The 576716-nt window shown below is 40.5% G+C and overlaps 1 protein-coding gene across 3 annotated transcripts; it reads right to left on the bottom strand.

Annotated features, from left to right (window-relative positions):
- Nucleotides 1-294582: 294582 nt before the first annotated feature.
- On the bottom strand, nucleotides 294583-528662 carry ZNF804A (zinc finger protein 804A). Of its 3 annotated transcripts, none has more exons than XM_084642679.1 (4): nucleotides 528400-528662; nucleotides 360774-360917; nucleotides 303596-303726; nucleotides 294583-298059 (listed from the first exon to the last, which is right to left on the bottom strand). In XM_084642679.1, the coding sequence occupies exons 1-4, from the start codon at nucleotides 528508-528510 to the stop codon at nucleotides 294792-294794; spliced, it is 3654 nt and encodes a 1217-aa protein (XP_084498805.1). In that variant the 5' UTR covers nucleotides 528511-528662; the 3' UTR covers nucleotides 294583-294791. The 3 variants fall into 3 exon arrangements, with proteins under 3 accessions (XP_084498805.1, XP_084498806.1, XP_084498807.1); XM_084642680.1 differs by lacking the exon at nucleotides 528400-528662 and adding an exon at nucleotides 475567-475636; XM_084642681.1 differs by lacking the exon at nucleotides 528400-528662 and adding an exon at nucleotides 327899-327943 and having other exon boundaries at nucleotides 360774-360872.
- Between the last annotated feature and the right edge of the window lie 48054 nt (nucleotides 528663-576716).

The raw sequence follows: 576716 nt of genomic DNA, 5'->3' as shown, positions 1-576716 counted from the left end.
AATCACTGAACTCAACAGGAGTTTGGATGCACAAGGAATGCAAGATCAGACCCTAGTTATGATAACTGAAGCTTATGTGGAATCTCATTGAAAACTTTAATGTAAGGTGAGGGGCTGCATATAAGCACAGGAATCTGCCCACCCATATGAGTTTGCAGCATCAGGCATGTGGATGATTTAAATAGTAATTGTATTTAAATCTATAATATACAATATTAAAAGTCTTTTACATATAGGTAAAGACCAGCTTTATAACTGCATTAGTCTATCAGTATAAGCTGCCCTTGAAATGTTTCCCAGAAGTAGCTATACTTTGGTGCGATGATGATTATTCTTTTACAAAAATGCAATATACCTTGCAATGCAATATCATATAACTTGCAAACAACTTTGTTGTACATTCCACTAGGGCTACATTCTCTGGGTTCTACTCTACATACTCAGACTATCAAGATGGCAACTTTCGGTCTGGCTGTTAATATCTATTAAGGATTAAATATAAAAATATTGAGAAAACTGTTCTTTGTAGTCAGATGTAGTTATTGAAATACATCCTGGTACTTCACAGCTTTCCTTAAAGGAGGACTGCCTATAACTGAAAGACGAGATTTCATTAAAATAGGATGGCAGGAATGTCTCTTCATTGCCAACCAGCTAGTGGTTTCCTAATTATCTAAGGTTTCAGAGTAACAGCCATGTTAGTCTGTATTCACAAAATTATTTTAAATTAAAATTAAAAAAATTTGCTAATTATCTAAATGACTCTAGCCACAATTATCTGGCTGCATGTCAGTTGCACTCCCCTCCCAGAGTTTGATTCTGTTCCCACTGAAGTCAAGGCAAAGATACCACTGTGTTCAGCAAAGTATGGTTGACCCCCTTTTGTCCCTTCTGGATCCCCCCCCCCACACACACTTTCCCGTACAAATGAGGTTGATTAGCCCTATGTTTTTTCCCTAACAAATGTAAGACTGATTGAGGTTATGCCTTAGTAGGATGACAGGAAGAGACTGACTGCTGGGTATGCTGTTTTGAAGGCAGAGTATACACAAGGTATCTGATGACCAGAAATAAATTGCCATCGTAACCCACTGCGTTGAAGTTAATGGGACAGCATGTACATTAGCAGCCTGGTCATGTTTACCTTTCCTGCTTATCAAAGGTGGATTTGATTAAAATGTCCCTTTAACATAGAACAGCTGTTGTAATTCACTTTAAAATGTCAGGGTTGATGAGAACGTTGTGGTATTTAGGTACTTCATAATGTTATTTCACTGGTATGAAATGTAGGCTGTATCTAAGCATTGCTTTAAAATTTTAGCAAAAGGAAATTAAACAATTGCAGATCAAGGCTGTCTTTATAGGCTACCAAAATTCATAGTTAGTAGCCCAATTATCCTAGATAGGAGCACAAAAGTTCACAACAAATCAAAAAGTGTGACTTTGAAGCCTGACTAACCAATTAGGAGCTTTGTAAAACACATCTGTGGATGCTTTAGTTTCAATGTTTCATTGATTTTACATTATGTCAAGAACTGATCAAAATCTGTGATATCTCTGTAAGGTAATTTTGGTTTTGATCTTGAAATAAGATCAGTCTTGTTAAAATTCAATTACTCTATATTACATATTTGAGTAGAATGCTGGCTTTCATTTTAATTCAACGATGGTTGCCCCCCACCTCCAAAAGTGAGTTTAAAACTAATAAAAGTTGTTGGACTGAAAGTGCTAGAGAATGAAATCCTCTATGAAAACAGGTACAACTTAGGCAGTGATGCAAACTGCCCAAATATTATCATATTAAATCTTATTCCTTAGGGACAGTGTCAAGGAATGGAGGAAAATTCATTCCATACTTGGCTTCTCTGCTGAATCTGGACCTGATCCAGTGTTCGCTGATCAGTCGAAAAACTCCCAGTGTCTTTGGATAAGAGTATCTGTCTATGAAGATAGAATTTTATGCTAATTTTTGTGATATGGACATATCTGAACTGATACTATAAATTCACTTCATATAGTTCACCAACTACATGATAGTTGGTACAGACTTTTGATCACTTTCGATTTGGATCCAATCCTAACTACACTCAACCACTAGTGAGTTCAATATGTTGATGGCACTCAGTGAGTTGAAAGCATTCAGTACTCTTGCAGTTTGCAAGGGCTAAGAAACTGATGGACAGATCTCCACAGCATAGAGGAGTCCTCAGCCAGAGTACAGCCATCATATCTCACTCCCTCCTGGCCTTGCTGCTGGGGACAGACTGGTGTGGTAAGGAGTATGAATGGAGTGCTGTTGAACTCTGGCCATTTTCAGCTGACAGAGAGTTCTTCAGGGACCATTACCGGTGGGTGTAGTTGAGTGCAGATCTGAGGCTGTTCCAATGAATGGTGGGGCAGAGACCAAGATGTAGAGCTGGCCTGATTATCAGGGAGCCACAGCCAGCTCCTTTATATCTCTAAGCTGAGTGGAGATTGGACATAGCAGGGAATTTGGCCCTTAGTATCTGATTAAACCCTAGCCATTTGACATTGTAGTACTGTTACAAATTTGCTATTTTACTCCTATTGTGTAAAAATAAAGGTTTCCCAATAAATCTTGTTTGCTTCTGCTACTTATTCTTCATTTCAAATCAGAGCACCATGAGAAGGCATGACTAGCTTGAACTCAAAGGAAGTTGCACTTTCCTACACGAAGGCTGAATTTGGTCTATCTTATTATTTTCTATTTATGATGTCAGCCACGTGACTTCTTTGGAAACGCGAGAATGTCACAAGCGATGTCTGTTCATGGACTCCAGGATAAAGAGCTGGGCATTGAATCGAACAACAGAAAGTATCCTGTATTTATGCAAATATTTTTTAATGATACGGCTCAAAGGTGGAAAAATACACACACCTGATATACTAGTAGTATTTGTTCCTACATGGGATGCTTTCCCAGTTTTCCATGAGACATGACTAGCTCTTTCAGACAGTGAGCACTGTAAACAAAACAAACACTGAGGGCCAAATTCTCCATTGTGTTCTGGGCCTTTGTGCTGTTCCAGTAGTATAGAGGGGATGTAATACTATCAATTCCGGCCACTAGGGAATACTGCTGGAGAAGCAGAATTCCTGGGGTTCTTCACTATCTCTCAAGAATCCTCAATGTGCAGTGTGTCCTGAGGCTTGCACTGGGGAGAAATGGGAGTAGCCAGAGCTCGGTTACTCTCTCACTACTTTTGACTGACTTTGAGTCATTGGCAGGTCAGTGTAAGTTAGAGTAGATCTTGTCCTCAAAAGTGACTACCATTTACAAATGGCAGAATATGTTTCCTGCTCTCTTGTTAAATACCATTTAAATGCACAAGCATTATATGAAAACTAACAAAGCAATATGAAAGTAAATTTAGATGTAATAACATTTTACTGCTAATCTTTTAGATACTACACCTGGATTTACTGCACACTGTGTGGTGTATACTACCTCTGGCTGTGATCTTGTGACATTTCATAAGCCACCTAGGGTTCTGTCTGGTTAGTTGCTTGTACAAGGAAACTAGACCAATAAAGAAAGCAATGCTTGTGTTTCAGTAGGTTTAGTGGTAGTATTTCATATATAGAGAGAGCCATATGGTTCTTTTCTGAAGTAAAATAAGATGCACCCTTGGACTTTAAAAGGTTAAGGGTTTGTCTACACTGGCAAGTTTCTCTGAAGTAAAGCACCTTTTTGTGCTCAAACTGCAGAAGTGTACACACTGCCAAGCCACTTTCTGCGCAGAAACTCCTCAGTTGCAGCTCTGCAAAAAAAACCACGTCGACAAGAGTCGTAAGGCTATTTGCACAAAGACTCTGGCGCTCCGTTGCCGTGTGAACACTTGATTGCTTTCTGCGCTGTAATTGGCCTCGGGAGCTGTCCCATAGTGCCTCAAGTGACTGCTCTGCTCATTGTTTTGAACTTGGCTGGAGTCATGCGCCCCTCCCCTTTCAAAGCACCATTTCTGACAGCTGTTGTGTGCTGTGCTGATCTGCTCTGGGACACAATGCAAACCATTAATGTGGAATGCTTGTGTTGTTGAACACAGAGGTGTGTGTGTGTGTGTCTGTGTGTGTGTGAGAGAGAGAGAGAGAGATTGCTGTGCAGAGAGTGCAGGGAGGGAGGTGGGGGCTGATGTCGGGGTATCCCCCTCCCCGCCTCAGGACTGGTTGCTTCCTGCCACTGTCTGAACTTAAAAGACAGCATGCTGACACACTCTCTTTCCCCCAGAACACACTGTCTCCCCCCCCGCACACACACTTCCTGTCGCACACACTCTCTCCCCCCTCCTTCAGTTGAAAAGCAGTGGCAATGTAGTAGGATGCCCATGGAACAATGGGGTTTGTTGGACGCCGTGCCTGCCCCAGGAGGCATTGCAAACCCTTCCCAAAGCGCCCTGTGGCCAGCTGCGCAGTGGGAGAGCTACCAGTGTGCCCGGCTGTCTTTGGTGTTGCAAGAGCTGCTAATGTGGATGTGCTCCAGCGTCCCAAGGAGCACAGTGTGGACACGCAACAGCGGTTTAATTCCAGCGTTTTAATAAAAGTGGTAGAGCTTGTGGCGCAGAAACTTGCCAGTGTGGACGTACTCTAGCACAAAATTCAAGAGCACCTGTTAAAACATTATTTGGTCCCATCTGCTCTGGAAGACCAGACACCATTGGGGTAGGACTGTGTTTTACCCACAGTGCTCAACGCTGCAGAAAGAACCTAAAACTCAGAAAAGAATTGTTTGCAATAAGGTCACTAATACGTTTCTGGTTTTCAAATGTACTGGCAGCAAAAGCAGTCCAGCATTGGGAATCATACTAACTTTTTTTTCATGATCACTCAATCCAGGTTATACTGGCAATTCTTATATAGACAGAACACGTTTTGCCCCCCAGTGCTACAATGTAATATGAAATACTTGATGCACCTGTAGCAAACAACTTAAAATTCAGACCTTTTTAACATAAACTTTATTAAAATTTACGAAGCAGGAATTTAAAAATAGGGCTAACTGTGAAAACTTTTTTTAGTATGCATTCACAAATAATTATTGTTAAGCCATAAAGATGCTGGATTAGTTTATTTTACTCATTGTTCTCCTATAAATAAAATTGGCATTCCTTTCATTATCTGATATGAGTTGTGTCTGTACTTGTATAAATATAAGAACATAAGAATGGCCATACTGGGTCAGACCAATGGTCCATTGAGCCCAGTAACCTGTCTTCTGACAGTAGTTGATGCCAGATGCTTCAGAAGGAATGAACAGAACAGGGCAACTTATCGAGTGATCCATCCCCTGTCATCCAGTCCCAGCTTCTGGCAATTAGAGGTTATGGGGCACCCAAAGCATGGGGTTGCATCCCTGATCATCTTGGCTAATACCCATTTATGAACCTACCATCCATGGACTTATCTAATTCTTTCATGAACCCAGTTATACTTTTCGCCTTCACAACATCCCCTGGCAAGGAATTTCGCAGGTTGAGTGTGTGTTGTGTGAAGAAGTATTTCCTTTTGTTTGTTTTAAACCTGCTGCCTATTAATTTAATTGGGTGACCCCCGATTCTTGTGTTATGTGAACGGGTAAATAACACTCCCCTATTCACTTTTTCCACACCATTCATGACTTTATAGACCTCCTATCATATCCCCCTCTTACTCGTTACTTTTCTAAGCTGAGCAGTCCCAGTCTTTTTGATTCCCTATCAGATGGAAGCTGTCCCATACCCCTCATCATTTTTGTTGCCCTTCCCTGCACTTTTTCCAATTTTATCCTTCATTGTTTTAGATATATGGCTGTACATATATTCTAAATGAAATAAGCAGACAATTATAACAAATCAAATACTTGTCTAACAAGTTTTCAAAGTGCATAACAGAGGTCAGTGGTAAAATTCCCAATCACTTCAGTGGAGCTGGAATTTCACCAGGAAAGACATCCCTCTTCTATATGAACATAATAGTTCTCTTATTTAATTTAGTATGTGTGTGCATATGAATACCTATGTTTTTAAAGATTGACCAATATAAACCAGATGTTTCAACTTTACCTTCTTGTAGCTCTGTAATCTTTTTGGAAGGAAAACAGAAATTCTAAGTATCATTGCTTTGAAAGCTGCATCTTCTTAGTTTCATGACTCCAAGGACAATCTTCAAACAGCTTTTCACATACAGTACCCTCTGTGACTAAGAAAAAAACAGGAAAAGTCAGTCACTTGAACAGATCGTTCAATATGGTCATTTGTTCAAAGGATCCAGAGCCCATTGCTTCAGCTATATTAAAGTGTGCAGTATGTGTTAAATTGCAGTGAGCAGTGATGGTCACAGTAGGAATTAAAGTTAACAAAAATAAATGAATTAAATTCTAAATTTTATGGGTCACCAAAAATTGTCTTCATATCAGCAGAGGGTTACCTTGCAGGCATACATTTTAGATGTATTAAAAAGAGCTCAGAATAAGCATACAACAGAAACATAGCTGCCTTCTTTCTTGCGCCTGCTAAAAAAAAAGAAAAAAAGAACTTGCAAAAGGGCAAGGTTTAAGGTCTGCCCAGCAGAATAAAGTATTGTAAATAGCTATCGTTGGGTTCTGTAGTTCACTGTTCCTTTCTATAGCATCAGTCCATGCTGTGGCAGAATTGATACAGGACTGGATAGAAATCCTTATCAGAAGCCATACTGGGGGCAGTTATCCTGGAAAACAAGACTTCTACAACAACAGAAATAACTTTGGATTACTTGGCAAATACACTGTCTTAGCTGGTTTATACATTGTCTTCGATGGTTTATATAAGAACAAGAGGCATCTGAAAATTGTACAATGAAGGATCACTTTTCAACCAAAACAAACATTTTCTTTTCATTTGTTTGATTTCACCTTAAATGCTTTAGACAAAACTATATATTTTTGTTCCTTTCAATGTTTTTAATGAAAATGGAATTTTGGTTTTCAACCAATCCTAATAAGAACTAAGAGATGCCATTGCCTTTGAGAAGGAGTTACTATTCAATGTAATATGCACCATAAAACTAGACCTGAGGGAGTTGAGGGAAGCACTTGAATAAACAGACAAGATATTAACACACAAGTGGTCTCCCTGTCATGTTTATGAAGTGGCCATAAACACATGTTGGGAGGTGGACCTATAATATACCTCAGGAGACCCTATCCACTACAGAGAATTTGTGACCCACACGTGAATGGTTCCCTCTGCATGTGAATCTCCCTTCCTCATGCAGCAGGCTGCCTCTGTGCCTGCCACAGAGGATGCACAGTGGTTCTGGGAATCTGGGGCTGGCATGGGTAGTGGATTGGCTAGGGAAGGAGTGAACAGGCTGCATAGGCATCCCCATACCCAATGAAAAATCCATTGGTTAATATCCTGTTTTATATTATTCTTCCACTGCCTCTCCATGGCTCCCTGTGATGGGAATCCTCCTTCGTTAAGAGGCAGTCCTGGGGTGGCCACGTTATCAGGAAGCAAGGCTAGAACTGCAGTGCTGCTCCAGTTACTCCAGTCAGTTCTGCCAGGACAATTTATTTTCCCATGTAGTGTCCACATATTGCACATCACTTCTGAGTTCATTCTCCACCTTCACTTCCAATATCAATCACTAGTCCTCCCACCTGCAGTGAGGCAGCATTGAACGCTCTCCACCTGTGCTGCTATGATGCCAGGCTGCCATTAACATGATGTTCTTTTTAAGCAATCTGCCAATATGACGATCACAAACCACTCAAATGTATCTTGACTAGCCCTCTGTGCTGTCTGACTGTTATGATGTGGCTTTTCTTTTACTTCTGCCCAGAATAGTAAAAGCATAGAAAGAGAGAGAGAACCAGATCCTTATTCTATGAGCCAGTCTTTTCAACAAATGCTAAGAGAATAATAAAATAACAATTTATTATTTGTTGTTGGAAGAATCCATTTAAAACAAATGAACTAACACTTTCCAATTAACACTTTGCATTTTTAGGTTTACAGGCCACAGGAAAATAACTGAGAATTTCACAGATAATTAGTGGATTTGTTAAAGCAAGAATGGTATTTCTTTAAATACCTGGCAAGTTGGTGTTTCCCTAAGGAAAAGAGATTTTATTTCAGCACAAGAGACAGCTTAACTGCATGTACTCCAGCCTTATATTTAGTTGGTTATATGTTGCATCTAAATTGCATAGAGTAGTGGTCCCCAAACTTTTTATGTCACAGCCAACCTGTAATGTAATCTGTCCACTCCCACACGCAGACCCCAGAGCCGCTGTTGGGAGCAGCAGCTGGGGCTGGGTATCCCTTCCCTGACCACCTCTATTTTTAGTAAAAGTCAGGGACAGGTTTGGGCTTCCCTGAATTTTTGTTAATTAACTGTGACCTGTCCATGGATATTTTACTAAAACTACCCATGACAAAATCTTAATCTTGCTTATACTACACTTTTCCCAAAGCACCTTTGGCTGGCATGTTTTTCTCCTTTAGAACATTTTTTCTTCTCTTACACTTAGAAAACAATTATCTGACTGTTTCAGTAAGGAAAGTATAGGCTACTGATTATTGTCAAGCGTTCCATAATATGGGACATTTTTTTAGTTGCTCTTTGCTGTGGTGGTTGTTGCAACCTCTTAAACTGATCTGACACTTGAAATTATTTTACTTATTCTGATAATCTAGTTGATAAGGCAAATGTTGAAAAATCCCACTAATGTAGGCTTGGACATGTCCCAGTGTATCCTGCTCCTCTAGTGAGAAAATCCTACAGCATTTAGTAATCCTTCAGTAATCTTGTGAAAATATGTAACAATATTATGTTTGCTCAGAAAGATTTTAGTTAATCAGTTCAGAATGTTGAATTAGATCTAGAAGCTGTGTTTACTCTTGGCTGTTCCCAGTTAGCAAAGGATAAAGTTGGGGAAAGGAATTTAAGTTAAATTGACTTCTAATAGGAAACAGTCTCATTAAAACTCAGATATGAGGCTGTGTCTGATAAAGATCTTTTTTACTGTGGCATTCAAGTGACCAAATGACTAAATTCTTCATTAAGGTATAAATAGGGATCTGCGGTCTTCACACTTTCATTAGGACATCAGCCTGCTTTCTGTCTACATATATGGAGAATTATCCACTTCTACATGCTTCTAAAACGAAGCATCACTTCTTGGTACACTATTTCTGCACTGATTAACTGCTTTTCAAATGTAAAATGGAACTCATCCTTCCCCTCTAAGTATAGCTACTAACTACAGTAGGTTGCCATTCGTGATAGATGAATGGAAAAAAATTCAGAGGTTCTGTTTGGTTTGGATGCTCTGGAAAATTGGGTGTTTGTGGGGATATCCAGCAAGAACCAGCTCTCACACAGTTCCTTAACAGTTAATGTCAAGGCTGATTCCCCACTCTGGTACTTTGAGTGCAGAAGGTGGGGGCCCACAAGGATTCTAAAAATTAATACTGGCCGCTCCAGGCTTGTATTAAACTTCCAAGGTTACACCTTCTCTCTGACCTTGGATGGGTAGATGCTGCCACCACCCAAGTGCAAAACCCATTTGAGAACCCAGGAAGGGTTACTTGGGAATTCCTTCCTGTGGGGGACCTTGAAGCCCTTTCAACCCCCCTCTGGGGAAGAGCAGAGAAACAAAAACAAAGGAAATCAGCTGTTCCCACCAGCTAATTAAACACCATGTGCACAAACCTCTTAAAACACAAAAATCCAATTCTATTCCGAAAGGTAAATGTTATTAATTAAAAAAAAGAGAAAAAAAAACATCTGGGAACACAGGCTTTTAATTAAAAAAAATATAAGGATTAAGCATTAAGAAGAGCTTCCTTGAGGTCCAGCTTAAAGGTTACAAGCAAAACAAAAGCACCTGCGGTTAGCACAGAGGAGTCCACAAGCCATAAAGAAATACAAAGAGAGAAACCCAATCACATCATCCTAGACATTCCTGATCTTACATATCTGGGGTTTTAAATGAGTAGTTTCTAGGTATGATACTAATCATAGAATCATAGAATATCAGGGTTGGAAGGCACAACCCCATGCTCAAAGCAGGACCAATCCCCAACTAAATCATCCCAGCCAGGGCTTTGTCAAGCCTGACCTTAAAAACTTCTAAGGAAGGAGATTCCACTACCTCCCTAGGTAACCCATTCCAGTGTTTCACCACCCTCCTAGTGAAAAAGTTTTTCCTAATATCCAACCTAAACCTCCCCCACTGCAACTTGAGACCATTACTCCTTGTTCTGCCTTCTGCTACCACTGAGAACAGTCTAGATCCATCCTCTTTGAAACCCCCTTTCAGGTAGTTGAAAGCAGCTCTCAAATCCCCCTTCATTCTTCTCTTCCGCAGACTAAACAATCCAAGTTCTCTCAGCCTCTCCTCATAAGTCATGTGTTCCAGTCCCCTAATAATTTCTGTTGCCCTCTGCTGAACGTTTTCCAATTTTTCCACACCCTCCTTGTAGTGTGGGGCCCAAAACTGGACACAGTACTCCAGATGAGGCCTCACCAATGTGGAATAGAGGGGAATGATCATGTCCCTCGATCTGCTGGCAATGCCCCTACTTATACATCCCAAAATGCCATTGGCCTTCTTGGCAACAAGAGCACACTTTTGACTTATATCCAGCTTCTCATCCACTGTAAGCCCTAGGTCCTTTTCCGCAGAACTGCTGCGTAGCCATTCGGTCCCTAGTCTGTAGTGGTGCATGGGATTCTTCCATCCTAAGTGCAGGACTCTGCACTTGTCCTTGAACCTCATCAGATTTCTTTTGGACCAATCCTCTAATTTGTCTAGGTCCCTCTGTATCCTATCCCTACCCTCCAGCGTATCTACCTCTCCTCCCAGTTTAGTGTCATCTGCAAACTTGCTGAGGGTGCAATCCACACCATCCTCCAGATCATTTATGAAGATATTGAACAAAACCGGCCCGAAGACTGACCCTTGGGGCACTCCACTTGATACCGGCTGCCAACTAGACATGGAGCCAGTAATCACTACCCGTTGAGCCCGACAATCTAGCCGACTTTCTGTCCACCTTATAGTCTATTCATCCAGCCCATATTTCTTTAACTTACTGGCAAGAATACTGTGGGAGACCGTGTCAAAAGCTTTGCTAAAGTCAAGGAACAACAAGTCCACTGCTTTCCCCTCATCCACAGAGCCAGTTATCTTGTCATAGAAGGCAATTAGATTAGTCATGGCATGACTTTCCCTTGGTGAATCCATGCTGACTGTTCCTGGTCACTTTCCTCTCCTCTACGTGTTTCAGAATTGATTCCTTGAGGACCTGTTCCATGATTTTTCCAGGGACTGTGGTGATCCTCCTTCTTCCCTTTTTTAAAGATGGGCACTACATTAGCCTTTTTCCAGTCATCCGGGACTTCCCCCGATCACCATGAGTTTTCAAACATAATGGCCAATGGATCTGCAATCACGTCCGCCAACTCCTTTAGCACTCTCAGATGCAGCGCATCCGGCCCCATGGACTTGTGCTCGTCCAGCTTTTCTAAATAGTCCCGAACCACTTCTTTCTCCACAGAGGGCTGGTCACCTCCTCCCCGTGCTGTGTTGCCCAGTGCAATAGTCTGGGAGCTGACCTTGTTCGTGAAGACAGAGGCAAAAAAAGCATTGAGTACATTAGCTTTTTCCACATCTGCGGTCACTAGGTTGCCTCCATCATTCAGTAAGGGGCCCACATTTTCCTTGACTTTCTTCTTGTTGCTAACATACCTGAAGAAACCCTTCTTGTTACTCTTTACATCTCTTGCTAGCTGCAACTCCCGGTGTGATTTGGCCTTCCTGATTTCACTCCTGCATGCCCAAGCAATATTTTTATACTCTTCCCTGGTCATTTGTCCAATCTTCCACGTCTTGTAAGCTTCTTTTTTGTGTTTAAGATCAGCAAGGATTTCACTGTTAAGCCAAGCTGGTCACCTGCCATATTTACTATTCTTTCTACACATCGGGATGGTTTGTCCCTGTAACCTCAATAAGGATTCTTTATAATACAGCCAGCTCTCCTGGACTCCTTTCCCCCTCATGTTATTCTCCCATGGGATCCTGCCTATCAGTTCCCTGAGGGAGTCAAAGTCTGCTCTTCTGAAGTCCAGGGTCCGTATTCTGCTGCTTTCCTTTCTTCCCTGTGTCAGGATCCTTAACTTGACCATCTCATGGTCACTGCCTCCCAGGTTCCCATCCACTTTTGCTTCCCTTACTAATTCTTCCCAGTTTGTGAGCAGCAGGTCAAGAAGAGCTCTGCCCCTAGTTGGTTCCTCCAGCACTTGCACCAGGAAATTGTCCCCTACACTTTCCAAAAACTTCCTGGATTGTCTGTGCAATGATTTTTTGTATCTGGCCTAAGCTTCTCACAGCATAACTGCTCCCTGTCTGCCTCTCCCCAAGAACAACAGCAAACAGACAAAAGGGAGTCTTTGTTCAATTTTAAAAAGCTCTAGCCTTCCCATTTGCTCTTTTGGCCAGGTGCCCACTCACTTCTTTCTACCTATGCATCGCAGTGAGACTTTTTAACCCTTTACAGGTAGAGCAATTAGAGAACAGCTACTAAGAGGGATTCAATAGCTACTGGCTGGCTGGGTGTCCATAAAAGGGAGCTACCCCCTCTCTTCATTTACCACAGTTAAGTTCTGGGGAAGTTAATAGAGAATGATGATGACCTTTAAAACAAACTGTAGAATTCCATAGCAGGGATACTATTCTCTCAAAATTTATAGAATCGGTTGAAATTTCTATAGAAAGGATATATTTCTTTATCAAAAACTAGGGAGCTGGAAAGCAAGTAGAGATTCACATTGCATGAAGGAGTCCCTGGATGGTGTGCATGGTGTGTCAGCAATGTTGTATTTAGGAGATATCCTTGAACTTTGAGGGTTCGGCTCTGAGCCACCTTTCTTTTCGGGTATGCCAGTCAAGGGCCCACTGATGAGAGACTGAAATACCTCCATGCACCTATCGTCTCCCTAGGTCAGTGAATATTAATGTTCATAGTTACCTTTCTCAAGTAAAAAAAAGAGTGTTTTTTGTTTTGTTTCACCCTTATATTAGAGGTGAAAAGTCGGGCAGAGAGTTGATTTATGCAAAATGTTGGATATGTGAAAGGGTATGTCTTGTTTATTCTTTTGTCTTTATTTAAATGGTTCATGTTGCCTATTGAGCACCATGCTGTAACTCCTATGATAAGTAGTACATTTTGATGTCCTAACAAAACTGTCCTTTTCTCTTTCTTTGTAACAGGGAGAATGTATTTGGATTCTGTAGAGTTATTGCTGCTTTGTGACCTAAAGTGAGTAACAGCATGAATAGCAACTAGACAAACAGAAGTTCACTGGGATAGAACTAAGGTCAGTAAAAATCTGGTCTGCATAGTTTGGCATTGGATAATCAGCTTGGAACTATGTTATGGTCTATGAAGAAATGACAGATGCCTTATGTCCCTGTCTTGTCACCGTGAAATCCTTGAATTGTCTAACAAGCAATTAGAATGTTGGAGAAAATGGAACAAAGAAGGAAAAATATAAGTGAGGGGTCATTTCTGCAGGTTCCTCTATATTGTACGTTGTGCTCCATTGCAGTGCTTGCTCTTAAAGTACGCAATTCAGTTCCCATTAAAGTCAGTGAAAGAGTTCCATGTTTTGACTGAAAGCTGGATCAGGCCCAAACTATAGCATTTTAACATTACACTATTCAATTTCAGAATTACATAGAGTGGTTGCCATGATAACATTGACATTTACTGTGTGAGAGCCATTAGTATTATCACCTCAATACACACATTTCCTGTCCTAAATAATACCCAGATAATATTGGTTTGCTTTATTTATCTGTAGTTTATTACTTTCAAATGTCAATATCAGTATTTTCATGGCAAGTACAGTACATAATACTGAGGTTCCAGATGTATGCAGATGTAAAAGTAAAATAAAAAACACAGATGTTCCAATGATGAAGTTCATTATATAGCCTATGTGTACCTTTGAACAGCTCAGTAAACATACACTTGTATATATCAAAGTCAAACCTACAAATCAGAACAAGTTACAATCGTTCTGTAGGAAAATAAACAGAACATAATTAACTGACACATAGGCCTCTTGTGCTAATATGGTGGACATGGTGATTTTGTGAATCTGTCTGTACAACTTATGAATCCTGGTTGTTGTTACAAAGTTGTTACTATGAAAATTGCTGTGTCATGAATGATCAGAGACAAAAGTGGGTCATTAGAACTCACTGACCATCTATCCAAGGTAAAGTACCTCAGGTCAATGAGTTTGCATGAGCTGGGAGAATATATTTCCTCCTCCTGTCTGAAGGGAAGGGGGAAGTGGAAAGATACCAAATCAGGAAAAAGACACAGGTGACAAAAACAAAAGATTATAAAAGGACTTCCAGGAGAAGACTCATAGAGACACTCAGGAAGTTGAGGCAGGAGGAAAGAAGGGGACAAACTAGACAAAATCAGGGGAAGCAAGCTGACCCAAGGAGAGAGGTGTTTCAAAACTCAAGTAATGCAGCTGCAGGGGGATGGACCCTGGATCCCACAAAGGACCCTTACCTCAGCCCAGAGAATGCTTTGGAGTGGTGAGAAAACTGCAGGAAGTGCATGAAAGTGCATCTATTCTTTTTGTAGAGATTTGTGTTTCAAATGTGATTTAAGTAAAGAGCAATAACGTGCTAGACTTCTATGCAAAGTGTCTGTGTGTTGCTATTCTGCCACTATGAATGTTGATGAATAGTCATTGGACCAGAGAGAGAGAATATGGCCCTATAACCTACTGGTTAGGGCACTCACCTAGGATGTGGGAGACCCAAGGTCAAGTTCCTCAATGCATAATACATTATTAATATACCACACAGTGGCTTCAATCGAAGAGATTGAGAGACACCCACCCCAGAATACCCTACCACCCAATGCTCAAGGCACTCTCCTGCAATGTGCATGACCCAAGTTCAAATCCCTTTCTCCACATCAGACAGAGGAGGGAATTGATACTGAGAGCCCCGCATCCCAGGCGAGTGCCTGGACCACAGGTTTTAAGGTTATGAGGAAGGTTGTCTGCTTCCTCATCTATCCATTTTGTGAACGGCAGCTAAGTTTCAAATAATAATAATAATAATAATTGACCAAAACAAATTCTCAGATAGTTTTGGGTTCACAGAAATTGCAATTTTTTTTGCCAAACTATTTCCAAAAATTTCATTGTTGGTATATGCTATACCTACCACATGGCCTCTTGAAGAGGGAAATAAAGTCCACATCTTCAGGTGACGATCTGTGGGAAGGTGTTTTTAAGCTATTGGGGCATCTTGTCCTGGGGGCTTAAGGCAAGTGGGTTTCTGGGACCCCATTTCCATGAAGGGGTAACAGACTGAAAGGTGATGCCCAGGAAATGTGCCAGAGAGGCCAAAGCAGGAAACAGTGCTGTAGCCTACTGAAATGCAGGGAAACATAGCACACCGGAATTCAGCATCTGAATGCCTTCACAGCAATGTGGTAAACTGCCAGCAGGAGGAGCCCAACCAGATCTGTGACAGTAGGTTTTTTATTTTGTCAGCTAAGTGGTGGATAAGTTTTTATTCATTTTAAAGCATGAATAACAATCTCTCCAATATTTGGTTAATGGAGGTCTTATTCTGCTCACTAAAAAATTGCTACTTTATTTATTGGTGTCTTTAGTTGAATGGCATAATTTTATGAATTTATAAAAATAGTCATAAAAATACCATTAAAATATATTGCTACTAGGGCAAAAACATATTTTACAATGAACTGTAAAGTTAAATGGTGCTAACAATTTGATCAAAAAGTCTGGCTGAATGAATTTCTATATATTTGTTACCTGAGTGTTCTCTAAATCCCTTAGTGATTTATTGTGTATAGCACAACAAGAAAACCCCCTCAGCTGTCATCACTTATTGTCTTGTGATGCTCAGCAAATGGCCATATGGCTCACATGGGGGAGGGGAAAGGGTGAAAACAGACTCATTTTGTTACATAACAGGATTACAGTATGTGAAAACAGGAAGAAAATATTTCCAAACCTAGGCTGAAATTAACCTTTTAATTTCATTTTAATTATGAAATTAAAGCCCTCCACACCAGTGAAGTCCTGCACTGGGGCTGTGTAGAAAGAGCTGCTGCACACCCACTGTGAAGGGTCCCTGCACCAGGGTGGTGCTGGGGTTTGAGATGGGAGCAGGACATCAAGTTATGCTTAAGAGTAGCACTGTCTGTATTTCACAACTCTGCAGCGCTTAAACAATATTAGCAGGGCTGCAGTTAAGACTGAATTGACTTTCACTTTTGAATTTCAATAGCATAGGGGCTATGCTGTGTCCTTGTGGCCTCACTCTCCTAATGCAGGGTTCCAACAGCAGCTGTGGTCAGAGGAGTTCTTTGCGGTGGAGCTCCAATGGGACTGAATTGCCAAAGACCCTCGGCAGAGCTGCTGCAGGGAGACAGTGCTACCTCTACAATGCCACAGTGCCCCCTCCCCCACATCCCTTGGGATTTACTGGGTTTCACCCACATGCTTGACGGAAAGAACCTCATTGACTTTCTTTTGTTTTCTTTCCCTACTCCTGTGTGAGTACAGTATTACCATGTCAGAGTGGTGATCCGATCAACAGTTATTTAAAATTGCATAGTTACAATTCAAAGCTCTGTTTCCTCCACAGGCCCTGTCTCCTCTTTATCTGGTTGCAGATCTCCTCGGCATGGGGGAGAGGTGTCTGGGCCTGACTGACCCCCCTCCCGCTTGGATTTTAGGGGGTGACTGGATGGTTGCTCTCTGACTCAAGTGTTCTTAAGGTCCAGCTGTTAGACTAACTCACCCCCAATCCTACTTTGCGCAACCAAGCCAGTTCATCTTATCCTTCATTACTAGTGCGCCCCCAAAAGTTCCTCTTCTGCGTTCTGTTCTGTTCTGCTGTTATCTTAAGCAGTGACTCATAGTGCACTCAAGAAATACCAAAGAATGCATTTCTGATATGAATTTTTGGAAGAATAATCATTCATGCTAAAATCTGCAAAACTTTTAGTTTTTGCACACACTTTGCCATCAATTTTCTTTGTTGTAGAATGGGTTCTGCATGGATTTTTGCAGGATAAGTTGCTTGTGGGGAAATTGACAATGAAAACATCTCTCATCAAAAGGACTACCCTACAGCTCAGCCAGTCTCTTGATTGAATAATTCAATGGTTGAGCTGTCACAAGGACCCACTTTCAGTGTGTCTCTTCTGAACTTCCCTAATCTGCAGGAAGGGAATTGCTCTCCTGTTAACTTTGTAAGACTTTTGGGAGAACTCCTTTCCAATACATCATCTTAAGGTATATATGAGGTGATACTTTCCTGGACTTCCCATAGACCCCTTGTCCACTAACAGCCCCCGCAGACCAATGTCCCTCCCACTTTACTGTCCTTCCCCCACATTTCCATCACCTCTTCACTGTCCTGTCTAATTTTCTACTTTTAAACTATAAACACATACGTTTTGACATATGTGTACATTGTTTTATCCAAAGCTGGTTGAATTCACTGGAAAGTCTCCTATTTAATATTTTATGTATGTAGAATTAGAAAACATAAGCACATATTGTTTACAAGAAGAAAACTATTACTAGATAGTGGAAGGTGAGCAGTGGGCAAGGAATAAGAGATGGGATTAGAAGATACCTGCCTGTTCTTAATGTTTGTGCTGCTGGAAACAAAAATGTTTGAGAAAACTAAGTTTTTATTTTGTAGAGGATATTATATTTATCAGAAGTGAAACATGACCGAACAAAGACTTTTAAATGTGATAATTAACAAAACATGAGTAATTACTTTCTCATGTGTTGCATATTATTTCTGATAATTCTGTATTTAGTAAGAAGTTCATAAGGCTCTATTTGGAAAGTCTATTGGGACACCATGACGATGTCAAAGTGAAGTGAATCAAAATAGCAATGCAAATTACTGAAGAAGAAACACTACAATGTTAATATGAATTAGTCTTTAAAAAAACAAGGGAAATTATACATGCAAAAATGGGCTTTTAATCATGTTTTTCTTAGGAAAATGGCATATGACAATGACATTGTACATTACAGTCCCTTCTGCATGTCTGATTCAAACCAGTAGCACACTTCGCTTTAAATCATTAGGTCCCACAGCAGTGGACAATATTTTCCACATTGGACATATTTATTTATACTTGAAATATGAAGTAATAGGTATACAACAAATAGGGAGGGAGCAATATATAGTAGCAGTTCCTATAAGCTTCGTTTGCTGATTCAGCAGCTGTGCTGTACATAATTTACAATAGTGATGGCTGGATATCAGGTTCATGTTGGACAGAGGAATTTGGGCTAAATATTTTGGTTATCTTTCACAATTAGGAACAGTCTTGGTGTCCATCTTTTTTTTTTTTCTTTTAATATATGTTACATTGTAAAATAGACAGGAGAGAGCTGTTAGTGTTTAATTGAAATCACAGCAAGTTTCATTCTGTTGACTGAGTGATATTCACAAAACAAAGCAAGAAAATATTCAGTTTATATTTATCATGAGAAGGGTAAACTTTGAAGTGTTGAAAAGTGAATTTGGCCTACATTTTGGGCTAAAACCTGTCTTGGTTTTCCCTCCCTACTGCTTTGAAATGGACTTGTAGCATATAGTGACTATAAGGAAGATTTTACAATGTCCCAAACTTCCTAAAGGTTCATGGAACAGTAAAACTGTTGCTTTTTAAATGAAATTGAAGTATTTTGCAGCACCTCCAAGTTTTGAAGCCTCTTTAGATTGATTAAAAAATGCAAAGAGCAAAGACAGCTCTGCATGTGTGTCCATACCATTGCAAATTGTAGATTGAACAAAGAAACCCAGTAGAAAATTCTGTTCCACATATTGGGTGGGAAGGGGGGACCCTGTCTGTGCTCATAACTTAAACTATTAAAACAATTTCTCAGATCTCCATGAACTGCAAAACAAGCCATGTAAGAACAAAATCATTCAGCCATTGTTGAGTTGTAAATTCACAACATTTCTGACTGGAACAAATGGGACAAGTGTAAATTTTATTTTACCCATGAAGAATTCAAAAACATCTGAATGGATTTTGATGAAACTTAAAAAAAATAAGTCTTTGAGCAGAGACCAAGCACTTGTCTAATTGGCAAGTTCATGCAAAGAAGAGTTCATCTGTGTGGATTCTCTCTCCCTCTTCATCCCCATCTGATTGCTGTCTTCAACAAGGTGATCTGCCATCTCTGCAGCACCACCCCCCTCATTGTCCAGATCCAAACAGTGCTCCATTCACAATGGGAGCGAATGGAGACTGAGAATCCTGGTGGGAGAAGTGAATAGACCTAGAAGGATGGACATTATACATCTTCCAGTCCTTTAATGCTGTGATGGCAGGAACCAGGGAAGCAGCCAGAAGCCCAAGCTGGTGCATAAGTATGAGGTCACCACACAAAATGGTCTGAACTTCCAAAGGAGCCCTGGAAATCCACCAGGTTTAGGGTGAGGCCTGCACTAGGAAAAACCCTGCCTCCACTCTCCTTGAAGAAACAATAAGAGGGAAATTCATGAGCGGAAACTCTGAGATGTCTTCCTCCAGAGTACTCTTCTGTAGATTATATCCGGGAGATAATTTGGAACATGGAAAGATTCAGCCTGAAAAATATAAAATGGAGAAGGATGTGAGCCACTGAAAAAAAGAGGGGTGTTACCATGGAAGTTGCCTTTTAACTTTTACTAAAGCAGTGCCTACCGCAGCTTTTGTAAAATATTCACACAATTCTCTGTATACTTCTTTAAATCCTTTGCTAATTTATCCCTGCGCATACAGTCATTTTGTTATCTGAAGTATCATACACTTTTTCATATGCATTTATTTACAGTGGCTTCAGCAGAAGACTGGAAATGGAAAACTGTATTAAGTATTTCTTCTACAATTTGCATAATCTCCTCTAGAACTTTGAAGACAAATATAGAGGGGAAATGGAGACTGTGAGAGGAACTGTACGATGATGATGAAGTCTCAGTTTTGATTCACTGTGACCTTGATGCCAGTCTGTCATCCTATTCTACTGTGTTAATGGAGTGGAAGAATCTGCCTTGCAAGAGGGAGCGGAAAGAAACTGATGACTCTTCGTCACCATACAGAAACACCCTGCTAGTATCTGCTGGGAATGAAAAGGAGTCCTTTTGAAGATGGGCTACAGTCATATTGTAGCACATCAGATGAGAGGACAGGTTCCATGACAACTGGGACTCATTTTAAATGAACTGGATCATCGGGGGATGAGCACATTACAGTTGGAGGGAAGGTGGCACTAATGGATAGATGTAAGCTTCCCTGTTTTAAAAGTTCTCTACTATTCCCAGATGAGTGCTCCATTATTCAGTTAAAAGAGCAGCTGAATTGGCTGAAAAGAGACATTTTTATATATAGCAGTACCTTTAATTCCTTAGAGAAACAGATATTCTTTTTACCAGAACAACCTACATAGCGCTATCTTCTCAAGTCAGACATAGGGAACCAGTTATAGAAGAAAAAAATGATAAGCGTGAGAAGACAACTAACTGTTGAGTGAGTTGCGGTTTCTGTGTAGTAGAGTTACACAAACATGAACTTTACCAGCTCTGGGTGAAAAACAGGGCTATAGGTAATGGCCTTTGTGCGCACTCTCCCGCTCTCTCTCCACCTTCTCACAGGTGTTAGTGATAAACACATTTCAAGTGAACTTTCCTTGTTGCATTATGTTGGGCAGTATATTGTGTTTTACTCAAAATGCTTATTTTCCTGCAAGCCCTTCTGTGGATCTTTTGGTTTCAACATGTAATCCTGCTTCTTTGTCTTGCTATTCCCTCACACTCTCCCTAGATGTACCACTAATAATAGTAGAGGCGGTAACAACAGAGACCTTATGATTAATATATATAATCACTAGGTAATTTAAAAATAATAATCGTTGTGTTCTTTGTATACATTATTTTTAAAATAATAACCAATGTGGGGAAAGGAAAAAGCTTTTCCTGGCAGTTAATGACTGGCTGGAGCATATGAGGGCTCAAGGCTCTTCACCCAGCTGCTCATTAACTGCGAGTGAAATGCCTAATGTGGTATTTAGTCACCATGCACCTAAAAGAACTTCTGATTTTCCTTTTTCTTTCTCTGTGTAATTGACAGTCCCCTGTGCTAGGCTCTCCCCTGGTGCCACAGAGATCAATTATCCATAGGGAGAGCAGGCAGGATTGCTGTTAACCTCACTCCCTCTTGAGGTTTTCTGCTGGGGGGGGGGGAAAGCAAATTTAGATTAAGTTCTGAGCTGCAAAGGAATCCAAACAAAATGATTCCTTCAGGGATGTGGTGAGCCAGCTGATTTCTGGCTGTCATTGTCTCACCCCATTCCTGATGAGTGCCGCTATTTTGGGGGCAACATTAGTTCTCAGTGTCTCCAGCAAAAGATGACACAGTAAGCATATATTTGTGGTGTTTTCACCATGGTGGATGGTGACAGAAGCCACATAAACCCGAGGTAAATTTTGGCCCAAAATATGCAATACTTTATATACAGTTCTGAGTGCTGTTGCTTTGTTTGGCTTATAATTCGAATGTAAACCATATCTAATTTCTGTGAGCCAAATCCTATAAACCTCATTCAAGTAAACCTGCTCCTGGAATCAGTGGGAGTTTTGCCAGAGGAAAGATAGAATAAGGACAGGAGGGTTTGGCTCTAAGTGTTTTAGAAAGTGCCATCCCTCTCTTCAGAAACAAATGTAATAGACTCCTCTGTTACTAGGGGTACATGCACACTTATCGGTGTGAAGCACAAGTCCAACATACACTGCCATTGTTTATTGGGCATGTGGCTAATGCTACAGCAACAAGTGGCAAACTTCAAGAGCAGTGGAAGTTTAGGGCACCGCGGCACCAGTCCTGCAAGGGGCTCTGCAAAGAGAGACCCCCTGTGCTGGCATGGTGACCCACTGAAATCAACACATGTGAGACTAAAGGTCTCCTTGCAGGACCTGGGCCATACTCCGGGTAAAACATGTAGATGATCCATAATCCATTTTTCCTAATCTCTTTTATATGCACAACTGCGCTGGAAAAAATAACTGAAACAACTCTCTCATGAGATTCCCAGGACTTCCTACTTGTAGGGGGGGCAAAGCATCCATTTAATCACACTTGATAGAAATATCATCCCAAGGCTTGGCCAAAGATTCATTCTGTTTTTTCCATCACTAGGTAATGGTGTTCATCAGTAAAATACCAGTGACCAGAAATCAGTGAAAATTTTTAAGGTATTGCGGGTTTCTTTTGGCACAGGCAGGAATGCTGGTAATTTTAAAATACATTTTCTGAATGTTTTTAATAAAAGGAAAGCATTTTGAATATACCCTTTTCATGAAAATCTCCCAGGTGTTGGACATGATAAACAGGTGACTTTTCTAATTGCAAAATGTGTTCAGGCTATCCATGTAATTATCCCATAACTGTATCATAACAGTGAGACATGCTCTGGAGATCACAAAGCTTGCTTATTGTAATTCCCTCTTAGTGGGGCTTCCAGCAGTGCTGTTCCGATGGTTATAGTATGTTCAAGAACATAGCCAAATAACTATTCTCCAGATTGAACAATTGTGAGCATATTATGCACTCCCTGCATTCATGTAATCAGCTGCCTATAAAGTGGAGTAAGTTGGCACTACTGGTTTTAAAGCTTGTAGTGTGTCATGTCTATATTCCTTGTACTTCTGGGTATCTGTGCTTGCACATCTCCGATCTTCATATCTCAAAATCAGCAGGAGATCTCAGGTGAAATGCTGGCCTTTATTGAAGTCAGTGGAAGTTTTGCCCTTAACTTCAATGAAGCTAGGATTTCACCCTTCATCTTTGCTGTGATGTGCACTGGGGTTTGAAACTCATCTCCCCTCTGACATGTGTCTTGGTTCATCTTGCTCCACTTTTAAAAAGCATCTAAAACTAATATATATAAATAAAATTGTTGGCTCCAATATTGATTACCTTTCCCTTCCTTTTCTTCTCCACTTTTATTTATAAGATTGCCCCCCACCCTTTGTTTGCTTTATATGTGTGAGTATTAAAAGGGTGTTTTATACTATGTTCATATTGTTTAGTAGTTTGTTCATGTTATGTTGTACAGTTCCTCCAAATGCCTTGGCAAGGGTTCACTTTCAAAATAAAATGATTTTTTACTTTACCATCAGCTAACTTACATAGAAAACTTACAGCCAGATTCTGATCTCCTTACATTGACTAATACCTTACTCCACGCCTAGTCCCCATTGTCTTTGATTGATCTGCTTGTAGAGAAATATGCCGCTCATTGTGAGAGAGGTGATCAGAATCTGGTTCTTAATGATTCAGGGCCAAATTTTTCTACCTTACCCATGATAACTCAGTTTCTTGGCAAACAGTCCCAATGAAGTTGACAAAACAACTTGCAGTGTGAAGAGTTCTTCAACAAGAGTAAGGGTGGTGGAATATATCCACCAAAATGTTTACTCTTTCTCTAAAATCAGGCTGCAGGGTTTATTTCCCCCCTACTTTATATAAATCATAGTTATGTGCAAGTGCTTTATATGGTTATCACTGCCATGGTTATTTCTATCTTAAAACACTTGGGTATGGTTTAGGGCTGTCAATTAATCACAGTTAAGTCACACAATTAACTAAAAAAAAATTAATCATGGTTTAAAAAACTCTTAAACAACAGAAATACCAATTGAAATTTATTACATATTTTGGATATTTTTCTACATTTTCATATATATTGTATTCTGTGTTGTAATTGAAATAAAAGTGTATGTTATTTTTTATTACAAATATTTGCACTGTAAAAATGATAAACAAAAGAAAGTATTTTTCAACTCACCTCATAATAGTGCTGTAGTGCAATCTCTTTGTCACGAAAGTGCAACTTACAAATGTAGATATTTGTTTGTTACATAACTGCACTCAAAAACAAAATAATGTAAAACTTCAGAGCCTACAAGTCCACTCATTCCTACTTCTTGATCCCTTAGACAAACACATTTGTTTACATTTGCAGGAGATAATGCTGCCCTCTTCTTATTTACAATGTCACCAGAAAGTGAGAACAAGCATTTGCAAGGCACTTTTGTAGCCAGCATTGGAACGTATTTGTCAAGGTTCCTCCCCCACTCTGAACTCTAGGGTACAGATGTGGGGACCTGCATGAAAAACCTCCTAAGCTTATCTTTACCAGCTTAGGTCAAAACTTCCCCAAGGTACAAAATATTCCACCCTTTGTCCTTGGATTGGCCGCTACCACCACCAAACTAATACTGATTACTGGGGAAGAGCTATTTGGACGCGTCTTTCCCCCCAAAATACTTCCCAAAACCTTGCACCCCACTTCCTGGACAAGGTTTGGTAAAAAGCCTCACCAATTTGCCTAGGTGACTACAGACCCAGACCCTTGGATCTTAAGAACAATGAACAATCCTCCCAACACTTGCACCCCCCCTTTCCTGGGAAGTGTTGGATAAAAAGCCTCACCAATTTGCATAGGTGACCACAGACCCAAACCCTTGGATCTGAGAACAATGAAAAAGCATTCAGTTTTCTGACAAGAAGACTTTTAATAAAGATAGAAGTAAATAGAAATAAAGAAATCCCCCCTGTAAAATCAGGACGGTGGATACCTTATAGGGTAATTAGATTCAAAACATAGAGAACCCCTCTAGGCAAAACCTTAAGTTACAAAAAAGATACACAGACAGAAATAGTTATTCTATTCAGCACAGTTCTTTTCTCAGCCATTTAAAGAAATCATAATCTAACACATACCTAGCTAGATTACTTACTAAAAGTTCTAAGACTCCATTCCTGCTCTATCCCCGGCAAAGACAGAATATAGACAGACACACAGACCCTTTGTTTCTCTCCCTCCTCCCAGCTTTTGAAAGTATCTTGTCTCCTCATTGGTCATTTTGGTCAGGTGCCAGTGAGGTTACCTTTAGCTTCTTAACCCTTTACAGGTAAAAGGATTTTTTTCTCTGGCCAGGAGGGATTTTAAAGGGGTTTACCCTTCCCTTTATATTTATGACAGTATTTAAATGCCAGATATGCTAAACATTCGTGTGACCCTTCATGCTTCAGCCACCATTCCAGAGCTTCCATGCTGATGACGCTTGTTAAAAAAAATGTGTTAATGAAATTTGTAATGGAACTCCTTGGGGGAGAATTGTATGCCCCTGCTCTGTTTTACCCACAATCTGCCATATATATTCATCTTATAGCAGTCTCTGAGGATGACCCAGCACATGTTGTTCATTTTAAGAACACTTTCACAGCAGATTTGAGAAAACACAAAGAAGGTACCAATGTGAGATTTCTAAAGATAGCTACAGCATTCGACCCAAGGTTTAAGAATCTGAAGAGCTTTCCAAAATCTGAGCAGGATGAGGTGTGGAGCATGCTTTCAGAAGTCTTAAAAGAGCAATACTCCAATGCGGAAACTACAGAACCCGAACCACCAAAAAAGAAAATCAACCTTCTGCTGGTGGCATCTGACTCAGATAATGAAAATGAACATACGTTGGTCTGCACTGCTTTGGATTGTTATTAAGCAGAACCCGTCGTCAGCATGGATGCATGTCCCATGGAATGGTGGTTGAAGCATGAAGGGACACAGCAAACTTTGGCGCATCTGGCACATAAATATCTTGCAATGCCAGCTACAACAGTGCCATGAGAATGCCTGTTTTCACATTCAGGTAACACTGTAAACCAGAAGTGGGCAGCATTATCTACTGCAAATGTAAACAAAGTAGTTTGTCTGAGTGATTGTCTGAAAAAGAAGTAGGACTGAGTGGACTTGCAGGCGCTAAAATTTTACAGTGTTTAATTTTTGAATGCAGGGGTTTTTTAACATAATTCTACATTTGTAAGTTCAACTTTCATTATAAAGAGATTGCACTACAGCACTTCGTATTTTTCAATTTACTTAATACATTTCTTTTGTTTTTTACAGTCCAAATACTTGTAATAAAAATAAATACGAAGTGAGCACTGTACACTTTGTGTTCTGTGTTGTAATCGAAATCAATATATTTGAAAATGTAGAAAACATCCAAAAATATTTAAATAAATGGTATTCTATTATTGTTTTAGCAGCGTGATTAATCACAATTAATTTTTTTAATCACTGGATAGTCCTAGTATGGTTATTAGGACCATATAAACAGATAAATGGATTAAAACATCTGACTGTCTGATTGTGAGGAATGAAAACATCACCATACTTCAAAAACTCATAAGACATATTATCTTCAGCCTGTACGACTGTGACTGCACTACAAGCTAGAGATGTGATTATTCTCCTGCTCATGTACATTCACTCAAGCTAGCTCCCATTGAGCTAGCATGAGTATAGATAGCAGTGTAACTGTGGTAGCACACTTAACGGCAGCAGAGGCATGGCTGAGCTGGCTGAAGTACACAGCCATGGGTTTCAGGCAGGTTTGTACTCTGCATAGCTCAGCCATGCTTCTGTTGCTGCTACCAGGGCTACTGTGGCTACACTGCTCTTTATACCCAATAAGAGCTAGCGGGAGTATGTACACATGAGCAGGGACATCATACCCTTAGCTTGTAGCATAGACAAAGCCTTAGTTTAGCAATGGACAAACCAAAATATTGTAGGGGTGTCCATAAAAGTAAAATGCACTTTGAGATTTAGTATTGGAGGGCCATCCCCCTAAGTGACTCCTATCCATTGAACGGCAATTACCCACATATTAATCAACATAATAGTACTCATATTGGGCTGGGCAGGGCGTTTTTATAAGCAATACATGCAAACTGTCATGTGCGTTTATATATTTTTCCAAAGTAAGCACTTCTTTGGCCCCATTACTAGTCTATTAGGAAGATAGGCATTGATCACAGGTGTTTTAGCACCTGCTTTGAGATGAATTTGGGGATCACTGGTCTCCTCTGACTTGAAAAAAAACAGCTTTAGTCTTGATATTGTTCTAATAATGATGCTTGGCAGCCAACTTGAATTATAATACCACAGCCGTGACTGCTGATGGGTTCATTGAGCAGTCAGTGTACAGAGCAGTCTATCTGTCAGACTATCTCCAGTGCGGTCTCCAGGCAGACACACACCCAGGAGCTGGGAAATCTCAGGGCTGTTAACTAGTAGTTCATGTTGCATGCTATGAAAAGAAGCACTCTAGGGATTAGACCAACTCTGAATTTAATGCTAATTCATGGTTGTGTTCCGTGTTGTGGAAGCCTGATAGGATGGATATGAAAATCAAATAAAACAATGGTATTGAAATTTTCCCAAGATCACGATGCCATGCCTTACCGGGGACTGGTAGATATTGTTACTTAATATTATTACAGAGATTTAGCAAAACAGCTGGAAGGCAGAGTACAGAGTAAATTTTTCTTTGTGACTTACTGATAAAACATTCCTGCAAACATTTAGGCTGTGGATTGGCAAACTCATTTACAGGGGGATTTTCAAGAGGTTGAGGGAAGGCACTTGGTATGAAAAGTGAGCACTTAAAATCTGTGGAATTTTCAAAGCTAAGGATGCATGCAGATAGAGCTTAAAAAAAGAAATCTGTCTGTTCACCCAGATAGAAAGCTCCTGTTGCTTGAGGCTATGGTATTCTGCCACCATGGCAGTGGGTTGGGAATGCAATATGTGAAATGGGCAAGCACTGAGGACTCACCATCTGGGAGGGAAATTCAGCCAGCGGAGACTCCTTTGTGCAAGGTTCCTCATAATTAGGACTTGGGTGACTGCAGGGAAGAGTACTATCATTCCGGTTTTTGATTTGTAGGGCCACAGTCCAACGTTCAACAGCCCTCCTCATCAAACCTTGCCAAGGTACAAGATGCTTTTCACCTGTCACAGCACCTGCTATCTGTATGTAGTTTGGTGCAATGAAAACCCAGCCAGAAAAGCCCTGTTCATAGGTGAAGTTCCCTAAAGGCTTGGTGCTGGTGGTTTGAGTTAGTGTTTAAATCTATATTGATTCAATTGTGCCATCTGCTCAGTGGCAACAATTTAAACATTTCCTCCAGGCTCACTTTGTATCATGAGATTAAAAGACATTTGCAGGCCTGTAATGAAAAGCAGGTTTACCAAATGAATGGCATTCACCTGAGCTCCTAAACAGAGCCACGTTCAGCTCCTGTTACATTGAGAAGTGCTGTAGAAAGACAATGGATGTAACCACGTACAGTCTACATAAATGTGAGTGTGTGTGTGTGGACAGTTTTCTTCATCGCAATGACTGACAATTAACAAGATAAAAGGCAGCACTAAAAGAAGTTTGGTAGGATTTACAAGTGAAGAGGTTAAGTGATTGTTACAGTAGATACATTCTTAGAGTTGCATAAAATCACTTTCTTGTCAGGTTTATCCTTTCCTATTGCCAAACGTATTTTTCTCCATTTCTTTATATTTAGAAAATTAAGCGTGAAAAGAAATGACACTTATTGCTTTTCAGGTTTTCCGTGTTGTTTGTCATTCAGGATTATGGTTAACAGACGATTCTGATGTTTGTGGCTAGGCCTCTCCCCAAGTAAGAAGGCAGTGGGAGCTGTGTGCTTGATAGCACCTTAGGCTAGGATATCCCTCAGGATAAAAAATCATAGCAAGCAAAGGTCTTGCTAATGTTGCCTCCTATTCATCTGGCCTTTTTAGTGAACTGAGATCAAGCATTCCCTTCCTGTCCCCCAGAGTACAACTGCAAACCAAAAACCCTGGCCTTCAATACTCCACAGTTCAGTGCTTCATTCCTGCCATCAATTAGAACAGTGATTGGATGTGAAATAGCAGCAAAGGCTATTAAAAATAATAGTGTGGTTTATCTTCCACTCAGTGATCAGTGAGTAATAAAACTGGCAGTCACCCAAGCTGTATTTTCCCTTTCAGCTTCCCAGCTTCCCTCTCCCAGCCCACATTTGCCAGAGCAGAGTCTAAAACTTTGCAAGAAGCAAATACAGCTGTTGCACCCAGGCTCAGGTTATCTTAAGATAACTTGTCTAGGACAATCTTTATGGAAAATGTAAAAAAGATAAAACCAATAGTGCTATATAGAAATTATTCTAAGAACCTATGGAATGTAATAGAGTGGTGTCACAAGGTGTGTCTGCCCTGTAACCCTCTCATTCCCCCCGCCCCCCCCCCCCGACCTAGTGTGGTGCTGCAGGCACTCCTGACTCAGTGTGACTTCTCTCAGGCCCCCTTAAGACCCCCTTTCTTAGGGTTGGGGCGTCTCTGGGAGCTCCTCTGCCTTAGAAGAGCTTCTCTGTCTGAGTCCCTACCTACAATTGCACTTGAATGGCCTATTATCACTTCCAGGTGCTTGATATTCAATTAACTGCTTATCATGGTCACTGCTAGCCTGGATCCAGATTCCCCTTAAAGGGGCCAGCAACCCTGTGAGATACAGAATTTTTAAATCAGCTTGTATCTTTGCTGTACATTCAGTATGCTGGTTTAAAAATCCTTTAGAAAGGTTGTCATCCTCTCTTAAATTCTACAGAAATTTTCCATGATTTCATAGAATCATAGAATATCAGGGTTGGAAGGGACCTCAGGAAGTCATCTAGTCCAACCCCCTGCTCAAAGAAAGACCAATCCCCAACTAAATCATCCCAGCCAGGGCTTTGTCAAGCCTGACCTTAAAATCTTCTAAGGAAGGAGATTCCACCACCTCCCTAGGTAACCCATTCCAGTATTTCACCACCCTCCTAGTAAAAAAGTTTTTCCTAATATCCAACCTAAACCTCCCCCACTGCAACTTGAGACTATTACTCCTTGTTCTGTCATCTGATACCACTGAGAGCAGTCTAGATCCATCCTCTTTGGAACCCCCTTTCAGGTAGTTGAAAGCAGCTATCAAATTCCCCCTCATTCTTCTCTTCCGCAGACTAAACAATCGCAGTTCTCTCAGCCTCTCCTCATAAGTCATGTGTTCCAGTCCCCTAATCATTTTTGTTGCCCTCTGCTGGATGCTTTCCAATTTTTCCACGTCTTTCTTGTAGTGTGGGGCCCAAAACTTTCCAATTTTTCCACGTCTTTCTTGTAGTGTGGGGCCCAAAACTGGACGCAGTACTCCAGATGAGGTCTCACCAATGTTGAATAGAGGGGAATGATCATGCCCCTTGATCTGCTGGCAATGCCCCTACTTATACAGCCCAACATGCCGTTAGTCTTCTTGACAACAAGGACACACTGTTGACTTATATCCAGCTTCTCATCCACTGTAAGCCCTAGCTCTTTTCTGCAGAACTGCTGCCGAGCCATTCGGTCCCTAGTCTGTAGTGGTGCATGGGATTCTTCTGTCCTAAGTGCAGGACTCTGCACTTGTCCTTGTTGAACCTCATCAGATTTCTTTTGGACCAATCCTCTAATTTGTCTAGGTCCCTCTGTATCCTATCCCTACCCTCCACGGTATCTACCATGCCTCCCAGTTTAGTGTCATCTGCAAACTTGCTGAGGGTGCAATCCACGCCGTCCTCCAGATCATTAATGAAGATATTGAACAAAACCAGCCCCAGGACAGACCCTTGGGGCACTCTGCTTGATACCGGCTGCCAACTAGACATGGAGCCATTGATCGCTACCTGTTGAGCCCAACAATCTAGCCAGTTTTCTATCCACTTTATAGTCCATTCATCCAGCCCATACTTCTTTAACTTGCTGGCAAGAATACTGTGGGAGACCGTGTCAAAAGCTTTGCTAAAGCCGAGGAACAACATGTCCACTGCTTTCCCCTCATCCACAGAGCCAGTTATTTCGTCATAGAAGGCAATTAGATTAGTCAGGCATGACTTGCCCTTGGTGAATCCATGCTGATGATTCCTGATCACTTTCCTCTCCTCTACGTGTTTCAGAATTGATTCCTTGAGGACCTGTTCCATGATTTTTCCAGGGACTGAGGTGAGGCTGACTGCCTTGTAGATCCCTGGATCCTCCTCCTTTCCTTTTTTAAAGATGGGCACTACATTAGCCTTTTTCCAATCATCCGGGATCTCCCCCAATCGCCATGAGTTTTCAAAGATAATGGCCAATGGCTCTGCAATCACATCCGCCAACTCCTTTTGCACTCTCTGATGCAGCGCATCCGGCCCCATGGACTTGTGCTCGTCCAACTTTTCTAAATAGTCCCGAACTCCTTCTTTTTCCACAGAGGGCTGGTCACTTCCTCCCCATGCTGTGCTGCCCAGTGCAGTAGTCTGGGAGCTGACCTTGTTCTTGAAGACAGAGGCAAAAAAAGCATTGAGTACAGTAGCTTTTTCCACATCCGCTGTCACTAGGTTGCCTCCCTCATTCAGTAAGGGGCCCACACTTTTCTTGACTTTCTTCTTGGCGTTTACAAGGCAGCTGAGATGGAAGGCCAGTTTCCATCTTTAGCATTTGGATCAAATGTGGCTACATATCCCAGAAGAGCTAGATTGAGCTAACTCTTTTCAAAGAGGTCACTGTGGAGCAGCCATATGATATCTGGAGCAGTGCAACACTTGCCAGTTTCAGTTGCCAAAATAAATTGTTTTATTTTGCATGAGTTCACATCTTCTGTGGCTTGGAAAGCAAAAGTCAAGGAAAACTACTGGGCTAATTCTCAAATAGTCCCTGTTCTGGAATGGAGCCGTGCCCCCAGGGCTTCCTTCCAAGGGACTCTTCACTCTGTAGTGAGCCTCAACTGACCACAGCTCTCCAGATGAGTTGTTGTTTCAGTTCAGTTCATTCCCTCTCCAGGGTATTAAAATTCAGTGTATACTGACCTCTTTGAGTTCTTCAGCCCCTTCCCGGGCATATGTAAATTCCTTTTTCTGGGACTCAGCCACCTCACCTGCAGTTTATGGGGGTGGGAGACACGGGCCCTCCCACTACTCCAGGTCGTGACCCAGGAATCCTATAAATAGCAGCTACATGCTATGACCTTTTAATTATTTGCGGTGACTACTGTTCCCTGGGCCACTTCCCATGCAGCCCCTTCAGCTTCACCCTTACATCAGGGCTCTTCTGGCTTGCGCCCCAGCAGTCATCTACTGGTCCCATTTAGCATCTGCTTTGTCCCTGGTACTGCAGCTCCTTCAGCCAGCCGGGAGCACTTCCTTGCTCCTCTAGCTCCAGGCAGCAACAGTTTCTGCTCCACCCCGCAGCTCCTTTTAGCTGGGTCTGCTGTGTTCTGATTGACTGCTCCCTGCAGCCAATCTAGGCAGCCTGGAGGACTTACCTCTACTGCTCTTTCTGAGGCAGGGTGTGGTAGGACTGCGAGGCCTCCAGAAGGGGATCTCAGGGTCTGTACACCATCACAGTGCTTCATAGTCAACATTTCCTCACCTCAAATATCAGCCTTGATCAATATCTGCTATACCTAACTAATTATGTAAATGTTAGAGATGGAGGTGAAGTATAGGGAAAATTTTTCTTTAAAAATGCAGCTGACAATTTTATTACATTTTTGGAGACTTTTTTTAAATAAGGCTTTATGATGGGATCTCCAGTCCTGACCGAATAATTTAAAAAAGCCTAAGATGTTTCACATGCAGCATATCTGTAAACAATAAATGTATCAAATATAAATTGTGCACAGTATTTTTAATCATTTTAATCTACACATACATTGGCACCCCCAAGGAAATGACAATATAGTGGGTGGGTCTGTGAGGATAGGCTGCAGATTTTATGAGAGTAAACTTAACAAATTTATACAAAACTTTAACAATCTCTACTCTAAATACCCCACTTCTTTGCAGATCAGTTTAACAACAAGCAGCAAGGCTATGTTTTCACTTTTTACTTCTATAGCATCTTTCATCTGTTGATCACAAAACACTTTCTAACCAAACTTTAAGTCTCTCAACACCCTTGGGCAGTAGTTTTTTCTCACATTTTATACATTGGGAAAACTGGACACAGAATGGTTACAGTAAATGACTTACTCAAACTCCCTCAATGAGTTGTATTAATATATCACATTATGATTATGGCCAAATAATTGCCTAGATGGAAAGATTAAGATAATCCCCATAAAAAGCCAGAATTTGAAATGGATTCCTAGGATTCCTGACCCAGAATCCCCTGCTGTTCAACACTGTGTTCCAGGTGCAAAATTCTGCACTTGCAGATCCACCTGCCAAGGGACAGTTCTTCCTACCCTTCTAGGTATAGTGGCTGAACTTCTGTTGGAAAGGAGAGAAGATCAAGAGATCTGCTGTCATCCATGTCTGGTGTATTCAGAGACCAATATTCTCAAATAATTAGAGAAGCAGAGGGATCATATTGGATCAGATGTTTTACAATTTCTTGCTGTAATTTGGGGTATAAAGGTCAAAAGAGATGTTTTAAGTTTTTAAGTTTAAGAGCTACATTCTGCTCCTACCTGAGGCACCTGGAGCATATTGCCAGTACTGTCTGGCATAAGAAGCCTTTGGCTTTGCAGGACAAGATGGAGCAGTCCACATGTGGTTTTTATCTGACCAGTCTGCTGCTGATGGCACAATACAAGTTTTTGTAGCTGGCATGAGAAAAAGGTGAAAGAAGCTAAACATAAAAGTAAAAGTGCCCAGTGTTGTTTCAGAGTCCAAGCTTAGTGAGATGCAAAAAGAAAGCAAACACAACATAGGGAAGGAAAGCAAACACAACATCAGAGAGAGGCCCATCAGGAAACCTGTTCTAGCTCACTCATTTTCAGGGCATCCATCCCTCCATCCTGGAGGCTATTGTAAAGTGTGCCAGATGACTGTGTTCCCCGGGAGTCCATACATCAGCTGACAGATAGACCGAACAGAGGGCCCTCTGATCTTGCCCCTTCTTTGTCCTTACACCTGGGCTGAACAGAGGGCAGGAGGGAAGAGAAGCTGGGTATTCTACTGGTTAAGAACTCCTTTCAAATGGGAATCTCTGTGCTTGCTTTTTGGCCTCTTTGTGATGCCAGAAAGGCTCAAAGGGGCATAATCCACCAGAGACAATGAAGATATACATGATGGGATGGAGTACCCTTTTAATGGAATCCCTGTAAATGTTCAACTGATTTCTGATCCCTTTGTATTATGACAAAAGAAAATATGTATGACTGAGAGTGATGATACTCTCTGAAATACTCTTTTCTATTTCCTATCAGCCCTAGCCTAAGTGGCTCAAACTTAGCAAGCCATGCTTTTCGACTGAAACCCAGTGAGTTCAGTGATAAATCATTCTGGGAATTCATCTCAAGCTTGATGTGAGTCAAAAATGAGTTCTCAGTGGGATGGCCAAAAGAAATGATGCTTGGTAAAAATGACCATGAGAGGGGAAAAAAGCTAGCTGCTCATTCCCAGAATGGGGAAATCAATTAAATTACTTGTAAAGATTGAGAGTGAATCAAAGACAAGTAGCTTGACCCATGCTTTGTAGAGAAATTTTTCCTTTAAATACCACAAATGCTTAACTTTAATTGGAATTTTGTGCATGACGGGAGAGGGATATAAACCCCCTATATATTGAAAAGGGGGAAACCACAGGCCCTCCGCATGCTGGTGCTCCAGTATCATTGGTAGAGAATGCAGGTGTCACTTTGATGTGTGCTGACAGTCTGCATGTGTTAATATTTCATTTTTATTTCCTCTACACTGATTATGAATAAACTATACTTTTATCCTCATTTAGAAAATGTGACTTCTCTTATATTTAATTGCTTCCCCCTGCAGCTTGCATGGAAAAGGTACATCTATTAGTTGGGGGGCGTAAACAAGGACAGCTCTATAAAAAATTGCCTAGTAAAAATCTGCTACTAAACAAGAACAGCTTCTAGCTGCAGGTGATTTCTAAATGAAAATATCTCCTGTGTCAAAATGTAATAGGAAAACAGAATAAATAAACCAGGAGGCCAGAACCTCAGCTGATGTAAATGGTACAGCCCATTTACACCAACTGAGCTTCTGGCCCTATAACTTTTGCTCTCTGCCTTCCCACTCTTGTAGGCTAATTACCTCACTAAAAATTATCACCAATGCAACCACTAGCAAACTGATGGTGCACTAGGGTGACATTATCAAAAGTGTCTAAGAGGCTTAGAAGTCTAAGTGACTTTGGTTTCCCAGGGAGAAGCAGGTCATCCTCATAGGCTAGAAAGGAGGATAATTTTTGTTTTCCTTAAATGAAAGCCATCATATAATATTTTACTGATTATTCAGCCATTATGAGATCTAAATCCTTTGGGTCAAATCCTGCTTTCATTTACACAATCGTAAATCCTATATAACTATTCAGTGGAGTTACCAAGGATTTACAGTGGTGTATTTTGACCCTGATCTCAAAATACTAGGAATGTATTCATAAATAAGTACTATTCTGCTACTTGATGATTTTTGATTCCACTTAAGTTTTGCAGAGAAATTACACATTGCTTTTTAATTGATATAACACATATTAGAAAACACTGAAGTTGCAATACTTTTATGTGCTCAGACACAGCTAATAGGATGTGATTCCTGGAAGTGATAAACTCCAATAATAATTATTACAAGCCAATGATCAAGCTAAGCTATTGGTTTACACAATTCCTGGGGCTGATTCAGTTGGACTTCTGATTACACATAGCCTTCCAATACCATTAATCTGTCTGACAATATATGTAAAGACCAAAAAAAAAAAAAAAGCTTCTTTTGCTAATGTCTAAGGTTATTGTAATAATTTGATATCTCAAATTCTGTTAATTACGACATGAAAGTTCTCTCTTCATATAACTGTTTGGTTTGGTTTTATGTAGGTTGACAGCAAAGCTCCTCTGTTGATATTGTTTGTATTACTGTAGTGCCTAGGAGACCTAGGCATGGATCAGCACCCCATAGTGCGAGGCGCTGTACAAGCACAGATGGTCTCTGCCTTGGAGAGCTTACAGTCTAAGTATAAGACAAGAGACAATAGACAGATACAGACAGCCTGTCAGGGGGGTACAGGAAACAATGTGACAGTAATGGTCAACATGACAGGCAGTGGTCTCAGCACACCGGTGGCCTAATTATTGTCAAATTTTTGTAGGCATCACAACAAAGGGAAGGTTTTAAGAAAGGATTTTAAGGAGAATAATGAGGGAGCTTTGCAGATGTTTAGAGGGAGCTGCTCCCACGTGTGAGGGGCAACATGAGTGAAAGTATGAAGATGTTTGTCTGCAAATTTAACAAATAGGCGATGGAGGCTAGCATTAAGGGCTGATTACAGGTGGAGTTGACCTGTCAGTAGTGATAGGTAGATGATAGGTAGGGTGAGGATAGTTTTTGAAGGGCCGGGCCTTAAAAATAGAGACAAAGAGCTTATTTTTGGTACATTGGAGAAGAAGCATGAATGATGGGATGCACAAAGAGGGATGATTTGGTCCGAGTGATAAGCTACGAAAGTAATCTTTGCAGCAACATTCTGAATGGATATGAGCAGGGCAAGACTGCAGTTGTCAAGGCCAGAGAAAACGATGTTGCAGTAATCAAGACGCCAGATGATGAGACCCTGGATGAGAGTTTTAGCTATGCAGAGGGACAGGAAAGGCCATAAATTAGAGAGGTTAAGCAGAAAGAAGTAACAAGTTCTAGACGTAGCCTGCATATGAGGACCTAGAAAGATGTCCGAGCTGAAGATGACACCCAAGTTACAGACCTGGTGGTGGTGTCCACAGTAATCAAGAAATAAGTTGGGGGTAGAGCTTGTAGGTGGAGAAATTAGGAGCTCTGTTTTAGCCATGTTGATCTTGAACTGACGGCTGACATCTATGAGGAGATGCCAGAGGCAGGCCAATAAGGGTCTGGAGGTAGAGAAAGAGACTTGGGAGTCATCAGCATAGAGATGGTAGTTGAATTTGTGTTTGCAGATGAAATTACCCAATGATTAGGTATAGAGGGGGAAGAGAAGGAGTCCAAGAACAGAGCCACATGGAGCCCTTACAGAACGTTGGGGGGCAGATGAAGGGGACCCTCTTAAGGACATATTGAAGGAGTGATTAGAGAAGTAGGAGGAGAACCAGGAGAGGAACGAGTCTCAGAAGCCAGGGAAAGACAATATTTCAAAAAGAAGAGTCTGTTGGACAGTGTTGAAAGTAGCTACCAGGTCAAGGAGAATGAGGATTGAGTAGTGGTTCTGAGATTTGCTAGGAGGAGGTCATTGAAGAATTTGGCAAGAGTAGTTTTAATAGCCTGCAAGTGGGGAACCAGACTGGAGAAGATCTAGAATGGAATTTGAGGAGAGGAATTTCTGACATCAGTTGTAAACAGCATATTCAATAAACTTAAAGATGAAAGGAAGAAGAGGAATGTGTTAGCATTTGGGGAGGCAAGTGGGTCAAGAGTGGGGGTTTTTGAAGACAGGAAAAAACTAGAGCTATGCAATATCAAAAAATAGACTATATGTTGTGTCTTTGCATGTGACTTGTATGTCAGTTCCCTATTGGAGGAAATTGGTGAGACAGCCAGAACCAATATCTTGGATATATTGCTGCTGAACATGGAGATTTGAAACTGACTCTGGCTTACCTGAAGTTCAGACTGTTCTTCCCATTGTAGGGAAAGGTTTGAGCTGTGAACTCATATTCATGACAATATCAATGTCTGTGATATTCAGAAATCACCCAACAAGCAAGCATATGTTATGGAGTTTTGTGTCAAGGGCTGGGCAGGAAACTAGCAAAAACGGAGTGGGAAAGGCAGGAGAGTACGTCTTGAGTTGTATGATTCTGTTTCTGGATTGCATGCTAAGAAAGTACAGCTTGAGACAAGTAAAGGAAAGGAGATGAGGAGAAAGATATCCCGTGACTTAAACACAGAGCCCATATCATATTGTCTTTTCCCAGCCTTGCCTTGCCTTGCCTCACCAGCCTCTTTTCAAGGGATTCGGGAGCAGCTGATTGGTCTAAAGCTGCCCAGATTATCGTTGCCAATTACATATTTCCAGTTTAACAACGAGGAGTCTGGTGGCACCTTAAAGACCAACAGATTTATTTGGGCATAAGCTTTCGTAGGTGTCACGGTTCCTCCCCCACTCTGAACTCTAGGGTACAGATGTGGGGACCTGCATGAAAAACCTCCTAAGCTTATCTTTACCAGCTTAGGTCAAAACTTCCCCAAGGTACAAAATATTACACCTTGGACTGGCCGCTACCACCACCAAACTAATACTGGTTACTGGGGAAGAGCTGTTTGGACGCGTCCTTCCCCCCAAAATACTTCCCAAAACCTTGCACCCCACTTCCTGGACAAGGTTTGGTAAAAAGCCTCACCAATTTGCCTAGGTGACTACAGACCCAGACCCTTGGATCTTAAGAATAATGAACAATCCTCCCAATACTTGCACCCCCCCTTTCCTGGGAAATGTTGGATAAAAAGCCTCACCAATTTGCATAGGTGACCACAGACCCAAACCCTTGGATCTGAGAACAATGAAAAAGCATTCAGTGTTTTACAAGAAGACTTTTAATAAAAAATAGAAGTAAATAGAAATAAAGAAATCCCCCCTGTAAAATCAGGATGGTAGATATCTTACAGGGTAATTAGATTCAAAAACATAGAGAACCCCTCTAGGCAAAACCTTAAGTTACAAAAAAGATACACAGACAGAAATAGTTATTCTATTCAGCACAATTCTTTTCTCAGCCATTTAAAGAAATCATAATCTAACACATACCTAGCTAGATTACTTACTAAAAGTTCTAAGACTCCATTCCTGTTCTGTCCCTGGCCAAGACGACTACAGACAGACACAGACCCTTTGTTTCTCTCCCTCCTCCCAGCTTTTGAAAGTATCTTGTCTCCTCATTGGTCATTTTGGTCAGGTGCCAGCGAGGTTACCTTTAGCTTCTTAACCCTTTACAGGTGAGAGGAGCTTTCCCCTGGCCAGGAGGGATTTCAAAGAGGTTTACCCTTCCCTTTATATTTATGACACGCCCCCCAAATCTCAGCTAGGGTGAAACGCTGGCTGGGATTTCTTCCTGGAGCTCTAGGAAAACAGAGTTAATAAGACACATGCATCTCTAAATATACTACCAAGTACATAAAGACTAACAATATTTTCCACATCTCAAGGACGATTTTAACCAGTTGATTCTGGGAAACTTTCACGGGAGAGTGCATCAGCCACTTTGTTAGAAGCTCCTGAGATGTGTTGGATGTCGAAATCAAAATCTTGGAGAGCTAAACTCCACCGAAGAAGTTTTTTGTTAGTTTCTTTGACGGTGTGAAGCCACTTTAGTGCAGCATGGTCGGTTTGCAGGTGGAAACGCCATCCCCAAACATATGGGCGTAGCTTTTCCAGAGCGTAGACAATGGCATAACATTCTTTTTCAGTGACTGACCAGTTGCTTTCCCTCTCAGACAGTTTTTTGCTGAGAAACACTACATGGTGGAATTCTTGATCAGGTCCTTTCTGCATTAAAACTGCTCCCACACCACGCTCGGATGCATCTGTGGTTACTAGGAACGGTTTGTCAAAGTCTGGGGCCCTTAGTACAGGGTCAGACATGAGTGTCGCTTTAAGCTTGTTAAAGGCCTTCTGACACTTTCCGGTCCACTGAACAGCATTTGGCTGTTTCTTTTTGGTTAGGTCTGTCAGTGGGGCAGCGATTTGGCTGTAGTGCGGTACAAATCGTCTGTAATAACCGGCCAAGCCTAAGAAGGATTGAACCTGTTTCTTTGACTTTGGGACAGGCCACTTTTGGATAGCATCCACTTTGGCCTGTAGGGGGCTGATAGTTCCTTGACCCACCTGGTGTCCAAGGTAAGTCACTCTGTTTAGGCCTATTTGACACTTCTTAGCCTTAACAGTTAGTCCTGCCTCCCTTATGCGCTCAAGGACTTTTTGTAGATGTTCCAGGTGGTCTGCCCAGGAATCCGAAAATATGGCCACATCGTCAAGGTAGGCGACTGCATATTCTCCTAATCCCGCTAGGAGACCATCTACAAGTCTTTGGAAAGTGGCGGGTGCATTTCGCAGCCCGAAAGGGAGTACATTAAATTCATACAGCCCGAGATGTGTGATGAAGGCTGACCTTTCCTTGGCAGATTCATCTAGCGGTACCTGCCAGTACCCCTTGGTTAAGTCCAAGGTAGAGATGAACTGGGCCCGTCCCAGTTTCTCTAATAGTTCATCAGTGCGTGGCATTGGATAGTTGTCTGGGCGAGTTACAGCATTTAGCTTACGGTAGTCCACGCAAAAACGTATTTCCCCATCTGGTTTGGGAACTAGAACCACTGAAGATGCCCATGCACTTTCAGAGGGGCGGATTACACCCATCTGTAACATATCCTGGATCTCCCGTTCTATAGCAGTTTTAGCTTGAGGAGACACCCGGTAAGGGTGGACCCTAATTGGGTGAGCATTACCTGTGTCAATGGAGTGGTATGCCCGTTCAGTCAGTCCTGGGGTGGCTGAGAACGTTGGCGCGTAGCTAGTGCACAGCTCCTGGATCTGCTGTCGCTGCATACGCCCAAGGGTCATGGAGAGGTTCACCTCTTCCACACCACCAGCACATTTCCCTTCGTAATAGACACCTTCAGGCCACTCAGCGTCGTCTCCTCCCTGGGCTGTAAACTGACAAACCTTTAATTCTCTGGAATAAAAGGGCTTTAGAGAATTAATATGATACACCTTAGGCTTTCGGTTGGAGGTGGGGAATGCTATGAGATAATTAACAGCTCCCAGGCGCTCCTGGACCACGAATGGCCCTTCCCACGATGCTTCCATTTTATGGGCCTGGAGCACCTTTAAGACCATGACCTGGTCTCCTACTTTGAAGGAACGCTCTCTGGCATGTTTATCATACCAGGCTTTTTGCTCTTTTTGAGCATCCTGTAAGTTTTCTCTAGCAAGGGCTAAAGAGGTTCGGAGGGTGTTTTGTAGGTTGGTTACAAAGTCCAGAATGTTAGTTCCTGGAGAAGGTGTAAATCCCTCCCATTGCTGCTTCACCAACTGCAATGGCCCCTTAACCTCACGGCCATATGCAAGTTCAAATGGGGAAAACCCTAAACTGGGATGTGGTACAGCTCTGTAGGCAAAGAGCAACTGCTGTAATACTAGGTCCCAATCATTGGAGTGCTCATTTACGAATTTACGTATCATGGCCCCCAAAGTTCCATTAAACTTCTCCACCATTCCATTTGTTTGATGGTGGTAAGGAGTGGCAACCAAGTGATTTACCCCATGAGCTTCCCAAAGGTTTTTCATAGTTCCTGCCAGGAAATTAGTCCCTGCATCTGTGAGGATGTCAGAGGGCCAACCTACCCTGGCAAAAATGTCTGCTAGTGCCTGGCACACACTTTTAGCCCTGGTGTTGCTTAGAGCTACTGCTTCCGGCCATCGGGTGGCAAAATCCATGAAAGTCAGTATGTACTGCTTTCCTCTGGGTGTCTTTTTCGGAAAAGGACCCAGAATATCCACAGCTACTCGCTGAAATGGAACTTCAATGATGGGGAGTGGCTGGAGAGGAGCTTTGACCTGGTCTTGGGGTTTTCCCACTCTTTGGCACACCTCACAAGACTGGACATAGGTAGAAACATCCTTGCCCATTCCCTCCCAGTGGAATGATCCCCCCAAACGGTCTTTGGTCCTGTTCACCCCAGCATGGCCACTAGGGTGATCATGGGCTAAGCTCAAGAGCTTGGCCCGGTATTTAGTTGGAACTACCAACTGTCTCTGAGGATGCCAGTCTTCCTGGTGTCCACCAGAAAGAGTTTCCTTGTATAAAAGTCCTCTTTCTACAACAAACCTGGATCGATTAGAAGAGCTGAGAGGCGGTGGGTTGCTCCGTGCCGCCGTCCAAGCTCTCTGGAGGCTTTCATCTGCTTCCTGTTCGGTCTGGAACTGTTCCCTTGATGCTGGAGACATCAGTTCCTCATGGGATTGTGGACTTAGGCTTGGTCCCTCTGGAAGCGATATAGGGGATGGAGCTGTTTCTGTTGACTGTGAACCGCTCTCCGCTGGTGCACTATGTTGGGATTCAGGCTCCGGCTGAGCCTCTTGTGTAGGGTTATCGGCTGCTGCCAGTTCAGGTTCGGTGGGGCCCTCTGGTGTTGAGGTTGCAAGTACTGGATTCAGTGCTGGCACGGGGTCTGGTGTTGGTTGTTTGGCTGGTTCCGGTTCTGGGACTGGTTCCGTCTGGGTCTCTGGGACTGGATCCACTACTGCTGTTGCAGACATTGGCCTGGGGTCCGGGTCCATCACCTCTGACCGGGCCCTGATAGAAGTTTCCGGAACAGAGCTAGGCCCCACGGCTTGTTTAGCCTGGCTGCGGGTGACCGTTCCCACCCTCTTGGCCTGCTTCACGTGATTGGCCAAGTCTTCCCCCAACAGCATGGGGATGGGATAATCATCATAGACTGCAAAAGTCCACATTCCTGACCAGCCCTTGTACTGGACAGGCAACTTGGCTGTAGGCAAATTGAAAGAGTTGGACTTGAAGGGTTGAATCGTCACTTGGATCTCTGGGTTGATTAAATTGGGGTCCACTAAGGAAGCATGGATAGCTGACACTTGTGCTCCGGTGTCCCTCCACGCGGTGACCTTCTTCCCGCCCACACTCACAGTTTCCCTCCTCTCCAAGGGTATCTGGGAGGTATCTGGGCCTGTGGACCTCTGGTGTGATTCCGGTGCAATGAACTGTAATCTGTTGGGGTTCTTGGGGCAGTTGGCCTTTACATGCCCCAGCTCGTTACATTTAAAACATCGTCCAGCTGACGGGTCACCGGGGCGAGGTGGGTTTCTGGAGAACGGGGTGGTGGGACGATAAGGGGTCTGGAGGGTTCTTTGGGAGGTAGGTGGGGCTTTGGGCGGCCCCCGGTAATAGGGTGTGGTCTGGGGTGGTCCCTTCTGGTCTCCGCTCCAACTGCGACCAGTTTTCTTCTTCTCTGCCACCTCCACCCATCTGGCTCCAATCTCTCCTGCCTCGATTACAGTTTTGGGTTTCCCATCTAGGATGTATCTTTCTATTTCCTCAGGAACACCCTCTAAGAATTGTTCCATTTGCATTAGGAAGGGCAAATTTACTGGAGATTCAACACTTGCTCCTGATATCCAGGCATCCCAATGTTTCACAATGTGGTAGGCATGTCGGGTAAATGACATGTCTGGTTTCCACCTTAGGGCTCGGAACCTCCGACGAGACTGCTCGGGTGTTATCCCCATTCTGACTCTCGCCTTGGATTTAAACAGTTCATACTTGTTCATATGTTCTTTAGGCATTTCAGCTGCCACCTCAGCTAAGGGTCCACTGAGCTGCGGCCTCAGCTCTACCATGTATTGGTCAGTAGAGATGTTGTACCCAAGGCAGGCCCTTTCGAAGTTTTCTAAGAAAGCCTCAGTATCATCACCTGCCTTGTAGGTGGGGAACTTTCTGGGATGGGAAGTGGTACCTGGAGAAGGATTGCTAGGGTTTGTTGGTATATTCTGCTGGGCCTTTATCCTCTCCATCTCCTCCACATGCTTCCTTGCCTCCATTTCCCTCTTGTGGGCAGCCTCCTGTACCTCCTTCTCCAGCCGCATGAGTTCTATCTGTCTTTCATGTTCCCTTTGTTTTTCCTCAGCCTGAAATTTGGCTAATTCCAGCTGTAGTCGAGCCGAGGATTTGGCCATTCTAACCTCTCTGTTTTTAACTAACTTTACACCCGAGGTTTAGAAATAAACAAACAAAACTTGGCTGTAAAATTTTGCTGTGCTGGAATAGAATACCTATTCTCTGATAGTGATTGTCAGCCTACAGAAAAAGACAATTCCCTTGTCTCTGCTCTGGGCCCAAATTAAAGCAAAAAACCTCGAACTACTTGGGAACCTGCTTACCCAGCCCAAAGAAAAAAAAATTCTTTTCAAACCTGTGCTCCTTGTAAAACAAAAAAAAATCAAAATCCTAAAAAAAACCCCTGCCACTTTTGTCTCCCGGCAAATGGGTAGAGCACACACCCCCTATTTACTTTTAGGAAGAAAAGAAAAAAAAAACCTCTGGGTTGGAAGACTGTGAATTTCCCTGCAGGAGTTAAGTACCCTGCCTCCAGGCAAAGAAAACCTGCAATTCACAAGATAATCCCCTTTTGTCTCTGCTTGGCCACAAAGCAGAGAGAAACCAAGCTGCTTTCAGTTTCAAAGCTGCTTCCTGGACTTCCTAAAAATTCCTTTTTAAAATCTGTATTTCTAGTTCAAAAAATCTCAACTGGATCTCAAAATGATTTCAGGTTAATCCCACCACTGTGCCACCATGTCACGGTTCCTCCCCCACTCTGAACTCTAGGGTACAGATGTGGGGACCTGCATGAAAAACCTCCTAAGCTTATCTTTACCAGCTTAGGTCAAAACTTCCCCAAGGTACAAAATATTACACCTTGGACTGGCCGCTACCACCACCAAACTAATACTGGTTACTGGGGAAGAGCTGTTTGGACGCGTCCTTCCCCCCAAAATACTTCCCAAAACCTTGCACCCCACTTCCTGGACAAGGTTTGGTAAAAAGCCTCACCAATTTGCCTAGGTGACTACAGACCCAGACCCTTGGATCTTAAGAATAATGAACAATCCTCCCAACACTTGCACCCCCCCTTTCCTGGGAAATGTTGGATAAAAAGCCTCACCAATTTGCATAGGTGACCACAGACCCAAACCCTTGGATCTGAGAACAATGAAAAAGCATTCAGTGTTTTACAAGAAGACTTTTAATAAAAAATAGAAGTAAATAGAAATAAAGAAATCCCCCCTGTAAAATCAGGATGGTAGATATCTTACAGGGTAATTAGATTCAAAAACATAGAGAACCCCTCTAGGCAAAACCTTAAGTTACAAAAAAGATACACAGACAGAAATAGTTATTCTATTCAGCACAATTCTTTTCTCAGCCATTTAAAGAAATCATAATCTAACACATACCTAGCTAGATTACTTACTAAAAGTTCTAAGACTCCATTCCTGTTCTGTCCCTGGCCAAGACGACTACAGACAGACACAGACCCTTTGTTTCTCTCCCTCCTCCCAGCTTTTGAAAGTATCTTGTCTCCTCATTGGTCATTTTGGTCAGGTGCCAGCGAGGTTACCTTTAGCTTCTTAACCCTTTACAGGTGAGAGGAGCTTTCCCCTGGCCAGGAGGGATTTCAAAGAAGTTTACCCTTCCCTTTATATTTATGACAGTAGGTAAAAAACCCACTTCTTCAGATGCGTGGAGTGAAAATTACAGATACAGGAATAAATATATATTTGCACATGAAGAGAAGGGAGTTACCTGACAAGTGGAGAACCAATGTTGAAGGCCAATTCAATCAGGGTGGATGTAGTCCACTCCCAATAATTGATGAGGAGGTATCAATACCAACAGACGGAAAATTACTTTTATAGTGAGCCACCTACTCCCAGTCCCTATTCAAGCCCAGATTGATGGTATTAAGTCTGCAAATGAATTGTAGCTCAGCATTTTCTCTTTGAAGTCTGTTTTTGAAGTTTTTTTGTTGAAGTATGGCTACTTTTAACTCTGTTATTGCACCACAATCAGCTTCAACAGTGGGACCGTATAGGCAACTATATACAAGAAACCTATGGACCACCACGTTTACCTCCCTAAATACAGTAACCCCCCAAGAAATCTGGTATTTACAGCCAGACCCTCAGATACCACAGAATGTCCTTAAGACACTTAAAACTGCCTTCACCAAACAAGGACACTCCACCAGAGAAGTAGACTGCATCAGGGAAAGGGCCACGCACCAACTCAAAGCGACACTAAAACCTGCCATAACAACAGATGCAAAACCTGCAGACATATCTAAACTTCTATGATGATCAATACCCGCCACAACACACATTTCAAGATCCATGTGTTCTATACACGCCTACCATAACATGTAGTCTACCTCATCTAATGCACTAAATACACCAGTGACAGCTAAGTGGCAAAAATGAAACAATCAATATGGTTTTGAATGAACTCACACAGAAAAATGATAAAAAACAAAAACACAATATCACCCCTGGGTGAACACTTTCCATAAAATGATCACTCCATATCTGACCTCTCAGTCTGCATCCTCAAAGGAAACATGAACACCACCTTCAAAAGACAAGCCTTGTAACTTCATTAGACACTAAAAATTATGGTCTCAATAAAGATGCTGGATTTATGTTTTATTACAACAATCTGTAACCCTCTAGCCCCTCCACTCCCTTCTTTGTCCAACAACTGCATCGGTGTTAACCATCCACTTCACCTGGGTCTGTTAACTACTTCACCACTTTACCTGAGAATGGTCCCTTAGAACTTCTGTACCTGGAAAGGTAATGGAGCAAATAATTAAGCAATCAATTTGCAAACACCTAGAAGATAATAAGGTGATAAATCACAGTCAGCATGGAGTTGTCAAGTACAAATCATGTCAAACCAACTTGATAGCTTTATTTGACAGGGTAACAAGCCTTGTGGATAGAGGGGAAGTGGTAGACATAGTATATCTTGATTTTAGTAAAGCTTTTGATACTGTCTTGCATGACCTTCTCATAAACAAACTGGGAAATACAACCTTGATGGAGCTACTATAAGGTGGGTGCATAACTGGTTGGAAAACCATTCCCAGAGAGTAATCATCAGTGGTTCACAGTCATGCTGGAAGGGCATAATGAGTGGGGTCCCGCAGGGATCAGTTCTGGGTCCGGTTCTGTTCAATATCTTCATCAATGATTTAGATAATGGCATAGAGAGTACACTTATAAAGTTTGTGGATGATATCAAGCTGGGCAGGGTTGCAAGTGCTTTGGAGGATAGGATAAAAATTCAAAATGATCCTGACAAACTGGAGAAATGGCCTGAAGTAAATAGGATGAAATTCAATAAGGACAAATGCAAAGTACTCTACTTAGGAAGGAAAAATCAGTTGCACACATACAAAATGGGAAATGACTGCCTACTAAGGAGGACTACGGAAAGGGATCTGTTGGTCATAGTGGATCACAAGCTAAATATGAGTCAACAATATAACACTGTTGCAAGTAAAGCAAACATCATTCTGGGATGTATTAGCAGGAGTGTTGTAAGCAAGACATGAGAAATAATTCTTTTGCTCTAGTCTGCGCTGATTAGGCCTCAACTGGAGTAGTGTGTCCAGTTCTGGGCACCACATTTCAGGAAAGCTTGGACAAATGTGGACAAATTGGAGAAGGTCCAGAGAAAAGTCACAAAAAATGATTAAAGGTCTAGAAAACATGAGCTATGAGGGAAGATTGAAAAAATTGTGTTTGTTTAGTTTGGAGAAGAGAAGACAGAGAGGGGACATAATAACCGTTTTCAAGAACGTAAAAGGTTGTTACAAGGAGGAGGGAGAAAAATTGTTATTCTTAACCTCTGAGGATAGGACAAGAGGCAATGGGCTTAAATTGCAGCAAGAGTGGTTTAGGTTGGACAGTAGAAAAAACTTCCTAACTGTCAAAGTGGTTAAGCATTGGAATAAATTGTGGAATCTCCATCACTGGGGATTTTTAAGAGCAGATTGGACAAACACCTGTCAGGGATGGTCTAGAAAATATTTAGTCCTGCTTGAGTGCAAGGAACTGGACAAGATGACCTCTCAAGGTCCCTTTCAGTTCTATGATTCTATGAATATGTGTTAACTACTAATGCTAAGCAATCTCTTCCACCTTGTATTTAGGTGTGACACTTTGCATACTTTTGCAAGCAGAAGAGCTCTGTGTATCTCGAAAACTTGTATTGTTCAACCGCAGAAGTTGGTCAAATAAAATATTTTATCCCACCCCCTTGTCTCTTCAGTTTGAAGCACTAAGCTGAACTTTTGCAGTTTTTATCCAACTAACTGACAACCTAAAGCTCAGTTTGATGTGGAGTGAACCAGGTCAGGAGTGATTTAAATTAAATATTAAAAGAAAGAAGCATTTCTATCTGGTAGTGATTGGATACCTTGCTTCAGGCACTTGAAAAACATAACATAACATAACTGGAAAACCCTGGAGGCTTTATTCTCCTAGTTTACACCAGCTTTAAACTGCTGTTATTCCATTGCTTTAGTAGAGATATTCCAATAATTTACACCAATGCAAAGCATAAATGTGTAAATTTCACTCATGGTGCAAGTTGCTAATTTTCTCAATTGCTTGTGGAAATATCAGGTTTCACATGCAAAGACTTGCAAAAGATTCTAGAGATACACATGTTCAGAACTATCCAAAGGGTTTTCTGAACTGTTTTACTCTATTTCTTACAGTAACTACTATATATTATATCTACTTAATGCAAAACAAATATATATGTGTGGTCTGTAAAATAAAATAATGTTGTTCCTGGATTTTTCCCCTCAATGGTAGGAATCCAGCAGCATAGTTGAAATAAGCATATGGGAAGCATTCATTATTTTAAAAAATCCTCTAAAAACAGAAAATAAGTAATTTTTTATCCAGTCAAATTTCATTGAGCTCAACCTTTCAAAGCTTAAAATAGGTTCAGTTTAAGAAACAGATAGATTTTTTCCATTTTTTCTAATTAATTTGGAATATGAACTCATAAAGTCTCTGCATATATGACATGCATAACTTTACTGTATACTTTTAAGATCAATTAAAATAACTAACTTTGAAATAAAAAATAGAATAAATTATCTATAATGGAATATTAAAATAATGATTTATCAGAGACCCATTGCTAACCCATACAATTAAAGAGATATACACGTGGTATAAGGATGAATATTGTTCCAATTTTAATCTTATAAACAATACTGAATGTTGAGATTTTTACTGATGCTTTTTAATATGATCATGGTTGCTGCCCAAGTTAAAAGTAAGTTATTTCCCAGACACCAAGTGACTAGACCAGTGGTTCCAAAACTTGTTCCGCCGCTTGTGCAGGGAAAGCCCCTGGCGGGCCAGGCCGGTTTCTTTACCTGCCGCATCTGCAGGTTCGGCCGATTGCGGTTCACTGCTCCAGCCCAATGGGAGCTAATGGAAGCGGAATGGGCCAAGGGACATACCGGCCGCCGCTTCCAGCAGGTCCCATTGGCCGAACCTGCGGACGCGGCAGGTAAACAAACGGCCCGGCCCGCCAGGGGATAGAAAGCAGCCAGGAGATGAAGATCTGGATTTGAGCTTGGATTCTGAATGCTCTCAGTATTAAGAGGTGTCCCGCACCCTCCTCAGATTTTTGGTCAGACCCTGCTTTGCTACAGCATAGGCCTAGAGTCATAATGCTATAAATTAGTGAGAGAGGGCCAAATTCAGGCCCAGATATTGATTCTGCATAGTGCATAGCAATGGAGCATGAGATTGTTTTAGTGGAAAGTGTAAGGCCACCTGTGTGCACAAGTAATGCAAAAGTTTTATGTCCCTTATGCACCTGCTTCCTTATTCAGATGGCACCAGGATATCAGCAGATAATGGGCATGTTTAAGGAAACAACAGCATGGGGAAGAGGTGACCAGCCCTTTGTGGAGAAAGAAGTGGTTCGGGACTATTTAGAAAAGCTGGACGAGCACAAATCCATGGGGCCAGATGCGCTGCATCCAAGAGTGCAAAAGGAGTTGGCGGATGTGATTGCAGAGCCATTGGCCATTATCTTTGAAAACTCATGGCGATCGGGGGAAGTCCCGGTCGACTGGAAAAAGGCTAATGTAGTGCCCATCTTTAAAAATGGGAAGAAGGAGGATCCTGGGAACTACGGGCCAGTCAGCCTCACCTCAGTTCCTGGAAAAATCATGGAGCAGGTCCTCAAGGAATCAATTCTGAAACACGTAGAGGAGAGGAAAGTGATCAGGAACAGTCAGCATGGATTCACCAAGGGCAAGTCATGCCTGACTAATCTAATTGCCTTCTATGACAAGATAACTGGCTCTGTGGATGAGGGGAAAGCAGTGGACTTGTTGTTCCTTCACTTTAGCAAAGCTTTTGACACGGTCTCCCACAGTATTCTTGCCAGCAAGTTAAAGAAGTATGGGCTGGATGAATGGACTATAAGGTGGATAGAAAGCTGGCTAGATCATCGGGCTCAATTGGTAGTGATCAATGGCTCCATGTCTAGTTGGCAGCCGGAATCAAGTGGAGTGCCCCAAAGGTCAGTCCTGGGGCCGGTTTTGTTCAATATCTTCATAAATGATCTGGAGGATGGCGTGGATTGCATCCTCGGCAAGTTTGCAGATGACACTAAACTGGGAGGAGAGGTAGATATGCTGGAAGGTAGGGATAGGATACAGAGGGACCTAGACAAATTAGAGGAGAGGCTGAGGGAACTTGGATTGTTTAGTCTGCGGAAGAGAAGAATGAGGGGGGATTTGATAGCTGCTGTCAACTACGTGAAAGGGTTCAGAGTAACAGCCGTGTTAGTCTGTATTCGCAAAAAGAAAAGGAGTACTTGTGGCACCTTAGAGACTAACCATGAAGTGAGCTGTAGCTCATGAAAGCTTATGCTCAAATAAATTGGTTAGTCTCTAAGGTGCCACAAGTACTCCTTTTCTTTTTACCTGAAAGAGAGTTCCAAAGAGGATGGATCTAGACTGCTCTCAGTGGTAGCAGATGACAGAACAAGGAGTAATGGTCTCAAGTTGCAGTGGGGGAGGTTTAGGTTGGATATTAGGAAAAACTTTTTTACTAGGAGGGTGGTGAAATACTGGAATGTGTTACCTAGGGAGGTGGTGGAATCTCCTTCCTTAGAAGTTTTTAAGGTCAGGCTTGACAAAGCCCTGGCTGGGATGATTTAGTTGGGGATTGGTCTTTCTTTGAGCAGGGGGTTGGACTAGATGACCTCCTTAGGTCCCTTCCAACCCTGATATTCTATGGTTCTATGATTCTATGATCAGTTGAGGTGTGCTCCTTGGCATACATATGAAGTACTTAGATACTCACTTTGACTTTACTCCTGGTATTTGGCATGAGTAACTTGGTGGCTGTGCTGCAGCACTGTAACACAATATCAGGTTTAATTAATGAATTTCTTTTCCTGTGGGTAGAATATAAATTATTATGACTTTGTGATGTGCACTTCCAAGTGGGTTTGAAGTAACTTATTAATATGTATATAATATACTAGATCAGTGCTGCCAAATAAGTATAGAAATCAGAATATTAAAAATACTTATATGGTATCCATCCTGCTGAAGTGATTTATAAAATTAGTGTACACAGGTTCACTTGATTGCTCACTGAAATAAAGCCACTTTGAGGGCAAAAAATGTGTGTCCTATTTAGAAGTGCATAGCACAGCAGTATTGTCACAACCTGTCCCGCTTTCTGAGCAGACACTGGGCTGTTGTGCAAGGATCCAAATGCTGAAGCCAATGTGCCGCTAAGCCCCCTGCATCTTGGTTAGTGACTGATCACCCTTCCTAGCTTTGGGTCTCTCAATGGCACTTTCAGGTGCATGCCCCATGTCGGACACCCCTCTTAGCAGTGGGGCCTGCAGTCTAGCTGCCTACACCCTGGAACCACTTATCCCTCCAAAGCCTCCCAGTTGCTTATTTCCTTTTGGAGTCCATCTGGCTGTGGGAGCTGTGGTTTCCTAGTTACACTCTTCAGGGGCTAGGTGGCAGGAAAAGCAATGAAACACTGGCTTAGCAACAGATTTTCTTACTTTCCAGCCCTACCCCCTTTGCCCCAAATGGGTTTCTGTGAAGAGATAATCCATGCAAAGTACCTGCTAGCAGAAACCCTATTGTTCAAGAGAGCCATTCAATGCTGATGGCCCTTTGATTGCTTTGTCAGGGCTTTCCAGATATAACTTCCTCCTACATGTCAAGCTTCTATACAAAATGGATGATCTAATTCATAATGACTATTACAGTTACAAATAGTGTTCATAAAACCAAATGGAATCCATATTTGGATGCAGACCTATTCCCCAAACTGTCACAAGTACTATAAAACAATTCAGCACAGAAACAGAGGATCTTAGCCAATTAAAACGAAAAGGGAAATTTAGGTAGAGAGACTATAATTACCCTAACTGGGATTTGTCTCAAAGACCAGTCCTAATTCTTATGTTGGTAAGTGCTTTGTGATATGCAAGAACTAATGGTATCTGGGCCTCACTTAGTCACTTCTGCCTATTTTTAATTGAAAAAACCTGGTTTAATTTAGCTTTGGTAGCAAAAACTTTCTCTTCCTATCACTGCTTTGACTTCTTCAAACATGTTGTTGTTGTCTGACACAACCCCCTATCTCCTGTTTTAATTCTCCTTCCAAACACAGATAAACCCACCATCCTGCCAATTTTTATCACATAACTGCAGATTTTGATTTTGTACAATGTTCATTATCTTGACAGCATGTGCTCCCTCCCTCTTCAAGTTCTCCTTGAGTTTCAGCAATGTTGAACACATTAATATTGATACAGCCAGTGAGAGTATGTGACAAGATACAAAATGTGCCCTGTTGCACAAATTGCATTTGCTCTCATGGGGATGGGGATGAGGGGATTAAGCTAAACAGAGAAGATTTTTTTTCTTTTGGTTTTATATATGCTGTAATTGACTAAAAGTATTTCTCTCAAAACTCTAATGCTAGAATTTTTTTCCAACATAAATACTTTTGCCTGAAAAAATCTACAGTTTGGAATTACTAGAACTACTTTTGAAAGTGAAAGTGCAAGCATAGAAAAATGTACCTTCCTCATGCTGTAAACAATACTTAGGAAGTTTACATGAAATAAAAAAGAGAATTAAATGGAATTATTATGTGTAATACCTGATGGGTATTCTCAGCTTAAAAGCATATTGTTAGTTCTTCAGCATATACTTTCAACGTTCTTGAAAACAGCCACAGCACTCTGTTTTTGAGTGCTCTGTTATTAGAGTCCTTGTGAGAAATGCAATTTACAAAAGCTAAGAACATCAAATCTAGGCTTTACCAACATAATTTTTATATACTTTAAAAGAGCAAGAAAGAATGTTAAATAACTGCAGAAAAATGGCTTTACTTTTCTGACTTTGCAGCAGAATAATGTTACCATATTAAAGAATCTATCAACTTATACTTCAGTAAGGCTTGTTTTCCAGAATTGTTGGTCAGAAGTACAATGCTAATGTAATGTCATCGATTGGAATATCCATTCATATGCTATTGAATAAATAAAAAATAATATTGCTCATAGATCCAGGCTTTTTTGTCGTGTCCTCTCAAGTCTGTGTGACTTCCCACATGGGAGTGCTTTGTGGAGCACCAGTGGAAACACCATAGCACCATTTCAGGCTATCTTTTCAAAAGTGTTTGGTACCCAACATGAGATGCTCTTTTGAAAATTAGATCATCTATTTTTCTGATTAAATGGGAGCTGAACTCTTCTGAAAATCTAGCCCTTACTGAGTAGCTGCTGTAAGTATCAGTCAATTAATTATCAAAAATGTTTAGAAAGAGTGAGAGATGAAAATTGTTAGCTATAAATCACTTTTTAAGAGCAATAATGGCCTACAGTATAATCCCTCCATCCTTTTGAGGTTGTTTTGTGCATTGTGTATCACTATATTCCATTTTTAAAAATCTACTGAAAACCCTAACCATCAATGAGGTAATTTCTACTGATAGTGCTTTGTTATTAAACCTGTCAGGGCCTAGTGCCGTTTTTGATGCAGGGCTGTAGGGTCTTTTTATTGCCTCTCAGACCACTGTATGTTAATGTAATTCCAGTAATACTGTACATTATACAGAGTGAACCATTCGGCAATTGAATTTGCAACTTGTAAATCATCTCAGTGTGATTTTATATAGCCTACAGAACCTGACCCAATTGAAAATACAGTGTCACAGGTACTGAGACATAATTATTTATAGAATTTTGCTTACAAAATTGTGATAAAGAGTTACATAAAGTTTGTTCATCACTTCAGCATCTGGATGATTTCATTAAACTGTTTATTCCTAAAGTTTCACCTTATTTTATTGGAAAGTATTCTAAATTTTTAACAGTGATGGTGCAGGATCACACTGAAACAGGCTTTAATGTTAACTTCTCTCTATCTTGATAAGATATTAGTTAGGGCTTGTATTGGTCATTGATTAAACCAGATTGATACTTACATACTGTATCCTTGTAGGAATCCTTGTTCTTGAATGAACTGCCTTGCTTAGATACAAAAACGTAAAATGTAATCTGATTAGTGCCTCACCAAAATGGATTTTGACATTAGTACTTTAACAAAAATTAACTGAAAATATATTCACACTGGACTGCTATAGCAGCCTCAGAAGAGAAGAGTTAAAATAATGAATTCAAATTCAAAACTGATAAGAGGAAATATTGAGGCTTTTCAGTGGAATGACGCACCTATAATAAATTGGGGAATGAACAATTTTAGGTAAGTTATGAAGAATCAATAGGAAAATTGAAAGGTGGATAAGGAATTGGTTAAAGGGGAGACTACAACGGGTCCTACTGAAAGGTGAACTGTCAGGCTGGAGGGAAGTTACCAGTGGAGTTCCTCAAGGATCGGTTTTGGGACCAATCTTATTTAATCTTTTTATTACTGACCTTGGCACAAAAAGTAAAAGTGTGCTAATAAAGTTTGCAGATGATACAAAGCTAGGAGGTATTGCCAATTTAGAGAAGGGCCGTGATATCATACAGGAGGATCTGGATGACCTTGTAAACTGGAGTAATAGTAATAGGATGAAATTTAATAGTGAGAAGTGTAAGGTCATGCATTTAGGGATTAATAACAAGAATTTTAGTTATAAGCTGGGGACGCATCAATTAGAAGTAACAGAGGAGGAGAAGGACCTTGGAGTACTGGTTGATCATAGGATGACTATGAGCCACCAATGTGATATGGCCGTGAAAAAAGCTAATGCGGTCTTGGGATGCATCAGGAGAGGTATTTCCAGTAGAGATAAGGAGGTTTTAGTACCGTTATACAAGGCACTGGTGAGACCTCACCTGGAATACTGTGTGCAGTTCTGGTGTCCCGTGTTTAATAAGGATGAATTCAAACTGGAACAGGTACAGAGAAGGGCTACTAGGATGATCCGAGGAATGGAAAACTTGTCTTATGAAAGGAGACTCAAGGAGCTTGGCTTGTTTAGCCTAACTAAAAGAAGGTTAAGGGGAGATATGATTGCTTTTTATAAATATATCAGAGGGATATATACCGGAGAGGGAGAGGAATTATTTAAGCTCAGTACCAATGTGGACACAAGAACAAATGGATATAAACTGGCCACCAGGAAGTTTAGACTTGAAATTAGACTAAGGTTTCCAACCATCAGAGGACTGACGTTTTGGAATAGCTTCCAAGGGAAGCAGTGGGGGAAAAGATCTATCTGGCTTTAAGATTAAACTCGATAAGTTTATGGAGGAGATGGTATGATGGGATAACATTGTTTTAGTAATTAAATATTCATGGTAAATAGGCCCAATGGCCTGTGATGAGATATTAGATGGGGTGGGATCTGAGTTACCCAGGAAAGAATTTTCTGTAGTATCTGGCTGGTGAATCTTGCCCATATGCTGAGGGTTTAGCTGATTGCCATATTTGGGGTCGGGAAGGAATTTTCCTCCAGGGCAGACTGGAAGAGGCGCTGGAGGTTTTTCGCCTTCCTCAGTAGCATGGGACACGTGTCACTTGCTGGAGGATTCTCTGCTCCTTGAAGTCTTTAAACCACGATTTGAGGACTTCAATAGCTCAGACACAGGTGAGAGGTTTTTTGGAGGAGTGGTGGGTGAAATTCTGTGGCCTGCATTGTGCAGGAGGTCAGACTAGATGATCATAATGGCCCCTTCTGACCTAAATAAAATAAAAAATATCTATGAATAAGAACTAATCTGAAATATTGCCTAAACTTTGAACCAAAAGCAGAAAGTTCTGAAAATATTGTGACAAAGTTTGTGACTTTTCCTGACAGGGAATACATGTGAATTATTATCAGAACCTGATAACTTTTTTGAAAACTACTTTTTTATTTTGTTTTTTAAGGCCAAGTTAGAAAGAACACAGTGCGGTCCTATGGTGACATTAAGACACATTTTTTTTAAAAATAGCCAGTCGAATGCTCACATTAAATACAATACAGTAAAGGATGACTGGGCTTCACCCTGCCTTGTTCAAAGCTCCCATTCGTGGGTTTATGAACCCATGGAATGGGACCATTTTAGGTCTATTTTTGTCTTGTTTAACTTGAAAATTTAAACAGTTAATCTTTCTTTCTTTTTTTAATGTAGCTTTTTAAAATGTTCCACTGGGCCAGATCCAGCTCATTTACAACCTGATCCAACTCCCACTGATGTTGGACATTCACTCTAATGGGAGCTGGATCAGACCATTTCACTGGGGTTGCAATGGTGGTAGCTAAGAATGTTTGATGACAGCTCTGTATAAGACTACATTGTTTCTTAAAACTCATGGGGGTATATTTTTAAAGCCTATTTTAGCATTGTTACGTCAGTATAAGGCTGAATTATGATATCTGAATTCCATTTTAAATTAAAAAGTTGTGTTGGGTATGGACTTTAATAATACCCTGAGCTGTTTAAAACTTTTATTTTAAAAGTTGAATTTGCAGCTTTAAAAACTCCCAGTTAAGCTTTTGTAAGTACTTATTGTAAAGATTGAAATTTTGCCTGCTGTGGGTATCTCAAAGTGGGAAGGTAGTGGATTTTTTTAGAGATATCTTGTTTTAAACTTCCCTGTCCTTTCGTCCCATTTACTAAAATATTTCAAGCATCTTCCAAAAAAGCAAAACAAAGGATGAGAGAGGCAGGATCACTGATTCAGCAAGGAATTTTAATCATGTGCTTAATTACCTTGCTGAATCAGGGCCAGGGTGAGTAATGAAGAGAGAGGAGGAGAAAGTTAAGGAAAAGCATCAATATCTCTTGTGCACTTACATTGTAGTTATTAAATACATACTCACTCACCCCTCTTCCCCCAAAACCAGGCTAATTAGCTGGATCGATACACACAACCTCATGTTCCCATCACTGTCACTCTCCTCTTCCTCCTCCCCACATCCCTTGAGCAGGGTATTGTGATCACTACATGTTGAGCCATCTCTTTTTAAGCAAAATTGCCCATTGAAAGCAGGGGTCTGTTAGTGCTGGAGCCTCAGAATATTCCCTAAAACAGGAAGATTCAAAATGGGGCAGTACTTAGAGAATCATCTCTTAAATGCAGACACATTTCTGAGGAGGGTTTGTTTCTTTAAGAGAAGCTGGAATTTTGCCCTCCCTCTGCCAGGCATTGACAGTCAACCCTAACAATAGCCTCAGGAGGATATCCCTGCTGGCGTTCACAGGTTAAGGGGGACATGGCTGTAACTCTTAGCACAGCCACAGCCTCAATGAATGATACAGTCTAAAACTCAAGCTGTGTGAGAACGCTCTACTGCCACAGAGGCAGACAGCTTAGTGTGGATCTGAGTAATCTTCACAGTGAGAAACACTTATGTCATCAGATGCAAACAGACTGGATTCATTAGCTCATTAAATAGCTGTGACAGATCAGACTTCATCTGCCAAAACCTTAAATTTGATATAGGCTAGAAATTATAGTTCAAAGGGAATAATAGAAAATATGGATCCTGTCTCTTTAAAGAACATGTTTCAAGTCAACATCTTCTAGGGAGAGTCAACACTTGGAAAGAATGTTAATGTGCATCCCTGAGCATTGCAGATATTTGTCAACGATCCTGGTGGGTGAGGGGAGGGGTAGAAGGGATGTGATTTGTGCTGAGAAACAACCACTCTGTGGATATTAGAGGGACAAGGGGCAATATCAATATCGCTTATTGGACCAACTTCTGTCTGGTGTATTGCCTCATGTCCTTTGTCTCTCTAATATCCTGGGACTGACATGGCTAAAACCATACTGCATACAACTCTGTGGATACACCTTCGGAAGACCATTTTGAATGTAAAACATGTTGAGGGATGGGAAATAAAAACTCAGGTTACTCACATGAAGAAAGGTCACATTGCTCCTTGTGACACTGAATAAAGGGATTGACGGAAAAAGACATTCTACTTCCTCAAGCGTTATATCTGAACAAACATATCAAAATGCTAATGTGGCCTCCTGCACCACTGGTATGATAAAACTAAGGGTAGATGCTATTAAGGAATCCTGGTAGAGAATAGTTCTTTGTTAACTTTGGAAACAAAAGTCCTACACAGTTTATCTAGCATTTTGTGAGCAGTGGTCCTTTTCTTCTTTAGCTGACCTCAGTTTGAAGTGTTAATTATTATCCAACTAGCTAACAATCTACAGCTCAGTTTGAAATGGTTGAATGCAAAGTGAACCAGGTCAGGGGTGATTAATATTACTAATCTAAATATTACTAAATATTACTAATTACTAATATTAATAATTGATAAATTAAATATTAAACAGAATTAAAATTAAATTAAAATTTTGTCCCTCTCTAAGGCTAGGACTGAGGTGGTAGCTGATCACTCTGGTGTCTAACTTCAAAGATCAAATTTAATGTCAAGTCCACCATCAGAAAGGAGCTGCTCCCCCCTCCAGAATACCCCACTAGCAGCCCCACATCTAGTATTTTCAAGACAATCTGCCTGACAACCTCACAGGTTTTTGACTGACCCAGCTTCTCCACCACTATCACTGTAAGTAAAAGTTCTCAGATTGGGGAGCTATCATGAGGTGCTGGAAAACTTGAATCATGTTGGGTCAGGAGGTACTGGACCCCAGGACTGGTCAGGGGTGGGAAGGTGGTGGTAGTTTTGGATGGGGATAGAAGGCTTTTTAGAAGAGAGGGGTGGAAGTTTATAGAACTGATGGATTTGGGGGTGGGGAGAATGTCTTACCCAAGTAATGCCATGTGTATTGCTGCCATGCCAGGAAGACAATGAGAGAGACTCTGGTTAAAGATTCAGCAGCACAACTCTTGCTCTCAGGAGCATTTATATTGATGGCTATGCATAACAGCATTGTAATGTCATACAAAACCATTAATAGAATGGTGTATTGAAAAAAACAGTATTTTTCTTCACAGGAGCCTTCTTTGTCACAGCCTAAACAACAGCTACACAGTAACTTCTCCTTGCCACAACCATCTCTTATGTCAAAATAGTTTTTTAATTTCATTAAAAAAGACTGCATTCAAGTGTGAAGGGCTGATGCATATCCCTCTCTATATCATTTAGTCCAGCCTTAGCTTTCCGAAATGAATGGTGGGATGCAGGAAGAGTTGCTACACAGGATAGCCTCCACACCCCTGGAATGCTGTGGAGATAGTGTTTGGGCTGCTCCAAATAGGCCAGTGTAGCCGGTAAAATTGAGAGCAACCTATCCCTGTGCACATGCAGTGCCCCAAACATCTGCATAGGGACAAAGATAGGCAGTGACTCACTATTATAATCTGTAGGCTGGAATTCGAGTTGCGAAAGGAACTGAACAGGATCCTCATTTGTTGGCGGGTGAATTTATATTTTTCCCTTACTCCTAAACCCTCTTCTACACAATATGAAGCCCAGTACAGGGAAGGGTGAATTTCAACCTCAGTGACTGGAAAACTTTGCTCTTAAAAGTAGGATGTAAAGATGAGAAAATTAAATTAATTAGTGTTTTCCATTTTGCTCACTGCCACCCCATTTTTGTTTCCACTGAGGTCAATAGCAAATGCCGATAGATTTCAGTGGGAAAAGGACACAGCTTGTAAAGCATTAGAACAAATGTGTGGTATTTTTTAAGGAAGACAGGAAAAGAGAAGACACAAAAAATATAGCATTTGTACAGTATATAGTTACACAAAGTTTTCTAACAGGACGTAGACACACAACAGTGTTGTTATAAGGTGTAATCTGAATAATCTCTTTATTAATTAAAATGTTCTTTATTTGTAAGTTGATGGGAGCTTCATATGCCTAGAATCAATGAGTCAGCTCTAAGATGTGATACTAGCGGTAGATTTGGAAACCCTGTACTTTCTCAGCATAAGTAAACAGAATTAATCTTTAAATTGTAGCTAGCATGCATATGCATACCCTTAAACATCTGATGTGCCAAATTGATAGTGTGTGTGTGTGTGTGTATGTAAACTTATTTATCTGAATAGTAAATTCAACTACACAAGTTCATTAAAAAGATGAAGTAAACGATAGCAAGGCTATATGCTGAATCACATTGTATCTCCAGTGACACTTTGCATTATTGTTTCTCTTCAGCACCGGTTCTCTCCCCCCTGCACACACTCTTCACAACAGTAAGTAAATAGCTAATATAGGAGTCAGGAAAAAATGTAATGCCATGTTTGGAAATATCTATGGTGACCAGATGTCCCGATTTTATAGAGACAGTCCCTATATTTGGGACTTTGTCTTATATAGGCATCTTTCTTTCCCTACCCCCGTCCTGATTTTTCACACTTGCTATCTAGTCACCCTAGAAGTATCAAAGTACTAACCCGAGATACAGTCTGAAATTCTAGAAAAAGTGCTATTAGTCAAATGGGCCTTTGTCCTACAATGCTGAAGCAAATGGGATCTTTAATGGTGACTTCAATGCTATAGGATCAGGTCTATACTTGTCAAACTTACAATTGTAAATTGTAATTTAAAATGACTTGTCATTAAATAAAAAATCCCTTCTTTTCTGGGACTCAGCTATATATCAGGGCTACTGTACATAGCAGATACATTCTGTAGTGAATATGAGGCTAATATTTTGAACTGGCTACCGACTATCTAACAATCTACTGTTCTCACTGAAATAAATAGTAAAAAGTCATCTCTTACCACATCCCTCCCTTCCTCCCTCTAAAAGCCTAAAAAAAGGAGAAAACTGAAGCTGTACTAACTCCCATGGATACAATTGTATCTTAATGCTTGATGATGATGCATTTGTACTGTGACATTCACCCATCCTCTGGTATGCACTACAAATAATGCTGTGGTTGGGAAACTGGGAAGAATGGGACTGGGCTTTATTAACCCAGAGAGGTAAAATAAGACCCAAATATACTACTTGGCGGGGTGGGGTGGGGTGGGGTGGGGTGGGGTGGGGTGGAGGGATTTCTGAGGATTTCAGATTTTCAGGGGTATTTAGGTTTCTAAAGATGCAGATAGGCACCTAATGGAAATTTCAAAAGAACCTAAGCAGTTTAGGTGCTTAAATCCAATTGATTTTAATGGGGTATGGGAAACAACTACCTTCCATTGGGAGTTACATGCCAAACCTGCTTTGCATTTTTGAAATTTCCATTAAATGCCTATCTGCATCTGTAGGCACCAACATTCCCTTGAAAATCTGTCTCTCATTCTCTAGGGAGTTCATGTACCCCAGGCTCTGATCACCAGAAGGCACTTTATGCCTTGCTAGTGGCTCCACTTTGGAATGTGCTCAGAAATGTATTCTCCCAGCCCCTTTAAGATTAAGTGGTCCTTTTAGTCCAATCATATTTTCTATAAGTAAAGAGAAGCTAATGTTTTTCAAGCAACATGACAAAGAATGAAAATTATTAGTCAAAATATATTAAAGTTATTAAATTCTTCTTTGGCTTTGAACTTAAATAGGATGCGAACATAAAATGCAAAAATATATTAGCCTAGAAACAACATAGATTTAGCTTTTATGTTTCATATCAAGTTTTTTTCTCTTAAAATATTTACAGAGAATGAAATAAATATATTCAGAGAATTGTACTATGCCACTGTGTGTAAAAATGTATTTGCAGTATGTCAATGTTTTACACAAAATAATGGTATTACTATCAAATATTGTTTTCCAATAAAACACAAAAACTGAAATGCAGGTATTTGTACAATATGTAAAACTAAATTATGTCTTAAAGATACACATATTTACCTTTAATCTGAATCTCAAACACAAATTGTAATAACTATTGTGATGGAGCAAGGCCAGATGGCTATAGGAAAGTAGTGAGAAACAAGTATGTTAGCCCCAGGCTAAACAAATCCCTGTTACCATGATAACCAGATGGCAGTTGCTCCAGGTTAATCAAGACACTTGGGGCCTATTAAGATCCTTCCAGAAAGCAGTGGAGACAGCTAGGTTGATTGGGACACCTGAAGCCAATCAGGAGCTGGCTGAAACTAGTTTAAAACCTCCCAGTCAGTCAGGTGGGGGGTGCATGTCAGGAGCTGTAGGAGGAAGATGCGCTGTTGGAGAGACTGAGCCGTACACACCATATCAGACACAAGGAAGGAGGCCCTGAGGTAAGGGTGAAGTGAATCTTGAGGAAGTGGGGGCTGCTGTGGGGAAGTAGCCCAGAGAATTGTACGCATCCTGTTTCTAAAAAGTTGGCTACCATAGCTTCTCCTCACCTCCCTCACTGGCGTATGATGAAAATGGCTCAGTAGGCTGTGATCCTTGCCTCTAGAGAGAGAAGGGCTATGTGGAGGGTCACAGTGAGCCTCTGAGGCTAGCAAAAATCCACCAGGAAACACGGGACCCATGGAGACAAGGACAGAGCTTTGTCACTTCAAGATTGCACTAAGAGTGATATAGGTTTTTCCCAGTAATATATGTTTAATAAGGGCTAGATACTACAGGCACTGATAGTCTATAAATATCCTTGAGAGATATTCATAGATTCATAGATATTAAGGTCAGAAAGGACCATTATGATCATCTAGTCTGACCTCCTGCACAATACAGGCCACAGAATCTCACCCACCCACTCCTGCGATAAACCTCTCACCTATGTCTGAGCTATTGAAGTCCTTAAATCATGGTTTAAAGACTTCAAGGTACAGAGAATCCTCCAGCAAGTGACCCGTGCCCCATGCTACAGAGGAAGGTGAAAAACCCCCAGGGCTTCTTCCAATCTGCCCTGGAGGAAAATTCCTTCCTGACGCCAAATATGGCGATCTGGTTAGCTAGATTAATTTTAGATATACATAGTCTAGATAGATGTTTTCAGAAGTTAAAATTAATGTAGGAAACTTTCATTGGAATGTTTATATCGACCAAATAAGCCTTTCATTTGCAGAGCAATGGATCTAATGTGCTAAAGAATGAAAAGAACATATACACCCTGTGACCAACAGCATCCATACAGAGACTCCTCTATACTGATTAGCATGAATAATCTTCACAGAATGTGTACAGACAGGTCTATTGCCAGGATAATATAAATGTATATACACATGGACTGTGCGCTTTGATTCCTAGGCTTCATCTGGGGACTTTTTGTGGCTACTTGTTTGGAAGGACTTAAAAATTACCTCTGTAAATTTTAAGAGAACAAGGATTGGGGAAAGAAATCTTCTACAAGGTAGGTTTTCTAGTGGCTTCCTTCTCTTGCCTGAACTTGGTGCATAACTTGGAAGCCCAGTTCAGTACTTAAAACTCTGGCTCACTATGATATCTGTGTTTTTGTACTATGTTCATCATCATGGTGTTCCATATAACTTTATTTAAATTCATTCTTCCACACTTGTGTCTTGATAGCACTCTCATAATCTGATCATTACTTCTAGATTTGTCAAGTGTTTATAACCACTAGGATGAAATGACTAAGACGTGTATATATATATATATATATATATATACATATTGCTGAGGTGCCAAAATCCTAAATATTCTTTCATTTTGATCATGGATAGACATATTCAGACACAGACATGGATAGACATACCCATGAATGACACAGACACAAAGGGTCGAAAACAGTTTAAAACCACTGCTTCTGGGTTTGTAATCTCTCTCCTTTTGGATAACCTGACCTAAAACACACTGTTCATAAATTAGTCTTAAATTAGGCTAAATTAATCTTAAATCAGGCAATTAATCTTTTCAGCCATAGCTTTCATTGACATCAGTGAGAAAGGACTGAAGGATTTGGACCAAACTAAAGAGAATGAAACAAAAACTTAAAGGAGATGATATATAAATGCACTAAGGAAAGAAACAATGCCTTTCTACAAATGTGATTTGGACTTTCTCTCATTGTTTGATCCTCACCCAGCCAAATTAGCTGAAGCAAATAGCAGGTTGTGTATGAAACAAATGGATCCACAATGCCAAACATAAACATAGACACATGCTATTGGATATTATATTTCTTAGAAAAGCAACTTTAATGCTCGTGAATGATGTATGATTGGCAGTCCTGGGATATGTATGTGACTATCTGATGTGAAGAAAAGATGCAGCATGGGCAGTAGCAATGCAAGCTTTCCTCCTACACCTATACTGCCCTGCCAATGTGTTTGAGCCAGCCCTGTTCAGTAGAGACCAAAATTAAGGAGCAAGAATCATTTTAGACACCATGCCATTTCAAATCTCTGCCACTGAATCTCAATCCTCTGTACTACCAATATTGCTAGTCTCCATATAGTATCCATCTTCACAGCCATCCATGCCCTCCAGGCTTCTAAGAGAAGCACATTTTAAAAAGGGACAAGATCAGTTTTAAAATGATCTGGAAGTCTTTCAACCAAGCATATGGCTTGTTGGCCAGAGACCATGTAACAAAATAATAGGCTAATGCTGAGGCTTGTGTTAATAGTTCTGAATCCATAGTGCATTCATCCTCAGATGCACTCATCGCAAATAATTTATTTTGTATTTTGAAATATTTTAAAGGTTAATTGAAAAGAAAAACTATTTTGCCCTTTACTCTTTCACTTCTGAAAATTTGCTATTGCAATGCAAAAGGTGGACAAAATCACTGTAATCTGAGCTAAACTTTCCTCAATGAATGCAAGTACATGAGTTTGTGTCAAAGATAGATTAAACTTGTTTTAAGAAAACATATTTAAAAACTACCATATATATGTATGACCATGCCCTGCTGACATCTACAATATGCCAAATAATGCCAGACAGATTTATTGTTTAAACCAAAATTGTTTTGTATGGAGACCTATACAGAAAAGTGGAGATAATTTTACATATCCATATATGTAATATCTTACATTAAGCATTTCAATTTGTATTAATTAATTAATGTAGCATGTCTGTATGGGATTTTGACAATAATTAAATTACAGTGTTGCAGGCGTATAACAGGGAATATGCCTTTTGCTGAGAACAACTGCAACATGTGCTATCTACATTTAAAATGTTGTTAACCTCCCAAAACCAATTAACTATAAACAATAGATACATTTTTCCTTATATTTAAAGGAACCAAAAATACATTACTTTGAAAAATAATATATTGGTTCAACCCATTATTTGTGGCAGAGAGGCAGATTTACACACTGGAAAATATATACTGTTCTGCAAAGAAAATGATTTATGCAATAGTCCAGCATAATCTTTTTTGCATATTAGTAAAATTCCTCACCCTTTAACTTTAGCAAGTGTGTACAAATTCTCATATTAATTACAGTAGAAATCCCTCTAAAAGTGCTTTTATTTTGTGTTAAGGTATTTTTAAAATTGAAAATCAAAAGGCAGTTGTGTTAAACAATAGTAGATTGAATCTAAATATTTATAAATTCAGGACTTTCAGATGAGAAAATGCAGGAACCAAAGTTTTTCAAAGGCTTTTACTTCACCACATATACATCTGTAAAATACATCATAAAACAAGAAATAGTGAATTCCATTCTTTCTTATATGGCAATTCCAAGCTACAATTGAGCAAGTTAAATATGTCACTGTGTTACCTCATTTATTGCCCCCTGGTGACACATACCATCTAGTAGCACCAACAGCATAGTGCAGTGGGAGGACAAGATGAAAAGTGGACCGAGCACTGGAGGAAAATAGTCTCAGCTCTCCACTTGCCTAACCAATTATTGATTTTAAAAACTTGTTCATGGGAATTTAATGCTTGGGAAAGCTGCTGGACTGACAGCCCTGGAAAGTGAAACAACCTAGTTATCCAAAGAAGGGTACAGGCTCAGGAAAAGGAGCTCAAGCTTCTCTGCACTGTCATACCAGTGTGACCAAACCCAAGGGGACCAAATAAAGATTAGCTAGGGGCTCAGTATCCATACTTTGTCCTCTCCAGTGAGATTACAAGCTAATATTCGTTGTGATAGTGATCTTCAGGGGCCCAGGATCATCAGTGAGATTGGTAATATGATATAGAGCCTTTCCATGCAGTTTGCTGTTTATATCTCATAAGATCACCCACTGAATTTTGAGTAGCTGCTCACCAATGTGAGAAAGGGGTTTGCCGTCTGGTCCTATATTAGCATTTATTAAAAACTACTTACCAGCCCTTCACTTTGTTTCACCCCTTCTGAGATATGAAGTAATTTTGAGCACATGCAAACACAATGGTAACATGCATTGAATAGCATGTTTATTACAAGATCATCTGATGCCGCCAACATGGATAAACACAAATGATTGATTTTGCGGAAATATATGGTTTGAGATTAATGTAACCTGTTGTGAGATCCCCACAAAAACACTGCAGGATCTTTTAAGGCCAGATTAAGGTAGCCTTGTATTGAAGTCAGTTATATTCGTATGATAAGCTCATCAGAATCTGGCCCTTAATATAAAGAAAGGTTAAATGGGTCACTCATCAGTGCAAAACTGTTTGTATTTTTCATCCCCTTTACAGTCTCATTCATTAATTACACATATTTAATGCACAAATAGTTAAAGAACAATCTAAAACAATAGCTAAATTGGTTTGTGTTATATTATAATGTCCACCTGTCCACCAAGTACTAAACTCATTTCACATGTGTGATGAACAATCACCAGATGATTATAATATACTTTATATTGGAGGATCACAAAGAAATTTACAAGCTTCAGTGGATTTTGGCTCTATATCACCCCAGTGAAGAATGTAATATTATCCTGCTTTCTCAGTCTGGGAAAGTAGGGCACAGGGATATTAAGTGTCCTGTCTAAGATTGCACATGAAGTTTATGGCAGAGCTGAGTTTATAATTCATATTTCCTGTCTCCAAATTTTATTATTTAACCACAAGTCCATTTCTCATCCTCTGGCAACAGATTCAAGTTACTGTTAGAGCTGGTTGGAAATTCAGAGGGACTGCTTGGTGAGTACTTACCAGTGTGAGTGAGGGAATCCAAATCTGGTTCATAGGCTGCATTGGGACTACTCACGTGCAGAAAGTTACTGCATGCATAAGTGTTGACAAGTTTGTGCTTTGCAATACACCAAAACTATTACCATTAATACAATGTAAATATAGGAACTTTTGTTACAATATTTCAACTATAGTTGGTCAAGTTTTTTTTTTAATTGAAATGTTGACAACTTTTTTAATCGCTCTGTGCCTCAGTTTCCCCATCTGACCTCCTTTGTAAAGTCTTTTGAAATCTAGTGATGAAAAGCCCTATATAAGAGCTAGGTATTATCGTTTATGATTATATTATTTATTATTATTATATGCATTGTAACATTAAAACTATATGGATTCTATACTTATATTTTTAAATTGCATGACTAACTAAAGTAACAAACTGGCATTATGGATTGACAGCTTTCCAACCAAAAGAACGGGCTTGGTACCAGAGTCTTAGTTTTACCCAAATAATCAAAGTTATTAGTTCATCCCTGGAGGCCATTTGTGAGTTTAGAACACAATCAGTGGCATCATTCAGCTGCAGAAGGAAGACTTCAGTTCACACATGTTCTTTTCTTTAGAATGGAACATGCCCAACAGTTCAACGGAGCTCAAAATTATAGCTGAGGACTGATCAGTTAAACCCAGGAGGGAAATAGAGTGAAAAATTAGTTTCTTAATATTGACTTGATTCTACATCCATCATTATAAATTAGATTGACATATGATATTGGTTTAATTATATATATATCAATTACTTAAATCTCATAAAGATTACAATAGTTCTCCCTCACAAAACAATCTGTCAAGATCAAAACAGATCTATTTGAAACATTTTAATATTCACTGAACAATTAAGAACTTTCTGACAGCCTTTTCAAGGAACACACATGTATGTCCAGCTCCCTTTCTGCAGATAGCTCATTCACTCATCCATGCCCAGCTAAGTTAGGTTGAGTGCCCTCCATAAAAGCTTAAGAACACTTTCTGCATTTTTGCCAAGGATGTTCCACCAGCAGATGAAAAAATTGAAGTTGGAAATTTTTTCTTGAACTTCAAAGTTTTTTGATCTCTCAAAGCTATACACCTAGTTGAGGGAGTAGGAGGCTAATGGATCACATACGCTGATAATTTCATTGATTATAGTGATATTACTGATAAATGTACAACAGATAGGAAGAGTATAATGAATTGAAACTTCTCTGAAAACTGAAGAGGAGATACTTTCCGTTGTTTCCCAGTCTTTTAGCTAGAAGATCTGTTCAACGTATAATATTTCTTAAGAGTAAATATTTGATTGTTAGATCAAATACAAAAGCAGAAGTATTACAACTAACCACTGCTCCTTCCCTTTTTTCTAACAATCCAAGACCTCCCTTAGTTCCCCTCTTAAGCAGCAAAGTCATATATTGTGGGTGAATGTATTTGATTTCTTTCCTACCATATAATTTGTTAGTGCCCTCGTTCATTAGGGACTTGTATATTATAGTACCTGGGTTCTCTTGTTGCCATATGTTATAAAGTGGTGGCCTCAGGGAATGGAAAGGAATCAAAGTAAATATGAAGCTTTCTCTATAAGACCTGTGGTATTCACAAAAGTGTGCCTGATCACTTCTTTTAATAGATGTTTCCAATTTTAAGTGATTTATATTGGAGTGAAATCTATGTGACCTAAAAAGAGCTATGTGATAATATGATTAGAAACTGGAGGGGAGAATATCTGTGAAGTGCTGCATCTATTTTCCTGACAATACTGCATTGTCCGTTCCCCTGCCAATGCAGCACTCTTCATTACAGTATATTAATGACTGCTTTGTCCTGCCTGGTTCGTCGTTAGAAAGTATTTTCTCGCCTCTAGCCTAATTTCACCTTGCTCAGTTTCATCCCATAACTATAGCATCTCAAACACCTAAACAATTCCTCTTTTATGTTGTCAACACCCTTCCTTCATTGTCATTTATATAACATTTGTATAATTCAAGTATTGTTTTAATCTTCAGAAATCAGTTTGTCTCGTCCCTTAATCATTTGAGTTCTTCTCTGAATTCCTTCCAGTTTGTCTGTATATCTTTCTGGTGTGACATCCAGAACTTTGTGCAGTATTCTAAATTTGGTTCCTTCAGTTCTCCATGGGAGGATGTTTAATTAGCTCTGTGGTCCATAACATGATGCCTCTGTGAATGTAGTGTAAAATCACATTAGCATTCTTTGCTGCCTTATCAAATTAAAAGTTCATATCTAATTAGCTGTCCACTTGCAGCCTTAGGCCTTTTTCTGTACATTTTCAAATTATTTCCCTCCTGCTAAGTAACTTTCAGTTCATTTCCTTTCTTCTCACCTTCCAACTCCTTGATGTATTAACTAGCTTTTCCGCAGGTTGAATTTAATTTTCCACATTTCTCTTGGGGTCTGGATCCAAAGCCCATTAGAAGAGACTCCCAATGACTTCAGGGAACTTTAAATCAAACCTTAGGTCTCACCTTTTTCTGCCCTGACTGGTGGTGCTTGCAACAATCTTCATCTTGGCATCATCATATCTGCGGCATATGATAAATATGTTGTTTCTTCTAGAAATTCACAAGCTGGCACTTCCTTGGTTTCAGTGGGAAAACGTTTATCATGGCTTGCCCCCAAACTGTAGAACTGATCCACAGCGTGGATGTGCTGATTTTAGGGAACTCTGCAAAGCCCATCTACTTCCCAGATATCTGAGTGGCCAGACCAGGGAAGAATTGGATTAGGAGGTACTTGTCTGATGCTTTGCTATGATGGTATGGATTGGATTGCCTTTTTTTAATTGTCATTTCAGTTTTATAATTTCTGTATGATTAAGATCTTTGAACTCAATTTGCTAGGAACTATTTTTATAATTAATTATCAAAAGGGGTTTGTGTGCATATAAAATAAATATGTCTCAGGTTTCTCTTTCCCTTTGAATGTTTCTTTTATATTGATAATGAGCTGGGTGAAACCTTGTTATGGGGTGAATCAAAACCCTATTGAGGTTGATAGATGTGAACTCACCCCTCAATTAGCATAACCATAACTATAAGCCCCACCTAAGATAATGTGTGTCAAGCTGCCTAGGAGCTTTGGGGCTGAATATTGTTTTGGGTAGGTGTGTGTGGGAGGGTGAGAGGTACATAGGTCACAGACAAGAACAGAGAGAGAGAGATAAAGGAAAAAAGAAAGAAAAGCTAAGCAGGAGCCTGTAAGCACAGTGTGACCCTGGGAAAAAAGCTAGAGAGAGAGCTTTTGGGTCTGATGTTGGCTAAAGAGGCTTGTAAGGACTGGTAAGCTAAGAAACTGCTCCTTTTTGTTGGTGGTTCTATCTATGTTCAGAGACACAGGACTTTGTATGTTTCTTGTAAATAAGGCTTCACTAAAGAACTACCTGGCTACCACCAATTTCTCCCAGCTCCAACACCCACAGAGCCCCAAAATTTGACTAGCTGCTCGGGTTGAAAAGGGTCAATACTATCTAGATGCATTATTAGTCTGCCCTTTTCCAAGTGGAATCTTATTTTCTACCCATGTTTCTACTCTTTCTAAAACCCTCTGAAGGGTGCCCAGGTGCACAGTTTTTCAACCGGAAAGTCAAGTTGAAAAAGTGATCTGACAGTGTCCAGTTAGATCAATTGACCAGATACCGAAAGTCCGGTAACTGCGGACGGGGGAGGTAGGAAGGTGCCAGGTCATCACCCACATCAGCCCCTACTCAGCCAGAGCCACCTCCTACCTGCATCAGGTGACTGAAGCTCTTAGCCCTAGCTCCGAAGGGGAGTCCCTCCCAACTCGGGTGGATGGGTGGGGAAAAGCAATGAGTGACACAGAGAGAGGGGAAGAGCAGCGAACTGGGGGTGGGGCCTTGGGAAAGGGGCTGGGCCTAGGGGGTGGAGCAGAGGTGGTCCTCAGGGGGAAGAGGTCGGGAGGGAGAGGTTTTGGTACTCTTGCTGGAGTGTCCAGTTTTTAAATATTACAGAGTTGGCAACCCTACCTCTGTGATATTCTTCTTTCTTGACTGGTGTTTGCAAGTCCTTCCAATTTGTGAATTTCTTTAATGAGTTGTTTGCTTCCTCTTGGAGATCACTAATGTAGTCATTAATTAATTCAATGAAGTTAGGTGATATGCCCTACTAAGCATTACCTAAATGCATTTTATCTTACCAAAGTGCTAGAGTATATTTTGAAAGGTAGTTTTAAACTGCAAGCTACAGATCTGATAGAAGAAGGATAGAAGGCATTAAATCACACTTGTTTTGAGTGGAGATGCTCAGAAAATGTTTCTTTTCCCCTTGTAAAACCTTTAGAGGAAAAAATGTCAAATTTCTTCTCGGGGTTTTTGTTAAAAAAACGAAACCACCAAAAGCTTTCTGGGGACAGGAAAGAATTTATAGTATTCCATTATTTGCATATTGGACAACACCCTTCAAAATAAATTTTCCACAACTTGACTAAATCACCTCATTGAATGCAAGCTGACTTGGTTCATTTCTCAGCTGTACCTGTCATTACATCACCTTTAAAACCACCCTTCCTCCCTCCCTGCATTCCACACCAATCCTGGGCTGCTCTAAATTACACACTAAGGGACTGTTGGGGGTCGCTGGAGAGTGAAAGTCCTCCAGGCACACACACCTTCTCCCAGACAAATGCACACGACATGCTGTGATCATGTCACAGTATACTGGACCAATACCATCACCCCATTTGCAAGGGGAATTCCTAGTCAAATGGTTAAAAACAGTTTTATGGCTCTTTTAGATTGGTGGAGAGGTACAAAAGGGCTGTATTAGGGTTGGTAATCTGGCCTCCTGGTTTCTGGACTGTGGGATGCATGTCAGTACTGTTCTGTCTTATTTTGTTTGTTCAATGTACAAGACATTCCCTAGAAACACTATTTATTAAACTAGCTGAGTTTGGGATACCATGCAAAGAAGTATACTGGCCCTGATTCTGCTTTACACCACTTCTATATAGGGTAACTTTGCCGATACGGTGGAGTTCTGTAATTTACGCCACTGCAAATGAGATCAGAATCAAGCCTTCAGAATTTGACCTTGATACTTATTTTCACTGGAACCACTTTGCAGTGGTGAAGGCAGCTTAACTCAATAAAGTAGGCTCACCTTAGCATGGGAGGATCCTCTAGTGGTGTAGAACTGATGTTCTGGGTCTCTCAGCACCTCCCTGTCTGTGACCCGTGTAGGAGGTGTGACCAAAAGAAAGAAGGGGAGTCCAGGGATTAAGTGCACTCTTACTAACATATTGGTCTCTTGGGGTCATACAGCAAGGTTGCTCTAATTTACATTAGAGAATGGGGGATCACATTGTAATGGGGGATCACAAAGGTGGCTTAACCACCCTTTTACACACATTCTTCTATTCCCCAAATGTATACCGCAATTGGAGTCAGTGATCAGCACTTTCATTTCTAAATTGCCATTTGAATGTGTGTGTCTGGATTTAATAGCGGCTGCTTCCGCCTATGACCCCATCATTTTATTTTAGCAAATTAATCCTGGTAGCACAGTAAGTCACATCTTTAATAAATATTCATTGTCTATGGGCTTTGTTCTGTAGTCTCAGTGCTATTCATACATCCCAGCATCTCTTTCATCCAACTTAAATCTAAAAGTAATTTGTATATTCTATACATTTGTAAGGGTTCAAACAGAACATATGAGTTAATCAATGCTAGTTTGGCCGTGAGATGTAATATGTTATATACAGGAAGAGATTTCCACATATACTGTTGGGTGGCTACAAGATGAGATGACATTACAAGATGAAGTATCATATTAGAATACCTCTGGTCTTAAATATCTGTGGTAGAGGGATAGGTTTTGTTTTATTTTGTAAACTACTTCCAAGTTTTTCCACTTGAAATGTATGAATGTTCACTTTTTCCAGGTTATTACTATTATTTCCATTACATAGCACATAGAAATAAAGGCCCTATTGTGATACGCACTGTAAATACACATTATAAGAGATAGTACCTGCCCAGCAGAATTGATATTTCAGATAGACAAAGGGTCGGAGAAAAGGAAGTTTTATCTCCATTTTACACATGGAGAACCAAGGCACAGAAAGATTAAGTGACTTGCTCAGGGTCGCCCAGGAAGTCTGTGGCAGAGCTGGTAACTGCCCTCAGATCTTCTGAGTATCAATCTTTTGAGTTAGCCACAAGACCATCCTTTCTCACTTTCCTTTAGAAGTGAATTGTTTGTTAGAAAATAAGAACGGCCATTCTGGGTTGACCAATGGTACATCTAGCCCAGTATCCTATCTTCCTACAGTGGCCAATTCCAGGTTCTTCAGAGGGAATGAACAGAACAGGTAATCATCAAGTGATCCATCCCCTGTCGCCCATTCCCAACTTCTGGCAAACAGAGACTAGGGACACCATCCCTGCCCATTCTGGCCATTAACCTATTAACATCCAGTTCCTTTTAGAACCCTATTATAACCTTGGCCTTTACAACATCCTCTGGCAAAGAGTTCCACAGATTGACTATGTGTTGTGTGAAGAAATGCTTCCTTTTGACATACTTTGGGATCCTTAGATGAAAGACAATGTAAAAATGATTATTAATTGGAGGTATCACAAGACTTTAAAGAAAAGGAGTACTTGTGGCACCTTAGAGACTAACCAATTTATTAGAGCATAAGCTTTCGTGAGCTACAGCTCACTTCATCAGATGCATATCGTGGAAACTGCAGCAGACTTTATATATACACAGAGAATATGAAACAATACCTCCTCCCACCCCACTGTCCTGCTGGTAATAGCTTATCTAAAGTGATCATCAGGTGGGCCATTTCCAGCACAAATCCAGGTCTTCTCACCCTCCACCCCCCGACACAAATTCACTCTCCTGCTGGTGATAGCCCATCCAAATCACCAGCAGGAGAGTGAACTTGTGTGGGGGGGTGGAGGGCGAGAAACTTTGTGACTTTGTCCTTACCCATAACTACTTCACATTTGGGGACAATGTATACCCTCAGATCAGCGGCACTGCTATGGGTACCCGCATGGCCCCACAGTATGCCAACATTTTTATGGCTGATTTAGAACAACGCTTCCTCAGCTCTCGTCCCTTAAGCCCCTACTCTACTTGCGCTATATTGATGACATCTTCATCATCTGGACCCATGGAAAAGAAGCCCTTGAGGAATTCCACCATGATTTCAACAATTTCCATCCCACCACCAACCTCAGCCTGGTCCAGTCCACACAAGAGATCCACTTCCTGGACACTACAGTGCTAATAAACAATGGTCACATAAACACCACCCTATACCGGAAACCTACTGACCGCTATTCCTACCTGCATGCCTCCAGCTTTCACCCTGACCACACCACACGATCCATCGTCTACAGCCAAGCTCTGCGATACAACCGCATTTGCTCCAACCCCTCAGACAGAGACAAACACCTACAAGATCTCTGTCAAGCTTTCTTACAACTACAATACCCACCTGCAGAAGTAAAGAAACAGATTGATAGAGCCAGAAGAGTTCCCAGAAGTTACCGACTACAGGACAGGCCTAACAAAGAAAATAACAGAACGCCACTAGCCGTCACCTTCAGCCCCCAACTAAAACCCCTCCAATGCATTATTAAGGATCTACAACCTATCCTAAAGGATGACCCAACACTCTCACAAATCTTGGGAGACAGGCCAGTCCTTGCCTACAGACAGCCCCGCAACCTGAAGCAAATACTCACCAACAACCACATACCACACAACAGAACCACTAACCCAGGAACTTATCCTTGCAACAAAGCCCGTTGCCAATTGTGCCCACATATCTGTTCAGGGGACACCATCACAGGGCCTAATAACATCAGCCACACTATCAGAGGCTCGTTCACCTGCACATCCACCAATGTGATATATGCCATCATGTGCCAGCAATGCCCCTCTGCCATGTACATTGGTCAAACTGGACAGTCTCTACGTAAAAGAATAAATGGACACAAATCAGATGTCAAGAATTATAACATTCATAAACCAGTCGGAGAACACTTCAATCTCTCTGGTCACGCAATCACAGACATGAAGGTCGCTATCTTAAAACAAAAAAACTTCAAATCCAGACTCCAGCGAGAAACTGCTGAATTGGAATTCATTTGCAAATTGGATACTATTAATTTAGGCTTAAATAGAGACTTGGAGTGGCTAAGTCATTATGCAAGGTAGCCTGTTTCCTCCTGTTTTTTCCTACCCCCCCCCCCAGATGTTCTGGTTTAACTTGGATTTAAACTTGAAGAGTGGTCAGTTTGGATGAGCTATTACCAGCAGGAGAGTGAGTTTGTGTGTGTATGGGGGTGGGGGGGATGTGAGAAAACCTGGATTTGTGCAGGAAATAGCCCAACTTGATTGTCATGCACATTGTGTAAAGAGTTGTCACTTTGGATGGGCTATCACCAGCAGGAGAGTGAATTTGTGTCGGGGGGTGGAGGGTGAGAAGACCTGGATTTGTGCTGGAAATGGCCCACCTGATGATCACTTTAGATAAGCTATTACCAGCAGGACAGTGGGGTGGGAGGAGGTATTGTTTCATATTCTCTGTGTATATATAAAGTCTGCTGCAGTTTCCACGATATGCATCTGATGAAGTGAGCTGTAGCTCACGAAAGCTTATGCTCTAATAAATTGGTTAGTCTCTAAGGTGCCACAAGTACTCCTTTTCTTTTTGCGAATACAGACTAACACGGTTGTTACTCTGAAGACTTTAAAGGACTCTCTCTGGGAGTCTTTTAATGATATCTTGTAATGCACCAACTTCACCTGAAGAAGAGCTCCATGCAGCTTGAAAGCTTGTATCTTCCACCAACAGAAGTTGGTCTATTAAAAGATATTGTCTCACCCACCTTGTCTCTGTCATATCTTGGGACCAACACAGCTGCAGACATTTATTTCTATATATTTTTTGTGTCATTCATTTACCTCTCTTTTTTTAATCCTCCAGAGATTTATTTAACAGGTTGATTCCCTGCCGCATCCAGGAAAAAAAATCCTGATTTCAGCACAACCAGCTTTTTCCAGAATGACAGGCATTACAAATTAGTTATGAGATTCTTACCGGGAAGCAACCTGAATGTCAATCAGACTCTTTACTCTGAGTACTCCAAACACAATAAACATGAAGTCCAAAGAGATGACAAACACTCCCAGTGGAAAAAATTGCTCAGATGAGTTTCTCTTTCAGTTACCAAAGACAATTCCAATGTCAAGAAAAGAGGCACATTTAAGGTGTGTCTGCCAAGTGTCCATCATTTTCACTGTTCCACAAAAAAAAAAATGCTCCCAAGTGAAAGAAAGCTGTGTTCTAAAATACCTGATGTTAGCAGTCAATGCATCATCTTAAATGAGGGAAGGCAATGAATCCCAACCTCACTGTAAATAATTAATCCTCCAGTGATTTTCTATAATAACATTTTCCCCAGTCTGTCTAACCTTATGCAAAACCATTCTTTCTGCAAAATGAAAAAGGCATCAGGTTGTCATTTGACATTAAATACTTAGTGCATGCTACACTATTTAACAATGCTTTACTGAAATATTTAGCTAAGCCCTGCCACTACTTTAGTGATAACTTTTATTTTTTTTAATAAAGACAGACTTTCCCCCTCCCCATTTACTATGCAGTACTAATGAATGATTACAGCTGAGCTTGCTAGATTTACTGACATGTCCTGATCTGTAGGACTGTAGGGTCATGGCCAAATATATTTGTACAAACCAAACTGAATTTCTCCTATTACAATTGTTGTTATTTGCTGGTGGTAACACTGAAAATTTGTTGTGTGCTTTCCAGGGGGGATAAACAGTTCACTGGGATAGTCTTTTTCTTTGATGTTTGTACATCACCTTGCCCATAATTTGGGCTCCTATAGGTGCTATAAGAAAAGGAGGACTTGTGGCACCTTAGAGGCTAACAAATTTATTTGAGCATAAGCTTTCGTGAGCTACAGCTCACTTCATCGGCTGCATTAGTTCTACTACAAGGTACTATAGTTATACTACAAGGGGCCTGAATCAAAGCTCACTGAAGTAAATAAAAAGGTTGAGTAAAATCATATGAATACATGTTAATGATCCTTGATTTTCCGTCAGTCTCACTGCTGAATTGGCTGTATGTGCATGATTGTATGTAAGGATTAAGATATGACTGTATTTACCATGTAGGAATAGCACCATTCCTTGGATGAATCATAAAGGAGAATGCAAGATTTCATTTAGACCCTGTATAATTTTGTATAGAGAATACCCTTGACTGTTGCACTTCTATAATAACTCTTGGATTTTTCCATTATAGCTCCTGGGGCTCTTTCATTACAATGAGGAGGAGACCATCCTAATTTTATTAAGGAAGGGGAAAATGTTTATTTCTTATTTCAGCATTTTATAATGAATTTGTGTCGTGCCCCTTGAATTACTTCATTTATGCTTTGTCCCAGATACAACCATTCAACCTTTGCTTTCTTTACAGTTCTGTCAGCTGAACCAGAACAATTAATGAAAGAAATTAAGTTCTTGGTGAGCTACACAATTTTTTAGTCAAATCCTCACTGGATAATATAGAAAGCTAACCAGCCTGTTATGTTTAGGGCTACCATGATAACAAAAGGAAATTATTTTAACATAACATAGATAGACAGAATACAGAAAAGGGAAGCATGGTCTCATGGTTAATGCAATGGCTGGGGACCCTGGAGATCTGGGTTCAATTCCCAGTATTCCCACAGAATTCCTGTGTGGTTCGAACAAGTAACTTAATCTCTGTGACTCAGTTCCTTCTGCAAAATTGAGATACTACTACTTCCTTTAAGCTGCTTTGTCAATTTAGTTATAAATTGTTTGGGGTTGGGACTCCCTCTTAATAGGTGGATGTACCATATCTGGCAAAATGGATCCATGAGGCATCTAAGCACTACTTGTAATACAATAATAATATAATTTATATTGCTGCCATTAAAGTTAATGGCAAAGTTTCCATCAAATTCACTAGGATCAGGAATAAGTCCACAAATACTATATTGTACATATCAGTATATACACATGATATTCTTTATATATATATATATATATATAGTGACAGGGCAAAGCCAGAAGGCTATAGAAAAGTAGTGGGAGATAGATATATTAGCTCCAGGTTAAACAAATCCCTGGTACCAGGATAAGTGAAATGGCAGCTGCTCCAGGTCAATTAAGACACCTGGGGCCAATTAAGAACTTTCCAGAAAGCAGGGAGAATGCTAGATTGATTGGGACACCTGAAGCCAATCGGGCTGGCTGAAACTAGTTAAAAGCCTCCCAGTTAGTCAGGTGGATGTGCATGTCAGGAGCTGTGGGAGGAAGTTGTGCTGTTGGAGAGACTGAGTAGTACACACCATATCAGGCACAAGGAAATTGGCTCTGAGGTAAGGGTGAAGTGGAGCTTGAGGAAGTGAGGGCTGTTGTGGGGAAAGTAGCCCAGGGAATTGTACATGTCATGTTTCTAAAAGGTCAGCTACCATAGCTGATACTATTAGGGTTCCTGGGCTGGAGCTCGGAGTAGAGGGTGGGCCCGGGCTCTCCCCCGCCCCCCCCCCTTTGTCCCCTGATTAATCACTGAGACTGGGAGACAACAGAGACTGTGCAAGGAAGGATAACTTCTCACCTGCCTCGCTGGCTTATGATGAAAATGGTTCAGTAGACTGTGACCCTTGTCTCTAGAGAGTGAAGGGTTACATGGAGGGTCACAGTGAGCCTCTGAGGCTAGCGAAATCCACCAGGAAGCACGGGTCCCACGGAGCGCGGGTCCCATTATATATATATATATATATATAATGACAAAGAATATCATATGTGTGTGTGTATATATATATATATATATAAACAAAAACTACATTAAAAGAGTATTATTAAGGTTACAAAGTTAAGCACTCAAATGTTAGAAAATGCCAGAATTAAGGCTGCCTTTGCAAGCTTAATTTGTTCCACTTGTATGCATGCATTATGATATAGTCTTTAATTACATGATCACACATTATTTTTTCCACAGGCAATCTTAATTCTGGTATTTCCTAACATCTGACAGCTTGATTTTGCAATTTGAGTAACATTCTTTTAATATAGTATTTTTATTTTCAATGTCTTATGTTTTTTAAAAAAGCAAAGTGAAAAAGACTAGAAATTTCATCATGTAGCATGATATTGACTCCACCAGGGATATCAGTAGGGTTGGAACCTTTAGATCCACCACACAGAACTCTGCTACTAGAATTAATGGAGTATTGATAGCAATAGTAGGTTGTCCTCCTCTGTGAGGACCAGCACTAGAGGAGGATGGGATACTTTGTCAGTGGGTTTCACAGATATTTTCTGACAGCTGAGGAATTGTGAGACTCAGGAATATTGGGGAATGTGCTTTTAGTGGGTACAGACTCTTCTACCCATTTTCTCCCAAGCTTGACCCCTTCTGTCCCATCCCTTCCAATCCGTATCTGTCCCAGTCCTGTCTTTTCCCACCCCAGCTGCTGGCCTTGGTTTCCTTGATGAGCAAGTCCTAGTTCACTCCTCCTAGCTCTTCATCTGATCTACCTCTCTCCTCCCTCCCACCAACTCCTAGTTCTAGTCTCCCTCCTTGGGTTCTTCATCCAATCTCAGTCTCCCCTTTTTTCCCTCTCCCTGGTTTCTTATCCCAGTCTCTTTGCCCAGCCAGTCCCAGTTCTCCCCCAGAGTCCCAGCTCCTTGTCAGATCTGTCTCTCCTCCCTTCTTGTCCCTGCCTGCCCTCCCACACACATTCACTGGTTCCTAGCCCAGTGTCCCTCCCTCCGCCAGTCCCTCCTCTGATCTCATTGTTCCCCATGCCAGCCAAATGGCTCCCAGCTTCCCTTTCTCTCACCAGCTTTCATTTCCAGCCTCCCTCAGCTTCCAGTCTGCTTGCAAAGCTAGTACCAGCCCTCCATCCACTCCCAGTCCCAGTTATTCTCCCTGCCTCATCAGATTCCTTGTCCCAGTCTACCCTTTTCCTTCCCCCCGCCCCAATTCAGCTTTTGTATCTTGTGCATTTTAATCAGAAGGCTTCTTCCTCCACAGTGCCTGAGTCCTAGCAGGTGAGAGACATGCTTCCTGCTGTCACTCTTGGTGTCTGACCCCAGTCTGGCCTGGAGAAGCCATTGCAGGGCAAGTCCAGCTTTGCCCCTGTAGCCCTGGGATGGAACATGCTCAGTCACTCTGAGGGGATGACTGAAGTCTAGGTAAATTAGATCCACTGCATTTCCTTTCTCTAAAAAATCTGTTACTTTTTCAAAGAAGGATATCAGGTTGGTTTGGCACGAGCTACCTTTTGTAAAACCATGTTGTATTTTGTCCCATTTACCATTGACTTCAATGTCCTTAACTACTTTCTCCTTCAAAATTTTTTCCAAGACCTTGCATACTGCAGATGTCAAACTAACAGGCCTGTAGTTACCCGGATCACTTTTTTCCCCTTTCTTAAAAATAGGAACTGTGTTAGCAATTCTCCAATCATACAGTACAACCCCTGAGTTTACAGATTCATTAAAAATTCTTGCTAATGGACTTGCAATTTCAGGTGCCAATTCCTTTAATATTCTTGGATGAAGATTATCTTGGCCCCCCGATTTAGTCCCATTAAGCTGTTCGAGTTTCGCTTCTATCTCAGATATGGTAATATCTACCTCCATATCCTCATTCCCATTTGTCATGCTACCATTACTCCTAAGATCCTCTTTAGTCTTATTAAAGACTGAGGCAAAGTATTTGTTTAGATATTGGGCCATGCCTAGATTATCCTTGACCCCCACTCCATCCTCAGTATTTAGCGGTCCCACTTCTCCTTTCTTTGTTTTCTTCTTATTTATATGGCTATAGAACCTTTTACTATTGGTTTTAATTCCCTTTGCAAGGTCCAACTCTACTTGACTTTTAGCCTGTCTCACTTTATCCCTACATGTTCTGACCTCAATAAGGTAGCTTTCCTTGCTGATTCCTCCCATCTTCCACTCCCTGTATGCTTTCTGCTTTTTCTTAATCACCTCTCTGAGATGCTTGGTCTACAACTCCTGCCTATGAATTTTTTTCCCTTTCTTGGGATGCAGGCTTCCGATAGCTTCTGCAGCTTTGATTTAAAATAATCCAAGTCCTCCTCTACCTTTAGATCCATAAATTTTTCAGTCCAATCCACTTCCCTAACTAATTTCCTTAATTTTTGAAAGTCAGCCCTTTTGAAATCAAAAACCCTAGTTGCAGATTTATTTTTGTTAATCCTTCCGTTCAGTTTGAACTGAATTAGCTCATGATCACTTAAGCCAAGATTATCCCCTACAACCATTTCTTCTATGAGGTCCTCACTACTCACCAAAACCAAATCTAAAATGGCATCCCCTCTTGTCGGTTCAGCAACTACTTGATGAAGGAATCCATCAGCTATCGCATCTAGGAAAATCTGAGCCCTATTATTATTACTAGCACTCATCCTCCAGTCTATATCTGGGAAGTGAAAGTCTCCCATGATCACACAATTTCCATTAGTATTTACTTTATAAAAACGTTAAAAAGGGCTCTATCCATATCCAAATTAGATCCCAGCGGTCTATAGTACACCCCAAGCACTATCCCAGGGGAGGCTCTAATAGTTTTCTTCCCCAATGTAATTTTTGCCAAGACGGATTCTGTCTTATCTATTCCATCGCTTCTTATTTCTTTACATTCTACCTCATCATTGATATACAGTGCTACTCCACCACCTTTATCTTTATTTTGGTCTTTCCTAAACAGCACATACCCTTCAATATCTGTAGTCCAGTCGTGACTACTATTCTACCATGTTTCTGTTATCCCTATAATATCTGGTTTCACTTCCTGCACCAGGAGCTCTAATTCCTCCATTTTGTTACCTAGGCTCCTCACATTGGTGTACAAACATCTTAATTTTTGCTGTTTGGCCTCGCTCACATTCTGTACCCTATTAGGCATGGTCATTCTACAGCCAGTATAACCTATTAGACTGGTATCCACACTGCCCTTCCTCCTTATATACATTCTCCTACCCACGGCTGTATCCTTTCTTACTTCATTTTCTTCCCTCTCAATGCTAAAATCCGGCATGGAGATTACCTGGACATCTCCCATACATTTACACCCTCACAACTTGTGCTGTGCATGGGATCCGGACCGTGTGTGTGTTTACTTGCAGGAATGTTCAGAGAAACAGAAAGTTTTGAGTGAATACTAGGGAGTTTGGGCCTGATTCTTCTCTTATAATGGTGTCAATCAGGAGTCACTCCATTGAAATCAGTAGATCAAGTGAAAGGAGAAATAGGCCCAATTTGTGGATAGCAAATGTTTAATTTCTAAAGGGTGCGTATACACATCAGAATCCTTACTTTAACAGTTACTCTGATCCAGTTAGGGAAAAGAAACAATAGCATGTGTCCAAACAAAGCCAGAGGAGAACAATACCTGTCTGATATCAGATATTATACGGTGTGCTACCCACACAATACTTGTATAGAGTATGAATTGTGTGTGTAAAATGAGTGAATAATTTGTGATGCTTGTGGACAACTTATAAAAAAACCAACCACTACAAAATAAATTATTCAGGAGGAATTAATCACTCAGTTCTATCTCTTATGATTCCAAGCAGTAGGTTCTAGGTGTATTCATTTGCATGTAAGAGAACTATCTCCATTTTACTTCTCATGCTTCACACAGTAAAAAGATTGAAAGTACTGATTAAAGGACGATGTATAGTGCAAGTGATCATTCTGAATTTCTTCAAAATGATCTGAACTTAGGTTTCATATTTGATTTAGCATTTTTGATGGATAAACACTGGGAACTAAAATGAAATGGCACTGGGGTTTTCATTTAAGCAATGAGGGATGAGTTGTCATATGTTACACTTCATTTCTGGATATCTGAAGATAGTAATGGACAAGCTGCAGGCTTAGGCATTAATCTTCCTAGCTATATCCAGAAATGAAGTGTCATGCATAACAACTCCTTCTCTACTGGCATTTCAACGCAGGTTTCCTGATTAAAATTGATGTCTGTATATGTATAGAAATATGGGTAGAAAGCTGGCTAGATTGTCGGGCTCAACGGGTAGTGATCAATGGCTCCATGTCTAGTTGGCAGCCGGTATCAAGTGGAGTGCCCCAAGGGTCGGTCCTGGGGCCGGTTTTGTTCAATATCTTCATAAATGATCTGGAGGATGGTGTGGATTGCACTCTCAGCAAATTTGCGGATGATACTAAACTGGGAGGAGTGGTAGATATGCTGGAGGGGAGGGATAGGATACAGAAGGACCTAGACAAATTGGAGGATTGGGCCAAAAGAAATCTGATGAGGTTCAATAAGGATAAGTGCAGGGTCCTGCACTTAGGACGGAAGAACCCAATGCACAGCTACAGACTAGGGACCGAATGGCTAGGCAGCAGTTCTGCGGAAAAGGACCTAGGGGTGACAGTGGACGAGAAGCTGGATATGAGTCAGCAGTGTGCCCTTGTTGCCAAGAAGGCCAATGGCATTTTGGGATGTATAAGTAGGGGCATAGTGAGCAGATCGAGGGACGTGATCGTTCCCCTCTATTCGACATTGGTGAGGCCTCATCTGGAGTACTGTGTCCAGTTTTGGGCCCCACACTACAAGAAGGATGTGGATAAATTGGAGAGAGTCCAGCGAAGGGCAACAAAAATGATTAGGGGTCTGGAACACATGACTTATGAGGAGAGGCTGAGGGAGCTGGGATTGTTTAGCCTGCAGAAGAGAAGAATGAGGGGGGATTTGATAGCTGCTTTCAACTACCTGAAAGGGGGTTCCAAAGAGGATGGCTCTAGACTGTTCTCAATGGTAGCAGATGACAGAACGAGGAGTAATGGTCTCAAGTTGCAGTGGGGGAGGTTTAGATTGGATATTAGGAAAAACTTTTTCACTAAGAGGGTGGTGAAACACTGGAATGCGTTACCTAGGGAGGTGGTAGAATCTCCTTCCTTAGAGGTTTTTAAGGTCAGGCTTGACAAAGCCCTGGCTGGGATGATTTAACTGGGAATTGGTCCTGCTTCGAGCAGGGGGTTGGACTAGATGACCTTCAGGGGTCCCTTCCAACCCTGATATTCTATGATTCTATGATATGAAAATAGAGATATAAAGATGTAGATTCCACACAGGGTTAGAGAGGACACTTTAATACCTGGAGCATTCTTTTTGGAAGTGTGTAGTATTTTATCTCGGTGTAAGTAAAAAACACCAAAAAACAAACAATAGTTCTTCACATAAGAGTCAACCCCCCAATTTTTTCTCTTGAGATGTGTTTAGCAATATTTGACCTGTTTTCCTGTATTTCACCAGGAGCTAGTGAGACCATAAGGATATTGAATTTAAAACCATGAAGGGGATGTTAGTGTTCATGAGTAATGGTCTCAAGTTGCAGTGGGGGAGGTTTAGGTTGGATATTAGGAAAAACTTTTTCACTAGGAGGGTGGTGAAACACTGGAATGTGTTGCCTAGGGAGGTGGTGGAATCTCCTTCCTTAGAAGTTTTTAAGGTCAGGCTTGACAAAGCCCTGGTTGGGATGATTTAATTGGGGATGGTTCCTGCTTTTGAGCAGGGGGTTGGACTAGATGACCTCCTGAGGTCCCTTCCAACCCTGATATTCTATGATTCTATGACATTTCATTGCTAGAAAAATGGGACAATATAAAGCAGATTTCTGAGTGTGTGTGTGTGTGGGTGGGTGTGTGTGGTTGGATGCTGGTGTTGTGGAAAGAATCTTGTTTAAATCAAAGCCTCAGAACAACCTTCATCATTAAGTCTTTCATTGACCATCTTAAAGTTACAGTAAAGATATGGTGACCGGACGTTCGTCTGAATGAATATGTTGTGAGTAACAAATATTATTTTTGTGACACTGCACCTCTAGCAGTTTCCCATTTGGAGTCACTCAAAATACACTTCCTGAACAAAGTTTATCAAAGTTAATGGGTAACATTTTCAAAAGCACTTAAGCACTTTTGGAACATAAGTCCTATTGACTTCCAATGGGAATGATGTGCTTTTGATTCCTCAATTTGCATTGCAAACCTTGTTTAGCTGTGACATCAATATGATTTATGGTTTTTTTTTGTTTTAATTTGATGTACTTCAGAAATACAGATTACCAGAATGCTTCTGAACTGTCTGCCTGTGATTTGGGTATGTCCAGATACTGTCTGGAAGTGGGGAGTTGTCAGTGTACTTTCCCCTACCTGTGATGTTGAGGGAAGGACAGTAGACTGACAATAGAGGGACCTGTCTGCTCCTTTGAGTGAGGAGCAAACCCACAGCCAGATGATCCAGGTCAAATTATTGGTTTTGGACACCGAGAGGGAGATGAGTTAAAAACTATTGAAGGGATCATGGCACAAGTCGGGAGGGGGAGGAGATATGCAAAACTTGTCTGAATTTTCTAGACTTTTTGTATGCTTATCCAAACAGAATCTTCTGTGGTTCACCCATCACTTTTTATAACAGAAGGAGGAGGTGACTTATGAGTTTGTAGTCAACCACACCTAATTTTAAAAGTGGAAATTAGAATTCAGATAGTTACTAGTGAGGTAAAGTACTTTTTTGGGGGGAGGGATCTCTTTTCTCTTGTCTTTTCCCCCATGAAAAAGGGCCTCTTAAAGTTTATAAATGTAGTCACCCAAATAAGAACCATTTTGAATAAGTATCAGCTTGTTGGGATGTAGTAAAGAACTCTGTTTTATGGAAATACATATTTTCCTCTAAACTAAATTAATTTTAGGGGAAGAAATAACATTAAATATGGCTAGAATTCTCAAAATATTTAATTTGCTGTTGTTTTTAGAACATTATCACTTAGGACCTCATATAAAGCCCATATAAGTCAATAGAAAGACATCCTTTTGCTTCAGTGGACTTTGGATCCGGCTCTGAGTTTCTATTTTTGGAGTAACATACACCTCAGAACGAATACAGGTTAGAAAATCAGCCCCTTCCATAGCACTGTATCATGAACAATTGTGTTGAGATCTCTTTGTTCTTGGTATTAGAAAGATGGATGTATTATAGGCCCAGAGAGGCTAATGATCAAAAGCAGTAGCTCTCATTGATACCAGTGTAATATTAAAAGACTGAAAACCCACAGACATGTGCTAGAGAAGAGAACAGCTCTACTTGCTTGTCGAACCAGAGGTGGGCGTTATGGACCTGACTTTGCAATCCTCACTAACACTGGTGAGTGTTTCTGAGAGTATTCCCAATGAAACTAATGGAGCACTTGTGTGAGTAAAAGATGCAATGAGGTCCAAGGAGTTTTAGTTTTTCTCCAGCCCTGCTCAAAAGACATTCAGTGATGTTCTCCACAGAGAATAACCTTCTGAGTGTGAGTTATACCTTGAATCTCCACATTTCTCAATGACAGTTTAGCATTTAAAGTGGATTTGGGTTTGATATACCCTATGCTGCCCACTAACCAGGCAAAATGTGTTATATTTTCCTTTCCTTTTAACACTTTTGTTTAACTAGAGCAGCTGCTTTTACAAAATGTATCAGTAAACAGGGACAGTGAGGTAAAATTTTAATCATGTCAACAAGGTTTCCTTTGGAGTGTTTTATGGATAACAGCATGTGACATGACTGACGTGTCAGAGGATTTTGTCCTTTGCCTCATGTAACTTAATCTTTTCCCTTAGAAAGGGCAACATTTGTGACAAAACATAAACTCCTATCACTTCTGACCACATATCCAACCTATAATGTTATCTGACAGTAAATACATAGCCTAATCAAATCACTTATCTTCCCATGCTTCAGCAATAATATTGAGGGAATCTGAATAAATTACATCTCAAATGGTACAGCTGCTCTCAAACAGCAGAACTAATGAATTGCCATGACTGGAAGAGAGGGAACGATGACTTGCATTCATAATCTGAGACAGCTGACAGGCTGATGCCTGATCTGAAGCAGTCACCATAACTAATTACAACCTGAGAAATTAAAGCCATTTTTAAGTTAATGGTTAGTAAACACCTAGTAGCAATTTATAACAGGAAAAGGCTTACCCTACAGTTTACGAAGGGGACAGGAAGAACAAATTGTACTGATATGCTGACCCTGTAGCATTGATCGTCCAACCTAAATTAACCTTAACTAATGGGCCCAGACACACTCCTCTTTTAACCTCTCTTCATATTTATAGCTTTGAAGTTTTTATGGTATTCTGTTTTCAAACAGTGCCATTATTAAGGTCAGTCAATTATTATTTCAATACTAAGGACAGCTCAGTGTTCTGTTTTCTATACAGACATATTAATTCATCAAAAGCAGCAGTACTTGACCATATACAAGCATTCCAGTATTCTTAGCGTCAACAAAATGCATTCAGTTACCATCAAAAATAGGGCTATGCCAATAGCAAAATAGTTACTCTCCATTTTCACCTGCAGATAGTGGATCTGACATGCCAACCCTGTGTGCAGTAAAGGAATAATAAACTTAATACAATTGGACTGTCCAGGAGAGCGCTGAACACCCTCCAGTATAACCAAGAATGGTGAGAGCCAGGATGTGTCTTGCAGGCTGCAGTTATGCAAACATCTGGAAGTGACCTGCATGCAGGTGGCTGGTTGTGAACAGTCCAGGTTGGGAGCTACAACAGCAAGGCATTGCAAGGCACCCCACATTAGAGGGAAGAGGTGACACAACTCCCCACTGGTCTGGCTTGTACCCTGGTATGCCACAGGTTCTAACTATAATGTTGGGTTACTGGGAAATTTAATAGCAGATGCAGGGTTTTTTTCCTGTGTCCTTTGATAAGTCCCTAGAGATGCTTAACATTTCACACAATTTTATTAGTTCCTGTACTCATCTTTTTTAGAGATGTGAAGGGTGCAATGGTTCATTCCACTGAAGCAGATTTGCTCAAGCCATTTATTTTGACAGACTTTATCTCCTTTGTGTATACTAAATTAATTGAAAACATTATACCAATAGTCCTTCACCTGACTGTTCTGAGGAAGAGTACTCACAGGATGCAGATTTCTTCAGATGAGTGTTTGAATAATTGTAAGATGATCAGTTCTTTAGCCATAAGATCTCAGTATTGCCTGATCCATTATTTTACATAGTTAATGAACTGTAGAATACGCCTGAGAGGCTGAAAAGAGTGTTGTTGATGCAGTGATGAGTTGGGAGCTTATATCCACTTATGGGAATGTGAAGCAACTGAAAATGTCTGGAATGAATTTTTAAAGATTTTCTTCAATGTTTAACTTGAGAGAAATTATACCCAATAATATATAAGTGCTGCATTTGGGAACATTGTTTTATTAAACATTTACAAACATGGGAGTATAATGATATACATATTGTGGCGGGGCAAGGCCAGATTGCTATAGGAAAGTAGTGAGAAACAGGTATGTTAGCCCCAGGCTAAACAAAATCCCTGTTACCATGGTAACCAAATGGCAGTTGCTCAAGGTTAATCAAGACACCTGGGGCCAATTAAGATCCTTCCAGGAAGCAGTAGAGACAGTTAGGTTGATTGGGACACCTGAAGCCAATCAGGGGCTGGCTGAAACTAGTTAAAAACCTCCCAGTTAGTCAGGTGGGTGCACATGTCAGGAGCTGTGGGAGGAAGTTGCGCTGTTGGAGAAACTGAGTAGTACACACCATATCAGGCACAAGGAAATTGGCCCTGAGGTAAGGGTGAAGTGGAGCTTGAGGAAGTGGGGGCTGCTGTGGGGAAGTAGACCGGGGAATTGTACATGTCATGTTTCGTAAAGGTCAGCTACCATAGCTGATACTATTAGGGTCCCTGGGCTCCTCTCTTTGTCCCCCCTGAGACTGGGAGACAACAGAGATTGTGCAAGGGAGGATAGCTTCTCCTCACGTCCCTCGCTGGCTTATGATGAAAATGGCTCAGTAGGCTGTGACCCTTGCCTCTAGAGAGAGAAGGGCTACGTGGAGGGTCACAGTGAGCCTCTGAGGCTAGCGAAATCTGCCAGGAAACATGGAACCCATGGAGACAAGGACAGAGCTTTGTCACAATATCAATAAATCAGACTTTAAAGGGATTAAGAACTGGCTAACTGACAGTTCTGAAAAAGTAGTTTTCATTGAGGACTCATCATCAAATGAGGATGTTTCCAGTGGGGTTCCACAGAGATTGGTACTAGTCTTGATACTATTCAACATTTTTATCTATGATCTAGACATAAATATAAAATCACTGTTGCTAGAATTTGCAGATGACCCAAAGAGTGGCAGAGTGATAAATAATGATGAGGACAGAATAGTCATACAGAGAGATCTGAATCACTTGCTAAGCTGGGTGCTTTTAAACAAAATGTGTTTTAATATCAAATACAAAGTTATACATCTAAGAACGAGGAATTCAAGCCACATGTACAGAACTGGGAACTGTATCCTAGATGAAGTGAATCTGAAAATGATTTAGGGGTCTTTGTTCTGTTCATTTGCTCTGAAGCATCTGGCACTGGTCACTGTTGCAAGAGAGAATGGACTAAATGGACCATTGATGGACCCAGTGTTGCCATTCTTATGTTCTTATAGTGAACAAGCAACTCAACATGAGCTTGAGTCTAAATGTGATTCTGTGGGGAAAAATGGGCTTTCCTGATACTTAGATGTATAAACCAGGGATTAATGAGTAGTAGTAGGGAGGTAATTTAACTGCTCTATACAACATTGATGAGACTGATCCTGGAATACTGTGTCCAATTTTGGGGGCCACATTTTAAAAAGGAATCTGAAAAATTATGGTGTATAAAACAGCCCTAAAAATGATCCAAGTGCTGGAGAATATGCCTTACAGTGAGATATTAAAGAGCTCAATCTACTTATTAACTTCACAGACCAGCAAGAACATAGAGTCTCTGCCCCAGTACGTATACAATCTGAATGGACAAGAATATAAAAGTATTAGAAGGGATGGGGAAGGGATATAATGTGAAAGCAAAGGGAGTGACCAGCTCACTTAGTTTTCTAATACATCTTGCATTTAAATTATAATGTAAGTTACATGAATGAAATATGAGGTTAAGTTTTAAGAGTAGTAGTGGTTTTTAGTGAAAGGGTGGCTGAAAGAGGCACTTGAGGGAGGAAAGAGAGGTTGGTTGATGTACTGGAATGGAAGACTGTTATCTTCATAGATAGCGAGATGAAAAGTCATAGAGACAAGTGGTAACAATATGTCTTACTAAGAGGTGATGAAATCTTCTTCTTGGCATCCACTAAGAAACATTAAATAAGATTTTTAACATAAGGAGAGTGAAAATATTATTTTCTAATAGAGGAAATAGTCTCTTAGCAATCCATAATTAGTTCAACTCAGCCCGCCTATTCCACAGCCTGAGGTTCGGTTTACCCAGTGTCCCTCTCCCAAGCTAAGATCTCCTGTATCTTGCAGAAGCTTAGTAACAAGTCACACTCACAGTGGGATCTTCTTTGGGTCCTTCTGTAGGACTGACCAGCAGCCTGGTTGGCAAATAACCACTCTTGGTATTATATTGAAGATCAAGGTGACATGTTTATGTCATTCCTTAAAACTTTGATTTCACAAATCAATATCTTTTGAGAATTGTTAGGGCCTTTTTAGGATTTTGTAAAGTGATACTTTATATCTAAATAAATTGTATACATTTGAGTTGATAGAGACAGAGAAGGGATCCAGTCTCTCATATTAATCATTGCTATCATTACTTCTGTTCCACTTAAAGAAATTGCCATCCAAAGCAATGGAGACTGAAGTGATAGTGTCTTAGTAGGCAAACATTTATTTGTGGGGCTCTAATTATCCCTGTGTTCAAAACCTATTTAGCCAATTACTAGACCGTTATTCTGTGCAGTCATAACAAAAATTCTAGAGACACAATCACTCTGCGCTGTTGACTGTTGTGTGAAATTCTATGTCCTGACATCAATGGCCTGGGCCCAAATTATTTAAAAATTCCTCTCCATCTCCAACCTGCCATTTGAACAATATTTTTTTCTGAAACCCTGGAACTAACTATCCCAAGGGAGAAAAAAGTGCACAGCACTTGAGGAAAGGCACTCTTGGTGGTGGGCTGTATGGCTGTAATTTGCTACCTCAGGAAGTATATTTACCTCACAACATAAAGAAAGAGAAGAGCTAACTATGTTTTGCGTGCTACAACAAGATGCTTTCTTTGCCCAAGTTTTGGCTGATTGTACATTGGAATGCTGAGCTCTAAGCTGACCTGAATTCTAAGCTGACTGTCCACATCCCTCTCAGATCTCTTTCAGCTACAGGATGCAAGGGAGCATGACATTTCGCTACACTTAATTGGAAATGTTAATGATCCAGTTTAGTACATGTAAAGTGCCACACACACATTGTAGTGCACAATGACTTTTAAATGCATGTAATAATAATAATAATTTGCCATAATTGTATAAATGTGGTTAAAGTAATTCAGGCAAGCATGGCATCTCCAGACAATAAAATATCATCTTGAATGAAATGAGGAAGATGCCCTGAAAAATACTTTGGCCGTGTTAGTGTTTTCACTTATGCTGGGGAAAACTTAAATTTTTCCATTCTCAGTTTATTCCACCAGGCCCAAAGGGATGTCCCCTCAGTTCTTGTTCCTTGGGATAAAATCCTGCTCGCTGCATATCCGTGGAGCATGTATTTCACGGCAGTTACCCATGCTACACATTATAACGACATTGGTGCTGAGTTCATTTGTAATTATGTGCTTTTTCACAGATGACAGGCTGCTGCTGTTCTGAACATCTCTCAAATGTTCAGTGAAATGATCAAACACCTGTTTGTTTCTTCAGTCTGTATAATTTGTAACATTTTTGCAGATGGTGCAGTACACAGTTCTTTTAGAGGTGCATTTTAAGTAGTCATGAATGACGACTGAAACTGTTGTAAAAGCACGAGGAGAAAATGTTGGAAAAATATAGAGATTAGAAGCCTCCAACTGTTCCCACTCCCATTCAATTTGTGAAGAGCGGGAGAAAATTTCAAGATTGCAAATGTTTCTCTGCTGGTACTCTGCCATTTTTCAGCTATGAAAAAGCTACTCTGCAATACGTAAGTGAAGTGGTTTACCCAGTTGATAAGTGCGTGCCACTTTATCGTTTTTGGCAGGGATTGGTGGTTCATCATTTGGACACATCAGGCACTTACTTTGTCATTTTGTCACTATTTTAAACAATGTCATTTTAAATTATATGGTAGTCACAAAGTGCTGATCACAGGTGGATTTTTAGCAGTTGCAAAGATTCATCTAGGCAGTATTGACTTGAAAGTGAGTTGTGGGAGCAGTTTGGGCTTGGTTTATTTATTTATTTACTTTTTATATTTAATCTTTATTGAATCACTGCAAAGTGATGCCAGAGGTGTGAATTATAACTTGAAACATCTCAAATTCCCTATTTGTGATGGGGTCTGTGTGAACCACAACCTCTTTTTCCGACCATGGTTCGGTCACCTATTTATGCAGGAATTTTCATCACACTGGATGATAAAATTCATTAAAGTTCAGTGACGGGCTAGTTTTTTTTAACTCCAGAGTCAACCACATCTTCGCTCGGACTTGGTGTATTCATGTCACTGCTGTAAGTAGAAAATAATTAAAAACATAGGACCAGATCCTCAGTAAATTAGTATAGTTCCATTTTTTTGGACCTCATTCAATTTATAGCAGCTAAGGATCTGGCCCATGGTTAGAAGATGCAAAGCCTTTTTCCTCTTTACCCATCCCTACCTCAGGAAGTATATTTACCTAACAACATATAGAAAGAGAAGAGCTAACTACATTTTAAGTGCTACAACAAGATGCTTTTCTTTGCCCAAGTTTTGGCTGATAGTACTATGGAATGCTGAGCTCTAAGCTGACTGTCCACATACCTCTCAGATCTCTTACAGCTACAGGATGCAAGAGAGCATGACAGGGATCCTTACCCAGGAGTAAGGGTGAGGTTTTCAAAAAAACAAAACAACCACAAACAAACAACTCCCCCCCACACGCATTTTCCAGCCACAATCCAATTATTGGAAAATACTACTAACACACATAATTTCTTCTTCACGCAAACAATATAAATTATAATTTGTTTGTTTATACAATAATCAATTGTTTTCTGAATATTAAAATGTGATTCATGAGCCAGGAATACAGAATAGGAGGATGCATAAATATTGCCTGGCACAAAAATTGTGGTCGCTTTCAGAAATCTGCTTGCGAACTTGAACATTATGGACATTTGGGTGAAATATATTTATTACCTCAGGAGCACTAAAATGACTGGATGTGAATTGGGTTATGACAGACATAGTATTAGCTAGTCAGTATTGATAGTTAATAGTAGGAAAGGGCCCCAGGTCTGTGAATTTACTGCTACCTTTAGTCCGGTGCAGAGAGCCAGCACAAAGTCTATGCGCCACTGAAATCCCTCATAAGATCTGTTTTAAGGGCTTTATTGGGATGTCAGCAGTGCAGAGGTCTTGCACTGCTGGTGAATATCACCTTTGAGTTGAGGGGTGGGAGTTAAGAAGAAAGATTCTGTTGGCACAAAAAGATTACTTTTTAAAGTGCTTAAAATGATAAAATGTTGAAACAAAAGTAATACATATAATTATTCTATACATGCAAATGGAGTACTAGAAAATTGTTATCGGTCGGGTTTATAGCTGATCTCAAAGATGAAGTTCCTTTAGAACAACAAGTTTAAAAATAAAAGAGTTGAGATTAAGATTAAGAAATAGGCCTAGATCCTTGCTCTATTTGAAGTCTATTTTTGTTTCTGTTGTTCCCATTGGTTTCAGTGGGAGCAGAATTGGGCCAAGAGGGACTCAGAACCAATGGCTTTCTTGTGCCACAGCCCCAGCAAATATTCTTATAAAATAATTTTTATTTTCTTTGGGGTGGGCATTAGCACACTAAATCACACAGATTAGGAAACCTAGTGGGGCTGACTGATGGTGTTCAACCCAGCTGCTTTAGCTGGAATTCTGCAAGCAGAGCTACGCCTGTAATGTAAACTCTGTTTCTGCTTTTGCCATTAATCCAGCTTCATATTAATATCCAGAACTGCATGCATGTTGAAAATAGAATAGAAACACCTAGTCTGAGTCAGTTTCCAATTGTTTCTCTCTTCACTCCAGGAATCTCAACTCTCCTGGACTACTCTGATGTCAGGGAAATACAGTACAACCCTGTAACCACAACTCAACATTAAATGAAGTCTAGTAATGTCCCTCAGGATTATACTTAGCTCTTCATGGCACATCTGGTTCCCAAAATCTGCAGTGCAGTGAGGTGGATGCTAAATCATTATTAGTGGAAATAGAGTCAGAGGGCCCATGGTCCCTGGAGGGACTGTTGTTGAAGGGACACCAGAGAAACAGGGGGAGTTGGGACAGAAGCAGCTTGGCCTCAGGGACAGAGCAGTCCACAGTTCCACTTGTTCAGTTTACCCTGCATTAGCATCATTCTTTGCTAATGTAATGTGGTGGCAGTGGCTGAGCTGTGAGTTCTCTGCAGTGAACAACCTGGCAGGATGAGCCATGGAACTTGGTGTGAAGCCTCCCGGAGCCCTGGATTTTGCAGACACAAACCTAGCCCAGTGATGGACCTGGTGGAAGGAGGAGTTTGAGCTGTACACGAACCTGGCCATGTAGGAGGACAACAACAGCAAGAAAGTAAAACTGTTACTTTAACTTATTGAGGATGTTTTCAAAGATGACAGGTGCTTTAAAGGAAATCTGTGACTGGAACCTGTGTTAGCTTACTGTGAAGGAAAATTCCAGTGATGCTAGGTAATTTGATACTCAAGAAGTTCAAAAGTCAGCAGACCAGGAGTATCACATCACCTGCAGATGTCTGTACAGCCTGGGCAAGCACCATGGTTGTTGTAAAGAAGCAACCAGGCAAATTACACATCTGTATAGACTCAAAGCCACTGAACCAGGCATTGGAAAGATACCACTCACTATCCACTTGCCCACATTTGATGACATCATGCCAGAACTTTCCAAAGCCAGAATCTTCATGGTCCGTGATTGGGTTTGGGAACATAAGCCTGGATAAAGAGAATCCAGCGTGCAGACAAACTTTGCAACACATTTGGTTCCTGCAGATGGGTATGTATGCCAATGGGCATTACCCCAGCACAAGAGGAGTTTCAGAGAAGACTCATCCGAGTGTTGGATGCTGGAGGACTGCATGGGGTAAAAATAATTGAAGATAACATTTACATTGTATGAGAAAGAAGAAATGATACAGCAGAAGAATGAGACCATGACAGAAAATGACAAGATTTTCTACATGCAATGTAGTTGTAGCATGTCTGTCCCAGGATATTAGACACAAGGTGAGGTGATATCTTTTATTGGACCAGCTTCTGTTGGTGAGAGAGACAAGCCTTAGAGCCACACAGAGCTCCTCAGTCAAGATAGCAAGTGTCAGTAGGAACATAACCATATTTTCAAATTACAGATTAGCTGATGGCAAAGGAGGAATCATATTTTGAGGACAGAGAACTGTTATACCCACCTCATTCTCTAAGGATGCCATGCAAAAAATACATGCCTCACACCTAGGCATTAATAGCTGCCCTAGGCAAACTCAGGTGTGTGTTTACTGGGTGGGAATGAACATACAATTCTGCTCCTGGATCGAAGAGTGTGGCACATTCTGGTCATGTGATAATTATCAGCATAAAGAGATTCTGTTACCGCATGAGCTGCCCATCCGACCATGGGAATAGGTGGGAGCGGATTTATTTTTCTTCAAGGAAATGTAGAACTTAATTAAAATGGACTATTCCAATTTTTTGGAGGTCGATGCTCTGCCTGATGCAAGAAGAACATAAGTGACTGGCAGACTGAAGCCCATTTTGTGAGATATGGCATTCTGGACACTATTAATCAACAATAGATCCCAATTTACCTCAGAAGGATTCAAGGAATTTACATACAAATGCGTGTTTGACCACCACACCTCCTCCACTGTACACGTAAGGTGGAATCAGCTGTGGAAACATCCAAGAGTTTGTTAAAACAAGGGTGTTTCTTGTGGTTCAGACCCATTGTTAGCATTTTTGGCACACTGGTGCCAAACAGTCCATCGCAGAAGCTGATGGAATGAGGAACCAAAAGCCTATGAGGAGAGACCTGTTGAGGTCAGAAGGATGGAGATAACTCTGAAAGCAGATTGCGAACAATTAGAGAAAGCAGGGAGTAGAGTATGAAAGGTCAGTTAAGGACCTATCAGCCCTGGAGACAGGGAGTCCTGTGAGGATCCAGCCAGAAGGTGTGAACTAATGGAGTCATGAAGGATATAGTGACACCCAAATCACATAAAGTGACCGTGCAATAGGGACAAGTGATACAAAGGAATAGGAGACACTTAGGAGCTCGCAGACACAACACCCAGAGAGACCCTACAGAGAGACAAAGAACCACCTGGAGGACGAAACCAGAGGAAGGGAGAAGGCTCCAAAGAAAAACAGTTTGCTCATCTCAGAGATAGGTGACATGGAAACAGAGATATGTTACTCCCTGTGTGGTTGCCTATTGAGGAGACCCAACTATCTCAAAGAGTTTAGAGAAGATCAGTCTGTGGTAAAGACAAGACTACAACTTGGCATTGTGATAGCAACCTCTGGCCAAAGGGACATGAGGTGGGGATCTGGGCATCAATTATTTGTTTTTAATTTTTGTATTAAGTGTTCACTATACAGGGAAGATGTATCATCGTCAGTGGATCTGGAGCAGAAGGCCCAATTTTCCTTAAGGGACTGTTATTGAGGGGACACCATCAGAACAGGGAACACGGGGAGTTACCCTGGAAGCAACATAGCCAAATAGACAAAGCTATGCCATAGAAAGATCACAATTCTAACTTACATGGCTATGCCAGTAACATTTTGTGTAGACCTAGCCTAAGAACCAGCTAACAAAACCCTCTCTAAAGCTGGCCATTCTGAATAGCCAGCTAACCTTCCCTTGATTGTGCTTTGACACTGGGGATCCCAGAGTATAACCTCTGAGGCAGGCTGGTTTTGAGGAAGCCCACTAGCATCTTTTAAACCTACGGGAGTAGGCCAAGTAGAAAGGCTTTGGATTCAATACTCTGCCTTACAACCACCACCCAGACTTCCTAGCCTGCTAGACTTGATCACTTGACTTAAAAAAATCCCTGCAAAGACTCTACCTTGCTCTTGAGAATTTTGAACTATCTGTCATGTACTTTAATTTAATTTAACATTATATAAGCTCAACTGAAAGTTCTGACTTTGAACATCCTTGAATTTGGGAAGAGTTTGAAATCTAGATCCAAACCTTGGAAACACCGACTTATCTTTATAACAGACTGTATCAAAATCTCAGATTTAGGGGGTCTGAAATCTGGATCCAGATGTTGATCTGAATTTTTCAGCATGAGATAGCATGTTTTCTATGGATTAGACTTGAGTAGCAACTGAGAAATTTACAATTATGGAGGATGAAAAAAACACAAAACCTCTACTGAAGCATGGCTATTGGGCGAAGGAGCAATGATTGTGCTCCTGAGGTCAGACTGCTTACTGTGCCTCCCACTCTCTGACTGCTGTGCAAGACCTGTCCTCAACTTTGATGTTGCCAATGGACAATGGGTAAACCTGGATGCATGAGCTATGTCAACCATTAAGTAAATTACTAAGCTGCTATCCTCTTATTATTTTCATGGATTTGCTTTTATTTCTAAACATAAATGCAGATAACAAAAAAAAAATTGTCAGGCTGCCACAAGGTCCACTCACTGCTAGGGGTGCCTCCTCCTGGCCTCTCTGAGAATTAACTCCTTCAAGGTGCAGGCCCCCCTTCTGTTGCTTGCTGCACACCCTACTGCCACTCTCTCAGTCTCTGTGACCCTGGGCACTCCTTCTACATGACTTGGCTTTCCAGCCAGGTCGCTATATGTGTTTCCTCTTTCTGGGGTATCAAAGTCTCTTCTTACAAATGGGGCCATTCACTGCCCAGCTAGTGGCTGGTAGGGGAGCCTGGGCCTGCCCTATACTCTGGGTTCCAGCTCAGGGACCCTCTAGTCAGCCGCCAAAGACTATTCCTTCGTGAACCTTGCTGCCTTTCTCCTGAGCTTCTCCCATACCTTCGGAGACTCCCCACTTCTCTGTGTTTGCCAGCCTCACAACTGCCTCCTCCTGGACTTGTCTCTATAGTCCCCAAACATACCTCCCTTCTCCAAGGGAGTGACTGTGGACTCCTTTCCTGCATCCCCCCTCTGCCATCAGCTTCCTTCCTTTTATAAACTCTGCCCAGCTCGTTCCTCCTCGTCTGGGATCCCTCATTCAGTCAGGGGATTACTTAAACCTCCGGATTCCCTTCAGCTGTGGCCTGCCTGGTTAATTGGCTCCCGTATTAGCCTGTGGTTAACCCTGCCAGGGCATGTGTGCAATGAACACCCGATCACACAGCTCCATGAGTATAAATTCCAAGACCCCTCCAGCCTCTAGAAAACAAAGGGTTTTAAAAAATGTGGGGAGTCTCTACATGTTTCTTTGTTGAATCCCCATGCGGCATTTCAAAGAGGTTTTTCAACAGACAGGGTGGTGTGAACAATTAGTGGCGTGCTTTCAAGATTTACGGTTTGATTTCTCACTGATCCTTTCCAACGTACCGTTTTAATCTTTTGTAGAGAACAGCTGGCCTATCATTTGGAGACATTGCCATTGCCATTTATCTCTGTGGGTGCTGCCCCTGTCCGCTGCATTGTTTTGCTCAAAGCAGATATTGTTTTCATCAATAGCGCCTTTCTAAGCCAAAAACAAGCATGTACCACTTTCCTTTTCGATCTTATTGATTCATTTCAGTGTTGCATGCTGTGCTTTCTTTAATCTCTGGGCTTGTTGATCATAGTGCTGGAAATAATGCCACCAAAGCTGGGTAGGTTTCAGAGTAACAGCCGTGTTAGTCTGTATTCGCAAAAAGAAAAGGAGTACTTGTGGCACCTTAGAGACTAACCAATTTATTTGAGCATGAGCTTTCGTGAGCTACAGCTCACTTCATCGGATGCATACCGTAGTATTATTTATCCACTGTTTATTGGAAATGGGTGGGATCTGAATGAGCTAAAATTTCTATTCTGGGGCCTCAGTAGTATTGACTAAATACCTGAATTTAACGAAAAATAAAATAAAACCCACAACATTTTGCACTGATGGTCTAAGTCTGTGTAGTAACACTGTTATAACACCCAGTATTTTAAAATCTTATTCCATATCCAGATATACTTGGCTCTCTGCCGTCTCATTTTGCACACTCAGATTTCCTTCCATGTCTGATTGAAGTTGGATGGATTGATTCCATGTCTATGAAATTGGACATACACCAATTTTGTGCACACAATCACCTGTTTGTTCATGCCAACCATGAAGCTGGAGAACTTGCTTCACAAATTGTGTAGACAGATGTAGGTTTGGCACATAGCTGGAAGGTTGGTCTTGTACTTTAGGTATAAAACTGGGATTTGGGAAATCTGGTTTCATTTCCCACCTGTGTAAATGACTTCCTGTGTGATCTTGAACATGTCAGGTAATCTCAATGGACCTGATCCAAAGACTATTCATGTCAAAGGGAGAGTTTCTATGGACTTTAATGCTAGGGGCTTTGGTTGGAGCCAACTCTGCCTTAATTCTTTATAGGCTATATGACGTTAATATTTGTTTTTTCCCATCCTTTGTCTGTCTTGTACATTTACACTGTAAACCTCTTCTTCTGGGTATGTATGATGCCTAACTTGATGTGGTCTGTACTTGGTTGGCATCGCTGTAATACAAATAATAATGGAAGTAAGCACATTTTGAAGGCTCAGTCAATTGTATGTGCAAAACCAGAGATCACTTGTGGCTGGCTGAAAATTTGGCCCTATGCCTCCAAAAAGTGATCAGTTTTAGAGATTATATCATAAGAGACCAGACAAACTGATCTGGATGAACCTGTGTTGTAATTTCTGGAAAACACTTTCCTTGGAGGTATGTTTGGAAACCAGTAGCTGAAAGACCACTCTGTTGAACAAGTGTAGTTGTAAAATCATGTGTGTTTAACTAACACACACACACACACACAAAATGACTGAACTTAAAAAATGGATTGTAATAGACTGTGAATCCCAATGACGATAGAACCTGTGATATTCTAAACAAAAGAGCTCACAACTATGCTTATAGCTGTTTCCCTGACTTTACACTGACTCAACAGACATTCTAGGCTTCAGAGTGATGTTTGGGGGTTAATGTGTGTACTGGTTGTGTTTTGTGAGTGGTTGTGTTTATTTGAGTTGGGGTGGCTTGTGCTAAGAGATTTCTTTTGATTTGTGTAGGTGGCAGTTGGGTGCATGAATGTGGTTGTTGAGCCAAATTATACACTGGCTGTGAAGTCTCATACAACCAATGAAATTGTTGCATGTAAATTAGTAATGAGGGACTTTGTTGAGTTACTTCTGTTATCACAAAGGCCTAGGACTCTTGGCATGGCATAGATACATGGCTTACTGTAGCTGTACCAGCACCCAGGTGTAATTTGTAAAGTCAAAATGGCTAAGAACTTAAAAACTTGATGGTAACATACTGAGTGATGAGTCAATTTAGTGATATTCTGAATGAAAAGATCTCTCAGCCATGTTTGTAGCTGCTTCCATTGCTTCACACTTACTAGAGACATTTTAAGTTTCAGGGTGACACACAGTGACATTCGTGGTATCTTATTATGTAGATAATATAGATCAGGGATTCTCAAACTGGGGCTCATGACTGCTCAGGGGGTCACAAGGTTCTTACATAGGGGTTGTGAGCTTATAGCCTCCACCATTTATAATGATGTTAAATATATTTAAAGGTGTTTTAAATTGATATGAGCGGGTCACAGTCAGAGGCTTGCTATGTGAAAGCGGTCACCAGTACAAAAGTTTGAGAATCACTGATATAGATAGTGGCTGTTGCGACCATGTTGGAAATAGCTGAGTTGATGCGTAAAGCTTGATAGCCAATTTTAAACTTGTGTTGAGGCTAGTGCAGAACTGTATTCTCCCCCACAGAGAGCCTCTGGGAAGTAGAATGCAACCCAGTGCTCACAGAGGCTAAAGCTGTGTACTCAGCACTGTGAGAAATCAGGCCACCTTTTAGGCATTCAGTTCTGGACCTTCAGCACTCCATTCTGAAAATCTTGATCCTAGTGTTTTAGGATTGGCATGTGATAAATCAAAGGAAATAATAACCAAATCCATTTAATTTATGAATATTTCTCATGCCTGTTGAAATCCTTGATAGAAGGTGCAATAGAAGAAAAAAAGTTAATATATCAGAAATATCAAGAGCATTGTTTCGTTTCTTAACATTTGAAATATTTTTTGATGTTGCCATATTTTGTATAAGAATGCTTTCGAAAGCATGGATCATGTATAACATGCATAAAAAGTAATCTTTTGTTAAAGAATTCTCTGGGTCCACTTTTTTTATATTCTAGCTGAAAGTGTGTGCATGAAAAAGCAGTGAGTGGTGTGCCCTTTAGTCATGTCATGTAATAAATTTGATGGGTTATGTAAATTGCAACATGACACAATCCAATGGTGAAAACCCAGACATCCTGGGAAAAATATTACACACCTCATGTTATTAGCCAGTATTAATTGGTACACAGCAAAGAGATGCATGTGTGAAAAATGACAGAGAGCTGGCACAGGCAGCTCCCCCTGACATGGGAATCCGATGTGCATTTGAAACATCAGGAGGTTTGTATAGGAACAGTTTTAGTCTTTAACATTTGTACTAAGATGAGCTGTGTTGACCTTTGTGAACAACTAGAGTATATGAAAAAAACACTGTTCTGTTCTTCAGCTTTTAACTAAAACTCTTAAAATAACTCCTCGGCAGAATAGTGAACATAGCGTACAGCAGGTTCACAGTTTGGGGCTCTAGTGAGTGCAAGGGCTAACTTGGAGAAGATAGTAGAGAATGATAAAGTCATACAGTAAGAGAACTGTGAAGTTGAGCTGTATAAAACAATCTGTATCTTCTACTCCTGTCTTTTTTGTTGCTCCCCTTGCCCAAACCAACCACCTTTTCGCTGAGATTTGTTTGTTTTGATATTTTCTTACATCTTTCTTTTATTTTCCACATAAAAAAATTTGTTTGAAGTATTACTTTTAAAAATCTCCACTCATCGTGTCTCTGTCATTGCAACAACAAAAACAATGTGTCTTTATGGAGCTAGTAAGTGCTTCTGTGCAGCACACAACTGCAAGTGTATCTATGAATCCACAAACAACAGAAATGAATGGATGTTTTCCAAATAAATGTGTGACTTGTTCTCAGAACTAGATTGTGATATTAGGCACAGCCCTGACCAGGGATGGTGTGTAAACTGTATCGCTCCAGCGGTAGCCCCAGCAAGCACTGACCCAGAGGGTATGTCAACACTGCAAGAAAAACCCCTGGCACTGACTCGCAGAACCCAAGGCAATTGGCTCAGATTACAGGGCTAAAAAAGCAGGATAGAACCTTGGCTCCAGCCCGAGCCTGAACGTCTCAGACCCAGCCCCCTTTGCAGGGTTTCAGAGCCTGGGATCCAGACCAAGCCTGAACATCTACACCAGCGGCACACAAACCTTTTACCTTGTGCCTCCCCTTACTCCTGTGCATGTCCCCCACTCCATGCAGTTGTGGTTGGATGCCGGGATCAGGAGCGGGGCTGTGGTTGGGGCATAAGGCTGGGGCTGAAGCTATGGCTGGGCCAGGATCCTGGGGCCAAGGCCAGGGCCGCAGCTGGGGGCAGGTCTGGGGCTGTGACCAGGGCTGGTGTTGGGAGTGGAGCTGGGGCCGAGGCTGGGGGCATAGGGCATACCTTCATAGGGGGGTGCACCCTACAGCTCAGGAACCATAGATTTTCACTGCTATTTTTAACCCCTCAATCCAAGCCCCACAAGCCTGGGCCAGCCACAGCCATGCAATGGGTCTTTTATTGCACTTTAGAAGTACCAGAGACACATCTGAATTGCAATTCCTCCCCTTCTTCCTGGGTGCTAGTAATTTACTGAGGGTCTATGGCAGCAATAGATTACTAACCCCCATGGTGTCTCAGCTACTCCGGCCAGAAAGTTGCGAAGTCAAGCGAAGATTCTGCCTGTTTCTCACCTGCTTACTCTGGGAAGGGGTAAGCTGATGAAAAGTCCCACTCACTTCTACATGTGTGGACCCAAAGTCTGAGAAGCCAGTGTGTAGGTATCCTGGAAGCTCTTCCCTCTAACTCCCTAGTGAATAGTCAGTGTCACAATCTAGCACTTTCTAAATTTAAATTTAACACTTGCACAATTCACCTCCACTGCTAAGATCTTTCATTTGGGACAATAAGACTGCTGAAGGCAAAAGTAAGATTCAGATCAAAACTTTGTGAATATACCTTTCATCGGCATTCTGATTAGATCTTCTTTCGATTTTGCCAGTTGTAACTTGTGTAAAATTAATTAGGTGAAAAGTGTAATTGTGTGTGTGTGTGTATATAGTTATGTTTTGTTTTGTTTTTAAATCACCATGCTGCAAAATCAGTAAACAGATGAGTCTCCCTCGTTTGTCTTTACATTTTTCACACAACCTAATTGTCCCTCTCTTTTTCATCTGTACTCACCTTTGAATGTTCTTCTGAATTATAGCTCTCTGCTGTTCAAGAGAAACATACTGTAATTAGAGTTTAAAGAAAATGGAACTTAACTACTACTTTAGTGGATTTGATGGTCAATTGTTTTCCTGCTGCAGTTGATTCAGTTTTTTGTTTTGTTGTTGTTTGGAAAATGTGTTTGTTTATTTAGTTTTTTATTTTATTTATTTATTGCTAATTTTGAGACAGTGAGAGGTTCGGATCTTCATGAAGCAGGTAACCTGGTGGTTAGTTTTATGGTAATAGAATCATAGAAATGTAGTGTTTGACAGGACCTCAGAAGGTCATCTAGTCCACTCCTCCACACTAAAGTAGGACCAAGTAAACCTATACTATCCTTGCCAAGCATTTTTCCCACTTCTTCTTAAAAATCTCCAATAATAGGGAGTTCACAACCTACATTCCAGCACTTAACTATCATTATAGTTTTTCCTAATATTCAACCTAAATCTTCCTTGCCCTTCTTGTCCTACCTTCTGTGGACATGGAGAACAGTTGATCACCATTCTCTTTGTAACAGCCCTCAACATATTTGAAGACTGTTATCAGGTCCCTTTTCAGTCTTCTTTTCTCAAGGCTAAACATGCATGTTTATTTTTAACCTTAAACCTTTCATCATTGTTGTTGCTCTCATCTGGACACTCTCTAATTTGTCCACATGTTTCTCAAAATGTAGTGCCCCAAACTGGACACAATATTCTAACTGAGGCCTCATTAGTGTTCCATAGAGCAGGACAACTACTTCCCATGTCTTATATACAACACTCTTCTAAAATGAACCCAGAATAGTACTAGCCTTTTTTTGCAACTGAATCATGTTGTTGTTTCATATTCTATAACCCCCCTCCCAAGATCCTTTTCTCCAGTCCTACTGCCTAGCCCGTTATCCCCCATTTACTCTTGTTTTTATTAAATTTCATTTTGTTGAAATCAGACTAACTTTCCAATTTGTCAAGGTTGTTTTGAATTCTAATGCTATCCACCAAAGTGCTTGCAACCCCTCCTAACTTGGTATAACGTACAGATTGTATAAGCATGCTCTTTATTCCACTATCCAAGTCATTAATGAAAATATTGAATAGTACTGGAGCCAGTATGTCCTCCCACTTTGACAGCAAACCATTGATAACTACTCTTTGAGTAAAGTTTTTCAACTGGTTGTGGATCCACTTTATAGTAATTTCATCTAGACCACATTTCCCTAGTATTTTTGTGAGAATGTCATGTTAGACTGTGTCAAAAGCCTATATTATGCTGCACTGTATTGTACCTTAAACCCAATGAAATGTTAAAATCACCAATTAGTGGTTTTGTCCATGTTGAATGAAATAAGAATTAAAATCAACTTTCTCCTAAAACTTCAACTGAATCAAATATTTATTTCAGTTATTGTGGCACATGTTTGTATGTCATTCTTTTGTCTAGCATTGAAAGTACTGCAGATATGCTAAAATCCTTCAGAAAAAGGGTATGCTTATGGACGTGACCAAATCAACAGTTTATTGGAAATCTTGCAGAATATAAAGATTTTAGTACAATTTATAGAGCAAAGAAGTCTGGGTAAACTTCTGAAATTATAAATTTGTATCTGAACTTTTAGCTGTTTATCATCATTAGTTGCCATGCAGGTTTTCTTTATCTTACGATGTAATGTGCACGCATAGTGTAGGAAGACTTGCGATTGACTTGTGATTAAATTACAATTTATAATTTACTATTTGCATTGTGGAAATTCCTAGAGACTCCAGTCAGAGATCAGAGCCCTGTTGTAATAGACACTGTAAAAACACACACATAGTAAAATGACATTTCCCAGTCCAAAAAGCTTAAAGTCTATATAGAAGACAACTGGTGGATACAACGAACCAACAATGAGGGAACACAAAGTAACAGTGAGACAATTTATGAGAGGACTAACAAGCCGGGGTCACAGCATACCAGTTGCCTAACCACAGTCAAGTGTTCTGTAGGCATTACAGTATCACAGCATTTTAAGGAGAGATTTGAAAGAAGAGACTTCATTAAATATTAATCTGCCTTTCAGCATTTCTCTATCAAGTGCCAGGTTAATGATAACTTTGACTACCAGTTGAGGTCTGGAACATGCAATTACTTAACGTGAACAACTTTCCACTTGTGACTAGCTCCACTGTCTTCAGAGGGACTACTCACATGAGTAAAATTATTCACATTGTCAGGATCAGGCCCACAGTGATCAATTAGATTACTCATGTGAGTAAAGTATCTCAAGTGGATTTGTAGGATCAGTCATTTCATTTCTTCACACATTCATATGGAAAGGAAAACAGCAGCAGCAGCAAAGGTGCCCAGGTAGTAGTTTGACAATAAAGGTCTGGAGACAGCTTTCAGAACAGCCAGGAAAAAGAGGTAGAGCAGGGGGAGATGCTGAGTAGAAAATAGCAAGAGAATGTTTATCTGCTTAGCTGCTGACAGGGCCGGCTCTAGGATTTCTGCCACCCCAAGCAAAAAATTTGCCACCCCAAGCTCCGAGAGCGCAACTGCCCAAGCGCGGGGAAAAAAAAGGGTGGCCAGAATTGTGCAGCCCCAAGCACATGCTTGCTTTGCTGGTGCCTAGAGATGGTCCTAGCTGCTGAGTAAGGTATCTTAGCTTTACAGCAGTGGATTGGATTAGGAGAAGTCAAGCACCATCCTTAGCACACTTAGCAGTTCTTTGACTAGGGTCACCTTCTGGGTACTTCCATACCACATACAGGCAAAATCCTTAAACAGTGACTGCTAGTCATATCACACCATGTTCTGGCCCTGTGGAGTAAAGAAATGAAGATGGGGAGTGGAGTGTGGGGGATGGCAGAGGGGGAGAATGCATGTAACTAGGCTAAGATTTGAAAACAGATCTCCAGAGGTAGATTACTGCACTAGGCTAATATAACTGTCCTGCTGGGGGCCATAACGATTTACACCATACATATTTATGAAGTTGCTCTGAAAGTAACATGGGGTTTCAGGCTAGGACAATTTAAAAATAAACAAACAAAAAACCCAAACAAAACCCTCACCAAAAACAATATGGCCTATTTTCATTTGAATTTTTCCAGCTTTGGACACTTTATTTCACTTTCTAGCTGTTCATTAATACAGCTGGTTGGAAATCTTTAACAGACATTTTTTTCTGTTGGAGAATGCTTAGTCATCTCAATCAAAACATTCCATGGAGACAATTCAATGTGGATTAAGCTCTGCTAAACTGTAAGCAGGTATTCCTTCAGAAACCTGTCTGCTTTCCAGGCAACTCCCCAACCTGGCTCTTTGGCAGCCTGCCTGAAGGGCTGATGGGGGCCAAGAGCCTGGAATCCCCAACTCCTAAGCTCCCAGACTCCTTCACACCTTGCCTGAAGGCAGACAGGAAGCTGAGAGCCTGAAAACCCTGACAGCTCCTGCTCCCAAATTGTGAGGCTTCTGGTTTAGCCAGGGCTTCCAAGGGTCCAGTTCTCCTTCAGCACCTGGTGAGTGGGCAAGGAGCTCGGAGCATTGGCTCCCAACCTCCCAGGTTTGCAGATCCTTGGAAGCCTGGGCTTTCAGGGCCTGTGGCTGTGGGGCAACCCATCAGCAGTTTGCCTCAGAGTCATAGAGTCCAGGAGTTCTCTTTCATGAAAAATTATACATTTGGGGGTTTCATTCCAAATTGGAATGAAACCAAATTTAAAATCATTGAAATCGTCTGTGAAATGGAATTACCTTTCTGCACACAATACTATGTATAAATTCATTTGTATGTATTAATCTGCCCACAATATAGTGAGTTAACATGGGGTCACAGGACTTAACAGTAGGACAACCTATTTCATCATATTGGAATGGATCCTGCTAATACTTAACCATATGCACAAGCTTTTGAGAAGCTGCTCAAAAACTCAGAATTATAGTTTCATGGGAGACTTTGATGTTTTTACATTTGTTTTCATTCTGAAGTGGAAGAAGAACAAATATGTTTGAATTTCAAGGAAAATGGAATTTCCTAACAGTTTTTTTTAAATAAAATAAAAATACACTTCATGCTACAGATATGTCATTAAATAAATGAAATGCAAAAAATAACCAAAATAATAGAAAAATAAACCCATACAACAAATTAAAAATGAAATGAACTTTCAGGACTGCAGTACAGACAGCAACTACTTGAGCTATAGGTTTAACTACACTAGCTGACAGCAGGGGATGTCTGTTGCCCCAGAGTGGAGATGGAACACTGGGTCCTGGGGTTGGTTGTTGGGACAGGAGCTGCCCAGCCTGGAGCACACTTTCCCCTCTCTATTTGGGAGTTTCTGGAGCTCCTGCTCTATGTAGTACACCCAGAGCAAGGAATGGGCTTCTGGGACCATGTGTTGGGCTCAGAAGGAAGGAACCCAACCCATCTTGTCCCCCACTTTCCCAGCTACATCTGTTCTAGTACTTCCAAGTCATTCCCAGTAGAGTGATGGCCAGTAGAGGGAAGCCTGCTGCGTTGGCAGTCTGGTTTGAGAATGTTTGTGTATTTAATTATTGTTATTATGGTAAGCTGCCAGTTGTGTTCCTCAGGAAATAAGGGAGGGAAGGAACCTGGCAATTTCATGGGACAATGAAAAGGCACTTTCCTAGCCTAAAGGCATTCCACTTGTCAAATTTGAAAGGAAACAATGGAGGTGTGAGAGCTTCTCAAAGAAAAGTTTACAAGAATCCTTTAAAATGGAATGTGTTGGGCAACCTAAATATAGGATGTCCACTAGTTCCTTGTAATATATATATATATATATAATATAATATATATATATTGATTTTATATATAAAATCAATCAATCTCTCTCTCTCTCTCTCTCTCTCTCTCTCTCTCTCTCTCTATATATATATATATATAGTGAAAGGGTCAGGCCAGATGGCTACAAGAGAGTGCTAGAAGGCAGATATATTAGCCCCAGGTTAAGTTGGTCCCTTTTCCCCGGGTAAGGCAACAGGGAAGGTTCCAGAACAATCAGGAACTTTCTGGAAACAATTAAGGCAGACAGGCTGATTAGAACACCAGCGGCCAATCAAGAAGCTACCAGAATCAATTAAGACAGGCAGGCTAATCAGGGCACCTGGGTTTTTAAAAAAGGAGCTCACTTCAGTTTGTAGTGTGCGTGCAAGGAGCTGGGAGCAAGAGGCACAAGAAGCGGAGAGTGAGAAGGCGTACTACTGTAAGACTGAGAAGTACAAGCATTATCAGACATCAGGAGGAAGGTCCTGTGGTGAGAATAAAGAAGGTGTTGGGAGGAGGCCAGGTGGGGAAGTAACCCAGGGAGTTGTAGCTGTCACGCAGCTGTGACAGGAGCCGCTGTAGACAGCTGCAATCCACAGGGCCCCGGGTTGGAACCCGGAGTAGAGGGTGGGCCCGGGTTCCCTCCATCCCCCCAACTCCCTACTTGATACCAGAGGACTTGACCTGGCCTGTGGGTTCCACCAGAGGGGAAGGTCTCTGGCCTGTTCCCCAATCCACTAGGTGGATCAGCAGAGACTGCGGGGATTGTTCTTCTTCCTTTTCCCCATGCTGGCCAGTGATGAGGCTAACTGAGAGAACGGCAGATTTGAGCCATGAAAGTGGCCAAACTGAGGGCTGTTGTGAACCTCTGAGGTGAGCAAATCAACCAATAAGTGCAGGACCCACCAAGGCAGAGGAGGAACTTTGTCACTATATATATATATATATATATATATATATATATATATATATAACAGTCCCATGCATATGTAATTACAGTGATGACTCTGGAGTTAAGATACTTCTGATACTAGATAAAATTTATGATCATATGACGGATAACAAGTGTAAATGTCAAGCCTATAAGGTCTAAGAATGTTGGCTTGCCTAATCAGTTTACAATGCATCAGTTTGCCATTATCAGAGCTTGATGAATTAATATGTTGTTGTTGTTCTCAAAGCGGATTTAATTTATTTGAAATGACAGTTTTATAAGAGTAGTGTAAGACATAAAATCTTGTTTCAGTATTATTAACAAATATAATTACCTGGAACAAAGAATAATTATACAAAAAGAAAATTAAAATCCCACAGGTTTCAGAAGTATATTTTCTTGAGTGCCATTGATTGTTTAAAAGAAAGAAACCAGTACAGTGTGTACATTATAGTACGTGCCTAGAATGCTGACCACAAAGGCTACAAGCTGTATGCTCTAAGCTCTGTTCAGCAGAAATTAGGCTCTGCAGATGCCAAACCACAAAAGCTCCACAGGATGCAGTAGCTCAGTGCTAGTAGAGTCTTAATTCTGAATCAGTAGCATTTAGACTCAAACACACGCATACACCAACCAACAAATCCTTCAGAGCACTGAAAATTAGTATCCACTTCCCACGTGTCTGCCACCAGCAGAGAGCATCTCCCGTTGATGCAGCGCAGTGACGACACTGCAATGACCTAAGCTACGTCAACTCCAGCTACATTATTCACGTAGCTGGAGTAGCATAACTTAGGTCAGATTACCCTGATAGTGAAGAAACTAGTAGCCATAGACACACATAAGTAGTACAGCTCTAGTAGTATAGTGCTTCTGCACATAGAGAGTATATGTAATGAATAAATTGTCAGTAAATTGAACAAATCATGTCCAATCAATGCTAATGTCCACAAATATTCTTAAAAAATACAATAATGGCCTTACATATTTTTCAGATACTGCCAATGAAACCCAATTGGGAATGAGATAAGTAAATATATTGTATTTATGCAATCCCATTCCAATTGCACTGTCCATGTCTGAGAAATATATAAGGCTATACATATGTATAAGGACATAACCACACTTATTAATAACACAGCAATATACTCATAACATTTTGCTTTTTTTAATTTGTGAAACTAAGTTTCAATTGAGCTTGATGCGCAAGTTGACTTATTTGATGGAACTTCTTCTTACAGCATTAAATATTACAAAGGCATTGCATTTCTGGAATGGCAATATTAAGTTTTCCCATGTGAGCCAAAGAGAGTACAAAGAGAAGAGAAAAGTACAAACTGGAAAAACAGGCCAAAAATGGCAGAATAGTTGATCATAGTTTTCAGAACTCAATTAAATGTGGGAGAACTGGCAAACTGAGGGAGTCAGTAATTTAGTGGAAAACCACTGGGGCAGGTCCACTAAGCATATATACCAATGTGCTTCTTACCAAAAATGTTATTTTATGTGGGAGAATAAAAATTTGCATGCCTGAGACAAATGTTACCTCACTAGTAGAAAGGGCCATTCTTGATTATTTTTTAAAAATATACACTAACTGTTTCTGTGTGATGTTCTATGGTTGTGTGACTAGAAGAAAAACTTATTTGCAAGTATTCATTTGAACTCAAAACCGAAATTTTTGTTCCCTTGTATTCATGAACCTTTTGCATTTGCTTACCACCAAACATTTGAACACAACATTTGAGAGGGCACGCTCACAAAAAGGGAATTTAAACTCGGAAGAGTTAAAAATGGAAAGCACATTTTGAATTATGTATTACATTTGAAAATTCCCAGTTAACCATTTGCAATTCACAGTCTATTCGTTAGTTACATAAGCAACAAAACAAATAGCAAATGGTAGTTTATCAAAATTTACCATTAATTCGTATATTTTAAGTCTTGAAGGGACCATTGTGATAATCGAGTGTGACCTCCTGTATAACACAGGCCATAGAACTTCCCCAGAATAGTTCCTAAAGCACATCTTTTGGGAAATCCTCCAATCTTGATTTTAAAATTGTCCATGATGGAGAATTCTCCATGACCCTTTGTCAGGTGTTCCAAAGGTTAATTAACCTGTTAAAAATGTATGCCTTATTTTCAGTCTGAATTTGTCTAGCTTTGACTTCCAGCCATCTTTCTCTACTAGGCTGAAAAGTCTATTATTATATGTTTGTTCTCCATGTAGATAATTATGGGCTGTAATCAAGCTGCCCTTTAACCCTTTCTTTGTTAAGTTAAATGGAATGAGCTCTTTTAGTCTATCACTATATGGCATGTTTTCTAATCCTTTCATCATTCTTATAACTCTTTTCTGAACTCTCTCCATTTTTTCAATGTCCTTCATGAACTATGTACACGGAACTGGACACATTATTCCAGCAGTGGTCACACCAGAGCCAAATATAGAGGAAAAAATAACCTCTCTACTCCTACTAGAGAGTCCCCTGTTGTGCATCTCAGTATCACATTAGCTCATTTGGCTTCAATCTCACCTTGGGAGCTCATGTTCAGCTGATTATCCACCATGATTACCACATCTGTTTCAGAGTCACTGCTTCCAAGGATAGAGTCCTCCACTGTCTAAGTATGGCTTACATTCTTTGTTCCTGGATGTGTACGTTTACATTTAGCCATATGAAAATATGTATTGTTTTCTTATGCCCAATTTATTAAGCTGAATTAGTGACCTGTCCTCTTCATTATGTACCATTTCCCCAATTTTTGTGTCATCTGCAAAATTTATCAGCGATGATTTTATGTTTTATTCCAAGCCTTTGATAAAATTGTTGAATAGCATAGGGCCAAGAACTGATCCTGGTGGAACCCCACTGGAAATATGCCTGCTCAGTGATGATTCCCGGTTTACAATTACATTTTGAGACCTATCACTTAGTCAGTTTGTAATCAATTTCATGTGTGCTGTGTTAATTTTATATTCTAGTTTTTCTAGGGTTTTTTTTTTAATCCAAATGTCTTGTGGTACCAAGTAAAACGCCTTATAGAAATCTAAACAATAGTATCTTTATCAACCATACTTGTAATCTCATCCAAAAAAGGTTATCAAGTTAGTCTGACAGGATCTATTTTCCATAAACCCATGTTGATTTGCATTAATTTCTTTGCCCTACTTTAACTGTTTATTAATCAAGTCCCATATTAGCTGCTCCATCATCTTGCCTGGGATCAATGTCAGGCTGACAGGCCTATAATTACCTGAATTACCTATAATTACCCATTTACACTCTTAAAAAGTTGGCATAACATTAGCTTTTGTCCAGTCTTATAGAACTTCCCCAGTGCTCCAAAACTTATTGAAAATCAACATTAACCGTCCATTGAGCTCCTCAACCTGCTCTTATAAAACTCTTGGGTGCAAGTTATCTGGACCTGCTGATTTTAAAATGTTTAATTTTATTAGCTCTGTTTAACATCCTCTAGAGACACTAGTCGAGTGGAAAGAGTGTTATCACCATTTGATAAGGCAATATTATCTGTTTTTCCCCAAATACAGAACAGAAATATTTGCTGAACACTTTTGCCTTTGCTGTATTATTATTATAATTTTATAATTTCTATCCAGTTATGGACCTATACCATTGTCAGGATTCCATCAAATGCACAAGTTAAAATTTGCGCTGTTTGTTACTTTGATGAACCATGTGGTATTCTCACTGTTTCCTGACTGCATGACTTTTGCTTAACTAACCAAAACAGCATGAACTGTGACTTTTATTTGACCTTTGTACTGTATCACTGACAGAACCTAGCTCTTAAGCCACCTTAATAGGGTCAGAGAGGATCATGCTTTTATAAGGGGGTCCTCCTGTGGTATAAGGCAAAACATAGGTGCTCTTATGCTATTCACTGTGCTATAGAGGAAGTGCTCCAGGTAGTGTAGAGATACCACACCTGCTGTACACTCTAGATGTAGGCTTTGGTTGCTGGTGTCACACTTTCTGCTGGGGCAGAAACAAAGCAGCCCAGGAAAGGGCCATCTCAGGCTGCAGCCATAGAGGAGTAGAAAGTTGGTTACCTCATTTCTGTACATAGTTCCAGCTCCTAATAAAAGGAGTATCTTGACACTGGTCTCAGCTTGGCAGTCAAATATTTCCAGGAATGGAAGGCACAGCATGTGGGATTACCTAGTGAAAGGTAAGGTTGACATGGTTCCTACAGAGCCTGTGCAACTGCAAGTAAGCCTCCCACCAGCCCTGAGACTCATGGGAAATGCTGGATGTGACTGGAAAAGCTTCAAACAGCAATTTGAACTGTATATGGAAGCAATCGGGCAAATAAATTGGATGATGGGGAAAAGATTCCTCTGCTCTCTGTGGTAGGCACAGAAGCCCTGGAAATATATAACACATTCCATAAAGATGGTGGTAAGGAGAAGAGGAAAGCTCTGCAGAAATAATTAAAATGTTTGAGAATCATCATGTCCCTAGACAAAAATGTTACTTATGAGAGAGAGATTCAGGAAAAGAACACAGAATGAAGGGGAAACAATAGAGGAGTTTGTCACAGACTAAAACTAAAAAGTCAGTCATGTGATTAGGGAATATTAAAAGACACTCATTAAAGATTAGATTGTCCTGGGATGTTACAATAAAAAGTCTGTGAACAATCACTAAGGGACATAGAACTGACACTAGAAAGGGCAATATGTATATATCAAGCAACAAAACAAACAGAAACACAAATGAATACACCACACCTTAAGTCCTGGCTTGCTGGAGGAAGAGAGTAGTGCTTTATGGCAGGGATCATGGAGGAGGTCAGAAACTGCTGCAAAAAGGTGGGTGGTGGTCAGCTTTGCAGCGCTGACTAACCCCCTGGGAATGTGAGGGTGGAAAGCTTTAAGTATTTCACCATACAAGGTGTAACCCCAGGCATTGGAAGCCCTTTCTCCATACAGCAGTCAAAACAGCACCCACTGTCTCTCCCCTGGAGTTGCTAATATCCAGTTGGGTTAGGACCTGCTGTGGACTTTGTGCTAGTCGCTCCTTTATAGGGGGGATGGGAAGGAATTTTTCCCTCACCACCATATTGGCTTCAGTAAAATGGTGAGTTTTTTGCCTTCACCACAGATGGTGTCAGGGAGAACCTATTATGAGGAGAAAAGGGAGTAGGCTGAATGGTGCAATGTATTTTGTAAGTGTGGGGTGGATGTCTCGTGCAGGTACTCCAGAAGGAAGGCATCCAGTGACCAGATAAATGGCCTGGTAATGGACTTGAAAAGGAGATGCTGGTTAATGCAATGGGGTGGGGAGTTCGAGGCTCCTGTGATTGGTACGGCAGGGAGCCAAACCCCCTTTTCTGTAGCCCACCTTAACCCTCTTATGAGGGGGGAAGTGTATGGTAAGGTCCAAGCCATGGGGTGGCTGGGAGACCTGGATGGAAAATGAAGGGGGCTGATGGAAGCTCCGGGTAGTTATTGAATGAACATGGAGTTGCCTGCACTGTACGCTTTTATCCATCGAATAGTCCCAGATATCTAATAAAGTTGGGGCCTGATTAAAATCCATATCAAGTATCTCCTGTCCTCCTCCTGGTATAGCCAGACAATTAAGTGTGTAGAGAAAGGCACAGAGCATATGACTCTGAGTACCACAGCTAAACGTGCAAGGGATAAAGTTCACAGAAATTAAATTGGCCAGGGACAGAAACATGAAAAGTAGGAAACAATGCCAGCAACGTGGCAACCAGCATGCATGTAGGAAATCCCCAGCGTTCAGGCAAATATGTAGAAACTTTAATAAACTAGTATGGCAAAATATACAGAGAAAGCAGGAAAGTGCATGTATTAAATAGGTAAAGGGATTCCTCGAGTGAATAAGAAGATCTTGTTCTTAAGCACAATAATGGAGGAGTCTGAAAAGTCAACAGATGGTTAATTAAAATGTGCACAAATGACACTTATGTGACATACAGGATAGACATTGGAGCACAACTAAATGTAATAACAGAAACTGAAATAGAGAGATACAAGGAGCACATAGAGATGGAAGAATCAAAAGTGTCTGTAAAATACTATAATGGAGGAACAATTTCCGTGTTGGGGGAATGCATGCTGACACTTAAATACAACTGGGAAATGATAAAATAAGTTTGTGGTGATACACATAGCCAAGCAACCAGTTTCGGGCCTACAAATATGTGAGGTGCTTTGTTTCATTAAGAGGATGTTTGTCATAGAAAGACAGAAACACAACACAGAGCCAGTTATGAAAATATTAATAGCATATGAAGATGCTATTAATTCACAAGAAATGGGTGCCAGAAAGTAGCACAGAAAATACAATTAAGGGAAGATGCTGTGCTGCATGAAAAAAATCCATAAGCTTTAAGAAAGAGTCTAGAAGAAGAGCTGCAAAACCTGACGGTAAATGGTTTCATTTGGACGTTGGAAGAACCAACAGATAGGGTTAACTCCTTAGAAATTATAGAAAAAAATAAAAGGAGGAGAGCTATGGCTGTGTATGGACAATAAGATGCTGAACAAAAGCATATAAAGAAAACACTGCCATTTTGCCATTTTCAAGAAGGGAAATATTGTCTGAGGTGGCAGGAGCCAAATTCTTCAGCAAAGGAGATGTGTTGGCAGGATTTTTCTTGGACACTGAGAGCTCTAACATCTGCACGTTCAGCACAGCATTTGGCAGATACTGCTTCCTAAGACTGCCTTTTGGAATATGCTCCACTCCAGAAGTATTTCACCATACAGTGAGCTGAATGCTAGAGGGTCTAGCCGCTGTGAAAAGTATACATTGAGGACATAATGATTTGTGGCAGCACTGTCACTGATGATCAGAAAAGACTGTGGAGAGTGCTGGAAAGAGAGCTAATAACCTTAAACTGAATAAGGCTAAATGTCAATTTCAAACAACAGAAATAACATACTTGGAAGAGAGAGAGAGACTGACTTCTAAGAGAATCTTGCCTAATGAAACAAAGATTCAAGCAATAGTGAACATCCCCAGATCTAAAGATAAGAAAGGGAATTCAAAGACAGCTAGGCATGTTGAACTATATCAGCAAGTTCATACCTAACTATACAGCTTGCACAGCTAGTCTAAGACATCCACAAGGTCATTGAATGAGCATGGAAGCCAGAGCACAAAAGAGAATTCAGTGATTTAAAGCACATTCTTACATCAGCTTCAGTGCTTCAATTTTGTGACCCATTGGAAGACATCAAAATCTTCATAGATGCCTTGAAAGGAAGGCCTGGAGTTGTTTCAGTGTCATGGAACTGATTGGTTGCCAGTCTTGTATGCATCTAGGGCTATTACAGCTGCAATGAAGATCTATGCACAGGTCTGGCATTGGATGTTCAAGGTTTCATGACTTTCAATATGGTTTTAGTTTCAAAGCAGAAATGATCATAAACCACCGACTGCAAAACACAGAAAGAGACTTGGAAAAGTTCTACCTGCACAGTTGATCTAGATACAGTAACTACTTGTGAGAATACAGAAGTATGATATGACCCTGGAGATCCAACCTGGATGCCATTCAGTAATGGCAGACATGCTTTTAAGAGCATATGCTCCATCCTTCCTAAGTGGAAGGCTTTCCAGTTAGCATGAACTGCTGAAAGTTTCTGGGTGAGAGTCAAATCTTTTTGCTTTCAAATCTTATTTAGCCTGGGAAAGTTTAGGAGTTAGATTGTGGTTTTGTCTTTTATTTCTTTGGTAACCAATTCTGACTTTTATGTCTTAAACACTTATACTCACTTAAAATCTATCTTTCTATAGCAAATAAACTGTTTTATTCTTTTATTTAAGCCAGTGTGCTTTGGTTGAAGTGTTTGGGGAATCTCTACTAAGGTTAACAAAGGCTGAGTCATAATCTTTTTTTTAAAATAAAATGATGAACTGTTAATGAGCTTGCTCTGTTCAGTCGTGTGCTGGACAGAGCAAGATGCACATTTCTGGGGTGCAAGGCTGGGACTGAGGGGTGTGCCAGTACCTATTCAGAGTTGGCTGGGCATAGCATTCATGTACTCAGCTAGGAGTGATTTTACGGAGAGGTTTGTTGTTCACTGGCAAAGCAGTGTAGAAAAGTATCCCAGCCTGGAGAGTTAAGGGGAGGCAGGAGCTCAGCAGTTTAGGTTGCACCCTTAGGGATGGCATAACCACATAAACAGTTCATAGTTTCATGGGACAAAGTTCAGCCTAAGAAGAGATGATCACCTGGTTATAATAGTCTCCTTTGCCATTTCCCCAGAACTGGTCACACTTGAAGATACCACAGCAGCAACAATTGTCAGGCACATCCTATCTGTATTTGCACATAATGGAATTCCAAGAATACCAACAACTGACAGTGGACCACAGTTCAAGAATAGGGAATACCTGGGCTTTCCTACAATATATAACTTTCATCATGAGACATCTAGTCCCAGATATTCTCAAGTACAAGTAGTGATGAACTTGCTCAAAAAAGCAATGGATGCAAGAGAAGATCCACATTTATCACTACTCTGCTACAATGTGGAAAGTGAGCTGCTGAGCTCCTTTAGAACAAACTTATAAATACTTGCTTACCAGACATGGGACAAAAACAAAGGATGACTAAGGAGTCTGTGATAGTGAGGGAAAGACGAGGAAAGTACAGTCAGATAAAATAGTACTATAAAGGAGAAAGACCTCTTCCTCAGTTAAAAAAACAAAAACTTGGTGAGAATTTGGCAAGAAGAGCACTGGCCTGTCAAAGCTACAGTTATAAAAGTGGAGCCACCCCACTCATACTCAGTGATCAGAAAAAGGCAAACATATTAAGAAGGAATCATAAGCATCTTCTCAAGATACTGGACAACTTGGCTGAGAAACATAAATGAGAAGAGACATACATGTTGAAAACTATTCACAAACTGACCCTGTTATCAACCATGAGGCTGAACAGTCTGTTACAGACAAGGCTTTGCCTAAAAATGGTTTGCAATACAGGAAGATTGCTGAAATGCCCAAAGAGACTGACTGAGACATGCTATTGTTGTCTTAGAGCTACCTGAAGGGTTGCTAACATTAGTTATTGTACATGTAATAGTTTGATAGTTTAATATTGTTTTAATTCAGTAAAGAAATTTAGAAAGGGATCTTAAAAGGGGAAGATATACTATAGAGTAAGTCCTCTGTGAAATATAGAGATTTCACAACTCCAATACACTCAAAATCTTTGGTTTCCTGGGACAGATACACAGAAACAAAGAAGCCCAGGACAGGGCAGTCACAGCCTCAGCTACAGAGTAATAGAAAGTGGATTTCCTCATTTTTGTACATAGTTTCTGTTCATAATAAAGGGTTTATCTTGACATCACTCTCCTCATCAGTAGGAAACTACATTCACCATCCCTGGTGCCAGTGGAGGGGGGAAAGGCAGTGTGGCCTGAGGAAAACAGATGTCTGTGCACTACACTTATATTCGACTGCCTGTTCAACACCCTCTCTCCCAGCCTATGGGTATGTCTACACTATGGAATTAGGTCGAATTTATAGAAGTCGGTTTTTTAGAAATCGGTTTTATATATTCGAGTGTGTGTGTCCCCACAGAAAATGCTCTAAGTGCATTAAGTGCATTAACTCGGCGGAGTGCTTCCACAGTACCGAGGCTAGAGTCGACTTCCGGAGCGTTGCACTGAGGGTAGCTATCCCACAGTTCCCGCAGTCTCTGCTGCCCATTGGAATTCTGGGTTGAGATCCCAATGCTTGATGGGGCTAAAACGTTGTCGCGGGTGGTTCTGGGTACATATCGTCAGGCCCCCGTTCCCTCCCTCCCTCCGTGAAAGCAAGGGCAGACAATCATTTCGCGACTTTTTTCCTGAGTTACCTGTGCAGACGCCATACCACGGCAAGCATGGAGCCCGCTCAGGTAACCGTCACGGTATGTCTCCTGGGTGCTGGCAGACGTGGTACTGCATTGCTACACAGTAGCAGCAACCCATTGCCTTGTGGCAGCAGACGGTGCAATACGACTGGTAGCCGTCATCGTCATGTCCGAGGTGCTCCCGGCCACGTCGGCCAGGAGCGCCTGGGCAGACATGGGTGCAGGGACTAAATTTGGAGTGACTTGACCAGGTCATTCTCTTTAGTCCTGCAGGCAGTCCTATTGAACCGTCTTATGGTGAGCAGGCAGGCGATACGGATTGCTAGCAGTCGTACTGTACCAACTTCTGCCGGGCAGGCAAGAGATGAGGATGGCTAGCAGTCGTATTGTACCATCTTCTGCCGGGCAGCCATGAGATGTGGATGGAATGCAGTCCTTCTGCACCGTCTGCTGCCAGCCAAAGTTGTAAAAGATAGATGGAGTGGATCAAAACAAGAAATAGACCAGACTTGTTTTGTACTCATTTGCTTCCCCCCCTGTCTAGGGGACTCATTCCTCTAGGTCACACTAGTCAATCACAGAGAAGGTGCAGCGAGGTAAATCTAGCCATGTATCAATCAGAGGCCAGACTAACCTCCTTGTTCTAATAAGAACAATAACTTAGGTGCACCATTTCTTATTGGAACCCTCCGTGAAGTCCTGCCTGAAATACTCCTTGATGTAAAGCCACCCCCTTTGTTGATTTTAGCTCCCTGAAGCCAACCCTGTAAGCCGTGTCATCAGTCGCCCCTCCCTCCGTCAGAGCAACGGCAGACAATCATTCCACGCCTTTTTTCTGTGCAGACGCCATACCAAGGCAAGCATGGAGGCCGCTCAGCTCACTTTGGCAATTAGGAGCACATTAAAGACCACACGCATTATCCAGCAGTATATGCAGCACCAGAACCTGGCAGAGTGATACCGGGCGAGGAGGCGACGTCAGCGCAGTCACATGAGTGATCAGGACATGGACACAGATTTCTCTGAAAGCATGGGCCCTGCCAATGAATGCATCATTGTGCTAATGGGGTAGGTTCATGCTGTGGAACGCCGATTCTGGGCTCGGGAAACAAGCACAGACTGGTGGGACCGCGTAGTGTTGCAGGTCTGGGACGATTCCCAGTGGCTGCGAAACTTTTGCATGCGTAAGGGCACTTTCATGGAACTTTGTGACTTGCTTTCCCCTGCCCTGAGGCACATGAATACCAAGATGAGAGTAGCCCTCACAGTTGAGAAGTGAGTGGAGATAGCCCCGTGGAAGCTTGCAACGCCAGACAGCTACCGGTCAGTTGGGAATCAATTTGGAGTGGGCAAATCTACTGTGGGAGCTGCTGTGATGCAAGTAGCCCACGCAATCAAAGATCTGCTGATATCAAGGGTAGTGACCCTGGGAAATGTGCAGGTCATAGTGGATGGCTTTGCTGCAATGGGATTCCCTAACTGTGGTGGGGCCATAGACGGAACCCATATCCCTATCTTGGCACTGGAGCACCAAGCCGGCGAGTACATAAACTGCAAGGGGTACTTTTCAATAGTGCTGCAAGCTCTGGTGGATCACAAGGGATGTTTCACCAACATCAACATGGGATGGCCGGGAAAGGTACATGACACTCGCATCTTCAGGAACTCTGGTCTGTTTCAAAAGCTGCAGGAAGGGACTTTATTCCCAGACCAGAAAATAACTGTTGGGGATGTTGAAATGCCTATATGTATCCTTGGGGACCAAGCCTACCCCTTAATGCCATGGCTCATGAAGCCGTACACAGGCAGCCTGGACGGTAGTCAGGAGCTGTTCAACTACAGGCTGAGCAAGTGCAGAATGGTGGTAGAATGTGCATTTGGACGTTTAAAGGTGCGCTGGTGCAGTTTACTGACTTGCTTAGACCTCAGCGAAACCAATATTCCCACTGTTATTACTGCTTGCTGTGTGCTCCACAATATCTGTGAGAGTAAGGGGGAGACGTTTATGGCGGGGTGGGAGGTTGAGGCAAATCGCCTGGCTGTTGGTTACGCGCAGCCAGACACCAGGGTGGTTAGAAGAGCACAGGAGGGCGCGGTACTCATCAGAGAAGCTTTGAAAACCAGTTTCATAACTGGCCAGGCTACGGTGTGAAAGTTCTCTTTGTTTCTCCTTGATGAAACCCCCCGCCCCTTGGTTCACTCTACTTCCCTGTAAGCTAACCACCCTCCCCTCCTCCCTTCGATCACCTCTTGCAGAGGCAATAAAGTCATTGTTGCTTCACATTCATGCATTCTTTATTCATTCATCACACAAATAGGGGGATGACTACCAAGGTAGCCCAGGAGGGGTGGTGGAGGAGGGAAGGAAAATGCCACACAGCACTTTAGAAGTTTACAACTTTAAAATTTATTGAATGCCAGCCTTCTTTTTTTTGGGCAATCCTCTGTGGCGGAGTGGCTGGTTGGCCGGTGGCCCCCCCACCGCGTACTTGGGCGTCTGGGTGTGGAGGCTATGGAACTTGGGGAGGAGGGCGGTTGGTTACACAGGGGCTGTAGTGGCAGTCTGTGCTCCAGCTGCCTTTGCTGCAGCTCAACCATACACTGGAGCATACTGGTTTGGTCCTCCAGCAGCCTCAGCATTGAATCCTGCCTCCTCTCATCACGCTGCCGCCACATTTGAGCTTCAGCCCTGGCTTCAGCCCACCACTTACTCTTTTCAGCCCACCACCTCTCCTCCCAGTCATTTTGTGCTTTCCTGCACTCTGACGTTATTTGCCTCCACGCATTCGTCTGTGCTCTGTCAGTGTGGGAGGACAGCATGAGCTCAGAGAACATTTCATCACGAGTGTGTTTTTTTTTCTTTCTAATCTTCACTAGCCTCTGGGAAGGAGAAGATCCTGGAGAAGATTGAAACACATGCAGCTGGTGGGGAACATTCTGTTCAGCCACAGGTAAACAGCCCAGCAGGAACGGGCTCCTCTGAGTGTCCCCTGAAGAAAAGCACCCTATTTCAACCAGGTGACCATGAACGATATCTCACTCTCCTGAGGATAACACAGAGAGATAAAGAACGGATGTTGTTTGAACGCCAGCAAACATACACTGCAATGCTTTGTTGTACAATGTTTCCCGAGTACGTGTTACTGGCCTGGAGTGGTAAAGTGTCCTACCATGAAGGACGCAATAAGGCTGCCCTCCCCAGAAACCTTTTGCAAAGGCTGTGGAGTACATCCAGGAGAGCCGCGAATGCCAGGGCAAAGTAATCCTTTCACATGCTTGCTTTTAAACCATGTATAATATTTTAAAAGGTACACTCACCGGAGGTCCCTTCTCCGCCTGCTGGGTCCAGGAGGCAGCCTTGGGTGGCTTTGGGGGGTACTGGCTCCAGGTCCTGGGTGAGAAACAGTTCCTGGCTGTCGGGAAAACCGGTTTCTCCGCTTGCTTGCTGTGAGCTATCTACAACCTCATCATCATCATCATCATCTTCTTCTTCTTCATCCCCAAAACCTGCTTCCATGTTGCCTCCATCTCCATTGAAGGAGTCAAACAACATGGCTGGGGTAGTGGTGGCTGAACTCCCTAAAATGGCATGCAGCTCATCATAGAAGCGGCATGTTTGGGGCTCTGACCCGGAGCGGCCATTTGCCTCTCTGGTTTTCTGGTAGGTTTGCCTCAGGTCCTTAAGTTTCACGTGGCACTGGTTCGGGTCCCTTTTATGGCCTCTGTCCTTCATGCCCTGGAAGATTTTGACAAAGGTTTTGGCATTTCGAAAACTGGAACGGAGTTCTGATAGCACAGATTCCTCTCCCCATACAGCGATCAGATCCTGTACCTCCCGTTCGGTCCATGCTGGAGCTCTTTTGCGATTCTGGGACTCCATCATGGTCACCTGTGCTGATGAGCTCTGCATGGTCACCTGCAGCTTGCCACGCTGGCCAAACAGGAAATGAGATTCAAAAGTTGGCAGTTCTTTTCCTGTCTACCTGGCCAGTGCATCTGAGTTGAGAGTGCTGTCCAGAGCGGTCACAATGGAGCACTCTGGGATAGCTCCTGGAGGCCAATACCATTGAATTGTGTCCACAGTACCCCAAATTCGACCCGACAAGGCCGATTTAAGCGCTAATCCACTTGTTGGGGTGGAGTAAGGAAATCGATTTTAAGAGCCCTTTAAGTCGAAATAAAGGGCTTCATCATGTGGACGGGTGCAGGTTTACATCGATTTAACGCTGCTAAATTCGACCTAAAGTCCCAGTGTAGACCAGGGCTATGACTTTTGCAGTCCAGCATGCGTTAAAGCTGCCTGCAGGATGCTCTGACACAGCACAGGAAGACCAGCCTGCACAGAACTGCAGCAGGCTCAGGGGAGTGGAAGAGGGTGAGCTGCAAGCCATCTTTGTGGACTCACCTTAGACCTGCTTTCTATTCAATTTAGCTAAGTCCCGGGGGTTCAACATTTATAATGTTGTGTAGACTGTTGAGGCACTTAAGATTACATACAATTTCTGCTGCAATGAATCATTTATGAAAAAGCAGGATATGGGTAGCCCCTCAGCTGTTTGTTTATAAGAACATACTTTCAGTGATCCAAGACTGTCTGGGATTGGGCTCAGTATTGTCTCATCAGCATGCATCATTAATATGGTCCTAGCAGGAAGAAAATAAGAAAATACTGAAACACACACCCCTAAAAAGGAGATAAAAAAGTGAAGAAAGAAGAATACCAGTTTGTTCCCTCAGTCGGCCAAGGAAAAAAAATGTATGTTGGCTCTCTGATGTTATGTGAGAGACGATGAGCTATTCCCAACTGGTGTTTGCCTTCATTTTATATCACTACTTTTTTCCTTCGGCACTTTTGAGCTACTTACTCTCCAGTTGTGAAATTCCTGCACTGACAGAGGGTGAAACCCTAACCCCTTTGAAATCAATGGAAGTTTTGCCACTGACTTCAGTGGAGTCAGGATTTCACCCAGAATCTTTAGAGGGAGAATCACTTACCCATAATTCTGCTTCCATGAAAATAATATCTTGCAGGATATCCAGCCACCTCCTCTTTAGTGTGTGAAGAAGTTATATTTTCACTGGTGCTTTATCTTCACAGGAAGGCTATTGCTTTTGCCTTTGGTGCATGATTTTTCAGCCTTAATGGTTTTGGTGATGGGTGCCTATTATTTTTCACTCACTCAGGAACTGCCTGGAATATTCAAGATGTTCAGGAAGGTGCATGTCCACTGGGTAGGGTCGTTCCAGGGCCATTTCCACAAACTTGGGACCAACAATCCCCTAATGCTGACCTTGACTCTCAAGGCTGATCTGGGTCCCATCTAAAAGTTCGTGATGAGTAACATTTCACCATAATTATTTCTCTCTTTCTTGAATAAAGAGGATCAGGGTGTTGTTTTAACTGTTTATAGAGTAAAAAATGCTTAATGAAATAGGTTTGTTTAAATATTAATATTAATGTACAGAATAATCAATTTGAGAAAAGCTCAAGATGCAAATTCCAGATCAGGAATTCCATCCTGGTTTCTAACACCTCAAAATTTGGAGTAGTTTTGATCTGGATTTTTGGTTTGGCTCATTACAAGAATTCATAGATTTTAAGCATCTTCAGGATTTGGATTTGGGGATTATGGTTCCATCTTTATTTTGTTTTTGTGTCTTTCAAATAAAGGCTATCTCAAAAAGCTATAAAGAGTTAGTCCCTGATCCTGCAAACACTTAAGTACATGTTTGACACTTTGCATGTGAAAAGTACTATGGATGTCACTGAGGACTATTCATGTGCCTAAATGTTTGCAGCATTGGGGTGTTAAATGATATTGATGCACTGTTGAGAGCAGAGACACCGAGAAATGAAAGGCATAGTATAAATCTGAATAAAGGAGGTTTATTCAGTGCAATTATGTACACCATCTGGATGAATTTCAGATTAATTTTTATACACACATTTTCTTAATTCATTGTACTGTATCGTACAAGGTTTGATAATAAATGTTACTTCTGTTTAGTTTTTCTTCCTCTATAATCCTTTGTCTCTGCTTCCAACATTTATAAATGCATTTTTTCCCCTCGAAGAATCACTTACTGTCAATAGCAATTTTTAAGGGAACAAGCCATTTTACAAAGGTCAGAGAGTATTGTAAAGATCATAATTGCTGAAAGGCTTCATTAACCTTTACAAAATAGTGGTTGCTGGATTGTACAACGTAGGATTAAATGACTATTAACATCCAGCACAATTAATTAAAGTAACAACCATAAGGTAATACAAGTGACATATAAGCCACAAAGTACTGTCTCCTAGCAGTCAGAAATGTTTCTGAAATTTTCCAAAAAATAGTTTCGGTGTATAATTTAGAAGAAAATAATTTCAGTCAGTGCTTAATTTGTAATGAAAAAGGTACCAGGGCTCAAGCAATTAGGTGCCAGGGCTCAAGCAATTTTTTTCTTTCATAACTAATGCGGCGAGCCCAGAGGTGCCGGGGCTATGAACTGCCAAACCTATAGGTACTGGGGCTCAGTCCTGGCAAGCCCCTGGCACAAATTAAGCACTGATTTCAGTCCCCCAGATGTTCCTTAGTTTTTGGCAGAACTTTGCAGAGAGATGGCACAGAACATCTAGTAGCAGTAGCTTCCTCTTCTTTTCATTCTGTAAATTAATAGAGTCTCATAAATAATAACCCTTTTGAAGTTGCTAGATACCACCCCTTTTGTTTGAAGAAAGACCAGTTGAAAGATTTCTGTATTTTATTGAAAATCTCTTTAGACAGGCACTAAGCTGCTCGTTAGTCTAGTAAACAGGCACACAGCAACGATATTAAAGCCCTGTTAATCTACCTCTCCAAACAATCTATTCAACCTCAAAGAAATAAAGCTTACTTTGTATTGCTGACTTAAACAGGAAGGCTTATTCAGTATCAGTGCTGTTACTTTTGGTGATCTGGGATACCGCCACTGTAACATACCACTGGGAATCTGTACTCAGAAAATGAATTCCAAACTTCAAGTAGCAGCCAGAACTCTAACTAAATAATTCTGTGAACCAGAAAAACATTATTTCACAACATTATTTATTTGCTAATGAGGGTCCAGATTCATTATACTATCACAAACTATCAAAATAATTATGTGTGTGTGTACAAATATACATAAAACAAAAGACTATGATGAAAGAACATCATAAAGGTTGCAAAGGGATGGGGTGTGTATTGCACACTTTGTGTCACATTACATTCGTTGTAACATATTAAGAGACTGGCCAGTTCTACAAAGAATGTTTTAGCAAAGCTGCTTTTTTGTTTGGATCATGCATATATTTCCATTTGAGGCTATATTGAAAGACGGGTGGAGAAATCATTGCAACTCATATATAAAAAGTGACTGGAATTCTCACTTATTATGGATCATTTGAAAACATAATGTGAACTACTACTGGTACCAGAAGATGGTGTAGCAATCATTACTCATACACGTGATGAGAAGGCTAAAAATTTCTTACCTGATGGAAAATAATTCCAAAGAAAAGAAGAAAAGTTCAGGTTCACTGTATTATACAAAGTAATAAACAATGCAGAAGGATGCATAATCTTATTAATACTAATTTTGTCCACTCGTCCCTTAACAGCTTGCCCTCATTTTTGGTCTGTTTTAGATGTAAACATGACAAATGAAAAAAATTAGGTTGTGATCTTCCTATTAGAGCTAGGCAGGCAGAACTTATGCATGGGTATTGACTACAGCAAGACTACATGTGAAAGTAAGGGTCTGCTTGCATGGATCCATTTATGGAGGATGAAAGCTATTCAGGACAAGGGCCATGTCTCATTTTTTCCATGAAGCACCATGCCAATTTAAGAAGCTGTGTAAATAACATTCATTACTGTAGAGAGATTTCTAATGTTGAATATGTGTAAAACATAGGCTTTATATTACCATCCTGAATCTATGGTCCTTTCACCATGGTATCAAGGTCCATATTACCAATATATTCAATGATTAAAAAAATATTTTAACATCACTTATTAGATCTGTCTGGAGGACAACAATTTCCTTTTTTGGTGACTTTTGAGGTTTCCAAATTTGTTTTCATTCCAATGTACAATGAAAACAAATCCTTTGAAATGATTTTTGCAAAATGGAATTGTGTTAAATCATCTGATTTTGGATCAAAAGCCAGAGCTTTTCAATTTGGGTCTTTTCTCTCTTTCTCTGGTGTCAAGTGACCAGAAAGTCCTTGACCAAACAAATAGTACTGAGGAAAACTTCATCAAAACTGATACATCTCAGCAAAACATTTCAGCCTCAACAAAATAACACGTTATAAAATGAAATTTCATCAATAATGTTCCAGCCAGCTCTGTTACGTATACAGCACCATAAACTGCATAGTGCATTACAGGAAAATTAAGACATCCTCTGTCTGAGGCCCTGATCATCCAAACACTTTCACGCTTGAGTAACTATATATGCCTGTGAGGTCTCCTGTTGAGTTAAATGGATAATTTCCAGGCATAAACTTATTCACATCCCAATATGTATACAGGATCATAAATTTAAACAAAATCTTAATGAACAATTTTAAAATAGGCCAAAAACCAGACAAGTACTGTTAAAGAGAATCTAAGGCTAACAAAGGTTCTTCAGGTTTCAGAGTAACAGCCGTGTTAGTCTGTATTCGCAAAAAGAAAAGAAGTACTCGTGGTACCTTAGAGACTAACCAATTTATTTGAGCATAAGCTTTCGTGAGCTACAGCTCACTTCATCGGATGCATACTGTGGAAAGTGTAAAAGATCTTTTTATACACACAAGCATGAAAAAATACCTCCCCCCACCCCACTCTCCTGCTGGTAATAGCTTATCTAAAGTGATCACTCTCCTTACAATGTGTACGATAATCAAGGTGGGCCATTTCCAGCACAAATCCAGGGTTTAACAAGAACGTCTGGGGGGGGGGGGTAGGAAAAAACAAGGGGAAATAGGTTACCTTGCATAATGACTTAGCCACTCCCAGTCTCTATTCAAGAGACTAAGTTAATTGTATCCAATTTGCAAATGAATTCCAATTCAACAGTTTCTCTCTGGAGTCTGGATTTGAAGTTTTTGTGTTGTAATATTGCAACTTTCATGTCTGTAATCGCATGACCAGAGAGATTGAAGTGTTCTCCGACTGGTTAATGAATGCTATAATTCTTGACATCTGATTTGTGTCTATTTATTCTTTTACGTAGAGACTGTCCAGTTTGACCAATGTACATGGCAGAGGGGCATTGCTTGCACATGATGGCATATATCACATTGGTGGATGTGCAGGTGAACGAGCCTCTGATAGTGTGGCTGATGTTATTAGGCCCTGTTATGGTGTCCCCTGAATAGATATGTGGGCACAGTTGGCAACGGACTTTGTTGCAAGGATAGGTTCCTGGGTTAGCGATTCTGTTGTGTGGTATGTGGTTGCTGGTGAGTATTTGCTTCAGGTTGGGGGTCTGTCTGTAGGCAAGGACTGGCCTGTCTTCCAAGATTTGTGAGAGTGTTGGGTCATCCTTCAGGATAGGTTGTAGATCCTTAATAATGTGTTGGAGGGGTTTTAGTTGGGGGCTGAAGGTGACGGCTAGTGGCGTTCTGTTATTTTCTTTGTTAGGCCTGTCCTGTAGTAGGTGACTTCTGGGAACTCTTCTGGCTCTATCAATCTGTTCCTTCACTTCCGCAGGTGGGTATTGTAGTTGTAAGAATGCTTGATAAAGATCTTGTAGGTGTTTGTCTCTGTCTGAGGGGTTGGAGCAAATGCAGTTGTATAGCAGAGCTTGGCTGTAGACGATGGATCGTGTGGTGTAGTCAGGGTGAAAGCTGGAGGCATGTAGGTAGGAATAGCGGTCAGTAGGTTTCCGGTATAGGGTGGTGTTTATGTGACCATGGTTTATTAGTACTGTAGTGTCCAGGAAGTGGATCTCTTGTGTGGACTGGACCAGGCTGAGGTTGATGGTGGGATGGAAATTGTTGAAATCATGGTGGAATTCCTTAAGGGCTTCTTTTCCATGGGTCCAAATGATGAAGATGTCATCAATATAGCGCAAGTAGAGTAGGGGCGTTAGGGGATGAGAGCTTGTGTTTATTTAGTATGCTTCTTGATGGCTCTGGTATATTTTGTTTTATCAATTTTATTTGGTCTTTTGAAGAGAAAAATTCATTGTTAGTTACAATAATTATTTTCACCCATCTCCTCTCCTTCTCTTCCCTCACCTCTTTGTTTCTTTCATTCCTTTCCTTACAGAACCAAAGTGAAAGTGGCATAAGAGCTGGTATGTGAAGACGATACATGAGGTTGTCAAATGGAGGATCACAGGGCTGGAGTGATGGTGAGTAGCGAGAGAACTGACAAGAGGGAAGGGAGTCATAAGAGGAGGCAGGAGGACAGAAAAATTAATTTGGCAACAGGGTATTAGTGAACTGAATGAAATGGCAGTACAGATGGATTGTTTACTAGCAATGGCAGTGGAATACATTAATACAATATAAAAGAAAATGCAACATGTTATCTACATGCTCATAACACAAAAACTAAAATCACCAAATTCTAAAAAAGGAAGAGCATCACTAGAAGCCATGAACCAATAATTCCATAGCATAATGGATGACAAAATGTCAGTCATCCTTGTTCTGCAATACATTTTCCCAAGATCTGTGAAAGACTAGCATTTTCCTGTCACTTCTAGTCCTTGACACCAGAGCCAAAAAGACTCATCTAGAATATATTGTAAAGCCACAAAGAAGAAAAGTTGACTTGTGCTGTCTGACATGTCCAGTACCAGGTTTTTCTTTAAATTGCAATGACAAATATGGAGCAGACAGTATCTAGTGGCATATTTGGGAATATCTATCAGTGACTAGTAATAAAATACAAACATTGATAGTGCAGACCAAACAAAACATATGCCAATTTTTGGACTAAGTATATGAATTATGTGATAAAACTGGTAGTTATGTCCTGCATATAGAACTCGATGCTGGCAAGAACTTTACATCACATTTTCAGGATCTGAATAAATAGAAAATCTGCAGGAAAAAAAACCTACACACATTTATATTCTCTTCTTAGAGAACAATGATAATATGCTATTTTTGGAATTTGAGAGACACATTTCTGCTGAATTTTCCTCTCATTTCAACATTAAAAAAACCCTACTGAAATGCTAATTAATGTGGCACTGTGTCATTTCTGAGGAGTGAGGAACCAGAAAATAATATTTTACAATGTTTTAAACATCAGCTGAAACTGTTTCCTGACAATTTAGCAGGGATAGGACAGTCAGTACTTACAACGAATTTACAACTACAGGTATTTCCAGTGTACCCAAACATTCAGCTGTATGAGGCTCAGCTACCTAGTCCAGGTAAAAATTTAATAGATTTCATGTGGTGACAATAGATAGCACAGCTGGTCTAGGAATGAGGGTCTGGGGAAACTACCAATTAGTTCAGGTGGCAAAATAAAGATCACCTTTGTCTTCAATACAATACAGTTTTGACTCTCGTATATCCTACAAAATGCAATACATATATATGTAGAGAGAGAGCCTTTCAGATATTTTGTTCAAAGCTCCCAGTTCAGCAAAGCACCTAAGCATGTGCTGAAAGTCGCACACATTTAAGTGCTCTGCTGAATCAAAGGTAAAGCTCTTTTCTCTCTGTCTCCTTTGCTCTTTTTCTGGTAACCTTTTGTACTCTCCTATATTCCATCCCAGGTTGTTTTTCCAAGTAATGGCATTTTTATAAAAAATGGTTTTAAATGTTTCAAACAACTTCATTCCTTTTTTTCTCCAAAAGGTCTTAAAGTCAGTTTTTCAACTCAAAACTAGTAAACTCGAATAGCTATTTAAAGAGCAACAAAACAGCTTTATATTTCATTTTTTGTGGCAATTTGAAAGTTTGAGTAAAAACTTGGGAAGATAGTGGGTTAACTACACATCTTAAATAGCAAAATGGGAAGGTGAAATGGTTACCTAGCAACATCACCTCTAAGTAATTGAGCATTTTCAGGCATAATAGAACAAGGTTTTCCAACACTAGTTGGAGGAAATGCAGAATGAAATTTGAGTCTAGCTAAATGTTTTACAGAAGAATGATTCTATAACCTATTGGTGGAACCAGAGTTTCACATAGTCATCTGGACAGAACAGAGAGGAACGTAATTTGACTTAGTGCTAATTTGGAGTTCCAAAAAGTGGTCTACATACAACTGAAAAGCCATAAGGATTCCTCAGTTCCACAACTTGTTCTAGAACGGCCACATGGAGTTTTGCAGAACAATCAGCCAAATACTGCTGTTACACACACCAGAGTAATCTGATTGGCTTCAGTTAAATTACTCTTGATTGACCCCAGAGTAACTGAGAACCAAATCTGCCCCAATAAAGCCATGCTTGTTAATGTGTTTCTATCATGATTATAGTCACTGTAGTTATGAATGCATCTAAAACTTTCTCCATGGCATATGACAAAGAATAACACATTTAAATATTATTTTGTCTCAGAATACTGTACACACCAGGTTGGCAAATAATCATTTGTGTTAACCCAGGAATAGATTGCCTCTCTATGGGAGACATTTTGTTGAAAATGTCTGCAATTTCCCTCCCCCTCAATCTCTGTTTAGCTCTAACATGTACTAGTGTTGTAATAGTGGCACTGTTTGCCATTTGGACCTGGTCTGTTGTTGTGTAGGGAGGACTAATTGGGATGAACTTGCAAACATGATTGAAATGAGATGATCACTGAGTCTGTGGTTTGAGCATTGGCCTGCTAAACCCAGGGTTGTGAGTTCAATCCTTGAGGGGCCATTTAGGGATCTGGGGCAAAAATTGGGGATTGGTCCTGCTTTGAGTAGGGGGTTGGACTAGATGACCTCTTGAGGTCCCTTCCAACTCTGATATTCTATGATTCTATAATCCTTACACAATTTGTTCTTTAACTGAAGAAAAAGAAGAGAGTGAGACCTTGCTCAGCCTTCACTTCAAAGGGGTGAAACTCAGTTAAGATTAAAAATGTCTCTGGGAAGGAACATCTGCTGCTACTTAAAATAGCAGCAAATTATGAACCCATATTAGCCATATGTAAAAGGTGAGGAGCAATGCTGAGTGAGGCCAATCTTGTAGATTACACTGAGAGCTTCATGACCTGCCATTAGTCCTGTATTTCAGGTAAGTTTGAACATAAGAATGGCCATACTGGTTCAGACCAAAGGTCCATCCAGCCCAGTATCCTGTCTACCGACAGTGGCCAATGCCAGGTGCTCCAGAGGGAGTGAACCTAACAGGTAATGATCATGTGATCTCTCTCCTGCCATCCATCTCCACCCTCTGACAAACAGAGGCTAGGGACACCATTCCTTACCCATTCTGGCTAATAGCCATTAATGGACTTAAACTCCATGAATGTATCTAGTTCTCTTTTTAAACGCTGTTATAGTCCTAGCCTTAACAACCTCCTCAGGCAAGGAGTTCCACAGGTTGACTGTGCGCTGTGTGAAGAAGAACTTCCTTTTATTTGTTTTAAACCTGCTACTCATTAATTTCATTTGTTGGCCCCTAGTTTTTATATTCTGGGAACAAGTAAATGACTTTTCCTTATTCACTTTCTCCTCACCACTCATGATTTTATATACCTCTATCATATATCATCCCTTAGTCTCCTCTTTTCCAAGATGAAAAGTCCTAGCCTCTTTAATCTCTCTGTATATGGGACCCATTCCAAACCCCTAATCATTTTAGTTGCCCTTCTCTGAACCTTTTCTAATGCCAGTATATCTTTTTTGAGATGAGGAGACCACATCTTTACGCAGTATTCAAGATGAGGGCGTACCATAGATTTATTTAAGGGCAATAAGATATTCTCCATCCCTTTTTTAATGATTCCTAACATCCCTTTTGCCTTTTTGCTTGCCACTGCACACTGCGTGGACGTCGTCAGAAAACTATCCATGATGACTCCGAGATCTTTCTCCTGATTAGTTGTAGCTAAATTAGTCCCCATCATATTGTGTGTATAGTTGGGGTTATTTTTTCCAATGTGCATTGCTTTACATTTATCCACATTAAATTTCATTTGCCATTTTGTTGCCCAGTCATTTAGTTTTGTGAGATCTTTTTGAAGTTCTTCACAGTCTGCTTTGGTCTTAACTATCTTGAGCAGTTTAGTGTCATCTGCAAACTTTGCCACCTCACTGTTTACCCCTTTCTCCAGATCATTTATGAATAGGTCGAATAGGATTGGTCCTAGGACTGACCCTTGGGGGAACACCACTAGTTACCCCTCTTCTGAAAATTTACCATTTATTCCTACCCTTTTTTCCCTATCTTTTAACCAGTTCTCAATCCATGAAAGAATCTTCCCTCTTATCCCATGACAACTTAATTTATGTAAGAACCTTTGGTGAGGGACCTTGTCAAAGGCTTTCTGGAAATCTAAGTATGCTATGTCCACTGGATCCCCCTTGTCCACATGTTTGTTGACCCCTTCAAAGACAAAAAAACTTCAAAAACAGACTCCAACATGAAGCTGCAGAACTGGAATTAATTTGTAAACTAGATACCATCAGATTAGGCCCAAATAAAGACTGAGAGTGGTTGGGTCATTACAAAACCTAAACTTAATTTCCCCAATACTAATTTCACCCTACTGTTACTCACACCTTCTTGTCAACTGTCTGTAATGGGCCACTCTCTTACCACTTCAGAAGTTATTTCTCCTCCCTTGGTATCCTGCTGTTAATTGATTTGTCTCGTTAGACTGACCTAATACTTGGTAAAGCGACCCACATCCTTTCATGTATTTATACCTGCACCTGTATCTTTTACTTCATACATCTGATGAAGTGGGTTCTAGCCCATGAAAGCTTATGCCCAAATAAATGTGTTAGTCTCTAAGGTGCCACAAGGACTCCTCGTTTTTTTTTTCTAATAGATTAATAAGACATGATTTCCCTTTACAGAAACCATATTGTCTTTTGCCCAACAATTTATATTCTTCTATGTGTCTGACAATTTTATTCTTTACTATTGTTTCAACTAATTTGCCCGGTACTGACATTAGACTTGCCGGTCTGTAATTGCCGGGATTACCTCTAGAGCCCTCTTTAAATATTGGCGTTACATTAGCTATCTTCGAGTCATTGGGTACAGAAGCTGATTTAAAGGACAGGTTACAAACCATAGTTAATAGTTCCGCAATCTCACATTTGAGTTCTTTCAGAACTCTTGGGTGAATGCCATCTGGTCCCAGTGACTTGTTACTTTAAATGTATCCATTAATTCCAAAACCTCCTCTAGTCACACTTCAATCTGTGACAACTCCTCAGATTTTTCACCTACAAAAGATGGCTCAGGTTTGGGAATCTCCCTAACATCCTCAGCCGTGAAGACTGAACCAAAGAATTCATTTAGTTTCTCTGCAATGACTTTATCATCTTTAAGTGCTCCTTTTGTATCTCGATCGTCCAGGGGCCCCACTGGTTGCTTAGCAGGCTTCTGATGTACTTAAAAAAACATTTTGTTATTACCTTTTGAGTTTTTGGGGCTAGCTGTTCTTCAAACTCCTTTTTGGCTTTTCTTATTACATTTGTACACTTAATTTGACAGTGTTTATGCTCCTTTCTATTTACCTCACTAGGATTTGACTTCCACTTTTTAAAAGATGCCTTTTTTATCTCTCACTGCTTCTTTTACATGGTTGTTAAGCCACGGTGGCTCTTTTTTAGTTCTTTTACTGTGTTTTTTTAATTTGGGGTATACATTTAAGTTGGGCCTCTATTTGACTTAAAAACTGCTCTTATCTCAGGGAGGGGTACAAAAACCAAACAAGTTCTTTTAACAGTATTGAAGAGAAAAACGCTAATGCATTGCTACGTAATGAAACATTATGGAAAGAATGCTGAGGAAATATCTGAGTGAAAAGTGCAGGGCAAAGAATTGAGTACACTGTATGCTAGATATTGTTACCTTATATAGATTTATGGAGATTCATTATGGAATAGTAATCAGATGGTGTTGTTCATCTGAGACATTTTGTAGACATATAAATATAATTCTTCTCTTGTGTATGCCATTTTTAAGCAGTTGTGACTACATTGATTTTAGCAGGGTTAAATTGCTTAGATAGAAATGAGAAAAGAAACAGGATATAAGTATCTAATTTATGTTTAAAATATTTACTTGATACTATAGTATCTAGACAGCCTACGACCTGTTTCACTTAATGAGTCGCGCTTAAGTTAATACAGAAGCAGGCTCTATGTGGAAATAAAGTATTTGGAAACTGCTTGAAGTAATCACTTAAAGTCACTAGACAAATTACTGTAAGCCTGTGGTGTCCCATAATAATAGGCAAGTTACTTATCCAAGTCTGAGAAAGAATCCAGGGCCTCCTTGGTCCAGTGGATAAAGATAGAATTAATAATTGATGATCAGAAAATCATGATTTAGTTTATTGTGTGGGGAATATCCTAAAGTCTGCATGCAATAAAACTGATAGATAGCTCCAGGGATGCTCCATGGATAGCTTAGGAAGCTAAATATTTTTTTAAAAAGGTTTGGGATTGGTATCATACACCACTCACAATACCCTATAAATGGATAGTAGAAAAAGGCTGTATTGTTTTACACTGTATTTTCTGGATCATCATATTTTTAGAACACCTAGATCTGTGCTTCCCCTCTGCTCCCAACACACACATCTTTCAATCATCTTTGCTTCTGTGCTATTGATGATCTGTCTCCTTTTCTTGGCACAGCCTTCTCTTTCTATACATCTGCATTCCTACAATTGAGACACACATCATTGCATATTTCTCATGATGACTTGTTTGTATACCCTTCTTATCTTTGTTACTCTGCAAAAATTCTTAAATGCACTTAATGATAATCAGAAGTACCAAATTGGCATCAGTAGAAATTCAGGCAGCACAACCCTTGAGTCTGGAGAAGCAGTGATCAGGTGCAAGACTTGAAGGAAGGTATTGGTGGCTTTACAGCAAATGTATGTTCCCCCAATCTTAAGACCAACTTGTCTTTCCAACTCCATGACCTATTTGCACCAATATATTTCCCTAAAAGATGGGACAAGAGCAGGTGTGAGGGAAATGTGTGTACAAATAATATTAAGCTAAATTTGGATGCTGTATGTTCAATATGTTACAGTCCTCATTGTGAAGAATGTATTTATGAAGTAAGTAGATTGAGGTATAAAGGAGCTATGAAGGAAGCTAGGCCAGGATTTTACCTTAATCTTCTAGTTTTCATTAATGCTCCACCTTGCCTTCCCTTAATACTCAGAGAAATATTGCTCTAATGTTTAGATAGTGTGTCGTAAAGCCAAAATATTTAGTTATCTAAGTTACTGGCTCATTTAAACAGGCAAAGGCAACACCATTTTAGTCTGAAGACTTAATGAATACTTTTCAAGTATTTGTTATGATTGTTACCCGAATAAAACTGAGTACTACCTTCCCTAATTAATCTGCAGTTCTGCTATATCACTGGGGAGTAAAGGAATATTTATAAAGACTCAACATATGAAATAGTAACTTGAATTTTTACTAAAAGAATTTGCAGGAAAATAATGAAGGGTCTATATGTGGAGATACAAATTGAAATAAGCCACTAAATTCACTCAAATCTATCCTGTATCTTACGTTCTATGTACATATTACATTTTATAGAGTTCTGACTCCAACAGTAAAGATTTCTCAGGTCCAATCAAGTTATTTGACACATCTTTAAAGCTCCAACACTCAGGAACAATGCAGTGAATTAAACATAGTAGGGCAATTATCCCTTATTTTTCCTTATTTCCTGTGGTTCGGTCATATTAAGAGCTGCACATAAACAGCTGCACAAAAGAAGTCATTTGCAGTGCACAATGATACATTTTATTGATTCTACAAAACCCAAGAATTATGCTGCATGTTCTTGAGTTTCATCTGCTGGGACCATATCTATCAGCCAATTGTCTATGTGGATACAAACATCTCTCTTTTGTAGGGCTCTCTTGTAGCAAGTCAGATGGGAGAGGATTCAGAGCTGAATGGGTGGTACTGAGCTGTGAAGACACAAAGTAAGAAGAGGGTGGGGAGTTCGATGTGCGGGTGTTCCTGAGCAGGTGATGATTGGGTTGGAGTTGATGGACGTGTAGGGTGTTCCAATGCTGTACGCAAGAGGGATGGAGTAAATTGACAGTATGGATGAACTAGTGCTGTGCGGTAAAGAGGCAGAAGGTTCAGATGATAAGTAAAAGTTAGATCTGAAGGGGATAGATTGGCACTGGCAGGGAACAATGAAGGAGTGGCAGAAGGATAAATACTGTCTTCTCCCACACTGCCTTTTATTGTAACGCATCTCTGTGCTTTGTTCTGAAAGGGGTTCTTTATCTTCCCATTTTCCCACCAACCTCCTTTATCCCCCAACTCCCAGGCACACCCTTGTTTTTCATTTGGAAAATATGAATAACCCTCCCAGGGGGTGGGATGACTGCGCTACTTGCATCCACTTTAGTTATTTTGAGCATCAACTACCCTGTGCAAAGGAGTTCTATGGGCGGGGGAACTCCGATTCCATGCAGAACTCATTGTAGAATCAAGGTGCAAATGAAGAATTTCTTCAAAACCTTAAGCTTCTCTAAAGTGCACTTAGGTCTCCTCATCTTTCCCTGACAAAGCACCACTAGGCAATTAGGCACCACGAGGCTTGTTTTCGGTCCTGCGTAGGAACAGTTCCGTGATAGTGACATTGAGAAACTCACTCTTAGGGATGGATAAGCACATGCTCAGACAGCCTCATGTTCCTAGGCCTGGATAGTATCCCTGCCCAAGAGTAATCTAGCAGAAAATTCCAGTGATACTAGTGTTAAGAACGAGCATCATGGGGATCTATTATGAGTATAGCAATGTTGTGAAATGTGGTGATACCCTAGTTATAGGGGGATTTATATATATTTTAAATATCCTGAACGAAAAATTGCTTTCTTCCCTTCCCCCCATAACTGCTAGTTTTATGATCCTTCTGTTGCCACGATTGTTACATTGCTGATATTTGATCAGATGTAGTTACAATTTTTTTGCATACAGATACATTTACAACAATGCTTATTAGTATTACTGCTTCTTATAGTAGCTTCTAGCGTGATACCTCACTGATAATTAGGTAGTAACCTCACTAAATTTTCAGAAGGTAGTTGAAACGGACAGGTATCTAACTTACTGGTTAAGTGAAATAAGAAATAGGAAAGGAAAATAAATAGAATTTGAATATCCCGTTTCTAGTTTGTATTATTAAGCAAGAGGGTGTAGCAAAGAGGTGTGGTGGAGGCCACTGCGTGTTGGTTGGGACTACTGAACTTCAGGTGGCTCAAAACCTCCACATAGGAGGTGTGGAGAGACTGCTCATAGGCTGAGGTGTGGAATTCATGCTTTCTGCAGGGTAAGAGTCAGTGAATTTCATAAGAAAAGGTACAATCTCTAACTCTAAAACATTGGTGTGGGTATAAGATGTATAACAAACAAAATAACAATTCTGCCACTTATGGGTAGATTTTGTAACAAGGACACAGCCCACAGTAAGGGCCCCACGCTGAGGTACTGCCTCAGGAATATCCCAGTGAAGGAACTGTGCTCAGGGATGCATGATTCCCTTCTTGTTACCCTTTGCTCCTTTGTACATAGGAATTTATTGCTTGTCTATTACCGCCACCACCAATATCCCCACTGGCTTAGCTGTGCTGGCCTGCAAGTAGTGGGAATGGAGCCCAGGCATCATCCATTCACTAACCCTCCTTGCCCACCTGTTCTGGAGATGAAGCAGAGAAGTAGCTTTTCTTACTCCTGCACACCAAAACTCAAGGGCCAGGTGGCCTGGGAAAGCATTTGGGGGAGTTCTTACACCCCCTTAATTCCTTGCGCGGGAGCGTAGTTAAAGGCACAATTCAGCGTTTAGAAAGCTAAGCTTATCTTTTCTGATCTTATATAGTACATGTACCCCTGTTTAATGCCTAGCCAAATTCTGCCTTGTTACAGTTTTTCCATTAGATGTGTGTATGCAAATTTCAATGCATTAATATCAGAGAGCAGATCTTTACTATCCATGCAAACCTTTAATTTGGTTACAATTCCTGGGAGTTCCATTCTACTTTTTAAGTTTTTGATTTGAACAAGCACAAAAGCTCATAGCAAACTTATTATTAAAAAAGGGGTAGGGAGATGCTGAGTTTAACCAAGCTTCAATTAAAATCCTATGCAAAGCTGTAAATTTTCACATGGTTTTGATACTAAACCATAAATCAGACCGCTCACTCAGTGGGAATTTTATGCATATGTATCAGGGCAGAGTTTTACTTTCTGTACATTGTGCGTTTATTTATGCATATTTATACCTTAGGTGTGTCCCACAAATCATAAATCTTATTTTCCCTACTAGTTTATCATATTTATGACTTCACAGCTTAAGGCTTACATGAATTTATATCTTACATTGGGCAATCTGAAATAAAATGACAAATCACTATGGGCCAAGTTGTGCCCAGCTGCTCAGTGATTCTGTAATGATTTCAGTGGAGATAATAAAAAAGTCAGAGGTACTACTCAATGTGAATAAAGGTGGTAGAATCTGGCCCACAGTGATTTGAAACATGGAGTGAAAATCCTGGACTTATCGATGTTGATGTGAGTTTTGCCAATTACTTTAATAGGACTATGATTTCACACATAGTACTTTGGAATTGTCATCTACACACATGGGTTGTACAAAATGTTGTGGTACTATTTAGTGATGTATAATTTAGCGTGATTCTTTCAGCATTATTATGTATTTCCCCATTTGATTTCAAAGGAATTTTTGCCTGAGTAAATACTGCAGAATTTGGCCATATGTGTTAATTAAACTAAACTAAGATGAGAGTAGTAAAAATAAAGAAAAAAACCCTATTAAATTTTACTGAACATTTTTAGGAAAACTAGACAATATTTAAATAAATTATGAAAATGCTATAAAGTTTTAAAAAAATAACATATGGCTGAGATCTACTGCTTGACTCATGTTGAAGAGGGTCACAGAGGATAAAGGTCCAGAAAGTAAAGAGTCACAATACTGATATTTTAACAATCATTGTCAAAATGTCCTCTCTCTAGGAAAAATAAATGAAAGTGTAAGTGCAATTCTAAAATAATTGCCATGCAGAATAGGTAGACATGAGAAAAACATATTTTAAATGTCACTTAATGGAGAGAATACGAAAAAGCATAAAGGAGCAGGAGTTGAGCAGCAATATCGTATAATATAACACCAAAAAACCCATACACAACAAAACACCCACCAAAAATCAATGAGATAAATAAAGGTCATTAGTTGCATGAAAAAAATGATAAAGATGTTCAAGCACCTACTATTTACTTATAGAAAATCTGCTTTGAACATCTCTGAGAACCTTCTCTGAATTTTTCAGGATAAAAGTAGGGCTGGGCAAACACTGCAGAATGTCAGGATTCATATAAACCGCATCAGTGTTTCTGAGTGCTTTTATCAACTGTCAAAAAGGATTAAGTAAATTTAATATTTTGTTAGTGATAGAAGGCAAAATTCTCTTTTCACTTATGCCAGTGAAAGAATTTTCATCCAGCTATATATTAACTGGGATTGGCATGGAGAATTCTCTACACATACAGCTGTGCGAAACTGGCTTTTCAGGGATTTTAAAAAAACACATTTGTTTTGTATTGATTCACATGGGCTCACACCCTTGGATTTTTGGATCCAGGTACTCCAAGTGAAGCTCAGCCAAATGTGTTGGGTTTCACTTGGCTTCGTTTTTTAAATCTTGTGAATTTAGCATGGTTGTACCATGAAACAAAAATGCCTGGGTTTTATTTTAAACTATAATTCATAGCTTCTGAGGCCAGAAGGGGCCACTCTCATCATCCTATCTGACCTCCTCTACACCACGGGTGATAGAACTTTCTCAAAAGAATTCCTAGAGCACATATATTAAAAAAAATCCAATCTTGATTTGAAAATTGTCAGTGATGGAGAATCCACCACAGCCCTTGATAAATTGTTCCAAAGGTTAATTACCCTTACGATTAAAAATGTAGATGTTCTTTCCAGTCTTACATTGTTTAGCTTCAACTTCCAGACATTGGATCTTGTTATTGCTAGATTGAATATTAAATATTTGTTTCGTTTGTAGTTACTTACAGACCAAAGTCAAGTCACCCCTTAACCATCTCTTAAATAAACTAAATAGATGGAGATCTTTTAGTCTATCACTATAAGGCATGTTTTCTAATCCTTTCATCATTCTCGTGGCTCTTCTCTGAACCTTCTCCAACTTATCAACGCTTTTCTTGAATTGTTGGCACTAGAACTGGACACAATATTCCAGCGGTAGTTGCACCCGTGCAAAATATAAAGATAGAATAACGTCTCTACTCCTACTCTCAAGATTCCCATATTCATGCATCCCAGAATCACATTAGCTCTTTGGGCCACAGGTCTGTTCAAAACTGAATTCCAGTTTGCTCAACTGTGCCAAAGTGCACTTAAAAAGTTAGCTGTTCTACAGGTATTCTTTTTTCCAAAGCTTGTCCAAAATTTGAGTTTGCAGGAAAGCATGAAACCTGGTGTGTTTCATACCATTTCAAGTGTCCCCTTTCCCAGTGTCACAAATAGAAATAATAATGGATAATTGGCAAGTTTGTGCTATACTTTCCTTGGAAAATTCGCCCCTCAGATGTTGTATATTGTCATTATGCAGCAGACTGAAACAAAAAATGAAATAATATGAGGCCTTCCCCATCCCAGACTGTAGGTTTTGTATCCATAATGCCTCCTCTAATGCAGATACACTCAAAGGCTCTCTTCCAGTTTTCCATGGATCCTTTATGTTGAAACAGCAGCACCAAAGATGAAATGGCCTCTGGGTAGGTGGGAAAAAAACCCGGCAAAAGTGATCTGATAGAAATTTTTCACTGAAACACACAGAGGAAAATTTTATTTAAAAATTCCTGCCCCAACATCAAAGACAGGAGGAATTCATGTTACAATATTTAAATATTTTAGGTTGTTGGCAATTTTTGATGTATTATCTTATTTGTATGTAAACCAATACTATTGTGTAAGGGTATATACTGTAAACAGACAAGAATTTTTTTAAAAAAATCCTCGTAACAAGGATGGATTAAGGATCCGCAGATTAACAGATCTGGGTCCTGGATTAAGTGGAAACCTGTGTACCCACAACATTTGCATCCAAAGATCAATGGTGGAGCCCATGAACAATGAAGTCTTCCATGGAGGCTAAGGAGCTGGAAGTAGGGATGCAATGAGCAGTTTGATCAGATTGGATCCAAACTCATGTAAATTTATTCCACCACAGGCCACACCCCATTTGTCAGTTATAGGCTCACTTAGTCACAGTCTCTTTAAGAGCTTCAGTTGAAGTGGTGCAGTTCCATTCCTTTACTAATCCAGGGGTAGTTACTGATACACAATACAGATCTATGATAGCAACATGTTATTAGCAAGGAAAGTTATGATTCAAGATAGGCGAATGCTATAAAATGTATGTGAACACCCATTTGAAAAAAAAATCACAGATTTGTTTGGTGGTGTTTGCAGCCTCTTTTCTCCCTTTCTATGCATTCATATAGAGTTCTGTGCAGGAATTGGGAGAGCTGTGTTGTGATGCAGCAGATACATTTCCTGCTGCCACTCTTTCTCCTGGACCAGAAGTTCAACAGTTTCTTTTCCTTCACAGTTAAGCACATACTTTGACCTCCTTCTGCTCTCTTTACTCAGAGGATATTTAATGCATTTTACCCAAGCAGGAGAAATTTCCATCAACTAGATACTAATAATAATGGATAATTGACAAGTTGTGCTAAATCACACAACTGTCAGACACTTGTTAAACAGCAGCCATTATTTCTTTTGCACTTCTGTACAAAGTGCCTACGGCAGCATTAATTGATGACATTCTGCATGCAAGTTATAACTCTATAACCAGGGATTGGATCCTGCTTCTTTTTAAATCAATGGCAGAACTCCCACTTATATTAATGGAAACAGGGCTAGGCCCCAGATCTATCATCAGTGCTTCTGCCTATTTCTTTTAGAAGGAATCTCATTAGGAAAATGAAATTACCCTTAATTATATTTATATCTCTGGACTGCACACTATTAATTCTGTCACTGTACATATCTGAAATGTAAACCATTCATTCTTCTGCTGGGAATGTGCTTTTTAATTGACTAAAGTTCAGCTCAGCCTGAAACAATTTCTGACAAATTAAATGAAACAATATGATATCCCTCAGTTCAATGAAGTAGCGATTGAAGATTTTCGTCAATGGTCAATATTGGTAGAGATATCTTAGTTCCAGATACAGCAGGTTATCTGGACTCCTGTGTACTTGATGGATTGGTTTCTCTATATCATTGATGTTACAGTTTCATCACTGATGCACTGACGTAAATGCAGGTTTAATACAGAATACATAGAAGCACAAATGGGGAGAATATCTCAAAGCTTGCTTCCTCCCCCAACCCCCAAATTTACGTGATATTTAGTACACACAAATAACAATAATCACGGGTCAGTGCCTTGGCTTTATTTATAGACAATGATTGGGTGACTTAGGCTACAATATGTAGCTCCTAAATGCTCCATTTTGAAATAAATATATATATTGTTTTCTAAGTTGTCTAATATATATATTAGACAACTTAGAGGCTTTCTTTAGTGGTTCACTGATATAGTTGTAATAAGGGCTTTTTCATGATGCAAAGAGTCACGTATCAATTTGTTATATGACTAACTTCAGTCTTTCACAAAGTCTGTCCCTTGTCAGAGTTCATTCATGTCAAACCTATCAAAGCTGCACAATACATCATTTTGCTGACTGAATATGAAGAGAAGCCAGAAAGGGGAAGCTACATGTGGTTTTGTGTGTTTTTTTAGGTATTGTTACCAAAACAAATCAACCAGAGGATAAACTGTGATATCATTTAAATAAATCACCAAAAAAAAATCTGTATTGCAGAGGACACTTATACTATGTATTTTATAAGATGTCTGCACAAATATTCTGTTTCTGGTGCTAATGTCACCATTTCTGTCAATTGTGGCTGCTTCTGAAGATAGCTTGGTGTTTTCCCAAAAGCAATCTGAGTTGGTCTTAAAGACATGGGGTGATAACGGTTTAGCTGAGTGGAACAGACTGCAGAAATATTGAGTTTATTGATTTTTCTGATACCCCATCAGCTGTTTGGGCTGAGGCCAGGATAAATCTACCCAATGAAGTGGAACAGAGATGATTTACCCATCTATAAAATAGGCAGGACTAGGCAACATATTTCAGAAATAAAGTATCATAAAATGGCGAAGAAAAAGTGATGTAACTTGACTGATAGTAAGATCTTAATGCAGCAGAACTGCAAATACATCACATAATAGATGCTGTAGCTAGCATAGCTATGGATGGTTGTAGGTAGGCTGTGACAACTGAGTCGGCCACTACTAAGTTAAGGATGACATAAAAGGGTTGCAAGAGAGACCTGAACTGAAAAAAAAAAATGATGAACATAGTTGTGGATCCGTGGGCCTGGATTGTACTCATTAAGCAAATAGTCAGTTGAGGTCACTCTTCAGTTTGTAGGAGGAGTGAACCATTATTAGGTTTGGAGGTGCTAAAATACTCTGGTTTGAGAGTGGTATAAAAACATATGTGTATTGGATGGAGTGGGTTCACTCAACATTTTGGAGTTTATTCAACCAAACTTTGAGAAAATGTCATATCTAGATGAAGCAAAAAAATTAATTAACGTTGTGAAACATTTTTGCTGTGAATATGTATGCCAAGTACAAACAAGGGGCCAGATTTTACCATCCTTACTCTCCCTGAATAGTACACAACTTCATGAGCTGGTTTCAATGGCATTACTTATGATATAAGACACTATTCATCATGAGTAAAGGTATCAGAACTTTGTACAAGAAGTTTTCACAATTTTCCTCTAATTATAAAGCTCATAGCATTCCCATGGCCATGTTTCTTCTGACATTACTGGTCATTAGAAGATTTTTCTCCCTTCACTGATTTCATATCACAGGGTCCCTGTATGGCATTCTGGTCATTTACATTACAGCACTGGAGAAAAGGGTCCTCCAAATTGTAATGCCTCCTCTTAACGTTTTCACTTGTATTATTAGATGTGCTGCCCCAAAATAACTTTTTTTCTTGCTGGAGAGTAGCCAACTCAATTTAACACATTCTCATAGCATCCCCATTCCAGTTCTGTAAAAAGTCCACTTCTGGGTGCAAAATCCCTTTAAAAAAAACCTTGTATTTTGGTCTGAAACATTACTTTTGGGGAAAGTGTTTAACATAATTAGGCGAATTAACCATTTTATAAAATAAATTCTCTATAACTGGAAAAGATTTTGAGTTTCAGGACCTCAAGTATATTTGTAGCCAGACGGTTTGTATGTTTTCACAAATCTTCCACAGATATCGATTTTTGGTCTGTGATTGCATCACTCAAACTGGCAAAAACATCTGCAGCATATAGTATGAATTTTGAATAGGATGCTGGAAATATCAGTGAGGGAAGGCTTTTTAATATTGTGTCATTGATATAAAGTGAGAATAGTGGTTTTCAAAGTGTGGGGGTTCCTTCCTTCCCCCAAGGTCAAAAAAGACTTTCAGATCCTATTCTCAATAATGACAGATTTAAAAGAAGAAGATGATTTTTTTCTTTTTTTCTTCTTCATTTTTTATAATTATAATAAGGGATGCAAACAATTGGATACATTTCCCACTTTGTGACCTAAAGAAGATGCCAACAAGATGCTGACAATACTTTTTGGCAGAAAGCAAAGCAAAATTCTCCTCTATCCCTTGTCTCTATTTACCTCCTCCTGAGTTATAAACTATTAACTTATGCTAGTATCAAGCGTGATACTAAATATTCATAGAAATTAGTCATCTTGGCTCTGATACACACTCAATTAAATAATTAAAAATGTGAATTTAAGCTGTAGTGGACTTTATTAAATCAAACTGTGTAAGTGAAGTGATTAAATCAAGGGAGGTAAAACTTCACTCGCAGTGCTTGCTTTGTTGAGTCATAGGTAGACAGACAGATTTCTTTAAAAAACATCTTTATTTCAAAAACAATTATGGTTGCTAAGTAGAGTACCAGTTTTCTTATCTGATGCATACATTTCAAATCCTAGTTCCTTAAAATCAAGGAAATATGGTCCAAATTCACAGCTCTGCGGTGGCCCACTTTGTGCCACTAGTACTTCCAAGTGGCCACTCACCCATCAGATCTGCACAATGGAGGAAATCCCCTGCTGGAGGAAATCCCTCCAGCCGTCCCCCCACATCTTCCCCTATGTATGAGATCTGGAATGGAAATGGTTGAGCAGCCTTGGAGCCACTGTGTCTAGCTGATCTCAAGCTTCTAGAATGGCTCCTTGGGAAGAGAAGCAAATGTGGCTGAGTTCTGGAATTTCTCAGGGTTTTGTAACACTATTTTTTCCCATCAGTGTAGGTGAATAAAGACACCATTTTAAAATTTTTAAGAAATGGGATTATCAGATTAAATTAAAGGGTAAACAATACTGGCCACGCTTAAAATGGCTTGAAACCAACATCCATTCTCCTGTGATAACTTTGAAATTATTGGGAAAAGAATCTGTCTACAAGAAGAACAGGACAGCAGTATCTGTGTGGTGATTTTGTTTAAAGAATTTGAACACATTCTTCATTGTCTTTACATTTTTGAAATTAACTTCCACAAGAGAGAATTATATTTAGCTTTCAAATACAGGTAACTTTTAAAATCATTTTACCATTTTTGTCCCAGAAATTTCCTGTGGCATGAATCTGCATTATGTCTCACCAACCAACCAACAGGCCTCTACCAACTGAGCTAAAAGAAAACTAACGCTAAGTATCAGTTAAACAAGAGTAATTACATTCTTTGTAAGCTATAATTATCCAACAGAGGACAACATGTTCACAAAGGCTTGCCTTTACCGCCAAATTCATACCCATGCCAGCCTGGACTATTAACATAGATGTCAGTAGAGATACTCAAAAAGAAAAGGAGTACTTGTGGCACCTTAGAGACTAAGAGATACTGTGGGTTGACATGGGTGTCACTAAGAGCAGAATCTGTCCTGTAGTACTTTGTTCTGCTTCCACTAACATCAATGGCAAAAAAATCCCCGTTGATATTAATTGGAGCAGGAGTGACCTGACTCTGGCAAATGTGATAAATAACTTTAATGAGTAGCAGCCTATTTTCTGAAAATACAGCAAGTGCGTAAGTTTGTGAGGAGATTTTGCTACTTTGAAAGTTTGAAGGAGCAGTAAAAGGTCTGGTGTTTGTGAGGTTGGTTTTTGTTTTTGTTTTTTAAAGCTAGAGAGTGAGAAACAAACTCAAGAGAAAAATCAAAATATGAAACATGGGTATATTTTTAATGACCTGGAATGCATCAGTGGCTTTATTAATTATCCTTAATCTTTGCCTTTGGAGGAAATTTTGAAAATACGCAAGCCAAACTAAAGATATGGGGATAGAGGCATTTTATAATGGCATCTTAACTATGGACAGACAAATAAACTTTCCATATATATGCATTTACAAACCTAATTTAATCACTTCACAGAGAAGGTTTGATCTTGTGCACTCCATACACAACTTAAATACAGATACACATAGATATATTGTAAGGCAACGAGTTACTCCTGTGCTAGGCTCCACAAGTCAGGAACTGGTCTGGTGACTCTCAGGGCAGGTATATAAGCTCCACAGGAGAAACAGCAGCTCAGTCTGCTCAACATCACTCCAGGACTCAAAACTTTCTCCTGCCTGACTGTGGCTCTCCTGCTCCGGCCTTGATCTTGCTCCTGCCCTCTTCCTAGTCCTGCTCCAGCTTTTTCTCCAACCCCTCTCTGGATTCCTGATTCTGGCCCTGACTGCTGGCTCCAACCACTAGGCCTGGCTGCCACAGTTCCAACCAATAGGCATGGCCACCCCACTCATGGTTTCTGACATACATATTTTTTTCCTAAAAGTATTTCCTAAAAAGGGTCTGAATATTTTTTACTTTTTTTAATATGCAGTTTTATAGAAGCCAAAATATTTCACTGAAGTTTTCCATGGGGTGGTTTTTGAGGTTGAGTGGACACAATCCGGTCGCTTCCAGAGAGAGACCCTCAAATTGAAAATCAGACATTTTTGATCCAAAATGGATGTCTCAATGCAGTTTCATTTTGCAAAAAATGTTCAGAAGGTTTTGTGTTTGTTCCGTGTGCAATGAAAACAAAATTTCAAAATCTTGCAAGTTGTTGTAAAATGGCATTGTCATTCTCCAGCTGGCTCTGTTTGTTATCCCTCCTCATTTCTGTGAAGATTAAGAACAAAGGTTCTTTCACAGATGCAGCAAACTTTTGCATTTAGATGTAACAAGTGTAAACTCAGTGTGTGCAAACTGGAAGCTGTGAATCATCTTACTTGCAGGCAGAGACAACTGGCAAAGAGAATTATAATTAATAACTGTAATTATATTCACACTGTATTTGAGAAACGTATTTCTTCTTTCTGTCTCTGTTAAAGGACAATTAGTGATTTAGCATCTCATACAAAGGTTTTGCCCAGGTAGCAAAAGGATTCTAAACCGCTCAGCTGCACAAAATATAATATTCAGTGGCCATTTCGTATAGCATTGAAGAAAAATAACTTTAAAACATTTACAAAGTTATCTGAAAGATAAGTAGTAAATAATGCATTTGTCACTTTTAACAGCGTGTGAGGCTATAATTCTCATCAGAGATTGGTAGGACTTCAAAATATGCTACCCATCAATCTTGTTCGTCCTGTGGCTGCCCCTCAGCAGTGGAAGGTTCCCTGGTAATGGAACTGGAGGGCAGTGCAGGGGACTCCTGCTTGACACCTTGCAAAGGGCAGAGAAATCGGTGGCACGTGGGGGTGGAGTCTGAGGATCCATCTGCTCCCCATAGTGAAGGGACACAAATGGCTACGTCAGCTTTGTGGGGAAGGAGTCCTCCTCCTGCTCACACATTTGCCTATGCCCAACTCAGCTAACAGGAGTGCGCACTGCCATGAGGCTTTGTTCCTCCGTGGTTAAGGATTGATATTATGTGTAAAACAATAATGATATCAGTTACATTTTTGTAACATTAAACTGATGCATTATTTGCCCATAACCAGATTGAGTTTTCATGCAGCTCATAGGTAGGTCTGGACCCACCGTTTAGGCAACATTGATCTAATGGTCCCTTCTTGTCTTGAAGGTTATGGAGACTGAAGAAGCTCTGTTGCAGAATGGTAGAAAGATACCAGAAACCCAAGCAGGAAATAGTCAAACTGTCTGCACACCATGGAGCTGTACTTCCCAGGTTTTGGGGGAGGGCAAGCCCAATGTATCCTTGACCGTACAAATGCACCTGTCATTCCCCCTTTCCAATGGGGGGGAAAAGGAGATAAAAGGAAAGAAAAGAGAGAAGTCAGGGGAGGGAGAACAAAGCCAGATAACCAAGATATTTCATTTCCATTCCATTCAGTTCAAAATGCAAAAATTTTGCTTCAATTATTTTTTGCAGAAAAGTTCTGTAAAATATTTGACATTAATTATGTGTTTTCATGTTGTTCTAAATTTTCAGTGGAAAATCATTCCTATTTTTTGACCTATGATGGTGTGTTCATACTACACCTTCCTGAAGTGGTCAAGGTAGTTTGGAAGGGGCTAATTAACCTAGTAGGCCTCACATGGGGAGAATTAGGCTGACTAGACAAGACCTAATGAAAAAGGAAGCTCAGCTGGGTAGGTATAGGCTGGATTGGGACAAAGCTAGGAAGCTGAGAAGAGAAGGGGCATCAGGGGAAGGAGGCTGCAGTCATTCCTTGGGAGTAGAAAGCTTGAGTTGGACCCCACGGGTGGGCCAGAACACTGAGGGAGAAGGGAAGTGGGAAGGAGCACAGGGCAGCAGCAGCGGGGTCTGAGAGTGAGCAGACCGAGATTGCTGAATTAGAGGATCCCTGTGCTGGAACCTGGAATAGTGGGCAGGCCTGGGACTCCTAACTCACCACTGCAAAAGTGGCATAGTCATAGATTAGAGGATGGTCTGGAAAGGCGTCTGGACAGTTGGTCCAAAGAGACTTTGATATCCTGGAAGGGGAAACCTATATAGTGACCTACCTAGAAGGCCAAGTCACAGAGGAGTGGGCTAAGTGCCCGAGGGAATGAGAGGGGCTGCAGTGAAAGCGAATGACTTACGGAAGGGGGCAATGGATCTGGAAGGAGCTAATCCCCAGAGCAGCCAGGAGGAGGTGCCATAGCAGTGAGTCAATCCCATGACACAGCCCCTAAGTAAGATATTACTGAGCCTTGAGTGGGGGTGTATAGAAAGCTTTATCTGGCTTAGGTTATTGCTGAGCAATATAGAAAAACCATGGGGTAGATGGATAGACAGATAACTCCCACGTAAGACCCCAGATCTGAGCATCCTCCAATCTTTGACACAGTTTGGATCCAAATCTAAGCTCTGTGGCTCAGGCCCATTTCCGAGGGGCAAATTCTTATACTTTGTACCTTACTGCATATGTGGCCCGCTTGATTTCAGTGAGACTGTTTGCAGGGGAAGTTACTATTTAGTGTAAGAGTGACATGATCTATATAATTACTATGCATATTACTATATATTACTATGCAAACTACTGGATGCAGATTCTGATACAATTACTTCCTAGGGAAGTCAGTTAAATTGCTTATGAAATAAAGCTATACTCCATGGGAGCAAGGATGCCAGAAGCTAGTCCTTAGTGTTTACAATCAGAGCTGTGTGAAATCTGACTTCAGAGTGAAAAGTGCTTGAAATCAACTTTTATGTTATTCCCCATTTATGTTTCATGCAGCTTCCACTAACATGCAGTGTTTCATTAGAAATCCTTTAGCATCCACACAGGTTTATCAAAGTGGGATATGACCTTTATTTTTTTTGTTTTTGTTTTGGCACTATCTTGATGTCTGTGAAAATTTCTGAGGCAGGTTTTCATGGTGCATTTTGAGTTGAGCTAGCTTGGATTAATGGCAGAAGACATTAGGTGTTTATTTGCCTCTCTGCTCTGGCAGTAGGCCGCTTAGACATACTGGATTAAAATTAGAGATGTCTAAGTGACTGAAAACTGCTTTATACCTCATCACGCTAAGTATTTATTTTTGAATGTCCAAAAACTTACAGGGTGTCTCACAGAATGCAGTAAAAAAAGGGCCCCTGCTAGAAGGACTTGTAACATGTGAACACCACAAAAAGACAAAAATGGAGAGAGGAAGGACAGGATAACAATAGCAACATCATGCAGTTACTCGGTACAACATAGACTCATACTCCTATTTCCTTTCAATTGTATCTTATGCTTGATTTTGGTTTTTAATTTTGTAACATTTTCTTGGAACAAAAGTCCATTGTTGTGTGCATTTAGCTCATTCGCTTCTTCTCTCCTTCCCACCACACTGGGCATGGTATGTTGGACTGGGAAGGAGATATCACTAGAAGAGCCATTCCTGTGGAATCACTCCAGCTTGCATAGTTTAGGCATAACTCTAGGCTGCTCTCACTTATGGTGACAGCAGTTTTGTCCAATAGTTGCCCCAGAATTAAGGGAGAAGAAAGGTGGCCTAGAGCCACTTTCTCCTCTTAAACTGTATCAAACATAAACTCATTGGAGTGTGGATTCTGTTCATGATCTCAATTTGACTACAGCACTCCACGCTCTTTCCCTCTCTCTCCCCCTGCGCCTCCCCCCCCAAAAAGGGTAAAACTCATGGGATTTGGCTTGATTAAGCTGTAAATTCTGGCTAAAGCTAGTCAGGAATTTTTTCACAAAACTTTTTTTGTGTGTGTGTCAAAAAATTCTAGTTCATTGAAACTGAGTTTTTTCACATTGGGTCTCCCACATGCCAAGTGAGTCCCCTGACTGCTGGGCTATTGGCTATTCTGGGGCAGATTTGAGGCTGGGTCACTCCCTCATTTTTCATGAAAATTATTGAAAGAGTCTGTATTTTGTCCAGATGCTAAAACCTCAGGGTTTTGTGTGAAATGGAATTCTTTTTTTCTGACTAGCCCCACTTCTGGCCTTTGGCCTACTCAATAGCTTCCTCGTGTAGCTTAATGTTCTGTGTGTGAGTAGTAATGTAGTATGCTCTCTGTATTTTTGAAAAAAAATATGTTGGTTCTTAGAAAGGGTCTTTTCCTTCATCCTTTATTAACATGTGTAAAGTTTTGTTGTTTTCCTGCCATAGGAAGTTAGCCATAGTTGGCTGCATTCCCAGATGAAACAGAACCAAACAAAACCACCAGGTTTAATCATCATAATCAGTAACATAATAAAAAGAGACTACACCTAGGGTAACCAATTTGTTTTTATTGCTTTTCTTTACAACATCCAGCTTCTATACTATTCTTGATATTTTCAGATTCCATCTTCACAATTCATCTAACTCGGCTGAGAAATATAATTAATAAAAATCCTCTATTGTATGTTATGAGTAATGCACAAGTTTATAGAAAACGATCTGCAAATGATACATTACTGCTACACTTTACTGTTGCCAAGAATTGTTCTCTCTTTTCTATATACCTAGACAACAATATTTTTATTTAAAATAAAGTATCAAAGAAATCATATATCACCCAAGTCTACCATTTAAAGATACCTATTGTAAAGATGTGTGTATGCATGCACAACATACAGGTACACACTTTTGCAATAGGTATCTTTAAATGATAGACTTGGGTGATTAGATCTATGGATTCTCTGAAACTTTATATAATATACACACAGGCACACACATGAGCGTGTGTCTGTGTATAAAGTTTCAAAGAATCCATAGATTTAATCACCCAGGTCTATCATTTAAAGATATCTATTGCAAAAGAGTGTACCTGTATGTTTTGCATGCACACAAACACACCTTTGCAATGTGTGTGTGTTCTTTCCCCAGGCATTTTATTCAATATTTGGTGTGCTGCCCACCTTTTACTTCTATCACATTGAAATCTCCTTGCGACACTGTCTATATCAGTGGTTTTCAATGTGTGGTCCACAGTCTCCTGAGGTCTGCAGACTACATCTAAGATTTCCAAAGGGGTATGCACCTCTGTTTGAAAAATTGTAGGGCTCCGCAAATGAAAAAAAGATTGAAAATCACTAGTCTATATATTTCTTATTAATACAGTAGAACCTCAGTGTTATGAGCACCTGGGGAACAGAAGTTGTCTGTAAGTCTGAAATGTTCATAACTCTGAACAAAACTTTATGATTGTTCTTTCCAAAGTTTACAGCTGAATATTGATTTAATACAGCTTTGAAACTGTAGTTAGCCGTGAAGAAGAAAAATGCTGCTTTTAACCATCTTAATTTAAATGAAATAAGCACATAAAAACAGTTTTCTTACCTTGTCAAAACTTTTTTTTTTAAATTTTCCCATTTTTTAGTAGTTTACACTTAACACAATACTGTACTGTTTTTGTTTTTGTTTTTTCTGTTTTAGCTCTGCTGCTGCCTGATTGCGTACTTCCAGTACCAAATGAGGTGTGTGGTTGACTGCTCAGTTTGTAACTCTGATGTTCTACTGCTGAAGGTAGCTTTTTCCTGGTGTCCATACAGTGCAGTGCTTTCACTGTTCTTTGTTACTCTAGGTTTTCTCAGCTAGATTTTCTTCAAATCACTTCAGATTCCTTCAATTTGATTCAAATCAGGTGCTTCTGATGGCACTGAACACTTGAGCTTTCATTTCTTTAATGTTTTGTGCATGTTTTGATATGTGCTTTGGGTCATTCCTATAGTTTAAAAAATCAATTCCCTTCCAACTTCCCAGTGGGACTGGTTTTGGTGTTGACATCCCTTCATTTATTGCACTTGCACTCTCTGTTGTGTCATCAGTGAAATTCAGCTTGGTTACACCTTTAGAAGAGTTACAGTCCACTCCATGACATTAATTCCATCATGCTGTTAGGCTTCTTTTTTCCTCCTCTGTATAATACAACATGTTAATTTTTTTCATCAGACCATGAAACTTTGTTCAGATTTTTTTTACCCTGCCTCTAAAGGTCTTGAGTAAATTCTAATCTAATTGCCTTGTACTTCGGTATCACATACGATTTCTCAAGGGATACTCTTTTGTTCAAACTGTCCCCCTTTATCAGTCTTCTCAAAGTACCTGATCCAACTTTTCCATAAAAATCACTGGGAGTTTTCCACTGGCTTCAGTGGGAACTAGATCAGGCCCAAAGCTTCAGCACTTGTATATGCAATATTAAGTTTCTTTTCCATTTAAGCTCTTTAGTCATGCCTCAAGCACCACATCTCTCTTACATTTTTGTTTTTTTTTCACCTAATTGCTTACTTTTTTGCTTAATTGCTTAAATCTGGCTAGGGAGAACTTCTTATGCCCAAATTTGGGTGCAATTCTCATGTCAGCAGTGGTCATGTCAGTGAATATTAAGGTATTCTTGTACACTTTCAACAGTACCAATAGGTGTGTACGAGGCACCACTGACGAGAAGGCTGCCACTTGTTCAGACATGTATCTTACCTTTGTGAACATGCATATCTTCCCCATTTTTTTCAAGTACAGAACCTGGCCTGAGGTGTGCATATAATATGTCCAAAAGTGTGATTTCGTTAATACGTCATTTGCTTCTATGATATAGAGACTCAGTGTGTAATAAGCCCAATCCTGTTAACCCTTAATTATGAAAATAATCTCATTGAAGTCACGTGAGTAATCATAGGTGTGATTGGGCCCATAGGTCCCAATTCCAAACCCATTAAAGTGAATGGAAATACTTCAGTGAATTTTGGATCAGGCCGACAGTCTCCCACAGCTTGGTCAGATAAGGCAAGGGGCTACATGTCTCTTGAGTAGGAAGGGTCCAGGAAGAGAGTTCAATGAGACTACTTGTGCGTAAATGCTGGGCTGGATCCTGGCTCAGTGAAGTCAGCGGGAGCAGAATGATGCCACAGGTCTATAAAGTGCCATGCACAGCAATGGCAACATACCAATAATAAATTATGTCATTTAATTATTTCAACGTTTCTTGTAACATTCTATAGCATTTAATTCAAAGTTTTCTTCTTTGGTTTTGCTTTGTTTGGAAATATGTTGCTGCAGTTTTTATCATTCCATTTTTAATGGATTTTTTAAAAAGTGTCACTTCTATGTACATCTACAGAAGTGTTAAAGAAATAGAAATAAGATTATTTTGGCATTTCATTGATGATAGCAGCCACGTAAGTCTGTATGAATATTTCATAGCACTATTAAATATGGATTATGATTTATCAACAGTTTTGTTTGAACAGCAATGCAGCATTAAAGCGAAAGGAAAGGAAGCAGACAGCAATGTCTGGCAACTCGTGTGCAAGTAAAATCTTCCTTCATTTTCGTTCCATACTCTGTGATGTCTCACAGTTTTTGTCCTGTTTAATGTCATTAATTGACAGGAATAAGATAAAATAGGGATCTTTCTGAATTTTAAATGGTTAGTTTTCTGAAGCCTTTGCAATTACACATAGAAATAACAGTTAATTATAAGTTTATCTGGAATAACTGAAACAAACAAAGAAGTCTGAAATATGACATATAATGTGTACTGTACACATATCTATTTGATATCACTTTGCTTTTATACCAACATGATAAACCTGTGCAACTGGTTCCAGTCCCTGTTAGATCGACCTAGAGATAAGCCTGCATTAGAAATACCTGAGATAAACAGTTGGAAATGATACCGTTTGTTCATTCACTGTGAACTTGATATCCTAATTACCCAGGGTTAGAACTACTAATAGCAATTCTCCCCAATCTGATACTGTAGCACATGCAGGCCTTTGTATGGTTTTAGAGTATGGTAGCTAGATGGACTTATTAACAAATGACAAACATCAGATGTTTGTAGATATCCAGCCTGGATAAGACAGCAAAATTCTGCAATGTATCAAACATTTTTGTCTTTTAAATTCTTTTATCTGTTTTTCTGACTCCCTTCTTTCTTCTTCTTCTTCCTCCTTCCATAATTTCTTTCACTCCCTTTTTTGGTAATGTTCCTCCTGTGTCTTGGGCATCCCTTCATGCCGTGCATCTAATCTGCTTTCTGAGAGCTGCTCCCACATTGTACAGGATATTCCACATTGCAGCCAGCCAGCAGCCCCTATCCCAGCATCACAGTCTCCCTTCTGTTCTTCAGAACAAGGAGTTAGTCCCAAACAATGTGTGTAGTAGGGTCCATCTGAAGCAGGATATTGCCCTATGTGGATCATTGGTCTGTTTTTGCATGCCAATTCTCGTGTTCTTCATACCATAGAGAAAGTTTTAAATGTCATAAAAGTTTGCAGAAATGCACATTGTATTACTGTGTTCAACGTATATGCACAAACATGGCATGAAATGTTTATTGTAATTTGTGTATGTCAATTATATCAGTATTTAGAGTCCATATTTATAAATAGTGCTCCACAAATTGTATGCAAATAATGAGTCTTCATTATCTATTCAGACCTTGCAGAAAATGACAGAATAGCTCAATATTCAAAGTATTCCAACATTAATCTATTGAGAATTACTTGTTGGTACCACCTGCCTCCGCTTTCTTAGAGAAAATTCTTCCCCTAAGTATTTGCTATTTCAATTATAGTAAACCACAAATAGCACTAAGTAATACAACTGTACTACTAACAGAAAGTATTTATTATTATATTACCTTTATTATCTCTTAGGTGTATAGCACATCTTTATGTGAGAAGAATGTGCTTCCAAGAGAATCCATAAAAGGCATACTGTGTATATTTTCAGTTCTGTGAGGGCACTGGTATTGAGAGGGTTATACCAACCTTCAAAACTCAGTTAACCTATCTGTTGGCCCCTGGAGGTTGTGTTAAGTAGGTTGAGTGGCAGGACCACCTGGAAAGGATTCAGGTTTCCTTAAAAGATCTGAGACTACTCAGTTAGGGAGTGACCCAAGAGAGAGGAAAATCCTGCTCTCTGAGAACTGCCTGACAGGAAGATCCCAGAAGGACTAAATTTTAAGTCTAGAAAGGGCAGAAGTGGCTTAAGTTTGTATTTTAGGTTTGGGATTTGTTGCATAACACCAGGGAGGAATCCTCTGAGTTACGGCCCTGAAGGAGGGGCGTGAAGTCTGGAACCTTGGACATCCTGAGCAGAATATAGGTATGGAGTGGGGCCAGGAAGGGGCTGTGGGAAATGCCCTGCTGACAGGTTGAGGGAAAAGGAAGGGGTGGGTCTGAATAGACAGACCTTGTCTGCTCACTATAGAGTCCATGAGCTGGAACCCAGAGGAGAGGGAGGGCCTTGGTTCCTCTTCCAGCCACTGGGGAAAATGATGTGAACACCCTCCTCCTCCCCTCCATGATAAAAGGGGGATAAGGACTCTTGAACGCTTTTGTGACATAAGTGTGCAAGGACTATGGGGCCCAGAGTCAAGGGCTGAAAATCTGATCTCTGGAAGCTGGACTTTCTGTGATCCTGAAAGAGGTGGAAAGAAAACAAGATCTGGCCTGAGAGCTGAGTAGTGAGAAGAGAGACCACCACTTCTCCAGGCAACAGTTGGCAGAAGGTGCTATAGAGGACATAGAGGCTACACCTCACCCAGACGGAAGGGGCTGTGGTTGCAGAGAGTCAATACAATATTTGCTCTTCCAGTGAAAAAATGTCAGTATGAATGTTGATAATTTTTCCCCTAATGCTGATTTTCACCCACAGTGCAGTTGCAATTGCACAAAATGTGCATGAATGATCAAACAAGGCTACCCAAAGAGTCAAAGAGTCTTGGTTTCTGATTGCTTTGACCCAATCAAGCTTTCCATGTTCAGAATGAGATCACTCTTTACTGTCCAGAAAGAATCCAGGGAAGTTTCAGCTACCCTCCCCGGGTGCATCCTCTTCCTGCCAAACAGAGATTTTCCACAGACCTGGGGATCTGCAAATGGAAGGAAGGGATTGGGTGGGTGAGCATCCCACCACAATATCTAGCCATTTTCTTGTGTAAAATTTCAATATCCCTGATGGTAGAGATTCCCCTTTAAGGGGAGTCCGTGATGCAGTCACTGGCTGAGAAAACAAACAGAATGAACTCATCTGCAAAGAACTAGGTGGTGGGGGCTAGTGAGAGCTCAGAGCTGGCAGTGTCATAGGCTTTTTATGTGGATGGCCTTTGTCTGGTCCCAGGAGATCTGCTAGGCCTCATGTGTTGTGTTAGGAGGCAGAAAATGCTGTTCCTCCCCCACCATAGGACAACTGGGGATAAAGGCTTGGAATGTCCTATATATTTATATAAAGGCTTGGAGCTTTTTGTTTATGCATATCGTAAGTGGTTTTGGGCAAAGCCTGTCATTATGTGTGTATACAGCACATCAAAGCCCAAATCTCAATTTGAGTTCTGGAACATTGGTAATATAAATAATAACTGGGCAGAGACAGTTCATTTCCTGACTTCTCCAGCAGAGACTTGTTGGGAAATCCCCAGTGATGAAAAGTCTGGCTGGAGCTGGATCTCAGCAAAACTAAGCATCTGTAATACCTGTTCCACTGAGGGCCTGGGTGTAGGTGGAGATGGATGGAAGTGGGGGATGACTAGTCTGATTAGGAGAAGCATCGATTCAGCACACTTCCCATGGAACCCAAATGGAATAAATCTAGTCTCCCCTTTGGAATAGTTAACATTAAAGGAAATCTACTTAGAATTTAACTTTGCTAACATGCTTAAAAGCCACTTGAGTCTTCATAGTAGATCAAGAGTTTGGGTTTTTTTTCAACCACATAGTGTACTGTGGGCTTCTGAAACTATAAACATTTGTATTGCTTTCTGTTGTCAGTGTAATAAGCAGAGTTACTGCATGCAATTTCTTTTTGATCCATCAATTTGTATGGCATCAAATAGAAACCCTCACACGTTGGTGGACTCATTCCGTTTGGCTCTAGACACATGGGGTAAATAAGATGTCCATTAATCTGATTTGTGAATAATGTACAGAGATTAGGTTTTCAATTGTCAGCTTACTTTATAGCTAAGCAAAGTTATGTGGTTTCTGTTTGAGCCATCAGTTTGTACAGTGTGAAATAGAAATGGCTTGGTAAATTTATACCCCTTGGCAGTGAATATAGTTCAAAGGGCAGATGTTCTTGTCCATTAGTCTGATTTTTTAATAATATACAAACCAGCAATATAGATTTTCCTCAGTGTGATTGTGTGGACTGTAGAAAGGAGTTACATGTTGCAATCATTAATTTTATTAAAAGAACCAGACTGAAGGTGCCAATATTTTTATCAGTTGCTTTAAATCATTTTGGAATTCTGCAAAGGGTCCTTAGACATCAATAGTCCTCACTAGATGTGCTGAATAGGTGCCACAAACTGCAGATATCTACAAGCACAAGTTTGTCAGCGAGCCCATTGTTAGATAAGTTGATAGTTATTTTGCAGTATTCCACCTTTAAAACCTGTCTGTTCCTGTTGTACCAGATGCTGTAATGCCATCATTGCCAGAGTTAAACATCTGCCCATAAAAGCACATCAGGGAGTAACTTTCCAGCACCAGAAGATGCTGACTGTCGGTGTCATCATCATAATTCCCAGAACTATAATTTTCTGAAAGCAGTACTGTGCTTGCAGTAACAGCAGTATTGCAAGAGCTTGTATTGGAATCCAGAGCCCATCTAGAATCAGAGGGGACTCGAAGTTCTAGTCTATTAGAAATAGATAAGCCCACATTTTATTTCTATTTCTAGATCATCCATTGTTCTTGTACCTCCAGAGAGTTGTCTGTAGTGGATGTCATCTATTCTACTCTCTGGGTCTCTTCAGTTTTTGTGTTTTGCCTTGAAGACTGGTAGCTATATCATCTCAGATAAGTGCAGAGGTCTCAGGTGGTCCTGGTATACTTAAGCCCTAATCAGCGAAGATCTTATGTATTTAGCAGTGCAAATGATTGCATTCTGTTATCGTGGACGCCAGTGTGTGAGGGCATGGAGTTAAGGAAGTATGGGCTGGATGAATGCACTATAAGGTGGGTAGAAAGCTGGCTAGATTGTCGGGCTCAACGGGTAGTGATCAATGGCTCCATGTCTAGTTGGCAGCCGGTATCAAGTGGAGTGCCCCAAGGGTCGTTCCTGGGGCCGGTTTTGTTCAATATCTTCATAAATGATCTGGAGGATGGTGTGGATTGCACTCTCAGCAAATTTGCGGATGATACTAAACTGGGAGGAGTGGTAGATACGCTGGAGGGGAGGGATAGGATACAGAAGGACCTAGACAAATTGGAGGATTGGGCCAAAAGAAATCTGATGAGGTTCAATAAGGATAAGTGCAGGGTCCTGCACTTAGGACGGAAGAATCCCATGCACCGCTACAGACTAGGGACCGAATGGCTAGGCAGCAGTTCTGCAGAAAAGGACCTAGGGGTGACAGTGGACGAGAAGCTGGATATAAGTCAGCAGTGTGCCCTTGTTGCCAAGAAGGCCAATGGCATTTTGGGATGTATAAGTAGGGGCATAGCGAGCAGATCGAGGGACGTGATCGTTCCCCTCTATTCGACATTGGTGAGGCCTCATCTGGAGTACTGTGTCCAGTTTTGGGCCCCACACTACAAGAAGGATGTGGATAAATTGGAGAGAGTCCAGCGAAGGGCAACAAAAATGATTAGGGGTCTGGAACACATGACTTATGAGGAGAGGCTGAGGGAGCTGGGATTGTTTAGCCTGCAGAAGAGAAGAATGAGGGGGGATTTGATAGCTGCTTTCAACTACCTGAAAGGGAGTTCCAAAGAGGATGGCTCTAGACAGTTCTCAATGGTAGCAGATGACAGAACGAGGAGTAATGGTCTCAAGTTGCAGTGGGGGAGGTTTAGATTGGATATTAGGAAAAACTTTTTCACTAAGAGGGTGGTGAAACACTGGAATGCGTTACCTAGGGAGGTGGTAGAATCTCCTTCCTTAGAGGTTTTTAAGGTCAGGCTTGACAAAGCCCTGGCTGGGATGATTTAACTGGGAATTGGTCCTGCTTCGAGCAGGGGGTTGGACTAGATGACCTTCAGGGGTCCCTTCCAACCCTGATATTCTATGATTCTATATTCTTAAGTGGACTTCATTTCTTGGCTCTGGGATCACAGAAACTTTTGCAGTTTTAGATGCATTGTTTAGAAACTTAAATCACTTTCAACTCTGCTTTTTTATTGAACTAAATTATAATTTTCATAATATTTCACCCTCACCCCACAGTTCTTTCCATATCTAACAGACCTGAGGAAGCACTCATTTTCCTCTATTTTAATGCCCACTGTCCTTCAGATTGAAAAGACTATGGTAAAAAGTGAAAATGATCAACATCATTCCTTAACTGACCAGAGAGGATGCTGTTTAGCTATGGAAGTAATACTGTAGTATTACTGTCCCCTGACAGCATGGGGATAATAAATTGAAGATGGTATCTGAACCTGGTTTTCCATGACACTATGAAATAGCCACTGGGATGGTCTTTCTTTACAGAGCTCAGTCACAAAAATGGATTCATGTTTTTTCCATTTGATGTATGTTTGTTTTCAGTGAATTAATGGCAGGCTGTACTGTTAATCTTTCCAATGTTCTTCCCTTTGAAAGGTATAGTATTTCACTGCCCTATTGTTTATAATAACACAATTAACCTGTAAGAAAAAACAGAATAGCAAATGAAAAGAATAAATAAAAAAAATATTGAAAGGTCAAGGTAATATACCACAGTGCTGTGATTAAAACCAGGCATTAAACTACTGATACATCATCTTTATGTGAAAGTTTGTAATGAGGAGAGAAAATGACACAACATGTATCCTTTCTCATGATGACAAAAACTGTAATGAAAATGGGAAATATTACAAACTGTCCAATCTTGCTTACAACCCACGTGCGTCAATTCAAACCATTACCGTTTTAATTACACCAGTGTATCTTAATCTCTGCTCAGGCAGAAAAGGGTGTTGGGAATATAGCATTTATCCATATGAAATGCAGAAATACACTAGCATGTGGACAGAATTTGGCTGACCATCTACAGAAGCACAGATTTCAAATATTGGCTTAGGGAATTCCCTAACTTTGACCAGGCGTGACTTAATGCACACTCTAAACCTTACCCTTTATTTATCAACACAGAAACAATCTCCATCAGTGCACAGTGGAGAGAAACAGATTGGTTTCTTAGCATACCAATAGTGTGGGAGGGCTCAACACAGTCTGGATCTGTTGCTGCCAGTTCTAAATGATTCTGGCAGCCCGCTGAAATCCTAAGGACTGTAGCCTCCATACCTTGTAGAGTTCAGTATCTCAGAGTAGATAAAAAGATAATTTGGATTGTACTGTATGTTAACATGAGGAACCATCGAAATTCCCCGTCCCCACCCCCAAATAAAATAAAAACCCAGAGCTATTTACTTAGCACAGAAGATCAGTACATACTGCCATTCACTCTGTGCTGCAGGAGTACTGTGCCAATTAAAGAACAAAGGTACTGATTTGGTACTTTCTTGCTATTAGAAATGGTTGAAAACTGGAAAGGTTTTTGTGAAAATCTTTGTGGAAAAAATTGTTTTTTTTGTTGGTATGGAAAAATTTCAAAATTTTTGACCAGCTCTACTTGCTACCCTCTGAGTTCGGGGCCAGACGTGGTTTTAGACTATTCTCATTGTATTTTTGACTACCAGTTTGTTCAGGCTAAGGAAGAGAGAAAGGTTGCATGATATTCCCATGTAACTTACACAAATCAATTTTACAAAAAGTATAAACAATTCATGAATATAGCTCTTGTAGGAGCTATGTTCAAGTCTAATTTGGATATCGAAGGCAAAATTATCCTGTGATAAATGGAAGTGAATATTGTGCCTTTAAGGAGAAAAAAAAAATTACAGAAATGTGTTACCTTGAGGATTTTTCAGAACTATTAGTCCAAAGGCATAATATTGGATAGTAATTGAAGGAGATTGATTGTTATTGTGCTGAAAGCTAAATGCTAAGTTGACACTGTTAATCTTCTTAAAATCCAAGCCTTGCCATGCATCAGGTGGTCCTCTAAGATGCTGTCATGCAAACATTATTTCTTTGCTATGGTCTGCTTCCATCTACTGTATTTTGATTGCACAGTGTGACAATCAATTAGTTTCCCAGATTGTTCCACTGAAGAGCAACAGCAGAGATCTTAAGAGTAACTTTTGAAATAAACAATGTTATATTAAAGAAAGGAAGAAAGAAAGGTAGGTATAGGTATATATTGAGTGAAGAGATAACAATCTTTTACATGAATGTTATGTAAAGAATGGGAGTGCAATGGCACCTTAAGGGGATTGGTGAAATGGAAGCCTAAAACAGGCAACCATGAAGGGCCAAGATGCTGATTCTTGTTGGGTAGCAGTCCCATAGATTTCAAATGAACTTTTCGTAGAGGGAAGGTGCTATTCAACATACATAAAGGGATGAGAATTTGACCCAAAATGTTGAATAAAAATGGGCCAGATCTTCAGCTGATGTAAATCAGCTTCAAAGGAGCTGTGCTGATTTTCACCGGCTGATGATCTGGCATTGAGTCACAAAGGTAAATGAATCTTAGACATTTTCAGTGGTGTAACGTAACAGATTTCTTAATTAGGGCTAGACTGTGAACACCTTATCTACAGCAATGATTAGTTACTTACATGACATTCGTGTCGATGGAGCTATATCAGTGTTATACCTGGTCATGAATGTAAGCAAGGAGCTCGCAATGTGGCCATTAATTACCATGAGCCAGACTTGACACCCATGCTCACTCTGTGTGATAGTATCTCACTTTTTGCATAGCCCAACTGAAGTGCAGTGGACTAATTATACAGTAAGGTGTTGCCAACACGAACAAGGCTTTTGGAGTCTGGCCATTGGGGAAGTCTGCTTATTCCCTAACCTTTACTAGCATCAAGGCCCGGATCCTCAAATGCTTTTAGGTGCCTAAATCCCATAAAGAAACTGGGCCCAAGCTCATTCAAATTAAATTCAAAAGGTAAAGAAAGCTGGTGGCTCTCTGGTTTTTGCTATCATCATGGTACTGTGAAGATTTGGTGCTACTTCTAGTTAGCACTCGCTGAACAGTGGGGAAACATGTTAACAATTTGATTCCTCCTTATCTTTGCACCTTCTGGGTTATTTTTTTCCCCCTCTTGGTGTTTGGATGACTCCTTTTTGTTTATGCAAATGTTTGTGGAAGTGCTGTAACTCATACAAATACCTGTATTTTCACAAGAACAAGGGTATTCATGCATAGACAAAAGTATTCATTATTTGTTATTTGCTATTCATCGTTCATTAGTCTCTTGTTTAAAAAGATTCAGCCATCCAATCAGGGATGGGAAACAACACTTTGTGACTTAGGAGATGAATCATAGATAGCAAATACTCATAGAACTCAATTTGTGGAAAAAATCCACAGGCTGTAATTTCTTCAGACAAATGGTTTGACAAACAATTATGAATAACAAAGTAATTCAGAGAAATCATGATTGGATTGTGGATAATTCAAGACCAGGGAAAACAGTTACATTTGCTAAATAAATTGTTCATTGCCTAGCTCACCCAGCTCTGTAATTAGGGAGGATTGCTGTTAATCATGAGTTTGTTAATGATCATTTATACATGATGTTTCTTGTGGTGATATGAGTCTAGTGTGCAGAGACCAAATAAGCAGATGACAGTAGACTAAGTAACACTAGATACTTTCACCTTTTTGCTTCCTTATTGGAATATCATAGCACATTACCACAGGATAGAAGGACTTCTTTGAGGTTCTATACACAGTGTATAAGCCTCTCTGGGATATGCATATTGCCTGGTGATGCACCAGGCATCACCAAATGAGGTAATCTCCCAGTAGTTTATAATGGGAGATGAACAACAGAGGGCAGGCATATTAAATCCAGTGTTGGAGGAGGCCAGGAACTCCATCCACCAGAATGAGCCTGGGGGGACAAATGTGAATGGGTTGTATTTTGGTGAGCCAACCCACAAATACTGTTAGAGAAGGGTCTGGAATTGATAGGTTGGACTTGAGGTAGTTCTTGGGGGCAGAGGGAGGAGTGGGGACTCATTTCTGCAGTGTCCTGAGCAAGATCTGGAAAAAGAGAGGAAAGTTCATTTTAAGTATTACTTTGCTGGTCAGCACTGGCGAGGAAACAGGCACAGCCAGAGCACCTGAGATGGACTGATTCGGTACATCCCACAAGCTATCCCTGTCTGTGGGAGTTGCAGCTGCTATGCAGCAGCAACAGCTATAATTTGAAGATGGTGTCCATCTTCAGGACCTTGTGGGGAATACAGTACTTTACACCCTGACTGTCCTGCAGGGGTGATTTCCCACTGGAGTACAGCTGTCCCCATGTGAATGAGATTTTTAATACAGCAACAGCAACAGCAACAACTATTACCACCATGCCAGAAGGGAAGTATCAAACCCTGGTTTGTGTGGGATTTTTTTGTGTTGTTTCTTGAGAAGCTATCAAATAAAGTTTATGAACAAAATGTTAAATATTACCATTATTTAAGTAATATTAAAAACAAGGTATTGTCTTTGGGCCAAAAGCTCAGCTGGTATAAAACTTGTATCACTCTATGAAAGCTATTAAGCTATGCTGATTTATACCCTTTGCCTGCCATATTTTCAAATTAAAATGGTTGAAGTGGGCCTATCTATTTTTTTTTTAACTTTTTTTGGGCACTGTAGCTATACAACTGAATAAAAACAAAGGGGACCTTTGAATAAAGACTGTTCATGTATATCTGCACTAGGAAAATGTAGTAAACACAAATATCCTCTGGAGTTTTCCCATATGGAGTGCATGAATGTCCTGCACAAGAACTGAACCAACTCTGACAGTGTGTCAACAAAGGAGGCAGGAGCTCTGTTGTGGATCATTAAATCACTCATAAATAAATTGCAGAGGACAGTTGCCATCTGAAATCTTTCTTTGATGAAGATTTTCTAGTTTCAAGTCAAGAATCAAAACTTGTTTCTCTACTGCCTTATACAAACATAAATATAAGGTCCAAAAAGCCCAATAAAGATTGGTGTTCCCTTAGTCCTGGGGAACCACAAATAGAGTCACAGAGGGAAATATGATTTGGAAGGAAAACTGGGGGACAAAAGGAAGGATGTGATGAGGCCAGAGACCGGGAGGGGGAAGGTGGATGTATAAGGACAGAATGACATCCTTCACTCTAGAGCAGTGGTGGGCAACCTGTGGCCCGTCAGGGTAATCCACTGGCAGGCTGCGAGACAGTTTGTTTGCATTGACCATCTGCAGGCATGGCTGCCCACAGCTCCCAGTGGCTGCGGTTCACCATTCCCGGCCAATGGGAGCCGCGGGAAGTGGCGTGGGCTGCAGGGACTTGTTGGCCACTGCTTCCTGCTGCTCCCATTGGCCAGGAACGGCGAACCACGGCCACTGGGAGCTGCAGGCAGCCATGCCTGTGGCTGGTCAATGTAAACAAACTGCCAGTATTTTCAGAGTGAAATTCTGGCCTCACTGAAGTCAATAGCAAAACTGCCATTGTTTATCACTCAGTGACATGAACTGAAACAAGCCTCAGGTTTCAGAGTAACAGCCGTGTTAGTCTGTATTCACAAAAAGAAAAGGAGTACTTGTGGCACCTTAGAGACTAACCAATTTATTTGAGCATGAGCTTTCGTGAGCTACAGCTCACTTCATCGGATGCATACTGTGGAAACTGCAGAAGACATTATATATACACAGAGACCATGAAACAATACCTCCTTCCACCCCACTTACCAGCAGGATGACACAGCACATTTGGGCCATTGCCAGTGCCAGCTTCTCTCTCCCTAATTAAATATGTAAATATCTTTGGTCATTTAGGAAATCTTCCTTAAGCACAACATAGTGGGCTATTTTCCACCCATCCCCAAGATCGTTTTGAAACTTTAAATATATTAATTGGAAGAAAGATGCTTGCCCAAAGGAAGGGATGATTTTATATTCAATGCTTGGCTAACCTGCATTATGCCTAGTTCCCCTATGGTGGGAGAGGTATCAGAGGGGTAGCCATGTTAGTTTGTATCAGCAAAAACAACAAGGAGTCCTTGTGGCACACCTTCTGGTCAACTGTTGGTGGATGTGGCCCATTCCCCTGATTGAACTGGCTTTGTTAGCACTAACCCCACCCCACCTTGGTAAGGAAACTCCCATCTTTTCATGTGCTGTATATTTATACCTGCCTACTGTATTTTTCACTCCATGCATCTGATGAAGTGGGTTATAGCCAACAAAAGCTTGTGCCCAAATAAATTTGTTAGTCTCTAAGGTACCGGAAGGATTCCTAATTGTTTATGGTGGGAGAGGTGTTGCTATAAGGTAATTCTGAGACACCCTTTTCCTGACAATGGCTGCAAAGACGCTTGAAGTCCAGCTGTGAGCCTGCCACCTAACTGGCAACCCCATATACAGATTCACTCAGCCAAGCTTTTTTTTATTAATTAGAAGTTTAGTCAATGGATTGTACACAGTAGTCCTCAATGATCTAACAAGAATAATTAGAAGACAGTTTTCTTTGAATAGCATACAGAGCTTTAACTTGGTTCCAGTTTGGTCTAAATCCACCCTAGGTAATTTATAATCTTCCTGCGCCACTCTCCCTTCACAGTTTGCACCTGCATCTTTCAACTGAGTCAAATCAAATTTCTCTTTGTTGAAATGATCTTGCTGAGTAAGTTGCTTTCATACAAGTATGTAATCCACTTATACTAAATCCCTTCTCCTTTTGGCACCAGATATTGCCCTGCCTTGCAAAACACTCCAGTTAGAAGTAAAATGTAGATATCTTAATATATTTGGAACAGATGTTTATCTTTTGCTGAAGGAAAAATCTAATTTGTCTCCATCTCTTGGATCTACTTTTACAGTTCAGAAACCTTCGGCTTAGAGAAGAGTCTGGTAAAATAGAATGTGCCAGTCATCTTTTTTTTTTTTCTAATGTTCAAGTGCAGGATGTTTTTGCACAGTAAGGCAGAGACACTTTTTTGCCTGGCTGCCTGTAATCTGCTAATAAGTATTTCCATTTCCTATCAACTTAAACATTTTGCAGTGCTAGGTAGAGATTTAGATACAGACCCATGCAAGGGATTAAGTTAAGAGTATGACACCTCTACACTTCGTCATAAATTCATAGGTTTTAAAGCCAGATGGGCTAGGCTGACTTCTTGCATAACATTAGACCGTTAGAATTTCACCAAGTGGCTCCTGCATCAAGTCACAATTTTTTGTTGAGCTAGAGCAGATATTTTAGAAAGGTATCTGATTTAAAGTGGTGGAGAATCCACCATGTCCCTAGGTAAATTGTTCCAATGACAAATTACTCTGTTTTAAAAAAATCACCTAATTTCTAGTCTCAATTTGTCTAACTTCAACTTCCCAAGCCCTGGATCTTGTTATGCCTTTAAAATGCCCTCCTCCTGCAATCTCCAATGCAAATGAATAGCCCTTTGTGCTTGTCCCTGGTGACACCTGTCTTGGTTTGCCACTTGGTTTGCCATTGAGCAGAAGAAGTGTTTGCCTTCCCATTTGTTTGGAAAAATCCTGCTTTGCCTCCTTTGTCTGTTTAGCCTCCAAACCATAATATCAGCGAGTATCACTAATTTCACAAATAGCATTGTTACATACATTTCACCGTGATACTAATGGCTGGTGTTTTATGAGTGTTCAAATAATATATTACAAGACACCTTTTAAATACATTTCATGGCAATGGTGTGTGAGGTGTATTAAGCTGGTCAGGCCAGCTGAGTTTCATGATTACATAACCAGGGAGACCTTTGCTGTCTGGCATTAGGGTGCTCTTAAGGTTACAGTGTCTGAAACACAGTGCCTTCTGGGTGGTGCAGCTTGTGCCCCATTATCCCTGGCTCAGCCCTATACTATCTGATACTAAAACTTAGCCCTAAATATTACAATTTAATATAGAATGACTGTGTTATAATTTCCCTACTGACAGGGGTAATTTATATGTGTGGTGTGATTAGATTTATAAGAAGAGTTTGAGGGGTGCTTCCCTGAGATCTTAGCTGAAATTCTGTAAGTGATGGGGGAAAAATATTCCATGTGAGTACTTTGTTTTAACTTTTGGCATATTGGGTTTTTCTATTAGAAGTAATTGTTTTTTGTGTTTGTTTTTTGTTTTCCCCTCACACCTGCAAGCTAATTAGTTACTTTGAATCCTTCCCAGAGGCTTCTTTAGATCTCCTTATTGATATATCCTCAAATGACCACCCTGCACCTTTAAGTGGTGATAGAGTATGTTTGGCTGGCTGGCTGAATGAAGGGAACAGTTCTTTATGGCTGTTGCAAAAGGGGACAGCGTGGTCACTGGCTCATCCCCTAGGAATGCAGGGTTTAAAAGGGGTAGCCCTGTGCCTGAATCTTCCTTTTACATGGCTCAGGCTGACCCAGGACCCACTCTCTCCCCCATCTATGTGGTAAAATACCAGGTTTGGTCAAGACTTGCGGTGGCCATTATGCTAGCCTCCCCTTTTTTAGGGGGGCTGGAAAGGAATTTTCCCCTTGCCAATATATTGGCTGGGCGTTTTTTTGCCTTCCGCAGAGCGAGTTCAGGAAGGGCCTGTTAATGCATGGCAAGTCATGCCTGACTAATCTAATTGCCTTCTATGACAAGATAACTGGGTCTGTGGATGAGGGGAATGCAGTGGATGTGTTATTCCTTTACTTAAGCAAAGCTTTTGAGAGGGTCTCCCACAGTATTTTTGCCAGCAAGTTAAAGTAGTGTGGGCTGGATGAATGGACTATAAGGTGGATAGAAAGCTGGCTCAATGGTAGTGATCAATGGCTCCATGTCTAGTTGGCAGCCGGTATCAAGCGGAGTGCCCCAGGGGTCGGTCCTGGGGCCGGTTTGGTTCAATATCTTCATTAATGATCTGGAGGATGGCGTGGACTGCACCCTTAGCAAGTTTGCAGATGACACTAAACTGGGAGGAGTGGTAGATACATTGGAGGGTAGGGATAGGATACAGAGGGACCTACACAAATTAGAGGATTGGGCCAAAAGAAATCTGATGGGGTTCAACAAAGACAAGTGCAGAGTTCTGCACTTAGGAGGGAAGAATCCAGAGGTGAAAGTAAGCCAGTACGCCCCGGTACGGCATGCCGGCAAGAGCCGGTGCACCGTACTGGGGCAGCCCAGCTTCCCCAGGGGGCAATTTAAAGGGCCTAGGGCTCCCAGCAGTGGCTGGAGTCCCAGGCCCTTTTAATTGCCTTCAGAGTCCTGCTGCTGGAGCCCTGGGGTAGCGGCTGCAGGGCTCCGGCAGCTATTTAAAGGGCCCGGGGCTCCCCTGCTTCTACCGCCCGGGCCCTTTAAATAGCCACTGGAGCCCCACCGCCGCTACTCCAGGGCTCCAGCAGTGGGACTCTGAAGGCAATTAAAAGTGCCTGGGACTCCAGCCACTGCTGGGAGCCCCAGGCCCTTTAAATTGCCCCCTGGGGAAGCCGGGCTGCTCCAGTACGGTGCACCGGCTCTTGCCGGTATGCTGTACCGGGGCGTACTGGCTTACTTTCACCTCTGGATTCTTCCCTCCTAAGTGCAGAACTCTGCACTTGTCTTTGTTGAACCCCATCAGATTTCTTTTGGCCCAATCCTCTAATTTGTGTAGGTCCCTCTGTATCCTATCCCTACCCTCCAATGTATCTACCACTCCTCCCAGTTTAGTGTCATCTGCAAACTTGCTAAAGGTGCAGTCCACGCCATCCTCCAGAACATTAATGAAGATATTGAACAAAACTGGGCCCTCTAAATAGCCTCCGGAGCCTCCAGCTGCCTCTGCCGCCCCAGTCCTTTAAATAGCCGCTGGAGCCCCAGGCTGCTGCTGCTACCCCGGTGGGGGGGGGGCACTTACCTTACAGGGTGGGCTGGGACTGGCTCTGACCCCCTTAACCCCGCCCCTTCCACCCTAGGCCCTGCCCCTTCTGGGGGCCAGAGCTGGCCCCAGAGTACCGGTAAGTCACTCGACTTACTTTCACCCTTGGAAGAATCCCATGCACTGCTACAGCCTAGGGACTGAATGGCTAGGCAGCAATTCAGCAGAAAAGGACCTAGGGGTTACAGTGGATGAGAAGCTGGATATGAGTCAACTGTGTGCCCTTGTTGCCAAGAAGGCCAATGGCATTTTGGGCTATATAAGTAGGGGCATAGCCAGCAGATCGAAGTACGTCATCATTCCCCTCTATTCAGCATTGGTGAGGCCTCATCTGGAGTACTGTGTCCAGTTTTGGGCCGCACACTACAAGAAGGATGTGGAAAAATTGGAAAACGTCCAGCGGAGCGCAACAAAAATGATTAGGGGACTGGAACACATGACTTATGAGGAGAGACTGAGGGAACTGGGATTGTTTAGTCTGCGGAAGAGAAGAATGAGGGGGGATTTGATAGCTGCTTTCAACTACCTAAAAGGGGGTTCCAAAGAGGATGGATCTAGACTGTTCTCAGTGGTAGCAGATGACAGAACAAGGAGAAATAGTCTCAAGTTGCAGTGCGGGAGGTTTAGGTTGGATATTAGGAAAAACTTTTTCACTAGGAGGGTGGTGAAACAGTGGAATGTGTTACCTAGGGAGGTGGTGGAATCTCCTTCCTGAGAAGTTTTTAAGGTGAGACTTGACAAAGCCCTGGCTGGGATGATTTAGTTGGGGATTGGTCCTGCTTTGAGCAGTGGGTTGGACTAGATGACCTCCTGAAGTCCCTTCCAACCCTGATATTCTATGATTCTATGAAGGGCGGTAGGCTATACATCGCAACTCATTCTTTAAGTGTGGGGTGGATGTCCAGTGCAGGTACTCCATAGGAAAGGTATACAGTGACCGGATAAATGGCTTGGAAAAGGACTTAAAAAGAGATGTTCATTAAATGAATGAATGGGGGGCACTTGGGGACTCCTATGACTGGTACAGCAGGGAGGCAACCCCCCCATTCTTATAGCCCACCTTAACCCTTCTATGAGGTGCGGGGGGGTAAGTCCCGGCAGTGGATTTGCTGGAGGGACCTGGATGGAAAAAAAGGGGGAGCTGGGGGGAGGGTCTACCACCTACCCCTCACCCCCCCACCCCAGGTATGGTAAGGTCCCAGAAATAAATTTGCTGGAGGGACTTGGATGGAAAAAGATGGGGAGCTGGTAAAAGCACTCCGGGTAATTACAGAATAAACATGGGGTTAGCTGCACTGTACACTTTTATCTGCCAGGTAGTCCCGAACATCTAATAATAAAGTTGCGGCCTCTTTAAACCCATGTCAAATGTCTCCTGTCTGCCTTCCGGTATAGCCAGACAGTGTTATGGTTGCCTCAATTTCTGACCCTTCTTCACAGTGTCATTCCACCCAAGTCACGTTTTCTACCCCAGACTCCTCCTATTTGTCACTGTTGAAACCTTAATATTGCTCACCACAAAAACTAATTCCTTTTTATGCAAATAACTGAATTAAGAATCAATTCCAACCATGCAAACTTAAGCCATTCACATAAAATGGAATACAAGTCTTGGTCTGAAATTTGGCTAAATCTGTTTTTCAAGATCAAAACAAGGTTTTCTCATATTTTAATCCTTGAAGCTCAGAAGATGCGATAGATGTGTTTGTAGGTGTATGGGAAGAGGTCGGTCAGCATTAGGCAATCTGAGCACTGCCTTGTATAATTGCTGGTTGGTTATTGAGAAATAACTGCATTGTTGATCTTATAAATCAGATTCTCTCAGTCAATCAAAGTACAGAAACTGTAGAATGAAAAATGAGTGTAGAGTTATGGTTCAGGGACAGTTCAGCTTGCTCATTTTGTTTCAATGTAACGCTAATTAAATCTGTATTATTGTATGATTCCATAGCATTTAGAAAGTTTAACTCTTAATTCACCAAATAGTTGTATTCTTATTTCCAATGTGGAGTTAGAAAGCACAATGTTTTATGCTTTTGTGAAAATACTTCCATTGTCTGAAATGTTAAGATCCCAACTCTGCTCTCTGGTTTAATGTGGGTCTTAAAATTTGGCCTTCAATCACATCATTAATGTTTAAACTAAAGATTCACCTAGTGAAATTTCATATTCTATGTCTAGTAGATTTTTCACTCTAACAGATGTAGAAAGCACATTCTCTCAATGGAACAAAACTCCCTAAGCTGTTTTCAAAAACTAGCCAGTTACTTCCCATTTCTCTTTATAGCAAGCTCATTTGAAGGTTATTCAGGAATGCCAGCCACACCTCTGCTGTATTTTCTCTGGCATGCAGTGCTGTCAATTTCAAAGTGGACATTTCTAAGATGAAGAGAGGGAGTGTTCTCATGAAAACTGCATGGAGCCAGCAGTCCAAATGGCAGTAGTTTATTTTATGGTATTCTTATTGCCCTTTAAAAACTCCCTACTTTGCTAATATTAAAAAACAGTTTGACAAATATGCACGCTCACAAGTAATTACATTCAAACTGTTGGGAATTCCTATCAGATTAAGAAAATGACATTAAAAGGTATGTCCTATCAGCGTCTAAACAACAGATGTCACTGGAAAAATCAGTAGATTTGGGGAAAATCAATGGTTTGTACAGTGCCTAGAACATTAGAGACCTGACCCCTGATTGGAGCTTCTAGGTGCTAACTATAAATAATAAGGTGTAAATGTGGGCATTATTTCATTTTTACTTTTGGTTCTAGCACTTATACAGACTTTCAAAACACAGCCTGAAACCTGTTTGGGGCTGTTCATATCTGAGATGTTAGTTCAGCCAACTGTAAAAATGGAGGCCATTTACAAATTCAGATTCCGGTCTACAAAAATACTTCATAAAAATTTATACCGTGCTGGACTCCAGCTAAAGGGCCACCCATTTGTCTGCTGTCAAGGAGTCAAAATGATCATCGATGTCACTAATATTTGACAGCCCTCAGTTATTTAAAAAAACGTAGTGCAGAACACTATATTTAGTCACAGATATCTTTATCACCCTAGGGAATGGTGAGCGGATTAAAACAAATATTGTTCCTAGGATATTGTTCCTATTTCAATTTATTTCAACTGTCTCCCACATACAGTGAAGCTAACAAACGGCATTTATTTAAAATTTTATTTGGACAATTTTATTTGTTCAAATTTTATTTGAACAGCCTATGCTAAATATAATGTTCCTCCCTTGAGCTAATGGTACCACTATTTATGTAGCAAATATGCACTATTTTATGTTATTAACTAAGCATATAACTCATGTTACACTGAATGACTTGTAGTGGCATTGACTTAGTAAGTTCATTAAGAAGTTTCAAGTACAAGTTCTTGTTACTTTGGGGCAAGATTTTTTTTTCTTTTTTTCCTTACAGCCATCCTGAGGTGAATCATATTAATTAGATTTAATCAAACAACAGTGAGGTTTCAAAAGTTTACATTTCAAAGATTCCCTTTTAATGCAGTCCTCTTCATTTTAGTATAAATATTCTATGCAGAGCAATACAATAAAGGAATGAAGGCACCAGGGGACCCTGTACCCTCTGCTTTGTCTCACTGTTACCTTGTGCTCCCACCATCTGTTGACTGCATTCACCTATTGTTTCTTGACTTAGCTTGTAAGATCACTGCGGCCGGGACTGTCTTTTTTATTATGTATTTATACACACTCTGGCACAACAGTGCCTTGGCCCTTGACTGCAGCTCATTATTGCTCCTGCAATACAAATACTTATTAATTAACTGTATTTTGGAAGATGGCATCTTCAGGTAAGACGTAAAACCAAAATCCTGACAACCTATGTACTCAATGCACTCTATATGCTTTTGCAATTGTGAAGATAAAGGTTTCTCCTCAAGCTGCAACCCAGATTCCATTTTGAATAATTACATTCCATTTACACTGAATTTTCTTTGTGGTGGTCCTGTTAAACCTTTGTGCATTGTTGCTGTGCAGCTGAACAAGGGCTTATGACATTTGGTGGTATTCTGTATCTGAAGCTAAACTAGCCCAGGTGTAAATATGTGCAACCCTACTGAAGCCAATGGAGATAAACCAAGACTGAGCCAGCCAGGGGATGACTGGGGACACAAAAATAACTGTAAGCCACTTTTGACTCCAGCGGTATTGGGCTAAACAGAGCCCAACAACACTGGATAATCTGACTGCAGAGTTGTATGCATAATGCATACAAACAAGGCAATATTAATGTTGGGGTTGCCATCCTTTTGAATGCTTCACTTTGCTATCTTAATGTTCTTCTGTCCATTTGCCAGACAGCAGTAGAATGCTCTGTTCTATGCCTGATATGCACACAGTGAGGCAAGGGCTCTAAAGAAGGTCTTTCATACACAACTTCCCATATCACACGGCATAAACACTCCCCAAGCATTACTCATCTGCATAAATGTTTGCAGGATCAGGGCAAAATATTTATACATAGACATAAAAATATAATTACAAGTATTGACTGGCTCTGAGAGCAATGGTAGTAAATTATTGCCAAAGCAGATCCCCCTCCCCAAGACTGAGATATATCATCTGAAACTAAAACCCTGATTGTTTAGATGGAAGCTAAGTCTACAAATCCAGAAATGGACTATTTCCCAGACAATATTGTATATACTGGGGAACAGTCCATATTTCTTTGGTCATCTGACAAAAACAAAGTGATGGTATTGGACTAAACACCACCACTTCCAGAATCGTGGCTTTATTTCAAGTGTTGATTACTAGCTATTTTTAAAAATAATATATTCTTTAAACAGGAAAATATGTAAGAAAAATACCTTGAAATTGCAATCTACTATGCAAAGTTTAAAATATGTGTAATATAAAACATTATAAATAGGGTAGTTCATGAGGAAAATACTGGTAGTTCATGAGGGAAATACTGTGAGAAAGAAAGAGAGCCTTAATTTTAACCTTCCCAGCAGGTGCTGATATACTATATGAATCATCCCTTACATGAGCCATTTAAAGAATTATTCCTCCTTCACAATAAATAGCAATTCCCAGTGGTAACAAAGCACACGCATTACAGTTCTGCAGATAGCCAGTTGAATTATTCTGTTTAAATCATATTGTCTAATGAAACTTGCCACTCTAAGTTTCAAGAGGGAAAAGATGCTAAATACTTATATATTGTAGGATGTGGTACTGTGAATACAAACATGCATGCACCTGTCCATTTCATAATAGACACAACGGCATTTAATCACAGGAGGCTGTTTTTTTCTTTACTTTGAGAATTCAAAATAGCAGTAAAACAGGAAAAATTAGTACAAGCTAAAATGCTAAGCTTTTTATCTCACTCTTCCAAGGAATCATGGTCATGCAAATAATAATGCACCAGTTATAATGTTGTCATTTTTATTTCTCATAACATTTGATGAGGTCTTCCTTAATTGCATTCACAATATTAACATGCTACATGAGTTTAAAATGGTTTCTGTCAATCCCTGTTTGTTGTTGTTTTGTTGGTACTATTGTGTTCCAAGCATTAACTCACAAGCATCTCTATTATAAAGTCCAGGGGCTGAGCAATTTGAGATGCTTGAGCTTCCTGATGTGAAATCATTATTCCCTCCAAAGCTCTTATTGTCATCATCACACCATAAATCCCACACAAGTTAAGTATAGTTTATTATTTGCACTGTGGCAAACATTTTAGATACAACATCAAACGAGTAATGGGCAAGATTTTTATCACTAAATTCTTAGCACTTTCAGAATGTCAACTATGTGGCGTACGTGAGAAGTTGGAAAATGTCAGTGTTCAGTGAGAAACAACCAGGAAAGATGGGGGTGGGGGGGAAGCGAGGGAGGAGAAGGGGAGATTTTGAGCTTAATTCCAGGATGCTCTTGAAAGTCAAGGACAGATAAGATGAATGTTTGCAGTACAATACAGGCGGCATATCATACCTGAGATTTTTATATTATATTAGTGACTTTCATTTTGTGTTAGTAGCTGTCATATTATAGGGGCACTTGATGTATCATATTAGCAGCTCCCTCTGGTTTCTTTTATTTGTTTCTTCAGATGGTATAAAGTTCCATAATATAGAAACGTACACGACTCTGAAAGGAATCAAACATTAGGAAACATAATAAGATGGATATAATTGTGCAAACAGTGGGCTCATTTTTATTAACATTTTGATATTCCTCTAGGTGATTCATTCGTGTGAGCTAGGGTTTGCTGGAGTAGGTTCAGAATTTGCCCTGATGTAGCGTTTTGTATCTGAAGCTTTACAAGTGATTTTATTGACATGGCCCAGAGAGCGGCATAGTGGCTTGAGACTCAGGAGAACTGTATTCTAGTCCTGGCTCTGCTATTAGCTTGCTGTGAGACCTTTGGGGCAAGTCATTTTCCCTATCAGTGCTTCAGTTTCCCCATCTGTAATATGGGGACAAGGATACATGTCTGCTTGGTAAAGGTATTTTGCAGTCTATGGGTGAAAAACACTATATTAAAGATGAAACGTTATGAACAAATATTAATTCATCTTCAGCCACGCAGCCTTGATAGGGTAAGTTAGTGATAAATATGGGGATTGATTTATCACCACTAGGGCTGGTTTGAAAATATCAGCAGAACGTTTATTCTGTTTTCTGACTAGTTGGAAAGTTTTCACCAACATGTAAATTTTGACAAAGAGCAGGAAAAATTATGGATGGAGCCATTTCACCAAAAATCTGAAGTTGGAGCACTGGATTAGTTCTGACTTGGAGAATAGAGTGTCACCTACTGAATTACCAGCATTACTTCCTCTCATTGGGTGTATTTTTCACAGTAACCCATTTCCAGCTGTACACTTTCTCCATTCTATTGGTGATTGTGTTTTAAACATTTCTTGCTTCTAACTCTCTACCCTTCCCTGTACAATTATAAGAAACAAATAAAAACCAGTGTTTAGACCAGATAACATGACTAATTCTAAATACCCAGACCGTGTCAGGTCCTGATTCTTTATACTGATCTAATGGGAAAATAGTTCCTTCAAAATAAATGGAGTTAGTACAGATTTAAGACAGTATAAGTGAATACAAAAATCTGTCTCTGTATGGTGTAACCACAATGTGCAACCACTCATATTATGTGTGTACGTGTACACAGAGATCAGACTTTGTCCCACAATCAATCACAGCTGGAATGTGTTATGCTTGAGTTTGTCACACATTCCAAGTAATGAGTGGGTGATTTATGGCTCTTCAAGAAGAGCAAAAACACTCCTAGCCTTGCAATCACGTCTAACGTAAAACTGTGCCATTTATTTACGATGCTCCTGTGGGATGAGAACAACTCAGACAAGACAATAGGTACATGAATAATATAGATGTTAAGGGAGGGGAAAAAATACAAGCACAAACACGTAGTTGTGTCAGTAATGTCTTTCACAGTCTTTCACAGCAATTTTCCTCCCAGCTCTCTTCACGAGCCTGTCAGGTGAGTGGAAAGATCTTGCCTTAAGAAATTTCTGTTTCCAGCCTAAAACTGAGTCAAATAGAAAGCCCTATGACATTTCCTTTGAAATCAGAGTTGCTAGGATTAAAAGAAATATCTTGCTGTCTGTAGCCCAGCCCCTGATAAAAGGTAGGAGTCATACTTCACCCAAAAATGGATTGAATTTTATATAAAATTATTCTAGGGAAGGTGCTGGTTCCTACATTATTATCATTGTTTTCACTTATTGAACTTAGTGCCAAAAGAAGTTTCCTAATAATTAATGTAGGCCAAATTCACCACTGGTGTAATGCCATTGCAGCTAAGGGAATCTCACTTTTCCGCTATTCTTTTTTAGCCTTTTCAATATATTTCATTATTATTACAGCCAGTTGGGGGATTGTTTTTGTCTATTTCTTAATGGAAAATTTAGACTTTTTTTTTTTTGTCATCAGAAACCTCCAAAACCTCTTCTAAGTTTGGATTTTTGGTTTTCCAACAAAAAGTCGAAAATTTTTGAGGAAAGGAGACAGTGTAAGTGAAGACTTTCTTTCAGTCAAAACCCCCATTTTCTGCCTCTTCTCCCTCTTCAAAAAAGTTTACAGAAAACTTTCAATCAGATCTAATTAACTAATTATGAGTTAGAATTGTAGTGCAGCAGCAATCAAAGGTCCCAGGATTGGAATAGTGTTACTCACTGTGCAAACACATAGTAGAAAGCATTCCCTGACCTGAGGAGTTTAGTCTTGGTGTCTGAGTATTTTGCTTCCAACATGTTTTCCTTCCAACATTTAGAATGTTTTCCTGCTCTCAAAATCACAGTGTGTTGTTACAGATGAAGAGTAGATTAGTAGAACAGTATGTCTATATTCATAGCTCAGTGGTTTGAGCATTGGCCTGCTAAACCCAGGGTTGTGAGTTCAATCCTTGAGGGGGCCATTTAGGGATCTGGGGCAAAAATTGGGGATTGGTCCTGCTTTGAGCAGAGGGTTGGACTAGATGACCTCCTGAGGTCCCTTCCAACACTGATATTCTATGATTTGTATAGCTGTGCTGATTTCACATGGGGTAACACTCTAACACTAGATTCATTTAAATATATTCCCTTAGTGTGCAAGATTTGGTGTGTTTAATTTACATCAGAGGACTGTCCTGGCCTGTAAAGCAAGGGAACATAAAGATGACTTAAAGCTGCCTTTGTCTTTTCACAGTATTAACTCTCACAATGTTACTGTGAGTCTAACGATCTTTGGTATTTTTTTCTTAAATCCCCAGTTCCTGAAGGCAATGGGTTACATGAGAATCTTAACTTTTCTTTCCAAACAAACAAACAAACAAAGCTAACTTTATGATTACAGAGAAAAGCCTGAAAATGAGAACAGTGTACACCAAAGCCTCAATATCCAGAAGGCAAATGAAAAGAACCCCAAATGCTTTTAAAAAATGTTACAATTTTTAAGGCAATCTCATGATTTTTAGGGGGCCAGACTCATGATTTTTGAAGGCTTGGGGTTGGCAATGCTGCTTCTGCCCACTCTCGTCTTTCACTGAGTGCATTTCAGTCTCACTAAGGGAACTGAGCCTTTATCTGTGTAGGCTTTGTTCTATGAACCTTGCTCACAGTGGTGCATAATGCCCCTAAATAGTCACACTGAATTCAATGGAACTACTAGTTCAAGTAAATGCTCACAAAATGGGAGTAAGGGATTCATGATATGTCCCTGAGGGGGAGAGTTAAAAAGAAATAGGCATTCACTCTAAATTTTCTCAAATCGAGCATCCTCCTCCTATATACATAACAAAGCAAAATTGCTACAACCATGTCATTAAATGTAAAACACAGCAAGTGCAATGGATTGGAGCAGTCTGGAGATTTTTCTTGGATTCTGTCAGCAGGCATATGTCAGCATGCAACAAGGAATACCTGTTTCTGTATGCTTTCTGACAGCCATCTAACAAAAGCAGCCTTTGTGCTTCCTGCAAATAAGAGAGAGTGTGAGCCACATAGTCATCTGCCCCCCTCTCCACTCTGATTCATTGATAGAAAGTGTAATGTTATCTAAAGAAAAACATCAAGCCTCATCCTGATTGTGAGATGTTTAACTACCTCAACTGAGAGCTGTTTCAGAAACAAATGCCCTTTTTTTTTCTTTGGCTTCTTGACCCAGTCGAAATGTATTTTAAAATCCTTAGGGCTCGACGATGACTTGGCCTCCCTCTTACATAGCTTGTCTGAGTCTGGGCATACAGCAGTACACAGGTGCTGCACGCTCCCAGCATCAGAGCAGCCTCAACTCCCTCTCTCTCACCCAACAAGGCAGCCCCCTGAACCAGCAAGGTGGGGAGCAAGAGAGGGAGGGTGTCATAATTTGCTGCTGCCTCCTTAAAGTAAGGGGGAAACAGGGAAGAAACTGACAGGTTTCAGAGTAACAGCCATGTTAGTCTGTATTCGCAAAAAGAAAAGGAGTACTTGTGGCACCTTAGAGACTAACCAATTTATTTGAGCATGAGCTTTCGTGAGCTACAGCTCACTTCATCGGATGCATACTGTGGAAAGTACGGAAGATCTTTTTATACACACAAACCATGAAAAAATGGGTGTTTACCACTACAAAAGGTTTTCTCTCCCTCCACCCCACTCTCCTGCTGGTCAAAGCTTATCTAAAGTGATCACTCTCCTTACAATGTGTATGATAATCAAGTTGGACCATTTCCAGCACAAATCCAGGTTTTCTCCCCACCCGCACCCCCACCCCCCCACAAACCCACTCTCCTGTTGGTAATAGCTTATCTAAAGTGATCACTCTCCTTACAATGTGTATGATAATCAAGGTGGGCCATTTCCAGCACAAATCCAGGGTTTAACAAGAACGTCTGGGGAGGGGGTAGGAAAAAACACGGGGAAATAGGTTACCTTGCATAATGACTTAGCCACTCCCAGTCTCTATTCAAGCCTAAGTTAATTGTATCCATTTTGCAAATGAATTCCAATTCAACAGTCTCTCGCTGGAGTCTGGATTTGAAGTTTTTCTGTTGTAATATCGCAACTTTCATGTCTGTAATTGCGTGACCAGAGAGATTGAAGTGTTCTCCGACTGGTTTATGAATGTTATAATTCTTGACATCTGATTTGTGTTCATTTATTCTTTTACGTAGAGACTGTCCAGTTTGACCAATGTACATGGCAGAGGAGCATTGCTGGCACATGATGGCATATATCACCCCACATATGCGCCCACATATCTATTCAGGGGACACCATCACAGGGCCTAATAACATCAGCCACACTATCAGAGGCTCATTCACCTGCACATCTACCAATGTGATATATGCCATCATGTGCCAGCAATGCCCCTCTGCCATGTACATTGGTCAAACTGGACAGTCTCTACGTAAAAGAATAAATGGACACAAATCAGATGTCAAGAATTATAACATTCATAAACCAGTCAGAGAACACTTCAATCTCTCTGGTCACGCAATTACAGACATGAAAGTTGCGATATTACAACAGAAAAACTTCAAATCCAGACTCCAGCGAGAGACTGTTGAATTGGAATTCATTTGCAAATTGGATACAATTAACTTAGGCTTGAATAGAGACTGGAAGTGGCTAAGTCATTATGCAAGGTAACCTATTTCCCCGTGTTTTTTCCTACCTCCCCCCCTCCCCCAGACGTTCTTGTTAAACCCTGGATTTTTGCTGGAAATGGCCCACCTTGATTATCATACACATTGTAAGGAGAGTGATCACTTTAGATAAGCTATTACCAGCAAGAGAGTGTGGTGGGGGGAGAGAAAACCTTTTGTAGTGGTAAACACCTATTTTTTCATGGTTTGTGTGCATAAAAAGATCTTCTGTACTTTCCACAGTATGCATCCGATGAAGTGAGCTGTAGCTCACGAAAGCTTATGCTCAAATAAATTGGTTAGTCTCTAAGGTGCCACAAGTACTCCTTTTCTTTTTAGGGAAGAAACTGTGCCTCAAAGGGGTAAAAATTCTTCCTGGTGGTACTCCAGCTTGCCCAGGGCTGGGCTTAAAGGCACAGCCTAACCCTTAGAAAAACCCATTGACCCTCCAAGTCTATAATGAGATGTTCCTGTACAACAACAAAACCCTCTACCATATTTACCTTTGCAAGCCTTAGCTTTTTATACTATAATTGAGGGGAATGGGAAAGTCAGACCTTATTAAGTGTATAAGTTCTCTGCCTCTATTCCTTGTTTGTCCATGGTTCAGAGCTTCTGACTGTGAAAGGGGAAGGCAATGCTGCATATGGCAAACTTTACCTGCATCCAGCAAGGCCACCCAGGATTCCTAACTGAAGGTTTTCCAATCTGAGTACTGTGATTCAGACTGAGGAAAGATAAGACATGTCTTGTCTCTGTAGTTCTAAACATGCTGTAATCATGCTGCTTCTGGATCAGGTGTGATACCTTCTAATAAGGAGAAACTTGGTTCCTGAAACTATTCCCTGTCTCTCACAGTCTTGCTGCCTGGTGGCCATAGTAATGGGTAGCCAACATTTTTTCATCTCAATAAAAGGGAATATTGTGTATTTTTTCAAAATGCTGTCTCTTTAAAACCTATTTCTGAAAGGCTTTTTTTCAGTTTTTCATTTCAAAGGGGGAAAGGAAACCAGGAAATGTATCAAGCCAGCTGTTTGCCACTCACACTTTCTTCTCCTTTTTTCCGGAAACTTTCCCAGGCTATTTTTGTTTTCCTTATGGACCATAGTCGGGGATGAAGCACGGCTTATAGAATGGCAAGCATTTCCCCAAAGCACCTCTGGTTCCAGATTCTTCTAACCACATATTAACACATCTTGGGCCAGATTCAGAATGGATTTCTGCTGTTTTCACCCAGTTGAAAGCCAGGTGAAGAACCTGCAGAGTAAAAAGTTCACCCAAAGAGTGAATGGTGCTGGCCTGGGAGGATTATGGCTGGGTTGATCGGGGGTATGTGATTAGTGTTCAACAGGCTCCATGGGTAGGACTTCAGTGGGAATTCAAATTGCCCTCACTCAGCAGAAATCTTCTGGGCGGAGAGGAGAGGGTATTGCCAGCTGCCTGGGGTTAGGATGAATCCCATTATTGATGGAGGGAGATGGAATGTTCACCTCTCTCCGCCAGTTTGGGTTAATATGTCCCCTGTTTCTTTCACTGACTTAGAAAAGATTAATGCTTTTTTATCATTCACATTCTATGAAATAGAAGATGTTTCATTCTATTCTGATATGGCAATGTATGCTCATTTATAAGAAGTTTTCTAGAAAAGCAAGCCTGGATAGAAATACGTAATACACTCCCTTAGAGCCATTGAATTCTAAAATCACAGAATGTTTATCATTGATCCATGGTACATAACTAACACCTTTAATATAATCTTATTCCTCTCCAGATATGAGCATTTAGATATTGAGCTTTCAAATGCACATTTTCAAGGGATATTTTTTCATCAACAATTTTTCAGCAATTCCAGTATTCTTCACCAATAATAGCAATGAAGCAGGAGACTCTATAGGTCACATTTTTAAAGGAACCAGCTTCTAATACACTTATTAAAACTTGTGTACTCAAAAAATCCACCGTTGCTTGTGAAAACAGTTGCTGATGTGCACATATGCAAAAAACCATGTTTGTGCAAATTTTTCCAGAATAATTACAGAAAACTTGACTTTGTTTTATTTAGAAGGAATGTGTGCATGGTTTTGTGACAAATTTTGTGAAGATTTTAATTACTACAACATATGGTAATAAGGTTTAATCCTAAACCCAGGGCAGTCAGTGAGAACCTTGCTGTTCAATTCAATGGGTTGTGAAACAGGCCCATAGTTTGGACTAGGGATGATATTACCAAACCGTGACCTCCCTCCTTTGCTCTTAGCTATCAGGAAGAGGCAGTAGGCTTGATTGTCTTTACCTTACCTCACGGAAAAACTGATAGAAATGAGAATCCAGTTATGCTCAAATACTACAAGAGGGGACCATTCCAAATGTAAAGCTGATATTCATAGGCTTCAACAAGGTGTTATTTTTTTCTTCAGGAAATCAGTTTAAATAGAAAAACTGTTTTCAGATCCATCTGTATGTTGATAGGATTTCTAATACAAACCTTCCAAACCTCAAATACCTCAAGCTACATTTACTTTTACCCCCAATAAAGGATTAAATAGAATATCAAACCACCTAAAAATTGAAATAAAAATATTATAAAGGGTTCTAAATGCTTTCTAAATGCTTTAAATATGATTACAGACTCTTAAAAATGTGGAATGCCAGAATAATCTGTTTATTACTGCAATTTCCCACCCCCTCATGCATACAAGGGCATATACAGACAGACAGGCAAATACCTAGCCTGCCCTCAGGCAGACGTAGGGTACCACTAGGCTTACAGCTCATGCTCAAAGTGCCATTGACTTGTTTGGCACATCTCTGTTGCCTCTTGTATTTATCTTCACACAGTTATTGTTTGGGCCCCTGATCTACAGCTGAATAGATTTAGGAGATCTTTTGATTAAAATGCTCCTGGGCACCACACAGTAACCCATCTGCGCAAATCAGTTTCAAGTCAGTAGTCAGGGCTCTAACAAAATTGAAATATAGCCAAACTGATGGGCACACTGAGGGAATTTTATTTTGCTTTGATACTTGTGTGTTTCAACTGGATGGTGTAATCTTTCTTAGTGAAAATTAATCTTCTGTTTAAATTTAGATTGCTGTACTTTGGTAAAATTGTGTTCTGCTTGGATTACTAATTGGAGCGCTTGTAATGCATTTTTCTTCACTTTCAGTTGTATATAACATTATAAAAGGCTGGAGGGATTAATCTATGAAAGAGCTAAATATGTATAGTTTAGCCGAATGTCTGTGAAGGGAGAATATAACAATCTCTAAATATTTGGAGGACTTAAACACCAAGGACAGTAAAATATTGTTTAAGGTGTGTCATAAATATAAAGGGAAGGGTAAACCCCTTTGAAATCCCTCCTGGCCAGGGGAAAGCTCCTCTCACCTGTAAAGGGTTAAGAAGCTAAAGGTAACCTCGCTGGCACCTGACCAAAATGACCAATGAGGAGACAAGATACTTTCAAAAGCTGGGAGGAGGGAGAGAAACAAAGGGTCTGGGTCTGTCTGTAGTCGTCTTGGCCAGGGACAGAACAGGAATGGAGTCTTAGAACTTTTAATAAGTAATCTAGCTAGGTATGTGTTAGATTATGATTTCTTTAAATGGCTGAGAAAAGAATTGTGCTGAATAGAATAACTATTTCTGTCTGTGTATCTTTTTTGTAACTTAAGGTTTTGCCTAGAGGGGTTCTCTATGTTTTTGAATCTAATTACCCTGTAAGATATATACCATCCTGATTTTACAGGGGGGATTTCTTTATTTCTATTTACTTCTATTTTTTATTAAAAGTCTTCTTGTAAAACACTGAATGCTTTTTCATTGTTCTCAGATCCAAGGGTTTGGGTTTGTGGTCACCTATGCAAATTGGTGAGGCTTTTTATCCAACATTTCCCAGGAAAGGGGGGGTGCAAGTGTTGGGAGGATTGTTCATTGTTCTTAAGATCCAAGGGTCGGGGTCTGTAGTCACCTAGGCAAATTGGTGAGGCTTTTTACCAAACCTTGTCCAGGAAGTGGGGTGCAAGGTTTTGGGAAGTATTTTGGGGGGAAGGACGCGTCCAAACAGCTCTTCCCCAGTAACCAGTATTAGTTTGGTGGTGGTAGCGGCCATTCCAAGGATAACGGGGGTAATATTTTGTACCTTGGGGAAGTTTTGACCTAAGCTGGTAAAGATAAGCTTAGGAGGTTTTTCATGCAGGTCCCCACATCTGTACCCTAGAGTTCAGAGTGGGGGAGGAACCTTGACATGGTGGCACAGTGGTGGGATTAACCTGAAATCATTTTGAGATCCAGTTGAGATTTTTTGAACTAGAAATACAGATTTTAAAAAGGAATTTTTAGGAAGTCCAGAAGGCAGCTTTGAAACTGAAAGCAGCTTGGTTTCTCTCTGCTTTGTGGCCAAGCAGAGACAAAAGGGGATTATCTTGTGAATTGCAGGTTTTCTTTGCCTGGAGGCAGGGTACTTAACTCCTGCAGGGAAATTCACAGTCTTCCAACCCAGAGGTTTGTTTTTTTTCTTTTCTTCCTAAAAGTAAATAGGGGGTGTGTGCTCTACCCATTTGCCTGGAGACAAAAGTGGCAGGGTTTTTTTTTTAGGATTTTGATTTTTTTTTGTTTTACAAGGAGCACAGGTTTGAAAAGAAATTTTTTTTTCTTCTTTGGGCTGGGTAAGCAGGTTTCCAAATAGTTGGAGGTTTTTTGCTTTAATTTGGGCCCAGAGCAGAGACAAGGGAATTGTCTTTTTCTGTAGGCTGACAATCACTATCAGAGAATAGGTATTCTATTCCAGCACAGCAAAATTTTACAGCCAAGTTTTGTTTGTTTATTTCTAAACCTCGGGTGTAAAGTTAGTTAAAAACAGAGAGGTTAGAATGGCCAAATCCTCAGCTCGACTACAGCTGGAATTAGCCAAATTTCAGGCTGAGGAAAAACAAAGGGAACATGAAAGACAGATAGAACTCATGCGGCTGAAGGAGGAGGAGAAGGAAAAAGAGAGGAAGCATGTGGAGGAGATGGAGAGGATAAAGGCCCAGCAGAATATACCAACAAACCCTAGCAATCCTTCTCCAGGTACCACTTCCCATCCCAGAAAGTTCCCCACCTACAAGGCAGGTGATGATACTGAGGCCTTCCTAGAAAACTTCGAAAGGGCCTGCCTTGGGTACAACATCTCTACTGACCAATACATGGTAGAGCTGAGGCCGCAGCTCAGTGGACCCTTAGCTGAGGTGGCAGCTGAAATGCCTAAAGAACACATGAACAAGTATGAACTGTTTAAATCCAAGGCGAGAGTCAGAATGGGGATAACACCCGAGCAGTCTCGTCGGAGGTTCAGAGCCCTAAGGTGGAAACCAGACATGTCATTTACCCGACATGCCTACCACATTGTAAAACATTGGGATGCCTGGATATCAGGAGCAAGTGTTGAATCTCCAGTAAATTTGCCCTTCCTAATGCAAATGGAACAATTCTTAGAGGGTGTTCCTGAGGAAATAGAAAGATACATCCTAGATGGGAAACCCAAAACTGTAATTGAGGCAGGAGAGATTGGAGCCAGATGGGTGGAGGTGGCAGAGAAGAAGAAAACTGGTCGCAGTTGGAGCGGAGACCAGAAGGGACCACCCCAGACCACACCCTATTACCGGGGGCCGCCCAAAGCCCCACCTACCTCCCAAAGAACCCTCCAGACCCCTTATCGTCCCACCACCCCGTTCTCCAGCAACCCTCCTCGCCCCAGTGACCCGTCAGCTGGACGATGTTTTAAGTGTAACGAGCTGGGGCATGTAAAGGCCAACTGCCCCAAGAACCCCAACAGATTACAGTTCATTGCACCGGAATCACACCAGAGGTCCACAGGCCCAGATACCTCCCAGATACCCTTGGAGCGGAGGGAAACTGTGAGTGTGGGTGGGAAGAAGGTCACCGCGTGGAGGGACACCGGAGCACAAGTGTCAGCTATCCATGCTTCCTTAGTGGACCCCAATTTAATCAACCCAGAGACCCAAGTGACGATTCAACCCTTCAAGTCCAACTCTTTCAATTTGCCTACAGCCAAGTTGCCTGTCCAGTACAAGGGCTGGTCAGGAATGTGGACTTTTGCAGTCTATGATGATTATCCCATCCCCATGCTGTTGGGGGAAGACTTGGCCAATCATGTGAAGCAGGCCAAGAGGGTGGGAATGGTCACCCGCAACCAGGCTAAACAAGCCGTGAGGCCTAGCTCTGTTCCGGAAACTTCTATCAGGACCCAGTCAGAGGTGATGGACCTGGACCCCAGGCCAATGTCTGCAACAGCAGTAGTGGATCCAGTCCCGGAGACCCAGACGGAACCAGTCCCAGAACCGGAACCAGCCAAACAACCAACACCAGACCCCGTGTCAGCACTGAATCCAGTACTTGCAACCTCAACACCAGAGGGCCCCACCGAACCTGAACTGGCAGCAGCCGATAACCCTACACAAGAGGCTCAGCCGGAGCCTGAATCCCAACATAGTGCACCAGCGGAGAGCGGTTCACAGTCAACAGAAACAGCTCCATCCCCTATATCGCTTCCAGAGGGACCAAGCCTAGGTCCACAATCCCATGAGGAACTGATGTCTCCAGCATCAAGGGAACAGTTCCAGACCGAACAGGAAGCAGATGAAAGCCTCCAGAGAGCTTGGACGGCGGCACGGAGCAACCCACCGCCTCTCAGCTCTTCTAATCGATCCAGGTTTGTTGTAGAAACAGGACTTTTATACAAGGAAACTCTTTCTGGGGGACACCAGGAAGACTGGCATCCTCAGAGACAGTTGGTAGTTCCAACTAAATACCGGGCCAAGCTCTTGAGCTTAGCCCATGATCACCCTAGTGGCCATGCTGGGGTGAACAGGACCAAAGACCGTTTGGGGGGGTCATTCCACTGGGAGGGAATGGGCAAGGATGTTTCTACCTATGTCCAGTCTTGTGAGGTGTGCCAAAGAGTGGGAAAACCCCAAGACCAGGTCAAAGCCCCTCTCCAGCCACTCCCCATCATTGAAGTTCCATTTCAGCGAGTAGCTGTGGATATTCTGGGTCCTTTTCCGAAAAAGACACCCAGAGGAAAGCAGTACATACTGACTTTCATGGATTTTGCCACCCGATGGCCAGAAGCAGTAGCTCTAAGCAACACCAGGGCTAAAAGTGTGTGCCAGGCACTAGCAGACATTTTTGCCAGGGTAGGTTGGCCCTCCGACATCCTCACAGATGCAGGGACTAATTTCCTGGCAGGAACTATGAAAAACCTTTGGGAAGCTCATGGGGTAAATCACTTGGTTGCCACTCCTTACCATCATCAAACAAATGGCATGGTGGAGAAGTTTAATGGAACTTTGGGGGCCATGATACGTAAATTCGTAAATGAGCACTCCAATGATTGGGACCTAGTATTGCAGCAGTTGCTCTTTGCCTACAGAGCTGTACCACATCCCAGTTTAGGGTTTTCCCCATTTGAACTTGTATATGGCCGTGAGGTTAAGGGGCCATTGCAGTTGGTGAAGCAGCAATGGGAGGGATTTACACCTTCTCCAGGAACTAACATTCTGGACTTTGTAACCAACCTACAAAACACCCTCCGAAACTCTTTAGCCCTTGCTAGAGAAAACTTACAGGATGCTCAAAAAGAGCAAAAAGCCTGGTATGATAAACATGCCAGAGAGCGTTCCTTCAAAGTAGGAGACCAGGTCATGGTCTTAAAGGCGCTCCAGGCCCATAAAATGGAAGCATCGTGGGAAGGGCCATTCGTGGTCCAGGAGCGCCTGGGAGCTGTTAATTATCTCATAGCATTCCCCACCTCCAACCGAAAGCCTAAGGTGTATCATATTAATTCTCTAAAGCCCTTTTATTCCAGAGAATTAAAGGTTTGTCAGTTTACAGCCCAGGGAGGAGACGACGCTGAGTGGCCTGAAGGTGTCTACTACGAAGGGAAATGTGCTGGTGGTGTGGAAGAGGTGAACCTCTCCATGACCCTTGGGCGTATGCAGCGACAGCAGATCCAGGAGCTGTGCACTAGCTACGCGCCAACGTTCTCAGCCACCCCAGGACTGACTGAACGGGCATACCACTCCATTGACACAGGTAATGCTCACCCAATTAGGGTCCAACCTTACCGGGTGTCTCCTCAAGCTAAAACTGCTATAGAACGGGAGATCCAGGATATGTTACAGATGGGTGTAATCCGCCCCTCTGAAAGTGCATGGGCATCTCCAGTGGTTCTAGTTCCCAAACCAGATGGGGAAATACGTTTTTGCGTGGACTACCGTAAGCTAAATGCTGTAACTCGCCCAGACAACTATCCCATGCCACGCACAGATGAACTATTAGAGAAACTGGGAAGGGCCCAGTTCATCTCTACCTTGGACTTAACCAAGGGGTACTGGCAGGTACCGCTAGATGAATCTGCCAAGGAAAGGTCAGCCTTCATCACACATCTCGGGCTGTATGAATTTAATGTACTCCCTTTCGGGCTGCGAAATGCACCCGCCACTTTCCAAAGACTTGTAGATGGTCTCCTAGCGGGATTAGGAGAATATGCAGTCGCCTACCTTGACGATGTGGCCATATTTTCGGATTCCTGGGCAGACCACCTGGAACATCTACAAAAAGTCCTTGAGCGCATAAGGGAGGCAGGACTAACTGTTAAGGCTAAGAAGTGTCAAATAGGCCTAAACAGAGTGACTTACCTTGGACACCAGGTGGGTCAAGGAACTATCAGCCCCCTACAGGCCAAAGTGGATGCTATCCAAAAGTGGCCTGTCCCAAAGTCAAAGAAACAGGTTCAATCCTTCTTAGGCTTGGCCGGTTATTACAGACGATTTGTACCGCACTACAGCCAAATCGCTGCCCCACTGACAGACCTAACCAAAAAGAAACAGCCAAATGCTGTTCAGTGGACCGGAAAGTGTCAGAAGGCCTTTAACAAGCTTAAAGCGACACTCATGTCTGACCCTGTACTAAGGGCCCCAGACTTTGACAAACCGTTCCTAGTAACCACAGATGCATCCGAGCGTGGTGTGGGAGCAGTTTTAATGCAGAAAGGACCTGATCAAGAATTCCACCCTGTAGTGTTTCTCAGCACAAAACTGTCTGAGAGGGAAAGCAACTGGTCAGTCACTGAAAAAGAATGTTATGCCATTGTCTACGCTCTGGAAAAGCTACGCCCATATGTTTGGGGACGGCGTTTCCACCTGCAAACCGACCATGCTGCACTAAAGTGGCTTCACACCGTCAAAGAAACTAACAAAAAACTTCTTCGGTGGAGTTTAGCTCTCCAAGATTTTGATTTCGACATCCAACACATCTCAGGAGCTTCTAACAAAGTGGCTGATGCACTCTCCCGTGAAAGTTTCCCAGAATCAACTGGTTAAAATCGTCCTTGAGATGTGGAAAATATTGTTAGTCTTTATGTACTTGGTAGTATATTTAGAGATGCATGTGTCTTATTAACTCTGTTTTCCTAGAGCTCCAGGAAGAAATCCCAGCCAGTGTTTCACCCTAGCTGAGATTTGGGGGGCGTGTCATAAATATAAAGGGAAGGGTAAACCCCTTTGAAATCCCTCCTGGCCAGGGGAAAGCTCCTCTCACCTGTAAAGGGTTAAGAAGCTAAAGGTAACCTCGCTGGCACCTGACCAAAATGACCAATGAGGAGACAAGATACTTTCAAAAGCTGGGAGGAGGGAGAGAAACAAAGGTTTTGTGTGTCTGTCTGTAGTCGTCTTGGCCGGGGACAGAACAGGAATGGAGTCTTAGAACTTTTAGTAAGTAATCTAGCTAGGTATGTGTTAGATTATGATTTCTTTAAATGGCTGAGAAAAGAATTGTGCTGAATAGAATAACTATTTCTGTCTGTGTATCTTTTTTGTAACTTAAGGTTTTGCCTAGAGGGGTTCTCTATGTTTTTGAATCTAATTACCCTGTAAGATATATACCATCCTGATTTTACAGGGGGGATTTCTTTATTTCTATTTACTTCTATTTTTTATTAAAAGTCTTCTTGTAAAACACTGAATGCTTTTTCATTGTTCTCAGATCCAAGGGTTTGGGTTTGTGGTCACCTATGCAAATTGGTGAGGCTTTTTATCCAACATTTCCCAGGAAAGGGGGGGTGCAAGTGTTGGGAGGATTGTTCATTGTTCTTAAGATCCAAGGGTCGGGGTCTGTAGTCACCTAGGCAAATTGGTGAGGCTTTTTACCAAACCTTGTCCAGGAAGTGGGGTGCAAGGTTTTGGGAAGTATTTTGGGGGGAAGGACGCGTCCAAACAGCTCTTCCCCAGTAACCAGTATTAGTTTGGTGGTGGTAGTGGCCATTCCAAGGATAACGGGGGTAATATTTTGTACCTTGGGGAAGTTTTGACCTAAGCTGGTAAAGATAAGCTTAGGAGGTTTTTCATGCAGGTCCCCACATCTGTACCCTAGAGTTCAGAGTGGGGGAGGAACCTTGACAAGGTGGTCTATTGGACTATAACTGGGGTTAATGAAAGAAAACCAAGCAAGGGAAGTGTAGGCTGAATATAGAGGAAAAGTGCTTTATGGTATGTATGGTCAGTTAGACTATGGGGCAGGTGGTAGTTTCATCTCTACAGTCATTTCAAAGTATTTTAGGAATATCATGTAGAAAACAACACTGCATTGGGTAATGGGTTAGACTAAATGTCTTAATCGGTCTTTTACATCTGACTTTTAGACTGAGTACCTTAGGCTAGAGACCATGCCTTTCTCTCTATTATGTAGCTCTGACAGTGTTTAACAAATAGTGAAGAATAGTAATTTCTATTATAGACTTTATTTGTAATAGATTTATTTCAGTCACTAAGGGCTATATACTACTCCATCTACAGATGCAACTTCCACAGATGCTCCAAAGTGTTTGTTTCATCAGAATATGGGTGTGTGGCTGACAATGTATAGAAGTTTCTCAGCTATCTCCAGTGAGGCAGAATTGGAGTTTCCACTTGATTTGACAGTCTAAATGCTTTCTCTGTCAAGAAAGTGGGTTGTGGCCTTCTACAATCCTCCTGCCCTCACTTCCCTAGTGTAAATCTGTGGGGTCTGCCTATCTCAGAACAACCGAATATCTTTACTTATCATGGAAGATTTTATTAGTAAGAGTTTGTGTTGATGTAACTGTATATACACTATTGCCCCTTTTGGAAACTAGCTCTGTTCAAATATTCATATATTTATGAACCAACTGAGCTGATGCATCTACTTTACTTCATCAGGCAGAAAGATTTTTCAGATCATATGGTTTTTTTTTTCCATATGCTACTGTAGATATAGGCAATGAAGAGTGCCACGTGGGAGTGTGCATTTCTATGCATGTACAGCAGAGTATTACAAATAGAACTGGGCAGATACCAGATGTCCTCTTTTGGGGAAATTCCATGAGGTTAAATATTTTTTTCCCATTCCAGAACAGAATGAAAACAAACATTTCAAAATTTTCTACAAAACAGGAGGGTTTTTTTGTTTTTTGTTGTTGTTTTGCGGGTTTTTTGATTTGGGGTTGTTTTTAAACATTTCATTTCAATAAAATCAAAATGTGGAGTCACAGGGAGAACCACAACAAGGGAGGGCTTGGCAACTTCTTTGAGGACAGATTAAGGGACATAGCAAAAAAGAAGGTTGTTTGCAGTTGCTACGTGAACAATGCTGAGTGTGGTTTGCAGCTGCTACGTGAACAATGCTGAGTGTGGAGTGCTTATTCTGGGCCCGAGAAATGAGCACTGACTGGTGGGATCACATCGTAATGCAGGCAGGGACTATGAGCAGTGGCTGCAGAACTTTCATATGCAAAAGGCCACATTCCTGGATCTGTGTGCTGAGCTCACTTCAGCCCTCTGGCACTTGGACACCAGAATGAGAGTGACACTGATAGTTGAGAAACAAGGGACAATTGCACTGTGGAATCTTGCAACACCAGATTACAAGTGGTCAGTGGGAAATCAGCTTGCAGCTGGAAAATCCACAGTGGGAACCATTGTCATGCAAGTGTGCAGGGCCATTAATCATCTCCTGCTGTGACTCTTGGCAATGTGCAGGACATAATGGTTAGATTTTCAGCAATGGCATTCCCAAACTGTGGTGGGGTGATAGGCCACAATAATACCTATTTTGTCACCAGCCTACTTTGTCACAGAGTACATCAACAGAAAAGGACTACTTTATTATGGTAATGCAAGCATGATGGATCACCAGGGATGCCTGCCCTTATCAATATTGGCTGGTCAGTGAAAGTGCATGACTCTCACATCTTTGAGAACACAGGGATGTTCAGAAAGCTACAAGCAGGCACTGGCTAGACTGGGGTGGTGTCTTGAAAAGATCCTGGCTTAATGTGTAGTTGGATCCCCCTGCTGTGTGTCCCCACCCCTCTTCTTTCTCCTCATTTTTTATTGCAGGGGTCTGTGTCTTTGGCTCCTCAGAGGTATCCATGGTGCCGGTGGGGTCTCTGCCGCAAATGGCATACAGCTCATTGTAAAAGTGGCAGGTCTGTGGCTTAGCACCAGATCATGCAGCACTGCTGCTGATCACTGTCCTGATCATCGCTGTCAATCTTTTTGTACATGTCCGTGTGTCTACAATTGGTCCGTTGATGTGTCTGCACAGCCTCTTCTCCCCACGGGCCCAGGAAATTCATTGCCTCCTGTCTACTCCAGGCAGGAGCACATCTAATGCGTGGAGCCAGTATGGTCGGTTGGGCAGTTACACACAATGAGTGAGAGATACTAGGTGTGCTCGCCAAGCTGGGCATTCAGGAAAAGGCATTTTAAAGGGGGGAGTTGTGGGGAGCAGCTTCTGGTCTCTGTGTCCCTTGGGCCTCTGTGACATTCACAATTGGGAGTGAGAGGTCATTGTGGGGCATTGTGAGACAGCTGCTGGACGACTGTTAGGATTTACATAAGTAATGCAGTGTCAACACAAGCACTGCATCCACCTCTGTAGGTTGACCATAGCGCCATCTTGTTCAGGGAGGCAATTTTCCTGTATCACTGTAACAGGGCGCTTATGTTGGCCAGAGACAAATTTGTGTGTAGACGCAAACCTTTGTTGATCAAACATTTTAGTGTAGACTAAGCCTTAGAATGTATTAAAAGTGGGTTTCCCCCACTGTTTTACTGTTGCCTAACATTTTCAATTTGTTTGATAGGGTTTTTGGAAAGGAATGAGAGGTATGGTTTGGGAATGTGGCATTTTTCTGGAGTCTTTCCATTTTTGTCTGCTTGCTGAAGTAAGTTATTACCTCTCCTTGTTTATTGAAGGCTGCTCGCTGAAGGAGTTAATTTATATGTGTATATTCTACTTCATGATTGTAAGTTTAATTATTATGACACTCAGAGCTTTGTGTGGCAATCTTTTGTAAATGTCAAATCTTGAAAAGCGGGGCAGGGAGGAGGTGAGTAATTTTATGGAGCTACTGCAAGAGCCTGACTTAATATTAACTGACCAGTTAAACCACTTATCAAGAAGTTAAAAGGGTACACATATTTAAAGTAATAAATAATAAGGTCTGAATCACTCATTTAACACTTCTGTTCCACTGTTTTCTTTTTTAGTATAGACTTTAATTCTGTCTGGCTTTTATCTTCTCTTTCACCTTTTCTTCCCTTTGAAATGGTATGGATTCTCTTTCAGCTAAGCCTGTTTTTATATCTTTTCCACTTTCTGGCAAATAAATTGAGAAACCTGTACAAGAATTATACATTACAGGTAACTTAAAATGTGATATTTAGGAAAATTGTGAAAGGTTTAAACACTTCTCATATTAAATCACATTCTTTTGTACTTTGAGGTCAAGGGGGAATGGTAAGCCCAGTTTAAAACTAATTCAGACTAAACATAATTTGACTGACCAGTGTCAGTGAGGTCAAACCATGTATTGATAGCATAAACACACATAAGTTACAATACAGTTCAAGAAAATCTTTCCTAACTCACTATAGACATAGCCTGAAAATCCTTTTTTTATTGCTCTTCATTTGTCCATATAAAATACTATATTAATTAAAACAACCTACCGTCAATATTGCCAACCCAATATGAGCTTTGAATTCCTATTTTTATTCTGCAAATCATGATTTTATTTATCCTGCACTTTTTCTCAATGAATCAAAATTCATCCAATCTTCAATTTTGTCTTTGGTTCATCTGCTACTTTGACCTTATCTATTGTATTTTCACATTCTAATGAATTTCCATGTAATTTATTTTATTAAATAAAATAAAACAATTAGTTCAGATAAGGAAATTGGATAATCACCCTCAGGAGTAGGCTTGACCTATCAAAGCTAAATTCAGCAAAATTAAAAGATGAACATTTATTAAAATAATCTTGGTATTTACATATCCATCTTCCTTTAGCTGCTCTTTAATCTTTTGCTCCTGAGAAATAAGTTTCAGTGCTTTTGAGGAATAGCAAAGTTAATGAAACTTTTCTCTGTCTGTGAAATTTATTTCCTACTTGTGTACAACAATAAAGATAATTTTTCTGAGCTAATGACACTTGGGGTATGTCTACACTATGAAATTAGGTCGATTTTATAGAACTCGACCTTTAGAAATTGATTTTATACAGTCGATTGTGTATGTCCCCACTAAGCGCATTAAGTCGGCGGAGTGTGTCCTCAATACCATGGCTAGCATTGACTCACGGAGCGGTGCACTGCGGGTAGCTATCCCACAGTTCCCGCAGTCTCCGCTGCCCATTGGAATTCTGGGTTAAGCTCCCAATGCCTCATAGGGGAAAAAACATTGTCGCGGGTGGTTTTGGGTACATGTCGTCAGTCTCCCCTTCCTTCCTCCATGAAAGCAACGATAGACAATTGTTTCGTGACTTTTTTCCTGGGTTACCCATGCAGATGCCATAGCACAGCAAGCATGGAGCCCACTCAGCTCACCGCTGCTGTTGTGAGCACTGTAAACACCTTGCACATTATCCTGCAGTATGTGCAGAACCTGGCTAAGAGACGCCAGCACAAGGACGATTGTGAGGAGACATGGACACAGATGTTCCTGAAAGCATGGGCTGTGGCAATTGGGACATCATGGCGGCAGTGGGGCTGGCTGATACAGTGGAACACTGATTCTGGGCCCAGCAAAGAAGCACGACTGGTGGGACTGCATAGTGTTGCAGGTGATGGGATGATTCACAGTGGCTGCGAAACTTTCGCATGCGTAAGGCCACTTTCCTTGAACTTCGTGAGTTGCTTTCCCCTCCCCTGAAGCACAGAAATACCAAGATGAGAGCTGCCCTTACAGTTGAGAAGCGAGTGGCGATAGCCCTGTGGAAGCTTGCAACTCCTGACTGCTACCAGTCAGTCAGGAATAAATTTGGAATGGGAAAATCTACTGTGGGAACTGCTGTGATCCAAGTAGGCAATGCAATCACTGACGTTCTGTTATCTAGGGTAGTGACTCTGGGAAATGTGCAGGTCATACTGGATGGCTTTGCTGCAATGGGTTTCCGTAACTGTGGTGGGGCGATAGACAGAATGCATATCCATATCTTGGCACCGGACCACCTTGCCAACCAGTACAAAAACCACAAGGGATACTTCTCAAAGGTGCTGCAAGCACTGGTGGATCCCAAGGGACATTTCACCAACATCAGCATGGGATGGCTGGGAAAGGTGCATGACACTCTCATCTTTAGGAACTCCGGGCTGTTCAAGCAGCTGCAAGAAGAGACTTACTTCCCATACCAGAAAATTACCATTGGGGATGTTGAAATGCCAATAGTTATCCTTGGGGACCCAGCCTACCCCTTGCTCCCATGGCTCTTGAAGCTGTACACAGGCAGCCTGGACAGTAGTAAGGAGAGTTCAACTATAGGGTGAGCAAGTGCAGAATGGTGGTAGAATGTGCCTTTGGACATTTAAAAGCACGCTGGTGCTGTTTGCTGACTAGGTTAGACCTCGGCACAACCAATATTCCCATTGTTATTGCTGCTTGCAGTATGCTCCATAATATCTGCAAAAGTAAGGGGGAGACATTTATGGAGGGATGGGAGGTTGAGGCAAATTGCCTGGTGGCCGATTTTGAGCAGCCAGACACCAGGGCAATTAGAAGAGCACAGCTAGATGCGCTGCGCATCAGAGAGGCTTTAAAAACCAATTTCATGACTGGCCAGGCTACGGTGTGACAGTTGTGTGTGTTTCTCTTTGCTGCAAACCCACCCCCTTTGTTCATTTTAATTCCATGTAAGCCAACCACCCTCCCCTCTTCAATCACAGCTGGCAAAGGAAATAAAGTAACTATTGTTTTGAAACCATGCATTCTTTCTTTATTAATTAAAAAAAACTGAGATAACTGACAAGGTAGTCCAGGTGGGGTGGGGTGGGGGAGGAGGGAAGGACAAAACCACATTGCTTATTGTAGCCCCACTACAAATCAAAACTGTTTGAATGACAGCCTTCTGTTGCTTGGGCCATCCTCTGGAGTGGAGAGGCTGGGTGCCCAGAGCCTCAAACCCCCACCACTCCCCCCACATTCTTGGGCGTCTGGGTGAGGAAGATATGGAACTTGGGGAGAAGGGCAGGCAGTTATACAGTGCATGCAGCGGGGGTCTGTGCTCTTGTTGGCTTTCCTGCAGCTTCACCAGATGCCTCATCATGTCCGTTTGCTCCCCCATTAGCCTCAGCATCGCCTCCTGCATCTTCTGATCATGCTCACCAAATGCTTTCCTTGCCTCTGTCACTGAATGCCTCCATGCATTCAGCTGTGCCCTATCAATGCGGGAGGATTGCATGAGCTCGGAAAACATGTCATCGCATGTGGTTTTTTTGCCTTCTAATCTGCGATAACCTGGGACGGAGATGATAGGGGGGCACAGAAACATTTGCACCTGCGGGGGAATAAAAAGGGAGTGTAAAATTGAAGATGTTACATTTCTGAGAACAAAAGGGACACTCTTTCACAGTGAATCAGGCAATTCACAGTAGACAGCACATGTGGTTTAGGTGCAAGGTCACATTTTGCCTTTTATATTGAGTGCCTGCCGGTATGGTGACACATCACACACGGCTGGGCAACAGAATTTGGTTTCCAGTCAGCCATGGTAAGCCAAAGGGTACGCGGGGTTGGCTTCTTACACCTTCAGACTGCAGCACCCTCCTTTCCCTTAGCAAGCAATGCCGGTTGGGTTTCACATTTAAAAGGAGGGGTTGCAGTTTTTGGGTGGATGTGCAGCACACACCTCCCCCCACCCCACTGCATGGCTATTCTCTGGGATGATCCCTTCACCCCTCCCCACACCGTGTGGCTATTCTCCAGGATGATCCCTTTTAGCCAACTGCAAACAGCCCAGCATGAACGGGGTCCTTTTACTGTTCCCTTACAAAAATTCCCCTATTTCAACCAGGTGACCATGAATGATATTACTCTCCTGCGGCTAACACAGAAAGATATAGACCAAATGTTGCTTGAATGCAACCAAAACCCAGGACCACTCGCTGCCATGCTTTGTGCTGCAGTGATTCCAGACTACTTGCTACTGGCTTGGCATGGTAAAGCGTCCTACTGTGGAGGATGAAATAAAGCAGCCCTCCCCAGAAACCTTCTGCAAAGGCTTTCAGAGTACCTCCAGGAGAGCTTCATGGAGATGTCCCTGGAGGATTCCTGCTCCATCCCCAGACACGTTAACACACTTTTCCAGTAGCTGTACTGGCTGCGAATGCATCCCAATTCTTTAGGGCAAATCAAACATTAAACACAATTGCTTTTAAATCCTATACCATAGTTACAAATGTGCATGCACCAGAGGTGCCTTCTCTGGCTTCAGGGTCGGGGATCCCGCCTTGGGACGGTATTGGCTCCAGGGTGATGAAAAGGTCCTGGCTGCTGGGGAGAACAGATTCTCCACTTGCCTGCTGCACATTCTCCTCCTCCTCCTCCTCCTCCTCTTCTTCATCCACAAAATCCTCCTGCTTGTTGTGTGAGACTCCCCCCTTGCAGGCGTCCATGGACAGTGGTGGGGTAGTGGTAGGGTCCCCCCCTAGAATGCTATGCAGCTGATCATAGAAGCGGCATGTATGGTGCTCTGACCCAGAGCAACCATTTGCCTCCTTTGTCTTTTGGTAGGCTTGACTGAGCTCCTTAACTTTCACGTGGCAGTGCTGTGTGACCCTGTTGTAGCCTCTCTCCACCATGACCTGTGTGATTTTGGCATATATATTAGTATTTCTTCTCTTTGATCGGAGTTTGGCCTACACAGATTCTTCTCCCCCTACAGCGATCAGATCCAGTGTCTCCCTTTCGGTCCATGCTGGAGCTCGTTTGCATGGACCTCTGCTACTGAGTTCGCCACGCTGATCAAACAGGAAATTAAATTCAAAATTTCCCGGGACTTTTCCTATGTACCTGGCTAGTGCATCACACTTCAAAGTGCTATCTAGAGCGGTCACATTGGAGCACTCTGGGATAGCTCCCGGAGGCCAATACCGTTGAATTGCGTCCGCACGACCCCAAATTCGACCCAGCAAGGTCGATTTTAGTGCTACTCCCCTCGCTGGGGAGGAGTACAGAAGTTGATTTTAAAAGCCCTTTAGGTCAACGGAATGGGGTTGGTTGTGTAGACACATTAATTTTAAAATTGACCTAATGCGGCTACATTCGACCTAACCCCATAGTGTAGACCAGGGCTTGGTAGACTTTAGTACCACAGAACTTTAGGATTTTCAATCCCAGGATCCTTGATTGAATTCCAGGGCAATACACCTCTGTTATTTTTATTTATAGTAGAAGTGAAGCTTACATAGCAAAATGTGATGCTAGTTGTCTAAGAACTATGGTAGCTTCCTTTTTGTTCCAGAGATAAATGCTTCTCAACTGCTCATTAAATACTGCACAATTTCTTGGTGTATAAGACATAGGGAAATATTTGTGAGGAACAAAGAGATGAAGAAAACTTCCCTGTTTCATGCTTCCTATTAAGAATAGTGTAATATACCAAGGTACCATATAACTGAAGTGAAATCTGATTATAATATAATAAAAATAACAATTATCACAATGCTTTGTATTAATACGATGTTCATCCCCGAATTTCTAAACACACTACAAAAGTTACTTTATTCCCATTTTACAGAAAGTAAATTAAGACTCAGAAGGTGAAATCCTTGTCCTAGTAAAGTTAATGAAAAACTCCCAGTGAAGTCAGGGTTTCACCCAATGAGTTTAAGTGATTTACACAAGTCAGTAACAAAGATGGGGACAGAAGTCAAGTCTCCCAACTTCTGGCTGCCTAGCTCTTACCACTAGAAAATACTTCCTCTGCGGTGAATAGAAAACTTTCAACAGTCTGTCAGATGAAAATATCCCTCTGAGATGTCTTTAGGTCTTATAGCCCTAAAAAGAGAGAGAGGAAAAGATTTATCATTTGGTGCAGCTAAAATATGGGCATCATAAGATTTGAATGCAGTGTTGTTTATTTCACTGTTGTTAGTTTAAAATGACAGCCCATTTTTAAGTTTTTCCCACATCTGAAAATACTGATCAGCATAGGAAAAAAAAACATTTCCTTATGGATGGAACCAGACAAATTAGATTGGAGACCTTTACAGATATTAATACTTAGCTAAGCAGCATAATGGAATTGCTTTAATCATTTCTATGCCACAGGGCCCAAAATGTCACCTTCTGAGTAAAGATGAACAAACCTTGCTCTTTTGGTTCATGGTTTGTTTAAGATCCAGTCAACTAATCCCACCTCTCCTTCCATATTTAGTATAGGCTTTTTCCAATAAACAGTTTTTGGTTCCTCGCTTCTGCTGTCAGTGTCTATTCAATCTTTGCTGTCTCAACGTGAACAGCATCATAGGATCCTTTTGTGATCTGCTACTTTCACACCTGGCTTGGTGGGATGCAATAGCACATGTGAAACCCTTTTCTGGCTGCACACGGTGGAAACACATTTTATTGAGAGTAAGTGAAGAATATAGGCACAGGTGGTCAGGTTGCCAGTAAGACTGCTGGGACCACTGCCTGGGCTAGCAGGAAATGGAGACCACTCTAAAAAGGGTGAGAAGGCATGTGTAAAATGTTGAATTTTAAGGCTGCGTTGTCATGATGACAAGCCATGGCTCAGATTGAAGTATCAAACAAAAGTTGTTTCTATTTCAGTTTGGTGGTTGGTTTTGTTGCATCCTGTGGGATAAATTCACTGCTGGCATAGGTTGACTTCAGTGGGAGTTGCAGGTGCTCAGTTATTCTAAAAATCATGCCATGTTGGCTCTGGCACACGTGAGATCAAGCTGTAATTTGGGTTACATGTTATAGAATGGATTCACTTTTAAACAACACCCACAGCTCCTAGAATGTCTGTCTCTACACTCTGGAATTAACTCCCAGAAAAATAAGACAAAAACACCACATCATCTGTGTGCACAAAATGATCACACTATATCTGACCTCAAAGTTCTCGTAATGAAATAACTGCTTGATGCTCCAGAACTAGTCTGTTTGTTGTCCCTACTGCTAGTGCTTACATTAGATCTATTATTTGCTGACAGGACCTGCTGCCATTCCCAAACAGAAATTCCTTGCCTGTTTCCTCAGTCATCACAGCCTGCTGCTGGCCAGATACAGCAGGCATTGTCTGTCGCTACTTGACTGTAGCTATGCTTTCCTCTCGATACAGGGGATATCATATTAGGAGGATCAAGTGGGCATACCTAGCAGATCAATTTCCTACAATGGCAGGGGTCTAAAAGTTTTGGTGGACCTAGTCCTTCCTTTCTTTTATGTTTTAGTGCAGTGACAAACAGGACTTTTCACAGTACAGGAACAAAGAAGAGTTTCAAGGAGCGGGGTGTCCAGTTGGAGGGGAGCTTGCAAGTAAAGAACTAAGCCATCAAATTTTGTCTGCCACAGAAAACCACTTTTAAAGGCGAAAGAGAAGAACAGAGTAACGCCACCAGTGAATTTCCTAAGGCCTGGCTCATATTGAGTGCCGAAGCCTGCAGCCTGATGAAAGTACAGTAGTCTAATAGAAAATGAGAGCAGCTTTTATAAAGGCTTTCCTTTAGTGTTGCATTTTAAAAGTCTAATTTTAAGTATTTAGACAGTATATCAGAGGGGAAGGGAAAAAGATACATAGTGATGTGTGCCTTTCTTTTATTACTATGAATGAATATATCCCTCTTTTGGCATTTGACGAAACTGTCAGGGATCCAGAGGCTAAACTGAGGACTAGTCTATGCTGCGCACTACATTGGGGCAGCTGCACCGCTGTAGCATGTCTGGTGAAGACACACTATGCCAACAGGACAGCATTTTCCCATCAGCATAATTACTCCACCTAAATGAGAGGTGGAAACTGTGTCCTCCCGCCGACATAGCACGATATAGATATCGCTTTAAGTCAATGTAATTTATGTCTCTCAGAGGGGTGGCTTTTTCACACCCTGGAGCAACATAAGTTACATCAACTTCAGCGGTAGTGTAGATAAGTCCTGAGACACTCAATAGCCAAAAGAGGTTACTTATTTTGTGTGTGCTTACAAGTCTTTGCTTAAAGATAGAGGTGATGAAAAGAGACACCAGAGGAAAATAAGGACTGGCCAATATTCAAATATGAATGCACAACACTACACAATAGAAGGGAAGGGAATGGGAAAACTAAGTGCACCTTCATTTTGATAATGCTGAAATTCATTTAGTGCTTAAAGATGCTCTAACCTGGATTCTTCATACTGAATGTTTGAGTTTAACAGGAGATTTTAGCTCAGGTGAGGAAATGTCCTAGTGTCCAGTAGAGCTGTTCAACTAGTTTATTAGTAGTAATAGCACTTTCAGTTTCTGGTATTTCTTCAACAAATAATTATTTCCAACAAAAAATTTCCAATTATCATCCAGCTTTAATAATGTGTTTGGGTAGATTAAATTACACTATGGGCCAAATTCTCAGGTAGTTTAAATTGAAAAGGGATAGGACAGAAGAGCTCTCTCCAGCTAAGGAAGTAATTTAACTTGATACTTAGAATCGCGGTGAATGCAATACTAAAATAAATGATTGATTAAAATAGATAAGTGTCTTGGCCAACTATATGTTATAGTTGAGCTACAAAAAGAACTCCTTTAATTCCCTTGGTATTATAAAACAGATGCAATCCAACTATTCAAGTGAACTCTTTCTAGTCCCAAGGCAAAATATTACATTACCATCAGGTTATGCATTCGTATGATGACTTGATGAGTTTTTAAATGGCTCTGTTCACCAGTGATGGCCTCCTTCTGAGGTTTTTGTCTGCTCACTGTTGTCATAGGTACTGCTAACATCTCTGAAATCTGCATGATATATCGTATGTGCTGCATCTCTAGGTATTGTAAAGTGGGTGCGTTTTTAAAGCATAATAATCCATGCCATGTGTGAATAGTTGGTAAGCTCAAGAGCTAAGTATGGCAATTTATCTTGACTAAAGAATTAAATGAGTTGATAATAGTATTTTATATAATAAAAATATATAAACACAATTTGTAAAGTTTCACATTTACCATGGTCCTTTCAGATCATTTTGAGGCATGTTGGTAAAGCATTGTGGGGTAATTTAGCCTATGCCCTATGCTGTGCCTGTTATGTAATTCTGTTCACTTATACACCACCTATTCTTCTCTGAAGATTTCAGAGTACTTTACAAACATTAATCAGTTGACACCACACAGTTGTAACCCTTCTGCCCGTCAGAGTTGGCAGCAACAAGGGCCGGGTTCAATATCTAGGGGTTCCATTCCAATAACACAATGCAAACCGGCTCGAGCCCCCACCCAGTGACCTGGGACCAATATATACCACCCCCGCTGGGCGCCTCCAAGAGGCAATACTTCCCCTCTCGCAAGCACATAGTCTGAGTGTAGCAAAAGTCTTTTAATAACAGAGAGAAACAATGTGGCATTATGTTGGGGAAACACCACCAACAGGATTCATAACACAACCCATGAGCAAAAACAACCCCACCCCAGGCAAATTGGGGCATGCCCTTTTCCCTTTGGTTCTTGAGTCCAGCAACCCCAAATCACCCAAAGTCCCAAAAGTCCAATGCCCCAAAAGTCTCTGTCCCTGGTCAGGGCAGCCCCAGAGTTCGAAAGTTTATCGGCGGAGCTTTACCTCCCAATCTGGGTGGAAATGGGACAGGGGTAAGAGGCACCTTACGTGATCTGAAGCTGACCGCCCCATAGCTCCATAGCGGCGCTCCGCTCCGCTCCGCTCCGCCAGCCGCCCCACGAACTCCTTCGCTCAGCTGCGCTCCGCTCCGCCAGCCGCCCCACGAACTCCTTCGCTCAGCTGCGCTCCGCTCCGCCAGCCGCCCCACGAACTCCTTCACTCAGCTCCACGGCCCACAAGCAGCTCCTGCCATCCACACACTGCTCCGCGTCGAACTGCTTCACCAGCCGTCCCGCAAATTGCTCCACAATATATCTTCAGGCTCCCCCACTACTTAACACAACACTCAGTGATTTCAGCTCTTAGGTGAATTCAGCTTATAGTAGGGGAGCCCCAGTGCTGGTGCACTGTCAGCCCAAAGTGAGCTCAGCAGCCTATAACTAGACTTCTAATGAAATCAAAATTAGCTCTGATATTCCACAGTGGAGAGAGGAGGAAGTGCAATCAGCATGTAAGGCCCTCACCAAGGGGCCCATGCCACCAAGTATTAATACTTGTCCCCAGCCTCTCTCCATTCACACAGTTTTGGAACCCATGACCCTTGCCTAGCGAGTGCTACTTAGTTGATGGTGAATCCCTCCATCATAACAAAAGGCCACGTACAGTTCCAAGCACAGTTCCCATAATCAGGGTAATAGCAATTTATTCTTCCTGCCCCAATAACAGAGACACTGGGGATCCCACAGCAGCCAAAGTGACCATTTGGGCAGCTATGGTCTCATTCTAGGTGTGGTGGGTGTGCCTATGCAAATGAGATCGGCCCCTGAAGTTCTTTTCCACAACTTGCCACACCTCACCACCAGATGTCAGGGTGGAGCTCATCCTGACACTGCTTACATCCTCCCCCCAGCCGAGACTTTGTCGTCCCGACAAATCACACTCCCTTTATACCAACTCATTGGTTTCCTCCAAAGGGCCTCAGGAAGCCCACTTTAGCTTCCACAAGCCTGTGTGCTAAATGTATTGGCTCCTCACTAGTCACCCCAGGTGCATCATAAGTTAACCGTTTCACTGGTCTTATCACCCTGTCTCGTCTATTGAGAATCTCTGTTGCCGAAGTAAGGGGAACATCCTCTTGAGTGACGGATAGAGAGGCTTCCCTGGAGGGTCCCTCGGCTACTGGCGTAGGCCCCTGCACTCCTAGTTCTAACGCTGGAGGGTCCAAGGTGCCCAGGACATCCTCTACCTGTCTGTCCCCATTGTCCAATAACCTGTGTTTGTCATCACAGGGGGGTCTCATCAGCAGCACCGGGGTATCAGAAAGGGGCCTAAATAGTTCCGCCAATGGGTTTAGGGCGGAAAAGGGAGAACTCTCGTTTGGTTCAGCTGATCGAGACTGAAATCTTGTCTCCATCCCAGGATACACCAGGGTTGTGTCTTCCTCCTCAGACTCACTCTCAGATGTGCAGAATAGGGGTAAGTTAGCTGCAGGGGGCCCACTGTCTGTGTTGGATGGCGGCTTTGGTCTAGCACCTCTGTTCTGCCCGGCGGCCCTGCCGTGGCCCATCTCACAAGGGGTGCTTACCAATTCCCCCACAGGGAGCAAAAGGTTTCTATGCACCGTCTTTATTTGCCCTGGACCGTCTTCAGGTTTGATCTTGTAGACCGGCAGATCTCCCAGCTTTTCCATCACCAGGTAAGGTATTGCCTTCCATCTGTCAGCTATCTTGTGTTTGCCAGCAATACCCAAATTTCGCAGCAGGACTCTGTCCCCCGGCTGGAGCTCCTGCGAACGCACTCTAGCATCATATCGATGTTTGTTGCGGTCTGCGTTCTTCCGAGCCGCAGCGGTAGCTAAGCGATAAGCATCCCGCAGCTTTTCTCTTAGTCGGGATACATATTGCTGATGAGTTTCATAGCTATCTCCATCCTCTGATACACCAAAGCACAAGTCTATGGGTAATCTTGGTTCTCGCCCAAACATCAAGAGATATGGGGTGACTCCCGTAGCATCGTTCTTTGTGGCATTGTAGGCATGCACCAGAAATGCGACATGCTGGCTCCAGGTTGCCTTCTGCTCTGGTCGCAAAGTTCCCAACATATCTAATAGGGTTCGATTGAACCTCTCTGGCTGAGGATCACCTTGGGGGTGATAAGGCGTTGTCCTAGACTTTTTAATTCCTGCTATCTTCAGCACCTCCTTCAGAAGGTGACTCTCAAAATCCCGCCCCTGATCAGAGTGTATCCGAGCCGGGAATCCATAGACTGAGAAATATTTGTCCCACAATACTCGAGCAACGGTGGTGGCCCTCTGATCACGTGTGGGATATGCTTGTGCATACCGTGTAAAATGGTCAGTCACTACTAGAATGTTTCCAACATTCCTCTTGTCTACCTCTACAGACAAGAAATCAATGCATACCAACTCCAAAGGTTTGTTGCTGGTGATGTTCTTGAGATATGCAGCCCTCGTGGGCAGAGTTTTCCTTTGAACACATCGAGCGCAAGTCTCACATTTCCTGCGAACATCTTCAGCCATTCGGGGCCAATAGAACCTACTACGAATAAGTTCCAGGGTCCTCTCCATCCCTAAATGCCCAAAGTCATCATGCAGGGCCCTCATGGCCAGGGCTCTGTACTTTTTTGGCAGTACTAGTTGTGCTCGTTGTTTTTGTAAAGGGTCAGTGGTCATTCGGTGTAGCACTCCCTGAATCAGTTTTAGTTTGGTCCATTCTCTCAATAGTAGTTTACCCTCCGGGTTAGGTGGGACAACCGCAGTTGGGCTTCGCCCCTCCCTTTTGGCAAGTAGTGTATCACGAATGTCAATATCTTGCCGCTGGGCTTCTTGCCAGTCAGCCGCATTGAGCATGGGCAAAGGAGATTGGTCTAATGCAATATAGTTCACCGAAGCAGAAGGCATGCATTCAGGGGGCAGGCCCAAAGCTTCTGCAACACATCCCTGAAAGTCTTCACGGGCCTCTGGCTCTCGGCGACTCACACTGCAAATAGCTCTCACTCCATCTGTGGGTATCACAGCAACTTCTGGAGCCTGCGGACGCCTGGACAATGCATCTGCATCTACATTGCTTCTCCCTGATCGGTACTGAATGCTGAACTCATAGCTAGCCAAGGCGGCCACCCATCTCTGCCCTGTAGCATCCAGCTTAGCACTTGTTAACACATAAGTCAGTGGATTGTTGTCTGTCCACACCTGGAACTGAGCACCATACAAGTAGTCTCGAAATTTCTCAGTGATGGCCCATTTCAAGGCCAAAAACTCCAGCTTGTGGGTGGGATAGCGAGTTTCACTATCAGACAATCCTCGGCTGGCAAAGGCTACAGGTTTACATTTGCCTTCCACTTCCTGGTACAGGACTGCTCCCAGACCCTCCAAACTGGCATCAGTATGCAGGATAAATGGTTTGCTTGGGTCAGCAAAAACTAGGACTGGAGCATGAGTTAGGCAAGTAATGATTTCTTGAAAAGCCCTTTCACATCTCTCATCCCACCGTGGCCCAAATGGTGCAAAGGGGCCATTGTGTCTCTGCACAGGAGGCTTTGGGGACCTCCCCTTATTCTTGGACTTAGATTTGTTCTTGCTGAACTGATGTCCCCTGGTAAGATCATTCAGAGGCTTTACAATCGTAGCATAGTTTTTCACAAATCTGCGGTAGTAGCCACTAAATCCAAGGAAGGTCTTGAGTTCTCTGTAGTTACTTGGACGTGGCCATGTAGTGAGTGCTTCTATTTTATCAGGATCAGTACTCACACCTTCTTGGGACACAATGTGACCCACATACTTCACTGAGGTTCTGCAGAACTGGCATTTGTCAATTGAAAGCTTCAGACCATAATCCTCCAACCTATCAAGCACTTTAAGAAGTCTTTCTTCATGCTCCTCTAAGGTTCTTCCAAACACAATCAGGTCATCCAAATAAACTAACACTTGCAGTAAATTCATGTCTCCCACAACTTTCTCCATGAGACGTTGAAAGGTGGCAGGTGCTCCAGAAATCCCTTGGGGCATGCGTTCAAACTCATAAAACCCTAATGGGCAGATGAAGGCTGTCTTCTCCTTATCTTCTTCTCCCAGAGGGATCTGGTAGTATCCACTTCGAAGATCCAACACAGAGAACCACTGGCTTCCCAGCAAACAGTCTAAGGCGTCTTGCACTCGAGGCATAGTGTACTGGTCGACCACAGTACGGCTGTTTAGGGTGCGGTAGTCAATACACATCCGGATTTTCCCATTCTTTTTGCGGACTACCACAATGGGTGAGGCGTATGGGCTGCGGGACTCTGTAATGATGCCATTCGCAGCCAGCTCCTGAAGATGATGTCGCACATCTTCCATCTCAGAGAGAGCAATCTTCCTAGATCTCTCCCTGAAAGGTCGAGAGTCATGTAGTCTGATATTGTGCTCTACTCCTTTTGCACATCCCACATCCCACTCATGCAGTGAGAACACCTTGGATCTTTCACAAAGTTTCTTCCTCAGGCGATCTTTCCAGTCCTCGGACACTGGTGAATCTCCAAAGTCAAACTTTGCTAGGTCTATTGCCGAAACTGGAGTTTCATACTGGGTTTTACAATCGACTCAGGCTCAAAGAGGTCTGCTATCTTTTGTCCTTGCTTCACAAAAATATCACGACTCGTTTCATTAGCAATCAATATAGTCACCCTTTCCTGGGCTTCAGCAGGTAGGGTTATGACTCCACTGGGGACCAGCACTCCTTCAGGGAGCTCTCCTCCCATCGGCTGCTCTATCATTGCTAACGTCCCTTTACTGCCTTTCAGACAGGTACTCATGACAAGCACTTCTTGCTCCGTCCTTGCAGGCACTACTAAGGGGGTTGTGCCCGCGTACTTCAGTGCCCCAAGCGGTAGCTCAGATGTGTCCCTTTTAGCGCTCTCAATTTTCCTATAGGCTTCAGCACAAAGCGTATGGATCATCAGGGTATTCAGGTACTGGTCCCCAGCCCGCCTTCTGCAGTAATCCGCGAGTACCTTGAAGAGACTGGAGTTGGTCCCTATCAGCACAGACACATCAGAAGTCCCTTTAGGGTCAGGGCATATTAAGGCAGCTGTGTCTACCTCTTCTCTTACCCCAGCAACCTCCTCTGGGAATTCCAGGTGCACTATGACATACCCTTGATAGGGGTATTCATCCATGCTGAGGCCACATAGGCCAAGGCCAGTCAGTGGCTGTATAGGCAGGTGCCTAAGCATCTGTTGGTAGAATGACTGAAATATAATAGTCACTTGAGATCCAGTGTCAAGCACTGCTTTACACTCCACCCCTTCGATCCTCACCATGACCTCTGCTCGAGGCCCTATCAGTCCTGCAGGGATCCCAGCTGGACAGTCTTTTCTGGGGGAATCTTCAAATCCTGCAGACCTGGGGGGTCCCCGTCCCCAGACCCTCTGGCAGCTACCGGATCTCTCCCAACTGATCCTCAGCTTTCCATACACTAAGGAGGGGTTTTCTTCATTACGGCACTTGGCAGCACTGTGTCCATCCTGACCACATCGGTAGCAGAAGAATTGACCTTTCCCCCTTCGCCTGGGGGGGATGGTGGCTCTAAGTGCGGGCTTCTCAATCGCCACAGTTTGAGGCTTCTTATTCCTAGAAGTCTTAACTCGGTCAACGGTACTTTGCAGCTCAGCTATCCGTTCCGTCAGGACCTGCATTTGTTGGGCAAGTTCCTCTCTGGTGCTCACCATCAGTACACTGGCCATTTGCAGTGGTGTTGTGCTGGCTGGCTCCGATGTTTGGGCTTCCCAAAACTCACTGGCAGCCTGCCTTTCTTCCTCCTCTCGGACCTCTTTTATCAGCTGGGAGTAACTTGGGGGATGTTCCCGTCGTTCTCTTAGCCGGAGATGAAGTAGAATCGGGTTCTGATACTGAGTTCCTCTTACAATTTGAGCCAGTCTGGTCTGATCCATCTGCTCAGCAGTCACTGCTCCCCTCATGACAGCTCTCTGAAGCAGTCTCTCCAGTCTCTGTATGTAGGCTGAAGCCTTCTCGCCCTTTTGTTGTCGGGAATTAAGGAACTTACAGTAGCTGTCTTCAGGGCCCTCTACGCTCCCAAAGTTGTGTTCAAGGGCCTCTAGGCAGTCCTTCACACTGACCCCAGGGTCAATGAGCTTCAGGGTGCGAATCACATCTAATGCTGGGCCGCCAAGGCTCTCTATAAGGCATCTTCGCTTTTCTGCATCTGGTACGGCCCACTCTTGCAGCATTTCAGTGGTATGCTCTAACCAGGGTTCAAACTCCTCCTCCCCAGCAAATAATCTTAACTTACGACAAGAGTCTGACTCAGCATGGGGAAGCACAACCTTTTCCAATATTTGCCCCAGAGCTTTTGTCCAATCATCAGCCGAGGCTGCAGCCTCTGAGCTAGAAGCTGCTGAGCCAGGGCCCAACAAACCTGACATATTAGCCATTATACAAACAGTAATTTCCTCAAAATATAAGCACAAACAAAAAAAAATATAAATTGTTTCCCAATGTAGTGGATCACTCAACAGGTGCTTGCGAGGGGTACTGACCCAGGCGATCCCGGACGAGCCCCCAAAAATGTAACCCTTCTGCCCGTCAGAGTTGGCAGCAACAAGGGCCGGGTTCAATATCTAGGGGTTCCATTCCAATAACACAATGCAAACCGGCTCGAGCCCCCACCCAGTGACCTGGGACCAATATATACCACCCCCGCTGGGCGCCTCCAAGAGGCAATACTTCCCCTCTCGCAAGCACATAGTCTGAGTGTAGCAAAAGTCTTTTAATAACAGAGAGAAACAATGTGGCATTATGTTGGGGAAACACCACCAACAGGATTCATAACACAACCCATGAGCAAAAACAACCCCACCCCAGGCAAATTGGGGCATGCCCTTTTCCCTTTGGTTCTTGAGTCCAGCAACCCCAAATCACCCAAAGTCCCAAAAGTCCAATGCCCCAAAAGTCTCTGTCCCTGGTCAGGGCAGCCCCAGAGTTCGAAAGTTTATCGGCGGAGCTTTACCTCCCAATCTGGGTGGAAATGGGACAGGGGTAAGAGGCACCTTACGTGATCTGAAGCTGACCGCCCCATAGCTCCATAGCGGCGCTCCGCTCCGCTCCGCTCCGCCAGCCGCCCCACGAACTCCTTCGCTCAGCTGCGCTCCGCTCCGCCAGCCGCCCCACGAACTCCTTCGCTCAGCTGCGCTCCGCTCCGCCAGCCGCCCCACGAACTCCTTCACTCAGCTCCACGGCCCACAAGCAGCTCCTGCCATCCACACACTGCTCCGCGTCGAACTGCTTCACCAGCCGTCCCGCAAATTGCTCCACAATATATCTTCAGGCTCCCCCACTACTTAACACAACACTCAGTGATTTCAGCTCTTAGGTGAATTCAGCTTATAGTAGGGGAGCCCCAGTGCTGGTGCACTGTCAGCCCAAAGTGAGCTCAGCAGCCTATAACTAGACTTCTAATGAAATCAAAATTAGCTCTGATATTCCACAGTGGAGAGAGGAGGAAGTGCAATCAGCATGTAAGGCCCTCACCAAGGGGCCCATGCCACCAAGTATTAATACTTGTCCCCAGCCTCTCTCCATTCACACAGTTTTGGAACCCATGACCCTTGCCTAGCGAGTGCTACTTAGTTGATGGTGAATCCCTCCATCATAACAAAAGGCCACGTACAGTTCCAAGCACAGTTCCCATAATCAGGGTAATAGCAATTTATTCTTCCTGCCCCAATAACAGAGACACTGGGGATCCCACAGCAGCCAAAGTGACCATTTGGGCAGCTATGGTCTCATTCTAGGTGTGGTGGGTGTGCCTATGCAAATGAGATCGGCCCCTGAAGTTCTTTTCCACAACTTGCCACACCTCACCACCAGATGTCAGGGTGGAGCTCATCCTGACACTGCTTACACAATATTATATTGATGTCTCCATTTTGCTGGTAGGGAAACAAAGGTACAAACAGATCTAGGCCTAAAATTTCAGAAATGGCCACTGATTTTTGGGTGCCTCAGTTTTTATGTGTTCAAAATATTTTTGACCTGATTTTTTTTCAGAGATGCTGAGCACCAGCACTTCTTACTGACATCAACTGGACTCTGAGCACTTCTAAATATGAGGCGCACATTGTATAAAGTTGAAAATCTCAAAAACATGAGCACCCAAAATCAGAGGCCACTCCTGAAAATGTTAGTCATGTAACTTGCTTAAGGTTATGCAGAAGATGAGTGACAGAGCTGGGCAAGTGAGTTTCATAGTCAGTAACAGAACCCAAGAGTCCTGAGTCTCCCAGTACACTGATCTTACCACTAGATAACATTGACTCCCCACTATCTGGTAGAAAAATTGGGGACTTAACAGCCTGCAGAACTGCCAATCTGGCCTCTCAATCACACTACATTCACTGACAAAATTCAAAGTGGAAAAGGGTCGTAGAAGTCATGGACAAGATGAATGGCTGGGATCGTTGGCTCCATTAAAAAGACTGTCACCCTCCTTTACGAGGAATGCACTGAACTTATTGCTCTTCCCTTGAAGTAGCTCTTCTTTAAAGTTCACCTTTAGTTTTTGATAGGAATCGTGGCACTGGGCGGAAAGGAAAGAATAATAAAAGAATATGTGGTTGCTAAAGATAAACACCTTAATGTTTTATGTCTCCTTCAATGTGTGGCCTTTCTTTCCAAGTCAGTTTCCCTGCAGCAGGATAAAACATGAATTAAGAAGTTCAGATTGCAATATCAGAAGGGAAACTGCTGCAATAGCATGGTATGCTAGTACTTCATGTAAAATTGTAATCACCCTGTAGACTGATACAGGAAGTAAAGTTATAGCAAAAAACTCTATGAGGAAGAAGAATAATGGCCTTCTCAGAAGATTTGTTAAAAGTTACAGTCAGTAAAGTAAAACAACAATTACTAGTGGAAAATACACTGAAGGGCATAGAATCATAAAGGGAAGGGACCTTGATAGGTCAACTAGTCCAGTCCCTTGCACTGAAGCACGACAAAGTATTATCTAGGTCATCCTTGATAGGTGTTCATCTAACTGTTCTTAAAAACCTCTAATGACAGAGATTCCACAATATTCCAAGGTAATTTGTTCCAGTGTTTAACTACTCTTACAGTTAAGAATCTTTTGCTAATGTCAGGTTTCAGAGTAACAGCCGTGTTAGTCTGTATTCGCAAAAAGAAAAGGAGGACTTGTGGCACCTTAGAGACTAACCAATTTATTAGAGCATAAGCTTTCGTGAGCTACAGCTCACTTCCTCAGATGCATATCGTGGAAACTGCAGCAGGCTTTATATATACACAGAGAATATGAAACAATACCTATTCCCACCCCACTGTCCTGCTGGTAATAGCTTATCTAAAGTGATTTCCAGCACAAATCCAGGTTTTCTCACCCTCCACCCCCCCACACAAATTCACTCTCCTGCTGGTGATAGCCCATCCAAAGTGACAACTCTTTACACAATGTGCATGACAATCAAGCTGGGCTATTTCCTGCATAAATCCAGGTTCTCACATCCCCCCCACCCCCATACACACACAAACTCACTCTCCTGCTGGTAATAGCTCATCCAAACTGACCACTCTTCAAGTTAAAATCCAAGTTAAACCAGAACATCTGGGGAGGGGGGGTAGGAAAAAACAAGAGGAAACAGGCTACCTTGCATAATGACTTAGCCACTCCAAGTCTCTATTTAAGCCTAAATTAATAGTATCCAATTTGCAAATGAATTCCAATTCAGCAGTTTCTCGCTGGAGTCTGGATTTGTAGTTTTTTTGTTTTAAGATAGCGACCTTCATGTCTGTGATTGCGTGACCAGAGAGATTGAAGTGTTCTCCGACTGGTTTATGAATGTTATAATTCTTGACATCTGATTTGTGTCCATTTATTCTTTTACGTAGAGACTGTCCAGTTTGACCAATGTACATGGCAGAGGGGCATTGCTGGCACATGATGGCATATATCACATTGGTGGATGTGCAGGTGAACGAGCCTCTGATAGTGTGGCTGATGTTATTAGGCCCTGTGATGGTGTCCCCTGAATAGATATGTGGGCACAGTTGGCAACGGGCTTTGTTGCAAGGATAAGTTCCTGGGTTAGTGGTTCTGTTGTGTGGTATGTGGTTGTTGGTGAGTATTTGCTTCAGGTTGCGGGGCTGTCTGTAGGCAAGGACTGGCCTGTCTCCCAAGATTTGTGAGAGTGTTGGGTCATCCTTTAGGATAGGTTGTAGATCCTTAATAATGCGTTGGAGGGGTTTTAGTTGGGGGCTGAAGGTGACGGCTAGTGGCGTTCTGTTATTTTCTTTGTTAGGCCTGTCCTGTAGTAGGTAACTTCTGGGAACTCTTCTGGCTCTATCAATCTGTTTCTTTACTTCTGCAGGTGGGTATTGTAGTTGTAAGAAAGCTTGACAGAGATCTTGTAGGTGTTTGTCTCTGTCTGAGGGGTTGGAGCAAATGCGGTTGTATCGCAGAGCTTGGCTGTAGACGATGGATCGTGTGGTGTGGTCAGGGTGAAAGCTGGAGGCATGCAGGTAGGAATAGCGGTCAGTAGGTTTCCGGTATAGGGTGGTGTTTATGTGACCATTGTTTATTAGCACTGTAGTGTCCAGGAAGTGGATCTCTTGTGTGGACTGGACCAGGCTGAGGTTGGTGGTGGGATGGAAATTGTTGAAATCATGGTGGAATTCCTCAAGGGCTTCTTTTCCATGGGTCCAGATGATGAAGATGTCATCAATATAGCGCAAGTAGAGTAGGGGCTTTAGGGGACGAGAGCTGAGGAAGCGTTGTTCTAAATCAGCCATAAAAATGTTGGCATACTGTGGGGCCATGCGGGTACCCATAGCAGTGCCGCTGATCTGAAGGTATACATTGTCCCCAAATGTGAAATAGTTATGGGTAAGGACAAAGTCACAAAGTTCAGCCACCAGGTTAGCCGTGACATTATCGGGGATAGTGTTCTTGACGGCTTGTAGTCCATCTTTGTGTGGAATGTTGGTGTAGAGGGCTTCTACATCCATAGTGGCCAGGATGGTGTTATCAGGAAGATCACCGATGGATTGTAGTTTCCTCAGGAAGTCAGTGGTGTCTCGAAGGTAGCTGGGAGTGCTGGTAGCGTAGGGCCTGAGGAGGGAGTCTACATAGCCAGACAATCCTGCTGTCAGGGTGCCAATGCCTGAGATGATGGGGCGCCCAGGATTTCCAGGTTTATGGATCTTGGGTAGTAGATAGAATATCCCAGGTCGGGGTTCCAGGGGTGTGTCTGTGCGGATTTGATCTTGTGCTTTTTCAGGAAGTTTCTTGAGCAAATGCTGTAGTTGCTTTTGGTAACTCTCAGTGGGATCAGAGGGTAATGGCTTGTAGAAACTCGTGTTGGAGAGCTGCCGAGCAGCCTCTTGTTCATATTCCGACCTATTCCGACATATTCCGACACGCTCTCAAAGAAACTGCGGAATCACCTGATCAACATCCTCTACAGCAAACAGGGAAAGATTAAGAATGAGCTCTCAAAAATGGATACTCTCATAAAAAACCAACCTTCCACACAAACTTCCTCGTGGCTGGATTTTACTAAAACTAGACAAGCCATTTACAACGCACATTTTGCTTCTCTACAAAAGAAAAAGGACACTAAACTTTCTAAACTACTACATGCTACAAGGGGCCACAGCAATGGTTCCCTCAACCCACCTAGCAATATTGTTAACCTATCCAACTATACTCTCAGCCCAGCAGAAGCAGCTGTTCTATCTCGGGGCCTCTCCTTCTGCCCCTCCACCCCCACGAACATGATACAGTTCTGTGGTGACCTAGAATCCTATTTTCGACGTCTCCGACTCAAGGAATATTTCCAAAATACCTCTGAACAACATACTAATCCACAGAGGTCTCCCAACCAACACTACAGAAAGAGGGATTCTAGGTGGACTCCTCCTGAAGGTCGAAACAGCAGACTGGACTTCTACATAGAGTGCTTCCGCCGACGTGCACGGGCTGAAATTGTGGAAAAGCAGCATCACTTGCCCCATAACCTCAGCCATGCGGAACGCAATGCCATCCACAGCCTCAGAAACAACTCTGACATCATAATCAAAAAGGCTGACAAAGGAGGTGCTGTTGTCGTCATGAATAGGTCGGAATATGAACAAGAGGCTGCTCGGCAGCTCTCCAACACGAGTTTCTACAAGCCATTACCCTCTGATCCCACTGAGAGTTCCCAAAAGCAACTACAGCATTTGCTCAAGAAACTTCCTGAAAAAGCACAAGATCAAATCCGCACAGACACACCCCTGGAACCCCGACCTGGGATATTCTATCTACTACCCAAGATCCATAAACCTGGAAATCCTGGGCGCCCCATCATCTCAGGCATTGGCACCCTGACAGCAGGATTGTCTGGCTATGTAGACTCCCTCCTCAGGCCCTACGCTACCAGCACTCCCAGCTACCTTCGAGACACCACTGACTTCCTGAGGAAACTACAATCCATCGGTGATCTTCCTGATAACACCATCCTGGCCACTATGGATGTAGAAGCCCTCTACACCAACATTCCACACAAAGATGGACTACAAGCCGTCAAGAACACTATCCCCGATAATGTCACGGCTAACCTGGTGGCTGAACTTTGTGACTTTGTCCTTACCCATAACTATTTCACATTTGGGGACAATGTATACCTTCAGATCAGCGGCACTGCTATGGGTACCCGCATGGCCCCACAGTATGCCAACATTTTTATGGCTGATTTAGAACAACGCTTCCTCAGCTCTCGTCCCCTAAAGCCCCTACTCTACTTGCGCTATATTGATGACATCTTCATCATCTGGACCCATGGAAAAGAAGCCCTTGAGGAATTCCACCATGATTTCAACAATTTCCATCCCACCACCAACCTCAGCCTGGTCCAGTCCACACAAGAGATCCACTTCCTGGACACTACAGTGCTAATAAACAATGGTCACATAAACACCACCCTATACCGGAAACCTACTGACCGCTATTCCTACCTGCATGCCTCCAGCTTTCACCCTGACCACACCACACGATCCATCGTCTACAGCCAAGCTCTGCGATACAACCGCATTTGCTCCAACCCCTCAGACAGAGACAAACACCTACAAGATCTCTGTCAAGCTTTCTTACAACTACAATACCCACCTGCAGAAGTAAAGAAACAGATTGATAGAGCCAGAAGAGTTCCCAGAAGTTACCTACTACAGGACAGGCCTAACAAAGAAAATAACAGAACGCCACTAGCCGTCACCTTCAGCCCCCAACTAAAACCCCTCCAACGCATTATTAAGGATCTACAACCTATCCTAAAGGATGACCCAACACTCTCACAAATCTTGGGAGACAGGCCAGTCCTTGCCTACAGACAGCCCCGCAACCTGAAGCAAATACTCACCAACAACCACATACCACACAACAGAACCACTAACCCAGGAACTTATCCTTGCAACAAAGCCCGTTGCCAACTGTGCCCACATATCTATTCAGGGGACACCATCACAGGGCCTAATAACATCAGCCACACTATCAGAGGCTCGTTCACCTGCACATCCACCAATGTGATATATGCCATCATGTGCCAGCAATGCCCCTCTGCCATGTACATTGGTCAAACTGGACAGTCTCTACGTAAAAGAATAAATGGACACAAATCAGATGTCAAGAATTATAACATTCATAAACCAGTCGGAGAACACTTCAATCTCTCTGGTCACGCAATCACAGACATGAAGGTCGCTATCTTAAAACAAAAAAACTACAAATCCAGACTCCAGCGAGAAACTGCTGAATTGGAATTCATTTGCAAATTGGATACTATTAATTTAGGCTTAAATAGAGACTTGGAGTGGCTAAGTCATTATGCAAGGTAGCCTGTTTCCTCTTGTTTTTTCCTACCCCCCCTCCCCAGATGTTCTGGTTTAACTTGGATTTTAACTTGAAGAGTGGTCAGTTTGGATGAGCTATTACCAGCAGGAGAGTGAGTTTGTGTGTGTATGGGGGTGGGGGGGATGTGAGAACCTGGATTTATGCAGGAAATAGCCCAGCTTGATTGTCATGCACATTGTGTAAAGAGTTGTCACTTTGGATGGGCTATCACCAGCAGGAGAGTGAATTTGTGTGGGGGGGTGGAGGGTGAGAAAACCTGGATTTGTGCTGGAAATCACTTTAGATAAGCTATTACCAGCAGGACAGTGGGGTGGGAATAGGTATTGTTTCATATTCTCTGTGTATATATAAAGCCTGCTGCAGTTTCCACGATATGCATCTGAGGAAGTGAGCTGTAGCTCACGAAAGCTTATGCTCTAATAAATTGGTTAGTCTCTAAGGTGCCACAAGTCCTCCTTTTCTTTTTGCGAATACAGACTAACACGGCTGTTACTCTGAAACCTGTCATTATGCAAGGCACTGCATTTAGCCGTATGGAGTGGAAATCTATCAACTGCATGAAAAAACTTGTACAGATACAGACAGACATCATCTTCCTTTCCAAATGCAAACAGATGGACATCGTACCAAAAGGACTGAAGGTAAAAAATCCATTACAATCTACATACCACACAGACTATGCTGACAGCTTATGCCACACGCTCTCAAAGAAACTGCGGAATCACCTGATCAACATCCTCTACAGCAAACAGGGAAAGATTAAGAATGAGCTCTCAAAAATGGATACTCTCATAAAAAACCAACCTTCCACACAAACTTCCTCGTGGCTGGATTTTACTAAAACTAGACAAGCCATTTACAACGCACATTTTGCTTCTCTACAAAAGAAAAAGGACACTAAACTTTCTAAACTACTACATGCTACAAGGGGCCACAGCAATGGTTCCCTCAACCCACCTAGCAATATTGTTAACCTATCCAACTATACTCTCAGCCCAGCAGAAGCAGCTGTTCTATCTCGGGGCCTCTCCTTCTGCCCCTCCACCCCCACGAACATGATACAGTTCTGTGGTGACCTAGAATCCTATTTTCGACGTCTCCGACTCAAGGAATATTTCCAAAATACCTCTGAACAACATACTAATCCACAGAGGTCTCCCAACCAACACTACAGAAAGAGGGATTCTAGGTGGACTCCTCCTGAAGGTCGAAACAGCAGACTGGACTTCTACATAGAGTGCTTCCGCCGACGTGCACGGGCTGAAATTGTGGAAAAGCAGCATCACTTGCCCCATAACCTCAGCCATGCGGAACGCAATGCCATCCACAGCCTCAGAAACAACTCTGACATCATAATCAAAAAGGCTGACAAAGGAGGTGCTGTTGTCGTCATGAATAGGTCGGAATATGAACAAGAGGCTGCTCGGCAGCTCTCCAACACGAGTTTCTACAAGCCATTACCCTCTGATCCCACTGAGAGTTACCAAAAGCAACTACAGCATTTGCTCAAGAAACTTCCTGAAAAAGCACAAGATCAAATCCGCACAGACACACCCCTGGAACCCCGACCTGGGATATTCTATCTACTACCCAAGATCCATAAACCTGGAAATCCTGGGCGCCCCATCATCTCAGGCATTGGCACCCTGACAGCAGGATTGTCTGGCTATGTAGACTCCCTCCTCAGGCCCTACGCTACCAGCACTCCCAGCTACCTTCGAGACACCACTGACTTCCTGAGGAAACTACAATCCATCGGTGATCTTCCTGATAACACCATCCTGGCCACTATGGATGTAGAAGCCCTCTACACCAACATTCCACACAAAGATGGACTACAAGCCGTCAAGAACACTATCCCCGATAATGTCACGGCTAACCTGGTGGCTGAACTTTGTGACTTTGTCCTTACCCATAACTATTTCACATTTGGGGACAATGTATACCTTCAGATCAGCGGCACTGCTATGGGTACCCGCATGGCCCCACAGTATGCCAACATTTTTATGGCTGATTTAGAACAACGCTTCCTCAGCTCTCGTCCCCTAAAGCCCCTACTCTACTTGCGCTATATTGATGACATCTTCATCATCTGGACCCATGGAAAAGAAGCCCTTGAGGAATTCCACCATGATTTCAACAATTTCCATCCCACCACCAACCTCAGCCTGGTCCAGTCCACACAAGAGATCCACTTCCTGGACACTACAGTGCTAATAAACAATGGTCACATAAACACCACCCTATACCGGAAACCTACTGACCGCTATTCCTACCTGCATGCCTCCAGCTTTCACCCTGACCACACCACACGATCCATCGTCTACAGCCAAGCTCTGCGATACAACCGCATTTGCTCCAACCCCTCAGACAGAGACAAACACCTACAAGATCTCTGTCAAGCTTTCTTACAACTACAATACCCACCTGCAGAAGTAAAGAAACAGATTGATAGAGCCAGAAGAGTTCCCAGAAGTTACCTACTACAGGACAGGCCTAACAAAGAAAATAACAGAACGCCACTAGCCGTCACCTTCAGCCCCCAACTAAAACCCCTCCAACGCATTATTAAGGATCTACAACCTATCCTAAAGGATGACCCAACACTCTCACAAATCTTGGGAGACAGGCCAGTCCTTGCCTACAGACAGCCCCGCAACCTGAAGCAAATACTCACCAACAACCACATACCACACAACAGAACCACTAACCCAGGAACTTATCCTTGCAACAAAGCCCGTTGCCAACTGTGCCCACATATCTATTCAGGGGACACCATCACAGGGCCTAATAACATCAGCCACACTATCAGAGGCTCGTTCACCTGCACATCCACCAATGTGATATATGCCATCATGTGCCAGCAATGCCCCTCTGCCATGTACATTGGTCAAACTGGACAGTCTCTACGTAAAAGAATAAATGGACACAAATCAGATGTCAAGAATTATAACATTCATAAACCAGTCGGAGAACACTTCAATCTCTCTGGTCACGCAATCACAGACATGAAGGTCGCTATCTTAAAACAAAAAAACTACAAATCCAGACTCCAGCGAGAAACTGCTGAATTGGAATTCATTTGCAAATTGGATACTATTAATTTAGGCTTAAATAGAGACTTGGAGTGGCTAAGTCATTATGCAAGGTAGCCTGTTTCCTCTTGTTTTTTCCTACCCCCCCTCCCCAGATGTTCTGGTTTAACTTGGATTTTAACTTGAAGAGTGGTCAGTTTGGATGAGCTATTACCAGCAGGAGAGTGAGTTTGTGTGTGTATGGGGGTGGGGGGGATGTGAGAACCTGGATTTATGCAGGAAATAGCCCAGCTTGATTGTCATGCACATTGTGTAAAGAGTTGTCACTTTGGATGGGCTATCACCAGCAGGAGAGTGAATTTGTGTGGGGGGGTGGAGGGTGAGAAAACCTGGATTTGTGCTGGAAATCACTTTAGATAAGCTATTACCAGCAGGACAGTGGGGTGGGAATAGGTATTGTTTCATATTCTCTGTGTATATATAAAGCCTGCTGCAGTTTCCACGATATGCATCTGAGGAAGTGAGCTGTAGCTCACGAAAGCTTATGCTCTAATAAATTGGTTAGTCTCTAAGGTGCCACAAGTCCTCCTTTTCTTTTTGCGAATACAGACTAACACGGCTGTTACTCTGAAACCTGTCATTATGCAAGGCACTGCATTTAGCCGTATGGAGTGGAAATCTATCAACTGCATGAAAAAACTTGTACAGATACAGACAGACATCATCTTCCTTTCCAAATGCAAACAGATGGACATCGTACCAAAAGGACTGAAGGTAAAAAATCCATTACAATCTACATACCACACAGACTATGCTGACAGCTTATGCCACACGCTCTCAAAGAAACTGCGGAATCACCTGATCAACATCCTCTACAGCAAACAGGGAAAGATTAAGAATGAGCTCTCAAAAATGGATACTCTCATAAAAAACCAACCTTCCACACAAACTTCCTCGTGGCTGGATTTTACTAAAACTAGACAAGCCATTTACAACGCACATTTTGCTTCTCTACAAAAGAAAAAGGACACTAAACTTTCTAAACTACTACATGCTACAAGGGGCCACAGCAATGGTTCCCTCAACCCACCTAGCAATATTGTTAACCTATCCAACTATACTCTCAGCCCAGCAGAAGCAGCTGTTCTATCTCGGGGCCTCTCCTTCTGCCCCTCCACCCCCACGAACATGATACAGTTCTGTGGTGACCTAGAATCCTATTTTCGACGTCTCCGACTCAAGGAATATTTCCAAAATACCTCTGAACAACATACTAATCCACAGAGGTCTCCCAACCAACACTACAGAAAGAGGGATTCTAGGTGGACTCCTCCTGAAGGTCGAAACAGCAGACTGGACTTCTACATAGAGTGCTTCCGCCGACGTGCACGGGCTGAAATTGTGGAAAAGCAGCATCACTTGCCCCATAACCTCAGCCATGCGGAACGCAATGCCATCCACAGCCTCAGAAACAACTCTGACATCATAATCAAAAAGGCTGACAAAGGAGGTGCTGTTGTCGTCATGAATAGGTCGGAATATGAACAAGAGGCTGCTCGGCAGCTCTCCAACACGAGTTTCTACAAGCCATTACCCTCTGATCCCACTGAGAGTTACCAAAAGCAACTACAGCATTTGCTCAAGAAACTTCCTGAAAAAGCACAAGATCAAATCCGCACAGACACACCCCTGGAACCCCGACCTGGGATATTCTATCTACTACCCAAGATCCATAAACCTGGAAATCCTGGGCGCCCCATCATCTCAGGCATTGGCACCCTGACAGCAGGATTGTCTGGCTATGTAGACTCCCTCCTCAGGCCCTACGCTACCAGCACTCCCAGCTACCTTCGAGACACCACTGACTTCCTGAGGAAACTACAATCCATCGGTGATCTTCCTGATAACACCATCCTGGCCACTATGGATGTAGAAGCCCTCTACACCAACATTCCACACAAAGATGGACTACAAGCCGTCAAGAACACTATCCCCGATAATGTCACGGCTAACCTGGTGGCTGAACTTTGTGACTTTGTCCTTACCCATAACTATTTCACATTTGGGGACAATGTATACCTTCAGATCAGCGGCACTGCTATGGGTACCCGCATGGCCCCACAGTATGCCAACATTTTTATGGCTGATTTAGAACAACGCTTCCTCAGCTCTCGTCCCCTAAAGCCCCTACTCTACTTGCGCTATATTGATGACATCTTCATCATCTGGACCCATGGAAAAGAAGCCCTTGAGGAATTCCACCATGATTTCAACAATTTCCATCCCACCACCAACCTCAGCCTGGTCCAGTCCACACAAGAGATCCACTTCCTGGACACTACAGTGCTAATAAACAATGGTCACATAAACACCACCCTATACCGGAAACCTACTGACCGCTATTCCTACCTGCATGCCTCCAGCTTTCACCCTGACCACACCACACGATCCATCGTCTACAGCCAAGCTCTGCGATACAACCGCATTTGCTCCAACCCCTCAGACAGAGACAAACACCTACAAGATCTCTGTCAAGCTTTCTTACAACTACAATACCCACCTGCAGAAGTAAAGAAACAGATTGATAGAGCCAGAAGAGTTCCCAGAAGTTACCTACTACAGGACAGGCCTAACAAAGAAAATAACAGAACGCCACTAGCCGTCACCTTCAGCCCCCAACTAAAACCCCTCCAACGCATTATTAAGGATCTACAACCTATCCTAAAGGATGACCCAACACTCTCACAAATCTTGGGAGACAGGCCAGTCCTTGCCTACAGACAGCCCCGCAACCTGAAGCAAATACTCACCAACAACCACATACCACACAACAGAACCACTAACCCAGGAACTTATCCTTGCAACAAAGCCCGTTGCCAACTGTGCCCACATATCTATTCAGGGGACACCATCACAGGGCCTAATAACATCAGCCACACTATCAGAGGCTCGTTCACCTGCACATCCACCAATGTGATATATGCCATCATGTGCCAGCAATGCCCCTCTGCCATGTACATTGGTCAAACTGGACAGTCTCTACGTAAAAGAATAAATGGACACAAATCAGATGTCAAGAATTATAACATTCATAAACCAGTCGGAGAACACTTCAATCTCTCTGGTCACGCAATCACAGACATGAAGGTCGCTATCTTAAAACAAAAAAACTACAAATCCAGACTCCAGCGAGAAACTGCTGAATTGGAATTCATTTGCAAATTGGATACTATTAATTTAGGCTTAAATAGAGACTTGGAGTGGCTAAGTCATTATGCAAGGTAGCCTGTTTCCTCTTGTTTTTTCCTACCCCCCCTCCCCAGATGTTCTGGTTTAACTTGGATTTTAACTTGAAGAGTGGTCAGTTTGGATGAGCTATTACCAGCAGGAGAGTGAGTTTGTGTGTGTATGGGGGTGGGGGGGATGTGAGAACCTGGATTTATGCAGGAAATAGCCCAGCTTGATTGTCATGCACATTGTGTAAAGAGTTGTCACTTTGGATGGGCTATCACCAGCAGGAGAGTGAATTTGTGTGGGGGGGTGGAGGGTGAGAAAACCTGGATTTGTGCTGGAAATCACTTTAGATAAGCTATTACCAGCAGGACAGTGGGGTGGGAATAGGTATTGTTTCATATTCTCTGTGTATATATAAAGCCTGCTGCAGTTTCCACGATATGCATCTGAGGAAGTGAGCTGTAGCTCACGAAAGCTTATGCTCTAATAAATTGGTTAGTCTCTAAGGTGCCACAAGTCCTCCTTTTCTTTTTGCTAATGTGTAACCTAAATCTCCCTTGCTGCAATTGAAGACCATTACTTCTTGTCCTGTCAATGGATAAAGAGAACAGTTTATCACCATCCTCTTTATAACAACCTTTTGCATACTTGAAAATTGTTATCATGTCCCTTCTCAGGCCTGGTCTACCCTAGGAAATTGAGTTGGTATAGCTACATCCACACCTCTGAACAATGCGCTTACCTGACCTAACTCTTGTTGTAGACAGTGCTAGGTTGATGGGAGAAGCCCTCCCATTGGTGTAGGTAGCATATTCACTGAAGTTACAGTCATGTGACTGCACTACTGCAGCATTTTACATGTAGACAAGCCCTCAGTCTTCTCTTCTCCAGACTAAACAACCTCAACAATTTTCCAAACTTCCCTCTTAGGTCAGGTTTCCTGGAATTATTTTTGTTGTTGTCTTCTAGACTTTCTCCACTGTCCACATCTTTCCTGAAATGTGGTGCCCCAAACTGAACACAATACTTCAGCTGAGGTTGAATAGAGCGGAAGAATTACTTCGCATGTCTTACTTATAACACTCTCGCTAATACATCTCAGAATGATGTTTCCCCTCTCCCACCACCGTTTTTTTTTTTTGCAACAGTGCTATGTTGTTGACTCATTTAGTTTGTGATCCATTATAACCCCCAAATCCTTTCCTGCAGTATTCTTTCCTAAGCAATCATTTCCATTTTATATTTGTGCAATTGATTATTCTTTCCTAAGTATAGCACTTTTTATTGGTCCTTACTGTATTTCATCCCATTTACTTCATCCTATTTCTCCAGTTTGTTAAAATCATTTTGCATTCTAATCCCATCCTCTAAAGTGCTTGTACCCACTCCCAGCTTGGTATCATCCACAAACTTTATTGGTGTACTCTCTATGCCATTATCAAAATCATTTATGAAAATATTGAATAGAATTAAACCCAGGACTGATCCCTGCAGGACCCCACTTCATATGCCCTTCCAGTTTGACCGTGAACCACTGATAACAACTATGAGTATGGTTTTCCAACAAGTTGTGCAGCCACTTTATAGTAGGCTTGTCTGGGCTATATTTCTCTCGTTTACTTATGAGATGGTAATATGAGACAGTAGGAAAGCCTTACTAAAGTTGAGATACATCACATCATCTGCTTCCCTCTATCTACAAGGCTTGTTACCCTGTCAAAGAAGGATAATAAGTTGGTTTGACATGATTTGTTCTTGACAAATCCATGTTGACTGTTACTTATCCCTTATCATCATCTAGGTACTTGCAAACTGATTGTTTGATTATTTGCTACATTATCTTTTTGAGTACTGAAGTTAAGCTGACTCGTCTATAATCCCCGGGTTGTCCTTATTCCCCTTTTTATAGATAGGTACTATATTAGCCCTTTTCCAGTCCTCTGGGATCTCTCCTGTTCTCCACACATTCTCAGAGATAATCACTAATCTCTTCAGCCAGTTCCTCAAGTATACTAGGATGTACTTCATGACGCCCTGGTGACTTGAAGACAGCAAACTTGTCTGAGTAATTCTTAACTTGTTCTTTCCTTATTTTAGCCTCAGATCCTATCCCATTTACACTGATGTTCACTCTGTTAGTTGTCCAATCACTAAACTTTTTGGTGAAAACTCAAACAAAAAGACATTTAACATTTCAGTCATTGTTGTGTTTTCTGTTATTGTCTTTCCCTCTCATTGAGTAATGGGCCTACCTTATTCTTGATCTTCCTGTTTCTTCTAATGTATTTCTCAAATGTTTTCTTGTTACCCTTTATGTCCTTAGCTAATTTAATCTTGTTCTGTGCCTTGGCCTTTCTAATTTTGTCCCTGCATTCTTGTGTTGGGTTTTTTATATTCATCCTTCATAATTTGACCTAGTTTCCACTTTTTGAGTTTCAGGTCCCTGAAGAACTCCAGGTTAAGCCAAGGTGGTCTCATACTGTATTTACTATCTTTTCTGTGCATTGGGATAATTTGCTCTTGTGCCCTTAATAACATTTATTTTAAAAACTGCCAGCTCTCTTGAACTCTTTTTTCCCTTAGACTTACTTCCCACAGGAAGTACCTATTAATTCTCTGAGTTTGTTAAAGTACCCCTTTGTGAAGTCCATTGTCTTTATTCTGCATGATGAAAATATTTAAAGTAAGAAACAGTATCTTAACTCTGATCTACCTGTGTCTGTCCATGTTTCACCTTCCTACAAATAAAATCTGTGCAATCAGTTAAGAGTTAAGATTCTAAGGCTGTAATCCAGTAAAGCACTTAGGGATGGACTGTAGGATTAGAGGCTGCCATGAATAAGGGTCAGTTTGCAGTTGCATTGCCCTGGGAACAAAGTATTAACTGAGTTAGACAGAATTCCTTCTCCACTCCCCTTATGCTCTGAGGAGTGGAGTAAGATCCTTCAGCTCCTTTTGTGGAGCAGTTATTCCCCAGAGTGCACTTGGCAAGTAAGTGGGAGGGTGAAGCCAGATCTCCTCCCATACTTTGCATTTTTCTACTTCCTTCCTGCCCACGTGCTAGCACGTTTGGATTAGTAATCTGAGCAGCACAGAGCTGGATTGTAAGGAAAGTTTTATTTCCCTTATTCCTCTGTTGAGTGAAGGCTGCAACAATCTAGCCTTTAAGCACTTGTGTAAATTAGTCACATGAGTAGATTGACCAGATGTCCGGTTTTCGACCAGAACATCTGGTCGAAAGGGGACCCTGGCTGATCCGGTCAGCACCGCCGACCAGGCCATTAAAAGTCTGGTCGGCAGTGCTAAGGCATGCTAGTCCCTACCTGTCCTGGCTGGCACCATGCTGCACCCCAGAAGCGGCCAGCAGGTTTGGCTCCTAGCCCGGGGGAGGAGGGGCACTGGCTCCGCACTCCCATTGGCCAGTTCCCAGCCAATGGGAGCTGGGGTGGGGGGTTGGTTGTGGGTGAGAGCAGCACATGGAACCTCCTGGCTCCCCTGCCTAGGACCTGGACCTGCTGGCTGCTTCTGGGTCATGCGCAGTGCGGTGCCAGGACAGGCAGGCAGCCTGCCTTAGGCCCCTCACTGAACCACTGACCAGGAGCCCCCTGAGGTCAGCTCATGTCCCAACAGCCTGGCAGCTCAGAGCCCCCTCCTGCACCCCAAACCCCTCATCCCTGTCCCCAGCCCAGAGCCCTCATCCCCTCCTGCACCCCAACCCCATGCCTCAACTGGCAGCCCCCTCATGGACTCTGAATCCCTCAGGCCCACCCCCACAGCCTGGAGCCCACTCCTGCACCCCATCCCTAGCCCAGAGCCCTCACCCCCTCCGACACCCCAACCCCTTGCCTCAACCCAGAGCCCCCTTCTGCACTCTGAATCCCTTGCCCCCCCCAGCCCCCCTGCAGCCTGGAGCCCATCTTTGCCTCAGTAAACAGCATTACCAACTCTTGCTATTTACTCTTCAATCTTACGATATTTGGTGATTCGAAGGCAAGTGATTAGGTCGTAATCTCAGCCTTCGTTTTTTGTATTTGTTTTAATTTCCTCGCCCTTGTAATGGTGGAGAAAAGCCTGAAAAAACAACCCAGGTGCATCCTAAAGCCTCGGAAGACAAAAGACAAATACCAAACTTTTTTTTTTTTTGACATCTCATGATTTTTAAGCCAATCTTATGATTTGAGGCCCCCAGCTCATGATTTTGAATGCTTGGGCTTAACAATAATGAATGACTGAATATTTGGGTGTTTCTGTGCAGTGTTGAAGTGAGCAGACAGCAATAACATGGAGAAAACATGGAAGTAAGTGCTCATTTTCAAAGGGCCTGTGATATGTTGTTCATCCCACACTAGCTTACAAGGGGTTAATGAAGCTGAGAAGGGGCCAGTTAAGCAAACAGGCCACAGCAGAGGGCAATTAGGTGGCTTAAGTAGCTCCTGAATGATGATGGAGCTCAGCTGAGAAGGAACAGACAGGGCTAATATAAAACCAGGAAGCTGGCTTCAGAAGAGGTCTGCAGTGAAGGAGCCAGTAGCCACTGTCTGGACATTAGCAAGTGAAGGAGAGAAGCGTAGAGAAGACGGTGTAGGGAAAGGCTCAGGGAAATGGCGACAAGGTTTAAGATAGTACAGATCTTGGCTTCTGTTCGAGGGTCTCTGAGCTGGAATCTGGAGCACAGGCTGGGCATGGGTTCTCCTGCCATCCACCAGGGAAGTGGCACAGACGAGGCAGTGGAGAAGAATACTGCATAGGAAAGTCGTCTAGTGGGACTTTGGTACCCTGGAATGGGAGAGCTATAGTGATCTGTCCAGAGGGCCAAGCCACAAAAAGAGAGCACCCTGAGTTTCAGAGAGAGAGAGGAAAGAAGCAGGGCATGTGAACAAGCAGAAGAAGGGGCCTATGGACCTGGAAAGAGCTAATTCCCAGGAGGAGGCCCCCTAGCAGTGGGTGTACCCCATGACAGGGTCCCATCTTGTAAATTGCTGAGTAAATAACAGATGTTGAGAATACTCAACTCCCAGGATGAGGTCTTGATATTCCCAGAGGAATCTAGCATATCTTCTCACTGTTTGTTCTGATAGTCTTAGAGATTTTTGTAGTCGCACCACGGTAGCCATTTTTTGATCATAGTCAGCAGTTACTAATAGGCTATGACTACACTGCACACCACTGATGGCTACATGCTCCAGTGAAAAGCAAGTGGGATCTTTTCATGTCGGTGAAAGTCTCTAGCAGAGGGGATACAGCAGGAAAGGCTCCAGCAGTGGGATGCTACGCTGCTAACAAAATGTGGCGCAGACGGAGAGCACATCTTGGGCAAGCAGTGCATATATGATATGTACTCTGGTACTTAAGGCATGTCTTTACTCTGTTCATGTAAGCCATGCCTCATGTTCCACTCTGCTATTCATACCTTTGTGGCGGTGTGTGTACACCCCATCCTGAGAACAGGTGGACAGTGCCGTTAAGTCTGCTTCTCCGTCTCCAATCTCACCACCCCAGGATCCAAGGACCAGAGCAAAGGAAATAGCCCTGGTGCCCAGGATAGCATGGCCTAGTGGCCAGAGCCAGTAGCGTGGCCCTTTGGTGCAGAAACAACAAGGAATCTGGTGGCACCTTAAACACTAACAGATTTATTTGGGCATAAAGCTTTCATGGGTAAAAAATCCACTCCTTCAGATGCATTGAGTGAAAATTACAGATACAGGCATAAATATACTGGCACATGAAGAGAAGGGAGTTACCTTACAGATGGAGAACCAATTTGAAGGCCAATACAGTCAGGCTGGATGTGGTCCACTCCCAATAATTGATGAGGAGGTGTCAATACCAAGAGAGGGAAAATTGCTTTTTTAGTGTCTTTGGCCCAGGGCACTGTGGCCTAATAGCTGGTACCTAAGGGGCCGCCAGCAAAGGGGGGAGCAGGCAGCCCCTGCGGGAGGGGGGGGCACAGGCCCACCCAACTTCTCCAGGCCAGGGCCCTAGCGGTGGCAGAGCAGTCCACCACCGGCTCAGTGGGGAATCCCACTGAAACACGCTGAGCTTACCCAGGTGGGAGATACCACTCCGGCACCCCCACCCTCCCGGGGTCACTTCCTACTGTTGTCTCAGGTGTGGCAGTCCATGAGGTTTCAGGGTCTCCAGGCTCTGCCGCACAGGTCACTTCCTGTGGCTCGGTTGGTTGCAAGGGTCCAAGCCTGCTCTTGGGGCCCGTAGCCAATCCTCAGGGGGAGCTCTCAGTACAGGTTCTTTCCCTCCAGTATCCAGCCCCAAATGATCTGGGCTTCCTCCCTTTATACTGCTGTAGCATATGGAGCAGTCTGCTGTCTATAATGTGGGTTTAACCCGGTCTTGGCTAGTGCAGGATATGCACACCCTGTCACATACCTGCACTTAGGGGGGCTACGTGTGTATGCATGCTCTCATCTCCAAAAGAAGCATGCAGTGTAGACACATCCATAGATATGCACAAAGAAGCAACTTCTACTTAAAGGAATGCTAACTTAAAAATCATACTTCTGTTTGAAAAGTTACAGATAACACCTAAGTTAACTAGAAATACTATTGAAAGAGATTAAAAGGGGCAGGGGAATCATTGTTTTCAAGATCATTTACTTAGTGCATTTGGCATAAATTTGTGTGTGATCAGTTTTACCTTGTGTGTGTGTGTGTGAGAGAGAGAGAGAGAGAGAGAGAGAGAGAGATTTCCCCAAAACAGAAGAGAGAGAAAAAATAAATAGGAAAGTGTGGACATAAAGCCACAGGAACTTGCAAGAAGACTCAGGAGCAAGTATAGTATCTGAAAGCATATTTAACTTTTTAATCAAAACTAATTAAATTTCGAATTGATGGTGACCTTTAATAAAGAACTAATTGGTTACAGTAGATTGTCTTAACTGAAATCAAGTTGGTGGAGTGTGAACATCTTTTTCACTAAAGGAGACAAAAAGAAGCTTTTGCAAGAGATTTTAGCAATTTGCAAAACCAAGTTTTTGCTTCAGGTTTAATCCTATAATCACACACAATATGCAGACAGAAAATGTTACAGTTTTTAGTTTTAGTGGAATTGACTCAGAAAAATGTTACACTTAGAGAGATGTTGCCTTAGTTGAAGAAAGAGTAAACCTGAATGTGATGAAATCTGCTCCAAAGCATTTATCAAACATTCTGAAAATCTGCGAGATTAGCAACAACACTTTTGTCTGGTCAAGGGCAAAAGGTTCTTGGAAACTGTATAACAGAGAAGATTCTCTTCAATTAATAATCTCAGAAAAGTTTGAAATGTGCTGGAAAAGAAAGCCACAGAGGTGGACTCCCATTCTGAAAACACTTACATATATGCATAATTTTTACTCCTTCACAAAGCCAAGATGCTGAATGGATGCAATGGGAATTGTGGACACTCAATACATCACCCTGTAGTTTCACCTTACTTATGCTGAATATACACATGTACAATACGTGTCTCCTCAGTTATTTTCTCTGTGAAATGGAGGCAATGGCTGAGCTTCGTAGTTTAAGCATTAGAGCTAGAATCCTAAGAACCAAAGCCTCAAACTCTTGTGAGATCAGGTCATTGGCTGAGACACACACATTGAGTTCAGTATACATGAGTCTTTTGGATGAGATCTTAATACAGTACCCTTTTTAAATGAGGGTAGAGATCTGATTTTAGCCTCTGTGTGACAGGAACATTGTATAAAATATAGAACAGTTCTTTTGTCTTTTGTTAAAAAAACAGGTTATTTTTTAAAAGTCAAACACTGGTATGTGACACTGGACATTTTTTTGTCTGTTTGAGCTACAGTGTACCAAACTCATTGCCTATTAAGAGCATGTGTCTGCTCTACTAAGGCACTAAGTATGTGTCTTCAGCAATCCATGCCGTCAGTCCCTAATCTTTAAAGACCTGTAGGTATCAAATGCTTTCATATTTTCATTTACTCCAAATGTTGTGCACTAGTAGAAAAATGAGTATGAAAAATGAAATAAAATTGTCCTTCATAGTATCAGCTTGAGTGGTAACTATTTTATTAAATGGGGACCTCCAGGGCTGTTCAAGGCGCAATCTTGATTTCACTTTTAAAAGACGCTGCCACTCATTATTCTGCTTACTCCAGTAAGGGGATGCACCTTATCCCTCTGCATATTAAGAATCCCCATAAATTGCTGTTTCATGAGAAATGTGTAGTATACTGCATTGGACTGATGTTGAAAGGGACACTGATAGTTGAGCACTTTCATTGTGGCTTATTGCCATGAGATCCAATAAAGCATAGCTGAACCTTCTAATTCAGCATATGGAACATCCCATTAGCATTTGTTAGATTTGCAATGTATTGTGCTTTAGAGATCTACACTTGTAAAAGCAGTTTGGGGATTTGTTTTTAATCTACCACACTGCCTAGTTGTCGTCTAATTTAATGACGCTCATTAGTACACTTAGTATACAATAATCTATGGTACAGGATGCAAATGGGAGTGGCTGTTTTGGAAGACAAGTTTACAATAGCTAGAAAAGCCAAAACTGAGGATCAACCAGTAGTCTTCAGGATACATCCGACAGGATAGTCTACAGGATTCACAATTTTTCTAGACACTAAAAATCACGGACTGAATAGAGACACCGGATTTAAAGTTTATTACAACAATCTATCTCTTACCCCCCCTTGCTTTCCTCCCTGTGACTAGAGAGGTGTTAATGAGCTGCTTCACCTTGAATGGTCCCTTGAAATATGTAACGACTTATGCGAAACAATCTGTTCCACCTTGTGCTAGCTAAAACCCTCAGAGGGCTTGTCTACACTTACAGTGCTGCATCAGCACAGCTGCACCAGTGCAGTTCCGCTGCTATGGCACTTAGGAAGATGCTCCTGCACTGAAGGGAAAGCTTCTCCTTTTGGCGTAGGTCAGGGTTCAGCAATCTTTGGCACGCGGCCCATCAGGGTAATCCACTGGCGGGCCGCGAGACATTTTGTTTACATTGACCATTCACAGGCATGGCCCCCCACAGCTCCCAGGTTCACCATTCCTGGCCAATGGGAGCTGTGGGAAGCGGCTGCAGGAAGCAGCCAATGGGAGCTGCGGGAACGGTGAACCGCAGCCACTGGGAGCTGTGGGGAGCCGTGCCTGCGGATGATCAATATGAACAAAGTGTCAAGTGGCCCTCCAGCGGATAACCCTGACGGGCCGCAGGTTGCCCACCACCAGTATAGAACCTGGTTCTATCATGGGATTTTCTCCATTCAGAATGCTTATGGAATTTGGACTTATTTTACAGATATTTGGACTCTACTGATATTTTAATGTGTCCATTACAACGTAACTTGGCAGCTATGAGTGCTCCACATGTCTGTTTTACTCGTCTTTACTCCTTTATTCTAACACTTTAGTATCAACAGATGTCATCAAATGCAAGGATGTTTATGGTACAAATGCTGTCAGACACAATGCAAGCTGGTTCCTATAGAAGATATAGTACTTGTCAAGTTATACAATCTGCTCTTTTAAAGCTCTTGCTATTTGGCACCTTTAAACCCAGGCGAAATACTCCAGTCAAATTTATGAGCAGGAATACTGCCATCCAAACAGATGGGAGCCATAGGGAGCCAAGAGACCATGTTTGTTCATGAAATGTGGGTGCTGACCGGATTTCCAGACATAAAATCCAAATGGCTCTGTCCTGAGCTTATCTTCTTAAGGGGATATGTCACTCTTAATCCACCTCCGAGAGAGATTAAACTTTCAGTACAGAAGATCTTCTTCTTCTTCATAAATTGGTTTACTATGAGCACTACTTAAAGATTTTGCTTTCCTGAACTATTGTGTTGTGTTTCTGGACATTGTTAAGAAGCAGCCATAGGTCACCCCAGAGGTCTCTGTATGTCCGCAGTGGGAGATTAATTCACATATCAATATTTCAGAGATTCTTCAATGGTTTCAATTTATAGGGGTTTTTACAGGTGAGTATACAGACAATTAAGAAGAGATATTTAGTGTTTGGGTGTGGTATGGTTATACTTAAGAATATAGGTACTTGGTGTAGTGTTATACATAAGACTATAGACAGATATTCAATTTGCCATGCTTATGTACAAATACAAATGTACTTGATGTATTATTGTTATACACTGATAGGTCCATAAATAGTTGGTGTAGAATTTTTATACAGAAATAGATAATGGGGATGGTTTATATCAACATAGTTCCATTGACATTAGAAATAGCTATGTTGATTTACACCAACTGAGCATCTGACCTATGGGGACTTACTGCTGAACTGTTAAATTAGTTAGCTAAGTATTAAAACATGCACTGGGTTGCATATATTATATAGATTTAGTTGGGGTTGGTACTGCTTTGAGCAGGAAGTTGGACTAGATGACCTCCTGAGGTCTCTTCTAACTCTAATCTTCTATGATTCAATTAGCCTCTTACTCCACCTTTTCATGTTCTCTGTATATATGTATAAATATATCTTCTTACTATATGTTCCAGTCTATGCATCCAATGAAGTGGGCTGTAGCCCACGAAAGCTTATGCTCAAATAAATTTGTTAGTCTCTAAAGTGCCACAAGTACTCCTGTTCCTTTTGTGGATACAGACTAACACGGCTGCTACTCTGAAACCTGAAATATGAAACAGTCTCTTTCTAATCCATTTGAATTAGGTGGAGTGGTGTAGAGTGAAAAAAGGAATCTAATGAAGTCTTCATCCCCTGTTGTCTCAGATGGGCTGGTATGAAAATTATCAATATGAGTCTCAGAAAGCTACCAAGAATTGTACATTTTAAAACAACAGCGATATTAAAAGCTAAAATCCCATCTTTAATGGGCCCTTCTGAGCCTTGGTAGAGTGCTACACTTAGATTAGGGTGTTCGTAAGGAATCATTTATCAAATTGTTATATTAGCTTTAATTTTAATTTGCATACGTTTATTGGAGCACATTAGCCCCATAACATTACTCTAAAATAAATGTTGGCTTTAACACTTCCTTGTTTGTTTGTTTTTTAAATCTGTGCACTGTTGAGCTTATGTTATTAGTGCTTCACCAAGAGTGAAACTGAATGGAATGCCTGACATGGCATGGTCATTCCAATGAGATAACATTGGTGTATGTGAAAAATCTGATGTCATCCAACCATCCCATTAAGATAAAATTAGTTTCTTTTGACAACCCATAAAAAATTCAGATATGCTATAGACATAACCTCTGAACTAAGACTGACTGGAAAAAAATATACAGATGAAAGTGAGTCTATGGAAGGCCTTCTCCCATTTTTCTTTTAAACAAAAGTGAAACACGAATTTGAAGAGTCCCAAACATGAGTTTTACTGAAGCCATGATGTCTCCCTTCACTCACCTGACAATAATAGTACTTGGTGCTTATGTCGCACATGGCAGGGGACAGAGCCTCCTGAAAACACTGAGTCCAGGGATCTGCAGGAGGAGCTGTTGCCCTGAAATGGAGGGGTGTGTTACCTCAGAATGTGATTAAGCTAACTGCAACCATATTGTGTGCATTCAACCATCATGAATTAATAAACTAGAACACCACCTAGTTAAGGGTTAATTTAAAAAGCAGGGTTTCTGGGGACAAGGTAAAATACAAGCTACAGGCTTGCAGTTTTTGCTAATCACAATGGGAAGACGGGAGAAAAGAGTAAATAAATTGAGACTGAAAGAAAATACATGGATGAAGACCTTGAATTTCGGTGCCTGTGACATAGAACCTTATTATGATTAAGGTTGTTAGGAATGCTTTGTTGATAAGTAGTTTACTGAAATTAGGAAGGTGATGACCAAGTAGGGGTCACTATGAGCTGTGTGTTTTGTAAACATTAATTATAAAAAGACTAGGTAATAGAGTCTACTTTGAAGCAGTTCTCTGAAACTATCCTGAGAGACTTTCCTGACACCATACTCCCCAGCAGGGGAGCAACTAGCCATCGCTGACCTGCTGCTAACTACTCAATACCATCTCAGATTATAGATAATTATTTTGGATTTCTAAACCTATTGCTTCTGCCTGTGTGTGCTCAAATCTAATAAATTTAAGTTTTCGATAAGAGCACACTTACTTGCATCAATCTATCATCATCTGGAAGTGCTGGGTTTTCACTGATTTATTCTTGATGCTGCCTGGACTGAAACAGTTAAGTTACCACTACTTTGGGTTCTGAAAACCCTGTGTAACAGAGTAGTGCCATTTCTCATGGTTCTTTGGACATTTGCACTCCTTTCCCTCCTTCTAGAGTCAGCGTAGTTATCCTTGCTGTACTGTCATGTCTTTCTCCCTTTCCACCACTCCTCCCCACTCTGTCTGTGGAACCGGCAGAGGGAGAGTTACTACTGTCTGGAGAAGGGAATATCATATGGCTATTTTCCAACTCCTCTCCACAGCAGCAAGGCCGTACACACCTTTTTGTGCTATATGGTGGCTGTGCTGCATAAGTGGCAATAAGGGAACTTATGGTAGCTCCTGAGTGAAGTGAATGTGTATGTCCTTCCCCTTCCATGTGAATATGTGATTACACATATGGTTCCCCCACCTTTGTGTATTCCTTTGAGGATTGGTTTCTCTTCACTTGTCATGTTGAGAAGCTTCATATAGCAATAACTTCATCTGCTGGAGAAGATGATCATTAACAAAAGGCACCCCTGGCTCTGGTTTCAGCTAACTAGTCACTCAAGAATTCAGCAGATGTTCTGCCTTTCAGAATGACAAGAATTTCATGGGCTGATTTCCTTTGCCCCAGGAAGCTATCCAAGAGCCAGACTTTCCCTACACAGTGACAGGCACAATGTGCTAACCTGCCCTGAAGCCCTGCAATTTGAACTACCATATTGTTCTCAGGAGCTTGCAGGGAAGCTCTTGTTTTTCTCTTGTGAATCTTACAAGAAATGCATACAGGCTGTAATTTCAACATGAAGAAAGAGTATCTCTCACATAGATTATCATCAGCAGCACATAAGAGACTCATTTGAAATTCTCCCATAATTGTAAAGGGCCCCTTGAGAAGAACAAATAAGACCTGCCATGTTTCCTAATCTCACTACACTAGTTGTACAGAGCAACGTTCACTCCTAATGATGACACAAAAGCTGCTGTAAGCTTTTCTTTTGCGATTCCGCTGCTTAAATCAGCTATTATTCAGTTATTCCGTCTTAACGGTGGAGAATCATTTTTGTTCTTTTCATTCTTCCTCCCAGAGGGCAACAGATGTAATAACTTATTCCCTGACTGGCACATTAAAGCTTGAAAAATTAATGCAGTGCTGCTGAGATTTCCACTTTCAATGGAACTTAGACTGCCAAGCTTTGAATTTCAGTGAGAAAATATTAAGTAATAAAAAGCTTATTTTAAATTTGTTAATGTGCTTGTCTGTTTTAATGCCTTTCTGAGTTTTCTGCAAAATAAGAATTCCAGTAACTAATCTTCCTTAATTTCTTTTCTTTGTCTGCTTCTCCTCGGCAGTCTGGCTTTGGTTCATACTCCCATATCATCAGGATCTTCTAGTGCCAGAAATCTAAACACCATTATAACTCTATTTTTTTACAATGGGTGTTTTTCCATCAGAATGTGATGGCAAATTAATACCAGCATACCAGCAATTTGTCTTAGCACAGATATGTCTGCACAATCACTCCAGTTACCACATCTTTTGGCAAGCAATTTATCCCGCATGGCACTCCAAGAAGTGCAAGTCTGATGTTTGGTACTTAATGCTCAAGTCCATCCCTTAACCCAAAAATATCTCACTCAATTTAGTGAGAGATGTACATGGTATTGAAGTATTTCACCCACATTTTGTTGGTTTAGTTCAAATCTGCCCCATTGAAGCCGCTTACAGAACAAACAGTTACTATCATGCATGTTGTCTGGGGGTAATGGTATCTATGCATGAGGAACAGGAACACAAGGATTGCCACACTGCACCAGATCAGTGGCTCATCGAGTTCAATATTCTGTCTAGGAGAGGAGTTTGCAACAGATACTACAGAGAGTGGCGCAAGAGAACTGAAATAGGCAAGTTTAGCATAAGGGAAGTATCTTCCTAAGCTCTCAGTGATTAGCTTATGTCTTGACACATGCAAACGTATAGCCCTTACAAACTTTGTTTATTTTAATCCTATGTATGGTGTCTATGCGTGTTCTCATTATTCTTATAAATATGCAATAAACCTTTTATCATGAGATTTATAAATCATGCTGTGCTGTAGGTACTTATATGGCACCCATCTCCATAGTATCTGAGCACATCACAATCGTTAATGTATTTTTCCTCAGAACATTCCTTTCAGGTAGGGAAGTCCTATTATTCTCATTTTACAGATGGGGAACTGAGACACAGAGGGTGTGTCTACACTGCAATAAAACACTCATTGCTGGCTGTTGTCAGCTGACTTGGGCTCACTGGGATGTAGACATTCAGGTTCACAGGTCCCAGAGCCCAAGCACCAGACCAAGCCCAAATGTCTATACCCCAATAAAACAGTCCCATAGGCTGAGCCTCATGAGCTTGAGTCAACTGCCACAGGCCAGAGGTGGGCATTTAATTGCAGTATATACATACCCAGGAAGACTAAGGGCTACAGTCACAAAGGAACTTAGCGGCCTAGAAAATGGCTGGGATTCACAAAGCCTGAATTAGCGACTCACCACAGGCTTTCTGCACAATGAATGGAGAGAGATAGGTGCCTGAGAATTGGATTCACAAAAGCTCCCTGCCTAAGCTAGCCAATGGGAGATGTTGAGGAAAGGAACGTGTGAAGCCCCACCCATCTCAGGAAGTCCAGCACCTGAATCCAGGCTGGAGGGAAGTAGCACCTTTTCCTTGGGATTCCCAGCTGCAAACCCTCTTCTGGAGTTAGATGCCGATGCTGTTTTTTAAGAAGCTGGGAGAGGGGGAGGGGGAATTCCCTCATAACTTTTAGCCCAGTGGGATGTGGGAGACCTGTGGTTGAAGTCCCTCACCCTCCTCAGGGGGAAAAGGATTTGAACAGGGATCTTATATCTCTCAGGTGAGTGCCCTAAGCCCAGGGCTATATTCTGATATGGGGCTCCCTCAGTCTCTCCTGTTGAATATGTTGCACTGTGGATAAATAATGTGTCATCGGGGCAAGGAGAGCCACAAACACCATCCAGTCCCCCAGCTCCAGTGACTTTCATTAGTTTTCCAAAGAATATCCCAGCATAGCCCAGTGGTTAGGGCACCCTTAGGCAGAGGGGGGACTTGAACAGGGGGAGGGAGGGAGTTCCCACATCTGATGTGAGTGCCCCAACCACTGAACTAAAGGTTATGAGGGAGTTCCTCCTCCCTCCCCTCCCCTGCTGGCTGTTTTGTGTGAGCTCACCAACAGGGACCCAATCCACTAGCTGAGCTCTGATTCTGATCAGATCCTGCAAAGTTTGTTGGGTGAAAGAACACTTATTTTCCCCTGGTTTGTGCATCGCTCTGGGGTTTAGGTATCTGGACCCCTAGAGTGATCGGGAACATTCACTCCAAAAACATAGGTGCCAAATGAGTTCAACTGCCTTACAGGGTTTGGTGGTAACTGAGGAGGGGGTTTTGTGAATAGCAGTTGGCCTTATTCTGGGATTTAGGTGCCTAAAGTGGCAGTTTGGTTCCTATGTCCCTTTGTGAATCTAGCCTGTTCGGATTAAATTTAGATTACTGGTAAAACTACAGATAACCCAGACTCAGTCAGGTTATTAATCAAATATTATTAGTCAGAGATTAGGGAGAATGCTAGAGAAAGGGAAATACATTAGCAATGCAGGAAAGCAGTCCGACAGTCCAATCCATTCCAACTATCCTTCAGAAACTCACCCCTTTATATACCATACTTGTTTATGAAAAAGAGACAAATAAAATTATTTTCTCGTGACCTATTGATCCATGGAGTTCCTTTCGCAGCATAGAATTATAGAATCATAGAATATCAGGGTTGGAAGGGACCTCAGGAGGTCATCTAGTCCAACCCCCTGCTCAAAGCAGGACCAATCCCCAACTAAATCATCCCAGCCAGGGCTTTGTCAAGCCTGACCTTAAAAACCTCAAAGGAAAGAGATTCAACCACCTCCCTAGGTAACGCATTCCAGTGTTTCACCACCCTCGTAGTGAAAAAGTTTTTCCTAATATCCAACCTAAACCTCCCCCACTGCAACTTGAGACCATTACTCCTTGTTCTGTCATCAGCTACCACTGAGAACAGTCTAGAGCCATCCTCTTTGGAACCCCCTTTCAGGTAGTTGAAAGCAGCTATCAAATCCCCCCTCATTCTTCTCTTCCGCAGACTAAACAATCCCAGTTCCCTCAGCCTCTCCTCATAGTCATGTGTTCCAGTCCCCTAATCATTTTTGTTGCCCTCTGCTGGACTCTTTCCAATTTTTCCACATTCTTCTTGTAATCTGGGGCCCAAAACTGGACACAATACTCCAGATGAGGCCTCACCAATGTCGAATAGAGGGGAACGATCACGTCCCTCGATCTGCTGGCAGTGCCCCTACATATACATCCCAAAATGCCATTGGCCTTCTTGGAAACAAGGGAACACTGTTGACTCATATCCAACTTCTCGTCCACTGTAACCCCTAGGTCCTTTTCTGCAGAACTGCTGCCTAGCCATTCGGTCCCTAGTCTGTAGCAGTGCATGGGATTCTTCCGTCCTAAGTGCAGGACTCTGCACTTATCCTTGTTGAACCTCATCAGATTTATTTTGGCCCAATCCTCTAATTTGTCTAGGGCCATCTGTATCCTATTCCTACCCTCCAGCGTATCTACCTCTCCTCCCAGTTTAGTATCATCTGCAAACTTGCTGAGGGTGCAATCCACACCATCCTCCAGATCATTTATGAAGATATTGAACAAAACCGGCCCAAGGACCAACCTTTGGGGCACTCCACTTGATACCAGCTGCCAACTAAACATGGAGCCATTGATCACTACCCGTAGAGCCCGATATTCTAGCCAACTTTCTATCCACCTTATAGTGCATTCATCCAGCATACTTCTTTAAATTGCTGGCAAGAATACTGTGGGAGACCATGTCAAAAGCTTTGCTAAAGTCAAGGAACAACACGTCCATTGCTTTCCCCTCAGCCACAGAGCCAGTTATCTCGTCATAGAAGGCAATTAGATTAGTCAGGCATGACTTGCCCTTGGTGAATCCATGCTGACTGTTCCTGATCACTTTCCTCTCCTCTAAGTGCTGCATCTCAATTTATATAACTGATAAGCTAAACACAGCTGTCAAAAAGTCATTATCTCATCAATCACAAAGACACCTGTAACAAGTATTCTCTTTCTTGGTTTCCTGGACATTTAGACCCATTTTCTAAGGGTCTATGGGTCAGAGAAAGTGGTCACAATCTATTAATCAACACCACATTAAGATTTAGCCTGATAACAAAGGATTATAGATACAGATCATTATGGGACTTTGGTTCATCTGCTAACCAAGTTGCCCACAGGAAGTCTGTGGTGGAGCAGGGAATTGAACCTTGGTCTCCTAAGTCCTAGGCTATTCCCCTAATCGTTGGAGTATCCATCTCTCTGGGATACCTATGCTCATGTTAACATTCTATTGTAGACTATAAAACTACAAGTACTGCTCCATGGGAAGTATAACAACAAAAAGAATAGTTGAGTAAGGTGGGAGGAATTAGCCCAGTTTTGACCAGGAGCTGGGGTGTTTCAGCATTGCTCATCTTAAAAGAGTTCAATTCAGAGTTTGAACCAGCAGCATCAAAGACACTCTCCTGTTCAGAACAAGCCTCAGCAATCAGGCAGTAAGAAGCGGGATGGTTTCTAATAAGGATAGCAGTTCCTCTAGCTTGGAACATGATTTAATAAGAGTATCCTTTCACTTGTTAAATAGCTGCAGAGGTGTAGTCAAGTGAGTCTATCGGTGTTAACCAACAACTGCATAACCATGTGGCATTACCTATATTATTCATATGAACAGCTTCATTGTAGCTTTGTAAATGGCTTAATGCGGGCATATGTTGATGTAAATTTATATAAAAATGTAGGGGAGAAAATTTTGCCTCAAACTATTTTAAGGACATATTGCATCTTTAACAAAACTGGTAGCAGGAAGCTATTAGTTCTGGATCGTATTCTTGGATAATGGAACTAGCTATTGGAAAATATTGTATAAATATTCTAAACTATGTAAAAAGTATGAATTATGAATGGTCCCCCCCCCCAAAAAAAACCAGATACAAAGAGTTCTGAAGAGCTCATGATATAGTTCCTTCTTAAAATACTGGGCCACTGTTAGTACAAGGAAATTATGCTCCTTAAGATGGCAGAAGGCTGGTATTTTAAAAAAGGCCCTAACATTGAAAGATAATGGAAGCTCACAGCCTAGTTCCCTTTGAAAAGCCCAGCCTGAAACATGAGCTATCAGGTCCATTCCTGCTCCCATTGACATGGCTTAGTGCATGCGTGAGATCACAGTATAAAAGCTCTGCCAAATGTGATATGGCCTGTATGGAATAATCCGTTGATCACTCCATCAGACACTAAGGCCCAGGTTTTTAAAGGTATTCAGATGCTGCTTTGCTCAGCGTTGCAAGGACCAAGTACAACTTTAAAAACTGAGTTAGGTAGTTAGGGCTAGATTCACAAAGGTGATTCACATTGGCATTCACAAAACCACTAGTCAGCTGTCACCTAATCCATAGTCACCTGTGTTTCCAATAGTAAAGTCCCCTAGATACCTAAATTTTTGCTGGTGGGCACATGCAAAACTGCCTAATCCTTGAGACTGACAATCTACTTGGTTGTCTAGTTCATGCCTAAACCCCAGTGGAATTCACAAACAAAGTGTTCCCGTGCAAATCTTACTCTATTAGCATTCCCCTTAGGCACATTCTAAGCCCATTTAGCCTTCACAAAAGATGGTGAGGCTGCCCTCACCTGGGCTGTGGAAGAGAAAGATTCAAATTCCCACTCTACCTATTTTGGAGCAGGTTATACAATGTCTCCCACATGTCAAGAGTGTGCCTTAACCACTGGGCTACAGGGTATTCTGTCTCTCCTGTTGAAGCTATTGAGCCTACCACCACCACCTCCTGTTTAATTTTTCTTAAGAAAGGGCTAACCTCCTGTAGGCATCTTACTCCAGCAGACAGTTCACAGCTGTGAATCACAGGTGGAGACAGGTGCCTCCCTCCAGCCCAGAGTCAGGTGCCTAACTTCCTCTGAGGGGTAGGGCTTGACGTTTCTATTGGGTAGCTTAGGCTGCCCACTCAGTGTACTGGCTTCTCAGAGTCACTTTTTAGGCATCTACCTCTCCCCGTGAATTGTACAGGGAGTCTGGGCATCTAAGTTGGGGTTGTGAATTCTACTAGGCAGGAGGGCACTGCTCAGCATTGCACCACCCACGACCTCCTTGCGAATCTAACCCTTGCAAGCCTAAGTCCTATTGAAAGTCCATAGGACTTGGGCTTTTAAGTCCCCTTTGAAAGGGGATTCAGATGTTTAAATCACTTAGGTCCAGATTTTTAAAGTGATTTAGGTATTACTGTCCTGAGTGTTGCAATGCCTACCTGACTGAGGAGACTAAATCTCAAAATACCTTTTGAAAATGAGATTGAGGAGCCTTATTCAGTTAGGCATTGCAGTATTGAGTGCAGCCACACCTAAGTACTTTTACAAATCTGCACCTAAAGGTCCAATCCACCTGCCATTGAAGTCCATGATAAATCTCAAAAGACCACTGACCCTTCAGAGAAGGGTTAGCCTAGCTGAATTATGCCCCACTGAGAGTTCTGGGAGCATACAGTATAGTAATTCCTGGAGGACATTTATTAAGGAAAGTTTCCCACTGCAAAATCTTACCACATTTGTAGAGATGTGCATTGATAGTCATGTGGATTTATAAACACCAATCAAAAGCTCTAGGCAAATATGAATTAATTAAATCACAATATTATTGATTAACACACTCACACAGTGACCCAAATGCTACCTCTGGAACAGAACCTGGAGCCCCTCCCAACCAACCCATAAAGCAAAAACCTATATAGTCACTTAAGGTTTGGAAAGTGCAATAAAGATTAAAATGTCTTGGCTCTGTAGGACCAGCTATGGCTGCATTCACCAAACCTTTAAAAAAACAGGTGTGCTCTTCTCCCTGCCCTCCCCAACCTGGCACATGCCTCCACAAAAATGAAATAAACTCCACTCCCTTAACCTACATGATGTTAAAGATTGATACAGCTATTTAGATATCCTTTGTGATCCTTTCCCCATCTAGTCCTTCTGTGCCACCCTACACTTTGGGATATGCTGAGCTAAGGGATGATACTCCGGAGTTGAGGGGCTCTCACCAAAAATATCCTGCCACCATCCACATTTATTTCTGGAGGTTCTTAGTTCAGCTGGCCTTAACATAAGGAGAGAGGCAGTCTCTATGAGCAGTGCCCTCCTGCGTTAGTAGGGCTGTTTATAGGAGTGTCCAGGAAATGGTGAGGACAGCCATTCTCAAATTGTGGTATGTGTACCACTGGTCAGACGTGGGCAGTAATCAGGTTGTACACAGATTGGTCTGCATAATGATCCATTATAACTGCACTGATTAAAACTATGAAAACAGCAGGGATAGGCTGACTGATTTGTATTGCAGGTGGATGGAGCTGGTAAACTTTTCTCTTTTTGCCATTTAAAAGAGAGAGAGAGAGAGAGTGAGCGACTGGACTATCCCCCCATCACACATTTTATCTTGAAGCCTAATCCAACTCTCACCAAAATACAAAAAAATTCATTGTTTTAGGTGGGATTTGGATTTAGCCCTAAAAAGCTTCCCAATTGTAGGAAATGGAGCTTTTGTTTTGCAAATTACAGCTCAGGTCTGTTGTAGAGTAGTCTTATCAGAGATGACTGTTTATCTTCAGTCAACTGTTTTCTTACAAATTGCTGTAATTTGTGATTGTTGATGCTTGTAACAATGTTCATTCTGTCTTGCATTGTTATTTTTATTAAGTCCAACAACAATATAAAAAAGGTTAAAAAGAGCATAAAATTGCTAATATGTTGGGAATCAATTTAAATCCTATTTCCTAAACTAACAACCGGATTAAGATAATTCTGTTTACCACATGCTTCACCTTTTTTGACTGATATAAAACACTATAAGGATATATGCCATAATTTTCTAATTTTCGTCCCTAAAATTAGGCACATAATCCATATGTAGGCCCCAAAATAAATGATCTGATTGTCAGAGATCCTGCAGGGTATAAATCCAGTTTAAGCAGAGGAAATTCATTGGTTCTGATTTTCCACTGTCTACTACTTAAAATGCTACCATTCTGATCTGGTATAATTTTGCACTTACTTTGTATAAGTGTAAACAACTATTCAAAGTGCAAGGCAGTGGGGTATCGGGCCCTTCTCATTTAAAAAAAAAAAGACTCTGGCATTACTTTTTTTTCTCCCCCATGTAATGCAACATTTATTAAGTTTGTTCTACTTGTTTATAAATTATCTACTTGGACTCTAATCATTTAACACTTTTTTGACTTGGTTCCAAAATTAAGTTGTTCATGCCTTGGATTTAAAATATCTGTTCACAGCCGCAGGAAACCTTTGCATCCCTTGAAGATAGATGGAAATACCATTGAAAGGAAAGTGGTTTGTTTGTTTATTTAATTTCAGTCTGTGAACTAATTCTAAACTGAGGGACAGAAGGAATATGCACCACAACAGCTTCATTGAGGGGTTAGTCTAGATGACCCTTGGGTCCCTTCTAACCTTATGATTCTATGATTGAGAAGCCACTTAATAACCATGGTATAGGAAAAACACCAGGATAAAGAGCCAATAGTAAAGAAGTATGATAGGAGGAAGAGAGAGATCGTAAATTAAATCATTAGTTAGTAACTGGTACACTCTGAAAGGAGTATAAACTCTTGTTGCTGTCCTAGGGACACCTCTACATAGTGTGCAAAGTTTTATTCCCATGATGCCTTGGGGAAAGAGAGAGCGACTTCGACATCCAGAGAGAATGGGAGTGGACTCCATTTTGGGAAAAGGAGTGAGACTGCTGCTGTGGTGCTCTGTCCATACCAAGAGCTGCTGCTGAGAGCCTGCAGGGTCTTTGATCAAGCAGGGAGCCTCAGAGGCTGTTGGTGGCTTCACTGGAGCCAGGCAGAGACTATTGCTGTGCCTAGAGCTGACTGAGGTGGGCCTGCAGTGAAGGAACCCCACACTGTTGTTTGGGAAAGTACTTGCAAGGGAAGGGGCACCGTAGAGAGTCTGACTCTGAGGAGAGCCAGAGTGATCTTCTCACCAAACCAGGATCCAGAGCTGCTGGCATTTGGTGGGGCCAGCTCCAATCAACAGAGGGGTTGTATAGCTTGTTGCCTTGGCTGGACTGAACCAACAGAGTGCTGTCTCCAGCTGCAGATCTTCAGGCGCGCCCTTGCGTACAAGTGTCTAGGACTCTGAAAACCAGAGCAGTGTACACTCCGGGGTGGGGTAAACGGTGGCAGTGTGAATGCCAGTTAGATAAGTTTCATTTATTATTGTATGCTATATTCGTTAATTGATTTTATTCAACTTCCCCCTGTGGATTTAAATTAGTAGTGACATTTAATCTTAGTCTGTTATACCTTGATTTTTTTAAGTTGTTAAGTAAAGGTGTGTTAAGTCTAATTTAAGTATATGGGATGTATATTATTTATAATTGGTATTTTTGAGTTACTCCCATGCCACAGATTATATTATTAATTATTACAATAGGTTTATTCCTCGAGGTTCCCAAGCCACACCATTGCATGTGTACAGGGGCCAGCCAGGTGGAAGCACCACCAATTTCAAATTCCTTGAGGAGTAAAGGGTGAATGAGGGATTCCCACTGTTGCCGGCACAGAGTGCCCGAGGCAAGCAACAGTTGGGGTTCGTTGCCTGGTATGCATCACGCCAATGACCACAACGGGGTGGAGAAGCAGAGAGTTTATTTGAAGTTTCAAATAAGGACACAGGGAGACTGAGCTGTCTCAAATCCTGCGGCTCCGAATGCAGGTTACATCATACAATTTATACCTTTTTCCTACTTAACTACACAAGCATATACAACCAATTTCCTGTTGCCCCGTACAATAGCACAGCCAATCATCTAAAGCAGCCAGTTACATTTTTCCTCATTAGCATTGTTCAAGCCTTGCCTTATTTGGTTATACTTGTTGCCAGTTTTTGCTAAACATTTCTTCCTTATCTATATGTTTACCCGGCCGAAGCTGGTTTTGGCTAGCGAGCCGTGTGCAGACATGTCTGTTTGTGTGTTAGCTTCCTCATAGTTTTGCAGGGTTACAGAAAATTCAAGGAATGGAGGGGCTTCAGTTTGCCTGGGCCTAGAGCAGGAGGGCTTCATCGACACTCGTGGGCTTCCACCCTCCCGAGTTACCTAGAGTAGTGCCCAGTGTCACCAACCCCACCTATCCAACATCACCACTGGTATACTCAGGATCTTCTTTAATGTCAACAACATCAGGCGCCCAGGCACACAGGTGTGTGTTGCCTGCTCCCAAATATCCCAGGAAGGAAAGGGGGGTTACAATACCCAAATCTATATTACCTTCACTGGTTTGGACCCTTTCGTCTACCTCAACATTCACAGCCACTGGCTCTTCTATAACTTCCTTCAACTCAGTATATCCAAAGTTTTAGTCATGTCACTCAGAAGAAGAGCATTGCCAACCAGAACGTCTCAGAACAGTGGTGGGCAACCTGCGGCCAGTGGTCCGCATGCGGCCCGTCAGGGTAATCTACTGGTAGGCCACAAGGTAGTTTATTTACATTGACCGTCTGCAGGCATGGCTGCCCGCAGCTCACAGTGGCTGTGGTTCGCTGTTCCCGGCCAATTGGAGCTACAGGAAGTGGTGGCCAGCCTGTCCCTGTGGCCCAGGCCACTTCCTGCAGCTCCCATTGGCCGGGAATGGCGAACTCCAGCCACTGGGATCTGCGGGCGGCTGTGCCTGTGGAAGGTCAATGTAAACAAACTGTCTCGCGGCTCGCGAGTGGATTACCCTGATGGGCCACATGCGGCCTGCAGGCCACACGTTGCCCGCCACTGCCTCACACTCTGTCTTCCTGTCTCCCAGATTTAACTGGGAGATTTGTCTGAGTAATGAGTGCAGAAATGGCTTCATTTAAGCTTTTGACCAAAACTGAAAGATGAAGAAATAAAAGGTCTCTAAAACATGGGCAAACTGGAATCTCCTAAAATTATTCTTTTTGAAACTGACACAACTTAGAGGGCCAGTTCCTCAGCTGCTATAAATTTATATGGCTTCGGTGAATGGAATGTAAACATCAGCTGTACTTTCTAAAGATCATTTTATTTTCTTCTAAAACTGATAGAGCAAAATAATTTGCACTTTGAACTGAAGCCCATGGAGTCATGCTGATTTACACTAGCTGAGGATCTGACCCGATAGGCTTTTCAATAACAAATTCAAATATTGTTGGCTCTGCTGAAGCCTGGATATTTGTGAAAACCACTCCCACTGCCAGAAGAACCTAGGCTGGGCAGGAAAAAATCTTCATAATTTGCTTAGTTTTCATCTAAACCTTAAAATCTCTGGAGAATAGCAGGTAGTGCAGCTCAACAAGCTTGTGTTCTATACCACCCAACTATCAGCAGTATTAACGCAGCCACTATAGTTATTACCCACATCAGAATTACTTTATAAGTCAGCAACTATTGATTGCTTTTTAAATTACATCAGCTTTGTTTTAGGCACTTCTCACAACAAAAATCAAAAGAGATTTAATCTCATTTCAGTTGTAAAATAAAGATGTTCTTTATTTAAAAGTTTTCTTACCCCCGTCCCCGCCCCCTCCACACACAATACAGAGCAATATAAAATACACAACACATAACTATGTCCTGGTTTTTCAAATGCAAAAACTAGACATTTTAGGAAGAATATCATTGTGAGAATTATTTTGATGTCCATGTTATAGAGAAGAATAAAACAGTCTTTAGAAACTGTGTTTGCATTCCACCAACTTGTTTATGCAAACATTTGCAATGTATAGGGCATTAGGAAATAATTACCTTTATTAGACTTTCTGTGAGGATGCTATAAATCATTGTTTTCATTTGGAGAGCATTATTACAAGAGTGATTTAACTGAAGAAATTCTTCCTCATGGCCCATAGGAGTGAAAGGTTAATGGCATAATGAATTCCTATAAAACAAATAGTGAACTTTTACCATCCTTCAGCCAGCAGATGGTAAATTAGTAGGTAATAAATTGCATAAGTAATTTGCATTCCCAGGCCAATAAATAATATTCAGAGGCTAGGTTTTTTTGCCTAGGTGACAGTGCATTAGTGTGACTGTACAGTTCCACAGCACAATAGAAAAGGTACAATAAATAGACTGGAGTTGATATTGCAGGACCCTGACTACATGCCTGATATTACCAGACAGACATATCTAGAATATTATAACAACATTCATAAATTTTACATTGCACTGTGAAAAAGAACAATTTCTACAGGTGGCAACTATGTATTCTTGTGCTCCTTTTAACGTGTGACATTTACTCTACTATCATATTACCACTGTTGGCATTTCACTCCGGTAGTGCAATGACTGGGGAGAAAATGTTAATATGCAGCAGTGCTCCCAAGGGAAAAAAACACCCTAAAATAAGCCTGTCTCTTGCTGAGAAAGTTAAACATATCAAGCTATTTTTATAAGCAGGGTTGTTAATTATCCATTAAATCTGCAAGAGCTACGCAACTGAAAATGTGTTGATTCTTTCCAATGATATGAAATCATGTTGCCTTTCAGTGTAATTAAATACAAATACTATTTTTAAAAAAACCCCACTTTTAAGTAGCATTATTTTCTTAAACACAAAAAGAAATCATCAACTTCCTTCTTGGTTTCTACTCTGAAATATTTATAAGAAAGGGTAAAAATGTTAAATATATTTTCTTTCCACTGGTGAAGTACAGAGAAGATCCTCTGGGAATTCTTTGTTGCTATTGCTGATGCATGTATAGTGATATATACCAGAATTACTGCAAGTCAATTGAAAGGCTGGTGAAGTGAATGCTGCTGCTGGAAGTATAAGAAACATAGTTGTTAGTTTCTGTCCAGAGGCAATAGGCAGCTGCTGGCAGTTAGTTGGAGCTTTAGGATATGATTTTTATTCACATTCACTTGAATAGGAGAGGCCCAGATTTTTAAAAGTATTCAGATGTTGCTCCACTCAGTGCTGTAAGGCCTTAAGACCAGATCCTTAGAGGCATCTAAGCCCAGTATTTAGGTATGACTGGCATTCACATAACTTCTGTTCAGCTGCCACCAAATCCTACAGGTGTCTAAGGTCCCTAAGTGCCTATGGTTCGACTGTTAAAAGCTGGGGTACCTATATTGCAGTGGCTGGGCATGCACACAGTCACCCAAATCCTGATACATCCTAGCAGCTTGCCATTTAGCTCACGCCTAAACTCAGTGGGATTACTAAAGTCGGCATTCCTCCTCTTTCTTGCCCTCAAGGGCCGATGCAGTAGGCGTGCTCTGAGAGTGCCTAAACCTGTTCAAGGAGGTGGTGATAGTGGTACCGCTGTCTCTCCCTCATGACCTTTAGTGTATGCTTAGAACACTCACCCTTTAAGTGGGAGACCTGGGTTCATCGCAGCCTAATGTAGAGAAGGGACTTGAACTTGAGTCTCCCACCTCCTACCAGAGTGCCCTAACCCCATTCTGTGAGGTATTCTGGGGCTGGGCTTTCTCAGTCTTTTCTGTTGGACTGTTCCAAAGAGGATTAATAATTAAATAGTCACTGGATGAGAATAAGAGCCTTAACCACATGCTATAGAGCCATTTCTCTCTCTGGCCCAATGGATATTTAACTATTCCTTAGATTCCTCCACCTTGGTTTTTTTCCTTGAAAAATGGCTGACCTGTTTTAGGCCTCTAACTCCAGGAGAGGGTTCATGGCTGTGAATTCCAAGTGGAGAGAGATGCCTCTTAATTCTTTTAAGTGGGGTTTAGGCCACACCCCTCTCTTCATCCATTTCTACTGGCCAGTTTAGGCAGCCCCTCCACCCCCCCCTCAGCATGATGACTTTTGTGAATCCCATTCTTAGGTGCTTAACTCTCCCCTTGCATTCTGTACAAAATCTGGGTGCCTAACTCAGAGTTCATGGAGGAAAGGTCAATCAGTGGCTGCTAGCCAGGTTGGACAGGGATCGTGTCCCTGACCTCTGTTTGCCAGAAGTTGGAAATGGGGAGCAGGGGATGGATCACTTGATAATTGCTCTGTTCTGTTCATTCCCTCTGAAGCACCTGACACTGGCCACTGTCAGAAGACAGGATACTGTGCTAAATGGACCATTGGTCTGACCCAGAGTGGCCATTCTTATGTTCTTGTGCACTGGCTAGAGATGGACTAACTGACCAAAGAGTATTTTCCATCTCTAACTCCTATGATTCTATAGTATGATAATATTATTTAACCTTAAGTAGCATTTTATATCTTCAGCATGCTGTGCCAACAATATGCACAATTAACTGTATATTTTAATTTCAGTAAATGGTAATATATATTTGATGAGAACAAGATTCCAGGCTCAATTCTCTTCTCACACTAGTTTTACACTGGTATAACTCTACTGAGTCCTGTTTTGCCCTGATATAAGTCAGATCAAAATCGGGGACATATGAGTGTTTCGTATTCGCAGCACTGATGGTATAAGAAATATAAGATAAAAGCCAGGAGTGTTTTCTTATTTCACTTATTAGGGGAAAAATACTTTTCTTGAACTGATTGAAGAACACCAACCTAGAAAACAGTACTCTCTTATGCTGTTGCTGAGAGTAAAGAGTTATTGTAGAGAAGAGACAAGGAATGTCACAGCTCCTTGTTTTTGTTTTTGTGTGTGTGTGTGTGCATGTATGTATATGTGTTTCTTTGTTGTTTTTTAACTGTAATTCATTCTCTGATTTTTGTCTCATGAGCCAGTTAAGCCCAGGCTTGCTCTGGGTAAATTAACCAGAACTATGACACCATTGCCAGCAACATTCCAAAAACAAAATACTTGCAAGTAGACAGTGTGACGCTCTGTAGCTCAGGGGAACTCCCTACACCCCAATGTTCATCTCTATAAAATGACTGTGTGGTATCCAATGCAAAGTTTGTCATGTTGGGTGTCTTTGGGAGGCTCATAATGCACTGAGCATGGCTGTTATAGTAATGTTATCATAATTGTTACAATAATGTTTTAGTAAGGTTGTACGTTATAATTTCATGTATTAGTTATTAGGCTGAAAATGTGTCCTCATGGCTTAAAGCAAGCCCATGCAAAAACTCTCCAAGAACAGAGAGGCAGTTCACACCTCATCAGGGCATGGATGAGACAAACCCAGCCCAGCCTCACAGGAACAATCGACACTGGCTTAGGCAGCAACAAAAGAATCTTGTTAGACCCTCGAGGGAGTCACCCCCTTCCTTTGGGCATTTTGGGACTGCGATGAGGTAATGCTCACCTGACTCTGAAGGGGGGGAGGGCAAAGCCAAGAGGAAAGAAAGGACATGATAAAAGGGAGAGACTTTGCCGTGCTCTCTCTCTTCCGCCTACATCTACAAACACCACCACCACCAAGTGACTGAACCACTGATCAAAGGGGAGAGCCTGGCTGAAAAGTAACCAGCCAGCCTGTGGTGAGAAGCATCTAAGTTTGTAAGGACACTGAAAGTGTTAAGATCAGCTAAGAATGTGTTTTTCTTTTATTTCATTTGACCAAATCTGACTTGTTATGCTTTGACTTATAATCACTTAAGATGTATCTGTATTTGCTTGCAAATAGCTGGGAGCAGTTTACATGCCAGAGGCTGTGCGTGAACTACCCAGGAGTGGGGGTTCTCACAGCAGAGCAGGGTAATGCTGGCTCCCAGAGTCAAGGATTGGAGTGGCCTAGCAGATCACTGGTCCAGACAACACCAGAGTGGAACGTCACAGACAGGCCCAGCCATAAAGAGCCATTTTACTGAGCGAAAGTCAGGAGGGAGAATCGTTCGCACATTGCAGTCTGCATGGAGTACGCCATTGAGGCCATGGTGTACAAATTGAACTGATGCCAGGGCAATTCAGTTTAAATACACGGGATAAGCTGAAAGACTTTTGAACGTGCTCTGGTATTGCAGAGAGTTTAAAAGGAGGTGCTGAGGGTGTGATTCAAAAAGCTATAGTTATGAGTGCTAACCTTTCTGTTTCCTAATCATGCAATTACAACAGTGCAGTTGTTGGACTGGACAGTGACATTTTAAGAGTACCTGAACTGCCTCTACTCACCTCTTTAGATAGACAACATAGACGCAGGCATAGCACAACGTGTCATAGCTTTTGTTTTCTAACAAAAAAGGGCATTTAGGAGAGTTGCTATTTGTGTACTTAAAATGAAATGATTCATAAAATATGCTATTCCTTCTGCTCTGCTTTGAAAATGTACCCCTTACTGTTTTGCCTCATAGGAAGATATCTGATTATACTTCTGGGGTATTGCCTGGCTGTCTGGTTAATTTTTCATTTTGTTGCTGCCGGTTTGTCTGCTTTTCAGAGTGAGTCCCAGGTGTGCATGTGTTTGTGTGTGTTTTGAGGCAGGGGGAGCAAAACCCTTGGCATTATTTTTTGGTTTAAAGATTCTTTCTCTTTTATCAGCCTAAAGCAAGGGTTCTCACTGTTTTGATCTATGCAGTACAAACATGACATTCTATAGCAGGATTATACAATAATTTCACAAAGCTCTTCTCTTCCAAGGAGAACAAAGTAGAGATGCAGATTTCATTAGGATCTTCCTAATCCGGAGAAGTTAATTCAGCTCCAAAGTGGCATAAGAAGTGCATGTAATTAACTGTAATTATATTAATATGGTACTATATTAAGAGTACACTATTTGATTGTTTGCAGTTGTAAAACTCCCGTGACCATAGAACCTGGGCTTAAGAGGAACATAACTATTCTCTTCTTCTCTTCAATTACAGCTGACTCCTTAAAGTGGATCCCCTATCCCCTTCAATTAGACACAGGAGCTCAGGCCCTAGAACTGTTGTAACACTCCTGTCTTGGAATCTTGCCCTCAGACACACACACTTGATGCTCACACATGGTCTCTTGGATGCCTATGATCAGACCCAGCTGCTAGAGTGGCATTGTGCCTACTCACACAGTGCAGTGCCGATTTTGCTTGGGTGCCAAGCAAAGTGAGTGTAGATGGGCAGTTTGCAAGCAGCATCTCATCTATAGGAAGTCCCTCCTCTGTGACAGCACTGACATGCTGATGCCAAATGCCTCTTTATATTTGATCACATCTGTTGCCACTATTGTGCCAAGAAAGGAATACCTAAACAGAGGGGGAAAGGAAGACAGGAATCCTGGGTAGTTATGGCTGCCAAATGACCGGCTGTGTTCAAACATAAACCCATTAAGATGACATAGGGTATCAAAATCTAAAAAAGAGCACAGCCCCAAAAGAGTCTGTTAAGGCAAATTCACAAGTGATGACACCAGGAGATAAGGAAAAAGGGTAGTAGAGGCAGAACACAGTTTTGCATGCACCCTAAGGAGGGTGAAAGCCCCTGCAGGCATATCACCCCTGCAGGTGCTCTCACTTTAGTTTGTACTGAGTAAAATTGAAGAAGTTCAGGGTTAGCTGAAGCTAACCCAAATCTTCCTCTCTGCATTCAAAAGTGTACATAAAATCTAGGTTTCATAGTCTTGGTCCCAGTAAAAATCCCTAAGCCTGCCTGCCTAACTATGCATATGTTTATACTCTGCTCATCACTGTGGTGGCTGAGCTCATTACATATTCAAAGAGTAAATATACTAAAGAATTTCCTACTCCAGAACTCATCAGAAACCCTTAATATCCTTTGAAACAGTTGGTCCCTATTTGTCAAAACATTGCAGTCATGTAGAAAAGTCCTTCAAAGGCAATAGACATTGTCTCAGTAAATAACTTTTTATCTGACCCCCTTTTTCTCTGCCCTCCGCTTCTAACATGGTTCTAGCACTCTTTACAGTCACCTGATATTAACCAATATTCTCTTCTAAAAAGCATTGGGGGATCATCTGAGGGAAGGTCCTCTCATGGATTGGAAACTGGTTAAAAGGTAGGAAACAAAGGGTAGGAATAAACGGTCAATTTAAGAATGGAGACAGATAAATAGACACACACACACCCCATGGGTCTATACTGGGACAAGTCCTGTTCAACATATGCATAACTGATCTGGAAAAAGGGGTGAAGAGCTACAAAAGGATCTCGCAAAACTAGGTGACTGGGCAACAGAATGGCAGATGAACACAACACACAGTCAACCTGTGGAACTCCTTGCCAGAGGATGTTGTGAAGGCCAAGACTATAATAGGGCTCAAAAAAGCTCATGGAGGATAGGTCAATCAATGGCTGCTAGCCAAGTTGGGCAGGGATGGTGTCCCTGACCTCTGTTTGCCAGAAGCTGGAAATGGGCAACAGGAGATGGATCACTTGATGATTACTTGTTCTGTTAATTCCCTCTGGGGCACCTGGCATTGGCCACTGTTGGAAGATAGGATACTGGGCTTGATGGACCTTTGGTCTGACCCAGTATAGCCGCTCCTATATTCGTATGTCCTTCTCCCCTATTCCTGCCTCCAAATTGTAGCTGTTAGAGCCCACTTCTATGTTTTCTTCATTTCCTCTCCCTGTTTCTCTGGATCTAACCTGGGGCAATTTTCCCCTCAGTTACAGCCACCCAGCCCCCTTTCCCAATTCCATCTGAAGAACCACTTCTGTCTGACCTATGACTCTTAAAAACAATCTATTCCCCCTCCTTGAGTTGCTCAATTTCACTGCTCAGTCTTTTATTTACTTATTTATTTGCAATACCATAGTGTCTGGAGGCCCAAACTAAGATCAAGTCTTCATTATGCTATGCACTGTACACACACATGAGACAGACCCTGTGCTGAGGGGCAAATCTACATTTAGAGCTGAATCTAAATAGATAAGAGAGACAAAGGGTGTGAGCTGAAACAAAAAACAAACAGCTGTGAAGTGGCTTACCCAGGGTACCACAGTTTCCATCTTCGTTCTCCCTGCTCTGCCACATACAGAGATAATGCCTCTAGCTTGTAGTTTATCTGAGTAAAATTGGTTCTGGAGAGCCCTGTGCTGTTTTTATAAAAACACAATAAGGTGCTGCAATTTTATTGCAATCTGTCTTTGGCTGTAACCCTCTGGATTGGCTAATCTGTATCAGGTTCTTTGTGATTCTCACTGTCTTGTCTAAATTATGTCTTTTATCTCCTTGTTCCACTCCAGGGTCCCCCCCTTTCACACATAGTTTTACATCCTGAGGCTGAGATATTTTAAGCCCCCAATTCAAAAGGGTTTGGATGCCCAAATCTCCTTAAAGGGAGCTGAAGGTCCAAATCCTTTAGAGGTATTTGAAAATCTCAGCTTGAACTTTTTTGAGTTTGACATTTCAATCCAGTTTATCTTTGGTTAAGATGCTACAAACAGCTTTCACGGTAACGTACACATAGGGTATTCCATCGATTATTTGTTAACACTTTTTATTTAAAGAATCCTTGATAAAGTATCTTATTTCACACTAACGTGGCTGTAATACATTTTAATGTGCTTGCATCTTGTCTGATGGGAGTGTTATCTGATTCACAGATTAGGTGACAGGACCACACAGCATCACATCACTCAGTGTTCTCTCACCTAAATTGCTAACGAAAGAAACATGCCTAGTGAGGGGAAGGGATCTACAAAAGAATTGCTTTTATTCCATCTTCCTGTCTCCTTTTGTTGTGCTTTCTGCTCAACTGACATGGAGTGTTTCCATCATTTATGAGTCTAAAATTGGGGGCTAATTTTCCTCTCATTTTCTAGATTTTCCTATGGTTTTACAGCCCTTTCTTTGGTAATTCACAGAGCCCAGCCTAACCATTCTGTGAATTGCAGGCTGATCCTGAATACCCTTACTCCTATGAGTAGTCCTTACACATACCAGGAAGGCCCTTTGATTTCAGTGGGACTGTTCACATAAGCAAGGGTCCTCAGGCATGAGCCTGTTGCTAGCACTTTGCTGTCAGTGCCACTGTAGATAATGGTACCTCTTCCTCCAAAAAATCATGTATTCCTATAAATGAACCACAACATAAATATTTCAAGCCTAATTCTCTTCTCTTCTCTCCATTGACTCCAAGCATTTCTTAACAAAGCTTTTTAGGGAAAAAATATCCATTGACCTGATTTTAATATTTCAGGTGTCGGTAGAAGGGCTCAATTCAGTTCTCCTTGTGCAAGAGAAGCTCCCATTGAACTCAATGAAAGAGGCCAGTACTCAGCAGCTAAAAAATCAAGCTGCTTATTTAGATAACTAACTGTGGATTTGCTTGGGCCTGTCTTTAGGCACCAAAGTTTCACCTAACTGGCAGGGCTAGAAACACTTTCCAAAGCACAGGCCTCTACCACTTGACATTTTATGTAGCAGTAGTAAGCTTTTATCTTCTTACATAGAACTAGTAAAGGGAAACATGCAACACATGTTGAACCATTGAGTTACATAGGCACAGGAGAATAATCTTTTTATTCCTTATTCTGAATAGCCCAGCTTTATCTATTTAATCTTTTATGTGGGGATTTAATGCATTTTTGTTTGTGATCTCATTATTGTGATATGTAGCTACTGCAAAAAATGAGCTTCAAGGAGTTCAAGGGCAACTTAGATGAGACTCTGAACAAAACGTGACTAGAGAGCATTGGGCAATAAATATAACAAACCAAAAAAGAAGGATAGAGAGCTGACTGTTCTTAGGTTGGTTGGTTGGTTTTATTTTTCCAGTCAATGTCTTTATACTAGAGACTACCCAATTTGTTTGAGCATAAGCTTTCGTGAGCTACAGCTCACTTCATCAGATGCATCGAAAGCTTATGCTCAAATAAATTGGGTAGTCTCTAAGGTGCCACAAGTACTCCTTTTCTTTTTGCGAATACAGACTAACACGGCTGCTACTCTGAAACCTGTCTTTATACTGTAATTCTAGTTCATAAAATATGAAATAGGATCTCCAGGTATTTACATCTGGGGATTTTATCTCCCACAAAATTATCGTCCCTTGTCAAGATGTAATTCAGTTTGAATTCAGTCTCGACACCAGCCCACCTGTGTTAATGGTACCTGACATTCTGCAAATAGCTCATGAGTTCAAGTGCAGGGCCTGCTCCCTTGATCACACAAAGCCTTAGCCAACCCTCATTGATGTCAAAAAAAGTCATTGGGAGCTAGATCAAGTCTATAGCATCATAACTGTCATAACACTTATCATAAATAGCATAGTCCACAGTTCAGGAAAGCATTTACGCATGTACTCAAGGCCATCCATATTCAAGAAAGCACTTAACATATGATTAATTTTAAGAATGTGCTGCAGTTCCATTGTCTTCAGTGTGACTCCAGCATGTATTTAAAATTAAGAATACAGAAGTATTTTGTCAAATCAAGATAACTGATCATTTTTTTAGTTAGAATGTTTACAAAACATATCTTTTATGCAGTAATTTGTATGAAAGATCTGAACTGTCAATTATTGCTAGATTTTTTTCTTTTTCTTTTATACACATTCCATTATTACAGATGTACTGCTGTTTTTATTTGCCAAACAAGTCTGATTTTATGATTCTGTTTATTTCACACCTGGCAACACAGAAAATGCAGAGGTAATAAAGGGGAAACTCTTTCATGATAAGTAAAACGACTGGAACTACAGTGGCGATGTGTATTATTTTCTCAACCAGCAATAAGCTGTGTATGAAGTTTCCTGGGAAGTTTCCAAGTCATTGTTTGTCAGAATGACATACCAGAATATGCTTTACCAAAACATTACATATAGTACACATCATAACTATTGTGAGGAGAAAATCTAATAAAATATGTACTCTAACACGATGAAGAATATATATAGCACAAGTCTTGGATTGTGATGTCAGCAAATTGAGAAAAATGTATATGAATTCGTACTTACTTATTATTTTCAGTAGGAAACAAAGACTGGTATGTAATTATAACAGGAATATCAGAGTATGTTTAGATTCGGAAAAGTGACTCCCAAAATGGCATTGTGCAGTTCAGTGTGTATTGTTCTTCAGTCACTTCCATCTCAGTTTTGCTTAGTTATAAGTAAATAGTCTTTTCTTCTATTTATTAGCCCTACAGATAACTCTGAGAGCTGCAAAATAAGCTGCATTTGTTCTGGCTCATCACTAGAGTTGGGCCAAACCAAAATTCCAGACCGGAGCACATGTGAAATATGCATCCAGATATGCATTTGGCTGTGAACAATGAATCTCAAGCCCGTTTTTAACCAGCAGCAATAAACACTCTAGTGTAGGAGTTTAACTTACTATTCTGTTGAAACTGTGTTAGTCATAGTAGAATCTGGCTCCTTCTTCCATAGCATTGCACAGTCAACACAGCAGTAGTGATGCCGAGGAATTTACAGTTGCCCAGGATCTGGCTCATGAAGTTTTGAGGTTTTGCAATGTTAAAGTTAATGTAAAAATAAGATGGAGAAGTTATAGAGAAAGAGACTGAAGTATGGGATGGAAATGGAGAGACAGGTCAGTATAAAAAAGAAAATGTAGGCATCATCAGCATAAAGAGGATAGTTGAAGCCACATGAGTTGAAAAGATCACCTAGAGAAAGGTTATAGAAGGAGAAGGGGAACACTATCCCTACAAGGGCCATCCAAACCCCATGGAAGATAGTGGAAAATCATCCAAGTCTTTAGGTTCTTGCTCTTCAAGTCTTCCCAGGCTATTTGAACAACTACATTGAAACATGTGTTTCTGTAGTTCTCCCTTTTGCCTTTGAAATGAAAGGTGCCCCTCAAATTTATTTAGAGTTTTATGCTAATTTTCTTTAAGTTTATGACCTTCTTTGCACCAATTACTTGCTTTCCACCTGTTCTACTGCTACTATAACATATTAAGATGTCAATGAAATAACAGAAATGTCAGTTGAATAAATGTTGTGGCATTAATTTCCAAGTATCCTTTATTTGAGAACTTCTACCTTTAAAAATATTTAAAGAAGAAAGTCAAATATTGACTAAACAATTAGCAGAATTTTATTTTCAGAAGATTAATTAAACTAATGTGTAAAATCCATAGAACTCTTCACATACCTCCTTGCAATAGTCATACTATGGAGCTAGGGAGTTAGAATTTGAACTGTGTTTTGCAAATAGTAAATATTATAATTTTTTTATCAATGACTTTGTTGTTTGAAGAAGCCTGCACAATATTTAATCTGAGGAAAAAGTGGAAGTTATTTACAGCCAAAGAAATGTATCCTGGCAATTTTGTACTTCATTTTTGATGGAGGGTTGGGCCCACAGGGGCTAACGAAAAAGTAGGAATAGATGTCATCTTTTCTTTTAATTATGTACCCATGTGCTTTATATAATCAAAATGAATACATCAATTTGTTACATATTTAGCTGGAGGAATACCGGACATATGGAATAAAATCCTCGTGGGCAAACAATCTCACTCGCCTGGAAAACAATGTGTGTGTTAACAGAGTAATTTGTTAATTAAAAATTCTAAAATGTCCACCAAAGCTATTTATTTCTGAATTACCACTTCCTAGATTTAAACAAGATTCTGAGTAAAATGTAATTAGAAGCTCCCTTTTTCCTATGTCTCCGTTGTTTTTGAGCACGATCAATTTGACAAGTATCCCAAGAGTTACCACAGCAGCAGATGGTCTATATACTATCCTCATCAGCACAGAGCACCAAGAACACAGAAGATAAAACAATTTCACGCTTGTTGTTAAGGCTCTAAGATACAGTGCTATATTGAATTAGTTTCAAATGAAGCTTCTTACTTGCAATGGAACACAATGCAGGGACCATTGCAAAAGACAAATAAAGATAAGTAAAAATGCTCCTTTATAGAACAGAACAGACAGAAAGTATTTTTAGAAAGCATTGAAAATGTGGGAAGTTTCATTTAAGCAGGCTAGCTTTAATAGGTAAACTTGAACTTGAATATAAAGAGCTGTCTAGAGTCAGATTCCCTTGGCACCAAGGAACACTTCCCCTTTTCAGCTATATCACAGTCCATTAGATAACTGATAGCTAATTAACTGTGGTAAACACAAAGAAGTCACTACATTTCATTTTGAGGACTCTAATAACCCTATGCTTTTTTTTAATGTAGTGAAAGGTGCAAAGACAGATGGTTACCTTAGCTCCAGTATTAACTTCAATAGGCAACGATTAGATAACTAATTCCTAGTATGTGTCAGTGGAACAATGACAGGGAAGAGGAAAGGTTTATACCACTAGGAAAAGGAATAGGTTCTGACTGGCTCCATCTTGCCACACAGGGAACCCTCCAATTTTCTTGTTATTTGCCTCCACCTGTAAGGAAAGTGAGGAGCAAGAGGCTGTTGACTCTCTTTGGAAGCTGAAGCAGATGACAGTCCTGGTTCATAGCCTGTGGAGGGGAGTGTTCATGAAGGACTATGGAACTAGGGTGGTGTGGAGAATGTGGGAATTTTGGAAATACTTTTATGAATAAGATGTGTGACTCAGTTTGCCCACTGAGCGCTCAGAATAGGAGGACTGAAGCATTGCTGAATGGCACCTCCCCATGGGAATGTCTGAGATAGATATGCCATCAAGCACCAACCCATGTGAATGAGCAACCCAATGATTGGATCATTAACTCCTAATGACCAGCAGACAAAAAGCATCTGACTTTCTCCATCCTCTCTGCAGGGAGGAGGAGCTAAAAGTCCAGAACAGGAGAAAGTGGTGTGACTAGACTATTTATTTCAGATTGCTGCTGAGAGCACAGAGCCACAAAGAGACAGAGGGGTCATGGAAAGGTGTTCTTGTTCAGAGGAGTGGGGTGAAGATAGGTTCAACATGAGTGAAAGTAGTGAGCACTGTAGAAGGTATAGGTACGTATTGTGGGGTGGTTAAACAGGTTGGTTGGTTGGTCAGTCTTTTACATTAAGAATTGCTCCCTGTAGATTTGCAGCTTTAAAAGGAGGCAGGCATAGCATTTTCCCAAAGAAAGTTTGCTTTAACAGAAAAAGCTTCATGTCCAAGCTGAATTACTGCTGGGAATATTCCTCTCAGATCTGTCATCCTGTGTTTCAAACAAAATAATCATTCTTTTGAATAAGGCAACACACAATACATGGAATGGTGCATGTAGTTACTCTCTGATGAAAAACAGGTGTTCCCTTGTCTACAGCTGAATCTAAGAACAAAAGACATTCTTATCCTATTCACTGCCACATACCTTTAACCTTCCAAATTAACTCTTCTATTTTTTATCTGGGATCAGATACATAATGTATTCTTTGACCTGTGCATAACCTACCTACTGGAAGAATATATATATATATATATGATAATCCTCTGAAAAATGATTTTGATTGAAAAAAATAAGCATGCAGAAGAAAGGTAATTGAAGTAGATATATATGTGCAGAATACACTAAGGATATGTCTACACAGGAAAGAACAACCCACAGCTGGCCCATGCCAGCTGAGTTGGGCTTGCTGGGTTCAGGCTGTGGGGCTGTTTCATTTCTTTGTAAACTTCTGGGTTCAGGCTGGAGCCCAGTCTCTAGGACCCTGAAAGGTGGGAGGGTCCCAGAACTCAGGGTCCAGCCTGAGCTGCAGTGTCTACACAGCACTGAAACAGCCCAGCAGCCAGAGGTCCGCAAGCCCAAGTCAGTTGGCACAGGCTAGCCACGGGTCTTTCTTTGCTGTGTAGACATACCCTAAGAAAAGAAACATTATAAACATAACTTGTAAGACACAATGTACTAAGATGACAGATTGTAAATAATGTCCTGTAGTAGATCAGATAATCGCTATCAAAGGAACATTCTGTTCATTACTAGACAAAGATGTCAGCATCACAATACAAAAGTTAACATGCCTGGGCCAAGCATGACCATGTGGGTCTACAATCAGTTCATATTAGTGTGCCTACCATTCGCTGGCATATTTGATCTCTTCTTCTGGTATTGCCCACGCATAACACCTTTTAGTCTTTAGGAGGGAGGTTTCTATACTTCATTTAGTTAATTGTTTGTCATCCTCTCTCTCTATGTGGTACCAAGTTTATATTTTGGCATCCAACTTGCATTCCACTTTGATGGTAATTGCTTATGTCAGTTCTTTGCTGGGAGTGCAGCAGTGGGCTGTGTGTGTGTGTAGGGCAGTGGTCCCCAAGCATTTTACATTGTGCCCTCCCTTACCCTTGTCAGCACTGCCTCCCACATACCCCCAGAACCAGAGCCAGGGCCAGGAGCTGGGCCATGACTCCAGGACAGGGGGACATGAACAGGGGTAAGGGAGCTGAGGCTGGGTCATAGGTGGGGGCATTTCTCATAGGCATTTTGAATGCTAATCCTGTCCTCCAAAGTGCTTGCAACCCCTCAGAGCTTGGTGTCATCCTCAAATTTTATAAGCTTTCAATTTTAAGTTATTAATGAAAATATTGAATAATTCCAGATTCAGGACAGACCCTATGGGACCCCACTAGATGTCCTCCCCATTTGGCAGTGAACCATTGATGATTACTTTTGGAGTATGTTTTTTCAACCAGTTCCCTAGTTTGCTTATGAGAATGTCATGTGGGATTATATCAAAAGACTTAGTAAAATTGAGATATATAATATCTATAGCATCTCCCTATCTAGGATGCCAGTCACCCTCTCAAATAAGATAATTAGATTGGTTTAACATGATTTTTTAAAACAAATTCGTGTTGGCTATTACTTATAACCCTATTATCCTTTAGGTGCATACAAATTGATTGTTTAATAATTTGTTTCAGTATCTTTCCAGGTATCAAAGTTACAATAACTGGTTTAGAATTCCTCAGGTCCTCTTTGTTCCTCTTTTAAAAGATAGGTACTTAGTTTGTTCTTCTCCAGTCTTCTGGTACCTCACTCATCCTCCCTGAGTTCTCTAAGGTAATTGCTAATGGTTCCAAGATTGTATCAGCTAGTTTCCTAAGTATGCTAAGATGAAATTCTTCCAGCCCTGCTGATTTGAATGTATGTAACTTATCTAGATATTTGTTAACCTGTTCTCTTCCTATTCTGTCTTGTATTCCTTCCCCCTTAGCGTTAATATTAATGTCCACTACATGCATTTGACGAAGTAGGTATTCACCCAGGAAAGCTTATGCTCCAATATGTCTGTTAGTCTATAAGGTGCCACATGACACTTTGCCAATATTAATTGTGTTAAGCATCTGGTCACAATTAACATTTTCACTGAAGACTGAAGTAAAATAGACAGTAAGCACTTCAGCATTCTTGATGTCATCTGTTATTATTTCTCCTTTGCCACTAAATTCTCCTTTGCCACTTCCCTTCATATTTCTCTTGCTCCTAATGTATTTATAGACCTACTTCTTCTTGTTTTTGTCCTTTTTTAGGTGTAACTCATTCTATGTGTATGTGCTATTCTTTTGTACTCATCCTTAGCAATTTGTCCATGTTTCCATTTTTTGGAAGGATTCCTTTTTGATTTTGAGATTATTAACCTCTCGCTGTTCTTCTCATCTTTTTTTTTTTGCATCAGGATAGTTAGCTGTTGTGCCTTTAATATTGTCTCTTTGAGAAACTGCTAGTTCTCCTGAACTCCTTTTTCCTTTAGATTTTCTTCCCATGGGATCTTCACTAACAGTACTTTGAGTTTACTGTCAGATAATATATGCAGTGTTGTAATAGCCAGGCTGGTCCCTGGACATTAGAGACAAAAAGTGGGGTGGGGTGAAGTGAAGTAATATCATTTATTGGACCAACTTTTGTCAATGAGAGCTTATCTGTCAAATGATATTACAGCTATTTTGTCTGCATTCCTTTCTGTGGCCCACACTGCTTCCCTGCAGTTGCTGGTGTGGGAAGATGTGAAGTGAGGAAAAATGACTTCGAAGCAGGTTCTCCCACTCTGCTGAAGCCCCTCTGCAAGTGCTCTATAGGGTCTAAATTCTGAGGTTTAGGAGAAGATTATCATCTGCCATATTGTGTCCCTTCTCCCCAAAAAAACCCTCATGGGGCAAGTTAATGCTGACAATAATCTGTCTGCATGTTTTCCTCTATTGAAGATTGAAATATTTCCTTTCCCTCCCATCTGCTGGTGAAAAAACATACATAAGCCTGACTTCAGCAGGAGCTGTGCTAACACGGGACAGATTACCCCCAAGAAATCTAGACACGAGCCTCCAACAGATCTGGGGGTATTTGTGGCTTTTCTATACCACATTTTGTCACTTCAGTGTATAAGTACAGGCACCCACCCTTTTCAGCTGATGGAAGAATTAGGAGAAAATTCAGTGAGCAGAGTTTAATGGCGTTTCCAGTTGCTGGTGCAGGTTATTTCTTCAGAGAGGAACACAGGGTGCTAGCTTCTGTGCAAGAATCAGTAATCCTGTAACAAAGAAAGCTGGCCTTCTTCGCGTTTGTGTACTTCCACTTTCACATTTTACTGCTGCAGAAATTTATTTCAAGAAGTAATGTTCATAAGTGCAGACAAAGGGATGAATACATTAGCTCTATAATAAACTCAAAAGGCTGAATATAATTATTTCTTTTGAAAAAGTGATGCATTTGCAAATAAATAAATAAGAAATTATTGTTCTCTAAGATTAATTGGTTAATTTTAGTGGCACTGTATAAGCTGTTTATCAATGGGAAAAGCACCTACCTTAAGTGCATTTTTTTTTATTTCTCTGAAGAAATGATTTTTTAAAAGAAAACCTGACTTAAAACCGCAGAGCTGGTTAAAGGAGAAAAACCTTGCATATGAAAAGAACTACTACACTGAAATATATTTTGAGGCTGGAAGACAAAGTCTGTGGTCTTATAGCTGCTGGCAGAGCAGCCTGTAAATCAATGCCAGGCAAATCAATAAGATAATCTAATGGGGCCATGAGAACAACTTGAAACTCTAGATGTTGAATCAAGGTCTGGAACAGATCTGCCAATGTAACTGAACTATATCTTAAATTTGAAGAAACAAAAGAGTTTTGAAAATCTGTGACACATTCTATTTGATAGAGTAGGTGCAATTCAACTGTAAAATAGTCAATACAAGTAATTATTCCCTTAACGTCTACAAGTGAAAAGGTTTTACTTGATGTAGTGCATAAATATTTGGCATAATTGTTGCTTTTAAAAATAAATCTGCAAAGAGCAGAAAATGTCAGTTGTCAAAATTATAAACTAAATTGTAGAAATAGACTGTGAATTAAAATTTGGTCCATTCCAAAAGAATGAAACCATGAAAGATCAAAATTATCTATTTCTCTCTGTGTAAGGAATGGAAACTTTTAAAACAAGTCTTAGGAGTGAAAGTAAACGTCTGCTTCCAAGTCTTGCCTTACCAATCCCACTCTCAGAAGTACAGAATATCTAAGTTGGCAGTCTGAGGAACAGACTTGAACTACTTACTTAGGTAAGGCTGCTGAAGGCCGTGACTTGACCAGACTATTACACTGAAGTCAATGAGAGTTTTTCCTGGCTAAGATGTTCAGGATTCAGCCCCTAGTGGATAAAATAATATTATACCTTGATCAGAAACGAAAAAGTTATGATACCACAACAATTTTTAAAATTGTTACAAATCATGGCCCAGAAATTCAGCCCCAATGTTGGCGAGTGGCATCTTCATGGAAGTTGGACTGGCACATTTCAGGATTGCATTTCTCCATGTCAATTCTGTATGCATCTCCCATTGGCTTTAAAGGGAGTCAGTCCCATGTAGACTTTAAACTACCAATAACTTTTATGTGAACTGGATTAAGCCTTTTAAGAAAAGTGCTATTAGCTGTATCATGATCTTATAAAAACAAATGACAACATATTAGTCAATCTGCTATGATTCCTCACTTGGAACTCCTGCAGATGTCAACAGAAGTTCTGGGTGCACATTAATGTACTTTTTAAATCAAGGGTCTGATTTTGCTCCAGTTAAGGGCAATGGAAGTTTTACTATTGACTTCAATGGGAGCAGACTGAAGACTCAAAATATGTTATACAATGAAGACCAAACCCAAACCCCACTGGAGTGAATTAGCATCTCTATGTTGACTTCAGTGGGATTTTGATCAGGCCCTAAAACACCAAGAGGCAGATCCTTGAAGTCAAGGGAGTTTTAACAATTGACACCAGCTACAGATGTGCCTCAAAATGTCTATCACAATAAAGATACCAATAGTTGCAAACATGTACCAGAAATTTATGTAGGATCTGGGACCCTCTTTTGACATGTTTTGGGTTCTTCACTTGTCCCTGACACCACAAACTATTTGCCTCTAAACTAAAGGGAACCCTCTTCCCCTTTTCCATTTAACCATTTTAAAAGTCATTTTTGCAAAGAACAGTGAAGATAGTGGAGAAGTGTTTTGAAATGCCATTCTAAAATTTGGGAAGTCATTTATGATTCAAGCAGTGTCACTCTTTTCTTGTTAAAGCTGACTCTTCTCCAAGCTTGAGACTTAGTTGTGCTTTGAAGACATAAGCCTGTGTTTGGTGTGATACAGAGATACATCACTCCAATGGGAGCTCTAGGAGGCATTGTGCCCTAGTAATTTATAATGCTCCCTTGGCTTTGCTGGAATACAGAGAAGAGCACTCATTGACGCTTCCCTTAAGGGTCCAATCCCTTCCACAGCCATGGTCAACCCCTCCCCCCCCAACCCCTGCCCATTTCAGGTGATTAGCGCTACTAGTATATCAGGACTGCAGTAGTGCTGGCTCATTCATAAAATGCTTTGTTTGTTTGTTCTGAAGATGTGGTCAGAAAATCCAGTTTTTCTCCCATGAACATTCTGGGGTGAAAAAAAAACCCACAACCCTTTCCAAACTCTCTTGACCAGAAAATTGCAGATTTTCCATGGGAATTTGCATGTGGAAACAAATTGACTCGTCCCAAGGGAACGTAAGTGCGGAAGAGTTAAAAGGGGCATGCCTCCCTTACTCCATGCAGCAGGCAAAGTATCATCCAGTCTCCCTACCCTTGAGGTGGCAAATACCAGGTTTGGGTAGGACCAAACCCCTTTTTAGTGGGTCTGGGAAGGAATTTCCCCCTCATCACCAGATTGGCCTAGGTGGAGTGTTTTTTTTTCTCATTTTCCCCACAATGGGTTTCAGGGAGGATTTATTATGGTGAGGAGGAAAGGGGTTGGGCTGTATGTCGCAGCTTTATTATGTAATTTGGGTTGTGTGTCTGATATAAATAGTCCATAGGAAAGGCATCCAATGGCCAGATAAATGGCTTGGTAAAGGACTTAAAAAGGAGATGCTGGATAAAGGAATGGAAGGAGGGTGGGGGTGGTTCAGGGCTCATATGATTGGTACAGCAGGGAGCCAACTCCCCTTTTTTATAGCCCACTTTAACCCTCCTATGAGGGGGTGGGATGGGTGGTAAGATCCAAGCCATGGGTTGGTTGGGGGACCTGGATGGAAAATGAAGGGGGACTGGCAGAAGCCCCCAGGTAGTTATTGAATGAACATGGAGTTGCCTGCCCTGCACACTTTTATCTGCAGGGTAGTTCCAGACATTGAATAATAAAACTGTGGCCTAATTAAATTCATATCAAATGTCTCCTGTCCTTTGTTCGGTATAGCCGGAGAACTATGTTGTTGCATAATGTTGCTGTATCTTGTTCTTGAACAGCAGCTGCATATCATGCCAGATAGGGATGCACTATGGTAGTAATATGTTAACAATTTTCTGAAGTGTTTCAGGATCCTTTGGGATGGAAGGCACATACAGGATCATTAATGTTCATTAAGGATGAGTTATTTACAAAGATTTCTTACATCTTCAGAATTTAGTTGTAACTGTGCTAATCTTATTCTATAAATCATAATCTTATATAGTATAAACTAAAACAGGATTAAATACAGACCATTTAATTATTCTTACATATGAATGTACATATTAATTTCCAATTTTATGAAGTAGTTTAATATTGGATAACCATATTTTACAACAAGATGTTATCATCTAAAGTCTTAACAGAAAATTAATATATCTGTATATATAACATGGTAGGGCATAAGTGTGTCAACTCAGTCTCTCTCCTCAAGTGTAGTATAGTTATTTTTCATAATTCCCAAACGAACAGATGATGTTAAAGTGGACTGCAGATACTGTGTAATAATACTCCAAGAGCTTACTTACAAGAAAATTATATCCACAACTATCTTTCTAGTTTTTTTAATGTTATATATTTTTGAGGCAAATTTATAGAGGCAGAAAATTTAATAGGCTTTTATGATGATTTGTGGAATGAGATTAGTGTTTTAATGAGTGCATTGTATACTTATAAAATCATATTGTTCATTACATTTTATTTCAGTGTTTTATTCCTTCACTGAAGTCAAATAGCATGAGATCATATGAAGCCCAGGCACTTTATCCTTTAGTAGTTCCATAGTTTGACTTACTACATTTTTAGGATGAATTTATTTTAGTGCCCCAGTGTTCTGTCATCCTAGTTCCGGTTACATGACAACCTTGATTGTCGGTGGAACATGCCAGTTGTGTTATGTCATTATTTGTAATTCTAATAAAGGGCCCGAGTCAGATAACCTTATTCATTGCTGGGTAATACTTAATTCCAAGACAAGTCACATTTAAGTCAGTGGGGCTGTTAGTGGAGTAAGGTGCTTCTCCAAGTGAGTGTAGCCCAAAATAACTGTGTCATGCTACATTGAGGATATCCCATACAGCATCTTTCACCCCTATACAGAATAGTATGCACCACTTATGTTCTCTCAACATAAGAACTTTCATGGAGTTTTAGTGGGGGCTTTGGCCTTGTGCTAGTCTTTTGCCCAGGGTGAATTTCACTCCTGTGAGGTATTTCATGTGTAAGATTTCCATCTTTTTTTTTTTTTTTTTGCTGATCTTTACTGCATTGCTATGAATTTCACAATGGGTATTTGTAATGGAGAGACAGGTATTGCTGTGTTAGTAGCATTTTTTAATTTAATTGGATTGCTTTGCCTCATAAACTATCATTATCCAGCAACCACTGCTGCCTGGCTGTTTGTTTCATCTGTTGCATCAGCATGATGTAAATGCTAAAGAATTGCATGCTGATGTAAGTGGGGAGATGAGTGGGACAACAGACTAAAGACAGATAGGAAAATATTCAGAAACCGGCATGAGGGCAGGTGGCAATTTACTGTGAAATGCAGTCATGACATAAGACAACTGAGTCCAGAGAAGAAGCAGCAAGAAACTTGGAAAGCAGAAGTCAAACTAAGAAAGATTGAGATAAATCAGGACATCTAATCAGTTTATAGGTGGGAATGCTGTCTTGTGAAGGTGAGGCTTTCAAGGGTAAAACTATATATCCAGTAGGGTAGCATCTCTGAGTCAAACATTTGGAGGATATCCTGCAGATACCATACCTGGTATTTCTGAGGGCCTCATCTTTTAACAGCAGATATTTGACTAATAGGTAGAATGGATAAATAAAAGGTGTAGAAGTTGCCCCCAGGCACTCCTGGGTCAGGAATATTTCACTCTAGCAGGATATCTATTTACAGTTGAAAACTGTTGATTAAAATGTCAACATGGAAATGTTTGCTTGTAGTATAGTCTATGTGCAGATTGGATTTAAATTCATAACATCTGTAACCATGATCACTCTTGCAAGCCCCAAAAACAATTAAGGTAGCTGCAAGGAAAAACATTAATCATGACAGAGCAAAACTGATGAAGAGTATAATGCAACAGGCATAAAAAAGCCTGTTTGAGTCTCTCATTAGAAATTTCTAATACCGGGTATGCATGAGCATTACACAGTGGAACTTTTTGGCAGGAAAACTGAGTATCTGGTACAAAACAGCATAGTGGTGTTACACGTTATCATAACTGTTAGTTTACCAACTCCATGTCCTTTATTTAGCCATATACTAAGGTTGCCATAACTTTTGTGCATAACCCTTTTTTCCAGCTATACGGTTTCAAATACTAGAGGTGAATGTCATTTAATTTGGTTATTATTATAGTTATTATAAAAGTTATTCAGTTAGATACCATCTGTTTGTTGGAATCTACATTGTTTGGATTATTACATGAGTGATATAGGTGTACCATACTGTGGTCCCCTACCTATGGTGAACTCAGATATGATGAAACTATGTATAGTAGAGTTGAAAGAAAGTTTCATATTACTTCAGTGTAATGTGCATGTTGCATTTCCATTTCTAGTCATTATCTACTGATATTGAAGATTTTTAGTCAGAAAATGACTTCCATTTGGCCAGGTTTTACTGTCTGTACAAGCAAAAGGGATTGGTTATCAAGAATGTGTAGGGGGCTTATGTTTGGTTTTGAAAAAGTAAGTTTGATATGTTATTTCACTGTAGATTGAATTGCGTTCGAGAAAAACACCCCCAAAATAAACCAGAGATTTGTTAGAACCAGATCACTCTACATCTCTGCTTTTAAAACTGTATATGCCTGGGGAGATAAAGGCCAAAGTTACAATATTTAGAGCTGGTTGCCAAAGTTGAGATATTCTTGGATTTTGATTCGTCCCATTACAGCAGGGGAGGGCAAACGGCCGGATCCAGACCATCAGGGCTTTCAGTCCTGTGCGCGGGATTGCCAGCCCCGTGGCACAGCGGGGCTAAGGCAGGCTGCCTGGCTGCCCTGGCCCCGCGCCGCTCTTGGAAGCGGCTGGCACCACGTCCCTGCAGCCCCTGCGGAGGGGTGTGCAGAGGGCTCTGTGTGCTGCCCTCACCTGTAGGCACTGCCCCCCGCAGCTCCCATTGGCCAGAAATGGGAAACTGTGGCCAATGGGAGCTTTGAGGGTGGTACCCACAGGCAAGGGCAGCACATGGCGGAGCCCTCTGCCCCCTCCACCCGCCAGGAGCCAATGCTGGACCTGCTAGCTACTTCTGGGAGCAGCATGGGGCCAGGGCAGGCAGGGAGCCTGTCTTAGCCCTGCTGAGCACCGCTGCCACCTGGGAGCTGCTCGAGGTAAGCAGCGCCGGGCTGGAGCCCACACCCTGAACCCCTCCTGCACCCTAACCCCCTGTCCTGAGTCCCCAAACCCCTGCCTTGAGCCCCCTGCCACACCCCTCCTGCACCCCAACCTCCTGCCTTGAGCCCCCTTCTGCACCCCAACCTCCTGCCTTGAGCCCCCTCCTGCACCCAACCCCATGCCCTGAGCCTCTTCCTGCACACCGCACCCACTCCCACATCCCGCACTCCCTCCCACACCTCAACCCCCTGCCCCAGCCCTACATTCCTGGCCTTGCATACAATTACCCCACCCAGATGTAGCCAAAAAGTCTGCCCACCCCTGGATTACAGAGAGAGAAAAGCTAGCTGCAAAATTAGCATCTGTATCCAAACTTCCCCAAGTTTGAGCTGTTGGAACCAGGGTGTTGGGTCCAAATCTATTTTTCAATTAAACATCAGGGAATATTTGTGGCTTGATTATCAGAAATACTTAGCACAGAACCTCTGAAAATCTCAAGTTGGCACATAAGGTCAAATAATAGGAGTTCATGTCCCTGAGAATTGACTGAACTTTGACCAGTTTTTGAGTTTATTGCTTCTTCTGGTGCTGTTTTGGTGAGAAGTAATTAGACCACTGAGTATCTGTTTCACCACAGCACAAGGTCCAAGATGTTCCGAGTCTCAATGCATTACAGTCCCAAACCAACAGGGAACTTGGTGTGATTTATTGTTTTACTGCTTTGATCCTTCTCCCAAATTTAACTTTCTTAATGTCAGCTGGATACAGTGAGCCATGAACAGCTTTCTGGAATTCTGCTTTGTTACCCTCAGAGGAATTATTGACGTGTAACATCTCTATCCAGCAAAGCAGAGTTCTCTGCTACAGTATACTCTAGTTTGTTTTGTTGTCTTTTTTTTTTAACTAACCAACATTTGAATTGTATTGGACACTTAGCCACATCGTTTAATAGTTACCAAATAAACATGGAGGCAGTGCGGGAAGCAGTTTTTTCACAAATAGGTACACCAAATGCTGTCTGTTGGTGGAAGCTATGGGCAAAGCCACATTTATATTTTCAGCATATAAACCAGAAATCCCTAACAGTAAAGTGCAAGATTCTCTATCTACACAAAAAAAAAAATTCAGAAAGGCAAGGCTTATGTATTTTTTAGGTAGTGAATATAGCTCATTTGGTGCCCCTTGTGTGTTTTCTTCATAGTCTCTCTACTACCTAAACTTGGATATTCAGAAAATATGATGAATTATAGAGGGCAAAATTTGCTTTAAAAATATAATGTATCTGAACAGCCACGTTAGAGAATAAGAAGTTTGGCTACATAAAGATGTGGCATCTACAATTAAATAGCTAAAGCAGAAAAGAGATTAAGCCTTCTAAATGCACCTATTAAACTCAAAGAGTTACACTGCAACCCTTACCCCTCTGACACCCTTGTCTAAAACCCGGTGATGTCAATGGAAAGATCCCTATTGACTTCATAAAGCTTCAGATGAAGTTCCCGTGTATAGGGTTCTGAACTATTGCAAGTTTATTATTCACAGTAATCTGTTATTTAAGGTTATTATTTTCCACATATTTCCCCCAGACAATTCATTTTCTTCCACTTATAAAAATACAGGGCCCACTTGAAACAATGGAAATTCATCCATACAATAAAAAACTGCACAGATTTTTAATGAAAATCACAATCCAATTCAGCAGCAGTCAAAATCAAGCTCCTCCAAGGGTGATTAGCTTTTCATTACAAACAGCAAAAATCCAACAACTCATTGAAACCTCCCTCTTTTCATGTGTGTGTGTGTGGGGGGGGGCAAATTTTAAATAATCGAGTGGGACTTCAGCTGTCAAACTCCTACAACTCTTATTTTTATGATGCAGTGCATATTATATGTTATACACAAAATTTGGCACAATGACTGACATATACTGGAAAAATAGTTTATTTGCTGGAATTTCCAATACAATTCCTAATGTAGAAATGCACAGTATTCTTAGTATGCTACTCTCAGTAAATTTATAGGTTCATGCAACTGGTAGGAAAATTAACAGTTTCATCAGACAAGTAAACCACTATCGATTTTTTTTAAAATAGTTAAAATCCTTCTCACATTGACACAATACATTAAATTCAGAATCTATTATTGGATTCAGGAATTTGTAATTAGATGCATGAAGTTGACAGAAATAGATCAACACGCTGGGATTTGAATATGAATTTCCCCAGAGTTCAAAATACAGGGCTTTGGTTCAGATTAATTATTCATTATCAGATTCATGATCTTTACATTTTGTAACAGAATCATGAAATCATTACCACGTGGCCTCAGATTCATAAACAACAGTTTCTTCTCAGATTCAGAATAAATTCATATTCACATGTTTATTGGATTTTTGAAATCAATAATCTCTTACTGCCAGCATTTGGGGGTATTTGGATCCAAGATTTCAGATCAGGAGTATCTCTAGTCACCATGAATTTATCAACAGTAAGTTTCAGAATCATAAATTTATTTTCACAGCCATGAGTACATAAAACTTGTAGTTTTCTGTTGAAGAAAATGGATTAATCATTTCATGAATAATGCAGACATAATCCTGAACTTTACTATCATGTACTGAATACAAATATTTGGTAACTATTTCATGGTGAAAAGTAGTTACAGATTTATAAAAATGTTCAACACAACAATGACCTGAAGTGTTCCATGTTTATTGTGGAAATATGAATGACTCTAGGAAAGATGGAAAACATGTATAACAGTGTTTCATTCATCTGTCATTTTGACATGTGCTTTTGTAAGGACACAGAGATGCATTGCACCAGAACACCCCCAAGCTGAACCCCTGAGGTCAGTTGAATTAGTGCTCATCATTAGGAGGAAGAGTTCTGCCGCTGGGTCCTTGTAATGTATGGGATGTAATTGTGCATGTTCCATGTCTATCCACTAGAGGGCATCTTTATGTGTCAAAATCCCTAGTAGTGGAGCAGTAGAATGGGCAGAACAAGAAACAACTCAGCAGCATGTTACTTAACGCTCTGTGATAACTGGTGAATTCCTGGGTCCAGATGAACCAGATCTAACAGTCCTACACAGCAAAATTTCAGTCACATACTACAGGGAACATTATTCTTCCACCATTGCACCATCCATGAATAAATCCCACCTTTCCCTGCCTGCCCCTAGTGGATGCCACCCCATTCCTCAAAACAAAAAGAAACAGGGTAAGGCAGTATCTGAACTTCATGGTCAGGAGTTGAAGACGTAATGACTCAGGTGGTTTGACGTTGAAAACACAGGTGACAACTGACAAGATAGGTGTAGGGAGGGGAAGCTCACTGACCTTTGTGTTGTGAGGCTATACTGAGCGCTACAGTAGGAAGTGTGCAGTTGCCTAAGATGCTCAGGAAAGTTTACTCTCTTCAGGACCTCAGTGTAATTTACTGAGAATAAGTGTACTCAGCCTTAAATTACTCCCTTATTTTAACACTTTTTTTGCATGTTTAATAAACTGGTGTGTGTGTGAGAGAGAGAGAGAATGCATGTACACTCCACTGCCCTCTATTGGATAAAATCAGAACTGTCCAAGGTGACCAGAGATAAGTAAGCTTGGCATCATTTTTATCTTTTTATAATTTTAACATATAATATCAATGTTTATTTGTGAGAATTTTTTAGATTTTTATTAATCTAATTTTTCACAGTTTCAGGAAATTATGGGGGGTGAGACAATTATTTAATGATAGTAGACATTGAGATGCAAAATGTTAAAGCTTTATAAACCATTTAAACAAAAACTGTCAATATCACATATCAAACTATGCAAAGTAAATATCCTTAAATCAACAAATCATACCTGGGTTTTTTTTTAACGATTCATTTGCTATTCCAGTTGTAACGACTAATTCAAAAGTCTTTATCACTGGATTTTGACTCTAAGAAGTTCTCAAGCAGCATTTTTCTTGCTTTGTTGCTCTTTAAATTTTTATTATTATGGATAGAAATATATTTTGCCCACTTGTGTGTGCATGGTGAAATTGATTTTTACTGACATTTACCGATAAAAATCTAATCCTTCCAATCCTATAGATAACTTATTGATTCTACTGCTAGAATTATACAAAAGTGTCTCTCAGAAATTCTTATCTTGGTCTGTGGTAATATCTGCTTAATCCTCCCTGTTCCTCCCTCCTGATTATGCAGGTGATTGCATATGACAGCTGGTAACTCATCAGAAGACCAAAGAAGCTGGTAATCAAATGCAAATCAATTTTTATTTAAAAATATCTTGTAATACATTTTTTTATCGTCACTGCAGTTTTTGCAAAAAATAATTTTTAGGTGTTCCTGCTGACACATCTGCTTGTGAGATATCAAATCAAATCTATCAGCCATCTTAAGCATCATAATGCTGCATGATAATGAAAAACAGATGGAAAGAATTTAGTTTTGATACAGTACATCACACTATAACATAGAAGCACAGAGATTTTAAAACATTTAAATAGCAAATAAAATGCTCAGCCCTGCAGCTGCAGAAAGGCTGCATTCATGTTTTAACACACCTCTGCTCTCCGCAAAAAAATTCTACTAGGTGTTTGCTGCTGAAATCTTTTCAGGTAATTAGTCCCTTTGGTGCCTAAAGATCCAGCGGTCCTGTTATTTATGCTAATACCACGTTTCATTGTGTCAGGAAATCCCATCCCTTCAGCATCCAGGAGTTAAAAAGTAAAAGTAATAATAAATGGATAAAAGGACATAGTGGGTTACCGGAGATTAACTATTATTACTTTTTATAGGACCCAGTACAGTTTAGTCAAGCTTCTTGTTCTCATCTTTAAAGACCTTCATAACTCCATCCTTCCATTCTTATCTTTTCTTCTCACTCATTAAATTGCCCTCTTAGCTCTGTGAACGATAACAGCCTCAACACTTATTTGTCCACTTTATCCACAAGCATCATCATCATGCTTTTGTCCATGGTGTCTTTTACAGAGCAAATGCACTCAACAAACTAGTTTGTAAAAACCATCACCCTGTCTTCCTTCAAGATACAAGTCTGGGTAGCAATTATTATTCCTTTAAAATCAGCAATCTGATTTCAACGGAACACAATATTTACAAATTATCATATCTGTCCATGTCTTACCCGACTTCTATCTCACCTCCACTACACTTCCATGACAGTACTTGCAACTCTGTACATTAGTTAATCTCTATACAGTATTCTGAATATGTAAAATGCAAGGTAAGGACTAAGTCTTGTTACAATTTGTTATTATTGCTGAGTAGTCATAAGGCTCAAACCATCCAAATGGCTACTATTTAGTTTGCATTTCCCCCCTTCCTACCTGCAGACTCCAAACTAGGCCTAATGCTAACATGGAAAACAGATTCCAGTTAATCCTGGTCAGAGTCAGACTGGAGCAGTGGACCTCAATGCCGAAGTGATCTGGTTCAAGAACATCTTACTGCCAATTGGACATCATCCTGACTTCATAGAATTCCTCTACCTACATAAGTCAAACATTTGGTAGAAATGCTGCAATAATCATGAATCTCTAATGCACATATTTGGATTGTTCATTTGTATGATCTCATTTTGATGTAACCGTACTCAGCCACAGCATAGTAGTCCCTGTATTTCCATATATCATCTGGGTTTCCAGCAACAGATCAACATCAAGATTAAACTTCTGCAAACTGCTCCACCAAAGTATCTCAGCTAATGTGCATGAGATACAAACTCCTCTCAGAGTGAGAGTGTAATTCATCTCCATGCCCATCCAGTTACTTAACCCCTTTTTTTTTTTAAAAAAAGTTTCCAACATGGAAAACCTTTTTACATAGAAAACTCTGCATGCCAGGTACTGACCTCTGTGTCTAATAAGACAGTAAAGCAAATAATTGTTTTAAAATCATAACCATACAGTAACTTACCAATGAAATGTCCTATTCAACTACCAAATGCCATTTTTTCATGTTACTTTTACTCATATGCTACTTTTAAAGTGGCTGTACTTTCTTCTTACGTAGATAAGAATACAGAAATGTGCAGTGATAGTGAGATTGCTTCCACCTATCAATAACACCTGTGTGAAAAATACAATTAATTATTTGAGAATTTCCTTTGCACTGAGGCCCCAAAACAGATGTATACTGTTGGTGCCAGATGAAAAGGCTGTTTTTTCTTTTCTTTTTTTGTTCTGCTTGTAGAGAATAACAACTTACGGAATAGAAAGATGACAGAGAAGTTGTACACTGAAATCTAGTTCTATTGAATTATTTCTCCGGAGATAAAACTGAAGCAAACTGTATGCAGGTCTTCTCTCATTAACCTATCTCTTCTTGACAAGAATTGGTTGGAGGACATTTTAGCAGAAAGCACAGCTGGTGAACGAAATAGCACTGTTAATGTGAAAGAGAAAAATATACAAAATACAGATAAGCACCAAAAGCTATCTGAAACTATCTCCCCTCAGCCCACTGAGATAGAGATATATATCACACAATATAGTCACCTCCCTTTCATTATTCTGACCTGTCAAGGTTCCTCCCCCACTCTGAACTCTAGGGTACAGATGTGGGGACCTGCATGAAAAACCTCCTAAGCTTATCTTTACCAGCTTAGGTCAAAACTTCCCCAAGGTACAAAATATTACCCCCGTTATCCTTGGAATGGCTGCTACCACCACCAAACTAATACTGGTTACTGGGGAAGAGCTGTTTGGACGCGTCCTTCCCCCCAAAATACTTCCCAAAACCTTGCACCCCACTTCCTGGACAAGGTTTGGTAAAAAGCCTCACCAATTTGCCTAGGTGACTACAGACCCAGACCCTTGGATCTTAAGAACAATGAACAATCCTCCCAACACTTGCACTCCCCCTTTCCTGGGAAATGTTGGATAAAAAGCCTCACCAATTTGCATAGGTGACCACAGACCCAAACCCTTGGATCTGAGAACAATGAAAAAGCATTCAGTGTTTTACAAGAAGACTTTTAATAAAAAAATAGAAGTAAATAGAAATAAAGAAATTCCCCCTGTAAAATCAGGATGGTATATATCTTACAGGGTAATTAGATTCAAAAACATAGAGAACCCCTCTAGGCAAAACCTTAAGTTACAAAAAAGATACACAGACAGAAATAGTTATTCTATTCAGCACAATTCTTTTCTCAGCCATTTAAAGAAATCATAATCTAACACATACCTAGCTAGATTACTTACTAAAAGTTCTAAGACTCCATTCCTGTTCTGTCCCCGGCCAAGACGACTACAGACAGACACAGACCCTTTGTTTCTCTCCCTCCTCCCAGCTTTTGAAAGTATCTTGTCTCCTCATTGGTCATTTTGGTCAGGTGCCAGCGAGGTTACCTTTAGCTTCTTAACCCTTTACAGGTGAGAGGAGCTTTCCCCTGGCCAGGAGAGATTTCAAAGGGGTTTACCCTTCCCTTTATATTTATGACACGCCCCCCAAATCTCAGCTAGGGTGAAACACTGGCTGGGATTTCTTCCTGGAGCTCTAGGAAAACAGAGTTAATAAGACACATGCATCTCTAAATATACTACCAAGTACATAAAGACTAACAATATTTTCCACATCTCAAGGACGATTTTAACCAGTTGATTCTGGGAAACTTTCACGGGAGAGTGCATCAGCCACTTTGTTAGAAGCTCCTGAGATGTGTTGGATGTCGAAATCAAAATCTTGGAGAGCTAAACTCCACCGAAGAAGTTTTTTGTTAGTTTCTTTGACGGTGTGAAGCCACTTTAGTGCAGCATGGTCGGTTTGCAGGTGGAAACGCCGTCCCCAAACATATGGGCGTAGCTTTTCCAGAGCGTAGACAATGGCATAACATTCTTTTTCAGTGACTGACCAGTTGCTTTCCCTCTCAGACCGTTTTTTGCTGAGAAACACTACAGGGTGGAATTCTTGATCAGGTCCTTTCTGCATTAAAACTGCTCCCACACCACGCTCGGATGCATCTGTGGTTACTAGGAACGGTTTGTCAAAGTCTGGGGCCCTTAGTACAGGGTCAGACATGAGTGTCGCTTTAAGCTTGTTAAAGGCCTTCTGACACTTTCCGGTCCACTGAACAGCATTTGGCTGTTTCTTTTTGGTTAGGTCTGTCAGTGGGGCAGCGATTTGGCTGTAGTGCGGTACAAATCGTCTGTAATAACCGGCCAAGCCTAAGAAGGATTGAACCTGTTTCTTTGACTTTGGGACAGGCCACTTTTGGATAGCATCCACTTTGGCCTGCAGGGGGCTGATAGTTCCTTGACCCACCTGGTGTCCAAGGTAAGTCACTCTGTTTAGGCCTATTTGACACTTCTTAGCCTTAACAGTTAGTCCTGCCTCCCTTATGCGCTCAAGGACTTTTTGTAGATGTTCCAGGTGGTCTGCCCAGGAATCCGAAAATATGGCCACATCGTCAAGGTAGGCGACTGCATATTCTCCTAATCCCGCTAGGAGACCATCTACAAGTCTTTGGAAAGTGGCGGGTGCATTTCGCAGCCCGAAAGGGAGTACATTAAATTCATACAGCCCGAGATGTGTGATGAAGGCTGACCTTTCCTTGGCAGATTCATCTAGCGGTACCTGCCAGTACCCCTTGGTTAAGTCCAAGGTAGAGATGAACTGGGCCCTTCCCAGTTTCTCTAATAGTTCATCTGTGCGTGGCATGGGATAGTTGTCTGGGCGAGTTACAGCATTTAGCTTACGGTAGTCCACGCAAAAACGTATTTCCCCATCTGGTTTGGGAACTAGAACCACTGGAGATGCCCATGCACTTTCAGAGGGGCGGATTACACCCATCTGTAACATATTCTGGATCTCCCGTTCTATAGCAGTTTTAGCTTGAGGAGACACCCGGTAAGGTTGGACCCTAATTGGGTGAGCATTACCTGTGTCAATGGAGTGGTATGCCCGTTCAGTCAGTCCTGGGGTGGCTGAGAACGTTGGCGCGTAGCTAGTGCACAGCTCCTGGATCTGCTGTCGCTGCATACGCCCAAGGGTCATGGAGAGGTTCACCTCTTCCACACCACCAGCACATTTCCCTTCGTAGTAGACACCTTCAGGCCACTCAGCGTCGTCTCCTCCCTGGGCTGTAAACTGACAAACCTTTAATTCTCTGGAATAAAAGGGCTTTAGAGAATTAATATGATACACCTTAGGCTTTCGGTTGGAGGTGGGGAATGCTATGAGATAATTAACAGCTCCCAGGCGCTCCTGGACCACGAATGGCCCTTCCCACGATGCTTCCATTTTATGGGCCTGGAGCGCCTTTAAGACCATGACCTGGTCTCCTACTTTGAAGGAACGCTCTCTGGCATGTTTATCATACCAGGCTTTTTGCTCTTTTTGAGCATCCTGTAAGTTTTCTCTAGCAAGGGCGAAAGAGGTTCGGAGGGTGTTTTGTAGGTTGGTTACAAAGTCCAGAATGTTAGTTCCTGGAGAAGGTGTAAATCCCTCCCATTGCTGCTTCACCAACTGCAATGGCCCCTTAACCTCACGGCCATATACAAGTTCAAATGGGGAAAATCCTAAACTGGGATGTGGTACAGCTCTGTAGGCAAAGAGCAACTGCTGCAATACTAGGTCCCAATCATTGGAGTGCTCATTTACGAATTTACGTATCATGGCCCCCAAAGTTCCATTAAACTTCTCCACCATGCCATTTGTTTGATGATGGTAAGGAGTGGCAACCAAGTGATTTACCCCATGAGCTTCCCAAAGGTTTTTCATAGTTCCTGCCAGGAAATTAGTCCCTGCATCTGTGAGGATGTCGGAGGGCCAACCTACCCTGGCAAAAATGTCTGCTAGTGCCTGGCACACACTTTTAGCCCTGGTGTTGCTTAGAGCTACTGCTTCCGGCCATCGGGTGGCAAAATCCATGAAAGTCAGTATGTACTGCTTTCCTCTGGGTGTCTTTTTCGGAAAAGGACCCAGAATATCCACAGCTACTCGCTGAAATGGAACTTCAATGATGGGGAGTGGCTGGAGAGGAGCTTTGACCTGGTCTTGGGGTTTTCCCACTCTTTGGCACACCTCACAAGACTGGACATAGGTAGAAACATCCTTGCCCATTTCCTCCCAGTGGAATGACCCCCCCAAACGGTCTTTGGTCCTGTTCACCCCAGCATGGCCACTAGGGTGATCATGGGCTAAGCTCAAGAGCTTGGCCCGGTATTTAGTTGGAACTACCAACTGTCTCTGAGGATGCCAGTCTTCCTGGTGTCCCCCAGAAAGAGTTTCCTTGTATAAAAGTCCTCTTTCTACAACAAACCTGGATCGATTAGAAGAGCTGAGAGGCGGTGGGTTGCTCCGTGCCGCCGTCCAAGCTCTCTGGAGGCTTTCATCTGCTTCCTGTTCGGTCTGGAACTGTTCCCTTGATGCTGGAGACATCAGTTCCTCATGGGATTGTGGACCTAGGCTTGGTCCCTCTGGAAGCGATATAGGGGATGGAGCTGTTTCTGTTGACTGTGAACCGCTCTCCGCTGGTGCACTATGTTGGGATTCAGGCTCCGGCTGAGCCTCTTGTGTAGGGTTATCGGCTGCTGCCAGTTCAGGTTCGGTGGGGCCCTCTGGTGTTGAGGTTGCAAGTACTGGATTCAGTGCTGACACGGGGTCTGGTGTTGGTTGTTTGGCTGGTTCCGGTTCTGGGACTGGTTCCGTCTGGGTCTCTGGGACTGGATCCACTACTGCTGTTGCAGACATTGGCCTGGGGTCCAGGTCCATCACCTCTGACTGGGTCCTGATAGAAGTTTCCGGAACAGAGCTAGGCCTCATGGCTTGTTTAGCCTGGTTGCGGGTGACCATTCCCACCCTCTTGGCCTGCTTCACATGATTGGCCAAGTCTTCCCCCAACAGCATGGGGATGGGATAATCATCATAGACTGCAAAAGTCCACATTCCTGACCAGCCCTTGTACTGGACAGGCAACTTGGCTGTAGGCAAATTGAAAGAGTTGGACTTGAAGGGTTGAATCGTCACTTGGATCTCTGGGTTGATTAAATTGGGGTCCACTAAGGAAGCATGGATAGCTGACACTTGTGCTCCGGTGTCCCTCCACGCGGTGACCTTCTTCCCACCCACACTCACAGTTTCCCTCCGCTCCAAGGGTATCTGGGAGGTATCTGGGCCTGTGGACCTCTGGTGTGATTCCGGTGCAATGAACTGTAATCTGTTGGGGTTCTTGGGGCAGTTGGCCTTTACATGCCCCAGCTCATTACACTTAAAACATCGTCCAGCTGACGGGTCACTGGGGCGAGGAGGGTTGCTGGAGAACGGGGTGGTGGGACGATAAGGGGTCTGGAGGGTTCTTTGGGAGGTAGGTGGGGCTTTGGGCGGCCCCCGGTAATAGGGTGTGGTCTGGGGTGGTCCCTTCTGGTCTCCGCTCCAACTGCGACCAGTTTTCTTCTTCTCTGCCACCTCCACCCATCTGGCTCCAATCTCTCCTGCCTCAATTACAGTTTTGGGTTTCCCATCTAGGATGTATCTTTCTATTTCCTCAGGAACACCCTCTAAGAATTGTTCCATTTGCATTAGGAAGGGCAAATTTACTGGAGATTCAACACTTGCTCCTGATATCCAGGCATCCCAATGTTTTACAATGTGGTAGGCATGTCGGGTAAATGACATGTCTGGTTTCCACTTTAGGGCTCTGAACCTCCGACGAGACTGCTCGGGTGTTATCCCCATTCTGACTCTCGCCTTGGATTTAAACAGTTCATACTTGTTCATGTGTTCTTTAGGCATTTCAGCTGCCACCTCAGCTAAGGGTCCACTGAGCTGCGGCCTCAGCTCTACCATGTATTGGTCAGTAGAGATGTTGTACCCAAGGCAGGCCCTTTCGAAGTTTTCTAAGAAGGCCTCAGTATCATCACCTGCCTTGTAGGTGGGGAACTTTCTGGGATGGGAAGTGGTACCTGGAGAAGGATTGCTAGGGTTTGTTGGTATATTCTGCTGGGCCTTTATCCTCTCCATCTCCTCCACATGCTTCCTCTCTTTTTCCTTCTCCTCCTCCTTCAGCCGCATGAGTTCTATCTGTCTTTCATGTTCCCTTTGTTTTTCCTCAGCCTGAAATTTGGCTAATTCCAGCTGTAGTCGAGCTGAGGATTTGGCCATTCTAACCTCTCTGTTTTTAACTAACTTTACACCCGAGGTTTAGAAATAAACAAACAAAACTTGGCTGTAAAATTTTGCTGTGCTGGAATAGAATACCTATTCTCTGATAGTGATTGTCAGCCTACAGAAAAAGACAATTCCCTTGTCTCTGCTCTGGGCCCAAATTAAAGCAAAAAACCTCCAACTACTTGGAAACCTGCTTACCCAGCCCAAAGAAGAAAAAAAAATTCTTTTCAAACCTGTGCTCCTTGTAAAACAAAAAAATAATCAAAATCCTAAAAAAAACCCTGCCACTTTTGTCTCCAGGCAAATGGGTAGAGCACACACCCCCTATTTACTTTTAGGAAGAAAAGAAAAAAAAAAAAAAAACCTCTGGTTTGGAAGATTGTGAATTTCCCTGCAGGAGTTAAGTACCCTGCCTCCAGGCAAAGAAAACCTGCAATTCACAAGATAATCCCCTTTTGTCTCTGCTTGGCCACAAAGCAGAGAGAAACCAAGCTGCTTTCAGTTTCAAAGCTGCCTTCTGGACTTCCTAAAAATTCCTTTTTAAAATCTGTATTTCTAGTTCAAAAAATCTCAACTGGATCTCAAAATGATTTCAGGTTAATCCCACCACTGTGCCACCATGTCAAGGTTCCTCCCCCACTCTGAACTCTAGGGTACAGATGTGGGGACCTGCATGAAAAACCTCCTAAGCTTATCTTTACCAGCTTAGGTCAAAACTTCCCCAAGGTACAAAATATTACCCCCGTTATCCTTGGAATGGCCGCTACCACCACCAAACTAATACTGGTTACTGGGGAAGAGCTGTTTGGACGCGTCCTTCCCCCCAAAATACTTCCCAAAACCTTGCACCCCACTTCCTGGACAAGGTTTGGTAAAAAGCCTCACCAATTTGCCTAGGTGACTACAGACCCAGACCCTTGGATCTTAAGAACAATGAACAATCCTCCCAACACTTGCACTCCCCCTTTCCTGGGAAATGTTGGATAAAAAGCCTCACCAATTTGCATAGGTGACCACAGACCCAAACCCTTGGATCTGAGAACAATGAAAAAGCATTCAGTGTTTTACAAGAAGACTTTTAATAAAAAAATAGAAGTAAATAGAAATAAAGAAATTCCCCCTGTAAAATCAGGATGGTATATATCTTACAGGGTAATTAGATTCAAAAACATAGAGAACCCCTCTAGGCAAAACCTTAAGTTACAAAAAAGATACACAGACAGAAATAGTTATTCTATTCAGCACAATTCTTTTCTCAGCCATTTAAAGAAATCATAATCTAACACATACCTAGCTAGATTACTTACTAAAAGTTCTAAGACTCCATTCCTGTTCTGTCCCCGGCCAAGACGACTACAGACAGACACAGACCCTTTGTTTCTCTCCCTCCTCCCAGCTTTTGAAAGTATCTTGTCTCCTCATTGGTCATTTTGGTCAGGTGCCAGCGAGGTTACCTTTAGCTTCTTAACCCTTTACAGGTGAGAGGAGCTTTCCCCTGGCCAGGAGGGATTTCAAAGGGGTTTACCCTTCCCTTTATATTTATGACATGACCATATCAACACCCTTCACAAACTTGAAGACAGGCAGCCAATGAAGGGTTTCAACCACATCAGTTGCAAGTGATGCCACGATAATCTATCCCTATGTGCATGTAAGAATATATATTTAAAACCCACCCTGCTAGTCACAGTGATATTTCCACCAGCAGCAGATACATTTGGGGAGGTGGATTTTTCTGGGCTTTTCCTTTCAGAGCCACACATCCTGTATGTCTCTTATTATGGTTTCATTTCTTCTACCAACATTCCCTTCCATCACCACCATTAATGCCCTTTATGAAAAAGGGAATAAAGGTTGACATATAGTACTATTCTTGCCAGAGCTGAAATGACCTAATAATCACAGATTCTAAGAATCCCTTATATGTAGGATTTTGGGGGTCACATTCCCTCAAGTTGCTGGGTTTTTTCATTTTTTGAAGTTAAACTTCCTATCTGATTCAGTTTTCATTGACACCAATTTCACACCAGTGTAACCCCATTAACTTAAACTGAGTTACTCCTCTGATGTATTCCAGCTTGAGAGGGTGATAAGGCCCATTTAGAACAGAACTTTCTTCTTCTAGATTTTATTCTCGAACCTTCCTCATATGACTGCTTTGGAACTGCAAGGAATGTGTGTGTAAAATATAAGGGATGATTAGAAGGTCCAAAACTTTGCCTGCTTCAGTGACCTTTCCATGAAGGGGTGCTTATTATTTCAAAATAGAAAAGCATTTTGAAAACTGATTTTTTTCTATCCATTCTGTATTCTTTTTTAAAAATTGAAACCAGTGTCCTCCCCTTTTAAAGCTATCAGACATGCAGTGCAGCAACAACCATTTTAATTTAAAATTGATCTTCTAATTCACACAACTAATGGAAGATCCATTGTACATTACTAAAATTTGCAACTTAGTGAGTATGCTCTTCCTTCTGGATTTGGGCACCAGTTCCCTGACCCGACACCAATGAAACATTTAAATACTGTGATCGTGTCACTGTAAAGTGCCCTCTGTCTCACACCACCTTAATACTGTATGAATCTTGTCATGCTGAGTAACATGTGGGATGGAGAGAAAGCCATTTATTAACTGCACGAGCACTTAACTCTTTGTGACTCAGGATAGACAGTGTTTGAAACTGCAATGATGTATAACACAGACAAATTAAAAGGGTTTTGACAGTTAACTCCAGACCCCTTCTTTGCACCAACAGAGGTAAAATAACAATGTAGAAATGTATCTAACCATTTTACTGATTTGTGCTCTTATTTATTTCATATCAAATTGGAATTAAATTGAAAACTGAATATGTTAGTGGAGTTTTAGTAAATAAAGACCCCTCTTTAAGCACCAAACTGAAATTTCATCCCCATTGAAGCCAGTGGTACCACTCCATTGTAGAAGTCAATAGTAAAACTCCCTCTGGGATATGAGCACATGGGGCATCTATAAACTTAAAAGCTTGAAACTAAAATGAGAAGTCTTTGAATTGTTACAGCGGGTATATTTATTTTTTCAATTAAATGTGGGGGGGGGGCTGAGATTTTATTTGCAAATATAAATTCTAAGAAACTTTGATGTCACTAAATGACAAAGAAAGGAAATGAACAAACCTTTATAAAATATTCAAAGTAAGGAGGAGAAGAAATAGTGTAAATAAAATAATATTTAAGTATATAGTTACTGTAAACATTAAACCCAAATGATCTACAAAATTTCTGTGTACATATTATATAATAAGTCATGGTAATTTATGCAATTAGTGACATTTGTACAGTACTGTATATTCTATTTTATAAAACAAAATCTAATTTCAATAGAAAAAGAGTTAAAATAACATGGTACAATTTTACAGTAAGACAACATATTGCATATACATGTGAAGTGGTACAGTTTGCGTATGTAAAATTACTTGGCAATATACAACTATGCAAATCAGTATATTCTGTACAGCTCATGAACTTTAGAACAAAATAACTGACAGGTTAAAGTTTATAAGCCCTCATTCCAAACAAGCAGCTTCTAGAAATGTATATTTTACAGATTTACTGCTTAGATTCAGTTTTTATTTGGGATGTTTTAGGAGATTTATAAAACGCAGTGATCCAAATCCTCAGCTCAAGCAAATCAGTGTGGCTCCACTGAAGTCAACAGAGCTGCACTGATCTACGCCAGCTGAGGAGCTGGCCCAATATGTTTAAAGCCATACGTTAAATACAGTGAGCTCTCCGATACATATTACCAGATTGCTAAAATATGTACATTGGGGAAAGACACTGTAGAAAATATACTGAAGACAAAGTGTAGCAGTTTGGGAAGTTATGCACTTTTATAAAAGCAAGCACAATATAGTAAACTGAAATATATATGGGAAATAGATGCTGGGACCAGCACTCTGTATGAGAAACTCTCCCAAGAAGAGAAAACATAATTTTAAAAAGTCTAGTTTTGTTACAGGAATTAACAGAATATTCATATTTCAACAGGAACCACTTTTTAGTATCATGATTCCAGCCCTGTACCAAGAGCTAAAAAGAAGGATGATAAATGATGCTTTGTTGCACACTGTTAGAGTATGAGAGCTCCTTTGAGAGAAATCTCCCATGGTTGTGGGACTACCAGTATTATGAATCCCTAAAAGAGTCTCAAAATTAGGACTGTTGGAGTCAAAAATGAGGGCTGCAGAAAAAAAAGGTAAATTGTTCCAAGCAACATTATCTAACATTTTGCAGTAAAGTCAAAGATGTCCACTGATTTGGACCAGGGCAATTTGTTTAACTTCTCTTTATAATACTGACAATGGAGAAGTTAAACTGAGCAGTAGAATGAGCATATTTAAAACCCTAAAATGTAATCGTTCTGATGTTCAGTTATATTTGAGTTAAATTGAATTAAATGTGAATGCAAAGAGAAACAAGACAGTGCTGGAGATGCTGGATTTTAATAGCTGAAGATAAACTTGCTTTCTCCATTGCACGTACAAAAGAAAAGAAATGTACTTTGGCATTTCTCATAGATGGTAATTTGTAGATCTCTCCTGTAGGCCCCAGTTCAACACAGTAATTAAGTATGTGCCAACCTTAAAGCACATGAGTACTTCTATTGAAATCAATGTGACTATTAATGTGCTCCAAGTTAGTCATGTATTTAAGTAATTTGGTGAACCAGAGCCTTAAGAATGAAGATGAGTGAAGAAAGTTTGGAATAAAGTTAGTCTATGTTCAGAATGCTGGGGCAGCATCAATAGTTGAGGCCTTGTATAATTTTATATTTTAAGCATTTGCCTTTTATCTCTGAAATGCCAATATAATGAGGTGAACCTAAATTTTATGCTTTCTAAACTGAAGAGCTTTTAAGCATGCACACAGTACATTCATCTTCCTCTAATACACTGGGCACACAAGACTGTGCGGTGATGTGTCCACAACTCCCAGTGACTTCAGTTTGTGTTTGTGGGTGCTCAGCAGCTTACAGTTGTTCATCATTGTGCAGGATCAGGCTCTAAAACGTGCGCTTTTTACAACTGTCTGGGGATCAGATGTCTCAATCTGTAAATCATTTTGCTCGTTCCTGCAGAAATCCCATGTGAGTTTGTTCCTTTCAGGCAGAGTTAAAATTTAGGATAATCTGTGGTTAAATTCAGTAAAATGAACAATCGGATTCTTCTGCTTTCTGTATGTATTATAGCATTTTAACTGTTCTGTGTACTTACAGATTAGAAAGGAAAGCGTATAATTAGTCCAAACTGCCTATAACAATGCAAGATGATTTTGATTCTTAATGCTTGAAAAATCCTATTTAGAACATTATTTTATGGTACATATTACCTGAGAAATGGTATGCCTCCAGGAAGGTCATGGTCTGGACAAATTGCTGCTTTCCAAGGGCAGGAAAAAAACACATTTCTCATCTCAGTGGAACATATTAACTTTTCAATCATTTCTTTGTGTAGCTGTTCTGGGAATGGGAAGCCATTTAACAAAATCTATAACCTAATTTAGGTTTATCACTGCAATCTGAAGATAAATTAATTCCAACAACTCTGGTGATTTAAAGGAACAGTAACTTATTTTTATTTCTTTACCTTGGAATCAGATTCCAAACATTATATAAATTGGCAATATGAGTTGGAACTGCAAAACATTAAAAGGCAACATTTCTGATTAGATTTGAACATTCTAAAGAAATTAATTAGATTTAAGAAAGTTGGCAGGTTGTGTATCTAGGAATCATAGTGTCTTCAGTTATTCAGCACTTGCAAAGATTTCCAAACTTATGAATGAGATTGTAAAATCAGAAAATACAAGTATACAGAACTACACTTAGATTATGTATCCAGTAAGATTATTTAGTAATACAAGAGCAACACAGATGAAATATTTATTAAATCATTTAATTTAGCTTGTTCAATTTGAAATTCAGTCTTTGTTATTAGAAAATGTTTCTGTATTTCTATATTTGAAGTCACATATACAAAACAGTGCAAGAACTTAAGGTAATAATGTTTAAAGAATACTTACACCTTCTCGTTATTGGTATTTTACTTATATCCATTAACTTTATACACGATGCTAATGCAGTTACTCTATATAATATATCATTTTGCAATATCTTAAAACTGTTAAATTCCTTAATAGACAATACATTTAAGCTAAATTCCAGTGAAAGTGTAAAATCCAAAGTATAAAATAGAACTAGTAGAAAAATTTCTTACAAATTTTGGGGATTTTTTAAAACAAAAAATGGTTTTTGGATGAAAATGTTTGTTGAAAATTTGAAATTGGGGAAATTTTGACTAGCTGCAGCATAAAACTTGTTAATATGATAAACTGTGCATAATTGTTTCCCACAGTATCTTCTTATTTTCTAATTGTAATGTTATAAAATTGCTATTTTGCCCCAACCTTCCCGAAAGAATGTGTTAAATATAAATTGTTACTTAAATCAGAAATTAGTCTAAAACTGTTAAAGCATGAAAAATGCATTTCACACACACAAAATAAAAAGACAGAAATAGCCGTTAAGCTACATTTTCCATATACCAGATTAAACAAAATTAGGCATGAAACCACAAACTGGAGGGATGAAAACAAACAAACAAAAAAAAAATCTTTTAGTCAGATTTTCAAAGTTGCTCAGTACCTGAGCACCCGTTACCACCAACCCATTTGTGACCTCTCAGCATCTTGGAAAACCAGGCCATCAAAGTGCTCCTTTGTACTAGCCTTTAGCACAGTAATGTAATTTTCCTCTTTACAATGGTACTGTACCTGCAAGATGTTGCACCAAGTAAAATATGTGGACCCCAGAACTTTAAAATTGTATTAGAAAGTGATTGAGATAGCTTTTGAGTGTAATATAAAATTAAAATTTGCTTTATTGACAGAGGTAAGTTTTAGTATTATAGATGGCAAATATAACAATATATTTATGCCATTTTACTCTCGTTTAAGAGTGAAGTTGGTATTAATTATTTCATATATTCTTCAAAAATTATCTTTCCTTGAGCTTCTCTTATACTTAATTTTATCATAATCATATAAATGAAGAAAGGAAACCACCATGAATTTCTAAATTATCCCTTATATTTTATTACAAGAGGGTATGCTACTGCCACTATAGGTCATTTTGCAAACCCTCCTCTTTATCCATGTGACTAGTCCCCTTTAAAGTGAATGGGACTGGTAATATGAAAAAGTGTTGCCGGGCTAGGGCTATATACATTTAAAGCTGTGTCATCATTATGGACCTAACCCAACTCCAGTAAAGCCAACAGAAAGATTCCCATTGTCTTATATGAGAGTTGGATTAGATCAGACCTAAATAAGGGGGTTGGGGTAGTAGAAAGGAATGTCTGAAGGACTAAATATATGTGTGTGTGTGTGTGTGTGTGTACGTATGTATGTGTATATATATTTGACAAAACATTCTAGAACCATACAATATGAAAATAGTCAGACAAAATTGTTAATTTGATAGTAAGAGTTTGATTCAACCCCTTAAAAGACTGGAAATTTCCAGTCAGGGTTGTGACTTTCCTCAGTTCAAATATGCCCAAATATCCTTGCCATTTCCACCTATCACATGAAATGATACACAGGTGGAAACATTCTCCCTTCTGATATGCTTGTTCGTCTCCCATTGAGGTAAACATGAGCTATGTGTCCACCAGGGGAACAATGTAATTATTTGGCTGAAGTATCTGAACTGATCATCATTTCAGTGTGCCTATTTTTAGACATAAAATAAATTGCACTCACAAAAGGGGCACCCCCCCTCACACACAAACGATTTGTGTGCACACACTGCCGGTTGCATGACTAGCTATTCCATTTCCATGTGGAAATGGGGGTTTTGCAGAAGCAAAATGGCAAAACAACTATGGTCATTTCAATCACGCAGATGTGCAGACGTGGATGACATCTGGCAGGAAATGTAGTGCTATTTATGCTGAAGAAGCTAAATGCAGATATGGTTTACAGTTTACTCCAAATGTCCTTGCTTTTTTTCCCCTGTGCCATTTATGTTACTTTAAAAGAGCTGGTTTGGTTTAATAGAAAAGAGAGTGGCTCAAACAGTCAGCAGTTTGTCCACATACTACAAGTAGACAAAATTTGTCTCAGTGACATCAAACTGCTAACACAAATAGATCTATTACCCTTTGTCCCTTGCTCGGTAAGACAGTTACCCTTAAGGCATTAGCCTCTGAGCTTGGTGATAAATCATTGAAGGATAGGAAACCTGATTATCCAAACATAGCAGGAATAGACTATGTTATTCATCCGTGAGGCTTGTAATGAATGATTTTTGATATACTTAAATAGTTAACAAAAATTTATTGCAAGAGATAGTTTGTCACTAGATTTACAGTTTCAAGAAACATAGTACAAAACAGTGCATCAGCTTTGTCTAAACATTAAATAGGTGCAGGTTCACAAAGATAAAAAAACAAAAGGAGCATACTTTACAACATAGATTGCAATACTATAAATATATTTTATGTACATTATACATATTCTAAGACATGATTTTCATACATATATATATATATAGTTCATATTAGATCAGACTATTCAGTGCTTTAGTTATATTATGGAGCTGAACTTTACATACATATTTGCATTGTTACACTTATAGTAAATGATTCCAAATTAATGAGGCATTTTAACCAGTTTATTCCAGTCACTTAAAGAACCATTTGTCAAAACTGACGAGTGCTTACATATAGCAGTATGTTAATTTAGAGACAGCTCTTTCCATTTTGATTGTTGAAAACTTGACCTAGAAGAGGGGCTGCAATGGAATGACAGCTGGGTGTGGTGAAAGCAGCGAAGGAAACAATGCATGAGGTAATGGGGGGAAAGCCAGGTGACTCGGATGAAGGACGGAAGTTGGAATTAGTGGCAGTTGTGGCGGAGCAACAAAAGTTGTGTGGGTTCCTGGGCAAAGTCTAGGTCCTACTGCGAGGTGAGGTAAAGGTGTTCTTGAAAGGGTTGGGACCTGTGAAAGAAACGGTTGGTGAGGCTGGAGAACCTTAAATGTACTTGCTGCAGCAGCAGCGGCAGCATGCTGCTGTAAAACCGTGTGATGGATTGTGGTTACAGAGGTAGAACGTAAGGGCTGCTGCAAGGGCAAAGGCTGCAGAGGAGGATTAGGTTGGATTGCAGTGGGTGGAAAGGCAAACTTCACCTTGTTAGCCAGCACGTTTTGCTGCATGAGCTGCTGATAGGCCTCACATTGCAAGTCTTTGAATTTTCCATGGTTTTCTGGGGGAAATATCAATGTCTGATCAGGCAACGTAAATGGGGCAAGTATCTGTTCAGTGGTTAAAAAGGCATGGCTATTTATATGTGCTTCTTTGAATGACAAAGGTGGAGGGCTGTTAATTATGCCTGAATTATACCGCAGCCATTCACTGGTTGCCTCATTTATTTTTTCTTGTGGTATGGTCTCTGCTACTTCATGTTGGCATAGATATGGTTTGCGAGTAGTTTGTTCCACATTTCTATCAATACTGGGCACTTTATAAGGAGCTTGACTTTCACGAGCCCTTACATTTTCATGTTTCTTTTCTTCTTCTAGCTTGTTCTCTGGTGTTGCAGTTGTCGGAACACTATGTTCAATAACAGAAGCAGAGGAATGCGTGAAGTGCTCCAAAAATATACTTGGAGAGCTCTGCATTGTTGAACACTCTGTTGACTTGTTATTTTCTGATAAAAGTAAACCATCAGATTGTAGAGTCAACTTGTTTTCTACCAGCTGTGTTGTTTCCGCCATATTTTTTGTATAATCTTTTATGGGTTGAGTTTTTGTTTGTTGTATATTTTCTTGTGTTAACAATTCCCCCAAAATATTTAATGTAGAATTTCCTCTGGAAGGTCTATGATTTTCATTTCTTCTTAGTTCTTTGTTGACAAATATGTGATGGGTTCTAGATCTTTTTCTCCTCCTTTTCCTTTTAGGCTTACAATGTGCAGCTAAATTACTTGTTTGCCTGAGATACGCTTCTGATAAAAATGCCTGTCTACATGAACTTTCATCCGATGAACAAGAATATGTATGTTGTCTTCGCTTTCGATGGGATCTTTCAGGTTCATCAGTCAGAAAGTTGTAAGCTCTCTTGATGGACTGGCTTTGACTTGTACATTTTTCCAAACATTTATGATCTGGGCTACAGCTAGATCTTCTGACCTTACAGCTACATAATGTTCTAGAATACATTAAGTTATGTCTTCCAGAATTCAAAGTCAGTTGTTTTGACTGCCTATGAGAGCTTGCTTTGTACTTTCTGTGCAGAGGTTCAGAGTCAGTGCAGTGGTCATAGCTATTTTTTGTGTTCCAGGTCCCACATTGGCCTTTGTCACCATGTATGTTTGTTGATGTGGACATGGTTCTTTTGTGATCACTGTTTCCAATGCCAAGTTTTTGACATGACTGTTGTAACTGCTCTGTAGCTAACCATATGCTTCCAATTTCATCTCTGCACTTCCCTGAAGTATTTTGAAGGTGCTGATGTTTATCTTCATTGACATAATTAATTTTCTGTTCAGCTGTTGAAGAAATTTCAGTGTCTGCTTTTGCTATTTCCTCATGATGGTGATGACATAATTTTCTCCTTTTCCTTTTCCTATTTTTGTGAAACCATCTTTTGTGAGTTTCTTTGTTCCAGACTTTGCTGTGTTTATCATCTATCCTGGTGTCCTGTCGTAAATGGCTTTTGGAAATGTGGTATTTTTCTGTTTTTCCAGTCCTGAAAGAGGCATCCAAGCACATTTTATCTTGATTTGTTGCAGGTTCACAGCTTTTAGCTAACAAAACATCTGTTATAAGTGATGTTGCTTGGTCGCACACATTTTTATTAATTTCTGTTTTGTAATCAGCACATTCTGAAATAGATTTATCTGTGTCATCTAAAACAAGACTCTGGTTGGACTCAGTTTTGTCATGAGAATGATGTACATTTGACTGATGTTTAGTTTTCTCCATGCAGTCACTTGCTCGTGATGACCTGAAGTCAAAACATAAAGGATTACAGCTATATGAAATGGATGGTTCTGTATTTGTGTAAATTAACATTTCGGATGGCCACTGAAGAACAGACAATCCATGTTTGCTCAGAACAGGAACAAATGGTTCACAAGGTCTTTTATGTGTCTCTTGTTTGTTTTGTAAGGCTGTACTCTCCCCTTCAGAATTTGATGACATATGTAGGTCAGAGCCAAGTTTTTTAATTTCTGCTTCAGTTGTGGATGAATCACTATTAATGTATTTATTGTTTTCCTCTGTGATGTCTTGCAAAGGTAAGCAATCATCAGTGATATCACGAGCTGGGGATTTTTTCCCCAACCTCTCAGAACTGTGACTTTCTACAGGTAGTGCCTGATTACTAATGGCAACTGTGGACAGTGATTGATCTCGTAATGCTGGTGAATTGACATCAACACAATAGTCATCCAAATCGCAAGACACAGGTTGTTTCAAATGAGAATCGGCTGGAACTAATACTGTATTCTCTAGTATTATATTTTTCTCCTTACTGGATAGTTGTTTTGACTCCTGAACTTCAGAAGCTTCTGCTGTGTCAGTACATTTTTCCATCAGTGGGTGACTGTAGTTTTGTTTCTCCTCAGAGCACAAAACTATTTCTGTTGCTGATGGAAACTGAAGATTACAAGCTCCTGGAACAAATCTACTTCTTCTGCTAATTCCATGTTCACTGGATGTTTCATCATTATATTCATAGAATACAGCAGCTGAGGACTCCAACTTCACTGATGCTTTCTTAGGAAAAGCAAAAGAGAATCCTATTTTATGTCCATGGACTCCTTGTACTTGATCCCCAAGTTTGAGAGTGTCAGATTTGTTATTAATTGCGCTTTCCGAAGCAGAAAAAGCAACATCTTTCGCATTCTGTGCATTGTGCATTAATGTACAATTGACATTTTGTTGTTTGTTAGAAGCGTCTATGATAGTACTTTGTGGGATTTCATGGAAATTATCTCTCACAGTAACTGTAGTGGACTTGAACATGGGACCACTCCCAGGAGCACTAAAAAGCAAAACAAAACCTTCCATGAGTACACTTCAAAGAAATCAGATGTTCAGAGTTACTGCCTTCCCCCTGTACTATTATTTCCATAACATTGTGTTACATTTGTTTCCCCAAAGATTTCTAGGGGGACAGGTTAACTATTCTAAATCAATAGCTCCAAAACAAGACTACATTCCAGCAGGGGCTTTCAAACTTCTTCCTACTGCAAAATATAGTAGGACAGAGGATGTCTCATAAATCGCCTCCCTCTCAGAGAGACTGCCTCCCCATCCATATGTGACCACGTAGTCAACCTCTCCTCCTATTTGCGATCACAAACATAATTGTGAAAACCTTACCAGATTCTTACATGCAAAAAAATAAGATTAGGTAAGTATTTATGTACTTTCAGCTGACCTAGTACAATAAGTGATTTATCCTTCATGAACAAAAATTAATCACACTGTCTACTATTGTTCTTGATTTCGTCTCCTCATCCCAGCTGTTCTGTATGACTCAACAAGAAGCAAGGAGAAGAGCCAACAGAGCACCAGTAGTCTACAGACCACAATTTGGGAATTTCTGCATTACCATAAGTCATGCTATTTTTGAAACTCAGCCAGCAAACGTCTATCTTTCACACTTGTTTTTTTTTTAACTGAAAAATCAAACTGACATATTTGAAGTAATGATGGAAAAACCTGAAAACCTCCATAGATTCAGTACAGGTAATCATCCAGAAGCATGTATGCCTATCTGTGTTTAATCTATTTTGGCTGGAAATTGGGGTGGGTATCTCACAAAAAATAAAAAAGGGTTTCACCTGAGAGAGTTCCTGTGTTAACTAACTCCAGATAGGTTGAAAATACCTTTAGACTAGCTCTTTCAGAGAACTAAGTTTTGACTTCTTTTACCAGCCTAATCTAGCTAATATTATCAAAAATGTTTTTGTCTCTGTTTATTTACTGCCTTGCATAGCTCCTATAAGAACAATAATACAATAATTATTAAATAGATGTAAGCAGTGTCAGGATGAGCTCCACCCTGACATCTGGTGGTGAGGTGTGGCAAGTTGTGGAAAAGAACTTCAGGGGCCGATCTCATTTGCATAGGCACACCCACCACGCCTAGAATGAGACCATAGCTGCCCAAGTGGTCACTTTGGCTGCTGTGGGATCCCCAGTGTCTCTGTTATTGGGGCAGGAAGAATAAATTGTTATTACCCTGATTATAGGAACTGTGCTTGGAACTGTACGTGGCCTTTTGTTATGATGGAGGGATTCACCATCAACTAAGTAGCACTCGCTAGGCAAGGGTCATGGGTTCCAAAACTGTGTGACTGGAGAGAGGCTGGGGACAAGTATTAATACTTGGTGGCATGGGCCCCCTGGTGAGGGCCTTACATGCTAATTGCACTTCCTCCTCTCTCCACTGTGGAATATCAGAGCTAATTTTGATTTCATTAGAAGTCTAGTTATAGGCTGCTGAGCTCACTTTGGGCTGACAGTGCACCAGCACTGGGGCTCCCCTATTATAAGCTGAATTCACCTAAGAGCTGAAATCACTGAGTGTTGTGTTAAGTAGTGGGGGAGCCTGAAGATATATTGTGGAGCAGTTTGCGGGACGGCTGGTGAAGCAGTTCGATGCGGCGCAGTGTGTGGATGGCAGGAGCTGCTTGTGGGCCGTGGAGCTGAGCGAAGGAGTTCGTGGGGCGGCTGGCGGAGCGGAGCGGGGCGCAGCTGAGCGAAGGAGTTTGTGGGGCGGCTGGCGGAGCGGAGCGCAGCTAAGCGAAGGGAGTTCGTGGGGCGGCTGGCGGAGCGGAGCGCAGCTGAGCGAAGGAGTTTGTGGGGCGGCTGGCGGAGTGGAGCGCCGCTATGGAGCTATGGGGCGGTCAGCTTCAGATCACGTAAGGTGCCTCTTACCCCTGTCCCATTTCCACCCAGGTTGGGAGGTAAAGCTCCGCAGATAAACTTTCGAACTCTGGGGCTGCCCTGACCAGGGACAGAGACTTTTGGGGCATTGGACTTTTGGGACTTTGGGTGATTTGGGGTTGCTGGACTCAAGAACCAAAGGGAAAAGGGCATGCCCCCAATTTGCCTGGGGTGGGTTTTTTGCTCATGGGTTGTGTTATGAATCCTGTTGGTGGTGTTTCCCCAACATAATGCCACATTGTTTCTCTCTGTTATTAAAAGACTTTTGCTACACTCAGACTATGTGCTCGCAAGAGGGGAAGTATTGCCTCTTGGAGGCGCCCAGCGGGGGTGGTATATATTGGTCCCAGGTCACTGGGTGGGGGCTCGAGCCGGTTTGCATTGTGTTATTGGAATGGAACCCCTAGATATTGAACCCGGCCCTTGTTGCTGCCAACTCTGACGGGCAGAAGGGTTACATACAGCCAGAACACAACATTCAGATGCAGTCTTACCCTTCATATAAACATCATCCCCTCAAAACCAAAAAAGCATTTGACAAAAAACAGAATGGAAAGAAAGCCAAAAATACGTTCGTTACCAACCTAACTGAAAAAAGTGGCTTTACAATATGATCTAACTTCAGTGGCAACAGTTAGGGAGGTAAGGGAAAGAGGCAAACACACTTGCTCAAAGGTCCATAGGCTGCAAAGCCCAGGGGTAGAGCGGCCATGAGTCAACCACTTTTAAGCTGCGGTTCTGCGCTAAATCAGACAGAAAAGCAACTTGACCACCTTTCAGTGAGTGGTGTTTGCAACCTGGTGCATGGGATTGGACAACTCAAATTTGGCCTGGCCACTCCTCTGCCTAGATGGAGGGGCAAGCAGGCCAAATTATGTTGTGATGTGGAGCATGGAGAGTCTGTTCTTCTACAGTGGAGCACACGGGAGTCAGCCAAGAACTTGACTCCTGGCGGCAACTGGCTGAGGGAGGCCTGGGTCCCTGTGGGAGAGCCGGCAATAAGCAGGGGCCTTGCAGGGGGGAGGGATGGCAGGGACCAGAATTTCTCCTCCCTCCAAAAAAATCTGAATTGGTGCCACTGCCTGAAGTTTGCCAAATTCAGCATTTGATGGACATTTCAGGGGAACAGTTTCAAGAGATGGGAGCATTCATCTGAGAATGGCTGGCTAGCTGCCAAATTAAGACTAACAACTAAGACATCACAGCAGACTAACTGTATCCCAAACCATATATGGCTTTACAGATTGTCACTAATATCTGAACTACAAGCAGAAATCAATAGGGTGTGCCATTGCAGAACACGGAACACAGGGATTACATGTTCATGTCAATCTACCCTCCTGGGAAGGATTGACCTGGCTTCTGCACTAGCTGAATATTTTGAAAATTCCTCAAAGCCCACCTGAAGTAGAACACATTAGAGCAGTTAGGGCTGTTTGAAAGTGTTCTGTTTTAGACAGAAAATTGGGTTTTCCACATTTTTTTTAAATGAAATGTGTTTGCTATAGTTTTGGATACCAATTTAAAAACACGCTAATTGGCAGCTCACTGCTCTATTCCTGACACACAGGATCACCCCCATCATGATCCAGTTGTATTAGTCCATAAGGCTAGATCAGATTCTTGACTCTCCTAGTCCTAAAATGTACACTGCATTCTATTTTGTCAATTAAATATTTTAATAAGGTTTTTATTTAGTTGAAATTATACTAATGTTAATGCTGCTTTTGAACCTACTCTCAGTTATTTAGAACAATATATGGGAATCAACAGATCTATCTATCTATCTATCAGAAAAGTAACTGCAAAAATGACATCAACCTCTTCACTGTATCTTTTTCTTTTCATCTACATTTTCAATGAGCTTCTTTAATTCTGTCAGTAAAGTTTGTACTTACATACACTTTACACACGTGCCAGTTTTCCTAGCAAACATGTTTTTTGTGCTCACAACATGTATACACTTCCAAATATTTTAGGCACAATTAAGGAGTTTGGACCTACATATCTTTATTCCAACACACGTATATTAGCTTACTGACAAAATGAGGTACTTACTATGTTAGCATTGAAGAGTCAATACAGTATGGGAGTGCAAACTGGACTTATGTACCATAAATAGAAACATAAAAAGCTAATTTCTGATTCATATTCATATTACTGGACATGAATTGTAGAGGATTTTCAGATCACACAAGTTTATAAAGCTACTAGTTAGATTTTTTGCTTGTAAACAAATCAAGTTCAATATGCAAGTCATTGAGATAGAATAAATATGGAATCTCAGTGTCATTTTAAACAGTCACTTTTCACAGTATAGTTAGACTTTAACAGATACGTTTGCCTTTTTTTCTGAAGTAGCAAGTAACGCTCCTGACTTGTGCTTCTTAAGCACTTATAGCCATATCTAGATGCATACACTATCCCAGGAGTCCAGCTAGCAATTTCAACTCAGTATATAAATCACTAGATGTTCCATTGTCTTTCATCCTATCTGCTGCATACCATTAACAGCTATGTCATTCTGTATTATCACTAACACAGCATGGGGAGTTAGAGAGAAGGATTTAGCTGTGTGTTGTTTGACGGTTGCAAAGCCTTGATACAGTACAGTAGTGAAAAACCTGCCACTTCTTGTTAATATATATATGTTGCCCCAAAGAAATTACAAAGTGTGTGACTGTACTGTTCATTCCATACACACCTACCTGCATCCAGGACATGCCCACTTGTTTAGATGGACTTTGTTTCAATATGTCATACTACACACAGATGTTACCAATTTTCAGCAGAAAACTATAGACCTCACGTTCAACTGAACAATGTGGCAGTTCACCGCGTGAGATGCAGGTCCCATCATAGACAACATCTGAATAAGCATTCCGTTTACACAGTAATCACTGCCAATTTTTTCCTGTGATTGTTAGATCTATGTTGGAGCAAACTGAAAGTGGTTCAAATTCTTTTACACTGAGTTGTCTGTTTCGTTAAGTATGTACTTTTTTGGTAAAAAGGCCATCACTTCAAACTAAGAAATATCAATATCAACTAGGAATATATTTCCAGATTCAATAGAGAATATACATCTCGTGAGACGTGATTGTTATGGTTCGACTATATACCCTGATGGGTTCAGGAAAAGGAACATTTTCTTTTAAGGTATTCCCATATATAGTTTCTCTAGCTATTTAAATTTAAAACTAGATTTCCTGATGCATTCCCAGGTGAGCAGTTCAAACTCTAAGTCACACAGATTTGTTACATCCCGGAAAGATAGAGTGTATCCTTTCCTCATCAATAAAATAATGCCAAGCTTCAAATGCTTGACCTAGTTCACTAATGCTTTCAACACTGTGCCTGGCTTTATGAAATATATATGGAACATATTTTTAACTAAAAATACATGTCATTTTAGCTCCACTAAAAAAATAACGTTAAACATTTATTTCTTCACATAGCGCCAGATCAAATTACTGCATACATACAGCTTAGAGCTTGCCATAAAAATATGTGCACCCTGTTCTGGGCTCAGGATCTTAACAGTCATGTGTCCCACAACCCCAATTAATAGTTTGGGGATTATTTTTCCAGTGCTTTTTCCATTTCAGTAGTTATTCTCTCACCATGCTGCCTCTTTCCTCAGTTCAGCTAACTTGTACAAACGTTGGAGGGCCTTTTCCTGTTTCCTTTCATCTTTTCTTGACTTGGAAGCTACATTTCGAGCAAACTCCCTCTGTTTCAGTTCCTTGAGTCTCTGTTAAAAATAATAATAAAAATATTTAATATAAAGAGAATCCCTGACAGCCCTGGTAAACAACTAAAAAAGTTCAGATGCACTTTTGTTGGTTTCGTGTTAGAAATCACACATTTAGGTAGTTCAGCAATATTCAAAATATTACATCAGATTACTGCATGGACCTTTCCTGAAATATATTTACTGAGTAATGGTATGTTGCTCTATCTTTTTACTTAAACAATTTAGACCAAGTTCATCCCTGGTGTAATTCCATGGAGTACAATGGAGTTACATCAGGTATTAATTTTGTCTGCTATGTTGAAAGGAAAAACAACAGCTATGTGTGAATAACATTTTTGATGCACTGGCCAAAACAATCCAGAAATGTATTGTATCTGACTTGGTGGATAGCTAAACTGTCTCTTACGTACAGACTTACAGACTTACAGACTTACGTACAGGGTCGGTCCTGGGGCCGGTTTTATTCAATATCTTCATAAATGATCTGGAGGATGGTGTGGATTGCACTCTCAGCAAATTTGCGGATGATACTAAACTGGGAGGAGTGGTAGATACGCTGGAGGGGAGGGATAGGATACAGAAGGACCTAGACCAATTGGAAGATTGGGCCAAAAGGAATCTGATGAGGTTCAATAAGGATAAGTGCAGGGTCCTGCACTTAGGACGGAAGAACCCAATGCACAGCTACAGACTAGGGACCGAATGGCTAGGCAGCAGTTCTGCGGAAAAGGACCTAGGGGTGACAGTGGACGAGAAGCTGGATATGAGTCAGCAGTGTGCCCTTGTTGCCAAGAAGGCCAATGGCATTTTGGGATGTATAAGTAGGGGCATAGCGAGCAGATCGAGGGACGTGATCGTTCCCCTCTATTCGACATTGGTGAGGCCTCATCTGGAGTACTGTGTCCAGTTTTGGGCCCCACACTTCAAGAAGGATGTGGATAAATTGGAGAGAGTCCAGCGAAGGGCAACAAAAATGATTAGGGGACTGGAACACATGAGTTATGAGGAGAGGCTGAGGGAGCTGGGATTGTTTAGTCTGCAGAAGAGAAGAATGAGGGGGGATTTGATAGCTGCTTTCAACTACCTGAAAGGGGGTTCCAAAGAGGATGGCTCTAGACTGTTCTCAATGGTAGCAGATGACAGAACGAGGAGTAATGGTCTCAAGTTGCAGTGGGGGAGGTTTAGATTGGATATTAGGAAAAACTTTTTCACTAAGAGGGTGGTGAAACACTGGAATGCGTTACCTAGGGAGGTGGTAGAATCTCCTTCCTTAGAGGTTTTTAAGGTCAGGCTTGACAAAGCCCTGGCTGGGATGATTTAACTGGGAATTGGTCCTGCTTTGAGCAGGGGGTTGGACTAGATGACCTTCTGGGGTCCCTTCCAACCCTGATATTCTATGATTCTATGATTCTATGACTTAGAGCACCTATCCCTTAATTTGCCTCCGCTCAGAATCGTAACGGCTGCCTCCACATTTTCTTTGTGAAAGCAGGTTTCACCCACACCCGTTATCTTCTGTGTTGTTAGCCTGAGAAAAGGAAAGTTTAGAATGTTGTTTCCTTCAAATGATAAGTCTCTTTTTCGTGGTTACTCTCAGCTTCCAGATCATGGCAAAATTTGTGCTCCTGTTGAGTTCAAAACCATACCTCTCACAGAAACTTTGCTGATTTCTACTACAGGTCATTGATGTGGTCATCTTACACTTCTGTTCCCAACAATGAGGTAATCACTTATTCCATGTATGCAATGGGATCAGGAGCTTTCCTCTCCAGTTGGAAGTGGATGCCAACTCACCAGCTATTTTTGTTTCTGACCTGATTCTCCAACACCAGCTCAATTCATTCATCTGAGATTGCCTTGTAATTAACACAGCTTTGTCTCACTGCCATTCATCAAGTAAATCTATTTGTTTGGGTGTGCCTCTCTTCACCCTACACAAACGTTGCTCCAGATGAATCGTGCAAACAAGCAATTTGTTTCAGATTAAAGTTTAATCAGGTCTTCCAGTGAAACCATTTTTGTCTCAGATCTACCAGTTTTTTTTAATTTGAAGAACATGGCTGCAGTAAAGGACTCTGAGCAACCAGAGATTTCGATTTCAGAGGATCTTTCAGATCTTCTTCCAGGGGTCACCCAATGAAATTAATAGGCAGTGGGTTTAAATCAAACTAAAGGAAGTATTTCTTCACACAATGCACAGTCCACCTGTGGAACTTGTTGCCAGGGGATGTTATGAAGGCCAAAAATATAACTGGGTTTAAAAATAATTAAATAAGTTCATGGAGGATAAGTCCATCAATGGCTATTAGCCAAGATCATCAAGGACACAACCCCATACTCTACGTGTCCCTAAGCCTCTGACAGCCAGATGCTGGGACTGGATGACAGGGGATGGATTACTTGATAATTGCCTTGTACTTTTCCTTCTATTTGAAGCATCTCATATTGGTCATTGTCAAAAGATAGGATAGTGGGCTAGATGAACCATTGGTCTGATCTAGTATGGCCATTCTTATGTTCTTTGCTTTTAGCAAATTTCCCAGTATCTGACCTAGATGACTATCTCTATAATCCCTTCAAATTTTCAATATTAATATAAACCAGCCTCACTACATCTTATACCCTACCCATCCAGGAGTCTGTTATAAAAAATATCTTCCATCATGACTGCTAGTATCCATTCCTTCCTTCCCATAACATTTTAAATTCTCCACACAACCCACTTTCCTTTTGCTGTAGTAATAAATAATGAGCCTAGCCGTTAATGCAAATGAGTTTCACATATGCATATAACAATCAAGAGCCATGAGTTTGTTTATAAGTGAGGTGTAAGTTGTAGGAAACCTTTAACCCAAAAACATTTGTGCAGGTCTGATAAATCTGCTATACTCCACTTTCTGATCATTGTTTTTCCCCCTTTTTCATTGTTTTTTCTGTATTATAAAATTGCACAAAGATCCACAGTCACACACTGACCTTTTGTACTATAATGTACCTTGCAGCTGCACATAATGTGAGCCAAAACCATACCTGCTAAATTTGGCTCTGTACATAGCCAGTTTAATACTTTTTATAGTTCATGAGAGGCTTCTTCCTCATTAAATTGTTCTCCTTTCTTCCAGCTCATACACCACACACTATCTCATTTCAGCTATTTGCCTTAATGCACTCTTATTCTTTCAATGATACAAATTTTGTTCTAGCATGAACTCCACATCCAAGGTCCTGCTTTTCAATGTGTTCGTCATGAAAAATAGAAGTTCAAGGATATGCAACACCAAAACATTTCAAAATATTTAATAGTATTTTAGCTGTGCACTCCCATTAAAATCAATGGGAATCCTGCAACTAAAAATCCCATATAACACTTGAAAATGTAGCCCATCGTATTGCCCACACATCTCCAGCTGTCTTTTTGTCTTGAATCTTCAGTTACAACTGCCACAGTGTTCTAAACTGTACTAGATATTGAAAGAAATAAAGATATTGTACAGAGTATATGCCTGTCATAAATATAAAGGGAAGGGTAAACCCCTTTGAAATCCCTCCTGGCCAGGGGAAAGCTCCTCTCACCTGTAAAGGGTTAAGAAGCTAAAGGTAACCTCGCTGGCACCTGACCAAAATGACCAATGAGGAGACAAGATACTTTCAAAAGCTGAGAGGAGGGAGAGAAACAAAGGGTCTGGGTGTCTGTCTGTATGCTGGTTTCTGCCAGGGATAGACCAGGAATGGAGCCTTAGAACTTTTAGTAAGTAATCTAGCTAGGTATGTGTTAGATAATGATTTCTTTAAATGGCTGAGAAAAGAATTGTGCTGAATAGAATAACTATTTCTGTCTGTGTATCTTTTTTGTAACTTAAGGTTTTGCCTAGAGGGGTTCTCTATGTTTTTGAATCTAATTACCCTGTAAGATATCTACCATCCTGATTTTACAGGGGGGATTTCTTTATTTCTATTTACTTCTATTTTTTATTAAAAGTCTTCTTGTAAAACACTGAATGCTTTTTCATTGTTCTCAGATCCAAGGGTTTGGGTCTGTGGTCACCTATGCAAATTGGTGAGGCTTTTTATCCAACATTTCCCAGGAAAGGGGGGGTGCAAGTGTTGGGAGGATTGTTCATTGTTCTTAAGATCCAAGGGTCTGGGTCTGTAGTCACCTAAGCAAATTGGTGAGGCTTTTTACCAAACCTTGTCCAGGAAGTGGGGTGCAAGGTTTTGGGAAGTATTTTGGGGGGAAGGACGCATCCAAACAGCTCTTCCCCAGTAACCAGTATTAGTTTGGTGGTGGTAGCGGCCAGTCCAAGGATAACGGGTGTAATATTTTGTACCTTGGGGAAGTTTTGACCTAAGCTGGTAAAGATAAGCTTAGGAGGTTTTTCATGCAGGTCCCCACATCTGTACCCTAGAGTTCAGAGTGGGGGAGGAACCTTGACAATGCCGGAGGCCAAACAAAATCAGCAATTTCCCTCAGATATGGAATAAAAGTACCAGGTGGATAAATGAATAGACAAGGGCAAAAAACCCAACAACACACACACAACTGCAACTGCAGCAAGAATGGGAGGAGAAAAGTTGCACTATAGGCCCAGTGAAAATGTACATTCACAGACATACCCACACACCCTCATGCACCCACACACAGCACTTGAAATGTAAATGGAACTAACTTTCAAATCTAACTGTACTTTAAGCAAACTGCAAACAGTCAAACCAATTACACTTTTAATCCCGAAAGACAAACACATGCTGCCACCGCAACTAAAACAAATACATGAGCTAACCAAACACAATGCTACCTTATTAAAATTAAACATTAAAACAAACATTTACAGTGTGGCTCACAACAGTAACCAGATTTCCCTCCTGTCTCCTCAGAAAGCCTATCCTGCCTCATTGGGGCTTCAACTAGCCTGAAAGGGGAGGTTTTCAGTCAGTGTCCCATCACCCTCTTCCAGTAGGCCAGCTCCTCCTTGCCTTCTGAATCTCCCTCTCCCTTTGCCACATAGTGGGTGAGGGTCATCATATCCTGGCTGGAGGGAAGAAGTCATTCTGGTCCTGTCCTCCGGTGCAGGATGCCTTGCTATGCTTCAGTGGGTAGACATGGTGGTGCTGACTTGGACCAAATCCCAAGGAATTCCCTTGGATCTCCTCAGCCAGCCAGCCAGTTCAGGCCCTAGGTCTGTCAGTGCTTCCCTAATGGAGGCCCTGAGGAAGGTGGCAGCAGAAGTAGAAGCCACAGTAATTCTAGGAGCTTCCCAATGGGACAGGTTGCAGCCACCCTAGCACAGTCCTGGAGGTATCCACCAGTCTCAAGTACTTTGTGCTCCAGATCCTGCAGCCATGACCCTCTTGTAGGGAATGAAATAGAGGCAGCTGCAATAGTTCTGAATCCAGCAGGATGAGTGGAATCTGTCTCTGGCCCTATTTCACTGCCTGGTGGGTATCTGCTGGATGGGGGAGTGTAAAATGGGAAAGCAACCCTTGTTCCTCACATGTGGGGATGAGACTGAGTCTAGAGTGAGTCAGCTCTAGCCTCATAAGTGAGCCCCATAAGTGTGTGTTGCTGTTGTGATCACCTGGAGAGCTGTTATTTCCTCTGGACTTAGTGTCTCCCTTCTCTACTTCTGGATAACAACTATTTCTGATATAGGAAGCCACTTTTCCTCTTCCCTGCTTTCTTCATCCTTCTGCAGGGCCTGGTTGGGATGGCCAGCTGGCAACTTGGGCTTTGACCCCCTGGCTTGCACTAGACTTTGGAAGCCACTGAGTGAAAAGAAGACTGTCTTGCTTACCTTGAGAATTAATTGGGTATGGCAGACAATGTATTACTTTAAGGTCTTGTCTTCACTACATTGCTGCTTGAGCTATAACTCAAGGTTTGCCCCATAGTCCAACTCCCATCCACTCACAAAAATCTCTAGCTTGAATTAAGTGGTGCTTTAAGCTTGGGCCAGCTAGCCTGTCTGTGCTAGGGCTGATGCACCCTAGAAATGCAATGGGCATGCAGCAGCTGGAGTTACAATTTTTCAGCTTCAATCCTACCACTTTGTGTAGCAAGAATGTTGTTTCACAATGTGGTCACTCTCACTCTGTTCTCACTTAAACTAGGCTAGCTCAAGTGGAATAACTCAAGTGTACTAACTTCAGCTACCTGTTGCAGTGAAGAACAGCCCTTAAAACAAAAACCTTTGGTGCTTAATGATGAGTGTCTTGGGCTCCTGAAACAGCTAGTTTTTAAATGGATGTTTGAATGTTATGTGTTGTGTCATTGACCCAGGATGTATCTTCTGTTCTCGCTTGGCAGCAGCCACACCTGGTACCAGATGGCCGAACTATACTATTTGATTGACAAGGAGGCTGCAGGATTATCTACTGGGCAAGTAGCAATTCTTGCCTCCTGCTTTCAGTGGCATTTCATTCTGGCAGACAGAATAGATTTTGAAGGCAGATATTAAGGTTCGCTCAGATATCTCTGCTGGCTCAGTTCAGTGTTTTCAGTGGGGGATTGATGTGTATTTCAGTGGGGGATTTTCATTGCGAGTTCTGTTGGTCAATAAAGGGGTATTATTTTCTTAGAATTTCTGCTAATTTTGGTGGTAATTATGTGTCGAAAGATTCGGGAATAAATGGGTTCTTTCTTGGTCAGATAACCTAACTGCAGTCCATATTATCAACAGGTGTTGGGCAGGTTGCTTTAAATCAAGCAGCTTATATCCATGTTTATGCTACTGCTTGGTCACCTTTGGAATCAATAACAACACTGTCAATATTTTCTCTTGTTTCAAGGTAAATAGACTATGAAGCAATGCCTCAGGCCAGTTTTGAGCCAGTTGTTATGCCATCGTTTTTGTGGATCTTGGCACATGAGGGCACTGCCAAAGATCACTAGCCATTTGGACATAGAGAAGTGACAGTGCCAGGTTTTCTGACTTCATGTCATTCAAGGTGCATTCAGGTCTTTCCTTACATGACTGGCCCATACCAGAAGTGCATTTAATGAAGTTTGCAGAAGTGCCCAATAAAATGTGTGTTATATTTCTTTTGCTATTTCCTCTCTCTAATATTTTGCTCTTTTTCACTGAGTTGTAAAAAAATGCAACTTATTTAGCTATGCTCCGTGCCTGTCTTTGCCATAGCAGGTGATGCTGCTGCTATTCCATCTGTCTATTCAGATGTTTTCAGATACCAAAAAACATGTTGAGAAACAGATAAGTGAAATATGCTCACAGATGGATGGGTCCTACTTTTTTTCAACAAGTTCCACATTATATTTCTGGTAGCTGTGTATGCCTTTGAGAGAAACCATGGTGAGTCCAATGAAGTTATTTGAAAGGTAAATAATCATATATTACTCCATTGTGTGCTCCCCTAGATAGTCAACAAAAAAGTGAGTGTCTGTTACTCTGCTAAAAAAGTGCAAGGTTAAACAATTCAAGCAAGACTTTTGGGTGTATGATAGCTGTACTCCAAAGCAAAAGACCAAACGTTTGAGGCCTCTTTTCATAAGATTTCTTAACTCTGTGTATTCTTGTCTTCCAATAGATAATATGATGCTGACCCTGGTGCCCACTTTGCACTCATGTCTCTCTTTTCAAACGTATAGTAGTTCATTTCATAGATTCATTCTGAGCACTTAGCATGGTGATGGATATTAAAAATGTATAAAAGGGAGAAAAAACACATTGACATTACAAACGTGGGGACTTCACTGCATATTGCGGAGCTCAGTAATTTTTGACTGTAAATGTTTGTTTTTCCTCCAGTGAGAAATTTATGCAGTGAATAAGAAAAGACACATGCAATAGGACAAGAGAAGATACAGTATTGTTGAAGATAAAAGGTTTGTTTGTTTATTAACTTTCACAAGGAAGCTGAGCCAAAGCTATACAGAAATTAGAAAACATCCTTTAATAGCACTTCATTTCAATTATTGTAATGACTAAAATATTGTGATTTGGTTTCCATTGAAATTAATGGGGCTACTTCTTTGAGAGACTGCTCGCCAATGTGAGTAGAGGGTTCAAAATCTGCCCTAAATTGTCAATGTTGTATGTTTGTATGTACTGCACAATGTGATATCTTGATCCTTGCATGGTGCAGGATCAGGCACATAATGAGCACAAAAAAGGATGTTAAACGTTTCCTTGGACAGCTGTATTCAGAGCTGGATAAAGGGCAGATGCACAGAGCTGCATATCTGGCTCTTGTATGCAAATGAGTCCCTACTACTCAGTATTTCTTTCAGGCAGCACAGAATTGCAAAGCAAATATCATGATGCCCATCTGAGCCTCTTATCAGCTTAATCAGGTACTATTTGTTCAGTACATGTAAGTTTAGGCAGAGATGAAACATTAAATGTTGGTAAGTAATCAAATTATTCTGTTTGATTGTTGCATGTAAGTAGGTGCCAGTTGTGTCAGGTGCCTGGAGGCAGCTGTAATTTTCATAGCTAACTTTTAATAGCTAACTTTTCAGGGAATGTTTGTTTTTCCTCCATCAAACTTTTTGTTTCAGACTTGCTCTCCTCTCATCTAGTCCTGGATGGTCCTTCGTATGATAAGCAATGGTGATGGATATAATCATTATAAGTGTTATATTAACAACTTACACTGTGTGATTTGTATTTTATAACTGACATGCCAACTCCCTGTACAGGAAGTGTAAGTGGTTAAAAAAGGGTCCCTTACTATCTAATCTTCACTGTGTATTTGATACATTTTCTACATGATGTTGCAAGGCTTAATTCAGCAAATACATACTAGTATGCATAGTCAATGGAACTATGGTCATAACAAATATACTTTGCAGTAGGTGTTAGCTGGTCTAAGTCCTGAGTTACCTTTATGTAGTCTCCAAATGTATATTTTCCCTCTCTTTTTGAAAGTCAGAGCAAAGGATGTGGCATCCTAGCAAGTAGAGAGCTCAGCAAATAGTGACAATTTAAGTAAGAAATTTCACTGAGAGAACTAACGGACTGTTTCTCCATTGCTCTGTGCCTTGTGTAGTCATTTACAATGATGAAAAGTGAGGGTAAAATACTACCATTATGACTAGGTGTTCTTCTACATCCATTTTGAATTCACTTGGTGAATGACATCACATGGTGCAGAGCAATGGGAAGGCTGACCCTGAGACTCCAGTACTGCCATTGGATCCATGAAAAGACTCTTATATTCATGTTGAACCCCGTTAATTTTACTGAGACTCCAACCACGTGAATCCAGCTAAAAGATCAAGACATAACATAGCAATGTTTTACTACTTATATAGACCGCAATTGATTGTCCTTCTGTACACCCACACAGTGTAGAAAGGAGGCATAAAGAGCCCTTTATGCCCATGCCCGGATTACTTACATCACCAGAGCCTGTGCACTGGGGGAGAACATCTGGCCCCAGAATTCTATTCCTTCTTTGGCTCAGGAGGTTGGGAAGGTGGTAGAGCCCTGGCCATGTACATACACCTCAGCTTCCGCAGGGGAGGAAAGTAACCTGGACCATCAGAAGGGTTAGTATGGACTGCTTTCCTCTGAAGCAAAAGGAAAGCTGCAACACCATTGGGAATATCAGCATCCCAATCTGGTTCCTGCCCTGTTCCTGGGGAACTCACTGGAGCTGTAGAGTTACAATCCAGCTCTTAGTATTTACTGTGTATTTCCCAATACAGTCATAACTAGCAGTTTAAAAGCTGGGACTTGTAGTGCATAGCAAATATTTGCATACACATGAAAGAACTTAAGAACAGCCATACTGGGTCAGACCAAAGCTCCATCTAGCCCGGTATCCTGTCTTTCGACAGTGGCCAATGCCTGGTGCCCCAGAGGGAATGAACAGAACAGGTAATCACCAAATGATCCATCCCCTGTCGCCCATTCCCAGCTTCTGGCAATATAGGCTAGGAACACCATCCCTGTCCATCCTGGCTAATAGCCATTGTTGGACCTATCCTTCCTTAACTTGTCTAGTTCTTTTTTTAACCCAGTTATGGTCTTAGCCTTCACAACATCCTCTGGCAAGGAGTTCTACAGGTTGACCATGTGTTGTGTGAAAAAATACTTCCTTTTGTTTGTTTTAAACCTGCTGTTTATTAATTTCATTTGGTGACCCCTAGTTGCTATGTTATGAGAAGGAGTAAATAACGCTTCCTTGTTTACTTTCTCCACTCCAATCATGATTTTATAGACCTCTATTATATCCTCCCTTAGTCATCTCTTTTCCAAGCTGAAAAGTCCCAGTCTTATTAATCTCTCCTCATATGGCACCCATTCCATATCCCTAATAATTTTTGTTGCCCTTTTTTGAACCTTTTCCAATTCCAATATATCTTTCTGAGATGGGGTGACCACATCTGCATGCAGTATTCAAGGTGTGGGCATACCATGGATTTATATAGAGGCAATATGATATTTTCTGTCTTATTATCTATCCCTTTCTTAATGATTCCCAACATTCTGTTTGCTTTTTTGACTGCCGCTGCACATTGAGTGGATGTTTTCAGAGAACTATCCACATTGACTCCAAGATCTCTTTCTTGAGTGGTAACAGTTAATTTACAGTTAATCCCATCATTTTATATGTATAGTTGGGATTATGTTTTCCAATGTGCACTTTTTTGCATTTATCAACGCTGAATTTCATCTGCCATTTTGTTGCCCAGTCACCCAGTTTTGAGAGATCCTTTTGTAGCTCTTCGCAGTCTGCCTGGGACTTAACTATCTTGAGCAAATTTTTATCATCTGCAAAATTTGCCACCTCACTTTTTACCCCCTTTTCCATTTCATTTATGAATATGACTGGGCCCAGTACAGACCTCTGGGGGACACCACTATTTACCTCTCTCCATTCTGAAAACTGACCATTTATTCCTACCCTTTGTTTCCTATCTTTTAACTGGTTACCAATCCATGAGAGGACCTTCCCTCATATCCCATGACAGCTTACTTTGCTTAAGAGGGGCCTTCTCAAAGGCTTTCTGAAAATCTAAGTATACTGTATACACTGGATCTCCCTTGTCCACATGCTTGTTGACCCCCTCAAAGAATTCTAGTAGATTTTCTAGTAGACATACTACTTTTCTACTGCTGGAAAGTCTAATTTAATCCAAGCAGTAGGTTCCTACTGAAACAAAAGCACATAACTGCATTAAGAGCATTTCTTACATCACCCCTACAAGCCTTCTACTAACTTGCAAAGTGATACTTTTTTAAAAAATTCAAGATATAAGCACTTGTAACAATAGCACTTCAGACTAATAGGCTTAAAAACATGGAGAAGCCATAAATTAATAAACACACTCAAGCTAGTAACAACACTTAAAGACTGAGACGTGGAACACAATGCATTTGAATACTGTGATAACAGTAGTAACAGAAGGAGAAATGAGCAAAGGTACAAAGTTATGTGGCTGGTATCCCAAAAACTTTAAAATGTTTGATACTTTAAAAACTATAATAAATCCAATGTTAAGAGAGTTGACCGTGTTTAACAAAAGGAAATTTAGATAAGTTAATTGGAAAATAGTGAAACTTACATGAAGTGTATGAACGTGGGGGAAAACTGTTATGGTGCCGTGCCAGGTATAGCGGGGGCTCTCTGCTCTACTAAGCGTGCTCTCCTGGTTTATAACACCCCTGCTATTATAATCCTTTTTTCTCTTGAGCATAGACTAACAATTGTACCAAATTATGTGGATTTTTTCTGACTTTGACAAATATCCAGGCCACTGAACTAATTTTCAGGTCAATAGAGGCATAAAGCTACCATAGTAAACTACTGTGACACCAAAATTTGCTTCTTGCTTGACCTTTAGAGTTAATATTAGGAGTAGAGACAATACCACCCTCTGCTCAATGATACATCTCCCTGGGATTTATACTATTGTTGCCCCTTTTTAACCCAAGCTGCTAGTCAAATTTCAGAGTCCTGGGGATGGATTTTTCCAGTTGGAAGTAGAAATTGATGGAGTCTTGTATTTTTATTGATGCAATCTTGTTTATTTACAAGGAATGTACAGAGTCCTGTTTCTCCCAATGCAGGAGCAAGCAAGAACAAAAGGAGCAGTTTCTTAGCTTACAGCCCCAACTCCCTAGCCAATGCATCTACAGGACAAGTGCTCTCTCCAGCTTTTTCCAGGGTCACACTGTGATCACTAGCTCCTACTTGGTTTTCTTGCTTTTTGTCTCTGCCATTCTCTGTGTTTTGCTTTCCCTCCTTCCCTCACACACCAGGTCACAATATCCAGTGGAATTCACCACCCACATAGTGATAGTTTCTGGGCAAATTCTATTAGGCCTTGTTTTAGATGTGGTAACATAAATGTTTCTTCCAAATGTCTTACTGTGAAGGGTGCTTTCAAACATAAGTTTGAATGAGGTTTGAACAAAACCCACAGCTAGGTTTCACCCAGTTAAAACACTACTAAGTAGCTTCAGACAGTCGTTATTTTATTTTAAAATCAGCCCATCAGTGAAATATTTCCTCCTCCTTCCCCCAAATGTGGAATTTACCCACTCTAGATTACACCTGCTTTAGGCCCTCCATAGACTAGATTCAAGCTCAGAGCAGTTAAACAGCATTTCCAAAAAAAAGGTGCATCATAAAGGTTTTAGGAGCAAGTTATTTGGGATGGCCTCTATAACTCGTGATACATTTTCTGACCTAGTTCCCTAACTTGGCAACCAAGGAAGTTGGATTGAGGACATTAATCAGCATAAAAATGATGAAAAGAGGACAGCCAACCAAGTGGAGAGACTGGCAAAACCCTGGAAAGTATTAAAGGAGAAGCAGTCACAGAAGGGGTACAGAACAGGTGTCACACAACCGAGGTGATCAAAGTGAGCATTAGACCTTTAGAAAGAATTAACTTGTAACAGTTCATTCCTGAATGAATATTAGTTAAACGGAAGACCAGAATAGTCGAAAATAATTTAATGTTCAGTGCTTCAAGTCTATCAGTATATTCCTATTTGTGTGCTTACCAATGCTTCTCTCTGCATCTGTTTAGTTCTTAAATGGTTCCCATCTCTGTAGTATCTAAGCACCATTGATCATTTTATTAACACCCATGTGGGTTAAAATTATCCCCATTGTACAGATGGGAATTAAAAACATTGAGAGATTGCATCATGGCCAAGATCACTTGGGAAGTCTGGCAAAGCCAAGAATTGAACTCTCACCTCCAGAATCCCAATTCTGTGCCTTTCTGCAAAATCATTCTTCATCTCATCTTGAACTAGTGAAGGTTTGGGGAAGAGAAGTCCAGTTTCTCAATTTATTATAGCACATTCATGACTTGAATGCTCATTTTAGTTTAAAGAATGAGGAGTACTTGTGGCACCTTAGAGACTAACAAATTTATTTGAGCATAAGCTTTCATGGGCTAAAGCCCACTTCATCAGATGCATGCAGTGGAAAATACAGTAGGAAGATTATATATATACAGAGAACATGAAAAAATGCGGGTTGCCATACCAACTCTAATGAGACTTATCAATTAAAGTGGGCTATTATCAGCAGGAGAAAAAAAAAAACTTTTGTAGTGATAATCAGGATGGCCCATTTCAAACAGTTGACAAGAAGGCGTGAGTAACAGGAATATTAGCATGGGGAAATAGTTTTTAGTTAATGTAATGACTCATCCACTCCCAGTCTTTATTCAAGCCTAATTTAATGGTGTCCAGTTTGCAAATTAATTCCAGTTCTGCAGTTTCTTCTTGGAGTCTGTTTTTGAAGTTTTTTGGGTGAATAATTGCGACTTTTAGGTCTGTAATTGAATGTCCAGGGAGGTTGAATTGTTCTCCGACTGGTTTTTGAATGTTATAATTCTTGATGTCTGATTTGTGTCCATTTATTCTTTTGCATAGAGACTGTCCAGTTTGGCCAATGTACATGGCAGACGGGATTGCTGGCACATGATGACGTATATCACATTGGTAGATGTACAGGTGAACGAGCCTCTGATAGTGTGGCTGATGTGATTAGGTCCTATGAGGGTGTCCCTTGAATAAATCTGTGGACACAGTTGGCAATGGTAATTTTTTTTTCCTGCTGATAATAGCCCACCTTAATTGATGAGTCTTGTTAGAGTTGGTATGGCAACCCCCATTTTTTCATGTTCTCTGTGTATATATATATATATATATATATATCTTCCTACTGTATTTTCCACTGCATGCATCTCATGAAGTGGGCTTTAGCTCATGAAAATTTATGCTCAAATAAATTTGTTAGTCTCTAAGGTGCCACAAGTACTCCTCATTCTTTCTGCTGATACAGACTAACTCGGCTACCACTCTGAAATCTGTCATCGTTTTAGTTTAGGGGCCCAAACTCCTCGACGCTCTCAGATGGATCAAACTCTCCTCCCAATAGTGGAACAAAGAAGACACTTCACATAGCATATTGTTATTTGTTAAATTATACTCAGCACATCATTATTTGTGCTCACTCAGCCGTGGGTGAGAAGCTAAAAGAAGACAATCCCTGCCACAGGAAGCTTACAGTTATAGGAAACAAGATGTACCACGAAGCCAAGAGAAGGAGTAATATTATGGTACTTTATAAATATTTGAAATAACATAATCTGGTTAAATGTAGATGCTGCAACTTTATTAAAATCCCTAAAACCAATAGGCCCATTCCCCACCCCCATCTACCTGGCATGGATGTTCCAATGCGGATTTGAACTGGTCACCAATAGCCCTGGGTTCTACTAACCTGATGATGGGGATGAGGGTGATACACCCTTGCTAGGATCCTGGCTGGAAGCTAAAGACCTGTCCCACTCCACTCCTCCACAGACGAGATAGGAGAGATTATACTGGGGGAGCCACACGCTGCATGAGACAGCTCTCCCTACTGTGGAATGTTGGCCCATGCCCAAGCAGCCTACTGAGTTACAGGGACCTCACATAGGACCCCTTTTCCCCACCAACCATCCTGCAACCCACTAAAGATGTGACAATGTCATTTAGCCCCCCAAAACTGGATCTCTGAGATACCAGATGGAATGTGAAAACCCCACAAAGAAGTTTGTCAGTTTCACTAGATGCTACACCCCAAACAAAATTTGGTGATTAGCCTAGCCCCCAGCATTGTAGGAGATCCAGTAATTAGCCATGCACGGGGAAAGGTGGACTGGAACAGAGCCCAAAATAACTACTTGCTAGCAACAAGCAAGCAGAGGCAAAAATGGCTATTCCCACAAGTAGGAGCAAGGAAAAGCCACCCCTCTCCCCTTGCCCTGTCAGACAAGACCCAATCAGCTGACCTCTCTGGTCAGGGTCAGAGTCCTTTATTTGCATGCCATGTGAGTTGACCTACCTACTGACCTGGGAAGGGAGGGAACGAGAAAGGAGAGTGTCCTCCCCTTTCCCCCATATATACATGTTTCAGGGAGAAGGAGAGGGAGCGGGGAAGATCATGGCCCAGACTCTTCTGCTTTGGGTCTACCCCTGTCCTCCCCCATTCATAGTATGGAGGTGTGTCCATTGCCTCCACATCATCACACCCTAGCTAGTGAGGTGAAAGTCACACCCTAGCTAGTGAGGTGAACATTCATTGGGTTTACCTCTTGTGGGCAATCCTTTAAGGGGAATTTTGATGTAGGGAATTTCCAGTCCCCCATGTGGGATGAGCCCGTATTGGGGCGCTCTACTACTCCCCTCACATTCTGCCAGCAACTTTACATAAATTCTTCATATACTGTGTAATAAAGAACAAGGTATATCCATTACTGCTTGAAACTCCCACTGTAGCTGTTTGTAGAATTGTTTGTTTCTAAATGATCAAGTATAGTAGTGGCATATTTATAATGCTCTTTGCACTAGGGCTAGCTGGAAACCAAGAATTCTATTTCATGAAAAATTTAGAGGTTTAAGTGTTTGGATTCATTCCACTTTGGGACAAAAATTGAGACCTTTTGAAACTTTTTTTTTTGTGAAAAAAACAGAGAGACACCAACCCCCAATGAATATTGAATTTTTTATATGAAATGGAACAGCTCCAACAGGAGAGATTTGAGACAGACCTGTACCAGAACAGCCAATAAGCCATTGGGGTACAGGAGACCCTGATCTGCCTGAATTGCAGCAAGGACTTGAATCTGGGATTCCTGCAGCCCAAGGAGTTACCTAACCACTCAACAACTTTGTATTCTATGGGTGAAATGGATACGTTTCCACAAAAAAATTGTTTTTGTCAAATCATCACATTCAGATGGGAAAAGCGTTTTAGTGAACTCTTTCCAACCTTCTCTATGTTGAACTGCTAGTTGTAAACCATTGAGAAAGCAGGTGAGTGGTAAGGGAGAAGTTCATAACTTTTTTAGTCCTAGCTATTTTATGATAAATTAATTAAACTAATATGTTGTCATGGTTGCACCTACATACAGGCACAAAAAAACAATCACTGTCTAAGCAGCGCAGAGATTTGTGAAATTGTAAACAGAGGTTTCCTCCATGTGGACTAAGCTACCCACTGACTAAATAATGAGGAGTTTAATTGCTAAATTGCCAATAGTTGAAAGGATGCAGAAGAGCTGAGAGAGGGACTGTGAACTGCAGTGTGGAAGCTGGGGAAGCCAAATGGGCTTAGTGCAAAATCTGCAAGATGTTAGGGACTGCAAGATGCTGAGTTGTCCCTGGTGACTTATAGCATTTGATGGGGAGGGACGGCACTGGGCGGACAGTCAGATGAGACAGCCGGGTGATGGGCTACTGTTATTCTATGTCCTTTATTTTATTTTACTAATCTGACCTAGAATCAATTTAAGAATAGTGGCTTTTTAACTACATTTTAAAATGGTTTAAATTTCTGGTTAAAATGGTTAAACTTTCAGGTTTTTGTATTGCAGTAATTTCACAGTAAAACAAGATTATTTTCACTAGATCTGGTTAAATAGATTTTGTGTTCAAATATTTAGACATATTTACTTGATCTTTGTCTCATTTCTGCCCTGTGTGAATATTCTAGCAAAACAATGTTACTAGGAGGAGTGGTGCCCAAGTCAGTGAATGTTAGGGAACTTTTGTAGGAAGTCCATTGAGTGAGTGGAGGACTTGTTGGATGGTTTAGAGGATTAGCAATGAGATACAATTTCATCTATACTGTAGGTTGATAAAGTAACTAGAAACAAAGGCTATGAATGACATGATTTAAGCTTTCCTTTAATTCTGTCCTAACTGGAAGCATAAAGTATTGGAAATTTTGGGAGACTCATGAGAATTCCATCCCAAAATTTCAGATTCAAAAGATTCTATTTAGGAAATTACATGGCTGTCATCACCTTAGCATTTGAACACCTTTTGCCTCCCCTGTTCTTGGACTGCAGGGTGTCTGTGCAGTCCCTCACCCAAGCTAGAGCAGCCCCAAGAATTGCCAGGATCCGGTCTGCCCTGCCTATGCCTCCTCTCACCTCTGCTTTCTTCATGGAGCTTGTACCTGCTTCCACCCTGGAATAGGCTCTGTACCTGGGGTTGTTGTGGAAGTGACAGAGAGGTAGCAATCAGACATATTCCCTGGGAGGGATTTTTGCCTGCCGTAAGTCCCCTTTGCACCAAGCTATCTGGTGATACAAGCCATAGCACATCTGACCTCATGCTTTGCCCAAGGCTCAGGAAGTCTGTGGCTGATCTGGGTATGAATCATGAGTCTGTCTAGTGCCTAAACCAAAAGTCCATCTTGCGAGGAAAGAAGGGTTCAGATATGATTTAGATTAGTGGTCTGAACATATGACCAGGAGCCAAGAATATCTGATTTTTAATCTTTGCTCTTGTAGAATATGGTACTTGGACTTTTTTTGTCCCATTTTTCCTACCTGTAAAATCCTACGTACTTGACCCTAGTTTCCTCTATTTCAATAAATTCAAATAAATTCAAGCTAATATTAATTTTAATATGTATATAAATGTTTAAATATTTCTTTCTACATTAGATATTCTTTGTTGTAGGACTTCATTAATGTTTTCCTGAAAATCCAGATATGCCATGGAAGTGGTATGCTGAAAAAATTACAATTTAGTCATCATATCTATTGCCTGACCCACTTTTAGCTTTGTTGGTGTAGTCTCTTTGTTGTCTGAGTGCTAACTAAGTTGATCCTTTAAAGTAGGTTCTGCAATGGTTCCCACAGCTGGTAATCAGTTTTGCTGTGTATAATTTCCTTGTAGATTGTGTTTAGGTCTTATTTAATTAATGGTATTATGATTGTTACTTTCTATTTCTTGGGCATCTCTCTCCAGCTGAGTGAACTTCAGGAAGTCTATTTCCTATTGCCTTTCCTTCTCTGACATGGATGTGTATTGTCTGGACTTTTCACTCTGGCAAATCTGAAACGATATCACCCCGGAAAAGCTATTGCTGATATGAACGGCACACTTTCTAAATTCATGTATTTCATCCTTTAAGCTGTGCCACTATAAGGTCCATAGTATAGACATAGCCCTAGTTAACCCTGCTCACACATTCTAGGAAGTGAGATGGAAACATTTCATTTGTGTAAAATCTCCATCTCCTGCATATTATCTTCTAAATCTTAAAGTGGTGAACCAAAAAGCTCAGCTGGTGTGCAGTGACTGCCACTTGTCACAAACATCACAACTTTCTCATCTTTGCCTTGTGATTCCCACCGCTTCGCCCCCTGGCTGCTTGCTGTATCCAACTGTTCTCCCTCCTCTTGTACTTAGACTGTAAGCAATCTGAGGCAGGGACTGGCTATTGCAGCACCAAGTACTGGCTATTGGAGTTAGGACTGCTAGATGCTAAGTCAATACGAACAAGAATCTTTACTTTCCATGTCTACCTACCTGTGCAGGGCCAGCCCTAGGCTTTTTGCCACCCCAAGCATGTGCTTGCTTTGCTGGTGCCTAGAGCCAGTCCTGTACCTGTGTCCTATACAGAATATGGAATATGCAAGCCTACTTCTGTCAGCTGAACAGTTCTGCTCTACAGGAACTCCTCACTTAAAGTAGTCCCGGTTAAAGTTTTTCGTTGTTACGTTGCTGATCAATTAGGGAAGATGCTCATTTAAAGTTGCACAATGGTCCCTTATAAGTTGTTTGGCAGCCATCTGCTTTGTCCACTGCTTGCAGGAAGAGCAGCCCGTTGTAGCTAGCTGGTGGGGGCTTGGAACCAGGGTGGACCGGCAGCCCCTCTATCAGCTCCCCTAAATTCCCTATGCAGCAGCCACCCAGCAGGCTGTCAATTGCTGGCAGTTCAGCTGTCCCTCCCCCCACTGCCATGTGCTGCTCCTGCCCTCAGCCTTGGAGCTGCTCCCAGGAGCCTCCTGCTTGCTTTGCAGGGGAGGGGGAAAGTTGGGGGCTAATGTCAGGGTGTCCCCCTGCCCCTTATTCCTACCTCCCGCTTACCCCTTCTACATATAGAGCAGGATGGGGACAGGACAGGGCTCAGGATGGAGAGAGCTCGCTGGCTGCAGCTGCTGTCTCAACTTCCTGATCTTTTTTAAAGGCAATGTACTTAGCATACTTAAAGGGGCAATAAGAAAAAGAGTACTTGTGGCACCTTAGAGACTAACCAATTTATCTGAGCATAAGCTTTCGTGAACTACAGCTCACTTCATCGGATGCATTCACTGAATGTTTCCACTGAATGCATCCGATGAAGTGAGCTGTAGCTCACGAAAGCTTATGCTCAAATAAATTGGTTAGTCTCTAAGGTGCCACAAGTACTCCTTTTCTTTTTGCGAATACAGACTAACACGGCGGCTACTCTGAAACCTGTCATTATTAAAGGGGCAATGTGCATCTCTATCTCTCTCCCACACACAGGGTGTGTGTGTCTGTCTGTGCCTGCCATGCTGTCTCCCCTCCCTCCATTCCTGCTGCCTTGTAGAATGTGAGGCTACATTAACAACATGACAGGTTTCAGAGTAGGCGCCGTGTTAGTCTGTATTCGCAAAAAGAAAAGGAGTACTTGTGGCACCTTAGAGACTAACCAATTTATTTGAGCATAAGCTTTCGTGAGCTACAGCTCACTTCATCGGATGCATACTGTGGAAAGTGTAGAAGATCTTTTTATATACACACAAAGCATGAAAAAATACCTCTTCCCACCCCACTCTCCTGCTGGTAATAGCTTATCTAAAGTGATTACTCTCCTTACAATGTGTATGATAATCAAGTTGGGCCATTTCCAACACAAATCCAATGTACATTGGTCAAACTGGACCGTCTCTACATAAAAGAATAAATGGACACAAATCAGATGTCAAGAATTATAACATTCATAAACCAGTCGGAGAACACTTCCATCTCTCTGGTCACGCGATTACAGACATGAAAGTTGCGATATTACAACAAAAAAACTTCAAATCCAGATTCCAGGGAGAAACTGTTGAATTGGAATTCATTTGCAAATTGGATACAATTAACTTAGGCTTGAATAGAGACTGGGAGTGGCTAAGTCATTATGCAAGGTAACCTATTTCCTCGTGTTTTTTTCCTACCGCCCCCCCCAGACGTTCTTGTTAAACCCTGGATTTGTGCTGGAAATGGCCCACCTTGATTATCATACACATTGTAAGGAGAGTGGTCACTTTAGATAAACTATTACCGGCAGGAGAGTGGGTTTGTGTGTGGGAGGGGGTGAGAAAACCTGGATTTGTGCTGGAAATGGCCCAACTTGATTATCATACACATTGTAAGGAGAGTGATCACTTTAGATAAGCTATTAACAGCAGGAAAGTGGGGTGGGAGGAGGTATTTTTTCATGCTTTGTGTGTATATAAAAAGATCTTCTACACTTTCCACAGTATGCATCCAATGAAGTGAGCTGTAGCTCACGAAAGCTTATGCTCAAGTAAATTGGTTAGTCTCTAAGGTGCTACAAGTACTCCTTTTCTATTAACAACATGTTAACCCTTGAGGGTCAGTCAAATGCTAGTTCATTATTTAGCAGTAAGGCATTCCCCAGGAAATATTCCACCCTCTAACTTCACCATCTCAACTAAGTTTCACAATCATCATTCTTGTGTACAATATTAAATTGTTTGTTTAAAACTTACACTCTGTGTATATATATATACATAGTTTTTTGTTTGGCAAAAAAAATTTTCCCTGGAACCTAACCCCCCCATTTACGTTAATTCTTATGGGGAAATTGGATTCGCTTAACATCGTTTTGCTTAAAGTTGCATTTTTCAGGAACATAACTACAACGTTAAGTGAGGAGTTATTGTATTTGCAACTCATTTGGATTTTTTCTCTCTCAATGTTTTGCTGAAGCCACGTTTCATATCCCTGCATTGCACAAATGTATAGATACTGCATTTAGTGGAAATAAGGGATTTACACATTCCACAATAGTTATTTGAACTGGTTAGCATAATTTAAATTTTGTGCTGAACTGCATACTGTGATGTTGCTTAATGCACAGCTTGAAGGTGTTCACATACCATGGTGATGAGCATGATAAGAAGAGAACAGAAACTGAAGGGAGCATAAAAATTAATTTGCTATATTAATATTGCATCTGACAGTAATTTTGCATATACAGTATCCTCCTAGAGAAGCAAGAACTTTACTTAATATTTTTGAAAAACATGAGATCTAAAATAATCAGAAAACATTTTGTTAATAATTTATAATCCTGATGAATGATCATGATACTCAAGTAACACACCTGCTCTACCTTTAAATTTCCTTTAGGAAATATACTGAGCTATAGAAAAGCAATGCAGATGTAGAACATTTATAAAACAAATTAAATATAATACAATTTACTTGTAATCTTGTATATTTTATAAATCATTGTTACGATTTTCTTGCTGATTTTTTGTGTGCTTTGATTCAGCATTCCAAAAATATGTTTCTCAGTTACTCATAAATATGGGGCCTAGTCAATAATTATTGAATTAATTAATATGGGGCCTATGGAGCTATTCAAATTCATTATTAACTGGGATGCCTTATTGGTTTTTTTTTATTAATAATGGGAAATAGAATGACAAACTACTTGTTACATACACACTTGTGATATAAAGCTTGATTAGTATCCTTTCTCAAACAGGGTCTGATTTAATCACTTACAAATAATAATTGAATAGCTCAGGATTTTCATGGCACCTGTAACCACTTAAATTGAGAATAACATGTGCCTTTTAAAATAGAAATCATTGCTTCCTAAGATGTTTAGTAAAGTATGCCCTTGGTTTACATGTGTATATGTTTCAGTTCGTCATGCAGCTGGAGACCTAGTCCTACTTTGGTGAGTATAATATAGCAGTGTCATCACTTTGTAGTATGACCTGCAGTTCTAAACATTTTGTAAATATAGCTTTCATATTATATAAAGTAGAGAAGATAGCTCTTTCTGTAAGCACTATATTAAAACAAAAAACAAAAAAAAAACTTTACATAAGTAATCTTGATTATTGTTGGACTTAATGATTCCACATGAAGACTAAACTAGAAATTGCTTTGGATAATTTTGAGAGAAAAAGAGCACTATCTCCAGTGCAAGAATGATTTAGTCACAGAAATAGGAATTAGAGTGGGGGGCTGAGGGAAACTATTAGGTCATCTAATTTATCATGCTGCCAATATGGAATTGTTTCCTACAATATATTCTACAATGACTTACTCAACCTACTCAAGTGATGGTGCTTTTGCTCTTCCCTTTAGGAGACTATTCCACAGTCTTATAGATTTCATCATAGAAACATAAGGCATAGACCTGTAAAGGACCTCCTGGGTCATTGAGTCTGGTCCCCTGCTACCACTGGCAACCTTGTCAAAAAATCTTATCAAGCCCCAACTTAAAATTGGATAAGTTGTTTGCTCCCTAGTCCTAATGGACGGCTATTCTAGAATCCTCTGGTGGCTAGAAAACATCTAATTTCCAGCCTAAATGTATTCATAGTCCATTTATACCCATTTGTTCTTATACTGATGTTGTTCTCCCCTTCTCTTCCCTCCCTCATGTTTGCCCTCGGATGCAGTCATAAGCAGTCATAAGTAGGAAATATTTCCTGGCTTTCAGTCTAACTGTTCCTTTGCTCAGTTTGATGTCATTACTCCTAGTAATACCTCCTAAGATCACCTTATACAAATCATCTCCCTCTTTGAGGTAAAATCCTGGCCCCAGTGAAGAAAATGCCAAAATTCCCACCAAATTTCACAGGGTCAGAATTTCACCCTTGGGGATTGTTAGGATTGGAGGAGCTATTCTTAACAACTTGTTTCATTTCCTTGATTCTGTTTATGAAGAATTTTGATATTTACAATTTATTTTGCTTTTTAAAGTACTTGCCCAAAACCTTTAATGAAACCTGCTAGGCTATGGTTTGTTTTGTGAACCATTTTCAATGTGTTTCATGTTTGCTATTTCTAATTGCCACTGATTATTTTATGATTGATCCCTTGGCATTACAGGACATTTCAGGTCACTTGATGTCACATGATATTTCTCCTTCTGCCCCCAAACAAATTTTATTACTTCCTGGCACAAATTTTATTTAATCAGAAAACAAACACTGTTTGGTCACAAAACAAATTTTGGATTTTTGTTCCGACTCATTTTGTTTGGGAATAAAATTCAGCTTGTACAAATTGTTGTAAGCAAAACAAATAATACATTCATAAACATGGTCAAGAAAAACTCAATACTTTAATTTGCTCTATAATTTGTGAAACAAAGAATTCACCCAGAATTTCTGTTTTCATCTTACATATTCCTATCAATAGCACCTTTTGTTACTTGTGATGCCCCTGAATATTCAGCTCAGAATTCACTTTTTAGTCATAGCACATCTATTGTTTACAGGGGCCGGGGGTGGGGGCAATTACTGACTTTGCACTGGTAGGGCAGGTATACAAAATACCACACTGATCCCAAGCATATTTTATTACTAGATATATTTAATGTTTGTTTCCTCATATGGAATGTCTGTTTTCCTCATAAGTACCTCTCTTGTTAAATTATCTGGATGATCGTACGTAAATTCAATGAAAACAAATGAAATTTGAGTTAAATGGAAAAAAAGACTGTTTCCAAAACCCTGAACAAAATCAGGCATCACTGTTAAATGTCTGAATAATGTTTAATTATCACAAAAGAATGATACTTATTGTTAAGTTATATGAATTTGTACTAAATAGGTCACCATACAATAATACACGTGTATTTAACAAAAGAAAAATAAATGATTCCTTACTCTACTTTCTCTCCTTTTTCATGCTTTTCCCAAGGCAACTTGTTTCTGAGAAACAAAAGCAAACTTTAAACATTTAAAGATCCATGCATTTTCCAACATCATGAGGCTTATGTCAATCTAATTCATATCACTCTTCTACCCAATTCTCCTCTTCTCCCCTACCCTATGTGTCACCCTCAGGGTACAAGTAACATCATATCCTGCATCAGAGTAGGGTCCCTGTACTTTTACAAATAATAATTTCTGGCGCATTAATGAAGGAATTTTTTATAACATATGTTATATAAGATTGACTAAATGACCACAGCATTCAACTTTTAAAAGGTGCAAAATTGCTGAGTATTGCATACTGAATATTTCATCATGATAGCTGGTAAGTAACCATGTGTATAAAAGCAGTCTGGTCAACCCGCAAGCTTTAGGATATTTTTTTTGTTAACTTCAGCAAAACTCTGCAGAGCACTTCATAAATACAAAGGCTGGAACCAAAGCAAACAGTATAAAAATGGAAGTAGCATCTTGCCTATCAAATTAATTTTACTAGATAATGAAAAGATCATAAAGCTGAGACACATTTGTACATCTGGAAAGTGGTTGCATATGCTAGATCTCTTGGTTTAAAGGTATTTATTTTAACAACTTTGAGCCCCCATCTTGCTCCTATTAAGCCAATGGCACAACTCCTATTGAGTTCAGTGGGAGCAGGCTCTTTAATTATCAAATGAAAATTTTGAATAACATTGAAAGATGTTATTAAATAAAGAAGATTAAAGCTAATTTGGGTATGGTGTCCTCTGTTCCCTGTAAACTTCACTACCTACCTAAGAGCTCCTTCTAGGCACAATCAGGAACTAGGCACTGTGGCCATTCTGAAAAAGAGGGGCTTGGTTTAGGGGATAGACGTCCAAAGGCTATTTTCAGAATTGCTCTTGTGCTCCCCATGTGTGGAGGTCTGTACAAGGCAATCGAGGCTAAGGCAGGTGTAAGCTAGATGGTGCAAAAAGTGTTGCTGGGATGCACTTCAGAGAGCAGCAGCTGGGTCACATAGATGCAAAATTGTTGACTTACTTGTGTCTAATTAATAGCAAGCTCAGTTCACCAATCCCATGGATCATTTCATGTGTGATGATTTGGGTTATCCTGGAATGCCATTGAATTATCCCCTCTTCTAGTTCACCTTGGCTTAATAGCCCTTCATTAGTTATTTGTAGGTTACCTGAATATTTTCCACACATTGATCTTCTCCACAGTCTTGCTGTGACTCCACATAAAAACAGAAGAACAGCCATACTGGGTCAGATCAATGGTCATCTAGCCCAGTATCCTGTCTTTCGACAGTGGCCAATTCCAGATGTTTCAAAGGGAATGAAAAGAACAGGGCAGTTATCAAGTGATCCATCCCCTATCATCCAATCCCAGCATCTGGCAGTCAGAGGCTCAGGGGCACCCAGAGCATGGGATTGCATCCCTGACCATCTTGGCTAATAGCCGTTGATGGATGTATCCTCCATGAACTTATCTAATTATTTTTTGAACCCAGTTATAGTTTTGGCCTTCACAGAATTCCCCAGCAACAAGTTCCACAAGTTGATTGTGCATTGTGTGAAGAAGTGCTGTACTTTCTTTTGTTTGTTTGTTTTAAACCTGCTGCCTATTAAATTATTTGGGTGACCCCTGGTTTTTGTGTTATATGAAGGGGTAAATAACACTTCCTTATTCACTTTCTCCTTACCCTTCATGAGTTTATAGATCTCTATCATATCCACCCTTAGTCATATCTTTTTTTGAAGCTAGTCTTTTTAACCTCTCCTCATATGGAAGCCGTTCCATACCCTTAATAATTTTTGTTGCGCTTCTCTGTACCTTTTCCATTTATAATAGATCGTTTTTTATATGGGATGGCCAGAACTGCACACAGCATTGGACTGGCAGCTATTTCTTCTCACCAGCCTCTCCTTCTGAGCAGCGTTCATCTTGTAGGAATGGTCCCACAGAATCTAGAGCAAATGCAATTCCGTGATGAGAAATTTCACCACTTCACAGGGGAGAGGCTTTCTTTTGAGACTGCTTCCTATCTAGTTGCTCGCAGTAGCACCAAAAGCACATTCAGCCATGGAATAGCATGTTGCTGTAGGTTGTCAGTCTTTCTAATGGGCAATTTCCCATTTATAGGGCCAATATATATATTTGAATGTATGATTGTAATATTATAATGTGTGATCTGGGTCCTGCTTTACTGGCACCCAAGTTTTTCAAATTTCTGTTATGCAAATTCACAGATTCCCAAGCCAGAAGGGGCCATTATGATAATCTAATCTGGCCTCCTGCATGTCACAGGCCACAGAACTTCAACTCAACTCATTAGAGCAGATCTTTTAGGGAAAAAAAAACCTATAAAATCTTGATTGAAAAGTTGTCAGTGATGGAGAATCCACCATGACCCTTGGTAAATTATTCCAGTGGCTAATTACTCTCACTGTTATAAATGTATGTCTTATCTCCAGTCTGAATTTGTCTAACTTCATGTTCCAGCACTTGGATCATGTTATAACTTTCTCTGATGGACTGAAAAGCCTATTATTAAATATTTGTTCCCGATGTAGGAACTTACAGGTTGCAATCAACTCTCCCCTTAATCTTATCTTTGTGAAGCTTGAGCTCCTTGAGTCGATCACTATAAGGGCATGTTTTTTATTCCTTTAGCCCTTCTTGTAGCTCTTCTCTGAATCTTCTCCAATTTATCAACATCCTTCTTGAATTGTGAGCACCAGAGCAGGATACAGCATTCCAACAACGGTCACACCAGTTTCAAATACAGAGGTAAAATAACCTTTCTACACCAACTCGAGGTTCCCCTGTTTATGCATCCAAAATTCTCATTATTCCTTTTGGCCATAGCGCAGCAGTAGGAGCTCGTGTTCAGCTGATTATCCATTATAACACCCACATCTTTTTCAAAGTCATTGCTTCCCAGGATACAGAGCCCTCCATCATGTAAGTATGGCCTACAGTCTTTGTTCCTAGATGTACACATTTTCACTGAGCCATATAAAACACACCGTTTGTTTGTACCAGTTTATCAAGTGATACACATTGCTTTGTGTCAGTAAGTGTCCTCTTCATTATTTACCACTCTCCCAATTTTTGTGTCATCTGTAAACCGTATCAGTGATGATTTTATGTTTTATTCCAGGTTGTTAATCAAAATGTTAAATAGCATAGGGTCAAGAATCAATACTTGCAGGACTCCACTCGAAACACACTAGTTAAATGGTGACTCGACTTCCTGTTTACATTTTGAGATCTATCAGTTAGCCAGCTTTTAATCCACTTAATGTGTGCCATGTTAATTTTATATCTTTCTACTTTTTTAACGATGCTATTGTGTGGTACTAAGTCAAATGTCTTGTAGAAGTCTAAACATATTACATAAGCTCTATTATCTTTATCAGCCAAACTGGTAATTTCAGCAGAAAAAAGATACCCAATTATTTAGACAGCATCTACTTTCCATAAACCTGTGTTGATTGACATTAATTATATTACCCTCTTTTAATTCTTTATTAATTGAGTCCCATATACCCATTCCCAGGACTGATGTCAGACTGAGGATGTCTACACTGCACACTAAGTCAGTGTGATTTCAAGTGATTTCAAGCCTGTGCTTGGACATCCAGACTGCATTATAAACCTGTGATTACTGGTCCCAGGTCTCACAGCTGTGCTAATCCTTCCATACTGCATTACACAGACTTTCTCCCAAGTCTTGGTGGAATTCAGGCTCTGAGAGCTGCCTTCACTTCCCCTCTAAACCAGGTTGGCTTTTTAACCAACACAGCCTTCTAACTTGATTGTGGGATTGTGACTTTGGGGGCATGTAGCAAAGTGTTCTTAAATAATTCCCAATTATCATCACATTTTTTTATTTAAAATCTTCCTCCCAGATTATTTGATTCATAATTGCTTTCTGAAACTGGCCCTTTAAAACAGTCAACTATATATATCTTTGGTTTAGGCTTTATTCTGTTTGCACATTATAAATGTGATCTAGTCATAATCACCTGTTTCTAAGTTACCATTAATTTTAGCTCTGTGATCAGTTCCTCTTTATCTGTCAATATGAGGGCTAATATAGAATTCCCCCCATAATAGATGCAAATCAATTTATGAGTTATGAAATTGCCATCTATATTATTTAAAATTCCAGGCATGTTTTAATACTGGCAGCATGAGAATTCCCACATAAGTCACTCAAATTGAAGTCCCCCATGATCGCCTTTTTTTCCCTACACAATATAGATAGGTTCATAAAGAAAAGGTCCTCCTGTTCCCTAGTGTGATTTGGTGGTCTGCAGCAGACACCTAATACTAATACTCCATCTTGTGCTTTATGTGTTAGGACATGATTCATAAGTATTCGTGATCATTTTCTTCTGAGTCATCAGTGACTCAGAACAGGTCACGTCATTCTGACAAGTGCCATTCCCCTCACCATTTACCCCCTTCGATATTTCCTAAAATCAATGGTGTTAACATTCCAATCATGGGAATCATCCCACCAGATTTCAGTAATACCAACTAGATATAATCTATGCTCAATAATGAGTGATTCTAATTCCTCTTGTTTGGTACCAATATTCTAGCATTGGTGTATAGACAATTAAAGAATTTCTTCTTTTCACGTTTGGTTCCTTGATTAATTTTGTTCTCAACATCTCAGTTTTGTGCTGAGGGTTCAGATATTCCCTCTTTTTCCCTCTCCTTTTTGCTACTCATTTAACATGCTCCTGCCTACACTGTGTGGCTGAGGGTGTGTGCATGTCTTTGACATCTACATAGCATGTCAGGAACTGTGGAGGTAAAACAGGCTGGAGTTTCTCATATGGGTAAATGCTCACCAGCATGAAAGCAAAAGTAGCCCTAGGGTGTCAGGATGGCCATACGACTTTCCCTTATAGTTCTGATTTAAGGAGTGATTTACTAACAAACATTTTAGAATAATTAATTTAATATCTGACCCCAGTTATAACAGACCAAATTTTTCCCTCTAGTATTTATTTTTAAATACATTTTTTTAATTTAACCTCGCTGGGTCATTAACTCTTTCTAAATTTTGCTGCCATGAGCATTAGTCTGCAAATGTGAATTGACTGTATACATAGTAATTTGGTTCTTTCTCCATTTTCCATGTCCTAGTACAGGTTCTTTATACTCAGCATTTTGACCAAGCCCCTTTAAAAACATAGTGGTTGTTGCTTCTGTGCATCTCTTTTTCAAAACAAATTGCAATTTCCTGTATTTAACTATGGCCTCAGTAAAGTCAACCTGTGGAACTCCTTGCCTGAGGAGGCTCTGTGATCAGTGAAGGCTAGGATCACAACAGGGTTTAAAAGGGAACTGGATAAATTCATGGAGGTTAAGTCCATTAATGGCTATTAGCCAGGATGGGTAGGGAATGGTGTCCCTAGCTTCTGTTTGTCAGAGGGTGGAGACGGATGGCAGGAAAGAGACCACTTGATCATTATCTGTTAGGTTCACTCTCTCTGGGGCATCTGGCATTGGCCACTGTCAGTAGACAGGATACTGGGCAAGATGGACCTTAGGTCTGACCCAGCATGTCCATTCTTATGTTCTTATGTTCTAAAATTAATAGATAACTTCTACATTCTTCACACAGTGCTATTTTATGTTTACTATACTTCACTAAAGAATTTCCCAAGGAAATTAGATATTGGTTATTTTCTTTTGTTTTACCATATTTTATCTTCAATAATCAAATCCAAATAATCCATTGCATAACTATTATTATATAAAAAACCACCTATGATTTAAAAAAATGGAAAAAAGTAAGACTAATAATTAAGACCATATCTTATAAGATGAATTGTATGAACCAGAACTATATTTTAATTCAGAACTTGTTTTTCGCTTTATGACTGAGTGGTAGCAATGTCAATGAATATATCAGGACAGACTTTCCTCTTTAATGCACCCCAGAAGAACTAAGGACTGAATATGACTCTGTAAGCCCAGGGTAAATGTGCCCTTGACTACAGATCACTAGGATATGTTATGAAAAAAATATTGAGTTCTTCATTCAATTAAAAGGTCACCCTAACCTCATTTCATTCTTAAATGCAGAGGACAGTTTCTAAGGTACATAATGTAATTTCCCTGCCCACAAAAGCTATGTTGCTTATATAAGAAACTAATTTCCTGTTCTAAATACAAATTTCTCCAATAAAAAGGTGAGATTCACATTAAAAAAAAACCCATAAAGCAACGTCTAGCACATTATACTCCTAAATCTAAGCTGTTCATATGTCCAAATCTTTGAAAATAGACAGAGAAGCACATAAAAAACTATCCACATGACACATAAATAAGTGCTGAAATTAACCAGGTGGACTTACCCTGTAATTCAACCATACAGAAGATGGATTTAAAATGTCTACACTCAACACGATAGCCTGAAGACAGCCATGGTTAAAATACTACACCGTTAAGCAGAAAATAAGAACAACAACAAATATCTCACCATTTTATTAATCAAAATTGTTACTTCTTTGTGGGGGGGAGAAGTGCTTTAAGCCCTTCTCCCGACTATTCTATAGGACACATATGGAAACAAAGAAAAATATTAGCTAGCCCTGAAATAATGTGTTCAAACCATGACAGCAAAAACCTTGTTCAAGCTTTTCAAACACCACAAAAATATTCCATCTCCCAACAACCACCCTGTGCAAATGCAACTCTTGGCATTTTCAGACAGTTAAACAAGCCTTACCTCAGGACTCTGTCATTAATATATTTTTGCAGAACAGGCATGTGGTTCCTCACACACATGGTTTACACTATTAAACTGAAGCAGCTACCAGTGTTGACATATAATTTGGCAGAAGAGCTCTTCAGCTCATCCTTTAATCATATTAACTGTGTTCCTTTGACACTCCCGCTCTTCCGTTCTCAGCTATGCAATTTTTTGATAGTCTTATGGTGAAAACATCCATAAGGGAGAAAAGAATAAAACAATTTAGTTATTATGCAGTTTATTCTCATGTGGCGCCGTATAAACTCCACAAGAACCAATTCATGAAGTTTCCTCTATTGTAGGTGTGTGTTGTTCCTCTATTCTCCCCTTGCCCTATCACTTGGAAACCTTTAGATTTCAAAGAGCTGTTCCGAGGCACCCTGCCTTCACATAGTCACCCATGATGTAGTCTGTGAATACAACTCCTGAAGAAGTCCAGGGTGTTGGGGGATCATTCATCTGCTGCTCCAGGACTTCTGGTGCACTTAATATTTGAGGGTACAGTGAATTATATTGTTGTGCTCTGCAAGTGGGGGTGGGAGGAGAATCCATCAGAGACCTACCACCTCTAGCCCCATCCCTATCTCCAGAATTCCAGCATCACAGAACTACTATTGGGAATCCATAGGGTTCGGCAAAAGGAGGGAGCATGCAACACAAGTGACAATTTTCTTCTTCTGCAGCTCCTGGCCAGGTTCCTGGGCTTGAGCTCCCCCTGTTTGTGGAAGCAGGGAAAAGTGTGTAGTCCTTTGCTGAAATTTCTCACCATTTCATTTTTTTTCATCATAACTCTTACTCATTGCACTCTTTCCTCGGCATGGGGCATAGTGATCCTTCCACTCTGGCTGTTCAGAAAGTTTCTGGACTTAACAGAGAGAAATGTGTACTACAAGAAAGACTTGTTTGAAATGTGTCAATTGTTCCACAAATTCCCCGTTTCCTCCCTACCCCCCCCCCCCGTACTCCTAGAAGGATATGCCACTTATGGTACAAAACACATACAGTGACAAAGAGCCATATGTTCCCCTTTGTAGGAAACATACAGAAAGAGCTAAAACCCATAAAAATCTACTACAAAAGTAGGCAGCACAAACCAGTGAATGCGTGTCACACAACCTGTAGCAGGTAGTTACTGTGATAGGGCATCTGTAACTATGGTTGTGTCCACACTGCACACCACTGGTGGTGGCATGTAGGTTATGTGTAGCTATACGCTGCAGTGAGAAGCAGGCTGCATGCACACACTGCTGTTTGTAGCTCCCTGCTGCTTGCCCCCTTCCGGAGCCTTTCTCCACTGACAGAGTATTTCCTGGCAGCAGGGAAAGACTCCAGCAGCAGGGAGGCAGCTAAACATTCCTTACAGTGTGTAAAGTACACACACTTCACACACCCCTGCCACAGATATAAGTAGCAGCGTAGATGGGAGAGGCACTGCTTGAGCATGCAGAGAGCCATGTAGGGTACATACCCTAAAGATTTGGGTGTGTCTTTACTTGCCTAAGCAGTGCCTCACCATCTGCACTGCTATTTATATCTGTGGCAGGGGTGTGTGAAGTGTGTGTACTTTACACACTGTAAGGAATGTGCAGTGTACACATACCCTAAGTGAAAGCATACTGTAGTGGGCATAATAATAGAGGATGGAGAGTCAGGACATCCATGTTCCTTTGCTGGTTCTGCCACAGACTTAATCTGTGACCTTGGGCGTTTAACAATCTCTCTATGCTTCAGATTCTTTACCTGTAAAATGGAGTTAATTCACCACTAATATTAAATAACATTGATTTTTAGTCTGCTTTTTGTACCTTTGGGAGAAGGTCCATGCTCCCAGTTTGTGGGTGATCATTCATGTTTAAATTTCAACTTTATGTAGTTAAGAGTAGCTGCATAAATATACAGACATCACAGTTGTCAGCAGGGATTGAACACACAATCTTCAGCCTCAAAGCCATAGGCCTCTACCACTTGAACTAAGGGAGAATTATTCATAACTTGATTATTCAATCAACTTTTCAAACTTAGTTATAGACAAACGCTCCAATGATTATAACTTATATAGCAAGTTTTATGTTTCAATCTTTAGCCAGGATACATTCTGCTTAGGATGTGATTCTCCACTTGATTCCATGCAGGGAGATGCATGCACTTATGCAGAGTCCCACTTACTTTAATGGAGCTCTATATTTGTACACTAGTACTCTGATATGCAACATAGTGAAGGATCAGGGGCTTAAATACTATGTTTCGCTAACAGTTGACACTGGTGTTATTGAGTGTCTTAAAGTAGCTGAATTAAAAGCCATCTTTTGATGTAGTGTCACTGGGCAATAACTTATAGAACCTACTGTACTTAGTTCTACTGAATTGCAGGAAGTTATGTTTTCTATGGTCTTTCCAATCTGTACTGACTTCCAGTCCTTTGCTGTTCAATAATGTATTATAATGGATAGAATCCTATCCTGTACCAATATTCTAAATAGGGAGAAGAGGGCTGGGAACTTATTTGTTATTTTTCTACCCTAAAAGTTGAAGGTGTTATTGACAGCTTTGGGCAAATGCCTAAAATAGAGTTGAAGAAAAATTACTTTCTCTACTTGTACTCTTCACTTTAAAAAACCTCATACCCTATACCATTCAGAAAACAGCACATGTGCAGAACAGCCTTCCTTCACTATTTTCAAAATGCCCTCTACCTCTGATTTTCAGTGCTTTTTGAGAAAGCTACCAATACTTTATTGTTTTAGCTTGTCTAGCAAATACAAACATTTGCTTAACAATTTCAAGTGCCATTTAATAGCTGAAAAGAAAGAAAGCTGATATAAAAATCTAGGTTTAGATGCATCACTGTTCCCCTGCTGCACTGAATGACTTATTGACTAAAATTCAATGCCTGATGCATTATATGTAGTTAAGTATGTGTAACACAGATATGAGGTAGGTTTATTGTTCATAACTCTGCCCAGTTAAGTATTGCAAGTCCCAGCATTTTTCACTATCGAAAATAGAAGCTGCATAATTATGATTTCATCTAACATTTTCCATAAGAGCAATATTTCAGGTGAGATTGTGCGTAGCAGTTTTATGTCCTTTAAATAACTGTTGAAGTGTCAGCTTTTCTGGTTAGACAATCTTTGCAGTTTGAGGATGATCTGTTCTGTGGAATGCCTAGGTGTTACATAGCTGGTAACACTGTCAATCAACTCACAGGAAGAAATAGTTCTGCAAAGCTAGAGTAGTTGTAATGACAAAAGAGAAATGTGATGATAAAGGTGGAGTAAACTTCAGAAATGCGTCCTTTTGCTGTGCTGCTGAACATTTTAGCCATGTAATTTGGCATTTCAGAGACAGTGTTGGATGACAGATTAAGTGATATAAAAGTATTGATGTTCCTAAACAAGCAGACACATTAGAACAGTTAATACTTCCGTAAAAAAACCCAGATGTTACAGAACAAATCAGGTCTCCTTACCCAGAAACACATCACAATGATGATTTGAACTCTATCTTCTGCCTGTGGCAATATCACTAAATATATATAACATTCTTTGAGATTCCTGCTGACTCTTAATATACCAGCTGGTGTCCTACATTGAGAACATCTGCAACTTGCATCCAGATCTCTCAGTCTAGTACCAGTGATGGCACTGCGATTTTTACTTCCACTATAAACAAATTACACAGTGTAGGACACATGGTAATAGACGTTGGTTGGATGGTTCCTCTCCTGTTCACAGTCTCCTCTCCCATCCTACAATCACTTAATTGACATCACTGTAGCAACCCTTGCTTCCATGAAAAGTAATATTAGGCAAATATTTAATGTATTCAGTTTCTATTACTTTGATTTTATGGCTGGAAACAAAGGGGAGTCCATAGACTACCAGAAAATAAATGCCCAATGCTTCTCAGGGGACCCAGACACCATGGTGTGAGAAAAGCTACTATAAATAAAGTATGGTATAAATAATATAGGTTTGTATTCATTTAAACAACTTGATACTGCATTTGTACAATTTAACTATGTTTTGATCTTTAACAATGACTCTCTGACTGTGATTGCAGGGGAAGTGACTTCAGCTACCTCAGTCTTAACGTCATGCTCAAGCACATTAAGAGCTTTCAGCCATTCTTTTAGTACTAGCAACATTTTGATTTGTAGAAGAGGCTTGAGTTGTATAGTACAAGAAGAATATAATACTCAAAGCCCCTTGTACTGTGCAATACAGTAGATCTAAATTATATGACAAGGCCACGGGAATTATATGACCAGGCCTATCATGGCCAAGAACGCTACACCATCAGCCGCCTGCTGCCACAACTCCCTCCCTTTCAGAGATGGCCTACAATAGCCTTGCCTGCAGTGCTAAGTTAACCCCCAGATAGCTTTTACAATTTAGCTCTAGCTCCCTTTCCTCCCTGAGGGGCTTACTGCATCTTCTGGAAGTAGATTGTGGCTAGGGAGCTGCTGGAGTTAAAAATGGGCAGGGGGAAGGGCTATATACACTTGTCCTTCAGAATTCCTAAACTGAGCAGACATTTTGGAATACTGCAGGGCAGGGACATTCCAATCTGCAGAACTTCCAAGGTGCACAGCAGGGGCAGTCACGGCAGGTGCCCCTACTATCTTATAGTGGAACTCTCAAGGCATGCAGGAGGGAGTCTCTCTTCTGCCCACCATAGGAAGGTAGCAGCTGAAGAAAGCACCTGTCTAGAAGTGCTCTCAAAGTTGGTCAGAAAAAGAAAAGAGAAGGTCAGGCACCTTCTCCAAAAGCCTCCCCCCTGCTGCCTGCATTTTCTTTGGCTTCCTTAACCATTGTGTGGTCCTCTCTCCACCATCCCACAAGGTCTCTGGGTCTGTCATTTCTGCAGCACAGATAGGGACAGTTATTCACACAACCACATTGTTTTGTATTATACACCAGGGACCATACTGGAAAAAATAGCATTACTGTCCTAAATTCCATCTACAAAGCAACCTCCACCTTCTTGAAACACGAAAACAAGTCACGGTAGATTTTTATGTTCATCCCTCCACATTCTTACATGCTTTTATCAGCATGAAATAGTCAATAATATTGACACAAACTTCTGCTCTTATATTTCAGAAGTATCAACCCCTTGAAATGGAGAGGTAATTCAGATGTCTCTAATGGATGTTGTTTCAAACTCACTGCGGACTCAGGAAGAAAGAACTGAATTGGATACACTTGTGTTACATTTTAAGGTTATCTTTGCCATTATATCTGCTAAAGATTTTTTTTTAAATGAAAGGTTAGATTCTGAAGCAGAAGATCACAGCCTCCAGAAAAAGAACCACTTTACGAACCCACTGTAAGCTGTCCTAAATATTCTGCTGCTAGATTGGTTTTTAACATTGTAAAACATGAAATTAAGACAATCCATTATTTTGCATTCTACTTATCTAAGGCTGATTAGTGCAAATTTATTTTCACACAATTCAGTCTTAGACATAACCACAATCCAGGCATAAGTGATTTTGTATGACAGTGAAAATAATACTGCTTTTTAGTGCAAAAATAAAACTTTGCACTTACACACATCAAAGAATTTTATGTAACTTTTGGGTGATATAGCATTTGCTTCACCACTTCTCTCCTAGTGCAACACATCTCCTAGGGAAAAGCACATGGAGACCCAGATTTCAGTCACTGAGGGTTTTCAGCAAGGATTGCAGAGGGTAAACCTCCCCAAAATCAAGTAAAAAAACCCCCAAAGAATGAACTTAATTCTGAAGTACAAACTTTATAAAACCTTATAATGATACAAAAACATAGTAATAGCTTAATTTCTACTACATAGCAAGGGTATTTCATAATCCATATACAGTTATACATAAATATAAAGAAAAGAAAAAAATAGTCCCTAAACAAGTTAGTCCCTACAGAAACACAGTGAAAAGTAACTCTGAGTTCCAAAAGCTTAGGTTGAGTTCCCCTGGGTCTCAGTTAGAGTCTTTGTTCATCAGTTCTACACAGTCTGCTGAGTCAAAAGCTCTGCAATATCTTCCTTCTTCTTGCTTGTGGAAATCTCCAACTGAAACCCAGCTAGACTCAGTTCCCTCCTCTGCTGGAATAGTTCAGTTAGCTAGTCAGTTAATAAATTAACTAACCAATCAGTATTAAGTATATAAATTACTAACCCTGTTACAAGAAAAATACAAAACTAAGAAAATATAGATGACTTTTTCTCCATCATCACATTTAAATAACAGTTGATAACCACTACAGGTTAAGGCAATTTGACCAAAATCAAATAACATTCAAGGTATACGATTAAAATGAAAGAAATTAGTTTTCCCTCCCAATTTCTCATTTCTGTAGCTAGAACTGCCAGGGCCACTCTGCTGGAAAGTTAACAATATCACTAATCTGAAAAATGCTTCAGAGGGAAACCAGCCTGCTTCTGCTCCTGTGGCTGAGCTTCTCCTAACCCACACAGGTCACATGTTTTCTTGTAAAGCAGCTGTCCCAACTACTTGCCCTCAGTGGATTCCATTAGTTCAGCTACAGGGAGCCTATTGAGCATGTCCAAGACGACCACATCTAGTTCCAGAAACTTCTGGGCATGGAATGCTAATTGCGTATCTGCCTACCAACAATGACCCAGACACAACTCATTCCTCTCCCCGTTCTCCTCTCAACATATCTTAAAGAGATCTCTCCCTATTCGGCATTAGGTTACCCTTACAGAAATCAGTGGAAGGTACTGGAAATAAGTGATACATCAGGGTCACTCCTTTCACCAATTAAATGTAACCACTGTTGGAGTAGAAGATGGCAGCTGTTTAAGAGTGCACACCAGTTCTATACAACTGTTTAGAACAGGAAGTGAAGAAGAACATTGTAATTAGTTGAAGCTGCAGGGGAGATTAATGTAACAGAATCTAATTACCTGACTTGGAATTTGGCCTATACACCAGAGTTAACACCCTTGTACTTAAGAAAAGTGGTATAGAACTTTAATTAGCACAACGGTTAAGGTCTTGGTTTTATGCTGCAAAGACAGCAACTCCAGCAGCACAATGGAGGGGAAAGTGCCATCTATTGAAGAATCAGCTCTTCTTGTAGACAACAGATGCTAATTGGATGTCTCTTATCAGAGTTCTGAGCTGCCCCAACCCTGCTCAGCTGGTGAGAGCTGATGAGAGCAGAACACAGGGTGGTACAGCTAATAGCTTTACTGTAGAGTCCCAGTTCTTTAATGAACGGCAAATATGCAGGTCTTAATAAATAAGAGCCTTATGCTTATGCTTGGAAACTGAAACACATTATTTAATTTTTGCTCTCTCTCTGCAACAGTGAGTATTGAGCTACCATTATTAATAGAAAACATACTTGTGACAGAGGACAAAATTGTAACCTTTGATGTAAGAATTAAACTGACAAAGCCATTATGGAAGAACAACCAGTCAAAGTACGACAGTCACAAATGCACAACTTTTAAAAGCTGAAAAGAGCTGCCAAGGTGTCAAGACAGGAGAAAAGCCAGCATAATTAACATAATCTATTGGGACGGAAAAAAGCAGAATTTGTTTTTGGACAATTACAGATTAATAAATGGAAGTGTCAGTTTCTGTATAGTTATTTCTAAAGCACCCATTAAAATGTACTAAAGGCCAAAACCTCTGAAAGTCTCTGGCATATTAGGGCGCGCACTATCATTATTTCATATTTCAAGTAATTTTATTGTCAATGATAGCAGTTATAAACGTGCAAGAAAATGTTTTCCTCAGCAGAACCACACCGTTTGCTCTACCGAGAATATTTGTGCGGCTTTCTGACAATAACCCACAGGCAACCATTATTTTAATTTTGCACTATTGCCAGTGTACACTTTTTTCCCCGAAGATAGACAGACACACACAGAACAATATCACAGAATACCGATTTAATTCTTCACCAACAATGAAGTTCACGGCTGTGCAGTGGATCAGCAAAAGGTGTATGCACCATCTAAGTTCAGCTGAAGCCCTATTTTTGTACTGGCCTCTGCACATGGGTGAGTTTTATCCCAAGGTCCAAATCCTGCTAACTCTCACTTCTTCACATGATCATTAGATTTAAGTCAATAGGCCCCTCTGAAGAGCCCAAACCTTCGAAGGAAACTGAACTTTTGATAGTCACATGAAAGCCCACTGCAGTTCCTTTGTGAGCAGTAGTTGATCCCACGTTACTCTAAGCTATGGCTACACTAGATGCTAGGAGTGTTTGATTCTACAGCTCATGTATACATACTCATACAGGGGCTCATCGAGCGAGCACATCTATATGTAGTTGTGGAGCCATGGTAGCACTTGTAGCAGCACAGGGGCATGGCTGAGCTGTACTGAGTACAAACCTGCCTGAAACTGGTGGAGGTCTGGAGCCTCCTGGAGGGTCGAAAACAGGTTTCAGAGTGTCCACCAAGAAGGGCGGGGGTTAGACTCGCTGGAGCCCAGGGCAGAAAGCCAAAGCCCTGCCACCTGGGGCTGAAGCCAAAGAATGAGCGACTCACGGTGCGGGACCCTGGGCAATTGTCCTGCTTGCTACTCCCTAACACTGGTCCTGGCTTTTATATACAGAAAACCAGCTGTTGTGGCACTGGTGGGCCATGGAGTTTGTATATCATGTTGGGGTGGGAGGCTCAAAAAGAAAAGGTGGAGAACCCCTGATCTACATGATCACATCCCAAGCTGGCAATGTAGACATAGCCTTACTGTATTCAAAGTAGCCCTTTCCTAAGAGTTTTACAAGAGTTCTTATACTTTTCTCATGCTATTATTTATGGTGTTCTTCTCGAAACCTGAACATTCTATTTCATTCAACACTGGTCCTTTTCTTTTTCTGTTTGGCCACTCTTTGGCTCTTCCCTTCTTGCCATCTCTTTCTTATGGAAGATAATTTGACATGACTTTGCCTTGCTTACTTTCTTGTTAATTGGGTCAGGTTTGTCAGCAGATTCATCTTTCTTCTGCTGTTAGCTGTCTAGTTATGCAGAACCAAAGCAAAGGGTACTTCATAATAAGAAGTGGCTACTTTAAAAGCAAATTCCTTAGCAACAGAGCTGTGGATGTAAATGTGTCAGATAATTAGAATTTTCAGAGTAATGCCAATCAAATTATAATTGCTGCCTGTTACTAAAAGTAAAAAATATTTGGAACCATCATGTTATTATCAGAGGGTTTGGTACCACTACCTATTATTGGTTGCCTGACACGTCTCTTTATAAGATCTTGCTTTCAGTAGCTTATAACTTTGCTAAACTTCAACTCTTTGACTGAGATTTTACATGCTGGGTGTCTACCTCAGGCTGAATTGTTTTAGAAAATTTCAGCAAAACCGAATCAGTAATTTCTGAGAATGAGGCGAGGGTGGAAAACTGCATCGTTGTGCCCATAATAAACCATTTTGGTGATCTTTCCTTTGAAAAGTTCTAGTGCCCTTGTGTTGTGGACCAGGTCTGAAATTTGGATGTGTGGTTGCCTTGTTGCCAAATTTGCCCATGTTATAATCCTTTGAAAAATGGCAATTTGCACATGCTCAATAGAGATTTCTTAGATTTGAGCAGCTAAATTCACTGAAAATTCTGTCTGTACTGAGCCTTCTTCAGCCTGTGGACAAGCAGGACTTCCCTGCAATTGCAGCTCTGGGTTTCTCTGGGCTGTGTCAGGTCCAATCACCTGAACTGGGAGCAGAGAGCCTGTTTTTTCTGGGCTCAGGAAGTGTGAAGGATGAAGGTTCCTGATTCAAATGCAGAGGGGACAAGAACCTGACCTCCAGCGATCTTGGGGGAATAGACTGGGCTGAGGGAGACTGGGCCCAGAGGCTGACAGGAAGGCAAGGAAAACTGGGACGGGGAGTTGCACTGCGGAGGGAGAAGGGGGAGGGGAGGAAGGAAGGCTGGGAACCTGAGAGACACTGGGAATGAGAACCAGTGGGGTGAGGGAATGAAGTGAAGGGGGAGGGAAGACAGATCTGACAAGAAGCCAGGGTGTGAGGGGAGAACTGGGACAGCCCGAGCAAAGAGACAGCCCTCTGAGGGGGTGACACTGAGAGTCTGGATGAGAAGCCTAGGGAGGGAAATTGGGGTCTGGGAGCAGGAGGAGAGAGACAGATCAGATGAGGAACCAGGAGGGGGTGGAGTTTAGACTTTCGGAACAAGGATCAAGAGATTGGGAGAACTGGGAATGGCCAGGCAAGAAGACTGGCAGTGGGAAAGGAAACAGACTGGGAGTGCAGAAGGGGAGAGAGGACTTGGGGCAAGGAGCCTGGGAGGAGGAGCCTGAGAAGTGGAGACTGTGACTGCCGAGGGTGAGAAGATTGGCACAAGGAGCCAGGGGTGAGAAAGAGACAGGACATGGATGGCAACAGATGGGAGGGGATGGGGCACAAGAGGGTCATACTTGGGGGGAATGGGCAGAAGATTCTGTGCGCACTGTAACACCTTCTTTCAGAGTATAGTATGGAACTGAAGTATGGAACTTGAATCTCACCATTCCTCTGCTGTCACCCCACCTATGTGAACCCCACTGGCAAAGTGTTCTATTCCCTTCTAGTGCTGGCCCACACAGAGGGTAACATGGTACTCTATTAGCTCACGAGGTGGAGATCCATGCAGTGGATCCAAAGGTTCCAACCCTGCTGATGATGTATGTGGGTGTCAACATGATCCCACATGATGGGAATTTCTTTTAATTATTTTAAAATCTAGGAAATCACACTCTCATGAAATGTACAGGATGAACCTGCTCTGGAGGACTGGGTAATGAGAGAGACTGTTGACAGTAGGACCCCTGCTTCATTTGTTGCAGAAGTTGGAAGGGATGTCCTAGGCACAGAAAGGTGAAGTAACTGGCACCAGATCACAAAGCAGGACTAGGATGCAGGTTAGCTGACACCCAATCTACTAGACCACACTGTGCAGTTAATGAGGTAGAGGCTTTCACGAGAAGGAGGAAGGATGATGTCATGGTAGAGTCACTTAAGTGCTGCCCGGGGGAACTGCATTCTCTTCCTGCCTTTGGCACAGAGTTCCTGTGTGATGCTAGTCAAGTCAGGTAAACCAAACTTTTCATAGGTGGTCACTAATTGTGTATACCGACTCTTCTGGGTGACACACTTGAAACCCTGTGGTCTGCTCTGCAAAAGTGCTGACCACCCTCAGTTGCAACTGAAGTCAATGTGAACTATGCTTTGACCATATAAAGTGTTATGTAATGCCGACTACCCTGAAAAATCAAGTCTCAGGTTTCCCAAATTGGGCACCCACAATTAGCATATACTTTTGACCTTATGCTCTCAGTTCCTTATTTGGGTGGCGTGAAAATACATGAATATTTGCGAAGCACTCAACACCCCAGAAAAGTCCAGGAGGAACTTAATAATTCTGACTTCAGAGCAGGGGTTGAGCAGTCGGTAGTAAACAAGGCATGGGGTACACACTGAAAACAAAATACTGACTAGCTGCTCATTAAGTGAACACTGGCCATCCTGCGCACTGTAGAAAAAATAGTATGTGATTATGTAATTAAAGGCTGTAGCATAATGCATATGCACAAGGTAGCACAGGAAACCTAAATTTCGAGTGCTTGACTTTCCAATCTTAATGGTGCTTGTAATGTAGTTTTTGTATGTGTTACACACTGTATAGACAAAGCAAACATTTACCATTTGCTATGGCTTGTCTTTAGTACTGTGCTAAATCAGCGCTGCTGCAATTGATGCAGTGATGTCAGTTTAGCGCATGTGGTGAAGATGCACTAAAATCAACGGGAGCACGCTCTCCCATCTATGTAATTAATCTGGCTGCGTCAGTGGAAGAGCATTTCCCATCGACATAGCATGGTGTATATACCACATTAAGTCGATGTAAGTTATGTCATCTGTGGGGGGAGGTTTGTTCATATCTAGAGTTACCTGATAGCAACTGTGAAAAAATGGGATGGGGGTGGGGGGTAATAGGTGCCTACATAAGAAAAAGTCCCAGAAAACGGGACTGTCCTTTAAAAACGGGACATCTGGTCACCCTATTCATATCCCTGAGCAACGTAACTTGCATCAACTTAAGCGGCAGTATAGACAAGCCCCGTCTGATCCTTCCCTCCTTTTGCCTGTGACATTTTGCCTGTCCTTAACTTTAATTTTAAGCAATTTGGGAGCAGGCACCGTATCTACCCATGTGTTTGTATGCAACATAGCATAAGGAGTCACTGATCTAGACTGGGACCTCTGGGTGCTACTGCAATACAAATAGTTAATGATAATAGCAACAAACAAAAGGGAAGTAGGGAAAAATCTGCATCTAAGAAGAAAGTCTTCTCTTCATTTCATGTCATAGAAAGGTTATAAGATTTTCAGCAGTTGGAAGAGGAAGGTTGGCTAAGTTTATAATATCTGCTTTTAATGTTAATGTTTGGTAGTGTTAGCATATCATGATGACAAGATGAAGCTATACCAGAGCAGCTGGGCATTTAAAAGTAGCTGCATTAATCATTAATGAATTTGAATTAATAGTATTTATTATTTATTATTTGTATTACAATAATGCCCAGAGGACTCAGTCAGATCTAATTTATGACAAGATGCAGCAAGGTGGTATAACACACAAGCAGAGGAAAGAGAAGGGTAACAGTGAGCAGAAGGCATGCTGGCACAGTTAGATTCAGGTTCTCTCTTTTTAAAAAATATATATAAACAAACAGGAGACATTAATTATCTTAGCTGTTCTATACCTAACTATTATTCGTTGTCAGTTTACCCTATGTGATACAGTAGAAGTGAATTTGGAGGAAGCATTTGAAGGGTTTCTGCTTTACAGATTAGTTTAGGGAGACTGCTTGTCAAATGTGCACCATGGAAGAAAGCACAGTGGTGATCATGGGAGAAATTGACAATTGGGTAATAAAATATTGCATTATTGGCAGAGAGGAATCAGAGAGACAATAAAATATGAGTAAACAATTCAGGAAGGGCTAAGTTATGAAAGGCTTTGAAGGTAAGGTCAATAACTTGTATTTGATACTGTGACAAAGGGTGTGGGGACTGGCATGATTATAGTTATGGAAGTAAAATATGATAGCAGAAGTGATTTGAATGGCCCCGAGACATGTGAATGTCAGGAAGGGCTGCAAAGAAAAGATTGCTGTAAGTAAGACAGGAAATGCTAATAGCCAGGGTAGAAGTATGAGGTTGAAACTTTCATATTAAAGAAGATTTGTAAGTAAACAGACTATTTCTACCTCTTCAGAAAATTACAGGCTGCTGAGTGAAAGTGGAAACATTGGTATACAGGTTTAATATTCTATTTGCATTCACCTTGATTCCAACAGAACTAAATATTCTATATACTTTTCCAGTATGTCCATGTTTATTCTAAACACACCTCATTACAGCCAATAATCCAGTTAGGAAAACAGTATATATTAGACAAGAACAAACCTTCATTGGCTAGGAAATTGATAAGAAATGATATACAATATCTTTCCAGTAATTTATAATTACTAAAAAATGCATTTTTATGGCTTCTTTGGTAATGAGAAAATAAAAGTGGCTAGAATTTGCAAGAAAATTGCATGTGTAGTATTATACTTTACTCAATAATATCCCAACATAAACTGACAAATTGAAGTCCTGAATTTAAGGAGTCTAAATTTCCTGGGACAGCTCCTACCAAATAGCAAATCATTGCTTGGCATGTACCTTATGAGTAATATGAGTACTAAAAGGAAACTAAATTACAACTCTTGCCATTTCAGAAAACATTGCATGAGTTCTCCCCCTAATTGTTAGTCTCTAAGGTGCCACAAGTACTCCTTTTCTATTTGTGAATACAGACTAACACGGCTGCTACTCTGAAACCGGAAAATAAAGTATGTTAATAACTAATTCAAATTGATTTACTTTATTTTACAAGTTTCAGAGTAGCAGCTGTGTTAGTCTGTATCTGCAAAAAGAAAAGGAGTACTTGTGGCACCTTAGATACTAATAAATTTGTTAGTCTCTAAGGTGCCACAAGTATTCCTTTTCTTCTTTCATTTTACAAGTATTTCTAATAAAGCAGTGCAACATCAGTCATTTACAAATGTTCAATGCCGGCATGTTATTAAAGGAGAACCAGCAGAACAAAACATTTTTTTTATAATTGGTTTTGTGCTTTCTTGCCTGTGTGATATATAAAGAAGACCTGAAATAAATGTTGTGTATCTAGATTGATCAATCAATATTAGTCCATTCTATGGGTGGATGCTAATAATTACAAAGAGGGAAAATATTACCATCACTTTTCACAGTCCTTTTAGAGTTGATACAATTTAGAATTTTGGCTGTAAAGCAGAATAGTCAATTGCTAAATGTAATGATATTTCCTTTCTTTTTCATGTGATTTGCAAAAATAACAGACCAAATTCAATCCTGGTGTAAATCCATTGGACCCCTTCCCTCTCCCCCCTGCAGCACTCCAGGTCTCATATTTGCACTTAGATTTCAGCAGCACTTCAGAGGGGGCATGTCAGGACGCTGGTGTTACTATGTCTCCACCCCTGCACAGGGGCAGATTAGCGCAGAGCAGTAGTACTGTGGAGAGCACTGCCTGTATCATTTATTTTAAATGTAAGAAGTGTATTTCCTTCTGCACCCAGGAAGCATTATGTCCTATAGAGCATTAAAAGTGCAACCTGCTGCATTACCTTGTCTTTCAAAAGACATAATTTAGACTTTAATTTTATTTATAGAGCAACTCCTATGCACCAGGGAGGCAAGGCCAATTTCCAAAAAAAGCCATGTCTGTTAGCCCAGTATCTCTAAAATAAACTCATACTTGGCATTCTCTTTCTGCCTTTATGCTCTGGTCACATCCTTACATTTTAGCAGAGTGGTGATCTTGATTTCTGTGCCTCACCTTCGTCATGGTTCAGTGCTGTGCTGTCGTTCGGCAATCTTGCTTTTCTCCCGGGAACAGCAATGTCAGCATTTTTTTAAATGGAGTGGAAGGAAGAAATAACAGAGTTCTACTGAAACATTTCTGTCCCTTTCAGGTTTCAGAGTAGCAGCCGTGTTAGTCTGTATTCACAAAAAGAAAATGAGGACTTGTGGCACCTTAAAGACTAACCAATTTATTTGAGCATAAGCTTTCATAAGCATCGAATGCATCCGATGAAGTGAGCTGTAGCTCACGAAAGCCTAAGCTCAAATAAATTGGTTAGTCTCTAAGGTGCCACAAGTCCTCCTTTTCTTTATCCCTTTCAAACACTACAAATCAGACATTGTGTGGTGGAAGTACATAATGAACATGCTCAAACTTGATAATACTCCTTATAATTGTAACTACTGATGTTAATACATCAAAAGCTACATTTAAAAATCATAAAGACTTATAAATCATAATATATATATATATATATATATATATATATATATATATATATATATATATATATATATATAATAGAATCACAGAATATCAGGGTTGGAAGGGACCTCAGGAGGTCATCTAGTCCAACCCCCTGCTCAAAGCAGGACCAATCCCCAACTAAATCATCCCAGCCAGGGCTTTGTCAAGCCTGACCTTAAAAACCTCAAAGGAAGGAGATTCCAGCACCTCCCTAGATAACCCATTCCAGGGCAACAAAGCCCATTGCCAACTGTGTCCACATAACTATTCAGGGGACGCCATCATAGGGCCTAATCACATCAGCCACACTATCAGAGGCTTGTTCACCTGCACATCTACCGATGTGATATGTGCCAGCAATGCCCCTTTGCCATGTACATTGGCCAAACCGGACAGTCTCTACATAAAAGAATAAATGGACACAAATCAGACGTCAAGAATTATAACATTTAAAAACCAGTCGGAGAACACTTCAAACTCTCTGGTCACTCGATTACAGACCTAAAAGTCACAATATTACAACAAAGAAACTTCAAAAACAGACTCCAATGAGAGACTGCTGAATTGGAATTAATTTGCAAACCGGACACCATTAAATTAGGCTTGAATAAAGACTGGGAGTGGATGGGTCATTACACAAAGTAAAACTATTTCCCCATGTTTATTTGTCCCCACTACTGTTCCTCACACATTCTGGTCAACTGCTGGAAATGGCCCACCTTGATTATCACTACAAAAGGTTTTTTTTCTCTCCTGCTGGTAATAGCTCACCTTTCCTGATCACGCTCATTACAGTGTGTATGGTAACATCCATTGTTTCATGTTCTCTGTGTACATAAAATCCCCCTACTGTATTTTCCACTGCATGAATCCGATGAAGTTAGCTGTAGCTCACGAAAGCTTATGCTCAAATAAATTTGTTAGGCTCTAAGGTGCCCCAAGTACTCCTTTTCTTTTTGTGGATACAGACTAACATGGCTGCTACTCTGAAACCTGGCATTCCAGTGCTTCACCACCCTACTAGTGAAAAAGTTTTTCCTAATATCCAACCTAAACCTCCCCCACTGCAACTTGAGACCATTACCCCTTGTTCTGTCATCTACTACCACTGACAACAGTCTAGATCCATCCTCTTTGGAACCCCCTTTCAGGTAGGTTGACTCATATCCAGCTTCTCGTCCACTGTAACCCCTAGGTCCTTTTCTGCAAAACTGCTGCCTAGCCATTTGGTCCCTAGTCTGTAGCGGTGAATGGGATTTTTCCATCCTAAGTGCAGGACTCTGCACTTGTCTTTGTTGAACCTCATCAGATTTCTTTTGGCCCAATCCTCTAATTTGTCTAGCGCCCTCTGTATCCTATCCTTACCCTCCAGCGTATCCACCACTCCTCCCAGTTTAGTGTCATCTGCAAACTTGCTGAGGGTGCAATCCACGCCATCCTCCAGATCATCAATGAAGATATTGAACAAAACCCGCCCCAGGACCGACCCTTGGGGCACTCCGCTTAATACCGGCTGCCAACTAGACATGGAGCCATGAATCACTACCCGTTGAGCCCAACGATTGAGCCAGCTTTCTATCCACCTTATAGTCCATTCATCTAGCCCATACTTCTTTAACTTGCTGGCAAGAATACTGTGGGAGAATGTATCAAAAGCTTTGCTAAAGTCAAGGAATAACACATCCACTGCTTTCCCCTCATCCACAGAGCCAGTTATCTCATCATAGAAGGCAATTAGGTTAGTCAGGCATGACTTGCCCTTGGTGATTCCATACTGACTGTTCCTGATCACTTTCCTCTCCTCTAAGTGCTTCAGAATTGATTCCTTGAGGACCTGCTCCATGATTTTTCCAGGGACTGAGGTGAGGCTGACTGGCCTGTAATTCCCCGGTCCTCCTTCTTCCCTTTTTAAAGATGGGCACTACATTAGCCTTTTTCCAGTCGTCTGGGACCTCCCCCGATCTCCATGAGTTTTCAAAGATAATGGCCAATGGCTCTGCAATCACATCCACCAACTCCTTTAGCACTCTCAGATGCAGCGTATCTGGCCCCATGGACTTGTGCTCGTCCAGCTTTTCAAAATAGTCCGGAACCACTTCTTTCTCCACAGAGGGCTGGTCACCTCCTCCCCATGCTGTGCTGCCCTATATATATATATATATATATATATATATATATAGTGGCTGTCATTTGAATTTAACATTACCATGAGCAATAAAGAAAAACAGCTCCTTCTGTGGAAAAAATATATAGGAAAAACTGCCAAAGTGATTTTCAACAGTGAGAGAGAGCTACCTATGGTTCAATTTAAATAAAAGCTTTTAAATCCCAGTCCATGTTTAATTAACATTCAAGAGAGTCAAGATTGCTTGCACATCAGGAGACACAGAAATGAGAAATATCTCTGTGCTGTAATGTGATTAGGAAACTGAAAGGAGCAATATAAATTTGCTCCCTATCTGAAAACTAGTTTTCTGCTTGTTTGATTGCAGGAACTCAAGGGAAGTAGTGGAAGCCCCATCACTTAAGTAATTTAAAACTAGAGGAGATGAAGTGCACCAGAATAAGCTGCAGAGAAGTATTTTGCCTTGGCAGGAAATGGACGGGACGGGATGATGCCAAAGATATTTTCCATCCCTGATTTCTGTAAGCCAAATCTACCAAGAGACAGGAGTTATGTTATTTCCATGTAGGAGAATGGAAAAATTGGTGTTTCCGCTCCATTTGTGTGGTTTCTGCCTGATAATTCCACTGGGAGATAGGGTTTTTCCCCACCTGCTGCAGAAGGGGCAGGGACTTTGGCACTGAAATTCTCATTTCTTAGAGAACCTACCGGGCCAAAAGCTATCAGTGCAGAAGCTATGTGCCACTGATCTGCTTCATGGCCCACAGAGTCTTCAACAGCAGCCCAACTCTTGTCATATCCTCTGTGTCTTCTGATTCCACTCCTCCTTTTTAAGCAGATTTCAGAGTTCAGTAGTGGCCCAGCAAAAGCTAATGATGAATAAGTCAGAATTCAAATGAATTGGGACTGTCTGTGTCTTTAAGAGAATGATGCTGCAGACAATAGCCATCCCTGGGCTCTGCCTCCAGCCTGCTCCCTCACCGAGTTATAGGAGACCTGGATCTCCACAGGGTGAAGGTAAAGCAGGATGTATGTAATAGAACCAGGAGGAGCAAGATATAAAAGTGAAGTGAAAGAAGTTCAACATCCTCACTTTATAAAAAAGGTGGCCAAATGGAACCCTACCTTTATGGGGTCGCCAAACTCTGGTCTGCTATCTTGTGTCTACAGCCTTGGATTTGTTTTTGTATGTGGAAGAGATCTTGGGAGTCTTCTGAAGCTTTTAAGTTTTCACTTTGAACAGGGCCCAGTTCCAGTATGCTGATATAATACAGGACAACATTTTAAAAGCCAAGTGTTCCAAGGTGTTGTGAGTAATAGCTAGTTAGTATTTTGTGGCAGTGATAACACTCTCAAGACAATTTGCTGCCTATGTCTTCGACTGATCCTATGACAGTAATGTGACATATCTTGAATAGACAGACATGGAAAAAGTAATATAAAATATTGTTAGTCCGGACAAGAAGTGGTTGATTTTAGGGCTTTGCAGCAGGTCAGTTTCCATTGTTAGACATTTATGCTATGGAAACTAGTCTGGTATGTTTATTTACACTACATACATGTTCTTATCTATACAATGTACATAAATCCCATTATTCTTAATCCAAGATTAACTCAACTGTACACTGCCCCAGAGACCCAGCCCCATCACCTGGAGCAGCCATTATCAGGTACAGCTGCCTTTGTCACTGTCCCTCTAGATCTCAAATTTCCCTCTCCATTGACATAGGATCTTTGTCCATGTCTGTCATCTAGGGTGACCAGATAGCAAATGTGAAAGATCAGGATAGGGGTGAGGGGCAATAGGCGCCTATATAAGAAAAAGCCCTGAATATCAGTACTGTCCCTATAAAATCGGGACATCGGGTCACCCTACTATCATCCTCCAGTCAGGACCCAGAAGAATAGAAGCAAATTCACGGTCAGCAGATTTATTGCAATGCCCTATTCGTGCTCAGTAGATTCATTACAATACATTTTATGGAGGTTTGTTTTATCACCCCTAAATATACTGTGAGGTTGTTTTGTTTTTAATTTTGTACAGCAAAGGTAACAGAAAAAAATATTGTCAAATTCAAAGCAAAATTCCTATTTCTGATATGTTGCCTCTGTCATTTTGAGGTTACAGGGATTAAAAAGCAGTGAGGTATCATAACAGAAAGATCAGATTCCAGCACACCACTGCTTATGGCTGTTTTGCCCCAAATGCTGTCTCTGCTGACAACCACACATCTATTTGCATTTTCTGATGTATAATAGATATAGTCTGAGTGCCAAGTCATTCTCTTGCATAGATCTTGATGGGGAATTTCCATTCGGAAAGCCTGCAAGGTCACAATAGCTCTGGTTAACTTATGTAGAACAGGGGAATACCTTTAATCTCATATGTATCCTTTAATGGGTATGCATCCCGTGATGGACACTTTGTTCATCACCCTCTTTGTTGAAAAGTGTTGTTTCTTTTTTTTTTTAAAGAAACCTTTGGTTATGGAAAAGTGGAGACACACAGCATGTTTTGTTTCAAGTGAAGATTTAATTTGGGCTGTGCTGTTCGTTATCCCTTTCAAACAGCATAGTTTCTTCTCAGAACAATGATATTTGGATGTTGTGAATGGAAGTTGGCAGAGGAAAGAATCCACTATGATGGATGAGGATATTTATTTATTTTCAGAAAGAGGCAAAATATCCACACATTGTGATTTTTTTTAAAAAGAAGCTTAAAAGATGACTGCAAGGTTTGGTGTTTTTTGTTTTTACATTGTCTAAGGAATTAGACAATTGACCGCATAGATGCTAACAGTGGTCACCATGTTAACATTCACCACTGTATTATCGGCTGCCCTACATTTGTTTCCTATGTCAGTGCACATAACCTTAAGTTTAAAATATGTTGGGGGGTCATCTAAAATCTTAGTAAAATTGTGGTTTTGTAAAACTGATCTCATTTTCATCCTTCTTCTTCACTTACTTGTTATGTGTTAGTTCAGAAGAAGTTTGTGATGTTATAAACACCCAAATATGAGCAAAGACTGCTTTCTGATTGGCTATATTATAGGTATTCTCTATAATCAGAAAGCAGTATCTCAGAAGGCCAGTGCAGAGAAGATAATGTTGAGAGGAAGGGAGAAGCCAGAGGATCCATGGTTATGCAGACCTAACGGCAACAAATCTTCACACATGTGGAGTGGGGTGCAACACCTGCTACTGCAGCCCACAGGCATTTCTCGCCCTACAATTCCTGCTTGGATCCTTGCACACAAGTAGTTTAATTATATAAGGAGGGGTGATCTTCATTCAGTGAGCCATATGTTGAGGAATGGCCTCTGACTTTAACGGGATCATTTTGTGCCTGAGTTGCTCTCACATGACTGTAGTTGAATGTCTCTAGCTGCATGACTAAACTCTCTTTGGCATTAGCTCTGTTATTTTACTTTTCATCCACATCTTGGTGTGGTTCTTTTTTATTTGTTTTGTGTTGTCCTGATACTGAAAGAGCATTTCTGGAGTCAGAGGAAAACTAAGATCAGATAAGCTTCTGTGGTGTCAGGTGGTTAGTCAGAGGTTGCAGGACAGAGCTGCAGGCTTTCAAATTCAGAAATAAAATCACTTTGTTCTTGTAGAAACAAAAGTCCCTCAAGGAACAACTGATGCAGGAGACCTTGTGTGATCTGGCTTTCCTCATCAACAAAACAAAACACTGCACAGTGCTGACTCTCACGGGCTGTTAGATGAAGGTCATTTATTGCCATATACTGTATATTCATCTGCTGCTCCCAACACTGAAGTGTTCTGAGGAACCGACAGGAATTCCCATTTTTTCCTCATGTCAGAAAGTTATAGGTAACATTGTTGACAGTTGCCCAGACAGAAATACCTCCAGAGTCTCCACAATCCACTAAATGAATGTAATCACTGTTTTCTATGTCAGAAGAGATAAGGCAGATATCCCTATACTTGAAGCAAGTATTTTTTTAATATGTGTAAATCGAGGATCACCTTTACAGTAGTTTTAATTGATGTGACCAAAAAAGAAAAGATTCAGTGACAAACACTGTATTCATCCTATGCTTCTTTATCAACAGATGAGAGACAGGGGGATCCTATGGTTTGAGTAGTAGACCAGGAGTTTAAAGAGTGCCATGGACCTTGGGCAAGCTATTTAGGCCCACACTGTCAAACAGTGAGTTAAATGATAATGCTTAGCGTCCTTAGCTCTGATTTTTGTCATCTCTGAATGGGAATCTGATGCTGTTCCCTTGCGCTTGGAACTGCTCGGTGTTTTTTTTTTTTTTTTCTTTTTCAAGTTCCTGAGGCAGGGTCTTTGTTTCCCCGGCCACACTTCTTGTAAGCACCCTCTACAGATGCACTGGTGAACTGTACTGATGTTATTCCCCTGGTCTTATGGTCAAAGCTAAGAATAAGAAAACACTAAAATAAATTAGATCTTGAGGCAACAGCTTGAACCTCAAGAAAAAAAGTGTGAAATAGAGTAAGCTCTGATGTCTCTCTCACCTGAAGAGAAAGATCCCTTACCATGATCATGAAGCCAGATATTCAGACTTGTCACACACAAGAAATCAGGGCAGGTCTTGACAAAGCAGTAAGGCTTGCATTCAAGGAAATAGTTTTATTATTCTCTATCATGCTGCTCCATCCGGCTATAAATTGCTGGAAAGTAGCAAGTCTTAAAGAACATCCTCCTTCAGTAACGTCCGGCTGTAACAGTTCCTGAGATGGGATAAGGGCAATCTTCTCATGGTTCACCAGGAGACCAGCATACTCTAGGAATTTGATGGTTTGGGAAGCTATCATTTTGTAGCATCATTGTGCTATCACCAGTAGATCATCCAGATAGCATTCGATCTTGATGGCACTGGGTTTATAGATAGTTGCTCTGCAGTCTGTGGTATATTGGAAACTGGTTTAAAAAAAATGACAAACTACCACTTTACATGTGCGAAATTTCCTGGTCCAGCTTGCAGGACAGGGGTCTCTGAAGGAATTCATGTGATCTGGGTCAGCTGAGTCAGTTCTGCAGCCAGTTTAGAATAGGGTAGGGTGAGTTGGGCCTCTCTGTTTTTAGGGAACAGCCTGCTTTATGTCTGTTTTGGGGTTCTTGTGGGTTATCATTCTGGACTGAGAAATAAAGTAGTGTTATGTAGCAACCAGGAGTATTTATGTTTTTATCTAACTTCTCCATATGGATGACGAACATAATAAAGTCCAGAAACTTTGTCTTGTGGGAGAGGCAATGAGAGAATAGTTAGACAAGTGGTTCCCAGGCTGTTGGAGCAGAAAGAGCAGAGAGGGAGCAAGAACTGGCCTGGTGAAATGACTGTTAGGTGCCTGCTGAGTGGAATCCACAAAAAATGACTCCATGGAAGCTGAGGGGGGAAAGACCTGCCCGCCAGAGCATAAAGCTGAACACAGGCATGGGAGTTCTTTGATTTTCCAGTTAGGCTTAATTCACCTGCTGAAGCCCTGGCACAGCTAAGGCTCTACTGTTAGAGAAGGAGAATTCCCAGGCTGTATCAACCTTCTCCCCAGAATGTTCTGTCCTTGACAGATAGAAAGGAAGGTAGAGGGGAGAGGGTTGGAAAAGAAATCCAGGGGCAAAAAATATCTCTGACTCTTAGCATGAAGATGGAAGATTGTGGGGGGCAAAGTCAGTGCAGTTCACTAGGTATGTCTGAAGAGGGCACTGACAGGCAGAATGTACTAAAAAATGCAAAAAGAATCTTGTCTCTTTCAAAAACTTGGGAAGAAATCAGAAAACTCACCATATTCTGAGATTCCCAAGTTAGCGATGCTATAGTTAGGCAGGTGTATAAGTGGTCTGAATTTCAGTGGTGCTGAGCACAGACAACTTCTGACTTCAAGGGGATTGTGATGCTTACCCAACTTTGTAAGACAATTTGACATCAACAGATTAAAATCATGATATAAGGGGTAAATATTATTTATTACTATTATTTCAGGAACAATATCCTAATTTGCCAGTGTTAGTACAGAGAATTATCACTTTGTTTGGATGCACTTTGTTCTACAGATGGACTCAGACTGCAAATATGCATCTGAATCCCTACGAGTAGGGTATTGTATTCACAGTTGATCCAAAATGTGAGGGGGACTAGTTTCTGGTTGTTATTTAGATGCGGACAGAAATCTCATATAATCAGCTGGCCTTACAAAATATCCCCCGTTTTGGGCTGAAATTTCGTGAGGGCTATGCCTTCCCATATATAAGTATAGTGCCTAGCACATTTTGAACACCACTGCAAAACAAATAAATACATACAAATATTAACCACTGAACACTAGTCTTTCTTCAGCTTCACTCCTGACCTCTGGGATCTAAAACACTGTCTTCTCATCCCATCTTCAACTAATAGAGAAAAGACCAAATGCTGCAGTCTTTGCTGAGTCCTCTTTGCTTTAAGAATTTGGCAGAGATTGAGAGTGCTGTGAGTTGGCTTGTTCTGTCCCCGCTGGGGACAGAGAACTTGCTGTGGTGTCAGTGACAATTCCTACTGAGTCTCAGTCTTGCTTTTTCCCTGAAGTTAGGATCAGCTTATTTTATGAAAACTGTTTTTAAAAACCTGACGAGTTAAATTTAGGATCATAGGAACATAAACACTACCATAAAGTTTGGCTCAATGCTCTGTCCACCTTAGAATCCTGTCTGGCAGAGGCCAATGAAGGTGTAAATCCTATGAAGGAGAGACTTAGAAAATCCTGCCCTAAGAGGAAGACCTATATTCATTATTTTTGTGTCTTATCTGAAGTTCACAGGAGATTTAACCCATTGTCTTTTAATAAATTTTCTTTTTATTTAAATACATCTTTTTATACACCTGTATAGATTACTTTTAATACTATATATTGTTCTACTGGAATGGCTTGATTCATGTTGCTCATAATGAAAGAATATACATGGGATTTAAGTAGGCGACGCTAAATTCCAAAAGAGAAATTCATTGCACATTGCCAAAGCTTCTACAGTTATTTTCGTGTGTCCACCATCATTCTTATGAGTTTCCAGGTATTCTGCACATCTGAGTTGCCCAAATAAAAATGCAAAACAGTTAGTTGAAACCCAATTTTTGAAACTCTGCCAACAAATGACTACAGGATGGTGTTACAAAAAACAAAATTAGTTCTCATTTAAAGAAATGTCTCCTGCCTTTAACAGGAGGGTTTTGTGAATAAGATGCTGGATCTCTGTAGGCTTCTACATAAACTCTAATTATAAACCATTTAAGGGCTGATAGAGTAATTTGTGTACTACCTAATTAAAAATGTAGTGTTTATGCCTGCTAGTGATGAGAAAGAGAGAAATGATGTGTCCTAGGAAGATGCTTTGGAGGGAAAAAAAGGAAGGGCAACTATCATTCTGGAGACTGTGGTGGTGTTAGATGTCGGTGCAAGTGGCACAGAGAGGTCCATGAGAATACAATACAGATAAATGTTTTGTAAACTTGCAAGCAACATAGGAGACTCAGCACTACATTCGGTGTAGTGATACCTACACTTCACTCTTTATGTACTTTCTAGCTCAAGAAATCAAAGTCATCAAATAAAACTATCCAACTGAAACTACGAATAAGGAAATAATATCTAAAATATCGTTTTACACCTTACTCTGAAGCATACAGTTCTGATCACTGTCAGAGACAGGATACTTGATTAGATAGACTAATGTCTATCCTGTAACACAGTTCCTATGGTCCGGTGACACCACTGCTTTGCTTCTCACTATGAATTCAGTATTCCCTGTAGCAACATAAATAATCAAAGTGGCATGCAGTATTTTAGAGAAGGTTAGTATTGAAAACACAAATATGTGCATTTCAGAGTTCACACTTAGCTCATAGCTAGCTGTGAGTCAAAACCTGTGTATTCTTCTTATTTATATTTTTATCACTGATCCATTAAAAAAAACACGTTATAATTCATTTGAGAAATGTAACTGGGGTAAAAGAAAATTTACCCAATAAATTACCCAATCCTGTAGAATCCACTCTTATGAGAATTTCCTATATGCATCTTTGGGAAGAACTGTTTCCCAGAGCACATTTAACTAATAGACTACAATATTTATTTATATGCCAAACTACTGAGAAACTGATAACCACTCATGTTTTTCCTGGGTACGTTTCATAATTCCATGCTTCCATTCCCTTTTAGAATGCTCACAGTTCCCATAGACCTGGGTATTTTCTCTCACAGTTAGGTCATCTTGGAGGTTCTCTCATCAAAACATCTTTTAAGATTTATTTCTAAGCAAACTGCACATTTCATTTCTCAGTTCTAGGGATTACTAACTATGGACATAGTTGAAGCCTGCGATTTTCAATCACCTCAGGGATTTGGACACCCAGTTCCTCATTAATTTTTATGAAAATTGGTGGTGAAATCCTGCCTACTGAAGTAAATGGTCGAACTCCCATTGACTTCTGCAGGGCCAGGGAAACATCCTCGGTGTCCAAATCCTGTAGGTGGCTTTGAAAATGCCACCTGGATTGACTACGTATCTACCAGATTCCTCTTACCTGTTTGTGAGCATGGTCATATGAGTTGATGTGATTGTCAAACTCCTGGTGTTTGTAGTACTGTTTGTCACAGAGTTCACAGTAGAAGTTGGCCTTAAGGTCTTCCAGGGCTTTTGCTATTGTGTTCTCCTTTTCAGCATAATCCTGAAAAAAAAACAAAACAAAAAAAACAGCAGAACTTTAGTTGTCCCTCTGATGCTAGAAACTGGATTTGTGCTCTTCATTTTAATCCTATTTGTCAACACTGATACTGCCATAACTAAAAGCTTGCACATATTTACCAGGTCACACTGCACATATTTTTCTATATCAGGTGAGAGGCACACAGTTGTGCACATTCCAATTTGCTGCACAAATGAAGGCTACTCTTGGGTATCTGACACATACAAGTCTAGAGAAGCAATTTGTTTAAAGTTCTGTCCAAAAAGGCCAAATATTTATCATGCCTAAGATCACGTTAATGTTAATTTCTGTCAAATAACCAATGCTTAAAATGTTCAGCGTATAGTGTACCTAACCAGAATAAGCATGAAGACCAAAAAAACCCCACTAATCTACTCTGGTTACAGGACAGTTCCAAAGAATGATGATGATACAAAATGGAAAATAATAAAAACACCCTTAGAATGACCTATCTGAAAATATACACAGATAGATAAATTAAAGGATCATTTCTGTGTTAGAGGTTTAATGATTTTTTCCCCTCAATCTGTTATTTGTCATCTGTAAAAAAAGAAATACAGCTCTTGCTTGTCATTCATATATTAATCTCTTGCAAAGAATCAGGGTTAAAAATAATCTTGTTTATTATTGGAGAATAAATTCTATAAATCCCTATTTGATGTTTTCTTTCCTAGATACATTGACAATAGTATGGCTTTTTCTTGAAGACCATAGTCAGTGTCTGATTCTGATCTCAGATCAGTTTGACATCAGCGTAACTCCATTGACTTCAGTGGTATTACTCCCAATTTGTAGCACTGTGTGTGAGATCAGAATCGGGCCCTAACATTCCAATTGGTATAAACGTTAATTACTCCAAGTGCATACACTGAGGAAAGAATACATTTGTCTGGTTAAATATTTGGAAATTTCCAGTATGAGACTTCTTAAACCAACTTTAGTTTCTATCAGTCTGTTTCTCCCAACAACCTCCTTTTCAAGGAGTAAAATAAGAAAAAATATACTATGAAAATTTATTTTATAATTCTTGACCTTACCTCTGAAAAATGAACTAAAAAGTTCCCTATTATACTTATTTATGAACAACTGTAAAAGCATGTCATACAAAGTCTGTTTTTAAAACAGCTTGTATAAATTTGCAACACTTTCCGGAGTTTCCTAAAATGTTCAGCAGAGGTGTTTTTCTAAAATAAATAATGGGAGTAACAATCATAGTGACTTCAGTTTTAGAGTTGCATCTTAAAATGGCACTTATTTCAATATAATTCAAAGTGGCAGAGCAGCTGGCAAATGTTGATTCATTCACAAGTAGCATAATCATAGCTATTTTATCATCTACTTTCATTTCTTACAATAAAATCAGATTGAGTATTTGCTGTTAGGATACAGTAGATAGCACTAGGGGGTTAGAGTCATGAAAAGAATAACAAAATCAGCTCAGAATTTTGTCTTGAATGGAAGCTAAATGGCGCCATGTTTCTAATGAGGGAAGGGGAAATCACACATTTTTTTAAATGTTTTTTAGATTTTTACATTTTATAAAAAACTAAGTTTCATATAAAAACCAAGTGAGCTATCAGTTCCAGGAAAGAAAGGTGCTACTTTATACTTAGAAATATATTTATAGTGTATGGGGGCCTAGCCTGGAAGTCCTGCAGTTACTAGCATGTCTGAAACTCTCTATTTCAAATCACTTCTATAGTTGCTTAGGTTGGATGAGCTTGGGGTAGAAGTGGGGGCAGCACAGTCAATCCCCGAGGGGATGGAATGTCTTGCAACACTGCAGAAACTGGTCTGGAGTTGCGGTGGTGGTCTGCAAAGGGATTCACATCCGGTTTTGCTTGATTAGGAGGGGAGGTGCAAAATTAAGGGGTGAAGAGATTTGTGAAATCAGAGCATTATTACAACTCTAGAATGTTGTATAAGACCATTTAGAGGGAAATGTGCAAGTACAAGAATATGCAAGATAGGAACAGTGACACACCATGACAGACAATGATATTTTTCATTTCCGTAATACTCCATTTGAGGAGCGCAAAGCCCTTTACAAATCAAACACTGAGCCAGATTCTGTTACTTTTACTCACATGGAATAGCACTTAATTTCTGCTTCTGGAATAAAGTACTACGTATCATAAGAGTGAGACAATTGGGGCTACTATAACTGAAATGAAGTTTACTTGGCAATTATACTTGGCAGAGCCAATGCATCATAACAGAAATAGCAGTTCCTTGGGCCATGGTAACCATGCCACCACAACTCTAACACAGCCTTAGTGTTTAGACTCATACCAGTCATTATACAGGGATCACTACCATTGAAATACGCTATGGAATTTTTAAAAATACACAGCAATTCTAAACAACAATATATAGCAAAAGTAAAGATGCAGCTACATCTCATTGAGACTGCAAGTGGAACCAAGGTGGCAGAATGTAATAACCAGAGATGAAACCTGGCCAGAACACTAGGAAAACATCACTACTTTTAAAGAAAAGCTTCAGAAGTCTGGAAAGACCTCAAATGATCAAAACCCTTGGTTTTATGTCTCAGTGCAAATACTGTTGCAAACCTTTCCCATTTTTCATGAAGAACAGACTCGATCAGCTGGCATACTAACTGTAACTAACCTGGGAATGGGATTGCTTTGCTGGTATTCTGCCTGGATTTTTTGGTTTCATGGTACATTTGGGGATTTCTCTTGGCCTTAGTATGAGGTAAACACTAGCACTGCAGTGTGTCTAGTAGCCAAGTTTGGAGACCTATTGCTGTTGATTTGGAGGTGGTCAGTCGGTGGGAAAAGGCAAGGAGCTTGGTATTTTTCTGTGCATTAAAGGAGTGGGGAATTGACTCACTTTGTTAGCATCCCCAAAGAAACAAGATAAGTGAGAGAGCAAGTAGGCCACCAGCTTGCGTGGGGGGAAGCTAACTGCCCCAAAGGTATCACAGATTGGAAGGGTACATGGTGAGGGTGTACATTTTAGGTTACTTTGTCCCCTGGCCCAGCTCCAAAGACTGCAAAAAGGTAAAGGAATGTGGTTTCAGCACTTTTCAAGAACAGACCTTCAGTGTCCTTTATGTGCGTACACCTAAAATGTACTTTGTGCACTTGGTATGTAGATCCTAGAAAGTGCTGAGCACCTCTTGCAAGGTGTTGGGTGCCCTGTTCTCAGCATCTTGCAGGATAAAAGCCTACAATAGGCAAAGGCTAATTCTTAATATTTCTTAATTAGCCATATAAGATTGTTTGTAGAGAGCTGAGTGATGTGATGCTCCATATTCTTTATAGAAATATGCTTATGATATGAATATGGCATAACTAAGACATATTTTATGCAGGATGGCTCGTGTAAGATATAATTGGAAAGCTTATGATTTACTGAATGTGATTATCCAGTTTGTATGCATGTATCATTTCTGTATCTGGAGTTAGGAATATTGACTATGTAACCATTATGACTGTGGTTATACTTGGAAACATCTACCAGACAGTAAGCAATCAGCCTTAATTGGCCATTAGGAAAAAGACAATGAGTCTTCCAAGATGTGCAGCCCCCATCTTCCAAGAGTTCCTTCCTGTGGTCATTGCAAATAAACCTGGTTTCATGGTTGCTTTGACACTGCAAGGTCAGGTGATAAAGTCACCTGGTTAAAAAGTACCACTTTGGACACTGCTGGTACTTTTCTACTGTAACCAAAGGCTTCCTGCCTTATGTAAATTCTATTTAAGGCTGGGGAGTAAGGCAAACAGAACTCTTCTCCATTGTCTTCCTGCCCAAGAAGAAAGACTGCTGAAATTACCTGAAGAGACAAAGGAACTGAGCGGTGGGAAAGGCAAGGGCTGAGTCCAGACTAAGACAGGAGTCTAGTCTGTAAAGAGAAATAACTGGAACTCTAAGCTACAGAAACTCTGCAACTTGCTTAAAACAACATTTAGGGTGAGAATTACTTCTTGTTACCAGTCTCCTTACGATTTTAAGCTTAGTATGTGTGTTTTGTTTTATTTGCTTGGTAATCTGCTTTGTTCTGTTTGCTAGCCCTTATAATCACTTACAATCTGCCTTTTATAATTAATAAACTTGTTTTTGTTTATAAAACCCAGTTTGTGCAATTTGTAACTTCAGGGAGGGGGTAAGAAGTTGTGCATATCTTTCTCCACACCGAGGGAGGGGGTGAATTTATGAGCTTACGTTGTATAGATATCTCTACAGTGCAAGATAATATTATTTTCGGTGTACTTTCCAGAGGGGAGCTACACTTGAGTGCTGGGCAATTTCCTAGCTGAGTCTTCTCCTAGAGAGCTGTTTGCAGACTCTGTGTGTGTGCTGCCAGAGGCCGGAGAGCCTAATTCAGCAAAACAGGAAGAGGGAGCCCAGGCTAGTGGAGCAGGCAGGCTCAGTGAAATCCCAGTACATCAGGTGGCCCAACCCGTCACAAGCTGATTGGAACATTTTCAACTAAATGTAAGATATGCTGTTTTTTCAAAGCCAAAATGTATTGTGTAGACATACCAATTTCAATTAAGTTTTCAAAAGAGAAGGTTTCTGAAGTCCAGGATGGACCCTCTTGTCACCTGAATCAAAGGCCTGACATTTTTGATCTGATAATGGACATTTTGACACAATTCTGTTTTGCAAAAGCATTAGACATGTTTTGTTTTCATTCCACTGTAGAATAAAACAAATTTTGAAACATCAGAAGTTGTCACAAAATAGAATTGTCATTCGCCAGCCATCTCTGTTATATTTAGAAAAATGTGTGTTCTTTACAATATGTATGTTGACATGAGAGAATGTTATACGGCTTAAAATATTCTTTTGCAAAGGAAAATGGAGAGAGGAAAAAATTGTAGACTTTTGTCTAAAGTCAATTAACTGGAATACCTGTGGGCACAATTAATACAGTAATTCTTTCATTTCTGTTAGATTCATTTAGGTACTTTATGAAGAAAGAATGTAGAAGCAGCTTTCACTGCATAAAAAGTACAATTTAGTAATGCCATTCTTACTATCTGTATTGATATTTATGTGTGAATTTAATGGTTTTGTCTAAATATCTGCACATATCATTCTGACTGATTGATTTGAAAGTAAGCAATGTGTCATCTATATGATGGACTTAAAGGAATAAAGTAAGAAGCAGAACTAACACAATCCAAATTAATTATAATAAGATTAATTATTTTTAAAGCTCCCCCCTCTCTATCAGGCAATGAGCAATGCAAAGTAATTTCACAATTAAATATATTAATTACATTATTCATTGATTTTAACATGGTCAGCTCCACATCTTAAGGAGATCAATGACCATGGTCATTAGTTAGTTTCAGTGTCATACCCAAGTTTAACCAGACTCACCAGGACCAAGGAAACCTGAAGACTGCAGATATTGCCATAGCTGCTTGGCTATCATACTCTTGATTTTACCCATAAAATGGAGGATGTAATTATAGTCATGTGATATTTTCTTGAATGGAGCCTCACCCTGACTTTTTCACACTATCTGGCATCCTACTCTTAGACAAAGCGGCATTGATAGTCTCAAACAGCAAGGGACCCACTATCTCATGAATTTATTATCCAACAGGGACATGGGACCAGTGAGGAGGCATTGTCCTGAAAAGCATCACTAGCTGAAATCTAAGCAGAAAAGTCTGTTTGTCTGTTTCCTCAAGATTTTGTCCTGTACCTTCCATCCAAATCAGAACAATTTTATATGAAAGCAGCAATTTCCAAATGGTGGAGGCTCAAATTAACCAACCTATCCACCACCTAGAACTATTCTGCTGTGTTCAGACACTATGGAGGAGGCAAACGATAATTTCTTTATTTCCCACATACCCATGGCAAATGTTCTTAAAATTCTGGTGTTGTAACTGATCAGACTAGAATTGACATCTGCCACTTTTAACAAAGCACCAAGAGTCAGTCTGTGTGACAGTGCATTTCTCATATAGCATTCTGAAGGGAAGTTCCATTGGCCTTCTCTGGAAGACCATTAAAACAAATAGAGAACAGTAAACAGGAAGAGATATGATCAGTCCATGACAATACTACAGTTATATAATTATAGCCTCTTCAGCATCAGACCCATTCCAAACACTAGATCCAGAGTGTGACTCACTTTAAATGTAAAACCAAAAACTACCTGGGATAGACCATATTTGTCAAGTCAGTTATGAGTCAGAAGAATCATGGACAAATCATGGACATTAAAATTCCTGATCATTCTGAGCCTGGGGACCTCCAATGTCATCATAAAGAGGAACCTACAAAACTCATCCAGGATTTCCGCAGTGCAGCAGACCTACACAGTGTGCCATTCTAGGACTCATATCACACAGGCACATCATTTGCTCCAGTTTATGAGTAACCTTCTGCTTTTGAGATTTGATACACAAAGCAAAACCATTCCATAATCTCCTCTTGATTCATGCTGGACTGTATATCCCGTCAGATTTGTTGGGCTAGTAGTGATCCTACTGGCTTATCCAACCAGATCTTGATTATGCAATATTTAAGTAATTGGAATTGTTCTTACTTAAGCCATCGGGAATTGAGCCTACTGAACCTTACTGTGTTTTGTAAAACTTTGTGTACATTTATATAGGCTACTGTAATTAAAATAATGGGCCAGATACTGAGAGCTGTTGAGCACTCAACTCCTATTAAAATCTTTTCCCTCTGCTAAGATATTAATATACAGTGTAAAAACTCCAGATAGACATTTATATAGGGGTTCATCTGCAGGTGGAAAGAAAAGCTATGGGGGTGAAATTAGAAGCAGTTTTTAAAACATCCTATTAATGAGCCATGTACTAGTGCCATGCTGTCATTCTGGAAGACCAAATTCCCGAGTGATGGAAAATTAAAAATGTAGGGCCAACTTCCACACCCCATTCTATCTCATTGAAGTCAATGGAGCTCAATCTGGGGCCAGAATTAGAGTCTCAATAACATGTGAATAAATGCAGAATTTGGTCCACAATATTAAAGCTAAACTAAATTTCTGGCAGGCTTGTGATGCGACAGCAATTTGTTACCAGTCTTGCCTGTCTCATTAACAGTACTTTCATCTGCAAAACCTTATAATGGATCTTCTTATAAAATAACCTGATTAACATTTTACCGCTGCAGCTATCAGTTGTACATATAGATCAGCCATAGTTATTATTGACGAAGTTCTGGTCCTTTAAAATCTTTTTTTAAGTCAGGAACTGTATCAAAAAATATAACATTACTTGTCACCATTTTTTTTAAATAGTTACTATTAGCGAAATTGGGGCTGTCATGGGGGTGATGGACAGGGTAGTGAAGTGGGAACACATATCTGCTGTTCTACTTTGCTTGCACTAGCTTCATACGGTCCATGCAGAACAGGGTTGGGAAAGGTTCTAAGCAGATGCTCTGAAGTAAAACAGAAAGAGTGAGATTAACTCTAGGGGCTTAATAGCAGTTTCCTTATTCTAAAAAAGTTCTTGGCTCAGTGTCAGGAGAAAGTACCTCTTTCTGTGATTCTTTACCATTGTTGTTTGACACTCTGCACAGATGCAGAGGAGGGGAAAGTTTTTTTTCTATGTCTTCCCCATCTTTTTTTCAGCCACTGAGACCAAGGCAGCATTTAAGGCCAGATATACAAAGATATTCAGGTGCCTAATGAGGATGATAGGCACCTAGTGGTATTTCAATAAGAGTCAGGCACATAACCCGCTTTGGCTCTGCTGAAAATCCCACAAAGCACCTATCAACATACTAGGTGCCTAAATAACTTTGAAAATCTGGCCCCTAGTCCCTAATAAAATGTCCTAACTTTGTCCAAATGAGGATGGGATTGAACGGTAATACTGAGCACAAAGGGTGAATCTAGTTTGCCTAAAATGAAGCAGATTACAATTTTTGTCATCTTCATTACAGGCTGGAGACCAAAGAGAGTAGGTCTATGCAAGCTTTTTTACCTCAAGTAAACTGATTGCCAATTAATTGGAGGTGGTTAAGTTGTTTGTAAAAATTAATCTGGACACTCTCCAAACATTTGTTCCAAGCTAAAAAAAGTTGTGTGAACAGTCTAGGTAAACTGAAAAATACATTTTGGGAGTGTCCAGACTAGTCTTTAAAAATAATTAACTACCCCCCAGTTAACTGGCAGTCAATTAACTTGAGGGGAAAACACCCTAGTGAAGACAAACCCTCTGAGACTACTGGTTCCAGCAACCAGTACTCCATCTTGCTCCAAGTAATAGGCCACAGCTTTACTAAACAGCTACCCCACCAGAGTCCACTTCATTAAAGAGGATGGCAGCTCCGATGTACATTTTAAAATTCCATAAGTTACTATTCGCCCCTTAAACTCAGGCCATTTCTGCTGAATGTTGAGCTACCTCCTTGTTAAATAGACATTATCAGGTAGTATTCAGGGAGACATCACATACCAGCATATGAAATTTTAGGGGGGAAAAGGTGCATATTCCATAAAACCAATGTTTTTATTAGTCACAGATTGAATCTAAATAACAAGAACAAGATAAGACACAAGAGACAGAAAAGGGAAAAGAAAAGGAAAAGGATGGGCACAAAACAAAAAAATGGGCCCTGATAATGAAGACAAATATGCATGCCCTTCACTTTATGCGCATGACTGGTCAATGGGACTATTCCTGTGTAAAACTTAGCAGGTATGAAATTGTTTGCAGGATCAGGGTCCATTCTTCTTATCAATCAAACTCACACCTTCCTGTGACTACTGTGCAATGTTTTAATCATATTTTTCTGGGGCCATAGATTTTTATCTCAGTGTTCCATATTCCTCTCTTTTTCTAGGCTTTGGGAAAAAAATCATTTTTAATTTTACTCTTGACTATTCTTGTTTCCACCTTTAAAAGATTTTTCTAAAATAAAAGAAAAATGGCAATATAGTAGTCTCTTTAATTAAAAATCAGACATAGTGCATATGTTCCTCTTAACCCCCTTTTTAAATTTATCTTTGATTGGTTACAATTTACAAACCATTTTCCTTTCAAATAAATAATCCTAAGCCTTTTGTTATTTAAACACAAATCAGTGACTTCAAAGTGTGAATATTATACATTTGACCTACTGAGGAATTGTATTTTGAATTAAAGTAAATATGTCCACTGAGTTTTCACAATCCATTTGTTTGTTATGCAGAGAGCACTTCAGAATTTAAAATGATGCCTATTCAAGTAAATGCTGGATGAAATCCCAACAGAAGGCTCGGTAATTTTTCTTTAGACCTTTTTTCCGATTCCATTTTACAATGGCTTTCTAGACCATTAAACCTTTTCATGGAAATTTACCATCTTTCTTCTATCTGTTTATAGCTTCAGGGACCCATCAGTACTAGCCTTACTTTATGTGTTATGAAGTTATGTGCCACAAGTACTTCAATATCAAGTCATTGAAAGGATACCTTAGCACTGGGCAGGTCTAAAACAATCATATGCAGGCTTGCATGTGTCTGCCTTCAATTCTACTTGAAGTAGATAGGAAAAAGCTCCAGCCTGAACATTAATCAAGAGAAAGATTCTAGTTTACAGTCCTGGAGCTTTTCACGTATCCTGCAGGGAAGGAGAATCTTTCTTCCAACAGAACCCAGTATTATTCAATAAAATTCATCCTGAAAGGCCAGATAGGAGGAGTGTTAAGTTCAGGAACTGTATCTGATGTTAAAAACTAAAATTCCAATACCCAGCCAAAACCAACTAGCTCCAAAACCCAACTGAAAAATCAAGTAATTATGAACCTGTGTGATGGCTCAACCAGAAGGTATAGGCTTGATGCTTAAATTATTGAGTTAGGTTCTTTGGCTTGTGTGATGCAGGAGGTCAGACTAGATGATGATCCATGACTAAGATCCAAGGTCCTATGGTAGTACAAATATTAATAAAATAAAATAATTAATAAAAAATAATGGTCCATTCTGGCCTCAAAATCTATGATTTTATTAACCTGGCTCCTGTGCCTACATTCCAACAATAGTGATTTAAACCTGATAGCTCTAGAGTACCTACTGTATTTACCACTCTAATCTTCTCCTTCAGTTTTCCATTGCTACCAGAAGTGAGGTAAAAGAAAGTATCTGGAGGAACAAAGATGACAGCTTAAATTAGTTATTCTGATATTTGAAAATGACAAATGCAGCAGTGTGATCCCAGATAGAGGGCCCCGGAGCCAAAGGTAGGATGCTTGCTGGCAAAGAGGTGTGCAGTATGTCTAACAGTTGTGTGATTTTTCTTACACTACCTCCATGGGTTTTTCTAGTGCTTCTTCCATCCTGTGAAACAGTTATTGGATGGTCTTATAGTCATTGGGAGGAGAGGGTGGAACTGTGACCACCGCTTCATTCAGCAATGATGAAGAGATGGCACTGGATATACTGGTGTTGCTCGTCATCAGAAACTTGTATCTGTATCCGTTCCACATAAGACAACTGGAAGGGATTTTCTTTCTTTCTTTCTTTCTTTCTTTCTTTCTTTCTTTCTTTCTTTCTTTCTTTGTCCCTCAGATAGTGATCTACATTTATACTCTTTAGAAAAGTGGGGCAGCATCCTATCCCCTTCATTCATGAAGGAAGCCTTGTGAGTAGGAGCAGCTGAAGAATGCTTTGAGGAAGAAGGGAATTAAGTGCAATGTAGATCTCACTGGGGCACTTTTGGAGGAAGACTGCTCAGATCCAGGATCGTCTTGTTTGTCTAGCTCCAAAGCAGGTCTCATGGATATGTACAAAAGAAAAGGTTTTAAGCAAACTCCTCTTGCATTTAGAGTTTTTTTGAGAATGAATGGCAATCTGAGCATTTCTTGGTGATATGTCTCTCACCAAGACAAAAGAAATATTTTGAATGTCTGTCACTGCATGTGTAGAACTACGTAAGACAGCTTTAACCTAGCTAGCATGAGGAACAACAGCAGCGAAGCAATGCCAATACGGTCTTCAGTATGGGCTAGATAAATACCCAGGGTCCTAGGCGGGCTTGTACAACCTGTGCTGAAGCCCATGCTGCCATGGCTTCACTGCTCTTGATACTCACAGTAGCTCAATTAAAGCTCTGGTATGTCTACACCTCCGACTGCAGTGCAGACATATCCTGTGGGGTACAGCCACCTCACATGAAGGGCAATACTGAAAACTGGGAGATACTTGGTCAGCCCTAAAGCCGAGTACTGAGTAACTTTAGAAGAGACAGAGAGAGAGAGAGAGAATTTACTCATACAGAAACTTAATAAAAAAGCTATCTAACCTAACTAACTGCTAACCTACACTAAATGGGTGACTATGAACAAAAGGATCATAACTGTGCAAAAGACACGGACACTGCTCTCAGGTTTTACTACAAGCTGAAGTTCCTCACACATCACACCAGGAACATTGCTGGAAAACAGCTATAAATTGCTGGTTACTGTATAATGATAGAATTTTCAGGGAGGCTCTTAAAAAGGGAGGCAGAAATGTGGCACTATTTTATTTTGTTTTACTGCCTCGGGTATTATCTGAGGGACAGCGCCAAACCTGCAACAAGGCAGAATTTGCTTTGCATTGTCCATAAATGTTAGTTGTGTCTAAAAGATGACATGGAAAGCAAGACCTGTCTCTCTCGTACTCCAAGAGGAAAAATATATGTATATACTCAACATTCATCCAAGAGTTCATTCAGACTTTAATCCACATTTTTGAGGAGTTAATACATGTAGAATGGTTCCCTTGGGCCAGCTTCTCCATATTTTCTACTTTTTGCACCCCTTTCTGAAAATGTGGATCTGTCAAAAACCTGCAAAATTTCAGGGAAATTCCAAGAGGGAGTGTCAAATTGTCACTGAAACTAAAGCTGGGTGAAAATGAGGGAGGGGGTGAGGCTGCATTAACAATGTGCAATAAATCCATGACGTGACAGAAAATAAGATCAGATTGGAGTTCTAAGTTTTTCCACCGAAGAACCACACATCTGCAGTTCCAGAATAATAGCCGTGTTATACTGAAACATAAAACTATGGTGAGTAACACTCATGCCAGCTGGCCATAGTTCTCTTAGTAACACCCAAACACCAAGAACAAGTTCCAGTTTGAAATTTCATTATAAAAATATTTCATAGATATTCATAGTAATTTATTATTTAGCATTTCTAGAGGCCTGAGATTTGGATCCCATTTGCTAGGCACTATATGTACAGATTGAAGAGACAGTACCACTCCCAAATGCTTACCGTTTAAGTAAGAAAGACAGAAAAGAGTGAAGTAATGTGACTTGCCAAAGGTCAAAAAGCAGATAAGTGACAGAGCCAGGAATAGAAGCCAGGTACAATGCAGGTTCAGTCCAGTGCTCTATCAACATGAACGTCTGCTTCATGATTTCGGATGGACTCCTGAGGTCTGTACTCAATCCTTATAAAGGCAAAACTCTCATGGATGCGGCCCACAAAAAAGAATAAAATAAGGCATGATCCCCGGGATTTGGATTTAGCAATCTGAGGGGGCCCAAAGAATCAGTGACATACCTAGAAAAAGAAGTGGCTGTCCTGGGGAGTTGGAGGGGGAGGGAGAAAACAGAAGCCCAAACAGCAGAAAAGATAAAGAGAGTAAAAGTCAAGACAAGTCCTTTGGGAGGGCAGGGCTAATGGCAGGAGATCAATGTGTGGAGTGAGGGAGGCATATCCTCTACAGGAGTTGATATTCCTGAGGGCCCCACATTTTTGGTTTATCCAGTCCCTGTTTCGCCTTAAGCCATCTCTGCACAGGAAAAAGATTTCTTCATCTTCAAGCTGAAAGAACTACAGCAGCACTGAAGAAATAAGCCTGGCACAGCACCAAACAATTGTTGAAAAAAAAAAGGCAGCATGCTCAGCTCTATGGAAACTACTCGTGCACAGAGAAACTCTCCTTCTCAGCATGAGCCAACCATGAAATGTTTGTGAAATTAGCATTTCCAAACCCGCTACTTACAGCAGCCATTTTGTTAAAAAGGAAGCCAAATTCTTGATTCTGGCTGTGCAGGAGCCATGAGTAAGGTTTGCAGGACTGCAATGTATTACAGTTTAATCATCAGAAGTTAAGCTCTAATAATTAATTTAAAAGGCCTACTTTTAAAACAAAGCTTATTTAAGCAGACTGGATGGTTCAGAGAATTGATAAGAAGTTATGGAGCCTAGCACCTGTACTTTATCAGTTCAAATCTATCCCACAGCAGCAGTGACTGCAGACAGGCGTGGTCTACACTATAGAGTTAAGTCGACATAAGGCAGTCTTACATTGACCCAATTCTGTAAGCTTCTACACTAAAATGTCACTCCCACCGATGTAACTCGCCCACTACACCTACTTAATAACTCCACATCTACGAGAGGTGTAGCACTTAAGTCAATTTAGTTAGGTCAACGCAGTGTCAGTGTGGACACTGTGTTGCTTACATCAACTGTTGCTGCCTTTCAGAAGCTGTCCCACAGTGCCTCACACTGACAGTTAAATCAGTGCAAGTGCTTCTGGTGCAGACACACACCAACAACACAAGGAGCATAGGGTGGACATGCAAAAGCGATTTAATTACTGTGGTGGCTGTATATCGACTGAGTTTTGTAGTGTAGGGTCAAACTTTACATCTGGCTTTCCTGAAACTTGAAGATCTTTTGGATTCAGGGCTTTGGTTTGGTGACCAAAACAACTGGTGACTGTGAAATGATCTGGGGTCCTAATCAAGTTCCTAGTGGCCAGGTGTCTTGTGTTAGAAAAACATGTCAGTGCAGCCAGCTGACTCAGGCTGTAGGCTAAAATCCATAGAGTTTTATTTCTGACCTCCAGTTAGCACACAGTCAAAAGAAGGACTTTATAAAAACAGCATACTTAGCCACTGTGCATGTGATTACGTCTCTTGAGCGTGGGAGGAACCTCCCCATTGCCTACTTGCTGTGGAAGGAGGGCATGTCTGTGATCAAGTATAAGGTTTCTTAGGCGGGAATACTGGGCAGTAATATAACAAGCTCTCCCTCTCCCATCCATGTGTCAGTATTTCTTAGTGGTTATAAAATATGCTACTTTTTCAAAGTTTATTACTGTACTGAATAACTGTATATTTCTACTTCTTTGTATCTGATACAAACTGAATTAACACAAGGAATTTAAATTTTACTATGGTAGATGTGTCTGTGCAGGGCTTCCAGTGAAAAAATTATAGCATTTGTCTACCCAAACTGGATTCCATCATGTGGTAAAATGCTTCACGCTGGTGGAAGGCTTTTCACTGCTTCACATAGCGAATTTACTTCTTTAAAAGGTGGAAGGTTACTCAATAGTGAATAGAAAAGGAGGACTTGTGGCACCTTAGAGACCAACAAATTTATTTGAGCATAAGCTTTCGTGAGCTACAGCTCACTTCATCGGATGCATTCAGTGGAAAATACAGATTTATATATCTCCCCACTGTATTTTCCACTGAATGCATCCAATGAAGTGAGCTGTAGCTCACGAAAGCTTATGCTCAAATAAATTTGTTAGTCTCTAAGGTGCCACAAGTACTCCTTTTCTTTTTGTGGATACAGACTAACATGGCTGCTACTCTGAAACCTGTCAATAGTGAATGTTGATATTAAAGTTGCCAGGAGGTGCTAACTAATGCACACATATTTTCCCTATTTAATCCACAACAGAGGTAGTGAACTTCTAAAGGTTTTAGAGGTATTTTAGTAATTGGCTTTGCCAGCACTGATTTATCTAGTATCTTGATGTATTTTGTTTCTGCTTTCAGTTGTAAACTGCACCAAAGCAATTCCCAAACGGTGGAAAATGTAAATTAAAATTAATGAGTTTACTTCTGTCTTTATCGAATAAATGGCATCCTTTTCATGGCCAGCTTTTCGATTAAGTTTATCAATAAAATGGGTATTTTTGTCCATCTATGGACAATATTTCTGAACACTTTTAAGTCTGTATTATTATGAAACACAAGTTCATCAATCAGTTCTTGTGTTAGGATTCTGAGTCAGCAGTTGTCCTGTGGCATCTTTAATTTGTTACAAACTTAATCCTTTAAAGATGAGCAACTAGAATTCAAAAGGTCAGACATAAAAGTGGCAGAAAAATCAATGCTGACACGTCCTGTCGTCCTACAGAGCCATGTTGTTCTTGTATATGCATAATTCTTATGCTCTCAAAACCAGTCTCACATATGATTGGTTGAGTCCACTGTGTATATAAAATACAGTATTAAAAATATTTGTATGAACATGCTGCATGAGAAAGTTGTTACTTTTAGCATCAGATTTACCACATAGAAAAGAAAAAAGTAAAACAGTGATATTGCCATTTGAATAGATTCTCCAGAACCAAAGTCACAGGTTTTTTTGGAAGGACAACAATAGCGACTGCGAAGTAACTGATTCTATTCATATTGTTGACACTTTTTTCACTCAAGCAGCTAGTCAAAGTTTGAGGGCCTGAAGATGTTTCAGTTGGGAGAGCAGAAGGAATCCAATAGCAGGAAACCATTTCTTTTGCTCACAGTCACCAAGAACACTCTTTTCAGCCTGCAACCCTGACACAAAAAAACCTCTTCCCAGGTTTCTTCTAAGGTCAGACTGTGTGTTTTCAGCTTCTCCTTCCAGCTGTCTCTCCAGTTTTATCTGGTCTGTGGTCTCTCACATGCACACGCACGCACCTGATCACAATACCCAGTCGAACCCTCTATCCATGGAATGCTTGTTTCTGGGCAGACCCTATTATGTCTTGTTTTAGGTGTGATTGTTTTGTAAAAATATTTTCAAATTACCCTATTTTTTCCATCAACTATCCAAATACTTTGCTTATTATTTCAGCAGGATATACAATTACTTATTTATACATTCCAATTCATATAGTACCTATTCATAGAGAGAGGTAGGTACCCTCAAATAATTAAAATAATTATAGTAAACAATCATAATAATACCAACAACTAAGCAAACACAAATACACTGCATAGCCAAAGGACGGATAATATTTGCAGATAATCTTAGTCAACCAACAGCCATTAATCACTGGCCTGCAGCCCACCCTTAATCTATAAATTAATGTTCAAGTTAAAAATGATAACTTTTCAATATGCATGGAAGGTTAACAAATCTAGACTCTGGATGAGGCAAGGAGTGAGTTTTAGATGCACTGTAGCCAGTCTTATGTCACTTAAATTAAGGACACTTCAGTGCCTCTGCTGATCAAAGTTGGCTAGTGTCACATAGGGAGGGGAAGAGAGATTTCTCAAGTATCCAAGACATAGGTGCTGAGGGAAAATGAGGATGAGGGAGCATCCCCATTTTCCTTCAGACTGTTAACAGTTCTGTTAATGTCCACTCCCATGCAGCTGGGAAGCAGTGACCATGAGATGGTCGAGTTCAGGATCCTGACACAAGGAAGAAAGGAGAGCAGCAGAATACAGACCCTGGACGTCAGAAAAGCAGACTTTGACTCCCTCTGGGAACTTATGGGCAGGATCCCTTGGGAGAATAACATAAGGGGGAAAGGAGTCCAGGAGAGCTGGCTGTATTTTAAAGAATCCTTACTGAGGTTGCAGGAACAAACCATCCTGGTGTGTAGAAAGATTAGTAAATATGGCAGGCGACCAGCTTGGCTTAACAGTGAAATCCTTGCTGATCTTAAACACAAAAAAGAAGATTACAAGAAGTGGAAGATTGGACAAATGACGAGGGAGGAGTATAAAAATATTGCTCAGGCATGCAGGAGTGAAATTAGGAAGGCCAAATCACACCTGGAGTTGCAGCTAGCAAGGGATGTTAAGAGTAACAAGAAGGATTTCTACAGGTACGTTAGCAACAAGAAGAAGGTCAAGGAAAGTGTGGGCTCCTTACTGAATGGGGGAGGCAACCTAGTGACAGAGGATGTGGAAAAAGCTAATGTACTCGATGCTTTTTTTGCCTCTGTCTTCACAGACAAGGTCAGCTCCCAGACTACTGCATTGGGCAGCACAGTATGGGGAGGAGGTGACCAGCCCTCTGTGGAGACAGAAGTGGTTCCAGACTATTTTGAAAAGCTGGACGAGCACAAGTCCATGGGGCCAGATGCGCTGCATCCGAGAGTGCTAAAGGAGTTGGCGGATGTGATTGCAGAGCCATTGGCCATTATCTTTGAAAACTCATGGCAATTGGGGGAGGTCCCAGATGACTCAAAAAAGGCTAATGTAGTGCCCATCTTTTAAAAAGGAAAGAAGGAGGATCCGGGGAACTACAGGCAAGTCAGCCTCACCTCAGTCCCTGGAAAAATCATGGAGCAGGTCCTCAAGGAATCAATTCTGAAGCACTTAGAGGAGAAGAAAGTGATCAAGATAGTCAGTGTGGATTTGCCAAGGGCAAGTCATGCCTGACTAACCTAATTGCCTTCTATGATGAGATAACTGGCTCTGTGGATGAGGGGAAAGCAGTGGACAGTGGAAAGCTTTTGATACGGTCTCCCACAGTGTTCTTGCCAGCAAGTTAAAGAAGTATGGGCTGGATGAATGGACTATAAGGTGGATAGAAAGCTGGCTAGATTGTCGGGCTCAACGGGTAGTGATCAATGGTTCCATGTCTAGTTGGCAGCCGGTATCAAGCAGAGTGCCCCAAGGGTCGTTCCTGAGGCCGGTTTTGTTCAATATCTTCATTAATTATCTGAAGGATGGTGTGGATTGCACCCTCAGCAAGTTTGCAGATGACACTAAACTGGGAGGAGAGGTAGATACGCTGGAGGGTAGGGATAGGATAACAGAGGAACCTAGACAAATTAGAGGATTGGGCCAAAAGAAATCTGATGAGGTTCAACAAGGACAAGTGCAGAGTCCTGCACTTAGGACGGAAGAATCCTATGCACTGCTATAGACTAGGAAACGAATGGCTAGGCAGCAGTTCTGCAGAAAAGGACCTAGGGGTTACAGTGGATGAGAAGCTGGATATGAGTCAAGAGTATGTCCTTGTTGCCAAGAAGGCTAACGGCATTTTGGGCTGTATAAGTAGGCGCATTGCCAGCAGATGAAGGGACGTGATCATTCCCCTCTATTCGGCATTAGTGAGACCTCATCTAGAGTACTGTGTTCAGTTTTGGGCCCCACACTACAAGAGGAATGTGGAAAAATTGGAAAGAGTCCAATGGAGGGCAACAAAAATGATTAGGGGGCTGGAGCACATGACATGAGGAGAGGCTGAGGGAACTTGGATTATTTAGTCTGCAGAAGAGAAGCATGAGGGGGAATTTGATAGCTGCTCTCAACTACCTGAAAGGGCATTCCAAAGAGGATGGATCTAGACTGTTCTCAGTGGTAGCAGATGACAGAACAAGGAGTAATGGTCTCAAGTTGCAGGTTTAGGTTGGATACTAGGGGAAAAAATCACTAGAAGGGTGGTGAAGCACTGGAATGGGTTACCTAGGGAGGTGGTGGAATCTCCTTCCTGAGAGGCTTTTAAGGTCAGGCTTGACAAAGCCGTGGCTGGGATGATTTAGTTGGGGATTGGTCCTGCTTTGAGCAGGGGGTTGAACTAGATGACCTCCTAAGGTCCCTTCCAACCCTGATAGTCTATGATTCTATGACTAATGTAATCTCTCTCCTGATCCTCCCTTCCCAGTATTGATTAGGACCTATTTAGAGCTTCACAGGCCAAAAACAGCATCTTGAACTCTACCTTAAAGTCAGTTATGAGGCACCACAGTTCTGTGCTCTCTATGTAAAACTCCACATGTTCACTTCAGTGGGATTACTCACTTGCCGAAAGAGAGGCACACTGTGCCAAATTAGCACCTCAATAAACAGGTAGCAGCATTTGTGCTTGATTCAGCATCTGAACAGCCAAGGTGTAGTCCCATGGAGAGTGTTCCAGGAGTCCCCTTTGTCAACATTTGCAAAAAACATATTCTAGTTTTGAGTGTCCAATTTGAGGTACTTTGGGCACCCAGAAATTCGAAGTATACTAAATCAGTGGTCATGGTGGATAATTTTGTCCTGAATATGTATGGCTGAGCAGTGTACGTGACACTGCTGAACGAAAGAGGGCTGCAACTCTTAACTGGTACACAATTTACTATAATGAAAAACAAAGACATCAACTTGTCACTGCAGGCTTATTAAATTTCTCTTTGTTGGCCTAGTCTATTTGCAGGGAAAACTGCCACTGAAATCAGCAGAATAACCTGCATGAGATTTTTCAGGACCTGACCCTATAATTATTCACATACCCTGTTTATGATTCGGTTTCCATTTTTAAAGAAGCAGTGACTTGCTTCCAGAAGTGTGCTTAGATGTTGTATGATAATTGCCTTCTCTATGAATGGAATACTTCCTTTTTGGAATTCTTTTAAAAACATTTGAATTAAAGATTAACACTTATAGCAGCAGCATTGCAGAGGAGATATGAGTATTTCAAGGTTTGTAGTTCTTTCTATTTATTAGAGATTGTGTTAACTTTAAAATCTGTGTTAACTTTAAATTGCATTCCACAGCCTGAAAATCAGAAAATACGATGTTTTTATTGCTGGCCTTTCATGCTCAGTCTTAAAGATAATGAGACCAGAACAGTTGAATGGAAATTCATTACCTTTCAGGAAGCTCTCCTGCAGTATTTCCTCTCACAAATTAGTTAAATATTTGCAGGTAGGAACAGTCTTCTTCTCCTGCCTATTCAATCCTAGTCATAATCTCGTTGTTTATGACATCATAATTGCATAATTATGACATAAAATGTGAAACATTTCCCTTTCAAAATAATGAAATGAAAGAGAGAAGGAGTCTGGAGTAGAAGTGTGAGGCAATTTAAAAAATATCCCCGAGAGAGATAGTACACATGAAGATGTAAATTGTTTTAATGTATGTTTAAATAGTTATTTGAAGCTAAAAAGCATCTCCCTCAAAACAAGCAGAGTAATATAAGGCATGCTATGAAAACTAGGGCTGTCAACTAATCACAGTTAACTCACAAGATTAACTCAAAAATTAATTGTGATTAAAGAAATTAATTGCAATTAATCGCAGTTTTAATTGCACTGTTAAACAATAGAATACCAATTTAACTTTATTAAATATTTAGGATTTTTTCTACATTTTCAAATATATTGATTTCAATTACAACACAGAATACGAAGTGTACAGTGCTCACTTTATATTGTTATTTTATTACAAATATTTGCACTGTAAAAATGATAAAAGAAATCGTATTTTCCAATTCACCTCGTACAGTACTGTAGTGCAATCTCTTTATCATGAAAGTGCAACTTACAAATGTAGATTTTTTTTTTGTTACGTAAGTGCACTCAAAAACAAAACAATGTAAAACTGTAGAGACTACAAGTTCACTCAATCCTACTTCTTGTTCAGCCAATCACTAAAAAAAAACAAGTTTGTTTACATTTATGGGAGATAATGCTGCCTGCTTCTTATTTACAAAGTCACCTGAAAGTGAGAACAGGTGTTCACATGGCACTTTTATAGCTGGCATTGCAAGATATTTATGTGCCAGATATGCTAAACATCCATATGCCCCTTCATGCTTCGGCCACCATTCCAGAGGACATACTTCCATGCTGATGACGCTTGTTAAAAAAATAATTTATTAATTAAATTTGTGACTGAACTCCTTGCAGGAGAATTGTATGTCTCCTGCTGTTTTACCCACATTATCCCATATATTTCATGTTACAGCAGTCTTGGATGATGACCCAGCACATGTTGTTCATTTTAAGAACACTTTCATTTCCAATTTGACAAAACACAAAGAAGGTACCAATGTGAGATTGCTAAAGATAGCTACATCACTCGAACCAAGGTTTAAGAATCTGAAGTGCCTTCCAAAATCTGAGAGTGATGAGGCATGGAGCATGCTTTCAGAAGGTTTAAAAAAGCAACATTCCAGTGCAGAACTACAGAACCCGAATCACCAAAAAAGAAAATCAAGCTTCTGCTGGTGGCATCTCACTCAGATGATGAAAATGAACTTGCATCGGTCCACGCTGCTTTGGATCATTATCGAGCAGAACCATCATCAACATGGACACATGTCCTCTGGAATGGTGGTTGAAGCATGAAGGGACATCTGAATCGTTAGCACATATAACGTAAATATCTTGCGATGCCAGCTACAATCGCGCCATGTTCTTGACGTCTGATTTGTGTCCATTTATTCTTTTACATAGAGACTGTCCAGTTTGACCAATGTACATGGCAGAGGGGCATTTCTGGCACTTGATGGCATATATCACATTGGTAGATGTGCAGGTGAACGAGCCTCTGATAGTGTGGCTGATGTGATTAGGCCCTATGATGGTGTCCCCTGAATAGATAAGCGGACACAGTTGGCAACGGGCTTTGTTGCAAGGATAGGTTCCTGGGTTAGTGGTTCTGTTGTGTGGTATGTGGTTGCTGGTGAGTATTTCCTTCAAGTTCGGGGGCTGTCTGTAAGCAAGGACTGGCCTGTCTCCCAAGATCTGTGAGAGTGATGGGTTGTCCTTCAGGATAGGTTGTAGATCCCTGATGATGCGTCGGAGAGGTTTTAATTGGGGGCTGAACGTGATGGCTAGTGGTGTTCCGTTATTTTCTTTGTTGGGCCTGTCCTGTAGTAGGTGACTTCTGAGTACTGTTCTGGCTCTGTCAATCTGTTTCTTCACTTCAGCAGGTGGGTATTGTAGTTGTAAGAATATTTGATAGAGATCTTGTAGGTGTTTGTCTCTGTCTGAGGGGTTGGAGCAAATGCGGTTGTATCGTAGAGCTTGGCTGTAGACAATGGATCGTGTGGTGTGGTCTGGATGAAAGCTGGAGGCATGTAGGTAGGAATAACGGTCAGTAGGTTTCCGGTATAGGGTGGTGTTTATGTGACCATTGCTTATTAGCACCATAGTGTCCAGATAGTGGATCTCTTGTGTGGACTGGTCCAGGCTGAGGTTGATGGTGGGATGGAAATTATTGAAATCATGGTGGAAATCATGGGAACTGGGGTACTCAGCACCTCACAGGACCACATGTTTTTTGCTTTGTACTTTATGCTTCAAGACATGTCTACACCAACATGTAAATTTCCAATGTACACTCTTGGTTATTGAAGTGCAGAGAATAAACTAAAATGGGTCCATTTTCACTGAGGTAAAATCCAGTAGCTTGCACACATTTCATCTCTTTGGCCAATCCTGTTTCTAAGCTCTGAACTTGGTCACAGTATGAAACCAAATTGTTTATGAGTGCGCGTTTAAGTCTAAAAACAAAACCTATATTAACAAGTTCAGTCACTCTCCTTTTGGGCTGACAATGCGTACTCAATTGTTTCTTTGACATTGTCATTTATCACATCAGCAGATTTTGCCATAATGTTGCTTTTAAATAGAAAGACACGTTATAGCATGACAGAGGGCAAGAATGAACAAGCACGGCAGGACTTTAATAATGTAGTTTTTCTACATTTTCTTCCAAATCTCCTCAATTTATAAGCTACATTTCAAACATAATGAACTAGGTTCCTAAGAGTCACGTAATAAGCCCTACAAAGACATGTTCCAGAGTGAAGACTTGGCTAATGTGTGTTATTCAATAAAACACAACTTCACTATCATCCACACTCCTCCCCTCACTCTTTCCTCTCCCCTCACCCCGCCCTTTCCCAGTTTCAAACTGAATATTCTGCATCTTGGTTACTCATTTACTTGTTAATTCAATAGACTGACTTGGGATGTTCAAGGAGAAAAATCACTGAAGTTACTGGCAAACATCAGAAGTATTAAACTACCAATCAATAAGTTCTGAATGATTTTCAGAGCCTTAGCACAGGAACATTAAAACAGACGTAAAAACAACTTATCTCGTTATGTAGCAATGTGAGACTGGAACCTTGGAGCCCTACAGTTGCAATTTCTGTTTCTTCTATATAGGACTGGAACTTTTCTTTTGTATTCCAGCTCTCTTAATATTCAAATATCTGCTTTCTGGAAAAGGCTGAGGGTTTCACAGATTTCTGAGGATTTGCTTCTCACCTGATTATTTTATTTCTTTATAACCTCTCATTGTGTTTATCAAATAGTCTTGCCTTTTTCAAGCTTCAGTTTGGTTCTCAGTTAGTTCTGTTCAGGCTAAAGGCTCTATATGCTGAGTTAGTGAGCAGCAAGCCAGGGTATGAATCCACAGCACACTAACTAGCTTTGTGGATCCTGTTACCACACACTAAGAGTCCCATAGAGTGCTTTGATGTATTCCCGTTTGAAATGCCAAATTGCACTATAGAACATTTAGTGCACAGCAGCAGGGTCCATAGATTCATAGATACTAAGGTCAGAAGGGACCATTATGATCACCTAGTCTGACCTCCTGCACAACGCAGGCCACAGAATCTCACCCACCCAATCCTGCGAAAAACCTCTCACCTATGTCTGATCTATTGAAGTCCTCAGATTGTGGTATAAGACTTCAAGGAGCAGAGAATCCTCCAGCAAGTGACCCAGGCCCCATGCTACAGAGGAAGGTGAAAAACCTCCAGGGCCTCTTCCAATCTGCCCTGGAGGAAGATTCCTTCCCAACCCCAAATATGGCGATCAGCTAAACCCTGAACATATGGGCAAGATTCACCAACCAGATACTACAGAAAATTCTTTCCTGGGTAACTCAGATCCCACCCCATCTAACATTCCATCACAGGTCACTAGGTCTATTTACCATGAATATTTAAAGATCAATTAATTACCATGAAGCCAGTTGGCATGTGCCAAGCCAGGGTGCAAATCTACAGCACACCAACTCGCACTATGTCCAGTAACTCACCATGCAGACAGGTCCTGAAATTCTTAGCAGAACATTTATTTGCTGGTGCATGGTTTGGCCTTACACCTCCTTTAAAACCCAATATCTCCATTAGCATACACTTTTTATCAGTGTAGCTGGCTTAATGAGGGCCAAATGGCAATGAGGAATCAAGTCCTGCTTTTCCAGTTAGAATGTAGTTGACATATCTACATTGCTGAATGTACTAATTTTACGAGAACAGAATGATGATGGCATGGCCAGTGTGCAAACAGCCACGAAAAAGGCTAAGCACTAGAACAGTGACCTAATGTAACTAGAAATGCACAGTATTAAACCACCGCACAATCAGACAGCAAATGCTTTGGAGATGTTTTCTTTGTGTTATCGATTATTTTTTAACTTTGCCTCCTGTTGGTGTGACTAAACATCACACTCCTCAAGAGGAAACAATGTGTTATATAAAATTACATTATAGTCCACTGAATCAAAGTAATAGATTAACGCTTTTCATAGATGGCTAGCATCACAGACTGTTAGGACAATTTACTGTCTCTTCATCGTGTATAATATTAACAACAGACATTGACCACATGACTGTTTAAATACAATTTCACTTCCACCACTGTCAGCTCACCAGCACCTTAGTCAAATACACTCTTGTGGAACTATCGTCTTACTTTGTAAGTTGTTGATTTTTTTTTTTCAGGATTAAACCATACCATTTGAAGTCGTATGCTTACAGAGAACTAGCATGTACTTCTCAGTTGGACCTACCTTGCTGAGACTAGGCTAACTAAAGTTTTTGCATTCACCACTAAAAAATACGTTCAGTTAGCAGTGCTGTAAAAAAAAAAAAAAAAAGTGGAGAAAAATGTTGGACACATTTCACCCAGCTCTAGTCACAACTAACTTGGACTTGATTCAAATGGGAAAAAACACCATGTACTACTGCCAACCCAATGCCATCTGCCATCTCTAGGTACTGCTATGGCCTCCACCACTACAATGTGAGAGAATACAAATAGTCATGCAGGTTTTCTTATGTTAAAATTCCCATTTTTTTTTGTTCCATTCCCTCTCCTTTTTATTTTGGTCTGACATAGTAAAGGGATTCCTTGCTTTCATCTATAGGAATGTGCAAGCATAGATTTAATTTTAACTACTGTAAATTAGCATCACTTGCATCTGACAAAGTGGGTATTCATCCACAAAAGCTTATGCTCCAATACATCTGTTAGTCTATAAGGTGCCACAGGACTCTTTGCCGCTTTTACAGGTCCAGACTAACACGGCTACCCCTCTGGTACTTAACTATCAACTGCATCTCAGTGTCGTACTATTCCACTGCCACACAGTGCTGGCTAACAGTGGTAAGCAGGTTAAAAAACTAACATGATTTAAGCCCACTGGAGGTGACATTCACCATTGCTAACCAAGACCCTTGTCCTTCCACTGCCAAACATATGGTACCTACTCTCTTAAATAAATGGCTGCAGGAATCAGGCTCTTAAAAATTATGTATGAATACAATATCAGGTTGCTTCCTTTCAAGAGCAGAGACTGATTTTGGGGCACATTTCTTTGTAAGGTCAAAGGTGGTGCTGCAGCCCGAGCAATGGTCTATTGTAAAATAATATGTTACTATTTCTATCTTCCAATGCTCATACACATTGGAAATATAAAAGGGCTAGATGTTAAAATCTCTGTGATTACCAATACCATTTTGTGTTGGCATTTCATTATCAATTGAGCATCAACCATTTAGTGACGACAACTGTGTATAAAAAAAAAACAGTAAACAAACACAACAAAGAGTGCAGTTTTGCAATCCATGCTCATGACTCCATGGGTCCTTCAGCACTCTGGAATGTTTGATTATTAACATTTTGGCTGAATAATTCTCCTTTCTAAGCATTTGTTTTATACTGTTTATGTCTTTTTAGCCAGTCACAAATATACCAACCGTTTTGTTATCAGACTATAATGGAGCTCAGGATCGGTGCAGCATCCAATTCAGAGCTGATAATGCAGAGCACCTATCTATTTGATGTGTCTGACCTTAGTAGGAGCTGAGTGGGGAAGCCATTGTCTTTAACAATGGCAGTAATGAGATGAGAGGAGCTGCCTGTTGCGAGATGTACAGGGGTCAGGTGATGTGAAGAAGGCTGTAGCACATAATCAACGTTTGTTGTTTGCCTTACACAGCCACACTCATGCTTCAGAAACGACTGTTCAACTCTACTTGTTTATTCATAGCCATACCTAACCAATGATTCCTAAGGAAAAAAAAGGACAAGCAACTTGAAACATTCCTGGGACTCTCAGAGTGGATAATTTCATTTAAGGAGAACACTTTTTTTACTCTAAAGCAAACATGTTTTGTGACACCTTTCATCAATCTCACATTACATACATTAGCTATGTATGTCAAATCAGAGACTGCTACTTTCATTGCAAATTAATTGGCAAAATGAAATTAAGAATATTCATATGCATTTTTTTTACTTCACATTTCTAAAATGTGCCAATGAGAAGGGTAACATTTTCAAAGTGCCTAAGTCCCATTTTCAAAAGTGACTTAAGAACTTAGGAGTTCAAATTTCATTGACAATCAGTGAGATTTAGGCTCCTAAGTCACTTTTGAAAATGGGTTTAGGCTCCTAGGGGACGTTAACACTGCAGCAGGGAGATGTGATTGCCAGCATGGGTAAATTGATTCACACTAGCGCTGCTTGAGCCAGCCTGCTAAAAACAGCAGGGTGGACACCGTGGAGTCTGCTGTGACTCAGGCTAGCCACCCACGTTTAGGCCCAGGGGATTGTGCAGCTTGGATTCAGGTGGCTAGCCCAAGCCACTGCCTACGCTGCAGTATCCAAACTGCCATTTTTAGTGCACTAGCTGGAGCAGAACTAGGGCATGTCTGTATGTCTAGGCTGGGACTCGCACCTCCCAGCTGCCGTGTAAACATACCTTTAAGGCTAGATTTTCAAGGGGTATAAACCCCTTGGATGCGCTGCTAATGGGGTGGCTCCTCCTCAGCTTCCCGGCAGAGCAGCCAGGTGCAGGGGCCCAGACACCTAGCAAGGAGCACAGCTGCAGACCCTAAGGAGGGCAGGCTCAGAGGAATCAGCTGAGCCAAGTGGAGCCAGCTGGGCTGGTGCCTGGGAGGATATAGGCCCAGGGAAAGGCTCAGTGAAGGGGCTAGCCAGGGGAGAAGACAGGGGACTGCAGCTCTGTCTCTACCGACTGCAGGGAGCCTCAGGGGCCAGAAGACCCAGAAAAGGGTGTGTGTGGGGATCAGCGTTGGGGGAATTGGGGCTGCACTAAGCACTGTAAATAAAAAGACACAGGTGAAACAACTGAAAGAGGCGTTGGGACCCCTTCTTTGACGAGCCTAAGCACAAGAGCATGGGGATGCGAGACAGGGAACCTGTGTGTACCGTGTGACACATGGTTAGGCAATAGAGATGCAGCTAGGTGTCTAGTGAACTTTTCAAAACATTTATGCAGGTTAGGCGTCTGACCAGCACTGAAATCATAGAATCATAGAATATCAGAGTTGGAAGGGACCTCAGGAAGTCATCTAGTCCAACCCTCTGATCAAAGCAGGACCAATCGCCAACTAAATCATCCCAGCCACGGCTTTGTCAAGCCTGACCTTAAAAGCCTCTAAGGAAGAAGATTTCACCACTTCCCTTGGTAAACCATTCCAGTGCTTCACCACCCTCCTAGTGAAAAAGTTTTTCCTAATATCCAACCTAAACTTCCCCCACTGCAACTTGAGACCATTACTCCTTGTTCTGTCATCTGCTACCACTGAGAACAGTCTAGATCCATCCTCTTTGGAACGTCCTTTCAGGTAGTTGAGAGCAGCTATCAAATTCCCCCTCATGCTTCTCTTCTGCAGACTGAATAATCCAAGTTCCCTCAGCCTCTCCTCATAAATCATGTGTTCCAGCCCCCTAATCATTTTTGTTGCCCTCCGCTGGACGTTTTCCAATTTTTCCACATCCTTCTTGTAGTGTGGGATCCAAAACTGGACACAGTATTCCAGATGAGGCCTCACCAATGCCGAATAGAGGGGAATGATCACGTACCTTGATCTGCTGGCAATGCTCCTACTTATAGAGTCCAAAATGCTGTTCGCCTTCTTGGCAACAAGGGCACACTGTTGACTCATATCCAGCTTCTCGTCCACTGTAACCCCTAGGTCCTTTTCTGCAGAATGGCTGCCTAGCCATTTGGTTCCTAGTCTGTAGCAATGGGAGTCAGATACCTAATGTGCCTAAGCACTTTTTGAAAAGCCTACTAGGCCCTAAATCACTTAGTAACTTTTGAAAAATTTGCATATCTACAAAGAACAACAGTGACCCAATGTGAGCAAAGCTCTCAGCGGTCATTTTTATCAACAGCCTACTCAATATCTGCCTCAATTTAAACATAATTATCTACTGTGCCCCCTTTAATCACATAATCAAAGTTACTCTCTCCCGCCCCCCAGCTTCTGAATGTCCATGTGATCTGACAACTGCTGTCATCAGAATGTCTACTGAAGGAATTTGTTTATATGAATTAAACATCGGAATTTACACAATATGTTGGTCTGTCGCTGTGTAACTTATAGAAGGTGTAATGTAGCATTGTAATGCTGGAGTGACACTGTGCTTCTAGTTGAATTATAAAAATACATCCAGTTTACTCCCCATAACTAACATGTTTTAATGTCACTTCAACTAATAAAAATGTCAACTTTCTCCCGCACACACACACATTTTGTCTCATGAAACGACCTCTGACATCTTCAAACCTCTGAATCTCTTTGTAGTTGTGGAGACAGAGGATGTGCAAGATTTTTCTATTGTTTCCTGTAATGATAATCTTCATGTTATTTCTTATAAGAATGAAAGTTGCATTTTCAACTGAAGGATAAAGGGCAAAATTTCATCCATGGCAGCTACTTTTGGAAATTTGCTTTCTTAAACTGATGTCAGATAGCAAAGAACATACATTATCTCAGTATCTATAAGAAGCAATTACCCTCGCAGTTTTACAAACAAATAGGTGCGATGTGAATTACAGTACACTCATAAGAGGGAAAAAGTTTATTAGGTATATTGAGTAACTGTGTCACCCCTGACCTCTAACTTGGGGTGCCCTTTATACTGCCTTGCTGCTGTAGCTTCCAGCCTGAACTGTTTTCAAACAGTCTCTAGCATGTACGTCCCTCCCAGCTACGTCTCTGTGTGTGCTGCAGCCAGCCAGACACACCTTAGCTGTTAGCAGCCTTAAAGACTACCACCAAGTGACCCAACACACTCCCATTCCCAGAAATGTATGTCCCGTACTGCCCCACCCTCTCCTGGACATGACAAATACATTCAGTCCATTATTCCTTGAAAGGAATAATATGTTCAAAACTTGTTACCCCAAATGGAGTTACCCATATACTTCAACTTGAATGCACTGGACTAGATAAAACAATAAGACGAGTTTATTAACTACAAAGAGATAGATTTTACCTGATTACAAGAAATGAGGCTTACGAGAAAAATAAAGATAAAGTGATTATTGGTGCCTAACTGAGAACTAGATAAGTTCATGGAAGATAGGTCCATCAATGGCTATTAGCCAGAATGAACAGGGATGGTGTCCCTAGCATCTGTTTGCCAAGCTGGGAAGGGGCGGCAGGGGATGGATCACTTGGTGATTATCTGTTCTGTTCACTCCCTCTGGGGCACTTGGCATTGGCCACTGTCGGAAGACAGGATACTGAGCTAGATGGACCTTTGGTCTGACTCAGTATGGCCGTTCTTATGTTCTAATTTAATAAACCATATTAGATTCAAAGCAAAGTTTTCTTACCCTCTGCTTTCAGCAGTCTTACTGACCAAACTTCTTAGGTCAGCACCCTCTCCCCCATAATCCAGTGGTGGCTTCCTTTGTCTCTTCAGGTGCAGTGAATGCAATGGGCAGGGAGAGAGTGACGCGGGGTAATTGTCCCCCTCTTGAAAAAACATTTTCAGCTGAGACCCAAGGGACAAAGAGTCTACATGGAAGAATGCTCCCTGCTGGTTTTTTCCTCTTGTTTGAACTTCCTTTGTTTTCCGTCCCTTCTTTATGATTCTGTTTACTGCTTAAATGTAAATTAAGGCAAGCACACATTTCTTTCTTGTTTAGGCCAGACCTGACTTCTGCCTGGGCAGGGCTGTGGGCTTTGGAACATGTGTTAATAACATCATGCAGGGGAATCTTATAATGTCACATACAATGTTAACACACATATTTTATCAGGACAATACTGATCAGCAAATTGAGTTTTGAAATGATACCTTACAAGGCATATGTTGTACGAAGATTATTAAATAGTGTGCAGGGTGTGGATACAGGGGTGTATTTTGTCACATGCAGTAACACCTGGAGGCAAATACAATTAGGACGCCATTGTGCTAGGCACTCTACAAAACATACAGACATGACAGCCCATGCCCCAGAGAGCAAGTCATAAAATTTCAGATGCACACAGAACATAATGCTTAGATCTCAAGATGATGTGATATTAAACCAGCTGACCAGGGTAGCTGGCAGGAGATGCAGCCAGCATTAACCTACATGATCAGGAAGTGTGAACATGATTGCAATCTGGTCTATTTCTCTCCTCAGGACTGTAAATGCAATGAATTTTTTGAGCTTCCAGGAGATCCAGATGAGATCTCCAAAATAATTAGTTATTAAAGCTTTCTTTAGGTAATTCCTCAAAGGATGGCAGAGGAGCCCTTGATGACTGAGGTTTATAGAACTGTGTCCATCCTATGACAAGCTGTCAGTGCTTCCTACGTCTCATAGATGATTTACTGAATTTGCCTGTATACGCTGGAACAGTAAGGGCTCAGACAGAAAGGGCAGTCCTTGGCTAGGGTGACCAGACATCCCGATAAAATCAGAACTGTCCCAATTTTTAGTTGTTTGTCCTGCGTCCCAACCAATTCACGGCCGGGACACCATTTGTCCCGATATTGCAGCTTTGGCCGCTCCGGTGGGGCCGGGGGGGGGGGTCTTGTTTTTTTTGCTTCGGCAACTCCGGACGCTTTTTTTTTTGCTTCCTCCATGTGTCCCGATATTTTGTCCCTTACATCTGGTCACCCTATCCTTGACTAACAAAATTCAGCTCAGTATCAATTTTGTCCCTTTTAAGTTCTTATTTTGTGCCCTCAAATGGTGGTATCTGAGCATCTTTCAGGTTCAAAATAAACAGAGAAATTAGTGTCAGCCATGTGAGGTCTCCTCTCCATTGTTAAATACTTTTCAACAGTCCCTAGTTTTGCAGTTTGATCAAATTGGTTTGTTCTTTGGAATAGTTTTCCATGGATTTGTACTGCAAAGGAGTTGAAATACGTCTATGATTGCTTTATTTGTGGTCAAGGTTAGGGAGGAGCCCATTAAGATGTTTGAATGCCCTCCCTGTTTTCAACTTAAAATATCCTTATACTAATATATTACCGGTGTAATACCATAATTACATTTTATATTTTACAACTCTAGAGGATCTTTGTCTATACAGATAGCTTTTGGTAGCACATTAATAGATAGCAGAGTAGAGAGGCAGTGTCAAGATCTTCTTCCCACATAGAATTCTCATGCAGAAAGCAGGACTCCCTGAACACAACTGTGGGCTGGTTTGAGCAGCCAATGACATTCAACATCCCCAAGGAACTAAGCAAGCAAGTTGGGGACTTGTGAAAGAGGAGTAAGTTCTCTGACTGTGCAGTAAGTGTATCTTTGGGGCATGCTTTCTCCTGCACCCCCAAAGTTGTTCTGACACATTTATTAGATATTGCTGCTACCCAAGAATGACTGTCCCTCAAACCCAGACTTTAGCTCATAGACAGTCCCCATGTCAGAGTAACCTGAGTGAGTACTGTGAAATATTGAAGTGCTCTATGTCACTGAGGCAGTGTGGTCTGGTGAATGCAGCAGTGGACTAGGAGTTAGGTGACAAGGTACCAGCTCTGCCACTGACCTGCTGTGTGACCTTGGGCAAAAGCCTCTGCTCCAGCTCCCAATCTTTGTCTGCCTTGTCTATTTAGACTGTAAACTCTTTGGGGTAGGGACTGTCTCCGACTGTGTGTTTGTACAAAATGGGCCCTGATCTCAGTTATGCCCTTCAGACACTACCAACAATGCAAACATTCAAAAAATAATCATTAAAGATTTTTCAATATTCAAGGATTAATCCTGCTTTGCAAAGTGCAAGGGAACCTATAGCAGTCAAGGATTGCTCCAGCATGAGGGATTCCTCAGATAGCATAAAGCCAATGTATTCAACTCTATATCACCCCTCTGCCGGCGTCAGCCCCTCCCTCCTGCCAGACACAGACTAATCTAAGAGGCATATCAAGGAATAGAAGGGGTGAGCCTGGCTTGGAAAGGCTCAGAGGGAGCCATTCCTGACTGTGTAAATTAGGTCAGCTGGGCCCCAAGATTGGTGTATGCAGAAAAGTGAACTAATGCCATTTCTATCCCCCCAAACCCTCACCTATACTGAGCTCAGGTGCACATGTGGATTGAGCCTTCCGTGTATGGATAGTCCATCACTTCCCTATGCATCTCTGAGATTGTAATCAATGATGAATGAAGCACAGACAATCACAACACCTAACATGGAAAAAGCCAAAGTATTATAGCACCTAAAGATGTATCTGAATGAGGACATACACTAATTAATCATTGAACAGACTGTAAACTTCAGGCTGTAATAGTGTTGTCCTTCTACAATGTAGTTGTTTTGAGTTTAGTATAGAAGAGACTCAGCTATAGTATTATACAGAATTAGCTTCCATACTTTGAGTACAAATCATTTTGTTATGGATATATACGTTGAATATGATAGCATACCACAGAAGGCAGGATTTCCAGTAAAATTTGTTTGAATGGCTGCTATATTCATCACTTCCATCCATATATTTCAAATAGCTATAAACAGACTTCTGAAAATTCTAACATATCACAGGCTTCACAGACATGGCATTTCTTCTGACCAAGAAGGGATGAGTATAGGTACTCTATATTTAGCTTTAAGAGATGGATAAAACTGCAGCTACTACACTATAGCATGTTATTTTTCATACATATGGAACAAAACATGTACTTTTAGTCTAGACGATCTTAGCTCAAGGAAAACAAAAAAGAAATATAAAGTCTCCATAAGAGAGAAATTTCTCTCTCATGGTAAAATCCTCCATCTTAAATCTAATCAGAGCTCTACCCACTAGCAGTCAAGGAGGGAGATGTTAAATTAAAAGACATTTAAAGTAGCTATAGAATAATAACTACACAGTGGGAGGAAAGAACATTGGTTCATACACCTATAATTCACTAAGTATTTTTGGCATTGCACCATTATATTTGTGTCAATGAGCTCAGTATCAAATTCCATTCCTGCAAACAGGATCATAAAGGGAAAGAACTTTTACCGATGTATCTATGGCATGGAGTTTTGCTGACTCGTTTGTGCAAAGAAACAACCAATAGACAGAGGTAACTTTACTGGCCAAAAAGAACAAAAAGACACTTATCCACAGCTTCACCTCAAAAGACTTCCTATCGGAAGCTGATAAGATGTGCAAAGCAGTGAATTTTAAATATTCTTTAATGCACCTTGACCTCAAACAATGGATGCATATAGGCTAATGAATCAGCCTGTGATGTGTCACATTACCATATTTTACTAGTAAGTGAAAACACACAGAATGCCAAACTAGGGTTGCTCCTTCAATGAGATTTCTCTGATGTTCCGATTACACTGACATTAGTTTTACTTTTGGCAGTAAGGGAGACTTGAGTCCGATGATTTCCCCCAAGTTTTGGCACATATATTGCAGAATTTGCAACAGGCCCTACAACTTGTTGACATCTTCATAAAACAATTGTTGGACTATTTCATGCCATTTTTCTGTTTGGAAACTTTTTTTTTTTTTTTTACAAATCTGTTGTGATGCTTCAAACAGCTCATGAACACTCATAGGCTGAAATTTGTTGCATAGACTATTCACCATTACTATTAATTACTGCAGATTTGTCACCTAAATCACATGCTTTTGTTTCTATTTGTTATTAACCAGAATAATGAATAGCAAATATTATTGTTTACAGGCAAATATGGGAGTCCGTGCAAAAACAAGTCATTCTCCAACCATGTGTGTGACTAAAAGCTCATTAATGCAAATGTTTACAAATAAAGAATAAAAAGGAGCACATACACAATTGAATGACCAGCTATTTTGAATTCAAATGACTGTTTGCAAACGCTGTTTTCTAGTATTTGACCAGCTCTATTCAAAGCTAGTAAAACTATGAGTTTGATCTACTGTGAAAGACTGAAAAAAATAGGATTTATGAATTATGATTATTTGTTATTTGAATAATTAAAGACAGCTCATCTCCTAAGAGATAGATACACAGAAGCAATGATGTACTGGGAATTCCACAAATTGGTGGAGGTGTTCATTTGTTTATTTTTTTCCCCAGTTCCTTCAAATTATAATAAACTCATGTTTTATGGGAATAGTAGAAGAAGTGTTTTGGTGGAGGGATTATTCTTCCAACTAGTTCCTAGCCTAAATTACTAATTATTTTCCATCTTTTATATTGTGTTAAACTTGTCTCTCAATCTTTTCTATAGGCAGTTATTGAAGCAATCTAAGAACAAATTCTGATCCCTCTTACACTTGTGTAAACCTGGAATAACTTCAGTGGAGTTACTCCAGCTTTACACCAGTGGGAGGTTAGAACCTGGTCCCTGGCTCTTCTTTCAGGATATAGCCATTCATTTTAATTTCATTTAATTCCCCGAGAGAAAAGCACTGTTATAGTATTGGAACTACAGTGTCATGTCAACATGTATTGTGCTTGTATTACTGAAAGATCTCAATAAGACCCTTTATTCGAAACTATGTAGACAGCTAGACAGCTTCATCTATAATATTATATTCTATATTCAAAGACAGAACTGATGGTACATATTATTCTTAATTTATTCTACTGGACTTTTTACATTCTAATGAGAAAAAAGGCCTTGGACGGTAACTTGCAAACATACAGTTTTCTCCACTCTCTCCTCCCCCTCTCTTTCTTTCACTCACTGTAAAATGGTGAGCAATTAAACCAAGTTGCTATATTTGGTATAGCTAAACTTCACAAGTTGATAGCATAATGATTTTAATAACTACTTTAAATGTAACATGGTGACAAATTGACACCTGAGGTTTGTGTCCTGCAATTTTATTTTTCAAGCATTCTATTGTTATGCCAGAGGAATAGCAATATGATTAGGAATACATTTAAAAGTCAGTCCAAGCTACTGCTTCTTGGTTTTTACTCAGCTTTTCTTTTTTCAGTTTAAGCTTCACAGACACGCAAGGTACAAAGGTCCTTCATTTGGCACTAATTTTGGAGGGTTTGTTTCTCCACAGTGTACAGTACTATTCACAGAACAGAACCACTGCCCTGGAAGTTCAGATGGAGAGCTTTCTGCAGAGGCTGCTGATACTTGCTTCAGCAAAGGGTGTACAGACACAAGTTAACATTACTAGAGGCATGCCAAACACTTAACATTCATGGGCCATTAATGAAACAGTGAGAGATTTGCCCAGCAATATAGTGTCACAATAACAATATAATATTGCACTTCTATAAAGCCCTTCCCTCTACAAATCTCGAAGTGCTTTACAAACTATTAATTTAGCTCCACAAGAATAAGAATTACCATCCACATTTTATATCTGGAGAAAATGAGGCAAAGAGAAGTGATTAATCCAAGGATACTGTGTAGTTTACAGCAGAGCCAAGATTCGAATCAGGAGTTCCTGATTTACCCAAAAGACTATCCGTTCCGCAATCCAGAATTTAAGGATGAGATAACATTTGCATTTCAAACCCATATTTTTAGTCCAATGTAACTTTCAAGTACTTTTTCAGTTTCATTCGAGAACTACCAAATTCAATTTAAAAAATTGTTTGCACAAATGAGTAAACTAAATGTGTACGGCTGAATTGTCTCTGAAGACATAAAGTCATGGTGTGAATTTGAATGGGAGATTCTTGCATGTATCTGAATGCTGAAGTTGGTCCACATCCATATTATCTAAAATGGAACTCACTATTACGTTTGTATGCAGACTAAAGAAATCAAAATGACCAATCAACTTCTTATTCAATCAGGCTATTTCTCCCCCGTGGTGGACAGTTGCAGACCTAGTAGGAATCTATACAGTGCAGTACAGAATACAGAGACAGGGGATTTGGAGAGGAACAATAAAATGTGTAATAGATAGTTCAGTCAGACAAATTAGACAAGTGTCATTTTATTATTTCACAGTGTCATCTGAATATAAAATTATTTTTATAGTTATCACCTCAGAATCCCTTCTGTCCCTGTAAGAAAAGGTTGTATCTGGCTGCCCCATTTGAAAATTATTTTACTTCCCATTCTCAAGAAGAAAGCACAGTTAGGAAAAAGCCCTTTCAATTATAAAAGTGTAACTGTGGTGGGTTGCCTGAACCCAATCTATTTCTTGGTGGGCCCTTTAAATTTTCTGGCACCAGTTCCACTGGATCCACCTGCCAAAGTCTTGCAAAATCAAAAATTTCTTTAAACTCAAACCATGATAACAAAAGTCCTTCCTCCCGGTGTTCTTTCTGGGTGGGGTGGTTTCTCACTAGGGTTGCCAGGTGTCTGGTTTTCGACCAGAATGCCCGGCCAAAAATGGACCTTGGAGGATCCGGTTGGCACTGCTGACTGGGCCGTTAAAAGTCCAGACAGTAGCACAGTGGGGCTAAGGTAGGCTCCCTGCGTGGCTAATCTGCGTGGCTCCCGGAAGCAGTGGCATGTCTCCCCTCTGGCTCCTAGGCACAGGGGCAGCCAGGGGGCTCTGCACGCTGCCCCCGCCCCAAGAGCCAACTCCACAGCTCCCATTGGCAAGGAACCGCCGCCAATGGAAGATGCGGGGGTGGTGCCTGCGGATGGGACAGTGTGCCAAGCTGGCTGGCCATGCCACTGTGTAGGTGCCAGAGAGGGAACATGCCACTGCTTCTGGGAGATACCTGAGGTAAGAGCCACCTGGAGGCTGCATCCCTGACCCCCTCCCACGTCCCAACCCCTAATTTCTTGCCCCAGCCCAGAACCCACACCCACACCCCAATCCCCTGCCTCAGCCCAGAGCCCCCTCCTGTACCCAAACCCCCTCAGCCCCAGCCCCACCCCAGAGCCTGCACCTCCAGCCGGAGCCCTCACACTCTCCTGCACCCCAACCCGTTAAGCCAGCTCAGTGAAAATGAGTGAGTAAGTAAGGTTGGGGAGAGTGAGTGACAGAGGCGGGGGGTGGAGTGAGCAGGGAGCAGGGGCCTCAGAGAAGGGTTGGGGCAGAGGGTGGAGCAGGGGTGTTCGGTTTTGTGCAAGTAGAAAGTTGGCAACCCTATTTCTCATTCCTCTTTCATGGCCTGGGAAGGAGAGTATGAGTCACCCCTTTCCCTTCTAGGGGTTTGAAAGTTTACTAGGAAAGCAGTCTCTCCCTTTGCTCTCTCAATGAAAGCTGCACTTTCACCTGTGTTTTGCTTAAATTGGTTGGAGAATCAGTAAGATACCTTTAACAGGAATCATAGACCTTTGTTTGTATACCACACCCATTACCATAGCATTAGAGCACAATCATGAATTGCTGGAGATGAATGATACAGTAGGAGGTACAAATGATAGTTCAGATATGCTGACTCACCTAACAGTGAAAAAGGGCAAAGAGTGAGCTAAATCTAAAAAATGACACAGAAAATAGCACTTTTTGGCTATGCAATTCAGGTGCAAAATTTTGATGCCCATGTAAAATGTTACAGGCATCCAGGGTAAAAATAGGAGTTTAGAAATAATGTGCTGTCTGAATTTCATCTGATTAAGTAATCTAGCTGCAGTACTTTGAATTAATTGCACCCTATTCAGACTCAGACTCTTCAGTTCAATTGCAAGAGACAGTAGTTAACACAGTAGCATGGATCAGCATCTGTTTAGCAAGGATTTCAAGACATATGGGGCACAGTCCTGCAAACCCTTGAGCACTAAATTCAAAGACACTATTCATGTGAGTAAAATTACTTAAATGTTTAAGCATCTGGATGCTCAGACCCATACACACTATCAGAATCAATAATGACTACATCTATCTAAAAAAGAAAAAAGTAAGATATTGATGGGTTGCAATTTAATATATTTTAAAAATCTACCCAAATATATACATATTGCACTGCATGGGAGTTAGCATACAGTCCATCGTCTTCAACTTACTGCTATAAGTGAATATGTTGTTCAGCACATCTGTATGCCATTGTCCACCAGATCAGCCTGAAAAATGGCCCTAGTGCTTCAGATGTTGTGCAAGTAAAAGAAATTACAATATAGAGGAAATAAATCATTATGAGGGAAAGGGCTCACCCATTAATTTTGTCCATTGGTAAAAGCTTGTTTTTCTGCATGCAACACAAGGAAATGGCTGTGAGTCACAGAGAATTAAACATCAGCTGCTCAGAGAATGCAGGGCCAAAAAAATCAACCAGAAGCAATGGTTGCACACTTTTCATTTTAATTTATGTTTGTCTATGTAGAAAATAAAACTCCAAACCAGAACAACTAATGTAATCTTTTTGGATGTACTACTTCAGCACAGGCTCATAAAGAAAAGCTGAAAACGTTTTTCACTATGAAAAATCTAACAGACCAAGAAATATCAATCTCATGGATTTGGAATTATCCAGAAACTAAATTAACCCATCAACACTAGCTAAGGTCCCTCCTCCACAATCTCCCAACTCAGTTTATTTACAAATGTGCAAGGAAGTCAAGAAAAGAAATTCTGTTTGCTTTTTCTTGGGAAAGTTGATTAAAAAGCCAGCTTCATGCAAGAAAGGTATGCGGCAAAAGCAGTGCATTTATGTGCTGTGTTGAACTCTTCCGTTACAATGCTATTCCAAGGAAATGATCATTTTGAACCTTTTAAAATGTGAATATTTAGATGATGACTTTGAGCTGCTACGTGTTGGTGGGGCAGGAACTGTAACTGGAGCTAAATAAGCTATCGGGGGGAAAGGCCAGCTTTTGCTTAGCCCCCAGGCTATGCTTTTTACCAAGTTAATGGAAGCACTGTCTACTTTATACTTATTACTGAAATCTCTTTTCCACACTCTCCACATGCATTCTCAGTACCTACTGCCCGCAAAACACCCAATCTATACACCTTCAACAACCACATCAACAAGAAGTGCTTCCTCAATTTCATGACCCTTCCCCATGGTATCATCCCACAGAACTCCGGTCTTTTTTATTATTATTTGAATCATGTTTACACCCCAAAATGACACAAAAATGATAATGGATTGAAATTAATAAAGTATTGAGGTCTGACGTTAGAAAATTGACATGAGTAGTAAAAGCAACTGAATTAACCATATTGAGAAGTGGTTGAGACCCCATCACCAGAGGTGGTTACAGTGGGGGTAGATTATAGTTTTGAAGGATCAACGCAAAGAAAAATCCTTCCTCATACATGTAGTTAGACAAGTTGAAGTGTGAGGTCTTTCCTATTCCTGCCATATATGATAAACAACTTCAGGAAAGCCTAATGTATCAAGTGTGTAGTATAAAATTAACCGCCTGTGTCAGTTGGTGTACCTGGAATGGTACCTATTGTACTTAAAATAACAGTGCCCTGTTCAACTGCAGCAGCAGCATGCCTCAGTGGAATGGTTAAATATTTTATGTTAATGTCAAATTTTTTGGCTTATATTTCATGTATAACATATGTATGTCATGTAACATAAACAAAAAAGATTGAATTATTGCAAGACATGTGGAAAGGGCATCAAAAGTGCAAGGACAGTCAAAATCTGCATGACAGAAAATGGTAGACAGGAAATGCACCATTTATCATGCAGTATGTCCTTCTCACAGCACAACTTAAAAAGTATATGGCCCACATTCAAACTATTTCCAGTCTGGAAATTTGAGGATTAGGTTGCCCTAAGAAGCTGATAGTTATGCTTCAATGTTCAGTCAGCGTGGAGGAGGAAAAAGGTCATTCACAGAACAAATGCAATGTTACATTTAATACCATCATCTTTGGGAATTGCAGTTGTCTTGCAAGAAGCACAAAGATTTTTCAATAAAATATTATTGTGCTGGCACATCTCATGTGAGCCATGTGCACCTTGACAAGGGGCTGGAGTCAATATATTCTAAATCAACAGGAGACACTTAGGGAATAGAAAAAAACACAAGTCAAACCTTTGGCAAGTCAAGCCTATTTACTCTCTCAGATGAACTGGGAGACCCCAGCTGTGTGGAAGGGAATCTAGGCAGTGACTCTATGGTAGAGAGACCACCATGGGCCTACAGGATAGTCTCAACTTGCTCACTGCCACAGACTTATGATTACAGCGAAACTGGGTGCTGTGAGATGGGGCATCATCACTATAGCTGTGGGAATGGAAAAGGCAAAATTGAGAAGTATAGGGAGCGGTGGGGGTGGGGGGAGATTGGAAGAATCTGAAAGGGGCATAGATGTGAGTAGCCATACAGGGGACAGGGGGCAAGTTGAAAGAGGATTTGGGTAGCAGTGAGTAGGAAAATTGAAAGGGAAGATGTAGCCAAACTGGGGAGGAGGGATGGGAACATTCAAGTAAGGGAAGAAGGGGATAGAGAATGCATGGCGTAATAATAATGGATTTCATGGGCTCGGGGGAGGAGGGAAGCCAAGAACAAAGAATTGAAGGATTTGACAGTATGAGGAATTAAAATGAGGTAATGCATATTCATCAGATATACAAATTAGTTTATTGCAACATCTGCATGAAACCTCCAGCTTTCTGAATCTCCAGCTTTAAAGCATTCCCATATCCATTCCTCCCCCCTCCCACAATGACATTTAACTGTTTTTAACTGAAATCAGTGATTTACTAAGTATATAGCAGACAGTATCATGATATGCTTGTATTATTACTTGAAGAGTAGCTTTGCAACATCTGTTCAGATTTGATTTCTGTATCTTTGCTATGCTGGAAATAACTTGGTTTTGTAATGGATCTGTTGTCACATACATACACAGGCACCCTGATTGCCAGATTCACATAAAGAATACAATTTATGATCTTTTCAATCTCAGAATGTAGGCTTTTGTCACTTAACTAAAAGGGTCAATGGAAAATATTTTCATTATTCTCAGTAGTAACAGTGTTTTCATCCCGTTTATACTCCAGTCACTGGAGGGAGAAATCAAACAGAACACCTGAGTAGGTCTGTTACAATCCAGTACAGGGGAGTAGTGCATGCATTCACATTCACACACGCTTAGAGCTGAGGACAATTTACAGGATGAATGAAACTTTACAAACCTGAAATTTCAAACAATCCTAAGAGGAATTTACTGTGATCCAGGGCCCAACTGCAATCAAAATAGAATGGATCATTTATGATTTTGGATAGAAATCATGTGAAACTCTGGCCTCCACACAAAACAATACAAAAAGTATCAGTTTTGCTTTTATTCTGACCTGAAACCCAAGGTGAAATGCCAGGTGTGTGACCCAAAACTAAAAACAGTTTCTGTGACACCTCAACACTGCTGGGGCTTGTACTGCTTCACACATAAACCAGTATATTGCAATTAGGCATAATCTTGCTGCTTGTAATTCCATAAATTTCTAATGTATTTGTTTACTGTTCAAACTATGTTTCGCTATTTGACTGAAGCTTGTAATGGCTGCATTGCAATAAACAGAGTTAATCCATTGCCATCTGCCTTTATTTTACTGACCCACTCAACTGCATACTGTTGTGTACAAGAAGCATGAAATTCTGTGGTCTTGCTGAATTAAATTTTGATTGAATCTGCTTAGACTTAAGCGAGAGAAATTCATCTTTTTAAAATATATTGCAATTTTTAATTACTTTAGTTCATGTTGCTGTCTGTACGTTGGTTAATGGCTACAGCTAGCTCATCCTCAGAAGCCCTCATCTGTCATGTTTCAGGCTATTAAACACTATATCACATTCATTTACATTTTATTTGCTGTTTATGTACATTACTAGCAAAATTTCCTTTAATGTGAATTTTTATTTGCTGTTCATGTTGATTACTATCAAAATTTCCTCTCATATGTGCTGCAATTAAATAGTGGACTTAGTTTTCAAAGAATTTAATGTTGACTAAAACAATAGGACAGTAAGCGATGACGCATCAGTTTTGCAAAGATTAAAAATGTTAAGAGAGATGAACAATTAATATTTTCTATGCCGGTATGCTATATTTTTGGGACTTAGAAACTGGCTGTAAAAATCGGACCAGAGGGTTTTGTTTTTGTTTGCCTGTTCAATACTAATTTTAAAAACAAAGATGTTTACCAATTTGGTTGCTTTTAAGTGCTTATACAGCAAAATTAAGCCCTCATCTTGTAGTTATCTCAGAGTCCTGTACGTTGCCAACCCTCCAGGATTGTCCTGGAGTCTCCAGGAATTAAAGATTACTCTTAAATGAAAGATTATGTCATGTGATGAAACCTCCAGGAATATGTCCAACCAAAATTGGAAACCCTATCCGGGGTGCTGTGTCTGTAGTACAGCAAATTTCAAAGATGCATCTACCAGCTTTGGCAAGTTTCATTTTGAAACTTACACAATGAAGAGAATAGAGTAGCAAAATGAACCTTACCAAAGATGGTAAATTTCACTTTGAAGTCTTCTCTTCTTCACATAGAGCATATGACTGAGGGACAACTATGGAGAGGATTAAGAACAGGAAAAAAGATGAAAGAGGCAAAGAAGAAGTTGGGTGAAGAGGAGTGAAAAAAAAAAAGCAAAGAAGAGCTGGAATGGGGACTGGATGGGGAAAGAAAGAAGAGAAACTGAGGATGAAAGAAGCAGAGGGGAAAGAAAAGTGAGGGCAAAGGCAACAGCACTGTAAACAACCAGTTCATTCCTCTCTCTTGATCATCATTTCTCCATAAAAGATATGGCCAGAGCTGGAAGATTAGCACAGATCAAAGAAGAGCTCCTTGCTCACCTTAACACATTGCTAGTATTCCTCTGATTGGCTCCCTGAGCTAGCTGTGTCTTTTAGGCAGGGTACACAGAGTGGATGATTCTTTCTGTCTACAAATGTGTTTGAGCTACCTTCTGAAGTGCCTATCATTCTGGTTATCTAAGTGTTGTAAATGAAATATCTGGTGGGACCGGAGGGAAGCGAAGGCAACAGCCTACTTATGTGAATAGTCACATCATCAACATCCTCAAGATGAGACTCATGGGCTAACCTAAATGTTTAAATCCCCTGACACACATTTTAGAAATGGAACCCTATATACTATGTTTTGCTTCCTGAGCGTAATTTTCAAAAGGACTCATTCCTCCTGTAATGTTTTCACCCCTCCCTCTTCATTTTAACATAAAAGTTAAAAGAAAAAAGTCTTTCCACCTTGGTCCATATAGTCAGTTAGCATCTTAGCACTTTCAGTTCATTCCACCATGATTAGATTGAAAGACTGACAAAGGAGTCTCTGTATTTCACCATAAAAACACTAAGGAATTTTCTGAGAAGACTTAAATCCTTATTTAATATAAACAGTTCAATGAGTTTAACACCTCTAGATAACTGACTTCAGCAAAACTTCCAACTCCTTCCTCTCCTGTGCCCATATCATTAAGAATGTACTACTTTATTTTGATTGCCAAAACAGGATGTTCCCTTAGCGCCTAGACATCTGATTTCAGTAGGCGTGCACATGTGCATGACCTCACCCACACCCAGGCACACATGCACAGCTTTCCATTTGCTCTAGTAAAGCAGATCCCAAATGTACAGTTCCTGGTTTTCTCTTTTTTTCTAACCAACTGTATAAATCTCATGATAAAAAAGAAAGAAAAAAATAAAAAAAAATAAATCGAAGTTAAAAATTGTGAGAACTGTATTTAATAATGTATCCATTTGGGGTATAATGCACTCAAGGACATCACTTATTATCAGTATTACAAATACCCCAGATATTTTTATTTTTGAAACGTATATGAAAATACTCTTGTGAGTTTCTGAAGGCTATTTTATCCCTTTTCTAACCATTTTAGATTCTTTCCTGATCTGATTGTTTTAAATTCTATAAGCAACAGCAAAACTAGCTAAACAAATGTCAGTCTTAATTATGTTACATTCACTGATGAGACATTAGACTTCGAATATAATGGACTCAGTGTGATATTATGATTGTATCAAACACTGGGATATATGGCAATATAGTGTTTATTTAGAGCCACATTTCTGGATTCTGTTTCAAGTCCAATGTTTTAATAAAGCCTCCATAACGCTACACAATTGTTATTTATGGTTTACCTGCCACAAACCTATATTTGCATGTGCAAATACATATTGCAAATCTGGTCATTTGCATGTGCAAAGTTAGATGTACATAATTACCTAATTTGTGCTCACAAAAGTGGTTTTTCACACCCAGACAGATACAGCTGACAATTGTGTGGGCTTTTAGAGACCATCTGAAAATCTCAACATTTGCCAGATACTTGAATTATAGGAACACAGGAATAACTACATAATCTCAAACTAATAGTTCATCTAGTCCAATATCTTGTCACTGACAGTATCCAGCACTTCAAAGGAAGGTCAAGCTATCCCATAATTGACAGTTATGAAATAACCTGCCCATATGGGACATTTCTTCCTCACACCACAGAGGTTGACTTTTGCCCTGAAGCATGAGGTTTATTCTCTCATTTTTTTAATCTGATCTAATTTAACTGTGGCTTTTCTATTTCTCCATATAAATGTTTAAAACCTTTTTTTAAAAAACTTGCTAAGATCGTGGACTCAGTGATATCATGTGACAGCGAATTCTTCAAGTGAATTAATTGTTGGGTAAAAATGTCTTTCCTTGTATCAGATTTAAATTTATTGTCCTTTAGTTTTGTTGACTTGTTCCATGGGAATGTGATGATTTCAACAACCTTCTGAGGAAAAATCAAGCAGGTTTCCTGGGGAACCCTGTGAGCCAGGAAGGTTTCTGAGTGTGCTTTCCTGCCAGCTTGTCTGCCCAGTTCCCCAGCAGCCTGCCAGGCAGTTCCCCCTCCAAGCTGCCAGGCTCCCAGGCCTGTCCAGCTCCCCATCTAATGGTCTGTCAGGGCTCCAGACAGCTCGGCGAGCCTTGGAAATGCTTTGAAAAGGTCAAAATGAAATGTGACATTTCAACTTTTTTCTAAACAAAAGTTTGGTATTCCCATTCCCTTTGTAAATTTGTAAATTTTATTTTTTTGGCCCAATTCAGGATGCTTGGAAATATTGGAATTTCCTGTGGAATGGGAATTCCAGGTTCTGGCCAGCTCTAGTGAGCAATAGGTTTTGAAGAAATGACTAGTTCATTTCCATGAAATCAATCTTTAGAAGCCACCAAAAGATAATTCATATAACAAGGAAAAAGAATTGAAATATCAATTAACAAGTGTTTGTTTTTTAACTTTGTCTCAAGATCTGCTTACCCCAAACCCTTTCATTTAGCCTTTGTTCTGTTTTCTCTGATAGCAGAGGCTGCATGAAGACTATTACCTTTATCATGCCTGTCAAAAAAATTATGAAGATCCCAATTATGGGATCTATGGGGAATACTATGCAGTTGTGCCTAGAATGATGCTTTCGCAGTCTTTGTTTTGGGGATCTTGAGACTCTTGAGATTTACTTAATAATATTATGCTGCATATACTGCTCTTCACACAACTGCCAAAAGCCATTGCATGGAACAAAAACTCAAACTGACAATTCAGGGGATCATATGTCATGTAAAATTGACCTATTTTATATGTGAGAGAGGTTAATGGATGTTCTGAACTGTAAACCAAATGGTAGCAGGTGTCTACAGCTTTCAAAGATTATATTGTCCTTCATTGCGGAATAGTGCTAATCAGGATATTATTAATTATTATTATCTTATTGTACCATCACCTAAGTGCCTCACCCAGGTCAGTGCCCAATGTTGCTTGGTGCTACACAAACATATAGTAAATTACAGGCCCTGACCCAAACAGCTTACAGTCTAAATGACAGGACAAGATGAATTAGACAAACAAGTGAGCAGGGGAAAGACAGATGAAGTAACAGTGTAACAGGATGATTAGTGCAGAGTAGCTGTGTGCATAACTCATAGATGTAACTGGTACCAGCAATGACAGCTCGCCACCTCCCTTGCAAAAGCCAAGGGAGGACAGGATTTCAAGAAGAAGAGTATGGCCAACAGTGTTGACAGATGCTGATGGGTCAAGATGTATGAGGATGAAATAGAGGCCCTGATGTCCGGCCACGAGGAGATCATTACAGATTTTGGAGAGAGTGGTAGATTAAAGGGGTGGATGCCATATTGGAGAGGAGCAAGAATGGTGTTGCAGGGAACAATACTGGTGCTTGTGGGTGGCATGCTCAATGGGTGTGGAAGAAAAGAGGAGATGGGAGTTTTACAGGAAAGTCGGGTCAAGGCTTCTTTTCTTTGCTCAGGAAGGAACCTGAGAAAAGTAAGATGCTGAAGACCGAGGTGAGTATGAGTGTGACGGAGGTCAGAAGACAGGAAGGAACAGGATTACTGGAGTAAGTGAAAGTGCTAAGGAAGGAATGCAGGGGAGAGACGTAGTGTTTGGTGGCAGTGGAAAAGGCACGGTGAGCAGGGAGATAGGGAGAATGAGGGGCAAAGAGGAGGTTGCTCAAGATTTTAACAACTTTTTCTTTAAAGAAATCACCAAGATCCTGCACAGAGGGAGAAGAGGGAGCAGACAAGAGGGAGGGATATTAATTTGATTAATATCTTCTGCCATTTACCAAGATACATAAAATAAATAGCTATACAATTAAAGACGTGGGATAGATTCAATCAATAGAGTTGGTCAACATTTCTCAAATTTCAAAATTTGAAGAACATTTTTAATTTAAAAAAAATAGGGAAAATAGGAAGAAATTGTTTCCCCATTTTTCTTCAGTAAGCTCTTTAACTGAAAGCATGGAAATCTGTGAGGCTAACTTGCCTTTGTGTTTATTTATCAGGTGTCTTATGTTGAGCACATATTATTAATTTTGTTCATTCCAAAATGAACTGATCTGAATCTTAAGTCACAAGATAACTGCCTGGAAGTGTAACGGGAACGCAGGGTCCCTTTACTCCTGTGCAACTAGACTAAAGGGTTGTAGAGGTCATGCAAGAGAGTAAATGTGTGGGTCTCACTCCCACTTACACTCTCACATACCTACACAGTCCAGGGCAGAATCTACAAATGCCAACGGAGTAGAACAGGTTTACAGAACAAGCTCTGGCTCAGGATATGTATCCAACACTGTGTTTTATGATGTTACCTTAAGTTTGTACACAATATATTTAAATATTGTCAAACCTTTGAAAATAATAAATTTCTCTTAGCTAATCCAAAGACATGCTGACATGTTCAGTCCATTCCCAAGACTTCTGTTTTGACAGTTCACTCAGGTGAATGATTAGCGTTTTTAAGCAGGGTCTGAACTTCCCATAATAGGGCTACAATACCCGAAAAATACCTCAGCTGCACAATATGAGGGTCGAGACTGATAAATCCACCAAAGCTCTTAGTTTGTATTTCTCATGGGGAATACCTTAAATGTCTCCATAGCATCCCACAAAAGAAACAGGACTGAAAGAATTGACTTCTAGTCTCAGCTGTAACTACTGCCATGACGCTTAACAACATGTTCCAATTTCTGCAGGCGTGTTGGTTCAGCAAAAGTGTTAATTAATATGTCATTAGGGTAACAGATCACATTGTCTAGCCCTGGTAACAAAAAGTTCATGATCCTCTGTAAAATAGGCCACAAAGAAAGCAATTACACTGACAAAAGCCTGTATGCATACTGTTATAAAGTAAGCCTTTGAATAAGGCTCTAATACTATTTGCTGGCATACTCTACTTCAGTGAATTTAACGCCTTGTACACATTAAGTCTCAGAATATGACATTGATCCATATCTAAGCAAAGGGTTTACAACAACTCTATGACTAAATAATAAAAGGGGCTTTTTAAAAAGAAAGAACAAGTTCACTGTATTATTTTTTTTAAGAGAGCTGTAACGGCCCAAACAGGTTTATGAAAATAATGTAGAGTTGAATAAAGAGATACTAAGAGGCCCATCAGTGGGGCAGGTAATTTACTACCTGTGCCCCTTCTAAAAATAATGGTTAATAATGGGTTTTGAGCCAGGTCCAAGAAATGCAGTACTACAACTGTAAAAAAGACACAGCAGCATTGCAAACACTGTTTTATGTTATTTCTTGAATCATACTACTAGAATCATAGAATATCAGGATTGGAAGGGACCTCAGGAGGTCATGTAGTTCAACCCGCCCTGCTCAAAGCAGGATCAATCCCTAACTAAATCATCCATTCCTTCCTGTAAGTAGCACTTCCGTACCACATCCCATCTTACCTTGTCAGCATATCAATGTGCTGAAACTATTTGTATCATTATTACTGGGTAATTTGAATTTGGACTTTCAACGGATGCCTTGTCAACATTACTATCTTTCCCAACCTGTTAACTAAATCCCTCATGATGCTATTTGGTTTTGGTTCATTACTTAGGGAAGAGCTGTGTACATCACCAAACTAATATCATGCGAGGCCTGACTAGGTCATGTTGATAGCAGTGTCAGCAGAGAGCCCAAAGCCTGAATAGGTATGGAAGCTATACTTCTGCCTCTCTGGAAATGGTTCCATTTGGATCACAGGTGTGGGAAATACAGGAAAGTTTGTTCTTCAACCAACCATGCTGTACCATGTTTTCGGGATATACACAGTTTCTAAGGTCTATCCAACACCTTTCATAGACACCAAATTAACTTAACAACTTAGAAAAATATTCAGTCCATATTGGTTGCAAATGTGAACTTTTTTTCTTTCTTTTCCATTATTTCTTCATAACATTCATTTGTTATAAAATAAAGTCTCCAATTTTCTTAAAACATAGTATTTTACAAAGTGAGCAATTAAAACAATGTCCTTATTGTCTCCCTTTTGATGTAACACAACTATGAAATCTTTAGACAAAACACCTAACACACTTAAATGGTGCAATCCTCTAACCCTTATTCATATGCATAATCCTTTCTCATGTGATTTGTCCCATGGACGACAGTGAAATCATATAAGAATTGCAGAATCAGGCCCCAAATTCTACGTGTGTATGACTGGGATCAGCTCCTATTAAAATCTTTCAGTGACCTGATACTTAAGAAAGCCGTTGAGTCATAAGGTTTGCAGTACATCCTGGGCTTCCCACCAACCCAGAAGAGCAATGCAAGTTTGTGAATTATATCTCTTCTAACCATCTTTGTAAACATGTTCTGATGCATAAGGATAGAATACCAATCCATATGCAGGATAGGATTTATAGTTACAGTCTTCATATACCTGCATTCTCCTTTCAACATTAGGTGAACAGATTATGAAAACCAATCATGCTATTCAACTGCAAGAATAGCCTGTTCAGCCTTCAGTTTCTTTATATTAGTTGCCTGACTATTTATATTGCCTAGACGTGAAATATATTTGCAGATGCCATGAGCTCTGCTATTTCTCATTCCAAAGGAGCAAGCTACCTTGAATTCTATACTATTATTTATGGTAAATTGGTTTAGTTTTGCCATTTCAACCTAAATGTATTTGTATCTTCATTTTCCCCCCAGTTGGAAAGGTAAATTAATAAAATTTGAAAGCTGTAAGTATATTGTTCACTTAGCTCTTAATTCTGCCACCTTTACTCCTATTGGTGAATACTGTATTAGGTAAGTATGCATTTGAAGTCATTCTGAAGACTCAGCGTGAACAAAGGAAACAGGTTCTGCTCCTTTAGTTTAGGAACTATTAGGAAATATAAAAAACTTTATAACAGTTGTTTGCAGTGTTGTTAGCCTTGTGGGTCTCAGGATATGAGCGAGACAAGGTGGGTAAAGTAATATCTTTTACTGGACCAACTTATGTTGGTAGAAGAGACAGACTTTCAAGCTTCAACTGCGAAGCTCGAAAGCTTGTCTTTTTCACCAACAGAAGATAGTCTAATAAAAGATATTGCCTCACATTTCTTGTCTCTCACAAACTTTATAAAGCAGCATTGCCAAATGTTTAGAACATGGAACAGGGAGTTAAGAGACATGCGTCCTACCTCTCTGAGCTTTGGTTTTCCATTTGTAAAACTGGGGTAATGATATTTGCAAAGTGTTCTGAACTCTTCAGATAAAAATGACAATGTCAGAACAAAGTGTTACTTTTATTTGATAATATATTTTATTATTATTATTTAAACAAAGAGTGGTAAATAGTATCACTTTAAACAACCCATACCAAATAATCTGTGTAACATCATGCTCCAAAAATTGCATACAGCTTGCAAAAAGTCCTAAGGTTCTCTGATGTATGGAACACATCATTCTGGGCCTTGGAAAAGATATACATAGATAATAGATGATTTTACAAGACATGCAAAATTCCCATTGACTTCAATGAGAGCAGGTGTGGGTCTTAAGAGACTGGCAGAGATCAGCTACCATACGTGATCATCCACAAATACAATTTACCTAACCAATCTTGACACTAGCCAGAAACCATCAACTCCTTGTTCTTTTGTGCTCATTAAAGGCAACTAATATTGCCCTTAAACTTAATATAGTCCGATCATTAGCCTGAGTGCCAAGCTGAAACACATAAATTCAAGCTATCAGGTAGTTTATCACACTGAAGTATGCACAGCGGCATCTTTTATCATGCACCAACTATCCTATGAATGAAAACAGTGTAACATTAGTTTAAAAAAAAGCACCACAAGAGCTATTTTTAAAATAAGCAACAGATTAATTTGAACTTTTTAAAAGGTGTGCTGCAGTGTTTGCTTTGGAAAGCAAGTGTCCCTGGCTTCGAGAGAGCACCTTTCTGAGTAGATTTTTATCATACTGCGTCTTCCACAGCAGTAGTGAATTTCATTTCATATGCTTCTTTGGAAACTCATTATGCTACCATTCTTCAATCATTTCTCATCTGTCAGTGCTAATGTATGCAAATACCCCAACAGAGTAATAGTCTGACAGAGTACAATTTGAAAATGAAGTGACGTTCAACAGGAGAGAAGGCAAAACCATTGGGAAGCAAATTTCTAATAAACCTTACCTCTCCTCCGCTGTCGCAAGCTTGACAGACTGCAAATATTGCAATAGTGCTTTCTGCTATGCTACTTTCACATTGTCCTTAATGCTACTTTAGTATAATCACAGGGAAGACATTATTGTTTGACTTTCAAACTCATTTGGAAACTTTCAAAAGCTTCCCCACATTAATATTCTCTGACGAAATAAACCTGAACCAGCTTTCACTTACAGCACTTGCACAGGGAAACAAAAACAAAACAAAAAAAATCAAGCAAAAAGAAAAGAAATGCCATCATTCATATTCAGGGCAAAGAATAAGATTGAGGGAAAATCTAAATGTTAATCGTGTATCACTTCAGCTGCATGGTCAACATCTTGACATACAATGTGGAATAACACAAATCTAGAGGAAAAAACAGCGTGAGATCAGACTCAGGCTCACTATAATTCAAAGAATGAGTATCTGATCAGGAAGTCTCTCAGATAGAAAGCAACTAAAGGACACAATATGAAGGAACTAACTCCACTCTTGCCTGTAAGGGGATATTACTGCTTGCCTACCTCACATTGGTGTTGTGAAAGCCATTTTGCAAGGTGATGAGCTCCCTAAACATCCTTTGATGTTAATGGTAGCCAAAGACACTCAGCACCTTACGCTCAGACTATTTGTGAGATTCTTTGTGGTCCTTGGTTGGAAAGCAGTCTATAAATGCCAATTGGTATTATTAACAATGTTAGTTTTATACGTGGATCAGGGATTAGTAAACTGATTTGTAACACATTTTAAGAGAATAATGAGCTACTAAAAGGCACATTTTGACAACCAACCTCCAAATTTTGGGAGCCCATATAACATAAGTGCAAAATCTATGTGGAATACTAAACCTATGAGACAATATTTTTTGATTATCATAGTTAGCTCACTCTTTTCCTCTGTGTCAGTTTTGCTTGTCTTTGTGGTTCCTCTTATGTCTGTAGCTGCCTCGCTCCATTCTCTTTTTATTGTGTATTACTCTTCCTTTTTTTTGGTGCTTGACTCTTCCCTCTTTTAGGCTCAGTTTTCATATAGGCTTCCATTTTTCTCACTGTCACTCACGCTCTTCTCCGGGTCCCTCCCTCCCTCCTCCCCGTCATTGCCAATGTCCTAATGGATGAACACATGAAGGCATACGCGTTCTGGAATGAACAAATGCTAGTCCATGTGACCAGAAAGGGTGACAGGGTTACCCAGAATTGATCACTTTTGCCAGTCTTACATTTGCCAGACAACTAGTGCTAACCAATGCTGAGAATAAGTAGTGCATGAAGACACTGGCTGTGATTAAATAGTTCTCTGTCTGTCAAACTGAACCTATATTGAAGAAAGAAGAAGAAGGCGGCAGACAAAACACATGAAGAAAAATGAAAAGTTGGCTACAAAATTATAGGGAATCCAAAGTTTAAAAAGATAAGTATTCTATCATAATTTTTCATCAGGGCAACAACATTGACTTTAAGGAAGAAGCAGCAGAATATGTTTTTGGAACACTGTTATCTCCCTGTCTCTCTCTCCCACCAAAATACCCAACACAACTTTACCTCATCTTTTCATTCCTTTTTTCCTTCCCATCTACATATTTGTGTCCCTCATCACCTAGTACCTGAGCAACTATAATTTCCATGTTTGTCTCTTGCATTCTATTTTTCTTTTTAGTGACTCTCCCTTTCTTTTCTTTCAGTCTTGGTCTCTTTGCTCTTTTATACTCGTTTTGACACTGTTATACCTTAGGATGCCTAGAGACTCTCAATTTCCTAGCACAGACCTAGCTTTCAGAGCACAGGCCCACTGTGCCAACATTTCTTTTTCTTGTCATGATGTTAAAGGGTTATCAATGTTACTCCCACAGTACACCTTTTTCTCATGCTGGCTCACTGAAGTTCCAAAAATCTGCCTAGCCTCACCGGTGTCTGACATGTAAATTGCCAATCAACGTGAAGGAAAGAAGCAGCACAGCAGGAGTACACTTCAAAAAGTTTTGAAGTTCTTATAATCTTCCAAGGAGAATCAGGGAAACCTCTATTTCTCTCCCAACCTTTTCACAGATGCATAAATCAGAAGATAAAGGGCCAAATTTGCTTTACTTATTCATGTGCATAAGTAAGATAAGCAGGATTAGGTCTATAGTTAGTATGTGCTACATAGCTGTTTCAAACAATCTTTCTTTATGTGAAGAGCAAAATAAAAATTGTCTTGAAATTGTCAGAAGTGGATTGACACTTTTCAGTGAAGACTGTCATTAGTTTCACAGCAGGGCTAATTTTTAAATTTACTGTTCCACCTCATATATAAAAGAAAACATCCTAGTGGGATAATAACTTCTAGCAACCAATTCATTGCATATAGTTGCTGTTTTTGCAGGTACACTCTCTATAAGGTGACTATAAAATAAGAAAATAATAGCCCTCAGATGTACAAATTATCTGAGTTTGCAAGAAAACACTGATGTCAGGACTGCCTGCTGGTATGCTTTTCTTCATAATAACTATTTTACAGTAAATAAAATGGCAGCAAATGGTCAAGTTGTCAGAATTTATAGCCTCAGCTTTATATGATCACTTCTAGATGTGGGTATTCTGAAGTCATTTCTGTAGCAAACTTGTTCGTAATTTAACTCAAAGAAAGGTAAGTAACAATAATAAACATTATTCCACTAGATAGCTTAATGATACTACAAAGGGAAAAACATTTCTGTGTCAACAGTGTTTGCAGTTTTCATAAAGCCATCTCTCATATATTATAATTTTATTAATTTAATAGCAACATGTGTAAATAGCAGCATGTATATAAATACATACACACAGTTTTAAAAATTACCTATTTTTGGTCAAATACAGCCTCTTGTAAGCAAGTGGTTTTTCCCAACCCACTTTTAAGTTTGTTCCACACAAATTGTTTAAGGCTCAATGTAGTCAATTGATCTTAAGCAGTCAAAGACACAGTTATTGGTTCAGCTTGTATTAAGATCGCAATTCTGACTACCATTCCATTGCTCTAAATACACACTATGTGAATACCCAATCAAGCTCTTTTAAAATGCAGGTATTTACAGAATGTTAATCTACTATAAAACTCAATTGATTGTACATTCAAGTGTGTTGATGTAGACATACAATCGCTGTTAGCACATTTTCATTTTGTAGTTATTGGCTGCTCTTCTTACAGTGGATTGTGTAATAAAATCATATGGTGAAGATAGCATCAGCACAGTACATGTGATTTGTTCATCTTTCTATTTTAAACAATGTATAACTTTAGTATTTACACAGGTATAAAAGCCAAATATTGATTAGTTTAAGATGTTTTTGCTATTTTCCTCCCTCTTAAAATTAAAAGTTGACAGTTTTGAAAAGTGAAACATTGCATATTAAGGATCATTGAAGTGAAACAGCCAAGATATAGAGAAACCTAGTATTCATTGGTTTTAAACTATATTACACAGAGATATTTAGCAAGTTCCCAGTAGTGTGGACTGTACAGGAATCATATCAGGAAATTACAATTTTGTCCAGACTTTCCAAAATAATACATCTTTGGGTTGAGCCTAAGCATAGGAAATTTCATACCTTGAAAGAATTACTCTGAGAAAATTAAGAACAACTAAGAAAAAAGTATATGGGGGTGTTGAGTGAGTATTTCAAACAAAAACAACAAGGAGTCCGGTGGCACCTTAAAGACTAACAGATTTATTTGAGCATAAGCTTTCGTGGGTAAAAACTTCACTTCTTCAGATGCATGGAGTGAAAGATGCAGACATAAATATACTGACACCTGAAGAGAAGGGAGTTACCTCACAAGTGGAGAACCAGTGTTGACAGGGACAATTCGATCAGGGTGGATGCAGTCCACTCCCAACAATAGATGAGGAGGTGTCAATTCCAAGAGAGGAAATCTGCTTCTGTAATGAGCCAGCCACTCCCAGGCCCTATTCAAGCCCAAATTAATGGTGTTAAATTTGCAAGTGAATTTTAGTTCTGCTGTTTGTCTCTGAAGTCTGTTTCTGAAGTTTTTTTGTTCAAGTATAGCTACTTTCAAATCTGTTATAGAATGCCCAGGAAGACTGAAGTGTTCTCCCACTGGCTTTTGTGTGTTGCCATTCCTGATGTCTGATTTGTGTCAATTTATTCTTTTACGTAGGGACTGTCTGGTTTAGCCAATGTACATGGCAGAGGGGCATTGCTGGCACATGATGGCATATATAACATTAGTAGACATGCAGGTGAATGAGCTTCTGATGGTGTGGCTGATGTGGTTGGGTCCTCTGATGGTGTCACTAGAGTAGATATGGGGACAGAGTAGGCAACGAGGTTTGCCACAGGGATTGGTTCCTGGGTTAGTGTTTCTGTGGTATGGTGTGTAGTTGCTGGTGAGTATTTGCTTCAGGTTGGGGAGCTGTCTGTAAGTGAGGTCTGGCCTGTCTCCCAAGGTCTGTGAGAGTGAAGGATTGTTTTCCAGGATTGGTTGTAGATCATTGATAATGTGCTGGAGAGGTTTTAGCTGTGAGCTGTACGTGATGGCCAGTGGTGTTCTGTTATTTTCCTTGTGGGGCCTGTCCTGTAGTAGGTGATTTCTGGGTACCCGTCTCGCTCTGTCAATCTGTTTCCTCACTTCCCCAGGTGGGTATTGTAGTTTTAAGAATGCTTGATAAAGATCTTGTTGGTGTTTGTCTCTGTCTGAGGATTGGAGCAAATTCGGTTGTATCTCAGGGCTTGCCTGTAGACAATGGATCGTGTGATGTGTCCTGGATGGAAGCTGGAGGCATGTAGGTAAGCATAGCGGTCAGTAGGTTTCTGGTATAGGGTGGTGTTTATGTGACCATCACTTATTTATACTGTAGTGTCCAGGAAGTGGAAGTGTGGACTGGTCCAGGCTGAGGTTGATGGTGGGGTGGAAATTGTTGAAATCCTGGTGGAATTCTTCAAGGGTCTCCTTCCCGTGGATCCATATAATGAAGATGTCATTAATGTAGCGCAAGTAGAGGAGCGGCTCTGGGGGATGAGAGCTGAGGAAGCGTTGCTCTAAGTCAGCCGTAAAGATGTTGGCGTACTGTGGGGTCATGCGGGTACTCATAGCAGTGTCACTGACTTGAGGGTATAAATTGTCCCCAAATCTGCAATGGTTGTGGATGAGGACAAAGTCACAAAGCTCAGCCACCAGGTGTACCGTGGCCTCATCAGGGATACTGTTCTTGACAGCTTGTAGTCCATCCTCATGTGGAATATTGGTATAAAGAGCTTGTACATCCATGGTGGCCAAGATGGTGTTTTCAGGAAGATCACCAGTGCATTTGTAGTTTCCTCAGAAAGTCGGTGGTGTCTTGAAGATAGCTAGGAGTGTTGGTAGCGTAGGGTCTGAGGAGAGAGTCCAAATAGCCAGATAATCCTGCTGTAAGAGTGCCAATACCTGAGATGATGGGGCATCCAGGGTTTCCAGGTTTATGGATCTTGGGTAGCAGATAGAATACCCCTGGTCGGGTATTTCAAACCGTTTTTAACTACAGTCCTTAGCTAGTCCCCCTGAAACCCAGAAATGCAGATACTTAGGGTCAGATCCTCAACTTGTATAAATTGTTATAGCTCTCTGAAGTCAATGCAGTGTGACAATTTATACTAACTGAGGATCTGATCTTGCCCAAATCGGATTTCAGTTATTTGTTAATGAGATAATAAAATGTTGAATGTGTTTATAACCAAAACAAAAATTCAACCGGTCATGCACTTACCCCCATTGACTTCAATGTGAGCAGGACTGAACCCCTAAGGTACTTGTTTCAAAGTTTCTCTGAGTGACATTTAATAGTGCTCCTCACTAAAATAGATCTATATAAAACATCAAAGGACATCAAAAATCAAATAGATCTATATAAAACATCAAAAATTGTGACAAAGCTTATTTGGCTCTAAAACACTGAAAGTTTGATTTATTAATAAGTCTTGTCATTTCCCATGTAGTTTATTTTGAAAAGGATTATTGAACATACTATAGTTGAGAATGATAAGCTTTTAACAGTCTTTAACACACATTGATTCTATACAAGTACTGATGCTTTAGTGGACCCAAAAACTCTGTCTCCCACTACTATCATGGACAAGGAGAGAGAAAACTTGTCAGTCACTGGTGGGTAGCCAGTACCTCACAATCATCATGCAAGCTACTGCTGACAAACCCAAAGGTCAAAAAGCAAAGTGATGTGATGAATATGAACAATTAGGTTCCCCAAATCTAGAATAACCTAGCATTGCCCCTGTGGGATTTCCCATGGGAAAGTCCTACATGATTTAACAAGGATCAAACCAGCAGAGTTCTATATAATTTACAAGGATATCATTCTCTTTCTATAGAATGTTATGGATTGTGTTTCAAATTCTTGAAAAAGAATATATGTTTCCAATAAATCCACTGTCGAAGAAGCTACTTGCCAGTCCTCTTCCCCACCCCATAGCTCTTCCAGGTGTTGCTAGAAGCTTTATTCCCCCAGCTGGAATATTTTGGAAGAGGAAGCATGCTTGCTCATCTCATGTACATCCTAATGGATTACCAGCTGTCATCTCTCTCTCTCACACACACACACTCAGATTAACATGGTGATACTTAGGAAACATAACAGATCCTGAGGCTTTGGACTGGCACTTGAATCCTGTGGAAATCCAGAAGCAGTCACACTATCACAGGGTTCAGAGTAGCAGCCGTGTTAGTCTGTATTCGCAAAAAGAAAAGGAGTACTTGTGGCACCTTAGAGACTAACAAATTTATTTGAGCATAAGCTTTCATGAGATACAGCTCAAGCTCACTTAGTGAGCTGTAGCTCACGAAAGCTTATGCTCAAATAAATTTGTTAGTCTCTAAGGTGCCACAAGTACTCCTTTTCTTATCACAGGGTGTGCATGTCTGTAAGAAAGAAGGTGATAGGGACCTAAAAGGCAGACTGCCATGAAGACAATGCCAGGATAATTGATGATAGTCACGTTCTGCAAGTGCCTACCTTAGCACATGTTTTGAGGATTCCCAAAATTGGCTTAATTTCTGTATCAATGTTTGGCTTCGTTGTCCTGAAAACACTGAATGTTTCCTGTGTTTCTAAGAGAGCTAAAGATGTCACATTGTTTCTGTTTACATTTTCTTACAACTTGTGCCTTTAGTGAGCACTATAAGCACAAAATAAGGGAAACCATGAAAATGGTATGTTCTCTCAAGATTTCTGGCCCAGATCAAACAGGAAACATGGAGATCTCATGAGACAGCCTGTTTGCATGAGATTTCCAGCCCAGTCTCAAGATCAAAGAAATATGGGTGCATTCAGGTAATTTTCAGAGGAACAACAAAACCCACAGACACAAATCACAACCAATCTGCCAATATTGTGTGAGGTCCACCCATTGTGGAGAACACACACTGTACTTTTCTAATATGTCTTTCTCCACAGATACACAGCATAATAACTGAACTTGGATTTGATAACTCAAGTTTCTGGTCTTTGTGCCCTTAATAGGAACAAACAACTCTGTTGCAGATGCTTTCATTTAACATTTGAAAATGTCCTGTGGGATGAGAAGATTTAATTTCCTGGTCATCTGTCATTTTAATAATGTGCTTGTTGTATTGCAGAACATTATCTGTCCCTCCAGCCCAGGTCCTGGAAGACATATTCAACTAAAATGAGAATTCAGTTACTACACTGTTGCTACCACTTTTAAAAAGCAGAAAAATAATATATGCTGTTAGAATATATTATTCTTCATCTTGCGAAAAATGAAATAAGATTTTACTGTCATTGATTTAAATCAATGATTTTTAAATCAACGTTATATCCGGATAAACTTTGTTTCCATAATTCTGCACATCATCCAATCTATAATGGCCTATTTATCGTTAATCTAATGTTCAACGTGCTGTGCATTTCTTTTATGTACTATCAATGTGGGGTGATCCTACTGTGACATAATACTTAGTGCTCAGAGAGAATTCATGTAAATATTTGATTGAGGCAGCATAATCAATTTGGTTAAGAGGTCAGTAGGCAAATTTCCAGAAGTCCTAAGCTTGTGCAGTGCCCATTGCCTTCAATGGGATTTATGGCTCCTCAACAGCTCTGAAAATGCCGCTATAAATGGACAATGTTAACTTATTTACAATCTACATTAAATGTGGGATTTTTAAAAAGCTCTGACCTTTGGCCTCTTGTTTCTCCCACCACAGTCAGTGGAAGTTCAAACATAACCATTTCAGTGTGAGAAAATCCCATCCTAAGGGTCAAATACAAGTCAGTGCAGAATTTGCTATCCACATTCCCTAAAGAAATAAAAATGAAATTGGTTGTAGAAGGAAAAAAAATCTTTATGCATCTAGAAGATACCATTCAGACTTTACTGTGCTGTGTGGTAAGCCAACCTAAGTTACTCAGCCAGAAAGATCCATGATACCTTTGCTTTTTTCTAAAGAACAAAATCATGAAGATAAGTGGGACAGCATTAATTTATGAGGACTTGTAGCTGTGATATATCTATAGCTTCAGTCAAGGGTTAAGGTAAGTGAAAGTGGGGAGGAAGTAAGCATGTAAAGAAGTGCAAATCCCTCCTCCTCTGCTAAAAGCAAGGAGAGCTTCCTGTCCTCTCCCTGACTTCTGTAAGTAGTGCTCCCCAACATCTCGTTCTCTTTTTTGGCTGGTTCAATGAGACCTTCCCTTCATTTTTCAATCTACTTTGACCACTGACTTCAACTGTAATAAATAGCTTCCATCTTAGGATCTTAGATAAATATACATTGGTTTCTCTTCACAATATGTTCTATTTTGATATATTCTACTACTCCTAGTGGAATTCCTCATTATAAAGAATGGGAATATCACTGGAATCCATAGACGCTTTCAAAACAGTAAACATTGTTAACTGTCCCCTACTGTAATTGAAACATTTTCTCCATTACTATGATCTGTCCATTCAGATTCATTTTCACTTATAAATACTCTTGGGTGTGCCAACTATTCCTTTCTACAACTTTTGTTTCCTATGGTGCAGCTGAGAAAAACATAGTTGATGAAATATTAAATAAAAAAATGAAAATATGCGGCTGTTTTTTCTTTGGTGTATAAAGTATATGGTGTGAGAAAGATAGACCTGCATATAAAAATGGTACCCCAGGATTGTGATTTTAGGAGAAGACACCTTTTTACTCTGAGTTAGAGTTTAACCTTACTCCCAGATACTGTGTGTCAAAATAATGGTGTTCAAAGTTGAGCTGCTGAGTGCCAAATATAAAGGGGAAGTTATAAGCATGTTTGTAAAACATGATCTGTCCCTTTTGAGTGAATGTATGACTGGTGCATTTCTATGATGTCAGTTACAACTTGAGTGGTTTAGCTTCTCTAAAGATGTCAGGGTTCCAAACCTCAGGACTCCCTGGAGTAAACAAGAGGCAACTCTGAGACCCCACTTAGTGGCAATCCATAGAACTGTCTTTATAGTCCTCTCACCACTGGTGCCTAAATTGGAATGCTATTGGTTTTTGAGGGAAAGTTGACTTATGTATTGAGCATTTATTTTGATCAGCAATGTGGGTTCCAGAATCTCTGGGAACCTGCTGTTGTGGTTATGAGCCAGGCAACCTTAATCCTGACCAGTTCCACACAATGTATAGAGAGAACATCCAGGATGTTGTGGAATGCCATAAAGGTTTTATCACCCTAGATGTGGGATAGGCACAATTGGCAGAGCCACCTGGGAGTTACGTAAACTATACCAAAATAAATATTTGTAAAACTTTGCTAACCAGAAGACACCATTGCATAGTCTGTGTCTGCAACATATACTAGACTGTTTTTGAAAACATCAGCTCAGTCTGTTTTATAACTCTCCAGCTGTACATCCCCTTCATTTGCACAGCCATGTGTGGTCTGGCCTAAAAGAAAATATAAGCCTATCCAAACACTAAGGGTAAAATTCACCTCTCTCCACATGAAGACCAAATATTCATGGTGTGTTCAGGAAAACTGAATTCACCACTTCTCCCTATCAGGCACACTTTAGCTCATCCTTATCACCAATGACACTTCAGCTATGTGGAGATCGCAGCCAGTGAATCAACAGAGCCACCTGCAGTGGATTCCTCCATGATAGTCTGAAACCTTTGATAAGTCAGTTTACAGCCCACCTCCATGACACACAAGGGATACGGAGGCTCCCTATTGTGTGACTGACTTTTCCACACCAGCATATACCCAGTTTCAATTGATGTTGATGGCCTTGCATTAGCTCTCTACACCGGTTCAATTTCATCCTAAAGGGATACATCATTTAAACTCTCATGGCAATGCCTTAGATTTGTTTAAAGTTCTGCTCTGTACAGATGACATTAATAGTCTTTGCTAGCTTGGCTAGAATCAGTGCCATGATTCTCAATCAGGCATACATCATTTTAAGGACAGTAGATGCCTTTCCTGTTCTGCCTAACAGCCCATGAAGAAGCTATTCTGAAGGAGACTTGAAAAGCTTTCTTGATTAAAAATCTTTTTCACATAAGGAATTTCACAAGTACATATCAAGAACTCTGTGACTGAAGTCTCACTACTTCCTGTGATAGCCTTGTTACTAATAATAGAAATTTGCCTTTTATAATTCAGAATGTAATGCCATTACAGAGGTGTTATCTGTGGAAGCCAGTGCACATTTAGCACTTGAGGCCTGCTGTACTTTCCTCTTCACTCTCTTTTCTTGCCTCCCTCTCAACCACCTTTCTTCAGTCTCTTTTACTCCCTGGGGCAGCATAGCCCTACAAAACAGTCTGTTGCTAGCTGCATTTTCCCATATTGTCATGTTACGGGTTGAAAGTTTTTAAGTGCCTCTAGCAAACATCCATGAAACTGAGTCTACGTTGGCCCAGTGGCCTTGGAGCATCTGCAAACCATACAGGTCCTTTGAAATGAAGCTATCATCCATGCAGTGCAGACGACCATGCCAACACAAATTCTGTGCTTGAGAATTGTGATTAGATTTGGTCATTTTGTTTTCTCAAGTATTTTGGTGTCAGAAACTTTGGCTTCCCCCTTGATATTTAGAATACAATGAAGAGAGAGGGTGTGGAAGGTGTTTAACCTTCTCTCATGCCTGCTCAAAAGGCATGTCTGGTAGAGACCCAAACCATGGTATTCAAGATCAGTTTCCTGTTAGCCTACATGTGCTTGAGAACTTGGCCAAAAGTGGTGGGTGCTTTTCCGATGTGACAAAAGAATAGAATGCATAATCTAGCAGGCTATGTGGTTCATGACCTCTCCAGTGATTTTGTAGCTTGTTTTAAATTGAAATGACAGATGACTATTATAGATTCATCTGCCCACTGATGCTTTAATACATCCATGACCATGATATTATATTTGCATATCTTTAGCACCTTTCTTATGTAGATCTAAATACAATCTGCAAACACATAGTTAAGAGGCACAAAATAATAGGAGGTAAATGATATTATATGAGCTATTTAATAATGGGCTCCTCAGTCTAACAGACAAAGTTATAACAAGATCCAATGACTGGAAGTTGAAGCTAGACAAATTCAGACTGGAAATAAGACACAAATGTTTAACAGTGAGAGTAATTAACCACTGGAAAAATTTACCAAGCATTGTGGTGGATTCTCCCTCACTGACAATTTTTAATCAAAACTGGATGGTTTTCTAAAAGGTATGCTCTATCTCAAACAGGAATTAATTCAAGAAATATATCTGCATGAAGAACTGGGTCAATTTAGATCAGGGAAGTATATGGCTCAAAGTGTCTAGAACATGTATAGTTGTAGAACTGTCAATTTTAAGGAAAAATGATGGAGTAACAGATGAGTATGAAGCAGAAAAATCTTCTCTGAGGTTCAGGAGTTCAACCCACTGTGTCATCCACTGCACTTAAAAGTTAGCACTAATTTTCAGTATTAATAAATGTTTCTGAATCTAAAAGAGTGAAGATATGCTGTAAGTTACTTTGAGAATTAATACTGTTGATCTCACTACACTCAGAAGTAATGCTGGCTCATTCTGCTCACTGCAGCTCAATGGGGTTGGTCCTTGTCCATCTGGCTGGAAAAGAGTGGTTTCCCCTTTAAGCCCTCTTCCCCTGCCCCTCCTCTCCCCCACACACCTCACCCCACAACTAGTAGCAGAGGTGGAGGAAAGTGGAATGTTTACCTGTACAGAGCAAATAGGAGCTGGACCAGGTCAGGAGAGGGTGCTGCTCTTCCTCCTTATAGGAAGATTAGAGATATTTATATCCCATATCGCCCTGGTAAAGCCCTCTTTTACCTGGTTTGTGATGACAGCACCCACCCACCCTTTACATTTCCAAAAGGACTCTGCTTCCTCAGGACCCACTGTGGGCAGTATACTAGTTGCCCTTTTTTTTCTGTGGGACTGGAAAGCAATTTATTCCTTACCTTCAGATTGACCAAAGCAGGGTGGGGTTGTTTTTTTTGCCTTCCCCACAGTAGGTCTGGGACCCAGTCAGGTGGAGTAGGTAGGTTAGGTTATAGCGTTGCAATCTGCTATGTAAAATTTGTGGCAGATGTCCAGTGGAGGTACTCAGTAAGGAAGGGATGAAGTTCTCAGATAAAATGGATTTTAAAAGGATTTGAAGTAAAGCTGAGGGAGCTGAGTAAGGTGGGGGGGTGAGACAGTTGGGGCTCCTACATCTGTTACAGTGGGGAGTTGACCCTCCCCCTTTTAGGGAGCTGTGGAAGGGGGGCTTCAGAGATCCTATCACAGGTACAGCATGGGGCCAACCCTCTCCTTGTCTAGCCCCATTTGACTTTATATGAGGAGAGGGCAACAGGGTCCCAGAAATGGGTCAGGGTCGCAGGTTGGAGACTCTGTGGAAATGATTAAGGAATGATAAAGACTTGCACTGCATCAATTTGTTGCCAGGTTCTCCCAGATATTTTAAGTGAATATAGTTGCAACCTAAACCACATTCATTGCCTCCTGTCTTTCTTCCCGCTGATGTATCCACATGTGCCCCAGGGTTCCTTGCTCCTGCCTCGGCCCATCACACATTTCAGCAAAAATTAAAGGTTTCAATCAAAATTGCAAGCAATGTATTACAAATAAGCACTGCAGCACAGTGACACCAAGTTGCCTTAATTTCTTTTAAATTCTTAGGTTAGCATGTGCAAATTATCCTGAATCAACTTAATCTCAGCACAGATTAGACAATTCTCTATACCGTGGCATTCCCCCTAACATTTTGCTGTGAACGTTGTGTCTACTTCATTGTGCAAACCTGGGGTATAAAACACCTAATCATAATCTTACACATTTGTTCTCTCTGTGAGAAGAATCTGCCAATTCTCTGGAGAATATGCTGGATCATTTCCTCTCTCTAAGCTAGTCTCCACTAGGTTCACACTGTCTGGTAGTTCTGTAGAAGAAATTCATACAATGTATTTTTTTCAACCAGAGATCTTATTATTATTTTATAATTTCCTTGCATAGTGTCTACTGGGGATAAATCTAGTTTAAACTACCTCCAGTTCTTGTAGTTTTATCCACTCCAAGGAGATACACAATTCTTGCCTTTCTAACTTATATTTGTAATGCAACATTTGAAAGATTTCTGCTCAGTTTCGTATCAACACAATTTAAAAAATAAAAAGATAGTAGTGGATACTATTTATTCTTCTACAACATGTTGCTGCCCTAAGTTCCTCTTCTCCTCACAAAACCTAGATGCTAGGCACAACAGAGATTATTTCAACATTGCCATCTGTCTCCTTGGCAGGCTTTATACCCAGCAAGTGGCTGTCAGTTTGCTGGTGACTTAGAAGTTCCCTCCAGATGTATTGTACCACAGGCTGCTGATGGGTTGCCTTTTCTTTCTAAACGCTGTCCCCCACCCCAGTCTGGTTTTGATTCTGAATCATCTGAGCATGTTTATCCATTTAAGAATAAACCCGAATGACATATTAAACTACAGAAAACACCAATAAGGGAATAATATGTGCCTGACATAAGCCTGGTATGCGAAAACAAGAACATTTCATCCTCAATTTGTTTTGTTATAATTTGTTATTACAGTGCATCAGGGCAGCATTCAAGCCCCCATTTTGGACACTCTCAGTACAGCTGGTCAAAGGAAGCCAAGCTAAGGTGCTCTGGAGGAGGAGGTGGCGGTGCTGAGGCACCGCAACCTGTACAGTAGCTGGGAACAATATCTTGGACATTAAGGCACATGGACCGATAGCAATGAAGGCCTATTAATTAGGGTATGGTGACTGATAACAGCAGCTAAGGACAAAAGCCTTTTAGGTGTGGCAGCAAATGATTATCCCCCTCTTATACCTTCCCAGAATGAATGAGGAGGGATAGATCACTTTAGCTTGTGTATAGTGTCCACAGTCCTCCTAAACGTATTTTCAAAACCATCAGTACACTCACACCAGAAGAGGGCTAGCCTCTTTTTTAAAAAAAAAAGATATATTTTACTCTTTGATGGTCTAACTTTGATTTGGACGACTTGCTCTCCTCCTCAAAAGAGGAAGAATTCCTTTGGGGGGTGGGGATGGGGACGGGAGGATGTATGCATTCTCAGAGGAACTAGCATGTCTATTGCCTAGCCTTTCTGCACTGATTTGTCATGCTGCAATGCATGGGAACCAAGTACTAAGGCTCACCTGCCTTGTTGTGCTCTATGACAGTGAACAGGGGAAACGATGCTGAGTTCATTTATTTATTTATTCCCCCTTTGGGAGTTTGTCCCCATAATCCTGATTCAGACCAGGAAGCAAAATCTCTCTGTCCCTTTTAAGCATCTGCAAGATAAAGTAAGAAAGATAATTATTATAATTCTTCAATAAAATGTTTTTCCCCTGAACACTAATAATGGACTTTTGTTTATATAATCAGAACTAAATAGCACTGATCGTTGAATAAGTGTGATTGGAAAACAATATGTAATCTGCTTCATATAATGTAAACTCGCTTCTTCTGTCTACTTTGTTTTCCAGCATTTTTTGAAATATGTATGATTTCTTCATTCTTTATCCTCTACACCTAATAAATGTATTTATTTACTTTTAAAAGTTATTACAGTTTTTAGATGTTCTGTATGAAGAGCACAGTCATTGAAATATTTGTGAGTACACAAGGTGGACAAAAGACAGGAAAAGCTTTCTTTACAATGAGATTTAGTGGATGGAAACATTGCAAGCACAGTTTTGATATGAAAAGCCAGATCCTCTACTGTTGTAAAATGGGCATAGGTCTGGCGCAAAAAGTTTGAATCTGACTTTTGTCACACTGTCTTTTGGTCATTTACAGTCAACCGAAGTATGAAACATTATCAAATATCTATTTTATTGGTGGTTGGGGTTAAAGTAAATCAGTGTTGATATTTGATGTTTTACAGTCATTTCTATCTTTTAAACTAATATTTTTGAATGATTAATACAGTGAAGACAAAATTTGGTGACTAGATATCTTCTATAGAGCAATAATTGGTGTTAAGCTAATCCATCACTCAAGGACTAAATCTGCTTCATTTTTACTCAATTTTGTTTGACTACAGTAAAAACATTTCCTCACTTGTACTCTCCTTCCCACAAATTTACAAATTTGAAACACTGTGCAAGTGGTTTCTGAAGATATTACTTCATTTTCTCCCTTTGCATATTAATGCCATGTGTTCTTTTTTGTCTTGTCCCAAACCACTGATGCAATGACCCTTCAATATAAAAAAGTAAACACACAGGTGTAGAATTACCAGCACCACGTACAGTTATTAGTCCCAGATCTTATTTAGTATTAATAGGATGCTCCGTGTGGTTGCCAGCCACAGCAAGAAGTTATCCACATTCCTAGCTGTAACAGTATCTCCTGGAACAAAGGACATCTAAACAAAACCGAAGAGGATACTTTCTCTCTCTCTCTCTCTCTCTCTCTCTCTGTTTCTCAAGGACATACAGAAAACTGTTCACAGAAGTAACACATGCCTACCTACTCACCGGTAATGAAAATCACCAGGAACAGAGACACAGGATTCCGATTTCAGATACAGCTCAGTATCTGAAGCTACTGCAGAAGGAACTATAGTGAGAACAAGACCTATGCGATTGATCAGAAAGCCACTGAGGTTCAGACGATAGTTATTGATTGGTTATATTAGTTATCATCCTCAGCTTGCATATTTTAGTTGCATTTGATATTTTTAAAGGAAAGATGTAACAATAACTACCGGAGTCAGTGGATGCTGACTAAGGCTGGTTGAAATTTTTCCATTGAAATTGTTTTGTGACATAACGTTGAGTTTTTGATTAAACAAATTCTTTTTACAAAGAAAAAAATTTCCCAAAAAAATTTAGATTTTTTTTTATTGAAAAAGCAAATACCTCCAAACTGAAAAGTTTTGGTTCAGATCTGCCACCAGGGTGCCTCATGGCCATTATCATTTAGTTGTTTTATGTCTCCCTTCTCTTCCATGTGCTTGGCTCCTCACCAGAACTTCATCTCGCATGATGCATCATGGGAATAAGACTTCCATGATGTGCCACCTCCCCTCACCAAGAAAGAGGACAGTTGTGCACCCAAAGGAGAGGTAATCCATCCAGAGACCCTGGCTTATATGGATGGGAACATGGGGCACCTGAATGATAAGGCCCATGAGCTACCACAGTGGCATTGCCAAATCAAAATATTTTGGTTTTCAGCTAAAATATTTCAGTTTTTGATTTTTTTCAAAATTTTCTGTAAAAATACCTCCCCTTTTCCAATCAGCTCTAATACTGACTTCTGTGATCTGACTGGGATGTTTGCTTTTTAGAACGTGGACTGGAACTGGGGCCAGGAACTGAAGTTTGATATCTTGTCAGCATGAGCATAAAGAGTCCCTCAATAACCTGTCCTATCTGTCACGTTGTTCAGCATATGAGAGACTTCCTGGCAAGATCATTTCTAAACAAGGAATGGAGTATTGTAAGTATGTGTGCTGATGAGAGGGAACTGTATCACTTTTACCCTGCGAGTCTGGTCTCTGTCCTAAAGAAACACTTGGGTGACAGGTTTCAGAGTGGTAGCAGTGTTAGTCTGTATCAGCAGAAAGAACAAGAAGTACTTGCGGCACCTTAGAGTCTAACAATTTTATCTGAGCATAAGCTTTCGTGGGCTAAAGCCCACTTCATCAGATGCATGCAGTGGAAAATACAGTAGGAAGATAGATAGATAGATAGATAGATAGATAGATGTTGCCATACCAACTCTTAACGAGACCAATTGATTAACATGGGCTATTATCAGCAGGAGAAAAAAACCAAAAATCTTCTGTAGTAATAATCAGGATGGCCCATTTCAAACAGTTGACAAGAAGGTGTGAGTAACAGTAGGGGGAAAATTAGCATGGGGAAATAGTTTTTAGTTAGTGTAATGACTCATCCACTCCCAGTCTTTATTCAAGCCTAATATAATGGTGTCCAGTTTGCAGATTAATTCCAGTTCTGCTGTTTCTTGTTGGAGTCTGTTTTTGAAGTTTTTTTGTTGAAGAATTGCAACTTTTAAGTCTGTAATCGATGTCCAGGGAGGTTGAACTGTTCTCTGACTGGTTTTTGAATGTTATAATTATTGACGTCTGATTTGTATGCATTTATTCTTTTACGTAGAGACTGTCCACTTTGGCCAATGTACATGGCAGAGGAGCACTGCTGGCAAATGATGGCATATATCACATTGGTAGATGTGCAGGTGAATGAGCCTCTGATAGTGTGGCTGATGTGATTAGGTCCTATGATGGTGTCCCTTGAATAGATATGTGAACAGAGTTGGCAACGGGCTTTGTTGCAAGGATAGGTTCCTGGGTTAGTGTTTTTGTTGTATGGTGCGTGGTTGCTGGTGAGTATTTGCTTCAGGTTGGGGGGCTGTCTGTAAGTGAGGACTGGCCTGTCTCCCAAGATCTGTGAGAGTGAGGGATCGTCCTTCAGGATAGGTTGTAGATCCTTGATGATGCGCTGGAGAGGTTTTAGTTGGGGGCTGAAGGTGACGACTAGTTGCGCTCTGTTGAATGCCACCTCAGAGTTACTCTGGTTTTCATCCCCAGGAAACTATGGATCATTGGTACAAGGGTGCTCTCTCTTCACTTGTATCCCTGTTTACTGAAGGCATTTGTTAGGAGGTAGTTATTCAGGTTAAGACACTTGTCATTACCTTTGACCACACTTTTTTTCCACTGAAAGCTGCATATTGGAAATGTTGGATTATTGAAAAATGTTCTTTTAACTTGTGCAGTTCTCACAGGCTGTGCCATACTTTTCCCTAGTGACCTTCACAACATCACCTCATTATTTTAACTCCCTCTTGAATGGCTCTGAAGAATTCTTCTCTATCACTTACAGCTATTTCAGGACGTAGCAATGATTTATTTGACAGATTATGTTTTGAGGAGTTTCCATTCTCATGCATCATCTGCCTATTAAGAATCCCATTGTAAATTTTTGGGTCATCAGCTCATCATGCTTTTCTTGTGATGGACTTAAGTTGTGGAGTTCACTTCCCTTGAACTGCATCTCATTAAAATTTCTTTACACTTTTTAATGAAAAATCCCAAAAAACTCCCCTCCCCCCACTTACATTCTTAATATGACAACTATTGGCCTCGTAGTCACTGTCCCCTCTTGTCTCTTTTCCTCCATGTTAAAACTCAATAAGATAAATTGAGAGTCTAAGATTTGGGTTCACTTGTTATGTTCTTATTGTACCGATACATTAGCCTAGTACTTGTACAGCAAACCGAATGCCTGTGTATTTGGAAGTGCAGATTTCATACATAAATTATTTACTCTTTGATGAAATATCTACAAACAAAAACAAAATAATCTCTTCAATTCCCGTTGACTAATTGGACTGTTTAACTGGAATTCTAAACAGAGTATGACAAATTTAAAACCCACAATGTATACAGATAGAATTTTTATAGAAACCATGCCACAAAAACAGCATGGTCTCTACTGGAGAAAAAGCCTTTGTTCTCATAAAAAGAAAAGGAGTACTTGTGGCACCTTAGAGACTAACAAATTTATTTGAGCATAAGCTTTCGTGAGCTACAGCTCACTTCATCAGATGCATTCAGTGGAAAATACAGTGGAGAGATTTATATACACAGAGAACATGAAACAATGGGTGTTACCATACACATTGTAACAAGAGTGATCAGGTAAGGTGAGCTATTACCAGCAGGAGAGCGGGGGGAGGGGAACCTTTTGTAGTGATAATCAAGGTGGGCCATTTCCAGCAGTTGACAAGAACATGTGAGGAACGGGAATGGGCGGGAGGGAATAAACAAACATGGGGAAATTTATTTTTTAAGGCAACAATGTACATATCTGAGGTGAAATTCTAGCCCCGTTGACATCAATGGCAGAACTACCACTGACTTCAGGATTTCACACCGAAGGAGAATTTTCAAAAAAGCCTAAGTGATTTCAATGAAAAAAATCAATGGGACTCAATTAGGGCTGTGCCTAGAATTGAAATCTAGCCCATGATGAATAGTATCTTTCAACTAGGGAAATAATGACAAGGTTGTAAAAAATACGGGTATTAATTAAAAAACTGTTGTAGAAGTAAATTAAGTTACACAACAAATTCATGTTCTGATATACATGCTAAATCCTTTTCTTTACTTTAATGAACAATTACGAATTGTACATATTTTCCATAGTAGTCAATATTACACACGCTTTGGACAAATTCTGCTGTCATTTAAACCCCAGCTACCCTACTGATGTCAAAAGATTTTCCACAGGTTTAAATGGTGGCAGAATTCCCTCCTTGTAAGTATTTAGAATTGACCTAGACATCTAGCTGAGAGTCTTTCCAAAGAGCTGGAAGTTTTGAACATGAAAAGTTTTTTTCTTTCCTTTTATTTTTTCAAGAAATTGTTCTTCAAATGCTGGTAGCTTATTTCCAACCAATATTTAAGCTTTTACAAAACCTTTAAAAGGGAGGAGGAACCGACATTGCCTGCTCAGTTCAAATGACTGTTTGGAACTTAAGTCATTTTAATTCCTGAAGGAAATGTCCAAGTATATTTAATGATTATATGGTTGTGCCTAGTAATGTATTAATATCTCTAACTGTAATTGCCTTGATTAAGTTCTAGTGTTCAGACAATTCTTTCTTACTGCATCTACTATTTACTTAATGAATAATACATTCTCCTGTAAAATAGATCTTCTGTGTCACACCTAAGCCTGTTAGAAAGGTTAATGCAGCATTTTATAACACTCAGGTTATGATGGAAAGTAAAAAAGCTATTCCGACAAGCAGAAATGTCAACACATCTCTAACAATACGCAAAATGACACAGAATGAAATGTTAAAGCTGTTAAACTCCCCTATTCCCCAGTTATGTGTAGAAATTTCTACTTTACTGTATTTGACTGTTCATAGCATTAATTTTAATAATAGGGCCCAAAATGCAAAGAGATCTACAAAAGTTGACCATTTCTACAATTACTTTGGTGGAACGCCATGCAGGAGCTAGGCTCTGTGCTTCTACATCCTTGTGCAGGATTGGACCTTAATCAGCAGTATGGCCTTTTTGGGTGAGAACATCATGACTTTCAATTCCCCAACTTCACAGCATGTTAAGTCTCAGCATGGATACTAAATTAACATATGTTTTATATTTAATTTAAAAAACTATCAAATTGCCAGTGAGACAATATATAACTTCATACACACAGTAGGTAGTACTCAAATTAAGTTTGCTTGATGTAATCCTGATCTCTTAAGATGCCTCCAAGAAAACAAGAGGTCTATTTAGGGAGGGGCACAGGAAATTGGTCTCCTTTCTGTGTTGGAGCAGTGAGTGGTGCTTATCCCAAAATAGCAATCACCACTTTCAAAAAGTCACACATCACAGCATCTTAATGAGCTGAGCAAAAGTCACAATAAAACATGAAATGAGGAAAGTTGTTAAATTCCCCTAGCCTCATGGTGAATCCCGGTTTCACTTACCTAGCCAATTTTTACAAAGCTACAAACACCTCACCTCACTCATCTGTGGACATTGAGAGTTAAGTCTACATGTTACAAAAATGTGGCTAAGGGTTTGATAATAATCACACATGGTTAGGAAGATCTCAGTTTTCTGTCACATCCCTAAGAAGGGAGCTGAATAACACAGTTTGCCCTATTGTAATGATGAGGCATTGATTCAGTGCTGCTTCCAAAACAGGTCACCTCCTGAATTACCAGCACCACTTTCTGAAGCACCTTAAAATTTCACTCAGTACTTCTCAACTGAATAGTGACTGAACCCAATCCTGTTTGGATGTGTGACCTGATAAGAATACAGCCAAATGCCATGGCTGTGCTGAAATGATGGAAATTTTAAATAAGTGGGCAACATTTTGCAAAATCTCCCTTCAAATCAATAGCAATTTTGCATAAGTTAAGATATAAGGAATTTAGCCCAAATTCTTTCAAATAAAAAAAGCACAGAATAACTCTCTAGAAACAAAGAACTTGGATGCTGATGTGACCTACAGTATAGTTTCACCATTGGCTCTGTACAGTGTCTCAGAGGGATCAAGTTGTCATCTATGGAACTCTTATCAGTGATCTGAGTAACAGGAAAACAGTAATTGCTGCCAGATTGAATTTGCAAACATAGTTTTAATGGCATGTAGTGCTGATGCCCTTTGCCACTGTTTTGGATGCCAGCTTTGAACTACATGCACTGAGAGTAGTACTGTAATAGTTAATAAGTCACATTAAGGACTTTTTTTTTTTTACTATATATCAGATGTTTTGTATGGGAGTCCTCTAGGCGATCCGTCTAACTAAGGAAGCTGGTTACTTTAAGATTGTTATTCTGTGAGGAACTATACTTTTAACGTCAGCATTCTACATTGTTTCAATTCAGTTACTATGGAATGTGGAAAATATTACACTATAATCAGAGCACTAGAATGACTGTCTTCCTAGCAGACTTTCAGGAAATGTTGAAACCAATTTGGCCCTCTTCCTCTGTGACTTTAATCTAAGCGAAACAAACCCTCAGCCAAATAGAACAGATCAGTTAATAAAGCCCCATCTACCTAACTCTAGAAGTGCTCTGCTTGAAATTCATACTTGCTTGTCCATTTCAGGTCTCTAATAATGAGCATAGATATGTTTTTCATTCAGTGACAGAAATGGCGGTAGAGAAGGAAAAAGATAACAAATGATGAGCTTGTATAGTCATTTTAATGGGAAATTATGAGAAAACATTTAAGAGAAAAATCCATCCTAAGATATTTCATTGATTTTTTTCATAGGATTGGACATTAGAGGACATTTCATTTCTGTAAGATAAATATTGCTTATGAAAGTATTTTTAGAGGTAGACAGAATCAATCTGAAAGAGTATGGAGATTTACAAATACAATGTCTTCACAGAGGAATGTTTTAATCCAGCCTATTTTCCAATCAATGCCCTGGTGTTGAATAATACAATTCCGCAGAGTAGCGTTCTTACTGGATCCCTCAGAAATTTGTTAACTGAGATATGGTACTACAGCATTGACAGACATTGTGACAACCTTTAAATCACACACTTTAGTGCTGAATAGGTCAGATACTGGAAAAGGGAGACTGGCTGGCAGCCAGGGAGATCATTATTTCAGTGGCTGCTCATAACTAGCTATTTGATTAGTTTCAGATTTTCATGATAAGGCTGTTTACCCAGGGACTTTCTCAGGGGGACCTCCAACTGCCCCAACCCACAAAAAGCCCAAATAAATGGCTGGGAGAATGGAATCTACAGAGAAACTAGCAGATGTGGCCATTAGTGAATGTGAAGAATAGAAATGCAGCCTCTCTTCTAAATAAAGAAAAGTCTGACTCTTTCTGGAGCAGCTCTAGCACCTATGAATAAAGCTGAACAAATAATTGATTTTTCAGAGGCCAAACTGGGAAAAAAATTTAAAAAATCTGCTCCGTTCCAAGCAAAACTTTTTTTTGGCTTTTTCTAACCAAGAAGGAAAACCCCACAAAATATTATTTACATCCAGTGGAAATAATTTGTTCAACTTGAAACAAATATTTTTTCATTTCATTTTCTGTCTTGTTTTTTTAAAATAAGCATAGCTACATTTAAAAATGAAACTGTTTCAAAATGAGAAATCATAATTTTGAAATGACTGAAATGAACCATTTTGACTTTTTCTGAAACAATTTTCCCTTTTTCTTCCAGCTTAAACTATTCACCAACTTTGACCCAAATCTGTGAATTGTTTTGGTTTCCCAGAAAACACATTTTTGGCACATTTACTATTTGCCTAAATAAACAAACAAATAAGTAAATTTGCCCAGCTCTATCTATGAGTGCTGAGGAAAACTTAAAAATTGGTATGGATGTGTTCATGAGAGCACAGATGTATTTCTTTGTGATTCAGAGAAGACTGAATTAGATCTGGTAAATTTAAAATGGTTTTAAGTGTACTTTGTGCATGCACACTGAATCCTGTTATTGGATAACACTAGCAATCTGCCATTGTTCCATTAACACTGAATATGCATATGTCTATTCCTACAAACGGAGTGAAAATGTCCATTGAGACAGTCTCTCAGCATTCATTAGGATAGATGAATGTGTGCCTAAAAAAGCAGAATAAAATTTTACTTCCAGTAGGTAGTGGTTTGTGACTGTATGCATGGCAGGTGGCAGTGGCTCTTCTCACTTTCATATGTAGAATAGTAGTTTACTCCACGAACAGTTTTCCAGAAATCAATGTGGAATACGTACTAACTAATCAATACAGGTTAGCAGTTTAGAATTAGGCCCAGAAATTTTAGGTGCAATAACTGAACCCATGTAGCATTTTTTTTTTGAGAATTATTCTTTTTTAAACAAAAAGAAAAGGAGGACTTGTGGCACCTTAGAGACTAACAAATTTCTTTGAGCGTAAGCTTTCGTGAGCTACAGCTCACTTCATCGGATGCATACTGTAGAAAATACAGTGGGGAGATTTATATACACAGAGAACATGAAACAATGGGTGTTACCATACACACTGTAATGAGAGTGATCACTTAAGATGAGCTAATACCAGCAAGAGAGTGGGGGGGGGAGAGAAAACCTTTTGTAGTGATAATCAAAGTGGGCCATTTCCAGCATTTGACAAGAACGTCTGAGGAACAGTTGGGGGGGGGGGAGGGAGAGGGGGAATAAACAAGGGGAAATAGTTTTACTTTGTGTAATGACCCATCCACTCCCAGTCTCTATTCAAGCCTAAGTTAATTGTATCCAGTTTGCGAATTAATTCCAATTCAGCAGTCTCTCATTGCAGAAAAGCTCCGTGTGCATGTATGTTTTGGGGCTGAGTCAGGTAAGAACTGATTCTCAACACATTCTCTCAACCCCCCATAAAGTAAATATGTTACTATAATACAGAAAAAATATACATGATATAGTCTTTTTGATCAGAGTTATAAAACTTAAGTCTTTGCAGCCTTCATTGCCTGTAAGATCCACACCTAGTGTACTGGACTCACTCCTGCAGGGGTAATAGGCTTTGTGCTAGGTTGTGGCTGACTATGCACATGTGCCACCCTTTTGTTACAGTGCGGTGGCTACACACTGTCCCAGTCCTGGTATTCTTTAAGCAGCAGGAAGGCAAATTCTAGCCTAGTATAAGATTCCCGGAAAGGATTTTGGAGAGAGTTGGAGTCATGGCCATTCCATGCCTTCCACTAGATCTGAATCAACTGATGGAGAACACACACTGTATCTGTTAAAACCTGCTCTGGCATGTGCTTTCCCAACGAAAAGAATTCTGGAAGAATTCTTTCTGAGTCAGAGACCTTCTATGTCCTACTCACCAGCGAGTGCATGTAATGGATTAACAGCCACAACACAGTTCTTATTATTCTAATTAATAGAAAACCAACACTTTTCTATCTTTCCTGCCAAAGAACTATTGTAGTAAAACCAACTCTGCCCTCTAAAATTGTATTCCATTGTTTTCCTACTAGCTTTGCACTATGCCAGCTGGTTTTCTCACAGCAATATGCTCTTGAATTAGATGATTGATTTAATAACCTAGCCAAGAACTGCAGTTCTAAATGGCTGCAGAGTGCTTTGAAGTATAAACTGCCTTTAAAACAGATACTATTAATAGTAAGTAGCATAAACAGGACCTCTGATTCTCTCCAGTTGCAGAGGTGAAAAATATACAGTTTCTAACACTCTCTATTGTTTCAAAATTAGTACTAAAGTGGAATTTCAAGACACAGCTTACTACAATATTTATGCAGCTTTAAGAATCATTTTTAGATAGATAGGTGAACAGACAGCGACTTTGTTAATATTAACCTATAATTTATCTGAAGCCAGAAATAGTTTAATCAAATATTCAAGTAGAAACGTAAGCCCTGTGGTCTGAAGCTCTACGGAGTAAGAAGCTCTCAGCATCCACCTGTTGGTGAACAGGAGGACGTATAGCTAAAGAGAGAGCTGCATTTGCATAAACTTTCTAGCCAGAATTCCTCAGGGACACTTTGGGAGGCACCATAACTGTACACAAATGCAGAATTGGTGCAGTAGTGGAACTAAACAGAGAGAGGGGGGAAAAGGGGCCTTGATATATGGCAAGGAGTCTGATCAAGGGTTTTACTTGCTACTGGTTCCCCTCTGCTGAGGCCCCTGTGCTGTTGAGAAATCATCACAACAAGAGATAACAGACTGAGGTCTTCTTTGCAAGAGCTGTTGCAGAGGGCTTCACAACAAGAGGTGAGGCAGAAGTGGTGCCTCGAGGGGGTACAATGGAGAGAGGGCTCTTTGCTGAAACCACAGAGGACAGCAGCAGACTTGAGTTAACTTTGCTGAGGACCCTCCTACTCAGCCACGAAATAAAGCTGAAATCAGTACTGCTGGGTCAGGTGGTGTAGCCTCAGGACAGGACCAGGCAGAGCTTCCCAAGGGACTGGAGACATCTGTGCCTGAGTGTATTTCTGAACTCTGAGACTATGCTATCCACTGATACAGAATTCTGAGTGGGGTTTAGCAGATGGGGAAATGACATGGTAAAGGAACATCAGCCTATTGGACGTTCACACAGGCGACTGAGGAACAGAGTTAACAGACTACTGCCTAAGTTACCAAGGGGGTGTTTTAATTATTCTTTTAGTCATGTTATTGTTGTGTTCCCTTTCCTGCAAATAAAGTTCTCCTTGTTTCATACAAATTCTGTGCTTGTGAGTAGAAAATATTGTCTATTAAGAGCACCCACCTAAGATATTTAGTGATCTCAGATATTCTGCATGGGGGCTCGAGTTGGTGGTGTTTGTTAATTTTAATAAAGACCTCTAGCTATCTGAACCTGGCCCTTGGGTCTGCTGACAGCCTCGGCAGATTGTTACAGAAACATCAGAGAGTTGAGGGACTAAATACACTGACTATGAACGATGAAATCCGTACACCACACTTCCAAAAATCCCATGGAATTGGACTTTGTGGAAAGAACTTCACAAGATTCTGGGGAGTCGGAACTACCTTCAGTAGCCCCTCACTCCAAACACACACATGGCAAGGTCTCAGGGCTCTACTGAAGGCCATCTGCAGCTCCTATTCCAGCCTGTATGCTGGAACATTTTCCCACACTTTCTTGTGCCAGAATGTTTTAATGTGGAGATTATTATTCTTTTATTTTCTACATAGCCAAACAGTTAATTTCTTCTAGCTGCTATTAATCCTCCCACCTTTCTTGTTGTATACACTGTTCCATTTTCTACCTCAGCAGTGATTACAAAAGGTCACTGTGAGGATGGTCAGTCAACAATGGCAAAACATTTTTCAAAGTTTTCTTCCTGCTTCCTCTTGGGAAACACATTTACACTTTTGCAAAGGAAATGTCAAGAACCAGCCCAGTGGCTTGCTGTGAGAATATTGAGGGAGTACCAGATTTAACACATGCCTACCCATCCATTGCTCCCAGGCACTTGGGGGCCTTGTGGAGATAACTGAACCAGTACTCATTAATGAGGCAAAACTCCTATTGTAGTTAGTAGGAATTTTGCCAGAACAGAGATAGTACAAACAACCCTTAGATTGCACAGTAAAGGTGATGGCTACTGTCAAGGTTCCTCCCCCACTCTGAACTCTAGGGTACAGATGTGGGGACCTGCATGAAAAACCTCCTAAGCTTATCTTTACCAGCTTAGGTCAAAACTTCCCCAAGGTACAAAATATTACCCCTTGGACAGGCCGCTACCACCACCAAACTAATACTGGTTACTGGGGAAGAGCTGTTTGGACGCGTCCTTCCCCCCAAAATACTTCCCAAAACCTTGCACCCCACTTCCTGGACAAGGTTTGGTAAAAAGCCTCACCAATTTGCCTAGGTGACTACAGACCCAGACCCTTGGATCTTAAGAACAATGAACAATCCTCCCAACACTTGCACCCCCCCTTTCCTGGGAAATGTTGGATAAAAAGCCTCACCAATTTGCATAGGTGACCACAAACCCAAACCCTTGGATCTGAGAACAATGAAAAAGCATTCAGTGTTTTACAAGAAGACTTTTAATAAAAAATAGAAGTAAATAGAAATAAAGAAATCCCCCCTGTAAAATCAGGATGGTATATATCTTACAGGGTAATTAGATTCAAAAACATAGAGAACCCCTCTAGGCAAAACCTTAAGTTACAAAAAAGATACACAGACAGAAATAGTTATTCTATTCAGCACAATTCTTTTCTCAGCCATTTAAAGAAATCATAATCTAACACATACCTAGCTAGATTACTTACTAAAAGTTCTAAGACTCCATTCCTGTTCTGTCCCCGGCCAAGACGACTACAGACAGACACACAAAACCTTTGTTTCTCTCCCTCCTCCCAGCTTTTGAAAGTATCTTGTCTCCTCATTGGTCATTTTGGTCAGGTGCCAGCGAGGTTACCTTTAGCTTCTTAACCCTTTACAGGTGAGAGGAGCTTTCCCCTGGCCAGGAGGGATTTCAAAGGGGTTTACCCTTCCCTTTATATTTATGACACGCCCCCCAAATCTCAGCTAGGGTGAAACACTGGCTGGGATTTCTTCCTGGAGCTCTAGGAAAACAGAGTTAATAAGACACATGCATCTCTAAATATACTACCAAGTACATAAAGACTAACAATATTTTCCACATCTCAAGGACGATTTTAACCAGTTGATTCTGGGAAACTTTCACGGGAGAGTGCATCAGCCACTTTGTTAGAAGCTCCTGAGATGTGTTGGATGTCGAAATCAAAATCTTGGAGAGCTAAACTCCACCGAAGAAGTTTTTTGTTAGTTTCTTTGACGGTGTGAAGCCACTTTAGTGCAGCATGGTCGGTTTGCAGGTGGAAACGCCGTCCCCAAACATATGGGCGTAGCTTTTCCAGAGCGTAGACAATGGCATAACATTCTTTTTCAGTGACTGACCAGTTGCTTTCCCTCTCAGACAGTTTTGTGCTGAGAAACACTACAGGGTGGAATTCTTGATCAGGTCCTTTCTGCATTAAAACTGCTCCCACACCACGCTCGGATGCATCTGTGGTTACTAGGAACGGTTTGTCAAAGTCTGGGGCCCTTAGTACAGGGTCAGACATGAGTGTCGCTTTAAGCTTGTTAAAGGCCTTCTGACACTTTCCGGTCCACTGAACAGCATTTGGCTGTTTCTTTTTGGTTAGGTCTGTCAGTGGGGCAGCGATTTGGCTGTAGTGCGGTACAAATCGTCTGTAATAACCGGCCAAGCCTAAGAAGGATTGAACCTGTTTCTTTGACTTTGGGACAGGCCACTTTTGGATAGCATCCACTTTGGCCTGTAGGGGGCTGATAGTTCCTTGACCCACCTGGTGTCCAAGGTAAGTCACTCTGTTTAGGCCTATTTGACACTTCTTAGCCTTAACAGTTAGTCCTGCCTCCCTTATGCGCTCAAGGACTTTTTGTAGATGTTCCAGGTGGTCTGCCCAGGAATCCGAAAATATGGCCACACCGTCAAGGTAGGCGACTGCATATTCTCCTAATCCCGCTAGGAGACCATCTACAAGTCTTTGGAAAGTGGCGGGTGCATTTCGCAGCCCGAAAGGGAGTACATTAAATTCATACAGCCCGAGATGTGTGATGAAGGCTGACCTTTCCTTGGCAGATTCATCTAGCGGTACCTGCCAGTACCCCTTGGTTAAGTCCAAGGTAGAGATGAACTGGGCCCTTCCCAGTTTCTCTAATAGTTCATCAGTGCGTGGCATTGGATAGTTGTCTGGGCGAGTTACAGCATTTAGCTTACGGTAGTCCACGCAAAAACGTATTTCCCCATCTGGTTTGGGAACTAGAACCACTGGAGATGCCCATGCACTTTCAGAGGGGCGGATTACACCCATCTGTAACATATCCTGGATCTCCCGTTCTATAGCAGTTTTAGCTTGAGGAGACACCCGGTAAGGGTGGACCCTAATTGGGTGAGCATTACCTGTGTCAATGGAGTGGTATGCCCGTTCAGTCAGTCCTGGGGTGGCTGAGAACGTTGGCGCGTAGCTAGTGCACAGCTCCTGGATCTGCTGTCGCTGCATACGCCCAAGGGTCATGGAGAGGTTCACCTCTTCCACACCACCAGCACATTTCCCTTCGTAGTAGACACCTTCAGGCCACTCAGCGTCGTCTCCTCCCTGGGCTGTAAACTGACAAACCTTTAAAACTCTGGAATAAAAGGGCTTTAGAGAATTAATATGGTACACCTTAGGCTTTCGGTTGGAGGTGGGGAATGCTATGAGATAATTAACAGCTCCCAGGCGCTCCTGGACCATGAATGGCCCTTCCCATGATGCTTCCATTTTATGGGCCTGGAGTGCCTTTAAGACCATGACCTGGTCTCCTACTTTGAAGGAACGCTCTCTGGCATGTTTATCATACCAGGCTTTTTGCTCTTTTTGAGCATCCTGTAAGTTTTCTCTAGCAAGGGCTAAAGAGGTTCGGAGGGTGTTTTGTAGGTTGGTTACAAAGTCCAGAATGTTAGTTCCTGGAGAAGGTGTAAATCCCTCCCATTGCTGCTTCACCAACTGCAATGGCCCCTTAACCTCACGGCCATATACAAGTTCAAATGGGGAAAACCCTAAACTGGGATGTGGTACAGCTCTGTAGGCAAAGAGCAACTGCTGCAATACTAGGTCCCAATCATTGGAGTGCTCATTTACGAATTTACGTATCATGGCCCCCAAAGTTCCATTAAACTTCTCCACCATGCCATTTGTTTGATGATGGTAAGGAGTGGCAACCAAGTGATTTACCCCATGAGCTTCCCAAAGGTTTTTCATAGTTCCTGCCAGGAAATTAGTCCCTGCATCTGTGAGGATGTCGGAGGGCCAACCTACCCTGGCAAAAATGTCTGCTAGTGCCTGGCACACACTTTTAGCCCTGGTGTTGCTTAGAGCTACTGCTTCCGGCCATCGGGTGGCAAAATCCATGAAAGTCAGTATGTACTGCTTTCCTCTGGGTGTCTTTTTCGGAAAAGGACCCAGAATATCCACAGCTACTCGCTGAAATGGAACTTTAATGATGGGGAGTGGCTGGAGAGGAGCTTTGACCTGGTCTTGGGGTTTTCCCACTCTTTGGCACACCTCACAAGACTGGACATAGGTAGAAACATCCTTGCCCATTCCCTCCCAGTGGAATGACCCCCCCAAACGGTCTTTGGTCCTGTTCACCCCAGCATGGCCACTAGGGTGATCATGGGCTAAGCTCAAGAGCTTGGCCCGGTATTTAGTTGGAACTACCAACTGTCTCTGAGGATGCCAGTCTTCCTGGTGTCCCCCAGAAAGAGTTTCCTTGTATAAAAGTCCTCTTTCTACAACAAACCTGGATCGATTAGAAGAGCTGAGAGGCGGTGGGTTGCTCCGTGCCGCCGTCCAAGCTCTCTGGAGGCTTTCATCTGCTTCCTGTTCGGTCTGGAACTGTTCCCTTGATGCTGGAGACATCAGTTCCTCATGGGATTGTGGACCTAGGCTTGGTCCCTCTGGAAGCGATATAGGGGATGGAGCTGTTTCTGTTGACTGTGAACCGCTCTCCGCTGGTGTACTATGTTGGGATTCAGGCTCCGGCTGAGCCTCTTGTGTAGGGTTATCGGCTGCTGCCAGTTCAGGTTCGGTGGGGCCCTCTGGTGTTGAGGTTGCAAGTACTGGATTCAGTGCTGACACGGGGTCTGGTGTTGGTTGTTCGGCTGGTTCCGGTTCTGGGACTGGTTCCGTCTGGGTCTCTGGGACTGGATCCACTACTGCTGTTGCAGACATTGGCCTGGGGTCCAGGTCCATCACCTCTGACTGGGTCCTGATAGAAGTTTCCGGAACAGAGCTAGGCCTCACGGCTTGTTTAGCCTGGTTGCGGGTGACCATTCCCACCCTCTTGGCCTGCTTCACATGATTGGCCAAGTCTTCCCCCAACAGCATGGGGATGGGATAATCATCATAGACTGCAAAAGTCCACATTCCTGACCAGCCCTTGTACTGGACAGGCAACTTGGCTGTAGGCAAATTGAAAGAGTTGGACTTGAAGGGTTGAATCGTCACTTGGATCTCTGGGTTGATTAAATTGGGGTCCACTAAGGAAGCATGGATAGCTGACACTTGTGCTCCGGTGTCCCTCCACGCGGTGACCTTCTTCCCACCCACACTCACAGTTTCCCTCCGCTCCAAGGGTATCTGGGAGGTATCTGGGCCTGTGGACCTCTGGTGTGATTCCGGTGCAATGAACTGTAATCTGTTGGGGTTCTTGGGGCAGTTGGCCTTTACATGCCCCAGCTCGTTACACTTAAAACATCGTCCAGCTGACGGGTCACTGGGGCGAGGAGGGTTGCTGGAGAACGGGGTGGTGGGACGATAAGGGGTCTGGAGGGTTCTTTGGGAGGTAGGTGGGGCTTTGGGCGGCCCCCGGTAATAGGGTGTGGTCTGGGGTGGTCCCTTCTGGTCTCCGCTCCAACTGCGACCAGTTTTCTTCTTCTCTGCCACCTCCACCCATCTGGCTCCAATCTCTCCTGCCTCAATTACAGTTTTGGGTTTCCCATCTAGGATGTATCTTTCTATTTCCTCAGGAACACCCTCTAAGAATTGTTCCATTTGCATTAGGAAGGGCAAATTTACTGGAGATTCAACACTTGCTCCTGATATCCAGGCATCCCAATGTTTTACAATGTGGTAGGCATGTCGGGTAAATGACATGTCTGGTTTCCACCTTAGGGCTCTGAACCTCCGACGAGACTGCTCGGGTGTTATCCCCATTCTGACTCTCGCCTTGGATTTAAACAGTTCATACTTGTTCATGTGTTCTTTAGGCATTTCAGCTGCCACCTCAGCTAAGGGTCCACTGAGCTGCGGCCTCAGCTCTACCATGTATTGGTCAGTAGAGATGTTGTACCCAAGGCAGGCCCTTTCGAAGTTTTCTAAGAAGGCCTCAGTATCATCACCTGCCTTGTAGGTGGGGAACTTTCTGGGATGGGAAGTGGTACCTGGAGAAGGATTGCTAGGGTTTGTTGGTATATTCTGCTGGGCCTTTATCCTCTCCATCTCCTCCACATGCTTCCTCTCTTTTTCCTTCTCCTCCTCCTTCAGCCGCATGAGTTCTATCTGTCTTTCATGTTCCCTTTGTTTTTCCTCAGCCTGAAATTTGGCTAATTCCAGCTGTAGTCGAGCTGAGGATTTGCCCATTCTAACCTCTCTGTTTTTAACTAACTTTACACCCGAGGTTCAGAAATAAACAAACAAAACTTGGCTGTAAAATTTTGCTGTGCTGGAATAGAATACCTATTCTCTGATAGTGATTGTCAGCCTACAGAAAAAGACAATTCCCTTGTCTCTGCTCTGGGCCCAAATTAAAGCAAAAAACCTCCAACTACTTGGAAACCTGCTTACCCAGCCCAAAGAAGAAAAAAAATTTCTTTTCAAACCTGTGCTCCTTGTAAAACAAAAAAAAAATCAAAATCCTAAAAAAAACCCTGCCACTTTTGTCTCCAGGCAAATGGGTAGAGCACACACCCCCTATTTACTTTTAGGAAGAAAAGAAAAAAAAAAAAAAACCTCTGGGTTGGAAGACTGTGAATTTCCCTGCAGGAGTTAAGTACCCTGCCTCCAGGCAAAGAAAACCTGCAATTCACAAGATAATCCCCTTTTGTCTCTGCTTGGCCACAAAGCAGAGAGAAACCAAGCTGCTTTCAGTTTCAAAGCTGCCTTCTGGACTTCCTAAAAATTCCTTTTTAAAATCTGTATTTCTAGTTCAAAAAATCTCAACTGGATCTCAAAATGATTTCAGGTTAATCCCACCACTGTGCCACCATGTCACGGTTCCTCCCCCACTCTGAACTCTAGGGTACAGATGTGGGGACCTGCATGAAAAACCTCCTAAGCTTATCTTTACCAGCTTAGGTCAAAACTTCCCCAAGGTACAAAATATTACCCCTTGGACAGGCCGCTACCACCACCAAACTAATACTGGTTACTGGGGAAGAGCTGTTTGGACGCGTCCTTCCCCCCAAAATACTTCCCAAAACCTTGCACCCCACTTCCTGGACAAGGTTTGGTAAAAAGCCTCACCAATTTGCCTAGGTGACTACAGACCCAGACCCTTGGATCTTAAGAACAATGAACAATCCTCCCAACACTTGCACCCCCCCTTTCCTGGGAAATGTTGGATAAAAAGCCTCACCAATTTGCATAGGTGACCACAAACCCAAACCCTTGGATCTGAGAACAATGAAAAAGCATTCAGTGTTTTACAAGAAGACTTTTAATAAAAAATAGAAGTAAATAGAAATAAAGAAATCCCCCCTGTAAAATCAGGATGGTATATATCTTACAGGGTAATTAGATTCAAAAACATAGAGAACCCCTCTAGGCAAAACCTTAAGTTACAAAAAAGATACACAGACAGAAATAGTTATTCTATTCAGCACAATTCTTTTCTCAGCCATTTAAAGAAATCATAATCTAACACATACCTAGCTAGATTACTTACTAAAAGTTCTAAGACTCCATTCCTGTTCTGTCCCCGGCCAAGACGACTACAGACAGACACACAAAACCTTTGTTTCTCTCCCTCCTCCCAGCTTTTGAAAGTATCTTGTCTCCTCATTGGTCATTTTGGTCAGGTGCCAGCGAGGTTACCTTTAGCTTCTTAACCCTTTACAGGTGAGAGGAGCTTTCCCCTGGCCAGGAGGGATTTCAAAGGGGTTTACCCTTCCCTTTATATTTATGACAGCTACTCACGCTACAAATGTGTCTTTTTGGCCAGCCAATGAATGACAGTGATGTCCTTACAAGAGCTGGCTTGCCTACCTTCCCTGCTGCAAGATGAGCACTAAAGGATATTCAGTAGGTTAACATGGTGAAACAATGCGCTTTAAAGCAGACATGTGATAACTGGTCCCAATCCTGAGGAGTTTTTAGACCAGCTTTTGTGATTAACAAGAAGACACTCTAACATGCTTGACTGGTGCATAACTTCTACTAAAGAACAGGGCTATTCAAAATTTAGAAAGTATTCCAAAGATAGACAAACTATATTGTCTTTGTAGATTTTAATTCATTAACTATTTTTAGGGTGTGGGGTACATTACTTAGATGACTGGAAGCTTTCATTTGAATTTATGAAAAGGTGCATGTGTGGGGAAGGGAGAGTTATATCTAAAGTTGTAAAATGCTTTGTACTATATAATCTATTTGTTTTTTGAAAAAAAAAATCCATAAAAATCAAATACAGAAAAAGCCTTGTTTTGAGAAGCAAGGAAACTATGCATGACTGAGATTTCAATGAGGTTTTTATTTGCCAAGGTGAGTGTTTTCTTTCATAGTACAGTTCTTTGAAATTGGAACAATAAAATAAGCTCCAAACCCCTCCAAAACCCAGCCAACCAACTAACAAAATTGACTATCTGTCCATATTTTCATAGTATTTTACAATTCAGCTGATCAATGATTAATAGTAGATTTCTTTTGGACAAAGAAATGGGTTTATGGTGCTTGCTGATATACACAAGCAAACTTGTTTGAACAGTTGAATAATAATAAACAATTTATCAAAATTAAATTAAAATTTTACATTGTTTGCAGCTAGTTTAGTTACCCACTCAATGACCACGGTAATTCCTATTAGCAGCAATAATAAATTTTTATCAGTGGAAAGCTGATCATTTTAACACTTTGTTAATGATCACAGTGCAGGTCTAAACTACAGACGGGATTGATGCTCTGAGATTGATTCACCGGCGGTCGATATAGTGGGTCTAGTGAAGACCCACCAAATCGACAGCAGATCACTGTCCAGTCGACCCCTGTACTCCACCCCCCTGACAAAAAGAGTAAGGAAAGTCGATGGGAGAGTTCTCCTGTTGACCCCCCATGGTTTAGACCCCGTGGTAACTCGATCTAACGTACATCGAGTAGGGTAGCGTAGGTCAGCTTACCGCGGCAGTGTAGACATAGCCAGAGCTTCAACAAAGCCATGTGATTCTGCAGACATGTCTGCATATTAGCCACACAGGAAAATCCTTGACTATTTACATCTATTGACTCCGAAGGCGTGTACAAATATCTTATAGGTAAAAGGATTTAGCCTGACGCACAGCCATTCAGAATTGTAAATAACACTCTGTGCTAGCTTCAGTTTCCTGGAGAAATTCCAGGTTGGGTAATTACATTCTGCTTTCTTAACTCCAGCCCCTTACAGTTTGTTATGTTATTCCTCACATCCTCTTTAGAAGAGTGGATAGTACTCAGCATGCTTTTAGGATCTGATCCTGCTCCCACTGAAGTAAGCAGCAAATGCACTTTGCAAAATTGTGCAGGATATGACGCTTAAAGTGCTACTGCATTTAGAAGAGTCTAAATTTCCATAACTACCGTGATCCCTCTTGTGTATGATTTTGTTACATTTGTAATAATGCTTTGGGGTTCTTCCAGGTGAAGGGCATTATCTAAGAAAGAAAGGAGCAAGTTCAGTGCTGATTTGCACTCCGACTCAATTCCACGGGGACAGATTCTGATGGCAGTGCCAGATATTATATCCAAAATAAATCTATTTACTTAAACTACTAATTTAGCCATTGACTTTCTGAATATGTTGTAAACAGACATTGAATTTGTCCCAAGATGCTTTGTATTAAAATTAAATGAAATGAAGTTACGAGCTTCATTCCACAAATTTTACAGGGCACACTACAAAAAATGGAGAAGAAAAATTATGTGTACTTGAAGATGTGGGCATGTTGTATGTATGTGTGAGAGGGAATGGTATTGAGTATTGCGTTTGATTATACAATAAATCCACATCTTCTTACATCTGATAGAAAGATTCAAAATGAAGGGGGTTATTTGGTTCAGAACTTTCAACTCTTTTGGAAAATTTATTTGACAATAAATAAAAATGCCCTAGGGTGTACAATGTATCTGGAGCTAACTCTAATGCATGGGAACATTGATTTAGTAATCCTACCACAAAATACAGTGATTTACTGTCTATGTTTGAAATACAGAACTCTTGCTTCAGTTGTGTCCCAGAATTTCAATATTAAGGATGGTTGCTTGAACTTAGACCACAATAAAACATCTGTTCACAGCTAAAAAATATCCATTAAGTTGGCTTTAGTAAAATTCTAATATCTATTTAAAAAAAATAAGCAATAACCAAGGTAGGAATCATACATTTCCTTTACGCTAAATTACCTTATTTGCACTATGATCAGGTTAGTGTACGTAAATTAGCAATGATTATATTATAAACAGTTTATGATGCGATACATGGTTACCTTGCATTACATTCTAAATACTTAAAATACTTTCTTCACTGAGATGCTATCCTCCCTTACTAGTTTTAGTTTGTCACTGTACTACAGATGTCTGCATTCAAACACAAAATTAACTACAGCTTGATCTAGTTAGAAAATAATTGATGAATTCCCATAGCCAGCACCTCTAAAGAGGCATTGCAGACGAAAGGAGGGGGATGACAGCTCTCCCGGAAAGAGTGAGACTGTCTTTCATCTATTGTTATGTATTACAACTTCTGGTAAGGCAGGTGAACAGACAAGATACTACATTAAAATATCTTTTCTGGTTAATCAGTTATGTAAGCAATACTGTATCAATGGTTCCACAGTATCAAGGAGTCAAGAGAAACTGAGTATTAAACCCCTACTGTTGTCCCTAGTCCAAAAACATACTTGCTTTTTAATACCAAATCCCTATATATATGTGGATTTCTGGCAACAAAACAAAACAAACAAAAAACAACAAAATTTAGCATTCCAAGACATATTATTCATATGCAGACAATACATACTAGCATTTACAGTGGAAGATGGACAATTTAATAACCTCTGATTAATTTTTATTTTAGTTTTATCTTTACATTGTTTTGAGATTAATGCTCTATTCTATTAGTCATTTTTTTTTCATTTTAAAGTGATAAAAAGGGAAATAAAACCACTAGTATCATTATTTAACAGAACTGAAATTGAAAAATAAAATCTGTTCTGGGTGGGGTGATTGCCGCAGATAATTCATTCTGGAAAAAAAGCACTATACGCCTAATGGCTAATACCAGCAGTACATTAGTACCAGTAATTTTGCCTTTCCTAGGTTATGGAGGAGCAAGAAACACTGCAATGGTAGTGTTGAGACAATGTGTGTGAAGGGAAACAGGGGTGCAGAGTCAACCATGCTAGAATCATGTCAGGCACTTCCATACATGCAAGTTTACTACTAGACCAGTATCAAACGCTTGCTCTTCTTTAAACTCCTTTGAGCTTTTAGGATATGATGTCCTAATTATGTGAACACTCAATATACACAGGAATATTATTTGTTCACAAATATTGTGCATGAAGATTTCATGCATCACTTTGAATGTTTACCCCTAGGTGTTTTATTACAGCATGACATGGGAGAACAAGATACAGGGCCCAATTCTGTAGTCAGTCTCAGAGCTAATGGGAGTTCGCCTTAGTAAAGACACCAAAATTGTGCTCATAGGCCCCGATTCCACCACTTGCTACATGCAAGCAGACTGCTATGCAATGAGACACCCCCTGAAGTCAATGGAGCTTTGCAGTCGGTTGAAACATCAGGGCCTTAATTGTAACAGCTGCCTACAGATATAATTGAAGCCACTGCATATTTACTTTAATAATTTACATATCATAATTACTAAAAGCTAAGTATTGGGAGATTTGTGAAGTCTGAATCATCACTACTTGACCAAAATAGCTCCCCCATCTGCCCCGCCTCTCATGTTTTATTCCAAGCTAAACAAGTGTTTAAAATAATGTTTAATAAATCAAAATATGCAATAATTGTAGCAGTAAGAAGGGTCTATTTAACTTTAGTTACTAAAAGCAAAAATCTAGTTGGTAAGACTATATCAGTTACTGCAAATAGTTTATATTTCTTAATAGTATTCAATTGTCTACTGTAATTATACAATAAAACAACCATTTGCAAATGACTTTACTTAGAGAGGAAATATTTACTGTGTTTGTTTCCCAGAGAATAAATATTTGCTATACAAGATTTTAAACTAGTCCCAGGACTTTGAAATATTGATTTAGAATACTGGTAAAATTGCTCCTATGACTGGATTTTTTTTAACCATCAGAAAAAAAGTGATTGCAATTTTAAGTAATCCCACTAAAAATTCTTTCAAATTAATGTTAATAAAATGCCTTAATTATCGTAAAAAAAAAATCAAGCTTTTAGTGTCTTCCCAAAATAAGCTGAAATTACTAAAATGTATATCTCTTACTTTGAAATGTAATATAAGACAGTCTATTTTTCCAGCAGTATTAGTGGTAGGCATGTTTAATTGTTTCACGCCCCTTTGCTGCAATTTGTTGCAAAGACCAGTGTTTAAGGTATTCTCAAAACAAGATTTACAAGATACACAAGGGAGTCTTGCTTTGTAAAGTCCTTTGATGAATGGATTCAGATGACCCTTGAGGGTCAACTGGCAAGCAGAATCTGAGATTTGTATGTTAGGTACAAAAAAAATTGAATGGTTGTAAATATCCTCTCCATGGCTTCCCCTGGTTTAAATTGATTGGTGACAGCAGTATTCATAGGTCCAGCTCCACAAAAGGACTTAGGCGTTTAAAGTGGGAGTTGAGAGCCTAAGTCTAAAACCCCTCCTTAGCTTCTGCCTAATGCTAGAAGCCCCTAAACTCCCTAGTTGCCTCACTATTCACTGTAAAAGTCCCCTAGGAGTCTAAGTTTCTGTCTTTCAGTACAGAACCCTAGAAAATCAGGATTGGAAGGGACCTCAGGAGGTCATCTAGTCCAACCCCCTGCTCAAAGCAGGACCAATCCCCAACTAAATCATCCCAGCCAAGGCTTTGTCAAGCCTGATCTTAAAAACCTGTAAGGAAGGAGATTCCACCACCTTCCTAGGTAACCCATTCCAGTGCTTCACCACTGCTGCCTTAATCTAGGCACCTAGAGACCTATCTCACATCTAAACTCCAATATGGTCCTTAAACCTGGTACAAATAGGTGTTTGCCCAGCCATCTCAGCTGAGGAGCCCAATAAGATAGGCATGCTGAGAGCCTCAGAGGGGATGCAGAGCAGAGAAGGAGCCTTGCAACGCCTAAATCCTTTCATGAATTTGGGCCATAATCACCCTGAAAACATTTGTAGAAAGATCTTCAACATTTCCCACTTTTCACTTGTCTCTCCTTTCATCCCTGCAACTGTCCTGTCTTCATCGTGCCTACATTATACCTCACAGGTTTCTATAGCACTTTATATCCTGTCTAGGACTTTTATAAAGTTGACTATCACTGTGGTATATGAGCACCCTCCCACAACTTCTGCTTCAGTCCTATCTCTATGTTACATGAATTCCTGGAACTCCACTCCCATGATGCCTCAAATACCTTAGTTAGACCAGAGTCAGCTAATATCTGGTTCACTTCTGGCTCTTCTAGCTTAACTCTTCTCTTCGTTGTGTGTGTCCAAAACTAATAGATTGAGTGTTCGAAGTTTCTCTGCCTTTGTCCCAGAGTTTTTTTCCCAAGGTTTGTTTAGTTTCTAATGGAGTTGACCTGCTGTGCCCTGTTATGAAGCTGTCTTAGCTCCTCTATACTCAGCACTTTCTCTTCTGCCCACACTAGGATTCCTTCTCTTTTTGTTTATAAAAACACAGCAACTGTTCCCCTCAGCCAAATACCTTGATATTTCAAATCACTGCCAATCAAATACCTTCGTGAAGTGTCCAACAGAGGTTGTCACTTTTATTTTATTTTATTTTTATTTTTATTTTTATTTTTTTTTATTTTATTTTATTCCATTCTACATCTTGTCATCACTTAAAGGGACAAAGGAAAGTTTGCTCCTAATTTTCTTCAGTAGCCACTGTCCCTTCTTTCTTAACCTTTACATGCAGCCCAGGCCACCACAAACTGAGAATTTCACAAATAGTATTTATAATCATAATTTGGATAAAGTACACTTTTTAGCCAGAAGAACAGATCTGTGAGTAAACTATTCCTTAGCAATATAAAGTGCAAGACTATCTACATATATAAATGAAGGCAGACTCAGCTATGATGACTTTTAAGTGACATTCACTGACCTAACTACTCGCTCAGTTATCTGCATTTGTAATTTTGCTGGAGCCCAGGTTAAGAGGATCTTCAATATTTGGCCCATCCTGATTATCTCTTAGTGACAGCTAGTTTTGTTAAAGATGTACTACTTTGGGTTGGTTTGTTTTGCTGTCCTGTAAAACAAATGGGTTTAATCTGCACAAAAAATGATAACAATGTTTTTTGCTCATCCAGTAAATGCCCAAACAATTGACCTGTCCCCTTATTTTTTTACCACAATATCTTTTTACACTCCATTTCCTACGAATTGTCACTATTCATCGGTGACGTTAATTACACTAGAGGTACGTACTGCAAATACATGTATACGTATTGCTACTATTAACATATTTAATTCTCTGCACTCATTTTTTAAACCAAAAGTTAACAGGCATATTTTATACCATGTGCTTCATCAAATGTAATGATGAACCACAATATTGTTAGGAAATCATGCATAAAACAATTTCCAGGAATATATTGACTATTATCATGCACAAGCTATGGCAGATGGCATGAGCATTCATAAATAAGTGGGAAGTTAAGGATGTTACCATGCCTGTGTCACTGTGAATATTCTTTGAAGAGTACATGTGATTCATTCAAAGTATATGAACATCCAAACTCAGAATGAAAAGTTAATGAAAGGATAGCAAAGATAGGAAATGAAGAACAAAGAACAACAAAAAGAGAGGTAAATGTTTTTGTTTTATTTTAAAAAAAAGGACTACTCTTGTTGTTATACAAATGACTCACATCCTAGCCAAAGCCCCGACCTGGGAAAGTATTATTGTGAGTTGACATGGGTCTTTGTGCATGCACAGTGGGTCTATCCGTATGGAACCCAGAGCAGTAAAAGAAAATAACAGAATTTAGCCACACAACATATTTGATCCCAATCTGCATGGAGATTCTTTTGTATAATGGAAATACCTAGATTAGACTGCAAAACTCCTCTTGATTTCATTGGAAACAGGACTGGATACAGTATCAAAGAGAGGAAATGGTAAATTAACTACCAAGGAAGATTGCCTGATTTGATCATGAATATGAAATGTCATGTAAACTATTGTTGTTTCTTTGTTTGAAGGGCCTATTTCTGCACCCAGGAAAATTTCCCAACAAATTCATTCAACAAGAAAGGCTGGTCCACTGCTTGGGGAGCAAGCATGGGACTTGAGAGAGTTGAGTTCTATTCCCTGCTCCACACAAACTTCCTGTGTGACCTTGGACAGCTCAGTCAGTCTCTTTGTACCTCAGGTCCCCATCTGTAACTTGGTGGAATAGCACTTCTGTACCTGATGGGGTGGTGGTGAAGACTGAGGTGCTCACACACCACAGTGATTGAGGGCAAATAAGATAGATAAATTAACAGCTGGAGTCTGATCCTTTTGCTCAGAATGAATAATACCTTACTCCAACAATGAATAAAGTGCTCCTCTACATGAGTAAGGATATCAGAATCTGGCCCTCAGAAAAGCTAAGTGTTTCTTTAAAAAAAAACTGTTACACATTCAATGCAGGAAAAAGTAAGGAGTTTGTCAGTATTATTACTGGATGGTTTAACATATTGGCCAAGCTCAGCCAGTACAAATCAGCATAATGTCATTGACTTTAATGAAGCAATACTGGATTTAAACCAGCTGAGGATCTCTCCTATTATTTTAAAAGGCCTGATGCTCATATTTTACCATTCCACATTGTATATGGAATGATTTTGAAATATAAATTTGGGGAAGGAACAGTGTTGTTGAATTTACACCTTTTCCTTTTATCATTCTGTTGGAGTGGGCCAAGGAGACAATGAAGAACTAAATTACAAAGAAAGTGCTTTATGTAGCATTTAACACACCGTGTGGTATTTTATGATTTTTTTCCTTCATCACTTTTTAAAGCTTTATCTCAGGTTTTCATTTTATTTTATTTTTATAGGAAGCAAACTATACATAGTGGCAGTTAAAACAAGCTGAGTCAAAACACTGGAGACTAACTTTGCTTTATTCTAACAACTTGTAGTTTTTGAATAACTTGTTTTCAGTAGGTGTGAACAGCAGCATAAACATTAATAAAAACAATATGATTTAATGAGAGAGAATGGGAACAGTGTAAGCTGTAACACGAAATCTGAGAGCGGAACACATTGAGGAGAAGGAGTATTGGTACACAACTCTAGTAATGTATCTCCATTGGCACATGGCAGAACACTTACCTCAAGGTAAATTCTTTTCCAGAAGAAAAGATATTTCCTACTCAAAATCCAATTACTCTTGAACAGGATACTTAGGGACAGTGGTAGCAACTGATTTCCATTCGCACCGATGTACCACTGGCATTGTGTACAAGAGCATAGGCAAATGAAGGAGCTAGATTACTGAGAAATACCAAAGTATATTATATGTGGAGCTGGTTGAACACTTATGCTTAAGGTTGCCTGACCTGTTTCATTATTAGGCCCCGTGTTTTGTTGTTTACAACTTTGCCAAACTTTAAATATTCAGTCCGAAATTTTCCATACTGAGTTTCTGACTCAGCCTGAATTATTTTTTGGAAAGATTTAGCAAAAATGATTCTGAGAACAAGGTTAGGGGGAAATACCTTGTTTGGGCCATTTAAAAAAAAATTTCCAACATTTTCACTGAGAAGTTCTAGCACCTCCATGCTTTGGAGCAGGAAATTAAGTTTGCCAGGGAGGCTGCCCTGGTGTCAGAGATGTGCCTTTTGCCATCCCCAAGAGAAACTGCCTAAATCTGGAGAAGTTAGAAGCCCCTGAAAAAAAGTAATAATGGTTTATACATGCTCAGTAGTGGCTGGTTAGAATTTAGCGACTAAAATCTCTCAATATTTTGTCTGTACTGAGCATGCGCCAGTCTAGGGATGTAGGGGCTGAGTAGGACTTTCTCAGGCAATTGCTGCTCCCAGCTGCTGCAGGCCACTGTGATGCTGGGCATTAGAACTAAGGCAGGGGTCCTGTGGAAAAAATATTATATGATCACCTAATTAAAGACTGTATCATAATGCATACACACAAGGTGGAGGGGTGAACTAAGATTATACAGGCAACATTAATTGTGGCTTTTCCTAACTTTTGACAGCTTTTGACTTTGCAACCATAATATTCTTTTAATGTAGTGTGTGTATGTCATATAAACAGATTACCATATACTGTAACAAAGAAGCATATCTTAGTGATACAAATATTTCAGTATTTTAATATAGAGAGTCCTTTATGTGTAACACAAGAAAAAAGATTACTACAGAAAAGAAAGTAAAGTTAATTCATTTATATACAACATGGAAATAAGCCCTTACAAACCTGATCACACTAGTCCTGAAATATAAATGTTTAACTAACACTTGGCAGTTCCAATCAAATGCTGTAAAATACTCACACATCATTAAAATAAGCAGATTATAATGAATCCTGAATAAGGGCCCAGTCCAACTCCTATTACGAATAACGGTAGGGTATGCAGGTGGTGTTCCCATTTTGCTCCTAGCATGGTATACACACACTGGATATTATCCAAACTTAGCTCTTCCAGAGGGCTTTCCTTAATTGTTAACTTAAATAACAAACAAATCTCAGCCTGAACGTCCATGTTTTTAGTTTCTGCCTGAAGGACTTCTGACTCTGCCGCTAGTGATCTCTGCCCTAGAGAAACTCTCAACCCTTTTATTTTCTTGAGATAGATATAATACTACTCACCTCTTCTGGCTGCTGGGAGGAGTCAACAAAATGGCTCTGCATCTCCTATATCATCCAAGCTAGCATTTGACAACCTGTCATAAGGAGTACTTCCATTGCCTTTAATAAAAGTTGGACCAGGTCCTAAAGACAGCATACAGGCTATTTTTGGCATACTCCCATGAATCTTTTGTTAGCTCTTCCCAAATGACTAAACCCTATTATACGCTGAATTCTATAAAACACAACATATTCATAATGGGTATAAATATTGAAATCCCATTATTAGATCCCAAGAGAGCCATATTCAGAAAGTTTAAGATGAAGGGAAGAACATTTCATTTTAAAAAGCACCTCAAAATTCAGAAAACTAAATCCCAATACTAAAAGGAAACTACATTTTTCAGAGATAATAATGATAATAAATCTAGTCCAAAAAGTCAGAATTTTCATATTTTTAAAAGTTCTTTGCAAACTTTTCTTGTGAAAACTTTTCTTTGCAAACTTTACTTGTGAAAGAAATTTGACCAGATCTATGTTGAACTGGCCAGAGGTACAGACACCCAAGATCAAACATATTTTCTTCATTCGATAAATTAAGAAAACTTTGAGAAAATATCAGTTAGCTAATTTGCCAGAAAAACTAAGAGTGCTACCATTTGCAAAAGCAGTTTGTAAAAACGGGAGTCATGGGGCCTCATATTCTGTTCACTAGCATTTATTGTGTATTACATGGACTGTGTTAGCACCTCTGTTGTACAATGTTGTGACGTTATTGACATGAACTGTGACTGTATAGATCATTGTTGCAAACAAGGTCCCATAATTGCACCAAATCTTGTACAAAGGAGGTCCAGTAAGGTGCCTATGGAAAGGTTATGATCTGCTGGTTATGATTATGCTATCTGGATGCATGTATCAATTTTGTAGTTGAAATTATGAATATTGGCTATGTACTTGTATATCAATGTGTTTGATTCCAAGTAGCATTAGTGAAGCATTTGGTCAGCTTCTTGAGAAAGGAATTTGCAGAGTAAGTGCCCAATCAAGAAACACTTAACTGACAATGGACCTTGGGAAACTCCAATCCACATGAGAAGTCTTCCTGGGAATGTTCAAGGTAGCATGGGAGCAATGGCCACTCTCCCTGTAAAGAACTGAATCATGCATGGACATATGACTTGCCCATGTGACTCCAAACTCCATCTTGCTGCTGTGATTTTCCACAGTAAGAACAAAGGGGTGTCCTTCCACATGGCAGAGGATATAAAAGGCCCTGGAAACCCCTCCATTTTGTCTTCAATCCTGCTTCTGACCTCCGGAGGAACTTTGCTACAAACTGAAGCTCTGAACAAAAGGACTGAATGACCCATCCAAGCTGGGGATGTACTCCAGAGACTTGATTTGAACTTGCAGCTTATTCCAACACTGCTACAAGCCTGAACCAAGAACTTTGCCATTACTGTATGTAATTGATTCCATTTACCCAGTTTTAGCTCTCATCTATATTTCTTTCTTTTTATGAACAAACCTTTAGATTTTAGATTCTGAAGGATTGGCAACAGCATGATTTGTGGGTAAAATCTGACTTGTAAATTGACGTGGGATTGGGGATTGGTCCTTTGGGATCACGAGAACCTTTCTTCTTTTACTGGGGTATTGGTTTTCATAATCATTCATCCCCATAACAAGTGGCACTGGTGGTGATACTGGGAAACTGGAGTGTCTAAGGGAATTGCTGGTATGACTTCTGGTTAGCCAGTGGCGTGAGACCGAAGTCCTCTCTGTTTGGCTGGTTTGGTGTGCCTTAATAGTAAAGGAAACCCAGCCTTCGGCTATAACTGCCCTACTGTAAGCAATTTGTCCTGAATTGATACCCTCAGTTGTGTCCCATCAGAGCCAGCATTATTACAAATGTATTTTGCAAATGCAGACAAAGATACAGGCCTTCTCCCAAAGAATACACTGTCCAAACGATCTACCCCAGTGCATATATCAAGTACTTTCAATTTTAGGGGGCATAATGTTTAAAAAATTTGGCCTGAGGTATCCAAGTATTTTTTCAATATCAATATTAGTGTCACTAAACATTCACAAATGAAATGCTCTTGGAAAAAAAAATAAAGAAAGGACAGAGTAGGGGAAAAAAAGAAGAATCACTTCTGTCTCTGTCACCCAAGTGGCCTATCATGGACTGCCCAAGCCTTGAAAACCAGGTGTTTTTCTTGTGCCACTGTAGTTAAGTTGTTGGTTCTGTATTTATTAGTGTAACCGTCAAGGATGAATATCCCATTAGAAGCTACTTATACTTTATTTACAGTTTTAAGCAACTTGGACCAAGGTTTGCCACTGCTTAACACATGTCTCTACATTAATGTTCCAACTTATCTTGCAGGCAATTAGGTAAAAACAGATCATCCAAAAATAAGCAAGACTCATTTCCAGTCTGTGAAGTCAAGTCTTCCCTTATGCAGGAAAAATCTGCATAGAGCAGGAATCTCTGCACATTTCCTGAATGTTTTGATTGGCATAGTTCCAGTTTCACTGTTCCATTTCAGGACGGGGGAGCCTTGGAAAAATGGTTTACAAACCATAAACCTCCTTCTTCCATAGAATAGTCTGGACCTTCAGCACCATACATGTGCTATATGTATACAGGCCTTAGCAATTCTGTATTTCTTCCCTGCCTTGATGGCATCACTACTCCTTGCTGGTGGAAGTCACCCAGGAGATGGGGCTCGCTGTCTAGGATTATGCTCGTGAGGATAGCCTAATTTTAGGAGGGAAATCAGGCCACAATGAGTAACCATCTCCTGATCTCATTCCTGCAGACCCACAGAGCAGTGTGCACAGAGGGAGGCTTAAGTAGGTCAGTAGGCTAAGAAAGACCATGCTGCAGAGCTGATACTGCTAATCTTCTTCACTCTCCAGCCCAGTTGTAAAAGTAGAACGAAACCAATCACCATCCCCTCTACTTACATCGAAGCAGAAAGGATACATGGAATTAGCATAGATGGTCCAAGGCATCAATTATGCATGTTGCCACTACATACACAAGCACCATTTAACTATGCCATTAAATAACTGCCATGTTATCTAAGTAATTATATACATCCCATCACTGTAATAAGTGAATGTCAGGGGTGGCCCCCAGAATTGAATCCCAGACACGCTTATTCTCCCTGGTATAGAGTTGAGCTGTGGTGCAGGAGAAAATCTAGTGCACAGAGTCTGAGGAGGGATAGTGCAAAGATCAAAATTTTTAGGCTGTACTCAGCACAGATCTAAACTAGAACCTCAAGATTCTTTGGGAATGAATAAAGGCAATGTAGCATCTCTTGTTATGAAAAAGATATTCATTAGTATTGAATGCACTCTTAGTTGGTCAAAATAGATGTGATTGTTTAGTGGATTTTTCAGTGAGTAATTAAATACACTTCTGGGAAATTCAATAACATTGCAGACTGTAGTCTGAAGCTGTAAATTTTCTGAACTTTTTGGAAGATATAGGGAGGAGATAAGGTACTGCTGATAAATCCTCAGGGCTGCCACAAAACCAGAGTCAGATGTCAGAACCTATAAATTTCCAGAGACGGCGCCTCAGACTAATGTTTTTTGGTGCATCGTCATGAATTATTTCTGCTGTGTAGTTTTGTCTCCTTGCACACACCATGAGGACTGAACAGATTCTTGTGGGTACCAACAGTAGGCTTGCATCTGTGATGAAGCTCTCCAGGGATCCTCTGCAAGTCTGCTGTAAATTCAAACACATGGTGCTAGTCCTGAGGGCAGTAGATGCCTCGCCAAAATAGAAGACTATGATGTTTCTCAAAACATAAAAATGAGTGCTGACTCGGTACCTGTAAAATAATGCTACCACTAATTGCCATGCACTAGATAAAATCATTTAACCCTGCGCTTTGCGCTGGTACTGCGTTATAACATTTAATCTTTCACACACATTATCTGGCTTTTAAATTACCTTTTTCTACCCAATTTTATTTGTAAAGAACTAGGAAATTAATTACATATAAATGGTGAAGGCTCCCAAAGGAGACTTAGGCTCAGCATTGCAATGCCTGACTTTAGGCACCCTGCCACCTAGAGGAATGCTCAACCCTGAGTTAGGGGCCCAGGGCATCTATACAAGGAACGGGGAGACTCCAGCCCCTAAAAATGGGATTCACAAAAGCAAGTGAGCTGAGTGGGCACTGTCTAAATTAGCTAGGAGGATGTGCCAAGGAGAGGGGTGTGGCTCAAAGAGACTGAAGTGCCTAACTCTGGGCCAGAGGGAGGCGCCTGTCTCTGCTTGGGATGCTTAGCCATGACTGCTCTCTTGGAGTTAGGCACCTCAGCCCGATCAGCCCTTTTTCACAAACAGTAGTGCTGGTGCAGCTGCTACTCCCCATATCCGTCCCATATCCCAGTGGTTAGAACAGTTATGTAGGATGTGGGGGGCCTGGATTCAAATCCTCACTTTGCCTGATGTGAAGGAGGGCCGTGAACCCAGGTTTCCCACAGTAGTGCCCTAACCACAGGGTGAAGAAGGGGCCTCCATCTTGCCTTTTGAAACTGTTCCACTTTGTATGAAATAATTAAATACTCATTGTTCCAGAGAGAGTGACCGGGACTCTATAGCTTAGTGGTCAGGACACTCTCCTGGAAGAAGACCCAGGTTCCAGTCCTCCTGCTCCCATGGCTATTCAAGTATTTCTATGTCGGGTTTCATGCTGTCCTCAGATGCGTAAAAGACTCCCATTTACTTCAACAGGACACAGACATGATTCTGAAAGCAAAATTCAGTTGTTACCTCTTAATCTCCCACCCACCCACAAATGATCCACTTCATTCTTTAATTTGTATGATTATCAAAATATTGTTTGATTAACAAAGGGTCTAACAAACATATACATATTTAAATTTAACTCTTAATCTCCTTTAACATATCCCATTGCACCCTGACACACAATAACAGAGCACACAGAAATGCTGATAGCATTCTTTATAGATCATTCCAATGCAGAGCCTAAACGTAAAAGGTCAAATTTGTCCCAAGCATAAATTCCAGTAAAGTATCTCAATCCAATACACCAAGAGGAATTTGGCCCAGTATGCTAGACAGGAAGGAGATGAAGTGCCATGTTGAATTATCAGTTTCCTGGATTGCATATATGTACAGAAATACTAATTTTGAACATAGACTGGCTTATTCACTCTTTGTATAGTAATATTAAAAAACAAACCGTTTACTATGGAATTGTCAGAACATTAAACCTAATGTACCAAATCCTCCCTTGAGGTGAGATGCCTTGTACCGCACTGCCAGAGTAATCCAGATGTAAAGTCAATTAACCATTCCAAGGAGAAACAGCCCAATATTAGGGTAATTTTTCCAAGCTGTCACATCAGTATAGGATTATCTTTTGCTACTGCCCTCCCTGCTGCTGATATAACAAGGAGACGGTGACGTGGCTGGATTGCCCCTGTGCTACGCTGAATGCCAGGCAGGTTGTGATCCCTTGTCAGTACACCCTGGCACATGTTGGAGCAGCCCAAGAGATTAGTAATGCATAGAGAAGCACGAGGATCAAGGAAGTGAAAAGGTAAGCTTTTAGCCTCCTTTGCATACCAACCCTGACCTGTTGCAATCTGCATTTGACTGTACTAGAGGATCTGACCCAATGGCTGCTTGCAGTCATTGGTTACAATCTATCCTAATCTAGGGATTTTAAAAACACATCCTACTGACTGGGTTGAGAATAATCATCTTGTCAATTACATAAAAGCCACCTGACACAATAGACTGCGGGGGGGGTGGTGGTAATCTGAATTCTGAGTAGCATGGACTAATATATATAGCTCCCTTTATTTTAAAAAGTATACTGAAGAATCCAATGGCACAGATTTGCATTAAAAATAGAAAAGGAATGATGTGGGATTGCACAAGATACACAACTGTGTAAAATATGGCACACTGCATATAAACACAGGGATTAAATACAAAGCAAAACAATTCTGAATAGATTTCTCCCAATAACTTTTGAAACTTTAAGCTTCAAATTTGCCTTTATGATGTTCTTACTGTTATACATGTATAACGTTTATAACATGGATACATGTGCCAAGAATACAATTTATTTCCTTTTATATAAAAGTGATCTTTAATCAGATATATAATGAAATCTGTATATTCAAGGAATTGTTCTATTATTGCAGCTGTTAAATTCAGAGACCAAGTTTTTCAAACTGCGTGTACACATTTGCGTGTACCAAAGCTCTGACATGTATATACACATTGGGTGAATTGGTGTGCACAAAAAAAGTGCACACATCTGTAAAAATATGAGTTTGATGTTTTTGGACACTAAATATTTGAGAAAGGAGACACACACCAGGGTACCTCACATTATCTGAGAAAGCACAGTAATACATGTTGATCCAATTAGGAATTTGCAAGGTAGCATTTACAACTCATTAATTGGAACAACCCCCAAATATTTATTTAATAAAACACCTGCTACAGGCCTGTAACATTTTCCTGAAGCCTTAATATGAATACGCTGCAAGTGTTTACAGTTCCCAGTGAGACTTACAGACTAAGCAGCCTGAAGATGATGGAAATATGAAGGCACATAAGGACACTTTTGGAAGTTTGAAGATTAATGGATTGTTATGGTGCAGAGCAGCTAGCGCACTTGAACTCAAGTAGTGGATAATTTCTTCAGGAGAGAAATGAGTGGACAGAAGACTCATGATTAATACTTATCCTAATCTACTTTTATTTATAAATGAATCATTCCTGCACAGAGGTTTTTAACAGAGTGGGATTTAACAGTAAAGCAAGATAATTTGTGTTTGAATGCAGAGGCTGACAGCAAAGATTTCTCTCACTACATGCACTCAGACAGTCTCTGTCACATCAAAGCTCAGAGTCCCTTTCCATATGTAATCTTCATCTCTCAGCCTGAGAGAGTCCCTGGTTCTCATCAGAGCTGAAAATGCCCAGGCTTTTAAACTAGTTTTCGTAACTCGAGATAATATTTTTCAAATGTTATGCCACACTCACAATACTTTTCAAATATTATATCCTCAGCTAGCCATGCCTAGGGTTACTAGTGTTGGGCTGCTTAAAAGCAATTTAAGAAGAAGACACATTCTTCATTATAGACAATGAATGATTTGTTTTTCTGTGGACAGCAGAGAAGATTTTTTTTTTTTGAGTGGGGTTGAAGGAAGGCACCGTAGGCTTTAATGAGCTGTGTGCAAGGGGAAGGGAAATGGATGGAGTATCCACTATTATAAAGAACCTTCTATGTCTCTCCCTATTCTGAAAGGGCCCACTAAATAGCTATATAGTTTGTGCTGCCTCCAACGAGCGGCTCTGCTGTAGCTTTTCAATATTGTTTTTACTTCATTTCACAAGAAGTTTTCTTTAGTAGCAGGACTCCTATAAAGTGTTCAGCAGAAAGAGCTAAATGTCTGCCCACTTTGGGGTAGTGACTGACTATAATCTTAAATGTAGATTACAATCAGTGTAATTCCTAATGCAGAGACAACCTTATTGTCACTTCCTGATTTGGAATGCTTTGCTTTGTGTATTGCTTTTTTTTTTTTTAAATGTAGGAGTTTTGCTTGTTTAGTATGGAACAAAAAATTGAATATGACCTTAATGTAATTACTTAGTCCTTTAAAAAACAACATCCATTTAAATGAACCTTCCTGATGGGCAGATAATTTGGAGATTCTTGGACTCTCTGAAACATTCATTTATAAACATTCACTTTTTTATTTTAATACACAGAAACATCAATTAGTGCAGCTAGGAAATGCCTTATATTCAACACAGATCCTTTCTTCTCCCAGCTGAAAGGTGGGGGCTTGCACTGTCTGGGGAACTGAAATAGGGTAGGGAAATGAACACCTTCATTCTGAGGTGTCCTTTTATGTGACTCAATAAGCAAAATGTGTTTGAACTTCAGTGTTGTTTTACAATAGAGTTACTGGCAACTACACAAAGACGACTGGTGATTAATTTAAATATGCTACTTGGCATCTTCAGCATAAACACAAAGTTTTTGCTGCCATATGGGTGATAACTTAAAATCGTAAGTTTTTGACATTATGCTTGCTTCAGTTTGACATGGTTAGATGATACCAGATGGTTCACTGAAGAGGGCATATTCTTTGTTTCTCAGACTGAGGAACCAAAAACATCTCTACGTTTTATCAGCTAAAGTACCGTGAAGTTGTAAAACAACAAAAAGCTGCACATTATAGTGAATCACCCAAGGGTTCACACCAAATTATAATGCTAACCTTGAGGATACCTTCCCATGTCTACTTAAGATAGGAGGTTGCCTAACAGAGGTGGTATTCATGAAGGTTTCACAATACAGTCGGCTGCATTAATGGGCCTCATTTAATGTGCTTCTGTTCATCAGAAAATGACCTAGTACACTGCTGAGAATAGTTACTCCTGTCTCATTCAGAGATGAGCACTGTAAAGCCATATATATTGTTGAAGCCCAAACTCACCTTCAGAAATATTAAACAAAAAACTGTTTTAGTACTTGAAGGAAAACAAAACCCAAAGAGTTAACAGCCCACATATATTATCAACAGGATAATCCCATGACAGATGTAGAAGCAAGACCCTCAGGAACCAGTACACAGTATCTGTGCAAGAGGTCTGCCAAAAGCTAGATATTGCTGTTGGAAAAACTATCTTTCAGATCTGCTAACAGCTGGGGGAGGAGAGTAGGAACTGGTCCTTTCCTTATCATATTAGGGTCGGGGGAAAGGTAGGAAGGAAGGAAAGAAAGAAAAAGTGACAAAGTGAGCAAATGGCACATTTCTTTCATAAATAATTTAAAATAATATTTTTAAAATAGTCCAAATACAACTATTTCATATTTCATTAAAGGGAAAAAGTAATTTTGAGGAACTAAATCCATTCAAGGATTCTTATTCTGAATGCCCGATACATAAATGTCAGCATTAGTATATATCCCTTTTCCATGGCATAGCTGTGCATGTTATTTGATACATAATCCAGTGAGCTTTTATTCTGCAACCACAATATGCAGGAGATCCAGATGGGCTAGTACTGGAGGAAGTGAAGCAGTGATGAGGGAGCACAGCAAGTGTTATTCATGACACTAATTAGGTTGCATTTTAAAAGATGCTTTTTCTATATTTTTATGTCTTTCTTTGAAACTGTGTAAAAATCATTATGAAAAATTGAGGAATTAATTTTTGGATAGATTCCACATTTCCTTGTTTTCTGTATTTCCTTGCTTTTAGACATAAGCACAGGAGGAGTGGTTGGGGAATATGCATATACAAATGGGTTTAATTTTGAAAGCAAGCTACAATTAATTCTTCTCTCTGACCCCAAATTATACTAAAATTCTGTTATTTGTGGAAGCGTCATTCTCTAAATGGAGATGATGAATTTTGGCTTCACATCTAATTTAGATACATTTATCATTAATTTTCCACATTCTCCTTCCTAACCTTTTGTTCTGAGAAAGCCAAACTGTTACTGTAGTGTAATTATTAAGTAAAAGTGTCAGTATTCATTATTTCCTGTGAAAACTATCATTCAGAGTTGTTACCCATTTTAACCCACCAGATTTTAAGCATTGCCTTGGAAAAGATTATTCTGCTGTACAATACTCTGATGAGGATTTATCTTTCAATATTCACATTAAATAAAGGAACACAGTCACCGTATACCTATGTTGAATAATCTTACATAAACTACAGAATTCCATCATGTTAAGATGGAAGGGGGGGGAGGAAACAGCCCAAATCAAGCACCAATATATACATAAGTAATTGCATGTTTTAAAAGAAGACTCAAACCTCTGAAAGACGCATTTATAAATCTCTCCCTTTTTCCCTTTTATGAGACTTCTTGCCACCATTTCCACCAGCAGTTGGGTCTTAACATTTAACATTCACAGAAGCTGACAAGCTTAGCAAATTCTTTTGGCTCTGGGTACTCATCTGCCATGAAAATCAGCTTGCATTTTTTTTTTTTATGTAACTGGTAGCTAAAAGGAGCTCCTTATCTCAATACATGAAATTAGGAAGACATGTTAGGGAACATAACTGGTTTTAACTGAGGAACTGGGGAGATTCTAGTAAGGGTCTGCTATTTATGAGAGATAAAAATTCAGATCTAGGGTGTTCCTCAGACTTCGTTTTTGTGGGAAGGAGTTATAAAAGAATTTTAATATACTGGTTGTTTGGGGTTGTGCTATATTCAAGGGAAACCATAAGAGTATGAGTGTGTAAGAATCAGAGATTGAAGGGTGGTTTGTTTGTTTTTTTGTTTGTTTGTTTGTTTTTTGGTAGGGGGGATATAGATTAAGCGTCTCTCAATAGCATAATTTGGAAAAGAAGCAAAGATGGAGGGGAATGGGGGAAGTGGAGTTGGACCATAGTGTTTGTTTTAAGAACAGAGAGATGATCATTCCAGAGAACTTCTTGGCATAGATAGCAGAAAGTATGAGAGGGATCATTCCAAAGCATGTTCTTTACAGAAGGATTAGGGATTGTCAAGGTTCCTCCCCCACTCTGAACTCTAGGGTACAGATGTGGGGACCTGCATGAAAAAACCTCCTAAGCTTATCTTTACCAGCTTAGGTCAAAACTTCCCCAAGGTACAAAATATTACACCCGTTATCCTTGGACTGGCCGCTACCACCACCAAACTAATACTGGTTACTGGGGAAGAGCTGTTTGGACGCGTCTTTCCCCCCAAAATACTTCCCAAAATCCTGCACCCCACTTCCTGGACAAGGTTTGGTAAAAAGCCTCACCAATTTGCCTAGGTGACTACAGACCCAGACCCTTGGATCTTAAGAACAATGAACAATCCTCCCAACACTTGCACCCCCCCCTTTCCTGGGAAATGTTGGATAAAAAGCCTCACCAATTTGCATAGGTGACCACAAACCCAAACCCTTGGATCTGAGAACAATGAAAAAGCATTCAGTTTCTTACAAGAAGACTTTTAATAAAAAATAGAAGTAAATAGAAATAAAGAAATTCCCCCTGTAAAATCAGGATGGTAGATATCTTACAGGGTAATTAGATTCAAAAACATAGAGAACCCCTCTAGGCAAAACCTTAAGTTACAAAAAAGATACACAGACAGAAATAGTTATTCTATTCAGCACAATTCTTTTCTCAGCCATTTAAAGAAATCATAATCTAACACATACCTAGCTAGATTACTTACTAAAAGTTCTAAGACTCCATTCCTGGTCTATCCCTTGCAAAGACCAGCATACAGACAGACACAGACCCTTTGTTTCTCTCCCTCCTCCCAGCTTTTGAAAGTATCTTGTCTCCTCATTGGTCATTTTGGTCAGGTGCCAGCGAGGTTACCTTTAGCTTCTTAACCCTTTACAGGTGAGAGGAGCTTTCCCCTGGCCAGGAGGGATTTCAAAGGGGTTTACCCTTCCCTTTATTTTTATGACAGGGATACTAAGGGAGGTAGGAAGAGGAAACCAGTTGTTGGGGCCCAGAGTATATAAGAATGTTATTACACAGTCTGACAAGATGAGTGAGGTAATATCTTTTCTTGAACCAACTTCTGCTGGTGAGAGAGACAAGCTTTTGAGTTTACACAGAGCTCTTCTTAGCTCTGTATGGCTCAAAAGCTTGTCTCTCTCACCAACAGAAGTTGGTCCAAGAAAAGATATTACCTCACCCACCTTGTCTCTCCAATATCCTGGGACCAACATGTCTACAACTATATTTCATACATTACATAGTCTGGATTTCTACTGCTGTTAATATAAATCAAGATTTTTGGCACCATAATAGTTATTAGGCTGAGGGGAAAGGGCAGGAATCAGGAAATATTTGCAATGGATATCACTTTCAATATACACCATGAGTGAAATTCATCCCTGTGCAGTTAGCAAGGCTGAATGTAGAGTTTAAGTGATGCATAAGACTTGTGCCAGCCCTCTGTGAATTGAGCCCTGTGAGCAAAAACAATACCTCCTCCATCCATAATGATACAGCTGCAACATGACAACATTTTGCAGTGTTGTCCTGGAGAATTCCTTGCGATTTTCATATTATAATGTATTTCAAGGATGAACCTTTTTATTTATTTATTTACATATGTACAACCACATTTCCCACTCCCAATCTGATATAAATTCCCAGAAATACAGAGATATTTACTCTATATTTACATTGAGATCTTCAGAAGTGCTCAGCACTGGTATCATTCCGCTTCTTCTGAAGTCAACAGAGGCCACTGGGAGCAAAGTGAAGCCAATACTGAGCAGTTTTAAAAATCCTAGCCTTACTGCCATAAACTAGAAGGGCTCTGTAGAGCAGCTTTTACAGGATCATTCATGAAGATACTGCTCCTTTCTTAAATTAGATCTGATTTTGGAGGAAACAGATGAAAGCACTAAGGGCTCAATCTGGCAAGACATCTTTTCCAAAGCACTGAGTTTGTGGGAGTTGAGGGTGCTTAATACCTTACTAAATGTTCTTGGAATTTCACAGATTCAGGCCCTAAATGTGGAAAGAGAGATGCTCTGAGTGCTATGGAGGCACCTGGTAGTGAGTGACTCAATAGTTAGGGTAGCATTCCAAAATCAGCTTAAAATAGAACATAGGAAAGTGATCAGGAACAGTCAGCATGGATTCACCAAGGGCAAGTCATGCCTGTCTGATCTAATTGCCTTCTATGACGAGATAACTGGCTCTGTGGATAAGGGGAAAGCAATGGACGTGTTGTTCCTTGACTTTAGCGAAGTTTTTGACATGGTCTCCCACAGTATTCTTGCCAGCAAGTTAAAGAAGTATGGGCTGGATGAATGGACTATAAGGTGGATAGAAAGCTGGCTAGATTGTCGGGCTCAACGGATAGTGATCAATGGCTCCATGTCTAGCTGGCAGCCGGTATCAAATGGAGTGCCCCAAGGGTCGGTCCTCGGGCTGGTTTTGTTCATTATCTTCATAAATGATCTGGAGGATGGTGTGGATTGCACCCTCAGCAAGTTTGCAGATGACACTAAACTGGGAGGAGAGGTAGATACGCTGGAGGGTAGGGATAGGATACAGAGGGCCCTAGACAAATTAGAGGATTGGGCCAAAAGAAATCTGATGAGGTTCAACAAGGACAAGTGCAGAGTCCTGCACTTAGGACGGAAGAATCCCATGCACCGCTACAGACTAGGGACCGAATGGCTCGGGCAGCAGTTCTCCAGAAAAGGACCTTGGGGTTACAGTGGACGAGAAGCTGGATATGAGTCAACAGTGTGCCCTTGTTGCCAAGAAGGCCAATGGCATTTTGGGATGTATAGGTAGGGGCACTGCCAGCGGATCGAGGGACATGATCGTTCCCCTCTATTCGACATTGCTGAGGCCTCATCTGGCGTACTGTGTCCAGTTTTGGGCCCCAAACTACAAGAAGGATGTGGGAAAATTGAAAGAGTCCAGCAAAGGGCAACAAAAATTATTAGGGGACTGGAACACATGACTTATGAGGAGAGGCTGAGGGAACTGGGATTGTCTAGTCTGCAGAAGAGAAGAATGAGGGGGGATTTGATAGCTGCTTTCAACTACCTGAAAGGGGGTTCCAAAGAGAATGGATCTAGACTGTTCTCAGTGGTAGCAGATGACACAAGAAGGAGAAATAGTCTCAAGTTGCAGTGGGGGAGGTTTAGGTTGGATAATAGGAAAAACTTTTTCATTAGGAGGGTGGTGAAACACTGGAATGCGTTACCTAGGGAGGTGGTGGAATCTCCTTCCTTAGAGGTTTGTAAGGTCAGGCTTGACAAAGCCCTGCCTGGGATGATTTAGTTGGGGATTGGTCCTGCTTTGAGCAGGGGGTTGGACTAGATGACCTCCTGAGGTCCCTTCCAACCCTGATATTCTATGATTCTATGATATATCCCTGTTTTATTTTGTTTCAAATGTGGGTGGCCAACTGGTGTGAAATTTCCTGCAGGATTAGTTTTTAAGCCCTTTGAAATGTATGTGCATTTTTGGTTCCTTTCTCAATTTTTTTATAGGAATTCTTGTATTTGGACTCTAGCTGAACTTTTTCCTTGGCAGTCCTGCTTTTCATTGTTGACTGCTATCTCTAGATAATATGGTCTATCAACACAAAACTTGGTAGACAGGTGTATCCTGTGGAGAACTGGTGCAACAGGGATATTTTTCAAAAAATTGGATTTAGGGTAATTTTTAGCAGTTATTCACATTATAGCTTGATGTTTATGTGCTGTGCACACAAACATGTTTGATGAAAGTTCAGTGCACACAGACCTGATTGGCTGATTGGGACTCGGCGCACACAAGTCTGTTTGGGAGGGCCAGGAATACATAAAGCCTTCCCTGTCAGGAGCTACACTTTTCTGTTAGATTTTATCCTACCTCAGAGAAGGTTCATGTGCAGCTGCTGACTGGTGAGGGGTTCATAAGCTTCTTGCAACAGATAAAATATTCTGTCAGTAGCTGCACCACTCTGTATAAGCTCACATTCTCCCAGTTTATCCAATTTTAGCCCCCAATTAAGAATTAAAAAACCCTAGGAGAGAGTAATGCATACAAAATTCTGTTGTGAAGTGGGTAGGTTTTTTTAAAGTGTGTATGAACCCTAACAAACCTGTAAAAATAAGGAAATGAAATATTAAGTCACTTACGAGTTCAGACCTTCTGCTCCTCCACCCATGAGCATACACCTTAGTATTACCCCACCACTATACATCACAGGACCTGTACCACTACATCCACTCCTATCCCCTAGGGATGTTTGCTTTCCATCACTAACATTAACTGCCATTCTGCACACAACCCTTTACCAAACTACTTTTCCAACACAACACCAAACATGCACAACTAATAATTTTGGCTAATAATAATCTGGGGGGTGGAGGGAAGAGGAGATATAACTTGGGAAGGGGTGTGGGCAGAAGGGCAAAAAGAAGGGGAAGAATTAAGGTGGTGAAGCTGCAGGGAAACTCTCCATGAGCCAAAAGCCCAAATGCCTTATAGCCCCCACCAGAAGGGGAGTATATCAGGGCAGGGAAGGATGGTGCTTGTATGTTGGAGATAAGCTAGACCATGGTGTGTAAAGAAAAAGGCACATTCTCTTTCCTTTCCCAAAACACCTGGCAATAAAAATCTGACAGACACTTATGCATGTGTGTAACTTTTTTCACATTCATAATCCATATAATGACAAAGCCCCAAATTTACAACAGGATACATTTACCTTATGTAGATGCAAAACTATTACAGCTGCATGGAAATTTTTTTTTACAACAAAATCATTTTTGACAACATTTCCTGAATAAAATATTTTGTGGAACCATTTGTTTGATTCAAAGTGTTCTCTCTGTGTGTTTTTAAATGAAAAAAAAAAAAAGAAACCAACACATTTGTTTTCAATAAAAAAGTTTGCTTTTCAAAACCAACTTTATTTTTGAAAACAGACTTCATTTTTAAAATCCAGAAATTTGCAAACATTTTCAAAAAAAATTGTGTAAATGGAAATTTTTTATCCGAAGTACTTACCAATTTCTGACCTGTTCCAGTAATTGCCTTCTTGAATTCAATAAAATGAGCCAAGCGGTCTTTCATTTTAAGTTAAATTATTTCACAGAATTGCAAGGAAACTTATTCAACAAAACTTTTTAATTAAAAAAAATCATAAACAGTCAGTTGACAATCATTATTTTATCAATTTGTTCATAATGCTTTATCCATCATAATGAGTTTCTCCAGAGTACTAAAAAGAAAGTTTATGGCCTGAAGCAAATGAACAATTTTTAAACTCTTGAGACATTTTGTATTGAAGTAAACATAAATGAGAAAGTAAAACATTAGAAAAACAAACATAGAACATAAACAAATTACATACAATGGACAAAATATTAATTCAATTTTCAAACCTGGTTAATTGTTAATACTGTGCCAGAAACATATTTAGGGGCCTTGGATGCATCCAGCAGACTCCCCATAAACCCAATGCAGTTGCATGGAGGAAGGGGAGGGCTATACAGCCTGTACCTCGCTATCCCCCGGCATGAGGGCAAGGAGTAGGCTAAGATGGACAAAGGCCAGTATAACTGAGCTGGGATGGGGCAGTAATGGCTGTTATCTGCTTCTGGTGAGGGCAAGCTGTAGATTATTTCTCCCAGAAACACAGGTGGATTACCTGCCATCCTTTACACAGAGATTGATTACAGGCATAATCTAGTCCTGAATTTTTTTTAGACAGTGTATTAGATCTCTGTGCTACTAAAAGGGAATCAAGTCTTATGGATGGGCACTGTGAAACAGAGAAAATTATATATTATATATATGGATGTGATGGTGTTAACAAAACGTAAAAATGATTGAAGTTTATTAAAATTATTTATGAAAATTCATGACGTCTCAGAGACGGCACATTCACTATGTAATGCAAAACATGCTATTGTTAAATGTGCTTTGCACCATATTTTTATCTAACAACAAAAGAGTTTGAATTCTGAAATCAATGCACAAGAGCTAAACTGTTGGCCATGTGAGCTGTTTTCTTATGTAGCACCCAAAACTACAATAGGCATTTAATTAAGCACTGAAAAAATGAATGTTCTGATTACCTAAGTGTTTACAAACTAAGAGCCTGACCATGTAAACACTTGCACAAGGGAGTAACTTTACCCATGGAAGAAGTTCTATTAAATTTCATGGAATTACTTATGCAAGTAAAACCTGTCAAGTGCTTTCAAGTGACAGCAATCTATATTTAAGGTAAGGTGTGACAAATAACAGCAACAAACAATAAGGTGAAAATAGTGAGTAGGAAGAAATTGATTACAAAAGTAATGTCATGCTGTTTTCTAGGTTTGTTGAATGCATACCTTAGGGGCACCACCATATTAATACCAACCCACCCGAAAACATACATTAAAAGACTATTAAAGTTGCAAAGTGAAGCAGTCAAAAGTGCACTCCTCTTGAAAATGTGTTTGCTTTCAAGTTAAATAACGATAATAAACTGCTTTCCCTTAATATACAAATAGTAAGTCAATGCAGCTCCTTGTACAATGTGGAGTAGTTCTGAAGTACCACATGGAAAGTGCTTTCTACCACAATGTAACTAGAGAGAACCATGACCCAAAGATTATATAATGAGCAAAATAAACCTGCTATAGGTTTCTGGGCATAATGGGGCATATTGTGCCATTGATCTAGGTGCAGAACTCCTCATGGAAATCAACTGGGAGTTCAGCATTTAAAAAAAAAAAGTACTTGACAAGATACAGTTCATACTGCAGTGGGCCTAATGAAATCAAGGACATCACTGTATTGTGGAGGAGGATTTTGGATATTTCCTTGTTTGATTTACTGAACAAAGGCAGTTTTGAATAAAATCTATAGAAGGTTCACATATTCAGAGATTCCAAGACCAGAAGGGACACATTGTGATCATCTCGTCTGACCTCCTGTACAAAACACAGGCCACAGAACTTCCCTAAAATAATTCCTAAAGCAGATCTTTTAGAAAAACATCCAATCTTGATTTTAAAATTATCAGTGATGGAGAATCCACCATTACCATTGGTAAATTGCTCCACTGCTTAATTAACTTTCTCTGTTAAAAATTTTATTCCTTATTTCCAGTCTGAATTTGTCTAACTTTAACTTTCAGCCATTGGATCATGGTATACCTTTATCTGCTAGACTGAAAAGCCCATTATTTAATATTTGTTCCCCATCGTAGATACTCAGACTGTAACTAAATCACTCCTTAACCTTCTCTTTGTTAACCAAATAGAGTGAGCTCCTGGAGTCTATCACTATAAGGCATGTTTTCTAATCCTTTTTAATCATGCTGGCAGCTCTTCTCTGAGTCCTTTCCAATTTATCAATACCTTTCTTGAATTGTGGGCACCAGAACTGGACATAGTATTCAACCAGCAGTCAAACCGGTGCCATATAATAAGCGTATTAGTGAACTAAACCTTGTAGTCCTAAAACATTTAATTATATAACCATCTAGGTTATTCCTAAATATCGTCTCCATCTGGATTGTGTGTGATATTTTGAAAAATGAAGAAAAAATTCCAGCTCTTGAGTCTTCTTGGGTGTCACTGTTTTGTGCAGGGATCTGCTGAATGCAAGTCACTGCTCAGCTGGGTTGCTTCTGAAATCTCAGTCCTAGCAGCAGAGAGTACTCAGTGAGGGCAAATTAAGGGGAGCATGGAGTCCACTTGAAACACACAAGCCTGGGAGCTGGTAAGATGAATGAGAAGGAAGAGACTCATCTGGGGCAGAGATCGAGAACCTGCACTCAAGCGTATCCGCTTGACAAGGCTTCCTTAAAGACTCAGGCTATGGCTACACTAGAGATCTTACAGCGGCACAGCTGCATCAGTGCATCACTGTAAGCTCTCTAATGTAGCTGCTCTAAGCTGATGGGCAACAGCTCTCCTGTTGGCTTAACTACTCTAGCCCCGGCAAGCAGTGGTCACCATGCTGGTGGGAGAAGCTCTCCCACCGACATAGCACTGTCTACACTAGTGCTTAAACTGGCATAAATTATGTCTCTCAGAGGGGTGGCTAATTCAGCCACATATATTGATTTAAACTGTAGTGTAGCCATAGCCTCAATTTAAAAGGAATGATAGGGCTGAATGTAGCTGGGGAAAGAACACTTCCAGACTCTCCTCTGGCTGTGACAGGTCTCTGCTACAGCAAACAGTATCTACATGACTGCCAAGTATCTACCTGGAGAACCTGGGGCCTGATTCTTATCTCTCACTGGTTTTACAACTGTGTGTCTTCACTGATTTCACAGAGTTACTCCTGATGTTTACAAGCAGAAAGTGGAGGCCAGAATCCAGCCCTAAGACCAAATTGTTGAATTTATTTTTCAGAGCATCATTTACATACACTACAATTTGTGCATAAGAACATGCATATGAGTTTAATTTTTAATGAAGGTATACATACATTCCATACATATAATTAAAATGCTTGAGCTGGAACCACTACCCCGAAAAAATAAGGTCAACTCTCCACTGAATAGCACTATGACATGAACATCTGTCACTTAAACAAATGCCACCAAGTAAATCTACCTAAAGAATTCTATTATCCATACAGAATGGAGAACAGGGTTATATTTGCAGGTTTATGGAGTGACATCTGTTTGAATGACAGATGTCTGTGCCACAAGAGTGCTGTGCACACTTTGTTTTATTGCTGGAGTAATCTCTTCTAAAGGACTCCATACACTACTACAATAAATTAAGAATTCTTACTTTTATGATAGACTTTATATATTTTTTAAAATCTCACTTACCAGGGATTGTAGCTGTAAAATGTAAAAAATCTCCATACATTAAAGGCAGTCTGATGTATTTAGAGTCCTCATGTTATTTATGCCAAAGCTTAAATCCATGTGTTCAGATTTCATTATCTTGGTTTGAGTATGAGATTGCAAACAATTCATGCAAATCTGTAAAACATTCATTATAATTTGTATTAAAATTAAACCCTGCTTTAGGTATTTCCAATTTGGGAATATTTATTCTTTCTACTGTATGTTATACTAGTCCATAACAATACTTATCATTGTATTGAATTATCTACTGCAGTGGTTCCCAAACTTGCTCCGCTGCTTGTGCAGGGAAAGCCTCTGGTGGGCCAGGCTGGGCTGTTTACCTGCTGCATCCACAGGTTCAGCTGATCGCAGCTCCCAGTGGCCGTGGTTGGCTGCTCCAGGCCAATGGGAGCTGCTGGAAGTGGCGCGGGCCAAGGGATGTACTGGCCGCCGCTTTCTGCAGCCCCTATTTGCCTGGAGCAGCGATCAGCCGAACTTGCGGACGTGGCAGGTAACAAACTGGCCCGGCCCGCCAGGGGATTTCCCTGCACAAGTGGCGGAACAAGTTTGGGAACCACTGATCTACTGTATGATGGCCATTACACACACAGCACTCCTCTATCCTTAACTGAGCCTGTTGTGTGTCTACTAACTATATAGGTTATACTATACTATACTAACTACTAATTATATTGCTACACTAACTATATAGGATAGGTTTGTAATTTGTGTAGTGTCTTCGTATTATCTTCACGCTCAGATGCAATATCCTTGAATTTCTGCCTTAATAAGATCTTTAACACAGAAGGCTGTTATGTTCAATGGCAAAAAATATATTAACACAGAGTTAAGATTGCTTGGTAGCATGTCATTCCTTTGCAGAACATTGAGTTGAGCAAAACTCAAACTTCTGAAAACCAGAAAATGCATAGTTTAGGGTTCCCCATTCAACCTTAATTCTGCCCTCTTTCAGCAATGTCCCAATATACGCCTTTAATACATATAATTTATTCTGTCAATCCCACAGTTGCTGAAGTGTATAAGGTCTTCACCTCCTTTTACAATCTATTCATTCCCAGAATTCCTTCTAATATTATTAAAGGACAAAAAAGGGTGAAGGGAGGAGTTGCCCACACCACTTTTTCACTTTCCTCTTTGAGGAATGCCCCAATGTGTACATAGCACATACTCACACTGGGCCCTGGCACTATAGGATTTAGCAGGTTCCAGATGCTAGCATACATACACACTCACACTTAGTCAACCCCCCGCCCCATAAAGAATGCCCAACATGTACAATTTAAGAAGCATTTAAAAGCCTTTTACAACTCCCTTGCATTTACAGGATGCCATCTCAACCTACATTTTCTCTTAACCAACATTAAAGAATTGGAACCCTTTCACTTCTCTGCTGACAATAGCCTTTGAATAAAAAGCTTGTGCCCTCCTACTGACAAAACCTATACAATTATGCACTGAAATGATGCATACATATCCTGAAGGTACACATGCAGCTCTTCCCTTTGGTCACACACATCAAAGGGCGCAAAACATAGATCTCCTCCTATCATACGCACAACTGTGTCATCCCCCTCACATGGATCCGACGAAGTGGGTAGTCACCCACGAAAGCTTATGCTCCAATATGTCTGTTAGTCTATAAAGTGCCACAGGACTCTTTGCCGCTCTTACAGATTCAGACTAACACGGCTACCCCTCTGATACTTGCCCCCTCCCCCCCAAAGTAATCCTTAATTGTGCATTTCCTGAGTTTTGCTCAACTCAACATTTTGACAGGGAATGATACACCACCAAGCAACCTTCACTTTGTATTGACATAGCTTTTGCCATTGAATGTCCTAGGTTTTTTAACAGGAAGAGATATGTGGCTGGTAGGAGTTAATTGTTATTCAGGCAGTTGTACACATCATCATGTCCTGCAATTAACATGTAATGGACCACATCAGCCTGTAGTCAGCAATCCCCATATCATGGTGTACTCCTTGTTCTCCCACAAAACTCCTGCAACCTCAAGATCCAGGAATCATCCAGAATCTACATTTTGCAACCCTGGCAGCACACACTTATTTTCCGTCAGCAGTCAAGTACCTGTGTTGTCTGTACCTCCGCTCTGTTTGTCTTTGGAAACTGTGCATTAATCTACCCTGAGATCAAGAAGTAGCCACTTGCCCCCACACTCCACTTATACCCCCAGGGATGAGTAAAATACAGATTTTCTCAATCAATCAATCCAAGGCTTACCTACGATCAGTGCTCATTGCCTAATCCTTACATAACCAAAACCCCTATCCCTGTCCCAGTACCCCATTCCCTACACCGCACACAAAGTCCCTTGTCTCTGGCTTCTCCCCACCAGTCATAACAAAAAAAAATTGGTAGACTGGCTGCTGACCATTCTACTGTATTCAGTAAACCTCCCCATAAAATAAAAACACATTATAACAGAGACAACTTACAACAAGCAACACAAGTTATTAAATCTTTACTGCAGAGGTGTACAAAAGTTTGTACTAAAAATGTCAGTGGCAGGGTGTTCACCAGGGGCAATGCCATTGTCACATTCCCTTAAACTATCCAGACAAGTGTACAGTGGCTGCATACAAACCCCCTCCCATATTTTTTTCTTTATTAGTGCATGCACACTTCCAGACTCTACCTCTCTTCACACAAAGAACTGAAGTGTCCTTAAATACTGTTTACAGCTTGCGTCCCCCAGAGACTTAATGGGTGCCAGGCTCTACCATGGATAAATATAGACCAGCTGAGACCATATTTACCTGCAGCACAGCAAAAGTTTGAACTTTAGTTCTGCACCAAAAACAAACAAATCACCTACCTAGAATTTTTTGGGGAAAAAATGGCTATTTATTCTGGGTTTATATCTCCAAACTCCCTGGCTCAAATGATCCCAAACTGGAATAAGGACTGGAGTACTATACACATCCCATAAGGCAATGCAGATTGAACCTCTGATGGAGCTGCAGGATACATCATGGAAGTCCTGCAACAGTGCATTAAGGGAGATATAATCCAGCCAGGGAGCCTAGCACATAGAGAATAATGGGTACATCAGGTTTATGAACTACACCTCCCATGAAACAACAACAGACAAAGGATGACAGAAACAAAATATTATCATAATCCATTTCACAGATGGTGGAACTGAGGTAGAAAAAGATAAAGGCTAGGAAATTCAAATTATCTTAATGGAGTCAGGCCTCCAACTCCTATTAATGTTTTCATCCCAAGGTCACAGAGGAAGTTTGTAGCAAACCTAGGAACTGAACCTGGATCTCCTGAGTTCCAGGCTCATGTCTTAACAAAAAGGAGCAATTTCCTTTCCAGACTGTAGTCCTCTATTAATCCACAAAGCACAGACTAGTTTGAACATTGCCAACATGCTTCCACTCTGATTTGGATGTACAATCTCTATTACAGGAAAGTTATTTCAATAAAAAAGTAAATATTATAACATGCTACCCATGTATGTCTATTATGTGAAACAAATATTTAAATGGATAATATGAGAAATAACCTGTGACCACATAATCCTATATTGTAGTAATAGATCTTATTATGCAAGATATGACAAATATGTTTCTAAAGTTTGGAAAAATAATTGTAGAGTATCATACTGTATGGGTTGAATTATTTGAGAAATAGCATAACAAAGTGATAAAAAACAAAAGGCCAGACTGATTCCCGGACTGATGCTGAGCAGCACCTTACCACAAGTCACCGATACTACTTCTCCTGAGTAAGGTTATGAGAATTTGGCCTTAAATGATAATGCCTATGTTTATAAAATGCTTTCAGATCCTTCAGATTCAAGATGAAATAAACTACATAAATGTAAGATATTACTATTAACTATATATAGATATAGATATAAACTATGCTGTTTTAGACTAGTTTAATTATTTTAAATGTGCTGTTATTGGAAGTTATTGAAGGGATAAAAATCAATTTACTGACCTTTCTCTCCCCTCCCCTATTTTTTTCAGATAGTTTCCTTTGAAAGTTTTGCTTGATTTTGTAGGGGGAGAGGAGGTTATTTTATTTTATTCTTTTTCAAGCTCTTCTGTGCCTTTAAAGTGATAGATCTAATACTTCAAAGTATTTTATACCACTAGTATATATTTTTAAAAAGGAAATCAAGCCATTTATTTGTTACAGTACAAAAGAGAATTCTGAAATAACAACAACCTTAGGCTAATTTACATTAGATGAAAGTAATTGAAACTAATTGATTTGAAAAAAGTGTATTTTACATGGGTGATTTTATTTATTCATAACACCTAGCTACATCTTTAGCTGCTAATACACCTTTTTAATTTACTTACCATACATGTTTTACTTATTGGTATTAAGAACCATGAACTAATATATACCAATCATACTGAGATAAGTGCACAAATATAATTTGATTATTTAAAATGTGTTAAAATTATCAAAACGTACCAATGTGACATTAAACTCAGACGACTACAAAGGAATGATCACACATACTGTACATTAGAACTCTGATTATCCAAAAGATAGATTGTATCACTCAAACTTCAGAGCACTGAGGACTGGAATAATGAGGGGAGCTGGCTAGCCAGGCTCCCCTATATGCCAAATGCAAAGACACTTGGTTCCCCTCGTTCTAGGCAGCTGGCTGTCTTGCCCGAGACCTGCTGGCTCAGCAGGACTACAGCACATAAGCCCCAGGATGCGGAAATAGCCCTCCCTGACAGCTGTCTTAGTCCATCTGACATGAATTTTAATGAAATGTCATAATATTATTTTCTTCTCACAAAGTTAGTTTTAATAAAGCCTCTGCTGGCTCCCCACAGGTATTACTTCTCTCTCCCAAGAACCTCCCTTTCTTTCTGTCCTTGATCTTTCAATTCTCTCATTCATTTTGAACTGTATGGAGGGTATCTGTAGAGTATTTTGCATAGTGACCAGCAGAAGTGGAGACAGTGCTTTGTACTGGGCCCAATATTATCCACCTGCAGGAAAACCTCTACAGTGTTTCCTCCTAATCCTTATCTACAAAATGCAACTCCCTTCTCTCCATCAGCTCGTACATATAACTAAATTCCTTGCCAGACAAAATCAGCTCCACTTTGGATGGAGTAATAAATATTTTGCAAGGGATCTGACAATGTACAGGTCTTTGGGCAGCTAACCATACACACACACACACACACACTAAAAATATTCCCTTTCATCTTCATGCAGTGCTGGAAGTTTCTGATGCTTTTACACTGACCAAGGATAAATTAAAAAATAAAAGCTTGCAGTGCAAAATTTTCAGTGTCTTTAATTACTAAATGAAAAATACATTGTCAGATGCTTTGCTATTAATTACATATCATCACCTGGAAACGTGTGGCTGGTGAAATTAAGATCACAATGAGTGATTCAGACCCACTTTGCATAAAAACAGATTCTAAAGAACATTTAAAATGCTCTAAAAGAAAAGCCATTAGTAAAGCTGTTGCCTATTATAAGGTAATTCTTAGCAAAATGATTAACTGTTATTAAATACATAAGCATGTGTCTAAAGAGTGTGTGTTCTATACAGCACACTTCCTACTAAAATTCAGACTGATGAACTTAACGAAAAATAAACAAAAAATCAAAATAATATCCTGATCCTCCCCCTTCTGAGATCAAAGGCATAACTTCCAATGTCATCATTGGTGTAAGATCAGGGCTTCAGTAAATATTTCTTTGTCAATAGGAAGAGAATACCAGGACACCAACTATGACCTTGAATTGCACAAGTCATAAATTGGCACAGAATTTGCCCAAATAGGAAATAATTTATAATGTAATTACTGGTCCAGAATATATAATAGCTGATATTAAACAGTTCACATTTAATTACAGCATAGTGGCATCTGAGATATTACAGATATTTCCAGTTGTATGTATAGAGAAACTCTGGCATCTAGCATACTGCGTAAAGAAGATGAAGGTGAATATTGGCAACCACTCTAACATCGTGCAAAGGGCATATCTAAAAACAGAAATTTTTTTTAATTTAAAACAAAAACTTTACAGACAACCTCAGTACACTCCCCTACCCCCTAATTTTAGTTTCCAGGTGTTGTCTGCAAGAGCCAGGGCTCGGAAAATTCTGCTTGATTCTTGTTGAGGGTGAGTAATTTATTACGGGGGAGTGAAATGCTGTTATTTTTCTCATTAACAATCACTGTAATAAAGCATTGGTACGTGTATTTTTTGTCTGGGCTGCTAAATTCTCATGACAATTTTGCAAGACATATCTATATGGATATTCTTCTCTGTGCGTGTTTGTTACATTTTTGGCAAACATATTGAATTCGCAGTTTTATAATACTATTCAAATATCCCAATCACTAGGACTTCAGTACTATGGTAACAGGAGGAAGCAGAACAGCAAATGCACTGGTATGATCTTAAAGGCAAGCCAAGTAAGTTAGTTTTCAGTTAGTTTACCTATATCGGGATAAATTAGTAACTGCTATGATAAAATACATAATAAAATACCTAAATTTTAAAAAAAAGTTTTGCTCAATGTATGTGAAATTCAGATTATCTGCACTCTGCAGGGGACTGCCTTTAAAGAGAAAATTCAGTCTTTCCAACTATCTTTGACAGATTTGCCACTCCAGCAGGAAAACTGGGAATTAACACTTCACTGGGCTAATGGACTGAAACCTTCACTAAGACAATCAAGACAACACAAGTTCACACGGACCCAGAGATTGATTTATTTCAGTGCCATTTCAAGCATCTTTATGTTTAATACAAATTAATTTACAAGGTTACTGGCCACACTCCTAAGCATGTAGCGGGTGTTGAAGCCACCTCTTCCACAGCTGGTTCAATGATAAGCAGTAATGGCACATGCCTCTTACTTCTGTATTTCTTGCTGTTCCACGAACACAGTCAAGGATTTGACTTTAATCAAATTTAGAAGAGTGAACGCTATAGTACATGCTCACAAAAGCCAGGAAACTCAAAGGAAAAACCTTAATATTGTTTATAAGAGAGCTGTAGTCTGACCAATGCCTTGTGCTGCACATCACTGTAAACCTGAGAAAAATCAGCTATTGTGTATTCATGCCACACATGTGATCCCTTCCTCTTCTTGGGCTTTATTGTATTTCTTTCTGATCTCTTTCTTTTAAACAAATTACACCAAAGGTGGATTGTTATCCAGAAGTGTTATAAACACAATTATGGACTGAGACTGTTCTAGGACATAGTCTGACTGGTCAATTACGTCTCTATAATTCCTGGTAGGGAAATAAAATGAGTTAAAAGCAAAGAAGCCGGTTTGGAGGGAAAAGCAGCTGAAGCACACACGCCCCCACACGCGTGCGTGCACACACACAGACGCGCACTGTTGTTTCTTTGGTTTTCTTACGTTTAATTGGTGTCTATGCCCAGCCATAATTTCTTTGGTTACCTTTTAAGGTTTTAGTTGCTCATAGTTTTAGTTGCTAACAGGAAAATCGGGAGCTGTTTAGCACTATCCGTTCCTCATCCCTCATATAAAACTAGAACTTCAGAAAGGGGCCTGGAAGCGAACAAAATGCCATTAAGTGCACCAGCTGGCGCCATGCTTTTCAAAGGAAGACACATTAGTTTCAGGGCATCTGGCCTTCCCATGGTACTCCACAGCAGCCAAGAAATATTCAAGTTTCCAAAAGCTGTTTCACGCTCCCAATTCAGTTTTATAAACAGACACCAGAACTTAACTCCTCTAGGCTGTTAGGCAGATCCAGCTGAAGAGAAGCAAGGGAGGTAAATGACAGGGATTTTGAAATGACTCTGAAATCAGAAGGGTAAGAGGGTTGGGGGGGGGGGGATCTTGCAGAATTCCTAAACTTAATTTTCCTTCTTAGCTACATCACAGCTTTTGTGCCATTAGACATTCAAACCACCAGAGTTATACAGTTTACTTGAAAAGGCAATAAGGCTAATAATACTGACAGATATAAATTGCCAAACTCATTCCAAATAAGAAATAGAAATGCTGGGCATATAGGAAGAGAAATGTAAGATCTGTTAAGAAATTATTGGAGTCTATTCATTCTAGGTCATTCTGATTCGGCAAGTAAGAATGGGTAAGACTATAATAATATCCATAGAAGTTTTAGCTGTTCTGACTTGAAAATTATATAATAAAATGACTGTTGTATGATACAGAATTACAATTTTTAGATGAGTTATACTACTATAAAAGAATTTTAATATAATATGTTTAGCACCTTCAAAAGAAAGTCATCTTTGCACATAGTTGCCCAGTAAAATACTTTTTTCAATAAAGTCATTTACCAGGGACCAACTTGTTTTGCTACTATTACAGTTTCCCCTCTTACCTATTTTATTTTGCTTTGACAATGTATTTTAAAGGCAGTAAAGCAGAAAGCAGTAAAAGAAGCAATAATGAAGGAAGAGACACACAAAGTGATCCTTAATGGATTGTCAGCTCATGAAGGCAATTCACAAGCTGTAGCAAAATGAGTTCTATGCAGAAAAGAAATCAATACTCATTGTAGCATCCTTCCTACTACACTGCAATTTATCAGCTAAACAGAATACTGTCACATCTCATAGGCCTTAGAAAACTAGTTGCTCTCAGAAGCAGTATTTATTCTATACCGGTTCCACCACAGCTGAATCTGATTTGTTTATAGCATAGGTCTGCTGCCTTTCAATTTGAAAATCAGGACAGGGCAGCCTGTTTAACAACAAGAGCCAACAATTTTGCTTTATGAAGTGCACTCTGAGGGTCAGATATGATCCAGGGAATCCTGGAATATAGCCCGTGGCTGCCTTCTCCCTGTGATTTCAAGTAGAGGACAAAGCTGTCCTACTGCAAATTTTTATTGCTGGTGATCTCAGACAAGTTTATTTCAGCCAAGCAGGCATAATTTAATGCACTTATTTTTAAAAGTAAAATACATGTAAATATGTATTATGCAAATTGTGTGTGGTTCTGGGTCTTCTCATGTGTTGTCAATGCAGCTCTTGATGTAGAAAAGTCTGAGCACCACTGCTTTGAAAAATAGGACAACAGAGGACCTATTTTGGAGAAAGCAAATTAAAGCCTTCCATGACTTAAATTGATCTTTAAAAAGCTGCAAATCTAGAAGTATTTACACAGTAGGAAAAACTCATGATAATGTAGCTTCTGTACTTACTAATACAAGTGACGATGAGGAGAGGAGAGTAAAAAAGGGAAAAAAACTAAAACTTTATAGAAATTTAGCCTTTCAAAATGCCATCACCGATGCCTGCAATTTAATAACGTTTTTTTTAACTGAATTCTTGAATATTTACCATTTCAATCGTATACAGTGGAAACATCAGCTATCCTCAGAGATGCAATATGTTCTGGTACAATGCAAGATATGAAACACTGTATATGAAAACATAAAATTAATCAGTAAATATTGTCTCAGTCATGTAATACTTTTCTGTATTTTCACTGATCAACAATTGAAACTTTTCCCCTTTGATATCAGGCAACCATGTTCATGGATTTAATATATTATTTGGATACTTAATGTAAAATACCAGGCTAATTAACAAATGAAGACAGACTCTTTAGAGATTATTCCTGTTTCAACATTTACAAGTCTACAACTCTACATGCCCTGTAAAGCCAGTCACTGTGATACATACATTATTCAAAAGAACAGGATATTTTAACTGTTACCAATATTTCTTCTGGATAAGCAAGCCTCTGAGGGTTTGTCTACTTGGTGAGATCATGTGCTCTATGGGGGTGTGATTTCTAAAGAGCACTAACATGATGTGTATTAATTGGTGTGTGAAGACCCTGCTGGTGTGCTTTAAACTAATGCTATTTGAAACAGTACTATGGTAAAGTGCATTTAGGAACCTTTACTGCAGACTAATTAATCCACAACACATTAGTGTTCTTTGGAAATCACACCCCCATAGAGCACACCCCACTACCCCACCACATAGACATGCCTGAGTTTAAGCAATATAGGACTCAAAAGCTCATCACTTGGACAGATTAGCATATTTCTGCATGTCAGATAATACAAACAGGTGTTTAGCAAAACACAATGGGATTAAAGAGAAGATAAATCCAGAGTTACATAAGTAAACATATCAGTGTCTTGCTGAAAGAGCCAACATATGCTATAAACCTTCTAAATATACCAATCAGTTTGAATGCACTATGAAAAATCTATGTTAAATATCAGGGATGTAAAACAGGAATGAATGTATTAGAATGCTTTTTCTGGACAAAACCAATTCGGAGCCACCTGCTCTCTTTTATTGGAGAATGCTTGAAGAACCTTCCTCAGAATCCCTGTAGATGGTGATGCAGTTTCTGTTTCAAAATTCTTCATGACCAGACTGTGTAAGTTGATGGTTAAAAAGTACAAATCTAGTTAAAATTGCATGGGGCCAATCTGCCTGTTTATTTTTTTCAAATCAGTGCACAAGGTGTGTGTGTGTGTGTTTAGGGATTTATCACGTAACCACTCTGCGTATAACTGCTGATTAAATATGGGATATCCAGCTAAAACAAAGCACCAAAAGTACCATACCCCCACTTTTCTCCTTCAGTTAGGACCAGATTCTGCCACCCTTACTTACAGTGAATAGTACCTTACTCCACAAGTAGCGTCACTAAAATCAGTGGGACTCCTCAGGAATTAAAGTACTATTTAGAATGTGCAAATGTGGCTGAATACAATCCTCTGAATTCTGCTCACTGTCTCAAACTGGCTCTGAAGAAAATTACTTGAAGGTAATCACTGAGGACTTCATTCCCTACTCCCATTACACCCCCAACTGCTACTACTGAATACTTAATATGTATCTATATACCCTACAATGTTATATGTCTTTTTTGAGAATTAGAGAGGCAAGGTGGATCTCAAGATGTAATATCTTTTACTGGACCAGTTGCGGTTGCAGAGAAAGACAAACTTTCAAGTTTACACAGAGCTCTCCTACAAGTCTGGCATTACTGAGCATTTACAGTGATACCCTGAACTAGTAACCATGCGCGAAGAATATTCTCACGTTTATGTTTTACAAATGTTTTGGTTCCAGGGCAAAAAGAAGTCCTGATTGACACTCAGTAATTTTCCTCTGTTCGTCTTTAGAGGAGCAAACCATTAACACTGACAGGACCAAAACCACAGAAAAGAAACATCACGTTCAAACTGAGATTACAATTTTGTAAACACTCTCTTGATATCAGCTGCATGAACAAATAGCTTTCTTCAAGAACAGCCCAGCTGTTGCTGATATGCTCCCTCCTTCTCTCCAAGCAAAGTAAATATTCAGTTAGAATGCTGAAGGGACAATACAATAAATGGAGCAAATTCAGGTGGGGTGGGGTCATCTCTTGTCTGGGAAAAAGCTGACTATTATTCTATTATTAAGTCATAGAGAGATTATATGGATTGTCTGTCTATATTAGTAACTTTTGTTTGCATTTTTGTGCTCAAGAGAGTAATATTGTCATCAGCTGCTTCAGTTATCAGGTAAGTATATTTTTTGGCTCCCTGCCATATATACAAATTATATATATACATAAAGTTCTGACTTTACAAAGAAACATTGACCTTGCTAATTGATTCATCTACCAAAGTGATACCCTACCTAAATGCATAAAAGGAAAGTGAAACCCCACAATGCGTGCACACTGGCACACATGGTGCCTGTAAAAAAAAACAAAAAAAAAACAGTGAAACAGGTTTTTCCCTCCCCTAATATAAAGGATCAGCTTCCAAAAAGGGCTGTTATGGTTGGGGTGAGGTTGTGGGAATGAGCTCCCAACATCTATAAAATGCCTATAAAAGACCAACGTCTCTGATTGGCTATGATAGCCAAACTCCTGATCACATATCTTCATGTGGCAGGGTTGTTTGTTTTAATCCAAAAATGGAGGTGTAAAAGGTGGGTATCTGGTGCCTTTTAAAAATGACTAGACAGCTCATGGCAGATGGGGCTCTCCAGTCCAGGAGGACAGTTTAACTAGGAAAAGGAAAATTCTGGATCTACTAGGGCTGGGGCAACATGGCGGGAAGAGAGTGGGCCTATACTTAGTTTAGCTGGGGAAAGGCCCTCTCAGTGTGGTGGATGTCAGGGATCCACCAATACACTATAGTTTTTTTGGTGCAAAAGTGATTAATTCAGTGCAAACAGTTTATTTTTTTTGGTGAGTTGCCAAAGCATAGTAGGAGATACCAGTTATAAGGAGAGGTGAGACTGGCCTGTATGCCTCTTTGTGAGGGATCACTGCTAACTGTGAAAGTATGTCTCAGCCCTATGCCAGAATTTTTCCCACTTCAAGTCTGGCAGCCACAGGACAGTAGGATTTCTGGTGGTCAGCATCAGACCTGTCTCTAGAGGGTCAAGGGAATTAGTGGCCAGAATGAAGAGTGAGAGAAAAAGCAATGACCTTCACAGCCAAAGAAGACCCATATTGTAAAAGTAGCAACACTGAATGTTTGAATGGTAGAGATGTGGAAATAGCTTACATGATGGTAAGAAAAAAATTCGATGTTCTGTGCTGACAGCAGGAAACATGATGGATGGGGAACGCAGCAAAGGAGTTTGGCTTAGATTGTAAACTCTTCTACATGTGTGATAAAACGGGATGGAGTCGAGGTAGTAGTAGGGTTGCTAAGTTTGGTTGGATGTATTCCTGGGGTTTTTATCACATGACATCTTTAATCCTGGAGACTCAGGACAATCCTGGAGGTTTGGCAACCCTTGGTGGTAGTGAGAAGTGAGTTGAGGAAGATGGCGATTGATAACAATACGAGTCCAAATTAAAGAGCACAAGTTGTTTTATGAACTAGCCTGATATCTAGTGAGACGGTAATGCTGCAGCACAAGACTCTTACGGCAGACTGTGGTAGAGTGTTCGGCAATGAGAAAACTAAGCACAAGAGAAATAAGAAATAAAAATAATATGCATACAGTAAGTATGTGGCAGAGAAGTTCCCCTCACTTCCCTATTGGCAGCTTCCCTACTTGAATGGAAACATCCCACAGCCCATAAAAAAAACATGCTGTCCTGCAACCAGCAGGGCTCTATTCCCAGTGGCACATGCACTGCCTGGCCTCTGCTGACTGGGGGAAGCAGATTTGGTCCAACTGCACATGATGGATTAGGCAATATCTTTTACTGGACCAACTTCAGCTGGTGAGAGAGACAGATCTCTATGCCTTCACGAAGCTACCTTAACAGGCCCACCCACAGCGAAGCAGAGAAGAGGGATTGCAAAATGTAAGCTCTGGGGCCGGGACCATCTCTTTGTTCTCTTTGTACAGTATCTAGCACAATGGGGTCATGGCCCATGACTGGAACACTTAGGCACTACTGTAATAACAATAATTACTATAGGACAGAGGAGAAGGACTTTTACAAAAAGAGGAAAAAAGATTGGAACATCTGTTTGGGGAAGAGCCTGGGAGAACAGCAATACCCATAACAGTGAAACATGTATTAAATATTGCATTTGCTAACAGATTTTTATATTTCCACAATTATAAATAAATCTTGGATTAAACTTTTGTCAGAGTATTTGAAAAAAAATCTTTAATATTAATACTATTATCATAGCAAGACCAGATGGCTGTGCTGAGTACACCACACCTCATGAGGTCGCTGGAAGCACTTGCAGAAATATACCGCAGGCGTTCTTTAATCAATACTACCACACAATCTGCCATGCCTTATTGCTTAACTCTCCAAAGCAACCTTCCATCACATAGCTCCTTTTAGATTTGATTCAATGTGACAATACTCTGTGAATAAAGTGATTGCTTTATAAAGAAAGACTTTAAATAAAAATGATCCCAATAAAAAAAAAAGAAGCAGCAACAGAAACATCTTTCACACATCACTTCCCTAAGTTTGATTTATTCCTGTTTCAAAGGAAGAAAAATTATTGTATGTGCTCACAGATTTTCATGTACTTGGAAGCAAAACACGTTTAGTTTCACTTAAATAATTGTGAGTCTAATCCTGAGCTTGTTAGAAACTAACTGCCACGTAACCAGGTTCTTCACTGGCCTGATCAATGCCCATCGTTCCTGAGCTCAGTAAGGAAGCAGGGTGAGGAGCAAATCAGGGAGAGGGAAGAGGTAGGAATCTAATCCAAATGGCGTGACCATCAAGAAATTCCACTCCTGTTCTCCCCACATATATGAGGTGTGTCCCCCTTTTAAAAAAATAAAGGATTATTTTAGATGGCTTGGGGGTTGTTTTTGAAAATGGATAGTTTCCGCTGTTCTTACCAGTGGGCCCAAACTGCTCCCTAGCTGCCAACTCAACAGGCCATTTCAATTAATTAAGCAAAAAATATTTGCTTGTAATTGCATCAAAAACTGTAACAAATTCTAGCCTCTCTTTCAGACACAAATGCTGTTTTCTGTCAATTAAAGATCCAGGGAAAATGCAGAAAATTTGTTTTCACGGGGTCAAAACCCTTATCTAGTGCTGACAGCCAGATAAGTCTTGGTGCATGGAGGTGAAGCTTCTCGCTCCCCACCTCCCTGTTTCCAGCTGGTTAAAAGAGTGTCAATTCACCCATTCCCTAATATTGGAATTCAGCGTCTGCTCTTCAGGTGTCATTTGGCCTGGGATAGCCTTCCCTCCTCCCTCAGATGGATGCAATGGAGAAGCACTGCAACCTGTCTGCCTTATGCTGAAGTTACCCTCCACACCCCAGCGAGACAGAGGGGCAGCCATCTAAGTGCTCAGCAGCTGACGCAAAGGGTTTCAGTAGGAGCCACACAGCTCCATTCTGTTTGGCATGGCAGAGCTAGGATTTGTCCCAGTACAAATTATTTTTCTGCATTTTTTCTGGATCCTTAATTAGTGGGAAACAGCAAATGTACCTTCGGAGTGGGGAGGGAGAAGGCTTTTAAATAAACAATACAGATGAACCTACAAGGGAACATATTCAATATTTGGATTATTTGTGATCAGCTATATGACATGCACATTCCCCTATATGTGAATGATTAACAGATACTCCCAGTTAAGATGATCGCAATTCCTCTATGGAGTCGCATGTATAAATGTAGCATTTTACTGCTTTAGAATGAAGAGCCACATTGCAAACCCATTGCGCAATGTCACCCTGATTTTCAATAAGGCTAAATAGCTGCAGCCCCACTGAAGGAGGGGGCGTCAGCACCTCTAAAAATCAGGGAATATTGTACATTTTCACTTTAATCACCAGTTTTTGTTTTGGGGGGCTTTTTATTTCCCTCCTCACCTGTATTTTATTTGCTTCTGTTGCACAATCAAGACTACCAGCTGAGAATGTGTTAGGGTAAGGACAAGGACCCTGTGGGGAATTGTCACAAATTATAACAAAGTTGCAACCTTATTTGGATTGGTTATTCATCATCTCAAAATAAACATGTTAGATACTTTAGGGTAGATTTTATAATGCTTACTTTATATTATAATGACCCAATTTCCCAAATGCTACACACATAAGTAATCCTTTTGCCTTTCATGGGACATTTCATGTGTGTATATCTACTCATAGGCCTAAGTATCTGCTGAATTGAGCCATAAAGCCACCACATTTTGAGAAAAATGCTTCAACTGAACGTTTTCTATTTACTTTTTCACATTTATGTTTATTAAGATTTACAATAAAATTGGAGAAATCTCTACCCTGTAAGAATACATTTGGGTTTGTTTACTTCTCCCTCCCTCCATTAAGGAATTCTTATTCCTTTAAAATCAGTTCTACAAAGATAAAAAATAAATCTGACAGATAAATGGGTACTTTAAGGTCAATTAGCAAAGCCTTCTTCCCTCTCCACCCCCATAATGCACTGGCCTTTATCTGTTTTCAGTGATGTTTGTGACTTGATGAGTAAAAGAAAGCATGGAACAAGCATCCCAAGGAGCAGAGAATAAGTCTCTAATGCATTAGCATTATACCAGACCCACTGCTCCATCTGTTATCAAATTATAGACCATAGCAAACCCCATTATGTTATTGCTGTCATCATTATAAAATGGATAATTGCATTTTTCTATGTGATATGGATATTGTAAAAAAAATGCAGTATAATGAGTTGTGTTCAATATTTAAAATTCTTCACATTTTGCAGATACTAGTTATCAGTAAACTTGGGATTGTGCAAACATTTAGATGAACACATAGTTCCACTGGAGTTAATAGGACTACACACCCCGTAAAGATACGTTTGTGTGTAGTTGTTTTCAGGATCAGAGCACAAAATAGCAACCAAGGAGAGTAACACTGTTTTATTGGAATAAACATCTCTTGCTTTCCAAAGGTATTCTTAATTTTTTTAAAATGTAGTATTTCTCTCCATGAAAATGAAAAGTCCATACTGCAATATTCTAGTCTTTAACAGAAAAGAAATAACTCATTGTAAAATTAACAGAAGTAAGAAAATGTTATTAAAAAGAAAAGAGTAATTATTCTGTACTGTTTTAATCTGCATTTAGAGAGAGATTACAAAGGGTGCCTTGTAGTCATCAATGCACATGCTGTATAATCCCTTCTCTCTAATTGTAAATTAAAGTGTGCATTATGATTTCAAAATAGCTAAAATACATATACCTAAATGTGCACTTCACACACACACACACACACAAGGCTTTTAAAAATGTACATATAAAACAATATACAAACACAAACATCAGTATCAGAGAAATCTCTGGATTTCCCTCTCTCAATCCTATTTGCCCATTTTTAGATCAGAGATATCCACCTAAATTACGGCTGCTAAATGCATAACCAACACCAGGATGAACACAGTTTGCAAAACACAGATACAATTTAGTCTACTTCAGAAGTAACCACAAATACAATAAAATAATTAGCATCCTCTACAAGAAAGGCAAATACAACACCTGTGACATTATACTGGAGCTCAGGCAACCTAGGCTTGCTAACTGCTGCCCCATTGTGGTGTGTATTTTAACAATAATAAGTACTTGGATTACTCAAAACAAAACAAAAACTGATTAATATGTTTGTTTCCCATTTCGTTGTCCCTTAATTTTGTTAAATAAATTAATAAATCCCTTAAAGATATAAACTGTTGTATATTGAGAGAGGTATTTGCTAGAGCTGAGCAGTTGACACTATCCTGCCTTTACTTACAACCACAATCAGATTACCCACAATATGAATAGAGCGGTTTGGGAGATGAAGTCCATAGTCAGCAGTCTCCCTCACAGAACCTGGTGAAAACCTGCAAGTTACACAGCAGAGGTAAGAAGTGGTTTGGAAAGCTGACTGTTCAAAGGGAATGGATTAACAGTGGAGAGGAAAGGGGGACAAATGCCTTTGGTAAAAAGCCAAAACAGGATTCCTTTTCAGTATCTAAAACTTGCAGCTATGCATGTGAGCAACTTTATTCCCCCCTGAGTGGGACTACTCAAGTGCATAAGTATTTGCAGGATCATGGTCTATGAATTATTCTTTAATCAAGAGAAATAACTCACTGCTATGATTTCTACCATGCACAAAAAAAATCACCGGTCCCATGTTCTGGATGCCCTTGTCAATATTGTACAATAGACACAAAAATGAACACTCTCTAAGCTGCCCCCAAGTCAGAATATCAATCACAACAAAAATATATATAACTACATTTAATCCCCTCAACTTCTCCTCTGTGAGGAAGAGGGGGGAAGGGAGTCTAATGAGTCCACTGTGGGTTGCATTGATTTAAGTCAGATCATGATTAAATCTCCTCACCCAGCCATTCCTGTGCCTACTTCTTTCATGCTCTCCTCTACACTTGGCATGCTCTCTCCAAATCTAGTCACCAAGCCAACAGCCTCACTCCATTCAAAACCCACCTAAAAACAAACTAACAAACAAAATGCCCTCACTTCTGCCATACAGCCCACAAGAAGGAAGCAATTGAAATTCAGATTAAAAACTGAGAAGGGTACATGAACAAAAATCACAATAATTGTGGATCCTATCTTTAAGATAAAATATTTCTCCACCTCTCAAACTCTTATTAACTTATCAGCTGTAGTTTAAAAAAATGCACACATTGTACAAATAAATGTTACGGACTATCTTGCTACAATAAATACATGCACAGCCCTACATAAAAAGTCAATTCAATGGTATGTCCGATTTGTTTCACAAATATGCCACAGTCTCAGTGTCCAGCAATCACAAACAACAGGAATAACTGTTTTAGAAGTGAAGGTCATGCTCCATATTTTTCAGATGATTCAGCCCTCCGCTATCACTTGTCACATCCTGCTGCTTTTCTTGATAGTTTCAGAGTAGCAGCCGTGTTAGTCTGTATTCACAAAAAGAAAAGGAGTACTTTTATTTTTTCTTTATAGTGATTTTTTCTTTGTTTCTGATATGAGACAGTTTCTCATAAGACATATTTTCTTTTTCCTTTCTCTATACCTTTCTCTCTTCATTCCTTGTTGTCTCTGATCTCCTATCCCATCCCATCCCCATTATTTTCTTTGATACTCTCTTCTCATCCCAGCCATTTCCATTCTTCCCCTTCTTGTCACAAGCCAACATCTCACTATTTTTTCCCTTTCTCTTTTTGCTTCTCTTCTCCACTTCTTCCCATTTGCACTTTTGAAAATTGGTTATCAGCTATAGTTCTAATGTCTAATACTAACAGATCACTTAGATACCACGTGAGAGGCAGCTTACGGAGACCCCACATGACATAGAAGGATGCACGATTAGCATTGAACAACAGGTTCATTTTCACTGTAAGGCATGTAATGTGAGTAGGTTCTTCTAGTGAATCCTTTTGGGATGGGCTATTTGTGGATGGAAGTTTCTAGAAACTGATGGGGAGGGGGAAAAATGTCAAGAGTGCATATCCAGATGTGAAGATGTCATGCTGATTGCGTGACAACTGATCACAGTGAGGGTCAAAAAGGAAGATACACCTCTGGGTGGGGTGGAGTTGAGGGAAAACAAAAAACCCTCTTGACTCAAAACAACCAAAAAAACAATAATGTACCCCTGCCTGAGTTGAGCTTGGTGTACAGTCAGCTCCAGGAAGAGGGACGGGGGCGCGTAGGACAGGGAAGGAAACTAGTTCACATCTAGTCTATGCCTTCCCTTTCCTCAGGGAAACGTGGCCACTCTCCCCCAAGTATGGTAGCCAAATGAATCTTTTCTTAAAGACTCAAACAGAGTTTGTGTTCAGACTGTCCCTTGTCTGGGAGAGTCCTGGTCTATCTCCCTCACTCACCGCACGGTGAGTCTGTTTATTTCCAAAGGAATCCCATTGTCTCAGCAGCTGGCCGTTGCCCCAGGTCTGTAAACCAAGCTTCTTCTACGCATCTATGTATGTTAGGGCAGTTGCCACTTAAGTCTACTACCTCCTCTATCTTCTGTTCCTTCCTGATTATTAGCTCAAGGCTTGACGCACCAGATAAACTGGTCATCTAAGTTCCTGAATCCAGCCATATCACTAACCCCTTTCTGCCATGGCCCAGTATCAGGTCTGCATATCCCTAACACCAGAGTATCACTTCAGAAACCGAAATGATTCCATATATGTAAAAATGTAGATGTACTTAATATGTAGTGATTCACAAAAATCAGCCCCTTGGAGATTGCTTACATATATTTAGGAGCTAATAGAAAGTATCACCATTGCTGTTTGAAGTAGAAACTTTTCAAAGGGTCTGTTTGAAGACAACGCATCCCTCTTTAGGGCTTAAAGTAATACTTATTGAAATGTCGAGTTTGTCTTTGCACAGAGATGGAATTGCATTAACTTATAACAGAATTTTAGGGTTTGGACAGCTTGTTTAAAATACATTGATACGGCCCTGTTGCCGGTGCCTGACTTCTGTCGGAGCCATAGGAGCTGCCATACCACATCACACTAATGATCCATCTAATACAGTATTGTGTTTTTGACAACAACTAGTATCAGATACTTCAGAGGAAAGTGCAAATAACCCAGCAGTGGACGACTATGGAATAACTGCTCCTAGGGGAAGTTTCAGCCTAACTCTACTGGTAAGTGTTTGGTTTATGCTATGGTTTCTATTTTTCCTCCATAGGGCTGCAGGCCATTTTCCAGATACATCCTCCCCATGTTCCCCCGTCCCCGTCCGTCCGTCCCCCGCCCCCGGCCAAAAAACCCCCTGTATTAAAATGAAGGCATGAGTATGCAAGTAAAATATTAACGAAAAGAGCCCTGGATATGTTCTACAACATAAAGGACACTCCTAATTACAGTGAATGTTCATTACTTCATTACTGCATCTGATCTCTTGCTAAAAGTCCTTGGCTTCTACAAGCATTGGACAGGATATACTGTACACCTAGATAAACTATTTAATACTAATAGATTGTCACTTCAATTTAATAAATATCAGAAATTCTAAATTGTAAAATAATACTCAGTACTATTTTGCAAATAATTAATTTACTACAGTTGTCTTTCCTTTGTAAAGGAATGGTCCTACATGAAACTATTCACATTTTATGTGTAGTTTTCTCATTAGGCTAATTCCCAAGGGACTGTACAAGTGGTTTAAAGTAAAAAAAAAATGGTATGCATTTAAGTGTAAAGTGCTGGCCCTTCTGACTAAATTATCACCTGAGGAAAAACCCTATGTAAAATAATTCACAGCTTATCTGTTCTTCCTTTAATTTCAGCGGGTTCTGAAAGACGCACCTACCATAGGTGGAAATTAGCCACTAGAATGTCAAACATCCTAAATTCTGAAACTAGATTTTGTTTTAAATCTTTTATGCATTGCAATGAAAGAAAAATGAATGAAACAAACATTTCAGACAACACAGAGATTATACATGGCACATCTCTATTACTATTGTATCAACCAGGCAAGGTACTAACAAGCTGCAACAGGACTTTATTTTCAAAGTGAAAACCTCTTTACCAAGCTGCTGTTGCACCCTCTGTACCTCTCTCCCAGCCTCTCAACTCCTCCCCGCTCCTTCCTGTTTCCTGTTCTTTCAGGCTCCCAACAGCCAGTGCTCCCAATTCTAATAATTACGAGCAACATCTAAACACCACAATTACATAATAAAGTTTTTTTAAATAATCCAAACTTCATTGTTATGCACCATTTCCCACAGAAAATTTAATATTAAAAAGGCAATAGCTTAAACTATCTTGGTGATACTTGTATTTACCTGCCTATTGTTTCCAATCACCCAAACTAGAAAATCATCAGTCAACAGAACTGTGCCTGTACGTATGCAAAATGGCTTTGTTCTAGTAGCAGCAATTTGAAACAACTTAGAATAGCATGATTAGTCTGTACCAAAATGCTGCTGCCCACTGTGTTGGGGATAGGGAAAAATATATATACACACACAGAGATGGTTCTGTCCATTAACTCGTTTCCATTGCAGCTGAGAGAGAAACACAGAAACAAGGGGGTCATGGTATCCAGGCCAAACAAACAAATACCCCTCCCCTTCTCAGTGTGGAGAGTTTGGTCAAACCAGAGAGGGGAGTGCCAAATTTTTACGGGGTGGGGGGAGAGCTCTTTCCCAGACGTGCTGGAGCTGACTTGTGCCTCAGGTTTTTTCTGCCTCCCACTGGCCAGCCATGGGGGATTAGGGAACCCAAGTCGCTCTCACAGCCCCTGCTCTCATTTAAAGCCTTCTCAGGTATCTAGGAGCCATCTTGCCATGCAACCCTCACTCCTTCATGAGCTGGGTTTCCAGGATGCTGTGGATCTGACCAAGTACCTGTTTTGGGGATCAGGAAGGAATTTTTTCTGCCATTGGCAGGAGTCTGGAATGGCCTTCATCATCCTTGCAGCAGCATGGAGGCAAACTTTAGGTTTAAAAGTAGTAAGAATACTACTAGGAATGCTAGGAGATAATGTTGTAATCTGTAGTTCTTCAAATATTGTGCTCAGTGTCCAGTGCAGACAAAGGCTAAAAGAGCCAGATCCCAGAGGTAAGAGAGATCTTTTGCCTGCAAGGAGAAGGGAAGGTAGATCAGAGTCTTCACAGACAGAAGTCTTCCTTGGTACATCCTACCTTCTTCATGGATGGGAGGTCAGGAATATTCAGAAGTGAGCCCAGCCCTAGGGGTTAGGCTGAAAATAGTCTCCTCTCCAAGCTACTTGTTATATGGTGGGGTACTGAACCCAGATAAACACCCAGTATGAGAGAGGGAGCAGTCAGGTAACGGGGAGAGGTACTAAATTAACTGAGGCCTGCCACTTAAATCCATCCCTGTGTCTGTCTTCCATTCAGCTATATGTCCTGATCCAGAGTGACCTGGGAAAGACACACACACACACACACACACACAGGTGGAGCAGGAGACAGCTACTATGTGCAATTATGTGGCATCTGACATTCTCTGGAGCAAAACTTTTCATAACATTTTGGAAACAATCTGAAATAATGTGTGAGGAGAGGGAGAATATTTTCTCAACATATGGATTGAAAAATACACTTTTCTTCATTCACCAAATAACTGATTATTAAAATATATCTTCTACTTAATTAGCAACTCTCTCTGAAAAGTAGTGTCAAAAGGAATTCTTCAGAAAAGTAATCTGAAGTTAATTAATTTCATTTATGGGGCTTTTTTAGTTTAATTGTAAAGATATGCAGTCCAAAATTATTTCCACATGAGTGGCACTTCAGGCACCCCCAACACCCCCAAAGCAGAATATTTTTAACAAAGTATTGACTATGCATTTAGCCAAAGCAAATCAGATCAGTACAAGATTTCTCTGATGTCAGACAACAAACATGTCCCTGTAGTCCACCATCCTGCAAGGCAGTCATGTGTTTTTCACTTATGCCTGCCAGGGTTTTGCTTATGGTCATTTCCAGGCTTTGGCATCCCACTGTTGTACCTAGCTGTGCTGAACTACTCTTGTCCTTATGCTGGGTCTGGGTAGGAGCCAGTTAATCTCGCCTGTATTGATTATATATGGCAAAAGTAAGCCAAGAGTCCTACATATGCAAATCCAATTCCCACCCCCAATGTTCTGCTGCATCAAATGGTTCAGCCAGTTCTTGTTATTTGACTTTGGTTCACTGGCCAACTGCCCTCAGTAGATGGGGCAGATTCTGGTTTGCTTGCAGAACTCCTGACTCCTATCTGATCAAGCCACTCTCTCAATTTGGAGATTAACTTTTTGATATAGACAAAGTGAAAGACAAGCTGTTCATGGGTTTTACAGAGTTTTACTGGCACAGAAGTCAGCATACATGGCAACATCACTGCTCAGTGGTACACACAATCTCAACTGAAACCAAGAGGAATTTCCTGCTTTTATGATGGACAAGACTGACAAGTACACATCAGCTGGCTTTGACTCCTTAGACAAGGAGAATAAGACACAAGTGTGCACAATCAGCTTCCTTGGTTTGTGGCTGAGTGTATCCTTGCTCTTCCATAGGCTAACCTTAAAAACCCACATTATCCGTACTTGCATAGGAAATACATTTTTTATTCAGCAATTAAGGGTGTCCATTAATTATATTTTTCCTGTTTTTAACTATATAGATAATATTATTTGGCCTGTGAATTTCTAATATTAGAGACAAGTCAGGTGGCAGCATCATCATATAGGAAGGAATTTTAGAAATTATCTGTACATGCCTGTACATTTTATTCAAATGTTATTGAACAATTTATAAGTGGGCAATATTCCAGATGCACAGAAGGGCACAATGCAGGCCATTAACAAAAAATCATATCATTTGTGATTATTAAGTCTAGTTGCTGAGGAGAGCTGTACTCTCAAGGAATAAATCAGTGGTTAAAGAAGAATGTATCACCAATCCTGCTGCTGATTAGAGTAGAAAGTTAAAAGTGTTACATGACAGTGATACAGGATGTAATGCTATACAAGAAGGTGGTATTATAATTAAGTTTTCAATTTCTGTGCAAACACTAATATAATCTGCCAAAACTGTTTTCTTCGCTGGCTGATTATCTCCAAAAGAATTGGGAGGGTGCAAAAACATTAGCCTTTTGTATCCTCACGTGTATAACATTTCTGCTGCACAGAAGTCTCAGAATGCTTTCAATTATTATAAGGTTCTGCACATATATAAATAATATTCTGTTCCAGCAACACAGAAAAATACTTACAAAAAAGTTGTACTGCATACTGCATTATTAATTATAGCTTGCAAGTGTTTGAAAAGCATTTTATGGAGCAAACAGAAAGACACAGTCATGGGTTAATAGCAACTACTAAACATAGGAGGAGAAATCCTGGCACGGTTAAATTCAGAGGGAATTTTGCCTCCGACTTCAGTAGGACCAGGATTCCACCAGTGATATATTTCTTAAGGCCTGGCAATGATACCCAGCTCCTAGAAGGACAGAGTGCCTTATAGTATTCAGTCAGTGACCACTTTGGCCAAATAAGGAGCTACATTTACATTGTTCCAAAAGGCATCTTGGCCAGTCCTTTAGGGTGAAAAGAGTGTGACTGCAGCAGAGGGGGCCCTGAAGGATATTTAGGATTAGAGAGGAGAAAGTAAGTAGAATCTCTAGACATCTCTAGAATCTTTTTCCCTCTGTCCGCATACATTGGTAGGTGTGGGAGGAGTCTCTGCTTTAAATTAATTTTTGCCATGTTATTTTGGATGCTTGACTCTCTGACTCTCTCTACAATGCTTTGAACAAAAGTACTAGGTTACTTTGCTACAGTGCTTAATGACTGCTTAATAAAAGCAAGTGACACATTCAGCTCATTCTTAGGAATTTTAATTATACTTACTAGTACAATATCTAGAAAGTTAGATATTTCTATTACTATATCTCTAAATAGCTTAAATATAATCATTGAACAAAAGAATCAGAACAATGCTGGAAAAATGGAAGATGCAATCAAGTCAAATCCTGTTCATCTCACTTAAACAATTATTCCTATTGAAGTCACAGGAACAGCAGGATTTGGCCCCCAGTTTGTGATGAAGTGGGCATCTGGATAAATGACAGGCACTTATGGGCTAGATTCTGCCTTCAAACATGCATGAACAATTTCCACTGTGTCCAGTTCTGGAGTGCTTACTCCGACACTACTCCCATGGATTTTAGTGGCCGGAGAAAGCTGACTGACTTCAAAAAGGAGTTCCTGGTATATATCTGAGGTCAGAATTGAGCCCGGTGTTACTGAAAATTGATAGAACAGAAACATACTATACTTCCTTAAATTGAAATACTGGGTTTAAATAAAGTTACTTTATTCCACTCTTGCTTTATCAAATACATTACAAACCAAATTAAAATATTATAATAGATATTAATATTAAAGTAAACATAACAACTAACGTATGTGCACTTTACCCAGTTTAGCAGTTTTGGGCCCTGATCCCATAAACACTCATGCACATAGTTAACTATGGGAGTAGTTCCTCTGACTTCAGTGTTACTATTTGTGTGAGTAAAGTTAAGCATATGCATAAGAGCTTACAAGATTGGTCCTGAGATTCATTATGCATACATGAGTTATATATTTTGGTTGCAGGGGGAGGTTTTTAACTCATTCCTGATGAAAGAATATACACTACAGCAGTATAGATATAAATACTGGCCCAGATTTACAGATGTGCTGCAGCTGGCTTGAGCTAGTCCATTGGCACAAAGCAGCCATAACTTGGTAGGCCAGAGGATTCCTCTTACCTAGAGGAATCCTTTGGAGCCACAGCTTCCACGTGAGTGCCAGCTGATCCCCAGCTGCTGGAATTGCCCTCTTGGGGAAATGGGCAGCCTGAAATAAGTGAGAGTAGCTTCAAACCAATCCAGGGATCAGGAGCACATAAAAGTGGCTTAAAGTCATCTTTGCTCCTCCCCACTCTGGTCCTGTGTTGAGCCCTCAACAAACAAGAGAACCATTCATTCAATCATTCAAAATATGAAACACTTTACTCCACAATGTGTCATATGGCAATAGCAATAATATAAACATTTTAAAGTACACATTGTATGTAATATAATATCTAATGTGCTATAATACATACACACTTTACTCACTGATTCAGAAACTTGTATTTGGCAATTACCCCAATATTGCTAGACAAATACATTTGCAAAGGTTTCAGACTTAGAACGCTTCCTCAGCTCTCGTCCCCTAATGCCCCTACTCTACTTGCGCTACATTGATGACATCTTCATCAACTGGACCCACGGAAAAGAAGCCCTTGAGGAATTCCACCATGATTTCAACAATTTCCATCCCACCATCAACCTCAGCCTGGACCAGTCCACACAAGAGATCCACTCTCTGGACACTACGGTGCTAATAAGCGATGGTCACATAAACACCACCCTATACCGGAAACCTACTGACCGCTATTCCTACCTATATGCCTCCAGCTTTCATCCAGACAACACCACACAATCCATTGTCTACAGCCAAACTCTATGATACAACCGCATTTGCTCCAACCCCTTTGACAGAGACAAACACCTACAAGATCTCTATCAAGCATTCTTACAACTACAATACCCACCTGCTGAAGTGAATCATCATCTTCAGCCCCCAACTAAAACCTCTCCAACGCATCATCAAGGATCTACAACCTATCCTGAAGGATGACCCATCACTCTCACAGATCTTGGGAGACAGACCAGTCCTCGCTTACAGACAGCCCCCCAACCTGAAGCAAATACTCACCAGCAACCACACATCACACAACAGAACCACTAACCCAGGAACCTATCCTTGCAACAAAGCCCGTTGCCAACTGTGTCCACATATCTATTCAGGGGACACGATCATAGGGCCTAATCATATCAGCCACACTATCAGAGGCTCATTCACCTGCACATCTACCAATGTGATATATGCCATCATGTGCCAGCAATGCTCCTCTGCCATATACATTGGCCAAACTGGACAGTCTCTACGTAAAAGAATAAATGGACACAAATCAGATGTCAAGAATTATAACATTCAAAAACCAGTCGGAGAACACTTCGATCTCTTTGGTCACTCGATTACAGACCTAAAAGTGGCAATTCTTCAACAAAAAAACTTCAAAAACAGACTCCATCAAGAGACTACTGAATTGGTATTAATTTGCAAATTGGATACAATTAACTTAGGCTTGAATAAAGACTGGGAGTGGATGGGTCATTACACAAAGTAAAGCTATTTCCCCCTGTTTATCTCCCCTCCCCCCCCAACCCCCACTGTTCCTCAGAGGTTCTTGTCAACTGCTGGAAATGGCCCACCTTGATTATGACTATAAAAGATTCCCTCCCCCGCCTCCCCGCTCTCCTGCTGGTAATAGCTCACCTTACCTGATCACTCTCATTACAAGGTGTATGGTAACACCCATTGTTTCATATTCTCTGTGTATATAAATCTCCCCACTGTATTTTCCACTGAATGCATCCGATGAAGTGAGCTGTAGCTCACGAAAGCTTATGCTCAAATGAATTTGTTAGTCTCTAAGGTGCCACAAGTCCTCCTTTTCTATTTGCAAAGGTGGTTTTGTTTCTGATGCACTGCATAGAATGCGGCATTCCTTTAATTATGTGACTACCTAAGAACTGTCTGTGTACACCGTATAAAGGCCCTTGTAGACTTTATATTTGGAAATGTCTACTTTTGAAGAAAATTACCAAATTTAGAACCTTATGAAAATCTCCTATTAGTTGAGGCTTGATCTGCCTTTTGCAATGCCAAAGTTTAAAATACAGGGCAGAATCACTCAATTGGCCACACAAACTGTGCTGCAAACTATAGTACATATTAATATGCCATAATGGTTCCTAATACTCAGTGTAACAATCACATACGCACACAAATTGATCAACTGTCTCACCCTTTTCATCAAGAAGGATTTCAAAGGGTTTTACAAATTAGGGACCCAATTCTGCAAACAATTACTATGGGAGTTATTCATAATAGTAGGCACTGTGATTAGTAGTAGCTAGTGAATGAAATGTTCTATTTTATATGAAACTATTGCTATCTAAACTACTACTGAGTATATACTTTCACTTCAGGGGAAGTTACGTGTAAGTTGAGCCAGTGAGCAAATGCAGAATTGGAACCTATGTGCGATAAGCAAGTATTTATAGATTTAGCCCTATATTTATTGCACAAGAACACATCTTACCACTGAAATGTAATCATCTCCACAGGGAAAGACAGCCAAACTATCCAACACATTAGGAAGTGAAATGTAGACACAAAGAATATCTAATTTAATTAAAACCATAAGGGGAGTTGAATTAGGCATAATATAGTTACATCCAAACAAGAATTCTGTCAAAATTCCAGGGCTGACACTCATACCTCTTGTCAAGAGTACTAGAAAGTCAATACTGACCAAAAGTGGTCAACAGAGGGAGAGCTTGTTTTCTTTCTAGCATATAAAAGGGTTTGAATGTTATATATTTTAAACGTTATTCTCACTATTAAGCCATTCTACATGTTTAATGCAATAGAAAGAAAAAGCTTCTTTTCTGACCTCTGAATGCCTTTAAACATTTAACATATTTTATAAGTTGTGCTTCTGAGTGGCTCTAAATATAAAATATTAAGAGTTGCTTTTCTATCATTTGAGTGAATGTAACATTAAATACAGTATATTCCATAAGAAGTTGGTCCTCTATCCACTAAGTGATTCTAATCTTTAAATATTTTAAAAAGGTGCTTTCTCAGGCTCTGAGCAGCACTAAATATTTTTTAAAGATGTTCTCAGTTGCTGAATGTCTCATTAAGTGCCTTTTTCTAACACAATAGCTGTTTTCCAGACATTTAGTTCCTCTACACAATCAGGACTTCATTTTGATGAATGGGTATTTAACTGCCTACCTCATTAAAACTGACCATTGTGCAAGCTCATTATCTTTTATACTCACCTACATGTACATACCTATATATGCAGCACAAGTTTCATGTATGTTAGAGTATTTTAATATGAATTTTAATAAAACTAGTTTTATTTTCTGGAGTAGGGATGACTCATTTCTCACTGGTCTTTGCTTTTAATTTCCTTCATGCTTTCCTGAAAAATAATGTATTTCAAAAAGAAAAGGAGTACTTGTGGCACCTTAGAGACTAACAAATTTATTTGAGCATAAGCTTTCGTGAGCTACAGCTCACGTCATCGGATGCATTCAGTGGAAAATACAGTGGGGAGATTTATATACACAGAGAACATGAAACAATGGGTGTTACCATACACACTGTAAGAAGAGTGATCCCTTAAGATGAGCTAAACACCAGCAGGAGAGCAGGGGAGGGGGAGAAAACCTTTTGTAGTGACAATCAAGGGGGCCATTTCCAGCAGTTGACAAGAATGTCTGAGGAACAGTGGGGGGGGGGGATAAATATGGGGAAATAGTTTTACGTCTCTACGTAAAAGAATAAATGGACACAAATCAGATGTCAAGAATTATAACATTCAAAAACCAGTCGGAGAACACTTCAATCTCTCTGGTCACTCGATTAGAGACCTAAAAGTGACAATTCAATAAATTTGTTAGTCTCTAAGGTGCCACACGTACTCCTTTTCTTTTTGCGAATACAGACTAACACGGCTGCTACTATGAAACCTGTCAATGTATTTCAAGCAACTTTAATTTTCTCAGCGTACTCTTTTGAATTGTCTACTTGATTTTTTTCAGTTTGCTCCTCCTCGGGGATACTAGTGGGCTATATGATCTGATCTTTAAGTTCCAGCAATATAGACAATCCCTGAACTTCTAACTCTTGTTGCTCACTATACTATTTAAATGTTTTCTTCTATTATCATATTAAATCACAAATGAGAGGCCAAAGAGGCATAGACTTCTCTTAAATGTTCATCCTTTTCCTGGTGTAAGAGTCCTCCTTCTTCCATGAGGGTCATCTAATTCTCTGACAGCTTCAGTGCTTGCAAGCAATTAAATCTTCCCCAGCTAATACACCTCAGAGATTATGGAAGTTAAACACTGAAGGTACTCAGCTATGTCCCCGGGTCACTTGTTTCTAATCCCCATTATCTTTTGTGTCTCTGTTACGAGAAAGAAAGAAAGAAAAAACCTCTCTTTTTGCAAAATCACTTTCCTGTTTGCATTACCTTCTGGCAGCTTTTCTTGGAACAATCTCAGCAACTTCAGTGGTAGGTTTCTTTTCCAAAAGAGCTTTGATCGTTGAAGTTCAACCTGTTGGGGTTGACTCACCAAACATTACATTCCTTTACAGAGGACAGTTTAAAACAGGAACATTTATTAAGGGTGGGGTTTTTTTGTTTTGTTTTGGATGAGTTTTTGTTTCTTTGTTTTAAATGGCAAAAGTCCCACGTTCTGGTCTGATCACATGCTGCTCACCTAAGCCTTATCCCCAAACCTTGTCAGCAGAGTTCCAGTCCTTTAAATGGGCAGGGCACAGGAAAATAACCCTGTTCTTGAATAAGAAATTCCCATTCCCATTAACATACTCTAGCATACATACATATTAACTTACATACGTATTTTGGAAGATTTTTCCCATTTAAAGGGTACACTAGGGAGTCACAAGAACAAAATGCAAAACTTTTTAAAAACAACAATTAAAGAGAACTTTAATCTAGTTTTCCCATTCTCTCCACTGCAAGAACTAAAATATTAAAAGACTTAAGTTTTTTAATCAGCTGAGTACCAGCTGCAATATCATTAAGTCTATATCAGATCTAACAAATTAATGAGCAATGCAATTAAGACACTATTAGAGACCTTTATTCTCACTGAATAATCAAAAGTGCTTCTTTTCCTATTATTTTTAAGAAAAAATACCATAACAAAAACCCAGAGCTTGAATTTCTCATTAACTGATTGACCTAAAGCAGATAATCTATTTTTAAAAAGGCACCTGTTTTTGAAAAGAAACCCAAAGTACAGCGTGAGTAGGATGGAAAGGAAAGGAAGGAAAATGAAAAAAAAAAAAATCAAGGGAAGCAGAAGGAGAGGCCATGAAAAGAACTGAAAGGGAAAGAGAAGAGGCAAGGAAGAGATAGAAAAAGGGAAGACACAAAGAAAGACTACCAGAGAGGACAATGGGAGAGGGAATATAAGGAGATGTGCTGTAGAAAAAAAATAATAATAAACAAAGTTCCTTTTCAATAAGAGGAAAGAAATGCAGCATGAACAAATAAAAAGAAGCAGAAGGCATACCATGAACAAAACACTACAATTGAAACTGAGAAAAAGGCAAAGAGAAGATGAAATGAATAGAATCCTGATATATACAGTGAAGTCAAAGAAAAATGTCTTTAGAAGTTTATTTTCTTTAAGAGGCATTCCACCTTTCTGGCCAAAGAGCTTTGGCCACATCAAAACCAGAGAAGTTCTGCTACCTAGCAGAGAAAAGAAAAGGAGGACTTGTGGCACCTTAGAGACTAACCAATTTATTTGAGCATGAGCTTTATTTATTTATTTGAGCTCATGCTCAAATAAATTGGTTAGTCTCTAAGGTGCCACAAGTACTCCTTTTCTTTTTGCAGATACAGACTAACACGGCTGTTACTCTGATACCTAGCAGAGAAGAGTTTAGCAGCTCCTTTTCCTTTAGGACCTTCCCCCACTCCCAGTACACCATGTCTGCACTATGCATGTCTGCATATGTCTTGGGGAAGTGGATGTCAGGGTCAGAGGACAGGCTGATGATTCAACATGAGATAAATCTGCAGGCTATTCATCCTCATTTAAGGTTGGTGAGGCTACTGCAGCTCTTAGGCAGCAGTCGTGACAGCAGTAACAGGCATTGTTGCTAATCTCCATTCCTCATGGAATAAAAAACCAGAGAGATGGGAATTAGCATCTGTTGGGAAGAATTGCCCTCTTTCGTAACAAAACAGATTGCATCCCACCTGGCAAATACTGAAATAGTCTTCAGAACTACCAGTCATGAAAATTCCCTGTGCTCCCTTTCCAGACATATACTTCCAAAGCAGTATACACTAGATGACTCTCAAACTGGGAACATTTAAGGTGAAAGATGTAAACTCCACATGTGGAGCACCTAAAACAGTACTCATCACAAGCACGGAAGGTAACTGAGAACACCTTACACAAAAGAGTGATATCCAGACTTCCTGAGAGGAAAGATATTCATAGGCAAAGAAATTTCTCTCCAGAAATGATATGTATGGCAAGCTTTATAGCAGAGAAGTGGCAAGTGGGGAAATCCAAAGACAGGGGACATAGAAGTAGGGATATACCCAGTACAGAAGGAAAAAATCCATTCAGCTAAAATATTTCACTAACAGATTTTGGAGTATTCTGAAGAAGAGATTATGTGCAGTTTCCATCATTTGGTTGTGAGAGCAGATGGCAGTGTTATAGATTTCGTTTGACTGCCCCTGATCATTCAGTCCAGAATAATGAGGCTATCTGGTTGTACGTGCTTTGATTACTGATAAACATTGTTCACACCCGTATGCCAGGCATTACATAGCAGCTCTCTCACTGGGCTAGTGCCACCAGCAGATGATTGCTGCAGTGTTATAGCAGTTTCTCTGTCAGTAACTCAGCACTGCTGGGGTCAAATTTGTCTAAACATAAAAGTCACAAAATGTCTTTAACGCAAACAAAATCCTTCTGCCTTTTCTGGGGCTATTCCTTAGCCTTAAGCCTCCCTGATGGGCACAACAATCCTTGTGAGGGGTTTATATGCCCCCTTCTTGGGGCCAGTAGGGGAACTCCGTCCCATCCTCTTCTCTGGGTTCTAGCCCAGGGCCCTCCACTGAACAGTTAGGTCTGTTCCAGTACCTTTGCTGCAATTTTCCCAGGGTTACTTCTTACCCAGCCTTCTAAGTTCTCCTCTGAGAACTGAGTCTCTCCATCTGAGTCTCTCCATCTCTTCCCTACTTTTGTCAGGGTCTCTGCCTGCCTGCCTGGAGCTTACTCCAGCTTTTTCCCCTGCTAGACTTTATCATCATTTAAATTTAGCTCTCCCGCTTTGCTACAGACTCCTCCTGCTCTTTATGGGGAACTGCCTGATTCCCTTCAGTTGGGGTTTATTCGGTAATCAGATTAGCTCAGCCTCACGTTCTCCAGCCCATAGGACAAACTGTCCTTTTACATAGTGTAACTAGGCTTTTTGCCTTGCACACTATTGAGGGTTCAACTCTTCTTACTGATAGACATCAGATAATTCAGCTCACTCAGTTTATTAAAGATTGGTAAAATATGAACTTCTCTCTTCACAGTTACCTATCTGGAGAACAGGCTTGCAGCAATTACATTATTAGGTAATTTGGCTCATATTTATACTCCACTTGTTTACAGCAACTAGAAGATTCCACAAATATCACTATATTATTGCACACTTTACTCCCCTTCTCTTATCTAGTTTCATACATATTTTACAAGGTACAAAGACATCTGTCCCAACCATCCCTAGCACCAGCTGTACCTAGCACACTATTCATTTTTGGCAAGTGTTAACAAAACATACATCTTGTTTCTTACAGAAGAACAAAGGTTACAACAATTTAACTTTTAGTAGATTTCCTCAACAAAGATTACCATGAGTACAAGGTACTCTGGGAATACAGTTTATAGTTATACAATGTAGCCTAAATACAAAACGGTCTGGGAATATATTGTATTTGTCAATAACACTTTTGAAATGCAGTTTCTTATGATCTCTGAGGCTTTCTTTCCTCTGCATCTAGGCTAGAAGGTGACAAAAAAGGCAGTGAAGTTGACCCAAAACAAAAATAATGAAGAACAGGAAGCTGACATTATTTATTATTCTGTGGCACCCCATAGTGTGAAAGGTGCTACATATGGGACACAGAAAGACACAAACTCTGTCCCAAGGACTTTACAATCTAAATATCAGCGGTGGCACAAGTAAGTGTGCCAATCTGTACTGAGAGGATTGGGCAGGGAAGGTCGAGTGTTAAAGCAATATGATTACTCAGATTAAGCATGTGCACATCTTGGTAGTTCTAAGTTTTTGTTTTAGATAAAAAAATAAGGAAGATATAAGATAAAAAATATAGACTTAGAGACTGTGCATATTAGAAGAAGAGTATTTTTGTATAGTTTTAATAGATCTGTTCTAATCATGGGAAAAATGCTAGAAAAAGAAGAAGCAATAGTAAATAAGTGATGAAGGTTATGATATATTGGGCCCAGTGGAATTTAGTAAAATAATTCTTGCAGTCAGAATATCAATAGAAAGGGTTCAAATCTATACAGAAGAGATGTTTCAAAAGTTACAGTGCTGAAGAGCTAACATTTCACTTACACCTAACACACTATATCTGGTTCTCTAAACAGGAGAATGCACGAAACAAGAATCAGTTCTGGCCTACACTGGGGTGGGGGATTGATCTAAATTATGCAACTTCAGCTTCGTAAATAACGTATCTGAAGTCGACATACTTAGATCTACTCACCGTGGTGTCTTCACCGTGGTGAGTCGACAGCTGATGCTCCCCCATCGACTCCGCCTGTGCCTCTGACTCTGGTGGAACAAGGGAGTCAATGGGAGAGCGCTTGGCGGTCAATTTATCGCATCTAGACTAGACGCAATAAATTGACCCCCGCTGGATCGATCGCTGCCCGTCGATCCTGCGGGTAATGTAGACAGTTAATGTGGACTGAGGAACTAATCAAAGATCTAAGGATAAAGAAAATCGCTTCTAAAAATAGGAAAGAGAAGAGCTAATCAAACAGGAATATTCAGAGTCAGCTAAGGCTTGCAGGGGAAAAATAAAAAGACTGCAAAATTAGCTAATGCTAGCCAAGCTGTTAAGGGAAATAAAAAGGGCTTTTGCAAGTAGAACAAGGGGAAAGAAATACGAGACAGTATGTTCACTAATAAATGAAGAGGGGGATGAAACTGATGACTCACAAATGGTAGTTAATATTTGGTTTGTTTGTTTTTAATTGGTCTTCCACACAAAAAAATATGGAAAGGAAATCTGAGCATTTAATATGGAAAAAGACCCTATACAATAATTTTTGCTAAAAATCACATCAAACAATGCCTTAAACATACAGTATAACCTCAGAGTTATGAACACCAGAGTTACGAACTGACCAGTCAACCACACACCTCATTTGCAACCAAAAGTACGCAATAAGGCAACAGCATAGACTCAAAAAAAAAAAAAAGCAGCAAATACAGTGCAGTTCTGTGTTAAACGTAAACTACTAAAAAGTAAAAGGGAAAGCAGCATTTTTCTTCTGCATAGTTTCAAAGCTGTATAAAGTCAATGTTCAGTTGTAAACTTTTGAAAGAACAACCATAACATTTTGTTCAGTTACGAACATTTCAGAGTAATCACAAATTAGCCAGTCTGAATGACACATATTCTAGGATAGTAAGGAGACTATCTAATACCTTTACTGAGCTAGTGAAAAACTATTTATTTTCAAAGTATCAGCCTGGGAGCTTAAGGAAAAACTAGTCTTACATCTATTCCTAATGAAATAATGGAAGAAATACTAGAGAACCACCACCAAGACACATACTAAAACCTGGATTGTGAAACCCTTACTCATGTTGGTGGGCACTTATTCACCTAAGTAGTCCCACTGATGTCAGTGAAACTACTTACATGAATAAGTGCTTACCAATATAAGTAAACATAAGTGCTTACCAACATAAGTAAAGGTTATACAATCTAGGCCAAAAACATCTAGATGGTAATAAGTATTCCAGTGGCACCTTAAAAACTAACAGATTTATTTGGGCATAAACTTTTGTGGGTAAAAAACCAACAAGTGGGTTTTTTACCCACAAAAGCTTAAGCCCAAATAAATCTGTTAGTCTTTAAGGTGCCACTGGACTCCTTGTTGTTTTTGTGGATACAGACTAACACGGCTACCCCCCGACACTTGACACCTACATGGAAATGCAATCATTAGCAGTACATACAGAATTCTAGGGTTACATACTGGAAATACTGGAGCAAGTTCAAGGAACAGTAATAAATATAATTAGAGTTAGAGGGATTGACGTATAAAGAAAAACTGAAATAGCTAAATAAACCTAGCTCAGCAAAGATGTCAGTAAGTGTTGGGGATACAAACAGCTTAAACAGAGGACACAGAAGTGGGCATAACTAGGAGTAACAGAGTGGAACTAAAAATGGAGAAATCTGGGATGAGTATCAGGAAATGCTTACTAATAGTGGGATGGAACATCTTGTGGACTATTCCACTTTCTTCATGGAAGGGAACATTTAAAAGTAGACTGGACAAAATAGTAGACAATGTACTACAGGAAACAATCCTGCTTTGGCCAGGAGATGGACTGGTTAACCTAAGAGGTTGTTTCTATTTCTAACTTTGTAGCCAATAAATATAAGTGATGGGTGAGTAGTTAAACAGTAAATACAGTTCCTGCTCCTTTCTGTTGGATCCTGATAAAGCATGCTCTACGTTCTGAATGTGAACAACAATTAAGACAGACCTTTTAGACATCAGGACTGTAATTCACAATTTACCAAGGCCATAGTAGCCAAAGTTCCAAGGAAAGTAAATTGGCTAATCCCAACATTGCTACTTATGAATGAGTCAGTGGGAGAAGATGCTACTGCACCTAAAGAGCCTGCATGTTACCAGAGCCAGGTTTATGGACACTCAGCAGTGCAGCATGTAGGGGGAAACACTGTCAGGATATCAATCTCAAATCTATGATAACAAGTGCAACACTTCAGCTCTATTATAATTTTATAGATATGCAGCACATAATACATATTCAAGTATCAGTATTTATTTCATGGTGAACTATACTTTCCTCCCTTATTTCTTATCCCTCTCCTTACTTTAAGGGAAACCTTGAATGAATAGGAAGGTGTTTATGGCCTTTCCAAAACATATTTTTCCTATGCAGATATCACAGGTTAGAAGACGCAGCATTTGTAAGTAATGATCAGAGTAGAACTCTGCTAACACAAAGGAGCCGACTCAAGAGCCTTTACAATGTTTAATTTTTAATCACCCTGTCTTGTTTCTGAACTGCACTGCAAAGCAGTGACAAGCTTTGCATGGAACTCCAAACCATACTTAGCACTTATGGCTATTCATCTGCATGAAAATTTCAAAGTAATTATAGCTAATAAACATGTTATTTCTAAACCACTGAGGTGATATTACAAGTATGCTAGACCATATGGCTTCAATGTACTTATAAAGCATTGTGCTCCAGTGGGCCTTTTTATGTTGGATGTACCCAGGAACTGATACTATTCCAGAGGTGAATTTTTCATTTACTAAAAATCTGTTAGTTTGCAAAAAGGAGGAGAGGAAGCATGGTCTCATAGTTCAGGTACATGACTGGGAATCAGGAAACCTTGGTTCTATTTCCATCTCTACCACCAGACTTCTTCTGTGACCTTGGTAAAGTCACAATTTGTCTCAGATTCCCCACATGTAAAATAGTGTGTAGTGCAAAACCACACCACCTTAAAAGCACAATGTACCTCTACCTCAGAAGACAAAATCTCTCTCAGATCTCCTGAGTGCACAGTGGAAGCATGCTCATGCACCATCCCTTGTCAGGAGACATGCTCTCCTTTCCATGGCAGGCAAGGTCTGAGGGCCAAAGCAGAGCAGATAGGGCTATGGCCTTCCACCTCTTTCTGGTAATTTGCACCCCCAGTGATATTCAAAGGGAGCAGTTTTGAGCACCCCCAAATATGAGGACTTCAATTGCCCCTGGTTCTTGCACCAGTTCAGTAAAGGAACAGCCTAGTTAGGGGAGGAACAAGATAAATAGATAAACAAAAAGAATTAGAACATTCTCTTTTCTTTATGTTCCTTATTCCTAACACAGCATAGAGAATCCTTCTTTCAAAGCAACCTTTCAAGAGGACAGATCTTTGTAGTAGGGTATGGAAAACATATCAGAGTTAGACCAGGGCTCTTTACACATATCTTTCTGCTGATACCCTGAGTCCCTCTGCACAGGATGAAGTAATTGATCTAGTTGAATGAAATCAAATTCCCTCATCTTTGAAGGTTTCTGAAATGCAGAATCAGATCCATCTAGACATTTGCCAGCTATGCCAGCTGCCCCTCACACTTGTATAAGGGCAGGGAGGTAATGTTCTTGGGACAGGAAGAACATCGAGGGGACAGTTTAATCAGCAGCTATAGTTTTAATACTCTATGTCAATACTATGCAACTCTGAGTTCTTTACAAAGTATTTTTAAATGCTTCCTTTCACCACCCTGTGTCTGTTTCTTACCAGTTATGAGTTCATCATAAATTGTTTTGTGCATATACTTCTAATCTGTTCATAGAGCAGGTCCAGTCTACCTGCACTGTACCTTCATCAGCAATTGCCAGCATAACAATAGAATCAGCACACTTCAGAGGACTATTCCTACTTATTTTGTCTTGACACTTTATACCCCAGAGAAAACATAGGTGTTTTCATAGGATTTCAAAATGCTAAACAATTACCCTGTTGGTGGCAAGTCCCTATCTCTGCACCATTCAATAAGCTACAAAACACTACTATGCCAGTGAAACTTGAGATAACCTTGGCAGAGTCTCTTTAAATTAAACTTGCTGCAATACCTTTGTCATTCCCTTTAAGTCTGTTTGCTGACTCTCTGAAACTGTCATTTGTTTATCTGGCAATATGTGTTTGCTAATGTTTTCCTCATCCCTCCACACACCCCAACACCAGACATTCACCAGAAGCCTTGTTAAGTGCTCTGCAGAGTCCATGTGTGTGGGGGAGAGAGAAGGAGCAATATAACTTTTGGCTGCCCCACAGCTAAATGGCTGTCAAATTATTTAGTGTGCCAATTCTGCAGCAAAAGAACAGCCAAATATTCTCTGCATTTTTCTTCCTTCTGGGGAGAACTGTTCCCAAAATTACAGCTGCTGTTGACAGATCAATATGAAAAAGGCAGAATCCTGAACTACTGAGCAATATTAGAGAACTAACATCACTAACTTGGTAGCATATTAAGCCCACCATGACAGCTACCATAATTTGTTTAAAAGAACTAATAATTTAAATTACATATGCAGTATAATGAATTGCTGCTTTTTAATAGTTATTGGATTGTGTCAGAACTATTTTCTGCTAAATGGTTACAGTTCATTGTTCAAACAAAAATAGAAGCTTCCTTAGTTTTGTAAATTATTTTGAATAATTCTTATGAAATATTTATTTGCATTGTTAATTTCCACAGCAGATTTAATAAGTGAAGTTACAAAATTCATTATTTCAATCAACTTATCACTGTAAAAGCATTAAAAAGCACATTTGAAAAAGTTTCTCCAGATCACAGTAACAAATATATTGAATTATTGGTCTATGGCACAATATGAAGTTATTTACAATAGCATTTAAAATATGTTCTTTGCTTTACATTTTTTGGCCCAGGAAGCAAGCCACAGTATTTGTAATGTCACATTCTGTACATATCATTCTCTCAATTAATACCTTTACATGCTATAATTTTAAGACTAAAAAAAATATAAAAACTTTGCATTAATCATTCAGGGTGTTATAATTTACTATGTCCAAAGGTTTTATTTTAAGTCTTCTCTGATTTAATTAATTAAAAGATGTTTTTAATGAATTCTGTCAGTTTCGCTTTCCCCCCTCTGTATTAATACTGTGTTAAGAGCAAATTATGTTAGAGCATATGTAGTCCAAATATTAAATTCCTAGATACAAAATGATAACTTTTAAGTTGAGGCTATGAGACATCTGAATTGATTAACTCAAGTGACTGACAAGTCTGCTGGTCTAAAGAAGTTTGTTATCAAAGCTGGTAACTACCTTTACAGAATCTCTGCCTTTGCAGATGATGATAAATTTACTCCTGGACTACATTAAATGAAAAGGAGGAATGTTCCTTTGCAGCTGCTACCAATGTGCTGTTCAGACTTCTTCCTGATCATTCCCTGTTCACACATCATAAGGTGCTCTTCATTTTCACCCTTCCACTCCTCTGCAGCACAGCCAGCAATTAGTGGAGAATAAATTTAGAAGCAAACGAATCTAACCAGACATGATATTTAAAAACTGCAGATCATTTAATTTTCTTTTACCACTGAAAAGCAGTTTTATGAAGACGGATGGAAGGTAAACCTGCAAATTATGAACTGCCTAACATTAAGACTTTGAAAGACAGAGCTGGACAGTTATAAGATTGGAAAATGAACATCTTTACCCATTTTTCTCTTTTATGACAAATCCCATACTGTATAATGGACATGGTCTAACAAAATATTTTATCCAAATAATAATCTTATTTAGGGAATATTATTTAATTTCAGGCTGATGAATTATGAGGTAAAATGATTGTGAATGTTTAAATGACCAGATTACTTAGTGTTCATAGATTTTTCAGTATCTAGCACTCTTGTTGGAACCTCAGCAAATAAAAGCCAAGGATCAGCTAGGTATGCATAGAGAACTACCTTTCCAACCCTTAGAAGTAGTCCCTCCAGATCAGGTGGAGGCACACAGATGAATCATTTTATAGAAACACTTGCACTTTGGCTATCCTTGCTGTACTGGTTCTGTAGATAAAAGACAGGTCTCCAGAGCTGTCAGTCTGGTACTTGTCATAACCACTAAATCACTTAGAAACAAGCAAGCAAACAAAAAATAATTAGTTTAAAATAATTCTTCATAAGAGAAGATCTGACTATGTAGGCATTTTGACTGCAGTTATTAAACTACAGAAGATCTAATTTAGCCACAAGAGCAAGAATATCCCGAGTTAGAAAGATATTCATTGACAGTGGACTTGATTGTCCACTGTGTTGCAACACACAGAGCCAACTGTACCTGTGTAAAATTACTTTTAAACCTTACCACTGGCAACCTTACTCCTTACCCCTTCTATATGTCTGAAGATATTCTCCTCTTCTGCCCAATAGGTTTAAGTTGCAGTTTCACAAACTGGCTCTGTAAGTTCATGTGTAAACTCTCTAAGTGACGTGGCTGATCCAGAAAGGGATATGGTTAGCAAAAATTACACTGCACTTATTTGCCAGCTAGTGCCTAAATAAAGTTGGTATAAGTGATCTGCATAAATACAACAGCCAGGAGGCTAAACCTAAATGCCAATGCACTGGCACCCAGCTCAGTAACTGCATCTAATAATGCCATGCTCCATGACTGTCCCTCTGCTGATGTCCTCTAGTGAGACACATCTCCTTTATTCTGCCTTCTTTTTGATGCCTTTTAATGTTAGACCATGGAAATTGCAATCTATTTGCCTTTGTATAACAGAGGATCACCTCACAGAACATATTTGCATGGGAATAGACTTGTGCAAACAGGAGATACAGGAGAAAAAACAGCAGAGCACCTGAAAAGATTATAGGCTTGTAAAGTGGAGACACTGTCTGAAGCCAGTGGTTGTGAGGAGAGTGCCAGGGTCACTTTGTAGGCAATTATGTGGGAATTCCACTGCTGTGGGCTTTGAGAATTTTACAGTGCCTATGGCATAGAAGTCAGAGTTTTTTTCAGAGATCCATTTTCCTTTATAGATTCAGACCCCGACAGTGTAATGAGCTTTGCTCAATAAGCCCCCGCCCCAGGAAACGCAATAGCTCACCTTACCTGATCACTCTCGTTACAGTGTGTATGGTAACACCCATTGTTTCACGTTCTCTGTGTATATAAAATCTCCCCACTGATTTTCCACAGCATGAATCCGATGAAGTGAGCTGTAGCTCACGAAAGCTTACGCTCAAATAAATTTGTTAGTCTCTAAGGTGCCACAAGTACTCCTTTTCTTTTTGCGGATACAGACTAACACGGCTGCTATTCTGAAACTAAAATCAATGGGCCTCCATTTGGATATAGGAGCTAACTGCAGCATTGAGGCCTTGTTCAGCATGTGTCTTAAGCACTCTTCTTGACTATTTTCACATATAGCCAATTGAGAGCTTTTTTTACCCTTCTTGTACTCTTCAAATTCCCCAAGCACTAGTGAAAGGACAATCATTTCAGGAATAACAATGCATCTGTGTGTCACCATTGGGGCAGAGACAAGGGAACTGACTAATGTGGGTGTGGCTACAAGGAACCTTTGGTTCCTATTATAACCCACAGGAGCTTCAGAAAGGTATTGGTTTCACAGTAAAACAGCCTCCTATGAAGTCAATATACTATAACCTTCCTGTGGATAGAACAGTTTCAAAATGTCCTTTTTTCAATGAAACTTAGGAACATCACTAAAACATATTACACAACTAAAATTCTTATCAAAGATTTTAGTCAACATTCTAAAAATAGACAAGAACAGATTTTAGATCTTAACTTATTTTCATTTTATAAAAACATTCTGTTTATTTAATGACTGACTAGTTTTCTACAATTATTGTACATGTAAGTGTGATTGGCTATTAGAGCTGAACTGAGTAGGATAATTATCTTTTTGCATCGTTTTAATACTTTATTGAATTAGGACATTCACATGAACCTTCATATAGATGAGATTTGAACTTTTTTAAACCCAGATTATCTAAACATATTAAAATACTAAATGGCATTAAAAATTCCAGATGATGGATTAGAAACAACAGAAGAATGCAGGTTTAAACATCCAACTTGATGTTGTGCAACTTGAAAATCATATGGTATATCAAATTCTGTAAAATTCTGGTTAAGCCATTGTAAAATACACTCATGCTACAGATCAAAGACCCAATTCTTCAAATGTGCACTACAGATCTAGTATTTACTACCATGAAGTGTCTCATAGAAGACAATGGTAAATATAACAAAGAGTATGGTCTGGTTCAAAAAAGCACTTAAGTGAGTGGGTAACTTTAAGCATCCAAATAGTCTCATTGAAGTCACTGGGACTTAAGCTTATGCTTAAGTACTTTGCCAAATTGAGGCTTTAGCTGGTCAGTATCCATGATTCTCCAACCAGAAGCACGTGTCTTATTTTGAAAACAATGGGGCTACTCACAGTAGTAAACACTACATGCAGCAGTAAATGTTTGAAGGATTCAGTCTATAGGTAGCCAATTTTACTCTAATAATTGAAATGGGGTATTAGAATAAATAATATCAAAATGCAGGATATGAAATGTAGATTATAATACATTTAGTTATAGCAGAGAATGACAGAGAACACAAGTTTAGTGAACTTTTTAATTATTTTATTTTCAACAACGGAATCTACACTGTATGGCAAGCAGTCTATTGAGATTTTTTTCTTTAATAATTAACACAAATTTATGACAGATTTAGTTACTTGTTTGTATTATACATGTATTTCCAACGAATTTGTCACTTACATGGCTATTTGTTGAACTATGCTAACTCCATTACTTTACTACAGGAAAGTGATTTTAAAAATTACTTTTTAAATGTACTGAACTGAAAATATTTGTAATGAAATTGATCATAAAATATGTTGTGGTGGACATGAAAACCTATTTACTTTAGCTGAGCTGTGAATACAGCAGTATTCTAAAAATGTAGAAGAGACAAAGACAACAAACAGCCTGAGCAACAGATGGCATTTTCAGAATGCACTAGTATATCATTATTTTCAACCCCATGGAGTTTTTATAAAAACATCAATAGACCCTGGGAATTGGAGACTTACAATTTATTTTATTTATTTTTTTAAATTCATAAAAGACTTGTTCAGTAAACAGACAGACATTTAAAGATATGCAAGATACTTATTTTGATCTCTCATACCAATAATCACAGAAGCTGTAGTCAACACTTAAGCCAAAATTTTCATGAGTGACTAAACATTAGGCACTCAGATACATATTAAAGTATTTAAATAAGTTGTCCATCCTTAATGAAAGCTGCATGTGTTATGTATCTTTGAAAATATGACCACTTATTTAGATGCCTAAGCCATGAAACTTTTGACTTTAGGACTCAATCCACTTCCTACTAAAGTCAATGAGCCAGATTCTCAAATGGCATAAATTTGAGTAGCAATTTATACTAGCTGAAGATCGGGGCTAGTGACTTCTGCCATTGACTTCACTGGAATTAGGAGCAGGTCCTTAAAGATAGTCATTAGAAATTTAGAAAATAATGCAAAATGTCACATAACAGTAAAAATAAAACAAAAGACTAACAAACTCTTAGAAAAAAGAAAAGGAGTACTTGTGGCACCTTAGAGACTAACAAATTTATTTGAGCATAAGCTTTCGTGAGCTACAGCTCACTTAATCTGATGCATTCAGTGGTGAGCTGTAGCTCATGAAAGCTTATGCTCAAATAAACTTGTTAGTCTCTAAGGTACCACAAGTACTCCTTTTCTTTTTGCAGATACAGACTAACACGGCTGCTACTCTGAACTCTTAGAATGGTGCTATAAATCATCTTAGCTTTACTGTAATGAACTGAGCTCCAATGACTGATACCAGCTGAGGATCTAGCCCTCCAATTGAAAATTAGCAGACTAGCTACTTAGAGGACCACTTTTAAAGGTCAATTCTCCCTCTGATCTAGTAGGGAATTGCATGTGTAACTAGAATAAATCCCTTAAAATATTGTTTGCAATTCTGAAGGACATTTCTGAGGGGGCTTAACAAAGCAGCCTGTGCTTAACTCCAAACAACTGATTTATTTGTCCAGATAGGTATCCCTTCACACAACTTGTCAACCCCTGATGAGATTAAAAAGTTGCAAGAGAGCAGCCACAGTTTGGGAATATGAATTGTGAAGACAGATTAGTTAGACCTGACCTCTAGAGCATACAAAGAGGTTACTAAATGGTGATTGTATGTACGTTTAGAAGATCCAAAAAGAAAGTGAACAGCTTGTTGCAAATTTTTTATTAGGCCCCAATCCAAATATCATTTAAGTCAATGCAAAGACTTGTACTGGACTTCCGTAATGTTACAATGAGTTCTAAATTCAGACTCTATCCTGCAAACAATAATTACTGAGGAAAATTCCACCAAAGTCATTGATGGTGGCAAGTGGTTGCAGCCCACAGCTAGCTAATACTTAAAAAACAAAAAGATCATGAATTAAAATTGAATCGAGGACAGCAGAAAGTTTCTTTGGATTTATTTAAAATAAATATTATTATATACATAATGAATGGTAATATATGGAACAGATGACCAAACAAAAGATGTCTGCTTTAATTATCACTTATATATAAAATTGTTGACATTAAAATGAGTTACATCAAAGTTAGATCTATTGCTTTGACTGTTAAAGTTGGATTGATATTCTGGAGCCATCTCGAGAGGAAGGGAAAGAAGCTTGTATTTTTCTGTTTTCTCTTTTGTATTTGTGTTTTAATATGAGCTTTCATAACCCAGCTTCTCCTCTCCTTGAATGAAATCAAACTCTTGTGATTATTAATGATCTGGATGATGGCATGGACTGAACCCTCAGCAAGTTCACAGATGACACTAAACTGGGGGAAGAGGTAGATATGCTGGAGCATAGGGATAGGGTCCAGAGTGACCTAGACAAACTGGAGGATTGGGCCAAAAGATATCTGATGAGGTTCCGCAAAGACACGTGCAAAGTCCTGCACTTAGGATGGAAGAATCTCGTGCACTGCTACAGGCTGGGCACTGACTGGCTAAGCAGCAGTTCTGTAGAAAAGGACCTTGGGATTACAGTGGACGAGAAGCTGGATATGAGTCAATAGCGTGCCCTTGTTGCCAAGAAGGCTAACTGCATTAGTAGGAGCATTGCCAGCAGATCGAGGGAAATGATTATTCCCCTCTATTTGGCACTGGTGAGGCCACAACTGAAGTACTGAGTCGCCCCTCCCACGACAGAAAGGATGTGGACATATTGGAGAGAGTCCTGCGGAGGGCAACAAAAATGATTAGGGGGCTGAGGCACATGACTTATGAGGAGAGGCTGAGGAAACTGGTCTTATTTAGTCTACAGAAGAGAAGAGTGAGGGGGGATTTGATAGCAGCCTTCAACTACCTGAAGGGGGGTTCCAAAGAGGATGGAGCTAGGCTGTTCTCAGTGGTGGCAGATGACAGAACAAGGAGCAATGGTCTCTAGCCGCAGTTGGGGAGGTCTAGGTTGGATATTAGGAAAAAACTGTTTTAGTGGTGGGGAGAGGCGCATGAAGTACTGGAATGGGTTACTTAGTGAGGTGGTGGAATCTCCATCCTTAGGCCTTTAAGGCCAACTTGACAAAGCTCTGGATGGGATGATTTAGTTGGTGTTGGTCCTGCTTTGAGCAGGGGGTTGGACTAGATGACCTCCTGAGGTCTCTTCCAACCCTAATATTCTATGATTAGTACATTAGTCTATTTTAGTAATATAATTGTGATTTAACATTAGGACTTCAATCAAAGATTAAAAAGAGGAAAAATGGGAATAAAATATTAAGCCCTTGTTTTAAACAAATAATTTGGGTAATGAGTAAATATAGGAAGACAAATTTGGAAAACCATCAGAAAGATTAATTCATATATTTTGAGATGCATCTGAAATGTTTTCCTTGTATAAATGTGTCATGTTTCTGTGTTTTGTATAGCACACTTTTCTCAAGTGGAATGGTTTACAAAGCAAGCTCATTAGGACAAAAGTTTTGGTTCTTGCAAAACACAACTAAATGTGTTTTATACAAGAAACTTCGGTGGCCCAAAACAGACATTTTTTTCCTTGATTAATTACATTTACATGTATGGTTTTCTTCATTTTTAAGTTTGTCTCTTCAAACAGCTCCTGTGCCCCAAAACAGCAAAGAGCAATCAATTAATTCTCCTTTTCACCTCAAAACTAACTACTGTTTCAGTCCTTTGAACAGGTTTATAATATAATAGATTGTAGAATCTCTTTTTATATTTATTCTACTTAGTCCGAAAACAAATGCTTCAGATGGTAGGATGTATGGTGTGGAAGGATAAACTCCAACGAAGAGTCCAGAGACTCTATCCCCAACCTTTTTCAATGAACTTGCTATATTAACAATCTGAGGCAATTTTAGGATTTTAGAGGCTATGCTCCAAAGAATGACCACCCTGCCCCTTTAAGCGGTGGAGGAGAGGTAATTCGGCTGGATGGCCAAATGAAGGGAACTGTGCTTTATGACGTGGGTGGGGGGAAGTGATAACTGCTGCAAAAAGGACAACGTGGTCACTGACACATTCCTGGGAATGAGGGGCTTGAAAGGGGCAGCCCTGTGCCTTAACCCTCCCTTTTTCACGGAGCAGGCTGAGGCGAGCCAGTCAGCGGCCACCAGATATAATTGTGGTACACCTTGGGGAAAACTATTTGGGAATGCTTAAAGGGGTAGAACTAATGCTTAGAGCAAGGAGGGACTTGAGGCTGATCCCTGAAATTTTTCCAGGAGTTAACATTGTATGATCAGACATGCTTCAGCACAGGATCTGGCGGGGAGCAATGAGTCCCCCCCCGCCCCAGGGTGGACAAGGCAAGGAGGTATGTGAACAGGGAGGTGGCCAAAATTCCTTGGGACCCTAGGAGGGGCAGTAATTTCACATCCTGGCATAGTATATGGGGCACCAGAATTGTTTTGGGAGAATGGGGTTCATCTTTCAGACTTAGAGACTCATGTTTTTGACTGATATAAAAGAGAACAGCAGGAGATGTCTGGGAACCTGACTGCTTTTGGGGAGGCAAGTGGCACAGATGAAGACTAAATGAGGCTAAGATTCACCAAAACTAGATTGCTCCAAATATGTTAATATATTACTCAGGCACTCATAGTGGTGTTAATATACAAAGATGCCTACGCATATATATCATATACACATACCATAAAACCTACAGTAATGTGTGGGTAACATATTTGCATCTAAAAATCAACCTATTAGGTCTCTTTTGGTTATGTTCTTCATTTCACTATCCCTTCTTCACTTTCCCCCGCCTCACTTTTCCCTGTACACATTCTCTTGGAGCTTCCTTTTCTATTTCATTTTTTATAATAGTTTCTGGTTTGATTAAATCTATTCTTCTTTCACTCCCACTTGTCTTAGTTCCTTCTTACCATCCCCTTTCTCCATGTTCTGACTTTCCTTGCATCCCTTCTCAGTGTTTACTCCATCACACCCTCTTTTCTGCAGCCTTTCTTTCTTTCTCCCCCTTTACATGTGCTCCTTCTCTCTTTCTCTTCCACTTCCACATCATTCTCTCCTAAAATTCCAATATAAGTGTCACAGTTCAGGGCAATTCCATCTGCATCTCCCGGCTCCTCAACCATCACCCTCTTAGGCAGAGACTCTCTTTCTAATAACCAAGGTTTTTTCAGGCTGTACAGTTCCTTGCCTACACTGTGAGTTCCCCAGCAAGTCAGACAGCTAAACAGGCCTGTCAGAGGCTATAAACACCATAATTGCCCACAGTTAGAAGTTACCACAAAGCTCTATCTAAGCAAGCACATTTATTCTTAAGATGAAAGCTTTACAGAGAAAACATATTAAAAAAAGTAAAGAACACATGCTAATAAGCTTACCAGAGATGACCCTAACTCCAAGAAAGATGCTGACAGATGATCAGTATTTCAAGCCTCACCAAGGGGTCTTCTGTGATTACATGTTTATAATAGCTGTTCGCTCAGAACAAGCACACCCATGAGTCTGAGAGTCCTTCCTTTATACAGTTTGGTCTTTGATATTGCGACTTTGGGAACAAGTAATCAGCAGACAAAATTCCCCTCCTCAGGACAAAACTTCTTAAGTCTGAGTTCTTGCAGTCTGGGTACACTGGTATACATTTCCCCCTAGAGATTTCCTGGGAAACCCATCTATGTTTATTTGTCCCATAAGTTCATTCTTATCTGGCACAATTGTTTCAAATAGTCCTTTGAAGATCATAACACTTCCCAGGGTTTACGCTGGTCACGTCTCCCCCTATAGAAGTTGCATACAATTCCACAATAACACATAAACTTTGCATTTTTAATACAATCGACTCCAGAGTTACTTAAACTTAATTCAGTATGATTTTTCACTGATATTGGGGAAATTGCCATATCTATCAAAAAGAATTACTGATGTCCTGGGGGCTGGGGAAAGGTTATCCTCCAGAGGTGTCAGTGGAAGCAACTGGTTTTCTTCTCTTCCCCATCTGTGGGCACAGAAGGAACTTGTTCTTCCTCCATCTCACTGAGGAAAGTGGGAACTATACTTTCCCCCTTTCCCCACCAACAGTCTCAAAGGGGTGTGTCTCTGCCTCTTCTCCACACCAGAGGAGACGTGGGAGGGTGAGGTTTTCCTCCCCTACTATCAGAGGGGAGAGGAACTCTTAGCCTCATCTCTCCTCCCCATCTAACCCTTATAGGAAGCCCTGGAGGGCCCCTCTGCTTCTCCCTAACCAAGAAACAGAGAGAAGCTCTGAGGCTCTGCCTTGCTTTTCCATCCTGTCCTACCAGAAGACCAGGGGAAGCCCTGGGGAGATTTTCTGCCTGTGCTCCACACAAAGTGGAAGTCCACAGAGTAGTCTCTCTGCCTCTCCCTTTCATCCAAGAGAGCAGGGGGGACGCTCACTAGTGAACACAGCTCTCTGGGCAGCCTTCTCACTGTGCCATGCAGTCCAGCAGAGTACAGAAGGAAATAGATGAACCTGCAAGGGGCAGCTAGAGCAGTGGGCAGGCAGGAAGACACTCTGCTCAGCAGTGACCCCTATTGGCCAGTGGTACAAATTACTCCAAAATAAAAACAGCTTCCAGCAGCAGTTCTGGGGCCCTTCCACTCCTGCCGCCAGAGTGCTACTGTAGTTTGGTAGGTGGGCTAAAATCAGTAAGTTGTTTCCATCCAACTCAATCAGACTGTTTATTTCAATGTCACAAAAATATGGATAAAAAGCCATTCCCACTCCCTCTTTTGTGTATGTGCTTCCCTTTCCTGCTTTTTGGGAGATGTCTTTGATAACTTTAGCAAATATAGTCTCCTGTTTCCTTGCAGAATATTATAATTAATCCCTTCAGGGCATAGGCAAAGTAAGTCTTAATATATGCTAACTTTTTCACAGAAATGATTCAACACTATATAGACAGTTGCTTTAGTGTTCTCCCCAACTCACAAGAAAACCGTCACTTTGACAATCTGCTTTTGGTAGGGTTGCCAATTTTGGTTGGATGTATTCCTAGAGGTTTCATTACATGACATAATCTTTAATTTAAAAGATTAATCTTTAATTCCTGGAGACTCCAGGACAATCCTGGAGGGTTGGCAACCTTAGCTTTTGGGTTAGAGGTGTAAATGACAATGAACTGAATGACTTAGAGCAAAAGAGAAAGGCACATGCTTCAGCTCTTCTCACACTTTTTGTATCCTTTATATTTTAAGAATGGATTATGTCCATCCTATCTCATTTCAGGAGGATGGACAAGGAGTCGGGTGAGGGAGGACATCAGACTACAAGAGAAGACAGTGTATTCTTAAGAAAACTCCCAAGGCCATAATACAGAATTTGCCTTAAAACAAACATTTACATCTTTAAAACATGTTAATGAAGTCTATTTATATTCAAAGTGATTGATTCTCTGTGAAATGATTTAATGTTTGATTTACAAACAGAAACTGAGTAAAATGTGAATTATTGTTTAGAGCATGAGGTAGAGTTATTGTAGCTTTTCCTTATTATTTATAATGATTTAACTCCTTCATAATATAAATGAACTTTAAAAATCCTTCTTATATAGACAAACCAGATTAGATCACAGCTAAATATTATTTTAATTTGAAATTACTCATAGAGAAAATATTACTCCTGGTATCTCTACTTTATGTCATTTGTTTTGTACGTTAAGGAATTTATTATGAAGAATATAGAAGCTGAAATCAAGAATTAAATTTTCCTTTTTAAAAAAAACTAGGAACCTTTTTACTGGATAATTATTTTACAGTTATATTCCAAGTTGAGTATGACAAAGGGGATATATTAGGTTTAAAGTTTTACACTAAACTCTTCAGTAGCAATTCATTTAATAAATAGCATATTTATTACTTAGTTCTCTTGTGTGTGAATATCTTGCCAAATATCAGTGTAACTTTACATTTACTTTCAGAGTGAAAATAACTAAATGTTTGAAACCCTGTGCAATTCATTTGAAATTACTAAATTAAACACATATGCTTTCTTTCCAATATTATTTTAGCTACTAATTACTTGAATTTAAGATAAACAGAATTGTTAATTTTATAAGCTATTTTATTACATAAGCATTAAAAAGAAGATTGTCAGATATTTAAGAGAAGAGACAATAGTACAGCTGAGGTTGTATAAATTATAGGTATTACTTCATAAACACACAGTTCAAAAGTTGTATCAGACTTTTTATCAATTAATCTTGCCCGACTCATCTTTCCTCCAGTAGTTCAATAGTCAGTTTAATATAGGCACTATTTTGTACCAAATTTTCAATTTGTCAAACATTTCTATACTGGATTTTTGATTTTGCAGCCTAGCCACTAAATACATGTATTGACTGCAATCACAAGAATTCTACCATTATCTGTTTAATTTCAGGGAATAGGATACTTCCCTAATAAGAAGACTGTAAAGTATATGCCACTGAAATACCTCTTGCATCAATTTTCCAACATCAGTAGCCCTTCAGTTTGGGACAAACCAAAGACGGTTTCAGATACTCTTGTAGTAGTTACTATTTTTATGACTTGGCTCAAAAGCTTGCTTTAATCTCTTTATTTAGGGAGAAGCTGCAAGCTTGCCAACTTTAGCAAATGTTAATACAGGTCATGCATTCCAGGGAAATATACAGTGAACAAGTGCTGTTCCATTTTAACAAAAGGAAATTTAGAATAAGGTGATGAAGGAGAGTGATAAACGATATTGTTTAAGTCCTACTTCCAGTTCTGTGGTATCCTGCAGATATCTGCTTATACTTTGTTTCATTTTCATTGAGCTGTTACATGAAGTAACTCACTCAGTTTGTAGTGTTCCTGCATTACCTATATTTTCATGGGCAGTGTGGCACTTGTAAGCATGGACGTCATCCTTCCAGTCTCCTCACACTATAAGACTTCATATCCAGTAAGTCCAGAAACCAAAACACTCTGAGCACAAACAAGTAAACAAAACTACTGGAACCTGAAGAGATGCCGAACCAATACATGAAGTACTGCACATTTTATACAAATATAATCTTAATGCGCAGGCTATGAACCAAGCCTTTGCAGTGTATCTAACCAAGACTCCTAAGCAATTCTGTGTTAAAACTGTCTATACTACCAATGAGATGGATTCTGAAGTCATTCCTGAACAACTTTCTCTCCCTGCTCAGGAAGTTTAGGCCTCAAACAACTGATTCTTTCTGTCTCTTCCCTTACTTTCTAGAAACCAAAGACTTTCTAATTGGCATAGACATCTTGGATAGATGAAATCACCCATCATACTCGATTCCAAACTGGAGATCCACACCATTTTCCTGAGTTGTGTGTTGGGAGCATCACCAGGTAAGTTTCCAGCTTGTTAAAGACTCTGCAATCCTAGGTTAAAGGACTGAAAGTGACACCTCACCCAGCCATGCAGCCTGCATGCCCTTTCCAAGCTGGGTTTCTGGGATCCCCATTCACAGAGCCCCAAATCGGAGAAAGCTAAAAGAGCATGCAGGGAACTCTTTGGGGTGGCTAAAGTCCTGTCCCCGGGGAGTCCGAGTGACTATGTAAAATTAGTGGGAACTCCTATCCCAAGAAGGGAGTCTCAGTGCTCTAGAAAGAGAGTCATTCAACCAACCGTGCCACTGGAGATGGGACCAGGTCCCCGTTACACCATCGGCACCAGCGACACCCTACCCAGAACCGTCCAGCACTACAGCGGGCTGCATCAAAGGCAGTGCCCCCCCCCCAGCGACCTGCACGTCGAGCCGCTGCTGGGGAGGGATGCGAGGGGGGAGGGCGGGAGGTAGAAAAGGAGACATTACCAGAGTTTTGTTCCCGTTCTTGCTGAGGGGCCCTCGGAAAACTCCCTTGATGTTGCGGAAGTGCCCATTGCTGAGGTGCGTGGAGCTGATGACAATGTAGTAACACTCCATGGGGCAGCCGCCGCCTCCCCTGCCGCCGCTTCCATGCACCCCCGTGCCGGCAGCTCAGGCGGACCCCGGCCGGGCGGAGGGACGGTGCTGCGCTGAGGGGACCGGAAGAAACAGAGCCCCGCCGGCATGTACACCGACCAGCTCCGGCTAATCTCGACAATTAACCCAGCCGCCCAACTGCTCCGCCTGGCAGAGCTCGCGGGGAGCCACGCACGGGAATTGCAGGCGCCCGGGGGCACGGGCCAGAGTCTCCCGCGGTCTCAGGGCAGCGCTGGCGGGAGGCGGCGGCGGCGCAGCGGCGGGAGCGGCAGCAGCATCTCCGTGGCTTTGCTGAAGGAGTCTGAACTGCTGCCTCTCCCAGGCATAGTGTTGTTATACCGCGCAGCGTTGCCGGTCCATTGCACTGAGCCAATGGCAGAGAGCCACTGGGCTGATCCCGGGAGCTGTCAGAGGAGTACAGCTGTCACACGCCGCCTTCCCGCCTCCTCCCCCCCAGCTCCCCCTCCCCGGGCGCGGGCTATTGTCTCGGCCCCAGCCTCTTCGCCAGCCGCAGCGGGAGGCGGGCAGCGGACCCGAGCCGCCGCCGCCGCCGCCGCGCAGGTAAAGGAGAAGGAGCGAAGGAAACCAGGCCGGGGGCAACGGGAAAGTGGAAGCAGGAGAGGCGGCCCCCGGCCCCCGGCCCCCGGCCCTGGCTGGCTGGGAGCCCTTCGCTTCAACTGCAGCAAATTCCTAGAGCCCAACAGCAGCCCAGCCCGAGACAGCGTCCCCGGCTGCCGCTCGCCGCCCGGCAGGGCTCGCAACCTGGGGGGGGGGGGCGCTTTCGAGTTTAGCCTCGGGTTACTCCGGGATTTGTGGACCGGGACAGCCAGCCAGAGGAGGGAGCAGGGATCAGCCCCCCGCCACTCTAGGAGGGGTCTGGCACTGGCAGGCCAGCTGCTGGTGACAAGGGAGCTCGCCGCCGCTGCCCCGTCCTCTTCCCTGGGCTGCCCCAGCACCGTGCAGCTCGAGCACCGCGGCCGAGGGGCAGGGCTCCCCGAGCCCAGCGAGCCCTGGAGCAGTGCCGGCCTTTGCTGCGGCCGCGACCGCTGGTCCTGGGCAGCGGATCAGGGCGCAACGCCCGGCACTTCCCCGGCTCGGGCTCTGCGCGGGGCGGGGGCGGTCCGCGTGCTGCTTTTCTCCCCTCTAGCTCCTCTGAGCGTGGCTCCTTGGGAGTGCATACGGGATTCATTAGCAGGCACTTAAAGGGATCAATAGCAGCCAGCGGGCAGCCTGGGGACCGGTCCTTTAGTGGATGAACTGAGAGTTTTATTCCCCTCTCTCTCCGGGCAGTCTTAATTGGTTAATGAGGATTTCAGAACCCTGGACTGTGCCTAGGCATAGGGCAAATGTCACTCTGGGTTCTCCTGTGCCCTCCAGTGGGGTAGAACTGGGGAAATCCCTGTACACTTCAAGTCACTCACGGCATTACTGAAGTTGGACGAAACCTGGGTCCATGCTCCTACTACTCCCATGCCAATCACTTCCTAAAGACACAGTAGGTACCAGGCATCTCGCTTCATAAAACTGAGACCATGCTACCTACTAGCAAAATGTTACCTTTTATCCGGCTACAAACGGATCCAGGCTTCGTCGACCGATCAGCCGCCCCCGTGTTAAGGGGAAACTGAATAAGGGCAGGGCCATAAAATACGTTGGGCGAGGAAAACAATCTTGCTTTCTTGAAAAGAACACTCGTTACAGCGCAGGTAATGGGAAAACTTGTCATAGATCGGAGTTCAGCTTTTTTGGAGGGGGTATTGCTTGTTTATTACTACCGCTAAGGGACAGGAGTCTTTCCGTACACTCAGCTGATATATTTTCTAATGTATCCGCTTGGGGGAGTCTGGGAATCTTTAAAATAAAGACCATGTTTACAAAACTTCCACATCACAGACTATTTAGTTAGGGTTGGACATGGGTGATGCAGTGTTTTATAAAAAAAAATCTAGTAAAACTACATCACGTTGTTGATTACAGTTTCCTTGAACACTTCAAATTACATTGAAACACTCTTCTACCACTTCACAGTGTTGTTTTTATTTTTCTAACTGCAGATATTATTATACCCCACTGAGCTGTGAACCTAATTATGTGGTTTTCTCTGACTTCGAGGCACTGTGGTCCCCTTGCTACGGAATGAGGATGGAAATGAAGACACCTGTGTTCTATTCCTAGTTTGTGACAGATCTGTGTCATCACCATCAAGTCACCTTCCTCAACTTTAAAATGTGTAGGATTCTTACCCTCCCCTTATAAAGTGCTTGGAAAAATCTATGGATGAAAAACACTAAATAAGAGACACTATTATTTACTTTCCCCAAATCTAGCCAATATTTAAAACCTACCAACAGTTAATAAATGGTAAGAACTAGTGCTTTGTTCCTTTCAATACCAATAAAACAGATCTTGCATGCAAACAACTCAACATTGTCACAAAACAAAACCTTGTTTTTCCTGTGGATTCAGCCACCTGCACTTTTATTACACATAACATTAAGATGTTCCTAGGTGCCCCTTTCCCCCCTCCAGCCCACTTTACATTCATTGATTAGTGCTAGGAGTCAGGTTTTGTGGCATAAGATTAATTCCATTGCTAAAAATGGGAACTGCAGCAAAAAGAATTAACTCAGAACCATGATGTAACATCATAAAATGCCTCTCAGCCAGCATTTGCTCCTGGCAAGCAAAATATGATGATCCTATCAGTTTGTGTTAGGAAATAAGGAAGCTGCTTCTAGGAAATTCTGATGGGTGTCACTTTCCTGTCAGAATTTCCTATCTTTACCATTTGTATCCTTGATACAGAAGGCAACAATTTATGATAGGAGCCTTCCTCCTATTAGAATTTGCTATCTTCTCTAGTTCTCATCTTGCAGTAGGTAGTAAATTTTGGCAGGTGTCAGTCATCCATCAGAATTTGCTAGCTGTTGCACCAATGAATCAAATGATGAAGGTAGGACATTGTGACAGGTGAGACATTTGTCAGAATTTGCTACTAACTGTTACAGGAATGTTTCAGAAAATAGAGAGTAAAATCTATCTATGTGTGTGCATGCACTGCTCCCCTCCCCCCCCCCCCAAAGCAAGTAGCAAGATTATTACAAAATAATATGGGTTTTGAGCCACCTCACCATCATCAATGGTTGGTAGATTTAGTATCACAACACACTGGCCCAAACCTAGTCTTTGGTAGGACTACTGATGTGAATAAGGTGTGCAGGATTGGTCCCTTAATGCAAACAATCTACTGTGGCAAGATACATTTATTTCCTTGTTATGAAGACAGAATGCCAATTGTGAAGTTTAGACTGCAAGTTTTTTAAGGCAAGGGCCATGTCTTATCTGTTTATACAGAGCATAGCACAATAGAGCTCTGACCATGACTGAGGCCCATAGGAACTACTACAAAATAAAAAATAAATATTAATAAATCATAGGAAGTGGCAGGAGGCAGGAAAAGAGAACATCACAGGAGAAGAGATGATGTTAGAAGATTGTGTGTGAATCCTTACAGGGGTATTTCCTATGTGGTATGGGAATTCTGTATCATGTCCAGGCATCCGAAAGATGTGTAGTTTTGTTTTAGTTACTTTTATGGAGTGCACTGACTCTAATATAAAATATTGATGTGCTAATATCAATTGTCTATTGAAAACTACTGAAAGCAATAGTTTACAACAGTAAAGTATGTCAGTTGTATGGCAATAAGCACAACACTTAAAATAATTTTGTTACCACTGTGACTCTACCTTCCCAAATTGTCATGATCTTCATAGCTTTTCTCTCTGGCTGCCATGCTGGCTATCATGTTCCATGGAATCTGTGTGTTCTTCATGCTTTATCCTGTGTGTCAACTAATATGTTATTGATGGTAGAAATTATGATCCTGGGCCTTTGTCACACTACTGCTAAGTACTTGACCCAAGCACATTAATAGCAGCTGTCAGCAATAGCTTTTTCAGTTTCTTTCCCATAATCCTCAGACTGCTTGGGAACCAAATAAATGAAACCAGCTGACAATGCACATGGACAGTACATAGGGCAAATGTAAAGTACTCTAACAGACAAATCAATACAGTTGGATTGGGACTAGTTTAGGGGGATGACAAAATATTAAGCAGGTAAAACAAGTCCAGGAAGAAAATAAATGCCTGGCTTTCTATGATTTCATTGCTCCTAGCAATTGTTAATAAATTTAGAATGCACATATTATAGTAATATTTATGTGACCACAATGTTGATTGTGGGATCAAATAATAATAAAGTACTGTCTATTTCCTTTTTTTGAAAAAGCAGTAAAATGATTAAGAACTGGCCATTTAGAATAGGCAGTGAGCAAACATTTATTGATTTATAAAAATCCATCCATAATAAAACCAGATACTCCACTGAAGTAAAAATCCAAGGACAAAGTAATATTCAAAAGCCACCTGACCTGTGATTCAAAGTGCATACTATGTACAGATACAATATCATATAATACTTTGCACTCATATAGTGCCTTTTATGAGTAGATGTTAGAATATCTTGAAAATATCAATTAATCGGACCACACAACAGCTCTATGGAAGGAAGGAATTACAGGATTCCCATAGAACTGCTGGGTATACTGACACTGAAAAGTCAAGCGTTATGCTCACAGAGCAAGTCAATGGCAGAGCTGGGAACCAAATTATTCTGACCCCAAGCCTCTGCTCTTACCATTTGGTAATACTTCTCTCCAGTGCATGCAAAAGTGAATTAAAGTTTCCAGGTGTGGAACGTTTTTTTTTGTTTTTGTTTTTTTTTTTTGCGAGGGAATTAAAACTAGACATAATGTACAAAATGGACAGTCTGGGGAGGGAACCCCGCATATAAAACATACACAATCACAGCATTAATATTATATTTCTCTGGTTCCCAAATAAATAGTCTTGAGGTTTTGTGCAAACTCTTAAAAATGTAGTTATCCTAGTATAACGACTGGATAAAAGATTAGATCTAATTATATCTTGAATTGTGGAGCATGTAAGTAAAATAGGAATCACTGAGACAAAACTGATTTCCCTTAAGCCAATTTCAACTTGTTCATTTAATGGTTCTACAGTATCTTAACATTTTAAGCCAAACTCTGCTGTCTTCAGCAGTGACTGGGGAAGGTTGTTTTGTAGGCACAGTGAACACACCTTAGGGTTATATAATTATCTATCATATGATTACAACATTCTTTTATTATTCCTTTCATAGAAATTTTAACTTTCAGTAGTACTTTCTATCAATTCATATCAACAACTCCTACATAATTGTTTTTTAAAAAGTTCCATAAATTTAAGAAGATAACAATGAATAGACAGAGAGAGGAGAACAACAAAAATGAAAAGAACTAGAAATCACCTTCCTTGAAATAAGACAAAGAAAAATATTTGCAGGGACTGAGCAGAACAAAAATTGTTTTGGACTTCTAAATACAATGTTAATAGTGGGCCAACCAACTTCTGGGGTTATGAAGAGAATTTCCTTATGGACAAGTTATTCCATAATTGCCCACTTCAGGGAATCTTATACCTTCCTCTGAAGTATCTGACACTGTCCACTGTTGGATGCAGGGTACCTGATTAGACAGACCACTGTTTGATCAGGTATAGTAATTCTTATGTTCCTACTACATATCCATTTTCAGTAGCATGTAATGTTTTCAGATTTTTGGCAGACATACCCATGTTCCTTGTGTACAAGAGTTAGTTCCAGAAAGTATTGTAAACTTTTCATCATGGTTGTGAATAACTGGCCTACTCCATACACCCAAGTCTGTGAACAATTTATATTGTGATCTGTAACAAAGAAGAATATCTGGAAGGCTATGACACTTCTTGCTGGTGATGAAGGTAAGGTTGCCACCTTGTCTCAGACAAAATTTTATTCAATTCCACAGTCACCTCTCTTGTCAAACTCTGCTCCTCCCCAGACTGAACTACGCATTGTAATAATTGACTCAGTAGTCAGACTCTCCTTCTTGATGGCTGCTTCCTCATGTTCTCTTGCCCAATTTATCTCTTTTCCCCTCCCCCACATATCTGTCTTCCCACCCCTGGTTTCACTCATCTTCCTAAGCGTCTGCCACCTCCTCAATTATTGACCATACACTTTTTAGCTCTTTCCCTCCCCTTTCTTCTGCCCTTAACCTTCTATCAGTCTATGATTCCTACAGACCATAAAGCTTCTCCCTTTCTGTCCTCTTCCCCACTCTCATTGTTCTACTCTTCCTCTAAAATTTACGGTCTTGGATACTCTAGTTCATTCTGCCTTGTTCAATCTGCAGTCCTTCACCTCTTCATGAGAGTATCAAACCTGATACTAGCCATCCAATGCCCCATTATATTCTCCCTATTCCTCATTTGAATAGCCTGCAAGGAGTTGTGGGACTATATATATTCTTAAAAAGCAAAACTGCAAATGCAAACCCTAGCACCCAGATACAGGAGATGGATTTGTGACAATCGCTGGAAGGCTTTGGGACTATAACACAATGAATGAGTTGTATTAATCAACACACAGTGGGTAGTTTTTCTATCTGTGACAGATATAGTGCTCAATATTCTGCCATTTAATATTTAACAACATTCTTCATTTAATAAATAATCCAAGCATAATTTAGTACAATTTGTTCTTCAGTAAAAACATATTCTTCATTTTGCTTAATAGTTCTCAAAGCATATTACAAACTACAGAATACCAAATAGCTTTATGTGAAGAAAGCATTTCACCCACCACTGAAATGCACCCAATGGTGGTAGAAATTAGCAACTGTTCAACACTCACAAGAATCCCAATCCAGCTCCCATTAAAGCTCTTACTGATTTCAATGGGAGTTGAACCAGCCCAAGGATACAGCAAAGTCTTTCTAGGGATCTGTTTGTCTCATTCACAACTTTATGCCTTTTTTAAGCCACCCCATATATTTAAAATAGCCTCTTTCCATTGGACTATCCTAAGTCCCTTCTGACAACGAACTTCTTCCATTAGGCCTTCCATTTTTTTTTGAGTTCATTTCATGTCCCTTTTCATGTCAGGTTAAAGAGGCATGTTCAGTTTACCCTTTCTACACTATTATCTATACTATTCATTATTTTATACCTCTCACTTCTCCCGTTAGTTATTTTCTCTCTAAAAAAATCAATCCCAATCAAACACAAAGGCTTTTTTTCCTGAGTTGACACAGTGAGATTTAGAACCCACTATATGTAAGATCCATTCAAATTACTGCTTCATCACCTGGCATTCATCAGCAATGAATTTTGCCTTGCATGCTCTGCATTTATGTAGCTTTATTAGCTGTGTATGGAGTTCTTCAAAGTCTTCCCTAGACTTGGCTAATTTAAACAATTTTGTGTAATCTATGAAATTTGCCATATCACTGCTCACTGTGTTTTCCAGATCATTAACAAATATATTCAACTATACCAGCTCAAGAACAGATTCTTGGGGCACCCTATTGATGATGTTTTGCCATGTAAAATATTGATAATTTCCTATTGCTTTTTTGGGCCCAGTCCTGCAAAGATTTATCCATGTGAGTAATTCTACTTGACTTCAATTGAACTGCTCATATAAGTAGTTACATGGATAAATCTTTGCAGGATTTGGCTCTTTGTTTTCTGTCTCCTAGCCAGTTTCGTGTAGCCCACAAAAGCTTATGCTCAAATAAATTTGTTAGTCTCTAAGGTGCCACAAGTACTCCTGTTCTTTTAGCCAGTTTAATATTTTACCTCTTATCCCGAGACTAGTTAGGGCTTGTCTGCACAGTAAGTGGAAGTAAATGGAACTGCAATAATTACATTTGTTGAAATTCATACCTTTAGTTATTTTGTTCCAACTCTTCCTTTTTTGATACCTCAAATCTCGGACAGTGCTTGAACTTCATTATTTAAGAAGAATATGGGGCAGGTAGCTTTCTAACATCCTCTACGATAAAGACTTATTCACAGAAATCATTTAGCTTCTCTGTATAGTCTTTATCCTCCTTCATTGCCTCTTTAATCCCTTAATAGTCCAGCTTATTCAACAATTCTCCCTCAGTCTTTCTGTAGTAAGTAGATACTATTACTCAGACGTTCAATTATAGTTACCTCTTGAACTGGCTCTGGTTTGTTTGTTCAAGACTAAGCTGAGAAGAGCCTAACCTCTCACATGCTTTAGAACTAACTGCTCCAATGAGCAGTCATTTAAATGTCAATAAATTGCTTCTTTAAACCTTGTCCCCATGTGACATATATTATGACCAGTTTACACGCAGTGACGATTTATAAATTCTGTATGAGATTTTGAACTTTCTGTATGTGACTTTACCAAACTGTAAACTCCATTTTAAATGTGGGGTCTACTTGTCTCCTCTGTTGTGCTTTTGCATCCAGCTTGGACTGCAAGTCCAAAGGTGGGTGGCAAGGGCTAACAAAAGATGGTTGTTGATTTACGTGCTTAACCACTGAAACATAATTGCTCTAGATAAAAGGCATCTGCCCTGATGAACCAGTTTCTATTGTGAAAACTGACCATTTATTCCTATCTTTTCTTTCCTCCCTTTTAACCATTACTGATCCATGAGAGGACCTTCTCTCTTGTCCCAGGCATGCTTAGTTTGATTAAAAGACTTTGGTGAGGGACCTTGCCAAAGAAAGACTTTCTGAAAGTATATTGATTAGATTATCCTTGTCCACATGCTTGCTGATGCCCTCAAAGAATTTTAATAGATTGGTGAGGTATGATTTCCTTTTACAAAAGCTATGTTTACTCTTCCCCAACACATTGTGATCATCTTTGTGTCTGATAATTCTGTTCTTTACTATGGTTTCAACCAATTCGGCTGGTATTGAAGTTAGACTTACCATCATGCAATTCCTCTGGAGCTTTTTTTAAAAAAAGTCAGCATTACATTAGCTACCGTCCAACCATCTGGTACAGAGGTTGATTTAAGTGATAGGTTACATACCACAGTTAGTAGTTCTGCAATTTAATATTTGAGTTCCTTTAGAACCCTTGAGTGAATACAATGTTGGGTTGGTGACTTATTACTGTTTAATTTTACAATATGCCATTAATTATTGTCAGGCTGACATATTTCAGAAATGCCTACTATGTATTCCCAGGTAAATGACTAAATTCTCCCCGATCTCCATAATGAACTGGATACAGTGATGACAGTGTGTGATCCCAGCTGTGTTTCATAAAACTCAGCACAAGGTGTGTCCTGCCACAATGACTTTACAGGCAAAATGCAATAAAGCCAGAGAACTTCTGAAAGACTTGACTCACAAGCTAGCACAATACCCATGTCAGGACCTTCAGTCTTTCCAGAAGCAGTGGGCCATTGAGCCTGTAAACCATGAACTAGCAGGCACCAAGCAGCCCTTTCAATGCTTTGCACCTCTATGAAAGGGAGTTAACTAAATAATGAGCCAATGAGGCCACTGCCATTTCTAAGATTACAATTTATTCTGGAATGGCGCTGACTATCTCAAAGGCAGCACAGGCACAGAGTGCCCTTAGGGGAAGCCCATTATAAATGTAGGAATCAGCCACAAAACCCAGATCAGGACCTGGATCTGGGTACAAACTTTCTCCAGTTGCATGGTATTCAGATCAGAGGGGTTCAGCTCTCAACTCAAATCTCAATATTAACAGAATTATATATTAGTGCAAGAGTAGTGAAAGGATGTGTAAAAATCATTTCTATCTTCACTGAACTTCTATTTACACTTATAAAAAAGACAAATGAAAACCTTGAAATCATTCTTGCAAGGACAGAGTAATAATTATAACCTCTCCCAAACCACTATTTCACGTCATCATTTTCAGTTCAATAATATAATTCTCAGTGGAAATAGCTGAATTTAACCAGAAATGACAGTGTTAACAGGTCAGAAAGTAGGGATACATTACTCTTGAATGTTTCAGTAAAAATAGGAGATCAAATGGAGGAAAATAAATTATATTTGATTAAAATTCATAGTATCTAATATGAGACTCAACTACACATTATAAGAACTCATTTCTTGTTGTTTGTAAAGATCATAGAAAAGAAGGAGAAAGGAAATACAAGGACCATTGGTTTTCGGTGCCCAATGTGAGACACTTTAAAAGGGGCCTTATTTTCAGAGACTGGATGCTCAGCCAGGGCCATTTGAGGTGCTGATAGTTGGGCCCCAAAAAACAGAGACACCAAACATCACTAGTCACTTTTGAAAATCTTGGCCATTTCCCCATCACATTGGTCAATTTCAGAATGTAATTTTTTTGTACTATTGATATGAACACAGTATATTAGATATATGCTGCATAAGGATATTGTTAAATATCATGACACATTGCCAAGTACAATTAAATTGTACCCTTAACACGGTAGCCTACACAAAGAACAGCTAATATAGTTTTGTACAGATATTAAGAGTTTGATTTAAACCTTCAAAAGCCAGGACATTCATATATTAGACTATCACAGTCATAATTTACCCGGTTATACCTAAGCATTAGAGCATGTCACATATTTACATCAATTACTTCTGGGTTGTTTTTTTTTTTTTTGTGGAAACTGAAGTGCCTTCCAGCTGCAGTTTGAGCCCTAAATCTATATTTGTTTTCAGTTCTGGATTTAAATTAGTCTCTTGACTTTATTTGAACATATTTTTATAGTTAATTTACCCTTTTTATTACCGTACAACTTTTAGAAGGCAGTAAAACTCCTTACATGAAAATATACCAGTTACATTATAAACCAGAAGCAAAGGAGCTAACATGGCCTGTGATTTAAATACATGTAGACATGTGCTGTATTTCAAATAGTTTTTAAAGTATTCATTATGGTCATAATCCTGAGTGGTGGTCAGTACCTGTAACATATTTGGGGAGACGCCCTATTTACTGATTAGAACAGTTACTTAAATCTTTCCCTTAATACCTCACAATGTACTATATTTGTCTACCATAAAGAAGGAATATTCATTACAAATAGGCATATTTAAAATACTGTAAAAATAATTTATTGGGAACAGAAGCCAATTTTCAAAACATTAATAACTTAAGTGTTTAATTTAAAATAGCCATCTCAAAGTGGCCTTGAGCACATTATGGATTTCTGGCCTGTAGAATATCATTATAAGAAACAAAGTCAATTTCTGTTCTAAAAATAAAGATAGTTTCTAAAAGCCAGTATTTCCTTTTTAGCAGTTTAAGTAAAAAATATATTTATATGGACAACTTTGAATTGTCAAAATAATCTCTCCCTGGCTGAAACCTTGTAGAATATTTTAATTTTTATCCAAAAGTATATTTGTATGGGTACATCTGAAACCCATGTAACCAGGAGCTTGAAACAGATAGTGTTTTAAAATGTTAATACCAAAGCCAGTTGTTTTGGTATTACATAGACCCATATTAAAGGGTCCACATACAGAAATTTGACTCAAGTAGAAATATGATGCTCTCAAATAGCTTTTACCTCATACAATAGCATGTAATCTTTGCTCTTGAGCTATTTTGCTTTTATTGCACTGCTGATCTCTGAATTGAGATCAGTCCCTCATGTCCCAAGCTGGCAGAGGAGGATATTCTTATGTCACACACACCTCCAGGGATGAGGCATTCATTTCTTGAATGATAGCTTTGTTATTATGGGAGTTCTGAACTGTGTATTTTGTGGGGGGTGGGGGAGCCTTCCTGCAAGTCTTCCTTGCTCTCCAGTTTTATCCTCACACTAACTGTTTTGCACTCTTGTTTAGCATCCTGAATTTGTCACCATTTTTGGAAGCTGATCCTCAAAGCAAATGCACACAAGATGGTTCCCAAGAGGGAACCCTGGCTCTACAGGTTCTTCAAATACTTGTAGATTGTTATGCCCCTTTGTTGTCTTTCAGAAAGACTACACACTTGTTTAGCTCTTTTAATACTGGGTCATAAATTAATCCCTTCAGCCCACTGATTATTTTTGTTGCTCTTTTCTGAACTCCTACAAGATCCTACAAGTTAGCTTCTGGGTTTGTAACCTGAAATCCTGCTTATGAGCTATTACAAAAATCTCTAGCAATTTAATTTAAACAGGAAAATGTGAGATGCCCTGATTCTTGAAATGAAACATCCAGTCCTTAGGGGCCAGATAGCTTCCTAGCAGGGTTGTACATCATTATAATGGACAGACTTTCTTTACATGACATATACCAGGATTACATTAGAGAGACAAGGTGGAGGAGATAATATTTTTTATTGGACCAACTTCTGTTTGAGAAAGACATGATTTCAGGCTTACACAGAGCTCTTATTCAGCATTAACTTGATGCCCATTTCACAACAGCTCTTAGTAACTAGAGGAAAAGCCAGTGAGGTAATGAAGTCAGACTTTTATGGAATGTAAGGAATAAACCAGAAAAATGGACAGGGGCTTGTTATTTAGTTAATGTTTATTCGATCTTTAGTCAAGATTAATGTACTTTGAGGTGGTTACTTGACGACTCATACAAGCCTATGTTTAAGATTAAGAGAATGTTACCACTACACACTAGGATACGACATTATTTTGCTAATGTTTCTTTTATTTTCTGTTGTATATGACTTTGTCATGTTGTGTTGTAAATATCATTTGAAGAAGAAATATTTTAGTCTTTTACATAATATACTAATTTGAAGTGTCAGAAATGTTGATATAATTAATATTAATGTTTTGGGGATAAACAGGACTTCAATCTCCAGTGCTGTCAGTCCAGAACTTTTCAAGACCACAACATTTACTTATTAATGTACTTATTAATCCAGTTGTTTACGAGTGAGTATGTTATATTGGTAGGCAGACTGTATTTAATGTCTTCTAATCAAGTATTAAAGTTTTGTTCTTCTAATAAACTATTAGAGTTTGTTTTAAGATTTTTTGGCATGAATGTTTTCATTTTCTCCTCTACATTCTTTTCAGAGAAAGGACTAATACAAGGATTTTATTTTTTACAATAAAAACTGAATGTCACAGTTCCCAAAGTAACTGCACCTCTAACACTTTCAGGGCCATAATTTTGTCAGTGCAAGATCCCCCAAGCCAATCTCTCCAAACCAGGTACTTAGCTGCAGACTCCTATAGTTCATGGTGATTATCTCAGCAGGTCTTACTTCACTTCAACACCTGTAATCCTGTCATCTCAGGGGCAATGACTGGGTTAACCAGTGACCAGCCAGCTGTCACAAAGCAAAGTACTACTTATACAGGTATACAGGCTAAAAGCATTAGAGAAAACATATCTTTAAAAAGAACACAAAAATCAGTAAACAGCTTACATGCAGGTCTTTGCTTACTAGCTAGTCACCCATTTTCCACATGGAGACCCTGATAGGAATAAAGTACTTCAGGACCTTTCCACACAGCTTGTCCCTCTTGCTCACAGTTTCGCTTAGTTCTTGGATCAAGTGACCACGACCTTTCTCCCAGATCAGATGCTTCTAAAGCATCACATCTGTATCACTGATGAAAGCAGAACTGTGAGGGTTCAGAGAAATTCATTGCAATATCAAGTCTGCTGGACTAAGCTGAGAATGAGACATAGCCTCACGCACTTCTAAATCACCCAGGTTAAAATCCATAATAGTAGCACATGATGCTTTCCTTCACAATTTCAGAGGAATGTCTCATCTTTGGTCTAGTAGGTTTCAGGCTGTAATTGGCATTGGATCCTGCAAAATTTGTTCTCACTTCTCATCCCTAGTTTACTCACCAGTCATAATTTGTTGTAACAGGGATGAGAACCAATGAGGAAGACAATTTGTGAGGGAAGGGCAAATACCAACACCCTAATTTTAAGTTATGGCAAGGAACCAATTGGGCCCCGTGTAACAACCATGCAACCCATCTAACTCCATGCACTTTGGGTCCGATCCAAAGCCCACTGAAGTCAATAGAAAGATTGCATCTGACTTCAGTGAACTTTGGATAGGCCCTGTATCATTTCAGTTAATCACTTCAATTGCAAGGGTGCAATTTAGGGTAAAATTTGGACCATAAAGGTCAAAGACTTTCATTTCATATCTCTTAAACCATCCATTCCAGAGGGGGATAAGAGTGTAATGAAAGAATCTTATCTAGAAGATTTCCTTTTGTAGCAGAAAGAAAAAAGGAATGTATAAACCATTCTTAAGTGATCTACTAATACTGTATATGCTATATGTGTTAAGACACTATCAACCATCATAAGTCTAAGGAAGATAAATTCAATGCAGTGTTTCTGAGGCTGCCTTTTGTATAAACTTTTTTTTATTACTGTATTTTCCTGTGCCCGGCAGCACACGACTTACCTTCTACAGGAAGGAACATGTTTGGCTAAGTATGCTGACAATATCCCTGGTAACTTTTCAGTGCTTCAATTAGTGCCATCTCATAAAAACGTATACCAGATTTATGAATGAAAACCATCAGTAGACGCATAGTATAAAAATGAGCCATTGATAAATTTCTTGGTAGTATAATTACTTAATATATTCTATGAGCAACACAAAGGGGCTGTAGAGGGAGAAGTGCATATCTAGCTACAATTCAGATTAGTATGTGCATCTTTTTTCCTCTCTCCTATGTCATTCCATATGTTGCTACTGACTGTAACATCCTAGAATAGAAAAGATTTCTCTTTCACTTTTCTAGGAGCAATATGTTTCAGAATGAACCAAAACCTCTGAAAGCCTATGTTAGCATAAGCAAAACTCTACTTACCAAAAGGCCAAATTCTGGAGTGTCTTTGTAGATGTAGCACAGTTGGCCACCTCCCATGCACCCCCTCACAGCCAGGGGAGGCCTCTGCAGTTCTTTGTTAATAATTTCTCCCTCAAAGGGCTTCTTACAGACTCCACATACTTTTTCTAAGGTCAAAACGCCCCTCTTTGGGATCTGGGTTGATTCACAGAAAATAACTCAACATAAAATTCAAAGTCCCACAAGCAGACATTATTCTTCTTACTCCCAGGCTTCCCTGCCTGGAAGCTTGTGCAATCTTTCCGTGGCCTGATCAGAGTCTCTCCTGCATTAGCAGGCTGCTCCCAGCACCTTCCTGGCTGGAGTCTTACCTTCCAAATCCCAGGACTCTTCTGCAGCCTGCTCACTCCTAGCAATTTCTGTTCTCCCCCACCAACCCCGTCCCCATCACTCAACTTCCTATCCTTTTGATCCTAGGAATACTTGATTCATACCAGATATGACTCACCCTCTTAATCAGGGTTGGCTTAGCCACAGGTTGTCCATGCCATGGACCAAGCCACCCTGTTACAGTACCCAAGGGAGGCACCAAAAACAGTTTAGTGGGTGCAAATGGGGCAGCAGTGGCAGTGAAGACAAAGAACACAGTCTAAACAATGCAGACAAATAGTCAGGTGCAGTTGTCTCCATCTTTCAAATGCTTCCCATGGCCTGTATTGCTGGCCTCTTTCCAGATTTGCAGGAAGGTTTGATTGTTGGGACTGAGGGCCCTATTCCTCTATTTCACTTTTTTTTCTTGTGAAACAAAGCCCTTTTAAGTAGGCATTACAGCTGTTTCATGCTTTGTATTTAAAATATGATGGGGGAAAAGGTAGAGATTATTACAACAACAATAATGGGCAGTAGCAACTACCCCAATATTCCTTTGGCATTCTTAATTTAAACCCCCATGAGGCATCTTAAGGGGAATAGTTATCCATACTTTTATTCTTTTTTGTTCCTTCTTCCCCCCCCCGGGCAAGGGAGACTAGAGAGAGTTAAATTGCTAATACAAGTAGAACTTGGTGGTAGCCAGTTATCTCTGTGATGCAGTCTTGCTATTTACAAGGAATGTACAAAGTCCTGTGTCTCTGAGAAGGCCCCAAGAACAAAAAGGAGCAGTCTCTTAGTTTACCAGCACATTAAGCCCTTTAGCCAACACCAGACCCAAAAAAACCCCCACTCCTCTCTAGCTTTTTCCAGGGTCACCCTGTGCTTACAGGTTGCTGGTTGCCCTTTTCTTGCCTTTGCCTCTCTGTTCTTGTCTTGTCAGTATGTGTGTGTTCTCTCACATTCCCCCACATACTTACCGAAAACAATACTCAGCCCCAAAAGCTCCTCAGCAAGTACACACACCTTTTGTCTTTGTTGGGGCTTTCATACTTATCAAACTCAACAGGGTTTTAACCCAGCACATAACAAGGTTTTACCCAGCTCATAATAATAACATAGTATACGTTTATAAGATGGAAGTTTCTATCATTTTTTTCCTTTTTAAAAATACCTAACACACATTGAGTATATGAGTCTCAAATAGGTTCCTAAAAATGGCTCAGATTGATATAGTGCAAGTACAGAGTTTCTTATTTATTGGATGGTGATGGGGTTAGGATTCCCCACATTTATCTATGGTATGTCGTCTGCATCAGTCTCTTATGTGAATGTGTAAAGCACACTAGATATCTTGGTTGTGTGGTGCCAAGTCTATTTCTGAATCAGGAGCTAAACCAGCTCTCTGCAGCACAATGAAAATTTGCAGTCTTTATGAGATTATGTATCACTTCCTGCAGTTCAATACTTTTTCTAGACTTAAAAGTCTCAATTAAGGGAATATTCAAAAAGAATGCACTAAAAATAGTCTCCCTTGCTCCTTTTCACTCTAGAATTTACTATGTTACTGTGTTCCTACTATGGAAATTCACAATGAATAAACAAATATTTAGTTTTACAGTTTTCACCCTCAGCAAAATTTTTTTTTAATTTAAATGATGTGGTATCCTAATGAGTATAATCTGAATGTTAGGAAAGCAGAGTGTTTGACTAAATCGACTACCATTAATTTTTAATTTAACATTTTTTCTTAAATGAAAATATTCTTCTGGAGATCATGCTTACTGAACATACTCGTGGTTCCAGTCCCACACAGTATCTGAATTCCATAAGGTGTGTGGGAGGCTTTTTTAAATCCACATAATTGTGTTATTTTTTTACATGTTAAATTATTATCATCAGATGGAGGGGAAATTAAACATTCTGAATGTGTTAAAAATCTCTCTTCTTGACTCCTATTACCAACTGCTAACTACTGCTAAAACTCATCCAATTTTGGAACACGAACAACCTTGATAACATCAGACTTAAGACAAAATAAAAATAGAGCTTGATAAACTACGTGAATTGAATTCCAGTATTTCAGAACACAGTATAAAGCTTTTATTGCCTTAACAAATGTAACTCAATGTATTAATACTTCAAAGACTTCAGTTAGCTAGCTAGACTTTGCCTAACTATGCTTTTATTAAGAATATCCAGAGCTAGTGTCATCATGGAAAAGAGGTGAGCAAAATCAAGTCTGATTTTTACAAAGCATTTGGAATTTTTTATTTTATTTTATTTTATTTTGCCGGAGGGATGGGGTGTGGGAGAGGAAGAGCAAGAAGGATACTGTGGAAATTTTTCACAAACTTTTACCTTTGTACCGTTTTCCCCTGCCCTATATGATGCATATATTATGTACAATTAGAATTCATCTAAGTCTGGGTGGGAGGAATGTTAGGATGGAAGACAAAATGATGGTTAGGGTTTCTCTTTCTTTTTTGTGGGAGGAAAAGAGAAGAGCAAATGTGGATATCACATTGCTCATTTGGCTCCTTGAAGGTAAACAGTAAACAGTGCCTCTTTCATTATCTGTATTATTTGTTCTGCTATAAAAACTATATCATGACATATGGCCCCTTATAATTGTTGGGTTTTATCAATATTCAGTTTTTTAGTTTATTGTTATTTGATTCTTAACTGCCAGCATGCTCTTGTTTTTATTGTATTTATTTGTATTATATTTATGTTATCATTATGTTAGCTATAGTCAGAACACTATCTTTTACATTGAAGGGACTTTCCTAGAGCACAGCTCTACACAGTAGGTGAAATTCACCTAAGTGTGGAAGGCTTTTCGCTTAGGGGCTGTTCAAGGGTGATCTGGCCATGAATCCTCTAACATTGATCTGAATCAGTGTTTATTCAGAATAAAAAGTCAACAATATGGTATTCTTTGCTCACCTTCAGTATTACAGGGATAAAGACTGCTGGATCTTTATAACACTTTCAAAATAGGGTTATTTAAGATGTGAAATATGGAATAATCCCCTTGATCGTTAATGCTGGGGAACTGACATGTGGACCCAGGAGGTCTTATGCAGGAAGCCCTATATGGTTCCAGTTCTTCGTCCCAACTCTGGATTGGAGGTGGGTTTCAACACTGGAGAATAAAAGAAGGAGCTGACGACTGTAAACATGCACTTGTTCAAAACTCCAATGAAGTCAATGGTTATATATATATATATATATATATATATATATAAAAAAAACACACACACACACACACACACACATGCATACATAGCATTATGTGATGTAGTCGCTAGTCTCTACTGACTATTAAATTTTCTAAGGATCAGGTGCTTACCCTTAAGTGATGTGGAATAGTGCCTTTCGCCATTAAAGTAAATGAGACTGTTTGAAGGGTATATTGCCACTAAGCTTGAATAAGGGTATCATAAACCAGTCCTAGTTTTGAACTGAAAATTAAAAGTAAACAAACTGAAATAGCCTATACTATGCCTGTCAGCTGGCCTGACAGCTACAAATACTTGAACTAGAGATCTCTTGTGGATAGCTAACTAGCAAGATAGATAGAGAATATATTAGAGAGAAAATGAATGCTGCCTTTTTGACTACAAGAAGAAAAGAGATCATATATATTAGAAACATAGGATGCTTTAAACACCAAGAGTCACAGCCCTGGATTAATGTCAGCCCTGGATTAATGAAGCGTCAGATTAAAAAAAAACAGTAGGTTCTTAATGTCAGAAGGTCTCACTGCAGGTCATAAATATCTGGGGTCTATGTGACTATTTAACGTCATTCTGTTTGTAAGCTTCTTATAATAACAGTGGTTTCCCAAGAGATCATTAGCTTATTGTGTACCTAACTTAAGTCTGCTACACTTAAGCTACAGTAAATATATTTCATTTCCCCAAGGAACAGCCAGGTGAAAGCGGTTAAGTAAAGTTCAAATGGCTGTTAAATTAAAAATAATAAGAAGTAAAAAAGTTATTTATGCCCTAACATGTCCAGTGAGACCTTCATCTTACACAGCCTCACAAGCATGTCTTAATATTCAGAACAACAAGCAGAGGGTAGAATATATTATTTACTTTTTTATTACTATTATTAGTTGCATTGCCATTGTCAAATTCTACCTTGTAACAACATTCTTTCAAAAGGATGGTCATGGAGCTTTTCGGTGCCAAATGGGAGACTAAGAAACCATATAAATACGTAAGATTTTGCTTTAGTTTAACATACAGACACTACAGTCACTGGGAAATGTTAAGTTTGAGTTTAAAGTGCATAGTGCAATTAAAATGAACAGCATCTTTGCATGTGAATAGCCTTTCAAGTCGTGCTTTAGGCACCAGTAAAAAAGATATCTCCTGTAATTTACTCAGAAATAAATTGTATTGCAAAAACACACAAGATTGAATGTTATTAAAATTTTTCAAGTTAAGTTTTGTAACTCTGCCCCTACATCTCCTTCTCAGCCTTTACCTGTAGACCAGAAACTTCCTTATCTCACCTAACCTATGTAACAGAAGACTGTTCTTTAACATTATAACATGGAGTCTGGAGCCCCACTCTCTCCTCCCACCTCCACATACAGACCTGGGAACCACCATCCCACCCAAAGACAATGTTACTCACCTTGTGCAGTAATTAAAAGTTCTTTGAGACGTCTCTCTCTCTATGGGTGCTCCACTTCCAGGTGCACATAAGCCTCTTGAGCCTTCAGTCAGAGAGTTTTCCACTAGCAGTGAGTATTTGGCCCTCACATGAACCCTATATTTCCTCGTGATGAATACCAAGGCAATATAGAGATGTACAAGTGAAACACCCTCAGTTCCTTCTCCAACCAAACAACATCTCCCCAGAGAACAGTCTGAAGCAGAGGGGAAGGAAGCGTGGGTAGTAGAGCACCCATAGGGACTCACATCTCAAAGACTGCAGTTACTGCACAGGATGAGTAAACTTCTTCTTCTAGCAGTGTCTTAGACACTGGTATGTTCTTAAACAATGCTGTGGGTGTTGCTTGTGACCTGGTAGAATGTGCTATCACCCTTTGAGAAGGATGAATGCTTGAGGTCTCAATACATTCAATGCCTGAGGTCTCAATAGGTCACAATACATCCAGATATCCATATCAGTAGTCTCTGAGCAGAAATCATGGATCCCCAGGATCGGTCTGCAAAGGAGATGAATAGCCTAGGTGAGCTTCAAAATTACTTGGTCCTATCAAAGTAGAAGGCCAGCGCCATTCTAAGATCAAAGGTATGAAAGTGGGACTCCTGCAGAGAGTTGTGGCTTTGGGAAAAACACTGGTAGTTGAATAGTTTGATTAAGGTGGAACTTCGAGAGAGTCTTAAATAAGAAGTTAGGGTATAGACCTAAAGAAACCTGATCCTTGAATAATCTTCTAAAGGGGGGTGGATCTGCCATCAAAAGCACCAATCTCCCCAACTCTACAGGCTGACATGATGGCTACTAAAAAGGCCATCTTCATAGATAAATGGAGAAAAGAACAGGTTGCCATAGATTTGACTGGATGTTTCATAAGCTAATTATGAGGTCTCAGACTCTAGTCTGGCAGAGATTCCATAAACCCTTAATAAACTTAGATGATACAGGCTGGGAAAATATGGAAAACCCCTCTATAGCTGGATGAAAGGTTGATATTGTGGCCACATGGACCTTAACTGAGCTAATGGATAATTCCGATTTCTTCAGATCCATCAGATAATCCAAGATGACTGAAAGAGGCACAGATCCAGGCAGTAAGCAGCAATGACAGCACCACTGGCAGAATCCCTTCATTTCTGCAGGTAAGTAGTACGGCTTAATCTCTTCCTGCTATTCAATAACTCAAATTCTCTTCCTCAGAGCAGGAGGAGTCTAACTCCATGAACCATTGAGGAACCACACAGAGATGGAGAATTTCTATTTTGGGGTGAAGCACATGACACCCATCCTATGAGATGAGATAAGGAGTATACAGCAACTTGAGCAGCCGATAGATGCCTAGATGAAGCAGGTAAGGGTACCCAGCTTGTCTAAGCCATGTTGATATTATAAGGATACCCCTGTCCCATCTGATTTTGTTCGTCATCCTCTGTATCAGTAGAGTTGGAGGAAATGCATAGAGCAGACCCTTCTTCCAGGACAGAAAAAAAGGCATTGCCCAAAGAGTGCTACCCAGACCCCCTCTTGAGCAGAAAAAAAGGGCAGTTCTTGTTCCTGGAGATGGAGACGATATCCACCTCCAGAAGACCCCATCTTTGGAGTATGATGTGGAGGACTTGAGAGTCTAGCTCCCACTTGTAGTCCTATGAGAAGTGTCTTATGGACACCGGGTGTGGTGTTCTGAATGTGTAGGAGGTACACAGCTGAAATTTGGATCGGACAGGCTATGCATTAGTTCCATAGCTTCATGGCTTCAGCTCCTCTCTACTTGTTGATATACAACATACAGGACAACTGTCCATCATGACCCTGATTGATTTGCCCCGATGAGGGGCAAAAAATGGAAGTAGTCAATTCTGGCAGCCCTGAACACCAACATGTTGATGAGATTGGTTTCCTGAATTGTCCATCTGCCCTGAGTCATGAGAGCATTGAGATAAGCTCCTTATCCCAACAGTAATTAGTCTATTCTTAAAGACAGTGATGGAGCTGGATGACAGAAGGGAATGCCTGCTCACACACTGAGTTGATCTTTCCACCAATTCAGGAAGCTCAAGTTCAATCTGTGTGTTCAAAGTGTCTCTGATTGGAAAATAGGTCATTCTTAGCCAAATTGACAGCAGTGGAGGCATAGTCTTGTGTGATTGGTCACAAAAGTACATGTTCCCATGTGTGCCAGGAGCTGAAGACAGTTCCTTATAGTGGTCTGAGGATTCCTCTGAATTATCCATGCCAAACCTGACAAGGTTATGAATCTGTCAAAGGGAAGGCAGGCTGTACTTGTCAACAAGTCCAAAGAAGCTGTATCTTGTTACAGGGTTAACATGGATTTCCTTACATTTAGCTGAAGGCCTAACTCCTGGAACAGAGAAAGGGCCACCTGCAGGAAAGGTAGAACTGCTTCTTAAGAATGGCCCTTGAGTAGCCAGTCATCAAGGTATGGGAAGACCATGATTGCCTCCTGTTGGAGGTATGCAGCCACTACCGCCAGGACCTTGGAGAACACTCTTGGGGCAGAGGAGAGACCAAAGAGAAGCACTCAGTATTAGAAATATTCCTGGTCTATAGTGAATCTTAGGTATTTCCTGTGAAAAGGGTGTATCAGTATATGGAAATAGGCATCTTGTAGGTTGAGGGACCAAAAACAATGCCCCTCCCCCGTGAAGGAATTATAGCTGCCAAAATCACCATTCTGAACTCCTAAAGAAGTTGGTAAAGCATCAGAAGTCTTAGATCTAAAATCTGTCTCCACCATCCATACTTCTTTGGTACAAGGAAATACTTTAAGTAAAACAGTTGCAATCTTCCCTGTGACTATCAAAGAAGCCATGGACTGAAACAGATAAGACTAACTGGAAGTCCGTTTCATCCTCCTCATCATCATCCAGTGGAGGAGCCCACATAGAAAAGGGTGGAGAGTTCTGTGGTACTGGGGAAAGACAGCAGTCTGGAGACCAAGGTCTCAGTACAAAAAGATGCTCGGTACCCATGAGCACTGGGATTCCAGCTCATCCATTGTGGACAGGTCCCTCCCATATCCAAACTCTTGCAGTACCGAGTTGGGAATTGGTACTGATATGGTAGCTGAGAATATGGTGGCTGAAGCTGACAGTACCACTGATGTGTACCAATGTAGGCGGTGATGGACTCTGGAACAGTTACTTGCTCGGTTCCAAATGGGTAAGTGCCGACAGCGGGAATGAGCTTGATGGTACAAGACTTATCCTTGCTTTCCTTGTCCCTTATAAAGGGTACTGAAGCACTGTAATAGACATGTCTCTCCCTCAAGCTCTGGGGCTTTCCAGCTCTGCTGGTACTGCACGAGAAGTCCTTCAACTCAGTGGTATGGAACCAAGAAGTTGAGTCTACAGAGAACATAGATCTTGCAGGGGAGCAGGGCTTTTTATTTATGCATTTTTAAACAGGCTCCTTCAGATGAGAGTCCGTACTCTTTTTAGGAGCCCTCTCAGAAGCCTACAATGACCTCCCCTTCTTAGGGGAAGCTTGTGCCAAGGTGGAAGGGGTGTTGGATCTGTCTGGAGACAGATGTATAAGGGGGCAGTCTCCTGACCTGACTCAGACTCTGGTCGAAGTGAGGACTTCATCATTAACAGTCTGAGCTTCATCTCTATTTTTTCTTGCACTTGACTTGAGGGCTAGGCAGAAACTTCACTTCTGGGAGACGTGGGACTCCCCCAAACAATGGACACACTTAGAGTGGCCGTTGCTAAGAGGTAAAGCCTCTCAGCAGGAAAGGCAATGTTTTAAGCCTAACAAGCCAGGTGTGCTTTGCCAGAAAGACAAGGCTCCCCAAGGAGAAAACATACTATCCTCTCACTAATTAATTATAACTACTACTAACAACTAACGATACTAACTAACTATAAGAATACAAAACAGCTGAGACATGCTCAAGGTGGACACTCTAGAGCTCCATCTCAGGCTGAAGCAGTAGAGAAAAAACTGAGGGCGGTTCGCCAGCACATCCCTTATGGCCTCACTGTCCAGCACGAGGAAGCATAGGGAGCATGGGCAGGTCAAACAGGCACGGTTAGTGGAAAAAATCTCCGATCAGGAGCTCGAGAGACTCACATGCCTCTGAAGTGGAGTACCCTTAGGGACACTACTCAAAGAACGCAGCAGCTACTCAACGCCCCCACCAGTTCATATGCCCATGAGGGACACAGATAGCTACCTTTTATTTCTTAGCATCTATACAGAAATGAAAAAGGCCAGTTAAATGTCTGATTTGTGTTTCCCAAACATAGGTCGCATATCCTGCTGTTCCTGGAATTAATCAAGTATTCAGTGTGTAGATTTGCATCAGGTTGGAACCTCAATTTCTCAGCTGATATTCTGGTCTCCTGTTTAGTCTACTACAATTATTCTAGGATTTTTGCCCTCAGGAGAGTGCATAAAATAACAACAATTTTTACAAGGTATCTTACTGCGATTATCATATGGAAAAAAAGTCACCAACAAGAAACTTTGAGACAAATAAAAAGCAAGGAAAAGACTGTTGGGCTTGTATGGAGCAGTTATTAGGACTATGTTACAGGTTGGAACTCCTTTCAAGTACAGTAGAAGTCATTAAGAAATCACACTCCTAGTCAAAGTATAAGTAAAAAAAGTAACTGTTGGCAAATGTTGATTTTTTTAATGGCAATCATTGTGGGCTGGAATCAGATGGTGCAAGTTGGTGTATCTCCATAGACTTTGTGGTAAGATGAGGCCCTGAAACATAAACCCTTGTATCAGAGGCCCGGTATGAGGCCTAAGGCCTGAACTAAAGTAATGGTCAAGTAAAGTAATGGCTTTGTTAACATAAATCGAAGTTAAGCTGTGAGCCAGAGGCAGGCTCTGCTCACAGAAGCTGGCAAAGAAAGAGCTGATGTTGCAAAAATACACATACTTAAAAGGAACTGGACACAAGAGATATAAACATATGCCAGGATGATAGCAAAACACTCCGATACTTGCACATTACACAAAGATAACAAAGAACAGGTCGACCCATCCTAAAGACAGGGGCAAATGGGTAATATGATGGATAGAGTTGTTTTGTTCAAACCAACATGTGCAAGGTGAGAGGCAGCACCTTACTACATAGAGGGGTTGTACCTCAATACATCAGGAGTGATGTGTAACTTGTTTGTACCTGTGTATAAGAATGCACCCCTGAGGAGCTGTCTTTGTCTGGCCTGGGGGCAGTGGAGAATCCCGCCACTGACTGAGCTGGTCCATTGTCAGAGCACATATGTACTAGCAGAACTGTAGACATCTGATCCAGGCAGCTAGAGACTGTGTTTCATTTGGCAATAAACCTGGCCAGGTGCCTTCATACTTTATCGGGGTCTGTGGTCATTGGGGGTTTTCTCGGGGTCTACTGTGTCGGCGATCTGCAGAGCTGGGGCAGCACACAGAGGAAACACACATGCACGCAGCCGACTGTTATCAACATTGAACAGAGCAGAGCACCACGTCGGTGACGTCTGACACCAGCTACATCAATTTACACCAATTGATGATGTGGCACTGTAGATATAAGGGAAGGAGACAACTCCATTGCATACTGTGGGAATCAAATGGAAACAAAAGTACAGAGAAATGTAAGTTGATTACAAACGTGTTTATTTGAATGCCTAATCTGAGTCCAGCATGTGCACCTCTCCACTCCTCTTGATTGCGTATGTTACCTTTCCCTTGCCTTCCCTTTGGTGGTCCAGATTCCAAATGTAGCTCAGGGCTATCTTCCTCTTGCCTAGATAGGACCCTGAGTCCTTCACTTCCATTCAGAACCTCCTTCCACCATGCTATAAGCATTTAATTTTGTATTTATTCAAGACATCTAGGATTTAGTTATCCTGCCTGAGACTTTCCATATAAAATTAAATTGACTAGTTAGTCAATCATCAGAAGTACTGAAGTGTGTGTCTTTTTGGGGGTGCAGGGTAAGAAAGGGGTAATTCTGATTTCATATTTGGGCCAGTGTTGATACCGTTGATTAATGTCAGCTTGCACTGCTCCCCCCACCCCCAGGTGTATATTAAATCAGCAATACTGCACAGTATCATCGCCTATTGCTTAGATATAGCTGGTTTCCTGATATTAAATGGTCTGGACATGATGGAGGATCTAGCCGATAATAACAGTCCACTGGGATATTATTCCAACACACTGTGCACCCATTTTTCCAGTTGCTGCAATTATAGGATTACCAATTTGTTTACAAATGAGAATGTTCCCACAAGGCACGTTGGTGATGAAAGGTACTATTTGGGGTAATATAACAAAAACAAACTGCTATAAAATGAAAACTATTTTTTTCACATAACAAAGCAGTCATGGTTGATTAGAACTGATTCTAATGCAGACACAGCTTTGCAACCTTTATTCTTTTTATATGAACAGAGTGTAACATAATAGCTCACTCTGCTTCTTCTAATACAGAAATCTATTTTCTGGGCACAGAATTTAAAGAGTCTTGCATAGAGTCTTGGCCTAATTCAGTTCAAGAGGAAGTAGACTGATAACAAATGCAAAAGAGATGCTGCATATGCAAATCAGCTTGCATCCTGAATATGTTTCCACACTATTGACACACCCACTTTGTTCCAAGTTTGTATCATGCTTAGGAGAAGAAAGATTTGTACGTGCAGAGTAGAGATAACAACAATTACATCTGCTTACATCTAATCCTGGCCCCCAAACTCAAATGCACAGCAACTATTTTGGGAAAAAATAATTAATCTTGGCATTGCTTGCTGCAAATGTGGTCTGCTATAGAGATTGCGACACAATGAATTTCTTCATACCTATGCCAGTTCTTTGAAAAGACAGAGAGCCTACTCCTCCACTATAATAGTGGAAGAAAAGACACTCCACAGAACTTGTCCTGACCATAAATTCCTTTGTAAACCCAGACTGCCTTGATTCAACAACAGGACCTCTCCTTGGAATTTCACATGCATCCAGGATAGTCTATTGGAGCCCCAAGGATGATAACTGGACCATGGAACCAGGCACACCATCTTTTCCCCCCCAAGAATTAAGTCCTCACAAAGTACTTATGGAAGTATTCACAATCAAAGCCACCACTTGTGACACTGAGCCTGCTCCTTCCTGGAGGATAAAAGAAACTAGTGAACATGTGGAGATTCTGACAGATTGCCATCTCTTTCCGTGAGGAGGAAAATCTGACCAGCACCAAAGAAACCATTACTCAGCATTGTACTAAAGGTTTAACACAAGAAGAGCTGGACAAATCCTGCTCTTTAGTTCCTGGCCCCCATCACCTGATCTGGGTCAGGGTTACAAATGTGACTCTGTTACATGGCAGAGTGAGGATTCACAAGCTCGACCCAACCCAGCCTACAACAGCAGCTAAGGTCTACTGGAACCATGAGACTGTTAACATAGGGCAGGAGGTTTGTGAACGCAGTTTAATGGCAGATGAACATGTGTGAAAATCTGTTCTCTCCTTGATGGCTTATGTCTCCTGTGTCTTAACTTCCCAGTCACTATTCCTCATCTTGCTCAGGGCTGTCTTTTGTTAAGAGAGATTGTCTTTTGAATTTTTAACAAAATAATATTCTACACTGTGGTGTAGCAATGCACTAGCAGTTATAGCAAAAAGAGTCACTTTAATTGTAAACACCCATTTTCAGGCGTTTATAACTTTCTAAAGAAGATCACCTTTTGAAGTACAATTTCTCATGTATGATCTCAGCCAAATAGTAAATTATCTGAAAATTTGGAGAAATTCCATATTTACAGTTTTCTTTTATAGATGGTTACAACATGCTCTACTACCACTGGAGAGCCTTATGGTTAAAGCAGTAGATGGGGTCTCTGGAGATTTGGGTTCAGTTCTTGGTACTGCTACAGATTTCCTGTATGAACTTGGGCAAGTCACTTTATCTTTCTGTGCCTCAGTTCCCAGTGTAAAATGGAAATAATACTTTCTTTCTCCCATGCTTTGTCTGTCTTGTAATATTTAGAATACAAGGGACTTTCATTTACTGTATGTATGCACAGTGCCTAGCACAATGCCCAGATCTTTTTTGGGAGAATTGCCCCTTTGCAAAGCACTTCAAGACTAATCACTGAAAGGAAAATACTATTATTCATAATTATCAATAGCTCCATGCACTTAGCTGCTTTTTATTTGCATCGAAAGCACAGACACTGCAAATGAACTTGAATATAAGATTTTTTCCTACTGTTCAGTGAGTTCACAGCAAATCAGCTGTAAACCTTTATAAGCAGCAGAAGTAAGTGTGCTTCCTCTCCAATTGAGCTGTAGCCAAGTGTTGTTAAAGTACAGCCTATTCTCCTCCTGCTTCCCACGAATGTTGAAAATATGAAAGCAATATCATCTCCCCTTTTAAACTCACAGTAATGCTATTAATTTGGAAAAAGAAAAGGAGTACTTACGGCACCTTAGAGACTAACAAATTTATCTGAGCATGAGCTTTCGTGAGCTACAGCTCACTTCATCGGATGCAGTCAGTTGATTAATTTGAGAAACACAAATATAACTTGTACACAGCTAATAATACCTTCCGCTTGAAGTTACACTGTTGGAGGGTCTTCAGTGCAATGCTCTGAAAATGCTTTATAAATGTTAATCAGTTTAGGCTCAGTCTACTTCCCCCGCCCCTTGAGACAGATACATTCCTTGTACAGATTGATAAACCATGACAGATAGATTGAGTGTCTTGCCAAAAGTTATATATCAAATTATACACACCTACAGGAACAGAATTTCAAGTATTAGCTCCCACTCTCTGCTCTAAACCAACTTCCCCTCAGCCCCCCTGAGGCCTCAAAGAATTTTCTGCCACGTATATGTCTGTTCACTATCTCAGAAGCCAAAAGACTGTTGGACACTTCAGGTTTTTCAGTGCTTTGTTTTCTGTCTCCACTTGGTGGGTCAAAATAAGCAACACCATAAATACTCCCAGTAGCTTGTTTGAATTCAGAGCACGCAGCATTCAGCATTTTACATCACATCCTGCAGTGGTTAGAACATCCAGAGAATAAAAGTAGAGAATTAAATCAGCTATTTTTATGGTTGTTTTATATCTCATTCACTGAAGGAGAAAAACCATGGAAGATAAATGGGATCTTCCTCCTCTTCTCTCCATGATTTGTTTTTCAAGCCCTTGTTTTTAAGCATGGCATATTTGATTGCGTTTCCCCCTTCCCATTACACCATTCCAATTTTAAAAAGACATTTTCTATATCCTCTGATTCCCTCAACATCAACAGTTTTTGAAGATCAAATTTACTGCTCTGCTAAAGAAAGAGAGGATGATTAAATCATAGAATGTCAGGGCTGGAAGGGACCTCAGGAGGTCATCTAGTACAACCCCCTGCTCAAAGCAGGGCCAATCCCCAATTTTTGCCCCAGATCCCTAAATGGCCCCCTCAAGGATTGAATTCACAACCCTGGGTTTAGCAGACCAATGCTCAAACCACTGAGCTATAAATGTTCAAATTGCAATAATAGTAACTGTGATCAAACACCATTCTTACCATGAACCTAGCAGTGCTTCCCTAACCGGTAGGGGCAGTTCTGAGATCCATGCCATGTTTTAAAGTTGAACTGTAGATTTTGGGGGAGATTAAGGAAGGGAAAATAAAGGTTTGCCTTTTGCACAGTTGGCTAGTTTAAATCTCAGAAAAAATAAATATTCTTGTTCATAGTGGGTCAGTCAGGGAAATTGTGCTAGAGATCAGCTAGCAATGACAATCCTTAAAAACTGTCTGTTAGCTCAGTCTCCACTATGGAATGGAAAAGTCCTACAACACTGGTTTGCCCCTCCAACCTGGTCACTTGGGACCGGAACTTCGTTACATACTGCGGCAAAACATGCTGCTTTTCTTCTCACTGAGGTAAATGAGGTTATCTCAAACTTTCTTTGGAATAATCAGTGGCCAGATGGAGGTTTCTAAGGTTTAGAGGGGAGCAATAGATCTGGGGGCAAGAATCACAGGGTGCATTGAGCTTCCATATCTCAAATTATATCACTAGGATGACTCATGCCGAGAAAGAATTGTAGTGGTTCTCTGATGACTCATATGATGGGTTGCTTGCAGTTGAAGCTCTATGTTCAGTCCTTGTCCTAGGCCCTCTGCATAATCTTTTAGTTATGAAGTTTAGTTCATATGTAGGGGCAGGCATGTTCCTTCACTGAAATTAACTGAAGATGGTTGGTGAAAAGCCTCCCCCATTAAGCATTATGAATGACAGAAAAAAATACACTTGGTGTTCTGTTTCTTTTTATAAAGCACAGCAGGTCAGCTGATCCAAATCAGAGTGATAGAAAGCATACAAATAAATGAGATTCTTATAGGCAAGCACCAGGTTTTTAAAGCAATATCCTGATTTGGATTTAAGCTATAAGCTACCAAAAAATCCAAATGATTTTGGTGTATGATATACAAGTTGTAGTACAGATCACCTGGAATTAAATGCTAGTGGTCTCTGTAAGGAAAGGGAAAGCCAATAGAATTATAAACTTGATTCTACTCTCATAAATTCTCAGATGCCAGGGTACAGAGCACCATATTAAAAATTTAGATAAACAGACACTGCAGTCAATTACAATAGTCCTGCTGGCTTTGTGGGGAATGGGAATCAAACCTGTTGACACTGGAGTCTCCATACTCTACTACACCACACAGCATGTCCAAGGAAGAACTTATTTTACTTTCTAATAAAGGCCAGGTCTAAGTCTGGCATCTGCTTACTCTTTATAGCACCACATTAACAAATTATTTTAGCAGGTGCCTAACTAAGAACATAAGTAGTTCCATGCTCTTCAGCGGGACCACACACATGCTTAAAGCTAGACATATGTTTCAGTATCTTGCTTAATCAGAGCCTCTGAGCTCAATCAAACTCCCATAGATTTCTGTGGGAGCTGGTTCTAGCTCTGTCAAAGATGAGAAATAGTCTCAAGTGATCAGAAGAAAAGAAAAAAAAAGAAGCAGTCACCAAAATGTATTGAATGCCCATGTAAAACTCTTTGGAGTTCTCTGTGCACACCCCTGATTTTAGATGCAATAATATGCCATGCATGCCTCTGAGGTGCCATATAGACAAAATATAAATAAAAATGCAATCCTGACCTACAATATCCAGCCTCCAAATTTATGGACTTTTGATCAAATTATGTAGTTTATCTTAACCTGAACCATAAATGTTTGGTATACTAGTAGTGAAGGATTCTCTTGAAGTTGTCATGCTTACTATAGATGCTGAATCTTTTCAGTTCTGAAGTGGTCTCAGCCTAGAGAACTAACTTTAATCTTGCACTAATGAATACCATTGCCCACCTACTCTAGACTTGCCCTTAATTAAAGCAATTACGCTCAGTATTGGTCACAACTGAGTAAGGTTCTGCACTTGAGAACCTTTAGTTCAAGTCTTAGAGCCATGTAAGTGAATAGAAATTGCATCTCCAGAGCGAAGTGCCTAATTGTTACCAAGGACTTGACTGTTCCTTCGAGACATATCTTATTATAAGAGGTGATAAAACTGAAGGGCCACATTGAATCTCTGGGTAGCACTGACACCGCTTTCACCCTTCAGGGCATCCCCTCTGAAAATAATGCTTATGCAATCAGTTTGTCTCAGATTGTTTGGGCCAACACAGATCATATTCTCCTTTCCATAAGTGGGACTTGGACTATAGCAGGCAAAGAGCCATACTGTCCTACGGACAAAGACATGTTTGGGGAGGCAGTATAGGGGCACAGAGGTCTCGGTTTTATAAAGAGCCCCTGAAATCCTCACAAACCTTGGGGGAATTATGGGATAAGGTGGGGGACTGGGAGAAGTTAACCCTCTAGTAGTTCAGTCAGAGGCAACCACCTGTATTCTAACAGGACAATTTGATGAAGGCTCAAGAAGTAAAAACTCATGGAGTTTTCTGTACCCTACACAAGGGCTTTATACATAGAGGACTGTCACAGATGGCTGGCCCCTGTGAGTGAAGTAGGTGCAGTCCCCCCAGTGTCAGAGCAAGTGCTGCCAGCCAATTAAGAGGGCAGGCAAGAGTATAAAGGATCGGGAGGGAGGGACAGGGTATCAGACAGCCCCTGGGACTCCAAATCAGTCAAGAAAGGGCAGGTAAGAGCTTCCAGAGACTTTCCACCTGCAAAAAGGCTGAAGGTAGAATAGCAAAAGGGGTTTTCTGGCTGGTGTCCCCAAGCCAGGGCCAGAGGACTGAAGGCAGAAGGAGCAGCAGCAGCAGGAGATACCTGCTGGCTTTTAGCCAGAGAGTAGGACCCCAAGGATTGGAGAGGGCTGAAGGCAGGGGAGCTGCAGAGGGACTTACCCACTGACATCTCCAGGGCTGAAGAGGTGGAGCCTAAAGAACTGTGAGAGGGTCTGGGAGAGCGTAGAATGCTTCCAGCAGATAGGCTGTGCGGGGCTCCTGATGGGAGGAGCAGGGTTTCACTCCAGCTGGAAGGGCTGGGGTTGCTGCCCTAGTACAAGGACAGGAGAGGATTGACAGAACATCAGTGTGTGGCCAAAAGGCATCAGCATGTGGCATGTGAGGCACTGAGGTATGAGATGTCTTGAGTTTTAATGACTGCTTGCACTGGGATGAGATGTGGACTGTGTTTGGGACTGTTATGGACTATTTGAACTATGTAAGAAACCAGCCCAAGGAGGGTATTATAAATTATAGAAATTAAGCCTGAAGCGGAGTTACTAGGGACTTTGAATGGGGAAACTGAGGTACACATGGCCATCTGTGACATGACAGGCATAGGCGGGAGCGCCAGGCAAGGCCACCCTCTGATAGGGGCATTCTGACTCCTTGTCTTTCTTTGTGAGTCTTTTCACCGTCTGTTGCTCAATTGATTCACAGTGGATTTATTTTTGCATTCTGTGTGACTTAATTTTAAAAATCCATAATAAATATTAAATTTAAAAAAGAAGCCTGGGATCCAGATTGCCGTGGTGGCCTGGGCAGTCATCAGCAGCCTAAACAAACGACTGCTCTAAGGCAAGTCAAATGCTGCCAGCACAAATGCTCAAAGAGTCTGGAAGAAGCCGGATGCTGCCATTTTATTAATACCTTCTATAAATGAGTCTTGTCTTTCAAATGCAGGAAGAAAAACAAGGATTAAAAAACACAAAAAATGAAATGGCTTAAAACTAATATTATGGTGAAAATGATGTATATCACATTTGATGCAATTGTAAATGAGTCTCAAACTAAGTTAGAACAAGAGCAACTGGGTTTAACTAAACATATTGTGGAGAGACTACTACATCCTTTGACCATAGGCCTCAGACCTAAACTTTCCAGGAGTCCATTAAGTGACAAAATATTCAGTCAATGAGCTACTCAGTTACCTCACCGGCGCAAATTAAGTGGTTAATTTGCCACTACAAAGAACTATTCCTGCAAGCTTGTAAAAGGTACTGATTTTTTTAAATTAAATGCCAAATTAGGAATTAAAATTTATTTCTAAAAATGGTTATTTTTTTCCATAGTATTTCTATTCCAGTGGTAAGGGTAGTAGCCTCTACAGGCCAAATCTTGGTCTCACTGCAGTCAATACCAAAATTTCATTCAAGTTTTTTCTCTGGCAGCTTTGCCAGGAGCTACAAGGGAAGTAACGTTCTGGGCTATATTTGCAAAGTTATAGGTCTCTAGAATTGAAAGGTGGTAACGAAAGGTTAATTGTTAGTTCATGTGGACTAAATAAGTAACAGACATATAGCACTTTGGAAAAAATGTTAGAAATTTTTACTTACTTATTCTTTTGGTACTCAAAACAGATAGGCACTGCAATAGGTTTCTCAGCGAGGTTATGGAATTGCTTTGATTAGAAGCTTTTACAACTACAGACGACATCCATCTATTGAGGAATAATGTAGTCACACACAATGAAAGAATATGGGCTAGATGACCCATTACAGATCTCTTCCAGTTCTAGAATTTTATTGCCCTCTTGGTATTTTCATTCAGTCCTGTCTGTACCTAGATTTTTACCAAATACCTTTCGGAGTTCAATAAATCGCTAAAATCCCGTTACTCTTTTTTCTTAAGGGGTATTTCTCCAGGATGCTCAAGAGTAACTGCTTGTTCCTTTAAGAATCAGAGCAAGAAATAGTATGATTCCACTACAAATAGATAAGACTCACAATTTAAATCTAGAGTGAGCTAAATAGGCATAGCAGGGTCTAAGGGTATCATGGGAGTCAGAGCCAAGAACTCCAGAATTCTAATCTCAGCTCTAACATCAACTCACTGTTAGCCTTGGAGATGTCACTAAATCGGTTTCTCAGCTTCCCATCTGTGAAATTAAGATATTTACCTGGCTTCTCTCACAGAGGTGTTGTGAGGATTAATTTGTTAATGTTTGTATACCATTTAGAATATACAAAAGAGTTATTATATTATTTCAGTCATTCCCTTAGGGGTTAAAACAAATTTTACAAAACATGCAAAAAGGCAAGTATTAAAAATGAAAAGACTTATTTTCCATGTTCTCATTAACTGCACTATTAAATCTGTATGGATATTGTTTATAAGAGCAGAAGACTCGGAAAAAATCCTACAAAAATAATATTATCTGTTTCATTATTTAACACCCAGTTTTAGAATTCCTAGCATCTGCTCTGGAATTCCTGCTTCTCTCAGCTTTATAGTTCTAAGCCCTACCCAACCAGCCTGTGACTTTTTTCTGTGATAGTAAAGGAGCCTTTTGATCGCCTTGATAATCAAGTTAACTTTCTCTGTCCCACATTACTATAAATCCATTTCTCTGGAGACTGAAATGTAATTACCTCATGCTATAAACTCAAGACATTTCAACAACAAAATTGTTAAGACAACTCATTGTCTGGGGAAGAACGTGTGTACCTACTTCAAAAGTTTTAGTATCTTAGCAAATATTCATATTGGGAGGATCATAAAAGGTACAGCATTTCCTTTTTGTCTTTGGGTTTCTGGATATGACCCCTCCATACAAAAGGCAACCCTTTCTTCCAGTGAAATTTATCTTTATATCTCATTAAGGCAAAACAACAAGCTAACAGTAGAGAAAATGCAGCTAAGTCCTTGCAGGGACTTACTAGGTAATAAGAAGGCCTTGTTGCCTTTTGAACTAATTTACATGCAACATGGAAATAGGAACCCAGGGACTGCAGACAGGCTAAGGAGACTACTTTCCACCTGAGACTGAAGTAGTTCGGCAGAAGCACTAACGCCCAGATTGTGCCCCTCTTTGATCTTTGCCCAGATGGATCCTCTACATGTATGATCACCCTTCTCCACATGTAAGTGTGGCTCAGGTGGCTGACCACTGAACTCTCCATGTGATGTGGGCTCCCTGTGGTGGGACAGGGTAGAGTCAGGGAGGTCTGGAGAAGGGGTGGGGGGAAAACAGAGATAGTGATCCCCCTCTGGCCCACAGAACTTACACAGAAAAGTTAACACAGTCTTAGGCTTTTCCATGAATTTTCTTCCCCTCACCATCCCAAGAGATGGCACAGAAAGTTCCTAGTAAACTTGTCCCTGTTCTCTGGCAGCACAACTCCATTGGATGGTGGGGGTTTGTCAATAAAGACCAGAACTACTGCAGGTCTCAGGCCCTGGGGATGCATCAGGTTTAGGGATGTCTTTTCTGCAAGGGAAGGGAAAGGACAATTTAAAGTAATATCTGCAAGATTTAAAGAGTCCTTTTAAGTTTTTCCACATGGGAAGGTTACAATCTGGCCCAGTGTATGCTTACAGTTACATGCTAACTGGAGAAAAAAATACTTAATTCTCAGATAACCTCAAACTTGGCAATTGTATGTAAAACAGGGTTGGTGTGATTAAGGCTCATACAAACTCAATGGCTTTCAGTTCTTGCCTGATCTGATGGTTCTAATTGCTCATATCCTCTACTAGCAAATTTCTACAAGGATTTACATAATGTAATAAGTGTCTCATATCTTTAGCACCAACAGACTCAAATTAAGAATGAATTCTTTACAGAATATATTATTCATAGATCCCTGGAGCAGCACTATGCAGTGTCATTGGTCATAGAGCTTCCCTGCAGTTTAGTAGCATTTCACTAGAGTGTTTGGACAGTCATTGTTCATACACGATAAAGGCTCTCCTCATCAGGATGTGTGCTGACTCTTTCAAGGATGAGAGTATTGCTTTAGTCGCTCTCTGATAACTGTTCATGTTAACCCTAGTGAAGTTATTTACAAATAAATAGTTTTGTTTCTTCTAAACAATTAGAGAACTAAATTTGTCCAGAAATGTTTACAGAAACTGCAAATATCTTTTAGGTGAAAATGCGTTTTGGAGGCTATACATTCCTGGAATGTTTTGAGGGTTTCTTCCCTTTAATAGGAAACAGTTTCCAATAGGAAGTTAATATTTTATTCATTCATATAACATTTATTGTAATGCCATTAATCACAATGCACTCATTTAGATGTAATGTGGATGTAATTACAGTTACATCTGGGGGAGGAGGAGGGACAGCAGAAGAGGTATTTTTCTTCTGATATCAATTTGCACCTAAAACATCATTTATTTATTTTCCAATACAGTAAGCAAAGTGGTTTCATGATGAATAATATTCAGGCATTTTTGTAATTAATACACTTGTTTTTAGTTTAACATTACAATTTGTTTGGTACATTTTGTAATGAGTCTGCTGGCTCAACAGTTGGTCCCTTCCTTAAGATGACCTGGAACACATGTGTTGGCTCATATCCGCTAAGAATTGCGGCAGACTAACAGAAAACTTTCCCCCAGTTACACACTTGGAAATTCTAAACTTAGTGTCCATGTGCAAAAGTTCCTTCACTACTTTATTCCCTGTGGCACTCTGAGACTCATTTCCTTAAGTATTTATCAGCCTGTACCAGACAGGAACTTGAACTGTTTTATCAGACATTGAGAAGGTAGGACCTGAAGGTAGGACAATGTCTTCTAAAGATGATCCCCAGCACAGACAGGAGAGAAGAACTAGGATCAAACTACAGGCTCTGAGGCACCCCAGGGTGTAACTTCTCAGAACCTCATACCAAGCAACAGTGAATGAAATATCCAAAGGATAACTGGACAGGATGAGAGTGAAACCATTGTAGCCTAATTGCCATTCACACAGAGACAGAGAGGCTAACAAGCAGACGACAAGGACCACTGAAGCAGAAAGACAGCAGTGTAGAAAAGACAGAGCCATCCCCCACACAACTACCAGGCAACACCCAAGCCTCTGAAAGTGCAGTCAAGCCCAGGCCTATGAAACCAACTACCTAAATGGACTCCCTCCAAAAGACAGGTGACTTTAAGGAGCCCTAAAGGCATAGGTGATGGACCTGGGGTGCTGCTGCAGCCCCTGGCTTGAAGTTGTTTCTATTATACACAGGCTTTACAGTTTGGTTCAATAGCTCTCAGCATCTCTACTATATAAATTGTTCCAGCACCCCTGCCTGAGGGACAAGAAGAGAATTACACCCTTTCTTTTTGGAATGCCACCAAGGAATTCACTTACGGAGTATTTTCTATCTATCGCTGATGTATAGACCTCAAATATCGACATGCTCTCATTTTGCTGGTCCGAGTAAATACATTATTAGTGTTTTCCCCAAAAATGCTCATACACCCTAAGGGCTACTGCATCATGGTTTAATGTTTGCAGCACGTACAACAATTCTGTCTGAACTCATTGTTAGAACTGGTTGAAGAGGAAAGCAAGACCCCAGAATAGCCAAATGCTTAGGGTACTCCCCTAGAACGGGCGAGCCCCAGGTTTGAGTCCCTGTTCTGAATGGCCCTCTTCCCTTTTTTAGAGTAACATTTTGACAGGTCTTGGTTTTGTCCCAGTAAGGAATGGGGGGTGAGGGGGACGGGTGGAAATAATCACCAAAAATGTCCTGGGACTGGTAAACCATTTTCTGCCCAGCTCTACTCACGGTATATCTACCACAGACCCAATACCGGAAATGTTGTGGTGTATAACAGTAGCATGGCCCTTGCGTAGCTACAGTCACAATATTTAGGCCTGAGTTTAAATACAGTTTTGTCTATTATTGTTACTGTTTTCCTCAGTCCATAGCTTTATTTGATTTAGCTAGTTATAGAGGCAGAGTGGACTAATGACCGGAGCAGGACATACTGGCTTTAGACTGTGCTTGGTTCTACAGTGGTAGTACTGAAAATCTGATCATTTTACTTTATATCCTCCCTTATCTCTACTTAAGGAATTGAATGCTGAGCTTAGGTAACTAAGATTGGAAGCTACTGTGGCTAAGGTAATGTGCAAATTTTATACCCAGTTATGTATACCTCAGCCACTGATTTGCCATGTAACCTTGGGCAAGTTACTTAACGCCTCTACCTCAGTGTCTTCCTATGTGAAATGAGGATAATAATATATATATATATATATATATATATATATATATATATATATATATATATATATATATATATATATATTACTGCTGTATCTGGACCCCACTTCCACTATAGTAATGACAATGAGTGTTTTCTCCTCAAATTCACTAGGAGAAAGATTTTGGTCACCTAAAGGACTAGTGCTGGTCAGCAATTTGACTAATTTCTTGTTGGCTGAAAAATACTGATTTCTTGATTACCCCTTCTTGAAAAAAAATAAAAAAAGCAATTTCAACAAGTTTCATGACGCAAATTTTTGAAAACTTTCAAAATTGAAACATTCTGTTTAGACATTTTCAAAATGAAACAGTCTGTTTTTCTAATTTAAAATGAATTTTCAAAATTTAAGCTAGAATTTTTTTTAAAGTCAGAATTTAAACAAAACATTTTGATTGGCCCAAACAGATTCCCCCCCCCTCCAGATTTTCAGTGAGTGAAAAATTTTTAAGAATGAGTTTTCCCCCAAATTTGGGATGGGATAATTTTCTATATCTCAGAATTTTTTGCTGTACATAAAAACCATTTCCCACTCAGCTCTACACAGGAGTAGTTTTGAGGTTACTTTCTCAGTGTTTATATCATGCTTTGAAATCCTGAAATAAATGAAAAGTATCATTATATAGCATTACTATGGTTGTAATTTGGGTAGTTCAAACATTTAATAGTCTATCCTATTTAGTTTCACCACACAGATGCATGTTGTACATTGAAGAAAGCAAATCTCCTAATACAAAATATTCCCTTCAGAGACCTTATAAACTTTCACACTTTCTTGATCAAAATCAAAAACAAGTTTTCTCATGAAAGAAACCTACCTGAATATAAATTACCACCCATCTACAAAAAACAAAAACAAAAAAACCCAACAACTTTAAAAAGAGGAAAGAAAAGCGCTAAATGTCTCTGCTCAGCCACATGGGAGAGCGGTGGTCCAGCATGTTATGGAAAAGAAATCTGGTTTGAAAATGCTTGCCAAGAAAACAGCTGAATATTTATATATAATATAATACTGTGAACTACTGAATATTTAAACATTTTGAATTTCAAGGTCTGGCATGATATGCCAAAGTGTTGTTTGTTGACCCTGTTGTTTCCAAAGTTTGATATAAAATTCTCACAGACTGTATCTAGATTACAGCTATTCTTCACTGCTGAAGTGACATGGAGTTACGTTTTCCACACTTCGGAACATCCCTAGTTGTTTCTATAGCCATTCTCTCTCACACACACCCCAACTTAAGAAGGACATGGTTCCAATTCACAAATTGAAAGTGAGGAGTAATTGCTATTGGGCATTATAACTAGAAAGAACACTTAGGTGCCGACTTCTGCTGGTGCCGGTGGATGCTCAACCCCTCTGCCCCCGGCCCTGCCCTGCTCCCATTCCAACCCCTTCCCCAAAGGCCCTGCCCCAACTCTGCCCCCTCCCTGCCCCATTCCAACCCCTTTCCGAAATCTCCACCCCAGCCCTGCCTCTTCCCCACCTCCTCCCCTGAGCATGTCGCGTTCCTGCTCCTCCCTTCTCCCTCCCGGAGCTTGTTACACCGCAAAACAGCTGTTTTGATGCAGCAAGGGCTAGGACGTAGGCAGAGAAGCAGGGACGCAGCATGCTCAGGGAAGGAGGTGGGGGTGAGGTGAAGTGAGATGGGGCAGGGAGGAGAGCTTGGCTGCTGGTGGGTGCAGAGCACCCACTAATTTTTCCCCATGGGTGCTCCAGCCCCAGAGCACCCACAGAGTCAGCGCCTATGGAAAAAAGTATGCTCTGGATCCACTCTCTGTCCTTTCAAATGGAGTGTATTTTTAATAGACTGGAAAAATTGCAATATGTACAGAGAAGTAAAATCTTTTGCAGTTTTTATATCCAATGCCTTTGATGGAGTTAGCCAAAATGGTATAGCTCTAATAATTTCATGGTGGACCTTTAACGGTCAGAAGAAGTTAGGAAAATGTGGGAGGAATTAGGTAAACACTTATGGAGTCAACAATTTGAAATTTTATGGGACAGATCTTCCACTGGTGGATATCAGTGTAGCACTACTGACATCAATGAAGTGATACTGATTTACCCATATCTGTGTGGATGGACCTGACGAGGAGCTCTGTGTAGCTCAAAAGTTTATCTTTCACCATCGGAAGTGGTCCAATAAGAAATATTACATCACACACCTTGTGGCTGGATGGAATTCGTAATTCTTTCAGAGTTCTATTGTAATTCTAAAGAACACTGCTTATTATACTGTATCAAATACACCCAGCAGCTTTAGATATGAATGTAAGATGGTGTCTATCCTCTTTGCATTGTAGAAACAGTAGGTGAGCATCCTAATTGCCATATTTCTTTGTGCTCTTGTGTTTGGAAGAGGGATAAGTTTTAAAAAGGCCAATGTACACTGTAGGCAGAAAAGCTCCGTCTAGCTTGCACTGTATTAGATTTTTTTTAAATGTAAGACTTAAAAAGTAGGTCAGATCAGTATTAAAATACCTTATTTGCAGCTTTGACTCTACTAATAACTTCCAATGATTACTTTAATCACTTTGACATGTTCAGTATTAGTCAGACTTCTTGCACGGATATATTTCTTTTTTGCACTTAAAGAAAACTTCATTTTGATTTTCTCTGCATTTCTACTTCGTATGAATGATGGACTTTTTCCTTTACCATAAATTTAAAAAAAAAAAAATCAGACTATTGTCACTAGTTCTAATGGGATCACATCCTTTAAACTCACTGAAAGGCTAAGTCCCTAATGCTTAGTCAATGAAAGTTTAAATTAGAAACATTAAAATAAAAAAAACTAAAATAATAACAGTAATAACATTCTGGAGGAAATAAGGATTTTTCTTAAGAAAATATAAAATTTAGGGTAGGATTTTCCAAAAGTATTCAGCATTGGACTAACTGCTCCCATTGAAGTTAATGGAAATTTCCCCATTGGCTTCGTTAGCAGAGAGTAAGCTCAACACTGAGTACTTCTGAAACTCTCACCTTTAATATCACTATGCCACATTATGTCAACTCTGCTTGAGGCTGAGGAGAGCTGGAAGAGGCCAAGTGATGTGGAAAAAGGGGCCTCCAGCTAAAACAACTCTAAATGACTCAGCCAGGTGGAGATGCTCCCTGTAGGCTAACCTGTAGAGGTGCTGAGTTTGAACACAAGAAAACTAATTTAAGGTTCAGCTTTGTTAATGTGCAGAATATACACACTGTGTCCAGCTGCTTGAGGGGCTTCTGATCCAGCTTCCAACCAGGAACTGGTATACACAATAGTAGTTCATGGACTATGGCAGCATCACTATTCCTGTGTCAATCAGAAAGATCGTGAACTATTCTGTCCCCACACCATTTCTAAAGTCTTTGGCATTGATCCCCAATATCAATCAGCCAGGAACCAAAGAACTGAACTTGAAATTCTACTTTTGATCACTACATGGAGTTAGTGTCCTACAATTTTTTTTAAAATGATTTACATGGTACTGAATTGTACTACTGAAACTACTCCCCAACAAACAGTAGTGTATTATGGCTCAGTGTTTTATTTTCCCATATCCCACATTAAGATGACTTAGCTTACCTTGTGTACAGTCAAATATATAAGAAATATACACTATGGGGATGAAGATCAAGAGTGAACAGCTACAAACAGCAGTCACTGTGAAAGGAAATGAAATAAGCGTGACATATGCCTACACTATATGTTCTAAAAATATATATCCTGTAGTATAAAAACAAACTATAAAAGCACCAAGGCCTTGACAGAAGGGGGGGGGGGAAGAATCAGGTCCGACAGAAGAAATAAATATGATCTAATCCCCCTCTAAATATGGTCAAATTTTCTTTCCCAAGTCACCTAATGACATTACACACACACACAATTAATGCGTTATTCAATTTAATAGTTTGATAATGCATACTTCCTACAGTTCTTTCAAAGAAGAACGATCACGTTATTTCGCCTCAGTCAATATAATTTAAAGCTTTTTTAATATCTTGTCAGGAGATAAATATATTTTATTTTTCCTCTCAGCGGAGTCTGATAACATGAAAAATATTCCAAGAAGACTGTTTGATTTTTGCAAACTTTGAAAAATAAATGATTAAATTGAAATTGCTCTTAAATTAGAGAGGAGAGATATGCAGATAGTACAGAGTGCACTTTCAAACTCCAGTACTCAACAAAATGCCAAATTATTATTCCTTGGAAAAAGTATTTCATGTTTGCCTCATGTCATAATCATTCTGGGTTATTTTAAGTTGAAGTATATTTTACCAGTTATACAGCATGGTGATGCATTGAAAATGAGTATCCCAATTTGAATTTTCACAGATAGAATTGTCCTTTTTTCTTTTCATAGCATATTTATTTAATCTTCAGGATGCTGGCAATATCAGACCAACAGAAAACAAATGCTTAGAATGGCATGTGTACATGTATACAATATACACTGTACAGACAATTCATGGACTACATTGAGCCTCTCGCATATACTAGAGGCTCATATGCAATAGTGTTCAGAGTAGCAGCCGTGTTAGTCTGTATTCGCAAAAAGAAAAGGAGTACTTGTGGCACCTTAGAGACTAACCAATTTATCTGAGCATAAGCTTTCGTGAGCTACAGCTCACTTCATCAGATGCATTCAGTGGAAAATACAGTGGGGAGATTTATATACATAGAGAACATGAAACAATGGGTGTTACCATACACACTGTAACCAGAGTGATCACTTAAGGTGAGCTATTACCAGCAGGAGAGCGGGGGGGAGGGGGCGGAACCTTTTGTAGTGAAAATAGTGTGCAATAGTGTGTTGCTTAGGTATCCTCACTTCATATATTGGTAGAGCTGAATGAATAGTTTAAAGTTCTCTATGAATATTGTTTTCAAATTTGAAAACAAATTTTGACTTGACAACTTTCATTTTCCACAAACATTTGAATAGTCACATTTTACTTAACTCACAAAAAGTAAATGTTAAGTTTGAGTACAAGAATATTAGCTTAAAGTAAACTTAAAACTTTATATTTGCTCATACTATTTGAACACCCAAACTATCAAGTAAACCAACTCACCAACAGCAGGTCTTGGTGAAGCCTTGAACTTAACTGAATAGGTCTCAATTTTAACCAGTGGCTGATGGTGGGGTAGTTGAACTCTTCTGGCTTTACACATATGCAGGAATAGCTGTGTGTCTCTACCACCAGGACTTAAAAACTGAACTATTATTTAGTCAACTTTCTAAAAAAATGTGGGGTTAAGAAAAAATGGGCCCCAGATTAAAACTATTACTTTTTTGTAATTACTTTGCAAAATCAAAAGTAAGCCAGTTTTCCATCTCTATTTTGTCTCTTCCCATTTTTATTCTCTTGGGCTGAACACTGTTGTGGGTTCCAAACCACGAGTTTTCATGTACTGTGGAGCACACAAACAAGGAAGGTTGAGCTGTAGAGACCAAGGGTCCTCTAAGCAGCATAATTATATCCCTGGATTGTGTCAAGACTAATCCATGTGGACACACATCTTCTCATTTATCAGTTGCCATGATTGTTTCAGAAATTAATGGGTTTAATAGAATGAATATTCTACCTCTCCTAAACCAGAGAGTTTATTGCTATGCCAGCATCCATGTCTCACAACCACACTCGCTTCTGTGAGCATCAGATAATTAGATATTTACTATAATCAGTGTGTACTGCAAGTATTTTTAGTGCTCCCTCAGCTGAGCTGAGGCCCAAGCTCTCTTCTGTGCAGACAAATTGTGTATATGGTAGTTGTGCTGTAAAAAAAAAAAAAAATACATCGTGGCTGAATATTTGCACCTTATCTCTAATGTACCTGTTGCCATGCAAATTGTGTCTGCAAAAGTGAGGGAAAGACTTCAAAGCACTTTGTTTTCCACGTGAAAACAAAACTGAAATTCAGTGGACCCATTTCTCGGTTTTAGCTGAGCTGTGCTTGGCACTCCCAAAAGGGGAGAGAAAGCTTACTCTCCCCATCTTTGCAGCTCTGCACTTGTGGAACAGACTAGGAGTTAGTTCAGCATCCAGAATAAGTGATCCAGTCTGATCTCCTTTAGCGCGAATAGACCACTTCAACAGCTAAGAATAGCCAGAGCACAGGCACACACTGACCACGCCTCCTACACCAGGAAGATTGCCAGATACAGTCTGTTAAGGTCACTTTCTTCCACTAATACAAAGAGAAGGAGCTATAACAGACCCATAAGGCTCAGTGGGTTTACAAAAACAGCCCAGTAAAAACTTTACTTGACATGCATAAAACTTCCAGAGGTCCGCTTGTACAGCTTGTTGTTCAATAGTCATATTAAATAAGAATAATTCTTTTATTTCTGGAGCTATGATGTCATTCTGCTATAGGAATTATTTTTTACAGTGACAAAGACTGAGTTTTTCCTTGCCAATTAGAAATGTAATTTAGTCTGAATTAACTGCTACAGAAGTATTTAAACAAACCTTCTTGATTTGTCACCTTGTATATCTACAGAAACGTTATAGTCAAAGTTGAAAATAACTAGCACCCTAAACAGTAAGTTATCCAATTCATTCTAAAAAACAGTTTACTGGTTATTTCACTCAAAACTCACCTGAACTTTGCTCAGACTGAATCCAGGTTTTCCAGAATATTGTAAACCATTTGGTGCACAAATTTTGAGTCTAGGAAAGACACAAAAAGCAGGAAGATTCATGCAACTTTTAGGTTCAGATGTTACATACTACATATTCAATAAATATCAGATATTCACAGCTTGGAGCTAAACGGCAGATATTTTTTAATTTGATTCCAAGTCAGTGGGACTACCTGCATGAGTAAAGCAAGCAGTACTATATTTTTGATTTTACATGGAAATCCTGAAATGATTTCCCTGCAAAACCTATCAGCCTCAAACAACCACATCATGATACAAGAAATTAGGAAGCTATGGTAATGGGTTTATTTTATCCCACCAGCGTACATGTAAGAACCACCCCCAACCACAAAAGGGTTTCTCGACTAACATATCTTTTAACTTAGAAATGTGTTGAAACTACATTTTGGACTACATTTCTCAAACAGCAAGATCCACATTTTCTTATGTTAGAAGATAGCAGAATATTATTGTGACATTTGGTGCACTAATATTACACACAGATATTTTAATAATTATTTTGTCTTATGTAAGGTGTTCAGCTGAAAGCATAAAGTCTGAAATCGCCTGCATAACACACATGCTGGTATGGTACAAATGTCTCAGAAGTAAAGATGTATAAAAACTTCCATACCTCTACCCCAAAGATCAGGGTCAGGTTCTGGTTAGAAAACTAGAACTTTGGCCTTCTCTGGAAGGTTTGCAAACCTCTTAGCAAACCTAGGTTAAGTTTTGGGCAAACAAATGGTAATTTAGGGTTTGTGGTGAAAAAAAACGTAAACAATAAAATAACTAAAGATGATTTTGGCCCTAAAGCCAGGCACAATGTACTGGTTTTAAATGAGTTTCATTTTGAGAGGTTGCTTAAATGCAAAAAGCCAAGAACAAATAAAAAGGTACAAATCTTTATGAACAAAAGTGAGTGGGTGGAGACACTGCAGGTTTCCATGAACCTGTGTGACTCAAAATTTCTGAGTTCACGACAGCTCTTTTTTTTTTTTTTCCCCCTGGTCAGATAATAAAACAAACAACAGATAGATGTGGCTGCTGTGATTTCACATCCTTCTACTCTCAAACTGAATTATGGTCTAATAACATAGGCACACTATTTTCAGAAGAGCTTTTATAGACATATGCTATTTTTGACTCAGGTACAAATTGCATACAGGAATTGTGGTAGATGTAACAAACACAATGATGTTTTCTTTGATTTCTAAATGTACTGGATACATGTGTCACATTACTCTCTCAATAGACAGTAAAAATAAATCAGATACAATAGCATCAGGAAAGAAAGTTAACAGTAAGCACCTGAAATAAGAAAGAATAAAAGGAACTAGAGCAGAAGTCCTCCAGATGATGCAGTAGGTTTAAGACTGCAATCGCAGATGGCTAAGAATGTTGGCTAGCTGGCCTTTGATTTGTGTGGAATAGCAGTTATCACCTAAGGTGCAATAAAATGTGACATTAATGTGATAATCAAGAATTCCACTTTATAAATTATTCTTATTGTTAAGCAGATTGAAAGAAAATATTTAGAGTTTTCTATACAACTTTATAAATTACATTTTTATTCATTTCATTATATTTACAATTGTGTATTATTAGTATAGTTTTGTTTTTAAAAGCTTGAAAAAAGTGACTGGACTCACTGATCTAACAAATTAGGTTGCTTGTGTTTACATTTGAGGTATACTTCTTCCCATATATAAGTAGTGGTGACAGACTTCCTACACCAGCATTCATCATTTGCTTTAGGCACTTGAACTTTTGATCCCAGAAGCTGATATGGTAGATTTAACTGGGATATGACAGGCTAAAAAATAAACAACCCCCAAAACAAACAGGGTGTGTGATACACCTGATAAAATGTAAACATCAGGATAATAAGATATTGATCCCAGACTTCCTAAAAAAAAATAGAGAGACTAGGGAATAAGTGTCAATCGAAAATCCTTTGGTAGCGTTGAGGCCATTCTTCCAAAGTTTGCAATTAGAATTAATTATGATTGTAACTCTCTCTAAATCCAGCAGTGAGTTGGAAAACTTTCTGAAATTCATGTTTGGTTTCAGTTTGTTTCTAAGAATAGGCCATGCTTTTGAGGGATTGGGGGAGGAGGGTTTTTTTACCAGCCTAATTTGTCTCTCTCACTTGAGCATGTGACTAAAAGCCATGAAAACACAAATTGGAATAACCACAAGAAATCTTTGGAGACATACATAAGAACATAGGCTCTAATCTACCTTCCACTTAAATCATTTCAAAGTCTTTCATTTATTTAAATGGTGCAGGATCTGGCCTTAAGTGGTAAGGAAGTGTTTGGGACACAGCTTAACTGGTCACACTACTGTGGCTGGTCAGAGCTGATTTTCACTTACTCTTCCCCACCCCATCCCACTCCCCAAAGGGCCACAGAGAAAATCTCCCAGGCAGGTATACAAATGGCAGCCCAGAGGCTGGTGTTGGTAGAGGGCTGGGACACACAATCCATGATTATCAGGATCAAGTGGTTGTAACACATTATGCTATTGGTACAGTCGGAATATAGCTGGTATTATAGCCAATAGGCAGGACCATCAACTGCACTGGGGCTTCACCCTAGCCCTAGAGCAGAGATTTGTACAAATCTTAATTGTAATACTTCACCAAAAAGCTTCATTAGAGCCTGATTACTAGGAATTTATGCAAGTGAAATGAATTCTGGGGGGAAAAAAAAGTTTGGCACAAAATTATTATTCGATTGCCAGTGTAACAGCTTTAAAACATGAGTTATTCCATAAAATCCTTTTGCATGGATCATATCTGCTAAGTTTGTTTGTTTTTTTGAGGGGTGGGGGGTTGTTTTTTAGATTATTTTCCTAACAAGTCTGCAGACATGGGACAGTGTCTACTGCAGCATTGACAGACTAGGACCAGCTGGTGTTTTTCCCAGTTGATTTGCATTTTCTTCCTCAAGGTGATCTCTGTGTTACTAGTATAGATGACTCAAAGGTCTGACATGTTGTATACACTGAGTTTCTGTGAGGTCAAGAACAATCTCAGCAGTAAACATAAATATAAAATAAATAGCCTGCCATTTCTGTTCAGGCTACATTTTCAGATATTTTGTCCTCAACATTTCTTTTATTTCTATTTGTCCTCTTATTGATGAAATACAGCTATGAACACAGGTCAATTAAGGATGCTGGAACTGAACACTGTCAGCCCAGGAGCAGTCTCTAAACACTGTACATGTGCAATTTTATGATTTTTTATTTCATAATTTTAAACTATCTCCAATATAGTAAAAGTTCTCTATGCTAGCATGCTGACTGTTTATCATTATTCATAGGCTCAGACT

This window comes from Lepidochelys olivacea, assembly GCF_965140295.1.
Source record: "Lepidochelys olivacea isolate rLepOli2 genome assembly, chromosome: 11".
NCBI classification, from domain to species: Eukaryota; Metazoa; Chordata; order Testudines; family Cheloniidae; genus Lepidochelys; species Lepidochelys olivacea.
This window is presented reverse-complemented; position numbering and strand designations above follow the sequence as displayed.

What these genes read in the sequence shown, in the direction of transcription:
- ZNF804A (XM_084642679.1), bottom strand. Translation starts at nt 528,510, where the DNA reads ATGGAGTGTTACTACATTGTCATCAGCTCCACGCACCTCAGCAATGGG. An exon ending in AGAACGGGAACAAAACTCTG is followed by an intron (nt 360,918 to 528,399) that starts GTAATGTCTCCT and finishes TTTTTTTTTCAG; the next exon opens with GATTATGCTGAAAAGGAGAA. An exon ending in ATGACCATGCTCACAAACAG is followed by an intron (nt 303,727 to 360,773) that starts GTAAGAGGAATC and finishes TATTTTTAACAG; the next exon opens with AGACTCAAGGAACTGAAACA.